Here is a 458,616-nt window from a genome sequence, read left to right as displayed (position 1 = left end):
TACTTTTGAAACAGCTGTGATGCATTTTTTTTTCAAAGAGCAGATAATCATGGTAGCCAAAATTCTCACCTTGCTGATTTCCATAAGAAAAATGGAAATATGGCTTCCGGTTTGCTCTTCGTAGCCACCAGACAGTCCCTCGGGACCGCCAGCCCCTTCGCCTGTAAAGAGCCGCCTGTACAGCGCAAAGGCGGCTCGAAAAACCCCATTTCCAGGAGGAAATGTGGGATAGAGCAGGTGAGTGTAGGTAGAGCTCTCCGTAGCCCCCAGGGTTTTTTTTTTTTTACTCTTGGGGGCGGGCGGAGGAAGCTCCCTATAGCACTCGCCGCCCGCTCCAGGCGTTGGGAGACCTCTGCCTTTTTGCAGAACAAGGCTACGAAGACAAGCTTTTTAAGATATTTAACAGATTAACTAAAGATGATGAGATTTGGATCTGGACCTGTGACCCTAAATTGCAAGTATTAATACTTATTTCGCAAAGGATATTCAACAAAGTAAAAAAGACCTTTTAAAATGGCGATTGCTGAAACTGGAGCAGGGAAGCTGAAAAGAGAAAGTCCTTCCGTTTCTTATTAAGCCACAAAGTAGCAGAATAAATGCTCCTGGCTACATTTGAAGGGATATGAGCTGGACCTGTGACCCTGAATCGCAAGTATCTCACTTATTTTATAACAATTATTGAAGAAGGAAAAGGAAAAGGAAAAAAGAATCTTTAAAAAGGGCGATTGCCGAGGCTTGAGAAGGGGCTGAAAGGGAGAGTCCTTCCGTTTCCTATTGAGATACAAAGTAGCTGAATAAATACTTTTGGCTACACTTGAAAATAAAGCTCTACTTTTGTGTTTTTTCTCTTCCTGGAGATCTGATATTGATCTTGGTTGGAAAGAAGTTTTTTTTCTCTGCTGCCTCTCTTTTCTTTTTTTTTAAAAAATAGTTTGTCTGTGTTGAAATATGGCATTAAAGCCGGACAAACAAGCAATGGGGGGGGGATTCCCCCATTAACAAATTACGTGACCAAGTTTTAAAGCTCCAGTCTCAGAAAACTGATTTTAATATAATTGAATTTCTTTTGGAGGAGATTGTAAGAAGGGATGAGATTGTGAATCAGAACTTTGAAAAATTTAAGCAGGAAATTAAAGAATTAGTGCAATTAAAGTTTGATATTCTGGATCGAAAGATTATAAAAATGGCTAATGGCTTTGCAGAATTTATGATTAAGTTGGATGAAAATACTAACTTATTAGAGTCTAAAGTGGAAGAAATTGAGGACAATTTGGACAATAAAATACAAAAAATTGAAAATGATTTGACAAACATTCAAGACAATAGCTCAGAAGAAAAACCTAACATGGATGTTGAACAAAAGTCTTGTAATGCAGAAAATGTACAACAACGGATTGAAAGAGAGGTTCTAATGGTGCATTACAATTTTACAGAATATGAGATCAGACTGAGAGGTTTGCAGGAAAATAACAGAGATGATTTAAGGAAAATATCTTCTGAAATTCTGGCTGGGATTTTAAAGGTTCAACCTGAGGAAGTGTTTTGTAGGATTGACAGAGTTTACAGAATAAACTCCTGGATTGCAAAGCAAAGGCAATTGCCTAGAGATGTGGTGATTTATTTTACAGATAAAGAAATTAGGAATAATATTGTGCAAAATTCCTTCAATTCTACTTTGCAATTGTATGGAAGAAAGATATGGATCTACAAAGAGCTCCCCCCCAAGATGTTAACGGAAAGGAAGAAATTTGGTTTTCTGGTGACTGAGTTAAAAAACAGAAATATTTCATTTAGGTGGGATGCCCCAGTTGGCATAATATTGAGATATCAAGGAGAAAGATACCAATTAGATACTGTTGAAAAAGCGGAAGAATTTTATCAAAAATTTTTGAAAATGAACTTAACATCTATAGGCACAATACAGGATAAGCAGAAGGAGTTGGAAATAAAGGGAAAACATCGAATTACAGAGGTTGCGGTAGACAAATTGCCTTTGGATTCTCTCGATACCCCAGCTGGATTATCTACAAATATGAGAGAAGCGGCATCTGATTTCAACGTGATGATTCACCAAGTCAAAGACAAGTATGGAAATCAATTAGCTGACATACAATTGGCAAAAAAGAAATATGAGATACAAAAACAAAACCAACAAGATCAAGTTATAAAGCAGAATGAAAACCGATCAGTTGATATACAACTTGTAGAAAGGAAAACAGGATGGAAATTAAACCCACAAAAAGAAAAGAAAAAAAGAAATAGGTCTCACAAAAACAGAAATTTCTAAATTAAGCAACAGTGAAGCCAGTGATTTTAAAAAAATGAATGAATATGTGAAAAGATAGTGGAGGCGAAGTATTGGTTAATATCATCCTGAGGACAGTGACAGACCTCTGCAATGCCATAATTTTGGAATGTGAAAAGAGCCTTAAACTGTTGGATTTGAATTATCTATTTTGGATTTCTTTCTTGTATTGATAAATATATTATAACTATTCTGAGCTACAAGGCAAGAGAGCTACGTTGGGGCATGCAGAAGATCTGGTTGTTACCCATTAGGATGATGGGAATTAATAATCCTGATGAAAGCCACAATTACAACTATATGGAATATAATCATAATGTCACTCGGGTGGTTGTTTTTACTTTTATATATATATGAGGATATTCATTACTGATGGGGGCAGATGATGACTGAAGACTTTGAACAAACTGTTGCACCAGGATGCTACGTTACCCAATTATGGATGAGGGACTCAACAATCCAGTGGAAAGACATCAAAGAAGATATTATATGGATTATAAATTTAAAGTTATTGTCTTTTTTTAAAAAATAACGGAATATATACATATATACATATATACATATATGCATATATGCATATATGCATATATACATATATACATATATACATATATACATATATACATATATATACATATATATATATATATATATATATTAGCAGAGTGGGCAGTGGATTAAAGATATTAAGAATTGTTGTGCATGGTAATTTTGTAGGAAAGTGGGTGGAAATATGTTAGTTTACTGATTGATTAGTTTAAGAAAAGGGATGTTTAAGTGATATATTTAGGGCAGTGGAGGAAATGGATAGAGTTGAATAAATGTTAAATTAGGATTTATGGGGAAGGCTGCTTTGAAATGTTATATTAATATACACAAAGAATAAATGTTAAAGTAGGATTTATTATATAGTCTTAAAGTGGAAGGTTGCTTTGAAATGTTGTAATAATATATAGATATAAGTTTTGGGGAGGACAAAAAGGGCAGATTATTGCTAAATTGGGAGTTATAATAATAATATGCTAAATTAGAAGTTATCATACAATGTTATAGCAGACTGCTTTTTTTTTGAAATGTATGGTAAAAGGGGAAAGTAACAATATCAATAATATTTTTAGTAAGTAAGGGTCAGTATATAGAGGAGGGAGTAAGGAGATGGTAAAATATTATGTAATCTGTTATGAATTAGGTTTTTGGTGTGAAGAAGTCACAGGGGGGGATGGGTGGCGAGGGGGGGTTAGGGAGGAGGGGGGAAGGAAAAAAGGGGGAAAAATTTGTATTTGAAAACTTTTTCAATAAAGAAAAAGAAAAGAAAAATGGAAATATGATGCTAAAACAAATGGAATAAGAAGTATATGAGATATTCTCTGTAACTCTAAAAAATAGAGCCGTTATTTCAGAAAAGAATATTTTATTTATTTTTATTTTATTTTATTAAATTTCTATACCACCCTTCTCCCGAAGGACTCAGGGCGGTGAACAGCCACGAGATAAAACACATAAATACAAAAAATTTAAAATGAATTAAAAACGAATTAAATAATTTGGCTGAATTTAAAATACTCCATAATTTAAAACAAATTAAAATTTACATTTAAAAATTTACATTTAAAAGGGGGAGAAGATTTAGGCCAGGCCAGTTTGATGGAATAGGAAAGTCTTAAGCATGTGACGGAAGGTGCGCAGATCTGGGATCCTCTGTATCTCTGGGGGGAGCTCGTTCCAGATCGTAGGTGCCCCCACAGAGAAGGCTCTCCCCCTAGGGGCCACCAGTCGACATTGTTTGGCCGACGGCACCCGGAGGAGCCCCTCTCTATGGGAGCATACTGGCCGGTGGGAGGCTATTGGTGGTAGCAGGCAGACCCGTAGATAACCAGGTCCTAAGCCATGGAGCGCTTTAAAGGTGATAACCAGAACCTTGAAGCGCACTCGGAAGACCACCGGGAGCCAGTGCAGCTCGCACAGGAGAGGTGTTACATGGGAACTCCATGTTGCTCCCATAACCACCCGCGCGGCCGCACTCTGCGCCAGTTGGAGCTTCCGAGTGTACCTCAAGGGGAGCCCCATGTAGAGAGCGTTACAATAGTCCAGACGAGAGGTGACGAGGGCATGAGTGACTGTGTGTAGAGAGTCCCGATCTAGAAAGGGATGCAACTGGCGGATCAGGCGAACCTGATGAAAAATCCTCCCGGTCACAGCCGTCAAGTGCTCTTCTAAGGACAGCCGTGAATCCAGGAGGATGCCCAAGTTGCGAGCCCTTTCCGTGGGGGCCAATGATTCGCCCCCAATAGTCAGCGATGGCACCAGCTGACTATATCGGGACGTCGGAAACCACAGCCACTCAGTCTTGGATGGGTTGAGCCTGAGCCTGTTTCTCCCCATCCAGATATGATATATGAATATTTCACTGGAAAATAATTCCCGGACTAAAACAAAACCTCAGTAATTTCCTCAAAGAAATTAGTATTTCAATTATGTACACTGTTTTCAAGTTCTGATTTTGTAGCCTAATTGCTACTTTTCTAAAGAGTCAATACCAACGTTATGGTCATCATGCAGACAATTTGTGATGGTTTTCATTGATAACAATTAAATTTACTGCATACATTTCCTTGATCACATGAGGTTTCTACAAACTAGATGCATCCAAAAATGATAATGTAAAGATGCTATTTAAGCTGCTGGGTGTATGTTTGTTTTTTTGGTTTTTTTTTTTAATTTGATTTATATGCCGCCCTTCTCCGGAGACTCAGAGCGGCTTACAATGCGTTAAGCAATAGCCTTCATACTTTTGTATATTTTATACAAAGTCAGCTTATTGCCCCCACAAACTGGGTCCTCATTTCACCTACCTTAGAAAGGATGGAAGGCTGAGTCAACCTTGAGCTTGGAGAGATTCGAACCAGCAGTAATTGCAGGCAGCTGTGTTAATAACAGTGTGCTTAGACCACTGTACCATCAAGGCTCATGTTGTGAACCTATTCTATTTAAAATACTTAATTTGTAATACAAAACCTCAGCCTTTATAACTGATATTTCCTTCATCTTCTCTTAGATGGGGGATTAGTATATTCTGTCTTCTCAAAAGAATTCTTCATAAAACAGATGCTGTATCCAGAGTTATTTCTGGTTTATGCTGTCAATAATATTTGGGATTGGACTGAATTGGGCATTTTAACTGCCATTCCATCTAACCAACAAGCAGGGGGGTTAATTAGGGAATGAAGGAAAATCCTTGAGGGAGCATAGTTACCTTCTATTTCAAATCACCTCAATAAAGAGGCAGGGATTCATGAGTGATAAGCAAAAAGATAGTATATATGTAGATCAGCCCCATCAATGGATATAAAGGTGGTTGAAGGCTAGGTCAAGCAAGCAAAGAAGTTGATGATTTAATCCAGATAGTTCTGTAGTTGGCAATGATGTTTATCCTAATGAAGACACAATGCATGGCCACTCAAAAGATATTGTGGACCCCCTTCACTTTTGTCAATTTTGTTGTGCTGCAGCTTGATAGTACAGATGTTGAAATTCATTTTTTTTCTCATTAATCTACATTCAGTACAGAATTGACAAAATGAAAACAGAATTTTAGAAATGGCTGTAAATTTATTAAAAAGAAAAAATTGAAATATCACATTGGCATAAGTATTCAGACTGTTTGCAGCAACACTTGAAATTTAGCTCTAGTCCCTCCCATTTCTCATGATCATTACTGACATGTTTCTACACTTGATGTTGTGGCCTGTCAACCACCCAGTGGTGGGTTGCTCCCGGTTCACACCGGTTCTAGAGAACTGGTAGTAAAAATCTCTCACTGTTTGGAGAACTGGTAGTAGTTGATGGCTGGCCACGCCCCGGAACCGGTTCGCTGGCCACCATGTTCATCACTGCCATGTTCTTTGCACATGCGCATCCTATTGCCTTGCAAGTTCAATGGAATGTGCATGCACAAAGAACATGGCGACAACAGCAGGTGCTTTTTGGCAGCCTGCAGAGAAAGTGGCTGGCAAAAAAGCCTTTTTGGAGGCTTTCTGGCCAGCCACTTTCCAGCAGCAGCGGCTGGCTGGGGGCTGTCAAAAACTCGGGTTAGCTTGCCTTCCCAACTCTGGACCAGCCGCCGCGGAAGGTAAGTAGCCGAAAAAAGAAGCGGTGGTGGGGGAGAAAGGTAAGCAAGCAGGCCTGGCTATGGAGACCATCAGGAAGGCAGGCAAACATGTTGGGGCTGCTCGGCTAGGTAACTCCCTTCCCCATGGGCCTACCATGCTTGCCTGCCTTCCAGCCCGACCAGTGAGTGGGCAGGTGGCCCTTCAAGGAGATGGAGCTGCTGTGCTGGAGGTGAGAGGGGCAGGAGCAGCAGCGGTGCTGGGGGAGGGTGGCTGGATGTGTCTCTCTCTCTCACACACATACACACACACACACACACACACACGCCCTGCCCTGTTGCCTCCACTGCCGCTTCTTTTACATTGGCTTTTCGCCTCTCTTAAAGTTGATCGTGAAGCGGCAGTGGAGCCAACAGGGGTATCAGATGTGCTTCCTTCAAAGTCCAGAAAAGAATGACCCAAACTCCATTGTTTATAGAGAAAGGTACTTTTACTAGAAGATGAAGTGAACGCAACCAAAGGAAAGCAGAATCTAAGGCAATACGTGCAAAAATTGCATATAGAAAGCATCCCCTCCCACTGTCCACTGTAAATCATCCAATCCAAAGGTCTCCCAGGGGTCAGGTGGATGCACACGTCTGGCAGTGTCATCAATCAGGAATGCCACAACTGTTGGCCCGACGGCAGCTTCAAAGATACAGTCTCAGATAATCTCTTTTGTTTGGGTAACCTAGCAAATCTTTGTTGAGCAGGAGAAGCAAATATGGGGGCTGGAGGAAATGGAAGATATTTTAAATTCCATTACAGAGTAGCTCATTTCCGAGAAGACTCCCAAGAATATCATGGGCAACCAAGAAAAGAAACAAATGGATTATCAACAAATCAATCTAAGTCCAGTGGCTTAACTATCGGTTTCGTTTTCCTCCAGCACGCTTCCCCCACATGCTATCTGCTCTCCCCCCTCCTGTTACTATGACAGCCAAGCAGAAAATCTATCAAAAGAGATCTATCTCTTCTGCGCATGCGCAAGATGGCGACTTCCCTGTGACTCCGGTGTTTCGGGGGGGTGATTATGGCTTCAGGGGGCCTTTGAAGGGCTGAATTTCGATCGCTGCAGCCCTGGCCCAGCTGGAGGAGTGTCGGGGCTCTCTGCTGAGGGGTCTCTGGCTTCTTAGAACATCCTGGAGGCTCGCGGAGGCTCACGGCTTGTGGAGACCACAGGACGGCGAGAGCGGCCCGAAGGAGGAGGGGATGAAGGCGGCAGAGCCAGGAAGACGGCGTCAGCGCCGCGGCGATGGCGGCGGTGCAGCACCCTCGTCGGGATCCTCGCCAGCCCAATCCGTCCCCTGGACATGTACGAGGGCGGTGAGGGGGGCGAGGTGAGGACGGGGAGGCTGGCAACGGCGGCAGCGATGCTGGCGGTGTGGAAAAGCGGCCGTCGGCTCAAGGAAGGGGCCGCCGCAGTTTGGTGTATGGGAGTGTTGGAGATGGTGGCAGCTGCTTACTCGTGGCGTTAGATCTCCTGGGTGATCGTGGGGCGTTGTTTGGCCCTTGGTCGTCCCAGAGGCCTTCATGTTGATCTATGAAGGCTGGGCGAGACGAGCAGCATGATTATAAGGAAGATCTGGAGGGATGGGGGAAGCTGGACCATGACTGAGGGTTTTTCCCCCCTCTGGCGTTTGTTGCCTTGGCTCTCCTCTTTTCCCTCCCATCATCTCCTGGACTAGGTGTCATCTTGACCTCCCTGGAGTTTTTTGTCTGCTATGATCTCCACCGTTGAGCCTGCCCTGGACTATGTGGACTGACCTGATCCCATTCTTTCCCTCCATTGAATGGAGGTTTACATCTGGGGATTCAAGTCTTGGTGGAGTGGGTCTACAGCTGCTGTCTCAACTCCGGTTCCTTGGACGATCGTGGTTGACCAGCCGCCGTGAGAGGGGGGCTGGGTCACCCTTTACCGGTCCGAAACAGCATTCTTACTCCTGCCATTGCCGTGAGAGGGCAATGAGGTCCTATGTGTCCCATTGGAATTCTATTGAAGCCTGGCATTCACTCCTCTTGACTGTGATAACATCAAATTGTCCCCTGGCTATTGGCCATGGATTATCACCTCCCCTTGATGTCCAGATGTACTCGGTGAATGACCTTCGTGCCCTGCGAGATTCCTCCCTCTCGCAGGTTTGGCCCTCTTCGTTATCGAGGGCCTATCTTGATGACGGGCTTTGGAGCCCCGAGAGATGGCATGCGGCAAAGAAGAGTTTGAGGGGTTTTTTAAGTGGGTTTTTTAGTGGGTTTTTAACAAAAATTTTAAGGGGTTCGGGGGGGATCAGGGTGGGTTCTGGGGGAAATCCACCGGGTTCAAGACCAGCCTCAGCGAAGGGCTGCGACACTAGGGACGTAGAACCAGAGGTCGGGGAGCGGGTTGGAGTTCGATTTAAAGAGGGCTGTTCCATCAGTATAGTGAGTGGGAGGGGCAGATTTGGCGGAAGCTGGGGACCACATCATGTTCGGGGAATGCGCACTCTCTACCTTAGAGCGATTGCGCACTCCGGTCCCCAATGCTTTTTTCATTCCCCAGGCTGTTCAGATTCTCAGGGCCAGAGCCTCTGGCTGATGTTATGCAATGCCAGGTCCGTTGTTAATAAAGCCCCCCCTCGGCTTCCGGTTTGCTCTTCATAGCCGCCAGACGGTCCCTCGGGACCGCCAGCCCCTTTGCCTGTAAAGAGCCGCCTTTACAACGGAAAGGCGGCTCGAAAAACTCCATTTCCAGGAGGAAATGTGAGAAAGAGCAGGTGAGTGTAGGTAGAGCTCTCCGCGTAGTCCCCAGAGTTTTTTTTTTACTCTTGGGGGCGAGCGGATGCGGCTCCCTATAGCACTCACCATTTGCTCCGGGCGTTGGGAGACCTCTGCTTTTTTGCAGAGCAAGGCTACGAAAACAAGCTTTTCAAGATAACTAACAGATTAACCAAAGAGGATGAGATCTGGATCTGAACCTGTGACCCTAAATTGCAAGTATTAATACTTATTTCGCAAAGGATATTCAATAAAGTAAAAAAGATCTTTTAAAATGGCGACTGCCGAAACTGGAGCAGGGAAGCTGAAAAGGGAAAGTCCTTCCGTTTCTTATTAAGCCACAAAGTAGCGAAATAAATGCTCCTGGCTACATTTGAAGAAAAAGCTCCACTTTTGTGTTTTCTCCTTCCTGGAGATTTGATTTGATACTGATCTTGTTTAGAAAGAGGCTTGGTTTTTTTTTTTCTTTTCTAAAAAAGTTTGCCTGTGTGGAAATATGGCGTTTAGGCTTACAAAGCTAGACAAACAAGCAGTGGGGGGGGGATTCCCCCATCCACAAACTATATGAACAAGTTCTTAACTTACAGTCTCAGAAAACTGATTTTAATATAATTGAATTTCTTCTGGAGGAGATTGTAAGAAGGGATGAGATTATGAATCAGAACTTTGAGAAATTTAAGCAGGAAACTAAAGAATTGATGCAATCAAAGTTTGATATTTTGCATCGAAAGATTATAAAAATGGCTAATGGTTTTTCAGAATTTATGATCAGGCTGGATACAAATACTAATCTATTAGAGTCTAAAGTGGAGGAAATTGAGGACAATTTGGAAAATAAAATAGAAAAAATTGAAAATGATTTGATAAAAATTCAATACAATAGCTTAGAAGAAAAACCTGAAATGGATTGCAATGTAGAAAATATACAGCAACGTATTGAAAAAGAAGTTTTAATGATGCAATATAATTTTACTGAATATGCGATCAGACTGAGAGGATTACAGGAACATAACAGAGAGGATTTAAGGAAAATATCTTCTGAAGTTCTGGCTGGGATTTTAAAGGTTCAACCTGAGGAGGTATTTTGTAGGATCGATAGAGTTTATAGAATAAACTCCTGGATTGCAAAGCAAAGGCAATTGCCTAGAGATGTGGTGATTTATTTTACAGATAAAGATATAAGAAATAATATTGTGCAGAAATCTTTTAAGTCTACTTTGCAACTCTTTGGAAGAAAGATTTGGATTTATAAAGAGCTCCCGCCTAAGATATTATTGGAAAGAAAGAAATTTGGTTTCTTGGTGGCTGAGCTTAAAAAAAGAAATATCTTATTCAGATGGAATGTTCCAGTTGGTATAATATTGAGATATCAAGGAGAAAGATATCAATTAAATACTTTTGAAAAAGCGGAAGAATTTTATCAAAAAATTTTAAAAATGAACTTAACAGCTTTATGCACAACACAAGACAAGCAGAAGGAGTTAGAAATAAAGGAAAAATATCGAGTTACAGAGGCCCTTGCAGATGAATTGCCTTTGGATTCTCCAGATACCTCAGCTGGATTATTTATAAATAAGAGAGAAGTGGCATCAGATTCTAACGTGATGACTCGCCAAGTTACAGATAACCATGGAAATCAACTAATTGATATACAACTTATAGAAAAGAAATATGAGTCACAAAAACAAAACCAACAAGATCAAGTTATAAACCAGAATGAAAACCGATCAGTTGATACACAACTTGCAGAAAGGAAATCAGGATGGAGATCAAACCCACAAAAAGAAAGGAAAAAAAGAAATAGGTCTCACAAAAATAAAAAATTTTAAATTAAGCAATAGCGAAGCCAGTTATGTGGTTAATATCATCCTGAGGAGAGTGACAGACCTCTGCAATGCCGTAATTTTGGGATGTGAAAAGGGCCTTGAATTGTTGGATTGGAATTATCTATTTTTGGTTTTCTTTTTATTGATCAACGTATTATATCTATGCTGAGCTATAAGGCAAGAGGGTTATGCTGGGGCATGCAGAAGATCTGGTTGTTACCCCATTATGAGAATGGGAAATAATAATCCTGAAGAAAGCCACTATTACAGATATTATATGGATTACAATTATAAAGTCACTCGGGTGGTTGTTTTCTTTTTTTATATATATATGAAGATATTCATTATTGATGGGGGCAGATGATAACTGAGGATTTTGAATATTCTGTTGCAACTGGGATGTTATGTTACCCTAATCCGGATGATGGAGTCAGCAATCCAGTGGAAAGATATCACAGAAGATATTATATGGATTATAAGTTTAAAGTCATTGATTTTGTTTATATAAGGGAATATTTTTTTTTAGTAGGCTGGGCAGAAGAACAAAGATATTAAGAATTGTTGTGCAATATTGTCCTCTGATGCACAATATTCCAATGTAATCATGTTATCCTTAACACATTGCCAAACATTCAGATAACGTATATCAGTGTATTTAGTCCTTGTCTTTACAGCAAGATTCGTTGCCATTTTAATGGCTGCCTGGTTATCTTCATAAACCATAATAGGATAATCCATTTTGAATCCAATATCTTCCATCAACTGTTTATAATAAATCAGTTCAGTACATGTAAGTGATAGACAAGAAAACTCCGCTTCCATGGTAGACAAACTGATGTGTTTCTGGCGAATTGATTTCCATCCAATCAGGCAGTTATCCAACATGATTGCTATTCCAGACGTAGATTTTCTGGCAAAACTGGCATCAGCATATGCCTTTAATATCATATTGGCATTTGGTTCTAAATACATAGCAAAATGCAATGTTCTTTTAAGATACCTAAGAACACGTTTAGCAGCCTGCCAATGCCTATCAGTAGGCTCTGAACTATATTGTGCTAGTTGATTAACACTAAAAGCTATATCAGGCCGTGTCCAGTTGCTCAAATACGACAAACTGCCTATTAATGATTGATACAGTTCTTTACTGAACTGTGGACTCTGCAAACTATCCTGCTGGAATTCCTGTGCCATAGGAGTCTTGGCAGGTTTACATAATTCCATCCCATATTTTTTCAACAATTTGCAGATCTTATTAGATTGTGATATTTTAAATCCTCTAGATGTTTTCAGGATATCCAGCCCTAGATAATGCCGTATATGTCCTAGATTTCTAAGTTTAAATTTTGTTTGCAACTGACTGATAATCTCTCTGGCCTCAGCGTCAGTTCTGGTAATTATGGCAATGTCGTCTGTAAAGAGTAACAAGAATGAAACACATCCATCCTGTTCTTTTTTAAACAGACATTTATCTGCTACGCCCTCATAGAACCCAATGTTATGTAATTCCTGCACTATACATTGGTTCCACTCGTAACCTGATTGCCTTAAACCATATAGGCTTTTTTGTAGCCTCCAACACTCAGTTCTATCCTGTGTATCATAACCAGGAGGTTTCTTCATATATATTGTATGCCTCAATAGAGCGTTCAAGTAAGCTGTCTCGACATCTAAATGAGTAATAGAGCATTTATTTCTAGCTGCCCAAACCAGCATCATTCTCAAAGTGCTCGCTCGTAGACTTGGAGCAAAAACCTCATCATAGTCTCTATCTGTCTGTGAGAACACTTGTGCAACAAGCCGAGCTTTATGGGTTACTACCCCATCTACACTTTTCTTTACCTTGTAGACCCACCTACAGCCTATAAGTTTCTCATTTGGTGGTATTCTTACAACTTCATAGACACCAAGCCTCTTCAAAGAATCAATTTCTCTATCCATTGCCTCTTGCCAGGCTTTTTGCTCCTTTTCTGGATATAAGTTTATATCATGATAACTGGATGGTTCGATATCTACTTGGCAAACCACTGTGGCTTTATAGCGATCTGGTGGATGCCGGTCCCTGGAAGATCGTCTAGGCATAACAGGACTAACATCAGGTATATTGGGTTCATCCTCCCCTAACCCTAATTCCTGTTCCTGTTCTTCAACCTTAATAGATGGTTTATCATCCATCTCAGATGAACTATCATCAGGAATATGGTCTACCTTAACATCAACATCTGTAAAACCGTAGTCTGCTTTTTCTAACCTGTCCCAGCCTTCATGTTCTAGGAATTTAGCACTAGCGCTACACAAAACTTTTGTTGTTCCTTTTTCCCAGAACCTATAGGACCTATGGTTAGCCTCATAGCCAACAAAAATCATTTTCTTTGCTCTCTGTTGGTCCTTCCTTCTCTGACTAACTGGTATATGCACCCAGGCTGGTGCACCAAAAGTATGAATATAACTTAAATCAGGCTTCCTCCCGTGCCATAAAGTAAAAGATATTTTTCCTGTAGAGGAGTGCACCACATTATTTAAAATATGATTGGCACATAGTATTGCTTCTCCCCACAATTTATCAGGTAAAGAAGCATCAGCCAGCATAGTCCTAGTCATAGCTTGTCTGGCCTCTTCGTTCAATATATGCATTATGTTCTGGCCGAAAAGGGGCAGAACGTTTATGCTGTATCCCAGCATCCTTCAAAAACTTAGCCAACTGATGGTTAGTAAACTCAGTTCCATTGTCAGTAACAATGCATTTCACCTTAAACCTCTGCTTCCTTTCAACAAAACAAAGCCAGTTTGTGATACATTGAAACGTATCACTTTTGGACTTCATAAGGTAGCAAAAACCATATCTGGTAAAGTGATCAACTATACTTAAAATATAGCATGCTCCCCCTAAACTGGGTTTCTTTGGCCCTATTAAGTCTAAAAAGACTACCTCCAAAGGTTTAGTTGTTTTAAACCCATTGCAGCGGTTTGCAGGTGTAACTTTACTTTTATGCTGGTTACAAGTATTACAGTTCAGGTATTTGCTGCAAGCCCTTAACTTTATGCCTTTAGACTGCTTAACAGTCGAATGCAACAACCTGAAATTCAGATGACCAAGCCTTCTATGTAATAAATGTACGCATTCATCATGAGGCTTTACATTTCCAAATTTAGCTTTTGACTGAACTAACAGTAATGACTTATCCCTAATGACAAATAAGTCGTTTTCTAATTCTGCAGTAACTACAGTGCCTTCACATTCCAGCAAACATTTGTTGTTTTTAAAAGTTACTGTAAATCCAGAATGTAGTAATGACTTTACAGATAAAAGGTTATATTTCAAACTAGGGATATAAAGCATGGGTAAAGGGTGCTTACTAATAGAACATTGAACAAGTCCCTCCCCAGCTACAGTCACATTCCAGCCATTAGCTAATTTGACCTTTTTAGTATTTTTCTTCATATTTAGAAACAGTTTTCTGTTTTTTGTTATGGATTTGGAGGCACCACTATCAATCACCCACCAATCATCTTTTATATTATTAGATGAACTGGTTGCTAAATTACACCCTTTCCTGGGTTTAGCAGAGTTCCTAGCAGACTCTTTCTTATTTTTACAATATTTTGCAATGTGCCCCTTAGCCCCACATGCATAACAGCGTTTAACAATATTGACATTCTCATATACAGCTTCCACTTTTGGTTGCTGTTGCATCCTTAACTGGTCTCGTTCTTGCCTACGTTTGGCCTCATCCAGTAACCTACCAGTTATACTGGCCAATGTTAGTTCATCTCTAGACAATACTTCTAATGATGAAACAAAAGAGTCATAACTGTCATCCAACGATGAAAGAATAATATAAACTTGCTGCAGTTCAGTAAACACAAGGTCTTTCTCATGTAGCTCCTGGAAAAGCCCTGTCATGGAGTCCAGGTGAGCCATCATGTCTCCTCCTTTCTGAAGATGTAAGCGAAATAATTTCCGTGTCAGGTAGATATGGACACCCACAGAGTCACGAACGTAGAGCTTCTTTAGCTTTGACCAACACCTCGCAGCAGACTCTTCGCCCCGGAAATGGACAAGTTGCTGGTCTCCCAGTGTTAGGCCAATGATGCATAAAGCACGCTCATTGTCCCTGTGAAACTTCGCTATCTTTTTAGCATCTTCTTCGTCATCAGCATTCAGTGCAGTTATGTCCGGTGGATTATAAACCACGTCCCACAGTCCTTCTTTTCGCAAAAGTAGACAGCATTTTGTGGACCAGGTAACATAGTTTGTTCCATCCAACCGGGTTATGGTGGAATAATTTGTACCTTGCTCAAAAGCCATCATCTTGACTACTACACCCACTGCCTGCACTTCTCACTTCTACAAAAACAAATTAAAGAGCCCTGGAACGTTCTGGGCCCATAACCAATGTTAGGGTGTGTGTAAAAAGTATTTGTTGCTTGTGCAACGAGCAGAGCAGAAACACACAAGGAAGGAGATAAACGTGCGGCTCGTGTGAGAAAAATACTTTATAGATAACAAACAGTCTCGGTGTAAGTAAAACAGTCCAAGGTCATAAACAGTAATATCAGTCCAATAAGTATCTTCCCTTACCAAAGCAAACAGACTTTAGTAACTCTTGGTATACAGTACCATATAACAGATGCAGTAAGCAACAGGATACAATCAGGTATCAATCCGGAAGAAGCAGGAAGAAGGAACGCTTCTCTGTGCTGCCTATTTATGCACTGTAGCCTAATTACAGGGTTCAGCAAACCCTGATTACGTGGCTCAGTTGTTTCTTAAAGAAACAGATATATTGCCTGACCAACAAGTTAGGAGTAAGCTACAAGCTGAACCTAACAGTCCCGATATAGCCAGCTGATGCCATCGCTGGCTATTGGGGGCGAATCACTCGCCCCCATGGAGAGGGCTCGTAACTTGGGCGTCCTCCTGGACGCACGGCTGTCTTTAGAAGATCATTTGACAGCCGTGGCCAGGGGGGCTTTTTATCAGGTCCACCTGATACGCCAGTTACGCCCCTTTCTAGATCGGGACTCCCTACGCACAGTCACTCAGGCACTCGTCACTTCCCGCCTGGACTACTGCAACACTCTCTACATGGGGCTCCCCCTGGGGTGCACCCGGAGGCTCCAGCTGGTCCAGAACGCGGCCACGCGGGGGATTATGGGGGCGACGAGGCGCTCCCATGTAACACCTCTTCTGCACGAGCTGCACTGGCTCCCGGTGGTCTTCTGGGTGCGTTTCAAGGTGTTGGTGACCACCTTTAAAGCGCTCTATGGCTTAGGGCCGGGGTACTTACGAGACCGCCTTCTGCCACCAATAGCCTCCCACCGGCCAGTACGCTCGCACAGAGTGGGCCTCCTCAGGGTGCCGTCCGCCAGACAATGTCGGCTGGCGACTCCCAGGGGGAGAGCCTTCTCTGTGGCGGCGCCCACCCTCTGGAACAACCTCCCCCCAGAGATACGTACAATAACAGACCTCTGGATTTTTTGTCGGGCCCTGAAAACCCATTTATTTCAACTAGCTGGGCTGGCTTGAGTTAAATTTTAAATTGATTTTAAATTGGGTTGTTTTAATTTACGGCCAAAATATTTAATTATTTTAAACTGCTTTTAAATTTTGTATGTACTGTTTTTTACTTTGGCTGTTCACCGCCCTGATTCCTATTTGGAGAAGGACGGTATAGAAATAGGAACAAATAAATAAATAAAATAAAATAAATAAAAGGCGGAGGCTGACATTCGGCCCCTATGCAGAAGAGATGTTAGTCCTAAATAGGGAAAGAGAAAACAACACAACACAGAAATTAGGGTTTATCAGGAAATTTGATGGGAAACAACTGAACTTTCTTTGGCGCCTGGACATCACGTTTATTCAGCTTGAGATAATGGAAATTCTTCCAAGCCACCAAATACTGCACTTTACCGTGTTGCTTCCTAGAATCCAAGATCTCCTTAACTTCAAAATGTTGTTCCCCTTCTATCAGTATGGGGACCGGAGGAGAGTCCTGGTTCGGACGCAAAGGGGAAGAATGTTCCGGTTTCAGTAAGCTAACATGAAACACAGGGTGGATTCGTCTCAAATTTTTTGGCAATTCCAATTCAACTGTGACTGGGTTTATGAGTCTAGTGATTGGGAAAGGCCCCACATACTTTGGTCCGAGCTTTTTTGATTTCTGGGAGGTCTGTAAAAATTTGATGGAAAGATAAACCATATCACCCACTTTGTGAACGTGTGCCGGGCACCTCTTTTTGTCAGTTTGGGCTTTATGTGCTTGGTGTGCGTCATCTAAAGCTTTTCAAGTTACTGCCCAAATACCCTGTAGTTGTTCGATCCACTCAATTAAAGAGGGGTTCTGTGGGTTATCCTGTGGTAGCTCTGGGATTGGCACAAACTCTTGGCCAGAGACCACCTTAAATGGAGTGAAACTGGTGCTGCTATGTATGGAGTTATTATACGCCACCTCCGCAAATGGCAATAAGTCCACCCAGTTATCTTGTTGGTAATTTATGTAACATCTTAGGTACTGTTCTAACATGGCATTGGTTCTCTCACAAGCCCCATTTGTCTGGGGATGGTGGGCAGAGCTTAACCCCTGGGCGGAGCCTATTAACCCTAAAAACTCCTTCCAAAAGTTGGAGGTAAATTGCACACCCCTGTCCGAGATTATATGTTTTGGAGCCCCATGTAATCGATAAAAATGTTGAATAAACAATTTTGCAAGGGTTCTAGCTGAAGGGATTTTAGAACAAGGGATGAAATGCACATGTTTGGAAAACAAATCCGTTACTGCCCAAATGACTGTGCACCCCCCACTCTCCGGCAGGTCTACAATAAAATCCATGGATATCTCTTTCCAAGGAGCATTTGGCCTTGCCACACTCTGAAGTAAACCAGGTGGCTTCCCCGGAGATCTCTTAGCTAAGGCACACACCAGACAGCTAGCTACATATGCCTCTATGTCCTTTTTGAGTGCAGGCCACCAGAATTGTTTTTTAACGAGATGTAGAGTTTTAACAAATCCAAAGTGTCCCACCATCTTGGCATCATGAGCGTGCTGCAACACCACTACTCTTAAACTGGCTGGAACATACAATTTGGTCCCAGTCCAAGCTAGTCCATCACAGAGTGTACATTCATTTGAGTGGGTTCGAAACCACTCGTCAGTCTTTAGAGCTTCTTGTAGTTTCTGAAGCAAATCGCCCAAGAGGGCTGGATTGGCCTCGTCTGTGCTCTGGTAGTTACTAGCGCTGCTAGTTGTGTCACAGGTATGATAGGCCGAACCACTTCCTCCTTGGTACTGTTGTATTGAGGCAATCTGGAAAGTGCATCCGCCATGAAGTTCTTTCCACCAGGAAGGTAGCATAAAGTGAAATTAAAACGGTTGAAGTGCTGAGCCCAGCGAGCTTGCTTTGGTGACAGCTTACGCGGTGTTTTCAAAGCCTCCAAGTTTTTATGGGCAGTCCAAACTTCAAAAGGATGCTTAGCTCCTTCAAGAAATTGTCTCCATGTTAACAATGCCCATTGCACTGCAAAAGCTTTCTTCTCCCATATGGGTCATCTCCTTTCGGTCTCGTGACAATTTGCGGGACGTATAGGCACAGGGTTGTAATTTCCCTTCTGCATTCTTCTGCAGAAGTACTGCTCCTACTGCCACGTCACTTGCGTCTGCCTGTACTACAAAAGGCTCTTCCATGTCCGGGTGTTTGAGGACTGGTTCAGCAGCAAACAACCATTTCAACTTTTCGAATGCCGCCTGACAGTCCATAGTCCATTCAAGGGCTCGTGAGGGCTTTGGTCTTACTTCACCTTTTGTTTTCAGAGGATTTGTTATTGGCAGCGCGATTTTGGCGAACAAGAGGATAAACTGTCTATAGAAGTTAGCAAATCCGAAGAAACTTTGTAGTTGTTTGCGGGTGCGTGGCGCAGCCCATTCCAATACTGCCCGAACTTTTCCAGGGTCCATCTTTATTCCGTCATGCGATATGCGATATCCAAGATAGTCAATTTTGCTTTGGTGGAACTTGCATTTAGAGAGCTTGGCATATAGTTCAGCAGCCATGAGTTTTTTCAGGACAGTTCGCACCAATTTCACATGGTCGTCCATGCTCTCAGAGTAGATAAGAATGTCGTCCAAGTAAACCAGCACCCCCTTATACAGGTGCTCATGCAGTACTTCGTTAATCAATTGCATGAACACAGCAGGGGCTCCTTGTAGTCCAAAAGGGAGTACTCGAAACTGGAAACATCCCAGTGGGCAGTTAAACGTGGTTTTCCATTCATCCCCCTCCTTAATTCTCACTCTGTAGTATGCCTCTCATAAGTCCAGTTTGGTGAAAATTTTCCCCTTTCCTAAATGTGCTAGCATGTCCTTCATGAGCGGCAGGGGGTAAATGTTTTCCACGCAAATAGCGTTGATATTTCTATAATCAACTACCAAATGAAAGGAGCCATCTTTCTTTTCTCGGAACATTACAGGCGCCACCACCCTTGGTCTGGCTGGTTGGATAAAATCCCGTTCTAGGTTTTTATCAATGAAGTTTCGCAATTCCCCTAGTTCTTGAGGGGTCATGAGGTAGATCTTTGGCTTAGGGAGCTTCACCCCGGGGAGTATTTCAATGGTACAGTCCGTAGCTCTGTGGGGGGGGGTAGCACATCCGAGGCCTTTTCACTAAAAACTTCTCAGAGATCCCAATATTCCTTTGGAATCTTTTCCTCCCCTTCGATGTGGCCTATTGCCACTTCCGCCCTTTCATGTTCTACTCCGTCCTCCAGAGGGTTTTCTTCCCTCTCTAGTCTCGGTTTTCTGGTGCGAATGCGCAAAACCCCCATTTTCCAGTTAACCCGTGGGTTCCATCTACGGAGCCAGGGCAGTCCAAGTATGAGGGGTCGTTCCATGCTAGGGGCCACAATAAACCTGAGGGTCTCTATGTGATCCCCCAATTGCATTTCAATGGGTTCGGTCACAAAGCTGGCTGGGCCCCCTCCTGCAATCGATCCGTCCAACTGACAGAACGCAATGGGCCTTTTTAATGTTTTTAGCCTCAGGCCCATTTTCTCCACCACTTTCGGGCTGATTATGCACCTGGTGCACCCAGAGTCTAATAGGGCTAACATCTGTGCATGTGCCCCTGTAGACAGCACCCTTATTTCTATGGGGATGAGCATGGGTCAGTGTGACTCACCAGATTATTGGAGTCAGAGTCCATCCCGCTGTCATCCGCGGTGGTCAGAGTTCCCAACTCACCCTGGTTTCGGGGAGCAAACTCAACGACTTCTCCTTTCAGGGCAGTTTCGCGAGCTTTTGCGGGGTGCTTTGTCAGCCTTCTTTGGTCCCGAGCCGGTAGATTTTGGCACTGGCTTGGAGAAACATTCGGCGGCCCAATGGCCTTCCTTTCCACATTTGAAACACATGAAGGGCTTCGATTTTGGTTTGAATTCGGCTCTCCCTGCGCCCGCCTTTGATGCTCCTTTGCGGTAGAAGGGGGATGACGGGTCCCCTGCACGGCCCCCTCGGAGTCGGCTTCGGGCCAGCTCGATCTCCACATCCTCAGCTACTGCGTACCAACTCTGCAAGTCTTCGGGGACCCCCCATGCTCTACAGTCTTTGTATATGTCTTCATTCAGTCTGTCCTTGAAACTCTCCAGTAGGGCCGCTTCTGACCACCCTGTCATGTAGAGTGCCAGTTCGCAAAATTCTTGGGTGTATTCTGCCACCGATCTCCGGCCTTGCTGGATACCCTTCATTCTGAGTCTCCTAAGAGACTCCTAACTGCCTCCTAAGAGCCCCCATGAACAGGTTGTAGTTTCTCAGCAAGGGAGAGTTATTATTGTGGAGGACCACCATCCATTCAGCTGCTACTCCCTCTAAGACATTCGTGACGCATCTCACTCAAGCCGCATCTGATAAGTAATCCTCCCACCAGTCCTGCATGTGGTTCCACACTTGGGTCAAGAAAAGCCCCAAGGTCTTCAGGTTCCCATCATATTACAATTCCATTTCCGAGAAGACTCCCAAGAATATCATGGGCAACCAAGAAAAGAAACAAATGGATTATCAACAAATCAATCTAAATTATGACTCAAGGTACAAATTAGCTCAAATTATCCTACTTTGGACACATTATGTGAAGACTAGCGAAAACTGTAATGCTGGGAAAGAGGAAAGAAAAGAACAAAGGTGAATTTTTACAGTTTTGGAAGACCTGAAGGACCAGGTTGGGGACAGATCATCATGGAGAAAATCTATGTGGTTGCTAAGAGCTACCATCGACTTGATAACACATAAGTAGTCCTTGTTACTATGGTTGAAGACAAAGAAAACAAGGGCTAAAGCACCAGAACAGGACCTGCTGCCACCAATAGTATTTAAAACCTTTCTTTGTTTGTTTGTTTGTTTGTCAAACATGTACAAGATAGGTATGAATAAGAACATGGACATGAACAAGGGAAATGAATACAAATAAACGGGGACAGTAGGGCGGGGACAGTAGGCATGCTGGTGCGCTTATGCACGCCCCCTTTACAGACCTCTTAGGAATGGGGAGAGATCCACGGTAGACAGTTTAAGGTTGAAGCTCTGAGCGTTTGAGGATGTAACAACAGAGTCAGGTAAAGCATTCCAGGCGTTGACCGCTCTGTTGCTGAAGTCGTATTTTCTGCAATCGAGTTTGGAACGGTTTACCTTGAGTTAGCATCAATTGTTTGCCTGTGTATTATTGAGGTTGAAGCTGAAGAAGTCATAGACAGGTAAAACCTTCTCTGATTACAGGTCCCAGAAGGTGCCAGCCTTGTTTTACCATATTAATACTATAGGATAGATTTCCATTGCTGGCTCAAAAATGTGGTGTTAACCAATTTTTAAAAAGTGGACAAGACAAATGCAGACAAATACCAGTTAACTAGTTTGATTACATTTTGCAGCAAGCCGTGTGAAAGGAAACTTTTTCAAAGAATGTGAATGGCTGAACTCAGATCAGATTCTGCACCCAGAGCAAACTGGATTTAGGAGGTATTATAGTACAATGTGGATATGTGGACAAAATTCTCTACAACCTGTATATGGTATTCACAGATGTATTTTTTGGTCCAGTAAATAGAGCCAGATTTTGGGGAAATATGTCAGCCATTCAATGAGGTTTACTTTCTTCATCTTTAAATTATATGAAGATAATAGTGTACAAGTTCATATAGAAGAGTTGGGACATTGCCAAAACAAATATGAACAAATAGAGGAGTAAGACAGGGGTATATTTGGGGTTGTTTTCTGTTCTGTTTGAATAATAGCAACACTGTCACAGAACTTTCATCTGTTCTCTTGTTGGAGAGACATTGGCCAAGCCAGGGGGACTAATCAAATGGGGAATTAGTTTAGAATTCTTTTATGGGCATAAGAGAGCAAAGTCTGGCCCTTTTTGAATGCTGTTGAACTTTATCTAGTTTTTCCCAGGTGCAAAATGTCAATCTGAAAAGTTTCCTGTGTTAAAACATTAACTGAACTCTTCTTGTGTGGATCTGGTTGTTGACACCTGACATATATTCCTTCAACAGATGTCAGTGAAGGAAATATCTCTGTACCTATACATGCAGATGCATGATACTAACTTCTGTAACCAAATTGGCATGTAAACAATGAAATTAATTTTTAATGTAGAGTAAAAAAGCTCAGAATTAATTAATCTAACACAGGAATGTCAAACTCATATTGTCACGGTGGCATCACGTGATGAATGAGGACTTTTTTCCCCTTCACTAAATCGGACATGGGTGTGGCCAGCATGTGATGCATCCAGCCCGCAGGCTGGGAGTTTGACAGCCCTGCTGTAAGACAAAGATTTTAGTCACAGTCAGAAAACCAAAAGCACAGAAATGGCTTTTGATAGCAACACATTACAACTGAATTCTTTTGAATATTATTCTTTAATTGCACTATGGAGTGAAAATTTGAAGAATGGGAAAACTTGAGAAACATCTGTGATACTGAATCATGAATAAGCACCATTCTCTTTGCAGAGAATGGAAGATGGCTTGCCTGCCCTCAGTCTTTCATTGTTTTCTTTTCCTTTCTTTTCTTTCTCAGATTTTCATTTGCCAAACAGTTCTTGTAGGAAAAGTTTGAAGGAAGGACATGGGCCCAGCCTTATTATCAGCATTTTATATAATAATCCTTTTCTGTGGAATATATTGAACAGATTTAAGGATTGGTTGTTGTCAGTGGACACATTTGAGGACTGGAGCTTAATTTTTAATACAGAGTTTTGGAATGGTTCTATCTGATTAAACTATATACAGTAATGAAATGCTTGATCATCTCCAGGATGTTAACACAACCAGCTCTAAGACAGTTTTTTTTACAAAAGGAAATTTCCAGTCAATGTCATCAGCATATAAGGACAGGTGATAGAGCAAAATAGCAACCATATGCTCTGCAGCTGGAAGATCTAATTTATATTTTGATCTGCAAATTATATGAAGCACCTAGAACCCATTTTATTTATGTTTTACTCAGGGGTGGGCTCTACTTACCTTTACTACCGGTTCGCAATGGGATCACGTGCGCGTGCATGCACAGATTGCCTATGATGGCATCCGGGGGGTGGGCAGAGCCTCCTGCCGGTTTTACTATTGGTTCTTGCGAACCGGTCCGAACTGGGGGCAACCCACCACTGGTTCTACTGTTGCAGCAAAACTGGAAGTTATATAGTGAAAAAGCAACTGAATTTCTTTCCTTTGTTGGTTTCAAATGTTTTGTGCTTATACAAGTAGCTTCTTCAGTCTGAAGAAGCTACTTGGATAAGCAGTGAAATGTTTCAAACTAAAAAAAGAAAAGTCCAATAGCCATGACCCAACTTCCAGACACCTCTATCTAGATGACTGAGAATCTTCATTGATACAATGAAAAATATTTTGCACCTTTACAGAACTCAACAAGTAGCAATATTTTCACTTGCTGTAAAGAAACTCAAAGTAAGAACAATAGCAACTGAAAGGGAGATTAAATGATTAACCTATTCATGGTTAAATTTTAAGTATTTAGTATTCAGATTCGGGAAGGTCTGGACTCCGACTGGGTAGGTCCAGCGAGGGTGACGGGGGCAGGTCTTGAGAAGGTTATCTGGGACGAGTTTGATCCTGTGACCCCAGATGACGTGGACAAGATTCTGGGCAGACTGAATGCAACCACATGTTTGTTGGACCCGTGTCCCTCCTGGTTAGTACTGGCTTCCCGGGAGGTGACGCGAGGCTGGCTCCAGGGGATTATAAATGCTTCATTGGGTGAGGGTGCCTTCCCCGCCGCCTTGAAGGAGGCGGTGGTGAGGCCTCTCCTCAAGAAGCCTTCCCTGGACCCGGCAGTATTGGCTAATTATCGTCCAGTCTCCAACCTTCGCTTCGTTGCGAAGGTTGTCGAGAGTGTGGTTGCACGACAGTTTCCCCAGTACCTGGATGAAACATCGTATCTAGATCCGTTCCAGTCGGGCTTCAGGCCTGGGCACAGCACGGAAACGGCATTGGTCGCGTTGGTTGATGATCTCTGGAGGGCTCGGGACAGGGGTTGCTCCTCTGTCTTGGTCCTGTTAGATCTCTCAGCGGCTTTTGATACCATCGACCATGGTATCATGCTGCACCGGTTGGAAGAGTTGGGGGTGGGAGGCACCGTTTTACGGTGGTTCTCCTCCTTTCTCTCCGACCGGTCGCAGTCTGTGTTGACAGGGGGGCAGAGATCGACCCCAAGGCCCCTCATATGTGGGGTGCCGCAGGGATCGGTTCTCTCGCCCCTTTTGCTCAATATTTATGTAAAGCCGCTGGGCGAGATCATCCGTGGTTTCGGGGTGAAGTACCACCAGTACGCTGATGACACTCAGCTGTACATCTCCACCCCGGACCACCCCAACGATGCCCTTGAAGTGATGTCCCGGTGCCTGGAGGCCGTACGGATCTGGATGGGGAGGAACAGGCTCAGGCTCAACCCATCCAAGACTGAGTGGCTGTGGTTTCCGACGTCCCGATATAGTCAGCTGGCACCATTGCTGACTATTGGGGGCGAATCATTGGCCCCCACGGAAAGGGCTCGCAACTTGGGCATCCTCCTGGATTCACGGCTGTCTCTAGAAGAGCACTTGACGGCCGTGACCGGGAGGATTTTTCATCAGGTTCGCCTGATTCGCCAGTTGCGTCCCTTTCTAGATCGGGACTCCCTACACACGGTCACTCATGCCCTCGTCACCTCTTGTCTGGACTATTGTAACGCTCTCTACATGGGGCTCCCCTTGAGGTGCATTCGGAGGCTCCAACTGGCGCAGAGTGCAGCCGCGCGGGTGGTTATGGGAGCAACGTGGAGCTCCCATGTAACACCTCTCCTGCGCGAGCTGCACTGGCTCCCGGTGGTCTTCCGAGTGCACTTCAAGGTTCTGGTTACCACCTTTAAAGTGCTCCATGGCTTAGGACCTGGTTATTTACGGGACCGCCTGCTACCACCAATAGCCTCCCACCGACCAGTACGCTCCCATAGAGAGGGGCTCCTCCGGGTGCCGTCGGCCAAACAATGTCGACTGGCGGCCCCCAGGGGGAGAGCCTTCTCTGTGGGGGCACCTACAGTCTGGAACGAGCTCCCCCCGGAGATACGGAGGATCCCGGATCTGCGCAACTTCCGCCGCGCGCTTAAAACGTTTTTACTCCATCAAGCTGGCCTGGCCTAAATCTTCTCCTTTTTAAAATTTTAAAATTTAAATTTTAAATACTAATTTTAATTTGTTTAATTATGGGATATTTTTAAAATTGAGCCAAATTGTTTAATCTGTTTTAATTTATTTTAAATTTTGTATTCTTGTGTTTTATCCTTTGGCTGTTCACCGCCCTGAGTCCTTCGGGAGAAGGGCGGTATAGAAATCTAATAAAATTAAAAATAAAATTAATAATAAGTATCTCATACATAGTTGGGGTGCTGACTGTCCAACAGTTGGCTTGTTGGGCAAGTTGTCTGATTTGAAAGGTTTTTTTCGCATATTGCTAAGACCATATGAGTGCAATAAAGATGGAATTCAATTAAACAATAATTAAATTGTTTTGTCACATTATTATAGCCTTGGTTTGGAGCCCTCAACGATTTTAATTTCATTATCAAAAGCTAGTGACCGCAGGAGAGTCTCTATGATATTTTCAACACTATATAATCAATTTGTGATAACTACTTGCATTCTATTTCTTTACATTTCCACTTTCCCATTTGCCTCCACTATTTTAATCAGAGCTCAGACTTTTCTCTAGCATTACTGCAAATGCAATATCCTTAATAGCTAAATTTATATGTATATTAAGACTTACATTTAATATATGGGTCTAAGTGTTAGGAAACAGCTATACTAAAATGGATTGCTTTTGTTTTGTGAAATATTTGCATGTTATAAATACAGATTTGTAACTTCAAATTGGATGGTTACTTGAGCAAGTTATTTCTCATTTAGAAGTAATCTTTCTTCAATGTACTGGAGCATAATGCATACATCTGTTCCTTGTCTGAACATTTATTTGTATGGATATAAGTAAACATATTCAAGTTTAGTGATGTATCCATGAAGATTCTCAGTCTTCCAGGTAGAGTTGTCTGAAAGTTGAGTCATGGCAACTGGATTTCTTTTCTTTTTGGTTTGAAACATTTCACTGCTTATCCATGTACAGTAATGGCCAAAATTGTGGAAACCTTTTAGGGAAAGTATTTTTGAGGTTTGATGGCTAATAACACCACTTTTTTTTTGTTTTTTTTTTGCAGTGGTACCATAAAATTATATATCAATGGAAAGATAATTTAATAAAGAATGTAATGCAACAAAGTTTGTTCAATTATCTGTATTCTATGAAAAGTTATAGATAAATAACCAAAAAAAGGAAGCATAACTTGCTTAGGTTGATATCAGGTAGCTTTTCTTCATCTGATTGTAGCCAATGAGCATGAGTATTTAGAGAGCCAATCAGGTGTCATCTTGTTTTGGCAATGAGCCAATCAGATCACAGTAGGATTCAGTTACTGATGTCATGTATTGAGGCTGAGAGGAGTATATTTGTCAGTGTGTTATGTAATCGCTATCAAGTTGGTTGGGGTTTTTTGTGTTCTTTCATTTAGTGAGCTTGTAAAACATAATTGTGCAAAGAGTTGACTGGTCACCCAGAAAGCTGAAGGAAGGCAATTCCTTCGAGGGAACGGATACCAGAACCTCGACGACGAGCGAAAGAGAGCCCTATTCCTGGCTCACTGCGGGTCCGACGTCCTGGAAATGGCCATTGGCCTCGTGGCGCCCAGGGACATTGAGGAGATGTCCTGGGATGACCTGCAGGAAGTCCTACTACGCACCCACAGGCACCCCGATCGCCAACAGATTCACCTTCCAACAGAGGAATCAACGGGAAGGTGAATCCGTCAAAGAATTCGTGGCAGCGCTTCGCCAAATTGCTGCCAATTGCGAATTCGACAACGTGGATAATGCCATCCGGGACCGCATTGTTTTCGGAATGCGGGATGTGGGTCTCCAGAAGAAGTTCCTGAGCCGCAAGAGGATCCCACTCAAGGAAGTCCTCGAAGAAGCCACAGCCGCCGAAACGTCCGAAAAAGCAGCTGCCGCGATGGTAAAGGCCAGAGGGATCCACAAGATCCACAAGTCCGGCCCGAACTCATCAGATGACTCGACCACGCCATCAGAGTCCGATGAGGAAATGGCCGTCCACAAGGTTTCCCGCCCCCCCCAGGCGGGAAAACCCCCAACATGGCGACTGGGGGGAACGCTGCGGCAGCTGCAAAGGCGACCACCCCAGGGCAACCTGCAGATGGAGGGACGCAACCTGCCGCCGCTGTCTGAAGAGGGGACACATCGCCGAGGCATGCAGAGCAGCAGATCCAGCCCCGGAACCACCCAGGCCAAGATTCCGCGAAAACCGCAGAGAAACCCAGAGGACATCCAAACGGTCCTCGAACCAGTCCAGGCGCGGAGATGAGGAATATCCCCACAGCAGAGCAGTGCACCAGACTACCATCGCCCACACAAACGACGAGGGTGCCACTAAGTTCCACGTGACACTGTTGGCAGAGGGGTCACCGTGCAAGATGGAAGTAGACTCTGGGTCCGCCTACTCCATCATGGACTGGCAGCAGCTGAAGCGCCTAAAGCCATCCTGCGAGAAGACACAGCTGAAACCCCTGAAGTCAAGGCTCGTGGATTTCAGCAGAAACCCCATCGGAGTCCTGGGCAGAACCACCCTCCACATCACCTTCAAGGAATTCCAAGGCAAACTTCCCATCACAGTCGTGGAGAACAGCCGACCGAACCTGCTAGGAATGGAGTGGTTTAAGCCGCTGGGGCTATCCATCGGAGGCATCTACCAAATCCGCAGGGATGAACTCGACAACCTCATCGAAGAGTTCAAAGAAGTCTTCGATGGTAAGCTGGGGAAATTTGTGGGAAGGCCAATCTCATTTAATCTGGACAAGGGAATCACCCCAATTAGGCTAAAGCCCCACCGGGTTCCATTTGCTCTGCGGCCGAAAGTAGACAAGCAGCTGGATAAGCTGATCGCCCAGGGCGTCCTGGAACCGATCGATCATGCTTCATGGGAGACCCCCATTGTGACCCCACTGAAGCATGATGGGTCTGTGCACATCTGCGCCGACTACCGTTGTACCATCAACAAGGCGTTGGCACAGAGCGCATACCCAGTCCCAGTAGTGCAACATCTGCTGCATTCCCTGGGAACTGGCTCAATTTTTGCGAAACTGGACCTGGCCCAGGCTTACCAGCAACTGCCAGTGGACGAAAAAACGGCGGAGGCACAAACAATTGTCACGCACAGGGGGGCATTCAAATGCAACCGCCTCCAATTTGGAGTCAGCGCTGCCCCCGGCATTTTCCAATCTATGATGGAACGCCTCCTCCAAGGCATTCCAGGGGTGATGCCTTACTTTGACGATGTACTAATCTCCGGAGAGTCACAAGCACAACTCCTTGAAAGGCTCAGGCTTGTCCTGCAGCGATTCAAGGCCAAGGGCTTGAGGGTCAGGAGAGATAAGTGCATCCTAGGACTGAGGGTTTTTCCCCCCTCTGGCGTTTGTTGCCTTGGCTCTCCTCTTTTCCCTCCCATCATCTCCTGGACTAGGTGTCATCTTGACCTCCCTGGAGTTTTTTGTCTGCTATGATCTCCACCGTTGAGCCTGCCCTGGACTATGTGGACTGACCTGATCCCATTCTTTCCCTCCATTGAATGGAGGTTTACATCTGGGGATTCAAGTCTTGGTGGAGTGGGTCTACAGCTGCTGTCTCAACTCCGGTTCCTTGGACGATCGTGGTTGACCAGCCGCCGTGAGAGGGGGGCTGGGTCACCCTTTACCGGTCCGAAACAGCATTCTTACTCCTGCCATTGCCGTGAGAGGGCAATGAGGTCCTATGTGTCCCATTGGAATTCTATTGAAGCCTGGCATTCACTCCTCTTGACTGTGATAACATCAAATTGTCCCCTGGCTATTGGCCATGGATTATCACCTCCCCTTGATGTCCAGATGTACTCGGTGAATGACCTTCGTGCCCTGCGAGATTCCTCCCTCTCGCAGGTTTGGCCCTCTTCGTTATCGAGGGCCTATCTTGATGACGGGCTTTGGAGCCCCGAGAGATGGCATGCGGCAAAGAAGAGTTTGAGGGGTTTTTTAAGTGGGTTTTTTAGTGGGTTTTTAACAAAAATTTTAAGGGGTTCGGGGGGGATCAGGGTGGGTTCTGGGGGAAATCCACCGGGTTCAAGACCAGCCTCAGCGAAGGGCTGCGACACTAGGGACGTAGAACCAGAGGTCGGGGAGCGGGTTGGAGTTCGATTTAAAGAGGGCTGTTCCATCAGTATAGTGAGTGGGAGGGGCAGATTTGGCGGAAGCTGGGGACCACATCATGTTCGGGGAATGCGCACTCTCTACCTTAGAGCGATTGCGCACTCCGGTCCCCAATGCTTTTTTCATTCCCCAGGCTGTTCAGATTCTCAGGGCCAGAGCCTCTGGCTGATGTTATGCAATGCCAGGTCCGTTGTTAATAAAGCCCCCCCTCGGCTTCCGGTTTGCTCTTCATAGCCGCCAGACGGTCCCTCGGGACCGCCAGCCCCTTTGCCTGTAAAGAGCCGCCTTTACAACGGAAAGGCGGCTCGAAAAACTCCATTTCCAGGAGGAAATGTGAGAAAGAGCAGGTGAGTGTAGGTAGAGCTCTCCGCGTAGTCCCCAGAGTTTTTTTTTTACTCTTGGGGGCGAGCGGATGCGGCTCCCTATAGCACTCACCATTTGCTCCGGGCGTTGGGAGACCTCTGCTTTTTTGCAGAGCAAGGCTACGAAAACAAGCTTTTCAAGATAACTAACAGATTAACCAAAGAGGATGAGATCTGGATCTGAACCTGTGACCCTAAATTGCAAGTATTAATACTTATTTCGCAAAGGATATTCAATAAAGTAAAAAAGATCTTTTAAAATGGCGACTGCCGAAACTGGAGCAGGGAAGCTGAAAAGGGAAAGTCCTTCCGTTTCTTATTAAGCCACAAAGTAGCGAAATAAATGCTCCTGGCTACATTTGAAGAAAAAGCTCCACTTTTGTGTTTTCTCCTTCCTGGAGATTTGATTTGATACTGATCTTGTTTAGAAAGAGGCTTGGTTTTTTTTTTTCTTTTCTAAAAAAGTTTGCCTGTGTGGAAATATGGCGTTTAGGCTTACAAAGGTAGACAAACAAGCAGTGGGGGGGGGATTCCCCCATCCACAAACTATATGAACAAGTTCTTAACTTACAGTCTCAGAAAACTGATTTTAATATAATTGAATTTCTTCTGGAGGAGATTGTAAGAAGGGATGAGATTATGAATCAGAACTTTGAGAAATTTAAGCAGGAAACTAAAGAATTGATGCAATCAAAGTTTGATATTTTGCATCGAAAGATTATAAAAATGGCTAATGGTTTTTCAGAATTTATGATCAGGCTGGATACAAATACTAATCTATTAGAGTCTAAAGTGGAGGAAATTGAGGACAATTTGGAAAATAAAATAGAAAAAATTGAAAATGATTTGATAAAAATTCAATACAATAGCTTAGAAGAAAAACCTGAAATGGATTGCAATGTAGAAAATATACAGCAACGTATTGAAAAAGAAGTTTTAATGATGCAATATAATTTTACTGAATATGCGATCAGACTGAGAGGATTACAGGAACATAACAGAGAGGATTTAAGGAAAATATCTTCTGAAGTTCTGGCTGGGATTTTAAAGGTTCAACCTGAGGAGGTATTTTGTAGGATCGATAGAGTTTATAGAATAAACTCCTGGATTGCAAAGCAAAGGCAATTGCCTAGAGATGTGGTGATTTATTTTACAGATAAAGATATAAGAAATAATATTGTGCAGAAATCTTTTAAGTCTACTTTGCAACTCTTTGGAAGAAAGATTTGGATTTATAAAGAGCTCCCGCCTAAGATATTATTGGAAAGAAAGAAATTTGGTTTCTTGGTGGCTGAGCTTAAAAAAAGAAATATCTTATTCAGATGGAATGTTCCAGTTGGTATAATATTGAGATATCAAGGAGAAAGATATCAATTAAATACTTTTGAAAAAGCGGAAGAATTTTATCAAAAAATTTTAAAAATGAACTTAACAGCTTTATGCACAACACAAGACAAGCAGAAGGAGTTAGAAATAAAGGAAAAATATCGAGTTACAGAGGCCCTTGCAGATGAATTGCCTTTGGATTCTCCAGATACCTCAGCTGGATTATTTATAAATAAGAGAGAAGTGGCATCAGATTCTAACGTGATGACTCGCCAAGTTACAGATAACCATGGAAATCAACTAATTGATATACAACTTATAGAAAAGAAATATGAGTCACAAAAACAAAACCAACAAGATCAAGTTATAAACCAGAATGAAAACCGATCAGTTGATACACAACTTGCAGAAAGGAAATCAGGATGGAGATCAAACCCACAAAAAGAAAGGAAAAAAAGAAATAGGTCTCACAAAAATAAAAAAATTTAAATTAAGCAATAGCGAAGCCAGTTATGTGGTTAATATCATCCTGAGGAGAGTGACAGACCTCTGCAATGCCGTAATTTTGGGATGTGAAAAGGGCCTTGAATTGTTGGATTGGAATTATCTATTTTTGGTTTTCTTTTTATTGATCAACGTATTATATCTATGCTGAGCTATAAGGCAAGAGGGTTATGCTGGGGCATGCAGAAGATCTGGTTGTTACCCCATTATGAGAATGGGAAATAATAATCCTGAAGAAAGCCACTATTACAGATATTATATGGATTACAATTATAAAGTCACTCGGGTGGTTGTTTTCTTTTTTTATATATATATGAAGATATTCATTATTGATGGGGGCAGATGATAACTGAGGATTTTGAATATTCTGTTGCAACTGGGATGTTATGTTACCCTAATCCGGATGATGGAGTCAGCAATCCAGTGGAAAGATATCACAGAAGATATTATATGGATTATAAGTTTAAAGTCATTGATTTTGTTTATATAAGGGAATATTTTTTTTTAGTAGGCTGGGCAGAAGAACAAAGATATTAAGAATTGTTGTGCAATATTGTCCTCTGATGCACAATATTCCAATGTAATCATGTTATCCTTAACACATTGCCAAACATTCAGATAACGTATATCAGTGTATTTAGTCCTTGTCTTTACAGCAAGATTCGTTGCCATTTTAATGGCTGCCTGGTTATCTTCATAAACCATAATAGGATAATCCATTTTGAATCCAATATCTTCCATCAACTGTTTATAATAAATCAGTTCAGTACATGTAAGTGATAGACAAGAAAACTCCGCTTCCATGGTAGACAAACTGATGTGTTTCTGGCGAATTGATTTCCATCCAATCAGGCAGTTATCCAACATGATTGCTATTCCAGACGTAGATTTTCTGGCAAAACTGGCATCAGCATATGCCTTTAATATCATATTGGCATTTGGTTCTAAATACATAGCAAAATGCAATGTTCTTTTAAGATACCTAAGAACACGTTTAGCAGCCTGCCAATGCCTATCAGTAGGCTCTGAACTATATTGTGCTAGTTGATTAACACTAAAAGCTATATCAGGCCGTGTCCAGTTGCTCAAATACGACAAACTGCCTATTAATGATTGATACAGTTCTTTACTGAACTGTGGACTCTGCAAACTATCCTGCTGGAATTCCTGTGCCATAGGAGTCTTGGCAGGTTTACATAATTCCATCCCATATTTTTTCAACAATTTGCAGATCTTATTAGATTGTGATATTTTAAATCCTCTAGATGTTTTCAGGATATCCAGCCCTAGATAATGCCGTATATGTCCTAGATTTCTAAGTTTAAATTTTGTTTGCAACTGACTGATAATCTCTCTGGCCTCAGCGTCAGTTCTGGTAATTATGGCAATGTCGTCTGTAAAGAGTAACAAGAATGAAACACATCCATCCTGTTCTTTTTTAAACAGACATTTATCTGCTACGCCCTCATAGAACCCAATGTTATGTAATTCCTGCACTATACATTGGTTCCACTCGTAACCTGATTGCCTTAAACCATATAGGCTTTTTTGTAGCCTCCAACACTCAGTTCTATCCTGTGTATCATAACCAGGAGGTTTCTTCATATATATTGTATGCCTCAATAGAGCGTTCAAGTAAGCTGTCTCGACATCTAAATGAGTAATAGAGCATTTATTTCTAGCTGCCCAAACCAGCATCATTCTCAAAGTGCTCGCTCGTAGACTTGGAGCAAAAACCTCATCATAGTCTCTATCTGTCTGTGAGAACACTTGTGCAACAAGCCGAGCTTTATGGGTTACTACCCCATCTACACTTTTCTTTACCTTGTAGACCCACCTACAGCCTATAAGTTTCTCATTTGGTGGTATTCTTACAACTTCATAGACACCAAGCCTCTTCAAAGAATCAATTTCTCTATCCATTGCCTCTTGCCAGGCTTTTTGCTCCTTTTCTGGATATAAGTTTATATCATGATAACTGGATGGTTCGATATCTACTTGGCAAACCACTGTGGCTTTATAGCGATCTGGTGGATGCCGGTCCCTGGAAGATCGTCTAGGCATAACAGGACTAACATCAGGTATATTGGGTTCATCCTCCCCTAACCCTAATTCCTGTTCCTGTTCTTCAACCTTAATAGATGGTTTATCATCCATCTCAGATGAACTATCATCAGGAATATGGTCTACCTTAACATCAACATCTGTAAAACCGTAGTCTGCTTTTTCTAACCTGTCCCAGCCTTCATGTTCTAGGAATTTAGCACTAGCGCTACACAAAACTTTTGTTGTTCCTTTTTCCCAGAACCTATAGGACCTATGGTTAGCCTCATAGCCAACAAAAATCATTTTCTTTGCTCTCTGTTGGTCCTTCCTTCTCTGACTAACTGGTATATGCACCCAGGCTGGTGCACCAAAAGTATGAATATAACTTAAATCAGGCTTCCTCCCGTGCCATAAAGTAAAAGATATTTTTCCTGTAGAGGAGTGCACCACATTATTTAAAATATGATTGGCACATAGTATTGCTTCTCCCCACAATTTATCAGGTAAAGAAGCATCAGCCAGCATAGTCCTAGTCATAGCTTGTCTGGCCTCTTCGTTCAATATATGCATTATGTTCTGGCCGAAAAGGGGCAGAACGTTTATGCTGTATCCCAGCATCCTTCAAAAACTTAGCCAACTGATGGTTAGTAAACTCAGTTCCATTGTCAGTAACAATGCATTTCACCTTAAACCTCTGCTTCCTTTCAACAAAACAAAGCCAGTTTGTGATACATTGAAACGTATCACTTTTGGACTTCATAAGGTAGCAAAAACCATATCTGGTAAAGTGATCAACTATACTTAAAATATAGCATGCTCCCCCTAAACTGGGTTTCTTTGGCCCTATTAAGTCTAAAAAGACTACCTCCAAAGGTTTAGTTGTTTTAAACCCATTGCAGCGGTTTGCAGGTGTAACTTTACTTTTATGCTGGTTACAAGTATTACAGTTCAGGTATTTGCTGCAAGCCCTTAACTTTATGCCTTTAGACTGCTTAACAGTCGAATGCAACAACCTGAAATTCAGATGACCAAGCCTTCTATGTAATAAATGTACGCATTCATCATGAGGCTTTACATTTCCAAATTTAGCTTTTGACTGAACTAACAGTAATGACTTATCCCTAATGACAAATAAGTCGTTTTCTAATTCTGCAGTAACTACAGTGCCTTCACATTCCAGCAAACATTTGTTGTTTTTAAAAGTTACTGTAAATCCAGAATGTAGTAATGACTTTACAGATAAAAGGTTATATTTCAAACTAGGGATATAAAGCATGGGTAAAGGGTGCTTACTAATAGAACATTGAACAAGTCCCTCCCCAGCTACAGTCACATTCCAGCCATTAGCTAATTTGACCTTTTTAGTATTTTTCTTCATATTTAGAAACAGTTTTCTGTTTTTTGTTATGGATTTGGAGGCACCACTATCAATCACCCACCAATCATCTTTTATATTATTAGATGAACTGGTTGCTAAATTACACCCTTTCCTGGGTTTAGCAGAGTTCCTAGCAGACTCTTTCTTATTTTTACAATATTTTGCAATGTGCCCCTTAGCCCCACATGCATAACAGCGTTTAACAATATTGACATTCTCATATACAGCTTCCACTTTTGGTTGCTGTTGCATCCTTAACTGGTCTCGTTCTTGCCTACGTTTGGCCTCATCCAGTAACCTACCAGTTATACTGGCCAATGTTAGTTCATCTCTAGACAATACTTCTAATGATGAAACAAAAGAGTCATAACTGTCATCCAACGATGAAAGAATAATATAAACTTGCTGCAGTTCAGTAAACACAAGGTCTTTCTCATGTAGCTCCTGGAAAAGCCCTGTCATGGAGTCCAGGTGAGCCATCATGTCTCCTCCTTTCTGAAGATGTAAGCGAAATAATTTCCGTGTCAGGTAGATATGGACACCCACAGAGTCACGAACGTAGAGCTTCTTTAGCTTTGACCAACACCTCGCAGCAGACTCTTCGCCCCGGAAATGGACAAGTTGCTGGTCTCCCAGTGTTAGGCCAATGATGCATAAAGCACGCTCATTGTCCCTGTGAAACTTCGCTATCTTTTTAGCATCTTCTTCGTCATCAGCATTCAGTGCAGTTATGTCCGGTGGATTATAAACCACGTCCCACAGTCCTTCTTTTCGCAAAAGTAGACAGCATTTTGTGGACCAGGTAACATAGTTTGTTCCATCCAACCGGGTTATGGTGGAATAATTTGTACCTTGCTCAAAAGCCATCATCTTGACTACTACACCCACTGCCTGCACTTCTCACTTCTACAAAAACAAATTAAAGAGCCCTGGAACGTTCTGGGCCCATAACCAATGTTAGGGTGTGTGTAAAAAGTATTTGTTGCTTGTGCAACGAGCAGAGCAGAAACACACAAGGAAGGAGATAAACGTGCGGCTCGTGTGAGAAAAATACTTTATAGATAACAAACAGTCTCGGTGTAAGTAAAACAGTCCAAGGTCATAAACAGTAATATCAGTCCAATAAGTATCTTCCCTTACCAAAGCAAACAGACTTTAGTAACTCTTGGTATACAGTACCATATAACAGATGCAGTAAGCAACAGGATACAATCAGGTATCAATCCGGAAGAAGCAGGAAGAAGGAACGCTTCTCTGTGCTGCCTATTTATGCACTGTAGCCTAATTACAGGGTTCAGCAAACCCTGATTACGTGGCTCAGTTGTTTCTTAAAGAAACAGATATATTGCCTGACCAACAAGTTAGGAGTAAGCTACAAGCTGAACCTAACAGTCCCGATATAGCCAGCTGATGCCATCGCTGGCTATTGGGGGCGAATCACTCGCCCCCATGGAGAGGGCTCGTAACTTGGGCGTCCTCCTGGACGCACGGCTGTCTTTAGAAGATCATTTGACAGCCGTGGCCAGGGGGGCTTTTTATCAGGTCCACCTGATACGCCAGTTACGCCCCTTTCTAGATCGGGACTCCCTACGCACAGTCACTCAGGCACTCGTCACTTCCCGCCTGGACTACTGCAACACTCTCTACATGGGGCTCCCCCTGGGGTGCACCCGGAGGCTCCAGCTGGTCCAGAACGCGGCCACGCGGGGGATTATGGGGGCGACGAGGCGCTCCCATGTAACACCTCTTCTGCACGAGCTGCACTGGCTCCCGGTGGTCTTCTGGGTGCGTTTCAAGGTGTTGGTGACCACCTTTAAAGCGCTCTATGGCTTAGGGCCGGGGTACTTACGAGACCGCCTTCTGCCACCAATAGCCTCCCACCGGCCAGTACGCTCGCACAGAGTGGGCCTCCTCAGGGTGCCGTCCGCCAGACAATGTCGGCTGGCGACTCCCAGGGGGAGAGCCTTCTCTGTGGCGGCGCCCACCCTCTGGAACAACCTCCCCCCAGAGATACGTACAATAACAGACCTCTGGATTTTTTGTCGGGCCCTGAAAACCCATTTATTTCAACTAGCTGGGCTGGCTTGAGTTAAATTTTAAATTGATTTTAAATTGGGTTGTTTTAATTTACGGCCAAAATATTTAATTATTTTAAACTGCTTTTAAATTTTGTATGTACTGTTTTTTACTTTGGCTGTTCACCGCCCTGATTCCTATTTGGAGAAGGACGGTATAGAAATAGGAACAAATAAATAAATAAAATAAAATAAATAAAAGGCGGAGGCTGACATTCGGCCCCTATGCAGAAGAGATGTTAGTCCTAAATAGGGAAAGAGAAAACAACACAACACAGAAATTAGGGTTTATCAGGAAATTTGATGGGAAACAACTGAACTTTCTTTGGCGCCTGGACATCACGTTTATTCAGCTTGAGATAATGGAAATTCTTCCAAGCCACCAAATACTGCACTTTACCGTGTTGCTTCCTAGAATCCAAGATCTCCTTAACTTCAAAATGTTGTTCCCCTTCTATCAGTATGGGGACCGGAGGAGAGTCCTGGTTCGGACGCAAAGGGGAAGAATGTTCCGGTTTCAGTAAGCTAACATGAAACACAGGGTGGATTCGTCTCAAATTTTTTGGCAATTCCAATTCAACTGTGACTGGGTTTATGAGTCTAGTGATTGGGAAAGGCCCCACATACTTTGGTCCGAGCTTTTTTGATTTCTGGGAGGTCTGTAAAAATTTGATGGAAAGATAAACCATATCACCCACTTTGTGAACGTGTGCCGGGCACCTCTTTTTGTCAGTTTGGGCTTTATGTGCTTGGTGTGCGTCATCTAAAGCTTTTCAAGTTACTGCCCAAATACCCTGTAGTTGTTCGATCCACTCAATTAAAGAGGGGTTCTGTGGGTTATCCTGTGGTAGCTCTGGGATTGGCACAAACTCTTGGCCAGAGACCACCTTAAATGGAGTGAAACTGGTGCTGCTATGTATGGAGTTATTATACGCCACCTCCGCAAATGGCAATAAGTCCACCCAGTTATCTTGTTGGTAATTTATGTAACATCTTAGGTACTGTTCTAACATGGCATTGGTTCTCTCACAAGCCCCATTTGTCTGGGGATGGTGGGCAGAGCTTAACCCCTGGGCGGAGCCTATTAACCCTAAAAACTCCTTCCAAAAGTTGGAGGTAAATTGCACACCCCTGTCCGAGATTATATGTTTTGGAGCCCCATGTAATCGATAAAAATGTTGAATAAACAATTTTGCAAGGGTTCTAGCTGAAGGGATTTTAGAACAAGGGATGAAATGCACATGTTTGGAAAACAAATCCGTTACTGCCCAAATGACTGTGCACCCCCCACTCTCCGGCAGGTCTACAATAAAATCCATGGATATCTCTTTCCAAGGAGCATTTGGCCTTGCCACACTCTGAAGTAAACCAGGTGGCTTCCCCGGAGATCTCTTAGCTAAGGCACACACCAGACAGCTAGCTACATATGCCTCTATGTCCTTTTTGAGTGCAGGCCACCAGAATTGTTTTTTAACGAGATGTAGAGTTTTAACAAATCCAAAGTGTCCCACCATCTTGGCATCATGAGCGTGCTGCAACACCACTACTCTTAAACTGGCTGGAACATACAATTTGGTCCCAGTCCAAGCTAGTCCATCACAGAGTGTACATTCATTTGAGTGGGTTCGAAACCACTCGTCAGTCTTTAGAGCTTCTTGTAGTTTCTGAAGCAAATCGCCCAAGAGGGCTGGATTGGCCTCGTCTGTGCTCTGGTAGTTACTAGCGCTGCTAGTTGTGTCACAGGTATGATAGGCCGAACCACTTCCTCCTTGGTACTGTTGTATTGAGGCAATCTGGAAAGTGCATCCGCCATGAAGTTCTTTCCACCAGGAAGGTAGCATAAAGTGAAATTAAAACGGTTGAAGTGCTGAGCCCAGCGAGCTTGCTTTGGTGACAGCTTACGCGGTGTTTTCAAAGCCTCCAAGTTTTTATGGGCAGTCCAAACTTCAAAAGGATGCTTAGCTCCTTCAAGAAATTGTCTCCATGTTAACAATGCCCATTGCACTGCAAAAGCTTTCTTCTCCCATATGGGTCATCTCCTTTCGGTCTCGTGACAATTTGCGGGACGTATAGGCACAGGGTTGTAATTTCCCTTCTGCATTCTTCTGCAGAAGTACTGCTCCTACTGCCACGTCACTTGCGTCTGCCTGTACTACAAAAGGCTCTTCCATGTCCGGGTGTTTGAGGACTGGTTCAGCAGCAAACAACCATTTCAACTTTTCGAATGCCGCCTGACAGTCCATAGTCCATTCAAGGGCTCGTGAGGGCTTTGGTCTTACTTCACCTTTTGTTTTCAGAGGATTTGTTATTGGCAGCGCGATTTTGGCGAACAAGAGGATAAACTGTCTATAGAAGTTAGCAAATCCGAAGAAACTTTGTAGTTGTTTGCGGGTGCGTGGCGCAGCCCATTCCAATACTGCCCGAACTTTTCCAGGGTCCATCTTTATTCCGTCATGCGATATGCGATATCCAAGATAGTCAATTTTGCTTTGGTGGAACTTGCATTTAGAGAGCTTGGCATATAGTTCAGCAGCCATGAGTTTTTTCAGGACAGTTCGCACCAATTTCACATGGTCGTCCATGCTCTCAGAGTAGATAAGAATGTCGTCCAAGTAAACCAGCACCCCCTTATACAGGTGCTCATGCAGTACTTCGTTAATCAATTGCATGAACACAGCAGGGGCTCCTTGTAGTCCAAAAGGGAGTACTCGAAACTGGAAACATCCCAGTGGGCAGTTAAACGTGGTTTTCCATTCATCCCCCTCCTTAATTCTCACTCTGTAGTATGCCTCTCATAAGTCCAGTTTGGTGAAAATTTTCCCCTTTCCTAAATGTGCTAGCATGTCCTTCATGAGCGGCAGGGGGTAAATGTTTTCCACGCAAATAGCGTTGATATTTCTATAATCAACTACCAAATGAAAGGAGCCATCTTTCTTTTCTCGGAACATTACAGGCGCCACCACCCTTGGTCTGGCTGGTTGGATAAAATCCCGTTCTAGGTTTTTATCAATGAAGTTTCGCAATTCCCCTAGTTCTTGAGGGGTCATGAGGTAGATCTTTGGCTTAGGGAGCTTCACCCCGGGGAGTATTTCAATGGTACAGTCCGTAGCTCTGTGGGGGGGGGTAGCACATCCGAGGCCTTTTCACTAAAAACTTCTCAGAGATCCCAATATTCCTTTGGAATCTTTTCCTCCCCTTCGATGTGGCCTATTGCCACTTCCGCCCTTTCATGTTCTACTCCGTCCTCCAGAGGGTTTTCTTCCCTCTCTAGTCTCGGTTTTCTGGTGCGAATGCGCAAAACCCCCATTTTCCAGTTAACCCGTGGGTTCCATCTACGGAGCCAGGGCAGTCCAAGTATGAGGGGTCGTTCCATGCTAGGGGCCACAATAAACCTGAGGGTCTCTATGTGATCCCCCAATTGCATTTCAATGGGTTCGGTCACAAAGCTGGCTGGGCCCCCTCCTGCAATCGATCCGTCCAACTGACAGAACGCAATGGGCCTTTTTAATGTTTTTAGCCTCAGGCCCATTTTCTCCACCACTTTCGGGCTGATTATGCACCTGGTGCACCCAGAGTCTAATAGGGCTAACATCTGTGCATGTGCCCCTGTAGACAGCACCCTTATTTCTATGGGGATGAGCATGGGTCAGTGTGACTCACCAGATTATTGGAGTCAGAGTCCATCCCGCTGTCATCCGCGGTGGTCAGAGTTCCCAACTCACCCTGGTTTCGGGGAGCAAACTCAACGACTTCTCCTTTCAGGGCAGTTTCGCGAGCTTTTGCGGGGTGCTTTGTCAGCCTTCTTTGGTCCCGAGCCGGTAGATTTTGGCACTGGCTTGGAGAAACATTCGGCGGCCCAATGGCCTTCCTTTCCACATTTGAAACACATGAAGGGCTTCGATTTTGGTTTGAATTCGGCTCTCCCTGCGCCCGCCTTTGATGCTCCTTTGCGGTAGAAGGGGGATGACGGGTCCCCTGCACGGCCCCCTCGGAGTCGGCTTCGGGCCAGCTCGATCTCCACATCCTCAGCTACTGCGTACCAACTCTGCAAGTCTTCGGGGACCCCCCATGCTCTACAGTCTTTGTATATGTCTTCATTCAGTCTGTCCTTGAAACTCTCCAGTAGGGCCGCTTCTGACCACCCTGTCATGTAGAGTGCCAGTTCGCAAAATTCTTGGGTGTATTCTGCCACCGATCTCCGGCCTTGCTGGATACCCTTCATTCTGAGTCTCCTAAGAGACTCCTAACTGCCTCCTAAGAGCCCCCATGAACAGGTTGTAGTTTCTCAGCAAGGGAGAGTTATTATTGTGGAGGACCACCATCCATTCAGCTGCTACTCCCTCTAAGACATTCGTGACGCATCTCACTCAAGCCGCATCTGATAAGTAATCCTCCCACCAGTCCTGCATGTGGTTCCACACTTGGGTCAAGAAAAGCCCCAAGGTCTTCAGGTTCCCATCATATTACAATTCCATTTCCGAGAAGACTCCCAAGAATATCATGGGCAACCAAGAAAAGAAACAAATGGATTATCAACAAATCAATCTAAATTATGACTCAAGGTACAAATTAGCTCAAATTATCCTACTTTGGACACATTATGTGAAGACTAGCGAAAACTGTAATGCTGGGAAAGAGGAAAGAAAAGAACAAAGGTGAATTTTTACAGTTTTGGAAGACCTGAAGGACCAGGTTGGGGACAGATCATCATGGAGAAAATCTATGTGGTTGCTAAGAGCTACCATCGACTTGATAACACATAAGTAGTCCTTGTTACTATGGTTGAAGACAAAGAAAACAAGGGCTAAAGCACCAGAACAGGACCTGCTGCCACCAATAGTATTTAAAACCTTTCTTTGTTTGTTTGTTTGTTTGTCAAACATGTACAAGATAGGTATGAATAAGAACATGGACATGAACAAGGGAAATGAATACAAATAAACGGGGACAGTAGGGCGGGGACAGTAGGCATGCTGGTGCGCTTATGCACGCCCCCTTTACAGACCTCTTAGGAATGGGGAGAGATCCACGGTAGACAGTTTAAGGTTGAAGCTCTGAGCGTTTGAGGATGTAACAACAGAGTCAGGTAAAGCATTCCAGGCGTTGACCGCTCTGTTGCTGAAGTCGTATTTTCTGCAATCGAGTTTGGAACGGTTTACCTTGAGTTAGCATCAATTGTTTGCCTGTGTATTATTGAGGTTGAAGCTGAAGAAGTCATAGACAGGTAAAACCTTCTCTGATTACAGGTCCCAGAAGGTGCCAGCCTTGTTTTACCATATTAATACTATAGGATAGATTTCCATTGCTGGCTCAAAAATGTGGTGTTAACCAATTTTTAAAAAGTGGACAAGACAAATGCAGACAAATACCAGTTAACTAGTTTGATTACATTTTGCAGCAAGCCGTGTGAAAGGAAACTTTTTCAAAGAATGTGAATGGCTGAACTCAGATCAGATTCTGCACCCAGAGCAAACTGGATTTAGGAGGTATTATAGTACAATGTGGATATGTGGACAAAATTCTCTACAACCTGTATATGGTATTCACAGATGTATTTTTTGGTCCAGTAAATAGAGCCAGATTTTGGGGAAATATGTCAGCCATTCAATGAGGTTTACTTTCTTCATCTTTAAATTATATGAAGATAATAGTGTACAAGTTCATATAGAAGAGTTGGGACATTGCCAAAACAAATATGAACAAATAGAGGAGTAAGACAGGGGTATATTTGGGGTTGTTTTCTGTTCTGTTTGAATAATAGCAACACTGTCACAGAACTTTCATCTGTTCTCTTGTTGGAGAGACATTGGCCAAGCCAGGGGGACTAATCAAATGGGGAATTAGTTTAGAATTCTTTTATGGGCATAAGAGAGCAAAGTCTGGCCCTTTTTGAATGCTGTTGAACTTTATCTAGTTTTTCCCAGGTGCAAAATGTCAATCTGAAAAGTTTCCTGTGTTAAAACATTAACTGAACTCTTCTTGTGTGGATCTGGTTGTTGACACCTGACATATATTCCTTCAACAGATGTCAGTGAAGGAAATATCTCTGTACCTATACATGCAGATGCATGATACTAACTTCTGTAACCAAATTGGCATGTAAACAATGAAATTAATTTTTAATGTAGAGTAAAAAAGCTCAGAATTAATTAATCTAACACAGGAATGTCAAACTCATATTGTCACGGTGGCATCACGTGATGAATGAGGACTTTTTTCCCCTTCACTAAATCGGACATGGGTGTGGCCAGCATGTGATGCATCCAGCCCGCAGGCTGGGAGTTTGACAGCCCTGCTGTAAGACAAAGATTTTAGTCACAGTCAGAAAACCAAAAGCACAGAAATGGCTTTTGATAGCAACACATTACAACTGAATTCTTTTGAATATTATTCTTTAATTGCACTATGGAGTGAAAATTTGAAGAATGGGAAAACTTGAGAAACATCTGTGATACTGAATCATGAATAAGCACCATTCTCTTTGCAGAGAATGGAAGATGGCTTGCCTGCCCTCAGTCTTTCATTGTTTTCTTTTCCTTTCTTTTCTTTCTCAGATTTTCATTTGCCAAACAGTTCTTGTAGGAAAAGTTTGAAGGAAGGACATGGGCCCAGCCTTATTATCAGCATTTTATATAATAATCCTTTTCTGTGGAATATATTGAACAGATTTAAGGATTGGTTGTTGTCAGTGGACACATTTGAGGACTGGAGCTTAATTTTTAATACAGAGTTTTGGAATGGTTCTATCTGATTAAACTATATACAGTAATGAAATGCTTGATCATCTCCAGGATGTTAACACAACCAGCTCTAAGACAGTTTTTTTTACAAAAGGAAATTTCCAGTCAATGTCATCAGCATATAAGGACAGGTGATAGAGCAAAATAGCAACCATATGCTCTGCAGCTGGAAGATCTAATTTATATTTTGATCTGCAAATTATATGAAGCACCTAGAACCCATTTTATTTATGTTTTACTCAGGGGTGGGCTCTACTTACCTTTACTACCGGTTCGCAATGGGATCACGTGCGCGTGCATGCACAGATTGCCTATGATGGCATCCGGGGGGTGGGCAGAGCCTCCTGCCGGTTTTACTATTGGTTCTTGCGAACCGGTCCGAACTGGGGGCAACCCACCACTGGTTCTACTGTTGCAGCAAAACTGGAAGTTATATAGTGAAAAAGCAACTGAATTTCTTTCCTTTGTTGGTTTCAAATGTTTTGTGCTTATACAAGTAGCTTCTTCAGTCTGAAGAAGCTACTTGGATAAGCAGTGAAATGTTTCAAACTAAAAAAAGAAAAGTCCAATAGCCATGACCCAACTTCCAGACACCTCTATCTAGATGACTGAGAATCTTCATTGATACAATGAAAAATATTTTGCACCTTTACAGAACTCAACAAGTAGCAATATTTTCACTTGCTGTAAAGAAACTCAAAGTAAGAACAATAGCAACTGAAAGGGAGATTAAATGATTAACCTATTCATGGTTAAATTTTAAGTATTTAGTATTCAGATTCGGGAAGGTCTGGACTCCGACTGGGTAGGTCCAGCGAGGGTGACGGGGGCAGGTCTTGAGAAGGTTATCTGGGACGAGTTTGATCCTGTGACCCCAGATGACGTGGACAAGATTCTGGGCAGACTGAATGCAACCACATGTTTGTTGGACCCGTGTCCCTCCTGGTTAGTACTGGCTTCCCGGGAGGTGACGCGAGGCTGGCTCCAGGGGATTATAAATGCTTCATTGGGTGAGGGTGCCTTCCCCGCCGCCTTGAAGGAGGCGGTGGTGAGGCCTCTCCTCAAGAAGCCTTCCCTGGACCCGGCAGTATTGGCTAATTATCGTCCAGTCTCCAACCTTCGCTTCGTTGCGAAGGTTGTCGAGAGTGTGGTTGCACGACAGTTTCCCCAGTACCTGGATGAAACATCGTATCTAGATCCGTTCCAGTCGGGCTTCAGGCCTGGGCACAGCACGGAAACGGCATTGGTCGCGTTGGTTGATGATCTCTGGAGGGCTCGGGACAGGGGTTGCTCCTCTGTCTTGGTCCTGTTAGATCTCTCAGCGGCTTTTGATACCATCGACCATGGTATCATGCTGCACCGGTTGGAAGAGTTGGGGGTGGGAGGCACCGTTTTACGGTGGTTCTCCTCCTTTCTCTCCGACCGGTCGCAGTCTGTGTTGACAGGGGGGCAGAGATCGACCCCAAGGCCCCTCATATGTGGGGTGCCGCAGGGATCGGTTCTCTCGCCCCTTTTGCTCAATATTTATGTAAAGCCGCTGGGCGAGATCATCCGTGGTTTCGGGGTGAAGTACCACCAGTACGCTGATGACACTCAGCTGTACATCTCCACCCCGGACCACCCCAACGATGCCCTTGAAGTGATGTCCCGGTGCCTGGAGGCCGTACGGATCTGGATGGGGAGGAACAGGCTCAGGCTCAACCCATCCAAGACTGAGTGGCTGTGGTTTCCGACGTCCCGATATAGTCAGCTGGCACCATTGCTGACTATTGGGGGCGAATCATTGGCCCCCACGGAAAGGGCTCGCAACTTGGGCATCCTCCTGGATTCACGGCTGTCTCTAGAAGAGCACTTGACGGCCGTGACCGGGAGGATTTTTCATCAGGTTCGCCTGATTCGCCAGTTGCGTCCCTTTCTAGATCGGGACTCCCTACACACGGTCACTCATGCCCTCGTCACCTCTTGTCTGGACTATTGTAACGCTCTCTACATGGGGCTCCCCTTGAGGTGCATTCGGAGGCTCCAACTGGCGCAGAGTGCAGCCGCGCGGGTGGTTATGGGAGCAACGTGGAGCTCCCATGTAACACCTCTCCTGCGCGAGCTGCACTGGCTCCCGGTGGTCTTCCGAGTGCACTTCAAGGTTCTGGTTACCACCTTTAAAGTGCTCCATGGCTTAGGACCTGGTTATTTACGGGACCGCCTGCTACCACCAATAGCCTCCCACCGACCAGTACGCTCCCATAGAGAGGGGCTCCTCCGGGTGCCGTCGGCCAAACAATGTCGACTGGCGGCCCCCAGGGGGAGAGCCTTCTCTGTGGGGGCACCTACAGTCTGGAACGAGCTCCCCCCGGAGATACGGAGGATCCCGGATCTGCGCACCTTCCGCCGCGCGCTTAAAACGTTTTTACTCCATCAAGCTGGCCTGGCCTAAATCTTCTCCTTTTTAAAATTTTAAAATTTAAATTTTAAATACTAATTTTAATTTGTTTAATTATGGGATATTTTTAAAATTGAGCCAAATTGTTTAATCTGTTTTAATTTATTTTAAATTTTGTATTCTTGTGTTTTATCCTTTGGCTGTTCACCGCCCTGAGTCCTTCGGGAGAAGGGCGGTATAGAAATCTAATAAAATTAAAAATAAAATTAATAATAAGTATCTCATACATAGTTGGGGTGCTGACTGTCCAACAGTTGGCTTGTTGGGCAAGTTGTCTGATTTGAAAGGTTTTTTTCGCATATTGCTAAGACCATATGAGTGCAATAAAGATGGAATTCAATTAAACAATAATTAAATTGTTTTGTCACATTATTATAGCCTTGGTTTGGAGCCCTCAACGATTTTAATTTCATTATCAAAAGCTAGTGACCGCAGGAGAGTCTCTATGATATTTTCAACACTATATAATCAATTTGTGATAACTACTTGCATTCTATTTCTTTACATTTCCACTTTCCCATTTGCCTCCACTATTTTAATCAGAGCTCAGACTTTTCTCTAGCATTACTGCAAATGCAATATCCTTAATAGCTAAATTTATATGTATATTAAGACTTACATTTAATATATGGGTCTAAGTGTTAGGAAACAGCTATACTAAAATGGATTGCTTTTGTTTTGTGAAATATTTGCATGTTATAAATACAGATTTGTAACTTCAAATTGGATGGTTACTTGAGCAAGTTATTTCTCATTTAGAAGTAATCTTTCTTCAATGTACTGGAGCATAATGTATACATCTGTTCCTTGTCTGAACATTTATTTGTATGGATATAAGTAAACATATTCAAGTTTAGTGATGTATCCATGAAGATTCTCAGTCTTCCAGGTAGAGTTGTCTGAAAGTTGAGTCATGGCAACTGGATTTCTTTTCTTTTTGGTTTGAAACATTTCACTGCTTATCCATGTACAGTAATGGCCAAAATTGTGGAAACCTTTTAGGGAAAGTATTTTTGAGGTTTGATGGCTAATAACACCACTTTTTTTTTGTTTTTTTTTTTGCAGTGGTACCATAAAATTATATATCAATGGAAAGATAATTTAATAAAGAATGTAATGCAACAAAGTTTGTTCAATTATCTGTATTCTATGAAAAGTTATAGATAAATAACCAAAAAAAGGAAGCATAACTTGCTTAGGTTGATATCAGGTAGCTTTTCTTCATCTGATTGTAGCCAATGAGCATGAGTATTTAGAGAGCCAATCAGGTGTCATCTTGTTTTGGCAATGAGCCAATCAGATCACAGTAGGATTCAGTTACTGATGTCATGTATTGAGGCTGAGAGGAGTATATTTGTCAGTGTGTTATGTAATCGCTATCAAGTTGGTTGGGGTTTTTTGTGTTCTTTCATTTAGTGAGCTTGTAAAACATAATTGTGCAAAGAGTTGACTGGTCACCCAGAAAGCTGAAGGAAGGCAATTCCTTCGAGGGAACGGATACCAGAACCTCGACGACGAGCGAAAGAGAGCCCTATTCCTGGCTCACTGCGGGTCCGACGTCCTGGAAATGGCCATTGGCCTCGTGGCGCCCAGGGACATTGAGGAGATGTCCTGGGATGACCTGCAGGAAGTCCTACTACGCACCCACAGGCACCCCGATCGCCAACAGATTCACCTTCCAACAGAGGAATCAACGGGAAGGTGAATCCGTCAAAGAATTCGTGGCAGCGCTTCGCCAAATTGCTGCCAATTGCGAATTCGACAACGTGGATAATGCCATCCGGGACCGCATTGTTTTCGGAATGCGGGATGTGGGTCTCCAGAAGAAGTTCCTGAGCCGCAAGAGGATCCCACTCAAGGAAGTCCTCGAAGAAGCCACAGCCGCCGAAACGTCCGAAAAAGCAGCTGCCGCGATGGTAAAGGCCAGAGGGATCCACAAGATCCACAAGTCCGGCCCGAACTCATCAGATGACTCGACCACGCCATCAGAGTCCGATGAGGAAATGGCCGTCCACAAGGTTTCCCGCCCCCCCCAGGCGGGAAAACCCCCAACATGGCGACTGGGGGGAACGCTGCGGCAGCTGCAAAGGCGACCACCCCAGGGCAACCTGCAGATGGAGGGACGCAACCTGCCGCCGCTGTCTGAAGAGGGGACACATCGCCGAGGCATGCAGAGCAGCAGATCCAGCCCCGGAACCACCCAGGCCAAGATTCCGCGAAAACCACAGAGAAACCCAGAGGACATCCAAACGGTCCTCGAACCAGTCCAGGCGCGGAGATGAGGAATATCCCCACAGCAGAGCAGTGCACCAGACTACCATCGCCCACACAAACGACGAGGGTGCCACTAAGTTCCACGTGACACTGTTGGCAGAGGGGTCACCGTGCAAGATGGAAGTAGACTCTGGGTCCGCCTACTCCATCATGGACTGGCAGCAGCTGAAGCGCCTAAAGCCATCCTGCGAGAAGACACAGCTGAAACCCCTGAAGTCAAGGCTCGTGGATTTCAGCAGAAACCCCATCGGAGTCCTGGGCAGAACCACCCTCCACATCACCTTCAAGGAATTCCAAGGCAAACTTCCCATCACAGTCGTGGAGAACAGCCGACCGAACCTGCTAGGAATGGAGTGGTTTAAGCCGCTGGGGCTATCCATCGGAGGCATCTACCAAATCCGCAGGGATGAACTCGACAACCTCATCGAAGAGTTCAAAGAAGTCTTCGATGGTAAGCTGGGGAAATTTGTGGGAAGGCCAATCTCATTTAATCTGGACAAGGGAATCACCCCAATTAGGCTAAAGCCCCACCGGGTTCCATTTGCTCTGCGGCCGAAAGTAGACAAGCAGCTGGATAAGCTGATCGCCCAGGGCGTCCTGGAACCGATCGATCATGCTTCATGGGAGACCCCCATTGTGACCCCACTGAAGCATGATGGGTCTGTGCACATCTGCGCCGACTACCGTTGTACCATCAACAAGGCGTTGGCACAGAGCGCATACCCAGTCCCAGTAGTGCAACATCTGCTGCATTCCCTGGGAACTGGCTCAATTTTTGCGAAACTGGACCTGGCCCAGGCTTACCAGCAACTGCCAGTGGACGAAAAAACGGCGGAGGCACAAACAATTGTCACGCACAGGGGGGCATTCAAATGCAACCGCCTCCAATTTGGAGTCAGCGCTGCCCCCGGCATTTTCCAATCTATGATGGAACGCCTCCTCCAAGGCATTCCAGGGGTGATGCCTTACTTTGACGATGTACTAATCTCCGGAGAGTCACAAGCACAACTCCTTGAAAGGCTCAGGCTTGTCCTGCAGCGATTCAAGGCCAAGGGCTTGAGGGTCAGGAGAGATAAGTGCATCCTAGGAGTACAGGAAGTCGAGTTCCTGGGCTATCTCATAGATGGCACTGGCATCCACCCCACCAAATCAAAAGTGAAAGCAATCCATGAAGCTCCGAGCCCAAAAAACAAAACAGAACTTCAGGCATTCCTTGGGTTGCTTAACTTCTATGCCATATTTCTCAAACAGAAAGCCACAGTTGCTGAGCCACTCCACCGCCTGCTGGGGAAAGCGGCTTCCTGGAAGTGGGGCCAAGAAGAGGAAGCAGCATTCCGAGCCATAAAAGGACTTTTAACTTCCAAAAGCGTCCTCATCCAGTACAATGAGACGCTCCCCATCAAGCTAACCTGCGATGCGTCGCCCTACGGGGTGGGGGCAGTCCTTAGCCACGAACTGCCCAACGGCTCAGAAGCCCCCATAGCATACTTCTCAAAGACCATGTCCGGCGCAGAACGCAACTACAGCCAGCTGGACAAAGAAGCTCTGGCCATCATGGCAGGAGTGAAACGCTTCCATGAATACCTCTACGGGAGACATTTCACCATAGTAACCGACCACAAGCCACTCCTGGGGCTCCTCACAGGCGACCAACCCACCCCGACCTTCATGTCCCCGCGGATGACGAGATGGGTCATCTTCCTAGCCAGCTACTCCTACAGGCTCGTGCACCAGCCAGGCACAGCCATAGGAAACGCCGACGCGCTGAGCAGATGCCCAGTGAAGGATCCAGTAGAAGACCCAGCCCCCACGCTCCACCTCTTCCACATAGACGACGACGCCAGCTGTCCAGTCTTGTCCGCAGATGTGGCTGTCCACACCCAAAAGGACCCCACACTCCGCCATGTGAAGTCCTGGGTCCTCAGGGGGTGGCCATCTGAGAAAACGGAGGAGAAGTTCAGCCCGTTCGCCAGGAAGCAGAAGGAGCTGTCCACCATGAAGGGCTGTTTGCTATGGGGAGACCCATAGCATAGATCACCCAGGGTGCTGATCCCAAGCACTCTGCAACGGCGGACGCTAGAGGCTTTACATAAAGGGCACCCGGGCATCGTCCGCATGAAGGCCCTGGCATGGAGTTACGTCTGGTGGCCCTCACCTGACAGAGACATCGAAGAGTGGGTCTCCAGATGTGACCCGTGCCAAGAAGTATGCCCAGCGCCGCCACAAACCGAAACAGCGAAGTGGGAGACCCCCAGCAACCCCTGGTCACGGATCCATATCGACTTCGCGGGTCCGATGCAAGGGCGACACCTCCTCATCGTGGTAGATGCCTTCTCCAAGTGGCTCGAGGTGGTACCCATGGCATCTACCACAACGGAAGCGATGATCCGGGCCCTGCGCCGCCTTTTCGCCACCCATGGACTACCGGATGTGCTGGTCTCTGACAACGGCCCCCAACTCACATCCCTGGCCATGGAAGCATTCCTGGCAGGACTGGGCATCCGCCATGCCCTGTCCGCCCCATACAGGCCGGCTGGGAACGGACAAGCGGAACGAATGGTGAGACTCACCAAGGAGGCACTCACCAAGATGGGCACGGGAGACTGGCAGGAAAGGATAGACAACTTCCTCCTCACCCAGCACATCACGCCGCATGCCACCACCCACAAGAGCCCGGCCGAACTGTTGATGGGCAGAAGGTTGAGGTCACCATTGGACCGGCTGCACCCCCAATACAGCCCAGAAGTGACCGCAACAGCCAGCCGCCCGCTTCGCGCCTTCAGCAAGGGAGATTCAGTTTTCGCGCTAAACTTCAACGGCTCTCCTAAGTGGCTGAAGGGGAAGATAGACAGCACAACCGGCCCGAAGTCCTACACCGTGGAGCTGGAAGATGGACAGGTCTGTAGACGTCACATCGACCAGCTCCGGAAAAGGTGGGGGGGAGCGCACGAAAACCAGCCTGACGAGGGAGGCCTGCAACACCCCGACGAGGTAGGCCTGCAACACCCCGACGAGGTAGGCCTGCACCACCCCGGCGAGGTAGGCCTACAACACCCCTGCGAGGTAGGCCTACGACACCCCGACGAGGTAGGCCTCCCACACCCCTGCGAGGCAGACCACCGCCACCCTGACGAGGCCGGCCAAGCACACTACCAGGCACTATCACACCGACAGTCCAGAGCGGTAGACCGGGGCCAGCCGCATGGGGGATGGCAACACCAACCCAGCGAGGTGGGCACCCGGCACGACAGGGCAAGGGACTACCAAACCAGCCCAAGAGTAGACCGGGACCTGCCCAGAATGGAAGCATCGCACCCTGCCAGTGAAGGCAACCCACGTCAGCCCTGCCAGGGAGACCTCCATTCCAGGCGAGTAGACTGGGACCCTTCCAAGATGGGCACACCACAGCCCATGGGTGAGGGTGGCACACGACTCCCCGGCGAGGGGGACCCCCGCCCAGCACAGAAGACAACCCGGCAACAACAACCCAACCCAGATGACCCCAGTCACCAACCGGCGGTAGACCATGGACTAGGGTGAAGGGAAAGCCAACAACAACCCGGCCAGGGAGACCTGCACCACCCTGGCAGGGGAGACCTCCGCTGACCCGCAGAGGTAGCCCCACAACGACATCCCGACCAGGTCGACCACCGCCGACCCGACAGGGTAGGCCAACGCCAGCCCGACCAAGGGGACCTGCGCCACCCCTGCGAGGTCGGACAGCACGACACGAGCCAACACCACCCACCGCTGGCAAACCGGACCCGAGGGCACCGATCCGAACCACCCCCCAGATGACAACGAACCGAACCGCAGCCGAACCGCAGCTCCCGGGAGACCGGGGAGGAGCAAGTGACAGCCTGGGACTTACCGAGACTCAGACGCTCTTCCCGGGTCGGAACCGAGCAACCACGACGAGACGATAGATCCACAGGCCAGGAGGAAGACCACCAGAACCAGCCATCCAAGGTCTGCGGTCCAGCCGGAGGCGCTGAGGGTGACCCCGCACACTCGCCAGCCGAACCGAGCCCGGTTCCGGGGAGGGAACCAGGAGACATAGGAGCCCCGTCCGTCCAGGTCGGGGACGAGGAAGAAGTGAGACTGCGCAGGTCAACTAGGGTGCCGAGGCGTCCTACGTACCTGCGTGATTACGTGACTTTTATTAACGAGAATTGACAGTTCCCGGACTAGAGGGGAGGAGTGTTATGTCCTTATAAGGACATCCGCCCGGATTGGCTGCCAGCCATCCGGCGGGAAAGTTTGAATCTCTGTCAGGGGCGGTGCGACTGCCGGAGCGAATATAAGGAGAGCTCCGGCAGCGCGCAGTCAGTCTTGTCTTGTCTTGTTACTGTAGCTAATAAAGTTACTAAATGTATCGAGCTGGTCACGTCTTCATTTCCTGCGCCTGATCTAACAGTTATGATCTGGGGTTGTATGACATCAAAAGGTGTGGGCAGAATCTGTGTGATTAATGGGAATATAAATAGCCAAAAATACATTAATGAAATACGTGAGCCCAAACTGAAGCCTTCCGCACATGATCTTTTCCAAGACAATGAAGCATTTATATTTCAACAGGATTCAGCTCCATGTCATGTTGCTGCTGTGTGTAAAAATAGCCCAGACCTTAACCCAATTGAAAATCTATGATTAATTCTTGATTAAATTATCTTTCCATTGCTATATAATTTTATGGTACTACAAAAAAAAGTGGTTTTATTAGCCATCAAACCTAAAAAATACACTTTTCCCAAAAAGTTTCCACAATTTTGGCCACTATTGTACACTGAAGTATACTTCGGACTGAAAACGCTACTTGGATAAGCAGTAAAATGTTTCAAACAAACAAACAAAAGTCCAGTTGCCATGACTTTTGGCAGCAATGTATGTGAATAAAAGATACAATAGCAAAATCCAAGCCTCTGCATCTATTATCATCTAAATAGTTAACATTTTGTATTAATTTCTACTTTTAACTTGAGTAAAGGAACAGATTGGCTGGTTACATCTGAGTTTTCCAGTGGGCAAAAGGACTAAAATCTATGGTCAGAAGGCCTTAAGGTAATAGTCAGAAGGCCATGGACCAAATCTGCAATCTTCTCAATCTCATTCGCCTCATCTTTGCTACTAGAAAAATCAGTACTTATTTATCTAGCTGAAGTAGGCAGAACTTCAATCAAGAATTCATGTACACCAAGAATTCCATTAGTAGTATAACACAGAATGTAATGTATCTAGCTGTAGTACAAAAACAGTAAACTATAATCTTGTAATTAAATGGAATTCTTACATCAGAAAGCTATTCATGTCTATTCAAAAGCCCAAATGAATTTATTATGGATTATTCTCAGGATACTAGATAACTGAGTAATAATCTCAGTAATGATCTACTATGTCTCTTTTATGGCATACCATAAAACTGGACACAAATCACCTTGCAATTTAGAAAAATGTAATTTGGTATTTTGCATAATTAATGGTTTAAAGAGGTAAATGTAAAGTCTTCATCACAATAGAATTCTTAAGAAAGTCAATCTATATAGTATCTGTAATTTTGAATTACTTTGGGGGCATATCAATGCCAACTATTATTAGGCAAAAAAGATAGATGGATTCTTTGCTTATAGGGACTTTGTTTAAACAATTTAGAAGGTTAGCAACAAAGGAAGTCTATTTAGAAAAAAATGTGTAACAAGACATAATAACTTATTAATAAGAAACACTAGGGATCATGGTGCAATTTATTCTCTCTTGAGTTACCACTTTGTAATCTATAAATTATCATTTTGGGCACAAGTTTCACGAACCATCCTTTTTTTAAAAGGGGGGGGTTAAAATATCACATCAGATGGATAATTATACAAGTCACAGAAGATAAAATAGGGTATCAAACAAATAGTTTGTAAGTCTCTAGCTAAAGAGATTTATGCATCTAAATGGAGTTCTGTGTACAATTAATTTGTAGATTGTATTGGTACTTGACTGTATGAATATCAACACTGCACTACATTTAATGGAACATCCATTTAAAATAGGCAAAAGAGTATCTATTTCCATTTACTTTGGACTACAGATAACCATGCCCAAATATTTTCTAAAACTTAGCTGAAATGCTAAAGTTAATGAGCTACTTATATAAAAAGAAACATAAAATCTTAAGTAAATTATATTTATATAAAATATAAATATAAAATTTAAATTATATTTATATAATGTATATTTTATATTTATATTTTATATCAATTATATTTTGTATAATTTTAAATTATATTTTATGTCTTAAAGTAATTAAGTACCTTACTGAAATAATCAACCCCACGAATTACTACTCCTTTCTTCTCCTACACGTGAGAACCAATGGTACAACAATGAATCTGAAAACAATAACAAGAGATTACAAACAGCTGGGGAAGAAAGTTAAAGAATTAGGAGCACAAGTGGTATTTTCATCTATACTTCCAACAAAAGGCCAACATCCAATGATAGAGCAAAGGATTTTAGAAATGAACCAGTGGCTTAAAAACTTTGGCTTCCTAGACCAGTGTTTCCCAAACTTGGCTATTTTAAGATGCATGGACTTCAATTCCCAGAATTCCCCAACCAGTATGCCTGGTTGAGGAATTCTGGGAGTTGAAGTCCATACATCTTCAAAGGGCCAAGTTTGGGAAACACTGTCCTAGACCATAGTCTGCATTACCTACATGAAGAACTACTGGCAAGGGATGGATTGCACCTCCCAAAAACTGGAAACAATATATTTGGAAAACAACTGGCTCATCTTATCAAAAATTGAGGGGGGAGGGAGGCCAATCTTCACAACCTAATTAGAACCGAATTCCAAGCAAAAATCACTAGGTAACCAATCACATAAGGAGGAAGGGAGTAAAGAAAAAAAAATAAAAAAAGATTAATTAAAAAATATTATCATAAAGGTCTAGTCCCGTGATGGCAAACCTATGGCACGTGTGCCCAAAGTGGCATGCGTAGCCATGTTGCATGGCATACATGGCCTTGTCTGTTTGTCTTCTGAGTTTCTGGCCAAAAACTGGTGTTCACATGCGCGCCAGCCAGCTGATTTTTCGGTGTGCATACACACCAGAACTCAGGTCGGGATACCCTGTCCATCGAATTAAATAGTATAACTGGCCTTTACGTAGTTTGGAGTCGATGATGTCTTTTACTTCATAGTGGGTTCCGGTTACTGGGCCGGCGGGTGTTTTCGGTGTTGTCATGGGTGTGGTGGCGGGTTTCAACAGACTAGAGTGGAAGACAGGATGGGTTTTCCCCAGTAAGGGGGGTAGTTTTAGCATGAATGTCACGGGATTTATTATTCTAACGATAGGAAACGGGCCTATATATTTGGGTCCTAGCTTTCTACTCGGCAAGCGTAGCCTTAGGTACTTTGTCGACAAATAGACTAGTCTTCAATCTGGAAAGAGGGACATGTAGTCCATTTTTTGTCTGCCTGGATTTTGTATTCCTCGGCTGCTTGTGTTAATGCGTTTTTCACGTGCGGCCAAACAGTTTTTACATTAGTAGACCAGTCGTTGGGGTTTGTAGGTCTTGGAACGGAAAGATCTAGTTCGGGAATAGCAGGGAATTCCCTCCCCATTACCACTTGAAACGGCGTGAATCCGGTGCTCCGATGCACCGAGTTGTTGTATACCATTTCAGCGAATAAAAGGTAATCCACCCAGTCATTTTGTTGATAAGAAACGTAGGAATGTAAATATCGTTCCACCATGGCATTAGTCCGCTCGACGACACCATTTGTGCTGGGGTGATATGCTGAACTAAGACCCTGGGTTGATCCAATATCACGAAGGAAACCTCTCCAGAACCTAGCGGTGAATTGTACCCCTCTGTCTGATATAATCCTTTTAGGCACTCCATGCAAACGGTAAATATGTTGTAGAAAGAGACATACTAAACGTCGGGCAGAGGGTAATCCCTTACAGGGAATAAAATGGGCCTGTTTTGAGAAGAGATCGACTACTGTCCAAATAACGGTATAGCCTCTACTACTAGGGAGGTCTACAATGAAGTCCATGGCTATTTCATCCCACGGTCTACTCGGTTCAGCTACGGTTTGTAACAGACCTAGCGGTTTTCCAGGTCGAGGTTTGGTTACGGCGCATATGTGGCAACTCCGGACGTATCGGTCGATCTCTTTCCTCATTTTTGGCCACCAGAATTGTCTCCGCGTTAGGTGCAGTGTTTTAAGAAAACCGAAGTGTCCGGCGGTTTTGTTATCATGACACTGGAGTAACACTTGTTGTCTCAACGTTGATGGAATATACAGTTTATCTCCCCACCATGCTAGGCCATTGCGATGTGTTAGGGACGACGCGTTTTCTTGGGCCCATGTGTCTGTTTTTAGTCTTTTTCGTAACGTCATTAGCCAATCATCAGTTTGCGGGGTTGTCAAGACATATGCTTTCAGGGGTGAGATCACTGCTTGTAGAATCTCGTCTCTTTTACTATGATATTGCAGCATCCTTGACAAGGCGTCCGCTAAAAACATTCCTCTAGCTGGTTTGTATACAAGGGAGAATCGAAACCGCTGGAAGTATTGTGCCCACCTTACCTGTTTTGGGGATAGTTTTCGGGATGTCTGAAGGGCTTGTAGGTTCTTGTGATCTGTCCAGATCTCAAATGGAGTGGGGTTTCCCTCTAATAGATGCCTCCATGTTTGTAGCGCCCATTTTATGGCATAGGCCTCTTTTTCCCACACTGCCCAGTTCCTTTCTGTGGTTGTGAACTTCCGGGAGGTATATGCACAAGGCCTTAGAGTACCGTTTACATCTTTTTGCATTAGGATAGCTCCTACTGCCACGTCACTGGCATCCGCTTGTATCACAAAGGGTTGTGACGTGTCAGGGTGTATCAACACTGGTTCAGTGGCAAAGGCACCTTTGAGGTTTTCAAAAGCTTGTTGGCATTCGGCTGACCATTGCAGCCTGTAACTCGGCCTGGGTTTCTTTCCGGGAGCCACCACACCTTTTGTTCGTAGGAGCTCCATTAATGGTAACACTGTTGTAGCAAAGGATGGAATGAAATGCCGATAAAAGTTTGCAAAACCCAGGAAACTTTGCAATTGTTTCTGGGTTTGCGGAGCTTTCCACTCCAAGACCGCTGCCACCTTTTTTGGGTCCATTTGGATTCCTGTACTACTGATCCGAAAACCGAGATAATCGATCTCCTCCTGGTGGAACTCGCATTTTGAGAGTTTTACAAAAAGGTGTGCATTTAGTAGCTTGGTCAGGACCTTTCTAACCAGCTGGATATGTTCTTCTATCGTATCAGAATAAATCAAAATGTTGTCCAGATAGGCTAAGACTCCACGATACAGGTGTTCATGTAAGATAGCGTTTATGAGCTGTATAAACACAGCCGGTGCCCCTTGTAGACCGAAGGGCATCACCAGAAACCGGTAACTGCCGAGGGGAGTGTTGAACATGGTTTTCCATTCGTCCCCCTGGCATATCCGTACTCGGTAGTATGCTTCACGGAGGTCTAGCTTCGTGAAGATTTTCCCTGATGCCAGGGTTGCTAACAAATCGGTCATTAACAGCCGAGGGTATAGAGGTTCCACACAGACAGCATTAAATTCTCGGTAGTCAACACATAAACACAACCCCCCATCTTTCTTTCCCCGGAATAGGACGGGTGCCGCCAGATGTGAGCGACTGGGGCGGATGAACCCTCGGGCTAGGTTTTTATCTATATACGCTCGTAATTCCTTTAGTTCCTGAAGTGTCATCGAGTACATCCGAGGTTTTGGCAGATGTGCCCCGGGGAGTATCTCGATACCGCAATCTGTGCCTCGATGTGGGGGTAAGGTGTCACATTCTTCCTCACTAAACATCCGAGCGAGGTCGTTATATACCTGGGGGTATGTGCCTGGACCCATTACGTCTTGCTGGAGAGCCGCTCTCTCTTTCGTAATTGGGAGTCTGAGCTTACGATAACCTCCCTCCCACCATATGTGTGGTTCCCACTTATCTAACCACGCGAGCCCAAGGATGATGGGCTCGATCATTTGCGTTACGACTATGAATTGGATACTTTCCTGATGGGCTCCTATCTGTAGGAAAACTGGTTCAGTTATACTGGCGGTAGGCATACCGCCTAGGATGGATCTGTCCATTTGCTCGAACTTAATGGGGGTGCATAAGGTTAGAATCCGAAGCCCCAAGATCTCGGCTACAAACCGCCAAATAAAGCACCGAGTACATCCTGAATCAATTAGAGCTTTCTGTTCACATTCCTTCTTAGTGACAGGATGACTAAGGGTCACTGGTATCAGGAAGGGGTGTACGGGGTCACTTACCGTAGGATCCTGCACCTCGTTTCCATTGTCGCTTTCTTCGGACACCTCGGGGACACGAGCCGTCCCCGGCACGCCATTGCCGGAGCGAGTCATTGTCTCTAACAAGGAGGTCTGCGTGGCTGCCCTAGAGCGTTCTGGCATCCATGGGGAATGATCACGTGGCGTGGTAGGTGGGACGGGTGGCCGTGGAGTCGACATTCGCGGGGCTGTGAGGGAGCAGTCAGCAGCTCTATGACCCTCCTGATTGCATTGAAAGCAACGGAACGGGCATCTGCTTGCCTCGGTATTGGTGGGTCCAAATGCCAGGGTTCCTCTAAACACACCGCGTTCATTGGAACGGCCTCCTGGACCACGACGGGGTTGGTTTTGTGGTGCGCTTCGAGGTCTGAATTCCCGCAATCCAACATCTAGGCTTATTGCTGCTTTGTACCACTCAGGCGCTGGTCTAGACCCCGATATACACAGGCCTGTTTTATCTCCCTATCAAGTCCTGCCTGGAACTGATGGATGAGGAGTCTCTCCGGCCAAGAGCGGAGTTTCCCAGCCAGGTTGCAGAACTCCTTGACGTATTCCTTGGCGGGGCGGCCACGCTGTCGCAGATTGACTAGTTCACCTTCGATGACCTGTGTCCGGGTCTCATCCTCGAATCTATTGCGCAACGCCTCTAGGAACAGGCCCAGATCCGTTAACTCGCAGGCGTGTTCGCTGTGCAAATCAGCGACCCATTCGGCAGCCTCCCCCGTTAACACCGCCATCACCGCGACTACCATGGACCACTGCAAAGGGTATAGTCTGCCATAAAGGTCCATATGGCTTATGACCTGGCTCAAAAACAACACCACTTTTCCCGCAGTCCCATCAAATGCAGCCTGCACAGGAGGTAATCCCCAGGGGTGTTGCTGTGGTGGTGCCCAGGGTCCCTGGTCCCACACCTGCAATGGGTCTAACTGGCGTTGTTGCGGTAGCCTATTCCCTATGCCATGTGGGTGTTGCGGATCGTCTCCCGCGGGGTCTGCTCTTCTCTCTCTTCCGGGTTGCGCAGCGGTTCTAGGGGTTGCGCGTTTGCCCTCACCACCGTACAATGGTACGGAGCTCTTCCGCTCTTCACCCACCCAACGTTGCTCACGTCGCTCAAGTTTCAGCTTCGGGCTTGCCAGACAAAACTTGCTGTCAGAACTACCGCCTGCCGTGCTGCCTCCTGACCAGGAACCTGCTGCCTCCATGCTGGGCACCCACGGTTGCCATGAGGACGCATCGCAGAAACTGGCCTCTCCAAAATGGTCGCGTAGGATATCCATGGTAGAAGCCCCCAGGCCAGTAGAGTAACTCCACTCCCCTTCCTCGTCTTCAAGCCACCGCCGTTCCCTCCAGCCCTGAAACTGGGCGCCGGCATAGGGCGGAGTTTGAAGATGCATCCCGGCTGCCTCGGGGCCGGGCGTCTCCCGGGTTTCACGTCCTACCTCCCTCCATTCCCCCGAGGCGTTGTCGGCTTCTGGCTCACGCCGTTTCGGTCGCACCACCGGCGGTTCACTTGCCCCATCCGTCTAGGCGTCGGCCGCCCCCTCCGCTTCGTCCTCGTTCTCTGATGTCTCTACTGGCAGTGCGTCTGCCACTACGCCCTCAGCCATACCGCTCCTCTGCGTGGTGCTCCAGACATACGGGGTTGAGTGAGGAGCTGCATCTTCCTCTCGGCTTCCCTGGGACCGTGTCCACACCCAAATAATACGTTTGAGGCGATGTCGGTGTATCTTTGTTTTAATTGTGGCAAACAGCTCTTACAGAAACCGGAATGCAGAACATAACAAAGACGCAGCTGTCACGCACTGGTAGTTGGTTTCTTATATAGTTCCTTTCTTGAGTACAATCAGCTGAGCAGGTCTTGTATTTCCTCGTTTCCTCCAGGCACGCCAGGATGACGTCATCTTTATGAAGCGTTCTCAGGTTTGTATGCTATTCCCCACGTGACCCCATAATACACCCGTGCTCCTTAACTCCTAACCGGTACATCTATCCCAACACCAGCACCCATGTGAGTCAGCCCCCTCCCTGCCGATCAGGTATCCATGTTCTGACATCTCATGGATATGATGTCGAGTGCTTCTTGACGCTCGACATTTGGCTTTGCCAGAGTGCAGTCCTGACAAGCGCGTGCGCAACGTTTCCGCATGACCTTTTCGGCACTCGGTGCCAAAAAGGTTCACTATCACTGATCTAGTCCAACACAATACCACTGAAAAATAAAAATGAGAAATCCAAGAAGAAACCGGCATGGTTGCACAAAGACCTCTCTGATAAACTGAAAGACAAAAAAGATAAGTACAAAAAATGGAAAGAGGGACACATAAAAAGGCAGAATATCAACAGATAGCCCGAATCTGCAAAGATGAAGTCAGGAAAGCAAAGGCTGAGAATGAACAAAGATTTGCAACAAAAATCAAGGACAATTTTTTTTAAAGGTTTCTTTCAACATATAAAGCAAGAAAAAAGTCAAGGAAACAGTTGGTCCACTAAAGAAAGAAAATGGTAGGGAAGTAACAGGCAGTAGAGAGAAAGCAGAGCTGCTTCATTCATTCTTTGCATTAGTCTTCACACAAAAGGAAACTATAGCCCAGTGAAAACCCCAAAGTGTAATGCAAGTGCCCCCCATGCATGCGCCCCATCCTATGCATGCCGGTGCTGCCCCCACATACACATCCCATTTTGGCTTCCAGGTTGGTGCAGGAGGCTTTCCAGGCCCAAAATGGGGTGTGGGAGGGACACGCACGAAGCCCCAAAATGCAATGCAAGCGCATGTGCTCCGCCCCCTGCACATGCGCGAAAGAGACCCGAAGACCAACTGGCCGGCAGGAAGCATGCACGCATGCACGGTGGAGCTGGACTGGAGCAATGGCTGATGTGCCCACAGAGAGGGCTCTGCATGCCACTTGTGGCACGCTTGCCATAGGTTCGCCATCACAGCTATAGCCCAACCTAAGAGCCACAGTGGCGCAGTGGTTAGAATGCAATATTGCAGAATACTTTTGTTGACTGCCGGCTGACTGCAATTTGACAGATCGAATCTCACCAGGCTCAACGTTGACTCAATCTTCCATCCTTCTGAGGTGCGTAAAATGAGGACCCAGATTGTTGGGTGCAATATGCTAACTCTGTAAACTGCTTAGAGAGGGCTGTAAAAGGACTGTAAAGCGGTATATAAATCTAAATGCTATTGCTATTGCTACTAAAAATGTAACTGTAAAATACAGACTAGAAATAAAAATTAAAATAAGCAAGATGAATAAAAATTAGTGAGACCTGGTGGATTACATCACAGATTTCTGAAGGAGCTGGCAGATGCTATCTCAGAACCACTGTACCATATCTTTTAAAAAGCTTGGAGCACTGGGGAACTACCAGAGAATTAGAAAAGAACTGATAGAGTTCCCATCTTCAAAAAAAGGGGGGGAACAGACCCAGGAAAGTACAGACCAATCAGTCTAACATCAATACCTGGGAAGGTACTGAAAAAAATAATCAAAAAACAGATCTGTGGACATCTAGAAACAAAGTTATAACTAGTAGCCAGCACAGGTTTGTTAAAAACAGATCATGACAAACCAACCTTATTTCATTTTTTGACAAATTAGTAGACCAGCGAAATGCTGTGGACATAGTATATTTAGACTTCAGCAAGGCATTTGACAAAGTAGACCACAACCTACTTCTTGGTAAACGAGAAAAATGCGGGATAGACAGCATCACCACCAGATGGATTTGTAACTGGCTGACAAACCGTACTCAATGAGTAGTCCTAATGGTACTAGATCTACAGGGAGGGAAGTAAGTGGAGTACCGTCTTAGGCCCAGTACTCTTCAATATCTTCATAAATGACTTAGAGGGAATAGAAGGGGAACTCATCAAATTTGCAGATGACACTAAGCTGGGAGGAAAAGCCAACACCCCGGAAGACAAGCTCAGGATCCAAAAAGATCTTGACAGACTTGAACAATGAGCCCTATCCAACAACATGAAATCTAATGTGGAGAAAGATTTTACACCTGAACAGGAAAAACAAGAGTTACAAGTACAGATTAGGCGAAACTGGCTCAAAAACAGTAACTGTGAGAGGGACTTTGGAGTCCTAGTGGACAATCACTTAAACATGAGTCAGCACTGTGCAGCAGCAGCTAAAAAAGCTAATACAATTCTTGGCTGTATAAACAGGCTTAGAATCAAAATCACATGAAGTATTACTACCACTTTATAAATCCTTAGTAAGATCACACTTGGAATCCAGCTTGGGTCACCACATTACAAAAAAGATGTTCAGACTTTGGAAAAAGGGCAATGAAGAACAACTAAGGACATTAAAGGCCTGGAGACAAAAACATGAAGAAATCCATGAAGGATTTGGGTTTGGCTAGTCTAGAGAAAAGAAGGACTGGATAGCAGTATTCCAGTATTTGAGAGGCTGCCACAAAGAGGAGGGAGTCAATTTATTTTCAAAAGCACCAGATGGCAGGACAAGAAACACTAGTTGGAAACTAATCAAGGAGAGAAGCAACCTGGAATTAAGGGGAGCCTTCCTAACAGTGAGGACAATAAACCAATGGAACAGTTTGCCTTCAGAAGTTGTGGGTGCTTCATTACTGGAGTTTTTTAAGAAAAGACTAGTCAGTCACTTGTCTGAAATGATATAGGATCTCCTGCTTGAGAAGACAGTTGAGTAGAAAATCTCCAGAGTCCTTTCCAGCTCTATTCTGATTTGGATTCTAAATTCAGTTTGAAATAAGTTATTTGAAATTAGTAGGATTTACTTTTGTGTAGGCATTTAGATAGTTAATATATTGCCATTAAATAACCACCTACATTTCTTGTGGGGTGATATAATTTGTGCATTGTTTTGCTTATGCATTTTTCCTCCTTCCATATCCTTTCATATTCATAGAAAATCACTTCATTTAATATCAATAATGACAACGAATATGGTAAATAAGACAGAATGAGAAAAAGGAAAAACAGCAAAAAGGATTTTTGCTCTTAACCCTCTATGTTTCAAAACAGAATATAAATTAAAATAATACATATTTATGATCTCATATGTATTCATGAGGAAGCATTACTTGCTATCTTAAAATGCTGTTATAAACATTATTACTGGTGTTCATGTTTACTAAAGTTCTAAAAGTGCCAAAGCACAACAATAATGATAATTACAAATGGGCATACATTATGGAATTATCATTGCCCCAAAACCCACAACAATAATTATAATCCTCACCACAGATCCAAAGATAGTGTTGTCCGCAATTCGGGTCTGAGCTTGGTGCCAAAGCAAGCTGATGCTGATGAAGAACACCAGACACAAGGTGCAGGTTTTGTTTCTTTTTATTGAAGCGCTCCAAGAAAAGGGGTCTTGGCCAAAAATGCCAAGGAACCCTGAACAATAGAATTAATACAATTTCACTAAAGCAGAAGGCGGGATAAGGCAGGATGTATAAGAAATATCAACTAATTGAATTTTATAAGAGACAATTAATTAGTTAAAGCAATCTTACTTAAAGAAAATAGATAAAGTAATGAGGGACCATTGAATTGAATTCTCTATAAGTGAAAAGGAAAGGGAAAGAAAGAAATTACATAAAAGTTGGATGGTGATTTGGGAGAAAGTTGATAAAATACTGGTGGAACAATATAGAATTCTGAAAGAGATGACGAGCACCACCACGACAACGTTGAAGACTGCGAAAAAAACGACATCAATTTTAGCTGGACCATCGGCCTCACCAGTATCACAGAAAACTCTAGAGGGAATGTTTGCACCAGAGAAACAATCCAGCACATCCAGTTTGCCAACAATGCAAGCCACTTTAATCTCAATACAAGAAACAATGGTCAAAATGCAAGAGTGCATGACTAGAAATCATGAACAATCTAGGAAAGATATGGATGAGGTAAAGAAGGAAGTTAAAAATGACATCCAAAAAATTGATGAAAAAATGGACTTGATCCAAGAAATTATTCAAAGAAATGATCAAAAAATAAAAGAAATAGAACAAAAAACTGAATTGACAGAAGAAAAGTTGGAAGCGTTGGACATAAAAATGACGGGATTAAATAAAGAGCTTGAGAACACAGTAGCCCAGCTGGAGATGGAAAAGGCGGCATTTTTTCTGCGTTTTCAAAATGTAGCCGAAGAAAGAGAAGAAGATTTGACAATGATAATGGCGGAGATGATAGCTGAGGCTCTCCAAAGAGAAAGGGAAGAAATAATAAATGAATTAGATGAAGTGTACCGCGTACACACAAACTACGCCCGACAACACAAACTTCCACGGGAGGTACACATAAGATTTGTGAGAAGAAAGGTGAGAGATATTGTTTATAAAATAACAAAGGATGAACCTATGCTTTACAAGAATAAAGAAATAGTAACTCTGAAACAAATTCCTAAGAGAATAAGAGACTTGCGAAAAGACTACTGGTTCCTGGCCACGTTGCTAAACAGGAGATATATACCTTTTAAATGGACGATACCTGAGGGAATGTTGGTAACGTGGCAGGGAAGGAAAATAAAGGTGGATTCGCAGAGTAAGGCAAAAGAACTATACGATCAAATGATGGCCAGTGAGATAACAAATGGCAGCAGAGAGGAGAGAGGAAGAAGCATTAAAGGAAATCAGAGTCAGGAACGTGAAAGAACCTCACCACAGGGAGGGAAAGAGGAGGAAGGAGAGACTCAGGAGGAAGGAGGAGTACAAACAAGAGGCAAAAAAAAGGAATTAGAAGAAGCAAAGAAGAAACAACAGGAAAGTCAGTAAGACATGGAAAGAACTCTAAAAATTCTATCAGTAAACGTAAATGGCCTCAACTCACCATCTAAACGACACCAAATTTTCAAAAAGATTCTGAAACAAAAGTCCGATATAGTATGTCTCCAGGAGGTACACATAAGAAAACAAGATATAAATTACATACAATATAAGAAATTAGGAATAACATATGCATCACTGGCAGAAGAAAAAAAAAGAGGAGTAGTGGTATATATTAAGGAAGGGATAGATAGTAATATAAGATATACAGACACTGAAGGTAGAATTGTGATGGTAGAGTTAAAACTTGACTTCAAAAATATATTGTTGCTAGCGATATATGCACCAAATAGCAAACAATTAGAATTTTACAAAAAAGTACATGAGAAAATCATAGAGCAAAAAATGGAAAATGTATGTTTAATTGGAGATTTTAATGCCATTTCGGATGTTAAAAAAGATTATAAATCTGACCAGCAAAATAAAAGTAGGAAAAATATATTACCTAGAACTTTTACAGAAATGGTGGAAGAGTTAAACATGATAGATAGCTGGAGGTTTTATAACCCCGAAATCAAGAATTTCACATACTACTCGAATCCACATAAGTCCTGGTCCAGGTTAGACATGGCATGGGTATCTGGTATGTTAATGAGAGAGATAGATACTGTAGAAATCTTATCAAACGATTGGGCAGATCATAACCCATTAATGATGATTTGGAGGGGGCACCAAAGAAAGAAAAATAGATGGACAATGAATTTACAGGTAATGAAAGAGAAAGAATATAAGAAATATATAGAAAAGGAACTAGAATTGTTCTATAAGGAAAACACAAAACAACACACCTCCCTACAAAATTTATGGGACACCACTAAGGCGTATGTAAGGGGCCTTACAATAGCGTACAATGCAAAAAGGAGAAAGGAGAGAGAAAAAGAATATAATAAAATACGGGAGGAAATTCAAAATTGGGAATATAAATTGCAAGGGAATCCAGGTGATGAAGAAATAAGGATGAAGTGGATAGCGGCAAAACATAAGCTCAATATATTAGAACAAGGGAAATACGAGCTAAATTTGAAATATATAAGGCAGAATCACTTTGAGCACGCAAACAAACCAGGGAGGTGGTTGGCGTATAGGTTAAGGAAGGAAAGGGAAAAAAGAATAATCCAGAAACTACAAGATGATGAGGGGAAGATCCAACAAAGCATAGAGAAAAAGAAGGAAATAATACTTCAATACTATCAGAGGCTGTATGGGAAGGACACAGCAACAACAGAGGAAATTGAACAGTACTTAAAAGGAGAGGGGGTACAAATATTAACAGAGGAGGAAAAAGAATTACTAAACAGGGAGATCACGATGGGTGAATTAAAAGAAGCATTGAAGAGACAGAAAAATAATAAAACACCGGGGACTGATGGCTTACCAATAGAATTTTACAAAACATTCGGAGAATTATTAAACGGAATATTATTAGAAGTATATAATGAAGCCCTGTCGGAGGCAAAACTACCAAACACATGGAAAGAAGCGTATATCTCCCTAATACCAAAAGAAGGGGCAGATGCCACATTGATAAAAAATTACAGGCCAATTTCTTTGTTGAACACAGATTATAAGATTCTAATGAATATAATTGCCAATAGAATGAAAAAAATATTACAAAACAAAATACATCAAGACCAAAACGGTTTTCTGCCCACAAGACAAATAAAAAATAATTTAAGGATGGTAATGGATGTCTTAGAGTATTATGAAGTGCATTCAGAGAGACAGATAGCCCTGATCTTTCTGGATGCACAAAAAGCGTTTGACCAAGTAAACTGGCAATTCATGAAACATCAAATTAAAAGTATGAATTTCGGCGACAAATTTATAAAAATGATATCATCAATATACCAGGATCAGAAAGCATGTATATTAGTAAACGGGGATCCAACGGGATTTTTTGGAATAAATAAAGGAGTAAGGCAAGGATGTCCGCTATCCCCCTTGCTTTTTATTTTAACGTTAGAAAATCTATTAATTAGAATTAGGGCAAACAAAGAGATACAAGGGCTAAAGATTAAGAAAGAGGAGTACAAGGTCCAAGCCTTTGCGGACGACCTTGTCTTTTTTGCAGAAGACCCAATAGAAACGACCCCCAAGTTAATAAAAGAAATTGAAAAATTTGGAAGAGTAGCAGGACTAAAAATCAATAAAGAAAAAACAAATATGATAACAAAAAACATGACAGCAAAGCAAGTAGAGCAATTAGTAAAGGTTTCACAATTACAGGCAACTAAGAAGGTGAAATACTTGGGGATCCATTTGACAGCTAGAACTGTAACAATAAAACAAGATAATTACGAACCCTTGGTCCAGAAAATTAAAGAAGATTTAGATAAATGGGGGAAACTAAAGTTGTCCCTTCTGGGGAGGATAGCAGTAGTAAAATCTAACATACTTCCAAGACTCCTTTATTTATTCCAAACGATCCCAATAAAATTGGATAAGAAATTTTTTGATAATTTGGATAAAATAACCTCAAAATTCGTATGGGAGGGGAAAAAATCGAGAATAAAATTAAACATACTACAAGACGATAAAATTAGGGGTGGTTTCGGTTTTCCAGCGTGGCAAAAATATTACAGGGCTGCCAGTTTACTTTGGATCAAGGAATGGATAACTTTGGAGAATCAAAGATTGTTAAAGCTCGAAGGACATGACCTAATGAAGGGATGGCATGCCTTTATTTGGAACTCTGGAAACAAATCATATAAACATTTCAACAATCATACCATTAGGAAATCTTTAATTAGTACATGGCAACAAATTCAAAGTAAGCATTATATGAAAATCCCCGGTTGGTTGTCAACAATAGAAGCAATTACCCATCCAAATACACTATCAGAACAAAAAATATTACGATATAGAGAAATATTAGATACACAGGGCAAATTAAAAACTAGGGAAGAATTAAAAGAACAAGGAATAGCAATAGACTGGTGGCCCTATTCACAAATAAAGATAAGATATAGGAAGGATCAGGAGGAGGGGGGAATAGATTTGAAACAAAACAGGTTGGATAAATTATTAGAATCTAAAGAAGGGAAATTAATTTCAAAAATCTACAAATATTTACTCGAATATGATTTGGCAGAAGAATTAGTGAAAGGGCAGATGATAGCATGGGCGAGAAACATCGGGCACAGCCTACAGCTAGAAGACTGGGAAAGAGTTTGGGAAACTAATTACAGCATGACAAAATCGGTGGCCTACAAAGAAAATCATTATAAGATGTGGTATCGATGGCACCTGGCCCCCGCAAGACTTGCGAAAATGTACCCAAATGTAGATCCGACCTGTTGGAAATGCAGAAAAACACAGGGAACCTTCTACCATGCTTGGTGGCTTTGCCCCGTCATTAAGAAATACTGGAACAAGGTAAGGATATGGATAAGAGAAATTACAGATTGTGAAATTGAATTAGAACCTGAGATTTTCCTATTGGGCATGATCAAAAAGAACATCCGAAATGACATAAAATACCTAATACTTCATATAATCACAGCGGCAAGATTAGTATTAGCACAATTCTGGAAAAGCGATCGATTGCCAACAGATCAGGAATTAATACAAAAAATATATACATGCGCAGAGATGGATAGACTAACCTTAGAGTTACAGGATAAGGAAGACTCTAAATATTATGAAACATGGAATAGATGGTACCAATGGATAAACCAGAGGAAAGGAAATGGCTAGAGATGAAATTTAGAAGAAATCAATATAACAAAAAACAGCACTGTCAGAGGTATAGAATATGGAATACTTTATTGTATGTTTATATATATGTACATATAATATATATATTTATATAGAATAATGGAAATTAGTTAATAGGTGATGTTTATGTACTGTATATGTAAATTTGTCTCTCAATTGTGAGAAACTTGTACGTGTTTTTTTTAAATGTTCTTTCTTTTAAACAATAAAGTTTATTTTAAAAAAAAAAAAGAAATATCAACTAATAAACATTTTAGTAATGATCTAATAATTGTTCTATTGGTTTCTAGCCGTCCCTGTTCCTAAATCCTGGCTAATGAATGCTTCAGAAATTATCTAATATACATTTTATTTGCTGCAGGCTATCTCTATTCCTAATTTATATTTATTTATTTATTGTATGGCTCCTAACTTATAGCTGTGGTATGTAGGATGTCTAACTCTTTGTTACTGTTATCAGTTCTCTAACCACCCAGAATTGATACAAGTTTTACACATGCATATTCTCTGTGTATCAGCATTCTTTGTCCTTGCCAGACAGGCTCCATAATTACAGGCTTCCCGGTTTTCTTTCAAGTGTATGCCATAGCGTTGCTTAAAATGATATAATTTTCCAAGATTCACCCAACACCAGTAGCAGTGTATGGAGAGGCCCCATAGTTCACCTACAAGCGGAAAGGCAAAGCAGAAAGCATTGTAATCCACAACACGTGATTAAAAGAACAATGAGTATATCTGCCAGGGTCATCATTAGGATTTTCAGACAGCTGAAATCAGGTAACCATCTTGTCAGCCAAAGCCACCAGCCTTCCCATTCCTTTATGTGTTGGTTGCAGCTATCTTTGCTATGTGTTCAGCTCACTTTGGAATTCCTCTGATTTTGTTCTGACTCAGCCTTCGCAGAAGCAAGAAACAGACTCCCAGCAAAGAAAAACCCCTCTTTATTTACACATAGGGAATTAACTGCATTCACCAACAGAAAGTCCAAGCAAGAGTCCTGCCAGAAGTTAAGTGAAACAATAGTTCTTATCAGCTCATTATGATAAATGCAAGGCTGTGAGCTCCCAGCTGGGAGGCTGCAAATTAAGTCAGTTCAAACAGAAAAATAGACAAACCTCAGTTCTGGCAAGGCAGTCTTTGTCACACAAAACACACAAGGAGCAAACTTTCCAGAAATGCGAACAGTTGTCTGTGACAACCAAACCACTCCCCTTTCCTCCTATTTATCCCCCAGCCAGGGAGGGGCCAATCAGCGACCACGTTTGTTTTACTTCCTGAGCCAGCTCATTGTCCTCCATTGTTCACCTATCTGCTCTGCTCATATGTGCATCTGGAACAGGCCCCAGCTGTTCCTCCTCACTCATCTCTGATTCCAAAGGCAGCTGCTTCTCTGGCTGGGAAATGCCAGACGGCCCTGGCTCTATCTCTGTGTCTGACACTGAGCATTCATCAGAGCCTTCCCCAGGCTCCAGAATTGGCCCAAGTTCTTCCTCAACCTCCTCATCATCCAAGTCTGCCTCTAGCTCCACTGGCAGCTGGTGGGCCACAAAAGATTTGTCCAGAATATACACACAAAATTGTTGTCCAATTAACACAGAGAGACCTCCTTTGGATGCCAATACCATATCTAGAGTCATTCTGTTCTGAACTGTCATTTGCCTTGTGGCTTCTTGTTCCTTTGGTGCATCAATAATAAGCTCCTCTGTCTCATTAGCTAGAATTTCCACCACCACCTGTATACAATAAATGGCATTATTGAGGGACTGGAGCCCATCAAACCAGATAAAGGGTCAGTAGTCCTTCAGGTACTTTCTGGATTGTTCAAGGTCTCTATGGTTTCTAATCTTCCCTTCGGGTAAAATGGGCATGATATAGGTGGGTGGGAGGAACACAGCTATGTAACAAGTCCCTTTTTCAGAAGACGCTCATAGGCACGCTCTCCACAGTCAAAATATTGTCCTACCAGAGTGCACCTTATTGTGTTTTTATCATAGTATTTATTTTTGTACCCATATGGTCTAGTGAATAAGGTTATGTAATACTTAGCAAAGTTAGTTGGTTTCCATATTGGAAGTAGCTCTCCCTGACGTAGCTCATAAATAATTGGCATTGGCTGACATCAGAATAAAGTTGTCCATTCAAGTCAATCACACCTAGTGTTGGTTATGATTAAATCTGGACCCCTGACAACCTTCCAGTTTCATCAAATGGAGTATAATATGAACCCCAAAAGATGTTCTCAACTTCCTGCTTGATGGTGGTTGTGTAGTCCCAAGTTACCAACTGTCTTTGGTAATCAACAACATAATCAGAGATGTAGGATCCTATATCTAACCCTATCATGATGGCTGAACCCAGAGCCGCGAAAACACAAATTTCCTTTAGTTAGCACTAAATGTAAAAACTCAGTGTTATTGCCCTTTAAACTTGTTGAATTTTCCCATGTGTCAAATGTTCTGTCCCTAAGCCACCACTAACCTCTCTCCCCTTTCTGCCAAACCACTAGAGTTTAATGGCAGAGGAATTGGAGGGAGTCCATGTTCTGAGCTTAAAAGCATCAAAGTGCAGACCAGGGGTGAAATGCTACTGGTTCGTACCGGTTCGGGTGAACCGGAAGCAGCGGCAACACCGCCCACCCACCTGGATGTTGTTACTTCCTGGTTTTAACCAGGAAGTAACCTGTTTTTGACCCTCTGTGCATGCACAGAAGGCTTTGCGCATGTGCAGAGGGTCCAAAATCATGTGATGCATGCACGTGTGGAGTATGCGTGCATGGAGCGCGCACTTCCAAATCAGTAAGGAAGGTAAGTAGATTTCACCCCTGGTGCAGACCCAACATTTGGACTGTCACACAGCTGTGCCAACGATTTCTACAAATGAATTAAGGTGATGTCCACTGAGGTTATAGCCAGAATTAGTCCATACATTTGTCCTATCCTCCCTATCCATGGAAAGAATGACCCAAAGGCTAATGAGGCAGCACCAGTCCACCCTTCCTTTCCTCATCATTTTGATAAGCTGGCAGGGGGGAGAAATTTGTAATGTTCTTGGATAAGCAGATTGAGAGTATGTGAAAAGTATGGCGCATATTTCTAAAATCAGCTGTTAGGTCTACTGCCTCAGTCCAATACCACTGACACCAAGTCAGGCCTGCACAGCTTGGGTCTTCATTTATATGCCTTGTTTTGGTGTCTTTAATACTCCCTTCGTCTGCCATAAGGGGGTTCTAGACCCTCCCATAAGTTACCTTTAGTACAGCCTTTTCAAGCGTGGTCAATGGGTGGTGATACTTCGTGAAAGTGAGCTTTCCCCTAACTATGGTCTTATCCTGATAGTTGCTAAGTCTATTTTTCTTAATATCTTAGCCTTCACCTCCCAGTCTGCTAGTGGGAATAATTTTGTGACTTTCTTAATTCTAGTTTAGATGACCACTAATACTTGAGGAAATTTTCTAATTGAGAGAACAGCTATGGGAGGGTAATATTTCTTCTCCTATATGAGTATGGTTCCAGAGGCTTTTGTTTCCGGAACAATAACTTAAGTCCCAAATTTACTGAGAAGGTCACAGGCTGCACAGTCCAAGAATCAGAAGTGGCAGATCATGGGTATTTCTTTACTCTGGTGTGATGTATACAAGATGCCAGGCCTTCTACCTTTAGTGCTGTGTGCGTAGTCAGGAGCACTTGAAACTGTCCTTTACACTTCTCATCCAAGAAGATCATTGGTCCCCATGTCTTTACGAGCACCCAGTCTCCAGGTTAAAACTGATACACTAGATGATCTAGTCCGGGGTATCAGTTCTCCTGCAGATAATGGGAAACCCCATAACCTCAGCGAATTGTCTTGCATATTGGTACAAGATCAGTTCACCCACCTGTAGGCTGGACCTCTCTTCTATCTTTAGGAAGAGATACAGGGACCAACGGGTTGAAACTGAACCCTAGCAAAACTAAAGACCAAGACTGGCTCTGGGTTTGGGGGTTCTTTGGCCCATGGAGAATTGCCACCTTTGGTCTTGGAGGCATGGCACTGCCCCAAATAGACCCTGTGCATAACCTGAGGGTTCTCCTAGACTCACGACTCTACTAGAGGTGGGGTGGGATGCCCTACTCCGGATTCTCTGAATTACTACTCCTCGCCAGTCTCTTCTGAATTGCTGCCTCCCCCCCTTTTTTCCCCTTCCTCCCCCCTTTTCCTTCCTCCCTCCTTTTCTCCCCTCTTCCTCCTTCCTCCCCCCTTTTCCTGCCTAAGGAAAATAACATTTCAGCAAGCCTTTTGGATTTCTTTATTTTCTTCTTTCCCTCTGTTAGTAAAAACTTTGTAAACTATCTCAACCAATTCTGAAATGCCTTTCCCCAGACCTCCTTCTACTTTCTGTAACTTTCTTCTAATATCTTCTGCTGACTGCCCTATAAAAATTATGTTTATCATTTTCTGATTATCTGGAGTTTCAGGATCTAAATCGGTGTATTGCCTGAAAGCCTGGTATATTCTTTCAAAAAAATCCCCAGGACCATCATCCTTCTTTTGCCTAATTTTATCAACCTTTGCAAGATTCTTAATTTTGGGAACTCCATTTTGGATTCCATACAAGACTAAGGATTGATAATTCCGTAGCCTCATATTGTCCACATCATCATCCATGCTCCACCCTGGTTCTGTGAGTGGGCATTCCCAACCATTATCATTCTCATGCTAACACTTTAATTGCTGCTCTATCACCACCACCACCACCATCAGTCTTTGTTCCTCGGGTGTTAGAAGAACATCCCTCACTGTCTGGATGTCTGTCCAAGTGGGATTATGTGTCCTTATAATAGATAAAAACAGAGAGTGCATTTTCTCTGGGTCTTCTCTATAACTGGGATTTTCTTGCTTCTAGTTATAGAGATCTGAAGTAGAAAATGGAGTGTAAACTAGCACCCAACAGAATCTATTTCCACTTCCTACCACTATAGTTTCTCTAAGTGGAGCCTGCATCTCTGGTTTCAGCTTCATATGAGAGTGAGTGTTGCTAGAATCACTTGCTGGTTGGTTGCTTTGTTCCTTAGGCTCCCAGCCACCCACCCTTCCAGGATTTCCTCACTGTCTGGGACACCCCATTCCATGACTAAGCAGGGAGTGGCAGTTTGGTCTCAGAGTCCTCCAGTACAACCGGGGGAGCACTGGGTTTCTTTAACTTAGGATCCTGCGCTGCACATACAAAGGTACACAACTACAATCTTGTAAAAGAGATGGACTATTTGCCAATTTCACAAAGATTTCCAGAAACTGAATTTCTACATGCTGTTTCTGCTCCAAGAGGACAATTCTCATCTCTTCAATTAAATGGAGATTGATTGATCTTAGGGGTGGCCAGAAATCTCCTGGTTTACCTAATTTTATGTATGGCCTATGGTGATACACCATATTTAGAAAAGGCTGCCTTAGTCCCTATATCTAACCATCTATCTGAAATGGTATAGGGTCTCCTACTTGAACAGGGGGTTGGACTAGAAGACCTTTAAGGTCCCTTCCAGCTCTATTCTGATTAATTTTTAAAAGCTTTTTAAAAACCTTATTTATTACATATGCAAGGACAATGCTACCGACAGCCTCCCATCGACCTGTGCGCTCCCACAGAGAGGGCCTCCTCGGGGTGCCATCAGCCAAACAATGTAGGCTGGTGAGCCCCAGAGGGAGGGCCTTCTCTGTGGGGGCACCTACCCTCTGGAATCAGCTGCCCCCAGAGATAAGGAGAATCCAAGACCTCGGTGCCTTCCGCCGTGCCCTTAAAACCTTCTTTTTCCAGCAAGCCGGCCTAACACTTTTTAAAATGTTTTTAATATTTTGTTATTGTTTTTAATCATGGGGCCAAATTTATATATATATCTTTTTAATTGTATTTAATGTTTGTAGTTTATGCTTTTACTTGGCTGTTCACTGCCCTGAGTCCTTAGGGAGAAGGGCGGTATACAAATTTAAAAATAAATAAATAAATAAATGCATATTCATGATGAAAGGGACTTTGTTGTAAAGATATCAGAGAAGCCAACCTTCCTCGAGCAGGAGATCAATAACTTAAATGTTTGCATTAAATATTTGGAGATGGCTTAGATTTCTAAGAATATTAGAAACACTATAGTACACACTATATTTTTTATCTGTTCTTAATTTTTATATTTTTATCTGTTGGTTTTACATTTTCTGTTTTATCTGGTTGTTATGCATCACTTAGATATAGCAAGATGGGTGGCTATATAAATTTTATTAATAAATAATACTATGCCATATAATGATTTACAAACCAATTTATGACTTTGCATGGTATTCTTCCCAAATGCCTGTCAATATGCATGTTTCTTCAAATCCTCTAATCCATCTTGTCTTGGATAAATTGCCCTGATCATAATAATGGCTGTAAACAATCCACATTATAATAGCTTAAATTTTAAAATCTTCTGGCAATGAACTAATCCTGAGAGCAATCTACTCTAAGAGATACGTTGTTTGGAACAGCTGCCTTGGGATCATTTGTTATTAAGATGGGATCAAAAGGCATCAGCAAGGTCACACTAGTTAAACTAAGCTTCGATTTATTTTCTTTACGTTATCAGTCCTTGTCATTTTACTACCTTTGATCATGTTCCCCTCTGAAGTAACGAACAGCTATTGTGGACTCAAAGGCTCTTCCACTGTATCTATATTTCATATGAGTCAACCTCTCTTTGTTTTCCCTATAAAACATTTAATCTGTCCTATATGAAATTAATGTCTGATAACTGAGACTTTAGATTCATATGAGATAAGAATACAGATAGTCCTCAACTTACGAACATTTATTTAGAAACAATTTAAAGTTACAACAGCACTGAAGAAAATTAATAATCAGTTCTTGCACTTACAACTTTCACAGCATCCACAACCACCTGGTCATAATTTGGGTGCTTGGCAATCGGCAAGTGTTTATAATGGTTGCAGCACCCCAGGTCACATAATTACCATTTGTGACTTTCCCAGCTGACTTCCCATAAGCAAAGTCAATGGGGGAAGCTGAATTTGCTTAATGACTGCCATGGCAAAAAAGTTTGTAAAATCAGGCACAACTTTAACAACGCCTTTCTTAGCAATGGAAATTCTGCTCCTAATTGTGGTCATAAGTTGAGGAGTAACTATACATGATGTATGAATTTTGATAGGATTATTCTGCAGGAAATAGTTAAAAAGTAATAATTTTAAAAAGACATTGTCAGGCCTGGAAGCCATCTTTGCATTGGATTTTCAGGCCTGCCACATTTAGTGCCATGAGAAACTGGGAGCGGGGATTGTATGGAGCTGGGGAGATATATAGTCATAATAACATTCCTTTCTCTGAGAGTCAAGGACATTTTGCCCTGCATCTGGAGTGGTGTGATTAGGAGGCATCTCCAGTTGGGATGGTGCATTGATTGGGCCATGTGATGGACATGTGGATGCTGGGCAGGGACGTGGACTTTTCTATGGGTGGGGAAAACCTGGAAGCTTTCAGATTCGGGTATTCCCAGATGTGCCAATCTGACATCTCTAATAAAATGGAACTTTGAGGAACTTCTAGCCTCGGAGTCTTCTCTTGTTGGGGTGTTACTTGGAACCCTGACACATTTGGAAAAAGAAATGATAGATTTACAGTGAATATCCATAGCACCAATTCCAAGAATCATAGAGCAAAGGCAATATTCCTTGAACCTAGAACCCATCTACTTGTTATTTTTAGAATTTATGAACAAGATTAGCACACACATGCAATAAAAACGGAGCAGGAAATGAGGCACCTTCTTTCTTGTTTATTTATTTATTTATTAGTTAGATTTATATGCCGCCCTTCTCCGGAGACCCAGGGCGGCTTATAATGCATTAAGCAATAGCCTTCATACTTTTGTATATACCTGCTTAGTAGGGCTTTCGGCCCCCCCAAGCGGTGTTCTTTTTTTTAAAAAAAATTTTTTATTGAATAACATAATGGTACAATTCAACGTTTTCGATTTGGTTATGTGTAGTCATGCTATATATTTATATAAGTGGTATCTAATAGATTACATAAATATTTTAAAGTTAAGATATGAAATACTTATAAACTATTACAATATACATTTTAATGCATGTTATTGCTTAAGATATATAGGTTACATACATAGTTTGATACTACCCTTCTTAATTCATATTAACATTTACATTTATTTTCCACATTTCCCATACCGTGTAGAATTCCGAGTCCTCATTCTCATTTAGCACATGTGTTAACCTGCACATTTCTGCGCATTCTAGTATTTTACTGATTATCTGTTCTTCTGTTGGGCATCCTTTCTCTTTCCAGTGTTTTGCATGTGTTAATCTAGCGGCTGTGATGATGTGTATGATTAAATATTTCTTTTCCTTCCTATATACCCTTTTTAGTACTCCCAGAAGGTAAATCTCTGGCGCCAAATTGATATTTTCCTCTATTACTTCTTGAATCCATTTTTGTATTATTCTCCAAAATTTCGTCACTTCAGGACACGTCCACCACATATGGTAGAAGGTACCTTGACAGTGGCCACACTTCCAGCACTTTGGGCTTGCGTTCGGATATATTTTTGCTATCCTGGATGGTGCTAAGTGCCACCTATACAACATTTTGTACTGGTTCTCCTTGTATGTTACTGCCCTTGTCAATTTAAGGTTATTATTCCAAATTTCTTCCCACTCGTCCAAATTTATGTTGCAACCGAAATTTTTCCCACAGGCAATCATCTGATCCTTAACTATTTCTCCTTCCCTGTCATATTCAAGCAAATACGAATATAATTTGGCTAATAATTTATTCTCTGCTCCCATCCATATCTTGTCAAATCCATTGGTCCCCAATTCTATACCATATTCCTCCTTATCCTTTTTGTACTGTGATTTAATTTGTAGGTAGGGCCACCAGTCAATGTGGGTCCCTTGCTCCTTCAAGTCCTCATTCGTTTTAAGATTACCTCTATCATCTAAGATATCCTGGTATCTAAACATTTTCTCCATGCCTAGCATATTTGGATAGATCATTGCCTCCATTGTGGAGGTCCATTTCGGGATTTTAGTATAGTGTGTATGCCTAATTTCCTTCCAGGTCTGGATTAATACATCTCTAATTTTATGCCTATGGAAATACGTCTCCGCCCCCCCCCCATTTTGTGTGTGTGTGTGTGTGTGTGTGTGTGTGTGTGTGTCCCACAGAAAGGCATGCCAGCCTTTCTGCAGGTCATACCCTTCCAGTGTCAGAATTCTTTTATTTCCTAATGTAGCCCAATTTTTAGCCACACTAGGTTGGCAGCTCTATGGTATATTTCCCACACTGGGAGCCCAAATCCACCCCTGTTCCTTTTTTCCTGCAATGTTCGAAGTGCAATCCTCGGCTTTTTTCCTCCCCAAATAAATTTCCTTGTGGCCTTATTCAAATCTAAGAAGAATTTTTTATCTATATTAACTGGCGTAGTTTGAAATAGATATACCAACTTAGGTAGGATGCTCATCTTTATGGTAGCTATCCTATCTAGCAGTGATATTTGTAGTTTCCCACACCGTTCCAAGTCTTGCTTAATTTTCCCTAATAATGGTGTATAATTGTCTTCCTTTAAGGCCGAACATCTTGCCATTATCCAGACACCTAGGTATTTTATCTTTTTGACTATTTGCAGGCCCAGAGTTTCTTCTAATATTCTCTTTTGCCCTTCTGATATATTTTTGGTTAACATTTTGGTTTTGGTTTTATTCAATTTAAATCCAGATAGTTTCCCATAGTCATCTAATTCTTTCAAGACTTTTTGTCCCGTTACTAACGGTTCCTCCATAATTAATGCTACATCATCAGGAAATGCCTGAATTTTAAATATTTCGCTCCTAATTTTCAATCCTCTTATCTCATTGTTATGTCTAATTCTTCTTAGGAGAACCTCCAAGGCCAATACAAATAGAAGTGATGACAGCGGGCAGCCTTGTCTCACTCCCTTGCTAATCTGGAAGGTTTTTGTCATGTCATCGTTTAATAAAATGTTTGCTCTTTGCTTATCATATATTGCTATGATCGTATTCTCAAAATTTTCACCAAAGTTCATCTCTTTAATTTGCTGGATCATGAATCCCCAATTTAAATTATCAAACACCTTCTGGGCGTCTAGGAAGACTAGTGCCATTTGTTTCTCAGAATGTGTTTCGTAATATTCTAAAACATCTATCACGACCCTCAAGTTGTTCCTAATCTGCCTTCCCGGGAGAAATCCATTTTGGTCAGAGTGAATCCAATTATTCAATATTATCTTCATCCTTCCTGCGATAACACTCATAAATATTTTATAATCTGTATTGAGTAGGGAGATAGGTCTATAATTCTTCATTTGTTTCGAATTGGTACCTTCTTTTAAGACTAATGTGATGTACGCCTCCCTCCACAAATCCGGAATCTTGGATCCCCTCAAAGCCTCATTGCATATTACCAACAATTTTGGTATGATATTTCCTCCAGATCACTATTTTTATAGAGTTCTCCTGGGAGACCATCCGGGCCTGGTGTTTTATTATTCTTTAATTTAGATATTACCCTCCTTAATTCCTCCACTGTAGTCTCCCCATTAAGCATCTCCCTTTCTTCCTCTTTTATCTGAGGGAGTTTCTCCTTTGCCAAATATTGTTTAATTTTTTCCATTGGGGTTTCCTCCTCCTTATACAAAGCCTCATAATATTTTCGGGCCAATTCCAGTTTTTCCTCCTCTTTGTTCAATATTTTTCCATCCAGGTTTTCCAATTGATGTATAATTCCCTTTTCCTTCTCCTTTTTAAATTTGTACGATAACCACCTCCCCAGTTTATTTGCGTTCTCAAAATAATATTTAGATTGTTTAATTTTACATGCCAATTCCTCTTGCTCCAATAGGTTTAATTTGTGTCTTATTGTCATCCAATTTTCTTTTGCTGCCTCATTGCCCAGGTTCCGCTGTAGTCTCTTTTCTATTTCTCCTAGTTGATCTACCAGATCCTTCTGCGTCTTCCTTTTCTCTTTATTCTTATGTATGCTATGCGATATTACTAGCCCTCTTAAGTATGCCTTCATTGTATCCCAAACAATCGCTCGAGACATCTCTTGACTTTCATTTTCCACAAAAAAATAATTTTAGCTCTCCCCCAAGTTTTTTGGTAAACTCCTTGTCTCTCAGAATTTGGGTGTTTAACCTCCATCTCTTCTGTTTTTCCCTTTGTGGGTTTTTCCACTTTATCTCCAGCGGACTATGATCAGCCCATATATTTGAAGTTATTTCCACTGTATCAATTTCCATCCCCAAGGCTCTACTGACCCACATCATGTCAATCCTTGACCAGGATTTCTGGGGGTTCGAGTAGAAGGTAAATTGTTTCTCATTCGGGTGTAAAGCTCGTCATATATCCACTAAATTTTGTTCATCCACTAGAGCAAAGAAGGCTTTTGGCAGCTTTTCCCTCATTTTCTTTTTTTCTTTACCACTCCTCTAATCCTTATCTGGGTTTACCAGCCCATTAAAGTCTCCAACTACACAAATATTTCCGTATTCCATTTTGCTTATTTTATCACCCAATTTCTTATAAAACTCTCCCAGGTTTCTATTTGGAGCATAAATAGCTACTACTAATATTGGGATATTCCCCCTCATAATCTCAATTGCCAGTATTCTTCCTTTCGTATCAGTATATTTAAGTTTAGCGGTGATCCCTTTTTTAACATACAGTGCTACTCCCCCTTTTTTTTTTCTGGCTAAGGAGGTGAAGGTCATCCCAAATTTATCAGATTCTAAGTATTTCCCCTCTTCTCTTTTTATATGAACCTCTTGGAGGCATATTATATCAGCATTTTGTTTATTTAATTTCGAAAATATGTGTTTTCTTTTCCTAGCATTGTTTAAGCCATTAACATTAACAGATAATAATTTCCATCCCCCCCCCATCTCTCTATTAAGCTAGTTTAGTTCTTATTTGCTCGTACGGCTCTTTGCAGTCTTTGTTTCTTTCCCTTAGTCTCTTTGATCTCCTTCTCTTCTGTCTCTTTTTCCTCTGGTGTTCCTTCTTTAGACTTCCTTTGTTGTACGCTTTCTTCCTCTTGGGAGACTACCTGCAGCTCCTCCTTACTACTATGGTCTTCCTCCGCACCTCTCAGCTGATCCAAAAATTCTTGTGCAGAGATGAGGCTGTCTATTTTAATTTTTTTCCCTTGCCAAGTGATCAGCATTCCCTCCGGTAAAATCCATCTAAAGAGAATATTCCTCTTATTTAACTGTATCGCCAGGAACCTGTAATCTCTTCTCAATTCCCTCACTCTCTTAGGGACTTGTTTCAGGATTATCACCTCCTTCCCTTTATAGATCACAGGTTCCTCTTTCACCATATTATATAGGATATCTTTAACTTTCTTCCTTGCAAATCTAACATGCACTTCTCTAGGCAGCTCATTTCTCCTAGTATAGTTAGTTTGCACTCTGTAGACTTCATCCAGCTCTTTTATGATATCATCCTTGTCTTGCTGTAATATTTCTGCTATTAGGTTTACCATTACTTGGCCCAGATCTTCATCCTTGTCTTCCACTATGTTTTGGAAACGTAGATAGAAAGATGTTCTATCCATTTCGAGCTGGATTATAGAGTCCTCTAATTCCCTATTTTGTGCCATCAGCTTCTGATCGATAGAGTCAAGATTCCTTTCATTCTGTTCCTTCCTGGTCTCAACCTTTTTTATTTTTTGTTCATTATTGTATATGGATTCTTGGATCTCGCTCATTTTTTGGTCAATGGCGTGGATATCTGTCTTCAGTTCTGCATGATTATTTGTCATCTTTTCTTGCATTTTAAGCATGGTATCCTGTATCATTGACAAGGTCGCTTGCATTGCTTGCATGGCTGGCAACATCACTGATTTTTCTGTTTTTGTTAATCCTTCAGTAGATCTTTGTAATGCTGGAGAGGTCATTGTTATTGTGGGATTGGAGGTGGTTTTCTTTCCTGCCTTAAGTATAGTCGATGAGATGCTTGTCATTTCTTTCAGAACTCTTTTCTGATCGCTCACGATTTTCTCAATGTTCCTCCAAATTATATCCACTAAGAAAAGGAAAATTTTTCCTCCCCTTCCTCCTATCTCTTCCTTACCCAACTGCAAAGAATACCCAATTGATCCTATTTTCCTTATTTTATATATTATTCAGTACTAGCTAAATCCACCACTTTATCAATTCACCTCAGCCAATCTAGATCTATAATAACATTCACAATTCATTCAATTATTGTTAATCAAGAATACTTGAAGTAACTATAATTATCCAAATTAATGAGCAAATGTTAATTCATTAATACTCTATCCTTAATTATTCTCAGTTCTTACCACAGTTAGACACCACAGACTAGTTAAAATATTAATTAATTAAGGTATATACACTACATTAGCATAAAGAGTCAATATACATTGTAATTAAATAGTTGAATTAAATATATGTGTACTTATAAATATATCTAAGTCGGTTAAAGCTATATAGAAAGAATATACAAGGCTACACCGAAAGAGGCAGGGAAGATTATTTAAGGTATCTTATAAGTAGATAGATATGTAGTTATATAAAAAGGTTAATAAGTTAAAGTTTGGAGATCTATTATATTACGTAGGTTGCTGCAACTTTTCAGTTTCAGTTTTTTGCAGTTTCAGAGTCCTCTTACTGCCAGGATTCGTTAATTTAAAATCCAAGTCTAATATGTCACCTTCTGCTATTTCTCGCTGTCACGCTCCAACTGTCTTACTGTCAAACTCAGGCAATGGCTGCACTTCCGGTTTCTCTTTCCTCCGAAAACGTCCGAATCGCTATTTCACAAATTCAGTCCAGTCCAATCTATTTATATCCACAGTCACAACTCTCTTTCCTTACTGTCAGCAACAGCCCATCAATCTTCTATCTACGCCTTTTCTCAGCCTTAACAGTCTCAGCTTCTTCTGTGCAGGCTTGCCGGTAACCCACTCGTTCAGTCTGCTCCGTCACTTTCAATCGCCACCTTTTCACTCACCAAGAGTTCTTCCAGCTGGCACAGCCTGTTACACTCCTTTGAGATCAATCCCCACGGTCACCAGGGATTGGGGTTTAGGTCCTCTTTCCACATCAGCCACCCCAATTTCTTGCTTCCTGTCGTTTGCTGGCTACCGTGGCTTCGGGTCTGCCATTAATCGGCAGACACACCGGTGCCGGTTAGACGGAGGTTTCCGTTCAAGCGGAAGGCACTTGCACCTCACTTTTCCGCTCTTCGGATTCCCTCTATTGTCCGAGAAGCTCTCCAGGCTTTCTCGCCTCTTGAGGTCCCCAGAACACGGTGAGAAAACGGTGTTGAAGAGCAGTGATCACTCTCACAACGCCATGTCGCCATGGATCACCAACCAGAAGTCCAAGCGGTGTTCTTTTTTATACTAAGTCAGCTTATTGCGCCCACAATCCAGGTGATCATTTTACCTACCTCGAAAGGATGGAAGGCTGAGTCAACCTTGAGCCTGGTGAGATTTGAACTTGCAATAATTGCAGGCAGCTGGCAACTTAAGTGCTACTTTAACAGCACTTAGTCCACTGCGCCACCAGGCTCTATGCTATGATCCTACCACAATACAATCATTATAGAATGTAAGCTACTCAATTTGTTGTTGTTTTTTGTATCAATAGAGATAAATATTCAGTCCGTTGTGCTGAACTGATGCTGCCTCCAACTGGCTAAGCAATGCTATTTCCATTAGATAGACCTAGTCAACTTCGTCTATAGCAGTGGTTCTCAACCTTCCTAATGCCGTGACCCTTTAATACAGTTCCTCATGTTGTGGTGACCCCCAACCAGGGGTGGGTTCTAAATTTTTTTACTACTGGTTCTGTGGGCGTGGCTTATTTTGTGGGCATGACTTGGAGGTCATGTGACTGGGTGGGCGTGGCTAGCTGGTCATGTGACTGGGTGGGCGTGGCTAGCTGGTCATATGACCGGGTGGCCATGGCTATGTGTATAGGAACTACTCAGAGGGCTGAAAAAAGTCATTTCTGACAGGTCCTCGCACTTTTGACTAGTCCTCACACTTATGACCATCCTCACATTTATGCCCGTGCAGTTTTCTTAACAACCATGTCACTCATTTCACAACTGCTTCTTTTCACCATGGTGATAAGATAGGGCAAAAAACATAAAATGTGAGGATAGTCGTAAATTCGAGATCTGATCAAAAGTGCGAGGACCAATCAAAAATAACTTTTTCAGCCCTCTGAGTAGTCCATGTGCACAAAAGGACTACCCAGAGGGCTGAAAAAGTGATTTCTGACAGGTCCTCGCACTTTTGACCGGTCTTCGCACTTATGACTGGTTATCATTTATGCCCATTGTAGCATTCTTAACAACTGTGTCACTCATTTCACAACTGCTTCTCTTCACCATAATGACAAGATAGGGCAAAAACGTAAAATGTGAGGACAGTCGTAAGTTCAAGGACTGGTCAAAAGTGCGAAGACCAGTCAGAAATAACTTTTTCAGCCCTCTGAGTAGTCCATATGCATAAAAGGATACAGCAATAGAGAGGGATGAAGGAAGGGAAGGGAAATTAGAGTAGGAGTGAGGGTAAGAGAGGGAGGAAGAGAGGACGAGAAGGAGAAAGGAAGAGGAAGTAGGGAGGAGAAGAAGAGGGGCAGGAAGAGAAAGTAAGAAGGAAAGAAAAGAGAGAGGTGGTAGGTTTGAGGAGAAAGATTGCTGTACAATAAAAAAGATGAAAGGGAAGAAAGCCAACCCCAAACAAATATAAAGATATTAAGATAAAGAATGAATTGTTAAACTTTAAGGAATAAAAGAGAATAAATATCAATAATTAGAAACACACATACAAACATACAATGTATTTTCTTTTGTAGGAAGTTAGCACCCACCCCTTTCCTGGAAGAGTGAAATATTTTAGGAAATATGAAAAAGGCAGAATATTATATTTCCCTGGGATAAGCATGTTTTGAAGCAGCTCCCATCTTCCTGCCCCCACCCTTTGTCAATGGGCCATTAAGGCCTGGGCCAGTCTATTCTACATAACAAAGATCTACCTCCTTCAGGCAGAGCCATTGTAGGAATTGCCCAAGATTCAATAAAGATAGGATTAGCCCTCTACCCATCTAGCAACAGAAACTCACCACATGTGACCTGGGAAGCACATGTGACCATCAGCCAGAAGGCTAGCTAAGACCCACACCCCCTGGGAGTCTGACAACCAATCAGGATACTCTTTCATGGCCCCAAGAAATGCAGAGCCAGAGAGAGCATAAAAACCCGAGGATTTACTGTATCGGCCCCTTTTCTGTTCAGGAACTCAAGCCATGTGATCCTGTCCACCATTAAACCATCTTTCCAAGCAGTCTCCATGTTTCCAGTGTCTTTTTCCCCACTTGGAGCAGAACCTAGAAGGAGATTTCTTCCAACACTTTGAACAGAGTATTTGGCCGGTTCACAAATTTAAACAGTGTTTAGTCATTTCAATTAAATTTACAATTTCTATATTTCCTTTTTGCCATATTTATTCCTCATCTATTTTTGTAAAAAACCAATATTACCCTTCATCCTCATCTCTAATCTTAATCAAATTCAATTTTTCCCTTCTATTCTATATTATGCCCCTTCCCATTGTCATCTATTTTTATATCCATCCTCACATTGGTTAATTATGTAATATTACAGTTGTTTAATATAAATTCAACATTTTAATATAAATCAATTAGTTATATAACTACCTTTTTTGTATATTAATCAATATGAACATGAATATTCCAATTATTTCCATGCAATCCAATTTCTTACAAATCAATTAATTATATTTACCAATAATAATAAACCAAATAATTTCCCCCATATATTCCTCCAAACCACAACTTAACCATTTCTGCTTTCAACACAATATACAATTAATAGTATCTCAATTATTACAATTCCCTAGTTAAATAGAGCTTTTTTTCTTTTGTGTTTTAAAATCTTGAACTCTCCTCTTTTTCCCTAAATTTCCCATTGTTTGCACCTACCTTTTTTGGTGAGGAAAAAGAAAAGAAATCTGCCTGCCTAATTTTCCAACTTGCAGCAACAGCAAAGCCAACAGCCTCTTTACTTCCAGTTTCGTTTTTCAGCATAGCTAGGGGAAAAAGCAAGCAAGCAAGCAGCAGAGCCCTGAGCAAAACAGCTGAGAGCAAATCAGCTGAGGGTCGGGAGCCGATTTAATCAAGGGCTAATTAGCCTATGCTGAAGCTCCGCGGGCCAATAAAATTACAAAAAAACACCGAACCATTTGTTAAATTGCTGGCTCGCCCGCCCCTCGCCCACCACTATTTATTGGCAATAAATAGTGGTGCGGAGGGGCGGGGCAAGCCAGCAATTTAACAAACGGTTCGGCTGCACCACTGGCTATAGGGCAGCCCTTTGAAGCCCCACAGCAAGAATTTAAACCGTTTTTTTTCCTCTAGCCATCAGCTGGGACTCAGGAAGCAGCAATAGATTGGGGATGGGCGGGGTAAGCGAATGGCCGGCGATCCAACAGAGCAGAGTGTGAGGGTGAGTGAAGGCGTGGGGGGGGCGAGAGAGGGCTTTGGCGACCCCTGTGAAATGGCCGTTCGACCCCCAAAAGGGTCACGACCCCCAGGTTGAGAACCGCTGGTCTATAGTCATACTTTACTTATTTATCACCCATCAGTAACAGGGTGTATTTTTATAAGTCTGGGGCCAGATAGTTATAACTGGAAGCTGAGCCTAAACATTTTGGGTTTGTTTTATATTATCACAGCATAATTTATATATCACAGCATAACATTCCAGATTCATGCTGGCAGAAATCTAATGTAAAAGTCAAAAATTACTTTCATTTTCATTCAGGCCTGGCAATTTATCAAGCCTTGTCTTCTTCTTTTTTTGTCCACTCCAGAGTCTGGGGTCAGGATCAGTATGGATGAAAATATTTTCTCAGAGTTAAAGATAAAAAATCTGGCAAATGCAATGGGACTTTCTTTTGAATAGCTGTAGTTCTTCATTTCTATTTTAGTTCTTTTATATATGTTACAGGAAGTCCTAGACTTATGACCAGTCACTTAGCAATCATTCAGCAACCATTCAGTTGTAACAGACTTCCCCAGGGCTACTGTTGTGGCTCCGTTACCTGAGCCTGTGTCATCGGCAGGAGAGGACTCCGAGAGTGAAGGAGAGGAGTTGGCAAGGCCTCCCTCTCCAGGACCCTCCTCTCTGGCAATGCCTTCGGTGTCCGCCGAAGAGGAAGAGATAGGGCTGGGGCCAAGCATGTCCACGCAGCCACAGATGGACAGTGATGAGGGTAATAAGTCTTGGCTGGACCCACGCCAGCATCGCAGAGATAAGTGCGCGCAACAGAAGAAAGAGCATGCCCGAGATTAGGCTGAGTCACTGGACCACACCCCACAGGATGTAAAAGGGAGCGTGGTGGCCAGTCAAACCTTGTGACGATCAAAGCTGAAAGCTTCCACGCCATTCTGCATTGCCGGCTTTTGCTTTAAGACTTTGCTGGAAGTATCTCTGGACTTGATTTAATTCTGTAATTATTGAACTGCTTTCCTTTAATGTATTAGAAGTGGGGAGAAGTTATCTCTCCTCTTTGTAAATAATAAACTTTTGGCAGGCAGCCACTAGGTTGTTGCCAAGTTCCGTTATCATAAGGAAAAGGATTTTTCCGGCTGGTTTGGTCTTTAACTCCTGAAGGTCTGTTGGTGTGTGTGCGTGGGGTTGGGGACAGAACAGCTACTTATGACCTGAATTTGAAGTTGTGACAGCCACTGCCCCATAATCACACTTTGGGTGCCTACCAATGCACTGCATTTAGACATCTGCAGTATCCCATGATAACATGATCACAATTTATGATGTTTTGTTTTGTTTTCTTACCAGAAATGACTGTTTACTCCCAACTTCCATTGCAATCAATGGATTAGTTTAAGAATGATGCAGTTTGCTTAAAAACAGCAGTGTTATTTTATGACATTTGCTTAACGACCGCAAAAAAAAAGTCATAAAATCAGGTGCAATCACATGGGATCTACTTAACAACTGACACAACTTACAACCATAATTTTATGCATTCAGGCTCAATTATTGTTGTAAATTGAGGACTGTACTCAGAGTTAAGCCTCCTTACACTGAGAATTATTCCCAAATGCGTTTAGAACTGCAGTTTACATTACTTGGATTGGTGTTTCTTTTTAATGGGGTTTTTTAAATTTATTGGTAAATTATCTGAGATTTTGTTTTTGTCATTCTTTGCAAAATACATTATAGATTGAATTGATATAAAATGTGAATAAACAGAGGGAAACAGAAGAAATGGTGGAAAGAAAATGCATAAAATACTCTGACATGAAAATACAACAAAAGATTTTATTACTTTCTCATGGTCACTGCTTTTATCTAATAAGTTCCAATATTCTTTTTATTTATGACATTACAGTTGTATGTATACCTTTAAATGCTTCATATTTATTTAATGAACCAGTCTTCTCAGATAATATCAGATATTCTGGATTATTTTGAAAAAAGAAAATTCTGGGAAGCATTACTGGTATAGCTATTAATTTAACAACAAAAAGAGAAATACTAGAAATAGATTATTGGGACAAATTTATGAATTTGCTCAAATGAAAAACACAGTGACACCACATACTGATTTGGAAATGTTGGGTTTCTTTGTTACTGTTAAATGTTAATTTTTTCCAGGGGAAGGACTGTCTCATTAAATTACTGAGAACATAGTTACTGTATTTTTTGGACTATAAGACGCTCCGGAGTAAGACGGACATTAGTTTTTGGGAAGGAAAACAAGAAAAAAAAAATTCTCCCTCTGCCTACCAGTATCCATCGGTATTTATCTAGCTAGCATCCTTGCAGCAAATAGCAAACAGCCTGGTCAGCTTTAGCACATTATCGCAGCCTGATTCAGCACAAGCAGCTGATTGGCAGGTAGACCAACCTCCCGGAATACCCCCAATCAGCTGTTCCAGGCTGTTGTGGCCTGCCAGCAGCCAGCAGAGCTGGCAGCAGATTCAGACAGTGAGGAGGTTGGGGAGGAACATGGGCTAGTCCTGGAGTCTGGGGAAGGCTCTAACAAGTGCTCTGCGTCGGAGGAAGAGATGGGGCCGGGGCCATATGACAGGTATCAGCTGCCTTTGGAGTCAGACATCAGTGAGGCAGACGAACAGCTGGAGCCTGTTCCCAGCGTGCACATGCACAGAGTTGCCAGATGAAGGGAACAGCTAAGGAGCAAGGGTCGACTTGGGAGTAAGGCCACAGGTGGACGATGAGGGGCCCCTCCCATAGGGAATAAAGAGGAGCGAAAGGGGAGGGATGTTTGCAGGAGACAATTACTTCATTACTGCATTCTTGCCAAGTATTGTGGCATCTGAAAGATATCGGCCTGGCCACTCCAAGCTTGATAAAGGTCAGTAATTGTGAACTATCTTGAAAGACTGTGGGATAAGAAAGACTTTGCTGGAGAGGAATTCACTGTAAATTAAATAAAAGGGGTTTATCAGGATGAGGTCGAGGCTTTGTGCTGCTAGGGAAGCCTAGATCAGAACACAGGCTGCAGGGATTGCCACAGACCATTGCCGCCTCCGTGCCTCATGTTTTTGGCCTCTGTGCCTCATGTTTTTGGCCTCTGTGCCTCGCGTTTTTGGACTCTGAATGCTCCATTTTAGACCCATTCATGGCTGCGGGGATCGCCACAGCACATCGTTGCCGATCGCCACCTCCGCACGTCACGTTTTCTGCCTCCCTGCATTGCGTTTATGGCCTCCACGCACCCCGTTTTTGGCCTCTGCGCGTCATGTTTTCGGGAGGTTCCAGGCAGCAGGGATTGGCAGGTAGTAGGGGTCTCTTTCAATTCACAGCAACTGATCCTGCAGCAGCCTCAACCTTCTCCAGAATTGTTCAGGACAGAACAACTTGCTGCCTAAGCTCTCCAAACATTTGTTTCTTGAAATGTGAATTAAATTTAGTAACATCTGATCTGATTTACTTTTGAACCTTAAGATTTTAAAAGGAAAACTTCAGAGGCTATCTCATTGTCCTGTTTTGTTTATCTTATAGAACAGTGATGGCGAACCTTTTGGAGACCGAGTGCCCAAACTGCAACCAAAACCCACTTATTTATCGCAAAGTGCCAATACGGCAATTTAACCTGAATAATAAAGGTTTTACTACCAGTGGTGGGATTCAAATAATTTAACAACTGGTTCTTCCTAATGACCTGGTGGGTGTGGCTGGGGGGGTGGGTCATGTGACTGAGTAGACATGGCCAACTCTACATCACTCATGTGGGTGGTGCCTGTATGAGTTGGCAGGGTTAGGGAGGGAATCCAGGGGTCTCTGGTGGAAGGAGGGCAGGAGGAAAGAAAAAAAGATTCAACCTTTGTGTGTGTGTGTGTGAGAGAGAGAGAGAGAGAGGGAGGGAGAGAGGGAGAGTGAGTTCACACTGCCACCAGCCCTGATATAACTCTCCAAGATTGGATCGGATCTCTCTCTCTCCCTCCCTGCTTTAGGCAGGCTTAGAAAATCTGCCAGAGGGAGAAGGGGACAATGTTCCTGTGTGCTCCCATTTCTGTGTGGCACTTCCCCCTCAATGCTAGCGGCCGTTTTCCCCTTCTCCCTCTCCATTCCCGCTGCTGGGCGATCCCATGTGAAGAAGGGAGCTAGCAGAGAGGGGAGAGTGCGAGGTTGCTGCTTCTGGGACGAGGGGACCCGGGAAGCATCTGGCTCTGGCTCACCCAGCTTCTCTTTCTCTCACAGCCAGCTTTCCCAGTCTAGCTTGATGCAGGCTTCCTCCCCAGGCCCCCATCTGTTCGGTTCCGTCCCCCCCGCCCCCGACAGCCAAAGCTAGGCAAAAACCCAGCTCTCACTGGTGCCCAGCTTCACTGACAGTGGGCTTGGAAAGGGCAATGTGAACTACTGCCGCCTGTGTCAAGCTAGACTGGGGAGGGAGAGAGCACAAGCAAGCCAGTGGTGCTTCCCTCCAGCCTTTGCCCAAAGCCCCGCGCCTCACCAGGAGGCTGAAGATGGAATTTCTGCCCCCCTCTGACCTGCACATACCTTGGCAACGGGACTGTCTCTCTCCACCCCCTTTTCCTGTTTTATCTGCCGGATTGGCCCAGGGGGATAAACTTAGCTTTGCTGTCCATGGCAGCTAGGAATCTCAAAGCTGAGAATGAACATTTGTGTTGTAGCCAGCCCGGATGCTAGATTGGCCCCCTGAAAACTCTGTTTCTCGAGGAGCCTGGCTGAACTTTTATCCACCACTCGCTGAGGCAGAGGGTGAGGTGGAGCTAATAGGTGTCCAAGCTAAGTGCCTGAAGAAGCCCAACTGGCCGACGCAGGGTCACATCGTGGCTCTGCATCCTAATGGGCTTCAGGAGGAGGATGGGATCCGTCTCCCCCATTGTGAAGCGAGGGAATGAAAAAGTTCATTCAATCAATTCCAACTTTGGGAGATCTTTTTCTTTCCTGAGAAGTTGGAATTGAGTGAAACGCGATGGGAGTTGGGCTGGGGTGACTGCGCAGGTGCCCACAGAGAGGGCTCTGCATGCCATGTCTGGCATACATGCCATAGGTTCGCCATCACAGGCCTACAACATCCACTGGGTTTTACTGTGTAATCTTATTGTGTGTGTTTGAAGATTACATTCTTACTACAGAAAATAAATAGCATGTCTATCAAGTACTCATTCATATAAGCTACCGGTCAAGGAATAATTTCTCACACGTTAAAAGAAGCATTCAAGTTTATTACAGCTTCACAAAAATTAGGTTTAGAAAAACAATCTATCTAAATTACCAATGTTGTTACATTCTGACCTTACAGAATTCGCGTATCTTGACGTCTAATTCATCAGCACCAATGGTCCCCTGTATATTTACCGTCCGCAACCCAAATTTTACAATCCAACTCATTTAAAATCAGTGGTTCTTAAGATGCCTTCCATTAAGGTGAATCGGTGGAGCTCTACTTTCAACGAACCGTCAAGGCGCCAGAACCGAGCAAGCTGCTCCTTGCAAATTGAGTATAATAAGGCTTATCGCACTATAAACAGATTAAAAGAACCTGCCAATACTCTATAACCCGCCTTGGCGGTTTGAACAGCCTGGCGTTGCAGAAATCCTGCACACATGCAGGATAAATGCAAACATAGGAAAAAGCAAACAATCCGCACCACATTCAGCCGACGGTGTCTTGCCCGGCCCACCTTTTAAATTCTTTCCATTTCCACCTGTGCCCTGCCTTTTATTAGTCCCAACACCGCATGCGTAGTCTCATTGATTGGAGCCGTATAGTCCTCCCAGCAGCCTGGGGATGCTCTCAGGCCGAGCCGCCGCTCTTCTCGTTTCGAATTCTCACGCGCGCTCTTCGTCTCCTTCCCGCTGCCATCCATGGGTTTGCCGAAGTGGGAGGGGGTCGTGGAGGGCGTTTCCCCGGTCGCCGCGCGGCGTCACTCCCAGCATGCAGCGCGGGCCGCCCCTGCCACTGCCGCCGCTCCTGTTCCTGCAGCCACTGCCGCCGCCGCCGCCTCTCCGCCTGCTGCCGTCACTTTCGCAGCTGTTGCCGCCGCCGCTCCGGGGCTGGAAGACATGGCGGAGGGAGGCGCGGCGGATCTGGAGACCCAGCGCTCGGATATCGCGGCGCTGCTCAAGACGGCTCTCCGCAAGGGCGACACCTGGTGAGGAAAAAGGAAGGGATGGCGAACGGGGTGGGGGGATGTTTGAGGGCCCCTTTCGGTGACAGGTGCGGGCGGTGCCTACCTGGGCGCCTTTTGGCGAGGGAGGCGGCACCCCTCCTCTGCCCTTCTTGCCCCTTGTTAGTTCACGGGAGACTCCTTCCTATCCCGGGAGCAGATTTCCGGGCACCCTTTTTTCCCCCTCCGGCGCCTATGACGGGCTTTGCCTCAGCGCCCTGGCGGCACGGCGCTAACTCCTCACCTGCGGGGAGGCAAAGGTGGCCGCTGCCGCCAGGTATTTTCTCCCATTGTTTCAAATGGTGGCAACCCGTCCTAGGTGGAAGAACGCCGCGAATGAGTATTTCGGGCAAGATTTCTCATTCCCAGAGAAGCTTCCCAAGCAGCTTCCATGGTAAGGCCTGTCTCTCTGGACGGGATCGATGGGAGGGCTGCAGGCACTTCTTGGGTTTATATCTCACCCGGTTCTTTGCACAACATTCGGCTCTTCCTCCCCTGCCACTCCCTTCAGAATTCTGCTAACTTCATGGTCACAACAGTGACTGCAGAAAGGAAGGGAGTAAAACAGCAATGGAGGGTCAGTTGAAGGTTTATAAAATTAGGAAAGATGCTGAGAAAGTGGAGAAAGAGTGATTTTTTCCTCCCCAAATTGTAACACCTAAAATAATATCATAATCCAAAATGCTAGGAGATTTGGGGCAATCCAGAAAAGAAGCTTTAATGTATTTTTGTTTAAAGAATTCATTGCTGCAGAGTTTGATTATGTCCATTAATTTAGTCTCTAAAAGGAAATTACTGTATACTCATCTATAATGTCTAGGCTGGCTCCAAAATCAGAGAAGATGTCTTTTAAATTAAGAGCAGTTTAGGGGCTGAGAAGAAAAGGGCTGTTCAATCTCATACCCTAATTTATATTTTAGATACATAAATATCAATGTTTTATTAAAGACTTGAAATTTGGATTTTATAACATTCTGTATTAATATGCTAAACCTTAGTTAATTAATATTTCAATATTTATGGATTAAGGTACAGTTTACATTACCATAAATATTTTCCTCAGAGATGGGAGGAAAACAGTGGATAGTGCACACTGAGTCCTAATCTTCCATTCATTGGCTTCTGTACCAGGAATGGAAAAAGTGCAAACAGGAGACTCACCAATAGCTCCAAATGCACTCTTTTCTGAAAGGCTGGGCCCATAAATGTGTACATTTTGGGTTTGCAGAGATATTAAACTTGTAAAATGAGCATATTGAGTCTTCGTGAAATACATATTTTACTTCTTTCCTGAAGCCCTCTCTCAAAATGGGCTATATATACCCCTGGCCACTTTCAGAGTACAGCCCTCTATATCCACAGAGGCCTTGCTGCAATCCTTAAACCAGCAGAAGTTGTATAGTCCTGCACCATACAATTATTGATTTTGCAGTATTCAATGAGGCTAAGTTGGCTTGGAATTCACTTAATGAGTATACATATTGTGGCAATAGGAAGTACACCCAGTAGAGAAATAGCAATAAGTAAAAATGCCAGTTTGCCTTCCATTGCCATTGATTTTGGGTGGTGAATCACATGCAGATGAGTAGATCCATCAGGTACATGAATCAGCTTAAGTTTTTGAAAGTTATTTTGGTGTTACAATCTAATCATATACACTTGGAAATATGTTCTATGAATTTCACCTTTCAGTAATAGATTTTGAAATTAGAGCATTATTTTGAAATGTTAATCTGCACAATTCTAACAGTATTTAATGTCAAGTATATATTTTCACCAATGCAAACAATTGTTAAACAATTTGGCTTTCTGTTCTTACATGTTGAATTCAAAAGTGTGCTATACACCGCTCATATATAAAATTGCTGATAGGAAAGGAAACAAGCTTAAATTGTGACCGTATACTAAGACTGTCAATCACAATTTAGTCCAACTTTTATAAATTTGAGTTTTGGGCAGAGATAACTGCACAGATTCTATCTGAGGAAGAAGAATACAGCATTCTTTCTTTCATGGAGAAAAAATGAATAGCTGAATAAGTTATATGTATTTCTATTAGTTATATTTTTTCCAAAAGTTTAGAATGGCATACATCAGTATTCGGCTTTATTTCCTGATAACCATACAAGATTTTAGCGTAGGAGATTATTACTACAGTACCCTGCAACATTTTTGGTGTGGTTCACTTTGTACTCCATATGCATATGTACTTTGAAATATACTTTAAACAATTTTACCTTATTTCCAGAAGTATACAATATATTGTATCCCCTACTTACTGAAATCATCCCCATGGTTAAGGCAGTTCATAATTATAACTACATTTACTTGGTATTAAAGACTCAAAGATTCACAAATTTTAGTTAGGTTTTTCTATATACAGATTGTTTCTATGTCAAAGTTTGGATCTTTCTGGAGGAAATTTTTTAAAACTTCAACTATTGTGCTTTTCATTTATATGATGAGATTTGGAAACTGATGTTTTGGAGCTGAACCTTAGTTGCCAATATTTAGAATTACCATAATATTAGCAATCATGATCATTAGGATAATAATAAGAGAAATAATATGATCTTGCCTTACTAGTTTTCAATATTTTTTCTCATTCCAGCTATGATATTATAATTTTATAAAGTTAAATTCAATTATTGCTTCACATGCTAACATGTTTGGAATGTAGTTTTCTTTCATTATAAATAAAAAGCGGGTTGCTTATAATATCTCTTAGACAATTTACTGTATAGTGTACTGTAATACACTTCAATTTGTATCTTAAATGTATCTTCTAAATGCTTTATTTCTTAAAACTGTTTAATCATAACCCTAATCCTTAATTTAAAGGAAATTTATTTCATTAATCTAAATTCCAGTCTTAAATTATAGCAGAATGCCTATTAAGCTTGAATTAAAATAGCAAAGGTCTAAAAGCAGAATAAATCCACCTCAGTATTTCTAAATAATCTGGTATTGAAGTGATGATACTGTAGCTAATTGGAGAGCCAGGAATAATCATGGCAGGCTTTGGGAAAAAATATTTGGAAAATTGGAATGTGTTGTGCTTCAGATTCAGAGTCAAAAGGTCAACAACATATCTGTTGGTACTTCCTTTAAAAAGTTGCATTTTTTTCTAGGCTCCCACAGAGAAATATTTGTTTGTGTTAAGAGTGATTGACAGTGTGCCATTCCACTTTCCAGAAGATCTCATTGCATCCTCTTGGTGCTCCTTAAAGTGCATGTTTTCCAGTGATCCACAGCTACAATGTAAAAGAAAAAAAGCAGTTTCTTTAAGGAGTCACTGGCAAGAGTTATATGCCACAACTCATGCCACAACTCCAGGCACTCATGCCACAACTCCAACTCGTTGTCCTAGCATGTCTTACTGGGCTTCTTCTTTCCTTTTCTGCTTGACTTGAAATTTTTGTTTGAATGCCAAAGAACTCCAATAAACAGACATTTCAAATCCCCCCATATCCATGGCACAGCATAATTCATAAAGGAAAAGTAAATGTGAATATCAATAGCTGATCCATATCCTCACAAACACTTTGATAAATAGGTTTAAGAACAGAGTGATATGTTCCATATGGGAACCCAGTATAAATGACAGAAGAGGAATAAGTAGTTAGCTTCTGAAAACCAGAAAAGGATAGAACCATAGAACCATTTCATCAGATTCCCAATTGTATTAAAGTAACCAATATAATGCAAGCAAAAAAATCGTATAACTTTGGCATGGCAAATGGTAATAGTGAGGATAACCTGTTTAGTTTGATTTCAAATATATCCAGAGAACCTAGATTTGCACAGTAGACAAACATTTGAGCAACTTGGCTAGGAAATACAAACATCTGGATTTGTTTAGCTGCTACCTGTGGCAGGAATTTAGTAGAAGTGAAGCAATAGCTTCTATTGCTTAGATCAGGAGGCTCTCCTCACAGTCACTCATGCCCTTGTCACCTCACGGTTAGATTATTGCAATGCGCTCTACATGGGGCTACCCTTGAAAAGTGTTCGGAGACTGCAGTTGGTCCAGAACGCAGCCGCGCGAGCTGTCAGTGCACCTAGGTACACCCACATTACACCAATTCTCCACAAGCTGCACTGGCTCCCTATTGGTCTCCTGTCACAATTCAAGGTGTTGGTTATTACCTTTAAAGCCCTACATGGCTCAGGGCCAGGTTATCTTCGAGACCGCCTTCTGCCGCATAGCTCCCAGCGACCGGTAAGATCCCACAGAGTTGGCCTCCTCCGGGTCCCGTCAGCTAAACAATGCCGGCTGGCGGGCCCACAGGGGAGGCCCTTCTCTGTGGCTGCCCCAGCTCTCTGGAACCAGTTACCTCCTGAGGTCCAGACCATCCCCACCCTATTGGCCTTCCGAAAAGCAGTGAAGACCTGGCTTTTCCGGCAGGCCTGAGGCCGTTGATCTCGCTCTTGTGATCTGGCGAGATCCGGCCATGAATGGCGTGAATGAGTTTTTAATGTTTTTAATTTTTAAATGTTTTTTTAATTATTTTTTTTAATGTATTGTGAGCCGCCCTGAGTCTTTGGAGAGGGGCGGCATATAAATTTAATTAATTAAATTTAATTTAATTAATTAAATTAAATCAGTATTTTCTTTTAAATTTCTACAGAATGTGGATTTGCTTAAGATCCTGCTTGGATATAAAAATGTATGTCTAAATAGATTTCTATAAATATAGCACCAGAATTATTTATTAAAAATGTGCAAAGTTTTGATAGTAGAATCAGATATCCTGATACATAGTGACATCTATGTTTGGGAAATTATGCGAGCAATCATGCAGGTCTGTGAAATTGTTTCATAATATATATACCATGTTCTTTTGAAGGTATTTAGTGGATAGTCGTTGGTTCAAACAGTGGAAAAAATATGTTGGATTTGACAGCTGGGACAAGTATCAAATGGGAGATCAGAATGTTTATCCTGGTCCTATTGATAATTCTGGACTTCTCAAAGGTAATTTACTTGTGTTTCCTATTTTAAAAAATTCTGGGGTGTCTCAGTATATTAATAAGATAATTTATTGTTGCGGTTTTTTTAGTGACTCCACAGCCTGTGTCCTAATTCATGGGATTCAAATATTTGATGAAAACCTACAAGAAGAGAATATTTAATTGCAATTATCTAATATTTCTAGAATTTTCAAAATTTTCCAGAATTTTCACAAAGCAACTTTCTGCTGCCAAAGAGGGAAAAATACAAATTATTTTGTATTGAAAAAGCACAATAAACTTTAAACTTTCTGAAATTTGTTTAAAATAGAAGATGAAAGTATCTTAAAAGTAAATTAAAAGTTTAAAATAGATTAAAAAGTACAGTAGTGATTAAATTGAGATATCAGTAATAGTTATCCTTTGTGTACCAAATATTGTGGATTAGTAGAATAGTATATTTCTAAGAATCTCTTACAAAAAATATTTTGTGGGACAGTGTAATTCAGAAATTGGCTTACTTCCATCATAGACTAAGTTATATTCATTTTTTAAAAGATTCTCAATTGTAATCTCAGTGTTTTAGCACATGTTCCGTATTGGCTATAAGTAAACATTAATACTTTTTCCTCATAGATGGGGATTGTCAATCTCTTAAAGAGCATCTTATTGATGAGCTGGACTACATTCTTTTACCAACTGAAGGATGGAACAAACTAGTTAGCTGGTATACTCTTCTGGAAGGTCAAGAACCTATTGCACGCAAGGTACCTCCTATAGTAAAACACTGAAATGTTAAAAATAGTATTTGGAAATTCTTTTGTTTATAACAACTCCCCACCCTCCTAAAAAAACAAAAATGTTTTTTTTCCCCAAGCCACATTGAACTTTATGTGAGTTAGTTCTGGTACTAACATTTAGATTTGTTCACTGTTCACAAAACTCTTGTTTGTTAGTATCAGAACAAAGAACTATGCAGCAAGTATTTCTTATGTTAAAGTATCAGTTATCTCAAATCCTAGCCTCATTGTCATTTGTTTCTCCTTGACTAATCCTAAAACATTTCTATTACCTATTCTTTGACAGTCTTCTACAGATAAAGTCTAAATTTGTTATTTCCTTGGTACAGCAAAGCAAGTTCTAATCTAAATGTATAGGTAATGTGTGCTAATTTCATTTAATTTGCACTTTATTGTTTATATTTCTTGCCTGGCCCTTTAAGTCTGCACTTAACTTTTGCATGCCAGACTCTGGAGCATCCTGTGTTATTAACATTTGATTTTTGCTTGATATATAAGATATACAAGATATAAAGCTGAAGTAGCTATAGCTAATGCATTTTATTAAGATAATTATTTGACTGATTTAGTTGTAACATCTTCCACTTTTGTATATCTCTTCAATCTTCTTCCTTGTAGATATGTATGGGTTCCCCCCCCCACCCCGGAAATATTTCTTGAGGTAGCTTCTCTTTGCCAATATCCATACAAATTCACTGCAAGAAGATTGTTAACTTAATCCTAAACAATCCATAGTTGTTTAATAAATATATGTTTTGAAGAAAAGTAATGTATATGCTTAAAATATCAGTATTTCTTTATACTGAACATTTAAATGCTAAAATTAATGTTACAAAGTGTACTTATTTAGCTATGAAAATACCGGTCCTCTTAAGTTATTATGTTTGTCTGTTTGTGAGTATTTCTTTTATTGAAATAAATAATGTGAGTTCATATGCATATCTAAGTTCTTGATTGAAATATAATAATAAAACTTTAATATAAACTGTGGAAGTTTAATTCAGTGCTAAAATATAAAAATTATTTGATGGTAATTGAAATAATTTAGCTTATTGAGGACAATAATCATTTAATCCTAATATCTTTAATAAAGTGTGATAAAATAAGTTATGTTTTATAATATATAATACATAGATTATGTTTTGTAATGTATTCTATAATGCTAAGTTTTTAAACTGCATAACTGAGAATGTTATAGGTTATTGTATTTCTGCTAAAGTTAAAGATTTCTGCAGGCCATTTAAGTATTTGTGTATGTGTGATACATGATTGTGGTGGCTTCAGAGAATTCATAGATATTTTTCACCAAAGCATAATGTCACAATTTACAGTGGCTGATTTAATATGTTTTGTAATGTAAATTACTTTTTTCTATAACTTCTTACGGCAACTTGTTGGGAATGGAGTATAAACCTCTAAAAGTCTAAATATTCTAATTTTTTTCTTAACGAAAAAGACAATAAAAATCATTAGGAAAATGATATTTGATGCTACAGATTTAATGCTTCTTTGAAACTCTGGCATGCACATGGGTCTATAACTTTAGCAATAATAAGAATTTTTTATAAAAATACAACCTTATTAGGAGACCAGTAACCATACATATAAATATTATTTGGTGTTCAGGCTTTATATATTAAATTCAGCTTTCTTTCAAAATCTAAGGACATTTGTCTATTAATATACCCTTCCCCCCCTAGTGAGAATTCATTGATTCTGTTGCTATAGCATATGATTTCTAGCAGTTATTTGGTACTTCCTTTTTTGCCTTATTTGATGAATCACATACCAAGCTGATGGCTATTTTCAGGACAGTCTACATGGCTGATTTATGCAGTAACAGCATAGAAGATCAGATGGAAATATATAAGAGGTGATTGTGAACATTCTGCTTACCTCAGTTTCCAAGTTTTGTTGGCTATTAGTAATTTATGTTGAAGAATAAAGTTAAGATTGTTTTCCTAAATAAAAATGAAATTAATATATCCAATTTCAAAAATATTGCTGGTATCTAGTGCCAATAAGCTATTTATGTTGCTAGTGTGTTTAGTATTTTTTTTAAAAAAGGGTGTTTGTTTCATTATAAATCTATCTTTAAAGTGGAAATTAAATTTTGATCTAATCTTCACAACCTTACATGGCTTATAAAGCATCTTATTACAAAATAAAGATTGAACATCTGAAAATTGTGTATTATATATTTAGGAATGTATATATTCCATTCAGTTTTGATCTGCTTATTTTCCAGGTAGTTGAACAGGGTATGTTTGTCAAGCACTGCAAGGTGGAAGTTTATTTGACAGAATTGAAATTATGTGAAAATGGAAATATAAACAATGTAGTGACACGAAGATTTAGTAAAGCCGATACAATAGGTATGACCACTGAAATTTCTTATAACTATGTAGCTGAATTACTTTTAAAAATAAGTTCTTTGTCATGCATTGCTTCCATAAAATAAATGTTATGGTATATCACTGTATTAACTATTGAATTTGATATATTAAAATTATCCCAAACTATCCCATTTTAATTTTAGAAAGTATATGCAGACACTAATTTTTCTAAAATATATTATTCTTATTTGACCATAAGTGGAAAAACTTTCTCTAATATAAATGAAAGCATCTTAGCTCATAAAAATTAAATTTTTCATCTGAAATGCACAACATAATTTCTTTCAGACATTGGCTGAATTTCTATATAACACTAAACCAAACTTTAGCAGTTCATGCCCTAGCTTTTTAAATTCTAAATGAAGTCTGGAGCGCAAATAATTTATTTCACTAAAACAAATGACTGAACTTATTACTTAAAAATAATGGTGTAAAAAGGTATGGTCAACAATCAAAATCATTTGCAAGCTTCTTTTAAATTCCTTTTTGCTTGTAATGACAATATTGAATTAGCAAATTTACTCTAATTTCATAAGAATATACTTGAGACACAGGCACTGGCAGTCACAGAGACATGTTTACATTCTTTATCACATTTTTATTCTGCCACATTTCCATTGGACTCCTTATGGTTTCACAGTAATACAGTATTCAAAATAACCTACATTCTAACAGAAAATTTAAAAAACAAGCATCTGCAAATGCCTCCAGAAAAGCCCAAATGTCTCCAGAAAAGCTTGTTTCCTGAGATAACTAAAATCAAGGCTAATCTGACTTCCTGTGGAGACCATTCGAGAGGATCAGCATTGCTACAACAGAGTAGCACTTTTAGGTCTTGGCCCCTCTCACAACCCAGAAATGGGTAACCTTCAGTTATTTTTCCTGACAAGATCAAATAGGTTGGATTAAATCAAGCAGATGAACATGGTTCTAAAAGTATATCTAAGCCACATAGGTAAACATTAACAGTTTACATTGCACCAGAAGCTTATAGGAAGCCAATATAGAAGACAGTTGTAATGTGTTCCAATAAATGCTAGATAATAAATGGTCTCTAAAGGTAGCTCTACATAAAGTGCTTTGCAGTAATGTGTGTGAGCAGTAGACAGGAATCCCTATGGCAAAGTACTCATATCTTGAAAAACCTCTATCTGTTTTTCAAGCAGCTGGTAGTGCTTCCCCATTAAGAGTCACCACTGGAACCACTTGAATCCTTCAATGAACAAACACCAATTATGTCTTGCTAAGATTCAATTTTAACTTTATATTCTCTCATTCAGAATTTTGCAGCCTTTAGACATTGGCAAGTGTCTATCTTGGGTTTTGCCTTTGATTGCAAATATTTTTACTGGTAACTTTGATATAAGCTTTTATATATATTTTATTGTGTATTTCTTTGCTTTATTATTGTATGCCACCTAGAATCAAAGTACTTTAAAATAAATTTAATACCAGTGTTTTTCTGTACATGTAGATACAATTGAAAAAGAGATAAGGAAAACCTTTAGTATTCCAGATGAAAAGGAAACAAGATTGTGGAACAAATACATGAGTAATACATTTGAACCTTTGAATAAACCCGACAGTACCATACAGGATGCTGGCTTATACCAGGGACAGGTATGATATATATTTCTGGCACTACATTTGAAAATATAAATACTATTCACTTTGATTATGTTGATTGATAGTATGCTGCCATCTAGACTCTCCGGTTTCTTGTTCTCTAGGTCAGGCACAGTGCAGTGTATACTAACTGACTCTATTGGTCAACATGTGACTGAGAGAGATGCTGCAAAGGTCATAATTGTGGGCTTTAGTTGCAAAGTATCTTTTTCATCACCATTGTAACTTTGAACAGTAACTATCTGAGTTTCTAAGTGAAGTCTACCTGTAGTACCAAAAATGATACTTTACCAACATTCTAGAATGATTTAAATAAAGGTTTTGATCTGAATTTAATGGGTAAGGTAAAAATATTAAGATTCATAATATTGGCATAATTAAAAAATCTATCATTTGTACATGCTTCAGCGTACAGGTGAGTAGTAGTCCTCAACTCACAACAGTTCATTTAGCGAATATTCAAAGTTGCAACAGCATTGAAAAAAGTGACATGACTTTTTCACACTTATGACCATACAGCATTGCCATGGCCACGTGATCAATATTCAGATGCTTGGCAATATTTATGACAGTTGCAGTGCCCAACTGATCACTTGATCACCTTTTGCGACCTGACAAGCAAAGTCAGTGGGGTAGCCAGATTCATTTAACAACCATGATACTAACTTAACTGCAATGCTTCACTTAAAAACTGTGACAAGAACGGTCGTAAAATGGGGCAAAGCTCACTTAAATGTTTCACTTAGCAACAAAAATTTTGGGCCCAATTGTCATAAGTCAAGACTACCTGTAAATATAAATTATGCTCCATTATTCTAAACTGAATGAAGTTTATGTTTGTCCCTTTTGTTGCATATAGGTATTAGTGATAGAACAAAAAAATGAAGATGGAACATGGCCTAGAGGTCCTTCAGCTCCAAAGTAAGTGATTTAAAGAAAGTAATGCCTTACACTTAATGGAGTTACGCGCCTTTATCCCAAGCCTTCTTTATTTTGGAAGCAACATTTTTGTAATTCAGAAAGATAGTGTGTGATGAAATTATTTGGCTTAAAACTGTTCAGAGTGAAAAATGAGTATTCTTCAGGATAGAAATTTAGCTGTGATTATAACTTCTAAGAAATTTGGAATAAATTTTGAAATAGTATTGTATTTTCAAGTATGTCATCACTATTTATGTTATTAGTTATATCTGTTGCATTATGATTATTGGCTGTCTTTTGACCTATATTGTGACACTAGGACTGAATAATTTGTTACCTCCCATTAGCCAAAGCAATAAATTTGACTCTCCATATATCTGTCCTGAACTTGCTTACAGTAGAAAATTACAGACATAACTCAACTAGATTAGTTGTGTTATTGCAAATAAAAATGTAGCCATATGCACAAAGGTTTGCAAAATGTAAAATAAAAACCTATGTAAATGTCTGTTTTCCAGAGTTTATATATATATTCCTACATTTTTAGGCCAGTCAAAATTTGGTTATTCTCTTCATAGTTGAAATAGGAAGATTCAGTTTTGACATGATTATATCAACTCTTTCCTGATTGTCTGATTGTGTTTTTCCTCTCTCTCTTTTACACCAGAGAATCAGGAAGCAACCACAGAGTCTTTTCATAATACTATCACCTTTTTCAGGGCTCAAGGGTGCTGCTTTATTTTTGTAAGATCTACTATATATTTCCCTGAAGACCATTCCCATAGCTCTTTACAGATGTGTCCATCTGTCTGTTTTCTGGTTGTGGGTGGCTAAAAGATATTGTGCCTCCACTTCTAATTTCATTTCTTTATCAAATGGAGCTCACAAGATTTCAAACATCTCTGCTGCTCCATTCTCCTAATTCACTATAATAAGAAGGGAGGCATTATTTATCTTTTCTTCAGCTAAGCTGGTAAGATCTCCCTTTCTAGCCTTTCTTTTTCTCCTTCCTCTTGACCCTGGGCAAGAAAGGGAAGGGAGGTATTTCAGTTGCATCAGTCACCCACTGACACTCATCTTTGAGTAACTCTCTTAGGTCTTTTGTTACTTCTACAATTGTTTTCATTCCTTTTTTCAATATATCCTCTCCCCTTTTCCACAGCCTGCTTGCATGGCTATCCAGGCAGATTAAGCTTGTAAAGGTTTTGTAAAGCTTTGATCAGGGGAGGTGTGGATCAGGAGTGAAAGGGAGAACTCTGAAATGGGAGGAAGAGAGCAAAATATTTTGTAGATGTAAGTAGCTGTAGATGGCCTGAAATGTTTACATCTAAGTGAAGGCATAAATGAATTTAGTCATAGATAAAAGATCAGGTTGATTTTTTATTTTTATTTTTTGCTGGTAGTTTACACAGCAGTGTATTGCTTTAAGATGGCATTTTTTCCTCTCTGTTTCATCATCATCAGTCTGTGAATTATGAGTATAGGATTGATGAAGCTTAACATCCTATATATGAAATAGAAAACTAGCTGTGAATTATGGGCCTCTAATAAAAATCAGCAGATTGTGCAAATTGTAGTTCTAGACAACTTGAATAGATAAGCTGTTTCATGGTTGTAGAGGAGGCCACAGAAGAGACTGAAATGGGCTCCCTTAAAGAAGATACCCTTTATCACCAGAATGGCATCAGGCCATATTGATAATCTTAGGCATTTATTATAAAGTCTAATGAAACTGTGTCTCCTGGCTTATGAAGGAAAAGAATGAGGTGTAACAGTCTATATAGTTTGTTTATTAGAAGTTTAACATGATGACAAGTGTAAGAAAAAAATATATGCCTTGACACCATCTTTGCACTACATGGCAAAGTCATGGCAAAGGGAATAGATCATTCTATATACTCTAAAAGATTCAGCCATTAGGCCAGTTTTTAGCAAGTATAAGATGTGTGGACTTCAACTCAGAATTCCAGTTGAAGTCCACATATCTTAAAAGTTCTCAAGATTGAGAAACACTGCATTAGGTTGCCAAGTAAAACATTTTCTCCTCAGGAAAAATGGGACACATACCTGGAAGTAGTGGGGCAATCCTCTCTTTTTCCAATAAAAGAGTGTTAAGCAGGCAAAATTCTATCTTAGAGTAGTTATGTAAGCCCGCACATGTATCCTGCCTTGTAGAATGGATTTTATCAATAAGGAAGGCATCTGCTATTTTAATTCCTGATATTACTTGCTTACTATTTATTTAGAATTTTTTTCCAAAATGCTTAACTTAATGATTAACTACTAGGTGGCATAGTGGTTAGAATGTAGTATTGCAGGCTAACTCACTGCTCACTGTCAGGAGTTCTATTCTCACCGGCTCAAGGTTGACTCGGCCTTCCACCCTTCCTTCCGAGGTCGGTAAAATGAGAACCCAGATTGTTGGGGGCAATATGCTGACTCTGTAAACTGCTTAAAGAGAACTGTAAAGCATTATGAAGTGGTATATAAGTCTTTGCTTATAAGCAATAAGTGCTATTGCTATTGCTTCTCCAAATAGCTAATTATTGCTGTTTTATAGTTATCCCTGAGAATCACCATTTTGTTGGTAATTAAACAAACTTGAACGTGGCTTTCATTCCTAAATGGTTGTGTCTGCAAAAATTGGTTTTAATGTGATAGATATAGAATCAATGCTGTTGCTTTGCTATTGAACATGCACTCTGGGGTTGCAATAGAGGGCACAAGTAACCCCTGAAGTACATTTTCAGAGAGAGAAACTAAATCAGTTGAAGAAATTATTTATGCTTACCAAAGGGTGTAGGATCTGACATGTTGATGCTGAAAGCATCTTGTGTTATCCCAGGGCTTCTGTGAAAATTACCAGCAAATTATTGCTTGTAATGTGATAGAAGGGTAAATTGTTTAAAATAATTATACTAACCCTTTAAATTAAATTAAATTGCTATTAAACTGACATATGAATTAATTTAAATTTAATTTTATATTGTACCATTTACGTTCTGAAGTTCAGCACTGACAGCATCTCAGAAAAACTGATAATTGCTTTCTATTTTTTGATATCATGGTACCCCCAGATCAACTTTATCTGCTGTAGTTTGAAGGAGCTTTGGGATTATCAGATAATTCCAACATCAAAGCAAACAGCTTCAGCTCTAAGATTGTTCTCAATTTTTCTTTTGGTATTACAATTCATTGGGAAACTTTAAACATCTTATCAAAGTACTGCATATTATATTAGTCATTCACACATTCAGATTTGGCTCCATTTCTAAAATAGTGTTCATCTATAAATTACTGTTATTTAATTGTTATGTATGTATGTATGTATGTGTATGTATATATGTATGTATCTGTAAAAAACTAAAACTTAAAGCATATAGATTTTGCATGATTAATTGCATGGAATGTGTAATAAAAATATATTAATGGTCCAAGACCAAACATAGTAAACACGAGCATATGACACAAGAACTATAATAAGAAATTTTAAAATAGTGAGAAAATCCTAAAGCAGTTAGTAGTTAACAGCATAAGGGAGGAACCAGATAGTTTCCAACAGACTCCAGCTACTGATAAGAATGTGGCAATCTACTTAGAAGTTTCTGAAAAGTGATCATCCAAGAAAAGGACAGTACCCTCTTGGTCACAATGAACATTAGAGTTATTAACAAATGGAAGTGTTGAACTTGATTGCCTTTGAATATACAGTGAACATTTTAATAGCAAATATGAGACAGGCTGCAAGGATCATAATGTGGAAAACAGTCATAAAGTCACTTTCTTCAGTGCCGCCGTAACTTTGAATGGTCATTAAACAAACTGTTTTAAGTCAAGGACTGTATTATGCAGGTGATCGTTGTCAGAATGGGAGAAACAAGACAAAACAATTGACAGTGGAACGGCTTGCCACCAAAAGTTGTGGCTGCTCCATCACTGGAGGTTTTCAAGAAGAGACTGGACAACCATTTATGTGAAATGGTTTAGGTCCCTTCCAGCTCTATTCTGATTGATAGATTCTACCTACCAGTCTGAATAGAAATTAGTTTGGCTTTTCATATGGGAGGCTTATATACCTATGTTAAAAGTAGCAGCCAATTCAGGTCAAAGTAGATACTGTGTGGAACATAGAGCATCTAGGAACAAACCAGGAGGAAGGAGCAATTGTGCTATAAAAGGGATGAGCTAGTAGTCACTTCAGGACCGAAAATGATATGACAGTGTAGTCAGCTGAAATATTGCTTCTTATATTTGTTCATGTTGATAAATTTATAAAGTGTGAGACCACGCCTGGAGCACCGTATTTTCAGAAGAATATTGACAGCTTAAAGCAGGAACAGAGGAGAATAAAAAGATGATACTCTAATAGTGATTATCAAAGTCTATCAGTATCAAAGATACTTATACTTTTAATAGAAAGATGATAGTCTAGATATCTCTAGATAGTCTAGAGCAGGGGTCTCCAACCTTGGCAACTTTAAGCCTGGTGGACTTCCAACTCAGCTTTGCTGGCTGGGAAAGTCTGGGAGTTGAAGTCCACCAGGCTTAAAGTTGCCAAAGTTGGAGACCCCTGCTCTAGAGTTTGGTGTTTAAATGATACAGACCTATTACCATCACCATTATGTGTTTTCTTTAACTTATGAACTCTTGGTTATGTTCTTAAAGTCACTGCAGCAATGAAAATGACAAGACAATGTAGTTGACTGAAATATCATTTTCTTACATGTTCATGCTGATAAATTTAACAAGTGTGACACCACATATAGAGTACTGTGCATTTCCAGGGAAATATTGACAGATTAGAATAGGTACAGAAGACTGGCAAAGATGATACAGCAATTTGAGGACATGCCCTCCAATTCCATCAGAATCAATACTGTGATTCTATGGATTTAATACATCGCAGGATTGGGATAGACAGATTGTACCTTTCACTATTTTAATCGACTATAACATAATTTAGAACTGTGTTTCTTTACTTTTTATAATTATTTCTAGCCTAATGTAGAGTCAGAATTAGAAACTTTCCTTGGATTCTACTGGTGTCCTTCATTGCTTTTCATTTAAACATTTTATAAAATTTACATTTAGAATTCCAGAGAACACTCATTCTTTGTATATTTTTTCAGATTATTTTTAAGCAAAAACTTACCCCAAACTAAAGAACATGCAAACTGATGTTCACTTTTTAGAAATCTTATTTACAACTTTTTCTGTATTTTGTCACATAATGGTATCACATATGATTAAATATTTGTTCAGTGGAGTTGTGATAAAATGGCTTCCATAGGTGATCATATAAATTATTACATATCAAAATAGAAGGAGAGATAGTTACAGTTGTGATTTATAATTATTCTATATGGATAGTCCTGATTTATTACCATTTGTTCAGTGACTCTAGTTCAAGAGGTGCTGGACTTATGCCTGATCCCCAAATATATGACCCTCAGGATACCAACAGCCATGTAACCAAAATTCAGACACTTGGCAACCTGCCCACATTTAACAACTGCAGGTGGTTATTAACTCTACCCATCTACCTATCTTCCCTGATCTATGCTCTTTTGGCCCAGTGCACTTGGTGACCCCTGCTGCCCTAGTTGACCTTCATGATTTTTATGCTCCCACTGCTGACTAGGCATGCTCAGCCTGACCCTTTACGAAGTAGCTCCTGGTTGCACAAGACTTTCTTTTCAACATTGTTCATGGCAATTTCTTTGTGAGATTTGGGAAGATGGTCTCATGATCAGCAGCTGCCTCATGAAGGGCCAGGGCAGGCAGTCCTCATGAGCAGTGGGAGCAAGAAAAGAGTGAACGTCAGTTTGGGCAGTAGAGTGCAGGACAGCAGGGGCCTTGGAGGGCAGGCTGGCAAAGGTAACAGGAACTGGACTGAGGTGGCTGAGGTTTTCCTGGCCACTGTGGCTTTGCACCCTGCTTCTTGTTGCAGTCCTAGAGGTATGGCACATCCTGACCCCTGAGCTGCAGTACAGCAAGCCACCCCAGAGCTGTGCAGTTTTGGAGCTACTTGCCACCCTGCAAGGCAGGTTGCAGAGTATCTAAAAGGGCAGAATGGTGGGGCAGATAGAGGGGGGAGTTGAAGAGGAGGCCGAGCTTTACCAAAGCTTGAGCTGGGAGAGACCAAGCCTGGAATGGCTTCAATTGAAGTTGGTGCTCTATGAGTTGTAATTCTCAGTTAATGACAGCAACAGGAAGTGCCAGGATTGCCATCCCTAAGTGATGCTGTCACTTAGTGACGCCCTATGACCATATTTCTTAGTGACAGAAATTCTGGTCTCAGTTGTGGTCAAGACTACCCATAAAGATTACTTTTAATTGTTGTGGTATTTAAAAAATAAGACTCAGTACTATTGTTATGGGACTTTAAACAGAATTTATTAATCTCTGGAGTATTTGATAATTTTTGAACAAAAGTTAATGATCTGTGGATGATTTTTTCCGTCTAATATTGGAGAATTGTTTGTGAAAAAAGAAACAATGGTATCTGAGCGGTCTAGCCATCTGTACACAGCTAAAATTTTCATGTCTACAAACTTTAACTGGGTGAAACGGTACATCATAGGGCAAACGTTTTCAACCAAGGTACCTCAAATGGACTAACTTACAGAATGTGTCCAAAATATGGGACCCATGACTCTTGTGGTATTGAAGTTGTTTAATTTTATGAACCATTTTATGACATAAAAATTAACATACAGCATTTTATGACATAATACAAACTGTCATGAAACATTTCCTGTGGTCAACTGTTGATGTTTGTCTCTGCTAAACAGTTCAACATGAACTACTTTCAAGATAGATACATCTCTGAATAACTCCCCCTCCTTTTTTTTTAAAGAATTTCCCAGAACATTAGAAGGTCTTCCATTGTTGAGTAATCTGCTAATCTGGTATCGAAATACCTCTGATTGTCTGGTTGTCTAGTTATATCTAAATACAGAATGATATCTTAAGAAAACTTTTGGGACTCAATATTTTTTGTTTGTTTTTGGTAACATCTTTTGCTACTACGCCATTAAGTTAACTTGATAACAGAAGTAAGACTGTACTTCAGATGGCAGAGTGCATGTTTTGCATAACAAAAGTTGTAAGCTATAAATACTCATATTAACTTCTCCTAATCTTGTAGCTGACTGGACTTTAGAAATCAACTGTTTTTGACTGATACTTGTTTTACATTTTTCCACTTGGAAATGTATCAAAAATAATTATATCATGGTGGAGGTTCATATTAGAGGAGCATATGTCTGGCAGGGAAAAAAACACATTTCACCACTGTGCAACATAATCAACAAACCAGGGGTGGTATTCACTTACCTTCACTACTGGTTTGCAAATGTGAACATGCGCACGTGCTCACTTCTCTTGCATGCGCCACCTCCGCACATGCGCAGGGCCTTCCATGCATGTGCAGAGCGTAAAAAACGGGACGTGAAGACGTCAGGGCGGGTGGGCAGAGCCTCTCGCAGCCGCTGCTATCAGTTCACCAGAACCAGATAGAACCAGCTGAATACCACCACTGCAGCAGATCTAAAGCAATTATTTATTTGTTTTATTTATTTTATTAAATTTCTATACCACCCTTCTCCCAAAGGACTCAGGGCGGTGTACAGCCAGAAATAAAACCATGACAGAAAAATTAAAAACAAGTTAAAACAATTAAATCAATTGGCTGAAAATTCTAATAAAACAACCCAAATTATAATCTAGGAATATTGTATTTCTCCTCTATTAATGTTCAGTCATTGTTTGAGGGCATTGCCATTGATGATAACATTAATCAACCTTAAGCTAGATACTGGATCCTTAATAAATAGCACCAGATGAGAACTCTATACTCAGGTAGTATTTGCTTAGAGCTCATACAATAATAGCAATTTTTGAACCAATATTAATGTTAAGCAAAAAAAAAAAAAATCAAAGTTTTTAAGAATGAATGCCAATGAGCAGACTTTTTTAGAAGTTATGTCTTGCTCAAAGGGAGAAATGTTAGAGACTTCATTATTACCCAAAGAGCTGAGGTTGCTAAAGACCTGAGGTTTAATCTTGTATCGGTTCTCCATTTAAATTTTAAATGGCCCCATCAGTGGGACTGTCCTGCCAAATACGCCTTTTGGGAATGATCCACTGTTGACTATTACTGGCTTCCCACAGTATAGTTCATTCACCGCTCAATGTGAAAAAGAAGTCATGTTTGGAATGACTTCCCAGTAATACCAACAATAGTACGGAATACAGAGTTGGCCATGCTAGACAAACTACATCCTACACCAGTGTTGCTCAGTCTCAGCAACTTTAAAGATGTGTGGACTTCAACTCCCAGAATTTCCCAGCCAGCAAGGTTGAGAAACACTCCCCTACGCAATTACAGAATTATAATAATAGAATACATCTCCAATGGAATAATAAGTGTACAACAGCTACCTTGAATTACTAAAGTCCCATGCAGGATGCATAGAGAATTCTGAAGACAGGCAAGGTTCCATGCATTGACCAAGTTTTTCCAAAAGCAATAAAACTGAATCCCAAGTGATGGGCCCTAGTACAAGCTCTTCTGCTTACAACTACCAACCAAAGTGATAGTAGAGCATTGGGCAGGGAAGGTAATCAGTATCATATACATGTATAAAAAAGAAAACAGATAAGATCCAACTAATTACCAATATAAATCAGTAAATTATATGCCCAAATATTACATTTCAGGGTTGGATTCAGGCAAAGAAATTATTGAAAAAAAATGACTTCAATTTACATACTTGTTTTCCAACATCCTACCAGAAGCATATATAAGCATGACTTTTCTGGATTTCAGTTTATCTTTTGAATATGTGTCAAGAAATATCTTGTAGACTGGGATGTCAAATTGGTGGCCTGCGGGCCAGATGCATCACGTGCAGGCCACACCCACCCCAGCTCTGCAAAGGGAAAAAAACATTGTGATACGTCACGTGACGACAATGTGACATGGCATGTTGAACCGTTAAACAAACGGTTGTAAATTGAGAACTACCTGTGTTAAGATACTTAGTCATTGAAAACAAACACAGGGTGGCACAGAATGTTACTATATGTGATTAGATATCACAGTCATGCCATAACATTTAGAACAGTTTTCATTATTAGGGTTTAAAGATAACTTATACTGCCCTCATGATTATGGATATGTGTTTTTGTTTAGATCAGATGACATCAGGTCATCTGTCCGTTCTGAAAATACATAAATATGGCTCTTTTTCTGTGATAAGAACAATCAAAAAGTTAAAATTTGAGTAGAATTTGGTGGTTTGTGGTTTAGAATGAGAAAAAAAATGGAAGCAGCATTCTTTCAAATCGTGTCATCACTAAAATTTCATATAATATTTTGATGTCATGGAGGAAATGGCAGCTACACCATTTCCCATCAAAATGCAACTGGATAAAAACTAGAAACACACATTTTTCACTGCAGGTTCCTCCCAGTTTTCACCTATTATGTGGCTGATAATCCCACTGTAGAATTCCAATTTTGTGAGTCTGTTAGGAACTATGAATGCTATAGATATTCCAAAATGAGCAGAAAAGGAAAAATCTTGGTACTTGGTGCACAAATGGAGCATCTCTGATTTTTGGAAACATATCTGTTTTTGCTGCTTCATGAAGAAAGCATCACATCATCATGATTCATTGCTTTATACATCAATTTGGACTGATATCAAGAAATCTGCCAACAGTTCTGAACAAAACCTTTCCTGATCGAACAACAGTCATTAATTCAAAGCCAAGGCTTTAAATCATTACCTTTCCAAGAAGCTTGGTCAAGACAGAGGAGCAGAATGAGAAGTTCTTCTCTAATACACAGAAGTTTGTTGGTTTCTATTGGACAAGTCTTGAAGCACTTCATTGAACATCAGGCAACTTTTTTTGAGACAGAAGAAAAGCTATCTCAACAGTTTTGATAGAGAGCAGTTTGTTCACTTTTTAACCTTAGCAGATATTTTCAGCCATTTGAATAAGACATATCTTATTATTCAAGGCCTTTTAGACCCCATTATAGATGCAGCTAAAAAAACGATGAACTCTTTTGGCCAAGTTGTCATTCTGAAAGAACTTTAGAAGTAGACAACTATATCAACTTTTGATTGCTGAAGGAAGCACTTGTACAGGCTGCAGACAAAGTATTGTCAGATTCTCCACAGGGATATGCAAACATGTGGAAATCCTGCAGAATTCTTTTGAAAGTTATTTCTGCTCAGATACTTTACAATTGAAGTATGGATTTATAGTTCTTTCCTTGCTGGTATAGACAACATTAGTGATGCAGATCCTGCCAAAGGTAGCCTCAATGATTTGAGAACAGAGCAAATGATGCTGATGAATTCAACTTGAAGAGTTTTGGAAAATTCTGATGTTCTTGTCATAAGTGTATCCTTGTTCTAATAAAGCAAAACATGGGAGTTCTAATCCCATTTGGTATTATCTTCTTTGTCAGTCATGGTTTTCAACATTTGTTGCATCAAAATTAAAAAAAATCAAAATAATTTAGATATCAGAGATGACATGCACATTGTCATATCAAATGCCTCACTCAATTTCAACATCTGATTGAAGCCAAGCAACATCTCATTACATTCTCATTAAATTCACTTTAGAGAAAATTAAACTTTATTTTTGTTTTATTTACACAGTGGTGTTTTTTTTTTTTTTAGGAACTGGACATTTTTCCATGAAAAACAAATGGGAGAAACAACATTCTTCAAAAGTCTATTTTTATATTCTTCATTAAGAAAAAAATTAGTTTACAGTGCAATAAAATAAATTGTATGCAAAATATTGTAATGCACATTTTTCTATGTTCTTTATCAGATTCTCAAAGGGTATGTGACCTAAACAAATTAGGAATCACTGTTCTAAAATACAAAGTAAACAAGTGCTTTAAGCTGCTCTTATTTCCATAATTTTTCACAATATTGATGCACCTTTATTAATAACTTGCATTATAAAATTAAAAAGCCTTGTTTTTAGAAGTGAATATCTTCATTAGCGTCCAAACTAATTTTTGGTACCAGTCATTTTTTTTTTGCTAAAGCCTAATTTGGGATTTGGCTGACCATTTATGCCTATGATTTGGTTGAGGGTTTTAAACGTGATAATTTTTTTTAATGCTTTTTGAAAATGGGCAACTTAGAGTACTTGGGTATTTGTTACTTTGATCATAAGAATCTTTTTTTATTATTATTCACATACATTGCTTCATGTTAGTTTTTCCTTTTTCATTATTAATTTTACAATCTCAACATTTTTATCTAATTTAACATTTTCATATTTTTAAAGGTCCCCAGGTGCATCCAATTTTCCAACTTTACCAAAGATCTCTCCATCTCTATCAAATAATTATAACAACATCAACAACAGAAAGTAAGCACTGTATCTTAAAGAACTTTTAATTTTAATCATCCAAGTAAAGTTTCAAAAAGAGATTGTTTATAAGTCTAGAAAAATAACTTGGATGTAGTTTATTGCTATGGAAATGTAGGGGGCACCAAGAATTAAAGAACACAAAAACCCTAATGAGAGAAGCATTTCTGCTTTGCTTCTCAGAACCTAGGAACGGTAACATGCTTTGTAGCATCACTTTCTGATTTGAGACCATTACATTAAGAAAATTCTTTAGCAAGAAAGGACCACATGCAACAACAGTCATGTAATTTATTGAACAGGTTCTCCTAGTTTAGGGATTTCTCCTAGTTTTGGGAAGGTTTGAGATTTTTGTGATTTTTTTTGAAGTATGTGTGTTATGTGTAATGACAAAAGCTATGCATATGCTTCATATTGTTATTATACCATACTTCTAATTGTTTTCCTAACAGAAATATAATACAGTACAATAGTTTTAAAACATTGTCTGCCGAATAGTTTCGTACATTTGGAATTGTATATGATAAATGCATTGCATTTTCTGCAGTTCATTACAAATATGAATATATATATATATTTGCTAGGCTTATTGCTTTCTGATAGACATACTGGGAAAAATGGTAGTTACAAATGCAATGTTGCTTCTCAAAATTTGTGACTATGACGCAATTGTTAAAATGTTTTAGTGTTTCATAGTAATATTTCTAAATATTTTATACAATATCTTCCAGTTAAATACTGCATTTATGAGAAGGGAGTTTTCGTATGGGGCGAAGTGGCATTTGTGCTTCTACTAATTGTGAGTAGCCCCAACTCTCTGTTAGAAAATACATGTATTTAACTGTAGTCTATTGTACTGTGTGTGTGTGTGTGTGTGTGTGTAACATAAGCTCAAAAAATTATTTCTTTGATGTATATAAACCAGCCTCAATTGATGTTATGCTTTTATTAGAATAGTGATAGTGTTATATGAAAAAGCACAATGTCTACAGTTATGAGACAGTTATCATCTATTTAAATCTCATTTTAAAATATAATATAAACTTTCAGAAACTATAACGTTGTCCTGGCTTTGTTATAAAAAGGGCAGTTGTATTTCCATTTGATGAAATTGTCTGATAACTAGCAGCTGGTATTTTTTTATTTTAAGTTAACGCAGTTTAAGAGTAGCTTCTTAATTAAGTTAATACAATGTTGTAGTTTTAAAACACAGAGGCTTCCTCGGTTTATCTACCGTACATTTTGTAATACACCTTTCTATCTAAAGTTTAGCTAAGTAATAACTTGGAAATAATAGTTTATTTTGGCAAATTCTATACTTCCTGCTGCACTGGTAAAATCCAGATGCAATCCTAGAAGTTGATTTCATATACGATCACTGTGATTTTACTTCAGCTCCTGTTATGTATTAACTTTTAAAAGCAGGTGTTTGGTCTTGCTTGGAAGAAAGGTAGCCATTTTAGCAAGTTACAGTGTCTATGCATGCAGTCCTGTTAAATGATCGCCATAGTACAGTGAACAAGTTTATATTCTTTCTTCCTCCTTCCCGGTTTCTTAATTTTTTTAAAAAAAATAAGATATAGTCATTTTGGTGAGAGAAAACTCCGCTGAACTCATCTGGGCTGATTTTTTGAGTAGAAATGTAAGGGATCCATTTGTGGTACATTGTGATTAGCCTTTTGTTTTTAAGATACGGTCTTGAACATACAGTACTTGGAACTGAATTGTGCTGAATTCATAGGAATTTAAATCTTACTTTATTCAATCATAAATATTGATAAAGACTTACAGATCTATTTTAGAATATCCTTTTTACCTAATATTGACTCACAGATACATTTTTAATACAGCATTTAAAACATGCAGTCATTGTATTTTACTATTTATCGACCTAGAAAAAGTAATTGTTTTAAAACACTATTATCCACTGGTGTTCTATTTATATAACTTACTTCATATTTATTTATTTATGTATTTATTTATTAAATTAGTATGCCATTCATCTCACTCTGAACAGTGACTCCACGAGCCTTAACACATTTTTTTCCCCTGCTTGATTCTTGGAGTTGAAGAACGCTGCATTTTTTTAAAAAAAAATCCTTATTACACTGTTCGTATGATATCATGCTTCTACTCCCCCACACCGAAAATTTCTGAATACTTTACTTAATGAGTAAAATAGGCTGAAATTCCCTAAATGTGCTTATTTTTCTTGTGCTCCAAAGCATCAGATTAAATGTTTCTCTCTATATAAACTCAGTTTAAATGTAAAAAAAATTATGAAGCATGCAAATTTGATGGATTGCTTTTATAAATCAGCACTTTTATATGTATTAGCACCTTTAACTTCACACTACTTTCTGAATTTGTTGTACTACTGTTTTATTTCAGCAATACAGGTAGTGCAAGTTCTATACTTGCAGGATGCTCACTTTATAGCATTGATACACTAAAACAATGTTTTCTTTTTACTAATTTCATAAATCGTGAATAAGCTTCCTAGTATAACTATTCTTTTAACAAGAATGTATCAATTGTGTGGATATTGTAATTAAAATTTTAATTTAAAAGGAGCACAAAAATTTTGAGCAGTGGTGCTCAAACCCCACCCCCAAGGAAATCAGAACCCTTGCCAAAATTGATTTGACTATTCACTTGTTTATGTGTACTGGAAAAAATTAGGAGAGGTTGTTAAAAAACATAAATATTAAGGATTATTTCTGCTTTACTATTAAAATTGTTTCTTCACAAATTTATAGAAATTCTATTTTTATATATATTGTAAGTTCGGTACGGTACCTTAATTTTCCACTCTCTCACTAGAATATATTAACAATGTTTTTTGTCATATCTGTTTCAAGTTTATATTGCATATTTTCAGTATTATAGTTTGTAGATCTCTAATGATGTATCTGTCAGACTTCGATGCTATCTCAAAATAAATGAATTTCCAAACTGCCAATCTTTAAGGAAATCTTCTCTTTATTCGAGCACAGCAACTGGATCATAACTCGTGCGGACAAGACTGACCTTTTGCCCCCCAATCCCTCCCTTTCCGATCCCCAATTCTCTGCTTCTCATTGGCTATCTTCCAAGTCACTCTCCTGACTTCTTGTCTCGTCATTTCACAGGAATGTTCCCCCCCCTCTTCATTTCCACGGAGACCGAGCTTCAAAGGGATTCAGCAGGCAAAAGTCCAGGGCTTATCTCCCTTTCTATGTCAGCGCTGAAACGCTGACATCCGGCCCCTCTCCCTTCACTCTCTCCGTGAGGCCTGCGCGAGATAAACAACAAGTTTAGTACCTTACCCTGTCCGAGGGTGTACCCCACCCCCTCCCGGCTTGTCCGGGTGATCTGCATGGAATTTAGTTATGAGGCGGTCAGCTTGGATGTTTGTGCTCTTCACCCAGGAAGCTTCTGACAAGGGGTAACCCTTCCACTTAATTAAGTACTGGAGGCGCCCTCTGTGCCACCTCGAATCGAGAACTCTCTGTACTTCATAGTGGGTCTGGCCTCCAACAATCAAGGGCCCTGGGGGATCACGTGGCACCAGCCTTAAAGTTGACCCTACCACCAGGCTTCAGGAGGCTACTGTGAAAAACGGGGTGTATCCTCCCTAGTAACCGGGGCAACTACAATTGTACTGTGACCGGGTTAATTATTTTTACTATTGGAAATGGTCCTATGAATTTCGGCCCCAGTTTTCTGGTCGGGAGTCTGAGTCTTAAATACTTGGTGGAGAGGTAGACCTTCTCCCCTACTTGGAACGGCCTCGGGGGGGCTCGGTGCTTATCTGCTTGTTTCTTATAAGACCGTGCTGCCTTGTCTAATGCCCTCTTGACGTTCTCCCAGGTTTCTCTCAGCATTGCCATGGTCAAGGTAACTGAGGAAGGAGGCTCCCTTGGGTACTCTGGCATGGGGACGAAATCGATGCCGCTCACTATCTTAAATGGGGTTAGTCCTGTACTACTGTGGACAGCATTGTTATATGCGACTTCCGCAAACGATAAGAGGCCCGCCCAGTTCGATTATTGGTAGTCAACGTAGCACCTCAGGTACTGCTCTATCATGGCATTCAACCTCTCCACCCCCCCATTGGTGCTCGGGTGAAACGCTGAGCTGAGGCCTTGGGATGATCCTATGGATCGAATGAATTCCCTCCAGAACTTCACTGTAAACTGGTCACCTCGATCGGAGATGATTCTTCTGGGTACTCCGTGCAGGCGGTAGATGTGTTTTACGAACAGTTTGGCCAATTGGCGGGCTGAGAGTAGTCCGCTGCAGGGTATGAAATGTGCCTGTTTAGAGAATAAGTCTATTACAGTCCAGATCACTGTGCTTCTGCTGCTTCTCGGCAGTTCGACTATGAAGTCCATAGCAATTTCCTTCCATGGCCTTGACGGTTCAGCTACTGGTTGCAGCAGCCCCGGGGGCCTTCCTGGTCGGGTTTTCATCGTGGCACAGATGGTACAACTTTTTACATAGCTGTCTACGTCTTTTCTCATGTGGGGCCACCAAAACTGTCTCCGTGCTAAGTGCAGAGTCTTTAGGAAGCCAAAATGTCCCGCTGGTTTGACATCGTGACTTCTCTTGAGAACCAAGGTGCGTAAGGCCTCTGGGACATAAAGTTTCGTCCCTCTCCATGCTAGGCCATCTCTCTTTGTCAAGAGATGTTGATTGTCTCGGAACCAGGGGTCCGCCAACGTTTCTGCCTTGAGCCTTGTCATTAGGTCACTCGCGGGTTGCCCCTGCTGGTCTCGATGCTGCCGTCTGGTGGTTACTTGGCCCACTCCTTGGGCAGAAGGGATGATGGGATTCACTATCTGCTCACGTTCACTGTTGTATTGAGGCATTCGGGAGAGGGCATCGGCCAGAACGTTCTTCCCCTCTGGGATGTGCTTCAGCTCGAAGTTGAAATGATTGAAGTATTGGGCCCACCGGACTTGCCTGGGCGATAACTTCCGTGGGGTCTTGAGGGCCTCCAGGTTTTTGTGGTCAGTACAAACCTCGAACGGTGTCTGGCCTCCTTCTAGCAGGTGTTGCCAGGTTAACAGCGCCCATCTCACCGCGAATGCTTCCTTTTCCCACGCCGCCCATCATCTCTCTGTGTCAGTGAGTTTGCGGGATGTGTAGGCACAAGGTTGCAGGTCCCCCTAGCTGTTCTTTTGGAGTAGGACTGCCCCTACTGCCACATTGCTGGCATCTGCTTGGATGACAAAGGGTTGTTCGGGGTCAGGATGCTTCAAGACCGGTTCTTTTGCAAACATTTGTTTTAGTGTCTCGAATGCCTGTTGGCAGGCCGGGTCCCACTGTAGAGGCTGTCCCGGGCGGGGTTTCGTTGTTGGACTCCCTGTCTTTAGGAGGTCCGTCAGAGGTTTGGCAATTCTTGCAAAGGAGGGGATGAATTGCCTGTAGAAATTCGCGGACCCCAGGAAGCTTTGTAGTTGCCTGCGGGTACGAGGGGGTCGCCAGTCTAAAACTGATTGTACTTTAGCCGGGTCCATCTCTATCCCCTCGTTTGACACTCGGTAACCTAAATAGTCTAGACGCGATCGGTGGAACTCGCATTTTGACAGTTTGACCTAGAGGTCGCTTTCAGCAGTTTTTCCAGCACTTTGCGTACGAGAGGTATGTGTTCGTCTATGGTCTCCGTGTAAATGAGAATGTCATCTAGGTAGACGAGGACCCCTTTGTACAGGTGGTCATGTAGAACTTCGTTTATCAATTGCATGAACACGGCTGGGGCTCCCTGTAGCCCAAATGGCATCACCTTGAATTGGTAACTTCCCAGGGGGCAGTTGAACGCTGTCTTCCACTCATCTCCTTCCCTGATGCGTACTCGGTAGTAGGCTTCACGGAGGTCTAGTTTGGTGAAAATCTTCCCCTTGGCCAGGTGGGCTAGCATGTCTTTCATGAGGGGGAGGGGGTATAAGTTGTGTACGCAGACCGCATTGATGTCCCGGAAGTCAACTACCAGACGCATAGAGCCGTCTTTCTTCTCTTTGAAAAGGACCGGTGCCGCGACCCGCGGTTTGACTGGCTCAATGAAACCCCTTCGTAGGTTTTTGTCTATGTAGTTTCGCATTTCTTGCATTTCACGGGGCGTCATAGCATACAATTTAGGTTTAGGTATTTTCGCCCCAGGGATGATTTCGATGGTGCAGTCGGCATCATGGTGGGGAGGTAGGACGTCACACTCGGTCTCGCTAAATATCTCTGCTAGGTCTTGGTAGTCTTTTGGAATCTGCTCTGCTTCATGGGTGCTGTTGGATGTGGGCCCCAGCTGCTTCGCGGTGCCCTTCGGGAGGGGCCCTTGCGTCGGTATCATCTTCTTTTGTTCAGGCGGGAGATGTTGGGGCTCGAGTGTGGGGGGTGTTTGTTCTGGTTGGAACAGCAGAGGTTGGGGCCCTTTGGCCATCCTCAATCTGCGGGTCCCCTCTTGCCACCAGATAATTGGACCCCACTTGTCTAGCCAGGAAAGTCCCAGTATGACTGGATCGGCCATCTTGGGGGTTATTATGAACCGTATCGTCTCCCAGTGATCCCCTAGTTCTAGCTTCACTGGCTCGGTCAGGTGTATGGCGTAAGCTCCGCCTACTAGAGTCCCATCAACTTGCTCAAATCGAATTGGGTGGTTGAGCTTCTTAGCTCGGATCCCCAATTTTAGGACTGTGGGTAGATTAATCAGGCACCTGGTGCAGCCCAAATCTATCGGGGCCTGGAAAGTCTCTTGGGTACTTGTTTTTGGGGCTGTTAGGCGTATGGGGAAAAGGAAAGAGTGGATGGGTCCACTCACCATTGGGTCGTCTTCACCCTCGTCCTCGCTGTCATACGAGTCGGGGGATTGGGCTTCATCATCCGGGACTCCCCTTGTCTCGGTCAGGTGGGCGAAGACCTCTGTGCCGGGGGGGAGACTTCGTGGCGCATCGGTGGCTCGCTTGGGGCCCCTTTCCCATCGTGCCTTTGGCTGAGGGTTTGGCCTCGGGCCCGGGGTTCCACACGCTGCTGCTAGATGGCTCATTCCTCCACATCTGTAGCATCTCATTAGGCTCCGCGGAACGAAAGGCCTTTGGGTAGGCCGTAGTGCCGTGGTTCCTCGTCTGGTATGTGGCCTCGGGTCCGATTGGTATCTCTCTGTGGCCTCTGGTTGCTTTAGCATGTCGTTGGCGTGCAGTCCCCTTTCAACTTGCATCGCCACGCGGAACCATTCGGAGAGTCGGTTTGGGATGTCCTGATAAGCGGTCACTTGAGCGATCCGCTTATCTAGGCTCGTTCTGAAGAAATACACTAGCAGTCGCTCTGGTAGGGGAGGCAAGGTGCCCATGACTCTTCAGAACTCACGAATTTGCTCCTTGATGGGCTTCCCTCTCTGCATTAGGCTTCTGAGTTCGTCTTCCACATATGGGTCCTCCCCTGCTTCCTCGAACCTCACCCGCAGTAGTTGCAAGAAATCATCTGCGTCTTGCAGTTGGTGGGCTCTATTCTTGTAGAGGGCTGATGACCAAGTCTTTGCTTCTCCCTCCAGCCCTTCTGAAATGGCATTGACTAGGGCTCTGGGGAATGGGTAAAGGTGCCCATAGCGCTCGATATAGACCTCAGCTGCGTCGAGGAACTGCGCCATCTGGTCTGGATCCCCATCAAACTTCCCTCTGAACCGGGGTGGCTCTGCCCTTGGTGGCCCCTCCTCCCATAGTGGGGCTCTGTGTGCCTGTCTAGGGTGTCGTTGGGTTTCTTCCTCGTCTCTCATTCGGGGGCAGGATGGGTGATGCCTTGCATAGGCTGGTATGCTTGCTGGGCAGAGGAGGAACCCATGGATGCAAACTGGAACTTTCTTTCCTTCTGGTGTGGGGGGGGAAAGGGCTGGGCCCCGTCTATGGTGACTTAGTTCAACAGGGTCAGCTGGCCTCCTTCTATCTTTGGGCCTGCAGGATGGACCGTCTTCCAGGCTGACAGCATGTTCAAAATCTTGCTTTAACTCCTCCATGGGGCTTTCGAGTAGCAGGGTTGAAGTTTTCTGCTGTCTGGCCTGCTGCCAATCCCATAACCAGTCCACCCTTCCCAATTCACTCAGGGGCTTCCCCTTACCTTTAGTGTCTGGAAAGGGGAATTCAGCTTCTGCAGATTTTGGCAAAGTCCACCAAGGTTCATCATTTTTTCTTCTCTTGGGCTGGAGCACGATCATCTGTCCTTGGTAATTCTGTGGGAGTGGGGGTGTAAGGGGGGGTTGCAGCTTTGCTGGGGGAGGGGGTGGCCCCGTTGCATCCAAGCTGGCTGGAGTAGGGAGGGGGGGCTGGTTCACAGCCATTTGGAGTAGACTTTCAGTAGAGAGCTGGCTTTCTGCCATGGCTTCAGAATCTTGCCTCCACTCCGTCCAAACATTTGGCAGGGAGCTGGAGGGCTGGAGGTTTGCCAGTTTGGCTTGGAAAGTTGTGAGTCTTGTCCGTCTGTCAGACTTCGATGCTATCTTAAAATAAATGAATTTCCAAACTGCCAATCTTTAAGGAAATCTCTTTATTCGAGCACAGCAAATGGATCATGACTCGTGCGGACAAGACTGATCTTTTGCCCCCCAATCCCTCCCTTTCCGATCCCTAATTCTCTGCTTCTCATTGGCCATCTTCCAAGTCACTCTCCTGACTTCTTGTCTCGTCATTTCACAGGAATGTTCCCCCCCTTCATTTCCACGGAGACCGAGCTTCAAAGGGATTCAGCAGGCAAAAGTCCAGGGCTTATCTCCCTTTCTATGTCAGCGCTGAAACGCTGACAGTATCAGTGTTTCCCTTGAATAAAAAGTTTAGTGTATAGAGTGTATGCCAGTAAAAACAAATTGTATACATGACCATTTGAATTCCAGGTCATGTATATTTAATTGGCAGCCTGCATAGTAAAGATCCCATGCTGAATTACTTATTGGAATTGATAATTAATCATATATCAACTATGTTCCTTTGTAACCTTGTATGGTGATTAACATGCTTTCTTAGAAGAAAAAGCAAATGAAGTTGTGAAGGTATTGTGCCACAGCAATAACCTCCAGTCTGCTGTGTCATAATCATGGTTCTAATGTAGAACTAGAAGATGGCTTTTATTTTTGTATTGTTTAAGCAATATTAATTCTAATATTCAGATTTAAATGGGAAAATATATGTAGATTACATTTATTACATCATTCAGTGTTGGGTAGTTAATATTAGCACAAGTTTTTTCCTTTAAAAATATTAATTACATTTTATTAAGTTTACTGTGCATTTACTGTATGTGCACAGATGCAGCTACTACCTCTGTAACCCACTGTTTTCAGTCTCACAAGTCGCATCTCTATCTTTGTAGCTGGAATATTGACACAATTACTTGTGCATATGTCATGTAAATTTCACTGACACTTGCATATATAAATATGTCTATAAATCCATATGCAAGCAAAAAAAAAATGCTAGACTCTGAAGAATGTGGTGCTTTTTATGTTTTGTACTTCAGTTTTTCTTAAGTATTTTTTTATCTTTTAATGTAATATAACATACTATTTAATACTCAAAATATTTCCTACTATAAATAGATCATATTTGTATATCTTGAATTTATAAAACAAATTAAAACACAATGCTTAAAGGTACTGTATGGAGCCTTTATTATTTCATGTTTATTGCTTCCTTTTGTGCTGGCATAGTGGTTAATCTAAAAACAGAATTATAATGTATTTAGCAGTTTCTGATATCCTTGGAAATCTTTATATCTTGCCTGTTGCTAAAGTTTTGCTGTTTTCAGCTTTTAGCATTTAACAGTAGCAGAATTTAACTATACTATATAGCTAGTGGTGCCAAAATTTTAAACTTTTAAACTGAAATATTAAAAAATACTACTTTGTAAATTAAAAGTTGAAAAGGGTTTGAAGAATATTTATTGTTACTGTGTTTAAATTCAGAGTCTAACTATTTCAGCTACATGTACATTTAAGCTAGGCAGCTATAGCTCATGCAATTACAAGGTAAATATGTTTTCTTCCAGCATGAAAAATTCAAACTACTGCCTTCCTTCATACACTGCTTATAAAAATTATGATTACTCAGAACCAGGAAGACACAATGAACAGCCCGGTCTTTGTGGTCTAAGTAATTTGGGAAATACATGTTTCATGAATTCAGCAATTCAAGTAAGTGTTTCTTGTCAAATAAGATTTTACTTCATTATATAAAGGGCTTTTAAAATGGAGACTGCTAGTAGAATGGGAACTTTTGCTCATGCAGTGTTATCAGAATTTCAAATTTACATTGATTTCTGTGATTTTTAAATGCTTTTATAGGGGATATTATTAAAAAGCAAATAGTTATAGAATCTTGCTTGGCTATGACTTGGTTCTTTGATATTTATTTATTGTTTTTCTATAATTTCTATCATACCCACTAATCAAAAACTGTTTAAAACAGAGTCAAAGACCAGGAGCATAAGAAAATAACAGAGTAGAGAACCTTTATAAACAAAATACTTATGAAGGAAAGTAAAGCTGACAGCTATATTGCATCTATTATATTTTATTTGGTGCGTGTAGTTGAGTCTCAGTTCAAATGTTTTCACCCCAGCCTTTATCTTAGTTGGAATTGATATGAAGAGACAGATGTGCATTAGTTATATTTTTTTCCATAATTCCAAATAACCTAGGCCATCATTTTCATAGGTAATATGAAGAATACAATAGAACTTTATACAGGTAGTCCTTGATTTACGACCACAATAGGGCCCCAAAAATTTGTCATTAAATGGTGTCATTAAGTACGGTATCACATGACCCAATTATATGACCGTTTTGCTGCGGTTAAGTGAAACATCACATGACTGCAACTTGCAACCTCCTTCCAGCTTCCCCATTGACTTTGCTTGTCAGAAACCGGCTGGGAAGGTCGTAAATGGTGTGTAATCGCAGGATGTGACCATCGTAAATGTGCAACAGTTGCCAAGTACCTGAATCATGATCATTTGACTGCAAGGATGCTGCGATGGACATAAGGGCAAGGACCCATTGTAAGTCATTTTTTTCAGCACCATCACAATTTCAAACATGTGATAAACAAATGATCGTTAAGCAAGGACTACCTGTAAGACATTATAGCATAACAGGAAAGAGCAGAGCAATAATTTACCAGTGCTGCCTTCTGAAACTGGGCATATATCTAGGGATAGATTACATTTAACCTAAAAGAAAATAGAAAAAGCCAATTTGGTGTAGTGGTTAAGATGCTGGCCTAGAAACTAGGAGTCTGTGAGTTCTAGTCCTGCCTTAGACATGAAAAACCAGCTCCATGACTTTGGACCAGTTACACTCTTACTATCCCAACTCTCTTTACAGGAATGTTGTGGGGGGAAAGGAATGAGTATTGATATACTTGGTACCTTCAGTTGTATATGAAAAACATCTCCAAAAGTAGTAGAAGTAATTTGCTCAGAAGACTTATGGAAGAATTTCTAATCTTATTTAAAACTTCTGAAATTTCCAAGAAAATCAGCAAATGATTTCCCCACTGTTTAATGTCTAAAACCCAGCCAAGAGCTGAACTGAAAAGCAATCACTTACTCCAGTGCTTTCCCTGGAATCAGATATTGATAACAGATCTCTAATTGCCTTCTGCGTCCATGTTTTGTGGTGGTTGTTACTGTTATTATTAGTTTCTCTGAAGAGACTGATACCACCTTTTTTCTGAAAAGAGATGAACTTTCATGTGTAATCAAACCCTTATAAGATATTATATAGCATCTCGATAAAGGTCAAATGCAGTTTTAATCAACTTAGTTATCTAATAAGACTAGCCTGGGTAATTTTTTTTTTATTGAGACTGCATAATTGTGGAATCCAAATTGCCATTATTGTGAACAGTTTTACAGTATATCAACATAATCCTTTTGTCACATATAATTTTCTATTATCTTTGCCTATAATTTAAGTTTGGTAGCCCTTAAAATACTTCATATTTCTATCCTGAGAAAATGCAATAGTGGAAAAATTCACTAGTCTCCATTATTTCATTAAAATGGGTTTAATAACTAGTTCTTATCTGAATTCAGTTGAACAACACAATTTATTCCTCCAGCTGCATTCCAATCATTAGCACAAACAGAGCAACACCATTCCATAGAGAAATATTCCAGAGTCTCTGTTTTCTGTTATATTAATCAGAATAGCATGAGGAACTTGATGACCTGCATTATATTATTGTTTTAATTGGCATTGGAGCCTAACAGTAAGCCACAAATTATCCATTTCTGCATTAATTTAAAATAATCTCAAAATAGTCTGAACTTTCCATTCTTACAGGGGAGAAAAACTAGGTGTCTCAATAGGACTCATTCAGTCATGACAGAGGCTAGATATTAATTTCTCATCGTTTTATTAACCTTCTTCTGTCCAGTCAAGAAAACTGAATGAAGCATGTGTTTATGACTAGTAATGTTTTCAGACCCAAAATCCTAAGCCATTATGGAGAAAACCTTGACATATAAATTTAAGTCTCCTAGAACCATCCTCTCAAGAGTCCAGCAACAAATATGGTTCAACCTTGTTGGCTCAGGCATAAAAATTAATTAGTAAAGATATTGTAGATTTGGGAAAACTAGTTGTCTACTGACTCTTACTAAAATAATGTTGTAGCACTAAATCAGTATAAGGACTAGGAAAGGAAAAAGACTTGATAAGGAAGTATGAAAACTAAAGATGACATTGAGAGGTTCTAATACTATGCATTATACAAAAGTGTTTACTTTTATTCATATTCATTTTTAGTGTCTCAGCAATACACCTCCACTCACAGAATATTTTCTTAATGATAAATATCAAGAGGAGCTAAACTATGACAATCCATTAGGAATGAGAGGTGAAATTGCAAAATCTTATGCAGAGCTCATCAAGCAGATGTGGTCAGGAAAATACAGCTATGTCACTCCAAGAGCTTTTAAAGTAAGTGTAATATAGTTGGATCCTAGAATGTTTAATTTGCTTTCAGTTATATGATTCTTCAAAACAATAAAAGTATTAAAAATAAAAAATGTACATATGTTAATAAAATAGGCCCTTGAAAACTGCTTGTTTTTGTTGTTTGTTTTGATGGAAAATTCTTATAAATTGCAGCAGTGACTCCTTTGCTTTTCCTCAATCTTATTTCACAGTATTACAATTATGCATTTTAAAACCCATGAGATTAAAATATATTTTCCTTGATTTAACAAAAATGCTTTTGCAATGTCACATGACTCCACTATAAAAATATTTTATTCCCCAGACACAGGTAGGACGATTTGCACCCCAGTTTTCAGGATATCAGCAACAAGACTGCCAAGAATTGCTGGCATTTCTTCTAGATGGTTTGCATGAGGATTTGAATCGTATTAGAAAAAAGCCTTATATTCAGCTAAAAGATGCTGATGGAAGACCAGATAAGGTAATGTACCTTTTAGGTAATAAGCCTACATGATCTGGACAAATGTAATAAATGCAAAAATGTATCTATATAATCTAGACAATTCAATCCACATCTACTGCACTGTAATAGTATGTTGGAATGACCTTGGGAAACAGGTGAGAGCCACAACCAGGAAAATGGTCAGATAAAAGGCAGCTTATTCACAAAAGGAATGTGGACATGGCAAACATCTCTGAGAAGACTTTCACTAGTTTCTTGGGTAGTAAGGTCAATGTGAGAGAAATGTACTTTTAGACCTGCACAATTGTTTTCAGCTTTGTGAGATAGTCCAGACAGGAAACATGAATTAATTCTATGGTAAGGTTACATTAGCAGAATCTTGCATATCTGAAAACACCTTTGAATATAGATCATCCTGGAGAGGGTCTGTCTATATGGTTGCTAGAAGTCAACACTGACTTCTAGATGATAAAAACCAGAACTGCCCAATAAACTGAGCACAGGTGAAAAGCATGATGTCATGCCTGGTGTGCAAGGATTTCAGCTTTCTGGTCTGAAGAGATCCCATTCATATTTTTGAGCAAAGAAATTCCTGTTCTGTATTCAGAATTCCATCCTTGAAACTGTTAAAGAAAAGTCGTCGGGGGGGATGTCAATGCTAGATCTTAATTATTAAAGTGCTTGTTAGCACTTTGTTATTAAGATGCTGTGAGAAAACATGGCTTTGAAATATGGCATCAAATTATTTAAATAATATTTCATTTAATTTACCAGCTTGGGGAAAGACAGAAGGACATGCCATGTAATTAAAAGTAGCCAAATACCAGAAAGAATCCCACAGTCCTTTGAACATACTAGATTCTCTATTCCTGTCACCATATGCAATTCTCCCATTCTAGGTGCTTTTTTTCACACAGCTGACATAAAATAGACAGCTCCCTTCTCTACTTCTCCCTCCCCTTCCCTTTTGGCATTGCTCTATATATCTCCTTTTCAATTGCTATTTTTCCCACCTCACTACTACTTGCTATCTATTTTCTTCCCAATTCTCTCTATCTTCTGTCTGCTCATCATTAAGCAATCTCAGTTTGCCCCTCAGTTTACTCACAGACTTTTTCATCATTCAGAGGCAAGAAGTTCTCTTTTTTTTTTTTTTTTTGTAGGTTATTAGAAATTCTTCAGACCCAAGCACTTGTCTGTAATTGCTCATTTTTATGTTCCAAGAAATTTTCAGTGGAATAAAATGATTGATAAATGGAAACCACCATTTTTTCCATTTAAAAAAGAGAAACATAAATATGACCAATATGCTTTATGGGGACTGGGGAGATGTCCATGAATGTTTTCAGATCCTATATTTAGGTAATTAACTATCTCAAATTGGCATTGCATTGATACTGTGGTTAAAGATTCTTACTTTTGATTCTATTTCTTGGCCTTGATCAGTTAGTCCTTTTGTATATTAGAATAGAATTTTATGCCCAATGGAGACCCTAAAAATTATCATCAACTTTGTTTGAGATAATCTGGCATTCATAATGAATATAATATAAAGAGGCTAATATATAAAGATACTAAATGTTTATCTTTCCCCAAAATTACTGAGTGCAGTTACTTTTTCCTACTATAATCTGCTGGATGACACTATTAGGTAGTATATGGTACATATAGGTATGCGCATGATATGTTAATTTCATTTAAATATTTAATGCTTCATATAACTTATATGTACTATTTCAACTTTGTTTTAATTTAGGTGGTTGCTGAAGAAGCTTGGGAGAACCATTTGAAACGAAATGATTCCATCATTGTAGATATATTTCATGGACTTTTTAAATCAACCCTAGTTTGTCCAGAATGTGCCAAGATCTCTGTAACATTTGATCCCTTTTGTTATTTAACTCTTCCTCTACCTATGAAAAAAGAACGCAGTTTGGAAGTTTATTTAGTTAGACTTGATCCACTTTCCAAACCCATGCAGGTAAGAAATATATGCCATGTTTTCCAGCAATAGTTGCTTTAATGTGTTAATTGAAATGGAGTTTTGTTTATTTTTATGAATTTTAAGTCATACTTTCAATTTGATACTGTGATTCTTTCTCTTAACTATGTATATAACTTGTAACTTTGTGTAATTTATAGTACCATCATAAAGATGGAAGCTATTCACCTCTTGAATCATAATAATATTCGCTGTTATTATTACTACAGCGATATAACACAATAAGACAGTAATTTATTATGAATATTAGAACTAATATAAGACAAAAAGTGCATAATATAAAGCATTTTGATATTAAATAATATGGTTTACAAATATAATTTTCATTTCCATTTTTCTCATAATTTAATCATATTTCTAGTTTATGAATGCAAGAGCCATGTTGATAGATCTGTGTTCTGTTAAGAAATCATCTGCCTCTCCACTCACATTAAAGAAAATTGGCCTTAAAAACTTTTCCCCAGTATTTATCATTACTTTTGGGGCATAGTTCTATCCATAATCTTAATCATTTATATCGTGGTAACTATAACTGAAAAACTGAGCAAAACTGAACACAGAATCAGATATTTTATAGATATGGGAAGAAAAAAGAATCAAGGTTGGGCTTCTGGGTTAAGCAGAGTTATTAGTTAAAGGTCCCAATCTTTTCATCTTTTTATCATAACTTAAGAAAATGTATCTGTTTCAACATTCTCATTATGTTATCTGTTCAAAAATCTGTTTGACTCGAGAACTGTATTATTACATTAGGTCTGGTACCTGGTAGAAGTTAAGGAACAGCATTATATTCAAGCTGCCATTCTCAAGAAACTTTGTATTTTAAAGTGAGGTTGTATTCCTAAAAGAATTGGCAGAATATGTTACAAGGCTTCCTTTAACGATGAAGTGGAAAGGCCAACCATTTTGTCCCAGTTTCTACGTCACTTCAAATCAAAAGCTTGCAGTTGAGTGTATGCATTCCTCAAAAGGAAATAAAATACATCATTATTGTTTCCAGTTTGTAGTACACTGGACCTCAGTGCTATATAGAGATTCTGTAAAAAGCAAATTCTGAAAGCATTTGTTCCTGCAAAATGCAGTTTACAATTTATGCGAGAAAATCCTGTTGTGTATTAGTAGGCAAGCAGACTAGTGCAAATTCAATGCAATATTTTTCTTTATTTATTCAGATCTGTTTATTTCATTAAATTGATTTGTTTGGAAAATAATATCTTAAAAGTGCAGCAAAAATTAACAATAAAATGACTGCATACATACTGTATTGGAGTGAGAAATACTAGATTAGTTAATACGATAAGGATTCATTACAAATCATACACATAATGAAGGAATATTATAATAATAATAATAATAATAATAATAATAATAATAATAATAATAATAATAATAATAATTTTATTTCTATACCGCCCTTCTCCCGAAGGACTCAGGGCGGTGTACAGCCTATTTAAAAACACAGACAAAACAACAATATAAAATTTAAAATAATTAAATAAAGTGGCTCAGATTTAAAACCCCAATAAATTTAAATACCCCAATTTAAAACTATTGTGTTGATAGTCCGGCCTGGATAATACTTTACTATAATACTTTACTATAGCTTGAAAAACAGTAGTATGGAGAAGAATGGCTTTGAGATTCAGATATGAACATTAGTTTGTTTGAATGCTGCAAGAGGAACAGGCTGTATACTTTTCATGATAGGCAACTGGATTTTATCACCAAGTTGTTCATTAATAGATTCCCTTTCCACCACCAAAAATTTCCTATTAAGCCACTGTCATAGTTTAGCATTCCTTTCCTTTAAACATGGACTAGCGACTTTGATTCATATATGTTTATAGTTCATTCAAAAATTAACTCCCTAACTATATTTCTTTTCAAAAGTTCTTTTTCATATAGAATTTTCTTATATTACTTCAATATTAAATATTGGGGATTATAGCCTGTTATCTTCTTCGTGTTTTAAGAATGACAATATTGTATTTTATTTTCTAGTACAAAGTAGTAGTACCAAAAATTGGAAATATACAGGATCTCTGCATCGCATTATCAACTTTGTCAGGTGTTGCTGCAGATAAGGTATGATATTTCTTAGGTGATTGTACATCAAACTAAATATTACCTATACTTCTAAACAAATATAAAATAAATTGTGTTTCTTTTTTAGATGATCGTTACTGATATATATAATCATAGGTTTCATAGAATATTTGCAATGGATGAAAATCTAACCAGTATTATGGAACGTGATGACATTTATGTGTAAGTTCAAATGTATAGTCAAAATAATATTTTTCTCATAAATTGTATGTGATTTAGTTGAATTATATAAAAATATAGGCTAATTTAAAATGAGTATTTTGTGTTTTTGTTTGATTTCATTTTTGCTGCTTTAGATTTGAAATTGCCATCAACAGAACTGAAGATACAGAGCAAGTTGTAATTCCAGTTTGTTTAAGGGAAAAGTTTCGTCATAGTGGTTATAGCCATCATAGTGGTTCAACACATTTTGGACAACCTTTCCTTATAGCAGTGCCTAGAAATAACACAGAAGATAAACTGTATAACCTTCTGCTATTAAGAATGTGGTAAGTGTAAAAGAGAAATGCTACAGTACATTTAATTAATATTGGAAATACTTGCACATCGCAAATGTAGATGATCTAGCAAAAGGTAAAAGACTTTAAACTGCTTTTTCTGATTCAATGGTTAATCTTAAAAGGAAGGATCAGCAATGTCTGCATTTATTTACTTATTTCGTTTCATTTCATTTCTACATCCATCTCAACAAATAGCTCTGAGATACATCATGAAACATAGAAACAAATTAAAAACAATATAAACAATATAAAATAATTTCCGGTGGCACAAAGTAGAACTGTTACCATGCATGTTAATACAACCAAGAAGTGGGGCCCTTAACACTCTGGGCCCTTAACATGCTCTGGGCCCTAGGCCCAGCATACAATCTTACGAAAGGCCAGCAGGATCAGGTTCAGTCAATATGTGAAAGAGAGAGTGTTCCAGTGCATTGGGGCTATGGCAGAGAAGGCAGATCTTCTGGTCCCTACTAGTCCAGTTATACTCCTCAGTAATCCTGTGTCTTAAGGCTATTGGGCTATTCAATTTGTAATCTTAGGAGATAGTTTGAAGATCATACAAGATCATACTTCTTCTAGATATTTAAAATTAATTTTCCTCGACTATCTAAATATTGCAAGATAACTTATAAAAACAGGACTTCCGGTTGGCGAGCTGCAGCGACATGGTGCTGAGTGAGTGACTGTCACCCCTCAACACCGTTTGTCACCGCGTTTTGGGGATCCCTTCGGGGGCGCGGGTCCTGGAGAGCCCCGCGGACAATAGAGAGAGTCGGGTGAGCGAGAAAGTGAAGCGCACACACTTCTCGCTAAACCGGGCGGCTCTGTCAAGCCAACGCGTGTGAAGTCAGCCTCAATGGCTGACCCGAAGCTGTGGTAGCTGACAACCAGACGGGAAGCAAGGAAGATCGGAGGCTGCAGTGTCGAGATCGAACCGTGTCCTCCCTGCCTACGCGTGAGTGAACATCAGGAAGGGGCCGGCGGAGTCGGGCGAGAAGGGCTTAAACAGAAAAAGAGCGGCGACGGAGAGTGGAGAATAGACGGAAAGATCACGGAGCTCGACAAGCCGGCGCAGAGAATAAGAAATTGAGGTTGCTAAATTACCTGCGCAAGAAGGGGATCGGTGGGTAAAAGGAGTAAGGAAGCTAAAAGAATTCAGAAGAACTTCTCTTTTCTTTATTTGCTGGTTAAAGCAGAAAGATGAACTAAGTTGGAGATTGGATCCTATCTAATTGTGCCAGAGAACAGGAAGTGCAGCCATTGAAGAAGTCTGACAGAGCAAACTGAAAAGGACAGGCATGGAGACGATCTAGCTTCGAGGCTTACCATAGAGTTTTGACAGTTTTGACAGTGACAAAGTAAACGTGAGAAGAAGTTAGGACTGGATGAGACTGGCGGCTGAGTGAGAAAGAAAGAATATTGCCCCTTTGCTTTTGGGAAAATATTGCTTGCCCCCAACTAAAAACTTGGAGATTTTCCCCCCCTTTTTCCTCTTTCTTCTGAAAAATCTTTTTTTCAATATTTCGATCCTCTGCATATTAACATTGTTATCAACAAGAAACGTAGATCTCTATATTAATTAATTGCTTATATACAAGATATATTCCTATAGAGCTTATTAGATTTATATCTATTTATTCAACCATTTAATTATATTTAATTATATTTATTTACATTTATATATATATCTGTACAAATAATATTTTCATATATTGCTAAATTGTTATATTAGAATTATAATTCCTAAACATACTAACTTATTGATAATTAGAAGTATAGAAATTTGAATTAATAATTTTTTTTTCTTTTAAGCAGTAATTTAAACATAAGAATTGCAGTTATAGAGCATAGATTTATCTAGGAGTATTGATAATGGGTTATTGATTAGAATTACCAGGTCTTGAATTAATTACGAATAAGTAGAAATAAGCCCCTATTAATCAATTACTATTTAATACACCAATTAATTATTATTTATTTAAGACATTGATGGAAAGTAATGTAGATTGAGGAATAGATATTGATGGTTAAGTTTATTTAAGATACATGTGACATAAGTGATAAATAGATATCGACCGGAAAAAAAAAATAAAAAAAAAAAATCTCCCCCCTACACCTTGAAGAAGTATATATATATATATATATATATATATATATAAAAAAAAAAAAAAAAAAAAAAAAAGGTGACAGCTAGTGTATGAAAATTTGGAGAAATATCGAGAAAATAATTAGAGAACAAAAAATAATTTTGAAAGAAATGACGAGCATATCATCAACGATCCTGAAAACAGGGAAGAAGACCCCCTCAAATCCAACCATATCCATGACCTCCCCGGCTACCCAAAAATCAACGGAAGGACTACAAAAAACAGACAAGGCCATAGCAACACCAACATTATTAACAGTTCAGTCAACATTGACATTAATCCAAGAAACGATGATGGCCATGCAGGAAAAAATGTCCAATAACCACACTGAACTAAAAACAGATATCCACCAACTGGACCAGAAGATGAATGAGATTCAAGTCTCAATCTCGAACAACGAACAAAGGATCCAGAAGGCGGAGCAAAAAATAGAACAAAATGAGAAGAAACTGGACATGGTAGATCAGACGTTGACGATGCAAAATAAGGAATTAGAAGATTCATTAACACAATTAGAGATGGACAGGGCGTCGTTCTACTTGCGCTTTCAAAATGTGGAAGAAGAAAAAGACGAGGATTTGGGAGAGAAGATGGCGGAACTAATTGCAGAAGTACTCCAACAAGACAAACGCGAGATCATTAGAGAACTGGACGACGTCTATAGAGTCCAAACAAATTATGCGAGGAGGAACAGGCTCCCCAGAGAAGTCCACATTAGATTCGCAAGAAAAAAAGTAAAAGATACTTTATACAGTATGGCGAGGGATGGACAAATAACATACAGAGGAAAAGAAGTGATAATACTAAAACAGATCCCGAGAAGAGTGAGGGAGGTGAGAAAAGGATACAGATTTTTGGCTGTGCAATTGAATAAAAGAAATATATTATTCAGATGGCTCCTGCCAGAGGGGATGCTAATCACCTGGCAGGGGAAAAAAATAAAAATAGACAGCTTGAGCACAGCACAAGACTTTCTCGACCAGTTAAGAGGCGCAGAAGAAGAACAAAGTAGTAAGGAGGAAATAGAGGCGACAAATCTAGAAGAGGAAGAAACCGCGGAGGAGAAGAAGACCGAAGAAGAAGCTAAGGAGAAAAAAATAAGACCAGTAAGAGCCGTAAGACTAAATAAGAACTAAAGCCGAGCAAGGAAAACAGGAATGAAGGATTTGAAATTAATTTCAGTAAATGTCAATGGTTTAAACGACAGTAAAAAAAGGAAATTAACACTTACAAAGCTAGCAAAACAAAATATGGACATAATTTGCTTACAGGAGGTCCATATAAAAAAGGATGAGGGCAAATGCCTGGAGTATAAAAAATATGGTAAACTATTTACCTCATTAGCAGAAAAAAGAAAGAGAGGGGTAGCAATTTATGTTAAAAAAGGAATTGAAGCAGAATTGAAATATAATGATACAAAGGGCAGAATACTTATGGTTGAAGTTACGATAGAAAACTCTAAAATGTTACTAGTGGGCATTTATGCTCCAAACAAAAAACAAGGAGAATTTTTTCAAAAGTTACGTGAACAATTAGGGAATATGGAACATAATGAAATCTGCATGATAGGTGATTTCAATGGAATTGTAGACCCAGATAACGACCATAAAAGCAATAAAATGAATAAAAACAAAAGAGTGACTTTACCAAAAACCTTTTTCGATCTGGTGGAGGAAATGAATTTAATCGACATATGGCGAACTTTGCATCCAAGCGAAAGACAATTTACATTCTATTCCAACTCGCAACAGTCATGGTCGAGATTAGATATGGCTTGGGTTACCAGGACGCTGGGGTTAGAAATAGAGATGGCAGAAATTAGCCCAAACATTTGGGCAGACCACAATCCCCTGGAAATAAAATGGAGAAATGTAAAGAGAAAGAAACAACAGAGATGGAGGTTCAATACAAAACTATTATGTGACAAAGAGTGCGTAGAAAAACTGAGAGGAGAAATAAAGACTTTTTTTGGAGAAAACGAGAATCAAGGGACACCCCGTGAAATAGTTTGGGACACAATGAAGGCCTACTTGAGGGGGGTAATAATATCCTATACCGCATATAAAAACAAACTAAAAAGAAAATCTAGGGAAGATCTCATTAAACAGCTAGATGAAGCAGAAAAGAAACTCCAGAAAATGCCTGGAGATACTGTAGTAAAAGAAAATTGGATGGTATGGAGACATAAATTAAATATTCTAGATCAAGAAGAGCTAGCCCAAAAAATAAAAAGAACAAAACAGCACTATTTTGAGAATGCAAACAAATCGGGCAGGTGGCTGGCCTATAAATTAAAAAAGGAAAATGAAAAAGGGACAATTCAGATATTAGAAGATGCTGAGGGAAATCTCTTAAATAAAGAAGAAGATAAACTAGAAAGAGCGAGAGAGTACTATGAATCCTTATACAAAGAAGAAGAGACCTCGGAGGAAAAAATAGACCAATACTTGGCAAAGGCGGAGCTCCCGCAAATAACGGAGGAAGAGAAGGAGATGCTAAACGCTAAGATAACAACTGAAGAATTTAAAAAAGCCCTTTCCAAACTCAAAAATAACAAATCACCTGGCCCAGACGGATTTCCAGGAGAAATATACAAAAAATTGGAAGAAATCTTACAACCCAAATTAATGGAAATTTTTAATGAGGTTTTGACGGGCTCAAAAATTCCTGATTCGTGGAGGGAAGCCCATGTCACACTACTGCCGAAAGAAGGTGCTGACCCCAAAAAAATTCAAAATTATAGACCGATCTCACTTCTAAACACTGATTACAAACTATTCATGTGTATAATGGCAGAAAGAACCAAAAAAATATTAAATAATTGGATTCATAAAGACCAAAATGGATTTCTCCCGGGACGACAAATTAGGGACAACTTGAGAACTGTATTAGATACTCTAGAGTACTACGAAGAACATCCAGAAAAGCAGCTGGCCTTAGTTTTTTTGGATGCCCAAAAGGCATTCGATAATCTAAACTGGAATTTTATGACTAAGCAAATTAAAATAATGGGATTCGGGCAAAACTTCGAAAAAATGATAAAAACTATCTATGATAATCAGAGGGCGAGCATTCTAGTAAATGGTGACAGGACAAGAATTTTTCAAATTAAGAAAGGTGTAAGGCAAGGCTGCCCTTTGTCACCGCTACTATTCATTTTGGCTCTGGAAGTTTTGCTACGGAACATTAGAAATAACGAGGAAATTAAAGGCCTAAAAATTAGAAAAGAGATCTATAAAACGCAAGCCTTTGCGGATGACGTGGCGTTAATATTAGAAGACCCATTAATATCTGGACAAAAAGTACTAGAGGAATTGGGCAAATACGGGGAGGTGGCAGGCTTTAAATTGAACAAATCTAAAACCAAAATACTTACTAAGAATGTAACTGAGATGCAGAAGAAAGAGATAGAAGAAACCTTGGGCTTACAAGTTGTCCCAAAAATAAAATACTTAGGAATTTGGCTAACCAAAAGGTGCTCATTTCTAAAAGAAGACAATTATACTCCATTAATTAATAAATTAAAACAAGATCTGGACAGATGGAAAAAGATCAAATTATCACTTATTGGCAAAATTGCGGCAATTAAGATGAGCATCCTCCCCAAGATCTTATTTTTATATCAAAATTTACCAGTAATTTTAAAGAAAAATTTTTTCTCAGAATTAAATAAGATCGTTAGGGAATTTGTTTGGGAGGGAAAAAAATCAAGGATCTCACTTAAAATTTTACAAGAAAAAAGGAATGTGGGAGGATTTGGACTTCCAAATTGGGAAATGTATTATAGAGCAGCAAAGCTGATATGGATAAAGGATTGGATCACCCTGGAGAATAAGAGAACCTTAGTGCTAGAAGGACATGACCTACAGAAAGGGTGGCATGCTTATCTATGGGACAAAGACAATAAAAAGAAAACCTATTTCCACAGGCATAAAATTAGAGACTCCCTAATACAAACGTGGGTGGGAATCAGGCAGAGATACTATTCAAAAGTCCCAAACTGGCTCTCCACGGCAGAGGCAATGATTTACCCCAACAGGTGGGGAATGGAGAAATTGTGCAGATACAAAGACATTGTCGATGGAGGGGGAAATATTAAATCTAATGAAGCCCTGAGAGACCAAGGTATAACTTTAGATTGGTGGACTTATCTGCAAATAAAATCAAGATATCAGAAAGATAAAGAAGAGTATGGCCTAGAATTAGGATATAATGGATTAGACAAAATTTTGATGGGACCAGGGAAAAAAGCGTTGGCCAAGCTGTATAACTATTTGTTAGAGGAAGACAGAGATGAGGATATAATTAGAAATCAATTGAGAGCATGGGAGAGAAATATTGGACACAGTTTGAATTTTAATGAATGGGAAGAAGCCTGGAATAAAAATTATAAATTAACTAGAGCAGCCACATATAAGGAAAATCACTACAAAATGCTTCATAGGTGGCATTTGGCACCTGCAAGATTAGCAAAGATGTTCCCCAATGCGCAGCCAAACTGTTGGAAATGTGGCCATGGTCATGGCACCTTCTTTCATACGTGGTGGACATGCCCCGAAGCAAAAAGGTTTTGGAGCAAAATTTGGAGATGGTTGAAAGACATACTTAAAGAAGATATTGATCTGAACCCAGAAATATTTCTCCTGGGAATGGTAAAGAAAGGATACGTAAAGGAAAAGGTCCACCTCCTAATACACATAACTACAGCTGCCAGACTAGCATATGCTCAATACTGGAAAAAGAAAGACCTACCACCAGATGACCTTATAATTAATAAAATATTAGAGTGTGCAGAGATAAGTAAATTAACTCATGAGATAAATGACGATGAAAATTCTGATTATGATACTGTGTGGGGAAGATGGTACGAATGGATAAATGGTAGAATTAAGGAAGAAACAAAAGGTGCAGAAATCAATTAGAAATGTATAGTATAACTGACACCAGACACTTATTCATGTATTTATGTATAAACACTGCGAATCCGATGTTAAACAGAATTGTTATTATATTTTATTTGTGTATAAAAAAAAAATATTAATAAAAATTATATTAAAAAAAAAAAAAAAACTTATAAAAACAGAGCAATTTTTATCAAGTAATGCTTTTATCAAGTAATGCTGCTATAACACAACTACAAAATACATATATAGCACTACTCGATTTCCAAAGTTTTTAATGGTTAATTTCATTGCATTATATAAATGTTTTAAAAAAGTATCATAACAAGAAGGTTGGTATAATAATTGATTTGTGCATTTCAGTCGATATGTGAAAACCTCTGCTGAAACAGAAGACACTGAAGCATCTCTCCAGTGCTGCAAGGACAATAGTATCAATGGTAATGGTCCAAATGGAATTCATGAAGAAGGATCTCCAAGTAAGGCTTGAATTTAAAAAACTGCTCTAATGTTAAATTGTGTTGTCTTCCTTTAAAGCTTATTTTGCCTTGTCAATTGCCTTTCAGCATCTTAGTTATCCTTAATCCATAATCCTTTTTAGCGTTCTAATAAATGTAGAAAAAGGACACTCCCTAATACTTATGAAGCTAAAAAGTACAAACATAAGGGACTTTTTTGTTGTCATATGCTCAAATCTTATTTCATATACTGTATATTGTAATTCACAGTGTGTACTGTGTTAAAAGTATGTTATTAAAACAGGTTAATACTTTACATGTCTCATGAGATTGCTCTGTTCTCTTTTAAAAAAATGTATTTTATATAGAGAAATTGTGAAAGAAAATGGTTTTGTAATAGCAGTGCTCTTTCATCTAATAGAATGGTGCCATTTATATGTATTTTTGTTTCATTAACATGCTATACAATTATAATTATTGGGCTTAAAGTAATAAGGGCAACACTTAATGAAATTTATGTAAAGTCCTAGCAGAAAGATTGAATAAAATTTTAAAGAATCAGTTACTCTTTTTAAAATAGTCCTTTGTAATTAGCCTATATAGTCGAATAAGTTGGAAATTGCTTAAAATAGTTTAGTATAGAATATACACAGATTCTTAAGTTTTCTCCTTTATTGTTCTGAAATATTTGAGGTCCTAAATCATTTACCTCTTTTCAATAGCCAGTGATATCCTCAATCCTATAGTATTTAAAGAAATATCTTAATTGATTAGAATCCATATTTATTATTCTTAATAATATTCCTTTGGCTTAATAAATCATCCAAATGTAAGGTAAATCAGGTAGGCTTTACCTGTCCTGGTTTCTAAATGAGAATAGTTCATATACAGTTCTGTTAATCTAGTTTTATGCATGTGTTTCAATTTCTAACACGAACAATTTGTAAATTTGTGTTTCAGAATTTTACATTAGAAAGAGATAGTTTTATGCCTTGATTTTACAATCCACATATTCAAAAGTCAAAGATATTCACTGTATCATTATGTCTTCTATCACAGGTGAAATGGAAACTGATGAACAAGATGATGAATCTAGCCAGGATCAAGAACTACCATCTGAAAATGAAAACAGTCAGTCGGAAGATTCTGTGGGAGGTGATAATGATTCTGAAAATGGATTATGCACAGAGGATTCCTGCAAGGATCAATTTATAGGGCACAAAAAACGATTGTTCACATTCCAGTTCAACAGCTTAGGCAATACGGACATTAATTATGTCAAAGATGATACCAGGCATATACGATTTGATGACAGACAACTTAGACTAGATGGTAAGTTTTATACTGGAATAAATTGGATTTTTGTAAATGTTACGATTATCATTTGGTCAATGAATAAATAATATTTGTCATCTTTTAGGGCAAATCCTCACAAGACGGTATATAATGAAAATGATAAATAGAATATATATTTTTTAAAAGCATTAAACATGTTGCTGCAATGTAAAATCTTACCTTTCACACTACTGTTTATCCCCTACCATAAAACCATAATGAACTTCCCAAAGTTTGCTTGTTGTTGGCTTTTTTATTTTTTCAATCAAAATTTCCCCTTACACCTTGCCAGACACATTTAACAAACAAATCCCTTTAGTTTTTGTATTTATTCTTACCATTTTTCACTTTTATAGAGGACCAATAATGACATTCTTCCAATGATGAAATTCAGCCATCTCTATCCGGATCGCACAATCCAGTAGCGCTGGTGGCGGGAGGCTCCACCTGCCCACCCGGACGTCATCACGTCCCGTTTTTGGCCCTCTGCGCATGTGCAGAAGGCTCTGTGCATGCGTAGAGGAGGCATGCGCGAGCACATTTGCGAACCGGTAGCGAAGGTAACTGAATACCATCCCTGTATTCTTCCAAATGACAGATTGTTCAGATTCCCATTTAACACTTTAAAAGTAACTCTATAAACAAACCATATCCATGTTTTAATATTTTTTCACATACATCATATATATCTGTAGATTATTTTTCAATGTTTTCTCCCAGTTTTATGAATTCCTTCTTACCCATAATTTCTTGGACTCCAACATTTGTAGGTAAGTTGTAATTCCATATTTCAATGTATCACTATCATTCCCATTCAGATCTCTTAAACTACTTACAGCCCACTTTCACTTCAGATTCATCCCAATCATTTAATATTTTTAAAATGTCTTTATTCTGCTGTTGTTTAAATATTTTTAACTATATTCAAAACAATTTCAACTGACAGGGTCCAGGTAGAGAATTTTCTTTCCCATTACCCCCACTCTATGGAGCATTCTCTCCCCAGAGGTGAAATAAGCCCCCACTCTCCTGACCTTTCAGAAAAGCGTGTAAACATGGCTCTGATGCCTGCTTGAGACACACAGAGAAGCATGCAGCCATGGGACTAGTTAGTGCCTGAAATCCTTCCCCTGCCTTTTAATTAATTGTTTAACATTCCTTGCCTTTTATAAATTTTGTATACTGTTTTTATGCTTTTAATATTTTATTTATACACTGCTCAGAATCCCTCTGTGAGGAAAATGGGCAATCCCTAAATATGAAAAATAAATATTTTTTTTATTTTCATCAATTTTTTTCTCATTTTCTGCCCCTTTAAACTTTAAATCTTCCTTACTCTATTTGATGTCTCTTCTTCACTTCTATTTTTTTTTCTATATACACATTGTAAAATGTCTTTCAAACTTTTTTTATTTATTTATTTTATTTATTTAATTGGACTTATATGCCACCCTATCTCCGCAGGACTCAGGGCGGCTCACAACAATAAACAAAAACAAACAGACCATTAAAAACAAAGTCCATGATAAAATTGACAAAAAATCCAATAAAACCCCATTAAATTCTATTAAAAACCCCATCAGTCTAGGGTGGCTAGATGGAATAGCCACGTTTTCAGCCCACGGCGGAAGGAGCGAAGGTCGGGGGCCACCCGGAGCTCCAGAGGGAGTTGATTCCAAAGGTTGGGTGCGCCTGCAGAGACAGCTCTCTCCCTGGGGGTCGCCATCCGACATTGTCTGGCCGACGGCACCCTGAGTAGGCCCTCCCTGTGAGAGCGCACCAGGCGATGGGAAGCTGTTGCTGGCTGCAGATGGTCCACCAAATATTCCGGGCCTAAGCCATGTAGGGCTTTATAGGTGATCACCAGCACCTTGACTCTCACCCGGAGGGCAACCGGCAACCAATGCAGGTCGCGCAGGAGAGGTGTAATCACTACCCGCGCGGCCGCATTCTGCACCAGCTGAAGCCTCCGAGTGGTCTTCAAGGGCAGCCCCATGTAGAGAGCATTGCAGTAGTCAATATGGGAGGTGACGAGCGCATGAGTGACTGTGAGTAGGGCATCTTGGTACAAATAAGGGCGCAACTGGCGTACCAGGCGCACCTGAGCAAATGCCCCCCTGGTCACGGTGATAACATGATCTTCCAAATTTAACAATGAATCCAAGAGGATGCCCAGGTTATGCGCCCTGTCTACAGGGGGTAACACTTCACCCCCTATAGCCAGAGATGGAATATCTTGTTCGAGCCGAGATGCCAGTACCCACAGCCACTCGGTCTTGGCAAGGTTGAGCCGCAGCCTGTTTCTCCCCATCCAGGTTTTTTGCAGTAATTATTACGTTCTATGCATCTTTTCCTCCCCTACATATATATATGTCCATTGCTTTTTCAGTAGATATGAAATAGACTGCTGCTTAAACCATGTAATCAAAACAAACGATTCTTTCTTCATTCACCAATTGCTATTAGTCATTTGTGGGTATCTGAATAGCTGTCATGTTTTGTTTCTCTCTCATGTTTTTTATTTTACTCAAATTTATACTTCAATGGTCCTGAAAAACTTCAAGCAGTGTACAAAAACAAGTGGAAACAAAGATACCACAAAACAATAAAACATACAAATTATAGTAAAACCTAAAAATTATATACCATATTTTTCGGATTATAAGACGCACCAGAATATAAAACGTACTTACCTTTTTTGGGGAGGAAAACAAGAAAAAAAATCTTCCTTTGCCCATTCGCCGCCCCCCATTTGCCGTGGCCCATTTACCATGGCCTGTTCGCTGTGACTTGTTCGCCACTGCCATGGCCTGTTCAGTGAGGCCCATTCACTGCCACCCGTTCACCGCCGCTGTGGCCCGTTCAGTGTGGCCCATTTGGCGTGGCCCATTTGCTGCCATTCACCGCAGCCCATTCAGCATGGCCCGTTCGGTGCGGCCCATTTGCCGCGGCCCATTCACTGCTGCCGATCCCCACTACCTTGAACCGGCCAAAAATGCAACAAGTAGAGGCCAGAAATGCGATGGAGGCCAAAAACAGCCAAAGGGTGGGGGCCGGTGGGTGGGTGGGGCTTCGGCAACATTCGGTGTATAAGGCGCACCACAATTTTCACCCACTTTTAGGGGGAGAAAATGTGTGTCTTATACTCTGAAAAGTATGGTATTAATAAAAGGTTCATCTCCTAAAGATAGCAAATCCTCACAATCCTATCCAAAAGGCCTCCCAGGATAGCCATATTTTTATAAAATGTTCTAGGCAGTGCTAAGAGTTAGAGACACATTTCCCTCAAGCACTTTTTGTGAAAATGGGAATCCACACAGAAAAAGTTTGCTTTCAGATTCTTTCCTTTTGTAATTCTTAGTAGGTGGGACCTTCAGCACACCTTTTCTGTTGATTCATATAGAGAACAAATTGGAAATAGAATAGAATAACAGAGTTGGAGTGACCTTGGAGGTCTTCTAGCCCAACCCACTGTTTAGACAGGAAACCCTACACCACTTCACACAAATGGTTATCCAGCATCTTAAAAACTTCCAGTTTTGGAGCATTCACAACTTCTGGAGGCAAGTTATTCCACTGATTAATTGTTCTAACTGTCAGGAAATTTTTCCTTAGTTCTAAGTTGGTTCTCTCCTTCATTAGTTTCCACCCATTGCTTCTTGTCCTACCCTCGGGTGCTTTGGAGAATAGCTTGACGCCCTCTTCTTTGTGGCAGTCCCTGAGATATTGGAACACTGCTATCATGTCTCCCCTAGTCCTTCGTTTCATTAAACTAGACATACCCAGTTCCTGCAACCATTCTTCATATGTTTTAGCCTCCAGTCCCCTAATCATCTTTGTTGCTTTTCTCTGCACTCCACGTGATCTTGATTGTATCCCTCTGTTTATGCAGCCTAGAACTGTATTGGCTTTTTTGGCAGCTGCTGCACACTGTTGGCTCATATTTAAATGATTGTCCACTAGGACTCCAAGATCCCTCTCACAGTTACTACTGTTGGGCAAGGTACCACATATACTGTACCTGCACATTTGGTTTTTATTGCCTAAATGTAGAACCTTAGTTTTTTCACCATTGAATTTCATTTTGTTAGATAGCACCCAATGTTCAAGTATGTCAAGATCCTTCTGTATCTTAAGCCTATCTTCTGGAGTGTTGGCTATTCCTGCCATTTTGGTGTCATCTGCAAATTTGATGAGTTACCCATCTATCCCCTCATCCAAGTCATTGATGAAGATCTTGAAGAGTACTGGGCCTAAAACAGAGCCTTGGGATACCCCACTGCATACCCCACTCCATATAGATGCAGTTCCATTGAGGACTACACGTTGAATGCAGTTGGTCAGCCAGTTACAAATCCATCTGGTGGTGATGCTGTCTAATCCACATTTTTCTACTTTTATCTAGTAGTAGTGAACTTAGTAGACTTTACAGGTACAACAACAGATGATTATTATAGTGCTAGTAAGGTGATTTATAAAGAGAGAGCCATTTGCACCAGCTGAAGTTTCTGGGTGGTGTTCAAGTTGAGCTCCCTGCAAAACAAATCACAGTGACCCAGTGGAAGATGACGCCTGAATGGCTATTTAAAGTACACACCCCACACACACCCGTTCTTAGTAAGATTACAGTTGCAAGTTGTCAAAGACCTTGGTATCCAATTTCCCAAATTAAGAGGGTGCTATCCACAGAGGAACATACTGTATTAGGAGTCAAGATTCAGAAAATGTCTTAATGAATAACCCATTCCATTTTGGTTGGGTTGAGTCTAAGCCTATTTCCCCACATCTAGTCTTTTTAAAATTTATTTGTTTGTTTATATGTCGCCTTTTATTATTTTTACAAATAATCTAAGGCCGCAACATACCCAACATAACTTCCTCCTCCTATTTTCCCCACAACAACAACCCTGTAAGGTGAGTTAGACTGAGAGAGAGTGACTGGCCCAAGGTCACCTGCCTGGATTTTATGGCTAAGGTGGGACTTGAACTCAAGGTCTTTTGCTTTCTAGCTTTGTGCCATAACAACTAGACCAAATTTACAGCCTCCAGACATTGGGTCAAGATTTGTGCCTTTTGCTTCATTTGCCCCAAAGTAGAGATATGCAGATAACTATAACATGTATATAGATGATACCTCACCTTGAACTATGGGATGGCTTTTTTTGAATGGCTTGATATAGGTGTTAAATAGAATAGGGCAGTCGACTTCCGGTTTGCTGCTGGCCGCCGCCAGATGTTCCTTCGGGATCGTCAGCTTCCATTGCCTGTTAGAGCCGCCTTCACAGCAGAATGGCGGCTCGAAAAAACTCCGTTTCCATGAGGAAACGGAGATAGAGCCGGCAGGGGTGGGTAGAACTCTCTGCATAGTCCCAAAAGTTTTTCTTTTACTTTTGGGACGGAGCGGATGAGATGCCCCATATCCCCAGCCGCTGCTCCGGGCTTTGGGAGACCTCTGCTAATGCAGAGCCAGGCGTCAAAAGCAAGCCTGCGAATTTAACAGATTATTCAAAGAAAATGTGAGCTGGACCTGTAATACTGAATCGCAAGTATTTTACTTATTTTTAAAAAAAAATTCTTAAGAGAGAAGAGGAAAGGAAAGGGGAAAAAAAAAAAGCTTTTTAAAATGGCGTCTGCCGCGGCTGGAGAAGAGGCTGAAAGGGAAAGTCCTTCCGTTTTCTATTATTACAATGTAGCGGAATAAATACCACTGGCTACATTTGCAGACAAAACTTCGCTCCTGTGTTTTTTTCTCTCTTTTTTCTCCCTGGAGACTTGACATTGTTCTTGATTGGAAAGAAGTCTTTTTTCTTGTTTTTTTTTTTCTTTTAACAAAGCTTGCCTGGGCGGAAACATGGCACTGAGACTTATAAAGTCAGACAAACAAGTAGTGGGGGGGGGGATTCCCCCACTAACAATTTAAAGGAACAAGTTTTAACTCTCCAGTCTCAGAAACCTGATTTCAATATAATAGAATTTCTCTTGGAGGAGATTGAAAGAAGGGATGAGATTGTGAATCAGCATCTTGAAAAATTTAAGCAGGAAATTAAAGAAATGGTGAAATCTAAGTTTGATTTTTTGGAGCGAAAAATTTTAAAAGTGGTTAATGGTTTTTCAGAATTTATGATACAGTTGGATACAAATATTAATTTACTAGAGTCTAAAATGGAAGAAACTCAAGATAAATTGGACAATAGAATCCAAAAAATTGAAAATGATTTGATAAACACTCAGGATAATAGCTCAGAAGAAAAACCTAAAATGGAGGCTGATCAAAAGTCTGGTAACGTAGAAAATCTGCAACAGAGGATTGAAAGAGAAGTTCTAATGGTACAATATAATTTTACAGAATATGCGATAAGACTGAGAGGTTTGCAGGAAAATAACAGAGATGATTTAAGGAAAATATCTTCTGAAATTCTAGCTGGGATTTTAAAGGTTCAACCTGAGGACGTGTTTTGTAGGATTGACAGAGTTTACAGAATAAATTCCTGGATTGCCAAGCAAAGGCAACTGCCTAGAGATGTGGTGATTTATTTTACAGATAAAGAAATTAGGAATAATATTGTGCAAAATTCCTTCAATTCTAATTTGCAATTGTATGGAAGAAAGATTTGGATTTACAAAGAACTCCCACCTAAGATATTAACGGAAAGGAAGAAATTTGGTTTTCTGGTGGCTGAGTTAAAAAAGAGAAATATCCCATTTAGGTGGGACGCCCCAATTGGTATCATATTGAGATATCAAGGAGAAAGATACCAGCTAAATACTGTTGAAAGAGCGGAAGAATTTTATCAAAATAGGTTGAAAATGAACTTAACATCTTCAGGTATAATACAGGATAAGCAGAAGGAGCTGGAAACAAAGGGAAAATATCGAATTGCAGAGACTGTACCAGATAAATTGCCTTTTGATTTTTCGGATACCCCAGCTGGATTATCTACAAATTTGAGAGAAGTGGCATCTGACTTTAATGTGATGACTTATCAAGTCAAGGACAAGCATGGAAATCAATTAGGGGATATACAAGGGATAAAAAAGAAACATGAGACACAAAAACAAAACCAACAAGACCAATCTACAAAGCAGAATGAAAACCGATTAGTTGATACACAATCTGTAGAAAGGAAAACAGGATCGAAATCAAACCCACAAAAAGAAAGGAAAAAAAGAAATAGATTGCATCAAAATAGAAATTTCTAAGTCAAGCAACAGTGAAGCCAGTGACTTTAAAAAATGAATGAGTATGTGAAAATATAGAGGAGGCGACGTATTGGTCAATATTATCCTGAGGATAGTGACAGATCTCTGCATTGCCGTAATTTTGGGATGTGAAAAGAGCCTTAAACTGATGGATTTGAATTATCAACTTTGGAATTCCTTTTTTGTGCTGATAAATATATTATAATTATCTTGAATCATAAGGCAAGAGAATTATGCGGGGGCAAGCAGAAGATCAGGTTGTTACCCACTACGATGATGAGAATCAATAATCCTGATGAAAGCCACAATTATTACTATATGGAATATAATTATAATGCCACTCGGGTGGTTGTTTTTACTTTTATACATATAAGAGGATATTTACTACTGATGGGGGCGGATATGATTGAAGATTTTGAATAAACTGTTGCATCAGCAAGCTATGTTACCCTATTATGGATGATGGTCCTAACAATCCAGTGGAAAGACTTTCAAGAAGATATTATATGGACTATAAATTTAAAGTCATTGTCTTTTCTTTTTTATTTAGATATAATGGAATATATATACATATATTTTTAAGTAGCGTGGGCAGTGAATCAAAGATATTAAGAATTGTTGTGTATGGTAATTTTGCAGGACAGTGGGTGAATAAGCTAGGTTGCAGATTGATTAGTTTAAGAAAAGGGATTTTTAAGTGATATATTTAGGGGAGTGGAGGAAATGGATAGAGTGGAATAAATGTTAAATTAGATTTTATGGGGAAGGCCGCTTTGAAATGTTATAGTAATACATACAGAAGATTAAATGTTAAAGTAGGATTTATTGTATAGTTTTAAAGCGGAAGGTGGTTTTGATTTGTTGTAATAATATATAGATATAAGTTTGGGAGAAGAAAAAAAAAGGGCAGATTATTGTCAAATTGGGAGTTATAATACTATTATGCTAAATTAGAAGTTATTTTACAATGTTATAGTATAATGTCTTTTTTTTTTCTTTCTTTCTTGTAATGTATGGATAAAGGGGGATGTTATAATATTAATAATATTTTTAGTAAGTAAAGGTCAGTATTTAGAGGAGGGAGTAAGTAATCTGTTATGAATTAGGTTTTTTGTTACGAAGAAGTCACAGGGGGGGATGGGTGGGGAGGGGGGGTTAGGGAGGGGGAGGGGGAGGGGAAAAAAGGGGGGGGAAATTTGTATTTGAAAACTTTTTCAATAAAAAAAAAATAGAATAGGGCAGTCCATAATGGAGCCCTTGTCGGCCATATTTCTTCACTGCAATAGTCACCAGCTAACACACACCCCATTCAAAAAGTAGGAAAATTATCATAATACAGTGGCTCCTCAAAGACAGTCCCAAAGGATATTTTGATTGATGGTATCAAAAGTTGCTGAATGGTCCAAAAATAAATGGATTCTTACAGTTCCACTGTCTAAGTCCCACCACAAGTTAACCATCATATCTGTGCCCAAGGCTGCCACTTCTTGATTTCTCTGTAGTTGTCATCAAGCCTTTGCAACCTTCCTCACAATAGTGCACAGAACAGCCCATGCCAGATGATCCATATCTGGACTGAAACATATATTCCAAGCAGATTATTTGTGGTGGGGTGAGATAAGTGGGAACAACATAAGCACGCTGGTGGGGAAGGTGGAAGAAAGATACTCAAAATATCAACAGACAGCTTAGAGAGTGGAGAAAGAGGAAGAAGGCACACCAGTCTTGCCTTATTCGTCCTTAAGACCCATCTGTATTTCAACCGAGCAAGATGCTAAAACATGTTTTATATGTGTGTGTTCAAAAAAAAAAAATTATTATCATGTACCCCTCATTTGGGCACTTTTTAATATAAAATTATAATAACTTTTGGTAGTTGATTTCCATGGCACTGCAAAATAAAATTCATATATTTTTTATTTAAAAGTGGAAATTAAATAGATATGGTTATGATTTTCTAAAGTTCAGAGTTGTAATTTAATATATATTAATAATCGGAAGTGTAATCTTTCCTTAATTGAAATTAATGCATAATTTCAAATTCTTGTATTACCGTGATGGCGAACCTATGACACGCGTGCCAGAGGTGGCATGCAGAGCCATCTCTGGGCATGCGAGCCATCGCCCGTTGCTCTTCTGTATTCCGGCGCACTGGCCAGCTGGTCTTCATGAACATATGCGTGCCAGAAACTGAAAGGCCAGCTGGCCTGTGTGTATGCGCGTGCCAGAAACCGGAAGAGCAGCTGCCTGGCGCACACATGCGCACCAGGCGGCTGCTTTTCTGGCTTCCAGCATACGCGTGCACCAACACACACTCTCCCATTTCGGCACTCAGTGCTGAAAACGTTCACCAACACTGTTGTGTTATCTTTTTCCTTTTAGAAAGATCTTTCTTGGCTTTGGATTGGGATCCTGAATTCAAGAAGAGATACTTTGATGAAAATGCTGCTGAGGTACGTGATATTTAATAAAGAGAAAAAAGTTGTTTCACTACTTAAATATTTACCACTTTGTTTGAAAATGGTAAATTAGAGTAATCCATTTGATCCTTCCAAATTATGTATAGTCAGTTTATCATGGAAGAAAACTACTTTATTGTAAAAATTGGATACATTCAGGAAGGAAGGACAGTGTCTACTGTCAGCTGACTGTCAAATTTTTAAAAATGAAATGTTTTATCGAAGAGTATACCAGTAGAATAGTTGCTGTTTTCAAATCAGATTCATTTTCCCTGGGCCAAGATGTAGAAGAGATCACCTGAGAAACAAATGAAAGTCTGCTTGATCAGTCTTGGGTTTAACATAAAAAAAATCATCTGCATGCTTTGCTGTCATGATAAACTCCCTTCCTGAAGAAATGGTATAAAATGAATGGAGTTTTCCTCCTTTCATCCCATTTCATAATTTATCCAAATTTCCCTCCACAAAATTAGATGAAACTGGAACATGGCAAAATAACACTTTCACTCATGGATAATGTCTTTTTTTCAAAGACTTCCAAATAGATTAAAACTATCAAAGTTCTACTTTCCAATTTGGCATATTTTTCCATGTTAGTAAGCATATAGCCCCCACCCCCTCTTTTTTTTTTTTAACAGAAAGACAAAAATCACTAAAATGAATTTTGTTTCATTTGTTCTTTTAACTCAAGAAATACTTCTCTTTAGGATTTTGAAAAACATGAAAGTGTGGAATATAGACCTCCAAAAAAACCATTTGTGAAGTTAAAAGATTGCATTGAATTATTTACAACTAAGGAAAAGTTGGGTGCTGAAGATCCATGGTAAGAGCAAAATTTACTGAAATTTCTATACTGAAATGATTTCTCACATTATGGAATTTACTTTTCACTTTTCTGATAGTTTACTAATAGTTTCTAAGCTTAGATATATTATAGAATAATGTATGTGGTGTTTTGTTCCAAAGAGCAGAGATGTTTCAGATATGGTGTGTGGATGTGTTTACAGTACATGTCAATAGCTTCCTAAAGAGTCACCCTTTTTCTAAACTGCAAGAGCTATAGTTATTTAACCAGACCTATATTTACTGAAAAGTAATTGTTATATAGAACTGTACACAACTCACTTCCTTTTTCTCTTTTTTATTAACTTGTGTAGAAAAAAATTCCAGATTTATAATTCTACCACACTAGAAATTAACGTATTGGCAGTAATAAATTAGGTCAAAGAGGGGACTATTTATTGCAGTAACTTGTAGAGAGGAGGTTGCAAAACATATCAACATATGCTTATCCTATGAATCCCATGCCAATGTATCTGTACACTAATACAGGACATTTTATCTGTAAACTTTAGTGGCTCCAAATACTACTCTGTAACTTAAATGACAGATATTTATCCACATGGGTGTATGCACATAGCTGTCGCTTGTTGTGGGATCTCCAAATGAGTTATCTGGTCCTCCCGCAATGACAGTAATGAAAGCATTTGTATATGAGGCTATAAGCTACCACTGTTTTTATCATAATAAAATTCAAAACAATATGTCTCTCAGTGTGTGTGTGTATAAAATAATAAAATATGTATAAAATCTAATTATAATTATAAATGAAAGTAATCATGCGATCATAGATGGTAGTATATCATTTTGGAATAGGAATGCTCCAATTACTGCACAATTATGCTAGCAAGACTCCCCTTAAGATAATATAATATCTGGTGCCAACCATTAACAGTTATTCAGGTTGGCTTCAGAAGGAGTTGTGGCACTTTCAAAAAACATCAACAATTTTGATATGCTGATGACATATCTGAAATATCTGATCAAAAAAGATTAAAGAAGAAAGTGATAGATTTGGCCGCTTCTTAACTATCAGAAAGATCAAGCTCATGACCACTCTGATGAATTGAAATATCAAATTAACAATTGATGTTAAAAACATCAAATGCAATTTCCCGACTTATCTATCTACCCTAATCTATGCCCATCCCCCGCTCAGTAGGACCCCAATCATCGGGGCTAATGCATGTGGGGGCAAAACCCACTCCGAAGTTGGGCACTGGGAAAGGCTGGTGCAAGTGCTGCCACACTGTCTATGAGAGAAGTTGCTGGCAAGAGTATTTCAGTTGCCATCACCATACGTGGGGAAAAGGTCATATTGGAGTGGTTTTAATGGCTGCCACATCCCTGAGGCCTGCCTGCTTTCTGCCTTCTCCTTCCTGCCCTGAAGTAAGGCTGGGCTGGGGCAGCTGGGGCTTCCCTGGTATTTTGCCCTTCATAGGGGGACAGGCACTGCTTCACACCATGCTCTGGGAGCTTCTTGAGCATTTGGCACTTCCCAGGGCACAGAACCTTTTTGCTGCACTGCTGGATCAGCCTAGGGCTATTCCAGGAATGACTGGCTTTTTTCCCCTGCCTTCCTGCACTCACATAACACTGCAGCATCCCCACAACTTGCACATAGCCTGTGCCAGTCTCTCTTACACTCCTGAGGCATTCCTACACTGGGACTTTATTTGCTTAACAACCCATGAGATTGCTTAACAACTGTAATCAGGAATGCAGGGATTGTGTTCATTGAGTGAACCAGCCATGTGATATCTTGCTTAATGACCACTCAACATTTGAGATTCTGGTCCAAATTGTGAACATAAGTTGAGGACTATCTGTAATCAACACTATTCCCACAGCTAGCTACAATTGCTGGAATAAGACAGTGGAAAAACTAGACAAGAGGAAAATTGACTCACTTGAGCTATGATATTGGAGAAGACTCTGAGATACAGTAGTGGCCAAAATTGTGGAAATCTTTTGGGAAAAGTGTATTTTCTAAAACTAGCTAATAACATCACTTTTTTTTGGAGGAGTACCATAAAATTATATTGCAATGGAAAGATAATTTAATCAAGAATGTAATGCAGTAATTTTTATGAAGGATTTGCTATTGGAATATTAGTTACAGTATAAAGAAGAAAAGTGAAACGTAGAAAAAATGAGATATACAAAAATTATCACCATAGAAAAAACAAGATATACAAAAATTATCACGTCAGTTAATACTTAGTTGGGTAATTCTTAGCATGAATTACAGCCTACAACGTCTTCCCATGGAGTGAACCAAGTCTTTTAGTTCTGCAGCTGTTATAATGTGAAGCCAAGATTGAATGATTGCTTCTATTAACTGAGTTTTATTGCTGGGTCGCTTCTGACTAACAAGTTTCTTTAGTCGGCTCCATAGATTTTCAATTGGGTAAAGGTCTGGGCTATCCCCAGGCCATTCCAGCAGTGGAATATGATTATCTTGAAACTCCCCCCAAAAGTGGTGTTATTAGCCATCAAACCTCAAAAATCTGCTTCTGAGCATGCGCGAAGATGGCGGCTTGTAGGCGAAGCTCCGATGCCTCGGGGGAGAAGTAGGGCCTGCTGAGGACTCTCGGGGGGCCGAATATCAGATGTTGGTCCCGGCCCAGCAAGAGGAATGTGTGGGCGGCCTGTTGCGAGCTTTTGAGCTCCCCTGGACGATCGGCGTGGGCGGCTGGAGCCGAAAAACGCCGCGAGGCTATGGTGGCGGTGAACAGGAGGCTGGAACAGGGTCGGGGCGACGCTGGGTTGCCTTGGCGCCCCCCCAGCGGCGGCCGGAGCAGGGAGGGGTGTGGGGAGACAGTGGCTCGTTGGAGCGTCGCTGGACCCCCCCCCGGAAAAGCACCCCAACATGGTTCCCAGCTGTCAGCGGCCGCGGCGGCAGCTGGGGATGAGACGACGGCCGCTGGGGCGGTGCTGGGTGGAACGGCGCTACCCTGGCTGTTTTCAGACCAACTTTAGACCTTTCTACCAGGGTCGCTTATTTACTGCAGAGGGGAGGAAGGGAAGAACGCAGTCTGACCGGTTGCTGACTCCTGAAGACCCCTGAAGACCGGGGACTTAAAGGGGATTAGAAGACCTAATGGAGACTGGGGGTTTGGCAAAGTTGGGTGACTGACCTGCCTCCCCCTGGCCTGTATCCATTTTCCCCTCCCCGCCGCGGCCTGGTTATGGGCATGGTTGGGGCTGTGGCCATTTGACCTGGACCTTATCTGCACCGGCACTGGACTGCATTGGACTTATTGGACCCTTGACCTGACCTGACTATAATTGACCCCCGGTTTCCGGCTATATCATCAGTCCCAGTCACATTTATAATGCCTTGCTGTGAGGAGAGGCTTAAGCCTGGGTGTGGTCACCGAGGGAGTCACCTTGCTGTTATTGCCACTGAATTAGACCTGTCGATATCAGCCGCCGTGAAAGGGTGGCTTGGTCATTGCTTTTCGGGGCATCGGCTTGAGACTCCTCTCCACTGCTGTGAGAGGACAGTGGAGTCCCGGTTTTGATCCGCGCCAAAATGGTGAACTGTCTCTCCTGGACCTTTAAATGTACCATCATTGAATCCTTAGCCTTATTCCATTTCCCCAGGCGGACTTGCAGGAATGTATTCACCGGCTGAGCTCTTTGCCTTGCGAGACTCCCCCCTCTCGCAAGCCTGGCCTTCTACATTATCGAAGGCCTACCTCGATGAAGGGCTTTGGAACCCAGAGAGGTGGCATGTCGCGAAGAGGGGGTTGAGGGGTTTTTTATATAAAGTTTTAACGAATGTCTTAAGGGGTTCCGGGGGGGGAGGGTTGGATCAGAAGTAAGGCCGTGGGTATGGGGGATAACCCACTAAGGGGAGGGCCAGGTATGGCTGTGGAGCACGGCAGGGGGGGGTGGGGGGCCCGGGGTCAAGGGGGGGGCTAAAGTTCATCCAGATAAAGTTTTTACCATCAGTACTGTGGGTGGGAGGGGTAGATATGGCGGGAGCAGGGGGCCATATCGTGTTAGGGGAGCGCGTGCCCGCTGTCTTCGAGCAGTGGCGCGCTCCAGCCCCCAAAGCTCCACTCGTTCTCCAGGTGGCGCAGATCCTCAGGGCCCTGGCCTCCGTCTGATGTTATGCAATGCCAGGTCTGTAGTAAATAAAGCCCCCATCATTTGTGATCTTGTTCAGGAGGGGGGAGCGGACCTGCCAGGTATTACGGAAACCTGGTTGGGCCAAGAGGGGGGGTCCCTCTCGTTGAAATGTGCCCACCAGGTTTCCGCGCATTCCATCAGCCGAGGTTGCAGGGTAGGGGCAGGGGGGTAGCGGTTATTATTAACGAAGGTCTGAGACCGAGGGAGGCCACTGTTCCTCAGACGGCCGGCTGTGAATCCCTCCTTGTGAAATGGGGTCAGGGGGTTCAGATGGGTTTGCTGATCACGTACCTGGCTCCCTGCAATGTGGCAGCAGCCCTGCCCGAGCTACTCAGCGTCATCGCCGCGGTGGCGGTTGAGACCCCTAGGCTTATGGTCATGGGGGATTTCAACTTGCCGTCCGTCGGTGAGGCATCTGAGGTGGCTCGGGAGTTCATGGCTTCCATGACAGCCATGGACCTGACCCAGTTAATTCATGGCCCTACCCACACGGGGGGAAACACGCTGGATCTGGTTTTTGTCTCTGGACAGTGGTTGAGTGATCTCGAGATAGGGGATATAGTCACCAAGCCCTTGTCATGGTCTGATCACTCTCTCCTTCGTCTCGACCTTCGAACCGCTACACCCCGCTGCAGGGAGGCGGAGCCGGTAAGATGGTTCCGCCCCAGGCGCCTGATGGAACCTGACAAGTTCCAGATGGAGCTTGGGCCATTCCCTGAGGCTCTGGCACACGCCTCAACTGGAGACCTAGTGGCCGCCTGGGATAGGGCAGCCGCTGGAGCTCTGGACCGGGTCGTGCCTTTGCGGCCTCTGACCCGGCGCCAATCTCATTTAGCTCCTTGGTTCACTGAGGAGCTGAGGGAGTTGAAGCACCGGAAAAGACGCCTAGAGAGTAGTTGGAGGGCCAGTCTTTCTGAATCTGACCGGACACTGGTAAGATCTCATATTAGGAATTACCTAGTGGCGATAAAAGCAGCGAAATGTAGCTATTTTGCTGCTCTTATTGCATCATCAGATAATTGCCCGGCCGCCCTGTTTAGGGTGACCCGCTCCCTGCTCCACCAGGAAGCGCGGGAGGACCCCTTGGAGGGTAGAGCCGAGGATTTTGTTCAGTATCTGTATGACAAAATCACTCAGATTTGGGAAGATCTGGACTCCGACTGGGTAGTCTCAGGGGGAGGGACTGGGGCAGGTCTTGAGAGTGTTATCTGGGATGAGTTTGATCCTGTGACCCCTGAGGACGTGGACAGGATTCTGGGTAGACTGAATGCGACGACTTGTTTATTGGACCCGTGTCCCTCCTGGTTAGTGCTGGCTTCTCGGGAGGTGACACGAGGCTGGTTCCAGGGGATTATAAATGCTTCGTTGGGTGAGGGTGTCTTTCCTGCCGCCTTGAAAGAGGCGGTGGTGAGGCCTCTCCTCAAGATGCCTTCCCTGGACCCGGCAATGTTGGTAAATTATCGTCCGGTCTCCAACCTTCGTTTTGTGGCGAAGGTTGTTGAGAGTGTGGTTGCGCAACAGCTCCCCCAGCACCTGGATGAAACGACATATCTGGATCCGTTCCAGTCGGGCTTCAGGCCCGGGTACAGCACGGAAACGGCATTGGTCGCGTTGGTTGATGATCTCTGGAGGGCTCGGGACAGGGGGTGCTCCTCTGTCCTGGTCCTGTTAGACCTCTCAGCGGTTTTTGATACCGTCGACCATGGTATCATGCTGCACCGGTTGGAAGAGTTAGGGGTGGGAGGCACTGTGTTGCGGTGGTTCTCCTCCTTTCTCTCTGACCGGTCGCAGTCTGTGTTGACAGGGGGACAGAGGTCGACCCCGAGGCCCCTCATATGTGGGGTGCCGCAAGGGTCGGTCCTCTCGCCTCTCCTGTTCAACATTTATGTGAAGCCGCTGGGCGAGATCATCCGTGGTTTCGGGGTGGAGTACCATCAGTACGCTGACGACACCCAGCTGTACATCTCCACCCCGGATCACCCCAACAATGCCCTTGAAGTGATGTCCCGGTGCCTGGAGGCCGTACGGATCTGGATGGGGAGGAACAGGCTCAGGCTCAACCCATCCAAGACCGAGTGGCTGTGGTTTCCGACGTCCCGATATAGTCAGTTGACGCCATCACTGACTATTGGGGGCAAGTCAGTGGCCCCCATGGAGAGGGCTCGCAACTTGGGCTTCCTCCTGGATTCACGGCTGTCTTTAGAAGAGCACTTGACGGCCGTGACGGGAAGGATTTTTCATCAGGTTCGCCTGATTCGCCAGTTGCGTCCCTTTCTGGATCGGGACTCGTTACGCACGGTCACTCATGCCCTCGTCACCTCCCGCCTGGACTATTGCAATGCTCTCTACATGGGGCTCCCCTTGAGGAGCACCCGGAGGCTCCAACTGGCGCAGAGTGCGGCCGCGCGGGTGGTAATAGGAGCGACATGGCGCTCCCATGTAACACCTCTCCTGCGCGAGCTGCACTGGCTCCCGGTGGTCTTCTGGGTGCGCTTCAAGGTTTTGGTTACCACCTTTAAAGCGCTCCATGGCTTAGGACCTGGTTATCTACGGGACCGCCTACTACCACCAATAGCCTCCCACCGGCCAGTACGCCCTCATAGAGAGGGACTCCTCCGGGTGCCGTCAGCCAAACAGTGTCGACTGGCGGCCCCTAGGGGGAGAGCCTTCTCTGTGGGGGCACCTACCATCTGGAATGAGCTCCCCCCGGAGATACGGAGGATCCCAGATCTGCGCACCTTCCGCCGTGCTGTGAAGACCTTTTTATTCCATCAGGCGGGCTTGGCCTAATCTCTTCCCTTTTTTAAATATGTAAATTTTAATCTGTTTTTAAATTATTGGGGTGTTTTAATCTGTCTGGGCCAAAATGATTTAATTTGATTTTATCTGGTTTTTAAATTTTTTGTATCTATGTATTTTATTGTTGGCTGTTCACCGCCCTGAGTCCTTCAGGAGTAGGGCGGTATACAAATCAAATAAACTAAACTAAACTAAAAATACACTTTTCCCAAAAGGTTTCCACAATTTTGGCCACTACTGTACATTCCTTGGACAGCAAAGATGACAAAGAAACAAGTTCTGAAACATATAATATCAGACATATTGTATCTCTGGAAAGCAAAATCACAAAACTTTGTGAGATAAACACAACCTAAGATCTGGCTCTTCTGGCTAGCATTCAGTACCTGTCTCTCAGGCAATTCCTTTATTTCTCCTCACGTAACCAACCTGGCCCCTGCCCTTCTTACTCCCACCAGCTAACCCACTCACATCTGGGTTGCAGATGGAAAGCACCTCATGTTAAGTTAGGCAGACAGATCCCTCCCTCCTTCATTTCTTGCCCAAGAGCAGTAGTAAAGCCCCCTAGAAGGAAAAAGAGGATCTGTATTTGAACAATAATAGTTTTTTACTATTTGCATAGTAGGACTGATAGTATATCCACAAGTTTCAGGGGAAACAGAGAAATTATATTTTTGAGGTTTTAATTTGTAACAAGCATTTAATTAAGCATAGTAAGAAAAGTTAATCTTCATATTTTTCTTGCCACAAACTTTACTTAATTGTAAAATAAGTCTTTAACAATATTTTTTGTATCTCTAGGTATTGCCCAAACTGTAAAGAACATCAGCAAGCTACCAAGAAACTAGATTTGTGGTCACTACCGCCAGTACTAGTGGTGCATCTAAAACGTTTTTCTTATAGCAGATACATGAGAGATAAATTGGATACATTGGTTGACTTCCCAATAAAGTGAGAACCATATCAATAATGGATAGCTTTTGCGTTTACTGTTGATATCCGTGGTATAATTTTACAAACATTTATCATACATGTTTGCAAGAATATATATTAGGTATTTATATTATTAGATAATGAGTCAGGGATGAGCTTTTAGGCTGAGTGGCCATGGCCTTGTTTTCTTTTGTCCTGATCATAGCCATTTAGCCCGAATGCTCATCACTGCTTCATTGATGCCAGCTGCGAAAGCCCACACCAGTATAATAATATATTCTATAATATTTATTATTCTGATGAATATACATAGTGATATAACTAAATTATGGAAGTGTGATTGTTACATTTGGAACTTAACAATACTTTAGGTTATAGCTGCCTGAAAATGAACCTATGTATCTGATTTTAAAAAAAAATTAAAATAGGAAATAATAGAAGGAGATTAGGCATAGGCCATTGGGTATGTTATATTGATATGCCGGAGAATATTTTTGGTTTTCTGAAACATAGTTTACATACTATAAATTCATTTATTATATAGACAAATTTAGTACACTTTAATTTGAATAGTATTATGTTGCCTTTTTCATCCAAAAAAACTGCTTGTTCTCCAGTGTTTTAATTAAATATGAATATATTTCCCTACCTTAAGTAATCATTCCATGTAATTCCATATGTAGACAAAACTTTGATCCTCCATACATCTGTATAGAATTATTAATTTATTTCCAATTATGTGTCAGCTTTATGAGGTAGATCAGAGTAAGAAACTTCTTTCTTACCTGAAAGAAAAATGCTTCTGAACAAAATCTGAACATGCTTATGAATTAAGCTTGTTTGGTTGAAGCAGCATAGAAATAGCTGACAGAATGAATGAATAGGCGCGCGCGCACACACACACATTTAGAAGACAAATAAATAATCACTTTATTTAGTACATTTATATTCTGTTTCCTTCAAGAAATACAAAGCATAGTATAGTATATGTTCTTTCTTTGTACAAATATTATGTTTACATATGGTATGAGATTGGTTGTCACTAAGTGAACTTCAACATTTTAACTTGACCTTTTACAAGACAAGTGTGACACACTAAATTATTTTACAAATCATATCTGTTGATAAATTATTGTAGTTTTTTACAAAATCTTCAGTCTCCTAGATTTTTAGTGTGATTCATTTATTACTTTGCATTAGAATCTAAAACAAGGGCTTCACTGACTTTATTGAAGAAAATCATAATTACTAATATACAATTTTTGAAAACTAATCTCATTTGATCTTTTCTTTAAAATAGTGATTTGGATATGTCCGAATTCCTAATTAATCCAAATGCTGGACCTTGTCGCTATAATTTGATTGCAGTGTCAAATCACTATGGAGGCATGGGAGGAGGGCATTGTAAGTAACATATTTTATATGTATGACTTTATCTTTATTATGGCTGTTTTTAGCATTTTCAGTAAAATGATTTTTTTTATTCTAGATACTGCTTTTGCAAAAAATAAAGATGATGGGAAGTGGTACTACTTTGATGATAGCAGTGTGTCAACTGCATCCGAAGAACAAATTGTGGCAAGTATCGGTTTCCAGAAAAAGATAGCATTATTGCACAGAAACAAGATCCAAGACTGACTTGCTTATATAATCTATTAAAAGTAATATTTACCATGCTATAAAACACATTATAATAATATAAAACTTTATGCATTGTATTGTGATTCATGCAGCCAATCTGGAAATGTAAACGCAAAGCACCATTAATAAATGCTATAAGTGAATCTTGTCACTTTCATCCAGAAAACCAGAGTACCCTTGCTTCTTATCCTGTGCATTTCACTGAAAATACTTTATACCTTTAGTCCCCTGTGATGGCAAACCTGTGGCACGCATGTCAAACATGACATGCCACAATATTTTGGGTGACATATCAGTATTAACCAATACCCAACCACTATTCTTGATAGCATGCCCTATTCTTGTGTAATTTTTGGAGGCTGTGAAATCCTCATGAAAATGAGGTGTGCTGTCATGCAGCCTCTGGACACTGGGAATTTCATGAGGGGTATGTTCTTGCACTGTTTCCAGGGCCTCTGAAAATCACGGAACAGGTGGTATTATTCTGTGGTTTTTGGAGGCTGCAGAAGCCGTAGAAGAGCATTCTCCAAAGTCACTTCAAGAACAAAAGCCTTGTGCAACCTAGAACTACCTCAAATGAAAGAGAACACTGTCTGAAGGCAAGCAGTGTCTGGCAGTTTCTGTGGATACACATGATTGGACTGTGGTTTTTTTAATGAATTGTTTCTCTTTTTGGGGGGGACTGCGGTGAACACACCAGAAGAGTCAAGTTAGGCATTTTCCAAATTTTTGACACACCAAGCCCAAAAGGCTTGCCATCAACTGTCCTAGAGTAGCAGTAGGTTTGAGAAGAATCAATTTTTGTTACTAATGGGAAGGATCAGTAGCACTGCATGTAACTTGTTCCAAAATGTCCAAAATGTCCGAAATACTTCTCTGCTAGCTCCACCACAGCTAGCCTTTTTAAAAAACAAATATGTAAAAATCATCCTTTGCTAGGACTTGATGTTCCCCCAAGTGTTATTTTAAATTTTTATTTGCAGATTTAGGAAAAAAGTTGCTTTTCAATTGCTCTTAGCTTATGCCCAAACAAGATTTTTTAGTCTTTTTTTCAGTGAGCAATATATAGTGCCAATGTATTTAAGATTATCCACTGCCTCAAGTTAGTTTAATAACTTCATGTCCCTGCCCTGCATAGTTCTATGTGATCAAATTTTATATGTATGACTTTATCTTTGTTATGGCTGTTATTAGCATTTTGAGTAAAATGATTTTTCTTATTCTAGATACTGCTTTTGCAAAAAATTCAAGTTAGTTTAATAACTTCATCTCCCTGCCCTGCTTAGTTCTATGTGATCAAATTTGATTGATTGGGTAGCATATTGAATGTCTGATAAGAATAAGACAGCATTGTTTTGCATAGATAAAATTCATTGAGAGTCATATAAAAAATTCCAATATAGTTTAAGAGTAGAAATATATATAATCTTTATTCGGACTGTTGTTTGTTTTAACAGAAAATGTTAAAACCTGGAGTAGATGAACAAACTCTTAAATTTCATTTTAAACCTGTTTTCCTGATATACTTCCCCATAATTTTCTTTATTCATCTCTGTCATGGTCAGTTTTCATTTATGCCTTGTGATGGGCTACTTCTGCATGTATTATCCATGTGCAAACATCTGATCATTACTAAAGCCCTAGGAATTAAATGCAATATCAGTATAACTATTTGCCAAAGGTAGAACCTAGTTATTTATGTATGAAAGTAATAGAATGAATTGTATTTTAATATATTTTACTATAATAAAATTGAAAATTAAGTAATTAGAATGGAGAGTTTAACTTTGATAATTAACATTTTCCCTTTGTTTTGCAGTCCAAAGCAGCTTATGTGCTCTTCTATCAGAGACAAGACACAATCAGTGGAACTGGTTTTTTCCCTCTTGATCGGGAAACTAAACAAGGTGCTTCTGCTGCTACAGGCATTCCATTAGAGAGTGATGAAGACAGTAATGAGAATGACAATGATATAGAGAATGAAAATTGTATGCACACTAATTAATCGAAGAACTAGAAGCCATACAGAGAAGAACTTCCTGATGGGAGCTCTCGGTTTAAAAAATGAAATTATCCACCAAATTAAAAATAAAATCTGAGATGGGATATTTCAGATGACAGAATGTAAATCCTTATTACATTTTAACTTGTGCAGTACCTGAAGTGAAACACAATGAAAACATTAGTATTTGTCTCTAATATCTTTGCAATCTTGTATTTACAAGCTATATAGGAAATCAAAATAAATCCCTTTACAATTTCTGCTGCAATCTGGATGAATTACAGTTTCTTTGTTTTGTCAATTAATATTGACAATTTGTGGATTTGTTTTTTTTTCTCAATACCCCAAGAATATTACTGCAAAACCTCAGTTTTTCAATGGATATGTCCTTAGACCAGTAACAAAAACATTGACTAGTATATTCAACTCAATGCAGCAACATTCTTGGAATGTCAGATTTTCAAGTGTCTCCATCAAATGTTGATTAAAAAGAAACTTAATCATGATAAAATGACTTGGAAAAGGTGTTTTAACCTTTTGTAATAAAAGTAATCTTCCAGAATATTATGTTCATTTTACTGCTGCTGTGGAACAGGTTCTGGATTTCATGCTGCATTAAGGAATTGAATTTTTCAATTAAATGTAAGTATCCCTCATTGCTTGTTGGATCTACTTTGTAAACATAATCCCTGTTATCTTGTTTATAAGATGTGCGTAACTTTAATCTGGTGTCAGTCCAAAAATTTTGACTGTGCTGTAAATCCCTCTTCCTCCCAATTTTTAGTAGTTTGACAGTTTACAAACTACATACAGTGTAATAGGTTCCAATTTTTAATAGTATACTGTATTCATAGTAATGACTGTGCATCAAGCTTAGATGACTTTTCCATATAACTTGCCTTCAAATTTGTTAATAGGCAACTGGTTCAAAGGTAGGTCTGCTAATTTTTCATGTGCGTTCTTGGTGGATTCACCATAGCCTTACATCTTATTTCAAAAGGTAACTTTACTTAATATAGAAGAATTGGCATTTGCATGTTCAAGAGTCAGAACCTGTACAATAAGTAGATAAATACATACCTTGAATTGGGTTTTAATCGTGTTGCAGGAGTATGGGATGCCAAAAATAAGTGTGACCGTTTGAAATGTTTTTGTTTGCCGCTTTCCCTTTGATAGTTGAAGAAAAGTATTGTTGATTCATATACAATACTGTCTTTGATAGAAACTCTCTTAAGTGTGGAGGCACACTTCACATATCTACTACCTAAGGTCCCACCATTGTTAAAGCAAAAAGTATGATCTTCACTTGAACTAAGCAAATACAATAGGTTATAAATTGTGTATTGTAAATAAAGTTCACTCTGTGAGTGCACATTTTGGTAAATTATTTATTTATGTTAGCATTTAAAAGTTTAAAATTGCATTTGACCAGGATAAAATTAGGTTTGTGGACATGGCTTTGCTTTATACTTTGATATTAAAAGCTGGTGTTTAATCCTGGTATTTTAAAGCTGCTTTTTTTCAATGTAAGCTAGCCTCCTGCATGACAGAGGTTGAAAATTGTCTGCACTTGAGTTCACTTGGGTTTACATTTGAAATGCGCATGTTTTATTTATAAAAATTTCAATAAAGCTATTCAACGCCTTATTTAGTTTTCTTGGCTTTTTTTCAAACCTTTGATAATTGCTGTATGGTTGTAGAAATAACATACTTCATTTAATAATGAATATGCCATCATTGAATCAAATACAAATATTGGCCGCAGCCAAATTTTCAGCCATCTTGAAGATCTGAAAATCAATGTTCTGAAAAAATGTGTCATTTTTTTTAACTGTACAATGGCATGAATGAGTGAAACCTGCGACAATTCTACTCATATTTACACCGAACTAAATTCTTCTGAACTGATTATGTATAGGACTGACATTTGAGTTGTCCACATCACAGAAATGCCTCACCACTATTTTATTTGACATCTTTCACACAATGCATTGCTTTATAAAATTGGTTGGACAATTATATAATTTACACTTGTATTTTCCAAGCAGCTGATTTAGAAAATTATACATAATACATGTTAGGTTCACAGCCTGCTTAGACATGGTTTGCTTAACTATGGTTGTTAAAACTATAGTTGCATATTAAGTGGGTTTGGCATAAGATCAAAACCAAACCATATTATGTATTAGTGTGATATATAAATCAAGGCAATATACAATCTTGCTATGCTAAATTAAATCCCAATTAATTTAGAACACTTGTTTTTGGTGAAAACGTAAACACTGACACGTCATGATGCAGACTAAGCTAAAACACTTGACTCAACTGATATTTCAAATGTTCAACCTATAATATGATGGACTCTTAACTGTTAAGAAAGTAAACAGAGTTCCCAGGACTGTAAGCCCAACCGCTTTACTTAACCTCTGTCCCTCCTGATTGGTGAAGACCCCTGGGGAATGATAGACAGTTGGTCCAAATGGTAGTATGCCCCTCCTCAAATCAATGCTGGACCCAACTTCAGAAAAAGTTGAGGTGGTGATTAGGCTATGCCTTTAGTGAATTCTGGAGAAAAGAGATTATATTGATAACGTTTCGGGCAAGTTTCAGATTGGGGCAGACTATTGGGATGCTGGTCACACTTTTTGATGACTTCCAGCAGAGCCATGGGAAGGGTGCTCTGTTTCTCCTGGATCTCTCAAAAGCTTTGGATACCACTGATTTGTGGGATCTTCCGATTCCCAAGAGGAATTAGGGATTGTGGGATCTTTGAGTCCCAAGAGGGATTAGGAGTGGGGATGCTGTGTTTTCTGATTCTTTTATAATCAGCTTCAGTCGATGCTGTCAGGAAGAGAAGGTTTGTGGCCAAAGCCTCTGAAATGTAGGGTACCACAGTACTTTAAGTCCTCACCCCTTCTGAATAACATAGCCATGAGGCTGCTGAGTTTCATCATCTCAAGCAGCATCAGTACTGTACATGAATCTTACAGTAGGCTGGCCAAGTAAAGCTATCAAGTACTTGTCCCAATGTCTGGATGTGATGAAAATTTGGATAGGGTAAAATCAACTCAGGTTCAACCCTAGCAAGACTGGCTAATTTTATCTTTAATCCTAAATAGGGTCACACCTCTCTATTTAGGACTGGTACAAAATTGGTGATTTTTCTGTTACCTGTAATCCTGCTTCAAAGAGCAGGTGGAAATTGTGGCCAGGAACATTTTGTACACCAGTTGCATCCATTCCTGGACCAGAAAATCCTACAGAAAGTCACTCATACCTGGATCACTGCACCTGTGGATAACTGCAGAGAACTCTATATGGGGCTGTCCTTAAAAACCATTTTGAAGATGCAGTGCCCAGAATACAGCACCATGGGCAGTACTGGCTATACACATGTAATGCCTCTGATTCATGACTTGTATTGGCTGCCAATTAGTTTCTGTTTGAAATTCAAGGGTTGGTTGCCAGCTATAAATTCATCAATGGCAGAGTGTCTGTCTAAAGGACGATCTCCATAGTTTCTGCTCACCCTTTACAATTGGAAAGAATTGATACGCATTAAACGGATTGATCAGGCAGTGTCATCTGATGAGATGCAGGAAATGGGTTTTCTCTGTTGTGGTCTCTGCTATCTGGAACAGCACTCCCATTCCCAACCCCAGATATGTGCATGGCCCCTGCCTTGTCTTTGAACAGTCCTTTAAAAAGGGATCTTATGGGAATACATATACAGTGCTACCTCAGCACTCATCCTTAATCATCCTTAATCAGTTCTGAGAGGCATGATGAGTACTAAACACAATGAATACCAAACAAATTTTTCCCATAAGGAATAATGGAGTGAGTCACAAGGCCTCTGACACTAACAAGTTCTAGTTTGTGGGTTGAGTACCAAGCAAAATGAGAACTGGCACAACATTTTCATGTCAAAATGTGATGAGTACCAAATTCAAATGAGTTTCAAAGCAATTGAGTACATAGGTACCACTGTGTTCAATCATGCTTTTTTTCTCTGCCCACTTCATTAACCTGCCTTCGCTATTTTTGTACTGTTTCTAGTGTTGTACATCAGCAGAACTATGGTTTAGTTAACTACACAAATACATATGCATGTTCAGGTAAAACTGCCTACAAATGTATCTAAAGTTAACAGCCAACAGTATTATGATTATAGAGGTAACAGTATTTTCCACCCCCTAATTTAGCTGGCTCACTTCCCTCTGAGAAAGGCTTAAGGACTCTCTGCCTGGGCATTGTCAAATCCAGGCTAGGCAGTATAGAAGGGTGGGGTAGTTTGTACAAGCCTAGTAATGATGCTATATCTGCAGGCTTTTCTCAGGCATCTCCCTCAACCTTCTTCTCCAACCACTATCTTTACTTTCTTCAGAACAGTCTTTAAGGTCAGCAGCCACTGAGTCTGTGAAAATAACTTTGTTCTACATTACTCAAAAAGAGATTGGTGTTTTCCTTTCACCGCACTATCTTTTTAAATTTATAAATGCCATTGGTAGTTGGTAGGCTAAAGGTCATATAGAAATGGAACTAAACCAAACAGATTCCAGAGAATATTGTGCAAGTTCAAGATTTAATTAAATTAACATTCTGCCTTTTGCTCAACTCAGGTAATATATCATCATCCTGGCCCAAAGCCACCCAGTGAGATTCTGTAACAGGGTGGAGTTAAAGATTGGTCTCTCCAGTGCCAATCATAGCCTTACACTGACATGCTTATTGAATTTTAATTTTTTAATTTAATTTTAATTTTTTAAGAGTTGTTATTTTGTGACAAATTTTGAGGTGCAGAACTGCTTACATTTCATTTTTCTAAACTTGTTTGGTAAGTCAATTTGTCTTCAGTTCAATACATCAGCACAACCTTGACTGATTAATATCAATTATTACAGGAAATTATAATACTAACAAAGATTCCTTCACACATTAAATATTATGGAATAATGGATTCTTTTCATACACACATATGGCAAATAAGTAACAACCGAATATAATTTTAATTAGTGATTCCATAGTAATTTGAATAAAAAGAACATTATCTTCAGTATATAATGGAAGAAAATAGTTTCAATTGATTTTCAGAAAAATAAATCTTACAAAATAGATTATGTGCCATCGAGTCATTTTCAACTCCTAGCAATTACATAGCTATATATTGCAATATAGAAGCTATAATTAAAAAGTTACTATTTACATTTAGTAAACTAGAAATGGAAAAAAAATGAAATGCCAGTCAAGGTCTCATTAGTCCTAAATGCCAGTTATTAAAAAAAAAATATACTGAAGCTATTGGTAATATTCAGCTAAGTATTATGTAACAGTAATTTAATTAATGTAACTGTGCATGAAATACAAATAACACAACTGGAACTGCAATCTAGCTTTAGTCATATTTCAAGGAAGTTTGCCTTCAGTCTGGAAGTATAAAAAGATGAATCATCTTACAAGAAAAAATATCTTATATGCAAATCATAATCTTATTTTAAACAGTAAGGAACACATGAGTAAGAAATATGGCTTCATATTGATTGGTTGTTGTTTTGTCAGGTAGTCCTCAATTGATGGCAATTGAGACAAGAATTTTGGCTATAAGTCATGGTCGCTAAGATGCCCCATGTCCACTTTGCTCAATGGAATATAGTAAATAGTATTGAAATTGTTTTAGCTATGTTTTCTTATGTTTCTTTAGCTTACTATTTCTTATTCCCTATCTTGCAAAATGCTTATCCCAAAAGGGAATAACTTCAGTAACTAAAGCAATTAAAGCAATATCACAAAGTCTCACAATTCATTTCAAAATATGGAATAAAATCAAGAGCTATTACTTAATTCATATAATATATTCCCATCAGCATTACCTTTAGTTTCTTGAAGAGCTATATGCATTCTTACCTCAACATAATGTAAGATTCAATTACAGGCCATGTGACAGGATATGATAATTAAAATATTTCAGAAGCTAAGACTTTTAAGCATGTGAATAGCTGTACTAAACACAATTCAATCATGTACATAAACCTAAGTTTAATTATATGACTGTTTTACTGTCATGTTATTAAAGTCATCTATATCACATGATACCATTGACAGTCCTCTTAATTTTAATGGAGCAATGCTTTAAATTGAATATGAAAGGTGAGTTGCCTAATTTTTCCATTCAATGACATACTTGAGTTTTTGTCTTTTTAAAAACTCAGCCAAGGAAAAGCTTTTGGTATCACCAAGAAGACATTAAAAATACAATCTGTATTTTTAAACACAGATTCTAGGATAATGTACAACATGCATTTTCATATAGTGACATTTATTAATCTCCTGAAGCAGTTCCCACTCTAAACGAAGAAAGCATCCATAGACCACCAGACCTCTGCCCGTAGGTAATGCAAAAAATAGTTCATGTTCTATGATGGAAGTACATTATTATACTGCATGAAACAGGTGAAATAAATATAAGAGGAAGGATCAAAGCCCACAATGCTAGCAGGAACAAATCCAATTATATGAAAGTCGAAAAAGAGGCAAGGAGATCTACTTCGAAAGTGTAACAAAGAGGAATCGTTTGTTGACCCTATTCGTTAGCTGGCAATCTTCCATATACCGTACCTACCTAAAAACAAAGCCTACTGAACTACAATTAAGATATACTTTTTGCGCCTTATCTTTAACAGAGCAAACTGAAAAACAGTGCTTAGAACCATAGACACACACACACACACCCATCCAACGCCGATGCTGTAGCTGAAGAAAATACCGGATATTTCATTTGTGTCGGGACTGAGTCCCGATATTGGCACTCCACCTGCCGCGGAATCAAAAGTCGCGGTACTCCCAGGTCACGAAGCCCACCTGACTCCGAGGGCCGCTTGGGGGAACGCTCTCCGAGTCGCCCAGTCGCCGCCCAGCGCTCCCGCTCCGCCTCTTCCCCCCCCCCGCCGCTCCGCGTGCGGAAGCGGGGCTGACGTGTGCACGCTTGGCATTGTGGGAGCTGAAGTGGACGTGGACTGGGACGCGGCCGGACCGGCCCCTGCGGGGGGAGGAGGAGAAGAAGGAGAAGGAGGAGGATTGCCTTCTTGAGGCAACAATACTTTCCTCCGGGATTTATTGACTCGGGGACGCCCCTCGAACGACGGGTGAGGCTGGCTCGGCCGGCTGGTCATTGTGGGCCTTCTCTCTTTGCCCCCGCTACTGTGTTGATCCCCCGGCAGAGCCATGGCCGGCACCAGCAGTCCTGAGGCCGTGAAGAAACTGCTGGAAAATATGCAGGGCGACCTACGAGCCTTGAGCCTGGAGTGCCGCAAAAAATTCCCTCCCGTCAAAGAGGTGAGCGGGAATTGGCGCAGGGATCTCTCTCTACAGTACTAGGCTTCCTTTGGGCGCGCGTATGAAATTGTGTTGGCTTCACTTTCTCTTTTGTCCTGGAGGGATTCTCTCGAAGTCGTTGGGTATGATGGTGCCGTCGTTTTTCTCCCTGTCAACTGAAAACACTTGGATTGAGACGCGTGGATGTCTTCGCCATAGTTGTCCGATTGCATCGCTTCCTTTACTTTGCCCGCGCTGTCGGTTGCGTTCCTTCTTCAGATTAATTTATCTTCTGTCTCTCGTGTACTGAATGTAGGATACTGTTCTGTCTCCTGTACGTTGTCTTTTCGATATCTATTTCTGCTCAAAATAGTCTCTCAACATACAATACATTGTACCTAATTTGGCTGTCTTTTTATAGGGTAATTTTCAGTTCAAAGTCTTGTTTGAAATGACCTGATAATAGGAGAGTTGTCATAATCAAAGGAGACTTCTGTTTTATATATACTCGTGCTATTACTATTTTTTCCATATACAGGTAGTCCTTAAATTAAACCACAATTGAGCCCAAAATTTATGTTGCTAAATGAAACATTTGTTAAGTGAGCTTTGCCCATTTTACTAACTTTCTTGCCACAGTTGTTAAGTGAATCATTGCAGTTGTTAAGTTAGTAACACAGTTGTTAGTGAATCTGGCTTCCCCGTTGACTTTGCTTGTCAGAAGGTTGCAAAAGCTGTTCACATGACCCCAGGACACTGCAACTGTCAAAAATATGAATCCTTTGCAAGCATCTGAGTTTTGATTGTGATCATAGGGATGTTGCAATGGTCGTATGTGTGGGGAAAGATCATGTCACTTTTTTCAGTGCTTTTGTAACTTTTAAATGAAGTGTTGTAAATCAAGGACTACCTGTATAGATAAATAGGTGTCTGTTGTACTCATCTCTATACCATAATATTAACTCTCCCACTTGGCCAGCAGTGCTGGTATCAGAAGTAGGGTAATCTACCACAGATAGATTTTCAAACTTTGATGAGATTTCAGATTTGTAAGATGTATCCACAATATCCACAATAGTTACTGGTAAGTTTGTATATGTCATTTACATATCATTCTCTTCCATGCCTGACATGTTAGAATATAATAGTCATTGGTCAATTAAGGATCAAATAATATGAGCATGTAATTAACAAGTGTTTTAATACTGCCAAATATACATTGTCAGAATTTTAATTTATTTAGGATGCAGTCGTTGCACCATCCCAGCAGCCATATTATTCAGATTCCATTTTTGTAGCTTCAAAGAAAAAAAGAGCTTAAATCTAGAGAGAGAATATGAATGCTTTGTGTGAAATCATACTTATAGAGTACAATAAATTTGGTTAGATGAATAGCAACTATGTCTGAATCAGCCCCATCTGGCAATTGTTATTTATACCTTGATTGCATCATGCTTAAACTATTATGATGTCCCCTGTTGAGGTCTACCCTTTAAGAATATCTAAAAGCTTCAATTGCCAGAGGACAGCAGTTATGTTGTCAAATTGTATAGCATTGTGATTTTAATTGTCTCTATATTTAAAGATCCTAAACACTGAAGTTAAAACTTTACAGCCTAACGTTTAGTTAACAAAAGAGCTTCTTTTTTTATTGAGTTCCCATCAACAAAGTCCCACCTTTGGCAAGTATTAACTCTCATGTATTGTAGCATTAGTAAGCAAAAGAAGTGTACATTTGTTGTAAGAGTCCTCTAAACGTTTCAAGACTTAATATTGTAGAACCTAAAACAGCCCCTTGGTTCCTCAATTTTCATCCTGGAACCACAAAAATGTGTGGGATATAGTCTATGCGGACTGATATTTTACCGTTCAGTAATATTAGCCAAGGAAATTTATTTATTTATTTATTTATTTATTTATTTATTTATTTATTTATTAATTAAATTTATATACCGCCCTATTCCTGAGGGACTCAGGGCGGTAAACAGCGAACGATAAAAATACATGTAATACAAACGTTAAAAAAAAAACCAATTAAAATATACTAAACACTCTGGTCCTAGATAATTCAAGACATCCCAGTTTAAAATAAAATCAAAAGCAATATAAAGGGAAAGTTAGGCCAGGCCGGCCTGCTGAAACAGGAATGTTTTGAGGGCACGGCGGAAAGTGCGCAGATCCGGAATCTTCTGTATCTCTGGGGGGAGCTCGTTCCAGATGGTGGGTGCCCTCACAGAAAAGGCTCTCCCCCTGGGGGCCGCCAGTCGACACTGTTTGGCTGATGGCACCCTGAGAAGCCCCTCTCTATGGGAGCATACTGGGCGGTGAGAGGCTATTGGTGGCAGAAGGCGGTCTCGTAAGTACCCCGGTCCTAAGCCATGGAGCACTCTAAAGGTGGTAACTAAGACCTTGAAGCGCACCCGGAAGACCACAGGGAGCCAGTGCAGCTCGCGCAGGAGGGGAGCCACATGGGAGTGCCATGCTGCTTCCATAACTACCCGCATGGCCGCATTCTGGACCAGCTGGAGCCTCCGGGTGCTCCTCAAGGGGAGCCCCATGTAGAGAGCATTACAGTAGTCCAGGCGTGAAGTGACGAGGACATGAGTTACCGTATTTAACGAGTCCCGATCCAGAAAGGGACGCAACTGGCGAATCAGGTGAACCTGATAAAAAGACCTCCCGGCCACAGCCGTCAAGTGTTCTTCTAAAGACAGCCGTGAGTCCAAGAGGACGCCTAGGTTGCAAACCCTCTCCGTGGGGGGCAATGACTCATCCCCAATAGTCAGTGATGGCACCAATTGACTATATCGGGACGTCGGAAACCACAGCCACTCGGTCTTGGATGGGTTGAGCCTGAGTCTGTTCCTCCCCATCCAGATCTGTACAGCCTCCAGGCCCCGGGACATCACTTTAAGGGCATCATTGGGTGGTCCGGGGTGGAGATGTATAGCTGAGTATCATCAGCATACTGATGATACTTCACCCCAAAACCACGGATGATCTCACCCAGCGGCTTCACATAAATTTTGAACAGAAGGGGTGAGAGAACCGACCCCTGTGGCACCCCACATACAAGGGGCCTCGGGGTTGACCTCTGCCCCCCTGTCAACACAGACTGCGACTGATCAGAGAGAAAGGAGGAGAACCACCGCAACACGGTGCCCCCCACCCCTAACTCTTCCAACCGGTGCAGCATGATACCATGGTCGATGGTATCAAAAGCTGCTGAGAAGTCTAATAGGACCAGGACAGAGGAGCAACCCCTGTCCCGGGCCCTCCAGAGATCATCTACCAATGCGACCAATGCCGTTTCCGTGCTGTATCCAGGCCTGAAGCCCGACTGGAACGGATCTAGATAAGCCGATTCATCCAAGTACTGAGGAAGCTGTCGCGCTACCACACTCTCAACAACCTTTGCAATGAAGCGAAGGTTGGAGACTGGACGGTAATTAGCCAACACTGCTGGGTCCGGGGAAGGCTTCTTGAGGAGAGGCTTCACCACCACCTCTTTCAAGGCGGCGGGGAAGGCACCCTCTCTCAAGGAAGCATTTATAATCCCCTGGAGCCAGCCTCGTGTAACCTCCCGAGAGGCCAGCACCAGCCAGGAGGGACACGGGTCCAATAAACTTGTGGCCGCGCTCAGTCTGCCCAGTATCTTGTTCACGTTTTCCGGAGTCACAGAATCAAACTCTTCCCAGGTAATATTCTCAAGACTTGCCTCCATCCTCCCTCCCGAATCTACCCAGTCAGAGTCCAAATTTTCCCGAATCTGAGCGATTTTGTCATACAGATATTGTACAAAGTCCTCGGCTCTACCCTCCAAGGGGTCATATAACATATAACTATGTTAAATAATAAAGAGTTCCCTACTAATTGTTTCTGCCAATCCTATCCAATCTGGCAGGAAGAGCCTGCTTTGGGTACCTTTGGCAAGGGTGTGTTGGCTGATGCTGCCCAGAAGGAGAACCTTTTCTGTCATGGCAACTGTCCTATGGAACATCATCACTCCTGAGATTAGATTGCCCTGTTACTGTTAGACTTTCATAACATCTTGAAAACTTGCTCTTGTGCCTAAGCCTGATAGCTCTCATCTCCTGGCTATGAGAATGATGGATCAGATAATATTTGACTGCTATGTGTTTTATTTTTATTTTACAATTGTGTATTCTATATTCTACTCACCTGGAGTCACATAAAAGTGAAATGGGAGGAGATATAAATTAAATTAAATAAGCAAATAAATTGTATTTTTGCACATGATTTGGCTAAGGCAAATAGACACATTTCAGCAAAGAAGCAACAACAGTATATTTATTTCAATAGTAGAGCCTTTGAACAATATACCGTATATACTCGTATATAAGCTGAGTTTTTCAGCACATTTTTTATGCTGAAAAAGCCCCCCTCGGCTTATACTCGAGTGAGGGTCCCACTTACCTGTTCTCTGGTGCAGTGGAGTGTTCTCCGGTCTCTCCCACTCATCTGCAGGCGCCTGCAGCAGTGGTGGGTTGCTCCCAGTTGCAGAAAAAAATGCTTTGTAATAAAAATTTGTAGTAGATCGGAGAACCGGTAATAACATTGGCTGGCCATGCCTCCGAACCGGTCCCCGGCCCGGTTGCCACTCGCTTACCCCGCCCACCTCATCAGAGGCTTTTTTTTTTTTTAACTTTTAAAAGCATTTTTTCTACAACCTCTTTGGCCAAAAAAATACTTTTAAAAGTAAAAAAAAAAAAAGCCTCTGATGATTGTGCGACTTAGCTGGGATCGTCAGAGGCTTCTGAAAGCATTTTTTCTGCAACCTCTTCAGCCGAAGAGGTTTTAGGGGGAAAAATTGACTTTAAAAGCCTCTGGCGATCCCAGCTGAGTTGCCTGATTGTCAGAGGCTTCTGAAAGCATTTTTTTCTCCAGGGCTGTGACCAGTGACGTAGCCTTTACAGTCTTACCTGTGCTTGGTCACGCCCCCTTGCTCCGCCCAAGCATTGCTGAATACAAGTACTGGTATATCTCTGGTCTTGGATATACAGTACATTTATTTACAGTACTTAGTCTGCTATATTTTATTTTTTATTTTCTTATTAACCCCAATCTGGACCCAGTGTTGACTATGCTTGCATAGAGCAGCCTGTGTTAGGGCTCATAATATACACGCTGCGTTGTGTACGCACTAGGTTACTGCATGTGTTGCGTTAGCACTTCCCATACATATGCGGTAACGCTGCGTATGCAGTATCGCAGTGCATGCAGTAACACAGTGCGTATATAACACAGCGTGTATATTATGAGCCCTAACACAGGCTGCTCTATGCAAACAGTCATGTCATCACATTCTGGAATATCATCAGCCTGCGTTAGGCCTCAAACTATACAAGCTATGTTGTGTACATGCGGTAAGGCAGTGTATGTAGTAATGCAGCGCACGCAGTAACACAGCGTCTATAGTATGAGCCCTAACACAGGCTGCTCTATGCAAACATAGTCATGTCATCACATTCTGGAATATTATCATACCAAACTCTCCAAATCCTGAATTACTGTCAGCTCCCTTGGTGATCCAAGGGCATGTTTTGGGTCTTGTGATGTCTTTTGAGTGCAATTCTTTTGGGGGTATCTGTTTTCCATGGTGAAGAGTATCTGTCTTGCTGCATTCTATTGCCAATTGACCTTGATGAAAAAGTGATGTAATTCCATTCATTCATCATAAAACAAAGAAGGATCCATAATTATGACCTGGGAAATATTGGGAATATGGATGAAACACCTATGACCTTTGATCTTCCAAGCAACAGAACTGTGGCAAGTATGGGAGACAAAACTATTTTACTCAAAACCACAGGAAATGAAAAAAAGCATTTCACAGTCGTTCTGTCATGTTTGGCTAATGGAACTAAGCTGTGGCCTGTCATTATTTTTAAAAGAAAGACCTTGACTAAAAAGGTTAAATTCCCACCACGAATTACAGTGTGCGCACATATTAAAGGCTGGATGGATGGAGACGGAACAAAAAAATGGCTGGAAGAAATTTGGAACACACGACCAGGAGCAGCCTCCAAAGAAAAAAAACCATCATTGCTAGTTTGGGATATGTTCAGAGCCCACACATCTGATGACATAAAAAAATTGGCAAAGTCTTCTCAAGTTACTTTGGCCATTATTCCAGGTGGGTTTACATCCATATTGCAGCCCTTCGATGTGTGTTTAAATAAACCTTTCAATGACAGTGTGCAAATGATGTGGCATGAATGGATGTCATCTGGTCAAGCCCGACTGACAAAAGTTGGAAATCTGATGAAGGCCGACATAGAATTGATAGCAAAGTAGGTTCGTGATGCATGGGAAGAGATTCCAGAGGACATGGTGCAATGCGCCTTCAAGAAATGTGCATTGGTAATGCTATGGATAGCAGTGAAGACAGCGCTTTGTATGAGAACGACAGCAGTGATGGTGATGACTGCGAACTCAGTGATGATGACAATGTCTATGCTGATAACCTCACACCAGCTAAAGCTGAAGCTCTGTTTGGACATACAGATGAGGAGGAGGAATCCAGTTTTGAAGGATTTTAACTCTTGTGTTTTAGCTTGGTTGCTGATTGAGCTAAGGTTTTTGTACTTTTAAAGTTATTGTTGATACCATATTGTTTTTGTTGACCCTCTTTTCCACTTACAGAGCTGGTTTACTGTTTTTCTTTGAAATAAATATTCAAAAACATTTAACCTACTAATGCCTCAATTAATGTAATTTTATTGGTATCTATTTTTATTTTTGAAATTTACCAGTAGCTGCTGCATTTCCCACCCTAGGCTTATACTCAAGTCAATAAGTTTTCCCAGGTTTTTTGTGGTAAAATTAGGTGCCTCAGCTTATATTCAGGTCGGCTTATACTCGAGTATATATGGTAAGAATAGCAAAAATATATTTATCTGACTGATGAGATTTTTCCTAAAGCACCCTGACACTTTTTACATTAGATAATCTGCTTGCAAAGATAAACATGCAAGCAAGAGATCATCTTGTTTTTTAACTTGACAGCCTGACAACCCAACTGTGAAGCCACTCTATAAGGAAATGTACTAGAGTGCATATTTTTATATTCAACAATTTGCTTAAAGCACTGTGGACATGTCCATGGATTTTTAATTGTTAAACCTGCAATAAAAGACTTTTCTGTCAGACAGACATTTTTTTAATTTCCTCAGTTTCTGAACACTTGTTTAACTGAATATCAACTGCAGAGTTTCCTCGGCTTTGCCAACTTTTACCAGCAATTTATCCCTGAATTTGCTCAAATCACCCTGCCCATCACAAACTTTTTAAAAACTAAGGGGGCCACCAAACCCAAGCCAAGTCAGCCCTTAAATCTGGAGGACTGTGGTGTTCTATAATTATCTACTTTATGATTACTAGAGACTCAACTGTGGGAATAAGGAAGAACCTTAAGTAAAGCAAAGTGACTTCTGATTTTTGGAAAGCTTCCTGGACTATCTAAATGGAACTGATTGAATAATCCTGGAATATAAAGAACTATGAGCATTGTACTTTCTGAAGAGCAACATTAGGCTTGAATATATTGTTTTTGGGTAACAGCGGACTTACTAAAATAAGACAAGATGCTCCATCAAGGTGAAATAAGTGAAATTTCAAAAGAAATGGTGTTGATGTTCCAAAGCATTAAGGACACTATGACAAAGAATTACAGGGAGATAAAGAATCTATTGCATGGCATAAATGGGAAAATAGAAAATACCCTGCAACTGATAATGAAAAATTCCAGGAAAGAGAAGAGACAACAGAAAAAATGGAGGAAAAGACAGAACAGAAAAACCAGCAAATAAAGCAAGAAATTGTGAAGGAGAAGATAATAAAGATAATAATGACTGATGAAATAAACCTAGGGGAAAGTACTTTAAGAGATTTAAAAATAGAATTGGATAAGCAGGAAAATACTTTTGAAAAGGAGATAGGGGCCTGGATAGATACTCTGGAGGTCGGGCAGCATAGGAGGATAGAGATGAGAGAAATGTTTAGACTGAACAATGAAGATACAGATGTAGATAGAGACAAGGATCCAAGAGTGGAGTATGGGAGGCAAGCTAAAAAGTGAATAAGAACTGAAGTATTAAAATGGGCAAGAGATGATGGATAGAAAAGGGGGGGGGGAATCTTTATTATTTTTTTAATATTTTAAAAAATATTCACATTTTGCCAGTAGAGGGGGCTTACCATCTGACCAGCCACCGTGAGAGGATGGTGTGGACTTCAATTCCCCTTTGGGCTGTGTGGACTTTGTAATTTGGTTCATTACTTCCATTTCACCAGCAGAGGGGACTGACCATCAGACCAATCACCGTGAGAGGGTGGTTGGATCGTATCCCCCTTGAACTGTGTCGATTGCAGGAGACTTGCCCGCTGTTGTGAGGGAACAGTGGACTTTGGATCTTGGACTTTGGATCCTCCCATTTATTTATCTTCTCTCCTTTGGACCTTTTTTCCATCTGGACCTTTGGACATGGCCACTTATCCTCTTGTAGCAAAATTTATTCGGCAGCTGAGCTTCTTGTTCTGCGAGACTCCCCCCTCTCGCAGGATTGGCCCTCTACGTTATCGAGGGCCTACCTCGATGACGGGCTTTGGAACCCCGAGAGGTGGCACGCAGCAAAGAGAGGGTTGAGGGGTTTTTTAAAATTGTCATTATGTAATCTTTTAAGGGGTTTTAGGGGGAGGGAGGGTGTTTTGATGGGGGTGAGCCAGGCCCGGCTCGGGATTGTGTCCGAGGAGGTGCGGAGCGGGGTGTGGAGGGGGTTAGTGTCGGTATGGAGGAGGGCGATTCCATCGGGATTATTGGTGGGAGGGGCAGATACGGTGGGAGCAGGGGGCCACATCGTGTGGTGGGGGCACGTGCCCGCTGTTTTCAAGCGGTGACGTGCTCCGGTCCCCAATGCTCATCTCGCTCCCTGGGTTGTCCAGAGTCTCAGAGCCCTGGTCTTAGGCTGATGCTGTGCAACGCCAGGTCCGTGGTCAATAAAGCCTCCCTCATTTGTGAGTTAATTCAGGAGGGGGGAGCGGACCTGGCGGGTATTACAGAGACCTGGTTGGGCCGGGAGGGGGGAGTCCCCCTCGTTGAGATGTGCCCACCGGGTTTCCGTGCATTTCATCAGCCGAGGGCTCAGGGTAGGGGTGGAGGAGTGGCGGTTATTGTAAAGGAAGGTCTCAATCCTAGGGAGGCCACTGTACCTCAGATTGCTGGATGTGAGTCTCTCCTTGTGAAGTGGGGCCATGGGATGCAGGTGGGCCTGCTGGTTGCGTACCTGGCTCCCTGCTGCGTGGCAGCGGCCCTGCCCGAGCTCTTCAGCGTCATAGCCGGGGTGGCGGTTGAGACCCCCAGGCTAATGGTCATGGGGGATTTCAACCTGCCGTCTATCGGTGAAACGTCTGAGGTGGCTCGGGAGTTCATGGCTTCCTTGACAGCCATGGACCTGACTCACTTAATTCATGGCCCTACTCATATAGGGGGACACACTCTGGACCTGGTTTTTATCTCTGGTCAGTGGTTGAATGGTCTTGATATAGGGGATATAGTCATTGAACCCCTGTCATGGTCAGACCATTCTCTCCTTAGACTTGACCTTCTGACCGCCACACCCTGCCACAGGGAGGTGGAGCCGACTAGGTGGTTCCGCCCCAGGCGCCTGATGGATCCTGATAGGTTCCAAATGGAGCTTGGGCCATTTCCTGAGACTCTGGCTCACGACTCGACGGAAGACCTGGTGGCTGCCTGGGATAGGGCGGCCGCTGGTGCTTTAGATCGGGTCGTGCCTTTGCGGCCTCTGACCCGGCGCCGAATCGCCCCAGCTCCTTGGTTCTCCGAGGAGCTGAGGGAGATGAAGCGCCGGAAAAGACGCCTAGAAAGTAGTTGGAGGGCTAGTCGTTCTGGATCTGACCGAACACTAGTGAGGTCTTATATCAAGACCTACTTAGTGGCGATAAAAGCGGCGAAGTGTAACTACTTCTCCGCTCTTATCGCATCGGCAGATAATCGCCCAGCCGCCTTGTTTAGAGTGACCCGCTCCCTTCTCCATCTGGGAGCGCGGGAAGACCCCTTGCAAGGGCGTGCTGAGGATTTTGCATGTTATCTGCACGATAAAATCGCTCAGATTCGGGACGGCTTGGACTCTGACTGGGTGGGTTCAGGCGATGTGTCTGAGGCGGGTCTTGAGAATGTCATCTGGGAGGAGTTCGATTCTGTGACTCCCGAGGACGTGGACAGGATGCTGGGGAGATTGAACGCAACCACATGTTTATTGGACCTGTGTCCCTCCTGGCTGGTGCTGGCTACCCGGGAGGTTACACGAGGCTGGCTCCAGAGGATTATTAACGCTTCTTTGAGCGAGGGTGTCTTGCCTCCCGCCTTGAAAGAGGCGGTGGTGAGGCCCCTCCTCAAGAAGCCTTCTCTGGATCCGGCTGTTTTGGCAAACTACCGTCCTGTCTCCAACCTTCGCTTTGTGGCGAAGGTTGTTGAGAGTGTGGTTGCGCGACAGCTCCCACAGTACCTGGATGAAGCTGTCTATCTAGATCCGTTCCAGTCCGGCTTCAGGCCTGGGTACAGCACGGAAACGGCATTGGTCGCGTTGGTTGATGATCTCTGGAGGGCTCGGGACAGGGGTTGTTCCTCTGTCCTGGTCCTATTAGATCTCTCAGCGGCTTTTGATACCATCGACCATGGTATCATGCTGCGCCGGCTGGAGGGGTTGGGAGTGGGAGGCACCGTTTTACGGTGGTTCTCCTCTTATCTCTCCGACCAGTCGCAGTCCGTGTTGGCAGGGGGGCAGAGGTCGACCCCGAGGCACCTCGTTTGTGGGGTGCCGCAAGGGTCGGTCCTCTCGCCTCTCCTGTTCAACATTTATGTGAAGCCGCTGGGCGAGATCATCCGTGGATTTGGGGTGCGATGCCATCTGTACGCTGATGATACTCAGCTGTACATCTCCACCCCAGACCACCCCAACGATGCCCTTGAAGTGATGTCCCGGTGCCTGGAGGCCGTGCGGGTCTGGATGGGGAGGAACAGGCTTCGACTCAACCCTTCCAAGACCGAGTGGCTGTGGATGCCGGCGTCCCGATATAGCCAGCTGGTGCCAACTCTGGCTATTGGGGGCAAGTCAGTGGCCCCCACGGAGAGGGCTCGCAACTTGGGCGTCCTCCTGGATGCACGGCTGTCTTTAGAAGAACATATGACGGCCGTGGCCAGGGGGGCTTTTTATCAGGTTCGCCTGATACGCCAGTTGCGTCCCTTTTTGGATCGGGACTCCCTATGCATGGTCACTCATGCCCTAGTCACCTCTCGCCTGGACTACTGCAATGCTCTCTACATGGGGCTCCCCTTGAGGAGCACTCGGAGGCTCCAGCTGGTCCAGAATGCAGCCGCGCGGGTAATTATGGGAGCAACTTGGCACTCCCATGTGACACCTTGCCTGCGCGAGCTGCACTGGCTCCCGGTGGTCTTCCGGGTGCGCTTCAAGGTATTGGTTCTCACCTTTAAAGCGCTCCATGGCTTAGGGCCCAGCTATTTGCGAGACCACCTTCTGCCACCGATAACCTCCCACCGGCCAGTTCGGTCCCACAGAGAGGGCCTCCTTAGGGTGCCGTCGGTCAAGCAGTGCCGACTGACGACCCCCAGGGGGAGGGCCTTCGCTGTAGGGGCACCCGCCCTCTGGAACGAGCTACCCCCAGGAATACGACTAATCCCGGACCTCCGTACCTTCCGTCGAGCTTTGAAGACCTTCCTATTCCAGCAAGCCGGGCTGGCTTGAAATTTTTAAAGGGTTTTTAAGGGGTAATGGGTTTTAAATACTTTGGGAAGCCAATTGGATTTAATTCTGTTTTAAATTATTTTAAATTTTGTATTGTATGTATTTTAATCTGGCTGTGCACCGCCCTGAGTCCTTCGGGAGAAGGGCGGTATACCAATTTAAATATAATAATAATAATAATAATAATAATAATAATAATAATAATAATAATAATAATAATAATAATAATATAATGATGGCCTGATTAAAAACTAGAATAGTAGAAATAAGAATACACACTCTTATATAAAGTAATAGCTAGATGGAAGGGTTAGAAGTTGAAATATGATATTATTAAGTATGTTTAAATAATATGGTGATTGGCACTAGAATGGCTCATTGAAGCATTGAATAATTAAATAATAAAGGAATATATCTTAATATAAGCATGTGTATTAACACTTACATTAGCAATGGTGGCCTGACTAGAAGTCAGAATAGAGGTAGAAATAAGGGGAATATTAGCACACATATTTTTTATACAATAGAGTAAAAACAATAAGTATAGCGAAATATTAGAGGTTGAAAGATGGCATTACTATGTAAGCTGAAATAATATTGTGATTGGCATTAAAATGGAACATTGAAATATTGAATAACTACTTTAAAACCAAAGTGTATATTAATACTAGGATTTCATAAATTTTATTAAAGTAACAAATATTAATATCATTATTGCTACTTGTCCCAAAATGAATGATACCCAGATGCTGCACTGTTCATGTATTGATGTTGACGTATATTTTAAAAATTTAAAAAAAAAACAAGAAAAAAAAGCTGATAGGAAAAGAATGCTCCAAAAGGAGAATAGGGCATAAGGTGCATCTTTCCACCAAGATTTTGCAGTCAAGGCAACCCTGCAAGAAATTGGGCCCCAAGTACTTGGGACCTTTTCCGATCATCCGGATCATAAATCTGGTGACAGTAGAGTTAAAGTTACCAAAGAATTTTAGGTGCCTCCATCCAGTGTTCCATTGTAGTTCACTGAAGCCGTTCGTAGTTCACATTTGCAACCTGACATCAAACCGTCTCCCCCTCCCATTTGGATAGAGGGAGAAAAATATTTTGAGGTAAAAGACATCCTTGACTCTCGGGTTCATAGGGGAAAGTTACAGTATTTAATCTTATAGAAAGGGTTTACACCAGCAGAGGCAGAATGGGTGGAAGCGAGACACATCCGTGTCCCTAGATGACAAGCCAAGGTGACTTTCGTACAGTAGTGGTTTTGTCAAGTTATTAATGATGTATGTCTGTTTGTTATATTTCAGGACTAGTCCTGCTTTTTGGAGGGGCGGCATATCATGGCTGAAATCGGCTTGCTTTGCAACTTCTACTCTGAGCCAGACATTTAGCAACAATGGGAGGGAAGCAGGGGAGGGGGTTTAAAGGAATGCCAAGAATGCCAGCTCAAAGCCTGGGACAATGCCAGCCTCCCAAGGTTGTTTGCTGGGAATGTCTGCCAGAATGAAGAGCCTGTTCTCCAAACAAAAAATGCAAATGTTTGGACAGTGAATAATAACTATGGGCAGTCCAAAGGAGAAAAGAAAAGTTTATTATGCTTTTTGCGTTGAAAATATCAGAGTTGGCTTCACTTTTCTTCAGTAACTATTTAAGTTCCAGTAAAGTGTACTCTTGATTAAACAATGGCCCAGGAGTCTTTCTTTGCTAGCTAAATGAATGGGACAGTTGACACATTGCTGTACTTTAAAAAAGAAAAAAGAAAAGACCTTCTTGGATGATAGCCAAAAATGTATCTTAGGAAAGAGCCTTGTTTTATGTTTATTTCAAACTCTTAGGATGACGCACCTAATAGAATAATTCTTAAAATCTGCATTCACTTTAGCTTTGTCATATCGTAAATAGGTGTGTCTCCTAAATCTCAGTACATGGTTCTCCATGTCTAATAGCCTCTTGTTCTTTAAAATTATCCAGTTCTTTATCCTGGGAAATTGATACTCTTAACCTAAGTTGTGCATGCATGTATACTCTCTCACTGCTTGCCTTTATGAATTCTAACTGTATGTTAAACGTATGAGATTTAATTTTAAAAAGTTTCATTGATATGGAATTTGCTTAAACAGAAAATATAAACAAAGGTTTTTTACTTGGAAGACTTTTTTCAAACAATTCATATACTTTCCAAAAAATCAAAATCAGATGAGATATATTTTCATGATTAGTGAGAAACTGCATATGATATGTACAATACACCTTAGTTACCGTATTTTTCAGATAATAAGATACACTTTTTTGTCTCCCAAAAGGGGGCGAATATGTCTGTGCGTCTTATAGGCCGAATATTGCCGAAGACCCACCCACCCACCAGCCATTTTTTGGCCTCTGCACACCCTGTTTTCAGGCCTTTTTTTGTTCCATTTTTGAGGCTTTTTGAGGCTTTTTTGGCCCTTTGGGGGGCCGTTTTCGAGGCTTTTTTGCCTGTTTTTGAGGCTTTTTGGGCCCATTTTGAAGCTTTTTTCAGGCTGTTTTTTCCCAAAAAAATGGCCCAAAAAAGCCTCGAAAATGGCCTAAAAAAGCTGACTTTGTATAAAATATACAAAAGTATGAAGGCTATTGCTTAACGCATTGTAAGCCGCCCTGAGTCTCCGGAGAAGGGCGGCATATAAATCAAATTTTTTTTAAAAAAAAAAAAGGGCCCCCAAAAGCCCCAAAATGGTCCAAAAAAGCCTCGAAAAGGGAACGAAAAAAGGCCAGAAAAAAGGGAGGCCAAAAAGGTCTTTTTGTTGTTTTCCTCTTCTAAATTTAGGTGCGTCTTATAGTCTGAAAAATACGGTAAGTAAAATTTAACTAGGCTAGGAGTATGTATACACTTTATGGATGAAATTTATGCAACAATAAAAATTACATTTTAAGGTGCTATTAAACAAATAATTACTTATGTAAAGTGTAAAATAAACAGTGATTTCTTAATTATTTTTCCACAGGCTGCTGAGTCAGGAATAATAAAAGTAAAAACAATAGCAGCACGACACACTGACATCCTAGCAGGTAATTATTTGCAAACAGAACAAATAAAAACATTTGTTTTATTAAAAGGTTATATGAGTAAAATGTGTTATGTTTGATATGAATTTAAATGTCATTATTTTTAGAATTTGGAAGTCACTATTTTAATTTTAATTTTTTAACTCTGTTGAAGCTAAAAAGTAGTTTGCTGAAGTGATTTCTAGCCAAAGCTAGTAAAACTGTATTGATACCCATATACTAATACAAAAGAAATTTATCTTTAGTGCTACATAATTTAATAGTTTTTTAAATAGGATGAGTGCTTTATGTAAATAGATAAAGTAACTTTAATAGAATGAGTCATTAAGAGTTAAGGGGAATTCTATTGTAATATTATTTTATTGATCATCACTCAATCAGCCAAATGTTCAGACTGGGTTTGGCATTTTTGCCTACCTATCGAGTCCTTATCAAGGACTTGGAGTAAGCAGATCTGGATGTTTGATGGTGTTACAGATATCATCGCAGGATGGAAGCTGTTCTGAGTAAAGCCGCCTTTTGCAATTGACAGATGGTGAATTTGTCAATACCAGTGGTGTTCAAGTGGTACTCTAGTTGTTTTGGCATTGCACCCAAGGCACCTATTACTATTGCTACTACCCTTGCTTGCCTTTCCATAGTCATTCTATTTCTATTTGTAGAACTTTGTATTTGTTGTTGTTATTATTATGTCATTATTACTGTTGTCATTATTATTATTACATGGGTCTATGCTGGTCTATTACTATATCTTGAGCTAATAAGCATAAAATGTTGGATTAGTACTGTAGAATCTTGACATTACAGCTTATCAAAAATGATATATAACATAATCAAGTTTCAAAAAACAATTTGGTTTTTTTTAATGTGGAAAAAATTATGTGCAAACAGTAAATTCATCTGGAATGGCAATATTTGCTTACTGTATGAGACTTTAGTCCAAATGTTCTGCAAATTTTCTTATTAGCAAGAAAAATGATTGGCTGTAATTTAGCACTAATGCTAAATGATTGTTTGATTATTGATTATAAAAATAATGATTATTTTTAATGTATTCTGGTATGTAAAGTTTAAATGAAAATTGGCACTATTGGTTGGTTGTTATAATCTTGAAGGTATGTTTTAATAAACTGATTGAAATAGCGGTTGTAAGCTATGTATTTGAAAACCTGTACATGATATACATATCAAGTTTCTTTAGAAAGACAACTTGAGAACAACTTATGGACTATTGCCCTAGTTTGCTAATAAACAAGATCTTTTATCTTATTGTTCTGAAACTAAAAATAAGAACTTTTTTAGAGATACATTTTTAAAAAAATAAAATGATAATGCTACTAGCAATAAAATTATTATACTTTGTACTATAAATTAATGTCGGAATTTTTTTGTAGCAAAACCAAGATGGATGGATATAGATATAGATTAGATATAGATATAGATATAGATATAGATATAGATATAGATATAGATACACACAGTTAACTTAGTTAACTTTTGAAGAATTGTGTAAAATCATGTATAAAAATATATTTCAGTTGTAACTATTTTTTCTACTTTCACAATTTTTAACATCCATTAATAGGTAAGAAAATGTAGACAGCTGTATAGCAATATGATATTTTTCATTTGAAGTACAAGAAGATACCTTAAAATAATTTGATATCTAGGTTATATTTGCAGCTTCATTATAGGTGTTGATTTATTACTGTTTTTCTACTATTATTTACTTTAGTTATTTAATTGGAGGGTGCTTAATTATAGCATAAATTAAGTAGGGTACTAGTCTAAATATGTTATCAAATGTCAATTTTTATCATAAAGATATCTTTAGTATTCCTGATTTGGGCTTTTTTCTTTGCTTGCTGTGTTTTCTCTCTCAATTTCAAAGCTTTGAAAGAGAATAGCTCTGAAGTGGTTCAGCCTTTTCTAATGGGCTGTGGAACAAAAGAACCAAAGATCACTCAGCTGTGTCTAGCTGCTATCCAAAGGCTCATGTCTCATGAAGTTGTTTCAGAGGTAAGGTTAAGGTAACGAGACTGATTTTATACAGTGGAAATATTTCTTGGTATTATACATCTTTAAGGAATTAATTATGAAAATTTCAGATTTGTGTAATAGAAACTGAGGGATCTGTGTAATAATAACTGAGGGATATTAACTGAGGGACCACTGTAATACTAATACAGAATATTGGGAGTACCTTTTCGCTAGGCACTTGGCCTTTCAGTTTCAGAACTAAAGATAGTATTATGAGAATTAATGTATACTAATATAATTAGTATACTTTACTAATTTAAGTAGATAAGAGCTTACTTTAAGTAGATAAGATCTTCTAAAACACATGTATTATTTAGTTGTGAGCAGACAGCTTTATTTTCTTATCAGATAGATGAGTTTGTTTTGAAATTAAAATTGGAGAGTACAATTGTATCTTCTGGTGGGAGCTGCAAGATAGGAAATATAAGAAATTGTCTAGGTTGCATGTTTTATCTATATCAGTGATGGTGAACCTTTTACTCACCAAATGCCGAACAGGTACGTGCTTCACGCACTTTGCCTGTGTGCATGATATCTGTGCTCACACGTGGCTTCCCTGTGCGCTATGCATGCAACCTCATCACCTGCGCATGCACATGGCTTGCGTGGGCGTCCCCTGTATGCTGCACATGCAATTGCACCATCTGCGCATGCACGTGGTTTTTATGTGTGCAATGCATGGATACGAGCACCATATATGCATGTGTGCACTGTGCACAAGTACTTTTGCATGCATGCGCAAATGCATACACATGCGCAACAGAGCTCTGAAGACCAGCTGGGTCCCCTGAATTGCGTGCATGCGCACCCGAGACCCAAACACCAGTTGGGGCATGCACGCATGCGCAACTGCAGGTGAGTTGGGCAACAGCTCGCATACCCGGAAAGATGGCTCTGCATGCCATCTTGGGCACACGTGCCATAGGTTTGCCATCACGGATCTATATACTGATTGAAGCTATTATTGATGTTAATATAACAGAAACCATAATTCTGAAACACTAAGAAGTAGGAAAAGATATGCAAGGCTGTTGGGAATTTTCTGTCAAGACCCAGCATTATCCTAAAGATTATGATTTTTAAAAATACTACTAAGGTTGATAGCTTTAAGATCATTTACTCAAACCCATTTATAAGATCTTTGAGAAGTATTAAAGTTAATAAATGATTTAAATTTAAGAAAATGTATGTCTTTAACCTATAAATATACATACTTTGGGGAACAAATCAATAGCGCTTAGGCTTAGATACCACTTCACAGTGCTTTACAGCCCTTTCCAAGCAGTTTACAGAGTCAGCATATTGCCCCCAACAATCTGGGTCCTCATTTTACCAACTTCGGAAGGATGGAAGGCTGAGTCAACCTTGAGCCGGTGAGAATCAAACTGCCAAACTGCAGGCAACCGGCAGTCAACAAAAGTAGCCTGCAATACTGCCTTCTAACCACTGCACCACCACAGCTTATAATATTATAATATGTATTCAAGATTAAGCATACTGTTTTTTATTTCCTTAGCAATTAACTTAATGATCTAATTAGATCTGGAAACTCCATCATTAAGCCATGTACTCATAAGCAAAAAAAAAATAAAATGAATTGTTTAGTGATGGCAGTTCCAGCAGTCCCAGTTGCTGTCGTTGAGTAAGGACTATGTGAATCATTAAGCAAGGACCTCATGTGACTATAATTTCATGCTGGCTTCTGCATTGAGTTTGCTTGTCAGAAGCTAGGAAGGAAGTTTGCAAATCAAAGTCACATGACCACAGGGATGTTGAGGTGGCTGTAAGTGTGAGGACCTGTCATAACTACTACTCATTCGGTGCCCTTCTAGGTTTGAATGGTAGCTAAACAAGTGGTCATTAATCAAGGACCACCTGTAGAAACCTCACCTAACATTATGCTTAAGTACACATGAAAATATCAAAAATAAAAATAGAAAACAAAATATTTTCAGTATCTATTGTTCTAGATCCGTGATGGCGAACCTATGACACATGTGCCACAGGTGGCATGCGTAAGCCTCTATGCTGGCAGGCAAGCCCTCACCCCAGCTGAGCTCTGTGCATGCACCTCCCGCCAGCCACCTGATTTTTGGGTCTCTGCAGCGCTGTTGTTTAATCAAAATGCAGTTAAAATACTATACAAGCCATCGAGAATATAACTATATACATCCAACAGGAACAGGAAGTGTTCCTAGAGAGGCAGGAAATGCATTACTGAACAATGGAGATGAATGCTAGAGAGGAATAAAGCTGTGTACAAGGCAGACATAACATCTGTAACAGAGTAGACATGCACAGGGAGGTGGGGGGTGTCTGGGGGGGAGTGGCACACTTCCACAGCCTGTTTTTGGTTCCAGGAAGCTTCAGGGACGCCTCCTAGGCCCAAAATGGGGTTCAGGGGGTTCATGCGCGCATGCACGGGGGAGCGCACACGGGGGTGGCATGCGCATGTACCGGGGGGGGTTGTGCATGCATTATGGGTGTGGGTGCATGCGCACACGTTGTCATGCGTGCGCCCTTTCGGCACGCAAGAACAAAAAGGTTAGCCATCACTGTTTTGGAGATTTAAAAACCAATACCAATTTAAAGAGTGAGCCCTCTGTGTCTAGGCATTTACGGTAATTGTATGTCTCAATTTCTTCCAAGGTTGCTGCTGGAAATGTTATTAATATGCTTTGGCAACTTATGGAAAATAGCCTTGAAGAACTTAAGCTGCTTCAAACTGTTCTTGTACTACTAACAACCAATACTGTTGTCCACGATGAAGTGCTTTCTAAGGTAATGACTTTGTGCTCTTCAGAATTAATTAATGACAAAATGTCATCAATTAATTTTATCTGTATCAAAATGACTCAGTCCCTGAATTTCTTTGGCCATGATTTTGTGTACAATCACAGCAAGGGAAATCAGCAGGAAAATTACATACCATTATAGATTTTTACACTACTACTGCAATCTTATTTAAAAGGTTTCACATCTTTCTTTTTCTACTCTCAAACATCTTATATGAACCTATTATTAATCAATTGTATGAATATTTTTATTATGAGAAAAAAGCAGTTCAATAACTCTGTAAATGTTTAGCATACTCTGCCTTAACTACTTTATTTCCTTAAATAAAAGATGTGGTTTCTGGGTTGTTGTTGTTATAACCATAGCAAAGTTTTTAAAAATCTGAAATTCCATTTCTATTAACCTGCCTAAATTCTGAGTCCCTCTCAGATGTAATTCAGAAAATAACAGCTTTATAAGACTTTCCTAACTCAATGCCTTTGAGAGCTTTTGCACAGTAACTCCAGAACTGTATGCAGGGCCATCATATTTAATATCTAATATCTGAGCAATGTTTGCTAGGCATACTATCTGGGTTGCAACAATCCCAATGACCACTAACACACACACACACACACACACACACACACACACACACACACACACAAACTTTTAGTATTTCTGCCCTCTAATAGATGCCCATATTTTTGCAGCCCAAGTGTGATATACTCAGGTCTGCATAGGAAAGGGATAGGTAGGCCAGGCAGCAAATGATAATTATAGAGTGCATTTGGATTTTATTTTTGATATGCTTAAAGCCATATTCAGTTTTTTTCTGTTTTTCCTAGGATTAGACTCTAGAGTAGAAAGCCTACTTATTGTCTCTTCGTAAGCTAATTTTTTCCCCATAGGTCTAGCATCCATATTTCCTTTTCTATTGTATATTTTCTAATAAAATAAATGCCAGTGTTTAGTGCCAGCTTGTGTCTTTTTTTATAAAAAGCATAACTGGATGTATGTATGTATGTCCACAATCTGCAAATAACTTGGCTATGCAGAAAGCACACAGAAGCTGCCCACATTTCCTCCTCCTCACCTTTCCTATTGTCCTCTTTGTGTACCTCAACTTTCCCAATGCACATTGAGGCTCCCTTTTTCTTTTTCTTTTGCTTTTTTTTTTTTAACTACAGAAATCACCAACTTCACATTCTGTATAGCCTTACTCTTCCTTTGCTGCTGGGGCACTGGATGATATTGGCAATCTGGTTCAACTTGTGAAGTTTTATGGGGGCGAGGAGAGGGGAGTCTTTTGAAATTTTTATTGAGGCGCTTTCTTCCACAGCGGGGTGAGTAGGGTTAGAAAGGAGGGAGAAGCAGGAAGCTTTCCTAAACTGAAGAAAATCTTTATACACATAATACCATGTTTCCTTAACAATAGTTTTTGGAATCATTTCTAGAAAAACATTTTATTTTATTTATTAAACATATTTGACACATCTTACAACATTAAAATTATAAATTGCAAGAATTATGACGTTTCTCTTTTGTAATGAGAATGTTTTTCTGTTGAGTAATGAGAATGTTTTAATTTTTACTGTTTAGGCAATTGTACTTTGTTTTCGATTACACTTTACAAAAGATAATATCACCAATAATACTGCAGCAGCCACAGTCCGGCAAGTAGTTACCGTTGTTTTTGAAAGAGTGGTTGCTGAGGATGAACGCTATAAAGGTGCGTATGGCTTGTAGTAGATATTCAGTTTTGTTTTAGGCATATGCTAAACTTTTATTTCTAGTAAAGGTAGCGATAGAGAAGACTAGTCTGGGACTATCAGTAGTCTTTAGATCAGACAGAAGTGCATCCAGTCTGTTTTCTTGGTTTACAAAAAGATAGTTTAATTTTTGCATATCTGCATACTGCACATACACATGCATTTATATAGTTAATTCATTGCTTAGCAATTGTCATACATACACTTCATTTTGTGATTAGTTGGAGGATTCATTTCTTGATTACTGACTTTTTGCTAGATATGTATACTTTTTCCTACTTAGCAGGAGAACAAAGCAACTATAGACCACAAAGCTTCTTGCAAAACATTTAAGTTATAGAATCAATGTAAGGAGAAAGAATGCAGTATTGTTCAGTTTTGATAATCCAACTATTCACTTTATATTTTCTGAATTGGATCTATATTTAATATAGGTTTTATTGAAGAACCAGTAGGAAATCAAGGAAATAGTAACAGAAGATCAGTAAGCACTTTGAAACCATGTGCTAAAGATGCATATATGCTTTTTCAGGTATTGATGCTTCATTTTTTTTTAATTTATGTTTTTCCTTGACTGTTATCTGTTCATGTAAATTGGTCTCCACATAAATTATATAGCTAATTGAAGATGAATTGGTTGAGATGAAATATAACCAATAAATAAATAAATATAATAAATACAATAAATAAATCTAAAAGCAATATCATTTACCCAACACTAATTTATGTGAAAAAGTCTCTCAGCCCTAGGAATAAGGCAAACCACTTCTAAAAAATCTTACCAATAAACTTGTAAGGACTAGTCCAAGCAGTCATCAGGATTCAACACTGACTTGAAGCTCACATGCATACAAATTCCAGTACTTGGGTCTGGTAAAAGGTATTTTATAATTCCATGAAAATATTGATAGCTGTTATATTCCTTTATTTCCTTACTAATGAAAATAAATTCACTATGCTTATCAGTTTCTGGTACAAACTTTTCTTGGGTTAGCGGTTATGGAGTATTCAAGAACATACATTGTCAAATTCTCCTTTCCTCTGTCCAATATTCATATCCCAAGATAATAAAATGATAATATTTATTGAAGTAACTAGAGAATGGAACTTTTTTTTCTCTCCTCTAGAAGAAAGATACAGGATGGGAAAATCAAATTAACTCTTTAGCCCTAAAACATCTTCCCTAGATTGTAGGATTGCAGCATTAGTTAAGATAAACAGACTTGCTATTTGTTTAAATTTGAGGACATATTCAGAACTCATTATGCTCAGAAAATGTGCCATATTTAAAGATACTTGTCAAATTGAAAAGGTTTTATAAAAGCAATTTAACATGCTAAAAATTGGATATATAAACAAAAAGTCTTAATGAACAGACATAATGTTATTGTCTAAGTGCAAAAAACCCCGAATCAATAGTTTATATCATTAGAACAAAAAAATACAATTGAATAAAGGCAATTTTATTGCATTTATAATGGGATAGTTTTCAGTCACTTTGGAACTATTGACATCTTTATATAAGTACTCTCTTTTATTTTACCTGATTTGAGGGAAACTAATTTTTGACATTTGAATTGGCAACCAATTATTAACCCATGACTTCCAGTTGTTATTTACATGTTGATTATAAAATATGAAAGGCAGATTATATGCTTTATAATCAGCATGAAATATTTTATAGAATTATCCAGGCTCAGAATTATTATTGCAGATGTCATAATAAGTTTAGTAGCAAGTAAATTTGTTTAGTCTATCAGGTCCACCATCATGTCCTGCCATTCTGTTGGAAAGGGATGGCATGCTTTGGATGCTTTCACTTTTGCCTGGATGCTTGGGAATTAGGGAGGGGGATCGTCTTAGGAAACAGGGCAGTCTCCCTCCCAGCCAATTTCAACTGAGAGTGACCTGTTATGTGCCTAGCACCTCAGCATTCTCAAAACATCATCTCGGCATCACATTGGGTTTTGAGAAACGAAAGAATTATGGTTTGTGTGGGATCTTCAGATTCCGCATGAGTTTACTGCAACCAATTTCTCTCAGTAAGAATTCTTTTGATTCAATTCAAGAGTCTTGTCCTCTTGTCCTGAGGGACCAACTGGGGCAGGTCCTTACATCTTACACCAACTGGGGCAGGTTCTTTCCTCTTTAAAAGGAGTAGAACTTTATAGTTTTTCCAGACTGATTGCAATAACAAAGATACAGGATAATTGTTTGTTTGTTTGTTTGTTTGTTTTAGGATCTTTGTCAACTAGTTAATGCTGATGCCCCTTACTGGCTTGTAGGTATGACAGAAATGACTCGAACATTTGGTTTGGAGCTACTTGAATCAGTCCTCAATGATTTCCCACAAGTATTTTTACAGGTGACTTTTTTATTTATTAATTGTAGAAAGAAGCTGATAGAATTTCTGACATGTAAGTTTAACTATCTATATTTAGAATTAGAAATAGGAGTAGGCTGGAAAAGATATTAAGATACTGTTAGAAAGTATCTGCTAACATTAAAATATTGGCAGTCTTAATCATGTTTAGATAACCTAGTAGGTTCAAACAAATTTAAACAGACATAATATCATTTGATTTCATTTTTCCCTATAATATTTTTATCAACTCAGAGTTAGTTGGTTGGTTAGATAAGATGATATGTGTTTTGATATACCTATCCTTCTGAGGGTTAAAAATATTGAAACATATGTATTTATGGCTGTTTTAGAATGTTAATATCAACATAGCATTCCTAAAGATTACTAGTGGGTTTTTTTCCTACTAAAATGTACCATGTTAACATTCTTTTTACTTTCAGCATCAAGAATTTAGTTTCCTTCTGAAAGAAAGAGTTTGTCCACTGGTGATTAAGCTCTTCTCACCAAATATCAAATTCAGACAAGGCTCTGGTACTTCATCTTCACCTGCACCAGTGGAAAAGCCTTATTTTCCTATTTGTATGCGCCTTTTGAGAGTTGTTTCTGTATTAATCAAACAGTTCTATACTTTGTTGGTAAGAATGCACTTTTAATATTATTGTTCAAATGATGTATCTTAAATATCTTGTGCACCAAAATGTGATACATGCTATTTCTGTTCTATATACTTAAGTCACCCTGGGTCATTTTCAATACAGCTCTGTGCAAATCTATTCAGAAGTATACTTCAGAGGGTTTTGTTGTAGACCATTGTATGTACAAATTAGAATAATTTGTACCTTGAAAAATTATTTTCTAATTGTTTAGAAGTGAGATTTCTTAATTCTGCTTCCCATTAAAATTGAGGTTGTAACTAAATGTAACATGTACAGTTGCAAGAAAAAGTATGTGAACCCCTTGGGATTACGTGGAGTTTTGCATGAATTGGTCATAAAATGTGCTCTGAACTTCATCTAAGTCACAACAATAGAAAAAAACATTCTGCTTAAAATAATACTACACAAACATTAGATGTTGCCATGGTTTAATTGAACATAACATGTAAACATTCACAGTGCAGGGAGGAAAAAGTATGTGAACCTTTGGACTTAATAACTGGTTGACCCTCCTTTGGCAGCAATAACCTCAAGCAAACATTTCCTGTAGTTGCAGATCAGACCTGCACAACGATCTGGAGTAATTTTGGACCACTCCTCTTCACAAAACTGTTTCAGTGTCGCAATATTCTTGGGATGTCTGGTGTGAATCGCTCTCTTAAGGTCATGCCACAGCATTTCAATTGGGTTGAGGTCAGGACTCTGACTGCGCCACTTCAGAAAGCGTATTCTGTGCTTTTGAAGCCATTTTTTTGTTGAATTACTTGTATGCTTTGGGTCATTGTCCTGTTGCATCACCCATCCTCTGCGGAGCTTCAGTTGGCGGACAGATGGTCATATGTTTTCCTGCAAAATGTCTTGATAAACTCTGGAATTCATTTTCCCATCAATGACAACAATCCGTCCAGGCCCTGAGGCAGCAAAGCAGCCCCAAACCATGATGCTCCCTCCGCCATGTTTTACAGTGGGGATGAGGTTTTGATGTTGGTGTGCTGTGCCTTTTTTTCTCCACACATAGTGTTGTGTGTTCTTCCCAAACAACTCAATTTTGGTTTCATCTGTCCACAGTATATTTTGCCAGTAGTACTGTGGAACATCCAGGTGCTCTTTTGCAAACTTCAAACGTGCTGCAATATTTTTTTTTGGACTGCAATGGCTTCCTCCGTGGTGTCCTCCCATGTACTCCATTCTTGTTTAATGTTTTCCTTATTGTAAATGTGTCAACAAAAATGTTAGCATGTGCCAGAGATTTCTGTAGGTCTTTAGCTGACACTCTAGGATTCTTCTTTACCTCATGAAGCATTCTGCGCTGTGCTCTTGCAGTCATTTTTACAGGACGACCACACCTAGGGAGAGTAGCAACAGTGCCAAACTTTCTCCATTTGTAGACAGTCTGTCTTACCGTGGACACATGAACATCAAGGCTTTTGGAGATACTTTTGTAACCCTTTCCAGCTTCATGCAAGTCAACAATTCTTGATCGTAGGTCTTCTGAGAGCTCTTTTCTGCGAGGCATGGTTCACATCAGACAGTGCTTCTTGAAGCCAGTAAACCCAAAACAGGTGTGTGTTTTTAAAGGGCAGGACAGCTGTCAGCAACACATCCAATATCACACTGATTGGAGTCAAGGTTGGCTCACTCCTGGCTCCAATTAGCTCTTGGATAAGTCATTAGGCTAGGGGCTCACATACTTTTTCCTCCCTGCACTGTGAATGTTTACATGTTATGTTCAATTAACCCATGGCAACATCTAATGTTTGTGTAGTTTTATTTTAAGCAGACTGTGTTTTTCTATTGTTGTGACTTAGATGAAGTTCAGAGCACATTTTATGACCAATTCATGCAAAACTCCACATAATCCCAAGGGGTTCACATACTTTTTCTTGCAACTGTAAGTAACAGTAACCTATTGTACACATTAATCTAAATTAGAATTATTTGTCTCTTAACACAGTGTTGTTGTTGTTTTTAGGTAACCGAATGTGAAATCTTTCTGTCACTACTAGTAAAGTTTCTGGATTCAGATAAACCTCAGTGGTTAAGAGCTGTTGCAGCAGAATCCATACACAGACTTTGTGTGCAACCACAACTGCTAAGGTAGAGGCTTTTCCTGAACTGATGTACCAAATTAAGTTATTTTTTAAAATAAAATATTTACAGTATATATTTGGAGGTATTCTAGAATTCTTGCTGGGTGTGCCAGAAAGTATTACAATGCCCTGATATTAAAATCTATTTTGAATTATTGAATCTTTTCCTAATTTTAATAAACATAAGGACAACTATTTTAAAATATAGGGTCACAAATTGTTTATTCAGTAGATGTTTGAAAATAAAGGTAACAATGATTTTACTCATATTTTTACCAGGTCATTTTGTCAATCTTATGATATGAAGCAGCATTCTACCAAAGTATTCCGTGACATTGTGAATGCTTTGGGATCATTTATTCAATCACTGTTTCTTGTACCAAACACAGGAAGTGCCTCAGCTACAATAAACCAAACTGGTAAATGGAATTTATTGTTTTAAATTGTTTATTCAAGGACCAATACTATTTCAGTATATATTTATTTTTATTATTATTTTATAATTCTTCTATAACTTTTTTTTTACATTTTTGCACAAAGAAATTCATATTTGATAAGAGGGCAGTCTATGATCTTTAGAATATGCTTTACATTTTTAGAACTCTGAAAGAACTCAGTTTATATCAGCAGTGTCAAACTCAATTTCATTGAGGGCTGTATCAGGGTTGTGGTTGACCTCGGGAGAGCTGTGGGGCATGGCCAGGGGCATGGCCAGCTCGACATTGCTCATGTTGAGGGCTTATGGTGGCCCAGGTGGGGCTGGGGGGATCCATTGTCTTCAGTAGAGGAAGGCAAGAGCAGGGTGAGCACCAAACCCTTGTCCACCAGAGGAGCCTCATCATCCCTCTCAGGCCAGGTGGAGGATCCCCGGACGGCAGCGCAGGGTGCCCAGAGCCCTGGGCAGTGGAGGGCAAGTTCCCAGCCCAGCCCAGCCCTCGAGCCCCCAGGACACTAGGACCCCACAGCCCAGCCTAGCCTCGCTTCTCCAAGGGGGTGCCTAGCTGTGCCTACCTCCTCCTCAAGGCTGTTGCTGCTATCCTCACTCTCCTTGGCCAGGTTGCTCATGGTGTGTGCGGGAGGGCAAAGTGTGTGGGTCAGAGGAAGGCCCACTCTCTCTCCTTGCGAGGAGATCCAGCTTTGTTATCAAAGCATCCTCAGCTGTAGGATGGGAGACCACCAGGAAAGGAGAGGGCAAGGGGATGGCGAAAGGGCAACAGGGCTGCTGGTGGCCAAGTGCTAAGGTAGGACTTCCCTCAGACCTTCCTCCCTCTCATAATCTTCCTTCCTTCCCTCCTTCCTTCCTTATTCTTCCCCCTTCCTCCTTTCCCTCTTTCCCCTCCTCCTCCTTCCTTCTCCTCCCCTCTTCCTCCTATCCCTACCCTTTTCCTTCCTCCCTTCCTCCCTTGCTTGTCATTCCCATCTCCTTCCTTTCTCCGCACTCAGGAAGGATGAGGGGAGATATTGGCAGCTCTGCCGGTGGCCGTGCTGCTGGCAGCTGTGGCTTTCCCATGTGGGGGCCAGAACGTGGTCACTTAGATCTGACCTATGCAGCCACCCAGGAGCCAGCAAGCGCCCCCCCCCCCCCAGCTACCTCAGCAAAAGGGATGTCTCGTGGGCTGCGAGGCCAGGCTGGTGAGTGGAGCATGGAAGCAGGTAGTGGCCAACAGGGCCAGAACACGGGCCTTGTGTTTGACATGTCTGGCTTATATCAATAAATTAAACTTTTCACTGTTTAAACTATTATCTAATTCAATTCTGGATCATGTAAGTATTCTCTACATATTGCAGGACTACAAAAAGTGAAGATTGAATCATTAGTATTTAACGTTTCTCAGTCTTTTGTTTTACGGCATAACGCAGTATATCATATTATTTTTTCTTTTTTGTTTGTATAGGAGGCAATGTTCCTGGTGGTACAGCCTCAGCACAATCCAATCCTGGAATGTTAGGTATTGGTGGAGGTGTGACTGTATTACCTGCTTTTGAATATAGAGGTACTTGGATACCTATCCTCAATATATCTGCACAGGGTAGTGCTAAAGCTACTTAGTAAGTGAAATAATTTATTTCTCTGTTTTTATAAACTTGTTTAATTTATCTTCTCAAAACTTCAGAATAAATTATCTTCCATTCCCTCAGCACATACATATGTTATTTAGAGTAATCAAAAATTGGTAACAATGGTGTCATAATCCCATTTATTTTTTAAAGAAGTCTTAATAAAAAAAATAATTCATTAAGTATGTATAAGGAGACACCAGTTAGAATTATTTGGAAATGTTATAAAAGAATGGAAAATGTTGTAATCTCCTCATCCCCCAAACATCACTCTCCCTGAGCTGAGATTAGCTCCATCTCTGTTAGTCTTCCGGAAAGCCTTAAAAATGTTGTTCTTCATGAATCCTGGGGATCCTACGGCAAGCTTTCAGAATGGTTGAATAAGGTTAAATGATAGTTGTCTTCCTATTGTCTTTTATGGTACTTTTATGTTTTATTACTTTATGTTTTTATTTTCTATTTTTGTTTTTGTTTGTGTCCAAGTTTTTATATTAGGTATATAAAAGTTAATTGTTTTAATTGTTTTTAATCGTTATTTTGCTTGTAAATCACACAGCGTCACTTGTGAGATGGATAGCTATGTAAATTTGCTAAATAAGCAAATAAATTGAAGTAATTATTGTAGTGGACAATATGACTGACTACTTGATAAAAATCACTTGTTGCTGAGAGTAACTTGTGGGCCAAAGTAAGCCAGCTGGCTTCTATCCCTAAAAGAACTGGAACATGGGCCTCCCTGGTCCTAGTCCATCACCTTAAACTACTAGATACAACTAGTTCTCTTTGTAATTTAAAATGTACTTTTTAATTATGGCAATTTATAATACAGGGTAGTCCTCAACTTATTCATTTAGTGACCGTTCAAAGTTAAAACAGCACTGAAAAAGGACTTATGACCTTTCTTCACACTTATGACTTTTGTAGCATTGCCATGATCACATGATCAGAATTCAGACACTTAGCAACTGGCATGTATTTATAACAGTTGCACTGTCCCAGAGTCATATAATCACCATTTCTAACCTTCCCAGCTGACTTACGACAAGCAAAGTCAATGATTCACTTAAGAACTATAGTGATTCGGTTATCTGTGGCAAGAATCGTAAAATGAAGCACAACTCACTTAACTGCTTTACATGGCAGTGGAAATTTTGACCTCAATTTTGGTCATAAGTCAAAGTTTATCTGTAAAAACAAACTGTTTGGGTATATTTCAGCCTCCTATTAACTCAAAAAACTTGACTTTTGATGCAAATGAATGTTGCGGTGCTAAACATACTGTATTTTTAGAATAGAAGATCAAATGTTTGAATTAATAAATGGATATTCTTATTTGATTTGGTTCAAATAATTAAAACGCAATTGAATGAAATAAAGTTAACTTTTAAATAAACACATATAAAGTTTAGGTTGATTGAAATACTATCAATATTTAGAATAGAAAAAAATTCTGTTTGTTTAATATTGAGCACCTTCTTCAACTTTTGGGGAAACTAACAAGCTCCCTGGTTTGGGGTGGACTTTGGGTTGATAAACATACAGGTAGTCCTTTCTTAATGACTGGCAACCATTTAAAGTTATGAAGGACCTCCATAAAGGTACTTATGATTGAGATTTGAAGTTCTAACATTCGCAACCTACCCCAAACCCCCCACAGTTACATGATCATTTTGGGTGCTCAACAACTACCCTGCATTTAAAGCCGTTTGCAGTATCCCATGGTCACAGGAGTGCAGTTTACATTTTTTGCTAAAAGCTGGCATTTATTTCTGGTTTCCAACAAAAAATACCATTGTAAACAATGGGTTCACCTAATGACTTTCCCATTTGCTTAACTTAACAATTGCCACAAAAAATGTAACATTGTCATCTGAAGACACACTTAACAATTCCAGACTCAATTATGGTTCTAAATCAAGGACAACTTATAAGAAATAGAACTGAAGAGGGATGTAGAACTGTAACTGATTTTGATGTAGAGCAGGGATGTCAAACACAATTTCATTGAGGGCTGCATCAGGGTTGTGTTTGACCTCGGGGAGCCGGGGTGGGCATGGCCAGCTTGACATCACTCGTGTCAGAAGCACCTGTGGTGGCCTGAGCACTCTGCCAGTGAAAAGAGGTTCCTGAGCTCCGTTTTTGGCTGCAATGGCCTCCTGCAACCCTCTGCCAGTGAAAACAGGTCGGGAGAGCTGCACGTGGCCCTCCCGAGCTCCATTTTTATTGGCAGAGGCAACATGGGCAATCCTTTGCTGTTTCCAGGACAGCCCCATGGGCCAGATCTAAGCACCCCATGGGCCGGATCCAGCCCACGGGCCTTGAGCTTGACACCCCTGATCTAGAGAATATTTTGGGATCTGTTGCATCACAGTGATGGCAGCAGATAAATATTTCCTATCACTGTTCTGTCTTCATAAAATCACACAGATGGGTTGTTTTCAGGTGGTTAGCATCATATTACATGTTGTTACTTAGTATTTTAATTAATTATATTTTTGTTATCCATGTGTTTTTATTCGTCCTTTATTTTTAGATTATTTCATTTTGTTATGTTTGAAATTATTCTGGATTTTATTCTGTGAGCCCTACAAACTTACCTAATGAAAGACCGGAACAAAAATGCAATAAATAACACAAGCTATTCTTATGGCATCAGAATAGTATTTGAAAGCTTCAGAGGCTAATTCTTTTGACATACATATGTTCAAAGCATTAAATATTGATCTTTTCTTATTTGGTTTAATCAGTCTAGAGCAGCAGTCTAGAGGACCCAGATTGTGGGGGCAATAAGATGACTTTGTATAAATATACAAAAGTATGAAGGCTATTGTTTAATGCATTGTAAGCCGCCCTGAGTCTCCAAAGAAGGGCGGCATATAAATTTAAAAAAGCAAAAAAAAAAAAAAAAGCAAAAGCAAGCAGGGATTCCCAACTCCTGGTCCGCAACCTGGTGCCAGGCCGCAGCCTGTTGGAAACCAGCACACTCAAGCAACAGGCAAGTGCGCAAAGCTGCATTTGCGCAAGCAGTACACAACGCTTGAAACCATCCTCTCTCTCTCCCCCCACCCCCACCCCAGCCACCACCTGTCCGCAGAGCTGGAAGGTTGACGACTGCTGGTCTAGAGAATTTCCATTTCCCTAAATCATCCAGCTTGAAAAGTAACAATTTAACCAGTTTTATTTTCAGCTGTCTTATTGACTCAGGTTAATATGTTTTAGTTCTCTTTTGAGTATGGACTTGCATGCTGGTCTTTTGCAGTAATGCAAATCTATTCGTAAATCAGCAGTTCCATATGATTGATTTTGGATGGGTTTTTCTTCATATTTTAGTCTAGAAATGTTGGATAAAGTTGAGCCACCAACAATTCCCGAAGGCTATGCTATGTCAGTAGCATTTCATTGTTTGCTGGATCTTGTCCGTGGCATAACTAACATGATTGAAGAAGAATTGGGACATATTGAAATAGACAGTGAAGTATCAACAGTCGATGCACAGTCCTCACCAACAGCATCTTCGTACCGCCAGGATTTTCATTCAGCATCTGATCAAACTAACAAAGATACAGGTATATGATGATATCCAAAACTGGGTTGATAACAGGAAGAAGGCATTAAGGAGCTGATAGAATGTGTTTCTGAATGAGCTGCGCTTTCTATTCAGACCAAACTTTGTTGATTTAAAATATATTTATTTATTTGATAGTTTTTAAATATACAAAACTAGTTCTTTAGATTTTGTAAGAGTGTTGTTGAAATATTCCATTAGTTTTATACTGTAATTGGCATGTATTATCTTACTAAAAAATCCCATTCTATTACCGAACTTTGGACAGACGTATTTAATAACAGTTTAGATTGTTTATTACAAGTTTGAATTAAAGATGTAATGGAATATGGAACTAATCTTGGGAGACAGGAGGAGGAGACACAGTCTAGACAATGCTCAGATAATAGGCAGCAGAAGAAATAGAGAAGAAGAAATAGAGACCTGGCAAGCATCTCACAAGGATCTTCTCTAGTTTCTTTGACTGTAGATGTGAGCAGGGAGAGATGTACTTTCAGATTTGCAGGATTCTGTTACTGTCAACTTATAATAAAGTTAGAATAGTATTTTTGGGTATACTTCAGGGGTGAAGTCCAGCAGGTTCTAACAGGTTCTGGAGAACTGGTAGTGGAAATTTTGAGTAGTTCGGAGAACCGGCAAATACCACCTCTGCTGGCCCCAGAGTGGGGTGGGAATGGAGATTTTGCAATATCCTTCCCCCAGGAGTAGGGATGGAATGGGGATTTTGCAGTATCCTTCCCCTGCCATGCCCACCAAGCCATGCTCACAGAACCGGTAGGGAAAAAATTTGGATTTCACCCCGGTATACTTCTTATCTGCATTACCTCATAAGATGATAATAGGTGAAATATATTTCCCCTAAAGCACTTGACTGCAGATTGAAAATATGAAAATTGAAAAATTATTTTGGAATTGTATATAACTTTGCATCTTTGCATCAACAAATTACTTACTCTTCATTATGTGAATAAAATGCAGGTAGTTACTCTTCACTATATGAATAAAATGCAGGTAATCCCAGTTTAGAATGGCAATTGGAACTGGAATTGTCATTGCTAAATAACACAGTTATAAAGCATGACTTCCTGTGATTGTACCACTTCGTGATGGCAGTTCCAACAGTCCAAGCTGTCTTCATTAAGCAAGGATCACATGGATCTTTAAGTAAGCACTTTACATGACCATGACTTGTGACTTCCTGCCAGCTGCCCATTGACTTTTCTTGTTGATAGCTGACAAAGGATGTTGGAAATCGTGATCACATGACTGTGGGGACAGTGCACATTAAGTGAAAACAAAAATGCACCAAGAAATGTATCTTCTATAATTGATTATTATTGAGTATTTTTTAATTGAGTATTATTTAATAGTATTGTAAACTTGTTTTCTTTAAGATCACAAAGTTATTTGGGAAGAAATGGTGAATGCATGCTGGTGTGGTCTACTTGCTGCACTGTCTTTACTTCTGGATGCTAGGTAATGAATTGTTTTTAAATAGTTTCGTTTTTGAAAACTATGCTTTCTTACACGCAAGCTAAGAGCAATTTGTATAGCAAATTGCATATCAACTAAGTATCTTATTTCTGAAGAGCTAAGAGACAAATATTTATGACCAAAAAACTGTAAAGAATTGGATATCGTTGCAATTTAACTGATTAGTTAAGCAAGACTAAGCTTTTTTCTTCTATTCTTCTAGAGAAAACTTATATCTTATACATTATATTATATTATGTTAAATAACATTAAAATACTGTATCCATAAATATGGTCACATGAGATTTATCATTTTTGATACCAGGTACATGATAGCAATAGCAATTAGCACTTAGACTTATATACTGCTTCACAGTGCTTTATAGCCCTCTCTAAGCAGTTTACGATGTTAGCATATTGTGTCTGGAGTGCGCCGTGAGTTAGCGTGCAGTATTGCATTCTAACTGCTGCACCACCACGGCTGATAATATAACAATTGCTTAAAATAAATAAATTATAGCATAAGACAGAGACTGCCACTAACTTTCATCAACTCTCACATTTTCCTAGCTAGAATTATTACTTCTGAGAATTCTGTGAGATTGATCTTTCTATGTGTACAGCACCAAGACTGGAACTAATATAAAGGTTTGTGTTACTTTAGTGTAACACAAAGCTTTATTGTACTTTATTTTTTTGTAACACAATATGCAAAATGATTTTCCAGAAAGATTCTACATGTACATCTTCAAAACATGTACATTTGAAAGATAATAAAAAGCCCATATTATTAAAGGGCTCTATTTTCAATTTGTTTTGTGTCTTCAGAATTAGTCTATTAATTATCTTGCATGTCTTAATTCTTACATAAATATTTTTGTTCTACACTCTACACATTAGGCAAGCTGTATTTTGGAGGATTAATTTTATTATTGAACAACTATAGTGCTATCAGTCAATCCAAAATGTTAATAAGCCTCAAACCTGAATATTTAAGAAAGTAAAAGTGAGATTGGCTTTCTTAGGAGAATATCTATGGGTGCACAATTATTGGGCAACTATTAGTGTGCAGAATTATTATGCAATAAATGAAAAATTTGCCCATCTCACTCATTTATTTGCATCTGTTAAAGTGAGAATAATAAACAAACAACTAAAACATACAAATAAGCATTTCTGACATTTAAAAAAAAATCAGTGACCACCCTTTTTTTCAATAACAGTCATAAGCCTTCCATTCATGGAGTCTGTCAGTTTCTTGATCAGTTGACAATCAACTTTTTGTGCAGCAGCCACCACAGCCTCCCAGACACTGTTCAGAGAGGTGTGCTGTTTTTCTTCGCCATAAATCTCCCATTTAAAAAGAGCCCACAAATTCTCAAAAGGGTTTAGATCAGAGGAGGAAGGGGGCCATGTCATTCTTTCATCTTTAAGGCCTTTACTGGCTAGCCAAGCAGTGGAGTACTTTGATGCATGTGATGGAGCAATGTCCTGCATAAAAATCATGGTCTTCTTGAAAGGTGCAGACATTTTCCTGTAACACTGCTTGATGAAAGTGTCTTCTAAAACCTGGCAGTAGGTTTGGGAGTTGATTCTGAGTCCATCTTCAATCCAAAAAGGTCCAACTAGCTCATCTTTAATAATACCAGCCCATACCAGTACCCCACCTCCACATTGCTAGCATCTGAGTTGAAGTGGAGTTCTGTGCCTGTTACTGATCCAGCCACAGGCCCATCCATCTGGTCCGCCAAGAGTCACTCTCATCTCATCAGTCCATAAAACCTTTGAAAAATCTGTCTTCAGATATTTCTTGGCCCAGTCTTGCTGTTTCAATGGAAGTATCTTGTTCAGTGGTGCTCGAGTTTCAGCCTTCCTTATGTTGGCCATATCTCTGAGCACTGAACAACTTGTACTTCTGGGCACTCCATGTAGGTTGCAGTTCTGCAATATGACAGCACTGGAGGGTAATGGATTCTTGGTAGCTTCATGTTTGATTCTTCTCAAATCTTCGGCCGTTAATGTGCATCTTTTTTTCTCAAAACAGTCCTGTGACCCTGTTGACAATTTTCAACAAAACGTTTGATGGTTCTGTGATCACGCCCCAATATCTTAGCAATTTCAAGAGTGCTGCATACCTCTGAAAGACTTTTTACAATTTTTGACTTTTCAGAATCAGTTAAACCTCTTTTTTGGCCCATTTTACCTAAAGAAAAGAAGCTGCCTACAGGTAATTATGCACACCTTGATATAGGGTGTTTATCTCCTTAGGCCACACCCTCCTTCATTACACAAATACATCACCTGATATGCTTATATCCACTAAGCATTCAAGTTTATACAGCTTGGAGGTGGAAAATATGAATAAAAATGACGATATGGTTAAAATACTCACTTGCCTAATAATTGTGCACAAAGTGTATGTATTTTATTTTCAATGGAACAATATGGATATTTATGCTTTGTTTTTAATCAGAATTACTTTTAATATGTATGGATTCTATTAATAATTTTTGTACTATTTCAGCACCGATGAAGCTGCCACAGAAAATATTCTAAAAGCTGAGCTAACTATGGCTGCATTGTGTGGAAAATTAAATCTTGTAACATCAAGAGATGCCTTTATTACTGCTATTTGCAAAGGTTCTTTACCTCCTCACTATGCCTTGACAGTACTGAATACTACTAGTGCTGCCCTTTCCAGTAAATGTAAGGATATTATTTAGTCTTATTTTACACCATCTAAATGCAAAAATGCTTTGCAATTTTGAAAGAAAGTGCTTTTCTTAATATATATTAGACACGCGTACTTGTCAAAATATGTGGATCTGTGGAACTGTAAGAAGTGAATATTAAGATAAGATAAAGAGTTATATATGGCCAGATTCTGAAAGCCCACCAGTCTTTTCTTCACTGGTTGAATGTTATTAATAGTCCATAGAAATTACAAACTACCATGTGCCTATGAAGACTTTCATTGCCGTTTTGGATGCACAACATAATTTTAGATGTTAAGGCTACATTAAAATGTCTCCATTAGTAGCAAACTGATTTTTTAAGGATTTTAAAATTTTTATTACTAATAGTTTGTTATAACTATCGTGTTTCTCCAAAAAGAAAGCCAGGTCTTATTTTCTTTTGACCCCCGAAAAAACAGCTAGGCCTTCTTTTTGAAGAGTTCTAATTATTGACTCACCTCGCAGCAGCGGCACCGATAGCCCTGTCCAGCAGGAGCCAGCTGCTGACTCACTTCTTCTGCGGCCGCTTGCCATCACTCGCACGCATCACCCTGGCCTCTATTTCGCCTTCAGATGCCTGCCAGAAGGCATCTGAACACAAAACGAAGGCCAGGGCGATGCATGCATGTGGTGGCAAGCAGCTGCAGAAGAAGACGAGGCATGTGTCGAGATGTGCGAGGCCTGGTAAGTAGGGCAGCTCTAACCCCCCATCCCCACCCTAGCTTATTTTTTACCTGTGTGCCTCACCCCACCTCCTCGTCACACCCCCACGCCCCATCCCCTGGGCGGGGTCTTAATTAGGGCTAATTTAGTGGGTGAGGCTTAATTTGATCCCATGCACTCAAAACCTGATAGGGCTTCTTTTCAAGGTGGGTCCCCTTTTTGGAGAAACACAGTATTAGTAATATATTTAATAAACATATTTATATGTATGCATAAGTATATTTGAATTAAAAACATAATTTATGAAAGTTCATATCTAAATATTGTTTTGCTTTCCAGCCTATTCTATTCAAGGTCAAAGTGTGCAAATGATCAGTCCCTCAAGTGAATCTCATCAGCAAGTTGTAGCAGTCGGGCAACCACTGGCTCTGCAACCACAGGGAACAGTAATGGTAAAATACAGTTTGTAAATATTTCTTTTTTGCTTCATTATTATCTATCTTTTTTCTCATTTCCCCCATCACTATTAAGTCATGCCAAATTCAGTAAACCTACGTATATTTTCATTAACTGAAAAGCTTCCTAATGTCTTGTTAAAGCTGAATGCTAATTATTTATTTTAGTCTTTTTTTGTACAAAATGTAATTGTATCCAGAAGTGTGTGTGTGTGTGTGTGTGTGTGTGTAGACAGTATGCAGATAGGCACATTATTTAAACAATCTGAACTTTAGATTGTCCAAATTTTGTTGTACTGGGCTATCGCAGTCTTTTTTTTTCCATTGGCGTGACAGTTTGGTAGAATATTAGACTTTTTAAAAGGATGGACTTCTATTATAGCATGGTGAAAAGAACAGAACAGAAAAGTACAAGTTAAATCACATAAAAAGCCTATGAAATCCAAGAGAGGGAGCTAATGCTAATTATCATTATATTTAAGTGATGTATTCACGGAGGAACAGTATAGATAGCTCCCATTTTAATTGCTAACATAGATCACATTTTCATCTCTCCTGTCTAATATAGCATATTTGATCTATATTCATGATATTAACCATCAAATTGTTTAATCCTAACAATGGTACATGAAGCAGGCATTATGATTTATTCAGTAACTGTGATTAAATATATCATGGTTTAATACATTAAACATGTTACATACATAAGCCAAATTTTCCTACCATATTCTAGTTATAAAAAGAAATACGTTCATTGTCAAAGTAACCTGCAGTTATTTTCAGATTCATTATTTACAGCTTTTGCTTGAATGACACCTATTTACCGTACCTATGTAAGAGAAAGTAAAATAGCCAAGAAACACCTTTGCAGCTGGAGACTAAATCTTCCTGAGCTTTCTTCTGCCTTCATGGCACCATTCTAGTTTCAGTTGCATGGCTATTGTAGAATGTAATCTGATTTTGAAATGATTTAAAATTAAATGATGGCTTGTAAATTTAGACTTCTTTTGTGTTTGTCAACTGTTCTTCCTCTTTACCATTTTTCTGCAAGCTTTATTTATTTTATATTTCATATTTCTTAACCGCCCATCTCCCTCGGAGAGGGCTCTGGGCGGTGATTTCCCTCTTAGTTTTCATTTTTCACCAAACTGCTGAGAGGAACAACCATCCAGCAGAAGCAAAATTTGCATCAGCTCTTCTCCCTTCCTTTCCTGCCTGTTCCCCGCATGCAGAGAAAGGGGAAACCACCTACTCACCTGCATACTCAGGTATCCTGCCAGCCACCATTTTGGATGAGGACTAGGGAGCCACTGTGCAGGTCTTGGTGTTCCATTGTCACAGTGGGTTACTGATTTGGCTCATCCCTGTCCTGATAAAACAAGAAGTCCTTTAAACAGATAAGCTATTCTTATCTATCTCATGTTTGGTGAGCAGCCTTGTAAGTAATTGAAATGAAGTTTATAGTATTTCATGAAAAAAAATGTTTCTCAGTATACTTTTAAGAATTCTTTAAAGATAAGTCACTGCCCTTTTATTTTTTCTTGTCTTTAGGAGGAATCTTATCTTGGCAGAGAGATTCTTTATAAAAGTTTTACAGTAGCTTTCCAGTACTCAGTAACTCGGTTACTGTGTCTGCTCCCTTTATATCAGCTACTACCTATCAGATGTGGGGTTCCTTTTACTTTTATCTTTCTATTATAGTATCTTTAACCAATTAAGATATTTAATATTGTACATTATTATTCCATCTTGATGGCTTCTGCTTTGTTCCTATGATGCATAAATTATATCTTTTCATGTTTCATTTAATGTCATCTCATTGTCAATTACAGTTATGAATTTTTGGTCTAGTAAGATCCTCAAGCTTTATTTATATTTCATCTTGCAGTAAATTGAGAAAGAGTTTGGTTATTCATTTCTTAATCTTTGTTATTTTAAAAAACCACTAAAGGGATAATATTAATGAACTTGAATGAACAGTGCACAATGAGTTTTGTTTCTAGTTATTGTTGCTACTTGTCAGTTATAAATATAAATTAGTTCTATCCTGGAATGAATCTGATGAAATTAAAATATATATATGGTTCTGTATATGTTTCAAATACTAATTGCAGGAGAATACTACAGGTATTCCTCGCTTTATGACTGTTCATTCAGCAACCATTCAAAAATGATGACAGTGCTGAAAGATGGAATTTGTGACTATGTCCAAAGCCATTGCAGTGCTCCCACGGTCACATGATTACGATCTGGGTTCTTGGCAACTCGTTCTTACTTACAATAGTTTGCCAACGCAAATGTGATCATCATTTGAAATCTTCCCTGCTAGCTTCTTCAGAGAGCCAAAAGGGAAGTCAGTAAAGAAGGTTACAAGCCACTGCTGCCTGCTGCCAGGGCTTCCTCTGGTTTTTGGAGTCTGGCTGAAAAAGGTCCATTGGAACCCATTCTCAAAGAGACTGGAAGAGTTACCGGCCAAATTTATTTGCTCTGTGCAGGGCAGAATTCCTACACCAAGCAGCCCAAACGCTCTCAGAGATGTTGGCTGAAAAAGTCTGCTTCAAAAGCCAAGACTTTAAATACCGTTGTATCAAAAGAAGCATGTATATTTTGGGTTCTCCCTTTTCTGCTTCGGTTTTATTTGTACCAGCTTGTACTAATATTTGTTTGTAAAGTAAAATATTTGAATATTTGATCAAATTAAAAGGCTTCCCTCTGCCATAATGATTTAAAGATTATATCCCTTACCCACAAGCCTCAGTTATAGAAAAATCTAAGAATAAATTGGTGTAGTGGGTATTTTTGGAATGATTATATTTTTTATTAATATTGTTGAAACAGTTTTTCACTTATAAAACACTTAACTTACATCTATAAAATGCTAACTGTTTAAAAATTTTCTTTTAGCTTACATCTAAGAATATACAGTGCATGAGGACGTTACTTAGCTTGGCTCATTGTCATGGAGCTGTCCTTGGTACATCATGGCAACTTGTCTTAGCTACACTTCAGGTGAATTGTAAATTTTTCATAAAAATGAATGTATCATTTTCAGTGGTTGAGCAATGAAATTTCTCCTATGCTAAAAATTAGATCTATTCAATTTGCCAGACTGCTATTGTTATACGACAACTCACCTTGACTTTGGGTATCCAAATATGATCATCCCAACATGCATGAAACCACAAATATGATTAGAACATACATGCTCTAGTTTTTAAATTGTGATAAGAACTTTACATACTTTGTCACAGAAGAACATACTTACGTTCTTAAAGTACCATATTTTTCGGACTATAAGATACATCTGACTATAAGACACACCTAAATTTAGAAGAGAAAATCAAAAAAAAGTTTTTGGCCTCCACACGCCCCATTTTCGGGCCTTTTCCAGCCTTTTTTTCAGCCCATTTTCAAGGCTTTCTTCAGTTCATTTTCGAGGCTTTTTTTGGCCCGTTTTCTAGACTTTTTTACCCATTTTCGAGGCTTTCTTCAGCTCGTTTTCAAGGCTTTTTGGCCCATTTTCATGGCTTTTTCCGGCCAGTTTTTGAGACTTTTTCAGCCCATTTTTGAGGCTTTTCCGGCCCGTTTTTGAGGCTTTTTGGGGCCCATTTTTGAGGCTTTCTGGGCCTAATTTTTTTTAGAAAAAAAATTTTTTTTCCAAAAAAAATTGGCCAAAAAGAGCCTAGAAAATGGGCCCAAAAAGCTTCAAAAATGGCCCAAAAAAGCCTCAAAAACAGGCAAGAAAAAGCCTAAAAAGTGGGCTGAAAAAAGCTTCAAAAACAGACTGAAAAAAGCCCCAAAATGGGCTGGAAAAAGCCCCAAAAATGGGCCAAAAAAAGCCCTGAAAAAGGCCGAAAAAAGGGCCCGAAAATGGGGTGTCAGAGGCAAAAAAAAAAAAACAGCCGGTGGGTGGCGGGGCTTTGGGAATATTCGGTCTATAAGACACAGAGACATTTTCACCCCCTTTTGGGAGGCAAAAAAGTGTGTCTTATAGTCCGAAAAATATGGTAAATATTTTACAAAGGTATTTCAAATTTTATTTTATTTTTTATTTTAGCATCTTGTATGGATTCTTGGTTTGAAACCAGGCATTGGAGGTGCTTTAAAGCCTGGAAGAGCTGTAGAAGGACCTAGCACAGTAAGATACATATTACTTTATTGAATAAAACTGTGATCATATCTTATGGTTTTACTATACATTTACCAAATTTTGCAATTATTTCTTTTAGGTTCTAACTACAGCTGTTATGACTGATTTGCCAGTTATCTCCAACATTCTTTCCAGACTTTTTGAAAGTTCACAGTAAGAAAATGTCTTTGCAAACAAATTTTTAAATACACAGTTCTAAAACTCTGTCTCTAACTGTCTATTATACCTCTTTTTATCATTTTAACCACTTTTATTTGTTGCAAACAGCAGAACAGGGGTTCTTTTTTCTTATTCATTTTGAAATAGTTTTAATACTTGATTTCTCTCCTCCGTTCCTTCCCCACAGATATCTGGATGATGTTTCATTACATCATTTAATAAATGCACTTTGTTCATTGTCTCTGGAAGCCATGGATATGGCCTATGGAAATAATAAGGTACAATATGTTTAAGTTTCTTATTTAAATCAACCAGATTAATTCAGTTAAGTTTACATATGAATTACATGAACATGAATTATATAAACATGGTTTATATCAATTATCCCATAAGGTTCTTATAGCCCCGTGATGGCGAACATATGGCACACGCCCCATAGGTGGCACGCAGAGCTCTCTCTGTGGGCCTGCGTGCCACACCAGCTGCTCTTCCAGGTTCTATCACGCACATGTGTTCCGGCCAGCTGATCCGGCACGCATGCGCACCAGCCAGCTGCTCTCTTCTGGGTTCCGGCATGCGCATGCTCGCTGGCCAGCTGGTCTGAAGAAAAACTTTGAGGTGATTTATGTGATTATACATTGTTTTCTTGGTTGGCCATGGTATTCTCATGAATCTTCATCAACACTGAAGTTCAAAAGCATCAGTACTTTTTCTGTTCTGCTGCTTCAAAGTCAAACTTTTGTTTCCATACAGCATCACATGGAATATCATGGCTTGCACTATTCTAATCTTTGTAAGTGTAGGTATATAACAGAACATTTTTTCAAGGTCTTCATGACTGCTTTACTAAGTGCTAGTCCATTATGTATTATCTTGACTGTTTTTTATGTTGATGGAGGATCCCAAAAGGCTGAAGCTGTTTACCACTTCAGTATCTTCATTGTCAGTTTTAAGGCTCTTGTTGTACATGTTGTCATGAGTTTGATCTTCTTATATTTAATTCTAGTCCCATTTTTTCACTTGTGTTCTTTCACTTTTTTTCGCAGCTTGTTGATCCTATGCATTTTTGGCTATCAGAGTAGTGCCATCAGCATAGTACAGGTTATATTTATGTATTATATATTCATAAATATTATTTATATGGCCTCTCATCTCACAGAATGTGACTTTGGGCGGCATACAATAAAACCGTAAAATAGTAATGGTAAAATAGAATGCCATTAAAAACATTAAAAAGGCTAAGGAAGAACACTAGATGTGGAGATATGGAGCCACTATTCCCTTGAGTCTGCAGGCTTGTTGACACTGTCAAATTTTGCAGGATTTCTGGAAGGATGGAATGAAAATGTTAGATCCCATTGCAGGGAAGAAATGGTGTTCCAGAGAAAGTGCCATGGCAGAAAAAAACCATTGCAAAGGAGATGTAACTCCTTTGTAGATAGAACCCACAACTATAGATATTTCTTCTCCAGTTTTTAGAGCACATTCTATTTCTTCAAATGTATCTTCCCTTAATATATATTTCAGCAAATGGTTTAAATATAAAAGTGGAAAATATATAACCTTGTCTGAGTAGTTTGCCAACCTGAAGACAGTCAATTTCACCATGTTCCTGTTCAATTTGTACTATGGCTTGATTTGTATATAGGTTTTGCATGATGACAAAACAGTTTTCTGGGATTCCCATTTTTCTCAGCACATTTCACAGCTTGACATGATCAATAAGATCAGTGGCTTTTCTATGAAACATATAGTGACTTTTCTTGGTATTCTTTGGCTTTCTCAATTATTCAGCATGCATCAGCAATAAAACAGATTTTATATAACATTACATATTAATGAATTTACATACTCATTTTAGTCTTTTGCCCCTATAGCTCCTTTCTTGGTATTCCTTAATTAAGTACAATTGTTCATAATTATGCATTTAGTTCAAATATAGAAGCAATTATAAACAGGATGGGAAAAGTTAATATCTTAAATTAAAGCTTGAAATTGATTTATAACCCTAGCTTGTTACACAATTTGTAACTACTGTCTTTGTGGCAGAAAAGGAAAAAATAAAGACCACAGGGAAAGCTTTGTGCAAAACTTAATTTATTAAACTAAGTTCTGATCAGTGAATTCCAAAAATATGTATGTGTGTATGTATGTATGTATGGTTATATGCTTATGGTCCAACACCAAGTCACAGAATTTTAAAATGCAGCACACCATTAATGCACGCATAAGTACCGTATTTTTCGGACTATAAGACGCACCGGACTATAAGATGCACCTAAATTTACAGGAGGAAAACCAAAAAAAAATAGTTTTTAGCCTCCATGCATCGGATTTTTGCCTTCCCAGAGCCCCAGAAGCATTCTGCAGTGCTCTGCATGGCCTGTTTTTGCCAAAAACGGGCCCATTTTCGCCAAAAGCTAATACATTTTGGGCCTGCAGAGTCCTTCTGGGGGCCGGGAAGGGTAAAAACACAACATGCAGAGGGTTCAGGAGTATTCAGTCTATAAGATGCACCTAAATTTTCACCCACTTTTAGGGTGGAAAAAGGTGTGTCTTATATTCTGAAAAATACGGTAAATATATATAGTACATACATATATAAAAAGAAGAAACCCTATAAAGTTAACATTTCATTGAAGGCACCAAATGGATTCTGTAAGCTAGGGGTATAAATAAAAAAATTTATACTGCCTTTGAATTGTATGGGTATTGGTCATTTAATAAGAATACTTCAATCTCGTCATCATGAGGAGATTTATCAAACTAAAAAGCAAATGAATTGATCTCCCATGTGTGTATAGTTGGTACTTTAAAAGTTTGTGTGAAACAGATCCAGTCTCTGTACTCTAACAAATATATATTTGAACTTCATATGGACAGTTGGTACACAGTATGAATTTTATCATATTGGGTAAAGGATTATAATTCACAACTAAAAATTAAACTGCTATATCAACAACCCTTAAAGAGAACACTACATCACTGTTCTTCAGTACAGTAACTTAATGTTTGAGCTGGTGAATGAAATCATTTTAAATACCATTTGCATTTAGGAACCATCATTGTTTGCTGTTGCTAAATTGTTAGAAACAGGACTGGTTAACATGCATAGGATTGAAATTCTGTGGAGACCACTGACTGGTCATCTTTTAGAGGTAATGAATCATTTTACAATCTTGTATCAGTGTTTATGTTTGAAAAATTTTAGTATTCTTCTTCCTTTAATTAAGACTTAAAGGCATAAGAATAAGAAGCAATGTTTAATATTAGATGCTTTCCTGTTTCTATTCTGTTTTGTTCCTTATTAACTATAGAGTCATGGAATTAGAAGGGATAATTAGACTATTGAATCCTCCAATTCCCTGCTTAACGTGTACTGTGTGAATTCTGTACCTGTGTGGATTGGGAAAGTATCCGATGAGAAGAAAGTCACATTTTTCCCACATGAGCACCATAATTGTTTCAGAGAATGCACCTTTTCTCATATAATCATAACTTGTAAATAAATAAACCATACAGTTGTGTACTAGCAGATAAAACAATTGATGTATCCAATGTAGTTTTATTGGTAGCAGTATGGAACAATAAAATTTTCTTCTTCTTTAAAATAAGAAACAAAACAAAATGGGTTTTTTTCTAACATCCTAATCTAGTTTAAAAACCTGGGGTTTTTTTTGACATCTCCCATCCAAATACTAACCAGGTGGGGTTTTTTTTAATATTGGTGTATTAAATAGCTTGTTAATAGGTGCCTTTATTGAAAATCCCAAATCCTTTCCAGATAAAACACTTAATATGCCAGAAATTTCACAACTATATGGTAAAAAGTAACATGATTGTCAGGGGGGCTGTTATTATTGTGCATAATTTAAATCAGGATAATGCTGCCCAAAATACTACTATATTGCAAATTAAAATTATAATTCTGCCTTAACTGAAAAGCAGAATAGATATTCTTGGATTGTATACAATGTAATGTTTTAGCTACCTACAAAAGGGTATTTTGTGTACATGTGCTGATTATGCTTCTTATCTCAGAAAATTGCTAAAGCTGAATTGTTTTGCTTTATATGAATTTATAAATTTTATATTAGAAATGTTATGTTTTTAATAAATATGCTTAAGGAATACTAATATTTCAAAACAGATGTGCTTTTTTTCTTACCAAAGAGAAGTGCTTATGCATGACCATACATATCCCTGCAGATACAACCCAAACCAGATTCCAAAAGCACCTATGTTGCCCTGGAAAAATGTACAGCTCCTTAATTGATACAAAGAGTGCTACTTTGTAGTTCTTTCTGCTTGTTGTAATACATATCTTTCAAAGGATTTACAGAGACAAAAAAGTTCTATAATGAGAAATATTACCAAGATTTGGGGTGCTGAAAGTATGATATTCGATATTAATGCTTGAAAATTTACAAACTCATGTTGATCAGAATTGCAGTGATTCTGCTTAGCAGACATGGAAATCCAGCCCTTCAATGTTGCTAAATTTCAGTTCAAGCCAACATTGCCAGTTATGAGATAAAATAGCAGTAATAACATTGAAATATATATGTTTCACACCTCATTGTCAGATTTTTTTTCATTTTTGCTATGCATTTTTCTCTTCATAAAATTAAAAGAAAAATTATATTTTTTGCATTGATATATCATTAAAATGATTTACTTCTAGGCTGGCAAGCTCAGGAAGTGGGGGAGTAGTAGAATTCAGTTTGAAAAATAGGTCAGTTCCATATTTTAAACTACAATGCTACACCAATATTTTGTATTGTTATTTAGTATTTATATGCTGATAATAAATTATATTATCTTCCCCAGTTTCATTTTTGAACAAATCTGGGAAATAGGCTAGACATGGCAGCTATGACAATTCATTGCAACATGACTGAAACAATATTGCAATTCAGATCTTCCCATATAGGGCTGACATTTCAGTCATTATATTACTTCTGGAAATGTTATGCATCAGATCTAGAATAATATAAAGCTTAGTTTTGTTATTCTAATATTTATTGCTTGAATTGCCTTAGATTCATATTTTTCATTTTTTTCCCCTTTTCCTTTATTGCTTCCTAATTTTTTTAATTCAGAAGGTAAGCATGCCTTGCAAGTATGTCTTACTTACTAGCTGATCTTTTTCTAATGTAGAATTATCACATTGTGATGTTGGAAAATAATATATAAAACCAAACTGAGATTTCAAAGAGATGAATTTTAATATAAGCAGAATGAGCATTTTATAAGATAGGATGACACAACACTACAACCATGCAAATCATCAGAATTGGGTAGAGAATATAGGTAAAGATGAAACATGTAAAGATATTATTACTCCACTGATAAATATGCTCTTAATTTACTGTATTTAATTTAGTTTTTGAAAATAAGAATTATGAAGCATTTTGCTTGCTAATAATGCAACAACTACTATGCTTATGTATAAACAGAGTGGTTTATAATTATCAAGATAGACATTAGTACTCTTTCAATAATTTTATAGACTGAAAAGCAATATAGAGTGCTGAATATTTATTAATGTGCATTCTGACTGTAGGTCTGCCAACATCCAAACTCAAGGATGAGGGAATGGGGAGCAGAAGCTTTAACTTCTCTCATCAAAGCTGGATTGACATTTAACCATGACCCTTCGCTCTCTCAGAACCAGGTAAATTAGCATGCTAGAAAATAATTAGTAGCTTAATTGATAATGATGTTGAGTAAGAAGTATAAATTGTTTTCTACAATTGCATTCAAATTTAGTTATAAATAGAGTAGAACTAGAATTTCAATGCCATGTTTTTTGATTATAACGTTGTTCTGCTAATCAGTGTGTTTCCTAGGAAATTATCTGTTTATTAGACTGAATAATGGTGCACTGATAAATAGCCCTGTAAAAGTCTTTTCCAAAGAAAACCCCATTTAGTTGACAGAATATTGCAGCCCAGATAGAATAAAAATGCATAATGAACAAGTTATGGCATATACAATTTATATCATGACATCAATTTACTAGTCATTATATTGTTATCAGATATTACCAGATGTTAGAAGATGTGGCCCTACATGTTAATATTATAAGAAGGGAGTTTAAAAATGTCTTAAAGCTACAAATTATAGTCTCCATAATTTAGAGGTATGAAGTCTGCCCATTGCTATTTATATGATTTTTATTTTATTTTTTATTTTATTTTGAATTTGTATACCACCCTTCTCCCTGAGGACTCAGGGCGGTGAACAGCCAAGTAAAAACATCAAGTACAAATATTAAAATACAGTTAAAAATATACATATATAAATTTGGCCCCGTTAATTAAAAACAATAAACAAAACACTTAAAAACACTTAAAAAATTAGGCCAGCCCGGCTTGCTGGAAAAGGAAGGTTTTAAGGGCACTGCGGAAGGCACTGAGGTCTTGGATTCTCCTTATCTCTGGAGGCAGTTGATTCCAGAGGGTAGGTGCCCCCACAGAGAAGGCCCTCCCCCTGGGGGTCACCAGCCTACACTGTTTGGCTGATGGCACCCCGAGGAGGCCCTCTCTGTGGGAGCGCACGGGTCGATGGGAGGTCGTCGGTGGCAGCAGGCGGTCTCGAAGATAGCTAGGCCCTATGCCATGGAGCGCTTTAAAGGTGATAACCAACACCTTGAAGCGCACCTGGAAGACCACTGGGAGCCAGTGCAGCTCGCGCAGGAGCGGTGTTACATGGGAGCACCATGCTGCTCCCGTCACTACCCGCGCTGCTGCGTTCTGGACCAGTTGGAGCCTCCGGGTGCTCTTCAGGGGGAGCCCCATGTAGAGAGCGTTGCAGTAGTCAAGGCGAGAGGTGACGAGGGCATGAGTGACTGTGCACAGGGAATGATAAAGTCTCCTTAAATAAAACTGACAGTTATAGAATAGTGAACAAGGTTGGGTGTAGACCAGTCTAGTCATTAGTATGGTAAGTAACTTTTCTCCACTTGTTTGCTTTCAATCCCAGAGGAAAACATCTTTCCTACACTTAGAAGTGGTATAGTCACTTCTCTACTAGTGTTTCCAAGCATGGCACTATGGGCAGGAGGTTAATCACAAAATTATGATGGTAGAGAATTTGGTTTTGATCACTCATGAGACAGATGAAACATTATTTTATGTTGTTTCTAATTTCATGTTATTTTACAGAAGATGTTTGCAACTGATGACAGTAACTATCTTACCATTTCTAGTTATTTTTTACTTTTTTTGAATGAATAATATTTTCATTTCTTTTTTTCCAGAGGCTTCAGCTGTTGTTACTAAACCCACTGAAAGAGCTGTCAAATATCAGTCACCCTGATATTAGACTCAAGCAATTGGAATGCGTTTTACAGATTTTGCAAAGCCAAGGGGACAGTCTAGGGCCTGGATGGCCCTTGGTGCTTGGAGTTATGGGAGCAATTAGAAGTGATCAAGGGTAAGTGTATTTTATTTATTTATTTTATTTAAAATACATACATGGCTGATTATCTTATCTGCCACACTTCTAGTAGGGTACCACCAATAGTTAAACCAAAGATGGTAAAATTGGAGGCTGACATTTCAGCCAACACAGCCCAATACAATAAAGTACAATCCCTAGGCTTTAACCTTAGCCCTATAGGACAGGACATAGTAATATATTACAATTGAGGGTGAACTTATTAATAATTGATGGTGAAATTATTAATAATTATAAAATTATTAATGGGTAACAATGTCTGTCTAATTTTACAGACATTATAGTAAAACCTAATTAAGTTCAAAGAAACTACATTATACTGATTCAATAGTAGCTGTGCTGTCAGTGTTCCCAGTAATACACCCAAAGAAAGCAGAACTCAGAGACAGGTAAATTCCTCAAGGAATGATTTATTGGATACATCATATTGGCACAACTGGTGAAAACCGACTCTGAAGGTTTCCATGGTTTTCACCTAATTAAAAAAGTAAAAGTTCCCCCCTTTCCCCAAGTCATCATTCATATTGTCAAATCTCTTTGCAAGTCCCGCTCTAACCTCTCAGGATTGTTGGAAATGGAGTGGGGGTTAGTTTTACTTACAGATCTCTTGTCAGCAAAGTGCTCCTCAATTCTTGGTTGTTTTGCAGTTTTCACTGGTGGGAGAGATCCCAGGCTAGTGCCATAGCATTTTCTTTCTTTTTTTCATGCCTTATTAGTCCCCGGCAGAAACAAAACTTTTGTCTGTGTTATAGTCTATGCTGTTATCTCCTCCCCAAAATATTAGTTAAATAAAAAAGGATCCAATGGGAATACTAAAAATTGATAAAATAAAATAAAACCAAGAGGCGCTACTGCAAACACGCTCCAGCAGCCCTCCCCTCCCCCATCAATCACATTGTCCAATCGAGGTGGACAGTTGCTTGGTTACTCCACTCCTCCTCTCCCCAGCCATGTGTTGGAATGTTCTTTGTTCCAACAGGAAAACTTTTTGTTTTGACTATAAAACCCCAGCTATCTATTTCCCCCCTCCCTATCTCTTCTTCGTCCTTGTGGCAATCCTGAAGCCTCCAATATGGCCTCAGCCAGGCTCACTTCAGGGTTAACAGTCAGCCCCTCTTTAACTGACAAGCTCCTGAAAAAGAAAAAAAAACCACAGAGAGGTTAATCAGTGCTCAAATTAATCACCTCTTCCTCCCCCAGAGGTCCCTTTGGCTTTTGAGGGTATTTTTCTTGGAACTGTTTGATCAGCCTGTTTGCCTTTACATCCCAGCTCTTTATCCATGTAGCTTCGGAGAGCAGGTACCTCTTTCATTGTACTAGGTTTTGCAATCTCCCTTTGTACGATCTGGAATCTAGAATTCTCTTTATTTCGTAATGCATTTTCCCTTGCATTAAGATTGGTTTTGGGGCTGCTTGGTCTACTGGCTTCAGCTGGGAGTCTACCGCCGGTTTTAGCAAGCTGCTATGAAAGACCGGATGCACTTTTCCTAGTAGGCAGAGGAGTTTCAGCTGTACTGTAACTGGGTTACTTACTTTCACTATTGGAAAGGGCCCTATGAACTTTGGTCCTAGCTTCTTGCAGGGGAGTTTTAGCCTCAAGTATTTTGTTGAGAGGTAAACTTTCCTCCCTATCTGGAAAGGCTTCTGAGGGGCTCAATGTTTATCGGCTTGCACTTTATGAGTCTTTGCCGCTTCTTGAAGGTTTTGCTTTGTATTTTCCCAGGCTTTTTTCATGGGCTCCATCCATTCAGTTAAAGACATGGAGGAGAGCGGCTCCCTCAGGAGCTCAGGCATGGGGACAAATTCCATGACACTGGTGATCTGGAAAGGGTGTAAGCCGATGCTACTATGCACCACATTATTGTATGCCACTTCGACAAAAGGCAGTAATTCTGCCCAATTGTAGCATCTTAAATATTGTTAACCATGCCGTTAGTCCATTCCACGGCCCTGTTAGTACTCGAATGAAAGGCTGAACTAAGTCCCTGTGAGGACCTAATGAATTGTATAAATTCCCTCCATAACTTAGCTGTAAATTGGACCCCCCTGTCAGAGATGATTCTACGAGGAACACCATGTAGCCTATGGATAACTTTTATGAACAGTTTGGCCAGCTTGTGGGCTGATGGGAAACTAAAGCAGGCTATGAAATGGGCTTGTTTTGAGAACAGGTCTATCATGGTCCAAATGACCATGTTGCCACCACTCTCAGGGAGCTCTACTACTGTGTTTTCCCGAAAATAAGACCCTGTCTTATATTTTTTTGAACTCTGAAATAAGCACTTGGCCTTATTGCCATCCGCTCAAAAGCCCGATTGGGTTTATTATCAGGAGATGTCTTACTTTGGGGGAAACAGGGTATACAGTCCATGGCGATTTCTTCCCAACGGTCTGCCACTTGTTGGAGCAACCCTGGGGGCTTCCCTGGTCTTTTCTTCATCAGCGCACAGGTTGCACAACTTTTGACATAGTCTCCTTTCATTTTTGGCCACCAAAATTGTCTCCTGGCCAGGTACAAGGTCTTCAGCAAACCAAAATGTCCTGCTTGCTTGGAGTCGTGGCTCTTTTGGAGTATATGGAGGTGCAAACTGCTGGGGACATATAGCTTGGAGCCCTTCCAGGCTAGTCTGTCCCTAAGAGTCAGCACCCCTAAGTTATCCCTGTACCATGGTCCAGCTGGCAATTTGGTTTTTAATTTTTGAGTTAAACCTCCACCACCTCCGGTTCTTTGTTGTTGCACTTGTCTTCTGGTGGTGGCTTGTGTCACAGGTTGAGAGGGGGGGAAGCATGGCATAGTACGTCTTGGTAGTATGTCTCTCGGAAGTCTAATTTGGTAAATACTTTTCCCTTTGCCAAGTGGGCTAGCAGGTCTTCCATGAGGGGGAGTGGATACTGTACATATTTTCCACACAAACTGTGCTAATCCCTCTAACATCCACGCATAGCCTCATAGGCCTGTGGTTTTTTTCTTTGAAGAGGACTGGGGTGGCCACACTCGACCTTGTTGGTTGTATGAACCCTCTAACTAGGTTTGTGTCAATGTACTCCCTCAGTTCCTTCATTTCTTTAGGAACTGGGGTCATGGAGTACATTTTCGGCTTGGGTAGTTTCTCCCCAGGCACGAATTCTATCGCGCAGTTGGTGGAGCTCCTCTTCACTGAACATGCCTGCTAGATCTTGGTACTCTCGGGGGATTTTTGGCATCCCTGGGAGCCGTTCGGACATGATTTTGCCCCTCTCATCTCGCTTAGTGTCTTTCGGCCATTGGACAGCTCTTCCCACGGCCGCTTTGTGGGGAGGAAGAGGGCTTATCCCCAATCTAAGCTTTCGGTCACCCCTTCCCAGCAGCTGGTAAGGACCCATTTGTCCAGCCACACTAGTCCTAGAATCACTGCTTCGGTCATCTTTAGCATCACTATGAAACGGATGAGCTCCCAGTGCCAGCCTGTCTCTAGCATTGTTGGTTCAGTGAGGAGTGTTGTAGGGGCTCCCCCTATCAGCAATCCATTGACCTGCTCGAACTGTATAGGCCGAGTCATTGTTTTCATTCTGATCCCCAATTTTAGGACCATGGGCAGGCTGCTAAGGCAACAGGTGCAGCCCGTGTCTATGGTGGCTTCCATCTCTCTCTGTGCCCCAGTTTTTGGAACTACTAGTCTCTACTGGATGGCGAATGGGCGGATGGCTTCACTTACCATCAGGTCATCCTCGTCGTCACTGTCATAGGGTGTGGGCAGCCGAGGTTGCAGGGCTGGTGTTCCCTCTTCCCTGCTTGTGGGAGGGGAGACCTCAATGGCCTGGCTGGCGAATTTTCCACTTTCTGGGGTGACTTCCTAGGTTTTGTCAGCTCCGGGATTTTCCCTTTTTGATGAGGAATCAGGGCCAGGGATTCAGCTGCCCAGTGGCCTTGCTGGCTGCAGCAGAAGCATTTGATGGGCTGCCCTGAAGTCCCCCTCAGCTGCTCTTTGGCCTGGCGGTGGGTTGGTACCGACCAAGTTGGCGCCTCTCAGGTTGGCTCTTTGGCTTTTTTCCTGTGGAACCACGTTTCTTGTGCCAGTTGAGTTTGAGGTCCATGGCCACTGCCATTCGATACCACTCGTGGATGCGATCAGGGACCCCTTGACAGATTCACGTGTGAAGTAGTTCTGAGTCTAAGCCTTCTTTAAAGAACTAGACCAGGAGCTGTTCTGGCTAGTGCCCCAGCTTCTTAGCAATTCTTTTGAATTCCCTGACATACTCTTTGGCAGGGCAACCCTTCTTCTTGATTTTGTGTATCTCTGCTACAACTTGCTGGGCTTGGGACTCATCTTTGAATCTAGCCCTCAGCTCCTGCAGGAAGGTGTCAATGTTTCCCATCTTCATCATGGAGCTGGGTCACCCATTCAGCCACTTCCCCCTATAGGTTTAAGATACAGTTTGGACCATGGCTTGGTTGGTGGGGTAGCTATGGCCATGGTTGTCAATGTGAGCCCACACTTGGTTCAGGAAAAAAGCAAGCTTATCCGGGTCCCTATCAAAGGTGGCTTTGATCGCTGGCAGTGCAGCGGGAGGTTGGTGGCAGAGAAGGCGCAGGGGTCTGCGGTGGCACCTCTGCAGGGGCCCACTGCATTTGGACCCAGCTATAAATATAAATATTTACTGAATACATCATATTGACACAACTGGCGAATAGCAACTCTGAAGGTTCCCACGGGTTTCACTTAATTAAAAAAGTAAAAGTTCCCCTCTTTCCCCAAATCATCAGTCACCTTGTCCAATTGAGGTGCTGGCTATGGTTACTCCACTCCTCTTCTCCTCAGTCACCTGTTGGAATGTCCTTGGTTCCCACAGGAAAACTTTTTGTTCTGACTATAAAACCCCAGCTATCTATTTCCCCCCTCCCTATCCCTTCTTCTTTCTTATGACAACCCTGAAGCCTCCAAGATGGCCTCAGCCAGCTCACTTCAGGGTTGATGTGTGCATAAAAAGAATCAGAATTACTGGGATATTTTGTGTCAAGTAAGACATTAAGATAAGTCCTTGAAGATGAGATCTTTATAGAGGGTGCAATACAGCAGGATGTGGTTTCAATGACCCCCTTGTCCACAGGGGCACAGTCTCAACTCATATGGAACTTTTTTGTATCAGCCCTCCAGAACTGCTATGTGCAGAATGTCAGATCTAGTTAGTGCCCTCCAAAATTTAGGAACAGTTGGGAGATACATATCTCACTGGTTTATGAAGGGAGGCCTATCTGCTCAAGAATACATTCTTGGGTAAAGCGGACAGCACCTGATCTTTAATACTATCTTTAGATGCATTAAATACACATTCACAATCCATCATTAGGAACTCCTCCTTGGAGAGGCCAAGATTTTGGAGTTTTAATGAAATAATCTTAATCCATGTTGATTTATAGTTATTCTCCATAAGGATATGGCTGAAACCTAGGGAAGAACAACAGTTTCAGCCAAAATTTATTATAATGCAAACCCATGCACTTCTTTCAACCTTTATAAGTTTAAATAAAGAAAGAAAGAAAGAAAGAAATATGATCATGTGACCATGGAGAATCAGGAGTTGTAACTTCAAGGATAGGTCGCAGATAGCTTTCTTTAAATCCATTGTAACTTCAAACAGTCATTAAACAACTGATCATAAGATTATGACCACTTGTATCATAATTCTTATTTATAAATAATTATTGATTTTGTTAATAGAGAGTCTCTAATCCGGACTGCATTCCAGTGTCTCCAGTTGGTTGTGACTGACTTTTTGCCAACAATGCCATGTACTTGCCTACAGATTGTAGTAGATGTCGCTGGAAGTTTTGGGCTTCACAACCAAGAACTAAACATCAGTTTAACATCAATTGGTCTTTTGGTGAGGCTTAATTTATTGTTATTTTTACTCCCTAAATATGTAGATTTTTATGTGAAGGTTTAAATTTATATTCTGCTTTCAAATTAAATCATGTTAGAGATTGCTTCTAAATAAATATGACGTAGTAAAAGTGTTTGGCAAATAAATATTAACAATAAATATTGAAATAAAACTCACTAATCTTAAAATATATTATGATATATAAAATATGGTGTTCTGTATAAAATAGCAGACACAATTGCCATTTTAAGTGTTATTTTTTACTATACAAAATAGGACATATTTTGTGTAATATCAGCAACCTGCTTAAAATTGGAGCTAGTCCATTTAAAGCATACATATAAATACTTCAGTGATCTTTTTTTTTTTAAAGAAAATAATTCACCTCTAAACCAAAATGTTTTTGATGAAATTCCATTTCTGTGGGAATTTGGCTGAAATCTGCTTTTTCATCTCACTGGTTTTCATAAAAAAGGGAAATGCTAAAGTGTTCTATAATATTTTTAAGTATTCAAACTAAGGGGGGCAGCGGTCGACCCCGAGGCACCTTGCTTGTGGGGTGCCACAAGGGTCGGTCCTCTCGCCCCTTCTGTTCAACATTTATGTGAAGCCGCTAGGTGAGATCATCCGTGGCTTTGGGGTGGAGTTCCATCAGTACGCTGACGACACTCAGCTGTACATCTCCACCCCAGGCCACCCCAACGATGCCCTTGAAGTGATGTCCCAGTGCCTGGAGGCCGTGCGGGCCTGGATGGGGAGAAACAGGCTCCGACTCAACCCTTCCAAGACCGAGTGGCTGTGGCTTCCGGCGTCCCGATATAGCCAGCTGGTACCATCGCTGGCTATTGGGGGCGAATCATTGGCCCCCACGGAAAGGGCTCGCAACTTAGGTGTCCTCCTGGATGCATGGCTGTCTTTAGAAGAGCATATGACGTCCGTGGCCAGGGGGGCTTTTTATCAGGTCCGCCTGATGCGGCAGTTGCGTCCCTTTCTGGATCGGGACTCCCTACGCACAGTCACTCAAGCACTCGTCACTTCCCGCCTGGACTACTGCAATGCTCTCTACATGGGGCTCCCCTTCGGGTGCACCCGGAGGCTGCAGTTGATCCAGAATGCGGCCGCGCGGGGGATTATGGGAGCGACGGGCCGCTCCCATGTGACACCTCTCCTGCGCGAGCTGCACTGGCTTCCTGTGGTCTTCCCGGTGCGCTTCAAGGTGTTGGTGATCACCTTTAAAGCGCTCCATGGCTTAGGGCGGGGGTATTTGCGAGACCGCCTTCTGCCGCCAATAGCCTCCCACCGGCTGGTTCGCTCGCACAGAGAGGGCCTCCTCAGGGTGCCGTCGGCCAGACAGTGCCGACTGGCGACCCCCAGGGGGAGAGCCTTCTCTGTGGCAGCACCAGCCCTCTGGAATGACCTACCCCCTGAGATATGCACGATATCAGACCTCCGGACTTTTCGTCGGGCCCTGAAAACACACTTATTCCATCTAGCTGGGCTGGCTTGATCCCATCCTCTCAGTTTTAATTGATTCGGTTTTAATCTGGGTTGTTTTAAATTATTTGGGCCAAAATTATTTAATTGTTTTTAAATTGTTTTTATATTTTGTATACTATGTTTTATTTTGGCTGTGCACCGCCCTGAGTCCTGCGGGAGAAGGGCGGTATAAAAATAAAAATAAAAATAAATAAATAAATAAATAAATAAATAAATAAATAAATAAATAATCATGTTTTTGCTGTTGTGGGAGGACAGTAGAGATACCAACAGCACATCGGTGAACAAATGGCTGTGTTACATCTTTTGTGAAGTCCCCTGTCTGAACTTCGGGCCTCCATCGCTGCATTTTGGAGATATATACGACTGCGGATCTTCTTGCGCTGCAAGATTCCGCCTTCTCGCAGATGTGGCCCTCCTCACTATCGAGGGCCCACCTCAAGGACGGGTTTTGGGACCCAGAGAGGTGGCATGTGAAAACTAGGGGATTGAGGGGTTTTCTATCGAAATTTTTAGTCAAATTTTTAAGGGGTCCCAGGGAGGGGGAGGGTCAGATTGGAATTTGGGCTGTGGGTATGGGGGATAACCCACAAGGGGGAGGGTCGGGTCTGGCAGTGAAGTGGGGGGTGGGGGACCCGGGATCGAGGGGGGGGTTAGAGCTTCTCCGGATGGTTTTTTGAACATCAGTACTGTAGGTGGGAGGGGTAGATATGGCGGGAGCAGGGGGCCATATCGTGTTAGGGGAGTGCGCACTCACTGTCTACGAGCGGTGGCGTGCTCCGGCCCCCAAGGTTCTACTCGCTCCTCAGGTTGCATAGACCCTCAGGACCCAGGCCTTCGGCTGATGCTGTGCAATGCCAGGTCCGTAGTAAATAAAGCCTCCCTCATTTGTGATCTTGTTCAGGAGGGAGGTGCGGACCTGGCAGGTGTTACAGAGACCTGGTTGGGCCAGGAGGGGGGGTTCCCCTCATTGAAATGTGCCCGCCAGGTTTCCAAGCATTCCATCAGCCGAGGTCACAGGGGAGGGGCGGGGGGGTAGCAGTTATCATTAAAGAAGGTCTGAGACCGAGGGAGGCCACTGTTCCTCAGACGGCCAGCTGTGAATCCCTTTTTGTGAAATGGGGTCATGGGGTTCAGATGGGTTTGCTGATCACTTACCTGGCTCCCTGCCATGTGGCAACAGCCCTGCCCGAGCTACTCAACGTCATCGCCATGGTGGCGGTTGATACCCCTAGGCTTATGGTCATGGGGGATTTCAACCTGCCGTCCGTGGGTGAGACATCTGAGATGGCTCGGGAGTTCATGGCTTCCATGACAGCTATGGACCTGACCCAGTTAATTCATAGCCCTACCCACACACGGGGAAACACGCTGGATCTGGTTTTTGTCTCTGGACAGTGGTTGAGGAATCTTGAGATAGGGAATATAGTCACTGAACCCTTATCATGGTCAGATCACTCTCTCCTTCGTCTCGACTTTCGAACCGCTGCACCCCGCCACAGGGAGGCGGAGCCAGTAAGATGGTTCCGCCCCAGGTGCCTGATGGAACCTGACAGATTCCAGATGGAGCTTGGGCCATTTCCTGAGGTTCTGGCACACACCTCGACTGGAGACCTGGTGGCCGCCTGGGATAGGGCGGCTGCTGGAGCTCTAGATCGGGTCGTGCCTTTGTGGCCTCTGACCCGGCGCCGATCTCAATTGGCTCCTTGGTTTACCGAGGAGCTGAGGGAGTTGAAGCGCCGGAAAAGACGCCTAGAGAGTAGTTGGAGGGCCAGTCTTTCTGAATCTGACCGGACACTAGTAAGATCCCACATTAGGAATTACCTAGTGGCGATAAAAGCAGCGAAATGTAGCTATTTTGCTGCTCTTATTGCGTCATCAGATAACTGCCCAGCCGCCCTCTTTAGGGTGACCTGCTCCCTGCTCCATCAGGAAGCGCGGGAGGACCCCTTGGAGGGTAGAGCTGAGGATTTTGTTCAGTACCTGTATGACAAAATCACTCAGATTCGGGAAGATTTAGACTCCGACTGGGTAGTCTCAGGGGGAGAGACAGGGGCAGGTCTTGAGAATGTTATCTGGGATGAGTTTGAACCTGTGACCCCTGAGGACGTGGACAGGATTCTGGGCAGACTGAATGCGACCACTTGTTTATTGGACCCGTGTCCCTCCTGGTTAGTGCTGGCTTCCCGGGAAGTGACACAAGGCTGGCTCCAGGGGATTATAAATGCTTCGCTGGGTGAGGGTGACTTTCCCGCCGCCTTGAAAGAGGCGGTGGTGAGGCCTCTCCCCAAGAAGCCTTCCCTTATCGTCCGGTCTCCAACCTTCGCTTCGTTGCGAAGGTTGTTGAGAGTGTGGTCGCGCAACAGCTCCCCCAGCACCTGGATGAAACGACGTATCTAGATCCGTTCCAATTGGGCTTCAGGCCCGGGTACAGCACGGAAACGGCATTGGTCGCGTTGGTAGATGATCTCTGGAGGGCTCGGGACAGGGGATGCTTCTCTGTCCTGGTCCTGTTATATCTCTCAGCGGCTTTTGATACCATCGACCATGGTATCATGCTGCACCGGCTGGAAGAGTTAGGGGTGGGAGGCAGTGTGTTGCGGTGGTTCTCCTCCTTTCTCTCTGACCGGTCGCAGTCTGTGTTGACAGGGGGGCAGAGGTCAACCCCGAGGCCCCTCATATGTGGGGTGCCGCAAGGGTCGGTCCTCTCGCCCCTCCTGTTCAACATTTATGTGAAGCCGCTGGGCGAGATCATCCGTGGTTTTGGGGTGAAGTACCACCAGTACGCTGACGACACCCAGCTGTACATCTCCACCCCAGACCACCCCAACGATGCCCTTGAAGTGATGTCCCGGTGCCTGGAGGCCATGCGTATCTGGATGGGGAGGAATAGGCTCAGGCTCAACCCATCCAAGACCGAGTGGCTGTGGTTTCCGACGTCCCGATATAGTCAATTGGTGCCATCACTGACTATTGGGGGCGAATCATTGGCCTCCACAGAGAGGGCACGCAGCTTGGGCGTCCTCCTGGATTCACGGCTCTCTTCAGAAGATCACTTGACGGCCGTGACCGGGAGGATTTTTCATCAGGTTCGCCTGATTCGCCAGTTGCGTCCCTTTCTGGATCGGGACTCGTTACACACGGTCACTCATGCCCTCGTCACCTCCTGCCTGGACTATTGCAACGCTCTCTACATGGGGCTCCCCTTGAGGAACACCCGGAGGCTCCAACTGGCGCAGAGTGTGGCCGCGCGGGTGGTAATGGGAGCGATATGGCGTTCTCATGTAACACCTCTCCTGCGCGAGCTGCACTGGCTCCCGGTGGTCTTCCAGGTGCGCTTCAAGGTTTTGGTTACCACCTTTAAAGCGCTCCATGGCTTAGGACCTGGGTACTTGCGGGACCGCCTACTACCACCAATAGCCTCCCACCGGCCGGTACGCTCCCATAGAGAGGGGCTCCTCCGGGTGCCGTCGGCCAAACAATGTCGACTGGCGGCCCCCAGGGGGAGAGCCTTCTCTGTGGGGGCACCTACTATCTGGAACGAGCTCCCCCCAGAGATACGGAGGATCCCGGATCTGCGCACCTTCCGCCACACTTTAAGGACCTTATTATTTCACCAGGCGGGCCTGGCCTAATTTTCTCCCTCTTTCATAAAAGATTTTTAATTTTTAAATATCTTTTAGTATTTAATACATTCAATTTTAAAATTGGTTTTAAATAGTTTTAAATTTGTCGGAGCCAAAATTATTTAATTTGATTTTATTCTACTTTTAAATTTTGTATGGATGTGTTTTATTGTTTGGCTGTGCACCGCCCTGAGTCCTTCAGGAGTAGGGCGGTATAGAAATCGAATTAAATAAATAAATAAATAAATATTTAAGAAGGAATATACCTAACAATAGTTCCTCAAAATGCCTACATGCATCAATCAATCCATCATAACTGGTGCCTAAAAATAATGCCACGCTAAAGCATGGCTAAGTGTTCAAAACAATTTGATTATAATTTATAAAATACTGTATATATTGTGCATTTTCACTGGGTTTTTTTTTTTTACATTTCCAATGCAGGATTGCCATTTTTCTTTGTGTTCAGAAGTCACTTACAAAGCAGTATATTTTTGTTTTCTAGTGGAATATTTCAGATTATTTCTTCCAAAGAGGTGAAATTATTGAAAAGGAATTAAACAAGGAAGAATCAGTGTTACAGAAGCAAGCAGAAGAAAACGGGATAACATTGAACCGTCCCTTCCATCCAGCACCACCATTTGATTGCCTCTGGCTTTGCCTATATGCCAAGCTCGGTGAACTCTGTGTAGATCCCCGCCCTGCAGTTAGAAAGAGTGCTGGGCAGACACTATTCTCTACAATTGGTGCTCATGGAACTTTACTTCAGCATTCAACATGGCATACAGTTATATGGAAGGTATTGATGTTTATATGTAATAATATTATTCTTAAAATATGCTTGATCCCAGTTCTTTTTTATATAAATATAAGACAAAATTATCCTTTTTATTAGATTTTAAAGTGCAAATTTGGACGTGTACCAATTTTTTTCTGTCACCAATCTTTCTAGGCCTGTAAATTACATTTGACTGTATTTGCAACATGTGTTTTGTAGTGATTTATCATATACCATATTTTTCGGACTATAAGACGCACCAAGATTTCAAAGAGGTAAGCAAGGAAAAAAAAGTTTTTTGCCCTCCCCAGCCCCCAGGAGCACTCTGCAGGCCTCCAAACCTCAGAGGGTTTGGGAGGCCTACAGAATGCTCCTGGAGGCTGGGGAGGGCAAAAATGCGACGCGTGGGGGATTTGGGGGGCCAAAAATTGGCCCAGTTTTTGCTAAAACAGGGCCCGCAGGGGGGTTGGGAGGCCTGCAGAGTGCTCCTGTGGACTGGGGAGGGCACAAACACCTATTTTTGTGAAAAACTGATCCATTTTTCTCAAAAAACAGGCCCGTTTTTGGCCTCCCAAAACCCCCACACATTGCGTTTTTGCCCTCCCCAGCCCCCAGGAGCACTCTGCAGGCCTCCCAAACCATTTTTGGGAAGTACATCCCATTTTTGTGAAAAACGGGCCCGTTTTTTGCAAAAGTGGGACGGGGGCGGGGCTTCGGGAGGCCAAAAATGGTATTCGGTGTATATAAAATGCACCAATATTTCCACCCTCTTTTAGGGGGGGAAATGCATCTTATACTCAGAAAAGAGCCTTGGTGGCGCAGCAGACTAAAGTGCTGTTAAGTAGCACTTAGCTGCCAGCTGCCTGCAACTACTGCAAGTTCAAATCTCACCAGGCTCAAGGTTGATTCAGCCTGCCATCCTTCTGAGATAGGTAAAATGAGGACCCGGATTGTGGGGGCAATAAGCTGGCTTTGTATAAAAAGAACACCGCTTGGGGGGGGCGAAAGCCCTACTAAGTAGGTATATACAAAAGTATGAAGGCTATTGCTTAACGCATTGTAAGCCGCCCTAAGTCTCCAGAGAAGGACGGCATATAAATCGAACCAATAAATAAATAAATACATAAAAGTATGGTACATGCATTCAGAAAGTATTCAGATCCCCATCATTTTTGTCAATTTTGTTATGCTGCACCCTGATTTCTACAGTTGTTAAAATTCATTTTTTTTCTCATTAATCTACACTCAGTACTCCATACTGACAAAGTGAAAACAGAATTTTAGAAATGTCTGTAAATTTATTAAAAAGAAAAAATTGAAATATCATATTGGCATAAATAATCAGACCCTTTGCAACAAAACTTGTAATTTAGCTCTGGTGCCTCCCATTTCTCTTGATCGTTGCTAACACATTTCTACACCTTGATTGGAGTCAACCTGTGATAAATTGATTGGACATGATTTGAAAGGCACATACTTCTCTATAGAAGGCTTCACAGCTGACAATGCATACTGTAGCAGAGCAAAAGCCATGAGGTCAAAGGAACTGCCTGCAGTGCTCAGATACAGGATTATTTCAAGGCACAGATCTGGAGAACAATACAATAAAATTTATGCTGCATTGAAGGTTCCTAAGAGCACAGTGGCCTCCATAATTCTCAAATGGAAAAAGTTTGGTGCAACCAGGACTCTTCCAAGAGCTGGTCACCCAGTCAAACTGAGTAATCAGGGGAGAAGGGCCTTAGTAAGAGAAGTGACCAAGAACCTGATGGTCACTCTGACTGAGCTCCAGAGATCCTGTGTGGAGATGGGACAGAATTCCAGAAGGACAACCATCACTGCAGCCCTCCACAGCTCTGGGCTTTATGGCAGAGTGGCTAGATAGAAGCCTCTCCTCAGTGCAAAACACATGAAAGTCTGCTTGGAGTTTTCAAAAAAGCTCCTGAAGGAGACTCAGACTGTGAGGGACAGGATTCTCTGGCCTGATGAAACCAAGACTGAACTTTTTGGCCTCAATTCTAAACGTTATATCTGGAGGAAACCAGGCACCACTTATCACCTGCCTATCATCATCCCAACAGTGAAGCATGGTGGTGGCAGCAAAATGCTCTGGGGGTGTTTTTCAGCAGCAGAGACTGGGAGACTGGCCAGGATTGAGGGAAAACTGAATGGAGCAAAGTACAGGGATATGCTCAATGAAAACCTATTCCATAGCACTCAGGACCTCAGAATGGGTCAAAGTTCACTTGCCAACATGACAACAATCCTAAGCACAAGATAACACAGGAGTGGCCTAGGGACAACCTGTGAATGTCCTAGAGTGGCTCAGCCAGAGCCCTGATTTGAATCCTATTGAATATCTCTGGAGAGAACTGAAAAGGGCTGTCCACCAGTGGTGGAATTCTGCCGGTTCTAGGCGGTTCGACCGAACTGTTTGTTAAATTGCTGGCTCGCCCTGCCCCTTGCCCCGCCCCTTCGCACCACTATTTATTGCCAATAAATAGTGGTGGGCGAGCCAGCAATTTAACAAACCGTTCAGTGTTTTTTTGTAATTTTATTGGCCCGCGGAGCTTCAGCATAGGCTAATTAGCCCATTGATTAGATCGGCCTCCCGACTCTCAGCTGATTTGCTCTCAGCTGTTTTGTGGAGGGCTCTGCTGCTTGCTTGCAAAGAGTGCTGAGCTGATTTTTTTCCCCCTAGCTATGCTGAAAAACGAAACTGAAAGTAAAGCAGGCTGTTGGCTTTGCTGTTGCTGCAACGTTAGAAAATTAGGCAGGCAGATTTGTTTTCTTTTTCCTCACCAAAAAGGTAGGTGCAAACAATGGGAAATTTAGGGAAAAAGAGGAGAGTTCAAGAATTTAAAACACAAAAGAAAAAAAGTTCTATTTAACTAGTGAATTGTAATAATTGAGATACTATTAATTGCATATTGTGTTGAAAGCAGAAATGGTTAAGTTGTGGTTTGGAGGAATATATGGGGGAAATTATTTGGTTTATTATTATTGGTAAATATAATTAATTGATTTGTAAGAAATTGGATGGAAATAATTGGAATATTCATGTTCATATTGATTAATATACAAAAAAGATAGTTGTATAACTAATTGATTTATATTAAAAAGTTGAATTTATATTAAACAACTGTAATATTACATAATTAACCAATGTGAGGATGGATATAAAAATAGATGACAATGGGAAGGGGTATAATATAGAATAGAAGGGGAAAATTGAATTTGATTAAGATTAGAGATGAGGATGAAGGGTAATATTGGTTTTTTAAAAAATAGATAAGGAATAAATATGGCAAAAAGGAAAGATAGAAATTGTAAATTTAATTGGAAATGACTAAACACTGTTTAAATTTGTGAACTGGCCAAATACTCTGTTCAAAGAAAATAAATTGTATGTTTGTATGTGTGTTTCTAATTATTGCTATTTATTCATATTTGTTCTCTTTTATTCTTTAAAGTTTAACAATTCATTCTTTATCTTAATATCTTTATATTTGTTTGGGGTTGCCTTTCTTTCCTTTCATCTTTTTTACTGTACAGCAATCTTTCTCTTCAAACCTACCACCTCTCTCTTTTCTTTCCTTCTTACTTTCTTTCCCCCCCCCCACTTCTTCTCCTCCCTACTTCCTCTTCCTTTTTCCTTCTCCTCCTCTCTTCCTTCCTCTCTTACCCTCACTCCTACTCTAATTTCCCTTCCCTTCCTTCCTCTCTTCTCTTCCTTCCCTCTCTCTCCTTCTTTCTTCCATCTCTCTTCTCCTTCCTTCATCCCTCTCTATTGCTGTATCCTTTTGTGCATATGGATTACTCAGAGGGCTGAAAAAGTTATTTTTGACTGGTCCTCGCACTTTTGACCAGTCCTCGAACTTACGACTGTCCTAACATTTTACGTTTTACACCCTATCTTGTCACCGTGGTGAAGAGAAGTAGTGGTGAAATGACTGACACGGTTGTTAAGAATGCCTCAATGGGCATAAATGTGAGGATGGTCATAAGTGCGAGGACCAGTCAGAAATGACTTTTTTCAGCCCTCTGAGTAGTCCCTATGCACATAGCCACGGCCACCCGGTCACATAACCAGCTAGCCATGCCCACCCAGTCACATGACCACCAAGCCACACCCCCCAACTAAACCACACCCACAGAACCGGTTGTTAAAAAAATTGAATCCCACCACTGCTGTCCACCGATGGTCGCCATCCAACCTGACTGAGCTGGAGAGGATTTGCAAGGAAGAATGACAAAAAATCCCCCAATCCAGGTGTGCAAAGCTTGTCACATCATACCCAAGAAGACTCGAGGCTGTAACTGCTGTCAAAGGTGCTTTAGCAAAGTACTGAATAATGGGTCTGAATCAGTGGTGAAATCTAAAATTTGTTACTACCGATTCTGTGGGTGTGGCTTGGGGGGAGGTAATGTGGCCAATTGTTTTTTTTTACTTCAGCGAACAGGTTGTAAAAAAATGCTTTCAAAAGGCTCTGACGATCCCAGCTGAGTTGCCTGATCAGCAGAGGCTTTTTTTCTTTTAAATGCCTCTGACGATCAGGCAACTCAGCTTGGATCGTCAGAGGCATTTAAAAGAAAAAAAGGGTTTTTTTCTTTTAAAAGCTTTTGACGATCCCAGCTGAGCCACGTGATCATCAGAGGCTTTTTTTTTTCTTTTAAAAGCATTTTTTCGGCCGAAGAGGTTGTAGAAAAAATGCTTTTAAAAGTAAAAAAAAAAGCCTCTGATGATTGTGCAGCTTAGCTGGGCATGGGGGAGGGGGCAGGGATTTTTGCTACCGGTTCTCCAAACCACCCACCTCCATCGCTACCGGATCGGGTGATCCGGTCTGAACCGGAAGCATTTCACCCCTGGTCTGAATACTTACAATAATGTAATATTTCAGTTTTTTCTTTTTAATAAATTTATAGACATTTTTAAAATTCTGCTTTCACTTTGTCATTATGAGGTACTGAGGTCATTATGAGGTACTAGATTAATGAGAAAAAAATGAATTTCAACAACTGCAGAATCAGACGGCATAACAAAATTGACAAAAGTGAAGGGGGTCTGATTACTTTCTGAATCCACTGTATATTACATATAAGCAAAGATGCTAAGTGTATGACTTCACTTTTTTTCAGCTGTATTTATTATGTTCTCCTTTTGCATCCTACCTAAGTTGGAAACTGTAAATTCTGAGAGGAGTGCTCTGACACTCCAGAAAGTTTCTTTTACATATATGAAAAATAGATATAGGTATAATTTGCTAAAAAGTGAGATCAGTTATTTCTATCAACAGGTAAATGATCAAATATAGTTTATAGAATTAGAAGACTGAGTTATACTGTTGAAAAGGCAACTACTTGCTTATTGAAAATTGAAGTTTTTGCTTGGAAAAGTCAAAAAAAACTATATGGACTGTTTCTTGCGCATCATCAAATTACTGTATTGGATTGCAATTAAATACTGTTTATGGAACCCAACAACATACATCATTTAGCGACTGCAATTGGTTCCAACAAAATTGTTACTGAGAAACATAGCAACTAAGCAAACCATGTGACTGAACTAGAGAGATGGCAAAAATCAATGATTGCTGTCCTCTCATTTAGATAAAGTTCTCTCATACAATGTCCTCTTCACTTTTTTCTTTTTTTTCCTTTTCTTTCTCTTTTTTATCTAAATCAATTTTGTGTTTTGAATCTCTAGTTAATGGAATCAATATTCTCACTTGAGCATGTTTTTAGAATTCAGTGAAATTAGAAAGTGGCCTAATATGATTCTAATTCTTTATTACAGTATAAGCAACAACTGTTTTTATTTTAATTAATGTTTTAAAATTCTACTCAATTTCAAAGGAAAAGCACTTAAAGACGCTAGCTCTGTTGTAACACTTAAATCTGTATCAAAGGTGGTAAATCAACTTAAAATTATATTGTAGTAAAATTAGAATGAGAGCCAGTTTAGTGTAGTGGTTAATACATCAGGCTAGAAACTGTGAGACCGTGAGCCTATTTTAGGCATGAAGCTAACTGGATGATCTTGGGCCAGTCTCTCTTTCTCAGCCCTGGGAAGAAAAATGGAAAATCCCTTCTGCAAATCTTGCCAAGAAAATTGCAGGGACTAGTCCAGGTAGTTGCCAGGAGTCAAAACTGATTTGAAGTAAAATGAAATAAAATGCCAATTACAAATTCTTCCTCACAGAAAAGACATATGCCAATGTGTTTATTTATTAATATTAGTTTAAAGATCTTAAATATTTTATAGGTTCTCTTTCATTTGCTGGATAGAGTGCGGGAATCTTCTACAACTGCTGATAAAGAGAAGATTGAATCTGGTGGTGGTAACATTCTCATTCACCATTCACGAGATACAGCAGAGAAACAGTGGGCTGAGACATGGGTACTAACATTGGCTGGAGTAGCTAGAATATTCAACACACGGCGGTATTTGTTGCAGTCCTTAGGTACAGTGGATTCTTATTTATGTTTAAGTCAGGGTTTTTATATAGACATTTTGGTTCTGAAGATGTATTATGCATGAATAAGAAATTTAATTTTCATCTTGATTATATTTATAACTCTTATTTTTAATACAAATTCAGTTAATTTATTTACTTCATTATGTCATAAGATTTTCTTGCTGATTTTGCATTAATTGAAAAGTAATTTCTTCCTTTTATGACAAAAATCCTGTTTCCTTATTGTTAATTGGATCTCAATTTAATGAATTTCAAGTGCAACCAAAAACTTTCTATCAAAACAGCATCCCAAGGTACCAGAGTCCACTGTTTTTGAATTAGTTCATATGATTCCTTTAAATTTTCATCATTTATATACAGGTAATTAGGACTGAATGTCTGATGCTAAGTGATGCAGTTGTAAAATGCAATTTCATGTAATCAACCACTATGGAAGTTCTGGCTCTTGTCAAACAAACCCATTGCATTAAGCGCAGTGTCATGTGATTATCATTTGCGACCTCCTGCCAATTTCCCCATTAACTTTGCTTGTAGGAAGATAGCAATAAAGGTAGTAAATGGCAATCATGTGATTGCAAGATGCTGCAGTGTTGTAAGCTAGTCACCAAGCACCTGGACCATGATCATAATCATGAGGACTAATAACAACCACTCATTCAGCACCAGCATAAGCTTGTATGGTTGTTGAACAAGTACTCATTAAGCAAGGACCATCTGTAACTATCACACACATAGTTGTGTAATGATACAAATGTGGTGAAATGACACAAATGATGTAAATTAAGCTTTAATTGACATTCTGCTTTAACAGAGGACTAACCTTAACCCTGAAATGGTCTCCTAACTTGAATTTGCATAGTATTGTTTAATAGTGGATTGGGCAGTAGATTTGGGATGGTGTCCATGGAGGTAGAGTGGCTGATGAAATCTCACACATCCTTGGAGAGTAGTGTAATGTATCATATTTTGTATACTTTATAACAAATCATTTTTTCTCTAACCAGTGAGCTATTTTTAATATATATCATAGTAATAATGAAGCATATCTTACTGTGTTTTCTTTTTCCCTAACAGGAGATTTTTCTGAAGCTTGGGATGTTCTTCTTGATCACATTCAGTCAGCTGCACTCAGCAAAAACAATGAGGTTTCTTTGGCTGCTTTGAAAAGCTTTCAGGAAATCTTACAAATTGTATCTCCTGTTAGAGAAACTGAAAAACCTGATACACCACCTGCTATTAATGTTCCTGTGCCTGTCCTCATAGGATCAGTGACTGCCACTGGCCTTGGAAGATCTTTTATGAGAACTGATTCTATAGGAGAAAGGATTGGAAAATATAGTGCAACTGAGCCCCCTGTGATAACTGATGAAATTGAAGACTTGGATCTTTGGTGGGCTGCATGGAACAGTTGGTTTAGAATTGGTTCAGAAAGTACAAAGCCCCCACTTTCTTTTGATAAAATGACTTTTATTCCCAGCCAGCCTTTTCTTACAGCTTTAATACAGATATTTCCAGCCCTTTATCAACACATTAAAACAGGTTTCAGTATGGATGATCTCCAAAAACTAGGCGTCATTCTACATGGTGCAATCTCTGTTCCAATCAGTTCTGATGCATCTCCTTTCATCTTACCATCATATACTGAGGCAGTTCTAACAAGTTTGCAAGAAGCTGTACTTACAGCTTTAGATGTCTTACAAAAGGTAACAATTTTTAAATACTATATGAAAAGCACTCAAATTTCTTTTATGCTGTCATCCATGGCCTTATATATTAATAACCATAATTAACTTTAATTGCTTAAAATAATTTTCCTACATCTTGAAAGAAATACTGTTTCAAGTGTCTGCTCAGTACTCTTTATTCAAAAAATCTGTCACAACATAGATTAATGTTACATTTTTAATTTATTTTTTATGTATTTATTTTTTCACATTTATCCCTCAGATATGGACTCTGGGCAGTATACAATAAAATGTTAAAATATAAAACAGTATATTCAAAAGTTAAAAATTTAAGAGGTGGTTGATTAAAATTAGTTAAAAGGTGATTCAGAGACTAACCAGCCCCACAGCTGTGTGCTGCTCTGAGCTTCTCATGCAAGGCCACGGAGCCATGTTTAACTGCTCTTCAGAAAATTAGGGTAGTGGGGGGTCTGCTTTACCTCCAAGGGAAGAATATTCCAACAGCAGAGAAGGCTCTCTTGCTAGATCCTGCCAGTCAGAGTTCTTTAACATTATATTCATATTTTCTGAATCGAGAAAACGTTTTTTGAAAATACAAATCTGAAATTAATTTGCAGGTGGTATAATGCATTTAAAATGTAATGTATATGTAAAATATAAATTAAATTGATAGATCTTGATCAGTGTAATTCTCATCCAATAAAGTTTCAGTGAAATTAATGAAACAAGAAGAGACAGGATCAACAACAAATTTGTTGTTTAACAAAGTTGATTAAATATAAAAATGATTGACAAATATAAAAAAGTAAATATAGAAAGAATGAATTACTATAGAGCAGGGGTCCTCAAACTTTTTAAATAGGGGGCCAATTCACAGTCCCTCAGACTGTTGGGGGGCGGATCGGCTGGGGGGGCGGGGCTAGGTGGGCATGGCTAGGGCATGTGACTAGGTGGCTGTGGCCAATTTAACAGTCCATTGAACAATTAACATTAAACTTTAATTTGTTTTGCTTCTGGGGTGTTTTATTTGCTTTTGTTTGCTCTTTCGGTTGCCTTTTCTTTTTACTAGATCGTTTTTTCAGTTGTTTAGGAGTCTAGTGGTCCACTTCAGAAAACTCAGTTTTGCAGCAATTCTTCTCAGCCCCAAGGAGCTTGAGAAATCTCTCTTTCTCTCTCTCTCTCTCTCTCTTTGTCTTTCTCCCTCTTTCTATCTCTCTCTCTACCTCTTTCTTTCTCTCTCCCTCTCTCTTTCTCCCTCCCTCTCTCTTTCCTTCTTTCTCTTTCCTTCTCTCTCTCCCTCCCTCCCTCACTCTCGTTCTTTCTGTCTCTCTCTCTCCTTCTCTTTCTCTCTCTATATCTCCCTCTCTCTCTCTTTCTCTCTCTCCCTCTGTCTCTATCTTCTGGAGGCGGGGGAGGTGAAAAACAGGCTGTTTTCACCCTTTTTTTGGCCTCCTGGGACATCTCTGCACCCTGTTTTTCATCCACCCCCCACCTCCAGAAGCATTCTTCAGGCTAAAACCAGGCAAAAATGGCTCATTTTTTTGGCCAAAGATGGGCCGTTTTCACCTGTTTTTTGGCCTCCTTTCATACACATACACACACACACATACACCCCTCCAGCAGCATTCTGCAGGCCAAAATTGTTGGGCTTACTTTTCAGTGCCAGCCCACAGGGTTCCCAAAGGCAAGCTCTGCGCTCTGCTGAAGGATGGGCAGGGCAACCGCGTGGTCCTGTGCGGGCCAGATTAATGGCTTCGGTGGGCCGCATGTGGCCCACGGGCCATAATTTGAGGACCCATGCTATAGAGCCACAAAACAGATACCGTATTTTCCGGCGTATAAGACGACTGGGCGTATAAGACGACCCCCAACTTTTCCTGTTAAAATATAGGGTTTGGGCTATACTCGCCATATAAGACTGCCCCTCTTCCAATGCACACCAAATAAAAATTAAAAAACATCAACTGGCTCACCTACAATGTAAAAGCAGCTGTGCTAGACCCAAAATGGCCCCTGTAACAAGCAGGAACCTCACACAGCCACAAAAAGCCCCCCAAAAAACTTTCACACTCTAAACACACACAACACAACACAACTGGCTCACCCACAATGTAAAAGCAGCTGTGCTAGACCCAAAATGGCCCCTGCAACAAGCAGGAACCTCACACAGCCACAAAAAGTCCAAAAAACCAACTTTCACACTTTACACACACAAAATTCTACATACAGCTTTGTGAGATTTTGTGTGTTTGTGTAGTTGGAGTGAAACACTACAGAAACACACTAAATCTCAGAAAGCTGCACAAATATTGTTTTATTTTATTTTATTTTTATTTTTATATGAAAGCTAAATTTAAAACTTCCTAAACTTTAAATGGCTAGGTCTAAAAAAGAACAACTAAAAAAACCCCAATTGACTATTTTTTTTAAAGCTCCCAAAGGGGAAAAAAACTTACCCAATAGAACAGGGGTCTCCAACCTTGGCAACTTTAAGACTTGTAGACTTCAACTCCCAGAATTCCTCAGCCAGCTTTGCTTTGCTGGCTGAGGAATTCTGGGAGTTGAAGTCCACAACTAACTCCTTGCTTGATTGCAGGCAGGGAGTTGCTTGCTTGCCTGAATAGATTCAGGCAAGCAAAGCAAGGCAAGCGTTGCGACTAGCAGCTGAGGTAAGCAAGCTGGAGGGGGGAAACTTTTTCCCTTTTACTTGGCTCTGGCCATCCCAGCTGAGTTGCAGGGAACTCAGCTGGGATCGTCAGAGCTGGGATCGTCAGAGTAAAAGGGAAAAAACTTTTTTCCTTTTACGTGGTTTCTAGCGATCCCAGCTGAGTTGCAGGGAACTCAGCTGGGATTGTCAGAGCTGGGATCACCAGAGCTGGGATCGCCAGAGCCATTTAAGGCTCGTCAGAGCCTTTCGGGCTGGTCTGCCTGGTTACAGGAGAACTACACCCGGCGTATAAGACGACCCCTGACTTTTGAGAAGATTTTCATGTGTTAAAAAGTCGTCTTATACGCCGGAAAATACGGTATATAACGATGGGTTAAAAGAAAAGGTAAACATGAGTAAATTGGAATTACTGGAATCTTCAAAAAGAAAAAGATGGAACATTTAAAAAATGTTTTGTATGAAAGGCATTGTATCAACATAATTGAAGTAAGGATGGTTTGAAGGACAGAAAGGTTTAAAGAGGTAGAATAAATGATTTTAGTGTAAACTAATTGAGCTATGTTTCTCATCCTAATTTCTGTATCTTATTTCTTATTCTTTTTCTCTCATTATACATAATAGTGCTTAACCCAAAAGAAAAAGCATGATAGGTATATATGTAATATAGATGTAAATACTGTATGCAACCCTACATTTAATCTGTTAACTGAATTTAAGCATTTACCATTTTTTATTTTTAGTATATAAAAGAATAAATTAAGTCATATTCCAGAACTAAATTATTTAACTAGTCATTTTACTTTCACTAATGAAAAGTAAATGTACTAATCGTACCAAGTAGCTATTTAACTTTATTTCTTTATATTAATCTAGGGGTTTTATTTTTGTTTACCATTTTTTTTATTTGCTATTTATATATTCCATTTATAATTTTGTATTCAATATTTAATTTCAAAAATATCATGGATTATGGCTTTTTAAAATACAGGAATGCTTTTAAGACATGGTCTCTACATGCACAATGGGTACAGGGTACAAGGAAATAGAGATTTAAATGTAAAAGAAAACAGTATAAAAATAAACCAATTAACTGAAAAAATTATAGTATTTAGTGCAGTGGTCTCCAATATTTTGGGTACCAGGGACCGGTTTTGTGGAAGACAATTTTTCCATGGACCTGGAAGGGGTGGTGGTTTCAGTTTCACTTGCTCACCCGTCACTCACCTCCAGCTGTGTGGCCCAGTTCCTAGCACAGGTATTGAGGACCCCTGCTTTAGTAGTAAGATGTGTAGTATCACTTAAGAAGGAGAAGTCTTGATCTAAATAAATGAAGTTCTTATCTATGCTGATTTAAATTACTTTGATTGAAAACAATTCAAGCTAAAAGAAGAATCTAATTTAAGACTCAAAGCTGCCCATTATCTAGAATATAAACAAACAGTAAAGGCAAGAGTTACATGAAGTTAGCCACCAAATAAAAATGCAGAATGTTTATCAATGTTTTGATTCTGGATTCAAGATATAAAATATTAAAAACAACCTCAGTTGTAATGCTTCAACATTGGTTGTAAAAGAAATGCAGATAAATAGGGAGCAAAATCTCATTCTTCAAAATATAACTCATTAATATCCTCCACATCATCCCATAAAGCCCCTCTAGCTGCATATAGAAATGGAATAGCTATTGGTTCATAGAACGTTCCTTCTCCCTACAACCTGGGGATCCTGTGCTGTTCTAATAAGTTACGCACTGCCAGATAACACATAATAACAGCCAAAATACAGGTAGATGCTCTTTCTAAGCAGATACTCAACAATCATAATGCTTATTGATTCTTGGATTTCTGAATGGACCAATTTCTTACATATGTCAACTAGAAGATAAATGTATTGACAAATGCTCAATATACAGGTAGTCCTCGACTTACAACAGTTCATATAGTGATCATTCGAAGTTACAACAGCACAGAAAAAAGTGACTTATGACCATTTTTCACACTTATGACCATTGCAGCATCCCCACGGTCACGTGATTTACATTTGAATGCTTGACAAGTGGTTCACATTTATAATGTTTGCAATGTCCTGAGGTCATATGATCCCCTTTTGCGACTTTCTGACAAGCAAAGTCAATGGGTAAACTAGATTCACTTAATAACCGTGTTACTAATTTAAGAACTGCAGTGATTCACTAAAAATGTGATCATAAAATAAGGCAAAACTCACTTAAAAGTCATAAAATGGACTAAAACTTAAATTTCTCACTTAACATTACAAATTTTGGGCTCAATTATGGTCATAAGTTGAGGACTACCTGTAGTATATAGATTATTTAATATTAGCCTAGTTATTACTTGTGAAACCATTCTCTTCAAAAATATTTATATTGTTTCTTCGGATAGTTACAAAAATGAAGTGATAGCTATCTGAAGCATTATGTCAGAATATTTTTTGATGGGACCGATCATTTGAACAAGCATACCATTCAGATTGTTTTGACCTATTATTATCATCACTATACTCTTCCTTCAAAATATTTTCTTCTTTATCAATTACTTTGGTATTATGCACACCACTATTATTATAGAATTTTGTATTCTTTCCATAATCTGTAGATAACTCAGGGACCAATTGCCCTGAATTATCTTTTTTTTTTTTTTTTTTAACATTTGACAAAAATACTGTTTCTACCTTTCTATCTGATCTGCATTTTCCACTGTTACTATTGTATGTATCTAAGTAAATCAGATGTTAGCTAATGTGAGAGTTTCATTGATTTCTGAATTGTTACCACTCTAACTAATGTATCAATTAATGTATTTAATGTAAAGTTTAGCAGTTAAGTAATTACCCTTTGAATTAGTTCAGCAGACTGGACTGCTTTATCAGTTCAACGTATTTTGTAGCAGTGACAGAGTTCATGAAGCTTTCTTATACTAGAGAAACCCAATGCCTACAGCATTTCACATTCTTAAAATATACATCACAAAACTATATACATATGTCATATTTTTCCAATGAATTAAATATTTTCTGGAAAATTAATTTTTTAATTGATTTTTATAGGCTATATGCATAGGTTCAGAAAACATGCAAGTAATGTATCCTGCTATCTTTGATCAGTTGTTAGCTTTTGTTGAATTTTCCTGTAAACCACCACAATACGGACAGCTAGAAACAAAACACATTGCCAATGCAAAATTCAATCAGGTGAGATGTTTTAACTGTTTTACTTTTAAAAGCTTAGATTGAAAAATACATTTAGTTTTGCATGAATTTATAATTATCAATCAACTGAGTTTGGCCAATATTTATGTTACCAACTAATTAAATAAATATCTAAAGTTTTTCAGTTTCCTTTTTTTCCTGTCAATTTCCTACTTGATATTGACACTCTACTAAGAAAAGAAATTATAAAATCAAAATAAATGTCCTAGTTAGCAAAGATGGTTTAACTAATTTTGCATTTTCATTTGAATATTAAATCATATATTTTACTTTTAATACTTTATTTTATGAAATTCAAACATAATGTCACTGATTTGACTACATTTGCACTTATAATACTACGCAACCAGAAGAATGATATAGGTAAAATGTATAAAAATATATTAATTTTTCCTTATTCTGTTTATTATGCAACACAATGGAATCACTGTAGATACAACTGTTTGCACCGGTGAGTTAAAATTCTTTAAAGATCATGCTTAACATTCTTCCTTCATAAACTGCAATATTGCACGTGCTTAAGAGTGTCTTTGATTCAAAATGTAATTGCCAGTTCAAAATTCCATATATATATATGTTTGGGACTGGGAATGTCTTTAAAAAAAAATTCATGGATCAGATATTTTTCTTTTTATAATCTTCAAAAAATGTGCATGCAACCAACTAGGCCTGTTTATTTTCTTTTATACAATCTGTTTGTTTGTTTTAGGCAGAATGGGTAGCACTTAATTATGTACCATTTGCAGAAAGATCTTTAGAAGTTGTGGTAGATCTGTACCAAAAGACTGCTTGTCACAAAGCTGTGGTAAATGAAAGAGTCCTTCAAAATATTATCAAGGTAAATATTTTATATAGATTTTAAGATTACTCTTTAAAATGAGCTGCATTATTGTTTCCCAAGTCTGAGGTTGGATTATGAAACTTGCATGAAAACCTAAGAGTGACTTACTACTATTGTTTTTTCAGTTATTATTTCAAGAATTACACTCTCCCATATCTTTATTCTTTGAGAATCATTTATTTTGTCAATTATCAGTGTGGATCACATTTAGTTATTTCTTTGTAACATTTTTCTGATAGCAAGTATTATTTGAAGGATATGAAGATATAGTAATCAAAAACAATACATTATCTTGTTTTAAAGTAAGACTAAAGAGCATTGTAATTCAGAATTCATTCAAGTCTTTATTTCATCTGTGGTACCTATCATATATAATAAAGAGAAGAGGCTGACCAAAGTGTTCAAATGTCTTAAGTCTTTCTAATGTTTTGTAAAGCTGAGCTGAGGTAACATAAAAGCCTACCTACGCATTATGTGAAGTATATCCTTTCTCTTAGCACTCTTTAATGTTTATGAACATAATGAAAGACAAACCATAGACACTATATTTCTTGGTATGTGGCTGTTACTTATTCACATACTCCCTTCAAATTTTGCAGATATTTCCCAGAGCTATACAGTGGAGAACCAGCAGTTTTTCTACCATATTTAGAGAATACCTGAAAAATAGTATTTTTAATATCGACATGTGTGAATCATTGAATATACTGAATGGCATGTCCATTTATTTGAGATGGTTTCCTATTAATAATTTGCAGAACCAACATGAAATGCCTTTTAAAAATTCCCCAGATTTCACTCATTCCTAAATGCTACATGTTGTGACTTCTCTTCCTCTATACCCATCCTATGCATTTAAGTCCAGCTAAAGTTATAGGTTGTTTGTTCCTTGTTTGTAAGTGGGATTTAAATGCAAGTACAGGTAGTCCTCGACTTATGACCACAATTGAGTCCAAAATTTCTGTGCTAAGTGAAACATTTGTTAAGTGAGTTTGCCCCATTTTATGACATTTCTTGCCACAGTTGTTAAGTGAATCACACTAGTTGCTAAATTAGTCAAACTGTTGTTAAGTGAATCTGGCCTCACCATTGACTTCGCTTGTCAGAAGGTCACAAAAGGGGATCACGTAACCCCGGGACACTGCAATTGTCATAAATATGAGTCAGTTGCCAAACATCTGAATTTTGATCACATTACCACGGGGATGCTATAACGGTCATAAGTGTGGAAACTGGTCATGTCATTTTTTCAGTCCTGTTGTAACTTTGAACAGTCACTAAACGAACTGTTGTAATTTGAGGACTACCTGTACAGCTGAGTTTCATATATGTTTCATATACATATATCTTACTGAAACCAATGTAATATTTTATTTTGACAGACACTAAGGATGCCTCTTAGTCTGAAATATGCTTGCCCTTCAGAAAGCACATGGAAACTCGCAGTCTCTTCACTCCTTAAAGTTCTCTCAATTGGGTTACCAGTTGCTAGACAGCATGCTTCCTCTGGAAAATTTGACAGTATGTGGCCAGAGTTAGCCACCACTTTTGAAAACTTTTTGTTTACTAAAAGGTAAAGAATAATTGTATAGTGGGGCAATGTAGAGAGGATGGAGTTCAAGTGTTTTGAAATAGAATAATTTGAATTTTTTCCCCACATTGTGCTTTTGTATTAAATAATGACAGTGATATTTGGAGTAGTTTCTTTTGGCTTGTTTTTAGTCAGTTGTAGCTGGGATTTTTTTCGTTCTATTGTATTATATTAAAATCCCTAAGAAAGGAAACATAATTTCTACCAATCTCTAACAAACTTCTTATTGCAGTATTGTAGCTAAAACCTGTCTGATTACCTGAGGGCCTTTCCCATCTCAATGCTGTCAGAAAGCTGCAGGTGTTACTAGATGAGTTCCCTTATTTGCAAAATATAGACCCTACTGTACAGTCTTTCTCTACAAAAAGAATTAAAAAGGGACTATATTGCTCAGTAACCTATTATGGATCTGGAACACTAAACTGATTTAGGTAGAGCTCCTAAACTGCCAGCAGACCAATACATAATATACTTTCTAAAACTGGCCTCATACCTAACAGAATTAATTTACTCATAGCTTAAAAGAGCCTTTACCATGGCAGGGTATGGTGCCATCTTTCAACAGTACTAAAAGGGAGGCACAAAAAATAATCACCTATCTAAATAATTCTGACTCTACGTGGATGAAGAAGTATAAACAAATGAGTATTTGTTACTTGCTCGATACAATAACCATATGAAAGTAACTGTTACACAACAAGTAGTAGACTAGGGCCGCATCAGGGTTGTGGTTGACCTTGGGGGGGGAGGCATAACTGGATGGGCGTGGCTAGGGTGGACATGGGCAGCTCAACATCACTCATTTCAGGCCATGGGCAGGGCTGGGGGGATCTATTGTCTCCAGCGGAGAAAGGCAAAACCAAGGTGAGCGCCAAACCCTTCTCCACCAGAGAAGCCTTACCGTCTCTCTCAAGCCATGCCAGTGGCATGGACTGCCCAGAGCCCTAGACAATGGAGGGCAAGTGCTGAGCTCGGCCCTTGAGCTTCCATGACCTCACAACACAGCATAACCCCACTTCCCTGAGCGGGCCCTCAGTTGCACTTATCTCCTCCTCGAGGCTGCTGCTGCAGTGCTCACTCTCCTTGGCCAGGTTGCTCATGGTGTGTGCAGGAGGCAAAGTGTGTGGGTCAGAGGGAAACTCACTCCGTCTCCTTGCGAGGAGACCCAGCTTTGTTACCGAAGCAACCTCAACTATAGGATGGGAGACCACCAGGAGAAGAGGGGGCAAGGGGAATGGCGAAAGGGCAGCAGGTATGCTGTGGCCAAGTGCTAAGGCAGGACTTCCCTCAGATGCTCTCTCCCTCTCATTATTTATTTATTTATTGGTTCGATTTATATGCCACCCTTCTCCGGAAACTCAGGGCGGCTTACAATGCGTTAAGCAATAGCCTTCATACCTTTTATATATACCTGCTTAGTAGGGCTTTGCCCCCCCTGCCAAGCGGTGTTCTTTTTTTATACAGTCAGCTTATTGCCCCCACAAACCGGGTCCTCATTTTACCTACCTCGAAAGGATGGAAGGCTGAGTCAACCTTGAGCCTGGTGAGATTTGAACTTGCAGTAATTGCAGGCATTGCATTCCCATCCTTCTTTCTCCTTTTCCCCCTCCTTCCTTCTCTCCCTCATCCTTACTCCTCTTATCCCTACCCGTATTCCCTTTCTTTCTTCCTTCCTCCCTCCCCTTTCTTCCCTTCTTCTCATTCCCCATTCTCATCCCCATTTCCTTCCTTCCTCTGTGCTCAGGAAGAGACAAGGGGAGAGGGAATATTGGCAGCACCGTGCCACCTGTGGCATGCCCCTGCCATGGGGGAGTGGGGGCAGTCCCGGTGAAAGGAAAGCCTCGCAGACTGCAAGGCCAGACCGGCAAGCAGGGCATGGAGGTTCTGGTGCGGGCACAGCATTGATCTACAACTTGGTGGCGGCCAGCTAGGCCGGAATGCAATCAGCCTTAAATCTGACTTGCGCGGCCACCCTGGGTCACCCCACCACCTCGGCACCACCTCCTGGGTGTGCACACAGGAGGCAGCCCTCCTGGGTGTGCGCTCAGGGCAATGGTGCCCCCTCTCTTGCTCCAGGATGACCCCCGTGGATCTAAGGCTGACCGTGTTCCAGCCCGGATGGCCACCACCAGGTTGTAGATCTGCACCTGGTTGGCCTGGACCGGGCTGTGGGCCAGTCCTTCACTGTTTCCAGAGCTGCCCTGTGGGCCAGATCTAACCACTTCGTAGGCCGGATCTGGCCTGCAGGCCTTGGGTTTGACACCTCTGTCTAGGTTGTCCCACACATTTCTATGCATCTTTTCTATTATCTGACAATACCATGTTATCCAATGTTTCCTTCACACAAAATCAGTTAAAAGAGCACCATAAAGCTTTGTGCAGTGAAGTTAATAATCATAAAATATGTTTGGAAGGAGCTGTGGTCCTTCTGTCTCCTGTAATTTACATTGTGGTTCTATCTTGCTGCTGCAAATGTTTGATACCATATCAGGTGTGAAATATCCAGAATCTTGATATGGAAGCCCAGTTTCACTGTTTTGTTTTTTGCTTTGTGAAAGTAATATGTTTTAAAAACATACTTCCTTCATGTTGTAAGTAGTGAAAGAGAAATTATATCAACTCCACCATTGATTCACAAATGTGTCTTAATTCTCCATTAGTAAAAGAAGAAAATAATGAACTAATTGTAAACCTTTGATATATTCTGAGGTCTAATTAAAATAATTTTCCCATAGAAATATTTACTATGGTGAAGATAATTTCTTTGGTATTTTTTCAAAATGGTTCTCCAACCATTAATTAAGGCTATTTTTACTTGCCTTTCAGTGTACCTCCAGATAATCTTTCTATTCAGGAGTTTCAAAGAAACGAAAATATTGATGTTGAAGTGAGTATATATTTCTTAGCATCCGAAAATATAGAGTTCATATTTACATAACAAAATATTTTATCATAATAATCGCTAAATTTGTATAAAGTGTAGATTTTGTTATCAGCTGTGATATCTGTTTGCAGAAGATTTTTATATACATACTAAACAAAGTGGCCAGCATACTCCAATTTGCTGATATCATTCATAATTTCATTTAATTTTGCAGTCTGTGCTTCAGTCTTGTTATGAGTGTTTGCTAAATTACTATTTCAAAAACTTTGTCTTTCATTTGTTATAGGTGGTGCAGCTCATCAGTACAGAGATACTGCCATATGCTAATTTTATTCCCAAGGAATTTGTTGGTCAGATCATGACTATGCTTAATAAAGGTTCAATACATTCTCAGTCCTCTTCATTTACAGGTATGTCAATCAAAAGAATATAAAGAGATATATATTTTATTTTTTATTATTTTATTAATTTGATTTATATGCCACCCTTCTCTGGAGACTCAGGGCGGCTTACAGTGCTTTTAAGCAATAGCCTTCATACTTTTGTATATACCTGTTTAGTAGGGCTTTTGGCCCCCCCTAAGCGGTGTTCTATTTTATACAAAGTCAGCTTATTGCCCCCACAAACCGGGTCCTCATTTTACCTACCTCGGAAGGATGGAAGGCTGAGTCAACCTTGAGCCTGGTGAGAATTGAACTCGCAGTAATTGCAGGCAGCTGGCAATATTCAGGCACAATAAAAATTCAGTGCAAAAGATTTAATATGTTCAACAGTAGTGTGCAATATTCAGATCTAAAACAAAAAAGGGTGTCCTTTAAAATTGACATGGGCTGAGTTCTGGCTCAGGGAACAATTTTGCTGCTTATTTTAAAGACATAATTTTAGCTATTCTTCCAAGCTTTTTAAAAATTTTGTATTATTTAATTCATATCTTTGTAGCCATTTGGGTTCAGAAAAAAATATGTTTGAATTAATGAGGCATTAGGGTAGCTGACATGTAGTCCTATGCTCACATAGCAGTCATATTTTAAAAAATATATTCACAATCCCAATAGTTTTAGTGACTGCTCTTAAAAATTAAGTTTTAGAAATATATATTTATACTTGTAGGTAAAACTTAACAAATTGAGAAATCATTTCTCCATACTGTAACATGTCTTGACAATGCAGTTACTAAATATTCTGATTAAATACTTCAATCAACAAATATATAGTGAAATAGGTTCGATTAAATATATTATTTCTACTTCTGTGTTGAATTATCTTTATTTCCCAAAGGAGAAGATAGGAAGGAAACTGATAGAATAAAGTCATGTTTAAGGCATGTTTATTACAGAAATTATTTACATCTCATTTAAGCTATTGATTTCAAAAGACCTTGATACCCCACTAGTTTCTTTGGAATTCTACCAGTTAATAGGGAAAAAAATGATTCTCTAGACTAGTTGACAATTTAAACCATTAAAAATGTAGATATGGCCGAAGTTGATTAATCAGTTTTCTGTTAATCCTTTCATATACATTTTTATATTATCCCTGTTAATTTTCACTATGGATATTTTGTCTTTCTTTATATGTCCTACTATTCATTCCACTAACTACTTTTAAAATAAATTCTTAAAACAAGGATGGTTTTTGATTTTGACAGAGGCAGAAATTGATATTCGCATGAGAGAGGAATTTTCCAAGATGTGTTTTGAAACACTGCTTCAGTTTTCATTCAGTAACAAAGTAACAACTCCTCAAGAAGGCTATATTTCACGAATGGCACTTTCTGTTCTATTAAAACGATCTCAAGATGTGCTTTATCGTTACATAGAAGATGAAAGATTAAGTGGCAAGTGTCCACTTCCACGGTATGATCATAGTTTTGTTTATATTCCTTTTCTCAATAAGGCCATTTATTTACTGCCACCCATTAGTGATCAGCTAATTAATTTTAGATCCGAGACTTAATGTTCATCTAGGATTCTTTTGGGCAAACATATATTACCCAATAACAAAACAATTTATTAACTCTGGTTTTAAAGAAAGAAATATTTTCAGAATATACCATCATGATTATAAGAGTAGACTTTGCTTCCACTGCTAAATAAATTTATTTGACAATAATAATCGCATAAAGAATTTCATACTTTTAAAATAAACTAACAGAAAAAGAACATCTGTAACTTTGCACATATCTTCCCAGACACTCTGAACATAAATATTCTAAAAGCAAAGAAGGGAAGAATGTTATAGCAAATGGCACATTGTTCCAGCTCTTTTTTGCAAGCCCTGAACTTGTAAGTCCTGCCTTACTGGCCCCATTGAGCTTTGTAAGCTCAATTGTTGGTGGGATTCCAGTCAATGCCTACTAGCCCTTAAATTTATATAAAAGCCCTGCTGGTAAAAGATGGCTATGACTATGGCTGGACAGCTGAAAGTATTTGCTATTATATATTTTAATTATCATATATAAACATAAAGTTAATGTTGTGTTAGAAAAAGATAATCTATCTTTTTCTATTCATTAGTTCAGCTATTATAATTTTCTAGTTTACCATACTAAGAGCTAAGAATTTTTATTTTAACATAAAAATTTCTGGGGGTGGGGGCATTATGCGTTTTGCAGTAACAATATTTTGGTTACAACAATCTCTTTCTTGCTGTTTCATTACATTAAAAAAGTATTACTCCAATAAAATCACCTAGCCAATAGTTCTGTATAATATTTACCTGAGATTTTTACTTTTTTTTTTAGCTAAACAAAGTTTTAATTTGATTTACCTAAAATTAGAATTTAGAAGAAAGATGCTTAAATCTGTGAATTATTCTAATGTTCCTATGAGAACATGTTGGCAAGAAATTGCATACACAGTAATCCTTAGATTGCACATTTTGAAATTAATATGGGCAACTATCCATAGAGTATCCATTTGCATTCTCCCTCACTTTGGACAACAGATTCCTAGGTTCTAACAGAAACATATTTTGAAATGCCTATACAGGGATTTCTTTATTAAGATAGAACAGCTTCAAAACTCAGCAGTCTGGAAGAAAAACAAACAACTCAGCAACAACCTCTTGCTTCATCATTCTTTACATAGCTGGGGTTCAAAAATTCTAGAGACAAATAAGATCTGCAATAAAATGTCACCCTTACATACCTCAATCCACCTCAGGTGTTTCTATCTATCAAACTACACACAAATCTGAGCATGCTAAGAATACCTTATGTGTCAAGGAGGCAAGGAAGAAGAGTTGCCTTTTAGGTTCTTTTTCCCTAAAATTTACTTCAGTAATTCTGCAAAGCTTGGGCTCCCCTTCTTCCCCAGTATACATATGTCTCACCATTATTTCTCAGCAAGATTGTTTTGACTACATCCTATCATACTTGCTCAAGTAATTGTTAGTATACATAATGAAAACAGAACTATACTTAGCTAGTCTTATTTTCCACTGCTTTATTGAAGACACTTTAATTAGATTCTTGGACCAATATTCTGGAAATAAATCAAGTAATACTTTGAGAAATGTTTAGATAAAACACAAGCTTTTGTTTTAATTAAAGTACAGTAAGGGATATAGAGAAATGACAAAGGTGTCTTTTACAAAATAAGTGTAATCAAATCTTGATTATAACTTTCTACAATTTTAACATCAAGTCTTATTTTTTATTCCTACTCTAGGCAACAAGTTACAGAAATAATATTTGTTTTAAAAGCTGTCAGTACTCTCATAGACTCTCTTAAAAAAACTCAGCCAGAAAACGGTAAGTAATATTTTCTTATAGGGTATCAACTTTACCTTTTATTAATTATAGTCTTGTAAGATAAAGATAGACTGTTAAATTTGGCTCTGATAGTGTAGATATGACATTGTAAAGATTTTCACGATGAGTCATAATTTGCAATTATTAAGACATAAAGGCTTTAAAATAAAGTTATATAAGTTAGCAATTTTTTCCTATTGCAGTATGTATCTACTATGAATTTTTGGAAGATTAAAGTATTTGTTCTAAATAATTTGAGAGAGAGTTGGGTATTATTTTAAATATTTCTAAAATGGAATTTTGAAATATACTTTTTTCAAAAAAAACCTTTAAAAAAGCAAATGAAGTGCTAAATGATTTAGCAAATGAAATACATTTTGATTGTTTTAAGAATACTTAGATATATAATAGGTTGGATTATATAATGGAAGGATAATCAATCATATTAATTTCAAAATTAGCACATGAATAGATTATATGAGACTGAATGCAGATATTCTACAGGTGGTCCTCAAGTTACAATTATTCATTCAGTGGCCGTTCAAAATTACAGCATTGCATAACGAAGGTACTTACAGCCAAATTTTGAAGCATCAGGCCATTTCAGCACCCCTGCAGTCATGTGATCAAAATTGGGCACTTGATAACCTGCCTGCACTTACTGAAGGGATACTTTAACTTCCCCTATCCACCCCTTTCCCCACCATTTATGTCCTTTTGGCCCTCTGTGCTGTCTTCCCTGCCACCTTAGCTCACCTTTGCTATCTTCTTGCTCCTGATATTTACCAAGTATGCCTGGCCTGGCCCTTCATGAAGCAGCTGCTGGCCGCACGACTTTCTTCCCAGAGTCGCATATGACAGTTTTTTCATGAGACTTGGGGAAGATGGCTTCATGATCAGCAGCTGCCTCAAAAAGGCCAGGACAGACATGCCTTGTCACAGCGGGAGCAAGAAGATTATGAAGTCAGCTGAGGAGACAGAGTCCAGGTTGGGGACTGTGGCTGGGATTGCAATGGGGCATCTGGGGCTTCCCAAGATGCTGCAGCTTTGCGCCATGTTGATAGTGCAGCTGCAGTTTCCAGAGGCTGCTGAGGTTCCATATTCCACTGTGGCTCAGGGCTTTTTGTAGCTCCAAAGCCATGGCACACCAAAAAGCCCTTGAGCCACAATAGTGACATTAGATTTTATGGCTACATTGCTTAGCAATGGAAATTCTGGTACCTATTACCATTGTGCCTTGTGGAGTACCTGTACTTAATGTGCTTTGAACTGCTTATTACATGTATGAAAGTTATAAATGTCAGATTTAGGTGTCCTGAAATAAATTTAGCATAAAATACTTTATATTTCAGTCTTGGTGCCCCTTTGAATAATTTTCCCATAAAACCAATTCACATTTTGAAACTGTCCCCCAATTTATTTAATATCTATTTATAACCTCTAATTCTGTAGAGTCTTGTATTTCTGATAGCATTAACCAATACCAAATAATTTAAAAGCTTTTTTTCCAAATGTCACTATGGTTTTACCCAAAATGCTAGAAACAGATTGACTGTTTCATCTGTTCTTAAACTATAAATATTCTATTTTAGTTATTTTTCATACAACAAAAAATTAACAACCATTCACTTATGAATGGTCTTTGGTGAAAGGCAGGTCATAAGCAATTCACTGGAGATGTGTCTTGAACAGTTGAATTATGATCAAGGAAGAAGGGACATACAAAACTGTTATTTATGGGTACATGAGTCTTATTAGCTTAAGAGTAGGTAAGGCTACTGAGAATCTAGAAGACATAGTGCTAGGAACAGAAGACTCTTCAGTATTGTTTGGACATTTGTGTTGCTAAGCAAGCAATCTCATGCTAAGGAATGATTCCCCGTGCTTCCTTCACTGCCTTACATAGCTTGTCCATCCATCTCATCTTAGCTGAGAAAGACTATTGAGAAAGACTTAGTTGAGAAAGGCTATTGTCTTAGTTGAGAAAGACTATTTTTGCATTCTGAACTTCGTTATTCCTTGAAAGTAATTTCTCTATTAATTTCTTAATAGAGGAAAAGAAAAATCTAGACAGAATGACTCATTTCCTTTAATGGCTAAAGACACTGCCATGACTGGCATCAAAAACAGTTTTCTGCAGAATTTAATCACAGGAGTTCTATGGTATAAGATGCATTCATACATATATTCAGGCAAGATGCCAGTGCCCAAATGTTACCTGGCTCCCATCAGGTATAAAAACTGCTTCTGTCAAGATAATCTCCAGTAGTTCTTACTTGCTTCATTAACTTGACCAATCTGACAGTTAAAAATGGCAAGAAATAAAAAGCACTAAAAAGACCTCCCAATGTTCCTCCAAATTTAAACAATATTAATAATACTTTTGTGGCAGTGAAAAAGGTTCTAAAAATCTTATAAATGTACTTATTGTTACAGTTGATGATAACACATGGGCACAGGTTATTGCTCTGTACCCAACATTAGTAGAATGTATCACCTGTTCATCTTCAGAAGTCTGCTCTGCTCTCAAAGAAGCATTAGTGCCATTTAAGGACTTCATGCATCCACCAATATCCAAGGTACAGAATGGAGAATCATGACCAAGTTTTAATACTTTTTAAAGAAAAATTCTAATAAAATGTTTATTATGACTTGACACATCTCTAATAAATCTCATATGACTTGTACTTGGTAAACAGCACTGACAGCCTCTAAACTTTATAACCAGAACTCAGTGATTCATATCAAGCTCACATCTGAATCTAGTGAGTGGAGGTAAAAAGTACAAGCTTTTGACTGAGAAGAATCCATTTTAAAGTACAGTACTTGCTACAGTAACTTGAAGTGGTGATTGAAAAGTGGACTTATGTATAGCTTGTTGTGGATGACTTAATGATATAATTAAGAAACTGATTTGTTGAATTTATTAGGCAGGAGTTTTACACTCTTTTTTTCAAGTACAAACTGTACTAAACTTTTATGCAAGATGGTACTGTAACATTCCATATTATCTGTAACCAGCCTTTGTAAACAAAGGGAATGTGTATTTCTGTGTATAATAAATCGTACAGTTCTGTAAAAAAAACCTGCATTTATTATTTAAATTATTTTTAAATATTGATAATGTTTAAGGGTTGAAAATATATTTATTATGAACATTAAGTTATATGTATTTTTACTTAAGTGCATTCATCTTTGAGCATACAGGATTTTTCTTTCTTTCTTTTTTAGCATATTTGAATGTACCGTATATTATCTGTGGCCATTGAATAATAATTTTACTAACAAGTCATGTGAATAAAGATAGTGGCAAACAGCGTGTGAGCTGCTATGTTAAATTAATCCGCATAGGCAGAACATCGCTGTGTAATACTCAAAACTATCATACCTCATTTCATAAACTAATTATTTTACTTTTAGCTCTTTCATGCTACATTTTTTAAAAATCTTATATTTGAAATGTATGTGTTTTCTTTGTTTTGGTCCTAAACAGCTTTGAACACCATTAATTATAACTAAAGCAAGGTATTTTCAAGTATCAGCAATATTTTACTGTATGTCATTGTCATGATTTCAGCTGTCTTAAGTGCTTTGTTTTGTAATATCTTTTCAAACTAAAAAAACTGTTCTTTTTGAGTATGATGTGTGTGTGATACAAGAAAGAAGTGTATTTTTGAAGATAGCTTAGAGATTCAGTAAATTGTCAAAGTACAATTGTTGTTTCTCTTTACTTAGAGTCCAGGGTGGCCTGGTGTGCTATAGTTCATGTTGTCACAAAGATTTAGCAACATGACTTAGCAACTGAACAACAACAATCACAGGGTTATTTTTTTAATAAAATCATTTTGTCATAAAAAATATGTTAATATGATATACTGGTACATTTTACTAAAAATTGTTCGAGATCCTAATCATATCACTTCAGTTGTTTGGCCTGCGTAAAACAGTAACTATTTCAAATCAGGCAGATATTTCAAGTCACTCACTTTTGTAATTGAGTACTCTGGATATTGTCACAAATACTGCATAAGTAGGTACATTTGTAAGATTGAGTTATGGTCTTTTTTCTCTTAAGAATTTTGGTAAAATAGGCAAAGATGTATGAATAAAAATCATTTTATAACAATATACCTTCAAAGATAATTTCAGTGAGACTTTTAAATTACCTAAAATATTTTGAAGTGCCCTGAATTTAGAACAAGAGAATATGATAAATAATCCTGGTAGCATTGATAACAAACATGTGGCTCCTGAGACAACTTTGCCAGAAGACACTGAAGATGCAGATTCCACACCCTGTTTCTAACTATATTGTCTCATGACAAGTCAGCACTCCCTGATAACCAACAGGATTAAACTGTTTTCTCCCAATTTACTTCAAATGCCAATCTCTGTGGGGGCCATCATAGAGGTCTGACTCAGCTAATTAATCCCTTTTTTATATCTGATATAGAAGAAAAAACTCCAGAATTATTGGCAATATTTCTATTCAAAAATAGGCTATCTTTCAAGGCATCTTTAGACCTAATTTATAGGACAAACTCTATGCTAGTCAGCTGTACAGATACTGATTGGTTCCGATTGTCCTGATTAAGTCACAATGAAAATGTTAGTATTTTCAAATAAATTAGATTCTGGATATGGTGAAGAGTAAACCTATGCAAATTCTTTGATCAAATGTAACAAATTTGATGTTTTCTTTCTTATGTAATAGTAAACTACATTCCATGAAAATAACATATCCAGGTCTCTGTATGAACAAATAGGCTGAATTATTTCAGGGGACATGGTTTAATTGATGTTGCCCATTTTTTGTGAAAGAATAAACCACCATCCTTCCCCTCAGTCTGGTTAATTAAAAGCATCAATAAAATTGGTGCTTTGGGGAAAAGGGATTTGAAGTTACAGGTTTGCTAGCTCTAGTATATATTCTATTAGCATGCTAATCGGATTAGATTAAAATTTAAACTGGAACAGACCTCACAATTGGGGCAGTCTCTACAGGTATTCCTCAGTTTACAACCATTTGTTCGGCAACTATTCAGTTATAACAATACTGAAAAAATGGATTTACAACCCTTAGCCAAATGTGATTAAACTTTGGGTGTTTGACAGCCTATTCACAGGATACAAGTATGCTCCAACTCCCCACTCTCTCCCACCCCATCTCTGCCCTTTGGCCACCCTGCACCCTCCCATTTGCAGAGTGGCAAGCAGCTCCAGAACCACAATATCTAGGGCTGCTTGCCATGCTCCAGGAAGTTACAATTGTCCTCAGGGCAGAATTTAGATGAAAAGAGGCCCTAGGCTATTCCACCTATGAGGCCCTTTCACCAGTGGTGGGATTCAATTTTTTTAACAACAGGTTCTGTGGGCGTGGCTTAGTTGGGGGTGTGGCTTGGCAATCATGTGACTGGGTGGGTGTGGCTAGCTGGTCACGTGACTAGGCGTGGGTAGCTCGTCATGTGACCGGGTGGGCGTGGCTATGTGCATAGGGACTACTCAGAGGGCTGAAAAAAGTCATTTCTGACTGGGCCTCGCACTTTTGACCGGTCCTCACACTTATGACCATCCTCACATTTATGCCCGTGCAGCTTTCTTAACAACCATGTCACTCATTTCACAACTGCTTCTCTTCACCATGGTGACAAGATAGGGCAAAAACGTAAAATGTGAGGACAGTCGTAAGTTCGAGGACTGGTCAAAAGTGCGAGGACCAGTCAAAAATAACTTTTTCAGCCCTCTGAGTAGTCCATATGCACAAAAGGACTACCCAGAGGGCTGAAAAAAGTCATTTCTGACAGGTTCTCGCACTTTTGACCGGTCTTCGCACTTATGACTGGTCATCATTTATGCCCATTGTAGCATTCTTAACAACCATGTCACTCATTTCACAACTGCTTCTCTTCACCATGGTGACAAGATAGGGCAAAAGCGTAAAATGTGAGGACAGTCGTAAGTTCGAGGACTGGTCAAAAGTGCGAGGACCAGTCTGAAATAACTTTTTCAGCCCTCTGAGTAGTCCATATGCATAAAAGGATACAGCAATAGAGAGGGATGAAGGAAGGGAAGGGAAATTAGAGAAGGAGGGAGGGTAAGAGGGAGGAAGAGAGGAGGAGAAGGAGAAAGGAAGAGGAAGGGAGGAGAAGAAGAGGGGGAGGAAGAGAAAGTAAGAAGGAAAGAAAAGAGAGAGGTGGTAGGTTTGAGGAGAAAGATTGCTGTACAATAAAAAAGATGAAAGGGAAGAAAACCAACCCCAAACAAATATAAAGATATTAAGATAAAGAATGAATTGTTAAACTTTAAAGTATAAAAGAGAACAAATATGAATAAATAACAATAATTACAAACACACATACAAACATACAATGTATTTTCTTTGAACAGAGTATTTGGCCGGTTCACAAATTTAAACAGTGTTTAGTCATTTCAATTAAATTTACAATTTCTATATTTCCTTTTTGCCATATTTATTCCTCATCTATTTTTGTAAAAAACCAATATTACCCTTCATCCTCATCTCTAATCTTAATCAAATTCAATTTTCCCTTCTATTCTATATTATACCCCTTCCCATTGTCATCTATTTTTATATTTATTTATTTATTTATTTATTTATTTATTTATTTATTTATTTATTTATTATTCGAATTTCTATACCGTCCTTCTCCTTTCGGACTCAGGGCGGTGAACAGCCAAAATAAAAACATTTATACATAAATACGATTAAAAATAGATTTAAAATAATTAAATTTGGCCCATAGTTTAAAATTTATCAATTTAAAATCCATATCAAAATTTAAAACCAACCATAAAATCATAAAATCAAGAGAGACCGGCTAACTGAAAGAGATGAGTTTTTAGGGCCCGACGAAAGGTCTGGAGGTCGGAGATCACTCGTATCTCTGGGGGTAGATTGTTCCAAAGGGTAGGTGCCACCACAGAGAAGGCTCTCCTCCTGGGGGTCGCCAGCCGGCATTGTCTAGCCGACGGCACCCTGAGGAGGCCCTCTCTGTGGGAGCGAACTGGCCGGTGGGAGGCTATTGGTGGCAGAAGGCGGTCCTGTAAGTACCCTGGCCCTAAGCCATGGAGCGCTTTAAAGGTGATCACCAACACCTTGAAGCACACCCGGAAGTCCACCGGAAGCCAATGCAGCTCACGCAGGAGAGGAGTCACATGGGAGCGCCCAGTCGCTCCCATAATCTCCCGCGCGGCTGCATTCTGCACCAGTTGGAGCCTCCGGGTCTACCCCAAGGGGAGCCCCATGTAGAGAGCGTTACAATAGTCCAGACGAGAAGTGACGAGTGCTTGAGTGACTGTGCGTAGGGAGTCCCGATCCAGAAAGGGGCGCAACTGGCGTATCAGGCGAACCTGATAAAAAGCCCCCCTGGCCACGGCCGTCATATGCCCTTCTAAGGACAGCCGTGCATCCAGGAGGACGCCCAAGTTGTGGGCCCTTTCCGTGGGGGCCAATGATTCACCCCCAATAACCAGCGATGGCGTCAGCTGGCTATACCGGGACGCCGGCAGCCACAGCCACTCGGTCTTGGAAGGGTTGAGTCGAAGCCTGTTTCTCCCCATCCAGACCCGCACGGCCTCCAGGCACTGGGACATCACTTCCAAGGCATTGTTGGGATGGTCTGGGGTGGAGATGTACAGCTGAGTATCATCAGCGTACTGATGGAACTCCACCCCAAAACCACGGATGATCTCACCCAGCGGCTTCACATAAATGTTGAACAGGAGGGGCGAGAGGACCGACCCTTGTGGCACCCCACAAACAAGGCGCCTCGGGGTCGACCGCTGCCCCCCTGTCAACACGGATTGCGACCGGTCGGAGAGATAGGAGGAGAACCACCGCAAAACGGTGCCCCCCACTCCCAGTCCCTCCAGCCGGCGCAACATGATACCATGGTCGATGGTATCAAAAGCCGCTGAGAGGTCTAACAGGACCAGGAGAGAGGAGTAACCCCTATCCCGAGCCCTCCAGAGATCATCCACCAACGCGACCAATGCCGTTTCCGTGCTGTACCCAGGTCTGAAACCGGACTGGAGCGGATCCAAATAGACAGCTTCATCCAGGTACTGTGGAAGCTGTCGCGCCACCACACTCTCAACAACCTTCGCAATAAAGCGAAGGTTGGAGACTGGACGATAGTTAGCCAAAACAGCCGGATCCAGGGATGGCTTCTTGAGGAGAGGCCTCACCACCGCCTCTTTCAAGGCGGCCGGCAGGACACCCTCACTCAAAGAAGCGTTGATAATTCCCTGGAGCCAGCCTCGTGTAACCTCCCAGGAAGCCAGCACCAACCAGGAGGGACACGGGTCCAATAAACATGTGGTGGCGTTCAGCTGTCCCAAGATCCTGTCCACGTCCTCGGGAGCCACAGGATCGAACTCCTCCCAGATAACATTCTCAAAGCCTGCCTCAGTCATCTCGTCTGAACTAACCCAGTCAGTGGCCAAGTTTTCCCGAATCTGAGTTATTTTATCATCCAGATACTGTACAAAATCCTCAGCTCGGCCCTGCAAGGGGTCCTCCCGCGCTCCCAGATGGAGAAGGGAGCGGGTCACCCTGAACAGGGCGGCTGGGCGGTTATCTGATGACGCGATAAGAGCGGCAAAATAGCTAGATTTCGCCGCTTTTATCGCCACTAGGTAGGTCTTAATATGAGACCTTACCAGTGTCAAGTCGGATTCGGAACGACTGGCCCTCCAACCGCTCTCTAGGCGTCTTTTCCGGCGCTTCATCTCTCTCAGCTCCTCGGAGAACCAAGGAGCTAAGTGAGTTCGGTGCCGGGTCAGAGGCCGCAAAGGCACGACCCGGTCCAAAGCCCCGGCAGCCGCACTATCCCAGGCGGCCACCAGGTCATCAGCCGAGTCGTGAGCTAGAGTTTCAGGAAATGGCCCAAGCTCCATCTGGAACCTATCAGGATCCATCAGGCGCCTGGGGCGGAACCACCTGGTCAGCTCCGCCTCCCTGCGACGGGGTGCGGCGGTCAGAAAGTCAAGTCGAAGGAGCGAGTGGTCAGACCATGACAAGGGTTCAGTATCTATATCCCTTATATCAAGGCCACTCAACCACTGACCAGAGACAAAAACTAAGTCCAGAGTGTGTCCCCCCATGTGAGTAGGGCCGTGAATTACTTGGGTCAGGTCCATGGCCGTCATGGAAGCCATGAACTCCCGAGCTACCTCAGAAGTTTCACCAATGGATGGCAAGTTGAAATCCCCCATGACCAGAAGTCTGGGGGTATCAGCCGCCACCTCGGCTATAACATTGAGGAGTTCGGGCAGGGTCGTCGCCACGTGGCAGGGAGCCAGGTACGTGATCAACAGACCCATCTGCACCCCACGACCCCACTTCACGAAAAGGGACTCACATCCGGCTATCTGAGGCACAGTGGTCTCCCTCGGATCAAGACCCTCTCTTATAATGACCGCCACCCCCCCGCCCCTGCCCTGAGCTCTCGGCTGATGAAATGCACGGAAGCCTGATGGGCACATCTCCACGAGGGGAACCCCCCCCCTCATGGCCCAACCAGGTCTCCGTAATACCTGCCAGGTCCGCTCCCCCCTCCTGAATAAGATCACAAATGAGGGGGGCTTTATTTACTACGGACCTGGCATTACACAACATCAGCCGGAAACTCGGGCCCTGAGACTCTAAGCAGCCTGAGGAACGGGAAGAGCTAAGGGGACCGGGGCACGCAATCGCTCGGAGATAGCGAGTGCGTGCCCCCACCACATGATGCGGCCCCCTGCTCCCGCCATACCTGCCCCTCCCACTCAGCGTATTGATGGAAAAGCCCTCAATAGAGGGCATTCTAACAGTCCCCTTTCCCCCAGAGTCCATACCCCCTATGGCACCATTAACAGCCAGACTGGCCTCCCTCCCCACCCCCCTCCCCAAACCCCTTAAAAATTTACACAAAGACAATTTTAAAAAACCCCTCAGCCCCCTCTTTGCGGCATGCCACCTCTCGGGATTCCAAAATCTGTCATCGAGGTAGGCCCTCGATAACGTGGGGGGCCAAGCCTGCGAGAGGGGGGAATCTCGCAGACCAAGAAGCTCCGCTGCTGTGTACATCTTGCCACAGGGATGGGGTGACCGTCCCCTAAAGGGTCCATACAGAAAAGTCCGAGGGAGAACATAAAAAGACAGGAGCCACAAAAGGATTCAAGACCCAGTCCACTGTTCTCTCACAACAGAGGCCAAGTCCGTCTCCAGGTCGACACAGTCCAAGGGGGGAGGAAGAATAAATCATACCGCCCTCTCACAGCGGCTTGGCTCGATGGTCTACCCCCTTTACTGGTGAGATGGAAGTAATGGTTCAACTTGCGCACTTGGCACCCATAATATAGGTCCAAAATCCGCCCTCTCACGGCGGATTCGATGATCCGTCCCTCTGCCAGCAAAGTGTAAGTGTAAAGTGCAGGTGCCGAATGATGGTACAACAGAGACAGTACAGCACCCAGGATATAAGTCCCCAATCCGCCCTCTCACAGCGGTTTGTCCGATGGTCATTCCCCTGCCAGCAGGTACAAAGTGCAAAGTGCAAAATAGCTAATGCCATCCCAGCTCAGCCCGTGGGGCTCAGAGCCCAAGTCACTCTCTCACAGTGGTTAGGCTCTTGGCTGGTCCTCTCAGTTGGTGGGATGGAGTCATATACCAGCTCCTGTTCAGATGATATTAGTCCTCCAAACAAATAGGGGAAGGGCTCAGGTGGAATAAGCGAGCTATTTATGTCAGCGAGGTGAAGCCAAAAGAGGGCGCAAGTCCGAGAAGGGCGTGTTCCAAGGGGGGAGAGATGGAAAGAGGGGGGGTTACACTTTAACCCCCCCCAGTCCCCGAGGGCACTCTAAAACACCCCAGCGGAGACCCCCCCTCAATAACACACCCAATCCTCGTCTATCCTGGCTCGAAAAGATGGTCCTCGGCCACATTAGCGCCCCTCATCGAGGCCATGGGGAGCTCCTCTCCCCGCCAGAGCCAGCCGGAAGTCTTTGCGGTTGTTGTCCTCGTCGCCATCCCCCACTGTCATAATGAAATCCCGGCAGCGTCCCTGAGATTTTTTAGGGAAGTGGCAGCCCCAGCAGCCCCGACAGCACCTCAACAAAGCCAGAGCCTGGGGCAGTGTCCACGTGGTAGGCGCCCCCAGCGCAATGCCACCGCCGCCGCTTCCACTCCCAGCGAGCTCCAGCTGGGGGGGGAAAACGCCGCCCCGCCGCCTCTCAGCTGTTCCGAGGCTTCCGAGCCTCGCCGACGCTGTGCTCTCTGCTCTCTGCTCCCACCACGATGTTCAAGAGGGAGCAGAAAGCCATCCCCGGAATGGGAGGAAGTTCCCCCAACTGGACCCGGGTCGCCAGGTCTTCAGGGCGACCCTCAGAGGGTCCCAAAAGGTAGGTCAGTGCCCATCCTCACGCCGCAATCTCAGCTAGCGTCGCCATTTTGCGCATGCTTATTATGGGGAATATCCATCCTCACATTGGTTAATTATGTAATATTAGTTGTTTAATATAAATTCAACATTTTAATATAAATCAATTAGTTATATAACTACCTTTTTTGTATATTAATCAATATGAACATGAATATTCCAATTATTTCCATGCAATCCAATTTCTTACAAATCAATTAATTATATTTACCAATAATAATAAACCAAATAATTTCCCCCATATATTCCTCCAAACCACAACTTAACCATTTCTGCTTTCAGAAATATACAATTAATAGTATCTCAATTATTACAATTCCCTAGTTAAATAGAGCTTTTTTTCTTTTGTGTTTTAAAATCCTGAACTCTCCTCTTTTTCCCTAAATTTCCCATTGTTTGCACCTACCTTTTTTGGTGAGGAAAAAGAAAAGAATTCTGCCTGCCTAATTTTCCAACCTCAGTATAGCTAGGGGAAAAAAAATCAGCACTCTTTGCAAGGAAGCAGAAGAGCCCTGAGCAAAACAGCTGAGACAAATCAGCTGAGAGCCGGGAGGCCAATTAGCCTATGCTGAAGCTCCATGGGCCAATAAAATTACAAAAAAAACACCGAACCCTTTGTTAAATTGCTGGCTCCCCCGCCCCTCGCCCACCACTATTTATTGGCAATAAATAGTGGTGCGGAGGGGCGGGGCAAGCCAACAATTTAACAAACGGTTCGACTGCACTGGCTCTAGGGCGGCCCTTTGAAGCCCCGTGGCAAGAATTTGAAGTTTTTTTTTCCTCTAGCCATCGGAGGCAGCAATAGATGGGGAGTGGGCAGGGTAAGCGAACGGCCGGTGATCCAACAGAGCAGAGAGAGAGGGTGAGTGAAGGCGTGGACGCTGCTTTCTCCATCCTGCTCTCTTGCATCCGGAGCCGGTGGGGAACCACGTGGTAGCCCACGTGGATCCCAGGCAGCGGAACTCAGGCTAGGGAAGGGGTGGGCAATTGTGGCTCTTTTACAACCTGTGGCCTTCAACTTACAGAATTCCTGAGACAGCCAAGCTGTCTCAGGAATTTTGGAAGTTGAAGTCCACAGGTTGTAAAAGAGCCACAATTGCCTACCCCTGGCTATGGTAGGCTGGCGCCGCGCGGGTGGGAGGCGAGGGGTGGGCGAGCCAGCAATTTAACAAAGGGTTTGGCCGAACCCCCTAGAACCCCCAGAATCCCACCACTGTGTAGGCCCCTCTTGATCTTGAGGCCCTAGGCTGAAGCCTAGTTAGCCTATAGGAAAATCCGGCCCTGATTGTCCTATACAGGGACCCTTGCTAGCCTGCACTCCACTACCCCAGCTCACCTTCACGGTTTTCTTCCACTGCTGATAACATGGGCCTGCTGCCAATGGCCCAGGCTGAGCTTCTGTTACAGGAAAAAACAGGCCAAAGCAGTCCTTAAGCAGCATGCCAAAATGTCTTTTTCAAAAAGCTACTGCAATCCAGCTCATCTAAACATCTCTTTGCAAAAAAAATGTCCATGCTTCAGATTGAGATTTGTAAGTGATCTGGAGCAAGAGGACAAATCGATATGACACTGGCCTTCACAAGCAAACTGGAGGCCAGATGGTTTTTGGCAGGCAAAAATGAATCTGGTACACTTCTCTCACCTGTTGTGATCTGCTTTCCTGACTTATGGTTGCAAGCTCATGGTGGATGAAGCAGCAGGCTAGAGATGGGCAAAGCATGGAGAAATGAAAGTCTGGTATGGGGAACAAGCAAAATGAACAATGCCAAAATTAGTTTTAAACTCAAATGATCAATGGATACCAGCCAAGATGCTCTAAAGTCATATTTTCCAATGAACCCAATGTCAAACAGAAGTGCACATAGGAACTGAAAGAATGTTTGCTTTTTTTCTTAGAACAACCCTGTGAGGTGGGTTGGGCTTAGTATGATTGGCCAAGATCACCCACTCACCTTTCATGCCTAAAACTAGAACTCAGTCTCCTAGTTTCTAGGACTTATCATTACACCAAATTGGGTCTTTTCATTTTTTGTTGGTGAAATTATATAGTCCCATAGATTCAATTTTTTTAGGCCTACTTCCATAATCATAGCAAGATTTTGGTAGAAGCAGTACAGTAGTATTAAACAGTAATCAACTTCCTTGTTAACATTTAACTTTTCTTTTAGAAACGTTCCATAGATTTGGGAATGTTGAAAGATGTTATGACCAGTCAAAATTGAGCTGGAAGGGACCTTGAAGGTTTTCTATTCCAGCCCCCTGCTCAGTGAGGAGACACTATGCCATTTCAGACAGTTGGCTGTCCAGTCTTTTCATAAAAATCTCCAGTGATAAAGCACCTACAATTTTTGAAGGCAAGCTGTTCCACTGGTTTATTGTCCTCACTGTTAGGAAGGCTCCCCTTAATTCCAGGTTGCTTCTCTCCTTGATTAGTTTCCATCTAGTGTTTCTTGTCTTGCCTTCTGGTGCTTTGGAAAATAAGTTGATTCCCTCTTCTTTGTGGCAGCCCCTCAAATACTGGAATACTGCTATCATGTCACCCCTAGTCCTCCTTTTCTCTAGTCTGGCCATACCCAATTCTTGCAATTGTTTTATGTCTTTGTCTACAGGCCCTTAATAAATTGTTCTTCTTTGCACTTTTTCCGAAGTCTCAACATCTTTTTTGTAATGTGGTAATCAAAACTGGATGCAATATTCCAGGTGTGGTCTTACTAAGGATTTATAAAGTAGTACTAATACTTCATGTGATTTTGATTCTATGCCTCCGTTTATGTAACCATGGATTGTATTGGTTTTTTTGGCTGCTGCCGCACACTGCTGCCTGGTGTTTAAGTGATAATCCACTAGGACTCCAAGGTCCCTCTCATAGTTACTGTTTTTAAGACAGGTTTCACCTACTCTGTACTTGTACCTTTGGTTTTTCCTGCCTAGGTGTAAAATCTCCACATTAGATTTAATGTTGGATAGGGCCCATTGTTCAAGTCTGTCAAGATCTTTTTGGATCCTGAGCTTATTGTCTGGGGTGTTGGCTATTCCTGCCCTCTTAGTGTCATCTGCAAATTTGATGAGTTCCCCTTCTATTCCCTCATCTAAGTCATTTATGAAGATATTGAAGAGTATTTGGCCTAAGATGGTACTCCACTGCTTACTTCCCTCCATGTAAATGTAGTACCACTAAGGACTACTCGTTGAGTATGGTTTGTCAGCCAGTTACAAATCCATCTGGTGGCGATGCTGTCTATCCCACATTTTTCTAGTTTCCCAAGAAGTAGATTGTGGTCTATTTTATCAAATGCCTTGCTGAAATCTAAATATACTATGTCCACACAGCATTTTGCTAGTTACTAATTTAGTCACATTGTCAAAGAATGAAATAAGATTGGTTTAGTATGATCTGTTTTTAACATACCCATGCTGGCTACTAGCTATGCCTTTGTTTCTATATGTTCACAGATTATTTTTTCCAGTATCTTCCCATGTGTTGATGCTTTAGGCTGTTTGGTATGTAGTTTCCTGAGTCTGGTTCCCCCCACCACCACCATTTTTTTTTTAAGATGGGAACCACATCAGTTCTTTTTCAATCTGTTGGTAGTTCCCCAGTGTTCCAGGATTTTTAAAACATATGGTACAATGATTCTGAGATAACATCTGCCAGCTCCTTCAGAATCCTGGGATGTAATCTGCCTGGTCCCGTTGATTTATATTTATCAAGATCAGACAGGTGTTCTCTTACCATTTTCTTGCTTACTTTAATTTTTATTTCTAGTCTGCCTTTTACAGTTATGTTTTTGGTAAATTGGATTAGTTTCCTTTTGTGTGAAGAGTGATGCTGTAGTGGAATGGAAGGACTAAAAAACATTCCCAGGCCAGTCAGAGACAGCTTTATTACGCAAGGTTCAGAGCCAGATTTGTACCTGAAGCTTTGAACCAAGAAAGAACTCTGATACAATGGTTTTTATACATTTCTAAGACAAAGGATTCAGTGAGATCATACATTTTCCATATATGGTTAATCATGAGATCATACATCCGATTTTCCTTCTATGGTTACATACACTGTATATAATAAGTTCATCTAATTACTTAAAGCATTAATCTTAGTTTACAAAATTATCTTAGCCACACAACTTTTCTTAAGTGCTCAGAGTTGCTAATGGGAGAGTTACTACTATCCTTGGGTAAATTCATTGGATTAAGTAACTCTTTGTAACATATAGGTCTTTGTGTCATTCACAGTCAGGTCACTCAGATGTTTTTCCATATAGCAGTCCTTTCCGTGACATCTAGGTCTCAGAAGATAATTACCACTTAAAGGGGTTTAACTGTTTGTTAATGTAATTTCCAACAAGCACTTTCCTCTCTTATAATAATGTGAATAGATAGGGTCTCTCAGAGTTCATGTATCCAAGCACGTCTTCCCCTTATAATAATGTGAATAGAGAGGGTCCCCCAGAGCCCATATATCTGACTCTGTATGATTCCTATTTTATTCACATTATTTCTTTTGTCTACATTATTCTTTATTTGCTATTTACCTCAATGCAAAGAATGAGTTAAGCAGCTCTTCCTTTCTACTGCCCATTATTTCCTTGCCATCTTCTCTCTTTAGTGGACCACTATCTTCCTGACTTTTTTCTTGTTCTTGTTATCTGTATATAATGTGTGGTACACTTGTCTGACTAACATGAGTTAAAAAGACTAAGTTAATAAAAACAGCAGCATTGATATGTTCCACATTTTGTAGTAGAATAGGTTATAATGACCATTAAGATAGTTTCCAAACACTAAAAATCTGTTTGGTCCTAGTTTCGGCACTTTCAACAGGATGATTAAGGGGAGAACAATCAAAAGTGCTTGAATAGGCGAACATAATCTTGGGTTACAGCTAGTGAGTTTTTTCCATCGTGGTTCTATTAAGTGAAAGCCATTATTTCTGCATTCTACACATATAAAATAACTCACACGCTGTGCATTTTTCAGGATAATGTATTTCCTCTCAATGCAGAGACTGCAACCTTTCTCTGCTATTCAAAATGCGTTTATTTTACGAGCAAATCTTCGTCATTTCTTCACGAAAAGTGTTGCCGCTGGTTCGTTAGCGCATTCTGAACTACATTTCCCACTATTCCTCACTAAGAGCGCGAAAAGGGTAGCCTTTCAAGTTTCCCGCTGATTTTCGTTTTCTGCTGAATGCCCCCTAAAGTGACAATAGGACAGAAAAGTGGGTTGCAGTGGAAATCCATACAAATTCCAACTTTCTTCGGGGTTTCGAATCGTAAAGGTTCGATCTTCACATTGCTTCCCGACAAAATAAGCAAGAAAAAGAACTCTAATCTGCCTTATTTTATTCCCCCGCCCCCACTCCCTCTGGCTCAAAATGGCGCTGGCAACAGCCTTTACGACACACAGTCTAATCACGTGATAATTTACGAGCCCTTCACCTCCCCTGTTCTCTATGGTTCAGCCGGTTGGGCGCGCGAGAGGCAGCCAGCGGAGGCGAGTTTTCTCATCCTTTCCGAGAAAGCCGTGTGGGCTGGAAGGGGAGCCGAAAGCGGCGGGAGCGTCAAAGACATGCCGTCAGAAAGGTTTAGTTCTGGTCGGGAGGAAAAAAGGGGGACAGCAGCTGTTCACAAAGAAAGAATTCAGGGTCTCTGGCGTCCCTCCTCCACCCATTTCGGTCTCATTCTCTGAGCCGGGGCAGGAGACAGTCGCCGTCATGTACCTGCAGTCGTGGACCGCTCGGAATGGCGCCTCGCTGGGCGGCTCTTTGTGAACTGCTTTTTCCTCCTAAACTGAGGCGATGCATGTCTGCAGAGGGTACCCTCGTTGCTCGAACAAAGGCGAGTGACCGCTGAGGGAAGAAAAAGCGGGTGCAGCACCGTGGATTACCTCAGGGATTTTTCCTCTCTGTGGCGCTGCGGGCGACTGACTTATTATGCGGCCCGCGACGCTCACAGCTGGGGCCTGTAATGTGCCTAATGAACGAGATGTTCAGGACAGGCGAGGAAAATGGCAACGCTGGTGGGGAGATGAGCGATCGGGGCGGGGTTCTCGTAGCCAGGCGAGGACAAGACCCGGGCTGATGTCTGCGGCAGATAAAGGGGCGAAAATCTTTCTTCAGTTCTCTTTGGAGATTTCGCTTCGTTGAAAGTTGAGCATGCTTTCCATCTCTCTCGCTTTTCTTTTTCCCCTTCCTTCTCGTCCCCGCCTTCCCTTCCCCATTCAAGATAGGTCGGGTGCACCATGACCCTGGCTGAGGTAGTAGTTTGTGCTGTTCTTCGGGTTGTGATACTGCCCGCTGTGGAGATAACTGCGCAAGCTACTGCCTTGCTAGTGCTGGTGATGATCAGCTGCAGATGAAGACAATAACAACAGGAATCCCCTTTGTTTTCCCAGGGATTATATTCGGGAAAGACGGGAACAGAACTTGGCTTTCTTTTGCCTCCTTAATAATCTTATGAATGTGTGGATTGGCTGGAATTTTAACGAAAATACAAATATTTAAGAATTTTCTTTCAGGGATTCTTCCAGGAGAATCATGTTTTATTGCATAAATAAATAAGAGTCTGGTAGCACCTTTTCAGAGTATTTAAATATTATTAAAAAGCACAGGCATTCATAATTACAAAGGTTTATAACCTTTTTATAAAATCTGTTAATCTGAGTAGGTGCTTCTAGTCTCCTTACTGGTAGCTTTTATTACCTTTGACATACATGGAATATACATGACATGTTGAGAAATATTGCCATTAGGGCTAAATTGAAAGTAGAAATCTAAAATAGCTAGTATATTTGTATTTTGGGAATACATACAAGATAGCTTCATAGTTTCTCACATCTTAAATTTGTTATATAATTGTATCATAAAGCAAATGAATTCAAATCATGTTGCAATTCTGACTCTAAGATAGTTGAATGATAAAACCATCTGAAGTCTGAACATTGAAAGTAGTCTAAGACATTAAATGATTCTGATGTTAATTGTGTGTCCTGTATAAATTATGTACTTTGCTTCTACTCTAGACAGATTTAGTTATTTTTTATTAATATATTTTAGTATTGAATGCCTTCCTAATAAGAGATATTATAAATTGGTGTTCTGATTGTTTTATATTGCAATTTTTTTCAAGTATAAAGGCATAAAAATTTCATGAAATCATGCATCTGTATATTTCAAAGTTTAGATTATAATAGAAAAAGTTACAATTGCATTAAGATAATTAAAATAACTACTAAAACTATATTAAAACATGAAATAAATTCATTGTGCATATTATCAGAACCCATATATTTAAAGATCTCTATATTCTCACCTTTGGTAAATGAAAAACTATGTAAACATTTTCTAAATAATTTTGAAACTGTTACTATAGGAAAATTTGATTGAAATACTTAACCTATGACTACTAAGAAATTCCACAACTTGCTTTTAGTAAAGGATTCATACATTAGGTTATTTCTTTGTGAAGATTCACTACCCAACCATAATGGAGGTCATTGCTCATAATATTTTCTTCCATATTTTTTAGTTTTATAATATTTTAAATGTGTAAAATATGTAAATTATAAAATAACTCTGAAAAGTTGTGCATTATAGTATATTTGTATTGATATAATAATATGTTCATTAAAAAATGTATCATTTTAGCAGTTAGAAAGTTATACATTGTAAAACAGCCTGTTTAAAGATGTAATTGAAATATAAGGATTATAGTAAAACATAAGGATTTTAGTAGTAGAGAAAGATCTAAACAATAGCAATATTTTTTCAGAGTTTTTGAAGTGACGTTTTAAGAAAATTGTGTATATGTATATGCGCAAACTCCTGCCTTAAAGTAAACAATACCCGCTTTAAGTAGCTTTATAAAAAACTTTAAATTCTGCTAAAACCTACTTTTAGCTTCTCTAGATTGCTAAAAACAGTAATAAAACACTTGTAAAAGGGGTGTTCTAAATGCTCAGCTGTGTTTTTACAAAACTGATAAGATTATAATTGTCTTTTTCATATGTTTATTATAGCTACCTCCAATGTTTACTTGTTTTTAAAACGAATTTGGAAGACTTACATATATCTATTGGGACATAATTGGGCTTAGTAATCAGGTTTTTATGAATGAAGCAGCTAGCTATGCATTGCAGACAATATACAATGCAGTTTTAGTATCTTTATGGTTAAACGTATTCAGAAATGTTTTCAATTATCTTTACCTCTTTTAATCTTATTCAGGAGTATTGTTAAAGTCAAAAGGAACAAAGATTCAACTGTTTAAATACAAAAGTCGTTAGGAAACATTCATAAATCATAAAGCAGATTATAACTTGTATTATTAATTAATAATTATTATGCTGCCTGACTCCCAGTTACTAGTAGTGAAAAACATTTAAAAACAAAGAACAGTACAAAAAAAATAACCTAAAGGAACAGATGACAGAGAGAGAGAAACTGGATAGAAACAAGGAAAAAAAGGGGGCATTGATCATTCTCACCAAAAATCTGGGTGAAGAGCCACATTTGAGATACCATTGGAGAAAATTTCAAATATGGGGGGGAGCCTCGTTCCATAGGGAACCTTCTGTATATATATATATGTACATGAGTATACATATGTATAAGTAAGTTGGGGATTTGGTGTAATTTTTCTTACGTTAATATCACCATTCTGAAAAATTGAATAGTATGTACAGTTTGAACAATGTTAAATGCTTGAAATGTTGATATGTTTTAAAGTAGTACTTCCATTATCGGCTTTTTTTCCAAATTGTTACTCATAATTCTAGTTCTTCAGCTTAGATATTTATTTGGTCTTGAATTTATTTCTTTTAACTTCTGTAAACAATGTATTCATCATTTGATTGCACAGATCTACAGTGAACAATGAAGACAATCCAATCTAGGTTATTTAACTGCAATATGAAAAAAGAAGACATAATTTCAAATTATAGAAATAAAGGATTCTTCAGAATTTTAGAGAAATTTCTTGATTTTTCATGAGTATTGCTCATTCAGTCTTTTCAACATTAAAAAGCTGTACTTAAGTAAAAGTTTTAACATCTGAATAGTTTGCTTTCATAGTTAAATACTGTGTAGACTAGACCAGTGATGGCGAACCTTTTCGGCACCAAGTGCCCAAACCGGAATGCCTGAATGTGTGCATGTGCGTGCACCGGAAACCCGAAGACCAGCTGGCTGGTGCACACATGCCTGTTTTTGGGCTGGTCTCAGGCCGTTTTCAGATTGTCTGAGACCAGCCATTTTCCGGGCCGTTTTTAAGGTCATTTTTCAGGCCGTTTTCTGGTGCCCCGGCACTGGTGAAGACCAGCTGGCTAGTACATCGGAAACCAAGAGAGCAGCTGGTGACGGCGCGCGTGCCCACAGAGAGGGCTCTGCGTTCCACCTTTGGCACGCGTGCCAAAGGTTCGCCATCACAGGACTAGACAATAATTCTTGATGTTAGATGTCATATTAAAAAGGTAAAGGTTCCCCTTGCACACATGTGTTAGTTGTTCCCGACTCTAGGAATGGTGCTCATCTTCGTTTCAAAGCCGAAGAGCCAGTGCTGTCTGAAGACGCCTCTGTGGTCATGTGGCCGGCCAAAGGCATACAGAATGTTACCTTCCCACCAAAGGTGGTCCTATTTTTCTACTTGCATTTTTTTACTTGTTTTCGAACTGCTAGGTTGGTAGAAGCTGTGACAAGTAACAGGAACTCACCCTGTTACATGGCACTAGGGATGTGAACCGCTGAACTGCCAACCTTTTGATTGACAAGCTCAGCTACTGAGCCACCGTGTCCCTTTAGATGTCATATTACATTGATCTTATTCAAGAGAAAATACGGAATGAAGCCAAAGAAATATGTTAGTGGTATTTCAGGAATTTTGTACAATGCAGTTCACAAAGAATAGTGAAAGAGAAAGGAGTAATTAGCAGAAAAGAGCTTGTGCACATACTTTTGGTTTGGGGTCTTTCTTCCTTTATTCCTCAACACTCTTGAATTTGAAGGACTGCTGGAAATAACCTGGCCTCCAAGTTAGTGTTAGTGAATTAATTATCCATTTTTGGATATCCATACATGATTATTCAATAAAAATATATACCATAGAGAAAGAACAATAAAATATAATTCTGTTATATAAAAATGTAGATGCCACTAGGTTTAGAAACTTGGGAATACAGACATTTTATAACAATCTTAAACCTTAAATTTATTCTAAGAAATAAATCATAAAATGTTACCTCAAGAAGTTCTTAAAAGAAATATCCAATTATAGTTAAATGCTGAAGTATAGCATATTTTAGACATTTGTTATGAAACCAGATTTTCAGAAATGCTTCTGAGTGTATTTGTCTTCATTACAGATAAGTAATTGTATTTTGAATATCCCTTCCATGCTAAAACTATATACCCTGTGTTTAGAAAGCTAGTTCTCAATTGGAAACATCCAAAATTTGTGTCCTCTACAACAGGGGTCCCCAACCCCCGGTCTGTGGACTGTTACCGGCCCAAGGCCCATTAGGAACCAGGTCGTGCAAGCAGTGGGCCAGTGTGAGAAGATCCATTTGTGCAAGCAGCAGGCCTGCATGCAAAAGCATCTTCCCCCTTCACTGCTCCGTGGAGCTGGAAAGGTTGAAGATCGCTGCTCTAGAATGTCTTCTGCAACTATTGATACTATTTCACATACTTCCAGAATGAGAAGTGATTTACAACTATAAACATAGACTGAACAGTGAAGTCACCACAGCCCATGTTTTTTGTTTTGTTTTATCAGTTCTAAAAGGACATTCACCATCATTTGATTACCCCTTTTTTAATTTACATTTCCAGATCACTCCAATAATTTTTATTTGCCTTATTTTTTAGATAACTAGAATAAATCTGTCTCTTAAAAATAGCAAAATTCTGCTACATTGTGGAAACGTCATCCACAAATGGTTGACAGCAGTCATTGATCTTGGTGATTAATTGCTTTGTTTTACTGAATATTTTTTATGACTGAAATAAAGTGTCAGTGAACTCAGCTGTTGGGAGAATATAGTATTAATGTGCCTAAAAGCTGATGATAATAGCAATACAGAAGAATCTTAATAGGATATATAGTATTGGCTCAGAAAAAATCTTAACTCAAAAAGCATGGTATTTCCTGTCAGTGTTTGGGGAATATGTATCATATTCTGGCACATCCTGATGCTATTTTACTTCAGTAGTATTTTTCTCATTTGATTTACTAATACATATTCTGCATAATCATAACTTATTTTACACTGCAAAACATGAAATGGCAGTTATTTACAGGGTACTGCCAACAGTACAAATAGAAACCATAGAAAGTTGCCTCAGTTATTAAAATTAGGAAAGGAGTGATTTTCTTGAAGACCTACTAAACACAAATGAACAATTGTTCAATACTGTAAACATTCAGAAAAACAAATTTTAGAGTCAACAAATGCATTTGTTGCCAAAAACGTGACTTTTATTTAGAAAATGCATACCAGATTATACAAAAGTAGGAAATATACAATTTATTATGTACTATATAGCTACTATCACCATTTTTATTTATTTATTTACGGTATTTATTTGTTTAATGTGCTGCCCATCTCAGATGAGATTCCATTATGTTCTCACTATACTTTAAAATATCTGAGATTTGTTTTATGTCATTCACTAAAATTAAACACCTGCACTAGTTAGCACATCAAGTTAACATCTAACAAGGATTTTTTTAAAATGGTTGGGTTTATAAACATTTGTACAGAATGTATTTATCACTGAAATAACATGTGCACTGGATGTCACCAGAAATACTGTTGGCATGGGCATATCCAAATACTCTATTAAAAAAACGAATAAATTTAGAAGGAGTTTCCAATATGAGTAGCCACAACATTTAATTTAAGCTTTATTAGAATAAAAAGAGAAAATAATGTAAATTTAATTTTCTACATTTTCAGCATGCCTATGAGAACAAGAAAACTGCATAGTTATTAAAAAGGTGCAATTATTTAGACTAAATTCCAGAAATCAAATTGCAGGATTCAAAGGGAGCATATAATTTCTGAAGCAAACATCAGATTATTATTTGGTTTTGGATTAATGTGTGAACCAGATTAATCCAAAACCAAGTGTGGCATAATCTAACTAGATTTAAACCAAAGTTTAGTTCAATATATTAAGACAGTCTTTTAAATTAGCTTTTGATGCACTATAGCAATCTAAAGAACTGAGCCAGGAATTACAATTGTAAATCAAGGCACCTACTTGACTAAGTAGTCAATGTTTTTTTGCAGTGGTCATTAAGTGAGTGTGGTTGTTGCTAAGTGAACCCATTCATTTGAATTGGCATTTTTTTTTTGTCAGAAACTGACAAAAAAAATCACGAATTAGTTACATGATCATGGAACACTATATTTTTTTTTGTTTTTTTATTTTTATTCATTTTATATTTTAAATTACTAACATTACAAACAACATATACAATATTTCACCCTGTGCTATACATAAGAAAGGAAGATTTGGTTCTTCGGATATATCCTCATGATCGCCAAAATCCACGTTCTCGGGGTACAGGTACCAAAGCATCCAATTTTCCCAGCGCATAGTCCACAAATGGTTTCCAAATTTTCCAGAAAATATCTTCTTTATATTCACCATTTCTAATTTTAATATCACATGTCATTTTATCATTTAAAGCTAATTTCCACATTTCACAATACCATTCTTCTATTCTAAAATTCACATCTAATTTCCAATATCTGGCTATTATAATTCTACCTATTATAATCATAATTCTAATCAATTCTTTCTCATATTTTGTTGGTTCTATTTCCTTAAATATCAACAGTAATATAGTTTCTGGTCTCAATATTATTGCTTTCCCCATCATTTCAAATATCATTTCCTCCAATTGTTGCAAAACTTTTTAACTTTTATCACATTTGTACCACATATGTTCATAAGTCCCTAATTCCATGTCACATCTCCAACATTGTTTACTAATTTTTTTATCCATCAGTGACAATCTTAATGGAGTCAAATACCATTTCCAAACAACCTTATAATTATGCTCTTTAATCCTTACAGATAAAGTCTTCATAATTCTACTCTTCCAATTCACATTCCAATCTAAATCTGATATTTTAATATTAAGTTCTTTTTCCCAATTCATCTTCATCACCCTTTGTGGTTTTCCATCAAAATTTATAATCTTATATATCTTACTAACGAGTCCCTTTAGCCCAATTTCATCTTTCATAATTTGGAATACTAAATATTCAAATTCAGTTTTACTTCTACTTATCGAACAATTGTCCCTTACCTTCTTAGTCCATTTTTCTATCTGTATTTTTTCAAACCAGCCTAAACCCAATTTTTCAATGATTTCTTTTTTCCTCCTTTCATTTTCTGAAGTTTTTAACCAATCTATTATAGTTTGTATATTTTCATCTTCCATTACCCTATCACGACTTATATTAGTTTTAATCGGCCAATTTTCAATTGTCTTCCCTAAGAAAATTATATCTGGAATTAAAATTTTAATAAATTTGTTCCAAATTTTACTCAGTCCCTTTAACCAATAGCTATTAATTACACATTTTGATTTTGCTTTATCTAAAAACCATGTTGAGCCAAATCTCTTGATGTCCTTTAATTCTAAATCTCTCCAATGACTATCTTCACCTTTAAATATTTTTACCACAGTCCGAATAGCATAAGCCCAATAATAATTGAGTAGTTTGGGGATTCCTAATCCACCTTCCTTTTGATTTTGATACCACATTTTCTTCACTAATCTAGGTCTTTTCCCACCATTGCAAAATTTATCCAATTTCTTCTGATATCCTTCAATATCTTTCTCTGTCAAGTTTAACGGTAACATCTCAAATAAAAAATTAAACTTTGGCAACAACATCATCTTACACATTGCAATTCTACCAAACCAAGACAACTTTATCATTTTATATTTATCTATCTTTTTCTCAATTTCATTCATCACCACATCATAATTTAATTTTTTCATTTCTTTAACTTTGAGTGAAAGTGTTATGCCCAAATAGTTCAATGTTTTTTTAATCCTTATCCCAAGTTGTTCTTGCATATTCTCCCACTCCTTACCATTATTATTCATTAATAATTCAGATTTTGACCAATTTATTTTCAAACCTGTCATTTCCTCAAATTATTCCAAATGCTTATGTATCTTTTTCAAATCTTTCTCTATATCTTTCAAAATAATCAAAGTATCATCCGCATACAGATTTATCTTATATCCCTTATACCCTTCCAATTCTTCATCTTTTTCTATCATTTTAGTCAAAATTTCCATAACTAATAAAAATAATGTTGGAGACAGGGGACATCCTTGTCTTGTACCCGCTTCCAATCTTATCTCTTCTGTCAGCCTTCCATTCACCTTCACTCTTGCACTACTTTTTTGATACAGTTTTGAAATAACATGTATAAACTTATTACCAAAACCTAGTACCTCAACAATTGTTTTAATAGTTTCCCATTGTACAGAGTCAAAAGCTTTAAAAATATCTAATGATATTATACCTATTTTATCAGCATTATATTCAGCAACATCTATAATATTTAATACTCTTCTGACAATATCATTCATGTATCTACCCTTCACAAAACCTACTTGGTTATAACTTATATATCTATCTATAAATCTACTTAATCTATTACTTATAATGGCAGTAAATATCTTTGCATCTTGATTAATTAAAGAGATGGGCCGATAGGACTCAATCCTTTCTAAATCTTTATCTGGTTTAGGGATTATAGATATCACCGTTCTGTTCCATGACAACGGAACTTCACCATGTAAAATTCCGTTAAATAGTTTTTGCAATTTTGGTATTATTATTTCCTTAAATTCTTTATAAAACTCAGCAGGTAATCCATCTTCACCTGGAGCTTTCCCTAATTTTATTTTTTGTATTACTCCATTAATCTCATCTTGTGTTATATCTTCTTCCATTAAATCTTTATATGTTTGGTCACAACATGTTTTTCTAAATAGCTTCTCAGTTTTCCCCGATCAATTAATTTTTTCGAATATAAATTTTGAAAAAAGTTCCTGACCACTTCACATTTTTCTAATTTTTTATAGCGTCTTATACCCTTATCATCTATCAAGGCTCCAATTTCTCTCTTCTCTCTTTTATTTTTCGCCATCCTTGCCAATAACTTAGAGTTTTTATTGCTAAATTCAAAAAAATTCCTATTTAAATATCTCATATTCTTTTTTACCAATTCTATATCTTCTATCAATTTATTTTTTAGCAAATTTAATTCCTCCAAAAAAAAAATTTCTTTAGTAAGCAAAAATTGATTTTCCAATTCCTTAATCTGGCTTTTATCTTTTTCAATTTTATTTTTATAATTTTTATATTTTCTGCTTGATAACTTGATACTTTCCCCTCTAAACACTGCTTTCATCGCATCCCAAACAATTTCAAATTTAACCTCTCCATTATCATTCAATCTCCAACATTCTTCCCATTTTTTAAATATCCATTTTTTATCCTCCTCATTTTTACACAGTTTTTCATCATATCTCCAACAACTTCCTTTTTTCTCAAAATTAAAATCTATTTCCATCGTAACTTCTGCATGATCAGAATCCTTAAAAATTCCCACATCTATCTTATCCACATTATTCAACAAATCTTTAGAAACTAAGATATAGTCAATTCTTGAATATGTATTATGTATCTTAGAGTAAAAAGTGTACACTCTTTCAGTTCCTTTCATTTCTCTCCAGACATCCACCACACCGTTTTGAAACATCCATTTATTTAAGGTCCCCATTTTATTTGCTCCTCCACGAGTGGGGTTAGTACTATCTATTTTATCTCTAATTAAATTAAAATCCCCAGCCACAATTACTTTCCCTACACTTTCGATTTCCAAAATTTTAGTTATTTTTTCAAGAAATTCTTTTTGCTTCTCATTTGGTAAATATAAATTAACCAGTGTCACTTTTTCCTCGTTAATATTTCCCACAATTATTACATATCTTCCTTCTTCATCCACAATTACTTCTTTTTCAAAATATACCCTATCTGATATCAATGTAGCAACTCCTCTAGCTTTTGAAGTTCCAAAAGATTTTTCATAAATTTGCATACCCTTTATATACATTTTATTTGAGTCTTCAGATTTCTGATGGGTTTCTTGCAAAAATAATATATCTGGTAATCTCTTTTAATTTTAAGTTCCAATCGTCTTCTCTTGATCTGATTCCCTGTACCCTTCACATTCCATGTCATTATTTTTATTAAACCCATTTAAACTGTAACTTTTTTAATCCTTTCCCCTCCTCTTCCTTTCTGTGCCCAGATCCCAACACCAATCTCCCACATTCCAAACAATTCAACATAGAAGAAAAAAAACAATAAAAAAAAACAAAAAAGGACAAAAAACACATCAAACATTGAATAACAAACAATCTTCGTCCCCCACATCCTCAATTGGTTTCCGCCTCTATAAAGAGAGTGGGGGACAGGGGACGTGCCAATGGTCGGGTCGCTTCTTTCGGGTAGTCTACTTAAATTCATCTCTCAGAGAAAAGGGTGGTAACTTCTCCCTGCACTCAGCTTCCTGCAATTCTTTTTCAAGATCCTTGAATTTCTTATCCGCTCCATCTCCCATTATATCATCACGACTTTTCTTTTGTTCAACCATCGCAGGTGAGATTTCCTTCCGCTTTAGTCCTTTAGGATCTTGTCCTCCAGCAGCCCCTTTTTCTTCTGGTGTTGATGTTTTTGCATATGTTCCACCCATCTTGAGCATTTGATCTTTTATCTCTGTTACGTCCTCATACTTTACAATCAATCCAAGTTCATGTAAGTATAACACTGCATCTGTTCCCAAAGTAATTATTTGCATTCTTCCTTTATAAAAAAATTTTAGTTGCTGTGGCGGTCTCCAGTTATATTTAATTTTCCACTGCGCTGCTCCTCCAATCCATGGAAGGATAGTATCTCCTAGTTGCTGGGCAGAAAACTGAGTGCTAGTTACTTCTCATTGCCAGGCCACGCCCACCTCAACCAATCAGCTTCAGTCTTTCTCACTCAGTTGCTGTGAGAACTTGGCAATTTGAGTGCTCCCTATTTGGATTTAATCTATCCTTAAATTTGACCTTCTCATTGCTTTTTTATTTTATTTTATTATTTTACCTGTCTTTATACTTCTGCTGAGGAGCTGCTACGTGTAATTTCTGCTGTGCTGCGTGCCTTGGGCGGGCTTGGGGCTCCAAGCCGCCTGGCCTATCTCATCTTCAATCGAGTCTGCAGCACGCCGGATTCCGACCCGGCTGGGCGGATCCGTGCTTTTAAAGCCGCTGGCGACGCGCTAGCTTTCTGGTGAGCTGGAAAAGCTGCTGTCGCCCCAGCTCCGACGATCGAGCGGCTCCGGAGTGCTTGCCTTTTCATCGGGCGGCCTCCGTTAATTAGAATCAGCTGTAGAGCGCAGGCGGCGCCTTCAAAAGCAAGCGGAGGATCGGAGGCAAGCCTTGAAGCTATTTCGGGCCGAATTCACATCGCCGGCTGGCGAAAACGCAGGGCAGCATCTACAGCGGCGCCATTTCCCCTGCAGCGGATTCAGGCCTCAGGAGTTGAGTGACGGCCGCCATTTTGTTTCGGGACACTGACGGCGTGGCGGCCGCCATTTTGAGGGCATTCAAGTAAAAAAAAATTAATAAAGAAGAGGAAAGGAAAGTGAGAGGCTGGCCTGATAGCAACGGTTGGACTTTTGGGGCCTTATAAGCCACCCTGCTAGACTTGTGTCCCAGATCCCTGCCCAGGGCGGATTGGCGCTACCCCCCCCCCTTTTGGCCTGGTTCAGTTAGCTGACTTTTCATTGGGGTTGAGCCCAGCGGCTTCTGGGCCTAGTTTACCCCTAACCAACTGAGTCCTCACTGTGGGCATCTTCCTTGGGGGAGCCTCGGTGTTGATCTCTTAAGGGTCTGTACTGCTGCTTGCTTTGTACTCCTCATCATGGCAGACATAGCCTTGTCATCTGATTCTGAAGGCGCCTGCAATTATCCTGCCACCCAGCATAAGCCAGGCAAAAAGAAAACAAAATCTAAAGCCCACAGATCCAAATTGGCCTCCAAATCTAGCTCCTCAAACAAAGCGGAGCAGAGGCACCATGAAGCCTTGGAAAAACAGTTTGAACAGGCCAGACAGCATCAGGCAGCTCTGTCAAGGCAGGCTCACACTTCTGAGTGCGATGCTGATAATTCTGGGAATTTACAGTCTGGATCCACCTCAGGATCGGCCACCAGACCTTATATTTCAAACTTGCAACGCTCCAAAGGGGTGTCTACGTCATTGCCAGATGTTTCGAGCCACTCTGATGTCCCTTTGGGTCACAGGCGTCAGCCAGAGGCTACCTTTACACCTACTGTGGCGGGGCTCCGCTCAGAGGCGCCTGACACTTCAGTGAATTTTCAAGCTATGTTATCAGATGCCCTGGCTAAGATTTTGGCAGCTGGCATTCAACAGGATGTGACTAAGTCAATCAACACCTCTCAGCCTTCGCAAGATCAGGCTCCTGTTGATGAGGCTGTTCCGGGTACAAGTAAACACCGTCCTGTCGAATCGTCTTCGGAGGAGTCTGAAGAAGGGGAGATCTGTCCGGAGGATGTCGAATTCTCCGAGGATGAGGATCTTCCCCCCGAAAAACCCACTTTCACGAATTTGTTCCGGCCTTCTGTCTTCAAATCCTTACTGCACAAAGCCAAGGTCGCTACTAAGTTTGGAATTACAGAAGGTTCTACTGACAAAGCCGCTGACTCACAACACCCATATGATACTCTTTTCCAAGTGGCTCATCAAGACAAAGATGTTATCCCTTGTCCTCCTTTGTTCTCCAATGTCATCAAGTCGGCTTTTGGCCAACCAGGTTCATTGACAGCCCCGAGCGGCCTTGACAAACGTCTTTATGCTGCTGAGTCACAGTTGGAGGAGTTACTTGCCATTCCTTCCGTGGACTCCCCAGTGGCTGCCCTGTCTACTACTTCCATGCTGACTTCTGACGTGGTGGATGGCCTCAAAGCGGAGGACCGCAAGGTGGAGATGGGATTCCGTAAGGCGCACCAAGCGGTAGCTTGGGCTATCAAGGCAGCCACGGCTACGTTGTTTTTCAATAGAGCTTCGCTAATTTGGCTCCGCCAGCTACAAGAGAGGTTGCCTCCCACTGATACCAGGCTGCACCAAGATATTAATAAACTGGTGGCAGCTACAGAATATTCTGCGGATGCCTCCTTAACAGCGACAAAGTTTGCCTCACGAGCTATGGCAGCAACAGTAACCAACAGACGCCTTTTCTGGCTCTGCAATTGGCGCGCGGATAATAAGGCTAAATGGAAATTGGCCTCAGCGCCTTTTACTGCCCCATCACTATTCGGCCCTTGTCTGGAGCCAATCCTGATAGAGGATAAAGACAAACGCAAAGTGTTGCCTTCCTCCTTTCACCGTTCTGAACGGAGATTTACACCTTATACCCCGCGGCAGTCCTTTCTATCATCCTCGGGACCGGGTGGCTCATTCTACCAGCGTCCTTATTCCCAGCCCTCGGACCGTGCTTCGGACAGTCCTTTCGGGATAGAACCAGGAACCAGTCCCAAGCAAAGCGTCCCTTTCAAGGTTCCTCCTACCGGCCTCCTCGCAGAGGGAAGTGACTCGCTGCTCCCGGGTCCGATCGGAGGTCGACTGCAGCAATTCTACCTCAGGTGGGGCCTCTCGACAACCGATGCTTGGATCCTAGCGACCATCCAACAGGGACTGCGCTTGGAATTCCACACACTACCACCAACCACCTTTCGTCGCTGCCCCATTCCTCGGTGCAGGGTCCAAAGGGAGCTCATGGAAGCGGAGATATCTCATCTCCTCTCCATCCAAGCAGTGGAACCGGTGCCCAAAGACGAGGAGAGAACTGGATTCTACGCTACCTTGTTTCTGGTGCCAAAATCATCGGGGGGCCACAGGGGCATCTTGAACCTGAAACATCTCAACCAGTATGTGCTGTATCGCAGGTTCAAGATGCACTCCCTCAGATCAATCCTGGCGTCCATCAGGCAAGGGGACTACCTTCAATCTGTAGATCTGCGCGAAGCATACCTGCATGTGCCTATCCACCCGTTGCATCGTCGCTACCTCCGCTTCGAATACAACAACATGCATTTTCAGTATCGTGCAATGCCCTTCGGGCTGTCCTCGGCCCCCAGGACCTTCACGAAATTGGTGACAGTGGTCGCGGCTTCCATCAGATCCCGTTCTGTACGCCTCAGCTGTTACCTCGACGATCTCCTGGTGATGTCAGTGTCACCGTCGCGGGCTTGGGAGGACATGGAGGTGGTCCTACAGGCGTTCCAGAGCCACGGTTTCTCCATCAACTGGCGGAAGAGCCACCTAACACCTACGACACGGCTCCAACACCTGGGTGCAGTGATCGATTCCCAGCTGGGCCAGGTGTTTTTGTCTCCAGATCGCATTCGCGACATCAGGTCAATGGTTCGACAGGTCCAATCCCAGAAGAAGGTACCCCTACTTCTGTTGACCCAATTGTTGGGGAAGTTAATATCCTGCATACATGTCGTTCCGTGGGCACGCAGACATTCTCGCCCGCTTCAGTGGCTGTTGCTTCCCTTTCAGAAAACCCACCGCAGCACGTCGTCTCATCAAACTGTCTTACCTCCGCAGACTCGTCTATCGCTCACATAGTGGAAGTCGGCTGCTCTGGAAAGGGGATGTCTATTTCTCGACCCGGAACGAGTTGTCCTGATTACCGACGCCAGCCTCTCGGGCTGGGGAGCCCATCTACAGAATGCGGTGGTTCAAGGTCAGTGGTCTCTGGCGGAGCAGGCGAACAGCATCAATTGGCTGGAGTTGAAGGCTGTTCGTCTCGCCTTACGCCATTTCGCACACACCTTGGAGGGGCAACATGTGTTAGTCCGGACGGACAATATTACCACCAAGGCACACATAAATCGGGAAGGAGGCACGCGCTCCAAGTCCCTGATGTTGGAATCGGAGAGTCTTTTAGCCTGGGCGGAACAACACACAGCTTCTCTGGTGGCGGACCACATTTCGGGGAAAGACAACATCATGGCGGACTGGCTCAGCAGGGAGCACGTGGACCCTGCGGAGTGGTCTCTTCACCCTGCACTCTTCGAACAGATTGTGAGCAGATTTGGTCGCCCTCAAGTGGACCTCTTCGCCACGCCCCAGAACGCCCAGCTACCGAGGTTCTGCACGCGTTACCCAACCAGCGGAGCAGAAGGTTACGACGCCCTACATTGCCAGTGGCCTTCCGAGCTCCTCTACGTGTTCCCACCTCTACCGCTGATTCCACAACTGATTCGCAAAATGTTGTTGGAGGGAGCGGAGTTGATTCTGATTGCACCACAGTGGCTGCGCCGACCCTGGTATGCAGACCTGATGGGCCTGTCTACGGTACCACCATGGGTAATACCTCTACAAGCGAACATGCTCAGCCAGGGGGTCATCTTCCACCCCGATCCAGGGTGGCTCCGATTAGCCTCCTGGCGCTTGAGCGGCTCCAGTTACAAAAGGACAGATTGTCCCCTGATGTCATTAATGTGATTCAAGCTGCAAGACGCCCTTCTACTACTAGGATTTATGAGGCCTCTTGGCATTCGTTTTCTGCCTGGTGTGTTTCCCATCACGTGGATCCAACCTCTGCGGATGTCCCGGATGTGCTAGGATTTTTGCATGAAGGTTTAGCCAAGGGTCTAGCCCCCACCACGCTTCGTCGTCAGGTGGCAGCCTTATCCACCGTCATTTCTTGTGAGAAACACCGTACTCTATCGCACAATCCTAGGATTAGGAGTTTCCTTCATGGGGCCTCCAACATCTCTCCGCCTGTGATACACAGATACCCATCTTGGGATCTTCCATTAGTGCTACAAGCGCTTACCACTTCGCCATTCGAACCCTTGGCTTCCGTGTCTCTAAAATTTCTAACGCTTAAGGTCACCTTTCTACTGGCCATTACTTCAGCTGGGCGTGTATCGGAGCTCACTGCGCTCTCTGTTCACAAAGATCTTTGTGTGTTTCACAGCGACAGAGTAGTTCTGCGCTTGGACCCATCCTTTTTACCAAAGATTAACTCAAGATTCCACCGTGCCCAAGAGTTGGTTCTACCTAACTTTTGTCCGAATCCACGGCACCAATCTGAATCCTTATGGCATACTTTGGACGTTAGGCGTGCCCTCCGACGTTATATCAAGCGTACGGAGTCTTTTCGACAGACTGAATCCTTACTTGTATCTTTCACTCCTTCCTCAATGGGGAAGAAGGTGTCATCTAATACGGTGGCCAGGTGGATTAAAGCTTGTATTACGATAGCCTACGATGTGAGAGTCTGTCCTCGTCCGACTAGGATTTACGCACATTCAACACGAAGTGCGGCTGCATCGGCAGCTTGGTCTACGAACGCTTCGGTGTCTGAGATCTGTAGAGCGGCCTCCTGGGCGTCTGATTCGTCCTTCATACGGCACTACAAAATTGACCAATATGCCTCTTCGGATGCTGCCTTTGGTCGTAGAGTTTTGCAACAAGTGGCCACACCCAGGAATGAGGACTCCAGTCAGCCTCCCGCCCTAGAAAATTGAACTTGGGTACATCCCATCCATGGATTGGAGGAGCAGCGCAATGGAAAACGGACGTTGTGTCCCTGAACGTCCATTTTCAGGGCGCTGCGACTCCAATCCATACCCACCCATTCGGCTTCCTGTTACGTTGTTATTCTGCTTGTTTGTTGGACTATTATAGTTGACATTGTTCCTGCGCCTTCGTGAGGAAAGACTGAAGCTGATTGGTCGAGGTGGGTGTGGCCTGGCAATGAGAAGTAACTAGCACTCAATTTTCTGCCCAGCAACTAGGAGATACTACCCTTCCATGGATTGGAGTCGCAGCGCCCCGAAAATGGACGTTCAGGGACACAACGTCCGTTCCATTGTCTCTCAGAACCTTTGTGATTGGTTTCAAAAAAAATCTCCACGCCCTTTCTTCTCTTGATATATCCGGAAAGACTTGAATAATTTTCTCCTCAAATTTCAAAGCTTCACCCATCTCTCTCACTTTCACCATCACTTCCAATTTGTCACTAAGATTTGCAAATCTGACAAGTACATTTCTATTTAAGCCGTTTTGTCTTTTAAACCCAATTCTAAAAACACTTGCCAGATTTGTTGCTGTAAATGTGATTTGTGTATCCAAGTCATTGAGCCATTTTAAAACTCGTTGTTTCAAATTGTCCACTTTTTCTTCTTGAATTCCACGAATAACCAGATTATATTTCCTCGCTTCTTCTTCCAAAAAACAATTTTTTTTATCTTGTTCATTTTTAAAAAAGATTTCTCCAATTTGCCGAACTATCTTTGCATCATGTGTCTGAATCTGCTCAATTTCATCTTTAATTATTGTCATTTCTACTGTTTGCTTTGCAAAATTTTCATTCATTTCTTGCTTCATTCTTTTAATTTCCAATGTCATATTATCCATACTATCTGACAGTCCTGATATCTTTTCACTAATTTTGGTTAAGGCCACAGCAACTTGTTGCATTTCTAAAGATTATTGGGTCGCCATTTTTTAATAAGTTTTAATTATCCACTTTTGCCAAGAGGGTCTATAATGAAGATTAAGGGACAGCAATCCAATATTGAAGCTGAGACAGCTTATTATTGCACTCAAAAGGACCAGCAATAAAAGTTTATAGTTCTCAATTCAGCTTATGTAATTTCCCTAAAAAAAAAAGCTAACATCCATTGGAAGGCACTGCCCAGAAATGCGTTTTGCTGCTTCAACTCAGGCACTTTCACAAACAAAAGATCAACTTAAAGTTCACATATTCTTCCAAGAGGAAAAAAAAAAAAAAAACCCTTCCACCAGTCTTTTGATGTTCCGTGCCTTTATCCCACAGCAAAAACAAACACAGATCGCGGTAATAATGAGAACAAAGGCAGCTATTTACTCCAAATATGCAATCGCGACTGCCTATCTGGTCACCCCTCAGTCCTTCCACTTTCCCACGCTATGAAAAGCTTCAAAATTTGAGTCGTTCAGGGTGACCTACCGATTCCAAAGTCAGTCTGCTGGGCCAGTAGCTCTTCCGATACAATTTATAAAATTTTGGTCCTTATCGGTGCATTTCAAACACTTTAATCCACATTTATCTTCCGTAAAATGCCCTGCGAAGTGGAGAAAACGTCCTCACACCACCACGGCCATAACCACGCCCCCGATCATGGAACACTATAAAGGGTCATAAAATTTACCAGACCAGCAGGCAGTCATGACCACAAGTGCAACTTTTACAATGATCAGGTGTGCACAATGGTTCTGTGACCATTGTAACTTTGAGAAGGTGTAAAATGACTAGTCTTTAAGTGAGAACTACTTGTCTATGGAGAATATCCATAGTCAACTAACTGCCTGTGCACAGCTTGCAATTTTATGTCAAAAAGTTCTGCTGATTCATTTGTTTAATAGTTATATATAAATTCTAGCATAAAAGCCATGATTTTTCTTATGGAATTTATAACAACACATAACATAATTTGAATCTGGTTTGAACAGCTAAACTCATTGTATTTGCAAACAAGTTTGTTCTATTACAAAAGACTACTTTAGTTATAACTATTACCTATAGCAGTGTAGATGGTTTTTAAAATATATTTTGAAAATCAGTTATCAAATATATTCAAGTCTAAGTCAGACATCAAGACCAATCTTTAATTCAGAATCATAAACTACTCAAAATAAAATTGAAGATTTTTTTGCCCTTGCATTATCCTTGCCATGTTCACTGTAATTTACCAATTATTTCCAAACTGTTACATTAAGAATCATTTTTTTTCTTATAATTACACCAAATTATGGGGAATTCCTATCACAGTGAGCTGCTCCAATAAACATATATGGTTTTTCAAAAATAACATCATTCTGAAGGAAAATTTTAGAATGAAATACTTGTATTTACATAACATAGAATTTTTCAGACAATCCCAGCTAATTCATGTTTCCAGCTGCTTAAACTATACTAATCAGAGATAGCCTTAATTCCAGGTGCAGGTATTCCATCTATGCTGTTTTGAAAGCTTACTTACCACAGAGGTTAGTCCAGTGATTGCTGGGATGGAAAATCATTTGTGGTTTTTATTTATTTACCCTTATTAAACAGCCTTTCAATCGTGTTGGAATGGCAGCTAATGGTTGCAGCAAGTATTTGGCTGTGCACGAAGTAGCAAATTACCATGTTACTGAGAGTCCACTTCTATTTTAACCTTTCAGTGTTTTCTTGCCGTCTATATTTTGCATGGAAGAAGTCAGAAAAAGATCAATGAGCAAGATAAAGGAACACAAGAAAGATAGGACTTGGCAACTAGTTTTTCTTAAAAAAGCAAAAGGCAGTTGTGCCATAGATTTGTAAAGAGATTGCCAATTTGGTAATGTGACTATTTTAATTACTATTAAGAAATTATTTCAATAAGGTAATTATATTCTATTAGTTTTAAATTTTGTTGCCTATATTAGTATATAAAGAATACATCATGGATGTGCACAGTTGCAATTTTGAGACCATTTTGTGCTTTCAGAAAGTAGGTTCTGCAGTAGGGGTGGCAGCCTCATAAGCCTCTCTGGTAATTAACTAAATAGATAAAGCTATTTAAAGATAAAACTATATTTGAGATATATTAATCAAATGCATATAAATCACAAAGAATAAGGATGTGACATACAGGCATCCAACCCAGCATCTAGGAAGGATCACAAATTTAGCAGGATATGGGCGAGTTCATTCATTTCATTCATTCATTTATTAGATTTCTATACCGCCCTACTCCCGAAGGACTCAGGGCGGTGCACAGCCAAACAATAAAAACACATACAATACAAAATTTAAAAAATAGAATAAAATCAAATTAAATAATTTGGCCCCGACAAATTTAAAACCCCAAACTTTTAAAACCAATTTAAAATTGAATATATAAATACTAAAAGATGTTTAAAATTTTAAAAATCTTTTATAAAAGAGGGGGAAAAATTAGGCCAGGCCGGCCTGGTGAAATAGTAAGGTCTTTAAGGCGCGGTGGAAGGTGCGCAGATCCGGGATCCTCCGTATCTCTGGGGGGAGCTCGTTCCAGATAGTAGGTGCCCCCACAGAGAAGGCTCTCCCCCTGGGGGCCGCCAGTCGGCATTGTTTGGCTGACGGCACCCGTAGGAGCCCCTCTCTATGGGAGCGTACCGGCCGGTGGGAGGCTATTGGTGGTAGTAGGCGGTCCCGCAAGTACCCAGGTCCTAAGCCATGGAGCGCTTTAAAGGTGGTAACCAAAACCTTGAAGCACACCCGGAAGACCACCGGGAGCCAGTGCAGCTCGCGCAGGAGAGGTGTTACATGGGAACGCCATGTCGCTCCCATTACCACCCACGCGGCCGCACTCTGCGCCAGTTGGAGCCTCCGGGTGCTCCTCAAGGGGAGCCCCATGTAGAGAGCGTTGCAATAGTCCAGGCGGGAGGTGACAAGGGCATGAGTGACCGTGCGTAAAGAGTCCCGATCCAGAAAGGGACGCAACTGGCGAATCAGGCGAACCTGATGAAAAATCCTCCCGGTCACGGCTGTCAAGTGCTCTTCTAAAGACAGCCGTGAATCCAGGAGGACGCCCAAGTTGCGAGCCCTCTCCGTGGGGGCCAATGATTCGCCCCCAATAGTCAGTGATGGCGTCAACTGACTATATCGGGACGTCGGAAACCACAGCCACTCAGTCTTGGATGGGTTGAGCCTGAGCCTGTTCCTCCCCATCCAGATCCGTACGACCTCCAGGCACCGGGACATCATTTCAAGGGCATCGTTGGGGTGATCCGGTGTGATGCAGTGGAAAGTTTTTAATTAAGTATTGTCTGAATATAGATCTCTTTTTTATCAATTGAACTAATACATATTTTCTCTTTCACTATATTATCTTATTAAGATGCCTTGTAGAATTCATCAAGGATGCCCTTTATGACTCAATTTGATAGCTTAACTATTGCCTTAGACAATAGTACAGTTCAAGAATCAGAGATTAGGATTGCATATAAATCAATTTATTATATTATATTTAAATTAAATTATATTAAATTATATTTATTATATATTTATTAGTATATTATCTCATTAGTAGTCATGTATTTTCTCTACCAAAACCCATAAATAAATTCTGCAGTTAATGAATTGAAATAAACTAACAAGGAAAAAGCTGACTTGACTAACTTCTGATAGTAAACGCTAAAGGCCAGCTTAATGAAATGAATACAATTTTGTGAGCAATAAGTAATGCATCTTCCTGTTGGTTTTCTTTAGCACTTTTTCACCAAGCAGACTTGTACAGTGAACTTGTATATATCCTAAAATATACAGATAGAAAAGCAATAGCATAGCAATAACATTTAATTTCACAATAAAGTTTGATACTGTGTTTAGATTGTTCTTAATTAAACTTTCTTCATTTGATTTCATGTCATCACTGGCAAATTTCTATGCTTTAACTGATCAGCTATAAATCCCACAGAAACACCCATCCAATATAAACAGCAAAAATGAGTTTTTCTGTTTATTTTTTTTATTCCATTTTAAAACTTTATTGTGCATACATTTTTTCTGCTTTCTTCTTAATTGCACTGAAAATTTTTCAAAACACATAAAATATATCCCTTTGCTAAACATTTTTGTTCTTAAATTACAAAAAGTTTGACATTTCACAGTCACAATGTTAAGTACATTAATCTAAATCATTTTTACCCATCAAATTCTTTTCATCATTTAGAATGCTGAGCCTAGAAAATAATATATTCCATAAATATAATCACTATATCACTAAAATAATGGGTAGCAGTTGAATTAAAATAAAATACAGTGGAAAAAAATAAAGCAGAGATTGAAAGGGAAAGGGTTTTTTCAAGTAAAATACTGGTATAATTTGGCAGAATGATTGTAGAGGTATTGGTCATTGCCTACAACATCTCTATAAGTAAACAAAATAAATTGAGAATGTGCAAATGTTTGTAAAATGCAAACTGCAACAGTGAATGTACAAAGGGCAAAAGTACCAAAATGGACTTGGTAGGGTTGTAGTGCTTCATTATCAAAAATAAGAATCAAACCTCAGAGAAAAAACATACAATGACTACTTTACTTTCAGCAATTTGACAGTTCTTGATACAAAACCATTTCAATATTGCTTGGAGTCCAAGATCACTTCTCATGTGCTGCTGATTTTAGATTGTAACTAAAATGAATCCTTTTCCATGGGCATTGGTAAGTAATGAAACAACATCTTAGATAATTTGAATTGGAATATTTCATTAAAAATATTACAATTGTTAGCTACAATTGGAAATAAGTTGTTAGAAGAATCACCCCCAAAATATTGCTTAATTCGGTAAAGGAAATCTTAGACTACACAGTTGTTAAACTTAAACCTAATAATGCAATTAATACATCTCTTGGAATTTTGAAAGATCCATGTTGTTGACTTATTACCAGGCAAATAACATGGATAATTTAAATTGCTCTATTAGCAACAATTTTTTTCTGAATTTTACCTGAATTTGTATTTTCCTAGAAATGTTTTCAGTTAGATTTTAACTGAGACAGTCTTTTTTGTTGTTGTTGTTGTTAAAGAACAAGTTTCCTCGGTTGGGTATGAGTGAAGGGGTGAGGTTGGGCATTCGGTTTTGTTTAACAACACTCCTTCAAGATCTTTAATATATAATAACAAAGTTACAATCTGGTTCATTTTCAATATTTTGATGTCTACCACAGGGGTAAAATGCTCTGAAGTCTGCTACTGGTTCACTTTGCTACTGGTTTGCTGCATGCGCGCATGCACAGTGCGTGCCAAACGTGCGCTTTATGCACATGCACACTGCAGGCACTAGCGCGCAGTGCTGAAAAAGGATTAAGAAGCCTTTTCTAAGGTAAGTAGAACAGCGAGGGAGGGAACAGCTGTGCCGCGTGATTTAGATTCGCTAGAAAGTGCGGCACAGCTGATCGTTGGAAATACTGGTCCGGCCAAACCTGTAGCATTTTTTTTTAATTACCAGTTCACCCGAACCGGTAGCATTTCACCCCTAGTATAGCATCATTATTTTTAAGGTAGTCTTCCTCAGATTGTTTTGTTCCATATGTGCTGGACAAGTCTTCCAATGCCCCAAATGACCAAAATTCAAAGTAACCCAAATACTAATTTGGTAAATATAGACTAGTATATCTGAAGAAACATGCTCTAAATAATAATAAACTCTATAATAGAATTAATTATTGGAGTATTATTTCACATGCATTCATCTAGAAGGGATGTTATGTAAGTCTTAGCTAGGTTTTGCTAACACAGTGGAATTTTCTCAAGTAAAAAAGAGAGATACCATTTGATGCCTATCTGTTGAGATTGGCAAGATTTCATTTGTAATCTAATAACACAAGGCATGAAATCCACTCCAACTCTATCATATGCAGAAATTGCAGGAACTGATACACTTCCTTCAATAGTATATTGTTCTAGAAGACCAAATTCTTTGCAAAGGTTTATAAATAGCTGCCACTTAAATTCATCTGGATATTACTCAAAGACATATATAAAATACACTTCTTGGGGTGGGGGAGAGAACCATTGTTGACTCAAAGCAATCTTGAACAAGATCAAAACTTTGAAGAAGCTCTGCAGCAATAGAGATGGAAGGAAACTTAAGTGTCAACTTAAATTTCTGAATTTAGTTAAGTGAGTCAATGTTGCTTGGTTTGCATTAGATTGACATGACTACATTTTTTTTAGTTGTCCTGACTAGGAGTTTTGGTATTTCCAGGAAGTATTTGGTAGCCATTACAATATTAAGACAGATCTATTACAAAGATATGTATAATTGGCTTCCATATGTTATTTTTATATAAGGATGTCACTGCTCCTGGAAAAACACAAGGCAGTCAATTTTAAGACTACTTTTGAAGATATTGCTAATGGATATATTATTGTGGGGAGGGTGTCAAGGGATGGACTGACAAAAGCAATATTACACTGTCATGATGCAAACCCTATCCCTTTTATACATATGGCATAAGATCACATCTACTTCCAAAAGAGGTGGATTTTGTGGTACAATTGCATGATGTTGCTTTCATAACTGATGAAAAACAGGAAGCTTCTACAGATACCCATGTTTTTCTTTATGCAAATTAAGTAGCAACTGCAAAGAACTAATGTAAAATCACAACATTGGAATTGAATCTGTATTGTCTAGTATTAGATTACTGTAAAACTAGCAATATCCTTTCTAAGGTAGGTAAATTGAGGACCCAGTTTGTGGGGGCAATAAGCTGACTTTGTATAAAATATACAAAAGTATGAAGGCTATTGCTTAATGCATTGTAAGCCGCCCTGAGTCTCCGGAGAAGGGCGGCATATAAATCAATTTTTTTAAAAAAAATTATAGAAAAAGAGTAAAAAGGAGTAACTGCACAGATAATGTATTAGTGGTGAATACATACAATTCCTGCTACTGACTATTCTGACCCATTTTTATGCCCAGGTGTCTAATAAGGCTATAATAAAATACAATGTGTCCATATGGTAGAGCAGTGGTCTCAACCTTTCCAGCTCTATGGACCGGCAGCAGCAGTAGCGGCAGGCGAAGAGGGGATGGTTTCACGTATATAACCTAGTTCCTGTGCATGCGCAAATGAAACGGTTTGCCCATCGTTTGTGTGGCCTAGTTCCCAATGGGCCACAGACCAATACCGGTCTACAGCCTGGGGATTGGGGATCCTGTGGTAGAGCAATATAAAAACTAAACCTGTACTTTTAATTACCTAGTGAGACAATTTGCATCTAAAGAGGGTTTAAGTGGTGGAAGTGAGGAATATGTTAAAGCAAAACGAAGACAAACAACACAACAGCACATTTTTGCATACACATGCTACATTAGAAAGTGATGATGAACCAGTGACAGTATTTTACCCAGAAAACACTGATTTCACATATGTGAATGAAATGAAACATCAATAGTGACCCACATTAAGAATTACTTGAACTGAAAAATACATATTGTGAATGCAGAAATACATTCTGTGTAATAGCCACTTCCCGATTTCTATATGCAGTTGAAAAGACTATATACTATGAAATGTTGTTTATAACAGTTTCATGAAGCCTACTATAAAATACATTATTGCATACATATTTAGAGATGTCATAGATTATCTTTTTAACTGTTCAGTTATAGATTCAAACTTATTTACAGTAGCACTATCCTACTGAGGGAAACGTTTGTATTGATGCAAAGACAGTATATGAAATGCCTGCCCCACAAAAAATATCAATGTAATACTATGAAGATGGGAAAATGTTAAAGAAAAATGGTATGGAAACAAATAGAACCATTTTCTTGTTATGCTAAAAGCTTCTTTTTTGGAAAATATTTGAGATCTCTCAAAAGTTGATCTCTTGTTTTCCAGCCATATCGTTTACTTTTTAAATGGCATAGAATGTGCTACTGGATTTCTTGATTGAGATTATACCTGAGGAATCCAACTCAAGCATCTAATTCCAGAAGAGGTGGCTTGCATTATGTATGTATAATTATGAATACTTTGCTTGAGTAAGTTTCTTACTGGAATATTTATTCCTATCTATTTTGATATTTTATTAATATTGACAATTACAAACGAATTAATGAAGCTTGTTCTTCAGAAATTCTTGCTATACTACATGGATTTATAATTTACATTTTACCTACTACATCCTGGCAATGGAATACAATAGAAGCAGTAAAAGAAATTAATGCTCAAAGAGTACAGTAGGAAAATGGGAGAAGCTTATTGTTCTAAAGGAATGTTCTAATACTCACTAGCATTAAATAGCTAAAGAAAAAAATAAGACAAACATTTATCCAGTACATCCAAATCAACAGTTGTAGGGAAATTCTTTCAATAGGAATACCATATCATATTGAAAGAGGAGGCCAAAGTATTTAAAGCATGAAAAATCTGATAACAAATAAATATTAACTAAAATAATCTCCCAGTCTGCTACATCATAGCTACACACTCGACAAAAAGTTAACACGAAAATAGATTTACCACCCAACGTTTCTCTATTCTTAGGCAATTTTAATAACAGCTGCTAGACTGAAACCAGAAAAAAGCTAATTTCACCACCCAAGCACATAGAAAAACTATACATTTTTCATTACAGTGAAGAGGGAAAAAATCTTGAATTAATATGCATAAACAAAATTCTAGAACCTCTCCACTGAAACATCACTACCTTCAGCAAACAATACCTAAGTAGATACCAGCTTTTCTAACTTTAGTAATTATAAATTACTTCTAACTTAAAGTCAGCTAGCACAGAAATTGGGAAAATAAAGGCTGCCTATCCAGTTTCAATTATGGTCTTCCCAATTCACATCTCATTTAGCATTCTAGGCTACATTAAACTGGGAAAAATAAATTCAATTAGATCACAACAGTGTCCTCACCAGGAGGGACATTAAAAAGAAAGCACTAAATATACTAGCAGCACTGAAGTTCTGGTCCTGATATGTACCAATAATATAAATTTAGGGAAGCTGCAACCTCTAAGAGATTATGTGCAAATCAGCCCTAGCTTTCAAGTACAAAGAGATCAGGTTACCCAAGCTTAAGAGAATGTTTGAACCACTACTTTCATTTATCAGAAGACTGTCTTTTCCAAAGGACTTGTTAATAATCAAACATTTCCTGTTACCAGCACTGATGCTGCTTTTACAAGAGTTTATTTCCATGTATTAAAGGGATGACGTAGACTGAAATGTCATCTCCTGAGCCCAGTCGGTCATTGGATATCCTCCAGCCTCTGTCCTTCAGCACTCCCCTAGCTCGCATTACCAAATCCTGAGCTGCTAGTGTGTACCTGTGGGCAAAGAAGGAAAAGCCAATATTGAAAACTGCTGTTAAAAAGAATCTTTATTGTTTGGTAGATGGGCCATATTAATCACCATAAATTTGCTTTATCAACATTCAGATTTCACTACCTTATTCATAGTCTTCAGCCAGGACCAAATGTTCTGACTATTTTGAAAAAAGTTATAAACTCAACAGATGAGAACATAGTTTGCACACAATTTCCAATGTGAAAGGAAAAAGTATTCCAATCTAAACATTGCAAAGCTATTATCCTTGGGATCTTGAGCAAGGTAGGATAAGTCTGACTACGCACTAGGAAACTTAATTATGATTACACGAGGCAAAGCTGCAAACCTGAAGTCCCAAGATTTTTTCCAAGAGGAGCAGGAAAAGAGCATTTATCCTCCATCATATAGCAGAAGACCAAAGTATAATTTACACAGGCCAAGAGGCAACTAATCTGTCATAAACAACCACAGATATATATGCAACAACATACTGATATATATATAGCAGAGTATTCATCTATTTCAGATATTCTGGGCTTTATTTCCCACACTTTCTATTCTTTTTTTTTTTTTATTGAAAAAGTTTTTCAAATACAAATTCCCCCCCCTTTTTTTTCCCCCTCCTCCCTAACCCTCCCTCCCCTCCCCCTGTGACTTCTTCATAATAAAACCCAAGTTCATAACAGATTATATAATACTTTACCATCCCCTTACTCCATCCCCATATGCTGACCCTTTCGCACACTTTCTATTCTTGCCCATACTAGTTGAAGCTAACAAATTCAAAGCATCAGGAACACGGGCCTGGTGGCTCAGCAGACTGATAGCATTGTGATTAACACCAGTTGTCTGCAATTACTGTAAGTTCAAATCTCACCAGGCTCAAGGTTGACTCAGCCTTCCATCCTTTCTAAGGTAGGTAAATTGAGGACCCAGTTTGTGGGGGCAATAAACTGACTTTGTATAAATATACAAAAGTATGAAGGCTATTGCTTAACGCATTGTAAGCTGCCCTGAGTCTCTGGAGAAGGGCGGCATATAAATTAAAGCAAAAAAACCCCAAAAAAACCCCAAACCAAGTTGCCTATTTGTGATCTAGAGTAAGTATAACCAGTACAGTGGAACTACCAGTAGAAAAGGCTTGTAATCTTTCATCCTTTAAATATGGCTGCTTTAAGTGTAGTGAAAATTAAGGAACATAGGGGACTTCTGGTTGACGTCGCAGCGGGAGCAGACTGGAAAATAGTGGGCTCTGATGAGCTGCATGAAATCTAGCCAGATGAACCGCTGCCGGGAGGCTTTTGAGCCATAGCCGTCCTGTAGGGATGATGAAGAAAGGAGAGGCATTTCATGGACCATGAGGAATTGGCAATTTCCTCGCTGGAACAGAAACAGCTCTCCAGAAACAGCAGCGGGAGTGGCGGCCATCTTAAGGTGGCCACCTTGAAACTGGGACAACCAAACCGAAGAATTGTGCAGGAGTAGCGTTTGGACAGAGTGCTAGAACTGGGTGAGATAAATGCCAAATTATACTAAGAAAAGTTGAAATTGAAGTTTTAAAAGAATTCCGGAGCTTGGACTAGCGGCTATCTGGCATTATTGGGGGGGGGATCACACATGCAAAACAAAGACAAAGCGTGAACTGTAATATAAAGAATCTAAGAGAAAGTCTTGGATTTGGAAAATTGGGAAAAGCAAGATTTTAAAAGAGAAAAAAATGATTTTCGGAAGATAACAATAATTCACAAGAGAACTTTTAAAAATTACTGGATAAACAATTGGTAACAGAGTAGAAATGGAGAGTGCCATCTGCTGGAGGAAAAAAAAAGTACTGTAATTTTCTATTCAAATAAATAAAACAGAAGAAATAGCAGCTGGAAATTTCGACCTTGGCCATATAGAAGAAGATAATTTGGACATTGTGAGAATATTTAAGGAGTGACTGTGTTTTATATCTGGGTGGTTGTTTTATTTCCCTTCTCTTCTGGAAGATAGCTTCATAATTGGATTTGACTGTTGCTGAATTTGGATAATAATTAATAATTGAGAAGAACATTTTAATTTTAACGAACAAAATGAATAATTGAAGAAGGAAAGAAGAAAAGAAGCAGAGATACAAGAAAATTATATAGACTTTAAATTCTGGTCAAGTGCATAGAGATATAATTGGGGAGGTATTAAATTGTTATAAAATGGAGTTGCAGATGTATGAAGAGTACTTTTGATGTTTAAAAGCATGCGCGAATCTTTAATAGGCAAAAAAGAAACAGAAAATTCATTTAAAAATACAGAAAAAGAAAAGGAAGAAGAGTTGGAAGAGGGAAACTTAAATGAGAAACAAGAAATTAACAATGTTGAAAAGAAAGTATCAAAAAATAGAAATCAAATATTACAGAAATGTTTGGGAATGTCAAAAGAGCAGAGAAGCAAGGGGGAAAATCCCCCCTAAAAAAGAAACAGATAAAAGGGAAAAGGGGGAATATCTGGAAGAGACAATGGAAAACTTTGTAGTGAGGGATGTTCAAACAATTCAACAAAATAAGATAAAAGGATGCAGAAGATGAAATGTAACATATGTAAAAAGAAAAAAAAGAGAATTGAGAAATTAGAGTGAGATAAAGGGTCGTGCAAAAAACCATTAGACAAGGGAATGCTAAAAAGATTTCGAGATGATGGTTAAAGATGAAGGATGATGAGGTAACATTAGCAAATATACATAAAATAGATTAATAAATGGGAATGGGAAAGTAGACAATATAATAATAGTAGTGTTTTTGATAGCTTTTTAAATTAGAATGAAATTTTAATTGTTATAGTAGTGGTAAGAGAGGATTTTTGCAAAGAAGAAGAAATAGAACATGTTTGTGATAAACCACAGCACATGGAAAGATGAAAATAAGTATTTAATAATATTAATTTTGATAACAATGCAAATTAAGATGAATGTTTGACTGTTAATGATTGGGAAAAAGGAATTAGAGAGACACTTCCAGAAATGAAAAAAGATTGTAAACAACTGAAGCAATTGTAATTGAAAAGAAATATAAGGCGTAAAGTGATGTTATTCGAATATAAAATTGAAAATAATAAAAAATAATGGGGGGGAAATTAATATGGCAGAAGTTGAAATAATAAGATATGGAGAAAAATGATAAATTTGTGATAAAGGATTACACAAAAGATTATTTCCAAAATATTGGAAAAAATGGGAAGATTAAGAAGTATTATAATGATGATTTTGATTATGTATAAATGTATAAGATGTGACCCAGTCAACACTCTGTTCATAAAATATGTATGATGAAAGAAATTTTTTAAAATAAAATTTGTCTAAAAAAGAAAAAAAGAAAATTAAGGAACGTAGTATTAGAGATTTTCAATAATTAAAATAAAAATATACAGGTATTACAAAAGAAACTAAAATGCTAAAATTAAACAATTTGTTGTTTAACTTTTCAGAAATCAGTAAAATTTGCTTTGGTGCAAACTGAACTGATTCCATCACATTTTTGTTTACAATCACTTTTTTATTTGTATATATTTGTATTCACTTTAAAATTTTAGAACTAATATTAGCCTCTTCTGAAATACAGCACGAAAACCATGCTGAAAAATGCTTTTTGTTCTAAGTGGTAAGCAAATGTTATAACAAAATACCCTCAGGACCCTGAGGATCCTGTTATCCTCAGAAAAAAGCAGGACAATTTCAAAGATAGCCTACAGAAGAGAGGTTACATGCCTGTGTGGATCATCAGGGTCACAGTTTGGCAGGAAATTAGTGATGGCTTCTGCTACTTCTTCATTTAATAGTACATCCCAGAGTCCATCAGTAGCTAAGATAAGCACATCATCTGGTCCATGTTCATACTGGAGAAGATTATAAACTCTTACCTGAAAAATAATCCATGGAAAGGAAAAAGAGAAGAGCTTTTAGGGAATTGCCATTATGTCTACCTGTTTCTAGAAATAGTGCTTTATTCCACTATCAATAAATGAAAATTTGGGCATATAATTCTCTTCCAAAGTTCTAAACTGTCCCCAGTCTGTTCCAATTTACTTTCCTCTGGATGTTTTGTAGGTCTAATCCTTGTAATTTCAGCCTTTGACCAAGTTGGCTTGGGGGGGAGGGGAGGGAGTAGTCAAAATCAAAAAGGAAAACACAGTTTTTCACAGAAGAATGAAAGAAAGAATTCAGGGACTAGAATCTGTTTTTTTTAAAAAAAACTTCCACCTCAAAAATAAATTTATCAGAACATTACGAAGTTTAGATTACACATACTTACATGTTGAAAAAATAGAGATTCTTTTAAAATTATTCTCACATGCAGATTATATTCTATGTTTTTCAGTTGTCTGTTTTGTAAAATACTAGTTTTTAATTGCCTAGACATACTCCTTCATTGTCAAATCACCTGGTTCCTTGATTTAAAAAAAATCACTGAATTATCAAGGATTTTAATTACTTCATCACTGACTTTTTTTAAAGAAGTGAAGTAACCTTATCACAGCAAGTAATAGGAATACTTCCTAGACCAGGATTCAGAAAAACATGCACCTGGTCTGTAATATTACATTAACCTTGTAGTTGACAACTGGCGGCTTGGGATATATTTTGACAATGCAAGAAAAGAGCTATTCATCATATTTTGTGTTTTTTACATATTTGAAATCGAGGACAGAAAAACAGAACTTCAACATTTTAAGAAATTTGGTTTCAATACTTACTTTTTGTTTTCCTGTTAAATAACGCCAAATAGAGTTTAAAAGAATTGTCATTTTAATTTGATTTGCTGAAATGGGAAAATCAATAAAGGATTTAAATGCTGATGAACTAAAGGTAAAAGTTTCCCTGTCAGTCGTATCCTAGGCACAATGCTCATCTCTGTTTCTTGGCTGAGGGAGCCAGCATTGTCCGAAAACAATTTCCGTAGTCATGTGACCAACATATGCCAAAAGTGCATGGAATGCTGTTATCTTCCACCGAAGTGATACCTATTAATCTATTCTATATCAGTGGTGGGATCCTTCCAGTTTAACAACCGGTTCGGTGATTGCACGCTTTGTGCACACCCGCACCAGATGCGCGCTGTGTGCACATGCACAATTCAACTAAAAATCACCTTTTGCGTTAGTGCTAGGGAATTAAAACAGCGGCAATCTGCTCTGCCGCGCTAATCAGCTGCGAAGATAAAGGTAAGTAAAGCGCAGGGCCAGGCGGGTGGGCCCAGCTGACTGTCGGAGCGAACTGGTTCCCTCCCAGCTGATCGTCGGAGCTACCGGTTTGTCCGAACCAGTAGAATCCGACCCCTGCTCTACATGCATATAATTATTCAATCCTCATTAAAAATATCAAAAGGTAGAACTATAATCCAGAAGTTGGAAAGCTCAGTACTAACACACATAACTTGTATCTTTTCTCCCCTTCAAGGATCTACTTAGTTTCCTAGAACCCAGAGAGACACCATATTGAGGGCATATTTGCTTTAGCCTTTTCATAGCAGTATAGTGTAATATGCTGACTAATGCAAAATTGGTCAAGAACCCTCATTTCAATTCAAGGTTTTTATTTAAAGGATGTATGAAATTTGAACATAGGAAAACAAAACCAAACACAAACCAGGAAAGTGAAGGCATCTAATAATGTGATTAAGCTGCAACATCTTGGAGAATTGTATTACAGCTTTTGGATTTCTAATTAACCCTGGCATAAATAGTGTATATGCAATATCTAAATGCTAGTCTGCAAGGCAAAATATGAAGTGAATTAAGAGGTCAAAATGAGTACCAAATATTCAACTCATTTAAATACCGTGTTTCCTCAAAAATAAGACCTCCCCTGAAAATAAGCCCTCCCTGAAAATATTTAAATGCATGCACAGCTGGTCCCTGCCGTATAGAGAAGAGAAAGAAGAAGCCACTTACACTGATGGCCTGCTTTTGATAATCTAGTAGGCAATTGGGAGTATTGTGTCTTAGCGGCAAAAATCTGTAATATATTTCTTTACTATTTCATTGATTCTAGGTCACTCTTGGCAGAAAACAATTCATAAAAATAGAAGTTTTTCATCTTATGCCCACCCTTTCAACCTTAAAACATCAGTTTCAATAGCCTGAAGGAATAGAAAAAGCTATGATGTCTATGACTAGCCTTCTATACTATGTGTACAGTATGTCAGAGTCTTTCAAGGCATTTAGCTCCATTTTTTAAAAAAAGAAATGGGCTTTCTAAATGACTTCATATCTATTTACTTACATATATATATATATCTTCCTTTTCAATTGGAAAGGCTCATAAAGATTTTTATGAGCCTTGGTAGTACAGTGGTTTAAAGCACCCTGTTATTAACATAGCTGCCTGCAATTACTGCAGGTTCAAATCTTACCAGGCTCAAGGTTGACTCAGCCTTCCATCCTTTCTAAGGTAGGTTAAATGAGGACCCAGTTTGTGGGGGCAATAAGATGACTTTGTATAAATATACCAAAGTATGAAGGCTATTGCTTAACGCATTGTAAGCCGCCCTGAGTCTCCGGAGAAGGGCGGCATATAAATCAAATTAAAAAAAAAAAAAAAACCACCAATATAATTTTTTTTTTTTTTTTAAAAAGAGAGAGATTAAGCTGGCAGATTTACAATAAAAAAAGATGTGACTCGCTTACTTGCTCTTAATAGTTTTAGGTTAAAAAACCTACACTATATAAGTCCCATTAAATACTTGGTTTGATCATTTGTTTCTTAAATAATAATATTTCTTAACTCAAGTATTTTTCATGTGGACTCACTTTAAATATTTTACACGCACAATAATAATACAAAGGAAGCTTATACATGTTTCATTGGTTTTTAAAGAAAATATTGGTTTAATTCATGTTCCCCTATAACAGATATATGAATGTTCTACCTCTGGTGAGGAGGACAAAAAAGGTTTGATGTAGATGTTCGAGTCATGCACCTTCAGGTCATGATCTCCAAGTCCTCTTGTAACCCCAATAGTTGCCATGACACGAGCCTAGGAAGAGATAAAAACCATAAAAGCATGGGGATACTGGAGAAGACTAGGGGAAAGATTCCTGAGCAAGAAAAAAAAACCCTTAAGAATACATAGTAAAAAAGGATAGAATTGGATTTTGAATGGCTACCACTTTAAATGATTCCAAAGGAGCTATTTGTCCTAAGTGTTGTATGCTATCATTTGACACTAAAGTAGCATTCTTTAAATATGTACAATTGAATAAAGTTGTCTTCCTATCTGACTTATAGAACATAAGCATGTCTTTGGCCGTGTGGCTTTCCTCATACACACCTTGCAGTAGAGCGTTTGCTACCACTAGGAGGAGTCACAATCAGCTGTCAGAAATTCCTACTATAAACCAGTGGTTCTCAAACATTTTGGTTGCAGGAGACCTCAAAGTGCTTTGATTGATATGGATTATATCTATCAATATTTACTGCATTAGAAGTTAAAACTGAATTTTAAAATATTTGACCTTGCGGCTCCCCAGGGGTCCTCCGACCATACTTTGAGAACCATTGATATAAACCAATATTCTCTTTTTGCAATCTAAAGAGAAAACAGGATTTGGGTCTTCTTTCTAAAAAAACTATCATTTTTTAGCATCATTGTTGTGATACTGTAATCTCCAATTCCCCTAGATACAGTGTGGAATTTTTCAGGTTACTTTTCAGTGATATTAAATTCTTCTAAAATATGTAGCAAATGGGAAGAAGTGTTATAAAGAAAAATACACATACACAGAGAAAAAAAGGTTGCAGAAATACTATTGAAAAAACAAAATTCTCATCAAAACGTACAGGTAAGCTGCAGCAGAGCTGACCAGAGCAGCCAGACCAACATAGAAGTTCATATGATTAATTGAAATAAGCAATCAAGCCACTAGAGAATGTGATGAGGAAGCAAAAGCAATCTTGAGATCACAGAGTCCTCACATCTTCAGAATTGTAGGGGTCAGTGCTAATAATTTATTTTCTAATTCTGTATTTGGCAATCAGTTGCTATTTTGACAAAATTATTTCTCAGTCTCTGATTCACATCCCTGAATGAACTGTGAACGCAGCTAAAAAAGAAAAACCCTAGTAACTAGAAATTCAGCAGGCATCCTTATTGCCTTAAATTTATTTGATCTCCACAACTGTTCAAAACTGCACAAATCCAAAAAAGTTTTTCATTTTTCCCAGTTTAAAAGATCACGTATAACAGTACAATCAAACTGCAGAACTGCCTATCCAAACTTTTTTTTTCTTTCCAAAATCTCTCTATCCTAACTGCCTTCAAATGTATATTTATATAAAGCAAACAAAAATCAAAATAAGACAGTTCAGCAATAAAAGTAATGAAACTGCTTTTCTCTGAAACGGGCTTGTTTGTCATGGAACCTAGGAACTGAATTATTAGAGACAAAATATTCTTTTAAGTTGTTAGAAAAATAAAATAAAGTGAAGAAAGTAGAAAACCCCAAAAAATTTAGGGCTAACTTGAGTAGTAATTATGATGCAGCACTCAGGTTCCTTTCACACAAGGCTTATTCCCACCTTCTTTCCTTCTCCATATATAAGGGGAAACTTCAAATCATCCTCTTCAATGGTTTTGTATGCCCTGAGGAAGGAATAAAGTAACTTTATAAAACTTGGACTCAATTATCAATCCAGTCCTTTACCACAGTTTTCTCCCTGTTCTTTCTCTGCGTATTTATTTGCTTCAACTTTGCAACATATTCCCACGTTTTTCTCTCCTCTTTTGAGCCCCCCCCCGCAGCTTATACTGCTTCTACAAATTATAAGAAGCATGATGAATATTTTACAAATAAATATACATATATACATATATATAAATATACTTATATAATAATATAAATATTATAAAAATAAATAATAAATATTTGGTAAAATAAAAGATGGGAAACTAAGTGGGATCCCTTCCTATTATCCCAACTGCTGGCCCAGCATCCCTCAATCAGTAATACAAACGCATAAAAGATGAAGATCAAAGAGGGTGATGAAAAAAGTTAGCAAGAGACTGAAGTAACAGCAGAAACAGGAGGAGGATGAAGGCAAAGAAAAAGCAAGAGAGAGTTCAAGAGGCCAAGAAATATATTTTAGCGTTAAACTGGTTAAATGGCCACAAATGTGTAGTCAGTCAGTAATCCTTCTTAATATGATTATGAAAAAACAAGAAATAATCCCGGAGTTCTCATTTGGGGAGCTGTTACCCATTTTTTTTACCAACTTCCTCATCCAAGTAGAGTCTGTTTTTCACCAATCCAGTCTGGCTTTCTAAATAGGTGAAATGATAGATTTATCACTGACAAATTCCTTGCAGCCCTTTAGGATGTTATCAGTTACATTTTCCTCCAAATTACAATTGTTTTAACTGGGATTGTCTGTTTTGCTCAATCCATAAAAGAAAGAAAGCAAAAGAAGATGTGAATAAGCATCTAGATAGCATGATAGATCTCCCCTGCAATAGTACAGCAACCCAAAGGAACACGAATCTTTCTATGTTTGATCTATGTAACTATAATATTTAGATTTTAAACCACAATAGTACAGCCTATCTATCCTTTCTACTTCTTTACAGGATGAGCTTTTCTATAAAACATAGTCCTACTACCACCTAATTAGCAAGTCAGACAAACACAAGAAGGTTCTTTTAAAAGATGACAGCAGGACCCCTTAGGAAAGATTGATTTAATCCCTCAGTGGCATTTTTTTATCTATTGGCAAATTACCCCAAGGTGTTCAGCTTAATGAGAAACACATCACTATTCTTCATTAGCATGAAGGTAATTCTTTTAGTTATAGGCAACTCAAACCTAGTGTTATTCAAGATCTATTGAAGTTCATGTTTTAATACAGGATTAGAAACTAGTCTATTCTCATTATATTTTCTTAGGGAAACATTGTACAAACTGATGTAAAGTATTAAATATTTAAAAATATTAAATAAAATACAACTTACAAAATATATTAAAAATAAGATCAGAGAGCGAAGAACAGACTCCTCTGCATAATTTTTCTACTTTTGCAATGAGATTTTTCCTCACTCTTTGCTCCAACAGTTTCTGCATATCCTCTAAACTTGTTCTCTGGACTCAATTTTGAAATAGAGCATGTAAGAGGGAATACTACTACTTCCCCATTCTATGAGGAAATCATCAAAATTTCTCAGTAGTTTTTGTCTCATAAATGTAGATACTGAAGTGTTGATTCCCAATGTAATCATATCAATGAAATATTTTCTTTCCCCCCACACTTTGTAGAGCAGAGAGATTACAGAGAAAGGAATTGCAAGGAAGTAAGCTGTTTCTTCTTCTTTACATCGAAAGCAATATATAATTTATTTATTTTTTATCTGCGCATGCCCAAGATGGCGACTTCCTTGTGATCCCGGTGATCTTGGGGGGGTGATTATGGCTCCAGGGGGCCTTTGGAGGGCTGAATTTCGATCGTTGCAGCCCTGGCCGAGCTGGAGGAGTGTCGGAGCTCTCTTTTGAGGGGTCTCCGGCTTCTCAGGATGTCCTCAAGGCTCGCGGAGGCTCGCGGAGATCATAGGATGGCAAGAGCGGCCCAAAGGAGGAGGGGGGGCGGCTGACTCTCTATTGCGAAGGCGGCAGAGCCAGGATGACAGCGTCAGCGCTGCGGCGGCGGCGGTGCAGCACCCTCGTCGGGATCCTCGCCAGCCCAATCCGCCCTGGACATGTACTAGGGGCGGAGGGGGGGGCGAGGTGAGGACGGGGAGGCTGGCGGCGGCGGCGGCGATGCTGGCGGCGTGGAAATGGCGGCTGCTGGGACAAGGAAGGAGCCGCCGCAGTTTGATGTATGGGAGTGTCGGAGATGTTAGCAGCTGCTCGCTTGCTGTGTTGGACCTCCTGGGTGATCGTGGGGCGTTGTTTGGCCCCTTGGTCGTCCCAGAGACCTCCATGAGGATTTATGGAGGCTGGGCGAGGCGAGCAGCATGGTCATAAGGAAGATCTGGGAGGGGCTGGGGAGAGCTGGACCATGACTGAGGGGTTTCCCCCCTGTGGCGTTTGTTGCCTCTGCTCTCCTTTTTCACCTCCCATTCCCCTGAATGTGGTGATACCATGCTGCGCATGCTTGCTGGACAATCATCTCCTGGTCTAGGTGTCATTCTTGACCTCCCCGGAGTTATGACTGTTATGATCTCCGCCAACTTGAGCCTGTTTTTGGACTATGTGGACTGACCTGATCCCATTCTTTCCCTCTATTGAATGGAGGTTTACATCTGGGGACTCAAGTCTTGGTGGAGTGGGTCTACAGCTGCTGTCTCAATTCCGGCTTTTTGGACGATCGTGGTTGACCAGCCACCGTGAGAGGGGGGCTGGGTCACCCTTTACCGGATCAAAACAGCATTTTACTCCCGCCATTGCCGTGAGAGGGCAATGAGGTCCCACGTGTTCCATTGGAATTCTATTGAAGTCCGGCATTTCACTCCTTCTGACTGTGATAACATCAAATTGTCCCCTGGCTATTGGCCATGGGTTATTACCTCCCCTTGATGTCCAGATGTACTCGGTGAATGAACTTTGTGCCCTGCGAGATTCCCCCCTCTCGCAGGTTTGGCCCTCTTCGTTATCGAGGGCCTATCTTGATGACGGGCTTTGGAGCCCCGAGAGATGGCATGCGGCAAAGAAGAGTTTGAGGGGTTTTTTAAGTGGGTTTTTTAGTGGGTTTTTAACAAAAATTTTAAGGGGTTCGGGGGGATCAGGGTGGGTTCTGGGGGAAATCCACCGGGTTCAAGACCAGCCTCAGCGAAGGGCTGCGACACTAGGGACGTAGAACCAGAGGTCGGGGAGGGGGTTGGAGTTCGATTTAAAGAGGGCTGTTCCATCAGTATAGTGAGTGGGAGGGGCAGATATGGCGGAAGCTGGGGACCACATCATGTTCGGGGAATGCGCACTCTCTACCTTAGAGCGATTGCGCACTCCGGTCCCCAATGCTTTTTTCATTCCCCAGGCTGTTCAGATTCTCAGGGCCAGAGCCTTCGGCTGATGTTATGCAATGCCAGGTCCATTGTTAATAAAGCCCCCCTCATTCACGATCTTATTCAGGAGGGGGAGGCGGACCTAGCGGGCATTACGGAGACCTGGTTGGGCCAGGAGGGGGGAGTTCCCCTCGTGGATATATGCCCACCAGGCTTCCGTGCATTTCATCAGCCGAGGGCTCAGGGTAGGGGCAGGGGGGTGGCGGTTATTATAAAGGAAGGTCTGGATCCAAGGGCAACCACTGTTCCACAGATAGCCAGATGTGAGTCCCTCTTTGTGAAGTGGGGTCGTGGAGTACAGATGGGCTTGTTGGTCACGTACCTGGCTCCCTGCCACGTGGCAACGGCCCTGCCCGAGCGGCTTAACGTTATAGCCGAGGTGGCGGTTGATACCCCCAGACTTGCTGTCATGGGGGATTTCAACCTGCCCTCTATCGGTGAAACGTCTGAGGTGGCTCAAGAGTTCATGGCTTCCATGACGGCCATGGACCTTACTCAGTTAATTCATGACCCCACTCACATAGGTGGACACACTCTGGACTTAGTTTTTGTCTCTGGTCAGTGGTTGAGTGGTCTTGATAAGGGGATACAGCCATCGAACCCTTGTCATGGTCTGACCACTCGCTCCTTCGACTGGACTTTCTAACCGCTGCACCCCGCCGCAGGGAGGCGGGACCGACCAGGTGGTTCCGCCCCAGGCGCCTGATGGACCCTGATAGGTTCCAGATGGAGCTTGGGCCATTTCCTGAGTCTCTGACTCATGACTCGGCTGAAGACCTGATGGCCACCTGGGATAGTGCGGCCGCCGGGGCCTTGGACCGTGTCGTGCCTTTGCGGCCTCTGACCCGGCACCGAACTCACCTAGCTCCTTGGTTCTCCGAGAAGCTGAGGGAGATGAAGCGCCGGAAAAGACGCCTGGAGAGTAGTTGGAGGACCAGCCGCTCCGAATCCGACTGAATACGGGTGAGGTCTCATATTAAGACCTACCTAGTGGCGATAAAAGCGGCAAAATCTAGCTATTTTGCCGCTCTTATCGCATCATCAGATAATCGCCCAGCCGCCTTGTTTAGGGTGACCCGCTCCCTCCTCCATTTGGAAGTGCAGGATGACCCCTTGCAGGGCCGAGCCGAGGATTTTGTGCAGTATCTGTATGACAAAATCGCTCAGATTCGGGAAGGGCTGGCCTCTGACTGGGTATGTCCGGACGGGATGACTGAGGCAGGTCTTGAGAGCGTTATCTGGGAGGAGTTCGATCCTGTGGCTCCCGAGGACATGGACAGGATCCTGGGACGGCTGAACGCGACCACATGTTTATTGGACCCGTGTCCCTCCTGGTTGGTACTGGCTTCCCGGGAGGTTACACGAGGCTGGCTCCAGAGGATTGTTAATGCTTCTCTGAGTGAGGGGGTCCTGCCGGCCGCTTTGAAAGAAGCGGTTGTGAGGCCCCTCCTCAAGAAGCCCTCTCTGGATCTGGCTGTTTTGGCTAACTATCGTCCAGTCTCCAACCTTCGCTTTGTGGCGAAGGTTGTTGAGAGTGTGGTGGCGCAGCAGCTTCCCCGGTACCTGGATGAAGCTGTCTATCTAGACCCGCTCCAGTCCGGCTTCCGGCCTGGGCACAGCACGGAAATGGCATTGGTCACGTTGGTGGATGATCTCTGGAGGGCTCGGGATAGGGGTTGCTCCTCTCTCCTGGTCCTGTTAGACCTTTCAGCGGCTTTTGATACCATCGACCATGGTATCATGTTGCACCGGTTGGAGGGGCTGGGGGTGGGGGGCACTGTTCTGCGGTGGTTCTCCTCCTACCTCTCTGACCGGTCGCAATCTGTGTTGACAGGGGGGCAGCGGTCAACCCCGAGGCACCTTGCTTGTGGGGTGCCACAAGGGTCGGTCCTCTCGCCCCTTCTGTTCAACATTTATGTAAAGCCACTGGGTGAGATCATCCGTGGCTTCGGGGTGGAGTTCCATCAGTATGCTGATGACACCCAGCTGTACATCTCCACCCCAGGCCACCCCAACGATGCCCTTGAAGTGATGTCCCAGTGCCTGGAGGCCGTGTGGGTCTGGATGGGGAGGAACAGGCTCCGACTCAACCCCTCCAAGACCGAGTGGCTGTGGCTTCCGGCGTCCCGATATAGCCAGCTGACGCCATCGCTGGCTATTGGGGGTGAATCACTCGCCCCCACAGAGAGGGCTCGTAACTTGGGCGTCCTCCTGGATGCACGGCTGTCTCTAGAAGATCATATGACGGCCGTGGCCAGGGGGGCTTTTTATCAGGTTCGCCTGATACGCCACTTGCGCCCCTTTCTAGATCAGGACTCCCTACGCACGGTCACTCAGGCACTCGTCACCTCCCGCCTGGACTACTGCAATGCTCTCTACATGGGGCTCCCCCTGGGGTGCACCCGGAGGCTCCAGCTGGTCCAGAATGTGGCCACACGGGGGATTATGGGAGCGACGGGGCGCTCCCATGTGACACCCCTCCTGCGCGAGCTGCACTGGCTCCCGGTGGTCTTCCGGGTGCGCTTCAAGGTGTTGGTGACCACCTTTAAAGCGCTCCATGGCTTAGGGCCGGGGTATTTACGAGACCGCCTTCTGCCACCAATAGCCTCCCACCGGCCAGTACGCTCGCACCGAGTGGGCCTCCTCAGGGTGCCATCCGCCAGACAGTGTTGGCTGGCGACCCCCAGGGGGAGAGCCTTCTCTGTGGCGGCGCCCACCCTCTGGAACAACCTCCCCCCAGAGATACGTACAATAACAGACCTCCGGATTTCTCGTCGGGCCCTGAAAACTTATTATTTCAACTACCTGGGCTGGCTTGATCCCACAGTTTTGAGTTAAATTTTAATTGATTTTAAATTGGGTTGTTTTAAATTACGGCCAAAAAAAAAAAATTAATCATTTTAAACTGCTTTTAAATTTTGTATGTTCTGTTTTTATTTCGGCTGTTCACCGCCCTGAGTCCTATTGGAGAAGGGCGGTATATAAATGGAAACAAATAAATAAATAAATAAAATAAAAATATTCAGCAGTAAAAGAGGACAGGGAAAAAATAGTCTCTAAGCCATGAGGAATTGTAGCAGGACAGAGGTATGATACAGATAGTCCTCGACTTATAACCACAATTGAGCCTAAAATATCTATTGCTAAACAAGACAGTAAGTGAGTGAGTTAAGTGAGTTTTGCCCCATTTTACAATCTTTCTTGCTTGAATCACTGCAATAGTCAAGTTAGTAACACAATTGTTAGAGGAATCCAGCTTCCCCACTGACTTTGCTTGTCAGAAGGTCGCAAAAGGTGATCATGTGACTCTGAGACACTGCAACTGTCATAAATACATGCCAGTTGTCAAGCGTCCAAATTCTGATCACTTGACCATGGGGGTGATGCAACAGTCTTAAGTGTAAAAAACAGTCATAAGTCACTTTTTTCAGTGACGTTATAACTTCAAACAGTCACTAAATAAATGGTTGTAAGTTGAGGAACGCGACCACATGTTTATTGGACTCGTGCCCCTCCTGGTTAGTGCTGGCTTCCCGGGAGGTGACGCGAGGCTGACTCCAGGGGATTATAAATGCTTCGTTGGGTGAGGGTGACTTCCCCGCCGCCTTGAAAGAGGCGGTGGTGAGGCCTCTCCTCAAGAAGCCTTCCCTGGACCCGGCAGTGTTGGCTAATTATTGTCCGGTCTCCAACCTTCATTTTGTTGCGAAGGTTGTTGAGAGTGTGGTTGTGCGACAGCTCCCCCAGTACCTGGATGAAACTACGTATCTGGATCCATTCCAGTTGGGCTTCAGGCCTTGGTACAGCACGGAAACGGCATTGGTCGCGTTGGTTGATGATCTCTGGAGGGCTCGGGACAGGGGTTGCTCCTCTGTCCTGGTCCTATTAGACCTCTCAGCGGCTTTTGATACCATCGACCATGGTATCATGCTGCACCGGTTGGAAGAGTTAGGGGTGGGGGGCACTGTATTACGGTGGTTCTCCTCCTTTCTCTCCGACCGGTTGCAGTCTGTGTTGGCAGGGGGCAGAGGTCGACCCCGAGGCCCCTCATATGTGGGGTGCCACAAGGGTCGGTCCTCTCGCCCCTTTTGTTCAACATTTATGTAAAGCCGCTGGGCGAGATCATCCGTGGTTTCGGGGTGGAGTACCATCAGTACGCTGACGACACCCAGCTGTACATCTCCACCCCGGATCACCCCAACAATGCCCTTGAAGTGATGTCCCGGTGTCTGGAGGCCGTGCAGATCTGGATGGGGAGGAACAGGCTCAGGCTCAACCCATCCAAGACCGAGTGGCTGTGGTTTCTGACGTCCCGATATAGACAGTTGACGCCATCGCTGACTATTGGGGGCGAATCGCTGGCCCCCACAGAGAGGGCTCGTAACTTGGGTGTCCTCCTGGATTTACGGCTGTCTTTAGAAGAGCACTTGACGGCCATGAACAGGAGGATTTTTCATCAGGTTCACCTGATTCGCCAGTTTCTGGATTCGCCCCTTTCTGGATCAGGACTCCCTACACACAGTCACTCATGCCCTCGTCACTTCCCACCTGGACTACTGCAACGCTCTCTACATGAGGCTCCTCTTGAGGAGCACCCGGAGGCTCCAACTGGCGCAGAGTGCGGCCGCGCGGGTGGTTATGGGAGCAACATGGTGCTCCCGTGTGACACTTCTCCTGCGCGAGCTGCACTGGCTCCCGGTGGTCTTCCGGGTGCATTTCAAGGTTTTGGTTACCACCTTTAGAGCGCTCCATGGCTTAGGACCTTGTTATTTACAGGACCGCCTACTACCACAAGCAGCCTCCCACCGGCCGGTACACTCTCATAGAGAGGGGCTCCTCCGGGTGCCGTCAGCTAAACAATGTCGACTGGCGGCCCCCAGGGGGAGGGCCTTCTCTGTGGGGGCACCCACTATCTGGAACGAGCTCCCCCCAGAGATATGGAGGATCCCGGATCTACGCACTTTCCGCCGTGCTCTTAAGATTCTTCTATTCCAGCAAGCCGGCCTGGCCTAATTTTCTCCCTTGTTTTAAAATTCTTTTAAATTGAAATTTTAATCTGTTTTAAATTATTGGGATTTTTTAATTGTCTCGGGCTAAATTATTTAATCTGGTTTTAATTATATCTTTTAACTTTTGTATCTATGTATTTTATTTTGTGCCTGTTCACCGCTCTGAGTCCTTCGGGAGTAGGGCGGTATATAAATCTAATAAAAGAAAGAAAAGAAAGAAGAAAGGAAGGAATTATTTTAAAAAAATAGAAAAAGAATATAGCATAGAGGTACCTCTTTAATGAGATAGATAAAAGAGGGCAGGAACAAAACCAATCAGCTACTTCACTGAATGAGAATCTGAATCTGTTTTTTCCAGCTGCTCAGCCTAGCTATGGCATTACACTGATCTCCAAAACAAATAAGCAGAGATTGACAGTGCATTTCAAAAGCAAAACCAAAATATGTAAAAAAAAAAAAAAAAAGATTCCATGCCCTAAAACAACTTGGAAGTAAAAGCAAAATCTTTCATGATGAAGCAATGCAAGGACCCAAACAGGAAGTATTGTATAGCTCCAATCTAGGCATAGCCAGATAGCCACCTTAGTGTTTTCTTGCAGTCTTGGGCATGGCAGCCTAAATTTTGTGCTCCCCTCATTACTAATCCCTGTTTTGTCTCAAGACCTGCAAGTGTCCTGTCCTTATGTTTTTTAATGTGAGACAAGTTAAGAGAAGTGAATTTCCACAACTTCATCCTCAGCTAACCCCACAAGGAAATAACATCATGTCTAACAACTCATGGAAGCAACCAAAAGATAGCCAAAAAATGGAGAAGGAGTAGAAAAAAAGAGGACATTCATACCCTCTCAAAGTAACAAATAGCATGGCCATGTAAAACCTTGCTGGAGACATAGCCAGCAACATCTAGCTGACAGGAACCATCACTGGCTCCAGGTTTAAATCAAATTTCTAAACAGGATGTTGTTTTTTAAAGCACTCTTTCAAAAGAGACTAAACTCTAATGTTAAATTAATATACAATAAGGATGCTCCATTAAAACTGGAAAGGGCTTCAGAAGGCACCAGGCTGCCATACCAGGGCCAGGTACTTCTGCTCAAGTGAGGCTCTATCCCAGCTGAAATGGTCATGGACAGCAGCAGCAGCAGCAGCAGCAACCATGGGAATGGAGTCTCAAATAGACATTTGGGCATGGAAGTTGCTTGAGCTGCGGGTCAGGGATGAGTGTAGATGTGATCATGAACTCATAGAAAAAAGTATTACGTGTTCATGCCAGTTTGGCAGGATGGTGGTGAAGTTGAGCCCTAAATTTTAAACGATTAACTTGTTCCTCATCAATTGAGGGAGCTATCTGTGAGGTTTGTTGTTTTTTTCCAGCTCATCCTGCCCAAATGCCACTGTTTCTGTTTCTCTGCCATATGTGCAATTACAGAAAACAAGCTCATTTGTCACTGCCAAGAGATGTGCAGAATACACAGCAGGTCAAATCCCCCTCCTTGTTTTTATTGGAGCCACGGCTGCAAATCTTGAGCAAAATGCAGAAAATGCATGTTGTGTGAACCCATTTATCATCACTAAACCAGGCTCCAAAAAAATCCATGAAGCTCTATGCCACCTGCATACATAGTCAGAAATCAAAAAAGACCTGGAGCCCAATTATCTCCATATAACCTAATATTTCTGGGGAGGTTATTTCTCTGTTTGCTTGCCAGTTGGTGGAAGCTGTAGCTACATTACATTAAAAAAAATCATCCAATTACACGTTTGTCTAAGAGGGAAGTTCAGCTGTCCACCTAAATAGCTTTTTAAAAAGGGAACTACAGATAGTTCTCGACTTACAACCATAATTGAGCTCAAAATTTCTGTTGCTAAGTGAGACACTTGTTAAGTGAGTTTTGCCCCATTTGATGACCTTTCTTACCACTGTTGTTAAATGGAGTTATTAAGTTAGTAACATGGTTGATAAGTGAATGGCTTTCCCGTTGACTTTGCTTGTCAGAAGGTTGCAAAAGGTGATCATGTGACTCCTGGACACTGCAACCGTCATAAATATGAGTCAGTTGCCAAGTGTTTGAATTCTGATCACATGATCATGGGGATGCTGCAAGGATTGTAATGGTGAAAAACTGTCATGGGTCACTTTTTCCAGTGCCACTGTAACTTTGAATGCTCACTAAATTAACTGTTGTAAATTGAGGACTAGCTGTACATGGATAAAATTGTATGCATAACTGAAGAGAAAGGTTTAGTTACATCATTAAGAGAAAATCACTGCTCTTTTGCAGACTTCTAAGAGAGTATGCTGGCTGGGAAATTCTGAGAGTTGAAGTCTATGCATCTTAGTTGCTGATGTTGAGAAACATCGGTCTAATACACACCCATGCATTATATATTATCTGGGTGACTGAACCACAGTTCATATTGGGAACTGATGTGGATTTGGAAACAAAGCACAGCTCAATAAGTGAAAACAGAACACAGACAACCGCTCAGTAGTCTTTATAGCTGACACTCTTTTCAATCTAGCAGGAAAGACCATTGCCCTTAATAAGGCAAAGCAACAACTAATAAAGTCCCTTGTTATAGACTGAAGATAAATCCAGGCCAGGGAAAGGGATGCTGCCACTTTAAATTTTATTTTGGTATTTGTGGCAAAACTAATAGAGACTGTCAGTGGAGTCTCTTTTATTAGATGACTCTCAAGATGAAGCCTAATAGGACTTTAATGCTTGACTCTATAAAGCTATTTATATCAGAGGACTGGAAAGGACAAGATTGGCCTTGCCTTCATCTACCATTCCCCTTATCTCCTTGTGAGCCACACACAACATTCTGTGGAACTATGAAAGCTGAAGGCCTACAGTAACTATATTTGCAAAGCAGTTTCTAAATTACACAAAGGAAAAACTCCATCAGTGTCATATTCAGCAGGCATGTTAGGAAAACCAACTTGATTAAAATATAATGTTTCCAGAGAAAAGCAAGCACCACCTCAATTTAAAAAAAAAATCAGAAAAAAATAAAGATTTAGAGGGAGATGTAAACAAAGTGCTAATTTGTCACTTACGTTTTAAGACTTAAGTCTTAAAAAGACAGGTCTTTTTACAGTTACCAAAAGCTACTTATGATCCAAAGTTACAGCCATTACAGCACCCCTTATGGCCCTTCACCCTTATGACTGGCCCCAGGGATGCTGCAGCGCCCCCACACCTATCAACCCCCTCCATCCTCCCCCACCAGGGAAAAAAATTACAAGACTGAACTTTTGTTTTCACCCGCTCTCCCACGTTTTGACACAACCAGTTTTCCACATCTGGGTTCCAATATAGTCTCTTTAGTTTTGTAACTGAAATGTATATTATTATCATACCCTTATATTTCTAGATGTTGTATATGTACGACCACATCTGTAGGGAAGTTTTTAAAACATATTTTTCATTTTTCCAAAAAGGAGTATGTACCTACCAGCCAATCATGCTGAAATCTCGATAAAGCATTCTTTTCCCAACTTCCTTCCGCTGAACTCTCCTTGGAAATTCCAAGTGTGTAAATTCATTTCCCAGCAAATGGGGTTGCATATATGCCTGTAAATTAAAAGAGGACATTGACTGGGCAATCATCCCAGAAATCCATAATTACAACTCACATCCTTGTCTCGTCAAACGATCCCAAAACCCCTGTTACACCTTTTAATTGTTGAGCTTGCACAATTGCTGCACTTTCTTCTAGCATTTATAATCGGGAGAAGCTGCTTATACATTTGATCCTATACTGAGCTAGGGCAGAGCGTCACAATTTAGTAATATTAATTTGTATTTTCTCATCTTACATAAGAGCTGTTGGCAGACTGCTAGACTAATAGATTGCCAATACCCTCAGCTTTTCTTGGAAGATGAAACTATTGGGGAAAGTGATATCTAGACTCAGTCTCACTTGACTGCCCAAACAGAAGAGTCTCATTGCCAACAATCTGTATCAGCCAATCTCAAATACCAACTTTCTTTAATAAAACTGAATGAACAATTTAAAAAGCATACAAATCATTTGCTTAATTAGTGGAAAATCCATAGATTCATAAACTTAGCAGACAATAGATTTCTGCCTAAAACAAATTTTTAAAGAAATTAATGAGAGAGCTGTTCATAAACTGCTGTATCAAAACTTTCATCTTCCTCTGCTTTCTGAGTGCTGCTGTTTTTACTCTCACAAATCTGGTAAGGCAGTTACATTTTTCTGGTCTTCAAAATTGTTTCTTTTACAAAAGAACAAAATAGAAGACCTATTTTGTAAAAATATATATGCTACTGATGCTGAAATCTGACATGGTTTCAGTGCATGTTCATTATAAATTTAGTAGCATGTAGCTAATATCCCTAAAACAAAAACAAAATTGCTGGGGTTTTTTGGGGGGTGGGGTGGGGTGGGGTGGGGGAACTGCACGTGTCATCCCAACATCTTGTGGTAAGCAGCATTAAGACTGGGGAACAAAAAGATTAAGTACTGTATAACGTGACATTTCTTCTCATTACATACAGTACAGTATAATTTCCATTGCTTTTGAAACTCTCTCTAATGCAATTTCACCTTTATTATACATTTGCTACATATGGAAACGAACTAAATACATACGTTTTAGGGAAATAATAGAAGCATTTTTAAGTCCAATCAGAAAAAAAGGAAGTAATGTTCTGATTCTGGTTCCTTCAGGTAAGATCATATTCTAAAAATGCCACAGAACTTCCTTGATTTTAAAGGCACACAAATTATTTAAATGACAGAGGCATGAATATTCATTATATTTGCTCTGCAATTGTTGTTGTAAACCTGCATACTCTTAAAGTAGTTCTATCTTCCAAAACATTTAAAACACTTGTGAAAAACAACAACAGTCCGCTCTTCCTATGTCCTTCATTCCTGCTTTTACAGCCAGCAACCTATGTTCTGAAGAGCAAGTATTTGTAAAAAGGAAAAGCCATCTGGTCTCTCAAACCTGCCCCAATCAGCCTCAGTGGGAGGAAAGGCCACTAAAATGATGGTGCACTAGAGATTACAGGAGAAAGCAAGGGACACAAGGGAGGAAGGGGGGAGAAACAAATCTATGTGTAGCATTTGCTTGAGGTGTTAGCTACTTTTTCTGGAAATTTATATAAAAGCCACACTTGGCAGACCTGATAAAGAAATGGCTCTTCTTGCCTTAAGAAATGGATATAGGAAGAACAGAAATCGCCATCAATATTCTCATAACTACGAAGACACAGAGGGAATAATATATCAGACCACTCTGAATTTGACAAATAAAAATATAGTAGTATTTAGTGTAATGCAGGGATGGTACATGAATGTTTTATTATACTGGTCTGTTAGTGATTAATGTCACAGATTCTCTATTGCTTTGCAGTATGTTCTGCCATAGATCTTGACTGCAATGAGGGTCGAGTGATGATGATTGCTTTGTAAGTTTTGCCACGTTGGAGAAGAGTCCTAAGAATACCACGAACATCCAAGAAAATAAACAAATGTATTATCAAACAAATTAACCCAGAGTTTACACTCAAAGCACAAATGATTAGGCTAAAATTATCCTACTTCAGATACATTAGGCAAAGAACTAGCTCTAATACTGGGAAAGGTGGAAGGAAGGGGAAGAAGAACAGTAAGATGGTTGGACTCAGTTACAGTGGCATGAGGGGTATTGTTAGAAGACCTGAAAGACCAGGTTAGGACAGATTGTCATAGAGAAAATCTATCTATATGATCACTAAGAGAGGACACCAATTTGATGGCACATAGTGTTGTGCAACAGCTTTTTTAGGAACTGGACATGTTTCTAAAGTCAGGGAACTTTAGAGCCGAGGTGGCGCAGTGGTTAGAGTGCCGTACTGCAGCTACTTCAGCTGACTGCTAGTTCAGCAGATCAGCAGATCAAATCTCACCGGCTCAAGGTTGACTCAGCCTTCCATCCTTCCAAGGTGGGTAAAATGAGGACCCAGATTGTTGGGGGCAATATGCTAATGCTAATGCAATATGCTAATATGCAATATGCTATATGCCAACTTTGTAAACCGCTTAGAGAGGGCTGTAAAGCACTATGAAGCGGTATAGAAGTCTAAACAACAACAACAACAACAACAACAACAACAATAACAACTTCAGCAGTTAGTCTTCACGTATTTAATCATCTCCAGATATATTAAAAAGCAATAATTTGGCAACAATTCTGGGCTTTGGGGAGTTTGCAGTCCTGGAATTTGAAGTTGTTTACCTTGGTTTAAAAAATCTATTCTTACCATCTACTAATATAAGGATTTAGGCCTCTTACCAGATACTGAAGCCGCTGACGCTCTGTTTCTGGTGTGAATTCTGAAGACATTGGAATGACCTCTCCATTTCTAATTATTATGGCTCTAAAAAATCCAAACACATAGTAAGAGCGTGGAGAGCAGTCCCTAAAAAAAGATGGCTTTCTTTAAGAAACCATTGTGTTGATTTGTTCTATGTATTGAATCAAAAAATAAAAGAAGCACATTTTCCTATGCCACAGGAAACATATAGCACAACTCACACTGTTGAACAGCTCTCTGCAGGCTAGGATCTCATATGAGGATTGAGGGGTCTTCAATCTCTGGCTCCACATGACTTATACAAATAGATTACTTATTCAGAATGCACATGTCATTTCAGGAAAAAAACATTTTACCAGAAATTAATGCATGCTTAGCAGAAACAACGCCATGTTTAGACAAAAAAAAAAACACCTAACTAGATTTCTGCTAACAGAAAGAATGAGTGCATACTGCTTAATATGTAATTAAAACTTCAATTTTTTTAACTACAATTGTAGAGCAATTTATTAATTAATTCTTTCTGAAATAACAAAGTTTGGCCTTGAATATGAATCTCAGTCATTTGCTGAGCCAGAGGACACTTTAATTCATAAAGATACAACAGAGAATCTTTGAATCTTTAAATGCATCTGGAGCTTCTAATTAATTTGACAAAAGAGGACAGTCACAACTAACTCAAACACTGTTTCAATAGTTTTGTTTATGCAACTTTGGCACCATTAAAGATATTTCTGTGAAACACAGTAGCACATTATTCTCTTATCAACTTGTAAAATAAGGCACTGCCTGATACCTATGTAGTAAAATACTCATATATTCAGATGAATTTTAATTTCCTTATATAATTTCCTTTTTTAAATCACCAGTGTGATGGGTTAGAATAAGACCTCAAGATAAATCAATTGTATAATCATGCTTATGGTTACTTATATGAATGTAGCTTCTTGTGTGTGTGTGTGTGTGTGTGTGTGTGTGTGTGTGTGTGTGTGTTTGTATATACATGTTGCAGACCTGCATGCTTAACATCATTCAGAATGAACTTTTATTATTGTACAAATCTGTGTCTGGTAGTGACTGATTAAAGTTCACATTTTGGTGGGGAAAACAGAAGATTTGAGGAATTTGCTTATCTGCTTTTTAGAATAACAATTACAGCCTTGGTATAAGTCACTTACCAAAGTTGTTAATGGCTCTCTTCTTGAAATATGTTTAATGTTTTCACACCATGAAGGGTACCTTCAACTCCCTGTGTTTCCTTATCAGCAGTAATACAACTGTTTCTTTGGGGTCATCTGCTAGAGAAAATTGATGCTCAAACTGTTTTTGATCAACATTTTTATAAGATCTATGTAACGTTGTGGCTTTTGATCTTTGCTGGGATGCGTTGTGAGTTTTCCGTGGGCCGCCCATGAGGTCAATATTGAGAAAAGACACGGACACGAGTTTTCTCAGGATGAGACGACCCAGATCTGACTCCGGGAGCCTCTTTTATTGTACACAAACAAAGGCAGGAGGGGTTTGTTAGCATAAGCCAGTAATAAATCACAGCATGTCTCATGTAATGCATACGTAAGTACAAGTAATACATGGAAGCAATGCCCAAATTTGGCAGGATCTACAATCCTAGCTGCTAGTGAGTTGTTACAGTTATCTATGAGTTGTTGCAACCTTTATCTAGTTTTTCGCATACGCGGTACAGCATGATTCTCTCATGCCTGCACGTAGCTCCTGAGCATGTTACAACAATGCGTGAGACTCACTATAACCTAATAGCTTTACATTAATAAAAGATTGTTTGCACCCTCTCCCATCTGTTCATTTTCTTCGTAGATTATTTTTGCCATAATACCAGTAACATATCAGGAAGTCTGGCAGGCATATAACTGTGAATCCTCTTCTTCTGCTTGTCTATGGAGATTCTCAATCATCCATTTTACAGGTAACAAAATTAACACAAAAATAACCTGTGTTCCAAGGGTTACCGGTTACCTGTTCTGCTGAGTAGCAAGAAAAGATTAAGAACTGCACTAAGTTTAATTTCTTTTCTGTTTTTATATTTTATTTATGTTTCCACAGTAAGTTATATGTTTTATGTAGTTTAGCAATTCTTTATATCAGAATTACTCATTGGTAGTGATTTTATTATGTTAGGTTTGCTTACAAGATTATAGTCTTTAATTTTTTTAAATGGGAGAGCATTTTGAGCTGTTATCAACAATTATAGCAACTCTGTTATACTTAAAGGGACAGATCCCTGATGCTGTAAATTTGGTTTGGATAGCATAATATGAGTACACTTATTACAGATGTGATCAGGAAGAAGAAGAGCTCCCAAAGGTGCTTTTTCAAGAGACAACTGGACTTTCTTGTTTTGCTTTAAAGACGTTTTGCTTCTCATCCAAGAAGCTCAGGGTTGAAGAAGCTTCTTGGATGAGAAGCGAAACGTCTTCAAAGAAAAACAAGGAAGTCCAGCTTGATGAAATAAGAAAGTCTTGAGCGCGCGATGGAAGGTACGCAGATCCTCCGTATCTCTGGGGGGAGCTCATTCCAGATAGTAGGTGCCCCACAGAGAAGGCTCTCCCCCTGGAGATGTCCACCAGTCGACATCGTTTAGCCGACGGCACCCGGAGGAGCCCCTCTCTATGGGAGCGTACTGGTCGATGGGAGGCTACTGGTGGTAGCAGGCGGTCCTGTAAATAACCCTCTCTATGGGAGCGTACTGGTTGGTGGGAGGCTATTGGTGGTAGCAGGCGGTCCGGTAAATTACCAGGTCCTAAGCCATGGAGCGCTCTAAAGGTGATAACCAAAACCTTGAAGCGCACTCGGAAGACCACCGGGAGCCAGTGCAGCTTGCGCAGGAGAGGTGTTACATGGGAACGCCATCTTCATCAATTATTTGGACGAGGGGATAGATGGGGAACTCATCAAATTTGCAGATGACACCAAACTAGCAAGAATAGCCAACACTCCAGAAGATAGGCTTAAGATACAGAAGGATCTTGAACAGTGGGCGCTATATAACAAAATGAAAATCAATGGTGACAAAAGTAAGGTTCTACATTTAGGCAAAAAAAACAAATGAGAGACAGAAGGAAACACAGCCACCCCTATATTGTCCAACAAAGAACAAAGAATATATACTAGAAACCAAATAATGAACAAACATTTATTTGAAATGGTGGGAGGCACTGTGTTGCAGTGGTTCTCCTCCTTTCTCTTTGACCGGTCGCAGTCTGTGTTGACAGGGGACAGAGGTCGACCCCGAGGCCCCTCATATGTAGGGTGCCGCAAGGGTCGGTCCTCTCGCCTCTCCTGTTCAACATTTATGTGAAGCCGCTGGGCGAGATCATCCGTGGTTTCGGGGTGGAGTACCATCAGTATGCTGACGACACCCAGCTGTACATCTCCACCCCGGATCACCCCAACGATGCCCTTGAAGTGATGTCCCGGTGCCTGCAGGCCGTACGGATCTGGATGGGGAGGAACAGGCTCAGGCTCAACCCATCCAAGACCGAGTGGCTGTGGTTTCCGACATCCCGATATAGTCAGTTGACGCCATCACTGACTATTGGGGCGAATCATTGGCCCCCACGGAGAGGGCCTGCAACTTGGGCGTCCTCCTGGATTCACGGCTGTCTTTAGAAGAGCACTTGACAGCCGTGACTGGGAGGATTTTTCATCAGGTTCGCCTGATTCGCCAGTTGCGTCCCTTTCTGGATCGGGACTCGTTACGCACGGTCACTCATGCCCTTGACACCTCCCGCCTGGACTATTGCAACGCTCTCTACATGGGGCTCCCCTTGAGGAGCACCCGGAGGCTCCCAACTGGTGCAGAGTGCGGCCGTGCGGGTGGTAATGGGAGCGACATGGCGTTCCCATGTAGCACCCCTCCTGCGCGAGCTGCACTGGCTCCCGGTGGTCTTCCGGGTGCGCTTCAAGGTTTTGGTTACCACCTTTAAAGCGCTCCATGGCTTAGGACCTGGGTACTTGCGGGACCGCCTACTACCACCAATAGCCTCCCACCGGCCGATACGCTCCCATAGAGAGGGGTTCCTCCAGGTGCCGTCAGCCAAACAATGCCGACTGGCGGCCCCCAGGGGGAGAGCCTTCTCTGTGGGGGCACCTACTATCTGGAACGAGCTCCCCCCAGAGATACGGAGGATCCCGGATCTGCGCACCTTCCGCCGCGCTTTAAAGACCTTACTATTTCACCAGGCGGGCATGGCCTCATTTTCTCCCTCTTTTATAAAAGGTTTTTAATTTTTAAATATCTTTTAGTATTTTATACATTCAATTTTAAATTGGTTTTAAAAGTTTGGGATTTTAAATTTGTCGGGGCCAAAAGTATTTAATTTGATTTTATTCTACTTTTAAATTTTGTATGTATGTGTTTTATTGTTTGGCTGTGCACCGCCCTGAGGCCTTCGGGAGTAGGGCGGTATAGAAATCAAAAAACAGAAAAACAGAACAGATGAAATATTTATCATTGCTTCCTATCTTTTTTAGATTTCCACTTTCTGAATGAGTTATGAATTTGTTAGATTTATACACGAAGGGCATGATTAAAAAGGGCAATGAAATAAATAATAATATTTATTACATTCTAAACTAGCTATCAAACAATTGTGAAAATTCTAAATTGGTTCCCAAATTATTCTTCAAATGTATTTAATGAAGAAATATACACATTCTTGCCTTGTTGCTAAAGAATTTAGTTGGATAAACCAGATACACACATTGCTTAGGCTGCTATGCAATATTCTCTCTCCTTCTGTATATATCTATATGTATCATAAATTATGTGTTAAATTAGGCAATGACTACATTATAATGACCATTTGTTCAGTGACCATTTGAAGTTACAATAGCACTGAACAAATGGTTCTTAAGTTATAGTACCGTATTTTCCGGCGTATAAGACGACTGGGCATATAAGACGACCCCCGAATTTTCCTGTTAAAATATAGGGTTTGGGCTATACTCACCGTATAAGACTACCCCTCTTCCAACGCACACCAAATAAAAATTAAAAAACATCAACTGGCTCACCCACAATGTAAAAGCAGCTGTGCTAGACCCAAAATGGCCCCTGCAATAAGCAGGAACCTCACACAGCCACAAAAAGCCCAAAAAAAACAACTTTCACACTTTACACACAAAATTTTGTGTGAGATTTTGTGTGTTTGTGTAGCTTTGTGAGATTTTGTGTGTTTGTGTAGTTAGAGTGAAACACTACAAAAACACACTAAATCTCAGAAAGCTGCACAAATATTATTTTATTTTATTTTATTTTTATTTTTATATGAAAGCTAAATTTAAAACTTCCTAAACTTTAAATGGCTAGGTCTAAAAAAGAACAACTAAAAAAAACCCCAATTAACTATTTTTTTTTAAAGATCCCAAAGGGGAAAAAAACTTACCCAATAGAACAGGGGTCTCCAACCTTGGCAACTTTAAGACTTGTAGACTTCAACTCCCAGAATTCCTCAGCCAGCTTTGTTTTGCTGGCTGAGGAATTCTGGGAGTTGAAGTCCACAACTCCCTGCCTGCTTGATTGCAGGCAGGGAGTTGCTTGCTGATGGAATGGATTCAGGCAAGCGAAGCAAGGCAAGCGAAGCAAGGCAAGCAGCTAAGGTAAGAAAGCTGGAGGGGGAAAACTTTTTTCCTTCTCCATGGCTCTGGCGATCCCAGCTGAGCTGCCTGATTAGCAGATCGTCAGAGCTTGGATCCTCAGAGCCATGTGAAAGGAGAAAACTTTTTTCCTTCTCCATGGCTCTGGCGATCCCAGCGGAGTTGCCTGATTAGCAGATCGTCAGAGCTTGGATCGCCAGAGCCATTTAAGGCTCGTCAGAGCCTTTCGGGCTGGTCTGCCTGGTTACAGGAGAACGACACCCGGCGTATAAGACAACCCCTGACTTTTGAGAAGATTTTCATGTGTTAAAAAGTCGTCTTATACGCCGGAAAATATGGTACAACTACCATATAGTTAGAGTGCACATATAATCAAACTTGTATACAGGCATATTTATAACCAACTACTGCCTATCTGGTGGTGGCACAGAGGTTAGAATGCAGTTCTACAGGCTACTTCCGCTGACTGCCAATTGTCAGCAGTTCGGCACTTCGATTCTTACTGGCTGGTTGACTCAGCCTTCCATCCTTCCGAAGTCGGTAAAATGAGGTCCCAAATTTTGGAGGCAATATCCTGACTCTGTAAACCGCTTAGAGAAGTTGTAAAGCACTAAGTGCTATTGCTATTGCTATCTCTTCCCTTCTCTGCACTTTTGGCCCCTGCCATTCCACAGCCCCTTCCACTCTACTCTCTGTTATCCCCAACTGACCTTTGCCAATTTCTGGCTGCCATTGTTGATGAAGCACACTAGGCTTGGTCCTTCAGAATGCAGATGCAGGCCTTCGTCCTGAGGTAACACACAGCAGTTTCCTTGTGAGACCTTGAGAAGAAAGCTTTGTGTGGCTAGTAGCTGCCTTGCAAAAGACAGGCAAACCTCAGCAGCAGTGGGAACAAGAAGATGGCAAAGATCAGCTAGGTAGCAGAGTGCAATACGACAGGAGCCTCAGACTCTAACGTGAATGGGGCAGGGATGTTGCACCACAGTGCCATTCTAGGGCTTTGGGGGCACCTGGGATGGGGCACCTGCAGTTTTGTGCTGGGCTACTGGGCTAGCTAAGGTTGCCTGGGGACTCATGGTAGTCTGCAGCTCAGGCTTCTTAAGAGTAGTGCAGCTCTGAGGCTACCCATGGATCCCAAACTGACTAGTTCAAGTTTGCAACTGTCATATCTAGAGCAAGCACCTTAGATGCAGAGAGCACAAAGTTGAACTCCCCATCAGGCATTAATGTGCTGGTGATAATAACATATACATTGTGTGCACAATTATTAGGCAAGTTGTATTTTGGAGGATTAATTTTATTATTGAACAACTACAGTGCTCTTGGTCAATCCAAAATGTTAATAAACTTCAAACCTGAATATTTAAGAAAGTAAAAGAGAGGTTTTGGCTTTCTTAGGAGAATATCTGTGTCCATAATTATTGGGCAACTATTAGTGTGCAGAATTATTATGCAATAAATGAAAAATTTGCCCATCTCACTCATTTATTTGCATCTGTTAAAGTGAGAATAATAAACAAACAACTAAAATGGACAAATAAGCATTTCTGACATTTCAAAAAAAAAAATCAGTGACCAATATAGCCACCCTTCTTTTCAGTAACAGTCATAAGCCTTCTATTCATGGAGTCTGTCAGTTTCCTGACCTGCTGACAATCAACTTTTTGTGCAGCAACAACCACAGCGCCACAGACACTGTTCAGAGAGATGTACTGTTTTCCTTCACCGTAAATCTCCCATTTAAGAAGGACCCACAAGTTCTCAATAGGGTTTAGGTCAGGTGAAGAAGGGGCCCATGTCATTATTCTTTCATCTTTAAGGCCTTTACTGGTTAGGTCCGCAGTGGAGTACTTCAATGCATGCGATGGAGCATTGTCCAGCATAAAAATCATGGTCTTCTTGAAAGATGCAGACTTTTTCCTGTATCACTGTTTGAAGAAAGTGTCTCCTAAACACTGGTAGTAGGTTTGGGAGTTGATTTTGAGTCCATCTTCAACCCAAGAAGGTCCAGCTAGTTCATCTTCAATTATACCAGCCCATACCAGAACCACACTTCCACCTTGTTGGTGTCTGAGTCAAAGTGGAGCTCTGTGCCCATTACCAATTCAGCCATGGGCCCATCCATCTGGTCCATCAAGGGTCACTCTCATCTCATTAGTCCATAAAACCTTTGAAAAATCTGTCTTCGGATATTTCTTGGCTCAGTCTTGCCATTTCAATTTATGTGTTTTGTTCAGTGGTGGTAGGATTTCAGCCTCCCTTACCTTGGCCATGTCTCTGAGCACTGAGCACTGAACACCTTGTACTTCTGGGCACTGCAGTGTAGGGTTATTACAATGCTCATCTGTATGGTTTTTGGAACTGCGGTTACACGAAATTGCAAACATCAGCAATTCTCATCTTTGAGCAGTGTTTCTAGCATGTACAAGGACACAGGGTGAAACAATGTATAACCTGAAACATTTGCCGCTTTCAGTATATCTTTCATTGTGTGTGAATACATGCATATTCTCATGAAAACCAATGATGTAATTACTAACCAATTACTGTACCTTGGAGATTTGTTAACCAATAATGAAATAACACGTATAGTAGATGAGAACTGAGAAACTGAGAAACTATATAAACTATGTCTGATGCTCAATAAAGTTGCTGTTGATTCTGCTATCCGTGGATGTTTTTCTTTCACTCATCTCACTCATCTTCAGCCTCCGGGAAACAAATGCAACACCGCAGGTAGGTTGCAGTTCTGGAATATGACAGCAGTGGAGGATAATGGGCCACTGGTAGCTTCACGTTTGATTCTTCTCAAATCTTTGGCAGTTAATGGGTGTCTTTTTTTCTCAACACGTTTCTTGCGACCCTGTTGACTATTTGCAACAATACGTTTGATGGTTCTGTGATCAAACCCCAATATCCTAGCAATTTCAAGAATGCTGCATCCCTCTAACTTTTTACAATTTTTGACTTTTCAGAGTCAGTGGGTCCCTGCTGGCTGGCTGGCCCCGCCCCTCGACCTCCCCTCCCAGTCACTCCTCATGTAGCCTGAGAAGGTAAGAGTGACGGCGGGGATGGAGACTCGCTCCATATTCCAGAGCAGGAGGGAAGCGCCCCTGTACTTACCTCTGATCTTGCGGGCGCTTCTTCCAGCGCTTCTTGGTGCTGCATGCACCTCAGTCGCCTAGGGAGACACACGACTTTCTCTCTGCCCTGAGACACTGGCCCAGCCTGGCTATGGCCGATGCTCCGCATCGTAATGGGCTCCAGGAGGAGGAGGGACGCCATCTCCACCATTGTGAAATGCACTAAATTTAAGGGTGCTAACCCCAGGCAACCGAGGTGCGTGCAGCACCAAGCACCAGAAGAAGCAATCACGAGATGAGAGGGAAGTACAGGGGCACCTCCTGCTTTGGAACATGGAGCGAGTCTCCATCCCCGCTGTCGCCCTTACCTTCTCAGGTCATGCGAAGAGTGACTGGGAGGATGAGGGGAGGGGCCAGCCTGCCAACAGGGAGCCACAGCAGGGGGACGAAAGAACTTCATTTATCTGGGAACCTGAAATGACTCTTGATTTAAATCATATAGTAAAACGCACCCAAAGAAGAAGAAAAAATATCAGCAAAAAAAAAGAGAAAAGAACCAACCCTCGCCTGTTTTTGGAAATGATTCAAGAGGGAACAAATGCACGAGAGAAAGAGAGGGGGGAAAAAGAGAGGGAGGGAGAGGGGGAAGAGAGAGAGGGAAGGAAAGAGAGAGATGAGAGAGAGAAAAGAGGGAAAAGAGAGAGAGAGAAAAGAGAAAATGATGGAGGGAGAGAATGAGAGAGAGGAAAAAGAGAAACAAATGAGAGAGAGAAGGAGGAAAGAGGGAGGAAGAGGGACACAGAAATGAGAGAGCTAGAGGGAGAAAACAAGAGGGAAAAGAGGGAAATGAGAGAGAGAGAAGGGGAGAGAAAGAAAGAAAGAAAAGAAAGAGAGGAAGGAGGGAGAGGGAGAGGGAGAAGAAAAAGAGAAAAGCAAGAGAGAGGGAGGGAGGGAGGGAGGGAGGGAGAGAGAGAGAGAGAGAGAGACCCATTTCCCACAGAAAACCCCTGGAGACACAAAACCTGGTTAGGCATGGCTGGGGGGGTCATGTGACCGGTGGGAGTGGTTGAGTTGGCCACGCCCACCCAGATTTTGTGATTTACAGTGTTTTCTTTTCTGTGGGAAACGGGTCCAAATGGCTCTTTGAGTGTTTAAGGTTGCAGACCCCTGATATAGGGTGTTGATCTCCATAGGCCACACCCTCATTACACAAATACACATCACCTGATATACTTATATCCACTAAACATTCAAGTTTATACAGCTTGGAAGTAGAAAACAGCATAAAAATGATTATATGGTCAAAATACTCATTTGCCTGATAAATGTGCAGACGGTGTATTGGAGGGAGGCATGAAGAGAACACTTCCAAGTGTTTTTACATGTATAACAGGGGTGGGTTCTACTTACCTTTACTATCGGTGTGCAATGGGGCCGCGCGTGCGCTCGCTTTGCTCGCACACATGCTCTTCTGCACATGCGCAGAAACATTTTCATGATGTCAGGGTCAGTGGGCGGAGCCTCCTGCCGGTTTTACTACCGGTTCTATAGAACTGGTGCGAACCGGGGGCAACCCACCACTGATGTATACCATATACGATGAAACATTCCATCTATGTCATGGCATTTCCAAGGTATATGGTTTGACCATCTTAAATATTATTAATGAAGTTGTATAGCATCTGTAAAACATTTTGTATCAATTTTCTTAGTTATGATAGTGTAAATGTTAGAGATTTAGTTCATAGTTTATCCCATTGTTATAATTTAATTGCTTCTTTGAAATACTGCATCTGAAGTGAGATTGTCTGAAATTAGCCACCAATGGAGGAATTCTCTAACTCAAGGTAGAATTGAGAGAAAGGGTTGTCTTATGTCCATGCTGGAGAAATGAAACAGAAGTAAAAGGAGTATAAGGAACACATTCAAAGACAAGAGTGGGAAACAACAGATGTCATAGCCACCATGTGGTCCAGTAATTGAAGAAAAATGCAGGCCTGACTCTTATTAGAGAGATCTTGTGTACAAGTAGCTGAAGTGCAGGGTGTCATGGCAACAGTAGGAAAGCAATTCCTAAGATGTTATCTATTTTTGTACTATAAATTTGATGCACAAGGTTTATTCAAGAAAGAAAGAATTCTTATACTGAAATAGAGACCAAGATGCTGAAGAAACAAAAGGAGTTGAGCAATATGGCAAGAAAACTTGGTATATTATATGCAATTAGGAGCCAGTTCTTTAGTTAAACACATAATATGGGCGTTGTACTTACCTGATATGCCCCTTCTCTGTTCCACTGTCACGGCAGTCATGCATGGGTATGACAGCGGTTGTTGTCCTATAGGACCGAGTCTACTGGAAGTTTAAGCACCGCCTCCTCCTGCTTGGCTCCAGTTTTGAGGCGAAGGTATACAGTAGACTGGTGTGTCTATAGAGATAAAATGGTAGAAGTGAAAGGACCTCCCTCCCCGGGAAACTCCCCCGTTACCGACCAGGGTGGGGCTGACTGCCGTGACAGCAGAACAGAGAAGGGGCATATCAGGTAAGTACAACGCCCATTCTCCTATTGGCTGTCACGGCAGTCATGCATGGGTCATACCAAAGCTCTTGTCCTATAGGGTGGGTTCCGGTCGGACCCTTTGCAGCACTCTCCTGCCGAAGGCGGCGTCAGTGGAAGCGTAAGTGTCCAGGCGGTAATGCCAGATAAACAGGGTCACCGAAGTCCACGTAGCCGCCCGACAGACCTCCTCCAGTGGAGCCTGGGTAGCCCATGCAGCGGAAGTGGCCGCACTTCTGGTGGAGTGCACCGTGATACAACCTGGAACAGGTAAGGACTGCAACTCATACGCTGTAGCAATTGTAGCCCGTAACCAATGACCTACTGTGGAAGCCAAGATACGAGCACCCATGGTCGATGGCTGGAAAGAGATGAAGAGGGCTTCGGTCCTCCGGAACGAAGAAGTACGGGATAAGTATATTTTCAGAGCCCTGCGCACGTCCAGGGTGTGCCAGACTTTTTCCAAGTGGTGACTGGGTTGAGGACAAAAGTTGGGCAGGATGAGCTCCTGAGACCTATGAAAGGTGAAATTAATCTTCGGGATGAAGGCGGGATCCAAGCGGAGTACCACCCTGTCCTTGTGGAAGATGCAGAGGTCAGAGCAAACTGAAAGGGATGCCAATTCCGATATACGTCGTGCGGAGGTAATAGCCACCAAAAAGGAAACCATGAAGGACAGAAATTTCAGATTGACCTCCCGGAGGGGTTCGAAGGGAGCTTTTGTGAGAGCAGTGAGAACCTTGTTAAGGTCCCAGGTGGAACCTGTGGATTACTGGAGGGTGTAGATTGGTGGCGCCTCACAAGAAGGCACTGATTAGAGGCTCCTTGGAGAGAGGAACTTCAGGCCCGAAGGACAGAACGGATGACAATGCTGCCACCTGGCGGCGCAGAGTGTTGGGCGAAAGGCCCGAGGCAAAACCTTCCTGTAGAAAATCCACCAGTTGGGCCACGGAAACTGATGAAGGGTCCAAATGATGTCTAGAACTCCAACGAAGGAAGGATTTCCATGTGGAGTCATAAATACGAGCGGTTGAAGGTCTGCAAGCTGCCAGGATGATCGAGATGGCGGCGGGAGACACATTGGAATTAATTAAATGTTGCCACTCAACCTCCAGGCGGTCAGATGATAAGCCTGAGGGTCCGGGTGGACGAGGTCGCCTTGTTGCAGCACGATCTGATTGTCCGGAATCTGCCATGGCGGTGTCACGGAAAGGGACACGAGATTTGCAAACCATGGTCTGCGGGGCCAGTGAGGAGCTAGGAGGATGAGCTCCGCCCGTTCTTGCAACAGCTTGCGAACCACCTTGGCCACCAGAGGAAAGGGAGGGAACACATAAAGCAGCAGACCCTGAGGCCAAGGGCTGCGAAGAGCGTCCACTGCCTCTGCTCCCGCCGAGGGAAAACGAGAGTAGAAACGAGGCAGGAGGTGGTTTCTGCTGGAAGCAAATAGGTCACCTGAGGTATGCCGAACCGAGGAGACAGTTGTTTGAAGAGATGATGAGGAATGCTCCATTCTGTGTGATCTATCCGATAGCGGCTGAGAGCGTCGGCCTGGATGTTGTCCTTCCCAGCAATGTAATTCGCCAGAAGAGAGCTTAGGTGAAATTCAGCCCACAGCCCCAGGTGAAGAGCCTCCTTCATCAGTGTCTTTGAGCGAGTTCCGCCCAGTCTGTTTATATGAGCCTTGGCCGAGATGTTGTCCGTGAGGACCAACACATCCCGGCCTTGGACATAAGACTCGAAGCTCTGGAGGGCCAGGTAGACTGCTCACAGCTCAAGAACGTTGATGCTGAGGGATTATTTACACGTGGACCACAGACCCTGCGCCGAGCGAGACTCAAGATGAGCTCCCCAGCCGAGGAGACTTGCATCGATAGTTATGACCATCCTCCGAGGCTCGAAGAATTTGCAGCCGTTGGATACCGCCGGCGAGGTCCACCAAAGGAGGGAGGTGACCACAGGAGGAGGGAGCTGTATCGTCCGGAAAGTTGGCGTGGGGAAACTCCATTGAAAGGGGAGCAACAGCCACTGAAGCTCCCTGCTGTGGAGGCGAGACCAAGGGACGATCCCATAAACCGACACCATTTTCCCCAGCAAGGTGGAAAGATCCGCCAAAGATGCCGACCTTCCGCGTCAGATACAGTCCGCTAAAGCGGTCAGACTGGTCTTGGGACAAGGAAATCTCCACTGTGACTGTGTTTATGACCGCCCCTAAATGCTGAATGCGGGTAGAAGGCGCTAAATGGCTCTTCGCCCAATTTACGGAAAAGCCATGGGATTGCAATATGTGGATGGTACTGTTGACATCTAGGAGAGCCTGGTCAGGGGAGCAGGAGAGGATGATGATATCATCCAAGTAAAACATGGCTCGGATAGGGATGGAACAGATATGTGCCATAAGGGCAGCCATCACCTTAGTGAAAACCCTAGAGGCGGAGGACAAGCCAAAGGGGAGTGTTGTTTATTGAAAATGGCATCCATTGTGACAAAACTGGAGGAATTTGCGGTGGGCCAGTCAAATTGGGATGTGGAGGTAGGCCTCCGTTAAATCTATCGATGCCATGTAGTCCCCTTGTCTAATACCCAGCAGAATAGTCTGAAGTGACTGCATCTTAAACCGGCGATAGACTATGTGCCGGTTTAAGGATTTTAAGTCAAGTATGGCCCTCCAACCCCCCAAGGACTTGGGAACTAGAAAGAGACGGGAGTAGAACTCCTGGGCCCGCTCGGAGAGGGGGACAGGCTCAATGGCCTTAATATCTAAGAGGTGTTGGATGGCCGAATTGATGCGAGCAGTCTTGATGCGATCCCAAGAGGTAGGGCATCACAGAAAAAAATTTTGGGGAGTGGATCGGAACTCCAAGGAGAGACCGAAACGAATGGTAGACCTGACCCAGACGTCTGAGACAGTAGTGTCCCATTGATCAGAGAATCGGGCAAGTCGGCCCCCTATTGATTGATCGAGGGAAGACCTATTGGGCCCTACGGAAGGGATGACCCCTACCCCCTCGAAAGGGCCGCTTGAAGCCAAATCTGGCCCTGTGCCTAACCTGGTTGTCCTGATGGGCCGAACCTCTGGAGGAGAAGGTACGTTGAGATTGCTGGGCTGCGAAGGACGACTCCAGGCTGCGAAAGGAAGACGAACCAAAAAAGGGTTGAGCCCTGTTATCAGGGCGATGATTCAGGGAAGGAAGTACCTTGCAGTGATCTTTAGTTTCAACGAGGAGCGGATCCAGTTGCGAACCAAAAAGCTTCTCGCCGGAAAATGGGGAAGATGCCAGACACCACTTGCTTCTGATGTCAGCTTGCCAGTTACGGAGCCATAAGAGACGACGTGAGATGACCGAAGATCCTATGGCCTTGGCAGAGAAGCGGGCTGCACTGAGGATGGCATCGGCAGAAAATTCCACCGCTGCTAAAATCTTATTCAGATCCTGATGAGAACGATGATCTGAAGAGGGTAAGCGAGCTTGCAGTTGCGTCAGCCAGAGGATGGTCGCTCTATTAAAAAACGACACTGCAGAAGAGGCCTGCACCGACCAGGCCGAGGCCTGGTGCCCCTTAATCAAGGTTCACTCGGCCTTCTTTTCCTCCGGGCGCAAACACTCTTCAGGAGGACCTGTGAGAGGAGAGGGAGAAGACAGCGCCAAAACAAGAGAGTCAACTGAAGGAATCTGCAATAGATGAGAGAAATCAGGGGCCATGTTATAAAAGCGTTTGTCCAGATTATTGGGGACAGGTCCAGAACCTAGAAAAGACCATTGCCTGAGAACCACATCCGAAAACAATTTTGGAGCAGGAACCACTTCCTTCTGAACTGAAGGTTCCTGGAATAGCGAATTGGCCGGATCCATGGAAGTAGAAGTAGCAGCATCTGCAGAAGAAGAAGAAGAGGAAGCCACCCCAAGACCAGTGACATTTTGGGCCTTGTGAAGTAACGAACGAAACATTTGTGGCCGGAAGAGGCCAATGAATGCGGGTTGGTCAGGTTCCAGGCCCTCATCATCTGAGAGGTCTTGATCAGCCACAATTTCGCCCTCTGAAAGGGAATCTTGGCTAACTGAATCATCAGCATCACAAGCCTCAGTGACACCCTCCACTTCATCCTGGCAGGATAGACCTCCAGAGTGATGATGCTGACTGTAATGAGCAGAAGCCTCAGAGGGTGTGACATATTTTTGTTGAAGCCCTTGAGAAATGCCCTGGCGAATGGCTTCTGAAATTATTGCAGCTAATGCAGGTGGGATATCAGGTAAGGATTGAGAAACCTGATTAGGAACCTGAGCAGGAGGACTCTGTGAAACCTGAATCTCAGGCCCAGGAGAAGGAGAAGCCTCATGGGTCACAGGAAAAACAGAAGCTGCTTCTGTATCGCAAGCAGTGTCTCCAATAACTGATCTGTCTGGGGATAAGGCTGGAGTAGGCCTCTGCAGAGGTGGATTGGAAGAAGCCTTGTCAGAGGGAGGCACGTTGGTAAGGGCCTCAGCCTGGTTAGGGTTGCCCTGTAGGCCAGAGGATGCTTGGGCCTTGTGGAAGGCTTTTTCAATGGCCTTATGGCGCCTCTCCTCTTCCCGCGACGGCTTGGACGAACTAGACCGGGAAGAGGTCCCTGCGCTAACGGCCCTGGACTTGCTGGGGCGACCTTTAGAAGTCCCCTCTTCAGGATCCTCCACCTGGGGTCTCTTTCCCCTGTCGCGGGCCTGGCAGGAAGAACGAGATTTAGAGGCATCCGCCATCTTGGATTACTAGCCACGCGGTTCAAAGGGGCCTACTTAGAAGTTTTAGGAATCCCCGGTACTTGCAATTGAGAAGGTCGATCCTCGAAGCAGAGACTTGGAGGAGTCGCTAGCCTGATGGCTGAAAAGCGCGACTTGCGGCTTGAAAAGGGTGAGCATTGAAAACCGCTTGAGATGCGAAGGAAAACTCGCACCGAAAGTAGCTGCAGAGCTGAAAGGCTCGGTCGCAGCACACCGCCGCCGCTGTCAAAGCCAAAATTGCCCAGAACAGACCCCAATATAATATTGAAGGGGTCTGCAATTAGGACCTCCGCAATTCAAGTCACCTTGCGGGAAAGCCGGGAAGCGTGGCAGAGCTAGCTCGTGCTCGCGCCTAAATTAGCTGCCAGACGGCAGCACAGCCAGAATATTAGCGAACAATCCAGAGGAGCAAACAAAGAGAAATCAGTTCGTTCCGAGTCAAAAAGCCAAGTTAAATAATTAGAAAGAAGAGAACTCTATAGACACAACTTGTCCTGACAGACCGAGTCGAAAAACTGGAGCCAAGCAGAAGGAGGCGGTGCTTAAACTTCCAGTAGACTCGGTCCTATAGGACAACAACTGATGTCATACCCATGCATGACTGCCGTGACAGCCAATAGAAGAAAATGGCAAGAAAACTTGGTATATTATATGCAATTAGGAGCCAGTTCTTTAGTTAAACACATAATATGATGATGTTCTGCCTTAATAAAGCATTCTATTTTTTATCTCTGGCTTTTTTATGATGTTTTCATTCTCATACATGTTCTAAAGGTTGAATTTGCTTTCCAGAAACCACAAATTTTTGACACTAGCCTTTTGGTACTTTTCTTTACTTCAGTGTTTGTTTATTTATTATGAAATTTATTTGATGCCCATCTTGAATAAATTATTTCATGTATATGTTTAAGAAATGACAGAATTTGTACATATTGAAATCAGTTTATCATCTTATTCTGCAACAATTCCACCTATTCATAGTACCTAACAGAATTTTATTTTTTTTCCTTAGATCACATGTACTCAAAATGTTGGGCAATGTTACCAAGCATCATATCTAATTCTTTAATTCACCTTTAATCAGATATATAAGTACTCAGTAATCTATAGGCTCCGATTGTACTTTCATATGCATTTATATCAACCTAGATGACACTTCTTCTGACATACATGTTAGCAATAGCTATGTCATTCATAATTAAAACTACACTTTATTTCTCAGCATATATTGAACTCTATTCCACAAGACCAGATTACTTGTCTTTTTTTAAAAAAAACTTTTATTTCATAGTCAACATACATCTTAAACAAAAAATCAATCATTCATATATATATATATATATATATATATATATATATATATATATATATATATATATATATATATATATATATATATATATATTTCCCACCCTCCCATCCCAACCCCCAACCCCCTCCCCGGACTTCCCAGAACAAGTACAGGGTAAAAACATTTAACAAACCTTAATGAAAACCCCCACAAACTAACTATCTATAGATTTATCTATCACTTGTACTTTAACTCTCCTTGTTCAAAACAAAATATAACTTTTCTTGCTTAAAGGTAGTTAATCCCAATTAATTCAACAATAAACAAACAATTTAAAGCCCTTGAAAATATATTGAAAAATCTAGCCTTGAATTTAACATCCCCAAAAAAATTTCTCATTTAATCCATTACTTAAAATAATTTTTAGATATAATCCAATCATAACCAAAGAAATCATATCCTTGTTCACGTTTATATAACAGTTGAAACATCCAGTCATTTAACATCCAAAAGAAAATTTCTTTTTTAAAAAAATCCGTTTTTATAACAGTTGAAACACCCAGTCATAAGTAAAGAAAAAAAAATTTTTTTCAACCAAACAAATCATATCCTTAATAAAAATCTTAAATACCAATACAATCATTCACCATGTTATCCTGCCTAACAAAGAGGAATAAAATTCTTCCACTTCCATTTCCCCCTGGTTTTTTTCCGAGCCTTCTTCTTCCGCTTTATTCCACCATCTTTTATTTTTACAAGCTTTTGTGTATTCAACTGTAATTTTATCTTCCAATCCTGTGCAGCTCGCAAAGTAATTCCTTTTAAGCAACACACCTCTTTAAATAGGATTAAAAGTCCATTTTTGTAAAGAAATTGTAATGTTCCATTTCTAATCCTTCTTGATATCTTGAAAATCCAAGCTTCTCCCAGCACTTTTCCTCTCATCTGCGTCAGAACCTCTGGATAGATCTCTCTCCATATCTCCGGATTAACCTCCTTCAAGCCCGTCAGTTTATTCATAGTTTGAAAAACATCCCTTCCATGTTCTTCAGCCGCTTTTTGTTCTTCCTCCTCTTTCAACATTGCAACTTTGTTAGCAATTTGAGTAATAAACTTCTCAAAGATCTCATCCAGTCTTTCCATAAATGATTTTTGCCATGCATCCACAAAATCCACTGTCAGTATTTGTACACTTGTTGAATTATCTGCTGAGAAACCTCCATTCTCTTCAAAAATCTTTACTTCTGCCATCTTTTCTTATGCTGCAAACTTCATTCAGCAAAGCTTCAAAGTACTGACAGCTATAACGACCTTAACAAGCGCAAACAAGCTTTAACAATCACTTTCCTCTTAAGCTTCCGTCCTCAATCAGCGCCATTTTGGATCACTTTAAAGCTTTCATTCGAATCTGAAAGGACTCATTATTCATCAGAGTTAAAGAAAGAAAAATACTTGCGAGAAGCTCTCCTGTTTTGTTCTGCCTGCGTGAAAATCAATCCTTGAAATCACTTGTTTCACAGGGATGGTCGCGACGCCTTAATCTGTCAAAGACAGAATCCCGAGTCTGGAGCTGCTTTCCAGGCGTTTGGGGAGCCCTCACCCTCTGCGTCTCCAGGTTTAATCCTGGAGGTTCTGGGGGGCTCTACCCTATACACCTGAGCACTCACCCCCCCTCTTTGCCCGAGGGGGAAGTTCCAGCTGCCAAACCAGCTGATTTACGCTGTTTTGGCGGTTTTACAGATCCCGGGAGTAGCAGCTCGCAAAGGAGCTGCAGCAGCGCCGGCGGTGCCAGCGGAAGTCCCAGATTACTTGTCTTCAGTTGCTATATTCTTTCTTTATTCTTCAATTCAGAGACATATAATATGTCTATTTTTCTTTCTTTAATTTCATTTGTTAAATTAAACTCTTTATAATGTACTTCCCTAATATACTAAACCCAATTTTCCACAGACCTACAGATACTAACTTTAATTTCATTACTTTAATCAATCAAGTCTATCACATAATGCTTTTTAGTAAAACACAGGAGTAGACTCAATTTGGAGACTTAAGTCATATCCAGGCTACATGAAGAATTCTCTGATAATAAAAGTTAACAAATCACACTTTGTCTAGTATGCCAAAACTATAATCCAAATCCAATTTTTCCCAGGGCACCTTCATAAGGAAGGTAAGGAAAAAATCTGTATTCTAGCATACCTTGGTTCATAAACCATCAAATAGGAAAGTTACATGCAGGGTACTAAAACACTAAAGATATTTTAGCAGCTCTGTGATATAGCTTAGATTTCAAGCTCCTTGTAAAGAGGGAAAGCTGAAATCCAAATACTATAGGAGAAAGTCATCCTGCTTAAGCTGCAGAGCAAATACTACCATGCTGCAGAGTTGAAAGAGTAATTTCATTACTACAAGGTCATCTGGCATTTGAATGCTCTAAGGCAGGGCTGTCAAACTCGAGGCCTGTAGGTTGGATGCATCACATGCTGGCCACACCAAGTTTAGCGAAGAGGGAGAAAGTTGCGATATGGCACGTGACGCCGCCGAGTTTAACACTCCTGCTCTAAAGGAAAAAGAAAAACGCTCTCTTCCTGCTGTGAAAAAGTATTCATAGGATGCCCTGATTCTATTACATACTTTTCAACCAGAAATTATTTGAAACACAGCAATAAACTGCATATCTCTATAACGGATTCAACAATCTGCTAAGAAATGACGCAGAGAAATCATTTACCAACTCCTTTTTGACAGTTGTTAGGAATTTGAAACCACAGGAAGTATGTGCTCATTTTATCAAAAGGTTCCAGACATTAGGAATTTCACATAGGTGAGGTAGAAACATATGCATGTTTGAAGAAGTATTTTGAATGTGATATAGGCAGAGACGGGACAGATACAATGAACAAACAAGAGTTTACTATATCCTCAGCAAGAAGTTATTTATTAAATGGATCAGAAAGCAGCAACAGTAGGAAAGGAACAAAGGAAAAGAAATTGTATAAGTATGATTCTTCCCCATTGACTCCTACAATTAAATACACTAGTTCTAGTGCATCTATTAACTGTTTGCATAAATAGCTAAACATAATGTTAGTATTTTCTAGAAATGGCTTAAAAATAATTATGTAGTAAATATGTACATTTCTAATATGACTAGTACCAGTCATAATATGTACACCTACAGAAGTTCTGGGCTGGATTTCTTTTTTAAAAATTGTTTTATTTGGATTTACTGACTATTGCTGCTATGCCTGGCCACTTCCCTATTAGCATCTGGATTGCTCTAACATTGCAGTTACTGAAATAATTTTCTTATACAGACATAGAAGGTCTAATCATTTTCATAATAGTCTAGTATGTTAGGCTCAGATGAATAAATCAGTCAAAGAAGTTTTATTCTTATATTCTTCTGAAGAAATTCTTATAAAAGAAACGATTATGGAGTTAAAAGTAAATTTTATATATTGATCCATACAAATCTTTGGCTGAGAATTTTGCTGTAAATTCTGTATTATCAGAATAGTTTTAGAGATTGGCAGCCAATGCACTTGATATGCATTATGCTTAATGCATTGTATTTATGTTGTAATGTACTACTGAAACATTAGCAGAACTAATAAAAATGCTATTGCACAACAGCAATGGAACCTTGTGCAAACAATGCTAAAATCCGCGCTTTAAAAAAAGGAATTTAAAAAAAAAATCATTAAAAATTAGAGTATACAAACCACAACAGAGAGAGAAGTATAGAAGTATTGTTCAAGTGGGGATGGGGAATTGGCCTGGCCTTCACACAAGGACTTGATCCCATTTTAAGGACACTTTAACATATGAATTTGCCAAATGAATCAAAGTTTTATTTTCAAGGCAAAAAAAATAAATAATTACAAGTTATTTCAGTACTTCAGATTAATGCATTCACTCTGGATTGCTAGCCTATTTGCTTCAACTGACAAAAAAAAAAAAGACGAACACTGAAACATGTTTAACTTGTGATGCAGCAAGAAGAAATGGTAGAGCATTAAAAGGAAGGGGAAGAAAAATTTCAGAGATTCTCCCAGAAACTTCAAGTCAGCTAAGACACTGGCAGAAGAAAAGATTTAGCATCAGAAAGTGGCAAAGAACATAACTTCATTCAGAATTAGTTAATTTTTGTGAAAACTGAAATTCATGAAAGAGGATAGAAATACATTTTATGTTTTAGTTGAACACACACAAATGTAAATATTAAAAAACTTTGCTTACAATTTTCCAGCCAAATGACAAATTTAGCTTACCTGCTATCACCTGCATTTGCCACATAGAGTTTCCCCAGTAAATACACCACCACAAGAGCTGTACAACCACCAGATATATTGAAGGCAGTTCTCTCACGTTCTATCTGCAAATCCTGAGGGGGGAGGGGAAATTACATCATAATTTAGAAAGTAATTTCAATATGTACAATAAATCTGAGTGATGCTTGGATTGAAAAGTAGGTTTTTTTCTTCTGCCTTTGGCACACTAGGAGAATAAAAATTAATGAATGCTTAACTCTTGAGCAGAAAAAGCAACTGATTAAGGAAGGTAGCAAGAAAGCAAAGTACTATTTAAAAATTATTTCAAACATACACCATGTAATCAGAGTAACAGCATGGACTGTAATAATGTCAGCGTTCCAAGTAACACATCTGCAAAAAGCACAACCCTGAGGCAGGTAGATTCCTCAAAGAACATGTTTATTGGATACATCATATCGACACAGCTAGTGAAAAACAACTCTAAAAGTTCCTGCGGTTTTCCCTCTAATTAAAAGAGCAAATATTTCCCTCCCCAGATGTCACCAGTCACATTGTCCAATGAAAGTAGCTGGCAGGCTGCTTGGTCACTCCTCTCCTCCTTCAACTGCCAACTGTTGGGATAACCTTGGTTCCCACAAGAAAAACGTTTTGTTTTGACTGTTAGCCGGTCTATCTACTTCCCCCTCCCTTCCCCTTTTCACTGTTCACATTTTGATTCAACAATTTTTCACTAGCAGAAATAAAGAAAACTGTTGTTAACTCTTGCCCCTCAACATAACATTATACAAACTAAAACATACAGTAGCACTATTTAGCATGGTGGTAAAATGGACTATACTGATTGACTGACTCATTTGGAAGAGTTATATGAATCCTCAACTCTGGTGATCATATTTGCAGGTGGCGTAATCAATAAAACTAGAAGAAAACCCAAATTACAATTAAAACAACAAATATACCATTATGATCTTGGTATAATGTCCAGGGGGTAAAAGAGATCAGTTTTAAAGCCTTTCTAAAGGCTATCAGAGTTAGGGCCAACCACATTTTAGGAAGAGACTTTTCCAAAAATAAGCACTACAACAGAAAAGAATGGTAGATGCAGTAATATATTATTTTCAAACAAAAATCTGACAGCCAGAAAGCAGAATACAATAGTCCTCAACTTACGATCACAATTGAGCCCAAAATTTCTGTTGCTAAATGAGACAGTTGCTCAATGAGTTTTGCCCCGTTTTATGCCATAGTTGTTAAGTGAATTACTGCAGTTATTAAATTAGTAACATAGCTGTAAAATGAATTTGGCTTCCATATTGACTTTGCTTGTCAAAAAGTCGCAAAGGTGACTCCACATGATCCCTGGACTCTGCTCCCATCATAAATATGAACCAGTTACCAAGCATCTGAATTTTGTCACTGATCATGGGGATGCTGCAATGGATGTAAGTGTGAAAAACAATGATAAATGTCTTTATTCAGTGCCAATGTAACTTTGAACGGTCACTAAAAGAATGGCTGTAAATCGAGGACTACCTGTATCCACTGTTAGAGTATACTAACAGTTTCCTTGTTGTTTCTGTTCTTTCTGTTTTGCAGCAAACTGAACAGCCTGAAATGAAAATCAACTCACTTTACCAATATGAAGAACAGGAATTGCTTTTTAAAAGACCATTTTTATATTAATTTTTCTGCTTCCAAAATCTGACAATACAAGAGTTCTGGGAGCCATCTTGACACAAACTAAGTTTGTGACTCATAAATCCTAGGCCTACATGTTGAGCACCTTTGATTAAAGTCTTTTATTAATCTGAAATCCAGAAATCCAGAGTTTTAAATCACATGGAGCAATGTACAAAGTAGAGTGGATTCCCCACTGCAGAAATGTCCATTCCAAGGTACAGAAGACTGCAGAGTAGACAACATCTATGCACATGGGATTAAAGAGAAGAATGGGGCATGCTCTGTGTGTGTGTGTGTGTGTGTGTGTGTGTGTGTGTGTGTGTGTATGTGTGTGTGTGTGTGTGTGTATTTGTATGTGTGTTCAGAAAAGCTGAATGTCAAACAGGCCCATGCTTCATCTACTTCCAATTCCTACAAATACACCCCTTGTACAAAAACTTGTATGAAATGCCTGTAAAAAGGTTCCCATTCAGCCTTTTCATATTCTTACACTAGAAATACAAGATTAGTGTTTCAGCAGGTCCTCACAGTACTCTTAAAGATGATTAAAACAGGGTACAGTTGCAGTGAAAATAGCATTTCTCAAAAATAAGATCCAGCACTATTCAACACAGATGGCTTAATAGCATTTAATCAGTTACAGCTTTATGACAGTAAATGCTACACTACACAATGAGGCCACCTCCTGACTCATGTATGAACTGTGTACTTTTTGATGAAGCCAAAATATCAAGGACCAAAAGTTTCAGAGACATCTATAGTGCATTCAGAAAGTATTCAGATCCCCTTTACTTTTGTCAATCTTGTTATGCTGTAGTCCAGGGGTGGTATTCACTTACCTTCGCTACTAGTTCGCAAATGTGAGAGCATGTGCTTCCTCCACACATGTGCAGAGCCCATGCATGCGCAAAGGGTCAAAAAAGGGATGGGCGGGTGAGCAGAGCCTCCCACCACCAGCGCTACCAGATCGCGCAATCCAGGATAGAGCCGGCTGAATTTTACCACTGCTGCAGTCTGATTCTACAATTGCTGAAATTCATTTTTTCTCATTAATCTACACTCAGTACCCCATATTGACAAAGTGAAAACAGAAATTTAGAAATATTGGTAAATTTATTGAAAAGAAAAAACTGAAATATCATATTGGCATAAGTATTCAGACCGTTCACTCAGTACTTTGTTTTTTGTTTTTTTGTTTTTTTGTTTAATTTGATTTATATGCCGCCCTTCTCCGGAGACTCAGGGCGGCTTACAATGCGTTAAGCAATAGCCTTCATACTTTTGTATATTTTATACAAAGTCAGCTTATTGCCCCCACAATCTGGGTCCTCATTTTACCTACCTTAGAAAGGATGGAAGGCTGAGTCAACCAAAGGTATTGAAGCACCTTTGGCAGCAATTACAGTCTCGAGTCTTTTTGGGTATGATGCAACATGCTATGCACACCTGGATTGGGGGATTTTCTGTCATTCTTCCTTGCAAATCCTGTCAAGCTTAGTTAGGTTGGATGGTGACCATCAGTGGACAGACATTTTCAGGTCCCTCCAGAGATGTTCAATGGGGGGCTCTGGCTGGGCCACTCTGGGCCACTCACAAAGTTGTACCTAGGCCACTCCTGTATTGTTTTGGCTGTGTGCTTAGGATCATTGTCATGTTGGAAAGTGAACCTTCGGCCAGTCTGAGGTCCTGACCACTGTGGAACAGATTTTCATTGAACATATCCCTGTACTTTGCTCCATTCAGCTTTCCCTCAACCCTGACCAGGCTTCCAGTCCGTGCTGCTGAAAAAAAACCCCACAACATGATGCTGCTGCCACCACCATGCTTCACTGTTGAGATGATGATGGGCAGGTGATGAGTAGTGCCCATTACCCTCTAGACATAACGTTTAGAACTGAAGCCAAACAGTTCAATCTTGGTTTCATGGGACCAGAAAATCTTATTCCTCATGGTCTCAGAGTCCTTCAGATGCTTTTTTGCAAACCCCAAGCAGGCTTTCATGTGTTTTGCACTGAGGAGTGGCTTCCGTCAAACCACTCTGCAATAAAGCCCAGATCCGTGGAGGTTGCAGTGATTGTTGTCCTTCTAGAATTCTGTCCCACCTCCACACAGGATCTCTGGAACTCAGTCAGTGTGACCATCAGATTATTGGTACCTTTCTTACTAAGGCCCCCGATTGCTCAGTTTGACTGGGTGACCAGCTCTTGGAAAAGTCCCGATTGTGCCAAACGTTTTCCATTTGAGAATTATGGAGGCCATTGTGCTTTTAGGAACCTTCAGTGCAGCAGAAATTATATTGTAGCCTTCCCTCCATTTGCACTTTGCAATAATCCTGTGTCTGAACTCTGCTGAAAGTTCATTTGACCTCATGGCTTTTGCTCTGCTACAGTATGCATTGTCAGCTGTGAGGCCTTCTATAGAGAGGTGTATGCCTTTCCAAATCATGTCCAATCAATTTACTTTACCTAACCTAATTTACCCAATCAAGATGTGGGAATATGTCAGAAAGTATTAAGAGAAATGGAGGGCACCAGAGCTAAATTTCAAGTGTTGTTGCACTGGATCTGAATACTAATGCCAATGTGATATTTCAGTTTTTTCTTTTTAATAAATTTACAGACATTTCTAAAATTCTGTTTTCACTGTCATTATGGGGTACTAATGAGAAAAAAATGATTATGATTCAAGTGAAATTTGACAAATTCTAATAAATAAAAGAAAAATAAATTTATATACACGCACACATATACATACATGCATACATACATAAATATGTATCTCCATCCTAATTGGATGCAGTTATTTTTAGTTTATATTCTGCAGCAGTGGGGGGGGTGAATAATCTAATCTATGTTGATGTTAACTCTTCTAATTATAAAACAAATTCAGGTCCTAATTATTGGAAGTCATGCGATGATTAATGGACAAAAGAGGAAGAGTTTTACAAAATCTATAAAGAGTTGACCTCCTTTTTCTCTGTAACATATATATCCCATTCCATATATATCTTCATTGGAACTCCGCTCAAAATTCTATTATGAATTTTTGTCCCGATTTTGAAGGGTGGGAGGGAAAGAAACTGGCAACAGATATATCAAATTTAAGGAAAAGAGACGTTTTCAACCTTAAAATTATTGAACCATTTCCTGAAATGTTCTAACCATAGTAGTGCCAATCCACAGAGACTTCAGCATGAGTGTATATAATAGATGAAGATGTTGATAAAGATTGGGGATAGTAATGGAATAGAATAGGAAGGTGCAAAGAGTTTTGAAACTTTTTCAATTTGAAACACTCCATTTTGAGTGCAAAATGATTGCCTGAAGTACCAAACTATACTTACCATTTCCCTGAATGCAGTTTCAATAGCTCCCATGACAAGGCATTCCTGCAAGATCTTCTTTTCTGTAAAGAAGCGAGTAGGTGGAGTGCCAGGTGAACCTGGAGCTCCAACACTTCCTCTCAATGAGGCTGCCCGGGTTAGAGTTCTGCTGTTGGCATTCATGCTTTCTGGCTCTTCTCCCAGGCAGGTTGGGGGTGGAACAGCAGAGTTTTTCAGGATGTCCACAATCTCCTGCAATTGCTCTACAATATGATGCTGCAGCAACTTGGAGGCTACCACAGCTGCTCCAGATCCAGCATGGCCATCAAATAATGACCAATAATGAAAAGAGATGCTATCTGATTCCTGTTTAAGGAAAGAATTATTTTTTAGGAAATATTTCATTGTGACTCTCCCATTAGTAGAATAAAAGTAGGTTCATACATTTCCCCAAATCATTGAGATAGTTTTGAGGGAGGAGAATATATGGGGAGAATCTAAGCATAACATACATCTTGATCTAGCTCTACAATCTACTTTGTTTTCTGCATGTACAAGAAGATTTTGTGAACAAACTCTGAAAAACATTTGAAGTTGTTCTTATCCACAAGGGCAGTTTATTTTGCATAGATATAAATATGTCTATATATGATTTGGAGATTTAATCTTAAACTGTCAAATCAGCTCAACTCATCTGTTCAAGTTGAATCAGCAATTGCATTTGGCTCACATCCAATTCATATAGGTTTGTCAAGAATCCAGCACAATCTTTTCCTTAAAAACTCATTAAGCTTTTAAGGAACGTTCACTAATACGTCTAAACACCACATCTAGAATGTCTCACGTGTATTGCTACATGTTAATACAGCACACAGGAAGATCTTTAGCACACAGATAAAACAAATGCTTTAGAGTGGAGGAACTCTCACCTCCAGCAACATGTAATTGTGCATTATTATACTTTTAGTATAGTAATAATTATGCTATAATTACTTTATTCAGTTTCATCATTCCATACTTATAGTATGGACTAAAAAACAAAATGCTTGAACTTGCAGAGTAACAGTGCCCTCTAGTAGTATGTTTCACAGCAATATTGCTCACATTTTAGGAAAGAAGATAAACTTGTTAAGAAAACACAAGGGGTGTGTGTGTGTGCGTGTGTGTGTTCTTGTACCAAAATGTTTATAGGTGAACCAATTGTATTGCTGAATCACTGAGAAGATACTGAGACTTACTGAATTCTCTTTCAACTGCAATCCTTCCCCATTGGGCAATGATGATCTCCGCTTACTAGAGGAATTTCTGTTTGGTGTTGAATTAGTTGTCCCAATTTTCTTCTTCACCATAAGCACTTCGCAACTTGCTTGGTCCTCATTATGTGTACTTTTCCCTGCATTGATCACTCTATGAAGAAAAAGGAACAATCAAAAGAATATTTAAAAAAACCTAATTTGTTGTTTGTATGTATTTAACTCCTTGGAATTTAAATGCCCCCTTGAACAAAACTGCAATTTACAAAATTTGTAAGACATGAAAGAAATAGCATTTTAGGATTTACAGTAAATTCCTGGGCAAGGGAACTCAGATTTGAGAGAGACCCACTTAGCTGCAATTTGGCATTCATAAGGAACTCTTTTTAAAACAAAAATTTCATCCAATGCTTGAGAAATCAGATCTGCAAGATTACTTCAAGTGTGACTCCCTCAAACATTAACAAGCCATTCAGAAATTCTAAAGAACGGAATGAAAATGTATCCAAAACTTATGAAAAATTTGAGATACCATTTTACAACTGTAAATTATACCTGCAGTCCCAGATATGAACACTAAAATAAAAATTTAAATGCCAGAAACTGTTAAAAATGCCAAACTTTATACACAATTAGGATTCCTCTCTAATATCTTACAAGATTTCAGCGGAGGATTTCAAATTCTAGTGATGTTTGATAATTAATTTTGTCCATTTGATACTTTTAATTGCATTATAATGAACACATAGATAGATGTTTAGACCCACCATATTAGGCCCAACTAATTTTTTCAAAATTTTAAATATGCCCCCGGTCCAAAAAATTACTATTTCAAATATGATTATGATTCAAGTATTTGTTTATTAAAACCTGACACATGAAGCTTGATAATCCACAAACTTTCTTAATAACTTACTTTAAAATATGCATTTAAATGTTTTCTTGTTTGTTTTTTTAATTCATCATTTAATCATAACAATTCATAAATACTCTATCAGAAGGCAAACTTGTGATATTGTCCACTGCTACCCTTTCTAGGTCTGTACTCTCTAACAGCCCAAGAAGTATTCTGAGTCCTATCTTTATATATTGTAATGGTACCGTCCATGGTCCCTTTTCAGATTATAATTAGATGTCACACTGTGCTATTAACCTTTCACTATCTTTGCTATGTTACTTAATATGGATTACACTTTTGGCAACATTTCTTTTTAAAAAAACCCATATCTGTTAGTTGTATATTAATTGGTATGAGCATATCTATTTGTACAGTACTTTTTTTACTCATTGTCCATTGTTCATAAGTAGCTTAAGTAAGATAAAAAATAAATATTCACAGAACCTATTCTTTCTTTTATGTCATATTTAACCTACCTTGTCATACAATGGCACCACGGACTACAATGACCAAAGCTTCTCAAGAGACTTCACATGTGGTACTTTGATTGTCTTTTTAAAACCAATAGTTACTGTATAACTTCATAGGAATGGTTCCAAATACCACCAACTATTTCTTCTTTGATATTTTTAGCATACCAAACTAGAAGTACAATGATCTTTTTCTTCTAGCCACAAATTTCTTTGTATGCCTCACGTAAAAGCACCAACTACACCTACTAATTTTTTCTATACTTATGCATCAATTCTTCAGACTATACTACAGTTGTCACAATTTAGCCACTAATTTCCCAAAGGTATCCAGCACAGTGTGAACATGGAAAAATATTTAGAAGTCATTTGCTCTGAACGCAAATGTTAGCTTCCAATTAACATTTTCACACAACACTTAAGTATTCCCCTCAATTTTATACTTCATGCATTCTACTTTGTTTATATTTTTCAAAGGCTAATTTAAAAAGTAATTTTTAAAAATTAACTTAAAAGTTTTGTTTTGCTTAATTCTTACAAAAATGTAGATTCCAAATACAGTAAGAAATAGGAATTAGTTATGCTGCACCATTTCAAATGTTCCTTTGATTTTTTTCTTCTTAAAAGCAAAGCTAGATATATTTTTTTAGAAACTGGTAATCTGATTTTTTCTTGGTGTGGATAGGTGTCTTTCAGTTTGTTAAAGTTATGCAACAAGAAGTATTTTTTGAAAACAACTTACTTTAAGTCACTTCATTAAAGCATAGGTAGGTAACTTGATGCCTCCCTGACAATTTAAACCAGCTTCCAAAGTACTTGTCATTGACAGTGATTGATGCCTACCCAGGGGTGGGTTTCAAAACCTGTCGCTATCAGTTTTCTTGTGGGTGCACGCGCGACGCTTCTGCACATGCACGGAAGCTTCTGCGTATGCATGGAAGCGTCAGGGCGGGTGGGCGGAGCCTCCTGCCACCGCCGCTACCGGTTCGCCCGATCTGGTGTGAACCAGTAGCAACCCACCACTGCACCTACCCCAATGCTCATAGCACTCACAATCCTATGTACATGATAAAAATAAACCTAATGCAGCACAATTCTTGTGCACCTGAAAACATACTAAATCCTATACAGTATTAAAAACAAAAGGTTGCAAAACATCTTGCATGTAAATGATGTTGGAAGTTAAATCTGATCCGTATCTTATTTCAAGCCAGGAGAGAAACACAGACCAATAAAAACTCTGAAGCAGGCTGCAATTGGAAAGGAGGTTTATTGGCCCAGAGACAGCAATGACAACAGCAAGCATTTCTGGGGGCAGCTGGAAAACTGGTCTGATCAGTAGAAGAGTTTTTATATATTTTGGGAGCTTTGTAATTGAGATGTCTGGGTCTGTTTGTCATTTATTATTTAATTGTGTTGCGAGATTTCTATTATGATCTGCAAGGTCGTGACCGGCCCTAAAGGTAATGGGAAAAAGTGAGCTTTGCTCCATTTTACAACTTTTCTTGCAACCATTGTTAAGCGAATCCCTCCAGTGGTTATGTTAGGAACAACACTGTTAAGTGAATCTGGGTTCCCTGTTGACTATGCTTGTAAGAAGGTAACAAAAGGGGATCACATAACCCTGAGACACTGCAACCATCATAAATAGGAATCAATTGCCAAGCATCTGAATTTTAATCACGTGGCCAAGGGGATGCTGCAATGGTCATAAGTGTGAAAAACAGGCATAAGTGCAAGTCCTAGTTATTTGTCTCCCTGATCTAGTGTCAAGCCCGACATCAGCACGACATATTTGCCGGAGGGAGAGGTATCCAATGGCGTCCAGCGAATCCACATAAAGAAAGAGGGGGACGCTTACCAAACACTTGGGTTAGCAGTGGTGACGGGTTCGGTTACTTCTGGTGATGGTGGTCACTATAAGTTGTGCTTAGGCTGCGGGTCAGGTTCGCATGTGGACAGATACTCATCTGCAACACCTGAACGCGGAAGTCCGACAGCGGAGCAAACTGCGGGCTACTGCTGCTCCGGAACAAGGATCAGCTGGGAAAGAAGAATGCATGTGGGTGGGGCGTGGGCACGGTCAGCGCGCTGCTTTCAAAAAGGGCTGACGAAACTCAACATTCAGCGCTGACTTTGTACCCTCGTACTTGATTCTTCCTGATGCCTGGTTGTTGCAGATTAAACATTGATTGCCTAAACCTGGTTTTTGTTTGGTGTTTCAACAGAAGACCGCCCAGGCAAGGATCAGAAGAGCCAAGATCTAGTCCTGTCAGCCTAATCTTGTCAGTTTCCACTCTTGGTCTATTCTGCCATCTATTTGGAGATGCTTTAGCCAAATCCGGTTTTACAATGTACAACGTAGTTTCCTTAAGCTTTGCCTGCAAGTTGGTTTAGTGGAGGAAACATTGGGACTGCTTTCTGCTTCTGTTAAGGAGATTTTACGGGAAATATTATATTATATTATATTTCTTTTCTTATTCTTTGAAATATGTTATTCTGGGGGGGGAGGGCTTCCTACAATAATATTTATTACAAATGAGGAAACTGTCTCACTCAACTAAACATGTATCTGTGTGTACTGTTCTGTATTCATACAATGTAACGTAAGATGCACCAGGGAACACTTCTTGAAAAATATACACAGTGGTGCCCTTATCCCATATTTATGCCTTTCAATATTTATCTAAATTCTAATTTCTATATTGCATCAAATTCTTTTCTGTAACTTTTGAATTGACTTCGATTTTACATTTTAAATGCAATGTTAATCCAAAAAAATCATATTTTCTTTTTTTTTTTTATTGCAAAAGTTTTACAATTACATTTTCACCCCTTTTTTCACCCCCCCACCTCCCTCCCCAAACTTCCCGTCCTCCCTAACCCTCCCTAACCCTCCCCCCCCAGACTTCCCTATTATGTACTCATAACTAATAACACTGATATATATACCTGAACCCATCCCTCCCCCTATATAATTTTCCCTCTTTGTCTCTTTATATTAAAATATTTCTAATACATTGTTTTCAAATAAAAGCTATTTGATACTTTCTAATTTGGTATTTGTTCTGAACATATTCTATCCACCTTTTCCATTCCCATTCATAAGTCTCTTGTGAACAATCTTTTAAATATGCTGAAATCTTCGCCATCTCTGCAAAACTGGCCATCTTCGAAGTCCATTCCTCGATAGTAGGCAAAGCTTCATTCTTCCAATATTTACCTATCAACAATCTTGCTGCTGTTAACATATACAATATTAATTTTGTTTCATCCCGTGTAAAACCCTTAACTATGCCCAATAAAAACAATTGTGGAGAAAATTGAATTTTTTTCTTCAAAACATTCTGCATGACCCACCATATTTTTATCCAAAAAGCCTTAACTTTCCTACAAGTCCACCAAACATGATAATATGTAGCATCTAAACAATCACATCTCCAACATTTTGGCTGAACATTAGGGTACATACACGACAATTTTTTAGGATCTAAATGCCATCTATAAAACATTTTATAAAAATTTTCCCTCAGATTCTGCGACTGTGTAAATTTAACATTCTGAACCCAAATTTTTTCCCATGTTTCCAACATCACTGGTTCTTCAAAATTTTGTGCCCACTTAATCATGCAATCTTTAACTAATTCCGTTTCTGAATCCCTTTCTAGCAAAACATTATAAAGCCTTTTAATATGCATTGGACCTTTCTCTCTTATATGTCTAACCAATTCTTCCTCATGCAACATAATACCAGTTTTTTGGTCCTCTTTCCATCTCAATTGTAATTGATTATATTGTAACCAGGTTAAATTAATCCCTTCATCCAACAGTGTCTGCAATGTCTTCAGCTGCCATCTGCCCGCATCTGTAAAAAGAACCTCTTTGTATAAAAACCCCCCGAGTGACATTATATTTGTATTCCACAAGGTATGACCAAGATCCAGCCATAGCGGTATTTTATAATCCCATTTGAGTCGGTGCTTCTTCCAAACTCTCATCAAAGAGTCTCTAAGTATATGACTTTTAAATACTTTATCAACTTTGTCATCATAAAATAGGTAAGCATGCCATCCAAATTCAAGATCAAAACTTTCTGCATTCAATATTCCAGCCTTTTTACCCCCAAACCAATCACTTGTTAAAGTTAAAGCTGCTGCATCATAATATAACTGTAGGTTTGGAAGTTTAAGGCCTCCTCTTTCTGGAACATCTTGCATAATTTTCAATTTCACTCTCGGCTTTTTCTCGTTCCAGACGAACTTATTAAGTCCAGTTTGCCAAACTTTCAGTTGTTTATCACTTTTAAGCACCGGAATCATTTGAAACAAAAACAGAAATCTTGGCAACATGTTCATCTTAACTGCTGCTATTCTTCCAAGTAAAGACAGTTGCAGCTTTTTCCAAGTCTCCATATCTTTCTGAACCTCTCGCCACAACACCTCATAGTTATTTTGAAACAATTTCATATTTGATTCTGCAACCTGAACTCCAAGATATTTTACCTTAGGTACAATTTCAAAACCTGCCCTCCTTTCAAGCTCATGTTTACGATCTTGTGTCATATTTTTGACTATCATTTTAGTCTTTTTTGAATTCAGTCTAAAACCTGAAACTCTACCATAATCTTGTATAATGTCATTCATCAGGATTGTTGATTCCATTGGTTGTGATAGGGTAACCACCAGATCATCTGCAAATGCCTTTATTCTATAATCCTCTTGCCTTATCATTATACCTTTCAAAATTTTTGAGTCCCGTATTGTATTTAGCAAGACTTCCAATGTTAAGATAAATAAAAGTGGGGACAACGGACATCCCTGTCTTGTTCCTTTTTCAATTTTAAACTCTGTCGTCAAACTTCCATTAATAATAATCTGTGCTTTTTGCTCTTGATAAATTGCTGAGATCGCCTGTGTAAATTGGTCCCCAAAGCCCATCTTTTTTAAAGTCTTTAGTAGAAAATTCCAATCCACTCTATCAAAGGCCTTCTCCGCATCCAAAAAGACCAGCACTGCAGAAATCTGTTTATTCTTATCAAGATATTCCAATAAGTCTATTACTTGCCTTACATTGTCCTTCATGTATCTGCCCTCAATAAATCCCGCTTGGTCCTCATGAATCACCTTTTGGATTACTGGCATCAACCTGTTGGCTAATACCTTCGCATAAATTTTATAGTCTGTGTTCAAAAGAGATATTGGTCTGTAGTTCTCTGGTTTTTTAGGACCAACTTGTTCCTTTGGTATCAAAGATATATAAGCAGTTGTCCAGGATGGGGGTATTTTACCCCCTTGTTGAATATTGCAAAATAAATCTCTAAGTTGTCCCACCATTTCAGCTTGTAAAGTTTTGTAATACACTGCAGTCAAACCATCCGTGCCAGGAGCTTTAGCTGTTTTTAGCTGTTTAATTGCTACTATTATCTCCTCCTCTGTTATAAGATAATTCATTCTTTCCTTTTGTTGATCAGTAATTTTTGTAACTCTCTTATCCTTTAAATATTTTTCTATAAGTCCATTCTGCACCTCTTCTTTAGCATATAGTTTAGTATAATAATCCACAAAAGCTTCTTTAATTAATTTTTGTTGGAAAATTTCTTTCCGCAAAAAAATCATATTTTCTGACAGTAACTCACACTTGATGAATGGGACCTATTTCAAATAATATTAATAACTAGTAATATTAAGAGATTTCAGGAGCCTAAAATAAGAAACATTCAAATCATTAGTTTCATATTTTATCTTAACAATAATTATGCATAGAATTGGTCTGAACTCATTAAGCATCATAATAATGATTACAAGACATTGGCCTAGTTCCCTCCCCTATAAAAAAAAAAAACTTTTGATGAAGAAGCATTACTTCCATTCACCTAAATAAATTGTGTGTTCTTTCAGATATTTTCTTTGGACCTGTTCTGCCCCAGCTACGGACCACAAAGAACGCAGCACACACAAAGGCCATACAAACCTTAGTTTACTAATTAAGGACTACTAATGAGCTTTTTTAGTAGTTGTTTAAACACAAGTACAGTTTAAATCAGTCTTTTCTGAACAAAGGCTGTTAATTTAACTTCATTAACAACCGACAAGAGTCCAAGGAATAATAACTCAGTTCTGAAGCACAGTCTTTCAGATAACCGTAAGCTTACTGTGGTTGGCAGAATTGCCCAGAAGCAATTTGCAGGAAAAATGACAAGAGAGAAGCAAGAGCCGATCAGACGTTTCTGGAGTCAATACGCAAAAGAATATGAACAAAGTTGTTTTCTGCAAATTGCCTCAGTCGTCGTCATTTCTTAAATAGGCTAGAGGAGTGGCCAATTAGCCCCAAGCCTTACTCTCGAGGAGACCTCCTCCTGAGGAGCCATTCCTGCCTTTTGGCAGCTCTGCGCGCCCGTGCATTGAGAAGAGGCTCCTCCTCTTCTTCCTCTTCACTTATGGGAGCTTCTGGAGGTTCTGAAGGCCCTGGCTGAATCCCCACCTCTGGCACCAAATCTTCTCCAGCCTCCTCATTGTCTGACTCGGGTGCCAGCTGCACAGGCTGCTGTGAATCACCACACTAGCATCCTCGCTGTCGGAATCAGCTACCAGCTGCACAGGCCGCTGGTGGGCCACAACACTATCCCTCACCACAGGGCCCTTCCCCCGAGTCTGTCGGTCCAGATGTGGTCGGGACGGGAACTGCTCGTGAAAGGCACGTACAAAATCTGGAACATGAACAGAGGTCGCATCCTCCCATGTGAAATCCTCCGGCCCATACCCCGTCCACTCGATGGGGTATTGGAACCGGCTCTTCATCCACCGGGAATCTCGAATGCTAGCAACCTCATACTCGGGCGGTTCATCTCCGTCACGGGGCGCCAGCTGGGGACGATCAAGTTGGCAGAGCGGACAGGTGGGCGGAAACCAGGAGGGATCAATGAAACACAGGGTGTATCTTCAAAGACCGAGGCACAGTCAGGCAGTAGGCCACTGGATTGATGACCACCTCCACAGGGAAAGGACCAATGTAACGATGGTCCAGTTTTCTGACTGGCCGGTCTGAGGGGAGATGCTTCATCGACAGCCACACATGATCCCCCACAGCCAACGGTGGTGTTGCCCGCCGAGAGCAGTCCACCACCCTTTTATAATCTTCCTTGGCCTTGTCGAGATATCGTTTCACCAATTGGTGAACAGCCTGTAACTCAGTCAAGAATTCATCCGCTGCTGGAACCGGGGAGTCAAGGGGCATGACTGGGAAGAAATGTGGGTGATAGCCCAGATTGACTAGGAAATGGGTTGTTTGAGTGGAGGTGTGCTGGGAATTATTAAAAGCAAACTCCGCAACTGCTAAGTGCTCTGTCCAATTGTCCTGTTGCTGATTGACAAAGCAGCGCAGGTATTGCTCTAATATTCCAATGACTTTTTCAGTCCCGCCGTCAGTTTCGGGATGATGAGCCGACAACAGGCAGATCTTGACATCTAAGGCCGTCATCAGCCCTTTCCAAAACTGGACGGTGAACTGAGCCCCTCTGGCCGACATGACCCTATCCGGTGGGCCGTGTAGCCAAAAGACATGTTGGATGAACATGCGGGCAGTGGCACAAGCTGTCGGCAATCCTCGACAGGGAATGAAATGTGCCATCTTCGTCAACATATCCACCACCACGAACACGGTCGTGAAGCCCAAAGACGGGGGCAAGTCCGTTAGAAAGTCCATCGAGATGACACCCCAGGGTCTCTCTGATGACGGCAAGGGCTGAAGCAGTCGTGGGGGAGCTATAGCGGCCGACTTGGCCTGTCGACAACTGATGCAGGATGTCACATCTGGACATCGTGATGGAGTCGAGGCCACCAGAAGGTCTGCGACACTAGCTTAAGGGTTTTAAACAGACCAAAATGTCCCACCACAGGGTTGTCGTGGCACTGGGACAATATAAGACCCCGAAGCGGCCCCGATGGTACATAAAGTCTCTCCCAGTACCTCAAGAGATTGTCAGTAAATGTCCAGGGAGAATCGTGCCCTACTTCACGCTTCCGGAGATTGACATAGGCATCCTGCCGCTGTGCCTCCCGGATCTGAACCTGTAAGTCGATAGGTTCCTGGATGGCAGCAAACGACTCAACTGGAAGAACTGTCCGAGGCGGAAGTGGGTCCTAAACTTGGGCATATTCGGGTTTCCTCGAGAACACATCCACTTGTTGATTGCGGCTACTCAGGGTGTATGTCACCTTGAAGTTGAAGCAGGTAAAAAAGAAGGACCACCGGATCTGTCATTGATTGAGTTTCCATGCGGTCTGCAGAAACTCCAGATTCTTGTGGTCCGTCCGGACTTCCACTTGATGTCGGGCCCCCTCGAAGTGATGTTTCCAGGTCTCAAACGCGGTCTTAATGGCCAGTAGCTCTTTTTCCCAGATGGTGTAATTGCGCTCGGAAGGATTCAATTTCCAGGAATAGTATGCGCAAGGGAAAAGAGTACCGCCAGCCGCGTGAGCCTGGAGTAACACCACTCTGACCACAATATCCGATGCGTCTGCTTCCACCACAAATGGACGGTGAGGGTCAGGATGCTTCAGAATCAGCTCTTTCATGAAGGCCTGCTTTAAGGTCAGGAACGCCTGCTGCTTGGGGGTGCCCCACCGGAACGGGACTTTCTTCTGCAGGAGCCGAGTGAGGGGCGCGGTCAAAGTGGCAAAGCTAGGGATGAATGTCCGGTAGTAATTGGCGAACCCAAGGAGTCGCTGGACATCTTTCACCCGATGGGGAGGTTGCCAACTTCTCAATCCTTCGACCTTGCTCCGATCCATCACTATGCCCTCGGAAGAAATGTGATGGCCCAAGAAGTTGATGGCCATCAGGTTGAATTGGCATTTTTCCAGCTTCGCACATAACTGGTGTTCTGAAGCCGTTGCAAGACCAGGCGGAGATGTTGGAGATGACTTTTCCGGGATGTTGAATAAGTCAAGATGTCATCTAGATAGACCACGACAAGCTGGTCCAAAATATTCTGGAAAATGTCATTCATGAAATGCTGGAAGACAGCGGGAGCATTGGTTAATCCAAACGGCATGACCGTGTATTCAAAATGGCCATATCTGGTGCCAAACGGTGTCTTCCACTCATCCCCTTCTCGGACCCGAACCAGATTGTAAGAGCCGCGCAGGACCAACTTGGTAAACACGGTAGCCACCCAAAGTCTCTCTAAGAGTTCAGGGATCAAGGGCAAAGGATACCGATTACACACCGTAATGGCATTCAGTTTATGGTAATCACAGCATAGACGCAAGTCTCCGGTTTTCTTCTGAACAAAGAGGACCGGAGCGGACAAGGGCGATGACGAGGGCCGGATAAAACTCCGGGCCAGGTTTTTGTCCACAAAGTCCTGTAACGCGGCCAACAGGCCCTCCTGGAATGCATCCAAAACTGCTGCCTCATTCCAGGCCGAGTCCTGGCTTAGCAAACGGAATTCGCTAATGTATTCCTGTATGGGTAGCCGGCCTTGCTTCAAGGACTTCAAACATCTGGTGGATGTTTGTGCTTTGATAGGGTCCTCGTACATTTGCTGCAAGTGCTCACAGAACCCCCGAAAATCATTAAGCAATGGACTGTTCTGGACCAACAGGGGTGTGGTCCAACGAGCTGCAGAGCCAGAGAGCAGGCTGATAATGAATACAACCTTATCCGGTCATTGGGAAAGTCCTCAGCTTGCAAACTCATGAATAAATTGCATTGTCCAAGGAAAGCCGGGAACATTTCTAAATTACCAGCAAACTTATCTGGCACAGCTACCGGACAGTTTCTCCGATGAAGAGGAGGAGGAGGAGGAGCAGGTGAAGCCATCTGGGCTTGAAGCTGAGCCAGCTGGCCAGCCATCAAAGCTAACTGCTGCTGAAGCCGCGCGTTCTCTTCACGCAGCTGCTCCATCCTAATCAAAGTTTGTGTGTGTGTTTTGGCAGAAAACAAACTGTTCTGCCCCAACTACAGACCACAAAGAACGCAGCACACACAAAGGCCATAGAAACCTTAGTTTACTAATTAAGGACTACTAATGAGCTTTTTTAGTAGTTGTTTAAACACAAGTACAGTTTAAATCAGTCTTTTCTGAACAAAGGCTGTTAATTTAACTTCATTAACAACCGACAAGAGTCTAAGGAATAATAACTCAGTTCTGAAGCACAGTCTTTCAGATAACCGTAAGCTTACTGTGGTTGGCAGAATTGCCCAGAAGCAATTTGCAGGAAAAATGACAAGAGAGAAGCAAGAGCCGATCAGACGTTTCTGGAGTCAATACGCAAAGGAATATGAACGAAGTTGTTTTCTGCAAATTGCCTCAGTCGTCGTCATTTCTTAAATAGGCTAGGGGAGTGGCCAATTAGCCCCAAGCCTTACTCTCGAGGAGACTTCCTCCTGAGGAGCCATTCCTGCCTTTTGGCAGCTCTGCGCGCCCGTGCATTGAGAAGAGGCTCCTCCTCTTCTTCCTCTTCACTTATGGGAGCTTCTGGAGGTTCTGAAGGCCCTGGCTGAATACCCGCCTCTGGCATCAAATCTTCTCCAGCCTCCTCATTGTCTGACTCTGGTGCCAGCTGCACAGGCTGCTGGCGAAACACCACACCAGCCTCCTCGCTGTCAGAATCAGATACCAGCTGCACAGGCCGCTGGTGGGCCACAACAGGACCTAAAGCAGCTTAATTTGAAATTAGAATATTGAAGGAACGGACGTTGCTTACCTGAACGTCCCTTTTCTTTGCGCTGCATGTCACTTCATTATAGATGGGATTTCGTCATCTTCCTGCCAGGGACTGAGCGTGGTTTTTTTCATGAAATCCTTTAACCACGCCCCCTCTGCTGTCCTTCTCCTCAGTTGTTTCGTGAAGTCGCGTGTCGAACCCAGGAGCTGATGAGAAAAGAGAAACAATCCCGCTGCCCAGGACCAGGCAGCTAACAGGGAGGGATGAAGTGACATGCAGCGCAAAGAAAAGGAACGTTCAGGTAAGCAACGTCCGTTTTCCATTGCGCTGCTAAGTCACTTCATTATAGATGGGATATACCCAAGCGTCAGGAGTTAAAGGGGGGGAAGCTGACTGGTCCCCTCACTGGACGTTGAAACCACTTGTTGTAGCACCCTGCGTCCGAAAGATGCCTCAGCAGACGCAAAGGTGTCTATTTTGTAGTGACGAACAAATGGAGTCAAAGAAGTCCAAGTGGCCGCCCTGCAAATGTCCACCACTAAAGCCTGGGTAGACCACGCACCAGACGTTGCAGCACTTCTCGTAGAGTGGGCCCACACTTTACCTGGAACCAGCCTATCCTTAGAGGCATAGGCTAGGGCTATACACGCCTTGATCCAACAGGCCACCGTTCTAGAAGAAATCTTCTGACCCAAGGACGAGGGATGGAAAGACACTAGGAGTGCCTCCGACTTACGAAAAGGTGATGTGCGCGCGATGTATCTCCTGAGCACCCGACACACGTCAAGTGTATGCCACTGATCTTCCAACTTATGCCTGGGAGAAGGGCAAAAATCTGGCAAGATTATTTCCTGAGATCTGTGAAAGCTGGAATTAACTTTCGGCAGAAAAGCCGGGTCTAATCTCAGAACTACCGTGTTAGGCTTAAAAATGCATAAGTCCTGGCGAATAGATAATGCTGCCAACTCAGACACCCTCCTGGCCGAGGTAATGGCCAAAAGAAAGGTGACCTTAAACGATAAAAGTTTGAGACTGGCCGAACCTAAAGGTTCGAATGGTGGAGAGGTAAGGGCTTGTAGAACTAATGTCAAGTCCCAAGTTGGGTACCTATGGATAATCGTAGGTCGAATATTTGAAGCTCCCTTCAAAAACTCCTTAATGCTCGGGTCAAGAGTTAGCGGGAGAGTGGCTTCCTTGGATAAAACCGTCGATAAAGCAGCCACCTATCTTTTCAAGGTAGAAGGAGCCAACCCCTTGTCAAACCCATCCTGCAGAAACACCAGGATGTCAGGAATACTGGCCGATGTAGGGTCCACGTGATGCAGATGGCACCAACTGCAGAAGGTCTGCCAGGACGACTCATAAATCCTCGTAGTGGAGGGCCGCCTAGCGGCCTGAATGGTGCCAATCACCCTACCCGGAACATTACGCCTCCTCAGGAGGACCCTCTCAAATGCCACACGGTTAAGCGCAGCCAAATGGGATGGATGTTGAACTGCCCCCTGGCTGAGAGAGACCCGGTCCCGAGGTATTGTCCAGGGGGGCGACACCGACAGGGCCACTAGGTCGGCGAACCAGGTTCGTCTTGGCCAATGAGGGGCTAAGAGGAGGACCTCCGCCCCTACCACTATCAGTTTCCTTACTACCCTCGGGATGAGGGCTAGAGGCGGAAAAGCATACAGTAGACCCCGGGGCCACCGACAACGGAGGGCGTCGTGACCTAGAGCCTCTTGACTTGGGAATCTTGAGATGAACAGAGGAAGCTGAGTATTCTCCGGGCTGGCAAAGAGGTCTACGATTGGAAGGCCGAACTTGCCCACGATGCACTGGAACAGGTCCGGGTGGAGCTTCCACTCGGAGGGGTCTAATTGCTTCCGGCTGAGCCAGTCGGCCCGGACATTGGCAGCCCCTGAAATGTGTTCTGCGCTCAGGGAAAGAACATGAGTCTCGGCCCAGGTCATCAACATATCTGTCTCTGTCATTAGCAAGGGGGATCGCGTGCCTCCCTCGCAATTGATATGGGCCTTGGTGGTCGTATTGTCCGTCAGAACCAGGACATGCTGGTGGAGAAGCATGTCCTGGAAGTGTCTCAAGGCAAGGCGTACAGCTCGAAGCTCTAGCCAATTTATGCTGTTCTTGGCTTCTAAGGGAGACCACAGACCCTGGACAACCTCTGACCCCAGGTGTGCACCCCAGCCCAACAGGCTCGCATCTGATGTCACCGCAATCCTATCGGGGTCCTGGAAGAAGCAACCCTTGCTGATCGCCTCTGAGTCCCACCACCTGAGGGACGCTCGTACACTGGGAGGAAGTCTCACCTTGGATGCAGATGTGCCCCGGTTCCTTCTGCGCTGGCAGGAGGAACCACTGGAGTTGGCGACCGTGCCTTCGCGCCCACGGCACTATTGAGATACAAGAAATAAATTTCCCGAGCAGCTTCGATAAGGTCAGAAATGTTACCTGTGGATGATCTAGGACATGTCGAACTAAGGTCCTGATGTCGGCTTGCCGTTCTGGCGACAGGTAAACCAGTCCCTCCTCCGAATCTATCAGCGCCCCCAGGTGAGCAATTCTGGTTGTAGGCTGAAGGTGGCTCTTTCGATGGTTTATGGAGAAGCCGTGATGAGTGATGATGTTGGTCACCGTCCTCAGATCCTGCAGAGCCTGTTGAGGAGACTGAGAAAGCAGCAATATATCGTCGAGATAACAGAGAATCCGGATCGGAACCAGCCGGATGGTCGCAGCCACCACCGCCAACAACTTCGTAAAAGTTCATGGTGCGGAGGAAAGACCAAATGGCATGGCCCGATATTGGTAGTGTCCCGCATAAGCAAACCTCAGGAAGCGGCGATGGGCCGGGTGGATTGGCACGTGCAGGTAAGCTTCCTGGAGGTCCAGCGACGTCATCACGTCGTTCTTCCACACGCAATCCAGAATAGTCCTGAGGGACTGCATTTTGAACTTTCGGAATAGAAGAAACTTGTTGACAAATTTGAGATTTAGGATGGCTCTCCTGCCCCCCGAGGCCTTGGGAACTAGGAACAGAACCAAATACACCCCCGACCCTTCTTGCCCTGCAGGAACAGGTTCTATAGCCCCTATATCTATTAAATGTTGGATCTCCTTCCTCAACTGCTGATGTTTCTCTGGCTGACGAGGAATAGGGCAGGGAAGAAAACGGTTGGGGGGCCTGGTTCTGAATTCCAAGGTAAGACCTAGTCTCACAGTCCGAAGGACCCAATCCTCGGACGTGGATTCCTCCCACTGACTGACAAAGTGGCTGAGTCGTCCGCCAATGGAAGGTGGGGGAAGCGAGTCATTTGCCTCTCCTTCCAGGCCTGGATCCAGAACCCCTGAAGGGTCGTCTAGAGGCAAACTGGAACCTGCCTCTGTCCCTAAAAGACTGTCTGTCAGCTGGTCTGTCATACCCCTGCGTGAAAGGTCTGGAAGCATAGACCCACTGGGTCCTGGGTCCTGACAAAAGGGCTGCCTCTGGGAATATGGCGTAAAGCGACGCTCAGTCCTACGGTAGGCCACCGGTAGGACCTTCTTCTTATCTTTACCCTCAACTAAAATGGGGTCTAATGCAGAGCCAAACAAATTATTACCCTGATAAGGGGAGGATGCCAATTTCCACTTAGCTTTTAAATCAGCCCGCCAGGGGCGAAGCCATAGTAGTCTACGAGACGTCACCGAAGAGGCCATCGACCTAGCCGCAAACTTAGCTGCGTCCAGAGAGGCGTCAGCCGAATATTCGGCTGCAGCCACCATCTTATTTATGTCCTGCTGAAGACGCAGGTCATCTGGGGGAAGGCGGTCCCTAAGCTGCTTGAGCCAAACAAGATTCGCCCGATTAAAAAAGGAGGCCGAAGTGGCGGTCCTTACAGCCCAGGCAGCTGCCTGGTGGCTCTTTCTGAAAGCGGCCTCTGCTTTCCTATCCTCTGAGCGGAGCACCTCCATGACATCTGAGGAAAAAATGTAGATGATGATAAATTTACTACTGGAGGGTCCACAGACGGAAGGGCCAAAAGGCTCTCCAGAGAGGGGTCTACACAATAAATTTTCTTATCGAGCCCAGAGGGGGTAGAAAGGGCCCCCGAGTGTTCCCATTGTTTCTTAATGACCCCAGAAAATAACTCTGGACAGGGAATAAAGTCCTGATCCTGGGAAGGAACAGGAAATAAGTCATTATGAGATTTCTGACTGCCAGTGTCTTGGGCATGAGAACTGGAGATAGAGGCCATGTTGGTTGCCAATTTAGCTTTACGCAGCAACGTTTTAAACACAGCAGGCTGGAATAAGGTAGTGAATGCAGGCTTATCAGGTTCAACACCTTCATCTTCTGAAAACTCTGGTTCCTCAACCTCCCCTTCAAAACGCTCTGCCTCCTCACTATCAAGAGGATCCTGCGAGATAGCCTGACTAGCCTGACTAGGTCCAGGAACTGTCTGGTTGACATGAAAATGGCAGCTAGCAGAAGAAGAGGGCAACTGGTTAGCATGAAGATGGCAAGTCGCAGGTGCAATAGGCATCTGTTGACTAAAACTTGAAGCAAACGCTTGGGCTAGAGCATTGGTAAGAATAGACTGAAAACTAACAGGTTGGTTCATATCCATAGCCTGCACCCCCAAGCTCATACTCTGGGCTGCAGCCAGACCATCTTGCTGAGCACCCTGAGAGGTGGAGAGAGGCTGAATCGGATCTATATGAATTAAGTCATCCTCCACCTCAGACTGGGGAGAAGGTGGAACCAAGGAGGCTTGAACTCCTCTCACATTGCCTCTCCAAAGCATTATGCCTTCTAATGGCATCTCTGTCCATAGCAGCAGAAGGAGGAAGCCTGGATGAAGAAGCCTCAGGATCCTGTCTGGCAGACACTGCAGGGGCTTTAGACTTCGATTTTTTACTCTTTTTTGCCTTAGGCGGTGAGTGAGGTTGCTCATTGTCAGATGAGAATTCCTGGTCTGCCATAGTAAAATAAATTGAAATGGCAGCAGGCTTCAGTTAAGTAGAAACAGTTTTGGCGCCAAAAAGAAAGTCACAAAATGGCCGCCCAAGTCAAACAACCCACAGATGAGTACCTCAAACAGAAGTAGGAGTCCTCCCACTATTGTCACTCTGCTTCCCCCTCCGCAGCTAGCAGGCAGCCAGGGCAGTCAAGATTGATAATCTCCTCACACCGCCAATACCTCAACTGTCAATCAATTTCAAGGGGAAAAGGGCGCAAAATTATTACCAGCACCCAGCGTCTCGCAGCCTCTCCAGGACGATCAGCTCCAGCGAAAAAAAGCAGAGTGTTTGAAATTCTGCTTCCCCGCAGCGACAGTGAGGCAAATACACGGAGTTTGAATAGTCAAACTACCAGGAACTCCGGAGCCGCCCTACTCTAATTGGAGCTGTAAAATGGCGGCCGCGGTTTACCAGGCTCACCTGGAACCGACAAGCTCACCAGTGGCTAAGGAGAAACGGCACAGGCCGTTTTGGAGCTGCCCAGCCGGGTCAGACTCCAATCGCTTGCATATGGACAGTGAGGCGATGGTCTGGAGCCCCAGAACCAGTCCCCTCACCACCAGAAACAAGGGACAGCCGCAGCCGCAAGCTGTCCCAAAGCAAGTCTTCTGCTCCACTAATGAAACGCCCAGAAGTGAAACAAAAATAATAAAGTCTAAATTCCCTAACACTAAGACTAAACTCGAGCAGAGGAAATTCACAAGTCCCTACAAGTAGACTGAGCGAAATAACTGGGGAGAAGGACAGCAGAGGGGGCGTGGTTAAAGGATTTCATGAAAAAAAACACGCTCAGTCCCTGGCAGGAAGATGACGAAATCCCATCTATAATGAAGTGACTTAGCAGCGCAATGGAAAACTTATACATGAGGGATATAAAATGCAGTCTGACAACTTCTTTTTCAAGCCTCAAAACCTGGCTTTTTTAACATTTTGGAAGCAATTCATAATTTTAAGGAGCAAAATTGGTGTCTTAAGTTTTTGTACCTCTAACATCTCCCCAACTGGGCCAACTTTGGGCCCTGAGTCAACTCATTTGCAAGGAACACTGTTAAAACAGGACTCATCTTGAGGCAGAAGAAAGATACATTCCTGTTCTACATACTATTTTGTCTCATTCACTCCTTGTTACTTAACACAGTACTTTAAATAATATGCCCATGCATATTAGATGCACTAATAGAAATTTCAAGATAATTTTCTACAACCTGAAACAGTACTAAGATATAATTCACAATTTGCTTTGAGACAAAGTGAGTATGTACTTTATAATACTGTAGAACACTATGGTTTAAAAGACTTTGAAAGACCCAGTTCTGCATCTCTTACCTGAAAAGCCTATCAAGGGGGATGCAGTAAAACATTTGGGAGATCTGTTTTTAGTTGCTCACTCAAGGAAGTTCCAAAACACACCAAGCAACCTTTTCCTTAGACAGTATTTTTCAATGCAGCTTTGCAAATTATTCAAGAACAGATGTTACACAAACCTATTGGTATGGATAAAGCATTTTTTTTCAAAAACATTAAAGTAGTAGGAGCCTTCTGAAGGCTCACATGGCTGCTTTGAAAGATGTTCCTACTTGTGCACACATGTGCCTGCACTAAAACACTTCTGCCACTACTCTCAGTGAAATGAAAGTACATGCATACATACCAGGGGTGGGTTCTCCTTACTTTTATTATCGGTTCACAACAGGAGCACGCGCGCGCATGCGCAGAAGCTTCTGCACATGCGCAGATTGTCCATTATGACTTCTGGGCAGGTAGGTGGAACCTCCCGCCGCTTTTACTACTTGTTCGCAAGAACCAGACAGAACCAGGAGCAACCCACCACTGATACATACCCATATGTAGAAAGCCATACTTCTCAGAAAAACTAAAGGTGTCCTGGTTTTGTTTCTGGAATTGGGCTTTGTGGAAGAGGACCCAGAAATTCAGAAGGCATCAGAATTAGTGAAATCTGCAAATCAGAAAGTTCTGTTCTGCTTTATGCAACAACTTTGATCTCTTTTTGTTCCTTTTTAGAAGTCACTATTTCAATCCTTTGCTATTTTATCATCACATTATATGTCACTATAAGATTAAAAGGTGGGTTTCAGAGGTGGGTTCAGCAGGTTCTGACCAGTTCTGGAGAACCGGTAGCGGAAATTTTGAGTGGTTCGGAAAACCGGTAAATACCACCTCTGACTGGCCCATCTATTCTCTGCCTCCCGAGTCCCAGCTAATTGGGAGGAAATGGGGATTTTGCAGTAATCTTCCCCTGGAGTGGGGTGGGAATGGAGATTTTACAGTATCCTTCCCCTGCCATGCCAACCAACCCATGCCATGCCCACCAAGCCACACCCACAGAACCGGTAGTAAAAAAATTTTGAAACCCACCACTGGTACTGTATGTTTGTGAGTATATATGAACAAGATTTATCCACATGTACCTTATTTTGTGTATGATTGTTGTAAAAATACATTTGTTGTTCAATTGGGAAAATATCAGCCATGTAGTGCAATTATATGTGTGTCTACAGAGAATCAAAGCACATTAATTTCAGTGAGACTTATTTCCCAGATAAGCTGCAATCAGCCCAAGCAAGCACATTTATTTAGCTAGAAAAAACATGAAAACTAACAATAAACTTTTCTTTACAGACTAATATACAGTGGGGCAAAAAAGTATTTAGTCAGCCACCAATTGTGCAAGTTCTCCCACTTAAAAAGATGAGAGAGACCTGTAATTTACATCATAGGTAGACCTCAACTATGAGAGACAAAATGAGAAAACAAATCCAGACAATCACATTGTCTGATTTGGAAAGAATTTATTTGCAAATTATGATGGAAAATAACTATTTGGTCACCTACAAATAAGCAAGATTTCCGGCTCTCACAGACCTGTAACTTCTTCTTTAAGAGGCTCCTCTGTCCTCCACTCATTACCTGTATTAATGGCACCTGTTTGAACTTGTCATCAGTATAAAAGACACCTGTCCACAACCTCAAACAGTCACACTCCAAACTCCACTATGGTGAAGACCAAAGAGCTGCCGAAGGACACCAGAAACAAAATTGTAGACCTGCACCAGGCTGGGAAGACTGAATCTGCAATAGGCAAGCAGCTTGGTGTGAAGAAATCAACTGTGGGAGCAATAATTAGAAAATGGAAGACATACAAGACCACTGATAATCTCCCTCGATCTGGGGCTCCATGCAAGATCTCACCCCGTGGGGTCAAAATGATCACAAGAACGGTGAGCAAAAATCCCAGAACCACACGGGGGGACCTAGTGAATGGCCTGCAGAGAGCTGGGACCAATGTAACAAAGGCTACCATCAGTAACACACTACGCCGCCAGGGACTCAGATCCTGCAGTGCCAGACATGTCCCCCTGCTTAAGCCAGCACATGTCCGGGCCTGTCTGAAGTTTGCTAGAGAGCATTTGGATGATCCAGGTAGAAGATTGGGAGAATGTCATATGGTCAGATGAAACCAAAGTAGAACTGTTTGGTAGAAACACAATTTGTCGTGTTTGGAGGAGAGAGAATGCCGAGTTGCATCCAAAGAACACCATACCTACTGTGAAGTATGGGGGTGGCAACATCATGCTTTGGGGCTGTTTCTCTGCAAAGGGATCAGGACGACTGATCCGTGTACAGGAAAGAATGAATGGGGCCATGTATCGTGAGATTTTGAGTGCAAGCCTCCTTCCATCAGCAAGGGCATTGAAGATGAAACGTGGCTGGGTCTTTCAGCATGACAATGATCCCAAACACACTGCCCGGGCAACGAAGGAGTGGCTTCGTAAGAAGCATTTCAAGGTCCTGGAGTGGCCTAGCCAGCCTCCAGATCTCAACCCCATAGAAAACCTTTGGAGGGAGTTGAAAGTCCGTGTTGCCCAGCGACAGCCCCAAAACATCACTGCTCTAGAGGAGATCTGCATGGAGGAATGGGCCAACATACCAGCAACAGTGTGTGCCAACCTTGTGAAAACTTACAGAAAACATTTGACCTCTGTCATTGCCAACAAAGGATATATAACAAAGTATTGAGATGAACTTTTGATATTGACCAAATACTTATTTTCCACCATAATTTGCAAATAAATTCTTTCCAAATCAGACAACGTGATTGTCTGGATTTGTTTTCTCATTTTGTCTCTCATAGTTGAGGTCTACCTATGATGTCAATTACAAGCCTCTCTCATCTTTTTAAGTGGAAGAACTTGCACAATTGGTGGCTGACTAAATACTTTTTTGCCCCACTGTATATACTGCAGTTAATCACTAAAGTGCCCAAATGATAATTTGATATCACTCATATGGGGAAACAGGAATGACCGTGGTCATTGTGAAACTTTTTTTTAAGGCTATATCAAGTCCAGGGATAAGGTTCAATTTTGTAATATTAAGTTATGCGGTGAGATTTATAGCATAGGAAAAGAAATCTGAAGTTTAGCTGTAAGTATATGTACTACTTTCTATAGTCAATTTACATAACAAATTAACATAATTTGTTAATTCTCGTTGCTTTCCATTTAATGCTTTGAAAGTCTGCTCCCATCTCTTTAGTGAATTGCCTATAGCACAATTCTGCTTTATAACAAAAGATCTGGCACTGGTAGTTATGCAAGAATAAATGAGATGAGCAACAATGAAACCATGAAACCTAAATAGGCTATGAAACAACATTCCCAAACGGAACAAAAGGGCTGAGTTTGATCTCCTAGTATACTTCAGTAATGCATTATAAATAATGATGCATAATTTTTTATCCTGGACAAATTTCTAAATCAGTCTGTGTTCATTATCTTATTTTTAATACACTGCATGTACTGCCACATGAGTGGGATGAGCACAACAATGGCTTGCAAGACATTTTCTAAATTTGAGATCCAATTCTGCAAAGAGCAGAGAGCGCATGTTAGGAATAAAACTGGATTTCAGTTGTACTTGTGGCCAAACTATGCATTAGTGACCTATACTGGGCTCACTTTAGCAGTGAATAATGTATGTCAGTGATGGCAAACCTATCACATACCATGCCATTTTGATGACACGCCAGCCCTCTAGAGCCTCTGGAAGTTGGACGGGAAGACCTTGCTCTTGCGCAACCTGAGGCACCTGAAAATCATGAGAGCATACTTGCACTATTTACTAGGGCTCCGGAGCACACACTCCCCCCAAGAGTAGTATCTCTCGTAGGACTTCCAGAGGGTCTAGAGAGGTGAGTCTGGAAGAGAGGAAAAGACAGTCAGAGAAACCGCTTTTCTTCAGGGTGGGCAGGGTGAATGTAACATACCAGCAGAGTCAAGGCACGCGTTTCCTGAATTTCTGCCAAGCCCCAAAGGTTCAGCATCATTTCTTTTTTCTTTTTTTAATTTTTTTATTATGCATTTTCCTTTGTTATACATAACGTTTACATTTCTGCAACAGCAGTGTACTGTCTGTATCAAATCTCTTTTAAATACATGTAGTTTTATACACACCATCATTATAACCATTTTTCTCATAATATATACAATGTAATCTTCCCTTCTAATCACCCTGTACAATTTAAACTATGATCAAATGTAATCCAGTGATAATGGTTCACACCAGTTCACAAGACCCGGTAGTAAAAATTTGTAATAGTTCGGAGAACCAGTAATAACATTGGCTGGCCACGCCCCCCAACCAGCCCCCTGCCCGGTTGCCACTCGCTTACCCCGCCCACCTCATCAGAGGCTTTTTTTTTTTTACTTTTAAAAGCATTTTTTCTACAACCTCTTCGGCCTTTAAAAGCCTTTGGCGATCCCAGCTGAGTTGCCTGATCGTTAGAGGCTTCTAAAAGCATTTTTTCTGCAACCTCTTTGGCCGAAGAGGTTGTAGGAAAAAAAATGCCTTTAAAAGCCTTTGGTGATCCCAGCTGAGTTGCCTGATCGTCAGAGGCTTCTAAAAGCATTTTTTTCTGCAACCTCTTAAGGTTGTAGAAAAAATGCTTTTAAAGGTAAAAAAAAAAAGTCACATTACCCCAAGCCACACAAAATAAGCCACACCCACAGAACCGGTAGTAAAAAAATTTAGAACTCACCCGATATAGATAGATAGATAGATAGATAGATAGATAGATATAAATTGATCGTCCTTAATTATAAATTACTAACTTCTGCTTCTATTTTCTAACCATTTATAAAGTAGGTCCCAAGTTAAATAGTACTCTGTTTCCTCTTTATCCCTAATTTCCATTGTTAACCTGTCCATTTCGGCACAGTCTAATATTTTCTTTATTACATTTTCATCTATAGATATATTTTCATTTTTCCAATTTTGTGCATACATAATTCTTGCTGCCGTTATCACATGTAATATTAAATATGTAATTCTTTTATTATATTTTCCCGGTAATATACCTAGCAAGGACAATTCTGGTTTTAAATCTATTTGTTGTGTTGTCATTTCTTTTAACCACCTTTTTATCTTAAACCAATATTTTTTCGCCATTGGACAGGTCCACCACATATGGTAATAGGAACCCAGTATCTGTTTACATTTCCAGTACTGTAGATTTGTCCATTTTTCCAAGTCTGTCTTTATTTGTTGTACTAATTTAATGTAGTTGTCTTCTTTAATGGTTATACATCTTACTGTTAACCAGATTCCCAAATATTTAACTTTTTTAGTTATCTGCATGTCCATCTTTTCCGTCAGTTCATTTTTCTGTTTATTTGTGAGATTCTTTGTCAACATCTTAGTCTTTTCCTTGTTTATTTTTAGTCCTGCTACCTCACCAAACTCTTCTATTCTTTTTATTAGTTTGGGTCTCATTTCTAGGGGTTCCTCCAGAATGAATACTAAGTCATCTGCAAATGCTTGTACTTTGTACTTTTCTTTTTTTGTTTCCAAGCCTTTTATTCCCGGATCTTGTCTGATCTTTCTAAGCAAGACTTCCAAAGTTAGTATGAATAATAAAGGGGATAATGGAGATCCTTGTCTTGTGCCCTTGCTTATGTTAAAATTTTCTGTTATATCTCCATTTACTATCACGTTCGCCATTTGATTGGAATATATTGCTTGGATCACATTTGCGAAGTTTTTGCCAAAATCCTTATATTTTAGTTGTAGTATCATGAATTGCCAGTTCATATTATCAAAGGCTTTTTGTGCATCCAAGAAGATCAGCGCTGTTTTTCAGAATAAGCTTCATAATATTCCAATGCATTCACAATAATCCTCATATATAATACTTATATCTGTTATCCAATACATGCTTGATGAAATATATAAATAAATAAATAAACACCAAACAAATAAATAAAATATTATTTTTTAAGTTGTCTTTTAGGAAACCAGTAGGAAACCATTCTGATCAGGGTGTGTAAATTTGTTTAGAAATCTTTTTAATCTCTCTGAAATTATAGATGCATATATTTTATAGTTACATTTAATAAGGATATTGGTCTGTAATTTTTTATTTCATGGGGATCTGAATCTTCCTTTGGTATTAAAGTAATGTATGTTTCTGTCCATGTTTTAGGGAGTTTGGCCTTTAATAGCACTTCATTATAGACCTCCAGCATTGACAACCCTAGTGCCTCTTGTAGATTTTTATAGAGTTCTGCCGGAAGCCCGTGAGGTCCAGGTGTTTTATTGTGGTTCTTTTGCCTTTTAATTGCTTCTGTTATTTCCATTGTCGTTATTCTTTCATTTAGTATTACTCTCACTGTGCCTGATATTTTAGGCAGACCTGCTTTTTCCAAATATTGTTTTATTGTCTCTTCTAACATTTTTTCTTGGCTGTAAAGTTTCCTAAAAAATTCCTGGATTATTTTCTTTTTACCTTCATTCTGATGATGGAGAGTCCCCTTCTCATCTATCAGTTTGTATATCACTTTCTTCTATTTCTCTTTTTTCAACTTGTATGATAGCCATCTACCTGGCTTATTTGCATTTTCAAAAAAGTTTTCTTTCGCTATTTTAATTTTTTGTGCCATTTCATCTTGTACTATTAGGTTTAGTTTATGTTTATGTTTATTTTTTATCTTATTTTTTTGCGGATCATTCTGTAATTCTATTTCCAGTTTTTTAAAGTTCTTCTTGTATGTATTTTGCTGTTGTTTCTTTTTCTTACTTTTTCTTGCTATATATGTCATCGCTAATCCTCGCATGTAAGCTTTTGCCCTGCCCCAAACAGTTTGCAGTGATGTTTCTTCTTTTCTATTTTCTTTAAAGAAAAATTCCATTTCTTTTTCCATCGTTTGTGTGAACTCCTTATCTTTTAGAATAGTTTGATTCAGTGCCATCTCGGTTTTTTCCTTTGTCCCTTCCATGTAATTTTTAATGGATTGTGGTCTGCTCATATATTCACTTCTATATCTACCTCCTGGATGTCTATTCTCATTTCTGACGACATCCATGCCATATCTATTCTCAACTATGATTGATGTCTATTCGAATAGAATGTATATTGGTCTGTCTTTGGGTTTAGCTCTCTCCATATATCCTGTAAGCCTAATTCTTGTGTCATTTCAAAAAAGGATTTTGGGAGTGTCCTTATTTTTTTACTTTTTTTACTGCTTCTGTATCTATTTTGGCATCCGCAATTGCATTGAAGTCCCCTATCATATATATGTTTTCATAGTCCATTTTGGTTATCTTTTTTCTTTTGTCTTTTATAAAATTCTTCCTGCTTATTGTTTGTAGTGTATATTGTAATCAAAAGAATCTGTTTATGGTTTATTAATTAACTTTGACCATTTAAGGTCTCCCAACAGGCAAAATCAGGCGGAAATAACGGGAGCCCGTTTCCCCAGTCTGCTTCACTGTGATGTCGCTACCCCTAGAAATTTATTTACATATAGTATAGTTTATTGAATAGCCCGAAGGCCTTTTCAAACAAAACAGAAAAGAAAAAGGGAAAAGATAAAACAGTTACAAAAATAGCAATCTAAAAATATATGATAGATGACATTAAAATTTTACCATATCAAATTTCAATAGCTAAGTTGCCAAGACTAGAAGACTAGATAACCCAAATAGGATAGCTCCTCTCTAACTGAGCTCGTCTTTCTTACAATCGATAAAATTTTCCTTGATATAACTGGCTCGTATTGCCGTCAACCTTTTAAGATATCGAGTGATCGCTCTTACCAGGGGAGAAGAGTCAGCCCTCAACAGAAATGCTAATTTTTGGCTTATATTCCAGTGGGGAAATTTATTTATAATTGGGGACAGATATTGATTTCTAACTTCCTGATAGAGACTACATTCGAATATTATATGCGCCGTGTCCTCCACGACATTTACCCCACATATGCATATTCTTTTGTCATACGGGATGTCGCTACCCAAAGTCCAGCATCATTTTTATATGTGATATAGACTGGTAACCTCTGGTAACAACCATAGTATATGGAAGATAAGACTGAAATGAAAGAGGAATAAATAGTGTAGTATGGATCAAATGAAATGAACAAAACACAGTTTCATATTAGTGAAGCTATGAGAAAATGGATTGATGTGAAAAAGAGTTCTGAAAAAAAATACTCTTGTTTTCTGTAATGGAACTGATAAATATAGATAGAAAAGTAAACATATAGGTTTAATTAGAAATTAAGTGGCTAAAATATATGAAAGTATCTATTGGCGTCATAATGTGGTTATTGAAAGTAGGAATCAATAATTAGAGATTGCTGAATATTATATATACACCAGAGAACTGTAATAATGGAAACACTAGATGCGGATTTGGGTGAAAATTATGCAAAATTATGATTGAATGCAATCCAAGGAAAATTATTATTCTCTTACACAATATGAACAGATAGCAACCAGTTTTGTAGCAATTTGATCTATATATTAGTTTTCAGGATGGATTTTGCCAATTGTTCATTTTATTATTTAAACATGCAAGGTAATGATTAATATCTAGGTAATAATATATTCAGGACTACTGGTCATGAATGGTTTTCATTTTATTAATAATAATCTCTCATGCTGCATGGTCAAAGCCACATATAAACCTCAAGTAAATGATTCCATTTACACCAAAGATGGAAAAATGTGCTGCATTCCTTTAGGAGTAATCTATCAGAAATTTCACTGGAGGGATGGCAAAAACAATATTGGACAAGGACAAAAAAGAGGCAGATCATATAGCCCTTATTTCTCTTACAGAACAAACATACCCTTTCTTTTGTATTTATTTTCTTATTCTTTATCAAAGGATCAGCTGCTTGGTAATATAAAACCACTGTTACCGAAGGAATGTAATTTTGAAATTAAGCAGAAGTCTACACTACCCACAAGGCTGTTCCCCCTCAGTCTACCTACAGTTAACAGTTGAAACTGAAGCAGTAAAATTGAAGGTTTGTAAGAAATAAGCATGCTAAGCTCCATTTTTAACACTTATAACTGAAAGTACTGTACTTTTCAGAGTATATGACACACTTTTCCCGCCTCCCCAAAAGAGGGTGGAAATGTTAGTGTGTCTTATACACTGAATATAGCCATTTTTGGCCTCCTGAAACCCCACCCCACGCGTCCCATTTTTGCAAAAATGGGCCTGTTTTTTGCAAAAACAGGGCCTGCAGAAGGTTTGGGAGACCTGCAGACTGCTCCTGGGGGCTGGGGAGGACAAAAACGCGATGTGGGAGGTTTGGGAGGCCAAAACAGGCCCATTTTTCATGAATGGGCCCGTTTTTTGAAAAAAATGGGGCCTGTAGAAGGTTTGGGGGCCAAGGAGAGCAAAAACTTTTTTTTTTTCTAGTTTACCTCTTTGAAATCTTGGTGCATCTTATACTCCGGTGCGTCTTATAGTCCAAAAAATACAGTAATTATACAGAAAGAAAAGCCATCAGTAATTATTCAAAATTCCAATTTTTGTAGGACTTAAAAACTTTTTTTTAGATAAAACCCATTTACCGTATAAAGGTGAGATGAATTTATAAATATCCATTATCATAAAAAATTGATAATCAAATGACCTAACCTCTTTGAGAGGTGATTATCATGTGGACTTTTAAATGAAATCCTACCGTTACTTTTCTAAGATTGCATTTATTGCAGGAAAAAGGCCATGATCAACTGTAACAATAGATACCACAAAACGTAAAAAGAGAGAGATGTTATTCTTTGGGATTTGTAAACAACCAAGCTTGTCATCACCCAAGTCTTCTGATCTCACAATAAAACAAAACACAACGTTTGAGGAGGCACATTCAATTATTTATCATTAAAACAGAACTCTAATCAGCATACCTAAGTTTTTTTCAAATCTACAATATTCACAGGAACCCAATAATCACTTATAATTTTTCCTTCCTTGTCTAAAGATGAACAAAAATGTGGCCCAATCAATTACTGTTTTTCTGCAGCCATCAAGGGTTATCTCAACTTGTGCCTTTTAAAGGATTTTCTGTCTCATGATAGCAATTCAGCAAATCATATCTGCTGCGCTACTTTTTAGATGCTTATTCTAATGTTGATATTCAGCTGTAGCATCAGGGATACTAAGAACTGAGAAGCAGGCAAACGGACATTGCTTACCTGAACGTCCCTTCTCGGCGCGCTGATGGAGAATCCAAAGCGTGGGTTGTTCACGGTGAGTTTGTCAGAGACTGAGTGTGTATTCCTTTAAATTTTCTGCCTCGGTTCCACCTCCTCTGCTCGGCTGATGTCAGTTTAGTTCAAGAAGAAAAAGGGAAAGAGCAGACGGTAGACCATAGTCTGAGCAACCGGACCTGAATCCATTAGAAAAGAGGTGGGTTGGATTCTCCATCAGCGCGCCGAGAAGGGACGTTCAGGTAAGCAACGTCCGTTCTCCAGCGTGCTGCTTGGAGAATCCAAAGCTTGGGATATACCCAAGCAAGTTCCTCGGGGGGGCCATCGGACAGGTCCAGGGTAGATCCGGAGGCAGCGACCGATTGCAACACTCGGCGACCAAATGAGGCGTTAGCCGCAGCAAAGGAGTCAATTTTATAATGTCTAATGAATGGAGACAAGGTCGTCCATGTGGCCGCTCTGCATATTTCAGAAACCGAGGCCTGAGTTGCCCACGCAGCAGACGTAGAAGCACTTCTAGTGGAATGTGGTAGGACGTTGCCTGGGAGAGGTTTGCCCGACAAAGTAAAGGCTTTACATATGCAGGCTTTCAGCCATCGTCCTATAGTAGTAGCGGAAACCTTCTGGCCAAGAGACGCCGGAAGAAACGAGACAAACAGAGTTTCTGAACGACGGAAGGTCGAGGTTAGCTTGATGTATCGACGTAGGGCCCTCCGAACGTCAAGGGTATGCCACTGGCCCTCCAACGGGTGTCTTGGATGTGGGCAAAAATCCGGAAGGACCAGCTCCTGCGCATGATGGAAGATCGAATTGACTTTCGGCAGAAAGGAAGGGTCCAGCTGGAGGACGACTCAATTAGAGTGAAAAACGCACAAATCGTCCCGTACAGACAGGGCTGCCAATTCCGAAATTCGTCGTGCCGATGTTATTGCAACTAGAAATACGACTTTGAGGGTAAGGAGGCGTAATCCAATAGATCCCAAAGGGTTCAAAGGGAGGGGACATGAGGGCTTGGAGGACAAGTGGAAGGTCCCAGGTAGGGTAGCGATGAACACTGGGAGGGCGGAGATTAGACGCACCCCTCAGGAAGGACCTAATCCGCGGGTTGTGAGAAAGGGGGACGTCAAAGCCGTCGGAAAGAACGATGTCCAAGGCAGCCACGTGCCTGAGGAGCGTGCTCGCCGCGAGGCCCTTATCAAAACCAGCGTGCAGGAATTCCAAGACATCGGATGCTGAGGCCGAAGTGGGATCGGAGTGCCTAGAGGTGCACCAAGAGCAGAATGAACGCCAGGTGGCGTTGTAAATCCTTGTCGTAGAAGGCCGTCTGGAGGCCTGGATGATGGAGATAACCCCTCCTGAAAGGTTGTCCTTGGTCAGGCGGATCCTCTCAAGTGCCAGACGGTCAACTGCAACCATTGGGGCTCTGGATGCAGTATGACCCCCTGGCTGAGAGAGATTTTGTGGTCCGGGATCCGCCATGGAGGGGCAACTGAGAGGCTCATCAGGTCAGCGAACCACGATCTGCGCGGCCAGTGTGGAGCGACAAGGAGGACGTCCGCTTGTTCCGGAAGAATCTTCCGGATTACCCTCGGCAGGAGCGGGAGGGGGGAAGGCGTAGAGCAGGCCCTGGGGCCAGGGACAGAGGAGAGCGTCAATGCCTTCTGCCGTGGGACACTGGAACCAGGAGAAGAATCTCGGTAGTTGAGCATTAGCCGGATGCGCAAACAGGTCACGTACGGGCCGGCCGAACCTGGCGGACAGCTCGCAGAAGAGGGACGGATGGAGGCGCCATTCCGCGTGGTCGTTTTGCTGTCGGCTGAGCCAATCCGCTTGACGGTTGTCAGTCCCGGAAATAGGGTCCGCCGTCAACAACCAAGTGTGGAGCTCTGCCCAAGCCAGAAGTCTGGTCGCCTCCGTCATCAATGGCGCAGAGAGCGTTCCTCCCTCATGATTTACATGCGCCTTCGCTGTCACGTTGTCCGTGAGGATCCGGATATGTTGGCCCTCCACGAGAGCTTGGAAGTGAAGGAGGGCGAGTCTGATCACACGAAGCTTGAGCCAATTGATGTCGTTGACTGCTTCTGTCGGAAACCAGCGGCCCTGCGTGACATGGGTCCGAAGGTGGGCGCCCCAGCCCATCAGGCTCGCGTCCATGGTGACCGTCACTCGGGGTGGGCCTTGAAACAGACACCCGGAGAGCACAGATGGCGAGGTCCACCAGAGTAGGGAATCGCACACCCCAGGCAACTGGACCCGGGATCTGGAGTTGCTGCGACGTGTTTTCTGAAACGGCAAGAGGTACCATTGCAGAGGCCGGGAATGAAATCTGGCCCATGGGACAATGGATATACATGATATCATTTTCCCCAATAGAGTTGATAGAAGCAGCAATGGTACACGCGGGAGTGACAATATCTGGGACACCAAGGAGCAAATACTGAGACGATGGTCTTCCGACAGAAACACCATGCCCAGCTGAGAGTCCAGGACCGCCCCCAGGTGAAGAATCCGGGTGGTCAGATGGAGATGACTCTTTTCGAGGTTCAGCATGAAGCCATGCGACCGAAGAGAGGATGTCACCGCCTCAAGATCCATTACTGCCTGGGCGGGTGACGACGAAAGGATGAGAATGTCGTCCAGGTAGCAGTAAAGTCGTACAGGGAACAGCCAGAGGGAAGCGGCCACGGCAGCCAACATCTTTGTAAAAGTCCGGGGGGGCGACGAGAGACCAAACGGCATGGCCCGATACTGGAAATGCCGATTGTCGTAGGTGAACCGGAGGAAGCGACAATGCGCCGCACGGATGGGAATGTGCAGGTAGGCTTCCTTCAGGTCGATGGAAGTCATCAGGTCTCCCGGATGAATACAATCCAATATCGACCACAGCGTTTGCATTTTGAACTGATGGTACTTTATAAACTTGTTGAGCGCCTTTAAATCCAGAATCCCTCTCCATCCCCCAGAACTTTTGGCCACCAGGAAAAAAACGGAGTAGAAGCCGGTCCCCTGGTGTCGTAGAGGGACCGGCTCTATGTCCAGGATGTCCAGGAGATGTTGGATCTCCGCCTCCATTAAGCTCCGCTTTTCCGGGTTGGATGGGACGGGACACCAGATGAATCTGGGAGGAGGGAGTGAGCTGAATTCCAGCATAAATCCGAGATACACGGTCTGCCGGACCCACACATCCATAGTGGTTAGCTCCCATTGGGCCCTGAAAAGATGTAGCCGATCGCCAATGGGAGCTGAATAGGGGTAGTCACTTCCCCCTCCGGAAGGGACGGTTGCCCGAACCCCGGAAAGGTCTCTTGAAGGAAGGCTGGCGACGACCCCTGTCCCGAAAGCTGGATCTGTTGGGTGGTCTGTAAAACCCTTGAGTGGTCGGATGGTACTGATAGGACCCGCTGGGTCCGGGATCCGCCCGAAAGGGCGGCCGCTGCAGATATGGTGAATAACGACGATCCCATCTATAAGAAGTCGGCATCACTTTCCGCTTGTCTTTATCCTCGACTAGGATGGGATCAAGCGCTGCACCAAAAAGGTTCGCCCCCTTGAATGGGATGGAGGCCACTGCCATTTAGACTTATTGTCCGCCCTCCACTGGCGTAGCCACAGGAGACGGTGGGAGGCGACGGTGGCAGCGAGGGATCGGGAGGCGAACTTAGCCACGTCTAAGGACGCATCGGCGAAGTATTCAGCGGCCGCCACCAACTTGTTGATGTGTTGGTGTAGTCGCTTGTCGTCCGGAAGGAGGCGATCCTGTAACTGGCGGAGCCAGATGAGGGAGGCGCGATTGAAAAAGGATGCCGATGTTGCTGCCCTGATCACCCAAGCGGCTGCTTGATGGTTCTTGTGCAGAAGGACCTCCGCTCTCCTGTCCTCTGTTCACAACCTATCCACATCACTAGTCAGAACCGAGGACGCCGTCAGCTGAGCCACGGGAGCGTCTACAGATGGCAGCTGCAGCATATCCTGGAGGTTAGGTGCCGAACAGTACAATTTCTTATCCAGGCCGTTTGGAGCTGGCAAGGAAGCTTGCAGGCCCCATGGCCTTTGAATGACCTCCGAGAAAAGCTGGGGGCAGGGAATAAAGTCCTGAGCCGCAGCCTGAACATTGAAGAGGCCGTCGGAAGGGAGGACGTAGACGCGGCCTGTTGGTCGGAGGGATCCGCCAAATTAGTGGAGACCTTGGCCTTATGGAGCAGTGATTTAAACAAGGCCGGGCGGAAAAGCCTGGTGAGCAGAGGTCTGTCCGGTAGGAGGCCTTCATCCTCCAAAAATTCCGATTCCCTATGGTCCTCGTACTCCTAGTTAGAGACCTCACTATGGATAAAGTCCTGGTAGCATTCGTAATCGAGGTAGTGACCAGAAGCGTTCGCTGCTGGAGGCTGAGGAAGTGGCTGAGAACTCGGGGCGGCAGCAGACCAGGCGCCTGACGCCAGGAGATTGGATATTGTGGCTGCCACAATGGTTTGGACATCCAAAGGCAGATCAGAACGGGAACCCTCCCCTTGTCGGAAACCAGCAGCTGTGGGGGTATAGGTCGCCGAAGGGGCGGCATGGCCGGAGGGCCGACGGGGAGCAGGCCCCGCTACAGGTTGAAGGCCACAGAAGCAGTCCCGGCCGAACCAGAAGGTGAAACGGTCTTCTCCGAACTGGGTTGAGGACCCGATTCCAGCAGGGGCTGAGCGGCCGGCGCAGGTCTGAAGACTGCGGGCAACAGTTTGGGTTCAGCGGCCAAGGCCTTTTGCTGGGCCAGACGAAATTGACGCTCCAATGCACAATGCCGCCATTGCTCATCCTTACTTTTAGAAGGGCCGCTGGTGGTGGTCTGAGCGAAGGAAGATGGAGGAGCAGAAGCCGCCCGCGAGGCACGTGCCCTTGATTTAGTAGATTTTGTGGCAGGGACTGGGTCATTGACAGACTGCCCGTCAAGAGAGGTCGAGGTCGGAGGACAGCTCCGGGTCCACCATAGGGAATGGCTCAGCAGTAACGAGGTAAGTAACTTGTAATAGTTTTGTTTGGTTTTTTGTTGTTGTTGTTTTTTAAATATCACCAACAAATATGAGGCTATAGGGCAAGGGACAGCCGGTAACTGAAGGCACTAAGGAAGAGTCCATACAAAAGGAGATGACAGAAAAGTTGCCAAAGGAAGCTCTCCGCAGCAAAAATGAGAACCACGCCACTCTCAGTAGAAGCCCTGACGAAGCTTAACCATCCAGGGATGACAGCTGGTGTCCGCAGGAAACTATTAGCGACTATAGCAGCCCAAACCAGCGATCCGGCCAAAGTTTGAAAATGGCGCGAGGCAGAAGGGGGGAGGCTCCTGCGCCTGTGCTGAAGATTAGAACAGGGGTGGCAATGTGTGGGGCAGCGATCCGCAGAGGACACCAATCCAATCAGCCAAAGCCAGTAAGGGGGAGAGGTGGTAGTGGGAGGACCGCCAGCCAGCAATCGACACACCACCGGTGGCAAAAAAACTCGCAGCAACGACCCTATTAGGAACAGAGCTCCAGAGGGGTTGCTGACTGATAACAAGTCTCCAAGGCGGGCCAAGGCCCCGGGAGGACTCACCACCCCTCGTAAAGTGTCAATCAGTCCAAAGTCAAGCCAGGCAAGCAGTCCAGAAAAACAAAAGGAAAGGGAGAGAAAATCCAAAGCGTGGGGAAACAAACGATGAGAATTGCCAGAGCAAGCCGAAGTTCAGTCTCTTCCATTCGACTGAGTGAACTAAACTGACATCAGCCGAGCAGAGGAGGTGGAACCAAGGCAGAAAATTTAAAGGAATACACACTCAATCTCTGACAAACTCACCGTGAACAACCCACGCTTTGGATTCTCCAAGCAGCGCGCTGGAGAACCTCCTGTCGCAGAAGTCCTCTGAGCCTTTATACCTTAGATACACTTACCTGTTTGACAACAATTTAGTAGTTTCTGCTGCCAACATCTGTCTTCCAGAGGGTGCTTCACTGGCATTCACCTGACACTAGTATATGTGAGAGGTAGGGTTGTAATAATATGTGCTGCCTTTCTGGTAGTTGAAAGGTGAAAATACAAACAATGAAATAATGTTTATAATATAATATCTTGGTCTTGTAATATACAGGAATGTAACTAAATCATTCAGCTTTTCCCTCTCTCCACAGAAGACAAGCCAAACTCAACAGACATATTCAATCAATCAATCAATCAATCAATCAATCACTCAATCAGAATAGAGCTGAGAGGGACCTTAAAGATCTTCTATTCCAACCCTCTGCTCAAGCAGGAGATCCTGGCCTATACTATTTCAGACAGGTGACTGTCCAGTCACTTTCTCAAGACTAGCCAAACCCAAATTCTGTAACTATTCTTCATATGTTTTAGTTTCCAGTCCTTTAATCATCTTAGTTGCTCTTCTTTGCACTATTTCCAAAGTCTCAACATTTTTTTTTGTACTGTGGTGACCAAAACTGGATGCAGTATTCCAGGTGTGGCTTTACTAAGGTTTTATAAAGTGATACTAATATTTCACTTGATTTTGATTCTATGCCTCTGTTTATACAACCAAAGATTGTATTAGCTTTTTTGGCTGCTGCCGCACACTACTAACTCATGTTTAACTGATCCAAGGTCCCTCTTACAGTTACTGTTTTTGAGCAAGGTTTCGCTAATCTGTACTTGTACCTTTGGTTTTCCATGCCTAAGTATAAGTATATAAATAAAGTTCATAAATAAAATGAAACTTTGTTTTAAAAAGATAAAACACAAGCTTCTAACTTCACATATTAAAAATGCAAATATTCAATGCTGAAAAAGATAAACTATAGAATTCTCAAACTTATGATTGGAGAACAGAATTCTCAAACTGACAACTTAAGGAAATAGGTAATATCTAAATAAAATCCAATTCTCCAAGCAGACCAAAATATTGGTTACCTCTTTTACTAATTTTTTGAATAGAATAGAATGGAATGGAATGGAATGGAATGGAACGGAACGGAACGGAACAGAACTGAATTGAATTGAATTCTTTATTGGCCAAGCGTGATTGGACACACAAGGAATGTGTCTTGGTGCATATGTTCTCGGTGTACATAAAAGAAAAGATACATTCGTCAAGAATCATAAGGTACAACACTTAGTGATAATCATAGGGAAACAGTCAATACAAATTTTAAGGATACCAGCAACAAGGTTGCAATCATACAATCATAAGTGGGAAGAAATGGGTGCTAGGAACGATGAGAAGATTAATAGTAATGCAGACTTAGTAACTAGTTGATAGTGTTGAGGGAATTATTTGTTTAGCAGAGTGATAGCGTTCAGGAAAAAACTGTTCTTGTGTCTAGTTGTTCTGGTGTGCAGTGCTCTATAGCGTCATTTTGAGGGTAGGAGTTGAAACAGTTTATGTCCAGGATGCGAGGAGTCTGTAAATATTTTCACAGCCCTCTTTTTGACTCGTGCAGTATACAGGTAGTAATTGTTTTTTCTGAAGTTCTAATTATCCTCTGAAGTCTGTGTCTGTCTTGTTGGGTTGCACAACCAAACCAGACAGTTATAGAGGTGCAGATGACAGATTCAGTAATTCCTCTGTAGAACTGTATCAGCAGCTACTTGGGCAGTTTGAGCTTTCTGAATTGGCGCAGAAGAACATTCTTTGTTGTGCTTTTTTTATGATGTTTTGATGTTAGGTGTCCATTTTAGGTTAATGTTAATGTTAATGATATTAATTTTAATTAATAATCTAAGAACAACTGGACAGATTCAAATACAGTTTTAACTGGGAAACTATTATCGCTTAGATTAAGCCAAATCAGACATCAGTAGACACATAGAGATAAACCATATTTACCCACCATTCAAAAGAGACAATAAAAAACTAGGAAAGAAACAAATCGACTAGAACACAGCCCCTCCAGCAGCCAACACTTAAATAAACATGGATCAGCACCAGGCAAACATCAGGTAGAAAACAATAATCAAGGAACCACCAAAGAGGAAACTATACCCTAACCAAAATTGAGAAGGCAAACTACTGCATGTATATAGGCAGAAAATCCCATACTCCTTTACACTGATGAATAATGAATTATCTGCAAGCAAACAACCAAGCTCAGAGAGCACCAAGAACTCCACAAATTAATATTACATTTTCTAGAGTATGAATAAAAACAAATGCCTAACTTGCATAGAAAGATAGAGAATTAGATCTAAACCAATACACAAATCACATGTGGTTTAAGTTTAAGTTTAACTTTATTGTCATTGTACGTATATGCACAGTATACCCATTCAACGAAATTCACTTAACACCCAAAGACCAGGCCCAACACATATAACAATCCCCAAACACCCCCCCACTCACCACAAATTCCCTGCCCAAACCACCCAAACATCCACACAACATACCAAGTAATGCTGTCCAACAGCTCACTGATGGTGGCCCTTTAGTTCATTGTTGAGTGCAATTATAGCTCTGGGATAAAAACTATTCAGAAAATGTGTGGTCCGAGTTTAATTAATTAATTTAATTTATTTATTGCCAGATACAGGATTAATATTTTCATGCCATTTTATTTGCTATTATCCTGTCCTAATTTATTCCACAATTAATTTAAAGAGAGAAAAGCCTTACCAAAGAAACAAAGAAAATAATGATTGAGCCAAGAATTAAACTCAGATTCAGCATGGAACACAGAAGTCTTCTTTCAAGCAAAAAAGGGAAGAGTTTATTTCTTTTTTCCTATGAGAATAAAATGCTAATGATCAAAGGCATACAGTTCAGCTATTTATGCAAACACTTGAACAGAACATACAGTTTGTATTTCTGTAAAATATTAAAAAGCAAGAAATATACTGCTTTTTATGTTTAAAAAATGCAGATAGGACCAAATCACACAGAACATAAACTATGTGTAGGATTAAATATATATATTCTCTAATTCAGAAACATTCCTAGAGGCTACAATACTCTTTGCAAGACTCAGTAGTTCAATCGACTGTCCAATGGTATCAGCTATACAAACTACAGTTAAGGTAGAAGAAAAACATTGAAACAGATCTGGATTTGGGGCCTTTCAAATATTTGGGAAAGAATTAGATCAGACAGTGTTGATTAGTGTAGAGCACATGCATTTTCAACTCTCAGTATCTTCAATTATTCATAAGAGGCACCATAACTGAAAATTACTGAGTTTTCAGAACTGAGGCTACTTAATCAAAAAAGAAGCCCAAAGTAGAGAGGTATAGGCAAAAGCAAAGGAAGCTGAGATCAAACCCAATTAACTGATATCCACAAAGAACTTAGAATAGAGGTAGTCCTCAGTTAAGGATAGTAATTGGGACTGGAAATTTTGTGACTTAGCAACACAATTGTAAAACAAATGCGATGTGGCCATGGTGACCTATGACAGCAGTACCAGCTGTCCCAATTGTCAGTTGTCATTGTTAGATAAATCCTGCACAAATGATGATCAAATGCTACATTGGCCACAACTCCAACGATCAGCCATAAATCTCTTGATTCAGTGAAGTCATAATTTCAAATGGTTATTGAATAAATGGTTGTTAATCTAGGACTACTTATATATAAATTATATAATATTATATTACTTAGAACAGGGGTGTCAAACTCAAGGCCCGCTGGCTGGATCCGGCCCACAGGGTGCTTAGATCTGGCCCATGTGGCTACCCTGGAAACAGTGGGCCCCATTTTCGCTGGCAGAGGGCTGCAAGAGGCCGTCACAGCCAAAAATGGGGCCCAGGGGCTACACACAGGCCCCCCAAGATCCATTTTCACTGGCAGAGGGCTTCAAGAGGCTGTTGTGGCCGAAAACAGGACCTGGGCAGGCCACGCACAACCCAACAACCCCCCTCCAGGCTCCATTTTCGCTGGCAGAGGGCTAGCAAAACAAACTAAAAGCAAAACAAAACAAAAGGATAAATGTTTCCCTTTTTTCATTTGAGCATCCAAGAAGGGACAGGAAAGGAGAAAGGAAAAGAGGAAAGAAAAAGAAAGGAAGATGGGAAGAGAGCACGGAAGGAAAAAGAAGGAAACAGGGGCAGGAAGAAGAAAGGAGAATGAAGAGGGAAGGAAAAAGAAGAAGAGGGGGGGAGGGAGGGAGGGACGGAGGGAGGGAGGGAGGGAGGAAGGAAGGAAGGAAGGAAGGAAGGAAGGAAGGAAGGAAGGAAGGAAGGAAGGAATCCTGTCTCCTCCTCCTGACCTCTCCTGGTGGTCTCCCATCCTATCGCTGAGGATGCTTTGGTTACAAAGCCGGGTCTCCTTCCATGGAGAGGGAATGGGCCTCCCTCTAACCCACACACTTTGCCCTCCCACACACAACATGAGCAACCTGGCCAAGGAGAGCGAGAACAGCAGCAGCCTCAAGGAAGAGGTAAGTGCAGCCGGGCACCTCCTCTGGGAAGTGGGGCTGGGAGGGCTGTGGGGTTCCAGTGCCCTGATAGCTCGAGGGGCAGGCTGGGCACTTGCCCTCTGCTGCCTAGGGCTCTAGACAGCCTGCGCCACTGTCCAGGGGTCCTCCGCGTGGCCTGGGAGGGACGGCAAGGCTCCTCTGGTGGACAAGGATTTGTCGCTCTCCCTGGTCTTGCCTTCCTCCACTGGAGACAATGGATTACCCCCAGTCCATCAGAGGTACTCCCGATACCAGTGACATCGAGTTGGCCATGCCTACCCAGCCATGCCCTCCTGCCCGCCGAAGGCCAAACACAACCCTGTTGACCAGATGATGAGAAGAGTGACAATGATGGAAATTTTCTTTTTTTTTTTTTTATTGCAAAAGTTTTACAATTACATTTTCACCCCTTTTTCCCCCCCACCTCCCCCCCCAAACTTCCCAACCTCCCTAACCCTCCCTAACCCTCCCCTCCCCCCAGACTTCCCTATAATATACTCATAATCATGAAGAACCCTAATATAACACTTATATATAAACTTGAGCCCCTCCCTCCCCTGTATAATTTTTCTCTTTATCTCATTACTTTAAAAAATTTCTAGTACATTGTTTTCAAGTAAAAGCTATTTGATACTTTCTAGTTTGATATTTGTTCTGAACATATTCTATCCACCTTTTCCATTCCCACTCATAAGTCTCTTGTGAACAGTCTTTTAAATATGCTGAAATCTTCGCCATCTCTGCAAAACTGGCCATCTTCAAAGTCCATTCCTCAATAGTGGGCAAAGCTTCATTCTTCCAGTATTTACCTATCAACAATCTTGCCGCTGTTATCATATACAATATCAATTTTGTTTCACCGCCGAAGGCCAAACACAACCCTGTTGACCAGATGATGAGAAGAGTGACAATGATGGAAATTTTCTTAAACTTGCGGTTAGTCACAAATCATGAGCCCAATATCCTGTATAAAATAGGTTGTTCACAAATAGCATGGAAACAAAATTTCTAAGAGATACCACAAGTTATGTTCATTATTTCATCATCATACATCTATAAAAATATAATTGTTGCAAATTTCTTTGCTGTTTGTGTATCAACTTTGTGTGTTCATGTTTCATTGAACTGCAAGCAGAAACTAGGGCCAAATTATTGAAGAAACTGGTATATTTTGTTTGGTACAGTGGTTAAGGCACCAAGTGGAAAGGAGCGTTGGTCCTACCTGACACGTTCCTTCTCGTTGAGTGGAGACAGCAGCCAGTGTGGGTAGTGCTTGTCCAATCAGACTGAAGGACTGAGTCTGCCAATAATTATTAGTCCCGCCCTTGTTGCCGGGCAGGCCAGCTTTTGGCAAAGACTTGAAGACAGACTCGGCGTGTGGGATAAGAAGGAAGCACAGGAAAGTAGAAAGTACAGTAAACAGTAAGGACCAGCCCAAGAAAGGGAGGGTCTGGCTGCTGTCTCCACTCAACGAGAAGGAATGTGTCAGGTAGGACCAACGCTCCTTCTCCATTGAGTGTGGAGACAGCAACCAGTGTGGGACATACCCAAGTTCACTGTCCCGAAGTCAAGGGGGGACCAGGCTGGTCCGCAACACCCTCCCCGGCAACGACCCTTTGAAGAACCCGTCCAAACGCGGCCTCTGCCGATGCAAACTGGTCCAGTTTATAGTGCAGTATGAAAGGAACAGGCAAAGTCCACGTGGCCGCTCTACAGATTTCAAACAAAGGAGCCTGGGTTGCCCACGCTGCCGTCGTAGCCGCGCTGCGGGTGGAATAAGCAGTCAATTGCGACGGACGTGGAAGTGACCGAAGTTCATAGACCGAGGCAATAGTCTGTCAAATCCAGCGATCAATGGTAGATGAGACTTTACATCTTTGGGAGACAGGCAAGAAAGAGAGAAACAGCGATTCCAAACGGCAGAAGGAAGCCGTCCTCTTAAGGTAGATCCGTAATGCCCGTCTGACATCCAGGGTGTGCCAACGTCACTCCCGTGGGTGAGAAGGCCAGGGGCAGAAATTAGGTAGTATAAGATCCTGTGAACAGTGAAAAACAGAATTGACCTTTGGCATAAAGGTAGGGTCCAAGCGGAGGACAACGAGGTCCGTGTGAAATATACAAAGATCAGAACGGGTGGACAAAGCCGCAATTTCTGAAATGCGGCGGGCCAAAGTTATGGCTACCAAGAAGGCAACCTTGCAGGAGAGAAGCCTGAGACTAGTAGTCCGTAACGGCTCGTATGGAGGACCCATAAGCGACTCCAACACCAGTGGAAGATCCCAAGTAGGGTATCTATGCAGCATGGGAGAGGACAAGTTCGTGGCACCACAGAGAAAACGGCGGATCAAAGGATGCTGGGCCAAGGATGACAAGGAACCGCAGGCAAGCACAGAAGACAACGCGGCCACCTGCCAACGTAAGGTGTTAGGGGAGAGACCTTGGGACAGACCCTCTTGCAAAAACATAAGAATGTTCACAATGGAAGGTTGAAGAGAGGGCATGCCGTTCCGGCAATACCAGGTGCAGAAGGTCCTCCAGGTGGCAGAATAAATACGGTCCATAGAAGGACGGCGGGAGGCCTGTAATGTTCGAATAACATCCGCCAGGATGTTTGCCGCCCTCAACGTGCTCCGCTCAACCTCCAAGCGGTCAGGTTGAGCCAGGCCAGATCTGGATGAGTCAGAGCACCCTGGGAGAGGGTGTCATTCTTGAGAGGAATGCGCCACGATGGGGTCACCAAGAGGGACACGAGGTCCGCAAACCAAGGCCTCCGGGGCCAATGAGGAGCCACAAGGATCACTTCCGCCCGCTCGAATAAGATCTTGTGGATGACCCTGGGAAGGAGGGACGTCAGGGGAAAGGCATACAGGAGGCCTGTCGGCCACAGAATCCATAGAGCGTTGACGCCGGATACCGGGAGAAAAACTGCGGAAGTTGAGCATTCTCGTGGGTTGCGAAGAGGTCGACTATTGGAGTGCCAAACCAAAGCGACAGGTCCTGGAAGATGCGTGGGTTGAGGCACCACTCCGCACTGTCTACCCGACGGCAACTCAGCCAATCCGCCTGGACATTCTGCACACCAGAAATGTGCCCGAAGGGAACAGAAGTGGCGCTCCGCCCAGAGTCCCAACTTCATTGCCACCGCGAGGAGGGATTTCAACCTGGTGCCCCCCAACTTGTTCAGGTGCGCTTTGGCAGCAATGTTGTCTGTCAGGACGAGAACGTGAGCTCCGGAAACAAGGTGATGAAACACCTTCAGGGCGAGGAAGACAGCCTGCAGTTCCAGCCAATTGATTGGATAACGAGACTCCGCGGAAGTCCATGTCCCTTGAGCCAGATGGCCCTGGCAGTGGGCTCCCCAGCCAAGGAGGCTGGTGTCTGTCGTCACCCTCATGGGTTCGAGGAAGAAGCAACCCGCAGCAAGCGCAGGGAAACGCCACCACCGAAGGGACCAGCATACCATAGGAGGGACCGGAATCGGCCTTGATGAAGTGCCTCTGCCCGCCTTCTGCAATGGCAAGAGAAACCATTGAAGTTCCCGGGAGTGCAGCTGTGCCCAGGGAACTATGGATATGGCAGATATCATCTTCCCCAAAAGTTGCGACAAGACATAGGGAGAAACGACCCGACACCCCTCAATCTGGGCGACTAACTTCCGCAGGCTGTCCTGCCTATCGGGGGAGAGAAAAACCTTGCCCTGGAGTGAGTCAATCAGGGCCCCTAAATGAACTAAACTAGTGGAGGGAGAGAGGTGGCTCTTTTCCAAATTAATTGAAAAACCATGAGGCGCTAGAGTCTCAACAGTAAGACGAACATCTAGAGCGGCTTGCTGGGCAGAGGGAGACAACACTAGAATATCATCAAGGTAACACAAAAGTCTAACTGAACGGAGTCGAAGAAAAGCCGCCAAGGCAAATACCTTCATAAAGGTACGGGGGAGGGGGGACGGAGGATAGGCCAAAGGGCACAGCCCTATATTGGTAGTGCACCCCGCCATAACAAAACCTCAAAAACTATCTATGGGGAGGATAGCGATGTGTAAATAGGCCTCTGTAAGGTCAATGGAAGAGAGGAAATCGCCCCTCCGGACACCTTCTAGGATAGACTTTAAGGATTGCATTTTAAATTTACGGTACACCACATACCTGTTCAATCGTTTAAGGTCCAGAATAGGTCGCCACCCCCCCCCCCGAAGACTTAGGAACAAGAAACACCTGGAAATAGAACCCCGTGTGCTCCTGACCAGGCGGTACCAGTTGAATAGCCTTGATGGCCAGGAGATGCTGAACCGCTGCGTCCATATGGGACCTCCATTCGGGGTTACGAGAAAGAGGACAGCAGACAAAGGTGTTCGGAGGAGTGGAAACAAATTCAATGGCCAGCCCTGATTGAAAGGTGGCCTGGACCCACTTGTCTGAGGTGGACCGCTCCCAAATGGCGGCAAAGAGGGCCAATCTACCACCTATGAGAGGGCTGGGAATGCAATCAACGACGGCGCCAATAGGAACGACCCCCTCCCCCTCAAAAGGGCCGTCTAGAAATAAACGGCTTTCCCCGTAAGGACCTATCCTGAGAACCCCGTTGCCTGTTAAATTGATTAAACGGTCTAGGGGAAGAAAAGGAAGCGGACCCCCCAGTGTCAGGACCTCGGAGCTGTGAGCGAGGCGGATAAGGGGAGAAGTGAGACTCCCCCCTACGGTACACCATAGCCAACACCTTCCTCTTGTCCTTGGTTTGAGTAAGGAAGGGGTCTAAAGCGTCACCAAAGAGACGGGACCCCCCCGAAAGGGGTAGATGCGAGACGCCACTTATGACGGGCGTCTGCCTGCCAGTGGCGGAGCCAGACTAAACGGCGAGCCGCAATGGAAGAAGCCAGATCCTTGGAAGCAAAACGGGCGGCATTCAGGGTGGAATCCGCCGAAAACTGCAATGCGGCCACGATCTTGTTCAAGTCCTGTCTGGCGCAGGAGTCCCCGGGAGACAACTTGTCCTGCAGTTGACGCAACCACAAGAGGGTTGTGCGATTGAAGGACGCTGTGGTTGCCACCCTAATCGCCCAAGCTGAACTCAGATGTGCCCTCTGAAGAACCAAGTCCAACCGTCACTCCTCAGGTCGAAGACCCTCCTCCGGATCCCCGGGAACACCGGCGTTAGGCAACAAGGCGGCGACAGGAGGGTCTACTGACGGGATTCGCAGAAGAGAATCTAAGTCCTCGGCCACCTGAAAGTTCTTACGATCATTAGAGAACGGGAGCGGTGCAGATCCCGGAGAAGTCCACTGTCGTTTCACTACATCCAGGAAGAGGGGAGGAGTAGGGATTGAAGTCATTGGCCTTGAAGGCTCTGCAAACATGGGATCTAAGGTCACAGAAGCAGAAGAGGAAGAGGAAGAGGCAGGGGCCGGGTCAGCATTAGGCGAAGACAAACGGGCTGTATTAACGGCCTTGAAAAGCAAGGACCTAAACAACGACTGTGGAAAGAGTCCGGTGAAGGCCGGTTGATCCGGTGGAAGATTATCATCTTCCGACAGCCCAGAATCACTGTAATCTGCCTCCGTTAGAACCGATGGGCGGCTCGAGTGAGAACAAGTAGGAGAGTCGGGTGCCCGGTCCAACTGTGCACACTCCTGGACTTCCCGCTCCGGAGAAACTGAAGCGACCGAACGAGTCGAACCAAGCCCATCAGAAGAACGGCGCACTGCCGCCAAGGATTTTTGCACCGCTGCCTCAATAAGTTGCTGAAGTTGTTCCGGAAGGAGTTGGTAAGTCACCGCAGAGAAATCCGAGACAAACACCAAATTCCAAAACGCAGGAGAATATATAAGTAGAAAAAAGCACAGAGCTAAGACCCGCACGCCCGTCCACTGAAGGACTGAGTCAAAAGCTGGCCTGCCCGGCAACAAGGGCGGGACTAATAATTATTGGCAGACTCAGTCCTTCAGTCTGATTGGATGAGCACTACCCACACTAGCTGCTGTCTCCACTCTCAATGGAGAATCAGGAGATTGTGAGTTCTATTCCAGTTTTAGGCATGAAAGCCAGGTGGGTGACTTTGAGGTAATTATTCTCTCTCTGCCCAATTCAGCTCACAAGGTTGTTGTTGTGGAGGAAATAAGAGAAAGGAGTGTTTGCCTCCCTGAGTAATTTATAAAAATAATAAAAGCAGGATATAAATAAATTAATCAACACTTTAATGCAACTGCTCATACATGAAATTAGCAATGAATCAAATTCTGCAGTAAATATAAAGGCAAGGGTATTCTAAAATCGGATAGATATTGCTTTATGTTCCATATAGTACTTTTATTATAGCAAATGTAAAAGAGGTCTATGATTGCAGTTGCAGATTGTTGCTGGAGAAGAGCTATGTTAGTCCATGTTGGCAAAAATTAGGAGAAGTTTGATAGCACCTTTCAACTAATCAATTTTATTAAACGGCATAAGCATTGTTAAAAAGCATAAGCTATGCAATTTGCTTCAACAGATGTGCAGGTGATGACTGATGTAAGACTGATGTTTACATTGGGTTCAAGTGAGGAAGAAGGGAAGGGTGTTATGCAGATGAAGGTTACATATGAGACAAATTACTAGTACCTCACCAATTAATAGTTGTAATGTACTAAGAAACTATTGGGTTTGTTGCGATTTCCTGAGATTGTCTGTTGATTCTCACTCAGGGTTACTCTTGAATTTCTGCTTTTCCAACACAGTCACTAGAGATATGCCAGAGTATCCTGGCAAGCTGAAATATTTTGAAAAATTGAGTTAATAAATACCGATAACTAGTGACATTAAACATATTTGCCTTCTGTGGACAATGAATGTAAAAGTAACAAACCAAAATTGTCTGAACATGACAGTGGAAAGCAGCTCAAAGAAAATATATAGAAATCTTTGGGCTTACAACAAAGTTTTATTGAATAGTTTTGCAAATTAAATATTTCCAGTTTCAAAATAATTAATTTTAAGAAGGAAAGTACATAAACATGTGATATTTTAAACCAAGGCTTCTGCTTTCTGTTTTGTCTGTGACTTTTTAATGACGTGCTTCCTGGACTTAGAGTGGTATCAAACTACCTATAGAGTTCAAGGTTGCTTCCTCATTAACTCTGCCAAAAAACAGTGATTGTGAGGAGAAGTTCAACAAAATTTATAATATAAAGACTACTGCTGAACAAAATTTATTCAAAATGCAAGGGAGGAAGAGGGGAGGAAAGAATCTGTTAAATTCCCCAAAATTCAACATTAAATTCTTGCTGAACACAGAGAAAATATATTCCAAAAACAGAAGTTAAAATGAACAACAGAAGTTAACATGCATTTAAAGAACAATTTACAGACAAATCTCATGTTTTAAATGGATCAATGGATCCAATCCATTGATGTTTCTTTCTTAATTCAGAAAAACTCTAATTTGCAAGATGGACCAATAATGATGGATAAATCTGAAGCACAATTGTCTATTTTAGGGTAGCAAATAAGAGAGAAGTAAAAAGTGTCACAATGAATCAATTTATTGTAATAACTGAAAATATATTTCAATCAATATACTGAATTTAATTTAAGTGAACTGAATTATGACCTATTACTGTTGCCAACTGCCATCAACTTCAGGCTCTGAGTGGATAATTTCGTGCCAAATTAAGACCTACCTAGACGCATCTAAATAGCACTGCTATACTCTCTAGAGCCCTTCTTTGACCTTGAAGCAGTGGTTAATCACTTTGCAGAACTGCAAAAGGATCAGCAGATTCAACTTCTGTAGACTGGATAAACAACAGCAACTCTTAGCTCTCTTATCTGGACAGAAATCATCTTCTTTTAATTTGATCTGTATCCTCTTACTGACAGCCAGTATATTCATGGATATGTCTGAACTAGCTCAAAAATAATCAAATGTATTTTTAAAGAAATCTATTCTTGTCTAACTTGTACATAAAATATCTGAATAACATTTTTGTCTGGAAACAATTTTGGGGAGGTTTTTCTTTACTATAATTTGAATTCTACTTCTTGTATGAAAAGTAAACTGCCATGCTGCCCAATATTATTTTGATCAGCAGTATTTATTTCAAAGGATGTACATTTAGGATGTGTTTTTGCTTACTCTGAAATTCACTGTGGCACAAGACCCCCATCAGATATAATTAAAGTATGGAATCATTCTCACAAGTTACAGTAACAGCAACAAATTGTCTTAAAGGGGATTCAATGAACATACAGATAAAGTTATCAATGGTAACTTCAAGAAAGACTACTGTACTGTTTGTGATACTCCAGGATTACATGCAATGATAAAAGGCTACTGTATTCATCACCTGCACTCTCTATAAACATCTTATTTACCATCATGGAAACAGGTTAGTGACTTAGGAAAGTCCCAAGTTTGATTAGGAGGAGTTCCTTTTATTAGATTTCTCTCTTTTCTGTCAACTATCAACAACCCTGATTTCTAATAGTACACCTGCATAACAAACATCCCTATTAAAAATGTTAATTAGAATCATGCTTTAGTGTGAAGAGAAGCTCTTCATACTTCTTAAGATCTTCATCTTAAATAGGGCTTTTGACCCAACAGGTGCTGTTTTGTAAACTCTAGTGGGTAGACTTTAAAAGCAGATTTAGTTTCCAGATCCCTAGCTTGGTAAAATAGCAGCTGTTATTTTTTTTTTCTCCAACCATCTAGGATGAAAAAAGAGAGGCATAATGCTAAGCTCTTAAACAGCATGGATTTAACTTTATAAAACAAATGAGAAAGCCCTCTTAAGCTTCCCTTGACAATAACACCTCAATAAGAGATGTCAGATTATTTTTTAAAATATGCTAGTCTCAAAAGATAATGTCTCATTTGGCTGTAATTTTGTTTACGGTGACAAATCATGTAACTCAGTGATCATTAGCAACACAGAGAAGTAGCAATAATTAATATCAAAGTTATGAATCTATAATGACAACTGGAGCATATAGTATAAGCAATATCATTGAGGAGGGAGAAGAGAAAGGTTAAAGCATGCTGACAGTGGGACAGAAATAAAAATATTACATGAAGGTAAGGTAGAAATGAATTTTCTTTCTTGTACTGCACATCAAGATAAAGCAGCCTTCATAATTCTAAAAAGCTCAACAAACAGAACGTTGCTAAAAGATCCTGTGCAAGATGCAATGCCCAGACTAGTTCCACATCTGCGGAATTGCCAAGAATCATCATCCTAACAAAAACAATTCTGCAACACAAAGCACACATAATAAAATGCCATCTATTCTTTTTATGTAACTTTAGGAATGTTTACAGAACTTCTTGATTCAGGAGATTTTTCTGGCAATTTAAATATATTAAATATGATATAAAGATTATTCTGAAGAAATTATTCATTACATTGTAAGTTTCTGAGTTTTTTTAATCCATAGATTTAAAAACAAAAATAAAAATGGCATTATGGGAAAAAAAGGTATAAAATGATATGGGCTGAAATATATCTGACCACTTATAGACGACCAAACTTCTCCAGCATGGTCAACTCACAGATCATGAGAATTAATCTTCAACCTATCTGGAAAACAACACATTAAGGAAATCTCTTAAAGATAGATTATTCATGATATAAGACACTTTAGACAGGACCAACAATACAGCCAATTAAACAATGCAGTATGTGTAACAAAACCAAAGAATAATCTTATATAATAATAATTATTATAGAAGCAGCATTTGCACCTGGAACCAATAGAAAGTCAAATTCCAAAGACTTATTAGAACAGTAAAGTTTTTATAAAATACCTGGTGGTCATGAAAATGGGGGGCACCTTTGTTGTTTCAGAGAAGAGAAGCCACCACAGAAAATGCCCATTTTCAGGTGCCCTCCCCTCTTATCTCTTAGTAGCTGGAGATCATCAACAGACATTTTCTGTTCACTCAGTGTCAACAGGCAAAGCTTATCTTGGCTAGATGGTCTCATAGATACCCAGGCATTGAGTGAGATAGAGCTTTATAGGCAATAAACAACACTTTGAATTGTACATGGAAGCATATCAACAGTCAATGCAGCTCCTACAACAAAATTTTGACAGTAAGGAAACTGTCCAGTAGATACACATAATTTTGTTTAGTCTTCAAGGACAGCTCCAAGTATAGAGAGGTCTTGTGTGTAAAACAAACATGCTATCTAGGAAAGAACCAGGTTCTGGTAAAATACAAATTATATATGCTGAAGCTTTTCACAAAGAGATCCATGTATAATCAATAAGAGTAAAATGATGGAAACTATAAATTATCCAGAAAATACGTAGTTTTCCTTAGAAAGGGCTCATGGTAGTGTAGTGGTTGAGATGATGAATTAGGACTATAGAGACTCAGGATAAGTCCACATTCAGCCATGGAAACTTACACATGAGGTTGGTTGCTATAATGATAAAATAAATATTTCCATAAAAGTCATGGTGAGCTTTTGGAGGAAATGCAAAAAATAAAGACAATAACAATGAAATTCCTTTGACAATCTAAAAACTATCATGATTGGCAAACAAAAAACATGCACCAAAGATTCTGTGTTTAGTTTTTTTTTTAACAAACTTGATTAAATTACTGTACTTATACAGAGGTTTTTAACAATGGTGTACAGGAAATTGTATCCAAGTAGATTATACAGTGGAAAAAATGTGTTTCTGCTGTCAAAGATATAGATTTACATTAATACATGTCCAAATTCTTCAAAATTATTTATTAAGTACTGAAATGGGTTGTGTAACTCCTTTAAGAATCCCTTAACTAATAAAGCCAGAAAAAGTTCTAAAACCCACTTAATTAAATTAACCATATATTTGTGTCAAAAATCTGTCTCCAATTAGATAAATTATTTGGTTATTACACCTAAAATGATACTTCAACAATTATACTGCATCTATTCACAAACTACATATCTTTTGGAAGATATGAAGCCAAACCAATACGGTCAAGTACATGAAGAGAATACAAGTCTCAAATCAACCATGGTTTAACAGTTTAGTCATCGTTAGTTGCTAACTCCCCAAGCAACTTAGTGTGCATGAATTCTATACTTTCCCCAGATCTGTGCATAAAATGGATTAACTTTACAACAGAAAATAAAGGCTATTCTGAATTGTCTGTTGTTTTATTATTGTAAAATTCTCTAAAGCCAAATGTTTGTTGGCAAATCCAGGAAGAACCCTTACTAAGCAAGCTGTTTTGTCAAACAGGTTCTTAGCAAACAATCATCCATTGTAAGCATCAGTTTTATATATAAACACTACATTATATGGCTGAATCTCTTACTACCCATTCTTAAAACGCAATACTTTCAAGGAAGCTGCATCCTTCTTCCTATGATTTACATTGATTACTTCTTGTCCTATCCTTAGTGATATGGCATTAAATTGGTTTTCTTAGCATTTTGGAAAACAGCCAATTAAAAGCCGTTCTGAGTGCACCAAATTCACCAACTGCACTTACATAAACTCTTCCATTCTCAACAGATGGAAGATCTAGCCATATGTGAACAACTCACAGTTCAGTTCAGCTTAGTGCAAAGCAACGTAGTCCCCTCAGTGGACTACTAAACAAACCTTTAAAAACACACAAACAATTTGGGCAGATTTTAATATCTCATTATGGTAAACAAAAAACATATCCTGAACCAATTAGAGCATAAATCATAGTATATAAGAGGATCACTTATAAAAATGCATATATTTCAAATCTTTATAGTTAAAATCAGTTTAAACATCAGTATTAAAGACAAAAATAAAGAAAAGGGAGCAGGCATTAGCTCTCCTGCTTAATGCAACAAGGTTTTTTAAAAGTGAAGCAAAGTAGCCCTATCTTAATAGTCCTAATCAAAACATTACCTCCCAAAAACAGAATGCACTTGCCCATGAATTCCCCTAAAAATAAGTCACCTCTAATTTCAATGACATCATAAAGTTTTCAGCCTCAGAAAATATGGTGAAAAAAAAGAGCTGCCTAATATGTCACAAGTCCACATTTCTGGTATGTCAGCAAATGTGATTAAACAATTGATTCCTTACTGTTATCCATGGCAAAGCAAATAATCCAGCTGCCTTCTACATTTTAAAAATAAAATGCAGAGAAATTAGGTGTATTTGATGAGGGAGAAAACATGACATAAGAAAAGCACAATTAAAGAGCTTCATTGTCCAAATAACAATAATATCATTCTCCAGATGTAGTTGGATACAATTCTTATCACCCTCAACCAATACAGTCAATAATGGGAGTTGTAGCTAAGCAGCAGATGAGAATCAGAGTTTGACAATACACAGTCTAGATTCTAGAAAAACTTAAGAATGGTTGGATTCTTCTTCTTCTGATATTTCTTCTGATTCTTCTAAATCAGCGGTTCTCAACCTGGGGGTCGCGACCCCTTTGAGGATCGAACAGCCATTTCACAGGGGTCGCCAAAGCCCTCTCTCGCCCCCCCCACGCCTTCACTAACCCTCCTCTCTGCTCTGTTGGATCGCCGGCCGTTCGCTTACCCCGCCCACTCCCAATCTATTGCTGCCTCCTGAGTCCCAGCTGATGGCTAGAGGAAAAAAAACTGTTTAAATTCTTGCCGCGGGGCTTTGTTAAATCGCTGGCTCGCCCCGCCCCTCCGCACCACTATTTATTGCCAATAAATAGAGGTGGGCGAGGGATGGGCGAGCCAGCAATTTAACAAATGGTTCGGTGTTTTTTTGTAATTTTATTGGCCCGCGGAGCTTCAGCATAGGCTAATTAGCCCTTGATTAGATCGGCTCCCGACCCTCAGCTGATTTGCTCTCAGCTGTTTTGCTCAGGGTTTGCTGCTTGCTGGAGCAGATTTTTTTTCCCCTAGCTATGCTGAAAAACGAAACTGAAACTGCTTTGCTGTTGCTGCAACGTTGGAAAATTAAGGCAGGCAGATTTCTTTTCTTTTTCCTCACCAAAAAAGGTAGGTGCAAACAATGGGAAATTTAGGGAAAAAGAGGACAGTTCAAGATTTTAAAACACAAAAGAAAAAAAGCTCTATTTAACTAGGGAATTGTAATAATTGAGATACTATTAATTGTATATTTCTGAAAGCAGAAATGGTTAAGTTGTGGTTTGGAGGAATATATGGGGGAAATTATTTGGTTTATTATTATTGGTAAATATAATTAATTGATTTGTAAGAAATTGGATTGCATGGAAATAATTGGAATATTCATGTTCGTATTGATTAATATACAAAAAAGGTAGTTATATAACTGATTTATATTAAAATGTTGAATTTATATTAAACAACTGTAATATTACATAATTAACCAATGTGAGGATGGATATAAAAATAGATGACAATGGGAAGGGGTATAATATAGAATAGAAGGGAAAAATTGAATTTGATTAAGATTAGAGATGAGGATGAAGGGTAATATTGGTTTTTTACAAAAATAGATGAGGAATAAATATGGCAAAAAGGAAATATAGAAATTGTAAATTTAATTGAAATGACTAAACACTGTTTAAATTTGTGAACCGGCCAAATACTCTGTTCAAAGAAAATACATTGTATGTTTGTATGTGTGTTTCTAATTATTGTTATTTATTCATATTTGTTCTCTTTTATTCTTTAAAGTTTAACAATTCATTCTTTATCTTAGTATCTTTATATTTGTTTGGGGTTGGCTTTCTTCCCTTTCATCTTTTTTATTGTACAGCAATCTTTCTCCTCAAACCTACCACCTCTCTCTTTTCTTTCCTTCTTACTTTCTCTTCCTCCCCCTCTTCTTCTCCTCCCTACTTCCTCTTCCTTTCTCCTTCTCTTCCTCTCTTCCTTCCTCTCTTACCCTCACTCCTACTCTAATTTCCCTTCCCTTCCTTCATCCCTCTCTATTGCTGTATCCTTTTATGCATATGGACTACTCAGAGGGCTGAAAAAGTTATTTCTGACTGGTCCTCACACTTTTGACCAGTCCTCGAACTTACGACTGTCCTCACATTTTACATTTTTGCCCTATCTTGTCACCATGGCGAAGAGAAGCAGTTGTGAAATGAGTGACATGGTTGTTAAGAATGCTACAATGGCATAAATGATGACCAGTCATAAGTGCGAAGACCGGTCAAAAGTGTGAGGACCTGTCAGAAATCACTTTTTTCAGCCCTCTGGGTAGTCCTTTTGTGCATATGGACTACTCAGAGGGCTGAAAAAGTTATTTTTGACTGGTCCTCGCACTTTTGGCCAGTCCTCGAACTTACGACTGTCCTCACATTTTACGTTTTTGCCCTATCTTATTACCATGGTGAAAAGAAGCAGTTGTGAAATGAGTGACATGGTTGTTAAGAATGCTGCACAGGCATAAATGTGAGGATGGTCATAAGTGTGAGGACCAGTCAAAAGTACGAGAACCTGTGAGAAATGACTTTTTTCAGCCCTCTGAGTAGTCCCTATACACATAGCCATGGCCACCCGGTCACTTGACCAGCTAGCCACGCCCACCCAGTCACATGACCTCCAAACCACGCCTACAAAATCAGCCACACCCACAGAACCGGTAGTAAAAAAATTTAGAACCCACCCCTGGTTGGGGGTCACCACAACATGAGGAACTGTATTAAAGGGTCGCGGCATTAGGAAGGTTGAGAACCACTGTTCTAAATTCTTCTGATTGTAAGAGAAGGATGACATTAATAGTATGAATCTACTAATACCGAATGAAATTTATACCTGAGGAGGCAATAAATAAAATAGGGGTTGTGCTTCCACAAAAATATTAATGAGAAATTCAATATTTATATTGACATCATGATGAAATGTAGCTTTAAAATGTTATGTCTCTGAATGAAAGCAATTGACTTTTTTTCCTGTAACAATACTCATCTGTTACAGAACTGGCAGCTTATCTTGTACATACCATACAAGTAGTGCAGACTCTAAAGAGATATATATTTTCATTTCATGTATACCTTTGGTGGGTGACTTTGGGCCAGTCACTCTCTCAGCCCAACCCACCTCACAAGTAGTTGTTGCAGAGAAAATAGGAAGATGTGTTGGATATATTCACCCCTTTGAGTTATTTGTAAAAATAATAAAAGCAGAATTAAACATTTTTGTGTTCTGTGGACAATAAATGTGAATAGACCGAAAATGCCAGAAAATTACAGTGGAACGCACAAAATAAAAAAACTAGAAATCTTTGGGCAATTTTATCAAACAGCTGTGTAATCAAAATAAATGTTGCCAATTTTTAAAGAATTCACTTTAAGATGAAGAAAGAACAGAACATCCATTTGCTATAATTGCTGAGCTGGAGACTGCATAAAATAGATATAGAGAACTATTAATAGCCCTCAAATTATAAGAGCTATTAAAAATGGAAGTTTGACAGTAATACAGAGGATACAATACAGTAGAAAATCATCTCTCTTAAAAGCTGGAACTATGTGCTGTGAGGAGCAACAATAAAGCAGTAATAGACAAAATGGATGCATTTGATGACAATAATGAATGTGGCTTTTCACTCATAGAAACATGGTGAGTACGTGCATTAGGTTTTCTGAACAATGGTTCTCTGGATATAGAGTTAGCCTATTACGTATGTATTTGTTCAGAATTCTGTGCTTACTTTTGAGTATATGTAGAGGAAATGTTTCCATTTTACACATTTCTGTTGCAGAATCTATTATAATATGCAAAGAAATAAGTTCAAAAGGAACACTCACTGAACATAAATCTGCACAATAATAAACAGAATTATAATGAGTTCTGTCTTCAAGCAGTCAACAAGTACAGAACTCTTTCAGATGCCTGAATATGCAAGAAAGAAAGAGTAAAGGAGCAAAATTAGTATGCCTATTCCTTAGCTCTAATTGTTTAGGCAAATACCTGAAGAAATCGCTCAGAACACCAATATCCATATTAATACAATTTCAAGAGCTATCACTAACTGGGTCAAATAGAGCCATTCCTTGCATATATGTCAAGGATATGGATGAAGGAATTTTTCCACTGAATGAACAGTTAGATTCCCTCATAAAAATGCCCTCACATCTGCCTGTACTTTTTTTCTTTGTCAAACATCTTGAACAGCTTTATCTGTGATAAGAGGGAGCCCTCTGCCTCAAGTTACTCATTCATTGGTGATCTTTGAAGGTAAGCCTCTAAAACTATATCAACATTACAATGTAAGAAATCGTGTTTAAAAGAATGTGCTTGAAAATTTCCTGAACTTTTCATTCTGCACTATTATAGTCCGAGAAAAATTGATTACTATATTTTATTACAAATTACGTATGTTACTCTTATATTAGCCACTGAGAAAGTATGATCTTTTCTACTAATTTAGCACTCCAAATTTTCAACAAAAGACACCATGCACATACAGCGCATCAAATGGATCAGATTTGGTAACCATGAAATTCGAAACTATCTGCCTCTTCCTTGTGTCTTTTCTTGACTGAACTTTCAGAAATCTCTAAAGCCCCAGAAATGAAACCAGTAGACTTTCAAGGCATTTGCTACCAGTTGAAAAGCTGCATCTCATTCTCATCATATTAAAACAATTGCAATAACTTAGAACTTTAATTTTAAGGAAAGGTTATAATCAATTGAAGTCATAATTTTAAAAGACATGTAGTAGAAAGGTGAAGAATGGGGAAAAGGAAAACCAGCAAAGGACTGTAGTCTCCTTCATTCCACCTTTGGAGGACACCTTCCACAGTGACAAGGGATTGTGTGAGGGAAGATGGAAAATTTTGAGAATGAAAAGGATCAATGGCAAACACATCATCATTGCAGCACAGGCATGAAAAGGGGATTGGAGGCTTGTTTTAACTAAATACCATTTTGCTATTATTGAAACAGAAAACAAAGCTATATTAAATCATCCTACAAACACACAATACTCAGAACATCTTATCCACCCATAACAATTCAGAAGCTTGCACATACACCAACTGCTGGACTAAATGCTATTCTACAAAAGCAAAGGCAAAACAGTGGGCACTGCTCTATGATGTAGTTTTATAAAAATGAACCGTCTAATGGCAAGATTTTTTGTTTTTGGTTCACTTTTCCCCTAATTGTATTTTCCCTCTTTAAGGGTTCCAGTAATATTACTATAATAAGTTGTACATTTGCTTGGCACATATGTGCAAAAACAACTACCCACCACATGCCAAAAGTAAGCATTTTAATGTATTACATATGCTTCTTAAGAATGTAAGAATGAGGCTTGCTTCCATGCAAGAATAGATACAGAACTGAATATCAAGGTTGCAAGACTACACACAGGTAAAGGGGCTTGCTTCAAAAGGATGAATCAAAGCCAGGAGAGCACTGCAGTGATTGATGTACCAGCTATGCTTCACACTGACTGAAGGAGAAATAAACAAAGATACAATAGCTACTCCATGACTTGTTGGGGAAGGAAATTTCAACTGAACCTGATATTTAGTAAATGGGCTTGGTATATTACGCAGGTTTTTCCTAGATCTTTTGCAAGATTCTTTTTCCAAGCCGCTCTGAGCGCTTCTGATTTGAAAAGTTAAGCATTGCCTTTAGTTCAGAAAAGTAGCGCCCCGCCCCCCTTTGCTTCCAGCCCTCTTCCCACCAAGCCGGTGACCGGGCCGTCGCCTTTTCCCCCTTCTGCTGCTGCAGCGTCCTCGCTGCCCGGAAGACGACATGCACGGGGCGCCTCCCTTAAGCCCTACTGTGGCAAACCGAGGGCCCAGGGGAGCGTCTCTGCCTTCAGACACCCCCACCCGGCCCGGCCCACCCCCAGCGGCTACTCACTCGGCGTATCCCGTGGTCCAGGGCAAGCGCTTGGTCTCCTTGTTGAGAATGAGGATGGGTCGGGCGATGTGATCAGCGGAGCACTCGACCTCGTCCTGAGAGAGCCCCAGGAACTCGGGTCTGCCGTAAGGAAAGCGGGGAGGCAAATCCAAGCCCCCGCCGGGCTCCGAGCCCGAACTGCCAGACATGATGCCTCCCACCAAATTGGCCATGGCAGACCTCATCCGAGTGAGCATATTAGTCCCGCCGCCGCGGCACCCACGGGGCCAGGAGAAGCACCATCCAAAGCGGGCAGGCGCGCAAGGCGACGGCAAGGCAGGTCTCACGCTGCTACCGTCGTCCCTGGAGCAGAAACGCTTCCGTCGTGGAGGGGCTGCATGGAACGGATGGCGAGGAAGTCACCCGCGGGAGCCGCCGTGGCCGCCGAGCCGGGGAGGAGGAGAGGCCACCGTCCACCGTGGCGCGGGCATAACAACAGCGGCGGCCACCCCGCTTGCCTCTTCCGCGGCGGGCGCCGATGCTCGAAGTCGAGCGGTGCGGAGCGGCTTGCGCGGCTCCACGCGCTGCGTCACGTGACGACAGCCTGCCCTGGCTCGGTGGGCCACGGGAACTTCCTGCTCTTTGGGCTGCGGCAGCGCGCTCGCCGCCAATGCGGTGCAGCCCCGGAGATCTTGCGGCGGTGGCCGGCCTGGTTTCGGGTAGCGAGCGTCGCCTCGCGTCGGAACTGCCAGTGGAGTAGGGAAAGCCGAGGGGGCGGGGAGGCAGAAGGAAAAACCGAAGGGCAAACGGCGACTCCATGTCGCTTCCCGAGTAGAACGTTGCCACGCATTTCTACCTCAGCTTGGAAGTAGGCCCGTTTAAATTGAACCGCTCCCTGGAGGTGAGTGTGGGCTGCAGCCTCAGGCTTCAATATTTTAAGGAGCAGGGCAGTTTTCAAGTTGGGAGTATTTTTTAAAAAAACCTATTTTGTAACCAGCCCTCTTTTTACTCTGTGTCGTCGTATGAGTTTTTCGTTAAACGGGCTTTATTAATAAAGAGTTCAGTTTTACAGGCGGCGTGGTTCTTCCGGGTTACACCTACTACTACACCTATCCATTCAATGCAAAGTGCTCCAAGATGCAGGAGGGGATGCATACAGAACATCTGATCTGCTCTCTCTCTTACATTAAGTCCTGTGCTGTCCTTTTTATTATATTTATTGAGAGGACCTGTGGACCTCTCAGCACATATGAATTCCAAGTTAGTTTGCATATAAAAAGACAATACTTTTTAAAGAGTCGGAATGAAGTACTGCAGATGCATAAAGCACCCATCTTACTCCTAAAAGTTCCATCCCAAAGTTTGGGCCCACTCCTAGTGTGCCATCTTTGACAGCCACACAGAACCAAGCACTTGTCCAGAGTCCAATAAAAGATGCACCTGACCAACAAATCAGCACAAAGCACAAAGCTTTGTGCTGATTTGTGCTTTGTGCTATTCAGCACATCGGCACAAAGCTTGACGAAGAAAAATCTTGAGAAGTCTGCAAAGAGAACCTCCACCAAGGTTTAGGATTGTACAGGGAAAGGGAAATATCGTGCTTTGGATCTGGGGAAATACAAAGTATGTTTTTATTATAAAAATTTAAGCAGCAAATTATTGTGAACACATGGCTTATCAGAATCTTTAATAGCCAATAACAAGGACCAGGTAATGAAAGAGAGAAAGTGTAAATTCTAAACAAGCTAGATAAGAATTATTCCAGTTTTTAAATACTAAAGCTTTAGAAAAATAAAAGTACCGGTATGTAGCATTACACACTGGATACCTATTCTGATCACTAAGGCCTCATCTTCGTAGACTTAGAATCTTAAACCTGAAGAAGCCGTGTAGTCATAGGGTTTGTTCTTTTGTCCAGTGCGAGCACCCAAATTAAATAGTGCCTTAACTAATGACTGATGGCTTCTGTTTGAATGCATCCAGTAAAGAGAAGTCTGCCAGTTCTCTGGGTAATTCCATTATCAGATTGCTCCTAATATAAAGAAAAAGTTTTCAAATGTTCTATCATAACCTACCTTCTAATAGAATAAATCCATTATTGATCATCTCTGTTTTGGAAAATAAAAACAGGTCTGACATTCTTCTGTAGCCAATCATAAACTTGAAAAGTGCTTTATCTATTAAGACTAAACATTTCTAATTTCTCCCATTTCTTTTCATGGAACCTGGTTTTCAGACCCACTTATTGCCTATCTCTTAATCTATTCCAGCTCTTAATCTATTGACTAAAAACTTTTGTGATGTTTAGAAGTAGACACAATGTTGAGGTAGAATATAGTCATCACAAATCATACTTCTCATGAATTGGATATTATGCTTGTATTGAAGCAGCCAATTTTTTTATTTTGCAGCAATATTACTTTGCTCACTCATTCTATTTGCCATAAGTACAACTGCAAGGTATTTTTCAATCCTGTCGTGAATTTGCCATTTCTATCTCTAGTCATACTTAAGAGCTATTCTATCTCAAAGAGCAACGGTAAGCAGAAAATGCTGCTGCAACCCAATTATTGTTATCTGGTAATTTATTCCCATCAGTTTCACAGAACAGATGTGTGCTACTAGATAAGTTCTCAAATGCAATTTTAGTGGCCAACATAATATTAATACAACTTCATCCAGTGTGAACTATTACATAATGAATATTATAGGAAAGATAAAGGCTAATAAAATGAAGTACAGTAGCCAGGAGTGTTTTCTATTGCTAAAAGGTACAACAGTTCTTCCTTTTGGTAAATCAAGGTAACTTAACTTTTATCTAATGAGAATGTAAGGCTCCTAATTAAGGTCAGTATTTCCTAGTGCTGTCCAATGGGCTTGCATCTGACAAAAAGTGTACAATCTGGAGGTATCCTTGGATGCACAGCTTCTGGTTGTGCATTTGGTTGCATCTGTTCCTGGACCAGAGGTCCTGCTCATACTTATTCATTTGCTAGATACCTTTTGACTACTACAGCATGCTCTACATTTTTAGCTTTACGGACCAGCAGGAGGAGAGGGGATGATTCTGTATGAGTGACGGGCAAGTCCATGCACAAAGCAGCAGACACGCATGCCCCCCACTCACACAAATGCAGCTGCGCACACTCCCCCGCCTCCCTGCTATGCACGCATGTGAAACTGTATGCATTGGTGCAAGCATGCCCGCCACTTCTGTGGCCCAGTTCCGAACAGGCCACTGACCAGTAGTGAGCTGCAGCCCGGGGTTTGGGGACCACTGCTCTACATGGGATTGCTCTTGAAAAGCATTTAGAAACTTCAGCTGATACAGAATGTGGTGACACAGGCAGTTATTGGCACCTGTTATTTGGCACGTTTGATACTATTGTTCCACAAGTATGCTACCAGGTGCAATTCAAGGTTTGGTACTCGACTTGAAGCATTACAAATAGTTTTTAAGAGTGGGCTCTGTTAACCATCTTTCCTATACTGCATTTAATAGCTCTAGAAACTGGATAAAAGTGATAAAAAGTGATAAAAGCCTAACTTGTCAATGTCTTTGCAACCAGAGATTTTTCCAATACCTCTACAATAAGGCACAAAATGGGGAGAGGAAGAGATATTTGACAATTAAGATATAAGAGAAAATGTTGCCTTTTAGAAGATCTTATCTAAGATCTGGGCAGACCTGCAGCACTGCCAAAAACACTAAACTTTTATTCAATTCAAATATACCAAAGCAGAGCATGAAGAAAACAATTCAGAGGTTGAAAGTGGCTACCATTATGCTATCCCAGAGATCCAGAATGAGTTAAATTAAATCCAGATATCTTTTAAAGACAATTTTAAATTATTTGAGTAATAACATAATTGATGTAAATGCATGTTATTTGCAATATAACCTTAATGAACAATCCCTCAAAGTTTTGTGTATCACATTATCCTGGCAGGCATTAACCAAACAAACTTGTCATGGATTATTTTATAAGATCCAGCATGTTAAAACCCATAGGTATGTTTTTATTCTGCAAGAATAAAAAACTAAAGAGAAAGGATTGGAAATAACTTCAGAAATTCATATCCATTGTGCCAAATTTTGCAAGAAGGTATTTGTCAGATACAGAGGTTGCAAATTGTAATTTTGTGATTTTCTCTACCACACAAATTAAGGAGTGTTTACCCAAATGTTTATGTTTGCTTCCATAAACTTTTTAATATAAAGTTAAATCATTAAATATGTTCCAATTATATTACAATTCTTCTACTAAACCAGATGGCTAGGGGAATCTGAGAATTGGTCCATACATCTTTTCCTAGTTTAAAAAGCATTGTTCTAAACAATACAGTACCAAAAGACTAACTCAGTAACTCTGGGCGACTTAAAGAAGAATATGTATGAATTCTTTCAAAGAATGTTGTTGCTGTTTGTTTTTTTTTGTTTTTTTTATTGTATCAGAGTTCTTAACATAAGAAGAATTTCAATCTGGAAGAATGAATTCACTGGCCATGTTATGAACTATATTGATCACAGAGAATCCTGCCTTAACAATAATTTCTTTTTTTTTTTTAATTGAAAAAGTTTTTCAAATACAAATTTTTCCCCTTTCCCCCCCCTCCCTAACCCCCCCTCCCCCTCCCCTCCCCCCATGGCTTCTGCAAGATGAAATCCAAATTAATATCACATTATATAATACTTTACCACCCTTTTACACCACCCCCTATGTGCTAAACATTTCTTTCTAACATTATTATTATGTCCCCCCCCCCCGTATACTATACAATTCAAAACAGCATTCGGCTATAAAACTATATAATAAATCCTAATTTGGCATTTATTCTACTCATAATCTACCCATTTCCTCCACCCCCATACATATATCTCTTAATTCGAATCTTTTAAGTATATTAATATCTAAACATAACATCCCTTTTCCTAAACTAAGCAATCAGTAACGTTACCTATCACCTTGTACCATATCAATTTTGTTTCACCCACTTTCCTACAGGTCTACCATACATAATATATTTAATATCTTTATTCTTCTGCCCGTATCACTAAAAGATATTTCCATATATAAATAAAATCCTCAAATGACTTTAAATTTGTATTCCATATAGTATCTTCTGTAATGTCTTTCAACTAGATTGTTAATTCCATCGACCATGTTAGGGTAACATCAAGTCCTGCTTCCAACAGTATATTCAGTATCTTCAATTACCATCTGCCCCCATCATTAATAAGTATTTCTGTATATATAAAAAAAAAAACCGAGTGACTTTATATTTATATTCCATATGGTATCTTCTGTAATGTCTTTTGTCTAGATTATTAATTCCAACAACCACATTAGGGTAACAGCCAGATCATCTGCATGCCCCAATTCCATAGTTCTCTTGCCTTATAGCTCAACATATATGTAATCCATTTTTCAGAGAGTCCAAAATAGAAAGTTCCAATCTGCTTATTGTGGAGATGGGGATCAAGAAACATCCCGATAGGACAGACAGAATCAGTTTAATTATTTATTGCAATAAAGGATCAGACCTTGATATAGCTATCAAGTGTTTGAACGCCATATGATTATCAACTCAGAACTTTTATACAGTTTCAAACAAAGGATTCTGTGAAGTCAGCAATTCATATGGTCCTATACATTTATCATTTTTAATTGACATTTCTTAATTATTAAGTTTGCAGAACAGTTATAATAATTCTTCTAAAAAGTTACTGAAGCATATTTTTCAAATTATCTCTTGTTGAAACAACAATGTGGACATCTCTGTTACTCTGACCTTCAATAGTGTAAATCACCTAGACTGTTCTTATCTGTGACAACTGAGAGGCTTTGAAGCAGAGTCCTACTGGAAAGGAATGTCCCTGCCTGTGTTCTGAATATAATTGCAAGCATTTTCTCTCTTACAATATTAAGAACAAAGAGGGCCCTTCAGTGACTATCTAGCTGGACCCGTGTTTATTTATTATTTTATTTTTATTTGTTACCTGTCCCACCATATGCTCAATCACAGGCCATCTTCCACATCCCAAAAACACCAGCACTGCAGAGATCTGTTATTCTTCTTAAAATAGTATAAGTCTGTAATTTGCCTCAGCTATATTTTCATGTATCAGCCTTCTATAAATCCTGCTTATTATATTTAATCGTCTCTTAAATAACTGGCATTAATCTGTTGGCTAAAAAAGAATTGGAGTTTAAATTTTTTAGTTTTGTACAACCTGCTTCTTCTTTTCTTAACTTGTTGTGGTTTAGATCTCCACCCTGGTTGTCTTTCTAGGACTTGTATATCAGCTGATTGAATTACATGCTGGTTTTTAACTTGATAAGACATCAAATCGAGATCCAAAGCCGTCTCTCTTGTATTTATAGGTGATCCAGCTATAGCCTCTGAAGGAGAATCCAAAAGCGGCTCGTCCAAAAAACCCTCTATAACTTGTCGTTTTTCCATTACCTCCATCTCCATCTGCTTGGCCTGAGTTTCAATCTCTTGTTCATTTTGCTTTTCTTTATCCCCTCCTGTATTCCTAAGACTGATGACATACGTGGAGATGTTGGGCCCATTTTAAAAACCTTGTAGTAAAATTCTTCCGCTTTTTCAACAGTGTTTAATTGATATCTTTCTCCTTGATATCTCAATATTATACCAACTGGAGCATCCCACCTAAATGGGATGTTTTGTTTCTTTAGCTCAGTCACCAAAAATCCAAAGTCCTTTCTATCTTTTAACATCTTGGACGGCAGCTCTTTATATATCCAGATCTTCATTCCATTCATTTCAAGAGTGGAGTTAAAAGACTTTTGCACAATATCATTTCTTATTCCTTTATCAGTAAAATAAATCACCACATCTCTAGGCAATTTGCTTTGCCACCCAAGAATTTACTCTGTAGACCTTATCAATCTTACAGAATATTTCTTCAGAGCTGACCTTTAAAATCACAGCCAGAACTTCAGCAGACATCTTTCTCAAGTCCTCTCTGTTATTTTCCTGTATTCCCCTCATTCTGATCGCAAATTCCATGGATCTGAATTACATCATTGTAACTTCATTTTCAAACCTTTGCTTTATATTATCTACATTGTAAATCTTGTGATCAGCTTCCTTTATTTTAGACTCTACTTCTGAGCCATTTTCTTGAATCATTGTCAAATCATTTTCAATTCTTTGTATTTTATTATCCAGATTATGAATCTTATAATCAGCTTCCTTCATTTTAGACTCTATTTCTAAATTGATATCTTTATCCATCTGTACAATTACTTCTGAAGAGCTTTTCAAAGCTGTTACAATATAGCGCTTCAGGTTATCATACTTTTGTTGAACCAACTCTTTAATTTCCTGTCTAAATTTTTCAAGATTCTGGTTCACAATCTCATCATGTCTTGCCAACTCCTCCACAACAAATTCCTTTAAATCTTTAAAACCATTCTTCTGCATCTGCAAGCTCAAGAATTGCTCTTGTGATTTATAAATGGGGGAGCCCCCACCCCACCCAGAGCTTGATTGTCTGGCTTTGTCAGTTTTAACGCCATCCTGCCACACAAACAGACTCTTTTTTTAAAAAAAAGTCTTCTCTCCACACAATATCAATATCAAGTCTTTAAGAAGGAAGAAGCATGAAACAGAAATTTTTCTCTTCTCTTGTAGCCAGCGCTATTGCTTCAAATACTTTGTAACATATTAAGCCATTCAAACGGAAAGACTTTCGCTTTCAGCTTTCTTCTCAAGCCTCAGCCAGCCGCCATTTTAAACTTTTTTTTTCCCTTTTCACTCTTTCTTCGTTCTTAAAATCAATCATAGGGTTGTTACAAATACTTGCGATTTAGAGTCCCAAATCCAGATTTCATCCTGCTTATTCAAGCAATCTGTTAGTTTTCGCTGAATAGGTTGGTCACATCGTCTAGCTCTGCAAAGCACAGAGTTCTCCCGAAGCCCGGAGCAGCGGTGAGCTGGATAGGGAGCCTCATCCTGCTTCCTCCCCAAGAGTAAAAAAAAACTCTGGGGACTTCGCAGAGGCTCTACCTGCTCTCGCCGGCTCTCCTCACATTTCCTTAAAGAAACGGAGTTTTTCGAGCCGCCTCTCAGCTGTAAAGGCGGCTCTTTATGGGCGGCGGGGGTGGCGGTCCCAAAAGACCGTCTAGCGACGACAGAAGCCAAATCGGAAGCCCAACAATAATTTCTTTTGTTGTCCATATCATATCTAACTTGGACCAAGATGAATGCCTGTTAGAGTAAAAAGTATATTGTCTATTCTTCCCATTTCTGTCTCTCCATACATCTTTCAAGTTTGTTTCCTCTATCGTTTTAAGAAAAGAGTTCGGAAGTGTCTTTCTATTGTGTCTTCCTGTTTTTAGTGTTTTATAATCCAATTTTTCATCTACTATTCCATTAAAATCTCCCATCATACATATATTATCATAGTCCATTTCAATTATTTTTATATGTAAATTTCGATAAAAGTCACTTTGATTGTTATTTGGCGCATATATTGCTACTAATAGTATCTTCATATTATAATCAATTATTTCCACCATCAAAATTCTGCCCTCCAAGTCTGCATATATTTGTTCCGCCTTTATTTAATTTTTAATGTACAGTGCCTACTTTACTTTACCTCTGGGGTAAAGCCCTGCATTGAACTTTATTGATTCAATATGTTAAGATAATGCTCCAACTATCTAGAATGAAACAGAACTTTCTGGAATGAGACTTAATTCCAACTTTTTTCGTATGGCAAAACAAATCTATGTCAATTATGATTAATAATATATATCTGCTTTATTAATTATAAAATTGTCTTTGGAGGCAGTGATACAGGCAGGTCAGTTCACAATTAAGGTATCAATTGTGCTGTTGTACTGTGCTACTGAATCTCCATTAATTACTTGTGGCTTTTCCGATCAAATAATTGAGAGTATAGCATATAGAATACAAAGATGCATCAATTAGAGCAGTATTTTTCAAGCTTGGCAACTCTAAGTTGTGTGGACTTCAAGAATTCCCCAGCCAGTCTGTTGCAAGTTTGAAAAGTATTGATACAAAGCATGGATCCTCATATGGGCCACCTATCCTTCATTACTAGTAGGGAACGTATTTGGGATAAGAATAGATATACATTTTTCATACATTTTTTTTACACGCAAATGGTTAACAGACAGGGTAAGTATGAAAAACTGTTGAATCATTCCTACCTTGCTTTCCCCAAAATAAAACATCCCCTGAAAATAAGTCCAATCGGACTTTTTAGCGCATGGCAATAAGGCCAAGCGTTTATTTCAGGGTTCAAAAAAATGTAAGACAGGGTCTTATTTTCTGGATGGGGAGGAACAGGCTCAAGCTCAACCCTTCCAAGACTGAGTGGCTGTGGCTCCCGGCATCCCGATATAGTCAGTTGACTCCATCACTGACTATTGGGGGCGAGTCATTGGCCCCCACAGAGAGGGCTCGCAATCTGGGAGTCCTCCTGGATATGCAGCTGTCCTTGGAGGAACATCTGACGGCTGTAACCAGGGGGACCTTTTGTCAGGTTCGCCTGATTCGCCAGTTGCGGCCCTTTCTTGATCGGGATTCCCTGTGCACAGTCACTCACGCCCTCGTCACCTCTCGCCTTGACTATTGCAACGCTCTCTACATGGGGCTCCCCTTGAGGAGCACCCGGAGGCTCCAGCTGGTCCAGAACGCAGCAGCGCGGGTAGTGACGGGAGCAGCATGGCGCTCCCATGTAACACCGCTCCTGCGCGAGCTGCACTGGCTCCCAGTTGTCTTCCGGGTGCGCTTCAAGGTGTTGGTTATCACCTTTAAAGCGCTCCATGGCATAGGGCCTAGCTATCTTCGAGACTGCCTGCTGCTACCAACGACCTCCCATCGACCTGTGTGCTCCCACAGAGAGGGCCTCCTCGGGGTGCCATCAGCCAGACAATGTAGGCTGGTGACCCCCAGGGGGAGAGCCTTCTCTGTGGGGGCACCTACCCTCTGGAATCAGCTCCCCCCAGAGATAAGGAGAATCCAAGACCTCAGTGCCTTCCGTCGCGCCCTTAAAACCCATTTATTTAAACAAGCCGGGCTGACTTAAGATGAAATTTTTAACTGTTTTTAAATGTTTTAAACGTTTTTAATTGGTAAATGAGTTTTAATTGGGCCAAATTTATATATCTTTTAATTGTTTTTAATATTTGTTCTGCATGTTTTTTAATCTGGCTGTACACCGCCCTGAGTCCTCAGGGAGAAGGGCAGTATAGAAATCTAATATAAAATAAAATAAATAAAATAAATTTTCAGGGAAACACGGTATTAGTAGTGATCATCACTGATCATGATTCTGCAAAGACAGCAGAAAAGGAAGGAAACAACTGTCTGGGAAAGAATATTAATATTTGCTCTGGTGTACGAAAATCAGATATAGTAAGGTAGGTGCTGAGTTGCACCTTAATATTAAAATGTGTGCTTTAAAATATAGGTACAATTGACTTTTGGATAAGTATATTTCTGAATACTCTGACATATATGAAAGTCTAATCAGGTTTTGCTGCTAAGAAAGCTATTATGTGTACATATTGTATGGCTTAGCAACATTAAATGATTGCCTTACTGTGTTTTAGATGGTTTATCTATCTGCTGCAGATGCTTATTTATAGAAAGTCCTAAATAAACCTGGCAGCCATAAAAAAAACTTACTGGAAATAGCTCCTTTATAAAACCTCAAATCTTTAATCTGAACTCAACTGATGTGGCATTTAATGTATTGTGTTACAATAGTTGTATCAGTGATGATCACTACAAAATCTATCCTTATTTTACAAAAATTATGGGTGCATTTCATTTACACAAAATATATTTTATATCATATCAAGAAGTTAAAATTAAGTCTTTCTTCAAGTTTTGACATTGTGATGTTTAGAATATGTGATAAGAAGGCACATTTCAGAATATAGTGCCACATACAGAACAACTGTTATAAGTTATGAAAATTTAACTATTTCTACATTTTTCTTTCTTTCCTCTTTTTTCCAAACACACATCTCGTCTGGCAACAGGGCCATAGTATGGTGCCTGCCTCCCAAAATTCACATTTGCATTGTCATTGTATTGTTTCATACCTTCTCTCATATATGCCTAGTATTCTAAAAAGTAAAGAGCTGTTCTGTAAGGAAAATTTCAGTTTATTTTCTATTCTCCATAGTTATGAACAGGGAAAGCTTCTCTGCTGTGTTCATTGAAGAGTGGCAATGTTTGAAAGTTCTAAGATATAAAAAGTGTGTTTATCCTGAAGCAAAATATACTTTTACAAAGATAATCATTAGCAATGTGTTGTATAATACATAAATATTAAATACTGATGTCTAATTTGGTCTTTGGAGCTCAGAGTCTGTCTCTGCCTTAGATTTATATGTCCTAACTCAAAATGCAAATACAAATACATCAACTAAAACAAATATAAAAAATAAGAAAAACATAAAATGTCCATTGTATAAAAATAATAAAATATTAATAGCAACAACTCAATTTGTGCCCCCAAACTTGCCATTAGCTACTAGGTGGTATTTTATAGGAACATCTAAAAAAGAACCAGTAGAGTAATGTTTCAAAAGTGTTTAATTTAGTCTACAAACACACTCAGACTTGCATGGGATTGAATGAAGACCGTCCAGTCTGTCATGTTGTATTGGAGAATAAGATATAATAAAAAAAAACTGTTGAGTTATTGAAATTTTTATAACCCTAAAGATCATTCAGTTTCTCAATTCTTATTATCATCTTGAGTCTGTAACTTTATAAGAGTAGCAATTTGTGAACCGACAACTTGCAAGGTAAATATATTAGAAGTTTGCTTATCTCTGAGAGCATATTGGGGGGGGGGGGGGAATTGTAGAAACTTTTTCAATTTTATTCCATTTTGAAATGGTCAGAAAAGAGGATTCATAGGAGATAAGCTATTTCAGTCTACAAAAACCTTTCATAGTTATTACATACACAGTCAAAATGCTGGCTTGGTAACTATTTGTGTCATCTTTTGATTTTTTTAAAATTTAAAATACCTATTTTCTGTGGTCCCTGATTTTGTGTACAATAAAAAAATTTGCAGACTAGTAAAGTATATTTCAATTACTTAAGAAAACTTATTAAGCATCAATTATAGAAGGGATGTGTCATATTACATTTAAATTAAGTTTGAATTTTAAAGCACCAGAAAATCTAATCAATGCAGGTGATAGTTCTGGGAACAATAAGAGAGATACCACCAATTTATGAGAATAAGCAGCTAATATAAATAAATGGTATCTTAAATTTGCACCTAAGAAACTAAAAGAGCCAGAGCCAAAACAGCCTCCAGTGAGGTGGGGGATTGGCTAACTGTGCAAGTATTAGAGAAAGAACTGAGAAAGCTTATCTATATGGAAGAGGAACCTGTGCTCTTTCATATATTTCATTCCCAAGACAAGTCATAAACAGCACCCTATTCTGACTATCGGTAATTTTATATAATATTTTGAAGTGAGTCATTGAACAGGTTTGAATTTCCTCTGGAAAGGGTTCTGATGATGGAGAATACTTGGCCTCCTCAGATCATCACCTTAACTATTATTACTGTTAATGAAGTTCCATCAAGATCCAGATGACTCCTGCTCTGCCATTATTTAGAAAAGGCATGAAAACCTTCATCCGGGACTTTGGCAATAAAAAGCGAGACCCATCGCTTCATTACATGTCTTTTCTTATTTTTATCTTTCATTGATGTTATTATAATTTCTTCTTTTTCTGCTGTCCAGAGTTGAGAGTCAGGTGACATTATTATAAATAATAATTCAATTTTGTTCTCACATGTACAAAAGACAAGATCAAATGTCAAAGGTGCACATTAAAAAAGAAGAGGGAAAATGTCTAGAATATAAAAAATTTGGTCAAACATTTGTTTCGTTGGCAGAGAAAAAGAAGAGGGGGGAGGTAATCTATGTAAAAAAAGGAATTGAAGTAGAGCAAAAGTTTAAAGATACAAAGGGCAGAATTCTCATGATTGAAATTAAGAGAGGGAATTCCAAGGTATTATTAGTGGGCATATATGCTCCAAACAAAAAACAGGGAGAATTTTTCAAGAAACTTCATGAACAAAGAGTAAAAATGGCATATAATGACATCTGTATAATAGGGGATTTTAATGGCATTGTGGATTCGGAGAAGGATCACGAGTAATAAAGTAAAAAAAAATAAAAGGACAAATTTACCAAGAGCTTTTTTTGATTTAGTTGATGAATTAGACCTAATTGATATTTGGCGTACCCTGCACCCAAACGATAGGCAATACACTTTCTTCTCAAATGCACAAAAGTCGTGGTCTAGAATTGACATGGCATGGGTCAGCAGGAGTCTGGGGTTAGAAATTGGAACGGCTGTAATTAAACCGAATGACTGGGCAGACCACAATCCAATAGAAATTAGATGGAAGTCTGTACAGAGGAAGTACCAACGGAGGTGGAGGTTTAATGCTAAACTACTGGGCGATAGAGATAGTATACAAAAACTCAAAGAAGAAGTGAATTTCTTTTTCAAGGAAAATGAAAACAAGGGCACACCCCGCGCAATAGTATGGGATACAATGAAGGCCTACTTGAGAGGAGTCGTGATTTCATATACCGTACATAAAAATAAAGAAAAAAGGAAGATCCTGGAAGACTATTTAAATCATTTAGGAGAATCAGAAAGAAAACTCCAAGATAATCCAGAAGATGAAACAGCCAAAGAAAATTGGATGATGTGGAAGCACAAAGTAAATATCATGGAGCAAGAAGAGCTAGCGCAAAAAATGAAAAGAACGAAACAATATCTTTTTGAGAATACTAACAAATCGGGCAGGTGGTTGGCCTATAAATTAAAAAAGGAAAATGAAAAGGGGATAATTCACATCTTAGAAGACTCTAAGGGCAAGCCATTGACTAAAGAGGAAGAAAAATTGGATAGAGCGAGAGAATACTATGAATCTCTATATAAAGAAGAGGAGGTACCAGATGACAAAATAGAGCAATATTTGACAAATGCAGAGCTCCCACAAATAACAGAAGAAGAGAGAGAAATGCTTAATAGGAAGATTACAATTGAAGAACTAAAAATAGCCCTCTCCAAACTGAAAAATAACAAAGTGCCAGGACCCGATGGATTCCCAGGGGAAATATATAAAAAATTAGAAGAAATACTACAACCGAAATTGGTAGAAATTTTTAATTATGCACTGACAGGCTATAAAATCCCAGAGTCATGGAAGGAAGCGCATGTCACACTTGTGCCGAAAGAAGGTGCCGACCTAAAACAAATTCAAAATTACAGACCAATTTCGCTCCTAAACACTGACTATAAATTATTCATAGGCATAATGGCAGAAAGAATGAAAAAGATACTTAATAATTGGATATATAAAGATCAGAACGGATTCCTCCCGGTGAGGCAAATTAAAGACAATCTGAGAATTGTGCTAGACACCCTAGAGTACTATGAAGAACACCCCGGAAAACAGATGGCCCTAATCTTTGTTGATGCCCAAAAGGCATTCGACAATCTAAATTGGAAATTTATGACCAAACAAATCAAAAGGCGAGTATTCTGGTGAATGGAGATAGGACTAAAACATTCCAAATTAGTAAGGGAGTAAGGCAAGGTTGCCCCCTATCTCCATTATTGTTTATTCTGGCCTTAGAAGTTCTTTTACGGAAAATTAGAATCAATGAGGAAATAAAAGGTCTGAAGATTAGGAAGGAGATTTACAAGACGCAAGCATTTGCAGACGATGTAGCCTTAATCCTTGAGGACCCCATAGAATCGGGACCAAAAGTGCTAGAGGAATTAAGCAAATACGGAGAGGTGGCAGGCGTCATACTGAACAAAACCAAAACCAAAGTATTGATTAAGAATATAACTGAGAGCCAGAAAAATGAGATAGAAGAAGTATTAGGACTACAGGTTACCAAAAAAATTAATTACCTAGGAATTTGGATTACATCAAGATGTTCGACCTTAAAAGACGACAACTATACCCCCCTAATTAGAAAGATGAAACAAGACCTTGACAGATGGAAGAAAATAAGATTATCACTTTTGGGCAAGATAGCCGCAATTAAGATGAATATTCTTCCCAGAATATTATTCTTATTCCAAAACATATCGGTGAATTTAGATAAAAAGTTTTTTTTTAAATTAGACAAAATTATCAGAGAATTTATATGGGAGGGGAAGAAACCAAGGTTTTCTATTAAAATTTTAAGGGGCAAAAGAGATATAGGTGGATTTGGACTCCCCAATTGGGAAATATATTACAGGGCAGCTAAGCTAGTCTGGATAAGAGATTGGATTACCCTGGAAAACGAGAGGATCCTTACCCTAGAAGGCCACGATTTGCAAAAAGGGTGGCATGCCCACATTTGGGATGTAGAGAAGAAAAGGAAGACATATTTCCATAGACATAAAATTAGAGACTCATTGATACAAACATGGACCCTGATTAGGCAAAGATATTATAAAAAAAATCCAAGTTGGCTCTCAACGATGGAGGCCCTGATTCACCCCAATAGATGGGGAATGGAGAAAATGGGCAGGTACAAAGATATCTTAGACGAAGGAGGGAATCTTAAATCAAATGATACTTTACGAGAGCAAGGAATAACTCTAGATTGGTGGACCTATTCACAAATAAAATCTAGATATCAGAAAGACAAAGAACAATACGGTGTAGAACTTGGATCAAATGGATTGGATAAAGTCCTGACGGGAACAGGTAAAAAGATTCTGGCTAAACTATACAATTATTTATTAGGTGATGACAGGTCCGAAGATATCACAAAGAATCAAATAAATGCATGGGAGAAAAATATTGGGCGTGATATAAATTTTGGGGAATGGGAGGAGGCATGGAATAGGAACCTTAAATTGACTAGAGCGGCGACATACAAGGAAAACCATTACAAAATGCTCCATAGATGGTATTTAGCCCCGGTCAGACTAGCAAAGATATACCCTAATATACATCCCAACTGTTGGAAATGTGGCCACGGTCAAGGCACCTTCTTTCACATGTGGTGGACATGCCCGGAAGCGAAAGGATATTGGAATAAGATCAGGAGATGGTTATATGAAATAATTGGTGAAGATATTGAATTAACACCAGAGATATTTCTCCTGGGAATAGTAAAGCCATATGGAAAGGAAAAGATTCATTTAATGATTCATATAATTACAGCCTCCAGATTGGCATACGCACAGTATTGGAAAGAGAAAACCCAACCACCAGAAGAGCTTACAATTAGGAAAATATTGGAGTGCGCAGAGATGACTAAATTAACTCATGAATTAAACGATGATGAGAAGTCAGATTATTATATTGTGTGGGAAAGGTGGTATAAGTGGATGTATGATAAAATGAAAGAAAGACCAAAAGGTGTGTTAAATAACGGTAAAAAGTGATTTGAAATATCACCAAGTATTATTTTTGTATATAGTTAAAACACTGCACATCCGATATTAATTGAAAATGTCAGTACATTTACGTTTTTTTTTCTTAAAAAATCTCAAAGTTTTTCTAAAAAAAAAAGATCAAATGTCAAAGTTAAGAGTATTAATCAGGTATTTTATATACTCCTCCTGCTGGCTGCCTTAATTTGGATTGCATTCCAATGCTAAAGGTCATTTTTTATATATATATAATGGTCTCATCTCATACATCAGCCTTTTCAAAAAATTTTCCAAATTCTCTAGAATGTGGGAGTTACAGTCCCACTCCCAGCACATCTGAAAAGAAACCACATGGAAATGACTACAGTAGATGATCAGATAGTGACCACCATTCTTTGTATCACATCCTTTCATATTTATAAATATAAATATTCAAAACTCTAAATACATTGTTAAGCCTGATTATTCATGAAATTCATCCATAAGAATTAAAATGATGATTTCAGTCTTATTTTTAATAACACTGTTTCCAAAATAGCCATCTTTTCCCCACTGTAATCTTCACTTTGTAATACTTCAACAGATAATTATTAAATGCAACAGAAATGGTTATTGAGAACATCCCATTAGTTCTAGTAATTATCAGCTGCAAAGTGGGCTTAATTTTGGGCCAAAGTGGGCCAAGAAGTTTTGAATGGTTCCATAATGAAAAGTTTAATACAAAGTTAAGCCTGCATCCTGCTATTTGATCTGTCAAGAAAATAGTTGTAGAATATGTAATCTGAACCAGACACAATATATTTAAATATAGAAAGAGAGAAATTCCTTCTAACTGAGGAAGAAATCATTTCAAAAAATAAAAAAGACTTTTCCTAAGTAATTTAAGAGGAATTGCTTATAATTAAAACTGAATAGGAGTGTTCTAAGAAAACATTCTAGGAGTCCTAGGAATGCTTAAATAATTTGCATTTCCTCCTCTTGAGGGGTAGGAAATCTTCTGACCTTGAAAAGCCAAAGCCAAAATCTTCCTCTGCCAGCCTTTCTGGCTTTTCCTATTGGTAGGTGTAATTTTATATTCAGATGAATATGTAATTGCTTTATTAAAGTCATATAAGAGTTCCAGTTGGCTGTACATGCAGTAGCAAATAAATAAATAAATAAATCTCATATCATAATGAATTATGATAAATTCATCTTCAAGGATCATGTCAATATTGTCCTGCTGATAAATGTCATTTTGATTTTCCTGACAGAGTATTGGAGTTAGCATTTTCTTCTTCAGTAGATTATTTCTGATCTGTTCATGATCTTTCTGAGAATATATACTCCCCGTCATACAGTTCATAAAGTACAGTTCATTGGGATGTACAAGCCTCTTTACCATTGGAAGGTAATGATCCATAGAGGTAATATCTGTTAATATCCACTCTATAATGATGGTGATGACAGGAAAAGAGCAATGGTAGAGGGGATGATTGAAGAAAAAAAATAACTACAAGGTTTCCAAAGCTACATGGAAAGAACTTAATCATCATTATCATCAGACCACTCAGCCTAACAACAATAACTGGGAAGATACTGGAAAAAATAATGAAAAAACAGATCTATGAACATCTAAAAACAAATGAAGTTATAACCAATAGCCAACATAGGTTTGTTAAAAACAGATGATGCCAAACCAATCTTATTTCATTCTTTGACAAAGGGACTAAATTAGTAGACCATGAAATGCTATGGACATAGTATACTTAGACTTCAGCAAGGCATTTGACAAAGTAGACCACAACGTACTTCTTGGCAAACTAGAAAAATGGGATAGACAGCAGTACTACCAGATGGATTTGTAACTGGCTGACAAACCATATTCAATGAGTAGCCCTTAATAGTACTATATCTACATGGAGGGAAGTAAGATGCGGGGTGCCACAAGGTTCCGTCTTAGGCCCATACTCTTTAATATCTTCATAAATTACTTAGATGAGGGAATAGAAGAGAAATTTATCAAATTTGCAGATGACACTAAGCTGTTAGGAATAGCCAACACCACAGAAGACAAACTCATTATCCAAAAAGATCTTGACAGACTTGAACAATGGGCCCTATCCAACAACATGAAATTTGATGTAGAGAAAAACAAGGTTTTACACCTAGGCAGGGAAAACCAAAGGCACAAATACAGAGAAGGTGAAATTTGTCTCAAAAACAGTAACTGTGAGAGGGACCTTGGAGTCCTAGTGGATGGTCACTTAAACATGAGCCAGCAGTGTGTGGCAGCAGCCAAAAAAGCTAATACAATCCTAGGTGGTATAAACAGAGGCATAGAATCAAAACAACATGAAATATTAGTATCACTTTATAAAGCCTTAGTAAGGCCTCACTTGGAATACTGCATCTAGTTTTGGTCACCACATTACAAAAAAGATGTTGAGACTTTAGGAAAAAGTTCAAAGAAGCGCAGCTAAGATGATTAAAGCCCTGGAAACAAAAACATGAAGAACAGTTGCAGGAATTGGGTATGGCCAGGCTAGATAAAATAAAGACTGGGGTGACATGATAGTAGTATTCTAGTATTGAGGGGCTGCCACAAAGAGGAGGGGCTCAACTTATTTTCCAAAACACCAGAAGGCAAGACAAGAAACAATGATTGGAAACTAACCAAAGCGAAAAGCAACCTAGAATTAAGGAGAAACTTCCTAACAGTGAAGACAATTAACCAGTGGAAAACCTTGCCTTCAGAGATTGTAGGTGCTTCATCACTGGACATTTTTAAGAAAAGACTGGACAGCCACCTGTCTGAAATGGTAGAGAGTCTCCTGCTTGAGCAAGGGGTTGGACTAGAAGACCTCCAAGGCCCCTTCCAGCTCAATTCTGATTGATTGAATACAGATCGTAGTGAAAGAAAGCATATTACTTTGTAGAGATAGAATTTGAATGTATTATTTCCTAATGCAAATCATAATATATTCTCCTTAAAATAGTTACAAAAACCCAGTTTGATGTTCTCAAGCACACCCTTCAAGGGTTCTGCAACAATATTTTTCGTCTTACAGAAGATACTCATATGATTCTAACGACATTCATACTAGTTTATGCAATTTGTTTATATGCATTTTGATAGAAAACAAATTGAATTTAAAATGATTGAAAGAAATTGCCTTAAGTTTAAATGGTTGGAGGCTTTTTAATTTTTTTTTAAATCTGTTAAATTTACTGCCTGCTCTGCCATAAATGAAATTAAAAAATTGGATGACCTTAAACTGATTTATTTTGGAGGCTTCTGAAAATAGTACTCTTACAGCATTGTTGTGTATGATATGATATGGTATGAAATGTAAGTACAGCAATATTTACCAATACCTTGCCAAACAGGTGTGTCCTATTCAACAAATGTTCCATGTTTCTTAAATTAACACATAACTGAAAACTAGTTTCTAAGCAACAACCTGAACAATGATAAGAATTTTTCTCTTAACAATGTAGCTTAACCACTTGAGGTATCTAGACCAGAGGTGGTATTCAGCAGGTTCTGACCAGTTCTGGAGAACTGGTAGCAGGAATTTTGAGTAGTTTGGAGAACTGGTAAATACTGCCTCTGACTGGCCCCGCCCCCATCTATTCTCTGCCTCTAGAGTCCCAGCTGATCAGGAGGAAATGGGAATTTTGCAGTAACCTTCCCCTGGAGTGGGGTGGGAATAGAGATTTTACAGTATCCTTTCCCTGCCATGCCCACCAAGCCATGCCCATCAAACCATGCCACGCCCACCAAGCCACACCCACGGAACCGATAATAAAAAAATTTGAATTCCACCACTGATCTAGACAGTATCCTTGCACTTACAATCTTCACATGTCTCTAAAGCAAAGGAAAACTGAAGTAAGATCATAAGTTTATGGGCTTTTGGTGGACAGGATGTGGCAATAAAATCCTATATTTGAATTCAGTCCTTCTGTCTTGCTCTTCTGGCAATATTATTAACAAAGAACTCTCCATTTTTTGCACCTAAAATCATGGTTGATAACAGAACGTTTTTCATGTCTGTAGGTCTCTAGATGTTACTAAAAACAGTCTCCAATAGCTGTAATCTTCATAGCTACCGATTTTTTTCACCTCTGCGCCAATGAAACTCAATTAAATAAAGCCCAGAAAGCAAAATACATGATGGGATTTGTGATGGCTTCCTGTATCTAGTAACTATGTTAACAACATTCAAGAGTTTAATCAAGTAGGCATAATTAAAGGGATGATAGGATGTAATAATTCCCATTTATTCTTGTTATACAAATGGAAGGATGTTAAAAAATAGTAGCTCGCCTTTTCACCAGAGCATCCATTACTGCCCTACCTTTATGCTGCAAATGTTACAAAAATAACATCAAACTAATTTATGGTCTGTATTTAAAGAAATTAAACGTGCTAGACATAATGAGATTCAATTTTGTATTATAACTATTGATATGCCATTGATTACTGTGAACAACTAATACTTTTTAACATTAACTGAAAACAGCTTATAAAAAAACTATTGATAAAAATATGAAGTCCATACAATAAGAAATGGAAGAGATTCATTATACATTGGAAACTTTCATAGCCATCTGGATTCAGGAGGTAGTGGTTAAGTTCTTGCACTAGCCCTTCCTCAACCATGAAAATTTGGGTAATGGGTAATACCTGACACAGTTCTTGTGGAAAAGGAGGAATGCTACACATACCATCTTAAGCTCCTGAATGAAAGGAGGGATATGACTCAACTCAATAAACAGATTTCTCAGTTCCTTCATAGAATAAAGTCCTAAATGTGAAAAAACTGAGTTCTATGCAGTGGTGAAATCCAAATATTTATGCTACCGATTCTGTGGGCATGGCTTGATAGGTGTGGTGTGGCTTGGTGGGCATGGCTTGGTGGGCGTGGCAGGGGAAGGATACTGCAAAACCTTCATTCCCACCCCACTCTGGGGCCAGCCAGAGATGGTATTTGCTGGTTCTCCGAACTACTCAAAATTTCTGCTACCGGTTCTCTGAACTGCTCAAAATTTCCGCTACCGGTTCTCCAGAACCTGTCAGAACCTGCTGGATTTCACCCTTGGTTCTATATGATTTGAATATATGTTGTCAGAATTGCAGTGCAAGGGCAATGATACTTCAATAATTCCAAATTTTCTGGAAATATCTTTGCAATAAAATTAATATCCACAAGGTGGTAGTGGTGCTTTATTTTTTAAATAATTGTTCTCTCATAATTTAACAGCCTTTTTCAACTTAGTGGAGAAAATCATACTGACTACACAGTATGGCTCCTGAGCATGTGCCTATTGTGTGAAACTTATTATATAGTCATATAGGACTATATGTATGCATATAAATGTATAGTCATAAGGACTTTATTATGTCATTATGTGATTGATTATGTCTCCTCCCTGAAACAATGGAACCTGATCTGGTTATTTTGAACTGTAGGACAAATTAGAATGGGGTAAATATTCCTACTTTCTCCAAAATAATGAGGTGAACATATAGTTTTTCTGCACAGCATATTATCTTCTTTGTTAAGGTATACAGAAATAATTGTATGCAGTTATGTCACAAAGTCCATCCCATCATTCAGCTACTTTCCTGTAAGAAAGAAGCTGTGAAATCCTTTATGAGACCTGTAACCTCAGAAGCAATAGAAAAACCACTGAACCTGTGAAGCACTTCAAACAGCTACAAAATCCTCAGAAGCCACAGGCTTGATTTGATTTGATTTGATGTTTCAAAGTCCTTCAATTTGCCAGTTTGTTTCCATGGTGTGATCTGATCAAAGCTTAATTAAAATGAAGGAATTCTCTGAAGCTAGCCAATCTGCAGTTCAATATTTTCAAAACGAAGATATGGCAAAAGGCAATGCCAACTCAATATCAACAGATGGAAAAGAAGTTGAAGGATTCTGCCCCGACTCAATTATTCAGATGGGCAGCTATAAAAATCAAATAAATAAAAAAAATAAATAGTTTTATTTTTTATTTTTTACTCTACTGTCACACACTGGGTACAACACATCTAGCAATCATCTGTTTAAGAATGAATTCCTTTGAGCTAATGGCAGAAATTCCAGGAGTTTATGGGCCTTTTAACTTTGTAGCCAAAGCAGAGAATGTGGTCATCCCAGGTCAAAGTTCTGCCGAAGCCTCTTAGGCTGGTTCTTCACAGGGGTGGAACTCTGAAGCCAGAAAGTAGCAAAGCAAAGTTGCCATGATGGGATCACATCATTTAAATCTCTTTTCTCTCCAAATATTTTCCAATCAACTGGCACCAAGTTACACCTACAGCACAATAACATAGCCTCATATTCTTCCCATTATTAAATGAAAGGAAAATAGTTTTTAAGAGGGAGATAAATGAGAGCCACAAAGGAAGAATGAAAAAATAATTGCCTTTCCCCCCTTCTTTTTGTCACTCTGAAATAATCTTTGTGTGCTATGGATAAAAACAGTGCAATGTTGATAATCATATCTATTACCAGCAATGCCCAGCAGCAGCCGTGAGGGACAATCAAGATAGGTAAGATGGTTCACTCAGTGTCACAATGAGAACCCTGACCCATTTGTGTAGTTATGAATACATATGTAAAAGGGAGCAGGTTTGCATGACAAAATCGTGTCTGTAATCTCACTCATTTTGACACATGCACAGACTCCAGAGTCTGTATTCTCCACTCCGCTTTTTTACATTTTCTACTCTGCAGTGTCCTACCCTAAGCAAAACAAAGGATTCTAGTTAATGTTATGCTGTCTTCAAAATCTACTGATATTTTGGGGGATCATGAGTAGTGGTGAGTTGCTACCAGTTCTCCCCGGATCTTGCGAACCGGTAGTGGAAATTTTGAGTAGTTCAGAGAACTGGTAAATACCACCTCTGCCTGGCCCCGCCCCTCAATCTATTTGCTGCCTCCCAAGTCCCAGCTGATCAACTAGAAGAAAAAAATCAGGCTCACTTGAGAAAGAAGAGGAAAAAAAAAACAAGACACCTTAGCTTTAAATTGAGAAGCCAAGAAGCCTCCCAACTGATCGGCTAGAACCAATCTCTCCTTGTAAACCGCTCAGTGGTGGTGGATTGGCAATTGAGGCCAAGCTGCCTGAAAGCGGTTTCTGATGCTCTCGGTGGTGGCAGAGCGGTAAAAAACTGTTTAAACTCTTGCTGCGGTGCTTCAAAGGGCCGCCCTACAGCTGATCAGCGGTAAAAGGCAGTGTGGTGGTAGACCAGTGCGCTCCAAAAACAAATGGGTAGACTGGTACGGCTCTGCAAGCAGTTAAAAGCCTGGTAGACCAGTATCTCTGCTAAATCCTAAAGAATTGTTTGTCACATGACTATCAAACCACACCCACAAAATAAGCCACACCCACAGAACCCGTAGTAAAAAATTTTAGAACCCATCCCTGATCCTGAGGCTTGGATGCACCAAATGTTTTCTCCCAACTGGCTGAACAGTAGTCTGGATGGAGGCAATAGGATCATCTCAAAGTACAAGCTCATTTCTCAATTCTCATTTCTTGGTTTGCTTATCATATAATTTGCATGACAATATCCAAGGGAAGAGAGTGTACAAATACATCAGTGTTTCATGTGTGCAGTGGAAAATATTGAGACTGATGAACAGAATAATGAACAAAAAAGGGAAGAAAGGTTATAAACATTCTAGTGTTGCTCTTTTATATTGTGGGTAATGAATGAGCACTATAAGTTGGTAAGAACAATAAAATTCTTTCAAGAAGTCAAATGTTCTCTGGTTAATAGACACAGTCTATTTGCATTCACTTACATATGTTTCCCCTTCCTTTTTCTATCCACCATATAGTTTCATTTCTTCAAAATTTTAGTATCCCAATTTATATTGTGCCTTTGTATTACATAAGAAATCATATGATAAGAGAACTTGCGGTTCTGAAAGCTATTGAATCACCCATTCCCATCAGTGTTACAGCCTGAGCTAGCAGGTCACTGTACAGTATCTGATGTATGACTGGTTTCCATTTTCAAAAAGGCTGCCCTAACTCTTCCTATTTTTATGTGGAATAAAACATTTCATGTACAAGTAAGTCCCATGAGTGTTGTTAACTTGATTTCCTTATTCTTCTCCTGCCAGACTTTTGGAAATGTACACTGTGTCCTTTTCTTTTTATACAAAACATTTTTTACTAGCTTAACTTCCACACACAGTTTCATTATTGGGACATTTGTTTATTATCCATGCATTCTAATTCTAAAACAGTTTCCTTGTCCATCTTTTTGATTTAGTGTTTATGGGATAAGGGATTTTAAATGTTATCCTATTTGTCTAGATCAGAGGTCTTCAAACGTGGCAGCTTTAAGACGTGTGGACTTTCACTCCAGCATAACTGGCTGGAGAATTCTGGGAGTTGAAGTCCATACGTCTTAAAGCTGCCACGTTTGAGGACCCTTGGTCTAAACTTTATCAGTCATAAATCTCACAGGTATTGAAAACAGTATTTTAAAGAAATAATGAAGAAAAGCATCTTAGCAATGCAGGGCTTAGAAAAGTTACTGCATCTGACTGAACCTTTCAGTGAAAAGGAAACAGTCCGTGCATGGTTTTTCTTCATTCATTTTTTTTCATTCATTATTTACAACAGATAGAGTTCGTCCTTTCATTAAATATTTTATTTACAAAAGAAATAAGCACTATTTTAGTGTTGTTGTAAAAAGCACTCTCCAGCCATGAGCCATTCCAAGGATGTGCAAAGATTTGAATGATTCCTTCTTTACCTTACAATTTCTGATGAGTTTCCTATGATAATATGGTGATGAATATGAATTTTGCTTTTATTCTACTTTTAATATCCATCTTTCAAATTAGTAGAGACCTCAAGCATGGGTGCCCCCTTTCATGTTCTTTCTTTCTTTCTTTTATAATGGCATTAGCACAAAATGGGAGGACCAGAACAAATATTCAGATCCTATGATAATTAAAGATGATCATGGAATTAATTTGTTCACAGATGATTTACTTATTTTTTCTTAAGAGCACACACACACACACACACACACACACACTTAAATTGGAAATTGAATTAGATAGCTGAATTAAATTGCAGAACTAGAAGTAAATACTGGCAAATCGTCTGTCACATTATTAATAAAGATGTAACATACAGAAGTTATGTCAAGAAAATACTCAGCTGTATATTAGCCCTGGTATATTTAAATACATAGAAATAATTATTTAAAAAGATTGACAAAACATAATTAGGTGTCTGTAGTATGTAAAGTCAGAACTGAATTAAAATTATGGCAACTGCCAATATCATTGCTCACTAATTTATTTAGATAGAGGGAATAATATTGTCTACCTAATTACAAAAAATAGAATTAGATATATCCACTATAAATGAAAGCAAAAGGAATACCAAATCTGAACATTTTTTATTGTGTATAAATTTAGATAATAAAGTCATGTTAACATGGACATCAGTTGAGATGGTATTCAGAAGTATATCATTTATTTTGGATGAAATTGTACTAATAAGAAAGTAGAATATAATAAACATTAGAAATTTGGGTAAAGTTGAAACATTTTGATCACTAATCAAATCTTTTTATCCCTTTTCTCAGCTATCCACCATTCAAATTTGAGAATAAACTTGTTCAGTTCAAGTTAAAATAAATCTATCACCTCTGATATATATTGCAGAAAAAAGGGAAACAAGCCCAATTGGATAACCATTTGTCTGAAGTGGTGTAGGGTTTCCTGCATAAGCAGGGGGTTGGACTAGAAGACCTCCAAGGTTCCTTCCAACTCTGTTATTCTATTCTATTCTGTTCTAAATATTGGAATAGTGCTATTTTATTGTGCTATTTTATTGTGAGTTGGACTAAGGAGAAATTTCCTAAGGGTGAGAACAATCAAGTTGGCCATGCCCACCCAGTCACATGACCAACCAGCCGCATCCACCCAGCCAGTCATTAGGGCAGAGAACTGGTTGTTAAATTATTTAAATCCCACCACTGTGTAAGGCATTATGATAAAATCGCCATGAAAAGCTTATGGTAAATGAGGACAAGATGCATAAAGCCTTTACTTATGACTTAAAAAACAAAACATTTCCTCTGGCTAGCATCACTCAGGCATGTTAGATATTAATGTCCATTCCCCCCCTCCAGCAGGTTTACTTTGAAGATGATCCCTACTCCCCCATTTCTCCACATCACAATGATTGTTCTTACAAATAAACACTATGATTCACCTTGCACTGACAGTACAAGCCATGAAAAAAAGTAGGAGCGACAGAGTGGCAGTATAAGGTTAACATGGGTACAGACTGAGGAGAGGCCCCAGTCCCTAAACTACATTTTGGTAATTTAGGAACTTAAATTTTTGCACTGTAATGGGAAGATGGAGGAAGGATGCCAAGAAACAGCTCTGAGAAGGATTTGTATGACTTTAAACTCTCGACCCTTCAAAATCATTGCACTAGGATTGTTCTTCCTTGTTGTTCTGGTTTGAAGGAACAGACCAGAAGAGCAGAACTCTGACGATTGTTATTTCCATGATCACACATCACATTAAATCAGGGATTCTCAAACTTGCAATAAATAATAATTATTGCTGCTCAAGAGGAACACCAGATGTTGATTGTAAACTTGATTTAGACATCTCTTTACTGTCTATATATTTTATGTTGTGATGTGGGAATAACTCAAATGCACTTTGCCCAGTAGCATTAAACACAAAATCAGGGGGTTACCAATAACCATCATAGGGAGGAGCCAGCTGATGTAGGGAGGAACGGGTTAGTGTCGACATGAATGGGTGTGCGAGTGGGATCTCAGTGCAGCACAGCTGGTTTCTGTCCACCCGGGGGGCTCCTTGGAACCAAATTCGCCTGTAGGGGTGACAGGAGAGGAAGGGCACTCCATTGATCACAAGCTGATGGCGGTCAGTTTTTCTGGTCAAGAGTAATCCTTCCTGAAAAAGGCTGAGAAGAAGACAGCCATTAATGACCAAACCCAAGCGGTGACAGCTGGTCGGAGCAAGCATTGAGGAAGCAGAAGAAAGGAGTGGATTGGACCTGGAGAAAGTTTTTTCAAAACTCCACCAAAGTGAGTGAATTTCCCTATGCTGATTTAAGAAGAAAGGGGGACTCTAGAGAGAAGGAGGGAAGGGAATTTGTGTGTGTGAAGATTTGGACAGAGGTAATTTTGAACAGAGACAATTTGCAATTATATTGAGTCATCTTCCTGGACGTTGGGTTAAAATAGGGAAAGTAAAATGTCTTCCCCCCCACCCTGCATTGACATTTAAAGTACTATGAGAAGTGAAGAAAGGAGCAAGGAGGACATCTACTGGGCAAAGAGGGTACAAAACTGAAGGATTGTGGAAGTGACAAACACACACACTTCTCTTTTTTCCCCCTTTCTCTTTCTCTTTTCCGGGATATATTATAACCTCGGCTGACCTGTGGTGGATTACAAATAACGTGGACTAAAGGCTAAGTGCTGCCTGTCTCCATCTCTTTGGAATATTGAGGTACTGGAGGTTGGCAATTTAACAGGCCCTGTGGATTATAAATACTCTTGATGAACTCATAATACTATTGGACAGATAAAGCAGAAAGTTAAGGACAAGTATAGCTGTCCATCTTGGATTACAAATTTCCTCTTCTTATCCTGGTCCTATTATTATTATTATTATTATTATTATTATTATTATTATTATTATTTTCTCTTCTAATTGCATATAAGACATTGTGGATTACAAAAAGAATAGTCTAAAGGAAGGACTAAAGTGGGATTGGATCTGAAAGACTTTTTTTCTCTATACCTATAGGTTAAGTGAGATTTGGGGTGCTGGAGGGTTATATACATGTTAAAAGATGATTGGAGGTGTTGGATATTAAAAAATTTGAGGTAAAATTGTTGACCATGACAAGCACTACAAACCTAACAAAGATAGGGCTAGGGAGGAAACCTGTCTCCACACCAACATCAGCCACCTCAAGTCCATCCAGTCAGAGGTCAATAGAAGATATATTACAATTGGAGAGATCAAATCTATTTAAGGAATTGCAGGCTATGCTCCAATCGATGCAGGAGAACATGACAAAAAACCATGAAGAGGGAAATAGGAGAAGTGAGAAATGATATGGGAGAATTAAAAGAAAAGATACAAAAGATGGATGAAAAGTTTGAAAATTTCCAGCAATTGGTTACAAAAAACGAACAGAAAATACAGGAAATAGAAGAGAGGATGGAGAAAAAAGAAAAAAAGAGTAGATGAAATAAACAATAGACTAACCCAGGCAAAGAAAGAGTTAGAAATCACAGTAATATTGTTAGAGATAGAAAAAGCAGCTCATTATCTGAAATTCCAGAATATGGAAGAGAAGAAAGGGGAAGACTTACCAGACGTTATGGCAGAGTTACTAGCAAAGGCATTAGGGACAGAGAAAGAAGAGATGCTGATAGAAATCAATGAAACATACAGAATACATACGAACTAGCAAGGAGACACAAATTACCAAAGGAGGTGCACATAAGATTCATGAAGAAATTGATGAGGGACGAAATGCTCAACAAGACAAGAGATGAGCCAATATAGTATAAAGGGAAACAACTGGTAGTTCTGAAACAGGTCCCAAGAAGAGTTAGAGAGTTGCAGAAATAGTACCAATTCTTAACTACGTTGTTGATTAAGTATAATGTAAATTTCAGATGGTTGACCCCGGAAGGAATACTGGTCACATGGCATGAAAAGAGACATAAATTAGACTCATTGGATAAACTGATGGAGTTCTACAATCAGCATTTCTGTACCAAAGAGGAACTAGAGGAGAGGGAAGCAATTGAAGATAGAGATCAAGGAATGCTTGCTATAGAAGAAAAGAAACTGCAGCAAAAGGAAAGTGATAAAGAGAAAAGAGACCAAACGGAGAGCAATGGAGCAAAACCCAAAGAATCGAGAGAAATAAAAGCAACCAGGAGTATAAGACCCAGATATAGATAGAACAATGCAAGAAGAACTTAAGATACTATCATTAAACAACAATGGATTGAACTCACCTATGAAAAGGAAGAAAACCTTCAATAAATTACAAAGATTGAATCTAGATATTGTATAATATCACTACAAGAAGTCCACATAAAAGAAAAACATAACTACTGAAGTATTCTAAATTGGGGAAACTATTTGTGTTGTTATCACAACAAAAGAAGAGAGGAGTGGTGTTATATGTTAAAGAAACAATTCAGGTCAACCAAATATATAATGATGAAGAGGGAAGGATCCTGATTGTGGAAGTACCATTAAATCAAAAACGGGTACTCCTAGTTGCAATCTACGCACCAAATAGTGGACAAGAACAATTTTATAAAAAACTACATAATACTACGTGTAATATGGAGTGTGATCATCTTTGTCTCCTAGGAGACTTTAATGCAATAATAGACAAAAAACTGGACTATAAGTAACACAATAAGGACAGGAATAAGAAGGATTCTACCTAGAACTTTTTTAAAATGGCAGAAGAGTTAAATATACAAGATGTATGGAGAGAGAGGAACCCAGGAGAAAACCAATACACATTCTATTCTAAGAGACATCAATCCTGGTCTAGAATAGGTATGGTATGGATGTCAATGGAATTAATTACTAATGTATATGAGGTAGAAATAGATACAAATCTATGGGCAGATCATAATCCAATGAGAATCAGCTGGAAAAGATGACAGAAAAGTATAAGAAGGACTCTGAATTGATTGATATTAAAAGATATAGAATTCAGGCAGATGTTGGAAAAACAAATGGGATTCTTCTTTAAAGAAAATAGGAAAGAAGAAACGTCACTACAAAACCTATGGGATACAGCGAAAGCATACATCAGAGGAGTAGTTATATAGTGAAGAAAAATAAAAGGAAGAAGCAACACCAAAGAACTTTAGAAAAAGAATATAAAAGACTCGAAGCAGAGTTACAAAAGGAACCACAAAAAATAAATATAAAACAGCAAATGGAGCTAACTAAACATAAATTGAATATTCTTGAAAAAGAAGACCTGGTGCAACATATAAAAAGAACGAGACAAAACTTTTTTGAGAATGCAAACCAACCAGGGAGAAGCAATATATACAAATCAGAAAGCCAAAGTGATTGTGAATGGCAAGGTATCTGAAAATTTTTCAATACGAAAAGGGACAAGGCAAGGCTATCCATTATCTCCATTGTTATTTCTCTTAACACTGGAAGTACTAACTAGAAATATCAGGCAAGATGAGCAAATCAAAGGAATGGAAAGCAAAAGAGAAAAGTATAAATTACGAATATTCGCTGATGATTTAGTCTTTATTTTAGAGGAACCATTAGAATTAGGCCCGAGACTCATAGAGAAATTAAAGGAATATGGAGAGGTTGCTGGATTAAAAATAAATAAGGAAAAAACTAAAATGATAGTTAAAAATCTCACTAATAAACAGAGGGATGAATTAATAAAGAAAATGGATATCCAGATAGTGAAAAAGCTGATCAGACAACATATATATTTTAAGCCAGAATTGTTTTTATTAGGCATTATATCAGATGGCTATGACAAAAGGACAATAGATCTAATATTACATATCTTGACTGCAGCAAGAATTGTATAAACACAGTAGTAGAAGAACAAAAACACCCCTTCAGAGGATGAGACGATAAGGAAAATACTAGAATGTGCAGAAATGGACAAACTAACACTAAAAATAAAAGATAAAGGAGATACAGAATATTAACCTATTCAACATGGAATAGGTTCTATCAATGGTTAGAAACATGAGGTAGAAGTTGGAATGCGAAAGAATCAGGTTAGGTGGACATGGAAAGAGACATTATTTTTAATATCGATATAAGAATGTAACTATTAGAATAATAGATAAGTTGACATACTAGAATATGATGGTCAGAAACTATTGTACAACACTAGCACTGTTTAAAATAGTATATATGTTATTCTCAGTAGTGGGTTTCAATTTTGGCCATTACTGGTTCACTCATGGGCGCGCACAACACACAACACTTCTGCGCATGTGCAGAGACATCCGGGTGGGTGGGCGGAGCCTCCCGCACTGCCACTACCAGTTCACCCAATCCAGGGCGAACCGGTAGCAACCCACCACTGGTTATTCTGTTTTTTTAACTTTTGTTTTAGGGTAGGTGGAATCCCAGGACAATTACACTGTATTCAATATATTCATATGTAAACAATAAAAATATATCTTTAAAAAAAATAACCATCATGACATGTTTCTGAAGAGAAGCAATACATTGGTTATAAATGAATGAATGACAGTGAATATATCCTGCACATGATAGAGAGAGAAAACTGCAAATTTTAATGTTCCTTGGCCCCCTTCCCTTGACTTCATTTTCTAATGCACAAGGGATAGTATGAAGACTTACCATTAGTTGATTTTGCCCAAGGCTGCCATTATTACTGTAATGTTGAACTTTCTCTAACAAAATGAACAAATGTGATAAAATATTGGCTAAGGTAAACAGATCTGGACTCTCATAGGATAAAGCATAAGGTAGCAAGTAGCAAAGTTTGTGTTGCAACATTGCAATATGGTGTAAGTTTATCACTTGCTTCTCTTTGCCACCCATTTTGGAATGGTTCTGGGGAAAGAGTTTGGGTAAACTTTGCTTCTAAAAATGTGATTTGTGTCCTCTTGAGATTGCCTCTTAGCATATTCCCTCCTCCCCTGCATATTGTACCATGCAGTTAATCTTAAGAACAAAAGAATTATATTGTTTAAAAGATAACTCTTGTGCAGTTCTCTGCATGCTATTTTTTTTCCAAATTTATTACTGTAGAGGGAAAACATTAATGAAATATGTCAATAGAATTTAAGAAGCAAAGCAAGAAATGAATTACATTTAGTAAAAATCAGAACAATTTGGTGAACAGATAGTAAAGCTATTTGGGATTGAATATCAGAAAGAAACAATAATTTTCATACTGAAAAATGTTGAGCAGAAACACAGAAATAAGTGAACATTATTTCTTATTCTGAACATAAGGCCTTGATATTATTTGTTATAGATTTCTTTCTCCACAAAGACAAATTTCAAAGTAAAAGGGAGAATTTATATATTCATATATTGCATCCGGGTTACAGGCTATCTATCAAATGATGTTATTAAAGCATTATTTTACTCCAAATAAGAATATGGTACCAAGGGATGCTCTGTAACAGCAACATATAATTATTATAATCACCATGTCACAATGCCTAAAGTAGTTTCCTGTTGATATGACTTGAAGAAAACTCCCCCCTGACATTATGATTATGACTATCTGCCATTGTTTACATCTCATCACAGGCTATCCTTCCTGAAAATGTATCAGACAATGTAAATGTTATGTAAATAGGTTTTCTTGGCGGGAAATTTGAACAAACTGACCATCAGCTGATTGGCTGACCACCACAGCTGCAAGGTATATAAAGGGAGCTGTTTCCCTAGGTCAGTCGCTGGGTTCTCACCCTACAATAAAGAGCTGTTGTCACTCACTGCCTGGCTTGCTGTGTCCTCATTCACCCAACTTAACATTGGCGATGAAGGTGGGATTTGAGGCCAGAAGCCAAGGAAAGAGCTGAAGCCACAACCGAGAAAGAGCTGAAACCACGTTCCGAGAGAGACGTGGAACGCCCAAATCCAGAATCCAGCCAGGCGAGTGAGCGGAGCACCGGAGAATCACGAACGATGTCTGCCTACACACTGCCAGCGCCTTTCAATCCCAAGGAAGAAAAGTGGGGATCCTACATGTCTCAGTTCGAGTGCTTCATGGTGGCCAACGACCTGCAAGGGCTACCGGACGTTCGGAAGAAGGCCCTGATCCTGAGCCACTGCGGACCACAGGTGTTCGATATGGCTGAAGCCTTATCGGAGCTGAATTCGGTCCACACCATATCATAGTAAACGCTGCAGACCCTGCTGAAAGAACTCTATGCCCCAATGCCTTCGAAGTACATCCAGCGGTACAAGTTCCGGCAAAGGCTGCAGCAGGACAGGGAATTGATCAGCGAGTACGTCGCTGCCCTACGTAAGGCCGCAACCAGTGCGAGTACCAAGACTTGGATGAAATGCTCCTAGAGCAACTAATTTGCGGAGTGAGGGACTGCCGGCTACAAAGGAGACTACTTGCGAGATCGAACCTGACCCTGCATATCGCACTAGACGAAGCAAGAGCCCAAGAGTCGTCCGTAAAGGCCGCCAAGAGACTACAGGGGACCATCCATGGCCGGACAGCGCAGAGGTTGGCGACCATGCACCGTGAAGCCGTAAGCACCGAGAGTGAAGGGGAGTCCGAGGAGGAAGTCTACCGCACAAAGCAGTCCAGGCTGGACCGACGGGGACCCAGGGATGACTGCGCCAGCTGCGGAGGACCCCACTCCCAACACAACTGAGCGCCGAGAGAAATTACAGCCAGCTTGACAAGGAGGCCGTCGCTGCCGTCTCGGGAGTAAAAAAGTTCCACGAGTACCTATTTGGGAGGGACTTTGACCTGATCACCAACCATTGCCCGCCCCTGGGTCTCATCTCAGGAGACCGACCAGTACCAGCAGCCCTATCGCCCAGGATGACATGCTGGGCCATCTTCCTCGCAGCATACTCTTATCACCTGGTACATCGACCAGGGGCGGACATGGGCAACGCCAACGCACTCAGCTGATGCCCCCTACGAGACAAGCTGGAAGACCCCACACCCAGCATCCCCATCCTGCTGATAGACGTATTGGACTCGGGGCCCATTACATCAGCAGAAGTAGCGAGAGCCTCAACCAAGGACCACGTGATCTGGATGGTTGCAAGTTGGATGACGAGAGGGTGGCCAGAGAAGACTGGGGGCGGGGAATTTAAACAGTACGCGAGCAAACAGGACGAGCTAACTATGCAAGGAGGGTGTCTATTATGGGGCGATCGGGTTATTGTTCCCTTGTGCTTAAGGGAAAAAGTCTTAACACTGTTGCATGAGGGGCACCCTGGGATTGTTCGGATGAAGGGACTAGCCAGGAGCTATGTCTGGTGGCCCAACATGGATGTAGACATTACCGAGTGGGTGGGGAGATGCCAGCCCTGCCAAGAGTCTAGGCCAGATCCACCGACAGCACCGGTGAGGGAGTGGGAAAGACTCAAGGGGCCCTGGTTCAGGATCCACATAGATTTCGCTGGGCCGTTTCACGGACAGACCTTTATGGTCATAGTAGATGCATTTTCAAAGTGGCTAGAGATTAATCTTATGAGGGCCACAACCACCGACGCAGTCATTAGGGAACTGAGACAGTTGTTCGCCACCCATGGGTTACCGGACATCCTAGTTTTGGACAACGGGCCCCAATTCACGGCCACACAATTCGAGGGGTATTTAGTGGACTTGGGGGTCAGACACATCCTCTCGGCCCCATTCCATCCGGCTAGTAATGGGCAGGCTGAGAGATTTGTAAGAATGGCCAAGGAGGTCCTCTCACGCCTAGGCCCCGGGGACTGGCAAGAAAGAATAGATCGATTTCTAACAGCCCAGCACTCCACACCTTGCACTGCCACAGGCTGAAGCCCAGCAGAGCTATTAATGGGAAGGAAGCTCCGAGGGGTACTGGATAGGCTGAATCCCAACTATTCCCCTGAGATGTTCAAGGGGGGTGAGAGGAAGCTCAGGGAGTTCACAATAGGGACTCCAGTACATGCCAGGAACTATGGGAAGGGCCCACTCTGGGAGGCAGGAACAATCACAGAAATCACGGGTCCTAAATCATACAGGGTAAACATGGGGAACGGGAGAGTTTGGTGCAGGCACATAGATCAACTGAGGAGACGAGTAGCCACAGACGCCGAGGAAAACTTCAACGAACCGCTCCCTGACTACCAACCAGAACCACAAACTACATCAAGCCCGGGTGCAGCGGAGGACTTAGCTGATGATCCTGGCGTCCAGCGCCGCCCCATCAATGAGGTCCGACCACCCGAAGAAGTCGCCGCCCACAAAGAGATCTCAAAGGTTCCATTGGCGGAGCAGGGAGAGACAGGGAGTCCCTCTGACCTGCTCGACACCTCCCCTCCAACTGAACTGCGCAGGTCGACCAGGATACATACACGCCCTAGTCACCTGAGAGACTTTGTATGCAAATAGCAACCCAAAGTGACTTCTGGGAGGGGAGGAGTGCTATGTAAATAGGTTTTCTTGGCAGGAAGTTTGAACTAACTGACCTTCAGCTGATTGGCTGACCACCACAGCTGCAAGGTATATAAAGGGAGCTGGTTCCCTAGGTCAGTCGCTGGGTTCTCACCCTACAATAAAGAGCTGTTGTCACTCACTGCCTGGCTTGTTGCGTCCTCATTCACCCAACTTAACAGTAGATCTTTTTGTTTTTAGAAGAAAGCTCCATTTTGGAAAACTGGAACTCTACTGGAATCTGAATTGTTTCAACACAAAAGACTTGTCTTGAATCTTTATACAAGAATGCTTATCTCATTGCAGAGCAAATGATGTGCGTAGGATCAGAGAGATTCTGTGAATTCATGAAGTGACAACCACTTTGAAGCAGTCATGGATAAATTGACAGCTCTCCAATATATATTTAGAAAAAAACTACTGAATACTAACTGTAGCCACTCCTGAGTAGGCATCTAGAGTCCAAAAGTAATCAATTGTTGTGGCCCCGCCCTCTGAGCCTGTCCCATCGGAGGAAGAAAGCTCCGAGCATGAGGAAGAGGAGTCAGCCAGGCCTCCCTCTCCAGGCCCCTCCCCTCTGGCATTGTCTCAAGTGCCGGTCGAGGGAGAGGAGACAGCTGATTCGAATCAAAGTGATAATGAAACATCATTCCTGGACGCACGCCTCCGAAGGCGTGATAAACGTTTGCAGCAGCTTGGGAGGTGTGCTAGGGATTAGAACTGAGTCACTGGACCACAGCCCAGAGACTATATAATAGAGGGTGGTGGTCAAGAATCTTTTGTGACGAACAAAGCAAACCTTGAATAGTCACTAAAGCCTCGTCCGGAGCTGCTGAGAGAAAGATTTAAAGTGTCGGACATTTGGACTCTTGAGTATTTTGTCTTTCTGGTTTACTTTGAAAATAAAGTCACTTGGCAGACGGTGTGTCTATCGCTGCCAAGTGGGAGATAAGAACTGGGTGCGTTCCAAAGTGTTTCCTTAACCCTCGACTGGCTGTGTGTGTGTGTGTGTGGGTACGGGGACAGATCATCAATGCTTCTCTAAGATAAAATGAGGTGCCACCTATCTTGAAAGAGTGATAGTACACCTTCTCTTTAACAGACCATTTCAGAATGCTTCTTTTTGAGGGAAAGTTTTGCAAGGGATGGGAAGATAGTTACAAAAGTCCTGGAAGTAAAATTTCTATCACTTTCACTTAAACTGAGATGTAGAGAAACAGGTTCGTGGATAACATACTGTATACTGGTAGTTAGATAAGGAAATGTAGTTCTCCTTCTCTTGATATAACTCTTGGTGGTGTTTGATATCATTGATAATGGTACATCCATGGCCCACCTGCAAAGATGGAAGTACTTCCCTTCAACATAGGGTAAACAATTGAGACTCTGGGGTACCAGGATTCAGTCCTTTTTCTCTTATATTCCATTTAAATGAAATTTTTGGGAGAGTACATTTGCAGGGAGGTATTATTAATATACTCATAAAACCGTGCACTGCCACTCAGGTTGCAGAAATGCTGTGGATGCCTTGCATGAGTGTTGAGTTAGTGTCTAAAAGGTATGAAAGGCTAGTTGGTGAATTTAGGCTGGGTTTATCTCCAACAAGACAGAGGTGCCATTCCAGAAACTTTGGTTCTAGTGTTAGCAGAAGATAAGAAGTAGTACAGATAGTCCTCGACTTATGACTACAATTGAGCCCAACATTTCTGTTGCTAAGTGAAACATTTGTTAAGCGAATTTTTGCCCCATTTTACAATCTTTCTTGCCTCAGTTAAGTGAATCACTGCAGTTGTTAAGTTAGTAACATGGTTATTAAGTGCATCTGGCTTTCTTGTAAGATCACAAAAGGTGATCATATCATCCCGGGGCACTGCAATGGTAATAAATGAGTCAGCTGCCACGCATCCGAATTTTGATATGACCATGGAGTTGCTGCAATGGTTGTGTGAAGAATAGTCATAAGTCACTTTTTTTCAGTGCTGTTGTAACTTTGAACAGTCACTAAATGAATTGTTGTAAGTCGAGGACTACCTGGATGGATATACCATTTCAAAATGAACATAAGGATCTGCATGATTGAATGTCTTTCCTTGTAAATCCTCTTCATCATTATCTCTGCATTAGACTTCAGCTATATCAGAGGAAAACTTGAATTTATTCACACAAAAAACCAAAAAATTTTAGAGGTAGGGAACAGTCAGCTATATAATTGTTCAAATGTAAAGATCAGTTTGTATTGTATAAATGGCTCCTTGTCATGCAAATAAAATTTGCAGTAAAAAAACCCTGCAGTATTAGATGGAAGGTCACTTTTAATGTGAAGTTATGTTTGCTGATCCCTGGGGAGGCTTTACTCTGCAGTTCTATTCTGGCTTTGATACAAAATAGAAAGGTTGTTAAAAAATAAATGAAGAATTACTGTGAATTTGTAACTAAAGCTGCTCTAGGTAGGGACTACACCTTTGTTGTGGGTTTTTTTTTTTTTTGCTTTAAAAGGCAAAATGGTATTCCATCTGGATTTGTCTTTTTTCTTTCACAATGGGTTATAAATAATAAGTTACAAGTTATTAAAACTAATTAAGAATTACTGCTTGAGTTTTAAAATCCAGTTTTCATGAAATATGCTTATTGCTAAGTAGACTAATATAACAGAAATGACAGTATATATTGGGGGGAAATTTAAAGTGTTCAATGTTCTAAGCTCAGAAAAACTTTTAAATGTTTCAAGTGACCTAGATCAGCAGTCCCCAACTTTGTGTCTTGGCATCCTGGCTGGGGGTGGGGAGAAGGGAACCGGCCACACGAGTGGCAGGTCAGCATGCATGCACACATGCGTGCCGCTTGACTTTGCACAAGGATGGGACGGTGTACATGCAAGCCCAGCTCGAGTTGTGCAAGTTGAGCTATGCATGCATATGAATGCATGCCAGCACACCATTCGTGCAAGTCAAGCTGCTCTTGCATGCATGCATGGCGACCTAACACTTGCACGGTTCGCTTCCAAATAAGCCATGACCCGGTAGTGGATTGCGGCCTAAGTGTGGGGACCCCTGACCTAGATTCTAACAGAACAAAGTTGATAACAGGTGCCATATGTACAATTTAATTTCAAAGTTGTTTTTTTTTTTTTGTCAATCAACCATTCACTCTAAGGACTATGCTGCATGCTGTTTATTTTCTACTTAACTTGTAGAAAAATTGACCAATGTTTTTATTTTATTTTGTTTAAAATTATCATAGTAAACACCAGAAGTAACAGTAAAGCAGTTTTGCAATCAGAATCTGCATCTAACAATCAGAGAGCTTTGAGCAGAATCAAATAGCAGGAAATAAATTCATTTAACACAAACTGGAACAAAGCAGATGTAGTCCTTGACTTACAACAGTTCATTCAGTTACCGTTCAAAGTTACAGCACTAAAAAAGATGATTTACAACCTTTTTTCACACATACGACTATTATAATATCCCTGTGGTCACATGATCAAAATTCAGACGGGTGGCAACTGACTCACATTTATGACAGTTGCAATGTCCTGGAGTCGTGTGATCTCGCCTTTTATACCCTTCTGAGAAACAAAGTTAATGGGGAAGCCAGATTCACTTAACAACTGTATTGCTAATTTAACAACTACAGTGATTCACTTAACAACTGTGACAAGTAAAATAGGGCAAATGTCTCACTTAGGAACAGAAATTTTGGGCTCAATTGAGGTTGTAATTTGAGGACTACGTGCAATAAGCAGAAAAAGTATAATACGTGGTTTGAAGTTTCTTTCTACTGTGTATACAGTGCATGCTTTTAGATGTGGCAGTCTGCCTGTAAAGCTCAACAAAGGATCAAATGAACATACAGGGTTGACATTTAATAATTTACAACCTCAACAGCAAAGTTATAATTTTAACATACAAAAGTATTCAATGTATATTTTTAGAATGGGCAGTTTGTGAAAAATATTGCAAAAAGAAAGGAGAAGAGAAAAGGGGATAGGAATGCTACATTATAACCCATTAATTGTAATATTCCAGTAGCAAATAATTTAAAAACATCAGTAAATTTTCCTATTGGGCAAACAAAGTTTTAATTAATGTCCAAAATGTTTCTTTTAAACGTCTAAACATGCATACAAAGTCTCTTAATTCTCTCTATATAAGATGCAGTTAAGAGCAGAGAAATGGAATATGTGCCTACTTCATTTTTAATGCATTCCCCAAGCCTCTGTTTTAAGAATTAAAAAAGGGCAAACACAATTGCAGGATACTGCAATATTGGAAACAAAGTGAAATAAAATTCCCCACTTGTTAGGTGCTTGAGGCAGAACTTCAAAACCCTGGGTGTTGTGTTTTAAACTTAGAATACTTAAAACAGCAAGTTTTAAGCACGGAAATGTTTGCACATTTTTAATAGCAAGCAATAATCAATTTCAACCAACATATATAAATAGCCATAATCCCAGTCATATATTTCAATTAAAGCCTCATTGGTAAATTCTTTTACTAGTTTAAACAGTATGTACATGATACTAACATATAGATTAACAGTAAAAAAACTAGAGAATGTTGGCATTTCAATGCCATATTTAGGAACAAGACAAGGATGCCCTTTGTCTCCATTATTGTTTATTGTGACTTTGGAATTTTTGTTAAGTAAGATACGTGGGACAGACAAAATAAGTGGAATTAAGATTAGGCAGTATGACTATAGATTACGAGCATTTGCAGACGACTTGGTTGTTACTTTAACCCAACCATTACAGTCGGTTGTAGTTTTAATGGATGTAATTAATCAATATGGACAAGTATCTGGATTTAAAATAAATGCAGGGAAAATGAAGATAATAACTAAAAATATGACTATAAATCAATAAGAAGAATTAGAAAGACAAACAGAATTTGAAATTGTAAAAAAAGTTAAGTATTTAGGGGTTTATATTATGACATCAAATGCGAAATTATTTAAGAATAATTATGATCCGTTGTGGCAAAAAATACAGAGAGAGATGGAAAACTGGAAAAAATTACAATTATCCTTGTTAGGAAGAATAGCAGCAGTAAAAATGAATGTTTTGCCTAAGTTTTTGTTTCTTTTTCAAATGATACCAATACTTTAAAAAGATGAGAATTTGAAGATATGGCAGAAGGGTATTAATAATTTTGTTTGGGCAGGGAAGAGACCGAGAATAAAACAAAAAATAATGCAGGATACACGTGAAAGAGGAGGTCTCAAAATGCCTAACTTAAGACTTTATTATGAGGCAGCTGTTCTATCAGCAATGAGTGATTGGATGAATTTAACAGAAGAAAGAATATTGAATATCGAGGGATATGAGGGTGACATGCTTATTTATTATATGATAAGAAAGTGGACAAGACTTTTAAAAGTCATATATTAAGGAATGCTCTATTGCGTGTCTGGAAAAAGTACAAGTATAAACTAAACGAGAAGTTACCATTGTGGGCAATACCCAGACACGCGATAGAGAATATAAGTGTAGAGCAAAGGCAGGATGTGATTACATATAAAAAGCTTCTTAACAAGGAAAGAGGTATACTACAATTAAAATCTTTGAATCAACTAAGAGAAGAAAGGACAATTCGAACATGGTTTCAATATGTACAGTTGCAAGCTAGATGGAGAGAAGACCAGAAAATTGGTTTTCTGCAAAATGAGGAGAACTTGGTAAAACAGATTAGAGATCAAAGTCAAATGCATATAAAAAGGTTGTATAATGCGTTGCTAGAAATAGATTCAGAAACGGAGTTAGTCAAGGACTGTATGATAAAGTGGGCACAAAATATTGAAGAACCAATAATGATGGAAACATGGGAAAAAATATGGGTTAGAAATGTGAAGTTCACGCAAGCCCAAATTTAAGAGAGAATTTTTATAAAATGTTTTATAGATGGCATCTGGATCCTAAAAAGCTAGCCTGTATGTATCCAAGTGTGCAACCTAAGTGTTGGAGATGTGAATGTGATGATGCCACGTATTATCATATATGGTGGACATGTAAAAAAATTAAGGCATTTTGGGTAAAAATATGGTGGATTATCCAAAATATTCTCAAAAAGAAGATAAAATTTACTCCACAGTTTTTTCTGTTAGGCATAATTACAGATTGTACTGTTATAGAGACTAAGTTGATTTTAAATTTAATAACAGCAGCCAGACTCTTGGTGGCACAGTACTGGAAGAAGGAAGACTTGCCTACTATTGAAGAATGGACATTAAAAGTAGTGAATTTAGCAGAGATGGCTAAAATTTCAGCATATTTGAAGGACCATTCAAATGAAAGATATATATTGTAATGGAGAAGATGGATTGACTATATTCAAAACAAATATCAGACTAAAAAGTTTCAAATAGCTTATGAATGAAATCTATATTTCCTTTTTGAATATGTTTAGTTAGTTGAAAGGGGAGTTAAAGAGCAAGGGGGAGTTTGGAGACCACAGAAAGTTAGCTTATTTTGGTTTATGTTTGTTATGCTATACCCTGTTTTTGTTCTGGGAAGTCCGGGGGATGTGTGTCGGGGGGGAGAGGGGTGGGAGGGAGAGGGGAGATGGGGGGGCGGGAGGGGGAAAAATTGTTGTTATGATTGTTAAAAAATTTTAAATAAAAAAAATGCCATATTTAAGTTTACCAAATGTAATTTTTGAACATGATTTATCTAATTCACACATATATCATATCGCACTGGTGAAATCCAATTTTTTTTATTACCGGTTCTGTGGGCGTGGCTTGGTGGACATGGTGTGGCTTGGTGAGCATGGCAGGGGAGGATACTGCAAAATCTCCATTCCCACCCCACTCCAGGGGAAGGATATTGCAAAACCTCCATTCCCATCCCACTCTGGGGCCAGCTAGAGGTGATATTTGCCGGTTCTCCGAACTACTCAAAATTTCCACTACCTGTTCTCCGAACTGCTCAAAATTTCCGCTACCAGGTCTCCAGAACCTGTCAGAACCTGCTGGATTTCACTCCTGTCCTATCGGTGAGAACCAATTTGGTGTGGTGTTAAGGAACCAGGCTAGAAACCAAGAGACCATGAGTTCTAATCCTGCCTTAGGCACAAGGATTTAAATCACTCTCTCAGCCCTTGGAAAGAGGCAATGGTAAACCATTTCTGAAAAACCTTGTCAAAAAAACTTTAGGAAAGCATCCAGGCAATTTCCAAGAATAGGATAAAACTGAATGGAAGAATAAAAAATATACCATATATGCATACAAACAAACATTATAATTTTAAAAATATGTTCTATATGAACAATTTTCTTCAGGATACATTTTCAGTTTAGTTACCTTTAACCTATGTTCTTTTCTTCCCCACCATTTATTTATTTATTTGTCAAGAATGTATTAGGTAATTTATATAATTATAAGCATGAATTGAATATATAAAATAGATACAAGTAGAGGAAACATTAGGACAGGGACAGTAGGCACGCTGGTGCTATTATGCACGCCCCTTACAGACCTCTTAGGAATGGGGTGAGGTCAACAGTAAATAGTCTTAAGTCAAAATTTTGGGGGTTTTGGGATGAAACCACAGAATCAGGTAGTATATTCCAGGCATTGACCACTCTGTTGCTGAAGTCATATTTTCTGCAATCGAGTTTGGAGCAGTTCACTTTAAGTTGAAAAATGATATCTCAAAATGTAGAATGAGTTGAGTGAATACAATATTAAGGCTTATTGTCTATTGTCTGACAACTTATTCTCTTGTCATCCAGGTCATGGTTATCCCAAAAGTGCTTTTTCAAGACGCAATTGGACTTTCTGGTTTTTCTTTGAAGACATTTTGCTTCTATTCCAAGAAGCTTCTTTAGCTCTGGTTGAAATGTCTTCAAAGAAAAAACAGAGTCTAGTTGCATCTTGAAAAAGCACCTTTGGGATTAAGGTTTATTAACTCGTTGTTAAAAAAAAAAAGAGTCCAAATTCTAATGGAATTTATTAAGGTCAAGAAAAATTAACAGGTTAAAAGAGGCTGAAGAAATAAACAGTATTGTCAGTTGTTGCATCTAAATTTATATGAAAGTCTATTGGGCATATAATGGTTTGAGAAAACTTAATATGCCCTTTTGGTACACATTTAAACACCTTTAACAAGCAAAATGACAAAGTCAGGATAATTATACCACATTGCAAAGTAACTAGTAATGTAGGAAAAATATCATAAATATCAGTTAAATATTTAATTTTGCATTAAAACTATCTGGAAAACCTCTGCCTCTTCCCCTTCTGTCACTTTAGTTACTTGGCTTGGCAATATTGTTTGTGTTCTACTATCTAAATAAAAGTCACCAGAATATTGTTGTTGCAAAAGCGAGTTGTGCTGCTTTTCTACTTTTTTTTTTTTTAATTTGATTTATATGCTGCCCTTCTCCGGAGACTCAGGGCGGCTTACAATGCGTTAAGCAATAGCCTTCATACTTTTGTATATTTATACAAAGTCAGCTTATTGCCCCCACAAACTGGGTCCTCATTTAACCTACCTTAGAAAGGATGGATTTTTATATATATATATATATATATATATATATATATTCTTACTTCTTCGTAGGGTTTATGTGTGTTTTTCTTCTAGCCAGGTTTTCCCTACGTAGCCAAGGTTTTTTTGTAGCTCCAGCTCAGTAGAATCACATCTACTCGGTTCTGGGCTTTTTTCCTTTCTAACACCTAGCAAGCTCTAACTGCTAGGTGGGAGACCTAAATAGATCCATTTCTAGCTCGTTAGCTGTCATCAGTAGGCCACACCCATATCCTCCCTGTAAAGGCACAGTATCAATTTTCTTACTTCTTCGTAGGGTTTATGTGTGTTTTTCTTCTAGCCAGGTTTTCCCTACGTAGCCAAGGTTTTTTTGTAGCTGGAGCTGGAGCTGTACAAAAGCTGGAGCTGCATTGCTCCTAGAAGCACGAAGCCGAGAACACCAGCCTGAAGATGACGAATGAGACTTCGTCGAAACGTTGCCAAGAAACCTCCAATTTTACGCGGGAGAAAACCCGAATAACCAAAGACATATATATATATATATATATATATATATATATATATATATATATATATATATATATAATATACTTATATGTGCCACAGAGATGTAATGAGAACCAATAAAAAAATAAAGTGACAGCCTGTGATTTTAAAAATTACCTATGGTACAATAAATAAAGTGTATTTCTTTTCCAATCATATAATGCTACTGATCCAAGTTTCAACTGAGCCACTAATGAAAGTGTGTTCTATTCTAAAAAATATACAAAGAAATATGAAAGAACTACCTGCTTCTAGAGGCCTCTTAACCAAACACATTCTTTTTTTAAAATTTGGTCCTCCAAACTGCCACCTGCCTTCCAGTCTCAAGCACAAAGAATTGTACCACCAGCCAATCAGTGTATGAACCTCATTTGTCATAGGAATGGACTTATATGTGCATATGATGTGTGGTCTCTCTTGAGTAGTGCCAGTTCAATCAAATGAACCACTGATGTCAGCCGATGCCAATATAAAAAGTAAACTTCTTAATATATCACTGGCCAGCCTTCTAAATTCTAATTTTAGATTGATAAAAGAAACTTTTATTCTTTTGCTGTCAGAATAACAATGATTTTTTTCTGACACTTTTAAGTTGATAAAGCCCTGTTATAAATATGTCCATGCACCTACTTAAATATAAAGATAGTCACTAGCAAGCAATTTCTTACATACTATATTACAAATGATATAAACATTCAATGGGTTCCCTTAAAGAATCCAATACTTTATATTGTTTTTTCTGTTTCTCAGAATAGCTTAAAACTTTCCATAGTATTTCATTATTGAAAAATCAATATTGGTTTGGTGTTCCACAGTTATTTGTCATCTACATAGCTTTAGATCAGGCCCATTCATTGTTTCCAATAGGATTTTGATACAGGTAGTCCTTCACTTGCAACAGTTCATTTAATGACTGTTACTACAGCACTGAAAAAAGTGACTTATGACTGTTTTTCACACAATCGTTGCAGCATCCCCATGGACATGTGATCAAAATTCAGATGCTTGACAACTGACTCATATTTATGCTGGTTATGACAATGTCCCAGGATCATGTGACCACCTTTTACAACTTTCTGAAAGTAAAGTCAAAGGGGAAGCCATATTCACTTAATAACCCTGTTACTAACTTAACAATTGCAATGATTCATTTAACAACTGTGGCAAGAAAAGTTGTAAAATGGGGCAAAATTCACTTAACAACTATCTCACTTAGCAACAGAAATTTTGGGCTCAATTGCAGTCATAAATCTAGGACTACCTATAAATGGTTGATCATAGAGTTAAGTACTGTATTTAGTCATTTTTTGAAAGATTAGGATGTTCCTCAGCAAGACTTTTGAGGGGACTGGGCAAATATTTTTATAGAGTGGTAGCCATTACTTCATAGAATGCTGTACCTCACTAAGGATTAATGCCAAGGTTTATAATTGTCTGTCTGGAAAAATATTGCATGTTGTCTGATTTTCCATCAATATCATTGACTACATGTTCACATATATTTTTACATATTAATTGGTAGCTTTCATTAACATAAAATGGTAACTTTTTTGCCAATTGATTACTTTATTGATCATATGATACTTGGTAGCTAAAGTGCTGTTTTGGCACTCAAAGAGATATCAGTATTTTATCAATGGTCTAGAAAGAAATTGAAATGGTTAATAAATCATGATAAATTTGGTGATTTTCTCCATGTATCCAAACTGTTTGTTGGACTTATATTATTAGTGAAAGAAGTCTGTCTTCTGCTGATGCTCTCAGTATCTTCTTTATTCAATCTTTTTCGACAACACAAGAAACTCTGCAAGAAGTCTTGTAGGAGGTGCCCACTGAAAAACATGTAGATCCATGGATTGCAACAACTGTTCAAGCAGGCCAAAAGGGCAGTCACTGTAATTGCTACATCCTCTGAATCTGTTGAGAAAAAGTAGAGCATTATTTAACAAAGACCTACAATTTAGTATGCTAATATTTCTTTAAAAGCAAAATCTAAGAAAAATCTGCATTAAATTTTGTAAGATTATAATTCTGCATTACATTTCCAAAGGTAAACAGATATTTATACTCCATTCAAAATACTCCTTCAGTAAAGTTGCTCTAATAACCACAATATGTCCATGTTAGGCTTCTGGCTGCAATTTGTGGTATTAAGCTGGGATATTAGAGGAACTGCCTCTCTGAAGCTACTTGCCCCATCATTCTGGCAGGAAGGGCACATTCTGGGTCCTGCTGAATCAAAACAGTCATTTGGAAGGATCAGGCAGGGCTTCTTTGTTGCAGCATTTGGTCACCATTCCATCCAAAATCAGACTGGGGCCATCCCTGCTAGCCCTCTCTTTTCTCCTCCCAGGAAGACAGTTCTTATTCTGTTGCCTGCCCAGAGTTGCTTTCTTAGATGGGTGGCCATATAAATTCAATAAACAAAACAAATAAATAAAATGACTAAGCTACTGGACCATACTGAATGTGTTGTCCATCACAACAGATTCACACATTCTGTTTTTGTCTTACCTACCTTTTGTTCCTTTCACTATACTTTTATTTTATTTATGGTTTAGGAGCAGATTACTTTGATTTACAATTATAACTTGACTTGACAAAAGTTATAGAACTCTATCATTTATTATATCTAGCCACACTTGGAATACTGCATCCAGTTTTGGTCACCATGATATAAAAAAGATGTTAAAACTCTAGAAAGAGTGCAACAAAGATGATTAGGGGACTGGAGGCTAATACATATAAAAAACAGTTGCTGGAATTGGGTGTATCTAGTTTAATGAAAAGAAGGACTCGGGGTGACATGATAGCAGTGTTCCAATATCTCAGGGGTTGCCACAAAGCAGAGGGAGTCAAGCTATTCTCCAAAGCACCTGAAGGCAGGACAAGAAGCAATTGTTGGAAACTAATCAAGGAGAGAAGCAACTTAGAACTAAGGAGAAATTTCCTGACAGAACAATTAATCAGTGGAACAACTTGCCTCCAGAAGTTGTGAATGCTCCAACACTGAAAGTTTTTGAGAAGAGATTGGACAACCATTTGTCTGAAATGATAGAGTTTCCTGCCTGAGCAGAGTGTTGGACTTGAAGACCTCTAAGGTCCCTTCCAACTCCAATCCTATCCTATCCTATTCTTTGTGGCTTGTTCATAGATTTAGTACATTTTACATTTATAACACACACAGATCAAAAACAAATTTACAGAAAATATCAGGCCTACTATGAAGATGACCAAGGTGACTACCAAAAACAATATACTGCTGAGAAGAAAGCAGCCATAATTTCCATCTTCCATGCAACTCAGATGACCTCCAGGGAACTGTCCTATTGCTAATATTAAAGCTTCTGCTGTCAAGCTTGCCTAGAGGATAGGAACTTCCTCTAAGAATACAAGACTCAGTGCCAATTTTTTTTTAAATAAAAAAGATTCTCCATCGTTCAGTTAATAATGTGCAAGTCAGCTAACCATGGGCAAATTTGGGATGAACTAGCTAAAACAGACACAATATTGTATATCATCACAAATAACAAATGGCTATCCATAACCTTGAAATTAAAGAATCATTTGAATTTATTGTAGAACAGAATAATTCAGACTGTAAAATTGGTGTACCATTTAATATTGCTTACAGTAACAAAGTCAGTATTAGTATGTGGTCATTTAGAAAGCAAATATTCCTTGTGGCATCTTTTACTGTAAATTCAAGTGGAAATGCAAGATAGAGAAGTTGAGATCTTTTTTCAGAGCAGAAATTGTGAGAATGGCATTTATGCTTGAATTCCCCTTACTCTGGTAAACCAATGAGATGATAATGAACTTTCTAGTTTTGCTATTTATTGTGGGAGATTAAAACAAAACAATGAAGAGGAAAATGATCACACAGATACTGGATATTTTTTCATTAATTTTGTTTGAGAAAATATTTCATCTCATCAGTTTAAAGGACAGCACATATTTCTTATTAAATCTAAATTCGATATTATTAAATATTAAATGCAGCTGGCTGATTGTGATTAGTTGTTAAATTTTCAGCATTTTACAAATAGCCAGTTTTGGGCTATGTAGCCAAAAACAGACACCAGTGAATTCAAGAGTTTAGTCTCAATTAATTTGTACAGGGGTATCATACTATCATCCTATCTGGTAAAGTGTAGGCTTCTATTGAATGTATATTTCCAGGCAGAAAGATTTTTTTTATATACAGTGGCAGTTCTATGCATTGGTATATAACAATGAAAAATATCAATATATATTCCTGCTTTAAAATCTACACAAGTTACTGTGTTTTCCTCACACGTTATATAGGAAAGAAATATATAAAACAGAATTTTTTAATGTTTAAACGTTGGTGGTTTAAACTCAATGCAAATGAGTTTAAACTCAGTGCAAGTAAGTGGGGGGTTTGCTCCCTGTTTATATACAGTATTTTGCTCTGCCAGTGTTTGTCGGGTGTATTTTTCTCCTTGGTAATTCCTTGATTAGGGTATTGTTTTTTGCTGAACAGCCCACTCACTAGCACTGAAGGTGTTACTATCTGGGTAATGAAACACCCTCAAGCAAATAAACCCCATGCTCACTAGCAAATGTTACCTAGTTAGATAACTAAATGTCTGCAAACAAACAACCAAGCTCAGAGAGCATGAAAACTTGAAAACTTCAAATTTGAGCTACACATATTCTGTTCTTTTGGAACACTCTATTATAAAATCCTATGACACTGATATTTAAGCTTGTTGACCTGTGTAAGGTAATTTCCAATATCTTCCAAAAACCCTGAACAAGGTTACAGACATATGTACTGATGCACAGCATTTAAATTTTAGGCTGAAACCCTAGCACATTTATTCATAAAGACCACCTGAAATACATATGGAAATGTGCATAAAATTATATTATATATATATTAAAAAGAGTTAGCTAAATCCTATCCTGAATTTAATAGGGGGAAAAATAGTTTATGCAAAATCATAGTACAAGAGAATCCTGAAAGTTCTGACACTTTTAGTTTGATACTGGGTTTTAATTTGGTAATACTGGGTTCCTTGAACCAATCTATTTATTTCTAAGTGAACTGCAGTAAATGTAAGACTTGGAAGTTATGGTGCATTTAATTTTATGATGCATCCCCATTTAGTCAGGATTACAATTGAATGACCATTTAGATGAGATATTAAATGAGTCTCTTTAGATTTATTTTCAGAACACTTTTTCAAAGAAAGTCTCAAAATATATCATGTAAAAAGCTACATATTTACTAGGTCCTCTTGAAATGCAAACATGGTAAAACTGAATGCTGTTTCCAACACTGAAATAAATGAGAGTAATAAATGAGAGGCACCAAAAAATTACACACATTCAAGACAATAGCATTCTGCTTTAAAAAAAATTGTGTTAAGTGGAATGTAGGCTTGGAATCTTGTTGAGAAAGGGTCACCAACCAACAGATGATGCCATCTTCTACTCCCCCTGA

At 40.5% G+C, this 458,616-nt stretch overlaps 4 protein-coding genes across 17 annotated transcripts in view; 2 read left to right on the top strand and 2 right to left on the bottom strand.

Moving 5' to 3' along the window:
- The first annotated feature begins 93,266 nt into the window (after positions 1-93,266).
- Positions 93,267-166,305, top strand: USP15 (ubiquitin specific peptidase 15). 6 transcript variants are annotated; one of them, XR_015728974.1, is made up of 22 exons: positions 93,281-93,663; positions 98,529-98,656; positions 99,268-99,398; positions 101,680-101,806; positions 103,302-103,447; positions 104,313-104,374; positions 115,706-115,789; positions 125,795-125,939; positions 128,559-128,732; positions 129,055-129,213; positions 130,952-131,176; positions 133,199-133,282; positions 133,371-133,465; positions 133,600-133,791; positions 141,215-141,330; positions 142,369-142,641; positions 152,227-152,297; positions 152,995-153,126; positions 160,884-161,033; positions 162,316-162,419; positions 162,505-162,593; positions 164,476-166,305. XR_015728974.1 is itself a non-coding variant. In XM_034402778.3 (22 exons), the coding sequence occupies exons 1-22, from the start codon at positions 93,377-93,379 to the stop codon at positions 164,659-164,661; spliced, it is 3,144 nt and encodes a 1,047-aa protein (XP_034258669.2). In that variant the 5' UTR covers positions 93,292-93,376; the 3' UTR covers positions 164,662-166,305. The 6 variants fall into 6 exon arrangements, 5 of the variants coding, with proteins under 5 accessions (XP_034258670.2, XP_034258669.2, XP_034258672.1 ...); XM_034402778.3 differs by having other exon boundaries at positions 93,292-93,663; positions 153,011-153,126; XM_034402779.3 differs by lacking the exon at positions 115,706-115,789 and having other exon boundaries at positions 93,267-93,663; positions 153,011-153,126.
- Positions 166,306-171,604: 5,299 nt separating this feature from the next.
- Positions 171,605-347,312, top strand: MON2 (MON2 regulator of endosome-to-Golgi trafficking). 8 transcript variants are annotated; one of them, XM_087874125.1, is made up of 37 exons: positions 171,605-171,990; positions 186,755-186,818; positions 188,707-188,834; positions 191,505-191,636; positions 193,233-193,362; positions 193,837-193,934; positions 195,642-195,767; positions 196,208-196,402; positions 198,396-198,520; positions 198,793-198,932; positions 200,409-200,562; positions 203,902-204,137; positions 205,531-205,612; positions 208,134-208,315; positions 209,347-209,459; positions 212,367-212,471; positions 213,520-213,600; positions 213,692-213,765; positions 213,959-214,049; positions 216,828-216,929; positions 219,338-219,448; positions 221,036-221,211; positions 226,935-227,097; positions 232,726-233,019; positions 239,264-239,462; positions 240,552-241,180; positions 246,897-247,040; positions 247,492-247,509; positions 247,768-247,896; positions 249,282-249,472; positions 252,317-252,377; positions 252,661-252,784; positions 254,023-254,230; positions 256,046-256,128; positions 258,565-258,707; positions 325,734-325,842; positions 347,096-347,312. In XM_087874125.1, exons 1-37 carry the CDS (start codon positions 171,880-171,882, stop codon positions 347,101-347,103), a joined length of 5,259 nt encoding a protein of 1,752 aa, XP_087730251.1. In that variant the 5' UTR covers positions 171,605-171,879; the 3' UTR covers positions 347,104-347,312. The 8 variants fall into 8 exon arrangements, with proteins under 8 accessions (XP_087730251.1, XP_087730252.1, XP_087730253.1 ...); XM_087874126.1 differs by lacking the exon at positions 247,492-247,509; XM_087874127.1 differs by lacking the exon at positions 325,734-325,842.
- Positions 299,245-409,397, bottom strand: PPM1H (protein phosphatase, Mg2+/Mn2+ dependent 1H). Its single transcript, XM_034402785.3, has 10 exons — positions 408,481-409,397; positions 351,740-351,908; positions 350,523-350,867; positions 345,497-345,609; positions 323,879-323,963; positions 321,025-321,143; positions 309,088-309,151; positions 307,439-307,546; positions 304,279-304,430; positions 299,245-300,538 (listed from the first exon to the last, which is right to left on the bottom strand). The coding sequence occupies exons 1-10, from the start codon at positions 408,714-408,716 to the stop codon at positions 300,391-300,393; spliced, it is 1,539 nt and encodes a 512-aa protein (XP_034258676.2). The 5' UTR covers positions 408,717-409,397; the 3' UTR covers positions 299,245-300,390.
- Positions 409,398-453,669: 44,272 nt separating this feature from the next.
- Positions 453,670-458,616, bottom strand: part of AVPR1A (arginine vasopressin receptor 1A) — a 9,219-nt gene continuing 4,272 nt past the window's right edge. The window contains exon 2 of one of the 2 annotated variants that reach the window (XM_034403282.2): positions 453,670-455,060. In XM_034403282.2, coding sequence (XP_034259173.1) covers positions 454,813-455,060 — 248 coding nt within the window. In that variant the 3' untranslated portion in view covers positions 453,670-454,812. The remainder of the gene's footprint in view (positions 455,061-458,616) is intronic. The other variant, XM_087874122.1, reaches the window with a different exon arrangement.

The sequence above is a fragment of the Pantherophis guttatus genome, chromosome 7 (genome assembly GCF_059756535.1).
Source record: "Pantherophis guttatus breed Tessera chromosome 7, ASM5975653v1, whole genome shotgun sequence".
NCBI classification, from domain to species: domain Eukaryota; kingdom Metazoa; phylum Chordata; class Lepidosauria; order Squamata; family Colubridae; genus Pantherophis; species Pantherophis guttatus.
The sequence above is the reverse complement of the archived record's forward strand: the minus strand, read 5'-3'. Positions and strand labels throughout refer to the sequence as shown.

Bases quoted from the DNA above. Each gene is read 5' to 3' on its own strand.
- USP15 (XM_034402778.3), top strand. From the start codon at position 93,377: ATGGGTTTGCCGAAGTGGGAGGGGGTCGTGGAGGGCGTTTCCCCGGTC. The intron at 93,664-98,528 runs GTGAGGAAAAAG...GTTCTTTTGAAG, and splicing joins CTCCGCAAGGGCGACACCTG to GTATTTAGTGGATAGTCGTT. The intron at 99,399-101,679 runs GTACCTCCTATA...CTTATTTTCCAG, and splicing joins AAGAACCTATTGCACGCAAG to GTAGTTGAACAGGGTATGTT.
- MON2 (XM_087874123.1), top strand. From the start codon at position 171,880: ATGGCCGGCACCAGCAGTCCTGAGGCCGTGAAGAAACTGCTGGAAAAT. The intron at 200,563-203,901 runs GTAAGTGAAATA...TTCATATTTTAG, and splicing joins GGTAGTGCTAAAGCTACTTA to TCTAGAAATGTTGGATAAAG. The intron at 213,601-213,691 runs GTAAGATACATA...TATTTCTTTTAG, and splicing joins CTGTAGAAGGACCTAGCACA to GTTCTAACTACAGCTGTTAT.
- PPM1H (XM_034402785.3), bottom strand. From the start codon at position 408,716: ATGCTCACTCGGATGAGGTCTGCCATGGCCAATTTGGTGGGAGGCATC. The intron at 351,909-408,480 runs GTGAGTAGCCGC...TTTTCTTCATAG, and splicing joins TGGACCACGGGATACGCCGA to AGTGATCAATGCAGGGAAAA. The intron at 300,539-304,278 runs GCATGTAACCTC...CTTTGCCCACAG, and splicing joins GACCCTGATGATCCACACAG to GTACACACTAGCAGCTCAGG.